Source organism: Phascolarctos cinereus, unplaced genomic scaffold, assembly GCF_003287225.1.
Source record: "Phascolarctos cinereus isolate Bilbo 61053 unplaced genomic scaffold, phaCin_HiC Scaffold_5;HRSCAF=322, whole genome shotgun sequence".
NCBI classification, from domain to species: domain Eukaryota; kingdom Metazoa; phylum Chordata; class Mammalia; order Diprotodontia; family Phascolarctidae; genus Phascolarctos; species Phascolarctos cinereus.
In genome coordinates, this window is record NW_027555958.1 from 132,138,354 (window position 1) to 132,667,222 (window position 528,869).

Sequence of the window (528,869 nt, forward strand, 5' to 3'; positions counted from 1 at the left end):
CTGAAACGGGTCGGAAGAGCTACCACGATAACAGAATAGTTCAATTTCTTCCTTAACTCTATTTCCACGTCTTTTAAAGCACCTAGTTATGTGTGATTCATTCGCTTTTTTGGGGTTGCATTTTCATTTTCCCGCCCTGGGAGCGAAGGTATTCGCAAACTGGAAGGTAACCCTAAGTGATATGACTGCACCTGGTGTCATGGAGAACTGGGGAAATTAGATGGATAATTCAGTATTTACTTGGAACCTGAAAAATCCAAATACTTGGAGCTAGAAAAGTTTTGGAAATTTGATTTTGCTTATACACCCACGTAGTTGTCTCGATTTTCAGTAAGAGCGGGCAGGCAAGTCACAGAGTAAAGGGTTAGGGAGAATCGAGCAATGGAAAATGGGAGAAAGCAGTGTCTGTGAACTTAGGTTTAAACTGATTTTTTTGGTTGAACAATTTTAAAAATCACTTTCTAAAGCTCTGGCCCAGTTTCTTCCACGTTTTTCAAAACTTTCTATTTTTGAAAGAAATTCCAAACCTCACTCTTCAAGTACTGAAAATACTATTTAAATCAGCTATACGGCTTTGCGTATAGAATGGCTAAGACCGAGCTGACCGAAAGTTAGTCTTCGGGTTCCCCCGCCTTCCCCTGTTTCGGATCCCAGGCATTACCGCCCTAAAGCTAATTTTTTATTTTTATGTGTAGGTTGTGCAGAGGCGCAAAACGAAGCTTACTAGACCCTTAAAACCAACCAGCCAACCAAACAAACAAAACCTAGACCGCCACTGAGAAAAATAAATTAAGATTCTCTCCTAGACCTCCTAGACCTTAGATTTTCCCCTTTAAGTCCCATTCTTCCCAGGATAATAGACAGCCCCAGGTGTCTCCCTGACCTACTTAGTACCTATCCACAACCCCAACCCAAACTAGAAGGTAGAAGGAAGAGGAACCAAGGAAACCCGGAGAGGGAAGAACACTCTGAGGCAGATCTGAAAAAGCATCAGCTGGGGAAGGAGTGAGAAGGAGATAAGAACCGGAGACAAGGAGGGCTTGCTCCAGCAAGGAAAAAGCCCGTGGCTGAGTCTAGTGGAGTAGAGAGAGGATCGACAGCCTTAGCGTGAAGCTGTCTTTAAAAATAAACAAATCAAAGCAACAACAACAACCACCACAACCAACCCCCAAAACCCGTCTTACCACACCGCCCTCCTCTTTGTATCAAGCCCACGGTGGAGCCTGCTCTAACCGTGTGAACAGAAATCTGACCCTTTTCATCCTGCCTTGAAATGTAACCTGCCCAGAGGACAGTCTGGGCGGGTGTGGGGGGGATTGGGGAGGCGCAGGAGGGAAGTAACGTGGTGGTGGTGGGGGGTGTCAGAGCTGGTAGTGAGGGAAGGCGTCGGAAGAGGAAGAGAGGAAGCACAAAGGACCCTAGGGCGGCAGGGACTGGGGCACTCGAGTTGTGTATATGTTCAGAAGTCAAGCACCCAGCCTTTTCTCTTGTATGGCCTGTAGTTTTGTTCAATAACTAAGCTTTGAGGCATCCATCTAATTGCGTGGGGACAGAGATGCCCAGAAACTTTGGGCGGCCTTGAGCCTTCACTCCTACTGCGTGCTCCTCTTCTCCACTTACTGAAGTGGGTGCGGCTGCTCTCAGGGTACCGTAGACTAACCTAGGCTACCTAAGTTGTGCTCCTCTCGCCTCCCTCCTGGATCCAGCCAGATTATCCACTCCCCCCGCCCCTCCTCTTCCCCACCCTTAGGAAAAGTGTCGGGGAAATACTGCCACGAAGCTCCAGGTGGCCAAGTGAAATGCGCCCGCTACCCAGGGAGTGTCAGTGCTCGGTGATTCGAGAACTAGACACGTCTGATCTTTGATGCCTTAGGCTGCGGCGGCGGTGGCTCTAGTAGGGACTAAGCTGATCCCGGCGGCGCCTGCCTCCGAAGATCGCGGAGGATCTGATGTGTTCCCATTGTAAATACCTGGTCTGCCGCGTTGCCCACGCGTCTGACCTGTTGAAAACCAGAAGACTGCTCCACCTTTTCTAAAAGACAAACACACACACACAAACCCCTAAAGTAATATCAACTGGGTTAGACGGGAAGATGTAATCTGGAGTTGGTGTTCACTTTAAATATCCAGGAGACTCATTTCTAAAATGATCAAGGATGGGGGGATCGCTTAAAATAAAAATTAACTGTTAAGTAAACGTCTCCACTACGATCTAGTCTAGATATAGTACATCAAACACCAGGACAGTTCGCTTGCAGGAAAACAGCGACTATTAAAAACCTCTACCAGGGTCACCCTTTAAGTCTTGAGCATTACAAAGAAAACCCCAAGTCCGAGACAAGGGAAGTCCGAAAACGTCAAAGGATTTCCACCTTTAAGTTTATTCTCAGGGAAAAACGTCAGCGTATTCGAAGAAAAAAGCCCCGGATATTTTGAGCAATGTCCTAAGAATGGGATATTTAACTGCAAAATGCTTAATCTCAGTCATGCGCCTCAATATTTCTCAATTAGATAACGCATTTCTCTGCACAAGGGTCAGTGAGGGAAGAGTCAGAGAGGGCAAACTTATACCTAATGTGTCCTAGTGTTTTTAGAGGCGGCTTGCACGCTGCCTTTTCATGGGAATGTTATGATTGTGTGAAGACGGAATGGGGGCGGGGAGGCGGGGGACAACTGCGGAATTTCAGACCCCATTGCCCCGCTGGGACATCCTTTTCAGCTAAAGTCTGGAGAAGGTTTGCTAGAGAGTAAGCCTGCAAAACAGAAGAGATTTCACTGCATGACAAAGGCAAGCTTCAGTTCTAAAGAGCTGTTTTTTTGTTTTTGTTTTTGTTTGGTTTGGTTTTTGTTCTTAAATTATTCTCTACTATGAGGCTCTCAAATACTTAGCTTAAAAAGGTGCGAGGACTTTCACGTAAAGAAAATTGTGGTAGAAGGAAAATGCAGGGAATTATCCTAAACTGAATAGAGGAGAAGATTAGATATAGATAGAGCTGATTAGACCTCTGAAATTCTGGACCTTTATCCTCCTAAATAATTGATTTTATATACAATAATTTGAAACAAATGTCTTAAAAAGCAAGTTCAGGCTGGTTATGTCCTCATAATTACATCCCTGAGGGTGTGTGTGTGTGTGTGTGTATGTGTGTATATATATATATATGTGTGTGTGTGTGTATATATATATTATATATATATATATATATATAATATGTATATATTTGAGGAAGGAAGGAAGTGTTCTTCCTCCTATTATATGTTGTTAATTTTCAGTTATTTATCACCTGTATTGATGGTGGTTTCCAGGTATTGAGTCTAGCCTAATTTCAATTATAGAATTTAGAGGAAACTTCTATGGTTTGTTTGCACACACATTTTCCCTAAAATGATTTATTTACTATATTAAAATCTTTTCAAGACGTTTGGGATAGTCTTGAGATTTAAACTCCCCTTTACTTCGACTATTTCTGTCATTTATGTACTTCTTTTTCCTAGGATACTTTGTCACAGTTCATTATTTGCTGCTATTCTCAATCTTCTGAAATCTTATTTACAGTTAGTTCCAAAGCCTGCTACTCTAGTGTTTGGATTGGCTTAGAAAGTCACCAAAGCAAAACACCACTTTAAAAGAATGTATTTACATAGCTTCTCAGTTAAACAGAGCAACCCCTTCATTTAAAAGAGGTTTGTGTCTTTCCAGGAAGCCTAGATGGATGTAGATCTGATTGACAGGTCCAAAATTCAAACCATCCTGAATATCATCACTATTTAAACAGTTTCATGGTCCAAAATAAGAACAAGCTGGTTGCCCCTAGAAGAGTTGGGTCTATTTGCATTTGCCTGGTGCAGGTGACAAGCACGTGCTTGTGTGTATCTGTGTGTTGCCTTGTTCTACTGCCTGCCTGACTAGCTGGGTTATTCTAAGCTGGCAGCTCCTTGAAATTTATAAGAATGCTTCACCCCAGGAGCACAGTGCTAAGGGCAAGATCCTTGTAAATTTCAATACCTTTACTCACAAGTATTTTGGAGTCAGGCTCAGCAGAGAGGGTCAGGGTGTGACACACTTTTGCTAGCCAGAAAAACCAGAATGGAGACCAGCTGCAGGGATCATTTTAGGCCCACCAACACTGATGTCATTCCTTGAAGGGGGCTACTTCAAGAATTAACAATCAGGCAGTCTTGTTAACCACAGAATGTATATTCTATTTTTTGCCTTATATGTACACTACTATGTGTGACTTATTTTCTGTATGCTAGGTTCCAATGTGAGAGAAATCTAAGATACTAAACACCTTTTCCTGGTAGTTAGAGATTTAAAATTAATCTTGGCATGTCAATGAGAATGTACTTACAAGCTTTTATTTGTTTGTGCCTAGTATGTGCCTATGGATGAATTCTGGTTTAGGGTGGGAACATCTGGTAAATAGGAAATGGAATAAGATAACTGATTAGTTTCCTATGATTACCAAACAATAAACAGAAAGTTATAACAATCCGTAAGAACTAAGATGGGATTGATTTGAAATATGAAGGTGGTGGTGGTGATGTGTGTGTGTGGGCATTTTAAGGAAACTCTTAAAAATTTACTTTTTCCTGTCTTTAATTTGAGGAGGCTGCTCCTTACCTCTGCTCCCCTGGAGAAGGAATACATTTTCATCCAAAATTATAATGTTCTGCTCTGCAGGAATTTGTAGTTTTGTTTAATTGTTTACTTTGATAACTTTCGAAAATATGCCCCTTGCTTAAAAATACCTTCAGGTGGATCCACAACAAGATTATTAAAATATTTAAATAGCAAGCAATAGTAATTATAATATGAGAAACGCTTCCCCCCCCCCCCATAAACAATCTTATTGCTTCTAAACAATCCAGCTAAAAAAAGGCTCTGTGCATGGCTTGTGCTCTCTGGCTGATTTAAATGGAATACCATAGGACCAGGACAGGTATGGCATTGCAAAGTCATGCGCTCTCCAAAGGAAGCAGTCTGTTTTCAGTTTCAGGGATGGGTTAGCGGTGACGTCCCTATTAGCTTGTCTTTTATGTGCTGATCTTAGCCTAAGATTAAAGAAAATGTCCATCTGTAGATTTTTGAAATACTAAGTACTGTAAAAAATACTACAGAATAACAATTTCCACTAGAAGAAATTCTATATTCTGTATTCTATGTTCTAAATTATTTTATTGAAACAGTTAGACATGGGCATATTTCTTTCCTTATTTCTTGTTTTTCAGTTAACTTTCTTGGAACACTAATTGAAATAAAGGGCTAAATTTAGATTTGCTATGAAAAAAATTTAGGCTACTCACTGACCCTCATGTTTCTCAAACTTTTGAAGATAATTACTTTAAATTATAGATATAAACATGTTTTTTAATCTACAGTGCTGGATTTGACCTAGGTGGTAAGGATATGGTTAGGCTTGACTAAGGCCCAGTACCTACTGTTGTTTGACAGGCCTTTAAAAGATGGGCTTATATTTACCATGGGAATAAACTTTGGATTTTTATGCGAATCTCCAATCCCTATGAAATTAAGTGAATGTATTTTACAAAGATTTGGAGACAGATTTTGGGCTAATATTTTAAATTTATACAGTCCATTCTATCTCTAATGAGCTGATACATTTTTAGAAGATGTTGACAAATGCCTCTATTTTTCTTGTTATGTAGGCTCTTTGGGATCATATGATTTTGTTACAATGCAGCTTATAAGAACTCATCATTACACTATATATTTGTCTAACACCCATAATCCCAAGGATTCTAAAGCGTACAGGAAGCTCATAACAGTATCTGTATTTACAAAGATTGCTATTAGGGCTTCAATGAAACAGTAATTTTACCTTTGCACCTTCAAACTATTAATAAGGTCTGAAAACAAAAGGTCAAAGATTGTAAATATGCATCTAGAAAGAAGAAATATCTATTGAATTATTAAATTTTCAGAAGCATGGGTGTTAGGTACTATGAAAAGTTGTACTACTAAGCAAAGGTTATTATATTAGCATGGTACAGTGGAAAGAACACTGGATTAGAAGTAAGAGTACGTGTGTTCAAGTCCCATTTCTGTTGCTTGCTACTGTGTGATCTTGGGCAACTCACTCAACCTCTCTGGGTACCACTTCTAACCTGGTTGCACTATTCTGGGACTTCTCTGACTGACTTCTTCATCATGCCTCCTGCTCCACTCAGATTTTCTGTTTCCTTTTGTGTTATCTACCCTCATTAGATTATAAACTCCTCCAGGGCAGGGACGGTCTTTCTTTTTTTCTATTTGTACCCCAGGGTTTAGCACAGTGCCTGATACATAATTAACTGAGGCTTAATAAATGTTGATTGATTCGTTTAAGCAGCTCTTCAAAAAATCTACTAGGCAATAATTTGTTACTTTACTTATAAATTACAGAATTTAGAGCAGGGAAGTGACTGTAAGTAAAGGTCACCTATTCCCTCACTTCTCCTCATTTTATAGATATCTATATGGGAAAACTTGCTGAAGGTCACAACTGTGACCTTCACCTAAGAACAAAGCAGGGACTTGCACTCAGATCCTTTGACTCCATGTGTAGACTTTCCTTTATATCAGCAGTTCTCAAAGTGGGTTGCCCCAGGGGTCCCTGAGACTTTTTTTTTTAAACTAGAAGGCCCAGTGGCTAGAGTGCTGGGCCTGCAGTCAAATCTGGCCTCAGACACCTACTAGCTGTGTTACCTTTGGCAAGTCACTTAACCTTGTTTCCTCATCTGTAAAATGAGCTGGAGAAGGAAATGGCAAACCACTCCAGTATCTTTGCCAAGAAAACACCAAATGGGATCATGAAGGGTCAGACATGACTGAAAAATAAAAAAGAGAGGTTGAAACTATTTTCATAATACAACTAAGATGTTTTAAGTTCTAATATGGCAAACATTGTTCAATATATTTTACATAACCCAACGCTCTTTTCAGAGTCCTCAGTTCTTAAGAGTATGTAAAGACATCTTGAGACCCAAACATTTGAGAAGCTCTGCTCTACACTCAACTAATTCCAGTGACTAACTGCAGCTAAAAGTGGCAAAATAATAATTTATCCAAACTCTTCATAATTTTAGATAGGTCTTCCCATAATTCTTCTGAAGTAAAGAGGTTTTACTGATGATTGTATCCCATCAAATCAGGTTTCTAGCCTGTATATTTAGAACTGGTAACAATCTCTTTTTCATATGGAATTAAAACATACTGGGAAGAGGAAAAAAAGTCAATGTGACTAAACTTTCAGGCAGACTCTTAGACCCTGGGTCTTAGGAATCTAGTCACTAATCCTAAATTTTTGTTCTTGCTTTTTTTTTTTAGCTACGGAAGGTTGTTCAAATGAACACATACAGTGTTTCGATGTGTACATAGAAATAGAACTTTTGGCTTACATTTGGAGTACAAGCCATACAGTGATTGAAAAAGTCTCATCTTAAAGAAATGTTGAATGGAGATTCAGTTTAGCCCTCAGGAAACTCTTTCCTTTCTTTCAGGTTTCTGAAGTTTAGTTTAGTGTGACCCATGTTTATACACAAGCACACATTTGGATTTCTTCTCTGGGGTACTCAAAGTTATGTCAGGACTTGCAGACTAATATTTACAGAATTGTTTAAAATATGCCATGTCAGAAATTCAAATTAGAACAAAGTTACCCTCTCTGCTTAAGAGAACTTTTTAGAGTGAGATTTTCAGCCTCATTGACTTCAAAGAAATACATAGTACAGTAACACTTGTCAGTTATCTTAGTACTTATCCAGATTATGTGCTCTCAATGGAAGATCAAGTTATGATTTTCTACCACTGTGTTTCCCTCTGAAAGACTGCAGTAGATTTGAGTTACTTTTCCCCAGGGACCCATTAAATGAAGGTTCAATACAAGTGTGACTTGGAACCTAATTATTTTAAAGGTATTAATCCATCAACATCTTTTTATTAAGTACCTACTATGTGGCCTCTATGCTGGTTCTAGGCATACAAATACAATGAATGAAATAATATCTGCCCACAAGGATCTAGATCAGAGGTGGGGAACCTGTGGCCTCTGGGCTACATGTGGCCCTCCAGGTCATCAAGTGCAGCCCTTTGATTAAATCCAAACTTCATAGAGCATATATGCAAAATGACACTATTTCCTGAAGTAGCATCAGGTCATGATTGCAATAAAAGAGCATAAATGAAAATAATAAGTTATATGAAAATCAATAAGCAGCAGTGGTAGTTAGAAACACTATCCTAAATATAGTGGCCTTCATCTTGTCACTTCATTATAGGTTAGTATAAAGTCAGGTCTTTGTTATGCACTGATCCATTAAATAAGGGGGGGCAGCTAGGTGATGCTATGGATAGAATACCAGGCCTGGAGTCAGGAAGACTCATCAGGAGGATGAGTCTTACTAAGTTTAAATCCAGCTTCAGATATTTACTAGCTGTAATTCAAAGCTTGGCAATTCATTTAATCCTGTTTGCCTCAGTTTCCTCATCTGTAAAATGACCTGAAGAAGGAAATGGCAAACCACCCCAGTATCTTTGCCAAGAAAATCCCAAATGGGGTCACAAAGAGTTGAACATGACTGAAATGAGAACATTTAGGAAGAGTGTATGGTGGTGATGGCAGTAGGATTGAAGAAGGATTCTACTGAAATATAACCAAAAGTGAATCCCAGAGGTGACATCTCTCCATAGGAAAGTTCTACCTCAAGCCACCTTAATCAAGAAATCAATCAATCTGTCAATAAGAATTTATTGAGGATCTATTCTGTGCTTGGTCCTGTGCTAGGCTCCTTGGAGGATGCAGAAGAAGTTTGCAATATGGTCCTTGCTTTCCAGAAGCTTACAATTGCCTAGTGAGGCAATTGAAACTAAAACTAATGAGACTAATGTAAAATGTTATAGGATAGTAATGATAGTTCACATCACAACACCTCTGTGAGGTGGTTAGTGAATTGCAATCCCCATTTTATAGATGAAGAAAGTGAAATTCTGAGAATTAAAAGGAGGCTGAGGTCACATAGGAAGTGCTGGAGCCAATATTCAAACCCGTCTCCTTACTCCAAAAAGAGTGCACTTTCCATTATACCACACTATCTTTTAGTAAGGAAGCCCCTAATTTATGAACAGTAGGCATTTGAGAAGTTAATTTGTAAGTTGCTCATTTGAAATTCAGTACCCATTTCCTTCTTCATCAATCCCACTCCCCTCCGCCCCAAATCCTACAATATTATATGTCAGATTTCTAGACTAGCTCACAGATGCCCATTTAAATCATAATCCAATCCAATAAACTTTATTAAGTACCTACTATGTGCCGGGTACTGTGCTATGCACTGTCATGTACCTGAGCTGGAGAGTTAGTCTTAGTCTGACTCCTGGGGATAGGACTCCATACAGTTGTATGTATGTATGTATAAACGTATGAGTGAAGGGAGAAAAGGAAGTAGAGAATTTCTTTTCTCTTTCTTGAGCTGACTCTAGACACCATTTTCTAAATAGGTGGCTTGTTTGGACATCCTCAAACTGTACCTCTTCTTGCTTTTCGAGCACCATTCACCAGACAATCAGCCTTTCAGGGGCTTTATATTGCCTGAAGTTCCTCCTTACAGCACTGGACTTAATCAGGTCTTTGTTGTTCAGACGTTTTCAGTATTGTCCAACTCTTCATGACCCCATTTGGGGTTTTCTTGGCGAAGATACTGGAGAGGTTTCCCGTTTCCTTCTCCAGCTCATTTTACAGATGAGGAAACCGAGGCAAACAGGGTTAAGTGACTTGCCAGGGTCACACAGCTAGTAAGTGTCTTAGGCTGGATTTGAACTCAGGTCTTCTTTACTCCAGGCCCAGCACTCTATCCACTCCGCTACTTATCTACCCTTAATCAGGTCTTCCGTACTCTCAAAATGCTTCAGACTCCAAAATTACTGCCCCTTCACCTTCTCCTAGCTTATCAAAACTCTATTTCTCTCAGTACCCAGGACCTTACTCACCTGTTAGAAGGAAAGCAATTGGATTGAAATAATTCAGAATTAATGTTTAGAGCAGCAACTCCATAAGCTTTCTGAGGGTATTTGTATTTTTAAAAGGCAATGTTTTTTAAGCTCGTATGACTCTCTCTTAGATCTGTAGACAGTATAACAAAACGAAATGAAAGCTTTCAGGTAGGTTGGGGAAGATATTTTTGAACCTATGGATAGAGGTGCAAAAGGATTAGAATCTTTGTCCTGAGTTCATCTCTTATAAGCTATTCCTGTTTTTCATAGCTTTGACTTTATTTTTACTTATGAACCTACAGTTTCTTCTTCTTCTTCTTCTTCTTTTTGGTTATAGCTACTGCTTTAGTAAAGGTATTTTTTAGATATTTAATATTTCTTCAACTAACAAAAAACTTATTTTCTCTTGCTCCCGTCTCTTCTTCCTTCCCCTTACCAGGAAAAAAAAGGAAAAAAACAAAATCTTTGTAACTAATATGTATAGTTAAGCAAAACAAATTCATCCACTGCTCATGTTCAAAATGTTTCATGTCTCATTCTGGGCCTCGAGTCCATTACAACTCTGTCAGGAAATAGCTTGCTTTATCATTGGAATTGTGGCTGATCACTGAACTGATTAGAATTCTTAAGTCTTTCAAAGTTTGTCTTTACAATTTTGTTACTGTTGTATAAATTGTCCTCCTAGTTCTTTTACTTCATTCTGTATTGCTCATACAAGTCTTCCCAGGTTTCTCTGAAACTTTCCTTTTCATTATCTCTTATGGTACCGTAGGATTCCAATACTTTCATATACCATAATTTGTTCAGCCATTTCCCAGTTGAGGAATACCCTCCAAGTCTCCAGTTGTTTTTCCCAACAAAAAGAGCTACCATAAATATTTTTTAATGTATTGATCTTTCTACTTTATTTGGTCTCTTTGGGGGTATAGACCTAGTCTGGGTATTTTTGGATCAATGAAGATATGTAATTTAGTAACTTTTGGGGCACAATTCCAAATTGCTTTCCAGAATGGCTGGGCCAATTCACAGCTTCATTCACAGTGCATTAATAAACCTGTTTTTCTGCAGTTGCCCTAACATTTGTCATTTTCATTTTGGGGGGGGGGTCAACTTTGCCAATCCAATGAGTATGAAATGGAACCTTAGAGTTGCTTTAATTTGCATTTCTCTAAATATTAGTCATTTGGAGCACTTAAAAAAAATCTGGCTATTGGTAGCTTACTTACAGATTCTTCTAATTTTATTTGTCCCCCACAGGGGTATCAGGTTCTTCAGGGTGATAGAGAGGGAAATAGAGCAATAGCATACAGTTGTGTGCTTGGGCCAGCTGTAACTAGGGTTTGAAAGTCAAGGACTGCCTATATATAGTGATCAATGAGACTCACTTAAGCTATAGGTTTAGAGGAGTGGGTTGATGCATAAAGATCAGCATGGTTAGGATAGGCTTCAAAACTAACCCAAGAGAAATCTTGAAGAAATAGATAAACTCTGAGAGACCTATTACGTTTAAAATAATGTACGGAATACAAGTTTCTGGCTTAGAATGTAAGCTCCTACTGGTCAGGAAATGTAACCAGGTGAATGTTATTTATTCCAACTTGGCTGGTGCTGATACGTGTTAGTATTCCATGACAGCAACTATGATTTATTTACTGTAGAGAGCCAGGAACCCTCTGTTTAGATACCACCATGGGCTTGGTAACTGACCTTGGGCAAGCTGTTCTCATTTCACCCTCAAAGTCTCAGTTTTCCCATCTGTTGTCTTTAGGCTAGAATGTATGGCATGTTAGGCTTTTCCAAATCAAGTTGGACTAAGCATTTTCTTTAATAAATGATATTAGGGATACTTACTATAGAGCAAGTCTCATGTTCACAGAAGGACAATGAATGTGTTGATGCAATTGATGTTAGCCAGGGACACATTCTTGCCTAAGCCCTGTAGCTGTGTTTTGCCACCTGTAGTTCTGCTGAATAAAAGTGGGCCCATCCATCAGCTCTGATGATTTTCCTTGTGGAAACAGTCTTGATAAGGAGAAGGGATCTAGATCTTAGTATCAACAGCCCTTTGCTCTTCAAAGGCATCTTTCAGACAAGGATCGAAGAGCTCCTCACAAACATTAATTAAATAAATCTTAGGCCCTATCGCTTTGTGGGAGGTGAAGGGTTTTGATAAAAATGATAATCTGAGCAAAAAGGGGTTTTGTGTGTGTGGCAGTGTGAAAAATGTAGAAAGTGGGAAGTGTTCATTCCTTATTATATTCAGGGGGCTTAGTAAATATTCATTTTGGATACAAAGTCAGCTGAGTTTACCCTCATTCTTGGCAAGAGATGTAAATGCTGTGCCTATTTTTACTGAAGTACAAATACAGATGCTCATGCTAGACACCAACTTATGAATATAAATTTGTGAATGCTTTGAGTTACATGAATTCAGATATGAATCCAAGACAGTCCTTTCCAAACCCAAATGCAATTGGGCTGGGCATTCATTTCTTTAGCCCTTTGAGATATTAGATATTTATTAAGCTTATTTATCAGATATTAAGCATCTATTATATACAGAGTGCACTTTGTTAGTCACTTCTGGGTAGGAAACTTACTCTGAGGGAATTGTATTAATGTGTTTGGGCTATTAGAGTGCCATTTAGTGCATGTCAGGAGTAAGAAAGACATAACTTAGAGCTCTAATCTTGGTCCTTCTTTGGATAACCATATGATTTTAGGCAAGTAAATGCAAAGAGATCTCTAGTGTTCCCAATGCCTAAATTATTCTACTTAGCTGACCTTGTCATATTTTTGACTGACTTCTCTTTTTGACCAGTCTCCATATCATTTTCCTGTACAGGAATTTTTGCCAATTTGGTTTCTTGTTTTTCTCTGAAGTATATTTATATGTTTTTGCAGCAGTTGAGGATGGAAGGATTTTCAGATATAAATCTTTTCTTACAGATTTGCATCACCATAAAACTGCAAGAATTCTTGTCAGAGTTAACAGAATAAGCCCCATCTCAAGACACTCATCATTTACCATGAGTGCTCACAGAATTCTCCATAATTCACTAAACAGCTAAAGGTCCATTTTTTTTTGTTTTTAAAGGGCCAAGCAGGTTCACTGTTCCTCTGTTCTTTTAGACAAAGTTAGAAATCTCCTGTTCTAGTTTTTTCATTTCTTGAAAACCACCCAAATTGTTCTTCAAGCAAACTAGATGACAATCCATGCCTTATGACATACTATTGCTGCTCAGAAAACAACAGTTGGAGGCTTACAAGTGGTTAAAGTTCATTCATTTTTTAATTTTAATGAGGGTCTCAGGGGTCTTTGATTTTTGCCTGGTACAATCCATCTATCTTTATATTTGACCAGTGCTTATCACTATAGTCCCTGGGCATTTTCTGTTCTGACGCAGGGTCAGATGCATAATCTTGTTGACCAAAATTTGGTCCACTTAACCAACAGTAGGATATGGGATGTTTTCTATGCTATTGAGTCTTCTTTTGGTTCACCTTTTGCCACAGTGTTTATAATTATTCATTTCAAAAAATTCCTCAGATCAGATTTTCCAGGGTCAGTCATCCCAAAGTGAGAGCAACATTTGGAATTCTCCATTTCCATCTCATGACTGAGCCATATCCCAAGAGGGATAAAAAGAAATTTCGTTCTGTTTTTATAGTCAGTCATTTCGTTACTAGGGCGCTTTTTTAATTGTTTGAATTATGCTTAGAACTAAATACAGGGAAGTAGCAAGTTGACATTTTAATATAAAAAAAAACCCTATAAAACAACAAAGAAACTCCTACAAAATTCAAATACCAAACACAGCTTGACTTGTAAGGTCAGATTAAAAGTGTGATATTTTCAATGTTGCAAATAACTTAAATCTCTGCTTGCTTTTTTGGGGGGGGGGATGTGTGTATCTTTTATACTATTTCATCAGTCAGAGAGGATTTCTCTCTTCATATTTATTTTATAAAGACCAACCTTTCATTACTTGGTCAGGATGCTTCTTTCTTTTATCTATAGCCTGTTCCTCTTCCTGAAAGATAGTCTATAACCTAATGTCATTAAGTCATAGATCAAAGGTGGCCTGCTATAGTGGATAGAGCACTGGGCATAGAATGTGGAAGACTTGAGTTTGAATCCTGCCTCAAACACTTACTAGCTCTGTGGTCCTGGACAAATAATTAAATTTTCTGAGCCTCAGTTTCTTCCTCCGTAAAATGAGGATAACAGTAGTACTAAGTTCACAGGGTTGTTGTAAAGGTCAAATGAGATAGTTGATAGATAGTTTATAAACCTCTATGTGTTTTATAAATGTCAATCATTATTATTAAGACATAAAAAGAATAGATGAGATTCTCCTTGTAATTCACCAATTCTAGTAAAGTTTTGATTAATTGAAACTGATTATAGAATATCGAAGTTGGAACAGAGTTTAGAAGCCATTTAGCACTTATACCTGAACAAGCATGTCTTCTGCAATAGTCCCAACTAATGGTTATCAGGACTTTATTTGAAAGCCTATAATGAATAAAGTATTTCTGCAGAAAAAAATGGAAGATCATCTCTAAGATATGTAGGTCTGGTAGGAGAATAGGGTGGTCTTTATATCCTAATGAAGGTCAAGTTTCCATATAGCACATTAAGCAGAATAGCATCATATCCCTGTTCTAGTGCCTATATTAATATCCATTTCTGGTTTCACAAGGACCATCAGGTCTTATTAAGACTGACAGGTTTAAACACAGTCCTAGCTAGCTATGTTCTCTGTGTTTGTAGTCTAGGGAACAGCCTAGCTAAAATCAGAGCAATCCATAAGCAGAGGGTGGCCACCAGGTGAGGTATGTTTATTATAATGGGTTAATAATGTGTGGATAGGAGACAGCCTGCATCAGAAGAATCGTAGAAACTCAAGAGTTGGAAGGGAGCTCATAGGTTATTCAGTCCAACCAATATCAGAAAAAGAATTTTCTTTACATTATGCACAACAAGTGACCATCCACCCTTTGCTTGAAGATCTCCAGTGAAAGGAAATTCACATCTCAAGGCATCTCCTTCTACTATAGGATAGTGCTAATTATTTGAAAGTTCTTTCTGATCTCAAGCTTCAGTCTGCCTATTTGAAACTTCAACCCACCCAATGTTCTTAGTGTTGTCTTTTCTAGACAAGGCAAATTGGAGTCCTCACCTAATTAGAATTTTTTCTGTACTCTGATTTTTCTGCATTTACATTTTCCATCTCCTACTAAAGTTCCACTCCACATTATGGAGTATGACCTTTGTCAGCAGAATATAAGATTTAGCTGGTCTTCCTAAGATAGAGAGGCTTCGAATTTTGTTCTGGTGAAGATCAACTGTATGTATGTCTCTTTTCTGAGGATAAACCTAACTACATTTGCACTGTCACCAAGTTGGCCTCATAGTGATGGCTTTTTAAATCCTAACACTCTGTCCATCTACTAAGTTATAGGTGAGTTGCAATCTGCACTGGTGGAGGGAGTGTCCCATCAGTGCACACACTGATGAAATCATAGATGTTTGATGTATTGGAGTACTTTCATACCATTATAGCATAATAACAATGATTTAGTACTTCAACAGGCTCATGATCTTCACCAAATGGAGATTCCTTCCAGCAATGCATATTGTGGCTTGCTCATGCTTTCTTATTGAGTATGATGTTTGTTTATATTCTCCCATAAATTTGCCATAGAAGATCTACCCAATGTGACTGTTGTTACTATCAAAAACCAGAATTTGACCAAAAGGACATTAGTAATTATTGACTCATTTGTGCCTACTTTCTCATTTCTATAAAGTCTTTATGAAAGTAACTTACAATTGTGTCAAAGATATCTTTTATGAAAATGTGAGAAGGGAAGAGGCATTCTTTTGCTGATAATTTTCTCTAGAACATCACGTTTTCAGAGTCATTCAATTGACTAAAGTATGTAGGGCATATAAGATCTAAGATCCTGTGTTATTTAGTTTTTGCTTATTTTTAAGAAATCATGTGAGTCAGTAGAGCAAAATTCAATCTTAACAGCAAGGTGTCTCCCATGAATATGTTAAGATCATATAGGATTCCTTGAAAGATGCAACCACAAAATAATTTTCTTTGATGACCCTTGATCAATATAAAATGAAATTTAAGGGAGATGTATGCTGACCACTGACATGGAAGATATCTGACATGGAGTCAAAGTAGAAGATGGATTCCTTATATATGGGGAAGTCTTCCTGATTATAATAATGGATCAGAGCATTTATACATCACCTTAAAATTTACTAAATGCTTTTTTCATCATAATTCTGTTAAGTAACACAATTATTAATATTCTCATTTTGTAGACATAGAAATGAAAGGTTAAGGAGGCTAAGTGATTTATTTAGTGATTTAATTAATTCATTTAGTCAATAATTTAAGTGATCAATTTGCCAATTGACAGCTAGGAGTAGAACCCAGGTCTTTTCATTTTAAAACCAAAATTCTTTCCATTACATTTCAGTAGATTAATCACCATTGTTGTACACAAAGTGAGAACATTAACCATATATTGAAATGGACAAAAAGAAGGAGATAATATGGTGAATGGAAACTGTGTTGTATGATCTTATATAAGTTCCTCAGTTTCCTTATCTGAAAAATGAGGATGTTGGACCAAGTGATCACTTAGGTCTAAAATCTTGTGTATCTGATTTCATTTCCTCAATAACAGAAAAAAAATCAAACCTTATATATAGTACTTTGTATTTTTTAAATGCTTTTATATAAATGTACATAAAGCTTGCAAAAAGTCAGCCTAGAGTTTCTATTGGCACTAGTAACCCAGTTAGTTCCTGGTGAACCAGACAGGAAGGTCTCCAACAATGATGTAAGTCATATTTTTTGTCAACTTGATGGTTATATAAAGGAGTAAGGAAAGCCACACTAAAAAAAAAAAGTGGAACAGGAATGTAATTTCAGAACTTCTCAGCCCCATCAATATGGAAACCATATAAAACTATGTAAATGATTTAATGTTTAATACAATAATAGTTCCATGAGTTTATAATTTGCCTCCTACTATTGAAGTTAAATGCCATAATTCAGAGAAATGGAACTAGTTTGCAAGGGGCAGTTTAACTTTTTCAACAACCAGAAACGTATACCCTCAAAACACCAATGAACAGATGAGATAAAGCTGCTTTAAGAGATAAAATTCATATGTTTGAATTGAACTTTGAAATCAACATAAGGAGGTAGCAACCACATTTTAAATAACTAACAACAACACAAAAACATAAGCTCTTTGAGAACAGTGATGGTTTTCTTCTTGTTTTTCTATTCTCAGCTTCACCCTTCGTAAATGTTTATAAATATTTGTTGAATTAATTGAATTGAATTAAGGGATGTTGTAGACAAGGTTTATGTATTCACAAAACCCTTCCAAATACTGATTCTGTGAATTGGTACTTTACAAGATATCCAATTTAATAAATATATTAAATACCCTCTACAGGTTTTTTTTCTCCCCAGAGGTTTTTTCATACGTCAAAGTGTGAGACCTACATTAGTATCTCCCTTTACTGAAGTGATTAGTTCTATGAGAATTCCAGGTCTCCGAATGATTACAGTTCACTTTCTTTAGACTCGGGGAAAAAGAAAGGGCCTGGAACTTTCCCAAATGTAACACATCATATTCCTTCAAATACCTTTAGAACGTGAGATAATGAAATCAACATATGTATCTGGAACAACCTCTATAGTTTATGAATATAGGATTGATAAATATTAAACTAAAATGGAAATACATCTGCTTTTTACATCTGAACATTAAAAGGATTATTGAGGTTACCCATTTCACCCAAAGATTCATCCTTCAGTTCAATAAGTTGTGTTGGTTATTGGCAGGAGTGTGCTGGTAAATGTTTAACAACAGTCTTTTGGGGAAAAAACCAACCCAACAACATGCATGTGATGCATTTTTTAATTGAGTCTGCATTATTAATATTTTCTCCATCACTTTCTTAGGTCTAGCTAATTTAAGAAAATCCAATAATAATTTGTAGTGTTTGCTGACTTCTGAGGTGTAAATGCTCACAATGAAAATTTAAGTTTCTTGCTAGAGCTGACTCCAGCCCACCCTTGGTATTAGGGATGGAAAGCTGGAAAGGAACACAGTCCTTGCTCTTTGGGAGCTTATGATCTACTAGAGGAATGAGCATGAACCTAAATAAGCATGATAGAAAGTAGAATTTCACAAGTGAAAAAAGATATCAGAAATTTGAGGAGGAACAGATAACTTTCAGTTGTGATGAGCAATATATATATATTTTTTGGGGGGTAGGAGAGGGATAAGAGAAGGCCTAATAGAGGACATGACACCTGAGAGGGACCTTGAAGGAGGAGAAAGGTTTTCAGTAGGCAAAAGGTAGAGAAAGTGTGTACTGGGTATTGGAGTAGTATTAATGCTTTTAGAAGGAATTGGGGGTGCAACTGACTTTTCTTTTCTTGCCAGCAGCCGTCAGCATCCTTTAAAAACTAAGCAAGTGGAAAAAAAAAAGCTAAGCAAGTGGATACTAGTCTGAGTGAACCCCATTGAAGAAATGAACAACTTTCTTTAAGATGGAGAGAGAATTTTTTTTTTGTGAGGCTATTGGGGTTAAGCGACTTGCCCCGGGTCATACAGCTAGTAAGTATCAAGTGTCTGGTCTGAGGCTGGATTTGAACTCAGGTCCTCCAGACTCCAGGGCCAGTGCTCTATCCACTGTGCCACCTATCTGCCCCCAAGAGAGAAATTTATTGAAGACTTTGAAGTGCATGGACTTTTGGGGAAATGTCCTGCTCTGTACAAATGCAGAAGTAACTTTTGTAAACTAAGGATATAATTCTTTTTTTTAATAGCTATTTTTTTCTTTTTATTTGAAGCACAGTTAAAAAAAGGTACAGTTTGGGAATTCAGTGGCACAAGGTACACTGTCATAACTTTTGAGAAGTTATACATTCAAGAAAACAAAACAAATCAGTTTTTCTTTCTTTTTGAAACACTGTATTACATACTTTTTCTCACCCATAGAGACCATTTAAAAATATTAGGTCAATAAATTTCTAACATCCATAAAAATGGAGCTTTCTTACTAAAATGCAAGAATTAAAAAGGTGTCTAAACAAGAAAAGACAAAAACCAGACTGGCATGAAAGCCTAAATAGCACATCTAAAATTGGGGCTTTTTGTTTGGGCCTTTATATTCTTCTCTCCCTCTACCCTACCCTGCTGGAGGTTCCAGGTCCTATTTCTCCAGGGCCCTGCCTATTCACAGGCCCAGCTCCTCCCTGCCCAAAGAGCTCAGTACACATGTTACTTCCAACATGGAACACTGTTGGTGGAACTCCAGGGCTGGCCTCATAACCTACAACACCACCACTTAAAGGTAGAAATTTCTGGCTTTCTGAGCCATGGGGCTCTCCCAAGTTCATTGCTCTTGTACTACCCATTCTTATCTCTCCATCTAGTGGATCCATGTAAACACATGATTATACCTTTCTTCTCTTTGGTGTCTCATTTGCTTTTCCATCTCACAATGGTGAATCATTTCTTCTTCTCTTTTATTCTGCTCTTCCTCTTCCCTTAACTATATTTCTTTGTGTTTCTGCATTTCTTGATTGTGAAGTTCCTCCATCTGTCTCAGCTCTTCTTGATGTCTCATTAGATCCTGGTGTAAAAGATTGCTTATAATATGCACCTTCCATTTCACTATCTAGTTTATCTTTTGCATATTTCATGTTTATCTCAACCTGCTTCCTTTGCTGCTTTTCATTTCATCTACAGACTTTATCTCTGGGAAATATTCAAACTCAAAGGTGTCATGTTGAACAAAACAGGGATAGTTCTCTTTCTCCTTTTGATACATTGGATTCTTCTGTGCAAGCTTTTCAGGAAGACCATCTTCATTATCTAGTTTTTCAAGTGGTTCCACTATAACTGGACTTAGAGCTGGTATCAACAAAAACATTCCTTCACCTTCATGGCACTGTTCAAATGCTTTTTTTTTTTTTGCATCTGGCTTAGAAACAAATTCAACAATGTGTTTTACTGTAGATTATTAAGGATATAATTCCTGATGGCAACACTGAAGATATGAGGTGGTAGGTATGGACCTGTTGGCATGCCACCAGAGCTGTGGTGCAGATATAATTACATTTGGCTTTTGGAAGCTGAAGAAGGTAGAACCAGGAAGGCAAACAGACAACACCAATGTCAGAATTCCAAAAGGTAGGTTGAAGAATACCCCAAACTAGAGTAGAAAACCACAAGTGATTCTAGGCCAGTGACTCCTTTGCTTGATGGGATCCAAGCTCTTCATGGCACTCAGGAGTAATGAATGTATCTTTACTATAGGTATGAGGAAGACATGGAAAGCTGCACTCAGTCACCATGTACGGTGGTTGTTTTACTCATATGTTTTAATAAAGCACATGGTATTTTGACTTTGAGGCCTCATTATGACTGATCTCTGGCCTTGGACTAGTTCCCACAGATGCACATGTCTATTTTCAAGTAGAATGAAATTTGATTTCTTTTTTTTTTATTTTTTGGCAGTTGGAGTTAAGTGACACACAGTGGTCACCCAGCTAGTAAGTGTCAAGTGTTTGGTCTGAGGTCAAATTTGAACTCAGGTCCTCCTGACTTCAGGGCTGGTGCTATATCTGCCGTGCCACCTAGCTGCCCCCAAATTTGATTTCTAATAATGGCTTTGCTAGACCCAGCTAGGCCTCTTATGTGGCTGGAACACTTGAAGAGGGGAATTGGAATAGAACTAGCAATGATTACTCCTCTGTCCATAAGAGCTGAAGAGAGAACAGAAGGGCACTCTGGCCAGAAGCTTCCCTGCCCACTAAGAAAGAGAGGAGAGGGACTAATTTTTGCTTTTCTTTGTATTCCCAGGGTTTAGCACAGTGGCTGGCACATGTGGTTCAGTCATGTCCAACTCTTTGTGACCCCATGGACTGTAGCATGCCAATGCTATCCATGTGATTTTCTTGGCAAGGGTACTGGAGTGGTTTGCCATTTCCTTCTCTGTTGGATTAAGGTAAACAGAGGTTAAGTGACTTGCCCAGAGTCAAGGGCTAGTAAATGTCTGAGGCCAGATTTAAACTCATGTCCTCCTGACTCCAGCCCAGCACTTTATCCACTGAGCCACTGTGACATTTGAAAAGTTCAAGAGACATAGTTTCTGGGTAATTAATCACTTTATTAATAAATCTAGAATATTATCATTAAAAGGATGGTCATTTGACTGTCTCTCTTAGACCAAAGACAAATCATGGAACCAACTCAGCTCTTATGTGCCCTTGGAAGACTGAGTGTTCCTGAGGGTGGCAATCAACTCTGATTGGTTAACAATTAATGAGAATGAATATTATAATGAGGTGGGTCTATTCAAATGAGGCTCTGGGGTATGTGACTTTGATCTCTCTGCTTTGGTCAAAGAGAATTATCTATTTCCATTTCACCAATCTGACAAAGGGGAGAATCCACATTTTCCCAGTTCTGTTAGAATAAAACACAATGGGCTGCAATCCATCAGTTTGCCTAACTTTATCTTTTGAACAGATCTAAGTAATCTATAGGGGTTGATTTCTGAATGAGAAATAGAGAAGAGAGAAACAATTATTTCTCTCACCACCTAGCTGCCTCATCTGGCACATAGCACATGCTTAATAAATGCTGGCTGACATTAATGACTATGGGCCCTTTGTCTCTTGTGACTATAGTAACAGTGTGAGGTCAGAGCTGTTGGGGGTGGTTTTTGTGACAGGCCATAGAGTCAGTGAAGGGAATTAAAAACAGTACTGGACATGGAGCTAGAAGGCCCGGGATTTGAGTTCCAGATTGGTAATTTCATGAGGAACCTTGGACCTTACTTCCCCCTTTGAGCCTCAGCTGTGAAAATGAAGACAGCTTACAGATTTGACTCATATTATCTCACCTGATTTTCACAGTCCCATTATAAGGTAGGTAAGACAAGTATTGTTATTCCTATTTCACAGATGAGGAAACTAAAGCCCATAGAAGTTGTCACTTACCCAGTCAGCAAGTTTTGTAGATGGTGGAACTGGGAACCCAACCCTTGGTCTATGAGACAAGTTCAACACTCTTGCCACTATAACATCCTGCTTCCAAATCATAATATGTAGAACTATCTGGCTCAGATGTTTGCATGAGATAATTTATGTCAAGCACTAAGTAAAAACAAGCATTAATTATTACAATAGCACTACTTGGCAACATTTAGTTGTGCTTCTGACAGGTAACTATGATAAATATGTGTTACCTTTAAGGAATATCCTCATCAATTTGATGGTAAACAGTGGGATTGGAGCCCTCTAAATTGCAGCATACTGGAATCCTATGGTTAGAAATTATTGTGAGTCATAAATAATCTGCTCCATGTAACATCTTAGATATTTCTATATATGTCAATCAATAAACATTGATTAAGTGCCTACTATGTACCAGGGACTGTACTAAATGCTGGGGATACAAAGAAAGGCAAAAGAAAGTCTCTACTCTTGAGAATCTTATATTTTAACTGGGGAAACAACATCAGGCAACTATGTACAAATATTTGGAAATCAGAAATAATAAACAGAAAGCACTAGAATTAAGAGGAATTGGGAAGGTGAGATTTTAGCTGGGACTTGAAGGAAGCCAAGGAATATAGGAGACAGAGATAAAGAGGGAGAGAATATCAGGCCTGGGAGACAGCCAGTGAACATACCCAGTGAGGAAATGGAGTGTCTTATGGGAGGAACAGTTATAAGTCTACTGTCACTGGATTGCTGGGTATGGGGACGTGAGGGTAGGGGGTAGGTTATGAAGGCCTTTGAATGTCCAACAGATGATTTTATATTTGATACTGGAGGTGATAGGGAACTAGTGAAGTTTATTGTGTATGTGAATATATATACGTGTGTGTGTGTGTATATATATATATGAGAATAATAAATATATACACATGCATATATAAAAATACACACACACATATATGTCAGCGGTAGAATAGTGTGGTGAAGAGGGTGGTTCAGCCACTCTTACTCAGCCACACCCCATTTACTGACTCATTGTTTAGATGGGTTTCTCAGCACAAATATTTTTCTTCTCTGGGAAATTGTAAGAAATCAACATAATTTTCTCTCTCTCTCTCTCTGTCTTTCTCTGTCTCTGCCTCTCTCTTCCTCTCTCTATCTCTCTGTCCTCCCGAACCCCTAGCCAGACATAGTTTTTTTGAAACAACTCAGTTTCAAGTTTATATTTTTCTTCTCTCCTGGGATGCTCCCCTCAGTTGCCTCCCAGCTACATTCCCATTACATATACCCAGTTTCGCCATGTCTGTGGTTACTATTTATTGCAATTGCCAGTTTCAAGGACAGAAAATAAATGTTCCAAGCACAGAAAGGTGAGCAAACTTTTAAGAAGCGGACCTTATCCTCTGCCCAGAGGAAAAAGGCTGTAGACCCTCATAAGGAGCCTAAGAGGAGAAAAGAAATAATCAAAGTCTTGGGGCCCACAGCCCAGAGACAGGGCATCTATCCTGACATGCCCATATCTAATCAGCCACCTCAGCTGGCCTCTTGTTTCTCGTGGTGGCCGTTTCCATCCAGGCTTTTACTCTGCTAGCTCGACTATTTTTTATGACCTCTCCTCTTCCTGAAACTATGTATCTTCCATGGATCCTAGAAAGGATTGGCTTCCTCTTTGACTGAGAGTAAGGGCCAATCGCCTTTGTCTTCTGCCCGTCGCTTTCTTTGGTTACATCAACTGAACAAGGAAGGGGAGGGGGAGTTGATAGATTACTAGTGGAACCCTTTCCCCTAACTGCGTGTAAGTCAGGAGAGAGGAGACAACATCATCTGCATTTGCAGATGTGACGATGTAGGTACATTACAATGTACTTGGACAACCCTAGAGAATCAGTCAGGAAATGAATGAAGACAACTGATAACTTCAATCAAGTAGCAATGTATAATACAAATCTGATGGTCTTTTCTTAGACCTTCTTCCACCTGAAATTTTTATAGCTTCAAACATTGTTGACCTCCCCTCTGCCGCTGGATCCTCTCTTTTTTAGCCTCCATAATGCCTGTTTTTCTCCTGGTTCTCCAAACTGTCTGACTGTATCTTCTCTGTCTTCTTTGCTGGCTCCTCATTCATCTTCCACTCCCTAACTATGGATATCTCTTACCTGGGCCCTGGTCAATTCCATCTCTATGCTGTTATCACCTTCCATGGATTCAGTTATCTCTATGTAGATGACAGAGTGCTAGACTTGGAGTCAGGAAGATCTGAGTTCAAATCTCACTTCAGACACTTACTAAGTAGGCAAGTCACTTAACTTTTCTCAATCTCGGTTTCCTCATCTGTAAAATGGGGATAAAAATAGCACCTACTTTACAGGATTGTTGTAAGGATAAAATGAAATGACATGTATGAAGCACTTCTCAAGCCTTTAAGCACTTCTAGCTATTATTTATCTATGTCTATAATATATACATCTATATCCACATATTCTTTCTCTGAACTTCAGTCTATCTTTACCTGAATGCCTCATAGTCATCTCAAAATCATTATGTCCAAAAATGGAACATATTATCTTCTCCTCTAAACCAAATCCTCCTTCAGACTTCCCAGTTTCTGTTGATGGTACCACCATACTTACAGTCATCCACATTTATAACTTCGGGACCAATCTTAACTCTTTCCTCTCACACCCTCTCCTTCTTCAATCAGTTGCTAAGTCTTCTAATTTTATTTCCTCAATATTTTTTAGGTCTGCTTTCTCTGCACTCACATGGCCACAACTTTGTTTTGGGTCATCAGCAACACTCCCCAGAATTACTGCAATAGTCTTTTAATTAATCTCCTCGCTTCTAATCTCTCCCTTTTCTAATCCATTCTTCATACAATAGCCTAAGGCACAGATCTGACCACATCATTCCTGCCTTTGCTCAAAAGTCTGAAGTGGTTCCCTTTTGCCTTGATGATAAAATGCAACCTCCTCTATTTGGTATACAAATCCATCTGTAATCTGGCTCCAACTTAACCTTTTCATTTTTATTTCATATTACTTCCCATCATACACTCTTATCCAGACAGACTGGTCTTTCAGTTATTTCCCAAACTCAGCATTTTATGTCTGGTCAATCAGTCAACAAACTTTTATTAATCACCCACCAAGTGCCTGGCACTGTGCTAAGCCGTGAGAAACAAGGAATAAGAAAAGAATAAGCCAGTCCCTGCTTTCAAGGAACTCCTAGGTTAAAGAGAGAGGTAAGATGCGAATATGTACAAACAAACTCTTGGACAGGAAAAGTTTGAGATGATTAGTGTAGGGGAGAGGAACTGGGAAAGGCTTCCTTTTAGGGCCGAATTTTAGCTAGGACTTGAAAGAAGCTAGGGAAGCCAGGAGGTGGAGATGAGGGAGAGTGTTCTAGGCATTGGGGGGCCATTTAGAATGTCTTTGCACAGGCTGCCCATGCCAGGAATGGACTACTACTTCTTTGCTCCTCTCTCTCTCAGAATCCCTGGCTTCCTTCTAGACTCAGTTAATATGCCTCTTCTTCTGGAAAACCCTTCTTCAAGCCAAAGTTATAAGCTCTTTCTCATTTACTTATTTGTGTACATGTGCACCCTCCAATAAGGTAAGCACTGCTTTTTTTGGGGGGGGGGTTGTTTTATTGCATTCCCAGAATTGAATTCAATGAATAACAGCTAGGAAAGAATTTCTTCCTGATTGCTTAATAGGATCATATAGGCAAAACTAGAAGGGACCTTAGAGCTCATCTTGTTGAACTCCCTCATTTTACAGATGAGGAAAATGAAGCCTAGCGAGGTTAGGTGACTTCCAGGGTAGTAACCCTTTGTCCACTAGAGACTAGTAGAAAAATATTGGTTTGATTTTTAAAAACTCTGGTATGGGTTACATGTGCTTCTGTCATTCAAGCCCATCTTTACATTTGTTTTAAAAATTGCTACAAAAACAAAACAAAACAAAAACAAAAATAATTGCTACAAGGTTCTAAAGCTGAGTCTTTGGGGAGAGGTATTCAGGGAGACGGAAGAAGCATTAAGGCCAGTGAAAGAATTGACTTAAAAAAAAAAGACTTCAGTCCAATGATGTGATTCAGTTTCAAAAGAGAAATAGAATCACAGAGTATCATATTTGGAAGGGACCGCAAAAAACCATCTAATCTAACCACTACAATATACCTATCAAATGGTCATCAAGCTTTTGCTTGAAGACCACCAGTGATGGGGTGCTCACTACCTCTGAAGGCAGTCCATTCCACTCAGATTTCCAGATGACCTCAGATAAGTTGTTTATAATTGAATGAATCATTGTACTGTGATTCTCCATCTTTATTAAATTACCCACAAATGATGATATAAAACAGGAAAATCAATCTAAATATTGAAGCAGTCACAGGCACTGCACTGTGGTGAATCAAAGTGGGCATGTGATATTCTCAAGTAATAGTAATAATAAAAATACATATAGAAAGGATCGCTGGAATGTTTAAACTCCCAGGTTCCTAGTACAACTCAATCTTTGTCTCACGGCAGGGGTGAGAAAAATCTCAAGGTGAAAATTGATGTGTAAGCAGCACCATGGCCGAAGAAATGAAGAAATCATGTTCACCTTTAGACGACCTCCCGCATTCCCTTGCCCTTTGGAGTGTTTGCCTAACCTCTTTCTGTTTTAGTTTGTCCAACTGCTGAATGGCTGAGGCAGCAGAGGATAGAGTAACCACCATCAACATGACCACCATAGGCCATCTATACCCTGTTTTCTCAATGCTTCTTATCTTGCTATCTCTTTTCTTTCCATGTAAATATACACCTTTTTTATTTTGGGGCAGCTAGGTGGCAGAGTGGATAGAGCACCAGCTCTGGAGTCAGGAAGACCTGAGTTCAAATCTGGCCTTAAACACATACTATTCACTAGCTGTGTGACCCTAGGCAAGTCACTTAATCCCAATTGCCTCACAAAAAAAAATTAATTTATTTTGATTTATCAACAACCACCTCCATAAGCTTTTGAGTTTTTAAATTTTTCTCTGTCTCCCTCCCCACCTCCCTGCCCAAGATGCAATCTGATATAGGCTATACATATACATTCCTATTAAACATATTTTCACATTAGTAATGTTGTAAGTAAGAATTAGAACCAATTGGAGGAACCACCAGAAAGAAGACACAAAACGCAACAGAAGAAAAAAAATAGCAAATAGTATGCTTCAATCTGCATTCAAGCTCCATAGTTCTTTCTTTGGATATGGATAGCATTTTCCATCATGAGGTCTTTGGAGATGTCTTAGATCCTTGTATTGCTGAGAAGGGTTAAGTCTATCAATATTAGTCATTGCACAACGTGGCTGTTATTGTATACAATGTTCTCCTGGTTCTGCTCACTTCACTGAGCATCAGACCATATAAGTCTTTCCAGGTTTTTCTGAAGTCAGCCTGTTCATCATTTCTTATAGCACAATAGTATTCCATTACATTCATATACCACAACTTGTTCGGCCATTCCCCAATTGATGGGCATCCTCTCAATTTCCAATTTTTTGCCACCACAAAAAGAGCTGCTATGAATATTTTCTTATATGTGGGTCCTTTTCCCGTTTGTATGATCTCTTTGGGATATAGCTCTAGAAGTGCTATTGCTGGGTCAAAGGGTATACATCATTCTTTAGCTCACTTCCCTTACCAAAAAGCCACCTCCACCAGAAATATGGATGAGATACCTAGAGATGTTATGGAATTGAGGAATAGAGTCTTAATTGAGGAAAGGTATCTCTGTGGAGATTCCAATCCTTGCTCTTTTCTCTAAAGCTCCTTCTAAATCTCCAAGGGACATCTTCAAGTTGTCTTGTAGAATGTGAGCTCCTGCTTCTGCTTTTCTGAATCATGAAATCGTAGCATGGAAGAGCAGATGGAAGGAAAGTTCTTTTGAAATTATCTTGTTCAAACCCACCCCAACTCCACCCCCGTATTATACATGTAGTCTAGAGAAGTTAAGTGGCTTTCTCAAGGTCGCATTCCTTGCAACCCAACACATGCCTCAGTTTCTGCATCTGTAAAATGGTAACATCATCCCTGTCTCTCCGCCTCCCAAGGTTGTTTTGAGTATTAAATGAGAAAATCTATATGAAAGTGCCTTGAAAATGAAAGCTTATCACATCATGCTGATTCTGTAGTCCTTTGTCATGGGACTGGAATGGATCATCCTTGACATTTTCGAAATAGGGCTAGATTCTGTCCTCTTCTCTCATTTTCCTTAGAACTCTGCTTGTTTTCAGTCTTGATGTAATGTAGTGGCCTCCATTTTTCTAAGAAAATAGACAAATGGCAGTGGTCTTACTTAACTGCCTCTGAAAATCCAGCTGAGTATCCTAGCATCCTGGACATTTATGCTTCCTGATTCGTAGAGGTTATTCTACTCTGGTTGGCTCTCTCAATGCAGGGGTCTCTAGCTTGGCTTGGGACTATGCGTGTTTACCCCATCTCATGTGGTTCATAGATTCTAAAAGAAGAATAGGAGAAGTAATGTCCCATTAAGTGGACTCTGCATAGTTATGATCCCTCTGTCTTGGTGGGAAACTTAAGCCCGTGGTGACAACTTTTCACTACAAGTTCCAAACTTTTGTTTTGCTCACATCAATTTACTCTTCCTCCTTCTCTGAAATTTATACTCTCTGATTATATCCATCTCCATCCTTCATTATTAACTAGGCCATCACCACTCTTGGATTCATTTCCCTCTTTTCATACTCTTGACTCAGTTTAAGTCTTTTCAACAAAGAACTATCCTCCATCCATTTTTCTTCCACTGTTTCTACTCTAACAATTCCCAGTACTGGGCCACTCTCACCATCTACCTTTACAGAATTACAAAATCTCAGAGTTGGGAGGATCCTCAGAGGCAATCTACTCCAGCCTGCATCTAACTACAAGCCCCTTGTATCTCATCCCCAACAAGTGGTTTGTTCAGCCTTTCTTGGAATTCATCCTCTTTTGCTTCTACTTCCACTCACAAATTGTTGCTGGAAGGCACTCCTTTTTTTTTTTTTGGCAATGAAGTTAAGTGATTTGCCCAGGGTCACACAGCTAGTAAAGTCAAGTGTCTGAGGCTGGATTTGAACCCAGGTCCTCCTACTCCAAGGCCAGAACTCTATCCACTGCACCACCTAGCTGCCCCTAAGTCATTCCCTTCTTGTCTCTACTTGTTGATATCCTTCAGGGCCCAGACCAAGTGCCACTTCCTCTATGAAGCCCTGTCTGATCTCCTAACTAAAAGGAATCTCTGCCTCCTCACAGTTCTCATAGTCCTTTGTTTAGGTCTTTGTTTTCCTCTTCTAAAAACCAACTTTGTAGCATGCTCATAGCTAATCTCCTCCCTCTATGACCTCTATCAGATTATCAGCAAGTTGAGGGTAGGAGTTGTATAGATTTTTTAAAAATTCATGATTAAAAGACATGCCAAATTTCAGTGAGAAGTTAGTGAAAATAAATATGTAATTTCCCCCCATCTAAGTTCATAGATCTGCTAAAATCCATATAGGGAGGGGTATTGTGAACTTAAGAATCTCTTATGTATGGCATTTTTAGGTTAGAAAGTGCTTGACAGATTTTCTCTAATTTAACTGTTATAGCAAGTCTTCAATGTAGATAGAACACTCATCATAATCATCCTTATTTTCCAGAGTAGGAAACGGAGGCTCTGAGAGGTTAAATGATCTGTCCAAAGGTTTACAGCTTGATTTCAATATGAAGCTCTAGGTTGATTTTAGGGTAGGGGTTCTTAAATTTTTGTATGTATCTTGGATCTATGGACCCTTTTGCAAAATAATGTTTGTTGCCTATATTCATAATTGAAAGCAATGCTAAATTTAAGCTAGAGGTTAGTGAAAATAAAGATATAATTTTTTTTTCTATTAAAGTTTCTAGAATCCCTTGAAATCTATCCACTGACCCTTTGGGAGTCCATGGGTCCCAGGTTAAGAAACTCTGCTATAGAGGAAAGGACTTTGGTGATAGAGCTAACGTCATCTGGCAATACCAGGATAAGAACTTGCTCAGCTTGATATGATAACTTTCAGATGGTGATAGGAAGAGAACTCAGCCTTTCTGCAAAGAGCTAAAGTTTAAAGAGGTCCAGGGTAATCAAATTATAGCAATGGGAACACCTTCTTCTTATCATTCCTCTCCCTGAGATGATCCACTAAACCTATCACTTCAAAAGGCTGGAGGGCAGGCTTGGAGAGAAGTTCTCCCCTCCTCTCCCCTCTTAGGTCATGGTGCTCTTCCCTGACAGTTTAATACCTATCAAGAGTAGTTCAGTTTAGTTTGGGCTTGCTCCAAACCACAGACCTCCTTTGCATTCTTGCTTTCTCTATTGGAGCCTCTGTGGGATTTTCAGAGGAGGAGAGGGTCTGGAGAAACTGAAAGATGCTGTATTGATTAATTACCACAAGGAGTGTGAAAGGCTCTTAGCCTTTTGGAAGGTTATCTCCAAGTTAGAAGCTGCAGCTCAAAGACACAGAAGTGAGGAACCACAGATAATTTTGGTTGTTTTCTAAACAATAATGCTCAAGATTATGTAAAGGTTTTTCCCCAGAGGAACTCAATGGATTTCATAAACTGCACATGAGGAAGAATGCTTATAGTATCATTGATGTTGGGGGAGAGGAGAGCTTTTATTTGCTTTAGTCTTTGGAGACTACTGATAGATCAAGCACTGGATTTTCTGCTTTTTAATGGAGACCAGATTCTTTCCTTATGTTTTCAAAGCCATAGGTTTTCATGGTTTCGTTGGTTTCCTTCACTAGTATCTCATCCCTAAATAAGGATTATGGTGTACCTAAATAATTTAGCCAAACGCTAAATATAATTACACGCCAAACATACATGAACTTGTCAGATACCAGGAGTTATTTTCTGATCAGATTACAATGTAATACAAGGTAGGAATGAGTTCAGGCACCCTTTATTTTGAGGTTCTATAGAAGGCTACCCTGAATAAACCCATTCTTATTCTCTAACTTACCTTCTTCAGTCATATCTTATATTTATCTAATAGCAAGGGTTCTTAACTTTTTTTTTTTTATGCCATGGATGACTTTGGCAGTCTGGTGAAGCTTATGCACTCCTCAGAATATTTAAAAAAAATTCATAATTGAAGGACATGCCAAATTTCAGTGATAAATTAGAAATAAACATAATTTTTTTTCCCATGCGAGTTCACAGATCCCCTGAAATCTCTCCATGGGAGGGGCCTGCAAACCCTAGGTTAAGAATCTCCTATCTGTGGTACTTTTAAGTTAGAAAGTACTTGACAGATTGTCTCTAATTTGATTATCACACAAGGGACACAATACACACAATGCACACAACACATTCACATGCACACATAATACAATGCACACACATACACATATACACCCATACACATGCTGCACACATATGCCTCCCCTCCCACACATACTATCTACTTTTGAGTTTGTGCACTATGTTTTAAATTAGCCGATGGCTGTTAGTTTTGAATTTTGGAGAAGAGAGGGCATTTCTACCAACAACAACAAAAAAAAGAAAACAAAAAGGATATTTGGCTATTGAGGCTTCCCATTTCAAAAGACACTGAATTAGTTAACCTTCAAGGAAGAGTCCAGCTATTTAATCTCAACAGGTTGAAGAATGGGCAGTGGTGAGCTGGAAGAGAATGCAAGCTCTTTTTGTTGTGTTTTCATTCTATTTTGATTTTGTATGAATGACTCGGAACTGCTGGCACATGCCCAAAGATTTTGGTGACATTTGCATCTAAAAATATATATTAGTAAAGAAGAATCATGACAATTCAAGCTGAATGTCAGGAAGCCTCTACTATCGATTGCATCGGTTGAACTTTGGGAGCACTGTGTGCAAAGAAGTTCTAGAAGCCCAATTGCTCGCTATCATTTCAAGCTGCAATGGCCAAAACATTAGTGAATACTAAACAAATTACCACCTAGCACTGGCAAGAGAAGAGTCCAGATGGCTTAGCAAGTCTTTTCTATGGATTGTAAGACTGTCGATTACCAATGTAATGAGACCAAACATTACGCTAGCTTCATATATTTGTATTGGACATAAATTCTCACCAGCCAGGATACATGTTAAAAGGAAAACAAGAGCAGGAAATTTCAAAATTGCTGCATGCATCTCAGTTGTAATGAGGCATATTATCCTTGTGGTTATGAATATTGTATGAAATCAGATCTAATACTCAATGCATTGCTGATCAAAGTGATCTAACCAGATAGGAATTAGAAAATGAAGTAACAGAGTGCAATCAATAGGGAACCCACAAAAGCAGTCCAAAGGGGGCTGCAAAGCTGGATATTGGTTAGACAACAGTGAGCCTGAGAGGAGTATCTAGGATATGGGGAGGAGATGAGAAAGAAGAGTTTCTGATCCTTGGCACCTGGGGGAGGAATTCTCTCTAGCACAAAAAGAATGACTGAACTTATTATCAGTATGTTTTAATTCCAGGAGGGCCTGACAGGTGCACAGAACTGTAATCCTTTTTCCATTTCCTTAGAAAAACTTCAAAGGTAAAATTCAAAATGTGGTTAAATGGTTAAAAAAATGGGTTTAAGTCTTGACTTTGTTAATTACTTTTGTGTGCCTTGGGTAAACTACTTAACCTTTCTGAGTCTCAGTTTCCTCATTTGTCAAAGAGGCATAATAATGCTTGCACTATCAACTTCACAGGATCACTGTGGATACCAAATGTGATAATTCGTATAACACATTTTGTAAAAGCACTGTCAACAAGAATTATTATTGTTGTTAATCATTATTTTTATTATTACTGTGCCAGATGTTAACCTGAAAGTGATTTCTGTACCTGTGTTCTCCTGATTATCTTTGTAAATTTTCAGTTCAGAGGTCAAAAGAAAGAGTCTTTTTAAAAAAGTTTCATTCCATTATCATCTGCAAAAAGCCCCAAGTGGTCAAAAACTCTGTTTTTAGATTGTGAGCGTGAAGCAAGGAAAGATTGTGTCACTTGTTTCCAAGCATTCCAGAGCTGCTAGCGCACTTTACTGGACCAGAGTTTGACCTGACAAATGTCTGGACAATTTGGATTTATGAAGTGGGACTGGAGAGTTCATTAAAATTGGGGGAAAAAATCAGTTTAAACCAAGTTAGGAAGGTACAATTCTTTAAGTTAAATTGTTCTGAAAAGTCTGGGTCTTAGTAGGTTAGCAGGCAGCAGGGCAGAGCTGGCTAGCAGGGGCCAGCACCTAGGCATGTCCTGGAGAGAATCCAGAGGGGGAAAACACATCTGGTGGGTTCAGGAGGGCACAATTGGTCCAGACAGGCTGTGAGTAGAGTTCAGGGAAGGTGGCTAAATGAAGAAGAATTCAACAGGTCCTAGAGATCAGAGCAGGCAAAGTATTGATAAGAGAGACTAGTTAGTTGGAGGTACCAGAATCAAGCTTTGAGCTCAGGACAGAGAGCTAACATACTTCTTAATGTGTGTGGGAGAATAGAGGGAAGGTCAGATAGTCTCACACAGGGAAGCTTGCTCTTGATTAAGGCCAGGAAAAAGGGATTGGCCTTTGGAGGGCTCCTGGATATAGCCTTGAAGATATCACCCCTGCTTCCCTTCCCCCTTGGAAAACAAAACAAAACTTTTAATTTCCTGCTAGCCTGTCTGTAAAATCTGTACCTCAGATTATACAGTCTGTATCATAAACTCTGGGGCCAGTGGAAATGAATAAAACTGCTAATTACATAGGCTTCCTAATGAAGCTTTGGATTTTATACTAGGATCAAAGCTCTAGAACTATAAAGGAACCTTAAAGTCCACCATGAATTTATTAAGCACCTGCTATGTGTCAGACACCATGCTAAGCACTGTATCTATATCTCTAGCCCCAGTCTCTTCCGTGAGGCTTCATCCCTCATCACCAGTTTCTAACTGGTTGTTTCACACTGGATATTGTGACATTTCAAAGTCGGTATCTTAGCATTTCAAACTTATCCAAAAGAGAACTCATTATCTTTCCCTCCTCCCAAACCTACCCTCTTCCAGACTTTCCTATTTCAGTCAAAGGTGCTGCCATCTTTCTAGTCTCTAGGTTCATAATCTTGACATTATATTCTACTACTCATCCCACACATCCAATCAAGTGCCATATTGTACATCTGCAACATGTCTCAAATCTGATCCTTTCAATCTACTCATACAACTACCACTTTCACTCAGGCCCTCATCATTTCTCTCCTAAATTATTGTATTAGTCTCCTAATTGGTCTCCCTGCCTCAAGTCTCTGCCTCAATGGACTCTGTGAGTTCATTTTCTATTTCAGAGGTTCCCAAACTTATTTGGCCTACTATTACTCAGCAGGGCCCCTCCCCATCCCCCCTGGATATCTATTTTCTTTTTTAAGTTTTTTTTTTTTTTGCTTTTTTTACTTTTAAAAATTTTTAATGATTTATTTATTTTTAGTTTTCAACATTCACTTCCATAAGATTTTGAATTTTAAATTTTCTCCCCCTCCTACTTCTCCCCCCCCACTCCCAAGACAGCGTATAATCCGATATAGGCTCTACATATGCATTCATGTTAAGCATATTTTCCCATTAGTCATGATATAAAGAACATTTAGAACCACAAGAATGAAACAACAAAATAAAGCAACAAAAGAAAAGGAGAACAAATAGTATGCTTCCATCTGCATTCAGACTCCATATTTCTTTCTTTGGGTGTGGATAGCAATTTCTATCATGAATCTTTTAGAATTGTCTTAGATTCTTGTGTTGCTATGAAGAGCCAAGTCTATCAAAGTCAGTCATCCAGTAATGTGGCTGTTACTGTGTACAATGTTCTCCTGGTTCTTTTCATTTCACTCTGCATCAGTTCATGTAAGTCTTTCCAAATTTTTTTGAAGTCTGCCTACTCATCATTTCTTATAGCACAATAATACTCCATTACATTCACATACCATAACTTGTTCAGCCATTCCCCAATTGATGGGCATTCCCTTGATTTCCAAATCTTGGCCACCAGAAAAAGAGTGCTATAAATATTTTTGTGCATGTGGGTCCTTTTCCCACTTTTAGGATCTCGTTGGAATACAGACATAGAAGTGGTATTGCTGGATCAAGATATCTACTTCATTTAACCCTTTAACATTTTTTTTTGAAATTTGTGTCATTTCTAAGAAATATAAAATATTTTTATAAAAAATGACATCTTAAATTTAATAAGTTACTGTAAATTTGTGGGTTTTTTTCCTGCATTGAAATTTTGATGACATATATAGTATTGTATTGTAAACAAGTCATTACGCATATTCCTGCTGATGCATGCTGGACTTCTCCACAATGCCCAATACCCTAGCCTGCCAACACTTGCTTCTTAAGACTTGTTGGCAGATTTGATCACTGATAGGTTACAACTTGCATTTTGTGTATTTATTTGGAAAATAATGTAATCACTACAACTTTTGCTCTGTTACACAACAGATAAAACATGTACAAATGGTTTTTCAAAATTTTCTTATCTTCTCTTTCCTTATGCTTTCATCACCCCCGTATTTTTATTCAATGCTCCCCAATTGCACCTGAGGCTACTAACACCCCCTGGATCATTCCAGCGCCCCCAGGGGGCAGTAGTACCCACTTTGGGAACCTATGCTTCAATGCCAAAATGTTTTTTCTTAAGAACAGACCTAACCATGTGATTATCCTAGTCGGTAAACTCCAGTGGTTCTTTGTCACCTCTATGTCAATCTCTATTCAGCTTTTAAAGACTTCCACAACCTTGCCCCAACCAGTCTTTCCATTATCATTGGGTATGACTCCCTTTTTTGCACTCTGAAATCCAGACAGACTATAATCCTCTCTCTTCCTCATTCCATTTCTAATGATTAGAATATGCTCCCCTTACCTATACTTCTCATAAAGCACACTGAATGAAGCCTTTTCCACTCTGCTTAACTTCTATGCCCTCCCTCTCAAACTACCTTGTATTTAGTGACTTTTCCACGACCCACCCATGAAGGCATCCTACTGCAGCCACCCATAGGGATGGTCACACTCTGGGTCTCACCATTAATTGTAAGTGTTCCTCTTGCCTAATTAGTAACTCTGATATTCCTCTATCTAATCACAACCTATCATCCTACCTTCCCTTATGTTTCACCCCTCTTATACCATTTTTTTAAATCTTCATTGAGACCTCTATTCCCTCCACTCCTCAGTTCTTTACCAGACTATTACCCCTATACTGACTTCACTTTCTTCCCTCTCCATTCTCAATCCAATTTTTAGCCACTTCAACTCTCTACTATCCTTTACTTTTAAATCTCTTGCCTCCTTGTCCTATTCTTCTCTGTCCAGACTTTAGCTCTGGATTATTCCCATTATCCTCTCTGATCTACTCCTACTCACAAGGGACTGAAAGCATCTGGGGGAAGTCTCATAACTATTTTGAGTGGACACATAGCTAACTAATGGTTAGTTAAATAACTACCTAAGCATAAGGAAAGAAAAGATAAGAAAACTGTGAAAAGCCATTATCTAACTACTAACCCTAACTGAGGATTTTGTCTCTTAATTTAATGATAGAATAAAATATTGACCATTAGACAAGAGCTCTCTTTTCTCCTACTCGCTTCATCTTAAAACCCCTTGACACAATCTTCTACTCTCTAGTCCTTTCATCTAGTTTGTGACAATGAGGTGACCTAATTTTTCTTGCCAAGGTCAATCCTTCTATACGTGCACTTGATTCCATCCCCTTTCATCTTCTCCAACAGATTGCATCCTCAAGCATCCTCTTTTTTTAATATTCATCCTCTCCCTGTTTACTGGTTCTATCCCTCAGGACTCTATTCTGTTTCCTCTTCCCTTCTCTCTCTACAGAGTTTTTAGGTTGGTGATCTCCTCAGCTCCTGTGTATTCAGTTTTTGACTCTGAACAGACACTTCTCAGAGCTATTTATGCATCCCCAACCTCTCTCCTGACTTTCAGTCTTGCATCTCCAATTGTCCATTTTACATCTTGAACTGCATGTTCAGTAGACATCTTAAACCTAACGTGTCCAAAACTTTCTCTCCAAATCCCAGACTTCTAGTGTTACACTTCTAAGACAAAGAGAGACCTAGACAAAGCACAGTGAAAAGTGTAAGAAAGAAAGGTCATTTTTACCCATCCTCCCAGTCACCCATATTTGCAACTTTGGTGCCATTCTGGTCTCCTTACCCCCTCATCCTTCCATATCCAATTTGTAGCCAAGGCCCTAGAGCATTTACCTTTGCAACATCTCTAGAATGCATCTCCTTCTTTCATCAAACACTGCCATTACCCTGGTGCAGGCCTTCATCATCTTACACCTGGACTATTGCAATAAACTTCTGGTTCCTCTCCCTGCTACAATTCTCTCTCAACTCTAAGCCATCCTCAACTCAGTTATTCAAGTTATCTTCTTAAAGCACAGTTCTGACCATACCATTATTCCTTCCTCCCCTATTCAATAAACTGTTGTGGCTCTCTATTAACTCCAAGGTCAGATATAATATTATCTGAGTTTAATGGTCCTTTATAGCCTGGTACCTTCCTACCTTTCTAGTATTGTTATACCTTATTATTTCCATGCACTCCAGTGACACTGGCCTCCTTACTCTTCCTACAAAACAAACAACACAAAACAAAAACTCCGTAATCCAGCTAAACTGGCTTTCAATGCTTAAAAGTAGGTAGAGCAGGAAACAACCTACATGGAATGATTTCAAATCCTATCTTTTTTTTTTTGTAGGCAATGGGGTTAAGTGACTCGCTCAAGGTCACACAGCTAGTAAGTGTCAAGTGTCTGAGGCCAGATTTGAACTCCCCACTCCAGGTGCTCTATCCACTGCACAAATCCTATCTTAAGTATCTTCCTCTGCCTGATAATTTCTGAAATTTCCCTTCGACCTTTATGCCTACAGCTTAAGAACTTAACCCACTTAAAATGCCCTGGGGTAGGGAGAGGAGTATAATTCTATAAACCTTATTAGACTTTTAATATGACTTCATTAGACAGATCTATAAGCCTTATTAGACAGTATGAATGAGTTTTATAAACTCCTTTATGGGAGGAGACTTTAATAGGGGATGGTTAGTGAGGTCACGAAAGCCTTAGGCAACTGAAAGTATGGAGGAGTCATCACCAAAGCAATCAAAGAAAAAGGGAGGCTAGAAGCACTAAAATCAAACTTCATCTACTTTATAATTTTGTACCTGAAACAAGTGATTTAAAGATGGCACATTGACCAGAGGCAACTATGGCCGTTTCCACATTGTCAATCAAAACAAGAGGGCCCAAAGCGAGTACCATTACTGGGAGTGATGGCATACAGACTACCAGAAGACTCAGCAGACCAAAGGATTTGATTCCTGATGTGCTGAGAAAGCCATAGATAGAAAGGGAATCTCAACTCCTTTTTCTAGACCTTCATAACTCATAATCCAAGTCTTCCCTGGTTGCTGAAAATACTCAGGAGGAGAGAGCAAGAAAAGGGGGTCTGTCATAGATTGTTATGATGATGTATCAGGATGGGACACGGATAAATTCTACAAATTAAATGTAGCCTATGAATTCAGTCCAAAAATACTCACAATGTGCAAGACTCTGGGGCACAAAAATGAAGCAAGATATAAATCCTGCCCTTCGGTATCTTACAATTGAAAAGAGAAATCAGACACAAATATTCATGCAGAATGTGATAAATGCTAAAGAGAGACCTAGACATAGTACAGTAAGAAGTGTAAGTCACCTTTAGCCAGATGCTAGTTTCCCAGATGCCACTTCTGCCTTCTGAACCAAAGTTGAATAGATTAACTCCACAAGACTGCTCTGCTTATTTGAGAATTGAAAGTCACATCAAATACAGATTCTTTCCACCTTTCTTCTTGTCCTTTCTTTTCCCTTTATGGCTTTTTCACATTCGATCCCTGTGGAAAAACCAATGGGCAGTTCTCTCACACAGCAAATCTCCATAAACTACGTGGTAAAGTAACTGTGGCAGCCTGGATTCTGAAATTCTGAGATCCTTTGAAAAATTTGTGTGTTACCTATATTGTGTGCTAATCTATGCATTATTTGTACCCTGGGAAGGCAGCATGGTATAATCGATCAATGAGCAAGTATTTATCAAGCACCTATTATGTGCCCAGCCACAGTGCTATGCACACTGCCTCTCTAAGGCTGTGAAATACGGTGTCAGAAGCCTGGGCTTCAAATTTTGGCTCCATCACTTTCTGGCCATATGACTCATGCAAATCACTTAGCCACTGAGCCTCAATCTCATCTTTTACATGGGGAGAGGAACACCTGCACTATCTACCTCATGAAGTATGATGAGGAAAGTGCTTTGTAAAAAATAGAGCACTTTATAAATGTGAACTATTATTTTGCTCTCTTCCCTGCAGACTCCACAGGCAGTGTAGTTTCCATACCAACCAATCAAATTAGATTTCATAGAAGTAGATTTCACATCATAGCACTCATGCTTTTATCCTTTTCTTTTAAGTGCTTTTACTCTCTCCCCAATGTACCCTTTTCCACATGGGTATTTAATCATGTAGCCTACAAAATCAGCATTACATGTGATTCTCCTAGAAATGCCATATGTTTTCCCTGAATGGGGATAGATGGAGGAATTTATTGCCTTTGATCATTGCACTATAACAAATACAATTATGGCATGGGAAATTTCCTACTAGAGTTCAAGAGAAAATGGGATTTTCTCCCCCCTTTGGATGATTTGTGTGTCTGAATGAATCAGTAGGTTTTCCTCAGATTCCGTCCTCTTTCATATGCAATCATACAGGGATGTTCCCATATGCATTACTAGAGAAGAATCTCCTTCCTTATCCCTCCCTCATCTTTTCTTCTCCCCCAACCAAATAATCACTCCTTTAAACCAGAGGGAATGGTTTAGCAGTTGAAGTGTCAGCTTTGAAACACTTAGACTCCGTGGAATCCTTCAAAATTTCATCATGGTTGACTGAGTCCTTCATTCTTCTGGAAATATCACAAACACATGGAGTCCTCAGCTCTTTACCAAGCAGATATCTTTGGATACAACCCCCAAAATTGGAGGCCCAATTTTCTGAGATCATTCGGCATTTCAGCATTGTTTTCTGAGTTGTGGGTGCTATTCCATATGTGAGAAGAAGCCAAGAACCTACAAGTGAGAGTTCAGTTACGCCACGTATGTATTTAGAGTACTATGATGGCTACTCATCCACTAAAAAAAAAATGCTGTTTTATTTTTTATAATCCTCTGTGTATTTTGACATAACTTTTCACTAGAGTGCTTTTTTTTTTGCCTCAAAGATATACCCTTCTAATATAGGTCACATTAATGGTGATCCTCAATGGCATTAAATCTGCAGAGATGTTTAGCATAATTTACTCTTTTTTAGTATATTCTGACAAAATAAGTTTCCTGGATTTGGGTTCTTAGAAATAGGGATTAAAAAAAGAAAGAATTAGGGATGTCTCAGAAGAAAGAAATGAATCTTCAAAGTCAGGACACTGATTGAAAATGCCACTTTACAAAGTGCTCTGACTGATGGGGTCATTGGCAGTGTTAGCTGGATACCCACTCAGATACAGGATTTCAGCCCTTGAGAAGAGAGCTGTTTCAGTCCTTGCTGTGACCTCTAGCCTGAGTGAAATAATGAAGAATGAGTGATGTCTTCTGTTCACACAAAGCCATGTTATATATTTAACACAGCATCTGAAGAAGAGCAGTAGTGGTGGAGGGGTGGGGTCAAGGCCAGGGTTGTGAGAGTACATGGAAATGCCTTTGTAGGGGAGACCCAACCTGCTGCTTCCTGCAAAGCTCCATCTTAAGGAGAAGCCACCAAAGCTGTTCTCGTCCTTGGTGAGATATTACGAGGTCACTGTGGGTAGACTGTGCAGAAATGAGTAGCAACAGAGATGCACGGGAGCCTGCTTAGTCTCCATCAGACCCGAAGGACATTAAACGATGAAGAATCCAGCTGTTTGGCCCCATCTTGCAGCCTCATTTAAATGCCAAGGCTCTGTATCTCTTGGCTGGCCTCTACTATCACCTCCTGTGTTCCTAAAAGTCTGGCATCTCACAGAATATAAGAAGGGTGGAATCCATGGCATTGACATTTTCATACAGTCCCATCCAGAGGTAAAAGTCTCCTTGAACATCTTGGCTGGACATTTTCTCTTGTGTTTTTCATTTATGTAAGTTCAACGTGCATTTTTGTTGCTTGTGAGGGTTGCAAACAGCAGATACTGCCCTTGGGACAGACAGGCCTTGGATAGGTGTTGCCTGAGCAGCTGATCTTTATTAAACAATACTGACTGTTGCTTTTTTGGAATGCTCTGCTGGTCGTCTTTATGGCACTCCATTTCCCTAGTCCAAACACCACTGAAGACAGGAGATCCATGTGAGCCTTTCCCATTTTCTTTATAAAGCAGCCAGTAGGTCTCATTAAGGGTAATTTCTTGACATCAATCACCATGCTGTTGAGAGTCCTGGGCAGACCATTTTAATTGAGCAGAACTGAAGCCATTGGTTCGATCATGGAAAATGCACGTGGTTAGATTGGTTTCTCTTTGCACACTTTAGGGGCTAAAGATTGTATACACACACATGAATGTGGTTACAGGGGTGTGGTAAGCCAAAGCATTTGAAGTACTTTCTGGATGTTAGCAATTGCATGGAATTTCAACCAATAATGGCAAAAAAGATATTCCCTTTGCTCATGGAGTTTCATAGAACTTGTAGTTTCATTAAGACTGAAGACAAGAAGAAGCCATGGGAAACAGAGATTGAGCAGTTTGCAAGTTGTTTTTACCCAAAGAAACAGATAGAGCACATCCTCTAAACAGAACGTCCAGAAATAACAGAAATTCACTTCAGGAACAGAGGTCTCCAGCCTTGCATTCTGCATTTATCAAGCTGAAGAAATCATTGCCAGTCTCGGCTTCACTTGAGGCTGTGTGGGCAGAGCCAAAGATACATTTTCCACCTGACCTTGAAGTATTTGCTAAACTGTCAAGAGAGAGGCAAGTGAGTGTGAGTGAGTGATTTTGTTTTTTCCTAACACTTGTCAGATGAAAAACACCTTTAAGGGTTTTCTTTCTTCCCAAATAAAGCTGTGATCCATGGAGTTATTAATAACTACTAAAGGAACACTGGCACATTCCACAAAACATATGAAAAAAGGTGCAGCTTAAAATTTTCTTAACATTGAGAAAATGTCATTACAATTGCAAATGCATGTGATTAATTCAAATTATAAGATATTTCTTAAAAGACATCTTAAAAATTAAGCAAGTATTTCTTTGTATAAAGAATGTTTCTTTCTTTCTTTTTTTTTAAATAGTGCTTTACTTACTACTACCCTAGTAGATTATGTGAAATAGGATCCAGGGAGAAATACCACGTAGCAGCCTTCTGCTCATAAGTCTGATGGGATATTTTAAACATAACATACACATATGTTGGCCCAAAATAAAAATGTGATCTGGGAACTTTGGATACCTTACATTTTTTTGGTCTTAAAACCACAAATGATTCAAGTTGACACTACATTCTACATAGACTACATCAGCCTTGAAAATAGTCACTTACCTCCCTGCTGTGGTCAAATAACAATATCGCCTGAATTTGAAAAAAGAATTTTGCCTAGAACAAATGAACATTCAAGCAAACAAACAAAACATTCTAATGTTCTACTAGAACACTAGAATGATTGTCAGTTTTAGAATAAGAAAGCTTAGGTTCAAATCCTGCCTCTCATGTTCATTGCCTGTGTGACCTTGGACAATATATTTAACACCTGTGGGCCTCAATTTCCTTATATGGATACGAGGGGTTTGAACCATAATGGGCTCTGGGGTTCCTTTCAGCTGTAGATCTATGAACCTGGATGCCTCCATTCATTGTCTGTCTCTTTCTACTCCCCTCAATAGATAAAGGCATGACTTATTTGATGGATTTGGCTGTATTATAGGTCAAATTATGCTTCTGAAGCATATCATCCTTTAACGAATCTGATAGAACTCTACCAATAAAGCAGGTTTTTAGTCTTGCTTTCTAATTCAAGGAGTTTTTTAAAAATTCTTACTATTGAATTCTGTTTGGCTGTGGATTTCCTCTTTTTATTTACCAGAGTTATCCAAGTTGTGGCTATGGAATCCTGGAGTATTTCATGTCTGGTGAACCAAGTCATTGAGAATCTTGAGCTAGTATTATTCACTCTAAACACAAGCTAAATTATCATTCAAAATCCAGAAATTTCCTCCTTATTGACTGAATAAAGTAAGCTTTCTTTTTCCAACTCAGCGGCATGGCATTTTGGGCTTGTCTAAGCTGTCTGTTTCTTCACATTCACTTTATAAGTAGTTGACTGATTTGGAAAACATATGCTACATTTCTAAAAGATATCAAGACTTGCTGAAAGTTTAATTTGTCATTCAGTTCTCTGTCTTGAAAGAAAATGGAGACCACTGCTCCACACTGTAAAATGAGTATATCTTCTGAACTTTTAAGCAGATTCCAATGAAATTGGTTTAGGAGCAAAAGGTTGGCATCATGCGATGTTCTCTATAAAGTCAATAATTCACAAGAACAATAATATTTTAATTCGGTTTTCATTCATAGCTGAGGATATTATGCTCCTTTTTCTTTTACAGGTTTATATGTACAATTTGATTAGTTTAATGACTTAATTCAATCTTACTTAATTTTGTCATTGGCTTTAAGGCAGAATCACAGAGATAGAGATGGAAGGAGGGATGGATGTGCTGGAGCCAGCTCATGCTGGCTGACAAGGTTTTCATTCATAGCTGAGGATATTATGCTCCTTTTTCTTTTACAGGTTTATATGTACAATTTGATTAGTTTAATGACTTAATTCAATCTTACTTAATTTTGTCATTGGCTTTAAGGCAGAATCACAGAGATAGAGATGGAAGGAGGGATGGATGTGCTGGAGCCAGCTCATGCTGGCTGACAAGGTGATTATTACATTTTCAGTGTGGGCATTTGCCTCATGGAAATCAGCAAATGCTACAAATCAGGTTTTAATTTATTGTTTTGTTGATTGTTGCTTTATTTATTTTTTGGTGAGGGCGATTAGGGTTAAGTGACTTGCCCAGAGTCACACAGCTAGGTGTTATGTGTCTGAGGCCAGATTTGAACTCAGGTTCTCCTGACTCCAGGGCCCATGCTCTATCCACTGCACCATGTAGTTGCGGCTGATTGTTACTTTAGACCTATGAAAGTGATGGAGAAAATAGTAATAAGGGAGACTAAATTTGAAAGTATCTTATGTGCATACCTCTGCCCCCTAGAGAACCAGCTATTAAACATTTGCCAGTGCATCAATGGTTGGAAAGAGCCTCAGGTCATCCATCAAAACGCTTCATTTTTCAAATGAGTTAACTGAGACCCAGAGAAGACAAGGGACTTGCCCAAGATTATATAGATATTAAATTGCAGAGACAGATTTTGGACTCAGCTCCTCTTCAGAGCCTATGCTTTCGCCCCAACTGTACTAGGCTGTCTTTGAGTGTTTAGGAAAGAACTCATAAAATATTCACATCATGATTGTTATTAATCAGATAAATGTGAATGAGAGCTATCTTTGTGTAATACATCATAAATATCTGAGACATCATAGTGTCTACCACACATAGTAGTGACTCAAGAAATGTTTGTTGATTGATTGGGTCATTAAAGGACATAAAGTTATTTTCATCGTATCCTCGAATTTTTGTTCTAACACAAGGTTGGAAAGGACTTTTATAAGGCACAATGTCCATTTTGCTTTAGGATCTGGAAAAGGACTGGACCTGTGATTCCCTTGATATGGGGAACTTTTGGATGAGGAAAGTAGAGTTAGCACCTTCTCTGCAATTTATAACCTTTGATGTTTCCCTGGAACAAGGGGAAATTAAACTGCTCACCCAGAGTCACAATGCCACGTGTCAGAGGTGAGACTTGAGCCTAGGTCTTCCTGGTCCCAAGACCAGCCCTCTGGCCATGATACCATATGGCTCATATAGAGAGAAGGTAGAGAGAATACAGGGGGATGATAAGAAGAGTTTAAAGATGAGAGAGAGAAGGGTAATGGAAGGGAGAGAAGGAGAGAGAGAGAGAGAAAGAGACAGAGAAAAGGAGAGGGGGAGAGACACAGACAGTAAAAGAGAGAGAGAGAGGGAGAAAGAGAGAGAGACAGAGAGAGAAAGAAAAAGACAGAGGGGGAGGGAGACAGAGAGAGAAAGGGAGAGGGAGAGAAAATAGAGATAATTAAGGATGTAATGTACTGGAGAAGATAGGAGGGGATGGGATCAAGTGTATATGTAAAGGGATTGACCTTGGAGGAGAAAGGAGAAAGAAGGATCATCCCAGAGACTGGGAGAAAAGGGGAGAGTGGGAGATGATGTGGAGGGATTTTGAAATAAAGGGAATGGGAGAACACGGAACTTACCTCAAAAGACCTCAATTTTTTTTTTTAAAGAAAAGTAAGAGGTAAGGTCCTCAGCTGAGAAGAGGATATGGTTTGGAATAATTTCTTTAGGAAGCTAATCCAGAGATATTCACTGAGAAAAGACTATGAGAACTGCCTTGCTAAAGTGAGGGCCTAGTTGATGTTGGAGAATATGAATTTATAGTAACTCCTGTCATCATGGTTATGTGATTTCCTCTGTCTCCTTTCCTTAGCTTGTGGGTAGGAGCAAAGGAGGTAGATGGTGGGAGTAATCCATGCCTTGGATTTGGTCAGAGAAAAATGAGAGTGGGAGTAGAAAGCAGAAGAGCAGAGGATGGTATAGAGTTGAAATGCCTAACTGTTGGATTGAGGTTAGAGAGGGAAGAAAGTGAAGTCAGGAGTCTGAAAAAGCACTGAGAAGTGGAGGGAGTAGAGGTCTCAGTAAAGGTAGAGAATAGGTGTGCCAAGAACTGAGTATGGCGAGAGGCGTACTCATAGTTTGCGGACAGAGTTTCTGATTGAGCAAGTACAACATTTGTGGGCAATGGTAAGACCTTGTGTGTGACCTTCCCCACATGGAGGCATGGGAGACCCCATAATCTCTGGAGGCAACCCCCTCCACTTTTGGACTGCTGTAATTGTCAGTTATTTTTTTCTTATCCCATCCCAGTGTAAATGATGGGGTCTAACAGAAAGGAAGGGAAGCATTAACTAACTAATGCTGTTCAATTCTATTATGCCACTGAATTACTTGATCTAATAAAAGTTTTTATTTCAAATCACTGCCTTCCCTCAGCCAAAGATCTGATTTTTTACTGGACTTGAAAAATAAAGTTGCTGGGATAGGAGCTAAGAAAAGCTAACAAAATAAAAAAAGATTAGGGATAAACTTTTGCTACTGAGTAAAGAGAGGAAAACTCTGGTTAAAAAAAAAACAGATATGGCAGCAAAATTGGAGGAGGAGGAATATTAACCTTGCCTTTGAGCTGCTTGTCTTCTTACTGGGCTGCAGCCATGTAAAAGAAGGTGTGTATTTTTCCCCCACCAAAATTGTGTTTATTGTTCCCCCCCAAACAAGGCTTCCATTTAAGTGTTTTGAACATTCAAGCTGACCCGGTCCTCAAATACAGAACCTCTGTGTCTATTCAAAATCACTGGAATGTAGGTATGTTCTGCGTATGACTGGGAGTAGGATTAGACCTTCCTTATTTCTATGAACTGTGTGGGCTTTTGCCTTTGAAAGCATGGATTTAAATCAAAGTCAGTCACGCACTGGAAGCCTGAGGGCTGCCAATGCAGCTGCTTTGGATGGGGGTTATTTGGGACCTGAGGAGATCACTGTTACTAGTCTCTGGGAAAACCCTAGGGCAGGGGCCTACCACCACTTTCACCAGTGTGGAGTGCTTGATATGGCCTAGTTTGAGCATGGGAATCCTAGAGCTGATCCACTCATCAGATGAAGAGGACTGCAGTGGAAGCCAGAGATACTGACCCAGTTTGAGTGCCAGTGATTCAAATCCCCACTATGTTTCTATTATACAGATAATATTAATTATTTCTGCAAACATTTATTAGGCACTTGCTATTTGCTGGGCACTGGGAGAGATATAAAAGTTAAATGAAACATGCTGTAGTTTGAACCTGAATCCAACCTATCTTTCTAGAATTATTTCCCATTTCTGTCCCTTGTGAATACAATGTTCTAGCCAAATTAATCTACTAGCCTTTACCCACATATGATATTTCATCTTCCATTTCCATGACTTTGGGAAGGTTCTCCATGGCTGGAATGCTTTCTCTTTTCACCCTCTGTCTCTTTCAGTTCCTGATACTATCCGAGGACCATCTTTAAATGCTGCCTCCTTCATAAAGCCTTTCCTTTGGATAGAACACCGGCCCTAGAGTCAGGAGGCCCTGAGTTCAAATCCAGCCTCACATACTTACTAGCTGTGTGACCTTGTACAAATCACTTAACCCAGATTGCCTCCCCAACCCCCCCAAATCCTCTAGCCTCTCTAACCCTCCCAAATGAAGCCTTTCCTTATTATCCTAGCTGTTGATGCTTAGTACCCTCCCTCCCCTTACTTAGTCTATACTTAATAGTTGCTTATTTGTGTACGTGTCAGTTCAGTCCAGTAGAATGTAAACTCCTCAAGGGCAGGGACTGTTTTTATTGTGGTCCTTGTACCTTTAGTTCCCAGGACATCAAAAGGACTTAATAAATATTTGTTGAATTGAAGCCCTGCCATCATGAAGTTCACAATTTATTATGCTATAAACAGAATACAAAATGGCACATGATAGGTATATCATATTTATGAAAATGAAGTACACAAAGATGCTGGGCTGAGACTGGAAAAGGGAAAAGGGTTCTGGGAATGTTTCATAGATGAGATGGCATTTGACTTAGGCTTTAAAAGGTGGGTGGAATTTCAACAGGCAGAGATGGGGATGAGATCATTCTAAGTGGAAGGAACAATGTGAGGTACAAGGTTGGTGCGTGAAGAGAGGTCTATGGAGGATGATGAATATTCAAGTTTGGCTGAACCGTAGTATAAATGGATGGAGCTGGCATGAGATGAGGTAGTAAAGGTTAGAATTGTCCTAGATTAGGGAGGACCTTGAGTGCTAAGCTAAGGAGTATGAATCTTATTCAACAGAAAATAGAAAGCCAGTAGAGGGTTTTGAGCAGAGGAATGGCATAATCACCTATGTACATATGCAAGCAACAGCAGTAAGAATAGAGGATTGAGGGGCAGCTAGGTGGCACAGTGGGTAGAGCACTGGCCCTGGATTCAGGAAGACCTGGGTTCAAATACGGCTTCAGACACATAACACTTACTAGCTGTGTGACCCTGGGCAAGTCACTTAACCCCATTGCCTAGCAAAAAAAAAAAAAAACAACCCAGTACAAGAATAGTGGATTGAATAGGGAAGAGAGTAAAGGTAGGGAGACTATTTCAATAGTGCAAGCTGGTAGAAATGAGAGCTTGTACTAGGCACCCATGATCAGAATAGAGAGGAAGAGATGGATTCAGGAGGTACAATTTGCAGAAATTGATTACCCAGATAAGTGAAAAGGAAAAGTCAAAGATGATATCAAGGCTTGAAGCAGTAATAACTTAATGAATAGTGATGCCACTAACAGAAATATGCAAATGAGCAGAGCAAGGCACATCCAACAACATTTATATTGTGCTTTAGAATGATGAAGGATTTTAGGTGCATTGACTTATTTGATACAACAATCTTGTGAGGAAAGAAGCACTATGGATTTTATTATCTTCATTTTACAGAGACTGAAACAGAAGATCAGAGAAGGTAAGTGACCCAAAATCAGGTTTTGTTTTTTTTTTTTTTTTGCTGTACTAAGATGCGTGGTTACTTATGATGTGTGCTTGGCATTGGCAAAGGCTGATATAGACATTCAGGAGGGCTGCCAGAATTCCTCTAGAGGTTAGGAAGGTAGTCTGCCTCATTAAGAGAGGGGAGCTTTGCCTCAATTTTCCTAGCTAATTCCTGGAGGAGTGGTAAGCAGGAGAGAGAAAATTCTTTATAGATTTCTCTTTTCCTTCTGTCTCTAAATCTAGGAAAGACCTCTAGCATGTCAGGAAAATGAAACTTGAAATGAGACTATAGAGCAAGGGGAGGGTTTATTAGCAACCAGTGAGCTCAAACATTAATGTGCTTTATACTGTGGTACTGAAAGAATATACAAATAGGAGAGCTGAGCTTTTTTAGTGATTCTTGAAATAGTCTGAAGTGGAAGAGGGATGAACCATGTTTTGTTTGGTTCTGAGATTAGAACTAGGAAAAATGGGCAGAAATCACAGAGAGGAAGATTTTAACTTGATTTGAGAAACCATTTCTACAAATTAGAGTTGTCCATAAATGGAATGGGCTGCCTTGGAAGGTCATGGGCTCTCAGTGGAGATCTTCCAGTGAGATGTCTATTTGCCAGGGGTATTTTAGAAGGAATTCCCACTTCAACTAATGCCTCTTTACAGCATTTAGCCCCTTAATCAACTTCATTTCCCATATATTCTCTCTCCCTTTGGTGACACTGCTACTTTCTCTTGATTCTTGTCTTGCCTATCTGAAAGCTTATTCTCAGTCTCAGTCTCTTATCTGGGACCACCCTCCCCCCCTCCATTATCATCATCATTTACATTCTGCCCCCTAATGTTGGGACTGGCAACTTGGTCCTTGTCTTTCCTTTTTATATATTCTTTCAAGGACTGTTTCATTTATATCTTTGTAACACAAGTGTCTAGTACAATGCCTGGCACATAGTGGGTACTTAAACACACTTAAAGATTGATTGATTCAGGTACTTTTTGGACTACAGGACCAATTGAGGTCTCTTCCAACTTGGAAATTCTGTGATTCAAAACCAGTAAAGTAAATTGAGTGAGAGAAGATATTTCTGGTAAGAGTCTGGGCAAGTAAGAAGTTACTAGTAGGAAATCTATTTAATCTTTGGAACATAGGACCATGCAGTTTCCTGTCATTGTTGCTTACTTCCTCCATTCTAGTTCCATCTCTTCTGGAGTAAAGGTGATGCTTTAGATTCTTCAGTCCTAGTGAAGAGACTATGAGTCAAACTTCATTATAGATTGCTAACTTGCCATTTGTTGTTAATACAAGATTACCTCCTAAGCAGCAGTGTTCTGGTAAATGTTTAACAACCAGCTCTTTGAAAAATGTATACATAATAAACTTTTAAGTTTAATCTATATTAGGGCTGGAAAGAACTTTGGAAGTCAACTAGTCCAATTTCTTCAATTTATAAATAAGAAACTGAGGCCCACAGAGATTAAATGACTTGTACAAGTTCATGCAGAGAATAAATAGAAGACCCAAAATTTGAATCTAAGTCTTTTGAGTCCAAATCTAGTATGCTTTCCACAGGACCATGCTTAAATGTTTTGCTAACCTCCAGGTACTATGTAAATGCAAATTATTGTATTGTTGTCACTATTACTACCTTTGTGTAATATCTCCTATATAAATGAGTTTTAGGGAAGTGTGGTCATGGGGATTGTTATATAGCCCTTTGATCTTAAATATGGAGTCATGAAATAAGGAGTAGATTGTTTAGTTCCTTGGAAAGTGTGTATGACCAGATCGAGGGGCTTTGTAACAGGGGATAGTTCCCAGCTATAGATGTCCAATGCCTCAGTCAACTGCCATAAAGACAGATGGCTATGACTAAGCCATGCTGGCTTATCTAGTTTCTATAATGGAGTGTTGGTATGTCTGTTGGTACCTGTTAACATGGATAGAATTAAGCATGCTCTAACATCCACTGCACTTTGTAGAAACCTATCTTCAGCAGCTTTTTCTACAAGGGCCAGCATTTGCTCAGACTCTGAAATGTCTGATGCTTAAGTGTTGTGTGAAGCCATGTACTCTATGGAAAACAGAGCTTCTAAAAAATGAATGGGATGATTCTTGATTCATACACGCTCTATCTATGGTAAACTCATGTCAGCTTAGAAATTGTCTTATATTCTCTTTCACTTGCTCAATATACCTCTTGGTTTGATAACAGCATTCTCAGTAGCCTTTGCAGTCCTTGTACCCAGTATAGACCTTATGGCAATTTAGGAGTTGGAATAAAGTACACACCAGTGGTTAGGAGGTATAGGTAGGAAGAGAACCAGGAGAAAGCAATGTCATGAGAACCTAGAGAAGAGAGAGAATCCAAGAAGAGATGGTGATCAACGATGTCAAAGGATGCAGAGAAGTTATGAAGGATGGAGACTGAGATGAAGCCATCAGATTTGGCAATTTGGAAATCATGGGTAACTTTGGAGGAGAGTTTCAGTTGAATTATGAGGCCTGGGGTCAGATTACAGAGGGTTGGATAGTGAATGAGAGGAGAGCAAATGGAGGCTTTCTTAGGGAGTTTATCTGAAATGTTCCTGTCCTGATCTTTGGTGTTTGTTTGCTTGTTTGTGTGTGTGTGTGTGTGTGTGTGTGTGTGTGTGGTTTTTTTTGTGAGGCAATTGGGCTTAAGTAACTTGCCCAGAGTCACACAGCTAGTGTTTGTGTCTGAGTCTGGATTTGAACTCAGGTCTTTCTGAATCCAGGGCCAGTGCTCTATTCACTGCGCCGCCAAGCTGCCCCCTTCTGATCTCTGTTGGCTAGCCTTATCCTGAGAGTTGACCATACAACAAATTACAGTGTCTCCAGAATTCCCAGAACAGACCATGTCCAGAATTTCCAAAACAATCCTCTGCTAGTCACCAGTATAGCTATTAGACCTAAAGTAGGAGAACCATTGGTGGCAAGAGTAGAGAGGAAAATGTTTGGAATAATCACCTTGAGAAATGACATAGTCTATAAAGAAATGAGGGTTGGATTGGATAAATTTGTAGTGAGTGAGATCATTTAATTTTTGTGGATTTTTCCTCAGTCTGTTTCATGACTGATCCTCAGTGGTCCTAAAATAGAAATAAATTAAACAGATCATAAGAATTATCCAAGTTTGAAGATTCAAAGATTAGGAAAGGCAGAAGGTTGGAGGGATGGGGAAAGTCTGGGCTTCTAGCCTAATGACCAGTGAGATGTTAAAGTGGAAACCGTGGGGCTGAGAGTGGGTACAGAGACTAGCAAAGGATGGAAGCAATGAGTAAGAATAATAATGATAGGTCAATAACAAGAGGCATTTTAAAAATTGGTCTTGTATACAAAGAAACAAAGACCCAAATCCCTAGAACATAAATCAAACAAACAAAAAACCCAAGCTCTGCTCTCTAGAATCTTTTGATCTAATGAAGTTAGGATGAAATTTTTATTTTTTATTTTTTAAAAATTTAGGCATATTTTGTCTTCTGTTTATTTACTGATTTATTTATTCATTCATTCGTTTGTTTGTTTGTTTATCTATCTATCTATTTATTCATTCATTTATTTAGCTATTTACTTATTCATTCATTCATTCATTCATTTATTTTTTTGTTTATTTGTTTATTTATTTATTTATTTATTTATGGCAACTGGGATTAAGTGACTTGCCCAGGGTCACACAGCTAGTGTCAAGTGTTTGGTCTGAGGCCAGATTTGAACTTAGGTCCTCCTGACTTCAGGGCTGGTGCGCTATCCACTGTGCCAGCTAACTGCCCCATCATTATTATTATTTTTAAAAATTTCATCCTAGGGGCAGCTAGGTGGCATAATGGATAGAGCACCGGCCCTGAAGTCAGGAGGACCTGAGTTCAAATTCAGCCTCAGACCAAACACTTAACACTTACTAGCTGTGTGACCCTGGGCAAGTCACTTAGCCCCAGTTGCCTAAAAACAAACAAAAAAAAGCCACCAAAAAAAATTAAAAAAAAAAGGAATAATAATGAGAATGTTTCCAAGATAACCACCAGAATAACTTCCAATTCTCAGAGATACAAAGGCACAGAAGATAGGTATTCTCGGGCTGGGCCTTTAATAATGATAGCTGGCATTTGTATAGTGTTTCAAAGTTTGCAAAACACATTGCACACATTTTCTCACCTGATCTCCGCAGCAACTCTGTGACGCTTGTTTGTTTGTTTATCTTGGACCTACTATTTCACTGATATAGAGAACTGGTAAGGAAACCTTTTTTACAAATGCAGTTCAGCATCTGCTCTCAGCAACTCACAGTCTTAGAGAATTTCCTGGTACACTGAGAGGTTAAGTGTCTTGCTTATGGTTACATAGCCATTATGTGTCAGAAGTAGGACTAGAATCCAGGCAAGGGTATGATAGCAAAAGTTTAACAACTGGCTCTAGGGGTTCGGGGGAGGATGACAATTTTAAATTTAATTCACATTATTAACATTTCCCCCGTCACTTTCTTAAGTCTAGAAAATCAACAGAATAATAAATCAAGCCCTGATTTGTAGCATTTGCTGATTTCTGAGGTGTAAAAGCTCACACTGAAAATTTAACAACCTGATCTTTCAAGCAGGTTCAGGCTGCCTCTAGCACACTCCTGAAGCCAGGTCTTTTAACTCCAAGGTCAGCTTTCTGTCTCCTATACTATAGACCATACTGTCTCTTACTCATCATTACTGAAGTTATTATTATCATCATTTTGCTGTGTCTCAGAGAAAACCGTCTCATTCGTGGTCACACTGCCAATATCAGAGGTTGGATTCAAACCCAGGTCCCTCCTGATTCCAGATCCAGCACTACACAATGGCTGTCTCTCTTTTATCAGGTCATAGTGGCTGCCTCATTCATCAGTAAAGGGCCTAATGGTTGTAGTAAGGGCAAGGAATAAATAGAGTTAGCAGTAGAGAAAAAGTGAGAGAAATAGCAATATGTGGTTGTAGTCAAAGAATGGAATATTAAAGTTTTGGGTTTCAGACCATTTCCAAGATGCAGTCTAAGGTATGGCTGTGATGATATGTGACTAAAGTGAAGTAAAGGATGTTGATGAAGTTGAAGAATTGTATGATGAGGTTGTCAGAAGGGTTTCAACATAAGTATCGAATTCCCTAGGATGATGGCATGACATGGGGAAGAGAGGATTACTAGGCACTAAAATTATTATTTAAAAATTTTTAAAATGTATTTTATTATGAACTTAAGAAATAAAACAAGCATTTCCATAACATAGTAGAATAGAAAAAAAAGATGATTGCGCATGAAACTGCAAATCTATTGTGTATAACTTGCTGTTCCTTTTAAAGATATAATAAAGTTATGTAACTTTCTTTTTTTCCCATTTTTTCTTCCTCTCCCTCTGCCCTAGAGATGGTTGCCATTAGACACAAACATATATGTGTGTGTGTGTGTGTGTGTGTGTGTGTGTGTGTGTATTATATAATATGTAAAATCATTCTATACATACTTCTATTTGTCAATTCTTTCTCTGGATGCAGATAATGTCTTCCTTCATAGTTCCTTTGTGTTAATGTGGGTATTTATAGCCAAAATGACTTAGTGGTTCAAAGTTGTTCTTAAAATAATATTGCTGTTACTGTGGCACTAAAATTATTGAAAAAGAAAGAATGACCTGCAAGTCAGGAGAATGGAGCAACAAATATGGGAAGAGGATAGTTCAATCAGATTACACAAACCTTAACTTTATTTGAGGGATGGTCATTGAAAAATGGTCTGGAAGCAGCAGTAAGAAACAAGAAGCATTCCTACCTCCTTCTTTCTGGTCTTATAAGTTGGGGTAAAGTGGAAAAAGGAGTAGACACTAGCCTGGAGGGTTGCAATGAATCTGGTGTCCTCAGAAGCAAAATTTCCCTTTAAATACGGAGGTAAAAGGAATGTTGGCTGAAAAGCTCAAGGATGTAAGGGGAAGTTGTTGACAACAAATCAGGAGTTCCCAAAGAAATAGTGAGCTCAGTTTCAATGAGAACAGGGTCTTTGTGATATGGAAGTAAAAAACACATTGCTCTTTTGGAGATAATGGCTACTGGTATGCCTCCTCTAGAGGCTCAAATGACCATATGAGAGCTTTTTGGAAGGAGTGTGTTTAGTATTATTATGTGTGTGAGAGTAGTGAGGCCATATAGAATGACTTTACTCAGGAGTGAACAATGGTAGTAGTATTTTGGTGCCTTTTCGTATGGAAAGATGGCAGCCAGAGGTTGAGTCCTTACTGGGAATTTTTGCTCTAGGAAAATGAAGACACAGGGAATCTTTCTTAGAATATTCCCTAATGGACAGACAGTTTTAAATGGGACGCTGCAAATAAGGATGTTTAAAAAAAGTGAATTAGTGGATAAGAGAGGTATTGGCAAGATGGAGAACTGTTCACAGAGCATATCACCTTTTCAAATTTATTGTGACTAGTTGTCATGTTCTATGATCTCAGGAGAAATTATACATCAACACCAACCCTATGCATTGCAATGAAGACAAAATGTTGAGGTCATTCTTTATATAAACCGCTGCAAAGGCAATATATATGTATATATTATATATATGTACATTATGTGTGTGTGTGTGTGTGTGTGTGTGTGTTAGAAACAGGAAAGCATTAGAGTTAAGCAGGTCACCCTGTGGGGAAGAGTTGGCCCTGATCCTGCAGACCCTCAAAGACATATTGTCATATCAAGTGGATTGAATATGATCAAATGAAGTTGTATTGCCACAGGGGAGACAAATAGGAATTTCCAAATAGTCAAATAACCACAGTAGTAATCAATCTATTATGGAATCTCATCTGAGTTTCAAACTTGCATGAATTATTTTTCATTTCCTTGCTGGTATTCCAACTAAATTCCAAATTCTATAGTGATAGGTTTATAAAACACTAATGCAGCAAGAATTTATTGTTGAATCTGTTCTTAAAGTTATTTTGTGACTCCAACTAAAAAGGTTATTAAAAAAATAAGTACAGAGGAAGCATTTCAAATCCTAACAAGAATGAAAATCGTTACTTTCTTAATATACCAATCATTTTCATTTTGAAGTTGTAACCTTTATAATAAGATTAAGTATATATAGGTAATAAGAATAATTATAGCATATTAAAGAGAGACATGATAATTTGTAAAAATCTGAACATGTGATTTTTGACAGTGAAAGGAGATTTCCACTGATTTAGATTGACAACTCACCAGTAATTTAGTCTTCAAGAATGACCTGGAGTAGTGAGAGGTTAAGTGATTTGTCCATGGTTGTTATATAGTTAATATAGATAGACGGAAGGTAGCATTTAAACTCTAGGTCTGTCTGATACCAAGACTGGCTCTTTATCCACTACACAGCTCTGCTTGTCTCAGCACTAATACTTGTTTACAAAGGTGTAATTTTCACACCTGAAAGAAGTAAAAGAAGTAGGCAGAGAATCACAAACAAAAGCACACCACCAAACTGTTCCTGTCTCTCTCCAGTTGCCTGTATTTTAAATTGTAGAAGGAAGCTCTTATAAATTTTATGTTTGACCAAAAAAGTTTACAATAACGTTGAACAGTTCCCAGACGTATTAGAGATATAAATACTGCTACATTTTAGTACTGCATGGGCGGTACTGATAAGGGAAAAGAAGTTCCATTGGTTAATCTCACAATTGTGTGGTTAACTCAGCCCCAGACAATAACACCAAATCTGGTTTAAAACCATTATCGGGATATTCCATTAAAAACTAAGATACCTTTGAGGCAAACCAGATTTTTGGAGGAGTAGTTAAATAATTTTCATAAAATAGTTTTATCTTTGAAGAGGAAATACGATCTAGTCACTGATGTAGAAAACTGTGTTTTTGCCCTATTCCACCCTGTTTCCTCCCCATTTTCTGGGTGATTTTGGATAAATTGTTTCACTTGCTTGGAGCTCAGCTTTTCCAGCTGTGAAGTGGGAACCGATGATAAAGCACTTAAAAATTCTTAAAAGAAGGTATCTTTGAGAGCACAAAAATGAATTAGAAACATTCTGCTGCAATTAAGATGGTGAACAAGGTAGACTTACTGTTTGCATCTCTCAGCCTTTCCCAATCCCAAAGAGGAAACTCCATCTGCAAAATTCATGGTGTTGTGATGAGTTATAAGAAGGGATAAAGAAGTTAGCTCTGAATTTCCTTTTCTTTTGGTGTGTGTAAACCCAGCTTTTAATGTTAGTGCCTTGTTATTTTTGTGGTTTCCTTTCTTCTGTGCCAACTGCCTGCATGTGAGGGGCTTTCTCCCAGATTAAACCCTTGCCTCATTGGCTGCATTTCCAAATTCTCATCTGCCAAGGTTTTCTGCATACAGACTACGCAAGTCCAGTTTCCCCCCCCCAATTGAAAACTTGGCTCTGTCCCGGCCTCTCATTCCTGCCAGAACCTTGACAGGGAAATCAGTGAAGGGAAGGCATTTGTGGCAATGCCCTATTAAGGGAAGTTGATGGTGATGGGGGAGGGAGAGGAGGGGTGGGATCATGGAGAGGGAAGTTCGTTTTACCCAATAGTGTCTGACTAGTTGGCACAAGGTTTCAGGGGATGACATGTCTGGAGCTGCCAGTTTGTCAAGTCAAGGAAAGGGGGGAGGTGAAGGAGAGATGAGCCCCTTTCCAGTCAAGAAAGCTGTTGGATTTGCGAACTGGAGCTGATTTGACTGCAAATGTGTGAGGTTAGCGATACAGCTGGGACCTGGAGGCTGTGGGATGGGTGGCATGCAGGGAATGTGTCTGATCAGTTTCCCTACTTTGTGCTGGAGAGAGATGGCATAAAAGGAATTTGGTAGAAACATATTGTGAGGATGAATAGAGATCTGGGGGGCAAATCTGCTCTGATTTAGGTTCTGTAGGAGAATTTTTCAGTTGAAGTCTTTGTGTCAAGACTTTAAACAGAAAGAGTTGAGTATAGGCCCTGTGATTTTCTAAGCTATGAAAAGTATGTAGAGTATTTCAGCACCTTCACATGTACACACAAATCACTTGTTTATTTCTGGGATGGAAGTTGCAAAGGGACAAATTTCAGTTGGATGTCAGGAAAAACTGAATGATTCCAGAATGTAATGGGCTGCCCTCTAAAAGATGTGGGTTTTCCTTCACTGGAAATCTTCAAAGACCAGATTACTGTTAGAAGGAGAAGCATTTGAAGAATTAATATGGAAATAAGTGTAGTGTTAGAGGTAGCGTGGTATAGTAGATAGGGAGCAAGTCTTCAAATTAGGACTTCCTGCATTCAAGTCCTATTTCTGCCACATTGACTGAATGGCTGAATAAATTACTTCTTCTCTCAAAGGCTATAGATTATAGACCAGTTGCCAATATGCACTGATGGAAGGAATTTCTATGCTGGTAGTTCCCTATATCAATGAAACCAGAGATTTGGATGGAAAAAAAAAACACCCTACAAACTTCATTTGATGACAGGATCAACTCATCCCTTGTAGCCATCACTGTCACTCCTAGAGGCTTTGCTCAAAAATTTCCCTGAGAAAGGTTGAGAAAATTTACTTCCTTACAATATGACTAATGTGAAAATATGTTTAATAGGAATGTATCAGATTGCGCTGTCTTGGGGAGGGAGGGAGGAGTGAGGGGGAGAAAAATTTAAAACTCAAAAGCTTATGGAAGTGATTGTTGATAAATCAAAATAAATTAATAAAAAAAACTGTGCATGTTGACTTGACTCTCAGAATCTGTTTCTCATGACTTCTAATATCTTCTCCAACTCTAAATCTATAATTCCATAATCTATGAAATAGACTAAATGGAAGAGGGGAAGGGAAGGGAAACAACATTTATTAAGCACTTACTGTTTGCCAAGTATATGTAAAGCCCTAAACCTTTTTTCAACCCATACCCAGCCTGTGATTCAGTGTGTGATAATAGAGCACTAGATAAAGAATCTCAACAAACACTTATTAACTACCTAATTGCATGGCCTCAGTCATTGTCCTTTAAGGGAAGATTGTTTTCTTTTGACTTTTTCAAGAGAACTGTGGACAACTAACCACATTAGACTCAGGAACAGGCAGGAGTTTACCCTCAGGATTTATCTCCAACTTGAAGAGTAACCTTGGATTAATACTTTACCCTCTATGTGCCTGCCTCTCCCTGTCTGTGAACTAAAGCTAATTAAAAGACCACCTATAGGTATACTATGAGAAATAATGTGGGCAGTCCCTAAGCTCCTTGAAAGAAAATGACTCTAGACCAAAAATCCTGTTAGAGTAGCTTTAGAAGAATTAGAACCAATAGGAAGAATCACAAGAAAGAGGAAACAAAATGAAACAGAAGAAAAAAATAGCAAATAGTATGCTTTGATCTGCATTCTAACTCCATAATTCTTTCTCTGGATGTGGATAGCATTTTCCATCATGAGACCTTTGGAGATGTCTTAGATCCTTTCATTGCTGAGAAAGGCTAAGTCTATCCATGTTAGTCATTGCACAGTGTGGCTGTTACTGTGTACAATGTTCTCCTGGTTGTGCTCATCTCACTCGACATCACTCCATACAAGTAGCAAGCAGTGTTTTAAGCATTTATCATGTGCCAAGCATAGTGCTTAGTAAGTGCTGGGGAGGTTAGATGGTTTACTCACATCACAAGGGTGGTAAATAGCAGAGCCAGGATTGGCATTACAAGTCTCTGACTCCAAATCCAGAATGCTTTCTGTTGTACCACTCTGCCTCTCGTTGATCCAGCCTTTGACTGAAGATTGCCAATGAGGGCGAATCAATCCCAAGGCAGCCCACTCCACTTTTGGATAGCTCGCATTTTTAGGATCTATTTCCTTATCTCAAATCTAAATCTACCTCTTTGCAATTTATTACTTCTAGCTCGGCCCTCTGGGGTTAGGGTACAAATCTAATTGTTCTTCAAGGTGACAGTTCCTCAAAAACTTGAAGACAGCTATCATGTTGCCTTCAAGTGATTCTGCTGCCAGCCAGCCAAATAGGTTACTTAGCTTCTCTTTGCCTTAGCTCACTTGCCTTTAAAATGAGGTTAATATCATTTGCCTTTTCCCTCTGCTTCATAGAAGTGTTATGAGAATTAAGGAAGATAGAGTGAAAAATCCCTTAAAAATAAAAGTATTATATAAACACTGGATGTTATTTTTTCTTCAATAATCAGTAGGAAACTGGGGAAACATACTATTTGATGCCCCAGGGGATCACAGTGACATAAATTTATAGCTGAAAAGGACTTCATAGGTCATTTAATCCACCTCTGCCTCTATTTTGCAGATGAGGAAGCTGAGGCCCCGGGAAGTTAAATGACTTGCCCAAAGTCACACAGGTAGTAAGTAGTAGAGCCTGCATGACTCAGGTGTTCTTACACTAAATGCATTGTTATTTCCACAGCACCATGCTGCCCATATTCTCTCCTTTGTCTGAATTCCCATCTATTTAAGCACCTCACTTATGACTCATCATATTCAATGGTACTTTGTATAATATTTATTTGTGCACACGTCTCACCTCCTCCATGAGACTGCAAACTCATTGAAGATAGGGACTCTGTTTTATTCATTTTTGTAATAGCATTTAATACAGGCCTGGAACACAATAGGTCCTTTGCATGTTTTTGTTGAATTGAATTATCTATTGAATATATGTTGTCTTACTAAATTGTAAACTCCAATATTCCTCACATGTGAAGAGTGTGTGTATGTGTGTTTTAGAAAAAAGTAGAGTTAACTTTACCTGAAGGCTGGATTTTGTTGGCTACCCATAGCTATGGGTGTGGTAACTCAAAACTCTAGTAACTGAAGGAGCTTTTAATCTGCTCTTGATAGGGAGATTTTTTTTTATTCACTATACCTTAGAAAATAAGAGCAAAAACTCTATCAGGTGGTCCTGAAAAATGGTTGGCAGTTAAGACGACAGTAGATGCTTGGAAAAAACAAGATGAAGCTCTATGAAGAGTAGAAATATTACATCTAGGACAGAGACAGAATGCCTAGCATAGATGATGTACTTGGCAGAGATGACATCTCCGGCAGAAAGTAGAGATGTGATGATTAGCAGATAGTATATGGGTAGGAAGAAAGGACGGAAGGAAGGAAAGAGGGAAGGAAACAGCCATTTATTAAGTACCCTCTATGTGCCAGGCACTGTGCTAAGTGCTTTACAACTATTATCTCATTTGATTTTATAATAACTCTTGGAAGTAGGTACTACTATTATCCCATTTTATAGTTGAGGAAAATAAAATAAATACAGTTAAATGACTTCCCCAGGGTCACACAGCTAGCATGTGTCTGGGAATGTATTCGAACTCAGGTAGCACAACAATATAACCAATGGACAATAGCAGCTTCTCAGTGTCATGGGTATGAATAGCCCTATCTGTGCATATGCTCTGGCTCACTGATTGTTGGTATATGCCCCTTTATGTAAATTTCCTTGGCATATATATTTCCCTTATGTTTGTCCTTCATATATGTTCCTTTGTCACGCTTGTTTTATGTGTGTATTATCTAAATAGTGGTATAGTAATCTATGAAAGTGTATATACCACTTGTACCTGGGAAGGATCTTTTCTTGTCACTTTATTTACTCTGCAATTTCGTTAAACTTCTTTTGTTTTAAAGGATACACATGCATGGGGGATTATGAGTTATGATTTTGAGTGGATATTGAGTGTATAATTCTGTGGGCCCTGTGAGAGCTCCATAGCTACTTGTTTCTGATTGGTCAATCAAAAAGAGGATACATTTCTATGTGAATAAGAATACTTAGTGTATTAACACCAAAAACCCCAAATTTACAGAAATACAAGTTAGGGAGTAACTAGACACAATTATTAAAGGAAATAATCATTTGATGAAGCATTTAAAAAAATTGTCAACTTTTAAGAGCATATTCAGTTGTATGAATTTTTAAAAAAGTCTATGTCCTTTTTTTGTTTCTTACTTGCAGCTACTTCCCAATTCTGCTTTCTATCCTCCCTCCCCCCAAAGTATAGTAGTACAGAATCAGAGGACCTGGGTTCAAGTCCCTGCTCTGCTACTTATTGCCTTGGGCAAGGCATTTAACTTCTCTGGGCCTCAGTTTCCTCATCTGTAAAGTAAAGGAGTTAGACTTCTAGGGTCCCTTTCAGCTCTAAATCTATTGCTATTGTGATCTTAAGATGGAACCCTTCTTTGTAACAAAGAGAAACAGTAAAGCCAAATCTTATTGGCAAAATAACTATCTGATTGTAGATGCAAGGCAACATCTAGACCCCCATTCCACTACTGAGTGTAGGGAAATAGGTATCAAGATTTGTTCTTTGGGACCAAGATTGGTCACTGCAATTGGAGTGTCCAGAAGAGTACAACCAGGATGGTGAAGGACATGGACTTCTTGCAATAAGAGGATTGATTGAAGGAACTGGGGGTGATTAGCCTGGAGAAGAGATGATGGAAGGGAGTTGTAGCAGGTGAAGGAGGGATTGGACTTGTTCTCCTTGGTCCCCAAGGGCAAAAGTGGGAGCAGTGAGTGGAAGTTGTAAAGAAGAAAATTTAAGCTTGAGGTAAGGGAAAACTTTTTTTTAAATATAAATTTATTTATTTTTAGTTTTCAATATTCACTTCCACGAGTTTTTGAGTTCCAAATTTCTCACCCCCTCCCCCCACCCCAAGATGGCATGCATTCTGAATACCCCTTCCCCTGGTCTGCCTTCTCTTCTATCTCTCCCCCCTCCCTTCTCTTATCCCCTTCCCCTTCTATTTTCCTGTAGAGCAGGATAGACTTCTGTAAGGGAAAACTTTTTAACAGTTAAAGCTGTCCCAAAGAGGAACAGGCAGCCTTGAGAGAAAATGGATTCCCTGTACTAGAGTTGTTTAAGCAAAGACTGGATAACCATTTGTGGGGTATGATGCAGAGAGGATTCAAGTATGGGATGATCAATCTAGTCTTTGAGATTACGTCCAGCTCTAACATTTTGAGATTCTGTTGATTACCCTTTGAATAGGAGTCAGCAATATAACAATATTACTTAAAAAGTTAATATGATACTGGTAAGCAACAGGCATATTAAATGAAAAAAGTAATTCTTCCACTCTGCTCAACCATAAATCAGGATCAAGTCAATCAAGTCAATCCTAGTTTTTTCTTTTTAAGAATAAAGGTATTATGCTATATTCCCCCCTACTTGAGGTCAAGAACTGTTTTGTTTTTGTATTTGTATTTTTTTTTGTTGAGGCAATCAGGGTTAAGTGACTTGCCCAGGGTCACACAGCTAGTAAGTGTCAAGTGTCTGAGGTCAGATTTGAACTCAGGTCCTCCTGACTCCAAGGCTGTTGTCTTTGTATTACTAGTATTACAGAATGAGGACTTGCTGAGCCCTTTTCAGGGCTGCTTATCCACCTTTGGTGTCTACCTGACACTCGACTTTCACCTGTAGCTCCAAGAAACTGTAGCATATGAAGCGGCCACAACTTGGTGAACTGTCTTGGCAGATAGGCTAAACCAGATTGAGGGTAACTGATGGCCTCAAGCTTCTTGGTAAGTTAGAGGAGGTGTCTAAGTATGTGAAGATTTTTCCAGTGGAATGGGTGGATGAGAACAATTTGTTTCAACGTTCATGAAGGTTGCTGAAGTAAATGCTGTGGAGTACTTGGAGCTTGGTCAGACATTGAAGATGTCGAGGTCATCCACTGCAACCCAGGCCATTGCCAGTTATCCTGACTTTTGTCTTGCCCCTGGACTTTGATGACTCTGGAAGAATGAGTGATGCTAATGGCTTTGTGCAACTCTGCCTCACTTAAATCCAATTTACTTGTAAGTCAAAATTTCATCCAGTAATGTCATTGGTCCTCTTTGAAAATGAAGGACAAATAACAAATAACAATGACCAGCATTTAACATAATGCCTGACATGTAATACTCTTAAATTTTTTTTTATATCTTGTTTTTACATCATTTAAGTTTCCCCTTTTATCCTTCCTCTCTCCCCTCCCACAAAGAATTTTTAAGAAAGAAAAAAAAGGAAGAAGAGAAAAATAATTTAGCAAAAATCAATCAATATATAATAAACTTAGTGAATGTTGAATGGATAAAACTGGAGAAATTTTTGTGAAGAGGAAAATAATCAAGTCCAAAATGCTATCCTAGCCCTACTATTATTTGGCCTGTCTAAACAAAATGTAGATGAAACATTCAAGAAACCCTATTTTTAATTGAGTTCACCCTCAAGTTAGGTCAATCACATGTTACTTAAACTGATGAAAACCAACTTACCCCATGTCATTTAGTCCCAAGCTCATTATGATATTTCAATCTTGATTCTGGATAATTATAACTCTTAAGACCCAGTAAATGGCTGCTTGGCCCTTTTCAAGGTAGTCAAGTGACCAACTTTTCCTAACTGGTTTGTTTACTAGCACTTAACCAGCAAATTAAGACAAGAAACTGCCTAAAGAGACAGAAGATATTCATTTTTATTGAAGGGGTTCCATGACCTATAAACAACATACAATCAATATTTTATTCACTAGAGGACACTCAAATTTCTCTTCTCACAGCCTGGAAATAATAAAATAATCTTGAACTCCTTAGAAATTCACATAAGGAGAACAGCACTAATTTGAATCAGGAAAAAAAAAACCCAGCCTAAAAGACATTGGAATTTCTTTGTTTAAAGTTACCAGGAAAAAGGCACAATAAGGCATTCATAGAACCATCAAAACCTCTTTCAATAAATGTCCCTTGGATGGACCTGACACAATTATGAAATGAGTTCACCATAATGATTACCTTTTGATATGGCAAGAGCAAAAGAAAAAAAGAGATGGTCTTTAAAAATTGATGCTTGAGAAGCCCTTTAAAAGTGAAGAGTGGCCCAGAGAATTGGTTATTTGACAAGTCTACCTTTTCCAAGCATTTTTAAAAGCACACAAAAAAATCTATGTTTTGGCAAAACCTGCATTTCTCAGGAGCCAAATGATATTTGCTAGGAGTTTCTCAAAATTTTCTTTCTGCTGTGGGATGCCAAGAAAGGAGAACAACAGCAATATCATCATCATCATCATCATCATCATCAATAACAACAACAACAGCAGTAACAGAAGCAACAACAACAACACATGAGTTAGCATTTACATAGCGCTTTAAGGTTTTTTTCCTATTTTTAATTTTGATTAATTTATTTTGATTTATGAACGATTGCTTCCATAAGCTTTTGAGTTTTAAATTTTTTCCCCCTCCCTCCTCACCTCCCTTCCCCAGACAGCACGCAATCTGATATAGGCTATACATATACATTCTTATTAAACATATTTTCACATTAGTGATGTTGTAAGTAAGAATTAGAACCAAGAGGAGGAACCATCAGAAAGAGGAAACAAAACACAATGGAAGAAAAAAATAGCAAATAGTATGCTTCGATCTGCATTCAAACTCCATAGTTCTTTCTCTGGATGTAGATAACATTTTCCATCATGAGGCCTTTGGAAATGTCTTAGATCCTTGTATTGCTGAGAAGGATTAAGTCTAGCAAAGTTAGTTACCACACAATGTGGCTGTTACTTTGTAAATGTTCTTCTGGTTCTGCTCACTTCACTCAGCATCAGACCATACAAGTCTTTCCAAGTTTTTCTGAAGTCTTCCTGCTCATCATTTCTCATAGCACAATAGTATTCCATTACATTCATATACCACAGTTTGTTCAGCCCTTCCCCAATTGATGGGCATCCTCTCAGTTTCCAACTTTTTGCCACCACAAAAAGAGCTGCTATAAATATTTTTGTACATGTGGGTCCTTTTCCTGTTTGTATGATCTCTCTGGGATACAGCCCTAGAAGTGCTATTGCTGGGTCAAAAGGTATGCACATTTTTATGGCCCTTTGGGCATGGTTCCAAATTGCTCTCCAAAATGGTTGGATCATTTCACAACTCCACCAACAATGCATTAGTGTTCCAATTTTCCCACATCTTCTTACTTTAAGGTTTGCAAATTACTTTATATATTTTGTCTAATTTGATCCTCACAACAACTCTATAAAGTAAGTGAGTTTTTATTATCCCTGTTTCACTGATGGGGAACCTGAGGCTAAGAGAGGGTAAATGACTTGTACAGGATACATAGCTAATAAAAACACAAACTCTAATATTTTCTTTCAAAAATTTCTCCTATGAATCTCCAGATGAATCATAACAGGATATTGGCTAATCTGATCCTGCCAAATACTCTCCTAGGTCCCATACTTAGTGACATTCTGTTTTCTTGTTAGAGGGGCTCAGAATCTATGTGGAATTGTCTGCTGGGTTGCTAATAGTCCAGGATTTGACTGATTTCGCTGATATTTTATTTTATTTTATTTTATTATTTATTTTTTGGCGAGGCAATTGGGATTAAGTGACTTGCCCAGGGTCACACAGCTAGTAAGTGTCAAGCGTCTGGTTTGAGATCGCATTTGAACTCAGGTCCTCCTGACTCCAGGGCAGGTGCTTTATCCACTGTGCCACCTAGCCACCTCTTGGCTGGTACTTTATCATAGACTCCTGTTACTAGTGGAAATGATAGAGTGGAAACAGTGCTGGGTTTGAAGTTACAGGACATGTGTTTGAATGCTGGCTCTGCTATGCTGTGTCATCTTGGGCACTCAGTTTACCTCATTTAGCCTTAGTTTCTTTGTCTGTAAAATAAAAGGGATTGAACTAGATGACCTTTGAGTCTCTTTCTAGCTCTAAATTTATGATTCTATAAGTAAATTAAAGTAAAATTGTATATATCATCCAAACAATGTGCTAAATGTGATGGGAATGAATAGAATTGGCATAGTGTGGCAATGGTGGCCCCCCCCAAAAAAAAAAAACTTTAATGAGCATAGTTCAGGTTTCTCTGGATTTAAACTTGTCTTCATGGCTATTTCCCAAAATCAATAGAGTTTAGAACACACCCAAGAGTTCAACAAAGACCAGATTTTAGAGTTGTGGGGTAACTTGTCCAAAGTCATATGGGTAGTAAGTACTGTGGGTGCTGAAAATTTCTACTGTATTAGGAGTATTAAGAGTACCAATTCAGAGAAAATGCTTCCAGGCTACCTTTGCAGTGATGCTGCCTTCCCTTGTGTTTTAGCAATTGTGTGGAGTAAGAATTAAAGAGATGAAGCAGGGAGGCCAATTAGAAGGCTATTGTAATAGTCCAGATTAGAGATTAAGGCCTGAACTGGGATGGTGGCTGTGTGACCAGAGACCATGGAGAAAGAATAGGTTCTTATGCTCCTCTCTACACAGGATCAGCTATAGGTCCATGATACAGAGCTGTTCTAAGAACCCTGAGTGCTTTAGGCAGCACCTTGGGACTAAATTTTTTTTATTTTTTAATTTCTAGGTTGACTCTGTTTTCTTCCTGCATTGCCCCTCCCCTATGGGCTGATCCTTGGAGAAAACAATTTGAAATGGGGCTACTATGGTATTTAAGAAAATATGGGTTTCTGGTGCCTAGTAGTTATAATCATTATGGTAATTTCATGTCCTTCTTAATGTTCTTAACATAGACGTTCTCCCCCACTCCCTTTCTAGATCAACTTGTAGGGACACTATGTTGTCAGTCAACAGTCAGTTGGATTTATTGACTGTCTTTTACGCGCTAAGCACTCTTCTAAGGGCTGGGGATACAAAGGAAGGCAAAAGAACATTCCTTTTTCTAAAGGAACTCACAGTCTAATAGGGGGAAACATGCAAACAGCTATATATGTACAAATGAGGTATATACAGGATAAACAAGTTAATTACAGAGGGAAGGCATGAGTATTATGGGGGATCTGGAAAGGCTTCCTGTAGAAGATAGGACTTCATTATTTTTTAAAAAATTTATTTATTTTTAGTTTTCAACATTCACTTCCATAAGATTTTGAGTTTTAAATTTTCTCCCCCTCCCATTTCTTCCCCCTTTCCCCTCCATGGCACACAAGCTGATATAGGTTCTATATATACATTCATGTTAAACATATTTTCCCATCAGTAATGATATAAAGAACAATTAGAACTCATGGGAGGAGCCAAGAGAATGAAGCAGTAAAACAAAACCACAAAGGAAAAGGAGAGCAAATATAGTATGCTTCCATCTTCATTCAGACTCCATATTTCTTTGTCTGGGTGTGGAGAAGGTAGAACTTTAGAGGAGACTTGAAGGAAGTCAGGGAAACTAGGAGGCAAGAGGAGGGAGAGTCTCCAGCGTAGGGGAGATAACACGCTCTATTTCCTTAAATAAAAACTTCTAAAGTTGGTTTTTTTTTTTTTGTGAGATGGAATGCCAAAACAGGAAGCCAGGCTCTGTTCATTCCATCTGGGATGCCAGCTCCTATGCTACAGCTTAGGTATTTAGTTTCTACTCATGTACAACTGATACGATAATCCTACAATTGAACTTGTTAAGTGAAGGTGTGAACAGCCCTGACAAATATAAGATCACCCTATCTTATGGGAGTCAGGTTATCTGAAACAACAGATTGTCCCAAAGGAAAATGTTTGCATTTCTCAAGAGAAAGTGTCATAAAAAGATAACCAGAAAAATCCAAGAGTTAAAAAAAAGCTATTCTTTCCAATTCAATAAGTGTTTACTAAGTGCCTACTATGTGTCAGGCTCAGTTTCAGGCACTGGGATTACAAAGGCAAAAATGAAACAGTCCCTGCCCTTGAGGAGCTTACATCTTATAGGGTGGGGGTGTGAAGGTGGAGAAGCAGTGAAGAACAACACATATATAGATAAATACAAATTCTAAGGGTAGGGGGAAGCCTCAGGTGAGAAGATACCTTTTATCAATCCAGGTTGGCACTATTCTGAGACTTTAACAGGTCTCAGTTTGACTGAGGGAGCTCCCATTCAGTGATTAAGGCTTAGAAAAATGAGGCAAAGAATGGCCTCTTCAAAAAAATAGATCTGGGAGGGGAAGACCCTCAGGGTTTCTGGCCAAAACAGAAACAATTGTTACTTACATTCATTTTCTGCCAATCAGGGCCCAAACAGTGACCAAGTAGGGCTTGGTCTGGGACCAGAGTGATTTGGGGTTAAGGCTGGTCTTTAAGAGAAAAAACCAAACCAAACCAAAACAAAAGTTTCAGAGACTAAAATTTACATTCCCTTTGGGCAGAGCCAGCAGGTAAGGGAGTGATACCCTATGTGGAGAGAGAAAGAAAGAAAGAAAGAAAAAGAAAGAAAGAAAGGAATGAAGGAAGGAAGAAAGAGAAAGAGAAAGAAAAAAGAAGAAAGGAAAGAAGGAAGAAAAAAGGAGAGAGAAAGCAAGCAAGCAAGCAAGCCATGTTTTCTAACTAGAAACTTGGTCCCTAATGGGCAGCTCCTTTTCTGCTCACAGAGTTGGTGTTTGTCCTTCATTCTTGAAAAGGACCATGACATCAGGAAAGTGATTCCATGACATACAAGTGAATTGGATTTAAGTGAGGGAGGGCTGTGGAAAGTCACTAGCCTCACTTTCTCCTCTGGAAAAGGCCAAGGTCCTCCACTTCATCCTGGGCCATCTCCAGTCGATCTACATCTTGCCACTGAGCCCACATGGCTTCAGAAGAGATATAGATATAGTGGCCAATATACTTGCACGTCGTGGCATCACCTCCTTGATGTCATGGTCCTCTTCAAGAACGAAGGAAAAACAGCAGCAAGCAATCTTTGAGACTTACAGGTTTGGTGAATTTTTGGAGTATTGAGAAGTTAAGTGAGGTGCCCAAGGTCACATACAATCAATATATGTCAAAGCCTAAACATGAGCTTAGATTTTCCTGGCTTTCAGGCCAGCTCTATCCATTATACAACACTGCCCCCCCTACATATTACATATTTACACACACACACACACACACACACACACACACACACACACACATATATGCATATGCACACACACAAAGTAGTTTTTGGGAAGGAGGAAAGCATTAACAATTGGAATAATCAAGAAAGGCAATGTGACCTTTTGGCTTTCCAAGAGTGACTGTGACAGTTGGCAATGATAAGTGCTTCGCAAAAGGTGGTTAAAAGAAAGAGCAAAGAAGAAAGGGGTTGACCCATTTTTGAAGAAAGATGATATCAAGGCACTAGCCTTTCTCTTTCTCTCTCCACATACACACATATATAAACCCACATATTTATATATGTGTATATGTGTATATATGTATGTATATATATATACACATACATACATATATGAAATTGACAAGACATTTGTCACAAAGATTAAAGAACTAAAATTGCCTCAGATGGTCTTAGGGGTCATGTTTAAGAAATAAGCCTTGCTGATATGCAGAAGGATGAGGTTGCTCATGTGGTCCATGGCCAAAAAATGGCAGACAATGATTGAAGCCCACGTTGATGTCCAGACTACTTTCTCTGCTTCTTGTATTGGTTTTAGCAAGAATCACAACAGTCAGATCTGTAAGATCTTTTTTTTGCCTAGCACAAACATGTTTGTCAAATTTTTAAGAAAATGATAGAAATCATCACTCAGGATATATAGACAAATGACTTGAAAGAAGTTGTTAACAAACTGATTCTAGGCAGTGTTGGAAACAACATAGAAAAGGCTTACCATTCCATTTACTTTCTCTGTGCTAGATTTGTCAAACTATTAGGATGTTTAAGAAACCCAGATTTGAAATAGGAAAACTAATGGAACCAAATGATGAAGGTGGTAACTCTGGAAAACATTCTGGAGATGAAATAGGTATATAAGTAGAAAGAGCTGATGGATATAAGCCAGCAGTTCAAGAATCTGAATAAAACGAGGACTTTCAAAGTTTGAAATACATATATATACACATACATACTATACGAAGCCTACATGAAGAGTCACGGCCCTTGTGAAGAGGTTTCCAAAAGAGTATCCACCATTTAAATGTATGGAAAAGTGGACTTTTCCCCCTCAAAATATTTTAGATCCCTACTTTGGCTGCCAGACAACAGTTATTCAGCATTATGAATTAAACCTTTGCAAGATTGTTCCCAAATATATATTCACCTATAGGTAATTAATGCAGTTTAACATAAACACTCCAAAGAATTTTATATCTTAGAATATGGCTTTGATTCAGTGTAAAAGTATATAACTTTCCATTATTATGCCTCATCTTTATTCTTTTAAAATTTCCCCAATATTTTCTTCACCTTAAGCTAATTGGAGGAGGCACATCTCTAAACATTTTTGAGGCATGTTATTATGTCACTGCAAAGCTGCTTGGCCAGCTGTACTGCATATCATATTTACATGTAATGTACAAGTGCACTTTTGTAACTATGATTTACTGCAAATTTTCTACACCTATTTTCAGAGTATATTTCCATTTGTAGAGTGTGGTATGGTGGATAGAGAGTTGGTCTTAGGTCAGGAAGATTTGGCTGTAAATCTAGTTACCTGACAACATATTGTCTATGTATGATCCTGTGTAAGTCACTGAATTGCTGGTCTGCACCAGTGGAGAGATTTTCCTATGTCAATGAAATCGTAAATACAGACCAAAAAGAAAAAAATATATTTCTGCCTTTTGGGTCAATGGAAGCCACCATATTTGGCTCTTCTCATTTTCTAAAATTCTACTGGAAGCTTTATTGTTTCATGTTAGGCTTCTTTGTGCTTTGCAAAGTTGAGGAAAAACAGCACATTTAGCAAATGGGAGTGTTGTTTGGCACCCAGAGAAGGGAAGCCATGATGGTGAAAGATCTTTGAGTTCATGTTAAATGAGGATTGGTGGACAGAAGTGAAGATGTTAACCTGGAGAAAAGAAGTTTTTTTTTGGGGGGGGGTGGCAAAGGATATGAGATATGATAGCTGGCTGCAGGTATTTGACATGTAGCCTGGGAAAGAAGGATTGGACTTGTATGGCTTGGTCCATAGAGTAGAGCTAGGAGCAATAAGTAAAAATTGTAAAGAATCAATGATGTAAAGAAGAAATTTCCTAACAGATCTTTGGATAAGTGAAGTGCATTGTTTAAGAAGGTGCTGCGTTCCTTGAAAATGGAGGTCTTCAAGAAAAATACAGATCACCATTTGTCAGTTATATTGTAGAGAGGATTTTTCTTCCCTAATGGGATGGATTAGATGGTTTCTGAGAGTCCTTCCAGGTTAAACAATCACTTCAGAAGCAATAGGCTCTGTCATGTGTCAGGTACTGGGCTAAGTGCTTTGGATCCAAAGAAAGTTAAAAATAATTTGTGTCTCCAAAGAGTTTATATTCGAGTGAGGGAGACAATATGCAGATAACTACATACACATAAGATGAATACAGAGTAGATAGGAAATAATTTCACCTCTGAAATTCTATAAGTCTGTGTGAATTAGTCCATGATAAAGGTATTCCTGCTATTTCTTTCCCCAAGTAGGGTAGTTTCTTTAGCCCCAGAAGGACTGTCCACAGCTGTAGGGTGGTGGCTAAATGTTGTTACTGATGCTTGAGTATCTAAGTGATCTTTGTTATGGCCTATCTACTTGAATAGGACTTGGGGGGGGTATCCCATTGTTAGTAGGGCAGATAATCTGGTCATCTTTCCATTAATGATTGTTTCACCCAGTTGGGGTCAGGTTATGTTTGGTAGATATTATTGTTGAACAAGTTAGAAATAAACTAGATTTTCAGGAGTTATTTCTTTCTTGACCTCGTATTTTCATATAATAAGACTATAGTACCTATACCCATTGTATAAATGGGGGAATGAATAGGTCATCTAAAATGTTTACTCCTTTGATTTTTAGAATAGAAAGAAAGAGTCAGGTTCTGCTAGAAGAGTATGCTATATTCTAAGAGTGTTAAATTTTCTTAGAAATTTGTTAACTTAGGATATTGGAGAGAAAAAAATATATTAAATGAAGAAATTTAAACCCTTTCTCCCACTACATCTATATGGACAAAATTTTTAAATTCATCAAATTGCCAAATAATTTGAAAGAATTTATGTATTTCTTAAAATTCCACCACACCAAGAAAATAATATATTGTTCCACAAGAATGAATCATTGAAGAGCAACACTTATGTGTACACAATTGTTTCTTGCTCTAGCAGGCTAATTTGATGGCTGATGCATGAGTGTTCATGACTGGAACAGTGAGCATAGTGGTGGGATGGAATTGGAATGCTGGTCTATATTAGTCCTTGGATGAACTCCCTGTTATCATTCATTGAGATCTATGTACAGGTACTGCCTTAGCACCTATTGCAAAAGGATATTGATTTGGCAAATTAAAAAATAGAAAACAAGCATGGTTTATCTTCTCTCCATGATTCCAGTTATTCAGAATTTTAATGGAATCATAGAATTTCAGATTTGCATCACTGAGGTACATTATCAAGTCAACCCAAACTAGGAATCCCTCTTTCACATTCCCACCAAATGGTTATCCAGCCTCCATTGAAAAACTTCCAGCAATGAAGAACTCACTACGAATTTGAAATGGCTTATTTAACTTTTGAACAGTTGTAATTATTAGAAAAATTTTCCTTTTATCAGCTTAAAAATATATCTTCCTTTCATTGTTCCTAATTCTTTCTGGAGCCAATAAAAAGAAGTTTAACCTCTCTTCCATATGACTAATTGTTCAATTAATTGGAGACAATTATATGTCCTATTAAATCATATTTTTTAACATACTAAAAAGCTTTATTTCTTTCAGTATATCTTTGTATAGTATGCTTTTGACTATTCTAACTGATATATTTTAGGAAGTGAATGTAATTCATCCACTCAACGTTTATTAAGCACTGATGTAAGGTAAATAGAAAAATAGACTCTGATTTCAAGGAGCTTACACTATCCACAAAGATATCGTAAGAAACTTGACTGATTTTTGAATATAGTTATCTGGCTATAGAATTCTTCTGAGCTATCAGCCCCTGCTGCTATATCCAAGAAAGACAGTGAAGACAGTCTGTCTTACGGTAATCATTGTCTCTATTTCTAAATTCTAATGGACCTTACATTTATTACAAATACCCTAGAATTTTGTAAGGAGTCAAAGTCAAGCTCCTTGGCCTGTACTTCAAAAATTCATCTTCTTCCCCTCTTTGAATACTAGCACCACATTTGACCATTTTCATTCCTTCACTGCCTCTCTCCTAAATACTTTCTCAGTGATCACTTATCCAGCTGGTCGTCCAGGAAACAACCTTAAGTTCTTTCAAGATTCGGGGATGTAGTTCATCCGGCACTTGAGCCTGGAAGTTTGAACTCACTGAGACTGTGATGTGCTCTCTTACCATCTCATTTATCTTGCATTTCAGTTCTCCATTAACCACTTAGTTCTATCTTTCTAAGGCTGAAGAGTGTTTTTGGTAGAGAAGAGATAGGAATATGGACTGGGCCTGTGATTTCTTTGATATGGGGAACTCCCAAGTTAGGAAACTCCTTCTATCAATGCAGATAGGCACCTTCTCTTCAACTTTTAATTTAATTTAATTTTGAAGCTTTTATTTAGTATTTTATTTTCCCCTGTTTACATGTAAAAACAATTTTTAACATTCATTTTTAAAACTTTGAGTTGCAAATTCTCTCCCTTCCTCCCTCCTCCCATTGAGAAGGCAAGCAATTTGATATAGGTTATACATGTGTAATCATGCAAAACATATTCATAATAATGATGTTGTGAAAGAAAATATAGACAAGAAATAAAAACTCAAGAAAAATGAAGAAAGTTAATAAAAAGCATGCTTCAGTCTGTATTCAGACACTATCAGTTCTTTCTCTGGGGATGGATAGCATTTTCCTTCAGAGTTGTCTCGGATCATTGTATTGCTGAGAAAGGCTAAGTCATTCACAGATTGCTGTTACTTTATTCACAATACATTTCACTTTGCATCAGCCCATGCATGACTTTCCAGGTTTTTCTGAGAGCATCCTGTTTGTCATTTCTTATAGTACGATAGTGTCCCATCGTAATCGTATGCCATAACTTGTTCAGCCGTTCCCCATCAACTTTGAATTTTGAAGAGTTGTATAGAACACTGAGAAGCTAAATGACTTGCTTGGATCCATGCAGCCAGTATGTATCAACAGCAGGGCCTAAACCTATGACTTCTTGACTTCAAGGCCTACTTTTCTGCTATACCATACTGCTTCTTTGTTGTTGTTATTGTTGTTCAGTTGTCTTAGTCATGTCCAACTCTTCATGACCCCAAGATGTTTTCCTTGCATTGCCATAGTTATGGGGAATCAATGGTTTTCTTGACAGAGATGCTAGAGTGGTTTACCATCTCCTTCTCCAGCTCATTTTACGGAAGAACTGAGGTAAACAGTGTTAAGTGACTTGCCCAGGGTCACACAGCGAGTAATTATCTGAGGCCGGATTTGAATTCAGAAAGATGAATCTTCCTGACTCCAGGCTTGGCACTCTATCCACTGTGCCACCTAGCTGCCCATATTGCCTCTTACTGGTAAAGAAAACAATGAAAATCAAGAGTTTTCTCTATAATCCATTATCATTATTTCATTCCCTACTCCCTCCAAGAAGCTATCGTATCCCTTCTTTGATCTCCCTCTTGCCCCAACATAGCAAAAAAGAAAAGGGGAGGGAGCCCCATTTATTGTCATTAGAAGGTACTGCAAGCCTCAGCTCATTTTAGATCAGGCCTGTACACCATACAGTCCATGGGCCAGGAAAAATGTAGGGTTGCCACTGCGCATTCTCTCCTGTTTGTCACATGACCCATGGCAACCAACCATCGTCAGTCTGTTTGAATCTAGTCTAACCTGGCCCAAAGAAGTTTAGTCTGTTTTAATTTTGGCCCCTACCTACTGCCAAGTTGTGCAGGTCTATTCTAGATCACAGTCCTGCTAATATTATTCTTAGAGGAAAAGGCTACTCTTTTCTATTCATCCTCAGATGCTGCCTGCCCTCACTTATGGATGTTTTGAAAATTTAACTTAATAGTTTCCTATGCATCCATTTCAGTCTCTTTAGGCAGTTTTTCCCTTTCATGTTTGGTTTTTATTTCTATCCATTTGAAATGGATCCATTTAAAACAGTGTTTCTCTGAATCCTTAGGTCAGCAATTATGTCTCTGGTCCCACAAATTGTAAAGGGGCTTTGTCAGTTTTTTTTCAAACCTGACTTTCTCTTTATCTGTTAACTTGAAAGATCTTTTCTGAGTTTTGGAAAATACTCTCACTAGGCTCAGTTTGGCAAGAAGATGTGTGTTTGTGGGTGTTTACGTGTGTGCATTTGCATCTGAGGATCTTAAACAGGCACACATGACTTGCCAAGTAGCCAAAGCAGACAGCTAGGAACCACTGCTTTAAGTTTATTCTTCCTGAGAGGTTGTCTCCTCTAGTATAAACCTTGGGTGTGAACATACTGCATGGGAGGCAGTACCAGGGTTGTGGCATGTATGCAGGAAATATTGAATAAATGTTTGTTGTTATCAATGATGACAGTAGGCCTTATCTAGAAAGTAGGGTGAACTAACGTAATTTAAGATTCCTGTGATTTTAAAGCCCATGGTGAATGATGGTGATGCCATACTTAAAACAAATTTGCAGAGAGGTTAAAAGTATCTACTCTTGTCCCAAAATGTTCTCTGGGCATTGCCATAGCTATGGGGCATCAATGGCAGGAAGTGGAAAGGAAATGTGATACCAGTGTATGGAATTTGAGTCTTTCCACTTGACAAATTCTGTAATGGTGAACAAAATTCTTAACCACCTAACAAATTGGTCATTCTTTGAGCCCTTGGGTCTGAGTGGGCCAAGGGATTACATGGTCGGCTTAAAGTTTCATTTGCAACTGATGCTTTAAAGTGAAATTATTGAATTCTGATCTGGCTGTAGTACTGAGGGGGCAGGGTGTTGCAGTGGAGAGAATACTGGCTTCAGCTTCAGAAGACTTCATTGCACAGTAAATATCTGATATGTGCTAGGCATTCTGTTAAGTGCTTTACAGATATCTCATTTGATTCTTACAACAACTCTGGGAAATAGGTACTATTTTTATCTCCCTTTTATAGCTGAAGAAACTGAGGGAGACAGAAGCTAAATGACTTGCCCAGGGTCACACATCTAGTTAGTATCTCAAGCTGTATTTGAACTCAGGTCTTCTTGACTTCAGACCCAGTGCTCTATCTGCTATACCACCTAGCTACCTCAAAGAAAGAGGAAAGAACCCTGGATTTGGTGCCAGAGGACCTGAGTTTGAATCTCAACCCTGCCACTTATTATCTGTGTGACCTTGGACAAGCTGCTCACACTGTCTGGGTCTCAGTTTCCTCATTTGTAATGTAAGGGGGTTGGACATGATGACCTCTAAGGTCTCTTCTCCCTCTAGATCAGTGATCCTGTGAATTAGATTGGAGTCCATACCCTGATATTTTCTCATTACCTTGGACTAGTCCCTTAACCTCTCCCAAGTTTCAGTTTCCTCATCTGTAAGATGGGGATATCAACCACTGCATTGCCTACCTCAAAAGGCTATTGTGTTTGTGAGCTGTTCAGCACTGAGAGCTCTTTTGTCCTTCCTGTCCTGCAGGATAGCAAACAGGAAGAATGCATATGTGATGTCCACTTTTATTAGATTTCAGCAGACATCACTCCTATGGTACTCTTTACAATTATATAAAAATATAATATATATTCATGTATTAAATGTTATATTTATATAAAATATGTTTATATATGACAAATATATAACAACTATATGATATATAACAAATATTTCCTGGGAGAAAACAAATTCTTCCAAGCTTATGTGTCTATATTCTCCTTCTATCCCAAACCCCAAATTTTAAAATTTCAATTTGGAATTTGAATGCTTCCGTTACATTTTTGAAAGGAAAACTGTCGTTCCTTCTTGTTCCAGGCTGGTATGGAAAATGCCACAGTCTTGCCCAAGATTTAAAAATTCTGCCCAAAATGTGATTGATGTGTTTGCCGTCCAAGTTTCCTTGTTCTCTTGGCAGTAGATTTCCACTAACTGACTTTCTGAGGACAGCATCTTTTCTTCTAGAAAGACAAGCTACTTGAGCCGGGGCGAGTCAGGAAGGAGAGAAGCCAGATTCACCTCACTTTCTGGTACCTAAGCATAAGCTAGTCAGCATGGCCACCAGGCTCTACACCAGATGCTGAGGGCTTTGGGGCAAGGCTCTGGAAACCATCTTGGCTCAAATCTCAAAGCTGAAGACTGCCAGATCACAGCCTCCCTGCTGCCTTTGTTATGGATACGCAGCGTGTTGTTGCTGCAAGCAAAGGCTGCTGTGGGTTCTCAGTGGAAGCTGACCAGTCAAAAGTCAAAGATGTTGGGTTCCCTCCTTGGAGAAATCTTCATTTCATCACGCTAAAGGCTGACAAGTTGGTGCAAAAGGAAACCCACACCTAGTAACTGATACACAGTAATGACGTCCTATTGGGAGATGCAAAGAGGAGGGTGAAATGGAATTCTGCATTTTCTTACTGAGAGAACAGGATGTTGGGGATTAAGAAGAGGTTAGAGCAGGCCAGAAGAATAACTAAATACTGTCTAAGGCAGGCTCTTATTTTTTTCTCCTTTAAATCAAAATAGCACCCCTTGAATCTTTCTACAATACTAAGTCACCCAAAATAGCATTTGGGTGTAACAAAATTATGGCTGGCTGAGAGCAAAATTGTGAAGCCAATAGTTTAACATTAGTTCTTCTCACTTGCTTAGAATGTGCTCCCTTTTGGATGTGCCTACTCCATGAGAGTACCAAGTGATAGCACCAAGTACTCATTGGCTAGAAGGGGCAACACACCCCCTGCCTACTCCCTTCTCCTGCTGCCCTTTCTAGCCAATGAGAACTTGGTATTGTTCGGCCTTAGCCTGAAATACCTATTCTGTAAGTTACTCATCAGAGAACAAATCGTTGATTATACAATTAGGGAGGGCAGGGCTGTGCCGGAGCCACCTCAGATTGGCTTGAGAGCTGATTGTTAAATTTTCAGTGTGAGTGTTTATACCTTGGAAATCAGCAAATGACACAAAACAAAGTTTGGTTTATCACTTTGTTGATTGTCTAGACTTAAGGTGATGGAGAAAATGTTAATAAGACATGAATTTAAAAATGTGTCCAGTGTACATAATATTATTATATATTACATTAATCATATAATCATCACAATTATAATACAATATGCCATTATATGCTATATTAATATTATAGTATATATGATATAATATACAATATCAATAGGTTATATGTTAGATTGTATAATATAAGTATATAACATGATTATGATATATAACATAAGATATAATGTATATGGTATGTGTGTATGCTGGGCACATTTTAAAATTTAATCTATATTATTCACATTTATGTAATTGGAGAACCATTTGCTAAACATCAGCACACCTGGTGGAATTGAATTGAAGTTTTGAAGTGATTTGAAAACATATCAATTAAAGAACAGTTGAATGAACAGAGGTATTTTAGCCTGCAGAAGAGAAGACGTAGGGGTCACGTGATAGCTATCTTCAAGTATTTGAAAGGGCTGAGGAGGAGGAATTGGATTTATTTGGTGTGGCTCTAGAAGGCACTAATGGGTAGAAGTTACAGGAAGGCTAATATTGGTACAATCTAAGAAAGAACTTCCTAATCATTAGAACTGTCTGAAATGGAATAAGTTGCTTTGTGAGGTAGTTTCCTGTCCCTGAAAATGTCTAGATAAAGGCTGGATGACTACATCTACTAGAACAATGTAGGCTTTTTGAGGGAAAGAACTGTCTTGCTTTTGTCTTTGTATAGTGCATAAAGCCTTTTTGATTGATCGACATTTTACAAGAGTTTCATGTATCAAGTAGGAGACCAGATCAAGTGACCTTTAAGGTTTCTTCTGAAAAATCTATAATTCTAAAAGAACCTGGGCTGATGGAGTATATAATGGTGGAGGGCTAGAGGACCATTCCCAGGTTATACATGTTCATTTTAACCATTGCCATCTGGAGACAGTGACTCTATCCCCGTTGCAAATGACTCTAATGATGGAAATTGCAGAACAGGTATGATGAGGAGAGGACAGTACTGGGGCAGGCTGGTAGAGGAATAAGACCACATTTAGGCATTCATACAGGCAACGAATCTTGACAGAGCACTTATTGTGTGGGAGGCGCTATATTAGTACACGCTTTGAAGCACAGAGGTTCGAGGCTTAGAAGATAGTGTATGCAGTGGAAAGAGTCAGAGGATTTGAGTTCAAATCTTACCTCTGGTACTTGCTACCTGTGTGTCCTTTAGCAGGTCACTAAACCTCTCTGGGCTTCAGATTCCTTATCTATACAATGAAGGGATTTGACTAGTTGGCTTTTGAGGTCCCTTACAGCCCTAGATCTATGGTCCTGTTCTTTGTACTTCGTCTCATGTTGTATTGGCTTTGGGTATGACCTTGGGGCAACTAGGTGGCACAGTGGAAAGAAGGTTGGGCCTGGAGTCAGGAAGACCTGAGTTCAAATATGACCTCAGACATTTACCAGCTGTGTGACTGTGGACAAGGCACTTAACTGTGTTTGCCTCAGTTTCCTCATCTGTAAAATGATCTGAAAAAGGAAATGGCAAAGGGTTCCAGTATCTCTGCCAAGAAACCCCCCCCCAGAAAAAGGGTCACAAAGAGTTGGACATGACTAAAAAATGACTCAACAGCAACAACGTAACCTTATATTTGGGCTAGCTAGGTGGTACAGTGGATAGAAGTCTGGGCCTGGAGTCAGGAAGACCTGAGTTCAAATCCAACCTCAGACATTTACTAGCTGTGTGACCCTGGGCTAGTCACTTAACCATGTTTGCCCGAGTTTCCTTATCTGTAAGATGAAGTAGAGAAGAAAATGGCAAATCACTCCAAAATCTCTTCCAAGAAAACTCCAAATGGGGTCACAAAAAGTCAGACATGACTGAAATTACTGAACAGCAACAAATAATCTTATATCCCTCAAGGGGTTCTTGCTTATGAAGTTTACAGTAGAACTCTTGAGAGATGAAATGTATTTCAGTTTAGTAAGACAAAAAAAAAGAAAAGAAAAAGGGAGAGATGGGGGAAGTTGGTATAATTGATCAACTCAAAATTAGCCTTATCATTCATCTCAGTTTTTCAAAATTAAGACCTCTTTATTGCCACAGCTGAAGTTTTCCCAAGAAGACTTAAAAATAAATTCATTCTCATTCTCAAATATTTGAGTATAAAGAAAAACATCAATTCCTTCAGAGCAGACATCTTTTCACTAGGGAAAAGTGCAAGAGGGTAACTCATATCATTGCCAATGGACTCAGATACAAAGATGTAAGCTTCTTTGGGCACATACTCCCTTCTCCATGTTGTTGTCATTCAGTAGTTTTCAGTTGTATCTGACTCTTTGTGTCCCCATTTGGGGGTTTTCTTGGAAGAGATATTGGAGTAGTTTGCCATTTCCTTCCCCAGCTCATTTTACAGATGAGGAAACCAAGGCAAACGGGGTTAAGTGACCTGCCCAAGGTCACACAGCTAGTAAATGACTGAGGCTAGATTTGAACTCAGGAAGATGAGTCCTCTCAACTTCAGGCTTGGCACTCTGGAAGATGAGTCCTCTTGACTTTAGGCTTGGCACTCTGTCCAGTGGGCCACCTAGCTGCCTTCCCTGCTCCATGGTAAAGCTCTATTTGTTCCACAAGAATTTGGACGTGTATCTACAAATATGGAAACTTACTTCTCTTGTTTTAGATTAGAAGCAGGCTAATACCTATAGGCCCAGAGAGTTCCTATGGGGAGCTACCCACACTGGAGCTCTTTGTTCAAGTGTGGCTCCCATTTAAGACTGGGAGGGCTAACAGCGATAACTCTGCTTCGATGTTGGAAGTACGAGGAATCAATGGACTGGTGCTGAGTTGAAACAGACGCTCCTGTAGATAGTGAGATACATTTATTCCTGAGGTCACCAGGAGGTTATCACTCCTGTACTATATTACAAGTTTACATCAGGCACTTTGTCAAGGAAGCTCTCTCTGGCTAGCTACTTTAGACACGGAGATTCAAGAGTCTTAAAACAGAATGCCTTTGAGAAGAAAGGGGGTACTGGTAAGGAACTCAACGGCTTATGGCTTATTTCTTACAGTCATTCTTGCATGTTTGCTTGAAATCATCGTACTTCATTCCTTCCCTTGGTTTCCTCTCCAGTGAACTATGAACTATCATGGCCTTTTAGGTGATCTGTTCATTTTATTTTGAGTCTTTTTGTTTTTTAAAGTTGCCTTTCCATAGGTTAAAAACAATGTCTGGGAGGCTCCATCTTGTCTGACCCATAGTAAATCTGGTCTTGTGACAGGTCACTGAGATTCACATAGAATTGATTGCTCATTTGCATTATAGTCCGGCAGGTACACCACCCCTTAATTGGAGGTAACTATATAGCAGTCTTTGTCTGGGGTTATGAAGCAGGGAAACAAAGGCAAACAACCTTTTCTGACTCCCTGAGAAATTCATCCCTCTCACTGGGTAGTTAAGCCTGCTTACTTCCAGTTTGGGGGGGGGAGGGGAGAAACAAGTTCTGACCTTTGTAGACATGCATCAGCTACAATACCTTCCAAACCTTGTGGGACTTCTTAGAGAAACCCTGTTTCCCATTAAATGCTATTGCAGTGCAAGAAATAGGGTCAACAGGAGATTAGTAATTGAATCTGTAATCCTTCACAGCCAATAGTTGCTGGGAATCTCGTGCGCAATTTGCAAGTTGAACTTGAGATGGAGTCAAAGTTGAATTTTCCACTCATCCATGGTCAGAGCCAGAAGCTTGGGGCTTGGCACATTTAGTTCACTATTCTTTATATCCCATTCTCTTAACTAAGGGATTTAACTGTTCTGAGACTCACACCCTGAATGTGTGACAAAATGTAGACAAAATGGTGGAAAGAGCCCTGGCTTTGGAGTTGAGTTGGCTTCAAATCCCTGTTTTTTATGTTTACTACCTGTGAGACTTCAGGCAAGCCATTCAACCTTACTGGGCCCAGTTTCTCCATCTGTGATGCAAGGTAGTTGGGTTAGATGGCCCCTGTGGTACCTTCCAGCTCTCAACATATGACTCTCTGTAACCATCGGCTTCTTGTGGATAATTTTCTGTATGGTTTGGGGATGAAGAGAAGGGCATAGTGTAAATAAAGAATTAGTCATGTCGCGTGGGCATAGAAATGTAATGGATTTCTTATCACATTACTTTAGCATATGAAGGAGATGGACAACCAAATAGGCAGGTTTACATATTGATTTTGTTTGGCAGAAGATGGATCTGGCAAGCAAAAACCCAGCCCACCACCAGATTTGTACACATTCCCCAGGAAAAATCAAAGGGCTGGATCTGGGATGAATTCAGCTGTCAGGATTATGTGGAGAGCTCTGCTAGCACTTTGAGGTTAAGTGCACAGATCCCTTAAAAAAAGGGAAAAGAAAAAAAAGAAAAAGGGCAGGAACAAGCAATATGGGAAATGAGCACTGGGGAGTTCAAGGAAGTGGATATATCTGGCACAGTGCCATGGGGGGTGAAGAGCTATATTCTGGGCCAATTACAACCAAATATCTCTCGCCCCAAACCAGTTCCAAAAAAGAGAGAAGGTTGATTTCCTGAGACGGGGAGATAGATGAAGGAGCTTGGAGGTGGGGTAGGAGATGAGGAAGGGGAAAATGAATTCACACTAAGGATTTAATAGATTATGAGAGCAGAGACCTCAGAGATCAAATATCTTCTAGTCCAATATCTTTGTTTTGGAGATGAAGAAAGAGTTGAGGCCCCAAAAGTGGCTTTGTTAGTTATTAGCTGAACAGAGAATTGAACTTAATGTTCCTGTATCCTAATTCAGTGCTCCTTCAACTTTATTTATGCCTGAATTCAAATGTGTCCAGGGTTGGGATCCAAATTTATGGATCCTCCTGAGAGGAAATAAGAAAACCAGGGCTTATCCACAGCCCACTTTAAAAGGAGGTTATGTTGCTTTTAATGGTTCCAATTCCTTTTTTTAAAGCTTTTCTTTCCTAACTTGGTTGTTTCAAATGGTACATTTAAGATCCTCCCACCCTCCAAAGAATAGCCTCTACCGCTGCTGTCGTATATAACCAAAGCTGATGTATTGAGTGAATTCTTTGTTGTTGGTAGTAGGAAAGCAAGTATTTCAAGGGACAGGCAGAACTCTTCCCCTATTTTCATACTAGGACTTGAAATACATTCTGTGGAGTGAGCCTGGTAGGGAAACTTATCCCTAGTTGTATCCATTGTATGGGTGAATAGAGGGCTTTTGTCTGATATGATGTCAGTCCAGCACCTTCTATCAGAATTAAGTTCACTAAAAAAATTTAAAGAAACCACCCCCCCACAATTTTTCCTCTAAGCCCCCAAAAGGATTATATGACTGGACTGAAAGCAAGTCTAGATAGCAAAGACCTTACAGGTTATCCGGTTCACCCCCTGTTAGTGCAGGATTTCTCCTTTCAATGGATCCTCTAGTATTTCCCTCTGTCTAGCTTTTGGTGTCCTGAGTGAGGGAAGCTTCCACCATATCCCTCGGGAGCTTATCCTCTAATTCAGTAGTTCTCATCGTCAGGAAGTCTTCCCCGATAGCCATCTTGAGTTTTCCCTCCTTCAGTTGTATCCCATTACTTCTAGTTAGAGCTTTTGTCCTGAGTTATAAGCTTCTTCTCCCCCTTGATACTTGGAGGCTTTTTCATTCTTTTCTTACATTTTTAACTCCTTTCACAGCCTTTCCTACCCCCACCCCTTACTGTCCTCCCATACACCTTCTGTCCTTGGCTCCTGAAATTCCACTTTGGTTTCCCTTTGGTCTTAGTATATAGTTTGCATCTGTCTGCTGTCATGGACCCCCAAACCACCTAAGTCTTAATGGATACCCCAGAAATAATGATCAAAACCAGGGACCTCAATAAAGCATAGTTTGTGCATCCTTAGAGTCAATTGGAAGGATGCCAACAACTTCTCTTGGCAATAGTCTTAGAACAAAGGGCTAAACACAATTGGACTAATTGTTCTTTATACTTAGAACATCTTAAATATTTTACAGTACTCTTTAGCTTGTGGTCTGCTTTGCATAAGGAGTCTCTGACCTGTCTGGAATTCACTCCCTCCTCATCTTTACCTAGTGCCCTCGTTTTCCCACAAAACATAGCTCAAACACCGCCTTCTACATGTGACCTTTCCTAATCAGCCTCCCCTGCCCTGCTCTTTCCTCTTCTTTTTTGAAATTATTTTGTATTTACTCACTCCTCGTTTAACAGACAAAGTAATCAAAATCCAGAGAAGTTGTGGTTTGCTCAAGGTCATACAGGTACTAAGGGACAGAAGGACTTAAATTTACAGGTGTACATGCTGAATCCCCTCAGTAGACTAGAAGTTCTTTGAAGGCAGGGGCCACTTTGTCTTTCGACTTTGTGTAGTTGACACCTAATACAAACACAATTCCTCGAACCAAGGAGGTGCCCGATAAATGTTTGTTGTGCTGAATGGATTTAAATATTTCATATAGCTTTATAATATTCTTATGTTGCTCAATTTGCAGGACTGTCATGTTCTTTGAAAAATTAGTATTAAGGCTTGTTAGGACTCCCTAGTGAGTTAATAACAAAACTAATAGGATGACTTAGTGAGAAACTGGGTGTTAAACTAAGTGATCAGACGGCCTGGAGAAAGACTGGTTGGGTAAAGGCAGCCCTTTGTATTTCCTGCTCTCACAGAATTGGACTTCTATAAGTCTCTATGAAAAATAATATCATGGAATGATGCCCTTGGAGTAGATTTCTATGACTGAGTCCTTTTAATGGGTTTAGGAACCTTTTAATAAATGCACTAAACTTTTTTCATTTTAGTCAATGCCAGGATGAAACTTACTGGGCTGTTTAATGTGCCTTATAATTTTATAAACTCCCTCCTCTAATGCAGATTGGTGACCCTTCTGTACCTCAGAGTCTTAGCGATTTGCCAGGGTTCCTGAGTAGTTTAGTGACTTGCCTATGGGAACACAAGCTAGTTATATATGTGCCAGAGACAACCAGCGAGGCTCCCCCTGGCTATAAGGTGCTATATGCACAGCTCCAGGTGCTAGGTTCACAACCTGGTTGGGTTGTTCCAGACAGACCTATTTGGTACAGAATCATCCTGAGAGGTCTGATATGGAAAGTACTAGGAAACTGGGTCCGTTTTGTGAGGTGATGGGGAGATTGGAATCTTAAGGGTGAGGGGAACCAGTGGGTAGGGGAGAAGGTCCTGACTTTGTTATAGTACGCTGCAGCAAATGCAATGAAACCTCATCAGCCTTGTGTTTTCCTAGAACGTTTTCCAGAATGTCCACTACTTTAAAGATGTTATCTTTAAAGAGAATCTTGCTAACAGCAAGTTGCTAAGGAGGAAGAATTATAAATTTCATTTGCAATGGAGAAACTGAGGAGGAGGGTGCGTCAGAGCCAGGAACAGAACTAGGAGTGGCCTGGGTTGTAGTCTTGCAAGCTCAGGACTCCTCCAACTTGCTTCTTTCTCTTTCTTTCTCTCTCCCTCTCTTTCTCTCCCTTCCTTCCTTCCTCCCTTTCCTTCCTTCTTCCTTCCTTCCTTCCTTCCTTCCTCCCTCCCTCCCTCCCTCCCTTCCTCCCTCCCTTCCTCCCTCCCTCCCTTCCTTCCTTCCTCCCTCCCTCCCTTCCTTCCTTCCTTCCTTCCTCCCTCCCTTCCTCCCTCCCTCCCTCCCTCCCTCCCCCCTCCCTCCCTTCCTCCCTTCCTTCCTTCCTTCCTTCCTTCCTTCCTTCCTTCCTTCCTTCCTTCCTTCCTTCCTTCCTTCCTTCCTTCCTTCCTTCCTTCCTTCCTTCCTTCCTTCCTTCCTTCCTTCCTCCCTCCCTCCCTCCCTCCCTCCCTCCCTCCCTCTCTCCCTCCCTCCCTCTCTCTCTCTCTCTCTCTCTCTCTCTCTCTCTCTCTCTCTCTCTCTCTCTCTCTTGCACACGCCCCCCCCCCGTCTTTCACTCTTCCTCCCTTCCCCCTGACAAAACTGAGCTATGGCATTTGTCCCTGCTGTATTACTGTCTTCTGGCAGCTTAGTGACATCACTGCAGCATATGAGACTTAATTTACTCATAAGATCAATACTCTGTGTCCTGGGAAATGGACTTTTTGGTCATTAAAAATATTATTAACAGTCTTGCTGCCCCATCTCATCTCAGTCCTGCATGTTACACCTTAGATGTTTACCTACCTTTCCACCTTTAGTCTACCAGCTCTGACTTGATTTTTTTTTTGGCTTAGATTGATGATTTTATCAGTGTAGAGGAAAGTTCTGGTGTTGAAACTCCTACCAATACAGATCTGTCCCTTACAATCTGACTGCCTTAACTTACTTCACCTGGAGCTGTGAGAGGTTAAATGACTTATGCAGTCACACAGCTGGTATCTTGCAAGGCAAGACTTGAATCCAGGTCTTCCTGACTTTAAGACTGACCCACTCTATCAAATTATGGCACACTCCCTTCCTCTTTCCTTAGACAGTCACTGTAATCTTTACATGAAAGCATAGATCGAGAAGTGAATTCGTTGCTGCTGTTTGGTTAAAAATAAAAAAGGGATACTGTGTGGCAAAGTGGAATGATCTTTGGGTCTGTATTCGAGGATCTGGGTTCAAATTCTACTTTTGACACTCAGTATTTTTGTGACCTCAGGCAAGTTCTTTTACTTCCCTGGGGCTCAATTTTCCCCATCTGAAAAATGAGTTCGAAATAGATCATTTATGAGACACCTTCAGGCTCTAGATCCATGCTTTCTGTTTGTACAGAAAAATATTTGCAGTTCATGGAATAAGGAATTTCTGCCCCTGATAAAGGGATTCCCTCCCTGCCCCCGCCTCCCTCCCTCTGCTTTGTGTTCAGTGTCATATCGTGAAAGATGCTTTGTAAGTGAAAGAATTGACAGATACTGATGGTTTTATAAGTGAAACCAGATGCCAAATTACCTCTCATAAGTAAAAGTTGTCAAACTGCTTCTAGTGTTTTTTCAGGCTTTGTCTTGTTTGGCTTTGCATTCTGCCAAATAGAAAAAAAGAGGGGAAAAAAAGACCCAAACCAATAGCACCTGGGTGTCCGAAGAATTTTAAATAATGATAAAGCAAATCATAAAAACTTCCAGGTAGATGATAGGTAGATCCTTCCAGAGATATATTGTATCTTGTTCAAATTCGGTATTTGCCCAACTATGTGCTCCACTTTACAACCAAACTGTGTTAATTATCTGAATTACTATTCTACTTACTATACTTTTTCATCTCTATACTTTTAAGCTCACCCTATTCCCTATTTTTGAAATACCCTCTCCCTCCATCTCTGCTTGCTGAAATCCTAGCCACCTCTTTCTCCATGAAGCCTTCCCTTATTCCCTTGGTTAGAAAAGCTTTTTTTCCTTCCTTCAACTTTGCACAGTAATTTTTGTGTGCCTCTCATACTTATCAAATTCTATTTGGTATTATAGCTATTTATGTATGGGACATATCTCTCATCCTACCTTCCATTTACATGTAAACTCTCTGACACATTTCTGCTTCTCTCAGAACTGAACATGGTGCTCTGAATGGGGTAAGTGCTTAGTATGTTTTTAATGAATTGAATTATGGTACTGATGGTCTATTTCTCTTTATCTGGGAATAAGACATAATAGCCATCTTCATTTTGCAAAAGGGCTCCCTTTTAAATACCTGGACTGCCTTAAATTGATATACTCTCAAATAGAAACATTTTAGGATGCCTTAACATAAACAATTTTCCTTTTCCTTAAAATTTTTATTATTATTATTAGCATTATACTCCCTTGCCAACACCAGATAGCTGAATGAATGCTGTAGGTTCCCACTGAGGCTAAGTGCTACAGTATGCCTTGGGTCCGCTATCTTAACAGTTTAAAACAGTCTTCTAAAGGCTTCACTGTTTGGCTCAAGCCTCATGCTGTGTCCCTGCTGTTGACCATATTTTGCATGTTTTTGTAACGATTTTTCAACTATTTTCTCAAAAAATGTTAATTTCTTGAGTCATCTGTTGGTGATTAGGGTGAAAGGGTGGCTTGTCTTGGATTATAAAACCCAGATTAGAATTTCATGGGACAGAAGGCTTCAAGGTCATCTTCTTATCAGTGGAGAAACGCAAGTTCATCTGGAGGGTTTTTGATGATCACACAAGGTTCTGGGATCTGGCAGCACTTGGTAAGCATTTGGTGACATAGTATATAATATTAACGGGGGTCATAGGATCATAGATTTAGAATTATAAGGGACCTTATATGGTCATCTAGACCAACCTTCTCATTTTACAGATGATAAAACAGGCTCAGAGATTTAGCTGACTGGCCCAAGGCAACATTGGTAGCTTAGTGGTACATCTGGGGATCTGAACACAAGTCCTCAGACTCTAGATCCCATGCATGCTCTTTTGGGCCACATAGCCTCCCCAAATGTTATAGGAGGAGTGTGGGAGGCAGAGACAATCATCTAAATTCCATGATTGCAAAGGGAAAGTTAGTTTCTTGCTTCTAAGTCTTTGTCGTTGCTGTGCAGTCATGTCCAACTCTTTGTGACCCCATTTGAGGTTTTCTTGGCAAAGATTAGAGAGGTTTGCCATTTCCTTCTCCAGCTCATTTTACAGATGAGGAAACTGAGGCAAAGTTAAGTGATTTGCTGTCATACAGCTGGTAAATATCTGAGGCTGGATTTGAACTCAGGAAGATGATTCTTCCTGACTCCAGGCTTGGCACTCTATCCAATAAGCCACCTAGCTGCCCCTCTTCTGAGTCTTAGCTTGCCTTTATTAGCTTGCATTTATTTACAGTAGCAGTGGGGATTACTCACATTTCTATAGGGTTTCAAAGTTTCCCAGAGAATTCTAACATGAAGCAATTGCAAGGGCCATAAACAAGTCCTATATGCCTACTTTTCCCCTTGTTTCCTAGCAGGATTGTCCCAGAAAGAGGTGAATGGGTATCATTTGGAGAGGCAGTATAGTACAGTGAGAAGAACACTAGGTTTGTAGTGAAAAAACCTGGGTTGGAGTCTCAGCTCTGGTTATCCTTGTATAACTCACTTTATCCCTGTGGGATTTTTATTTCCTTTATCTGTAATATGAAGGCATTGGACTAATTGATTTCTGAAGTTCTTTCCACCCCTAAATGCATAGAGGAGGTAGGTATCTTTTGTCTTTACTGATACAAGGCAGGATGGGTAGGCATCTGTAGTTTTATCATTGGTGAAAGGAGAGAGGAAGAAGTGAGGAAGTAACTCAAAGCTAGAGTTCAAAGCTAGAGAACTTCTCTTGGGTCTCTGGGGACAATTTTGGCTTGCATCTAGTCTTTTCCAAAAAACTGCTCAATGTGCATCAAATGAATCATGAGAAGAAATGGAGAAGTCTGCTGTAGACATAAACTGTTACAGATCAGTTTGCTGTCTCAGCTATGAGAGCTGATAGAGAATTGAGGAAATCCTTTCTAGCAAGCATGGAGGGCAAGATGAATTTTCTAATGATGTGACAAGAACCATTGCTTATTTGTTTCTATGTTTCTGTTAATGCCAAGTTACAGCTACCATGCATGAAATGTGGATTGATCTCCCTATGACAGAAGAAGATGAAAAGATTGAATAGTGGTGTACTTCTCCCCCCCCCCCCATGTTATTGTGGAAAATGGAGTGTTCCTTGAAAGAATGAAATATTCCAAAGGGAATGCAGAGTAGGGAAGGAGCCTAAAGTGGCAAATAGGGAATCCAAATCAGAGTCAGGAAGCTGCAAAGGGAAAGAGTGTCACTCAGAGAAGGAAGGCAAGAAGAAGAGACCACTGAATTTTGGGAGCTTTACAACAGACATGGAATGGACAGCTAGACCCCCTGAGGAGTCATTCTTGGACCAATCTCATCATCAAAGGAATAATAAGAAGGCTCTACAAATGTGACCTGGAGAGAGGCTATCCAGGGGTGGCTAACCTGTGGCCTCGAGGCCACATGTGGCCTTCTAGGTCCTCAAGGGTGGCATTTGACTAATTCCAAACTTCACAGAACAAATCCCTTAATAAGAGGGTTTGTTCTGTAAAACTTGGACTCAGTCCAAAGGCTGCACCCAAAGACCCAGAAGGCCACATGTGGCCTCAAGGCTGAAGGTTCCCCACCCCTGGGCTATCTGGTGCTGATCAGAGGAAGACGAAATAATTCTGAAGGTAATTCACTTCCTTCTCAGGAGTACCATTGTTGCCAATTTCTACTTGGCAGTGGCCACAGGGAGCTCTGTTATCCTCTTGGAGAACATATTGGGCCTAAAACAGAAGGCTTTGTGAGATTTGTCTAACTTGATGACTGTTTTTTGTTATAATAGGAAAAATAATTCCCTGAAAATGATCCTAGAAATCATTAATAGAGGTCATGAAATCTTAGGCACGGAAATAAAGATGTTGGTAGCACAGGTGGTGAACACACACATATATACGCACACACATATATATCTATGTATATATATACATATATGTGTGCATGTGTGTATATATATATGTATATATATATATATACATATATATATACACACATATATATATGTATGTATTTAAATCACTGCCACTGACATGAGGTAGGGGCAGTAGTAGGATTTGGGAAATGGACACCTGGGTAAGGAAATAACAAATAAGAATGACATTTGCATTTCTAGCGCATGGCTTGAAATATTGGAATGAGGGGCTCTTTATAGGAATGAAGTACATCTAAGGAGAGCCAGTAAAATATAATTGCCTAGAAATTTGTGAATCTAATTGAGGGAATTTTCAATTGACAGTGGAAAGAAAGAATAAGTTGCTCATGTATATCTGCTGCCACAGAGAGCAACAGATATAAAACATAGGGAGAAAAATATCTGTGGAGGAGACAATAATCCACTGGAGATAATATTCAAGAAAAGGGGCAATAATAAAACTTATGGCCTCACATGACTATGGACAAGTCCTTACAATATAAGCACCACAAAGTCAACTAGAAATCTTAACTCAGAAACTCCAAATCTGTGGCCTCTTTCTTTTGGGTATTTTCTCCATTAACGGACATCATAAGCCATCCATCCCTGTCCATGTCCTCCTATAAGTTTGCCACAGAGGGTCCAAGGAGACCAAACAGTTGGTTGGAGGCCTTCTTTGCATTCTCCTGGTATTCAGAGGGCACCAGGGGAGTACTCTGTTTACTTGTCATTTCTCACCTTTGTCATATGGCTAGCTCTTCTTCTCTTCCTATTGTTGCTTGTCCTTCATTTTCAAAGGGGACCAATGACATCATGGGTTGATGTCTTGACTTGTGTATGAATTGGATTTACATGAGGCAGAGTTTCACAAAGCTGTCAGCCTCGCTCTTTCTTCCAGAGTCATTGAAGTTCACTGGCAAGACAAAAATCAAGACAACCAGCGATGGCCTGGGATGCAGTGGATGACCTTGGTGTCTTCCATGTCTGAACAAGCTCTAAGCACTCTACAGAGCCTGCTTCAGCCACCTTCATGGCCATTGGAACAAATTGTTCTCATCTGCCCATTCTACTGGGGGAAGTCTTCACATGCTTAGGGTACACTTTCCCCTAACTCCCTGACAGGTTTGAGGCCAGTTGGGTGCCTTCCAGTTTAACCTATTGGCTGAGACAGTTTACTGAGATGTACCTGCTGCACATGCTATAGTTTTTTGGAGCCACAGGTTAGAGCTGGGTGAGTCAGGTGGACACCAAAGGTGGATGGGCAGCCCTGGAAAGGGCTCATCAAGCCCTCACACCAGAGATGCTAGTCCTCCATGAGCACCTTATATATGCCCTATACCACATCCCATCCACATGCTCAGAAGGTAGAAATAGATGATTTGTTTATTGCTATTAGTTCTGGGCATCTAATTTTTGGGGAGAACATGCATAAAATGGATGTTTAGAGGACTGAATACCATGCCATATGAGTGTCAGTTGAAAGAACTGGAGACATTTAACCTGGAAAATAGAAGAGGGTGGTGAGGGAACATAATAATTTTTAAATATTTAAAAAGTGGTTCCCTAGATGAGAGATTCAACTTAGTCTCTTTGGTCCTGGAGGGTAAAATGAGGAACAGTGTGTAGAAGTAGCAGAGAAGCAAATTTCAGCTAAATAGAATGAAAAACTCCCTAGCAATGATAGTACTCTAAAAGTGGAATGGGCCCCTTGGGGGTGTAGTGGTTTCCCTCCACTGGAGATCTTTTTATTTTTTATTTTTTTAAATTTTCACATTAGTTGTGTTGTAAAGAAGAATTAGAACCAATAGGAGGAACCACAGGAAAGAAGAAAAAACAAAAGAAAAAAAAGAGCAAATACTGTGGTTTGATCTACATTCAAACTCCATAGTTTTTTCTCTGGATATGGAAAGCATTTTCCATCATGAGGCTTTTGGAGATGTCTTAGATCCTTGCATTGCTAAGAAGAGCTAAGTCTATCAAAGTTAGTCAATGTATAACTTGGATGTTACTGCGTACAACGTTCTCCTGGTTCTGCTCACTTCACTAAGCATCAGTCTGTACAAGTCTTTCCAGGTTTTTCTGAAATCCACCTGCTCATCATTTCTTATGGAATAATAGTATTCCATTACATTCATATACCACAACTTGTTCAGCCATTCCTCAATTGATGGGCATCCCTTCAATTTCCAGTTCTTTGCCACCACAAAAAGAGCTGCTATAAATATTTTTGTACATGTGGGTCCTTTCTCCATTTTTATGATCTCTTTGTAATACAGCCCTAGAAGCGCTATTGCTGGGTCAAAGGTCCACTGGAGATCTTTAAGAGGGATCTGATGTCCAGTTGTTGGGAATATTGTTGAGGGGCTTCTTGTCCAGGTGGGAAGTGACCCTGAAATCCTTTTCAGTTTTGAAATTCTGTTAACATTTTGGGGACTCTGCTACTTTTCTCCATATTTTTCTTCCACTGTCAGAGAACTTTTTTTTGTCTAGTTGTTAAAATACTTTCTATTAAACCATTTCTTCTTGTTCTATAATCAGGGGATTTAGAGTATCAGCCTCTGCTTTAGAACAATCTATCACATATGCACTAGGAGTGTGTTATTTAATCACCACTCAGTTTTCTTTTCTCCAGGCAAAATAGTCATCATTTCATATCCCCTTTCCTTTTGAGTCCTAGTTTTAATATATGAAATTCTTCACCTAGGAACACACCTGAGATGCTTGAGTTGAGGTGGTTTTGTTTGCAGCTGGTGTAATTCAATTCCTCAGCCTAAACCGGCACTTCCTTGAATGAATACATGAATGAAAAAGGATGTCTTAGGCACTATGTCCTAACCACTGTGCCAACCCCTAGGTAAGCAAATAGAAAAATAAGATCATCCATATTCTTATGGAACTGATAGTCTAATTGGAGCAGTCTGAACACACAGAAGAGTTCTTTCCACTGATGATCCAGGGGCTGCAAAGTCTTGGCACTTGGGCATCCAGGAAACTCGATGGAAGAGATGTGAGCTTGAGAGTGAATAGAGGAACAATAATTACACACACACACACACACATACGTACATGTGTATATATGCATACATTTGTATACTGTGTGTATGTGTTTGTGTGTGTGTGTGTGTGTGTATACACTCTGAAGGCTCAGGTGCATGCTTGTATAACATGTTGAATATTTGCTACTCAGTGCTACAGAGTGTTAATTTTCCTGGTAACCTAATCAAGTTAGTTTGTGGTTTTTCTCTTTTCCTAGTGACTCTTCAGCCCCTCATTTTGCCTTTTTCATTGAAGATGTGTAGCTACTGGTACTCATATAGACATGAAAGAGATGGCTGAGGGTAGAGAAGACTGAGGCAAAGACACAGAGGTGGAGAGGTTTCCACATTTATTTTGATTATTCAGTTAGCCACAACTTCCACAGTGAGGGAGGTATCTGAAGTTAAATTAGCTTGCTTTCTTCTTATTATCCAAATCATTGAAAAAAAGTTTTGGTGTCAGGTGCAAGGCAGAAACCTGCAGAACATAAATGAATAAGATTTCAAATATAAAATGAACCTCTTTTTTTGGCATTTAAACTTTTATTTTTTGTTTTACATCATTAATTCCCAAAGACACTACTCACCAATAAAACCCTGCTATCATAATAAAGAAATAGAATTAAGCAAAACAAGCTAATCCTTTGGAAATGTTTGAGACCATATGCAACATTTGTAATCTTTCACCTCTCTGCTGAGATGGGTAATATATTGCACCAACAATTCTTCAAATTCAAAATTAATTACTACTTAATGAATGATTAATAATTACTTTTAGAGCAGGACTCTGTGATCCCCTAGTACCTAAAACTTGCATTTATATGAAAGAATGGAATTGTGTTTCCTATACATTTAAAGATATGAAAGGAATTAATACATATCTAGAGTCCAGTACTGTTTTTATACCTTATTCTATATACTTGTTGACTTGACTTGAATCATAGAATTGTGTTGAATTTTGTTGAATTCTAGAATTAGTGTAAATGAGGTCTTCCTTCATTGATAATCCTAAAGAATATCATATGATATGGAGACATGTTTTGCACAACTTCCTATGTATAATGGGTATTCTACTTGGTTTTTCAATGAGTGGGGGGAGGTGGGAAGGAGTGAGAAAATTTGGAACCGAAAGCGAAAAGTTTTGAAATTTTAATTTAATTTAATTTAATTTAAAAAAGCATATCATGTGGATATCTGCACCAGGAGATGCCTAATTAAGTGAGGAAAGAAAAAATCTATAATTTTCTATCAGTACCTACATTTCCAATCCCATTTTATATCTGCAACTGTGATCTATAAATTTTGGTAAGTAGTTAAGAAGGAATTAATTTGAATTTGTAAAAGGTTTTGAAGTAATTTATTTTTAAAATTTAAAATAGCTTTATTGTTATCTTTTTTTTTAAACTATAGTCATTTTCCCTTAAATCACTCCCCAATGAACAGTAGAGCCTGACCAAATCCAAACAACATGGAACCATATCTGACAGTGTATATTACATTCCACACTCACAGTTAACACTTCAGCGGAGAAAAGAGAACATAGGGTTCCTTATAATTTCTCCAAGACTGATACTGTTTATTACAATTCACAATTCTATTGCTTTTGAGTGTTGTTGTTGTTTACATTATTGGAATCATAGTGTCTATTGTTCTCTTGGTTCTACTTTGTTCACTTTGCATCAATTTATACAAATCCTCATGCATTTCTTTATGTCAAAGAAAATGGTCCCTCCCCTCATGAGCCTCCTTCCTCTAGGGCAGGAGTTGTAAACTTTTTCTGTGTCGTGGACCCTATTGGTAGTTTGGAGAAGTCTGTGGACCCCTTCTCAGAATAATGTTTTTAAATGTTTAAAATATAATACATGGGATTTATATTGAAATAAAGATATCAAAATATTTTTTAAAAATGACCCCAAGTTCAGAACCCTTGCTTAGGGGAAGAGGGGCATATTTTTATAGTATATGTCAGAGAGGAAATAGCATGAACACTGTGTTAAATGTAATAAGATTAAATTCAATAGTGATAAAAGTTAAGTCTTACAGTTGGCTTTTAAAAAATCAACTGCACAAATAAAGCATAGTTAGGCAGAAGTTTGTCTGAAAAAGCATCTGGGGGTTTTATTGGCTTGTGTGCCTTCGATGAGTCAGCAATGTCATGAGGAAGCCAAAAAAATGAATTCAATCTTGGGCTGCATTGAGAGTCATAACTTCCAGGCATAAGGAGGTGATACCCCTGTCCTGGTCAGGTTAGCGTCTAGAGTACTGTGCTCAGTATAGATCACCACAGTTTTAAAAAAATATTGGTGATCACGTGATAAAATGGAAAACTAGACATTTTCTCTGATCCCCTTGACCTCTTAAACCTCTCCAAAACAGAAATTATGTGCCAAAGATAAAGAAACTTCAGCTGTCTCCATGATTTAGACCACTCTGAATCCAAAAGAAAGTTGAAAACAACTCCACGAACTAACTTCTACACTGAGCTTAGTGTAATGAGCACATCTTACCCCCTCCAGGGTAAGCACATTAAGGTTGCACTATAACAGATCCTCACCGGCTCATGACAAAACCCAACTCCACACTCTTGTCTCCCCTCCTTTCTTCCAGTGCTGGGTAGATAGAACCTGGCTTCAGGTTGTGAAACTCTGCTTCAACCAGAACAGATAGCCAGGATGTCCTTGTAATATGCCAGCTCACTGGGTCCACGTAGGCAGGACAGGGGTGGACAGCATTTTGTACTGCTAGACACCTTTGAAGAAGAGGTAGGAACAGAGGGAAAGGGGCAGGACATGTGTCTGGGCTTCAATTAGAGCTCAACACCACATCCCACCCCCTACCCTCAGAGCCTCGGAGCTCTGCAAAAGTCAACCTGCTGGTACTGGGCCAGAGAAATGAGGAACAGAGGGAAGAGGACAGGGCACAGGGATGTGGCACAGTATATGAGGGGTGGGCATGGGAGTGTTTGTGGTACTCCACCTGAGAGAAAGTACTCAGCACCCAGCTAGGGCCAGTTCTGTCCACCCAGAAGTCACTTTGGGCAGAGACCTAGGCTAGTATAGCATGAACTTCCCAGGGTAGGAGGAGATTTGAATTTAATTTTAAAAAAGAATATCATGTAGATGGGCTGTATCAGGAGATGCCCGATTAAATACAGAAAGACAAAATCTGTAATTTTCTGTCAGCACCTTCATTTCCATTCCTGTTTCGTGTCTACAACTATAATCTGCAAATTTTGAAGAAAGAAATAATTCAATTTTATGAAAGGCAATATGAAATCACTCTGAGATTTAGTTCCCAAGGAAACCACCATCAGAAGGGAGTGAGTCAGAGCTTCAGAAAGTGGGTAATAGGGGAAAATATGGGAGGAAGAAAGACTAAAATTACCAAAGATCTCAGGAAGAAGAAAATTCACAGACCTTAAATATAAGCAGATAAATCATCAGCAAATCATTAACAGGAGAGAAATATGGCCTCCATATCTAGTAAAGAAGTTCAGATATCTGTAAATAAATACTGCAGAACTGAAGGAAATGATCCAACACTTGATGAGAAAGAAGACTATGTGGAATTTGAGGAAAACATGGAACCACAACATTCTATTCCTGAGTGGTTCAAAAGAGAAATGAGAATTATGAGAGCAGAGTTTATGGCCTGCACAGCAAAAATAATGGGCAGAGTAGAAAAACTAGAATCTGCAGTGGCAAATCTCATGAAAGAAACAAAAGAGAGAGAATAGACTGGGAATGAAAATATACAGAAGTGAAGGACAACCTAGAAGAAGAGAAGCAAAAATATTAAAAGAAGATGTCACTATGGAACATACTGATCCAAAGACAGGATGCCTAAATACAACCAAGAATTATAGATCTCCCCCCAAAACATGACAGGACAAAAAACCCCCACAAAAAACAAAAACAACTTTAACTTTATAATGTTGGCAATAATAGAAGAGAACTGCCCAGAACTTCTTCTAACACAAGAAGGAAAATACCGGTTGAAAGATTTCATAGATCACTTGAAAAAAAAATTGAAGACTGCAAACTCCAAGAAAAGTAGTGGTTAAAATTAACAATTCAATTCAGAAAAAAACAAATTCTGCAAATAATCAGGAGAAAAACCTTCAAATACAAAGGAAAGGAAATTCAATTAACACAAGACTTTTCTGCAATAGGAGGGAATGGAATAATGTGTTCCCAAGAGCAATGGAGCACAGGATGCAGCAAATATGAACTTAACTATAAGTGAAAGAAGATGAACATTCAATAATAAAGAGGTATTCAAAACATTTTAAGAAAGAAAACCATAACTGAAGAGTTTATTTGCTTCTGGTCCACCTCAGAAAACAGAAACGTGGGAGGAGTGAATAAAAGCAGTAGCCAAGGACAGCAACAGCAACAGAGTGATAGCAGAGACCAGTAAGAGACTTTTTTTTTTTCTAAATATGCAGGAGACAGAGGTGATGGTGGAAATCCAATGGCAGTAACAATGAAGAACCAGGTCTGGGACATTATGGATAGAACCTGGCAACACTCTGCACACAGGTGAATCAGTTTTTTGTGTGGGACTAAACATGGGAGTGTACACGAAAGGGAGGAGGGGAATAGACGGGAGAACTATGTAAAGCACTCTGGTCAAATCAAGGGCTAGCGATAAGGGGAAAGTGACCCTTGTGGTTTTAATAAAAGGAGAGCCTGCAAAAGAGTGCAAAAGAATATAAATATTTCTCAGCACCACATGGAACTTAAAAATAAATTGACCATATATTAGGGCATAGAGATATTGCAAACAAATATAAGAAGGCAGAAATAGTTATCCTTTACAGATCATATCTCAATATATCTTTTAGAGATCATATCTCAATAAAAATAATGATTGGTTCAGGCACCACAAACAAAAGTTACAGGCCGAAATGGAGACTTAGCAATGAAATACTGAATGGGTCATAGGACAAATCGTAAAATAATTATTATGTAAAAGAAATTGATAATGATGAAACAGGATACTAAAATTCTGGGATGCAGCTAAAGCAATCCTCAGGGGGGAAAATCATATTTCTACAAATATACACACTAACAAAATAGAAAATGAGAGGATCAGTGAGTAAACATTTTTAAAAAATTAGAAAGCCAACAAATAAGCTAACCTAAATTAAGCATAAAAGGAGATTATTAAAAATTAAAGAGGAAATAGATAAATTAGAAACAAAAAAGAAATGACAAATGAAAATAGAAGCTTATTCTTTGAAAAGGCTAATAAAACTGGTAAACCCTTAGCTAATGTGAATGAAGGGAGCTGAAAATCAGATCAGTAAAACAGCAATTGAGCAATGAGAAATCACAACAAAACTATAAGGAATAAAAAGAATAATCAGAACACAATATGTATAATTATATGTTAACAAAACTGAGAACACAGAAGAAATAAAGGAATAACTTCAAAAATATGAAATACCCAAACTATGAGAAGACCAGATGGAGATCTTAAATAACCCAATCTTAGAATACGAAATACATCTTACTGTAAAGGAGCCACCAAAGGTAGAAAAAATCCAATTTCTGATGGATTCGTAGAAGAATTCCATCAAACTTTTAAAGAACAGTTAGTATCTCTACTTCACAAATTATTATCAAATATGCTCAAGAATCTTTTTATGCAGGAGGACCCGAGTTCAAATCCAACCTCAGACACTTGACACTCACTAGCTGTATGACCCTGTGCAAATCACTTAACCCCAACTGCCTCACTAAAAAGAAAAAAAAAAGAATCTTTTTATGAAACAAGTCCTAATACCTATACCAAGGAAAGATAAAACACAGAAAGAAAATGATAGACCAATATCATTAACAAATATTGACTCAAAAATTTTAAACAAAATCTTATTAGACTGCAGTAATTTATCTAAGAAATCATTCATTATGATTAAGTGGAATATACCAGGGATGCAAAGATGGTTCAACATTAGGAAAATAATCAATATAGCTAGCCATATTAAAAATAAAATCATCCTAAACCACATGATCATCTTAATAGAAGCAGAAAAAAAAACCTTTGAGAAAATACAACTCTTTTATGCTAAAAACCCTACAGTATATAGGCATAGAGGAACCTTTTTAAAAAAATATTCACAAAAAGTATCTATCTAAAGCCAAAAGCAAGCATCATATGCAATGAGGATATCCCAGGACCTTTTCTGATAAATATAGGAGTGAATCAAAGATGCCTATTCTGCACTCTATTATTTGATATAGTTTTGGAAATGTTAACATAAAAATCAGAGAAAGAAATTAAATGTATAATGCAGCAGTCATCAAATCCATCTAGTATTGATTAAAGAATAGAGAGACAGATCAATGGAATAGACTAGACAAAGGAGATTCAGAAGCAATTGAACTAAATATCTCAGGGTTTGATTAAAATGGAAAACATAAATTACCTAGAGAAAAACTTCTTTTGATAAAAACTGCTGAGGAAACTGAAAAGCAGTCTCGCAGAAATTAGGCTTAGATCAGCACCTTACACCACATTCCACAATACATTATAAATGCATGACCTTAAAGATCGTACTATAAAAAATTTTTAAAGAGAAACAGATCATACTTCTCATGGCTATGAATAGGTTTATTTTAACCAAATAAGAGATAAAGGCATTTACAAAAAATAAAATAGATAACTTTGATTACATGAAACTGCTAAGGTTCTGCACAGACAAATTGGTCTAATGAGGTTAGGAAGGGAAGTGGTTGAAATGGAAAACTCTTTGTATCAAATTTCTTTGATGAAGGTTTGCTATCTAAGCTGTATACACAATTAATAATGACTTCCTATTTTTTTTTTAGTGTTTAAGATTTTTTAAAATGTCTTGAAATTTTGAGTTCTAAATTCTCTCCCTCCTCCTATCCCTCTCCCACCCATGGAAAAGACAAGTAATATGATATCAATTATACATATCACATACAAATCATGCAAAACTTATGCCATATTGCAAAGGATGCAAGAAAAATAAAGTGAGCAAATTATACTTCAATTTGCACTCAGAGTTGACCAGTTCTCTTTCTGGAGGTGGATAGCATTTTTCATCATGAGTCCTTTGGAATTGTCTTGGATCATTGTGTTTGATCAGAGTAGCTAAGTGTTTCACAGTTGATCATCATCAATCATAGCTGTTACTGTATACAATGTTCTTCTGATTCTTTTCACTTCACTTTGCATCAGTTCATTAAGTCTTTCCAGGTTTTTCTGAAAGCATCCTACTCATCATTTCTTATAGCACAAAAGTGTTCCATCACAATTATATGCCACAGCTGGTTCAGCTATTTCCCCAATTGATGGGCATCTCCTCAATTTCCAACTCTTTGCCACCACAAAGAGCTGCTGTAACTAATTGTATTTTTGTACATATGGGTCCTTTTCCTTTTTATTTGATCTCTTTGTGGTACAGACCTACTAGTAGTGTTTCTGGGTCAAAGGGTATACACAATTTTATAGTTCTTTGGGCATAGTTCCAAATTGTTCTCCAGAATGGTTGGATCAGCTCACAACTTCAGCAACAGTTCATTGGTGTACCTATATTCCCTCATCCCCTCCAGTGTTTGTCATTTTTTGATAGGTATGAGGTGGTACTTTAGAGTTGCTTTAATTTGTACTTCTGTAATCAATAGTGATGTAGAACACTATTGTGTTCTATTGATAGCTTTGGTTTCTTCTTCTGAAAATTGCTGGTGGTGCTGCCACTGCATATGCTCTGGGCTGTCCTCTACCCTGGTGTCACAGACCTCTTCTGCCAACCTCCTAAGTTATCTTAGATTGGAAAAGTGTTTCAACTTGACCTTTGCTGGCTCTGCTGCTCTAAAATCTAATTTAAGGAGTTATTTTAAAATTGTTTGGAGGGTAATGTTGGGAGAGTTCCCCTGGGTTGCTGTCTATATTCTGTCCATCTTGGCTCTGTCCCCATGGCTTTCTACTGTTCATCCAAGCTTGAAATATTTATTTCTTATCCTGGCATTTTAAGCTTGCCATAATCTGGCTCCAACCTACTGTTGCAGCCTTATTCTACTCACCTCATCTTCCCTCACTCTTTGTTCCAGCCAAAATGTACTAGTATTAGCTGTTTCCAACTCTGTCCTATACTTTCTCCCTTTCTGCATTCCCACAGGTTATCTCCCCTTTTTGGATTACGCTGTAAGTAATAATAAGTAATAATGTAAGTATACATTATTATGTGTACTCTTTGTCCACTGAAATTCTTGTGTTCTTCAAGTGTCTGCTCAGGTATCATATCATCCATGAAATATTCTCTGACCATTCCCATCCCCCATGAGCTCTTATGCCTCAACTTTTTTTTAGATGATGTTGTCTTGTTCTCTTTGGGACCCCTGTATCACATTGCTCTATACTTATTGGTGTACATGCCATATCTCTTTGTTAAATCATGAGCTGCTTGAGGCCAGGAACAGTGTCTGATTCATTCTTATGTCCCCAGTATCTAGCATAGTGCCTTACATATAGTGAGCACTTAATTAAATTTTTTCAAAATTAAATTAAATTGTTCACGTGACCCCAAATCAATATGGAATGATTGGAAAATATATGGGAAATTATATGGTCAAGAATCAAGCTGTAGATAAGCAAATGTGGAGTTAATCCAAGAGGTCTGTGTGAGAAGGAAACTCATCAATGCAGGATAACACTTTATCTGTAACTTATAGCCTTAGACAGTTGCCTTGAGCAGTAAGGTTAAGTGACTTGTCTAGGGTCACATTGCCAATATGTATCAGAGGCAACATTTGAACCCAGCACTTCCTGTCTCTGAAGATGGTTTCCTGTCTTATTCACTATACCATACTACCTTTTGTTGGGCTACAGAGGCTAAATAATTTGCCCACATTCTTTCAGTTAGCAAGCAGCAGACCCTGAACCTGAACCCAGGTTTTCTGACTCCAAATTTCCACTATCCCACACTGCTTCATTCAACCAGTTGTAAATGGAATTGTCTGATATCTAAAAGCCATCCCTGAGGTTTTCAGTATTGAAAACTGATTTCAGTGATTTAGACAACTGAGTCATAGAACTTGTTCAGTCCTTTCAGTTGTGTGCAACTCTTCATGACCCCATTTAGAGTTTTCTTGACAAAGACAATGGAGTGGTTTTCCATTTCCTTCTCCAGCTCATTTTATAAACGAAGCAAGCAGGGTTAAAATGACTTTCCCAGGATCTAGTAAGTGTCTGAGGCCAGATTTGAACTCAGGAAGATGAGTCTTCCTGACTTCGGACCTGGCACTCTATCTACCACTCTACCTAGCTGCCCTGGAGTCATAGAACTATCCATCCCCAAATATTAAGAGATTAAATATTTTAAAAAATAATGCCCCTCCATACAAAAGTGCTTTTGTTTGGCTTGCCAAATTGTTGTGCCAAATTCTTCAACATTTGCTTTTAGTCAGATGCTGATTAGATAGCAGCCATTCTACTCTTTGTAAGAATATATGTCATGTTAACAAAATCATCTCAGAAATGCCTTTTTTTGTCCCTTCTACCAAGACGAACAATCTTAAGCTTGGCACACTGGGCACTGATCTTAACCAGTGCATCCCATGGCAGTTCATTTGTTCCCTACCTAGCAAATAGAAATATTCATTTCTTATCCCTTCCATTCAGCCCTGCCTTTAGCTTTGCTACCCAGTGAATTGTAAAAATGCTCTATGAAGTTCACGTGTCATCTATTTAGAACTAGTGTCATCTATTTAGAACTAATGTTACGGGTGCTGCTATAGGTTGGCATGTGACTTTTATGTCTTCATTGTACACACTGTCCCAGTTTCTCCAGGGAATGTTCAAATCTGATAATACTCTTAATTTATGTTGTAGAGATCCATGCACAATGCTGAGTCTGCCAGATGGAGGCTGAAGATTTATGGCAACCAGCTTGCTGTTTGTGCAGGGAATTCAATTTATAGCAAAACAGAAGAGTGATGATTTTAATGCAATCAAATGTCTTTAAAAATGCTCCCTGGATTTCACATGGTATAGATCCAGCCAATGTTGTTGAAGAACTGACAATGGCTCCCCTCCTCCTACATTTCAGAGTAGTGTTAGGGAGGGGGCTGGGAGAAACTGACGAGAGAGATGAAGTTTCTTGTGTACAGGGTCAGACTGAGTAGAGTAGGGGGTTTGTGATGACTCAAGGAAAAGTCTACTTTGCTCTACATTTCTCTACAATTCAAAGTTTATCATAGAGAAGAGATTTAGGGTCTTTGAGTATTTGAAAGCTGTCATTTGAAAGAGGGAATAGCCATGTTCTGGTTGGCTCCAGAGGACAGAGATAGCAATAACTGGAAGAAATTGAAGAGGGGCAGATTTTGCCTCCAAATAAGGGGAAATTATCAAATAGCATTGTAAAAAATGGTATGGGCTACCTTGAGAGGTAGTGAATTCATCATGTTCAAATGATCTTCAAATTGAGGTGTGGTCTTCCCATTAAGTCAGACTGACTGTACTCTAGGGATCTGTCCTAGGCCCTCTTCTCTCTCTTCTCTGTCTTGGCAGTCTCCTCATCTCCTATTGGCTCAGTCACCATTTTGATATAGATGACTCCAAAAATCTACATTACATTCCTCAGTTTTCTTCTGAGCTCCAAACTGGAATCCCCAACTGCTTGCTGAACATTCCTCCATCTAGATGTCTCTTAGGCACTTCAAACTCAACATGTCCAAAATGGAACTTGGTATCTCTCTCTTGAAATCTGATACACCTCCTAACTTCCCTAATTCAATTAAAGGAACCACCATCCTTCAAATCACTGAAATGTGTAACCGTGGAGTTATTTTCAACTTTTCTTTCTCAGTCATTCCTCATATCCAATCAGTTGCCAGGTCTTATCAATTTTACCTTCTCAATACTTCCCTCATCCATGCCTTTATCTCTACTCATTTGGCTACCACCTTAGTTCAGACCTTTATTGTCTGCTACCTGAACTATTGAAATAACTTCCTAATTGTCCTTGTTGCATCTAGTTTTGCCCCTTATTGATTTCAACCTTCACAGCTGCTAAATTGCTATTTTTAAAGTGAAGATGTGATTTGGTCACTCATCTTTTCATTTTAGTGTCTCCCTGTTGTTTCCTGGATAAAATACTAACTTATTTGACTGTCACTTACAGCCCTTCACAATTGCACCAACGTGTCTTTCTTTCTAGGCTCAGTCTTCTTCTTCACACTCTACACTCTAGCCAGACTGGCATACTTGCTATCTTTGTGCGCCATATTTCATCTCCTATTGCACAGACTCTTCTCCTTGCTTGGAATGCTCTCCCTCTTAACTTCCATGTCTTGGAAATCCTAAGGGCCTTTAAGGCTCATCTCAAGTGCTGCCTCCTTCAAAAGGCCTTTCTTAATTTACCCAGTTGTTAGTGTATCTCTTGTTCATCACAGTGTTTTTATTTTGTATATATTATGTATTTACTTATCTATGTGTTGTATCCCTCAAGTAGAATATAAACTCTTTGAAGACAGGGACTTTTGTACATATAACCCTAGAACTTAGCATAGCACCTGGCAAGAAGTTGGTGATTATCAAATACTTGTTAATTACTAATTTATGTTTACTTATCTGTGTACATGTTATATCTCCCCAGTAGAATGTAAAGTTGCTGAGGAGATGGACTGTTTCGTTTTTGTCTTAATATCTCCAGTACATGAGACAGTTATCTTGCACGTGGAAGGTTTTGTTAAATTGGATTGAATTATAGCTGGAAGATCATTTGGTGGGGATCGTAGGATCATATTATCTAATATTAACCTCCCAAAATGGAAAAAGTAACCTAAAAAGATACTTGCCAAGAAACTGCAGATTGAAGATAATACTAATAATTCAAGCACAAGCAAGTGACATGAAGATGTCAGTGCTGATGAGCTCTTCATCACCCACATTACAAGGTAAAAAGCAAAGCTAATCTGAAGAGTCCTGAGAAGTTACCTAAAATAATTCAAAACTTTCAATAAGATTATTTGAAATATATGTTTGTATTTATTGTCATTAATGACAACCGTTACCCTTGGTGTATATTATGTAGTGAATACATAATAACATGTGAGGCTCTTATGTATAGTGAGAGCTAGCTCCCTGCATGTAGCATAGAGGGTGGTGTTATGTGGTTCGAAAGGAGCTAGAATAGACATCTTTAGCTTCTTCTCCTCCCATCCTTCTCCATAGGAGACTTTAATTCTTTCCAAGAGGAGAAGCAGGAAATTGGGGCCTGAGGCCAGTCTGCTCTCCTCAGAGAGAAAGGGTGCCAGGCTAGAATTATATCTATTCTTCCTTCAGTATTGTTAGTCTAGGGGATGCAATCAAGTTCAAGTTAACTTCTGTCTTCAGTTTTGGGGAGAAGGAAGACCCTAAGCCCTATTTCCAAGGTTTAACCCCTTTCCCTCCAAATACTAGTTCCATAATGAACACACGTAGAACTTAGCCAAGAAAGTCCATTTATCCACATCTATAGCAAACAGAAATCAGAGGAGGTATACATAAAAGATTAAATAGCAGACAATAAAAAGTAAAGGAACTCTGCCAATAGTAGTGAGGTAACTCAGCTCAGCTGAGAGAGAGTACTAGATCTCATCCAAGGGGAATTTCCCTGAAGTTTCTAGTGTAGTAAGTTGGGGATAGGGACATGATGGAGACTGCAGGCTCCTCTTCTGTCTTCCCAGAGTCTTTTCCTTCAACAACCTGAAGTAGGGTTTTCTTCTCTCTTCTTTCTTGAAGCTGGAAGCCAGAAGCACCCAAAGCAACTCGAAGTTTGAAGAGGAATCATGAGATTGAGGAGAGCTCCTCTCTGGCTTTTGACAACTTCTCCTTACTCCTTACATGGGGCAGGGCATTATAATCCATCCCCATCCCCCAAGTTTCCTTTTGTGTGTTGTCTTCCCCTATTCGATTGTACACTCCTTGAGGATAGTAACTAATTGACCTTTGTTTTAATTTATATTTGCATCCCTAGCTACTTAGCACAATGCCTGGCACATAGTAAGCATTTAATAAGTGTTTATTGACTTACTGAGTGATTACATAGCAAATCATTTAAAAACAAATCTTAAAAAAAAAACAACAACCAAGAAACAAAGCATGGGTCTTTTTTAGATTTTTAAAAAAATTTATTTATTTTTAGTTTTCAACTTTCACTTCCATAAGGTTTTTTCTCCCCATCTCTCTCCTCCCCCCACCCCACAATGGTTTGTAAATTGATATAGACTCAACATATACATTCATATTAAACCTATTTTCGCATTAGCCATGTTGTAAAAAAGAATTGAATTAGAATCAATGGGAGAAACCATGAGAAAGAAGAACCAAAAAGAGGGAAGGAGAGAGAGTGAGAGAGAGAGAGCGAGAGAGAGAGAGAGAGAGAGAGAGAGAGAGAGAGAGAGCGCACAAATATTCTTCAATCTGCATTCAGACTCTGTAGTTCTTTCTCTGGATGTGGATAGCATTTTCCATCATGAGTTTTTTGGAGTTGTCTTGGATCCTTGCATTGCTAAGAAGAGATAAGTCTGTCAAAGTTAGTCATCCCATAATGTGGTTGTTATTGTGTACAATGTTCTCCTGGTTCTGCTCACTTCACTCAGCATCAGTTCATATAAGTCCTTCCAGTTTTTTGCTGAAGTTCACTTGCTTATCATTTCTTATAGCACAATAGTATTCTATTACATTCATATACCACAACTTGTTCAGCCATTCCCCAATTGAGGTATCCCTTCAATTTCCAATTCTTTGCCACCACAAAAAGAGCTGCTATAATTATTTTTGTACATATAGGTCCTTTTCCTTTTTTATGATCTCTTTGGGATACAGACTTAGAAGTGGTATTGCTGGGTCAAAGAGTATGCACATTTTTATAGCCCTTTAGGCATAGTTCCAACTTGCTCTCCAGAATGGTAGATCAGTTCACAACTCCACCAACAATGCATTAGTGTTCCAATTTCTCCACATCTTCTCCAACATTTATCATTTTCTTGTTTTGTCATGTTAGCCAATCTGATAGGTGTGATGTGCTACCTCAGAGTTGTTTTGATTTGCATTTCTTTAATCAATCAAAGTATTTTTTAAACATGTCAGGATACTTAAAAATTTGAAACAGAATTTTCTAACTTATTTTTAAATCTTCTAAACAAGGATTTTGAGTATATTTATTAAAAAATGTAAAAATGCAACACCTTCCAGTTAGTTTTCAGGAACAATTGATTGACATGAAGGATGATGGAAATTTGTTAGTCAAATTTCAGCAAAAACATTTGCATAATTAGTTGAAAATTTGAAAAGTAAGTGTGGCCAATTATACAGTGACAGAGGTCTTCTGTTTGGGACCTATGTGAAGTATGTTTTTCAGTTTGGGAATAGTGAAAACAGCTAGAACTGTGATTTCATTAATATAGGAAAATATTGGATGAGGAGACTCTCTACTAATTCAAGTTAGCATACTCTCTGCAATTTATTTTCTTAGAAAATTGCCTATGACATAGAGACTAAATGACTTATGTAGAATCAAATAGCTAGTAAGCCAATTACAAAATAAACTTAAGGCCGGCCTTTCAAAGTGTTGTATCAGAAAGTTTTAAAGCAAGATTTTCTGAAATGGAAGCATATTCAGTCACACTGCTCATATTTTTAATACTATTTTTAGTCAGAGGAAAAATGCTTCTGTGCAGTTGAACAATAAAATGGAATATTTTAAAATAGTTTATTTTATATTTATCTTTTTAAATTTATAATTTTGTGTGCATTTTAGAGTGTATATGATGTATCAATATAGTAGTACAAGCATGTGATTTATATACAAGTATACATATATTAGGATTGCATGGGGGCAGCCAGGTGGCACAGTGGATAAAGCTCCTGCCTTGGAGTCAGGAGGACCTCAGTTCAAATCTGGCCTGGGACACTTCACACTTACTAGCTGTGTGACCTTGGGCAAGTCACTTAATCCCAATTGCCTCATCAAAAAAAGCAAAAAAAAAAAGATTTCATGTTTAAAGATTTTATATGGATAGAAATGTGAAATCAAAAAAGTTTGTGTACCAATAGGTTGGATGATCTCTGAGGTCCCTTCCAACTCTGAGAGACTATAATCTTATTAAAAAAAAAGAAAAAAAGAAAGGAAACAACTTGTCTGGGTGTCTTCCTGCACTCTGATAACTCACAACTATGATGAGTAAGAAGCTCATTCCCATAAAGATGAATCATGAAAATGTAAAGTTACAGCTAAAGCACATTATTAGAGGAGGCAAGCTATAGTATTCACCCTTAACATATTAAACATGCCATAGAACTTCAGAGACAGAGTCTGGTTATTATTCTAAAATGAACTGTGATTTTCATATTATGCAAAAAAGGTAATATATTGTCACTAGCTTCCATTTGCTCTATTCTAATATTTAAGGAAGTATTTTCTTCAGTGAGCTTTGGACTTCCTTTTCTATTTGGTCAATTTTGATTTTTAAAAAAAATTTTTTTTTAAGGCAATTGGGGTTAAGTGACTTGCCCAGGGTCACACAACAATTTTGCTTTTTAAGGCATTCTTCTTCTCATTGGCTTTTTGGGCTTCTTTTGCCATTTGGGTTAGGTTATTTTTTAAGGTGTATTTTTTTGGGTCTGCTTTAGCAAGCTGTTGACTTGTTTTTCATGATTTTCTTGCATCACTCTCATTTCTCTTCCTAGTTTTTCCTCTACTTCTCTTACTTGCTTCTCAAAATCCTGTATGAGCTCTTCCATGGCCTGGGACCAATTCATATTTTTCTTGGAGGCTTTGGATGTAGGAGCTTTGACTTTATTGTCTTCTTCTGGTTGTATGTTTTGACCTTCTTTGTCACCAAAGAAAGATTCTATGGTCTGACTTTTTTTTTTTTTTGCACAGTTTGTTCATGATCCCAGCCAATTACTCGAGTTATAAGCTCTTTGTTAAGGTAGGGGTCGGCTTCCAGTGTGGAGAATGTAGTGTTCCAAGCTTCAGGGTTTTGTTTAGCTGTTTTCAAAGATACTTCTGGGGACCTGTAAATTTTCAGTTCTTCTAAGGTGGTATGATAAGGGGCAAGGTGTTTACTCCTTTCCTGGCCTGTGCTCTGGTCTATGAGTGACCTGGAGCACTCTTTTCTGCCTTGGAACTGTGAGGAGGATTCCTTTTCACCACCACTACAAGCTTGCCATACCAGTGCTCCTCATCCCCCCAGGACCACCACTCAGAACTAAGACCCAGATCCAAGCACAGACAAAGCGAGAGAATCCTGCCTCAGCACCAGCAAAGGAATTCCTGCAATCCTGCTCTGATCAGCCACTTGATTCCCCCTCAGTCTGTGGGCTGAGCTCAGGAAGCAGCTGTCACCCCATGGGTTTTACCAGGACTGGGACTGGGACCAAGATTCTCTCTCATCAAGGTCACAGACTTTTCCTACTGACCTTCTAAGTTCTCTTTGGCATTTGTGAGTTGAGAAGTCTAGAAACCACCATAGCTGCCCGTGATTCAGTCCTCTGAGCCATGCTCCAGGTTTGCTGAGGCTTGGTCTTTGCCTGCATGCCCATGCTAAACTGTGTACCTCTCTCACCCTGGTGCAATAGAGCTTTCCAATCAATCATCTAGGTTGTCTTAGGCTGGAAATTTGTTTCACTCTGTCTTTTTGTGGGTTCTGCTGCTCTAGAATTTGTTTAGAGCAATTTTTTTTACAGGTATTTGGAGGGATTTGGGGGACAGCTCAAGCAAGTCACTGCTTTTACTCCGCCAGCTTGGCTCCACCACTCCCCCATCCAAGGTAATATATTGTCCAAGCTAAATACTAATGGCCATTAAATAGGGCCAAATCAGACCTGAGAGATTTCAGAGGCAAAGTGGTACACAAGTGAAATTGGGTAACCCGAGGTTTAAATTAGCTGTCGACGTCTGGGGCAGGCAAATTGAAAGCAGGTTAAAAAAAACCAACCTCTTGATTTGGGATACTGCTTTTATGAAATGTTTGATGAACAATGTGAAGAAATTCAGTTCTATCCTGGTTTTCCCACTCCCTAACTTGGTGATTTTGATTATTCTCTGTGATCTGTGTTTCTCTTTTATAAAATAGAATGGGATGAAGAGTAATTGATACGAAACTGTGACACATTCTTCAAATTAACTAGTTTAGCTCTGTTAGATAAGGATGTATGTCTTTTGGTTTTAAACCAGGAGCTAGAAATGTTATATTTATATGCTTAAAAGTGAAGTTTGTGCACTGAGGAGCTTAAATTGTTAGGTTTTGAATTTTTCATGTATAGTTTTAAAAAAAAATTCTTTTTCATTGTGAACTTAATCATTAACACATTTCAATATGCAAACCAGATCAAGAGATTGATATGAAACTGTGAATTTCTTGTGTGCAATTTTAAAAAATTATGTACATACGTGTTTGTATGTACATATATATAATAGAAAGCACACAAATTGTCTTTTCATACCATTTCCATTCTGTATAGGATTGGCAGTCTTCTGTCCTGTGATTGTATTCAATTTTAAACAATGCTTAACACACTGTGGCTACTGAATCCATTTTGAGGAGCAATGATATTTAGCTAAGCAAATTGCTCGCCTGCTTAACCTAGGCATCTGCATAAGGAGAGAGAAATGACTTCATTTTCCAAGACATAACTGTGGGACAATTCTTGACTTTGGACAGTTGCCAGAATGGGAGAATGAGAGCATTGCTAGACTTAGGTAAATAAATTTACCTTACAGTAGTTTCCTAACTTATTTTGCTACTTATCCCTTTTTTTGGTATCTTTGCTAAGTTTTCATGAGCTTTCTTTTTTCGTTTTACTTTATCTGTTTGGTTTTATTTTCAAAAAGAAAATCAAGAATATTAAATCAACAGACATTGGATAATTTTACAATTTTAGTTCAATTGAAGTATTCCTACATATTATGTAGTCTGTTAAATGATTCTTAACTAGAAGGGAAAGGTATATTCAATTAGTTAAAGTAGTGTCCAGCATTCTTGGAGTTTGCAGGAATGATCAGCCAACTCTGACAAGTTGGTCCACGTACACCAATTTCTCCAGGCTTTTTAAACTATAGCATGTAAGACATAATCTTTAAGAATGCAATTAACTCACATCATGGACTAATCAACTGCAAAATGTCATTGTAAAACAAACATCTTTTTTCAATTAGCAAGCTTTAAGAAAGCAAATGAAATCAGCAAATATTTTCCTTTTAAGAAGAAACTATAGGATTTGAAACTAACCTGCTTCTACTACTATCTTTTTTTTTTACAGGAACAGTATTTCAGACAGATTTTTTAAAATAGTCTCACTATTAAATATTTTATTCTTTTGTCCATTGCCAGGGGAAAAAAGTCTATGAATACTAATAGGTTTTGATATTTGGTATTTTATGAATATTGTAAATGTAAAATTCCATATCCACTACATGTATAAAAATGTAAAGGAGCATGGAAAAAAGCTCAAAATGAAATATCAGTCTCCTGACATTAAAAGACACAAAGTTGTTCAACAGTAATTTTACTACTAGGTACTGGTGGATATATTCTTTATTTTTAAAAGTCTAAACCTATAATTTCACTGGTTGGTAAAGAAGCTCGTAGTGAAGAAGATCCCTCTACCCAAGGTGCTGCACTTTACAATCTGAGAGAGTTGCCTGAGGCACTGAGGGGTTACTAGTCTGTGTCAGAGGCAGGAGTTGAACCCAAATCTTCATGTCTGTGATGTTAGTCAATAAACATTTATTAATTGCATACTGTGTGCCAGGCACTGTGCTAAGCACTGGGGATACAACAAGAAGTAAAATCCCTGCCCTCACTGAGCTCACAATCTAATCTAAATTGATGCTTTCTCCACTATCGTGTTCCTCTCCCCAAGGGGTATATGAGATGTTCAGGGAGGACTAGCCCTTCTGGTGTGAAGGTTTTCTGGGCCCTTTTCAGGGTTGTTGAACCACTTTGGTGTCCACCTGTCACCCAATTCTCACTTGTGGCTTCAAGAAGCTGTAGCATTCACAGTGGCCACAACTGGGCAAAGCTATCTTGGCTGAAAGGCTAAACCAGGTTGAGGGTAGCTAACAGGCCTCAAACGTGTTGGTAAGTTGGGATGTCTACCCCAAGCATATGAAAACTTACCCCAGCAGAATGGATAGATGACAAGATTTTGTTCCAATGTCCATGAAGGTGGCTGAAGGAGATATTGTGGAGGCTTAGAGCTTGGACAGACATTGAAGACACCAAGGTCATCCTGGGCTGTTGCCAGTTGTCTTGACTTTTGTCCTACCCTTGGACCTCAATGCTTCTGGAAGAGAGAGTGAAGCTGATGCCTTTGTGCAACTCTGCCTCACTTAAATCTAATTCACGTGCGTGATATCACCCATTATCTGCTATTTTACCCCCATATTGTGATGTCATTGGTCCTCTTCAAAAATGAAGGATAAACAACTTTCTCAGTCATTTCAATATTTGAGCCTTTAAACTGCAGCTTAGATATACACAAGGACCGTATGATCTCCCCCCTCCCTCCCCTCCAGAAGTTTGACATTCTGGTACCAATACAAACTGACTAAAATGACTAATGTTATTCAAAAAACAAAGCAAAACAAAACACTAATGCTACTTTCAGTTAAGTAAATAAGTTACATACTTTTGTATTGCTTCATAAATTAGGAATTCATCCAAATCTATCCTCTGTTTGTCATGCTTTAGGAGAGGCGACTTTCTTGATCAGAATAAAACTGATTACATATTGGCACCCATGGGTTTTTTATTACTTACATCAATTTTGCCTGTTGGTCTGGAAATGAACAAGGTGACATCTGCAGATTCCTTTCAAAAGTGTGATTCTATGATATTCATGCACATTGATTTGAGAAACTAAATGCAAAAGCTATGTGGCCACAAGTAGAAATATGAAACAAAAGACTTTGGCTTAAATCCTGGTTCTACCATTGGACAAATCACTTCACCTCTCTGGGGCTCGGTTTCCTCATTATAAATTGAAAGGGTTGTACTTGATGATCCCAAGGACCCCTCTAACTTTAAATCCCATGCTCATATGATCCAAGAAATATCTGTTGTTGGCTCCATCAGTCTTCAGTTGAGACCTCGATATATAAACATATTTATTAAAAGTGCTTAGTACTAAGCATACTAAGTACTGAGGAGCAAGAGAAGTATCAGGGCTGTGTCTTGCCTTCAGGAGATCGTATAGACAGTAGTCTGGTGGAGGATATCAGATATACAGACATGAAACAAGACAGGATGAGAGCATGATGTCTTGCAAAAGGCAAGGATCTTCATTCATCGCTGGCTCCGACTTAATAATACTAATAGCTGGCCTTTATATAATGCTTTAAGTTTTGCAAAATCCTTTGTTAACATTATCCCATTTTATTCTCACAATAATTCTGGGAGGTAAGTGTTGTTATTAGCCCCATTTTACAAATGAGGAAACTGAGGCAGAGAGAGGTTGTAACTTATTTAGTGTCACACAACTAGTAAATGTTTTAGGTTGGATTTGAACTCAGGTGTTTCTGATTCTAGGCCCAGTGTTCTTATCCATGTTACCGCCTAGACTACTATGTTACCTTGGATGAATCATTTGCTCTCACTAGGCCTCAGTTTACTTATCTGTAAATTCAAGGGGGTGGGTTACTTCATGTTTCCTCTAGCTTTAAAATTCTTTGATTTGAAATTCTATGATTCCTTTACTTAATTCTAAATTGCTATCTATTAAATATATATACTGAGGATCGAGTAAGATGGAGTTATGTGGAAGAAAAAGGAAAGATCTAAGCAATATAATGGACATTTTTCTTATTATTGTCATGTCCTTGGCAGAGTGGTAGATGGGTCGGGTCTCATCAGCATACTGGTCACTTACAATCTTGAAAAGTGGCATGAGACACCTCAGTACCTCAGGTAAAGTGACTTGTCCATGGTCACACGTTCAGTATATGTTAAAGACTAGACCTGAGCCTGAGATTTGCTGACTCTAAGACCTAATATTCCTCTACTCACTATATCATGGCTAGTTTTCATCATTATTATTACCAGCTGCAGATTCTATTGAAATCAAGTCACCTAACTCCTATTCAAATCTCTACTCTTAAAAATTAGAACTACACTGAGTTAGACTAGTATTTTTAGACTCTGATGGCATTTAAACCACAAGACATTTTATGTGAAAGCAGCTTTATTTTCTAAATTGCAGAGTTTTAGTGGTTTTAGAACACCTATCTCGTTATATAATGAATTATAGATGTATAGTGCAGAGAGGTGCTAACTCAAAGAAAATGAAGCGCATGTCATCACGACACTCAAGAATGGAAAGGCATGAAAAAATCCAGTTCAGAAAGGAAGAAAAGAGCCAGAAGCTCTCACTGGGGATTACAGTAATTAGGAAAATTACATCCTGAGAATTTGAGAACCTAGGAAAAAATCCAACAAAAAAAAATTGGTGAAACGTACATATTTTCTTTTTTGTTACTTCTTTGTGTTAGATGTCAGGGACAATAAACTTCTTTTGCCTGCTTTGTTACTGCTTTCCTCAATCCAGGTGTGTTCCATTCTAAGAAAATCTGATAACATGAAAATTCAGTCTTTATAGTCATCCAGTTAGTCAATAAATTTATTAAGTGCCTACTATGTGCTATGTACTGTGCTAGAAAGCAGATACACATCTAGGAGTGATTATTTGCTTTAAAATAATTAAAAAAAATGAGAATCTTTGCTTTACAAATAGATTTACATGAGGGTTACTCTAAGTAGCCAGCTCTTTTAGTATGTTTCACATATGAGTTGATTTATAGGCTTCACAAATATGCCCTTCAGTTTCTCATCATGGCATGGAGGTAAGCCTAGGCTCATGAAGGCCGTGACAGTGTAACTCAAGCTTTAGTAGGTTCTATCACAGTGGAAAAGTTCTGTCCCATCAATAACTATGTTTGCTTGCCAAGGCCCAGCCTGGCTAATTAGTCAGTCAGTCAGTCAATCGATCAACAAACATTTCTTAAGTTCTAGTTCCTGGCTGTTGTGCTAAGTGCAGAGGATACAAAGAAAGGCAAAACACAAAGAAACTCAAAATCAATAAGAACAAGAACAACAAAAACCCAGTCCCTACCCTCAGGGAGTTCCTATTCTAATAGGAGAAGTTTAGCAGAGGCCAGTCTTGGGGTATTATCATTTCTGACATGCTCAAGATATAGAAGACAAAAGGAAGTTTCAGCTAAATGAATGGATATTTTTTTTTTTAGGCAATTGGGGTTAAGTGACTTGCCCAGGGTCATACAGCTAGTAAGTGTCCAGTGTTTGGTCGGAGGCTGGATTTGAACTCAGGTCCTCCTGACTTCAGGGCCAGTGCTCTATCCATTGCAACACCTAGCTGACCCTATGAATGGATATTTCACAGGTTATCCTTGGAAATACAAATAAATGAGTTGGTGGAAATGACTATTGTTTACTCAAAGGCAACTTCAAATTTATTTTCAGGAATCATTTGGTTAGCTTGTGTTACAGTGCTCATGATAATCATTTGCAAAAATTAAGGAGTTTGAGGTCATATGGCAACATGTGCTGCAGATGATGAAGAGGTACAGAAGTGCTATAAATCATTGAATAATTTCTGAAATAAATCGGTAAACTCAGTTACTTCCCTATAAAAATGGGAGTAAAGGAGATGGTGAAAAATGTGCTGGAAAACAGTTTACATGTAAGAAACCAGAGAGACCAAACCTCCACTGTGTTTATTGTTCGTTAACTATAAAAAAGTATTTGATTCAGTAGAACAAAATGCCATCTCAAAGACTCCCCTCTAAAAAGGTTTTTCCCATGTAAATGTAAAAATCATATTAGATTCCTTGCAAGAGATATCCACAGAAATAATGTTAATAACCTTCTCGTTATCAATAACAAGTAAAGCATGCAACAGGAAGATGTGAGCTTGCTAAAAGTAGTTGCCCATGTCCTTGAGAATATAGAATTTAGAGTACAACTGGAAGCAGGATTTCCTTATAAATGGTGAGGTTCTGCTAGATTCTCCTGTTTGTTAATGACAGTGTGCCAGCATACATACCAGCAAACAACTGATGCATACTGGTAAATTTATCAACAGGCAAACATCTGCTAGTGCATCACGTATTTCAACCTTGAGGAGAAAACCAAGTGTGAAGTGAGGCAGAATGCATGTCTCCACAAATATAGATATGCACACACCTACTCTTGACCTTGTTACAAAGTCTCTCCCCCAACCTTTAACTTAACAGTGAGTAGATGCAAATCACCTGTCAGTTTAAATTTAATGATGTGCTCTACATCATGTTTTTGAAGGTTAATTTGGTTTCGAGTTTTACCCAAGATTATATAATTACTACTTTTATGCTTCCTTACTTTAAAGACCCTCGATTTCATTGAGTACTCTATCTCAGCAGATCAAAATTCCTTAAGAGAATTCTCTCTCTCTCTCTCTCTCTCTCTCTCTCTCTCTCTCTCTCTCTCTCTCTCTCTCTCTCTCTCTCTCTCTCTCTCTCTCTCTGTCTCTCTGTCTCTCTGTCTCTCTCTCTCTCTCTCTCCTCTCTCTCCTCTCTCTCTCTCTCTCTCTCTCTCTCTGTCTCCTCTCATACACACACACACACACACACACACACACACCCTACACCCCTTCCCAGTAGTTGCTGTTACTAGAGACATTCATCACGTGGTGGCCAACCCTCTGGTGATAAGCCTTTCTGAAGTTACCCAGAGTGGTTCTCAAATCTCAAATGACAGGCAGAACTGGGACCAAACTTGATTTTCTGGCCTGGTAGGACCTGGGAGCATCTGCATTCTTCTAACATAGCCTTCAAGAACTTAGGGTTACTTTTATACATTGACAAAACAAGATGTTGTAAAAGAAGTAACCACTATGCTTTTTTTTTTAAAGCTTGCTTTTCTTGCGTAACTGAACTCCTAAGGTAATTTGAAATGTTATTTCAAAATTATATTCCCTTTTTGGTTTTTAGCTAGCTAGAATTTACATTTCACTGTAAGGTTTGCAAAGCCCTTTATATATATATATATATATATATATATATATATATATATATATATATATATATATATATATATATATATATATATATTATCACATTTTATCCTCACAACATCCCTGGAAGGTAGGTGCTATTATTACTTTTATAAATGAGGCAACTAAGGCAGAGAGAGGCTAGGTGATTTACCCAGAGTCACACACACAGATGCATGCATGTATGTATGTATTTCTATCTTTCCCGATGCTTTATGTTATTCTAAGGCTCAAAGTAATTACTGCAGTGTTATCTCTGAATAGGAATATTTAGATCACTCTGCACGGAACATCCTCTATCAGTCAAAAAGCGTCAAGAGGAAGGAAGCCTGCAGAGAAGGTGTCTATCTGTGTTTGTAGAGAGAATTTTCTATTCTAGGAGTTCCCTATAATAGTGAAACATGTACATACACACCTACATGTATGTGTGTGTGAATTGGTGAAGAAGTCATTTTATATCTCTATTTTAAAATATTTTTGTGTTCTATTAACTTTAAAAAAAAGTCCTGCGGTATTCAGATTTTATGGAGAGTTTTAGTAATTTCAGGTATTTTTAACAGAAATATTAGAGGCCAGAGTATAAAGTGAAAGATTGCTAAAGGAAGTGTTTAATGAGTGAATTCATTTAATTTAAAATAAAACATTGAATTTAGTTTCAGAGGGTTTAGGAGCCAGAATAAGTGAAGTAAGGAGGATTTGAAGTCATAGGTTTTGAGTTCAAATCCCAGCTCTACAGCTTCATAGCTTTGGGACCTTGAACAAGCTTCATTTTTTTTCCATCTAGATTTTTCTCTAAGTTCCTTTCTAGCTGTAATTTCAATGTTCCTTTACTCTCACTGAGATTAATTAAATTATAAACATGAGTTGAACACCAGGTGTCCTTCAAGAATCTTCATGCTTCTGACTGATGGAAGATGTTCTGTACAGTTCTCCAAATGTTCCTATCTATAGATGTCATTACAATATTTAATTTTTCTTTTTGGTAGCAATTATTTTGAACTTTGGAATAGGGCAAAACCTTTTCAGGGAAAGGCATAGTCACTTGAAAGGAATCAGCTTGACAATACACACTTGAAAAATAAAGTGCATACAAAGAGTTTATTGCCCAGATTATAAATAACATGGAGTTGGCTGAGCTGTTCAATGAGTTCTTCAGGTGAACAATGGACCTGGGTCCAGAGTTAAACGGAAGATTAGACTATGACATTTGAGAAATTGTACAGTACTGTCAGTTATCTCAAGCTGCTCATTGCTTCAAAATTTTTATGGTGTCTACTTATAGACAGGAAATTTGATTGTTCATATGGATTGAGAAAAAGATGAAAGTTTTTCCTAGAATTAGCAGAAAGTCACAGATAAGATTCTTTTAACTTGGGCAATTAGAGCTGCTGGTGATTAAACACACACACACACACACACACACACACACACACACACACACACACACCCCTTGTAGGAGTTTTAACCTCAGACTAGAAATCTTAATGGACAGACCTGAACAAAGGCAGGTCAAGCCAAGCAAAATTTAGAATGAGTTAAATCTATTCAAGTCTGGGGGGAAAAAAGACTGGACTAAGCATCAGTTAAGAACAGTTAAAGATGAGTGACAAAAGATTCCTAATTGTGCCTAAGTATTTGTATTTCTTTAAATCTTTTTCTAAATAGTACCAACCTAAAAAACCCATTAAATATATTATTGCATATTAATATGTAATAAAATATATTATATATTACTTATTCTATGTTTAATAAACTAGGGAAATATTAATCTTGATATTAGAATACATTTCAGGATAAAACTCTTATACTTGGAATAAAAATGCCAATAAAAGTCTAACCAAATCTCTATGCAAAGCTGACAAATGTGCAATTCCAAAATAAGGTAGAAGGGATTTAATTCTCCACCCCACCCTATTGTTGATGTACTCACAAAATGTAGTAATTGTTGTTATTATTTGTCCTTGAATAGATACCAGAAGAAATTTGATGTTAATGTTAGCAAGGTGTTAAGACCCAGTGATCCTTATTTATACCATGGATATACTTTTCTCTGATAGAATTAAAGAAGAAACCTCACTTGGAAAAAACAAAGCTTTGTAGTGCTTTAAAGAGCTAGACCCTAGATGATTTTTAGGAGTTTAAGAGAGTATAATTTAGGAGCTGAAAGCAGAAAATGAATCCAGCTTCTAAGGAAATTCATCACTGCGTACTGGGGAAGTAGGAATTTCTCTCTCTTCTCATCAGACATATGGCTTTGAAAGTGAGTTAATTGAACAGTAGGAGACAGTGCATGTGGCAGGAAGCAGAGAATCATACTCCAGTCAAACAGCAGTAGAGAGTCAGTCTCTTAAGGGAGGAAGCAGCTTTCAGGAGTTAGACCCTCAGCATCAGAAAAGAAAACTGATTATGACTCAAGAGAGAATTAGCATTGCCATTTGATAATTGAGTTGCAAAGACAGCTTTCCAAAGAAAGAAGACTTTGAGACCCTACAGTATCAGAGTTATAAATTCCTTTGGCCATATATGTTCCCTGTGTATGTGTCTTATGCGTACATACTGTACTCTAAGTTTGTGCCAAGTCACTGATGCTGAAACTATGTGTATTAGTGAGAAAGTGTGCCCCAAGTTTGTAAGAGTTTGTTTTGTAGGTACTTTGCTAAGAGTTTATACTGTCTATTGGGTGATTATTAATAGGAAGCACACTAGTAGGGGCTCATGAGTTATAGTGTTAGAAATGCAGAGCTATAGGATTACCCCTAGAACCTGAGGTAACAGCTACCCTCTGGGGGACACAATCTGAGTGAAGGTTGGAATAATGGCCTAGAAGGAGTCCTATTGTAGACTTTTGTGAATGCTCAAGCACAAATATATTCTCTGTATCACCCCTGAATTTTAGCAATTCAAATGTTACATCAGGTATAGCTGATACGGTCAATGCATTTTATAATAATCTAAATCCATAATGCATTTGAAAATTTACTCTCTTATTTATCTTAGATAAGATGACTCATAACTTGTCATGTGAGAATCAGCTCAAGGAGCTAGTGATGTTTAACCAGGAGAAGAAAAGACTTGGGGAGACATGATGATTATTTTCAAGTATTTCAAGAGCTGATATATGGAGGAAGCATTAGATTTGTTCTGTTTGACCCCAGATAGCCGATCTAAGATCAACAGGTAAAAGTTACAAAGGGGCGAACTAAGCTTGATGTCAGGAAAAACCTTCCAGATAATTAGAGGTTTCTAAAAGTGGAATGGGGCAGATAAGTGGCACAGTGGATAGAGTACCAGCCCTGGAGTCAGGAAGAACTGAGTTCAAATCCAGCTTCAGATACTTACTAGCTGTATGACCCAGGGCAAGCTATTTAACCCTGTCTGTCTCAATTTTCTCATCTGTAAAATGAGCTGGAAAAGGAAATGGCAAACTGCTCCAATATCTTTGTCAAGAAAACCTCAAAAGAGGTCATGAAGAGTTGGACACAACTGGAAACAACTAAACGAAAACAAAAAGTAGAATGTACTGTCTCAAGAGGTGGTAGGACACCCCACAGTGGAGATCTTCAGGCAAAGGATGGATAACCACTTATTGGATATGTTATTGTAGGGATACCTTCTGGATACGAGTTAGTCTAAATTGCTGCTGAGGTCTCCTTCAATTTTGTGATTCTGTGAACTAGAATATAGTACCAATTTCTTGGTCATTTGCTTTGAGTGTCCTCTTATTTTAATCCATTCTGTACACCATTGAGAGAAAAATATTTTTCAAATGTCATTCTTTATCATTTGTACTGCTTTGCTCAAGAATCTGTGGTGACTCATTGCTTGTGGTATAAAATCTTTCTCTGTCATCCAAGATCCTCCATCAATTGGTCAACTCTTTAAACATCTCTTACTATTTTCCAAAATGATCTCCCTGCTTTATCTCCAAAAAGATAGTGCGTATAAAGTTCTTTGAAAACCTCAAAACATAATATAAATGGCAGATGTTTTTCATTTATTGCTATTATTACTTTTCCTATGCTACTTGACTAATCTACCACAAAACTCATTCTTTTTTTAGGTGCAATACCCTTTGACTATATCATCTTCTCTCTTAATTTTACCAATACATTTCTCTTACCTCCAATTCAATTTAGTCAATATTTATTTGATAACTATTATGTTCCTGGTATTATGCTATAGGGGATACAGAATGAAGTACAAGTTATGATCCCTACCTTCAAGCAATTTATATCCTTATTTGGAAGATGCCATGTAGTATAGTAGAGTGCAATTTTATGTGGGAATCAGAGGATTTTAGTCCAAATTTCACTAGTTGAGATTATAAAATCTTAAAATTCATCTGAAAACCTGAGACTATAATAAATTAGTCTGAGTTGCTAGAAGACTAGCTGTATAGGGATCTGATATATCAAGCAGTCAAAGGGTTCTCCAAAGTTTGTAGCAAGGAAGGGAGGGTGGCTAGCTAGCTACAGGACGAGAAGAAAAGTGCAAAGTAGGCCCATCTAGAAGTGGAACGGGAAGAAGAGCTAACTTTTTCCTGATGAAGAATCAATCCTCTCAATTTCTAATTTGAGATTGAGCTAGAGATGACAGTTCTTAGATAAGTTTCTAATTTATTATTTCCTTAAAAATAAAACAAAACTATTGTCCATAGCTGTGCAAGGTATGACAACAATAATAATAATAACAGTAACTGATTTCTATATTGTAATTACAGACTTTAAATGACTATACCACAAAAGCATTTTAATAATTACATAATCTAATTTGACCCTTTGATTTGATCACAACCGTTTGAGATAATCAAAAGTATTTATTAAGTACTCACTATGTTACAGTTACTGTTTTGGGTGTGATATAAAGACAGAAATGAAACACTCCCTCAAGGACTTTTAATTCTATATGTATAAGACAATAAGTACACACACACACACACACACACACACACACACATGCACACACACACACATATAAATAATATACTTTATAAATTACATGGTTATGAGTGCTGGTAGCTGAGGAGACCTAAAAAAGCCTCATGGAGAAGGCCTTTCTTCAGCTAAGTCTTGAAGGAAACATGGGAATTCCAAGAGGTGGAAATAAGGAGGGGGTGTACTCCAGGCACGGGGGACCGGCACCTCAAAAACTTGGACGTAGGAGATTAAGTGTTCCATTAAGAAGGACAGTTTGGCTGGAGCAGAGAATTCATGAAAGGTAATTATGTATAAGAAGGCTGGAAAGGTAGGGGGGGCCAGATTTTGAATGACTTCAAATGCCAGACAGAGGGATTTGTACTTGATCCTAGAGGGTCTAAAAAACCATTGGAGTTTATTGAGTAGGGGAGTGACATGATCAAATCACATTGTTTTCCAGTGGTTAAGTGGTCAAAGGATATGAACAAACAATTCTCAAAAGAAGAATTGCAACTTTTAACAGCCATATGAAAGTTATTCCAAATAGCTAATAAGAGAAAAGCAAATCAAAACATCCTTGAGGTTTCGCTTCAAACCCAGCAAATTAGCATGGATGACAAAAGATGGAAATAGTTAATGATGCAGAGGTTGTGCAAGTACACTAATATACTAATGATGAAAATGTGAATTAGTCCAACTGGTCCATTCTGGGAAGAACGTTGGCATTATGCTAAGAAAGTGATTAAAATAGCTATATTATAAGACAGTAATAGAAATATCCATGTTTGACCCAGAGAACCCAGTAAGGTAGATACCTCCATACTAACGAGGTCAAAGTTAGAAAGAAAGGTCTAATATACACCAACAGAGTTATACACCAACATATATAGCAGTCCATTTTTATAGTAGCACAAATTAGATGTTTATCATTTGGTGAATGATTAAATAAATTGTGTTATATGAATGTGTTGAAATATTACTTCATTGTAAGAGATGTTGAACATGAAGAATGCAAGGAGACATAGGGAGACATGAATTCATGCAAAATGAAATAATCAGAACCAGGAAAATGACATATACAATGACTTCAATGTAAATGGAAAGAACAACAGCAAATTGAAACTGAATTCTGTGTAATTTATAATGAATAAGTGTGGCTTCAAAAAGAGAGGTGAAAATTCAGCTTCTTCCTTTCCTTTTAGAGGTAGATATCATGGATTTTAAATTGAGCTTTGAAGAAGGAGTAAGATTTGGATATTCATGGAGGAAATGAAAACATACTTTCCATTGAACAGAAAAGGGATAGTGGATAAATAAAGAGCTTGGCCTAAGTAAGGATAGTATCTTTTAGTAAACAGTAGAAGATAATATTGGAAGAAGTAAGGGGGAACAAGATTATGAGGCCTGAAGAGCTTGGAAAGTATAGACAAGACTCTTTTCTTCTCTCCCTCAATCTTTTTAATCAGGTGAAATTATGTTAAAATGAATATCAAAAGCAGCCTTTAAGATGGAAGTTCTTAATTTGTGTGTGTGTTATGGATCCCTTCTCAGAATAAAGCTCTTAAATGCATAAAATAAAATATGCAAGATGATAGAGGAAACCAGTTATATGAAATACAATTATCAATTTTTTTATAAAGTTCACAGACCACAACAAGAATTCCCATTTTAGGGGGCAAATAGGGAAATAAAGAGATAAAATGGACAAGGCAACTGAAGGGCTATATGTAAAAAGTGGTTCATTCATTCATTCATTCATTCATTCATGCATTTATTACAAGTCTAATATTATGTGCCAGGCTCCATTCTTGGTATTCTAGATATAAACACAAAAACTAAGCAGTCTGCCCTCAAGGTCTTTAGATTTTATCAAGCAGAAACAAGCCAGTCAATAAGCATTTATTAAGTGTTTACTGTGTGCCAGGAACTAAAACAACAGAACACTGGTAGGTAAATGCATAAGATATACGAAGTAACTAAAAAATAATTGGGGGGAGGGTCGCTAGCAACTGAGGGGGTCAGAAAAGGCATCCTCGAGATGTCCACTGAGATCAATCCTGAAGGAAGAGTCTTTGGTGATTATGGACTGAGAGGTTATGAGCCCCAGGCGTTTCTTAGCTCACTTGGAGTGACCTCTTCCTCTTTTCCTAGCAGGTACTTCTCAAGTTAGTGTTCAAGGAAGAGGTTTCTTGAGATAAATAGGCCTTAAGGCAGTCATCTTGCCTTAGTACCCTAGAGCTGGCTCTACCAATAAGCAACAAGTTTCTTGAGTAGTTGATCGACATGATGGTTACTGCACTTTAGAATAATTGCTCTGGAAGCAGAATGCAGGATTGATGAGAATTAGAGAGAGACAGGAATCCTGAAAACCAGTTTACAGTCAATTGCAGAAGTCCTATAGTCAAGTCGTGAGGGCCCAGATCAAGGGTGCCTGTGGTGACAGTGGGAAAGCAATACAAGAGAGACATTTTGAAGGGAGAGGCAGCAGAACCTTATCATTGGATATAGGACTAGCACAATGCCTGGCACAGAGTGAGTACTAAATACATGCTTGTTGATTGATTGATGGAAGAGAGAGAGAGTAGTCAAAGATAACTTCCGAACCTGGTTCAAGACTCACCTTTTCTAGGAGGCCTTGCTTTTTTCTAGTTTTTTTTTTCTTTTTCTTATTCCTCATTAACATAACTTTAATTTTTTTTTTTTTGTGAATGCCTTTTTTTTAAAGTTTCAGGCATTTCTGGATGTGCTTCCCCTCACCTCTATCTCTTAGAATCTTGAAATTCCTCCCAAGCTCATTTCAAGTCTCACTTTCTTTAAAAAAGGCAATTAGAGGTAAGTGACTTGCCCAAGGTCACACAGCTAGTAAGAGTCAAGTGTCTGCTCTGAGGCCTTATTTGAAATCAGGTCCTCCTGACTTCTGGGCTGGTGCTCTATCCTAAGCCCCACTTCTTAAATGAGTCCTTTCTTGATCTGCTCCCCCCTTATCCCATTGCCTTATATTTTCTCTGTACACATTTTCTTACGTGTGTTCATGCTGTCTCCCTCAATAGACTGTAAGCTCCTTAAGGAGAGGGGTGGTTTCATTTCTGTTTTTGGATCTCCACCACCTAGCCCAGTACCTGGCAAATAGCTGATGCTTAATAAATGCTCACTGGTTGATTGGTTGATAGCACTCCCTCCCCTGCTATTGAACCCTCAATTACAACTAAGAAAAATAGTTAAGCAACAACAATTAGTAGTGATTATGTCTCATGATGTACTCAGTGACCTAGCATAGTTTTTCTTCTCTTGATCTCTTCTTCTGAAGAAGGCTTTTGGTTTTCCCTTGTTTCCAATGCTTCTAGATTCTGCCTCCCCAGAATCCCTGGACATAAGATTCTTAAGAGATATGCCTTTTTTAGCTCCTGACATACAGTATTCTGCTCTGACCACAACAGTCATATAAATTTTCTTGACTGAGGTGACCAGTTGAAGAAAGTGTGTGTGTGTGTGTGTGTGTGTGTGTGTGTGTGTGTTGTGTGTGTGTGTGTGTGTGTGGTGGGGGTGGGGTGGTAGAGGGATTCTTCACATGAGAGATCACCATAGCTACTGAGCCACTGAGCATGGCTCAGGGAAATAGACTGGGTTTTCATGTTTCTCCCTGATGACAACAGTAGAAATCTTCAAAGGAGGCCCCCTCTGTGAAGTGGATTCTTCCAGAACAGACCACCCCCACCATTTAATCAAGCCTGGTCAGTGTCCCAGGGAGCTCTTTCTGGAGGTTGCTATCCGAGGCACAGCAGAGAGGCGCTAGCGGCCCCACACAATCCTCATTAAAATGCATGCCCTTCTGCATGCGTGGACACACTCACCTACAGGCACTCACCTAAGAAAACAACAACAAAAATGAATTGACAATGAAAAAAACAACAACCAAAAAACAACTGTGCAGAGGCAGGGGACTGTTTACTTCTTGCAGTATCTCAGCAACCACAGCTGTCATCTGGTTTCATTTTGGTGATTTTTATTAAGGCAAAATGGCACATGCTGTCATAGGAATGGCTCCGGCTTGGTCTCCGGCTCACGCTCACCAGCAGGTCACTGGTGATCCCCTGGTGTGCTAAGACATGACATGTTTCCTGCAAGTGAAGTTGTGGTGGGAGGAGGGGGCAGGGGAAGTCTCTGCGCAGCATCAGCTTTCTAGCTCAACATGGAAACAAACAGATTGCAAAAGGGTGAGCAAGTGAAACGTGGAGGATGAAAGGCTTCTGTAGAACAATTAACCCTATCTAAGGAGTGGGTTGGACACATCAGTCATAGGGAGAGAGGTGAGGAGAGAAGAGAAACATTCTCACAAACTGAAGGGAAAGCAGTTAAGGAAGTGGAAGACTCAGACATAGTTTAAAATTTTCTCAGCCTGAAGTACTGTGTCTAAGAGGTAGCTTTTCTTTCTTTTTCCTCTGGCCATATGAAACCCAGAGAAATCAAGCTTCCCTTAATATCACGCAACAAATGATGTGCTTTCTTTCATTTGGACATGAAGATGGCTCTGACCACCAATGAGACCTCCTGTCTCTCTCTCTCTCTCAGTCTTTCTTTTCCCCCTGGTAATGCTTTGTCTCCACGCTCTCACTCTGTTTCCATTTGTGAGCCCATGGCAGGCATTTGTGAGACAGCTGGCAGGGCTCAGGACTTCAGCCTGTAGTCATAGAACAGAGCAAAGCCAACTGCCCCATATGGAGATCAAACCTATCTATGGCTTTGGGCCTCATTAGCGCCAAATAAGCTATCCAACCACAGCAATTCCAAGGAGGAGCCAGAATCTGTGGCTCCTGCATTATGGGTCTATGTGAAAACTCAAGGCTTAATGTTGCCTCTTCTTTGTGTGTTTAAAAGATGATCTAGTGGGAATTTAGTAAAGCTACAGTCTAGCCAAGCTGGCCTTCTCAAAGGCTGTTTCTCACATTTGATGCTCCTCCCATCTCTGGGCCTTCACTCTGGTTGTCTTCTGTGTCTCTAATACTCTCCCTCTTCACCTTGTTCTCATAGAATACCTTACTTACTTCAAGATTCAACTCAAGCATTACCTTTTACATGAAACTATTCCTGACTCCTTATAAATGCTAGTAGTCTTCTTCCTTAAACTATCTTGCTTTTATTTTATTTATATTTATTTAGGGACATGTTGTCTCCCTTGACAGAGTATAAACTCTTTGAGAGCAAGTATTGTCCTTTCTTCCTACCTCCTTCCTTCCTTCCTTCCTTCCTTCCTTCTTCCTTCCTTCCTTCCTTCCTTCCTTCATCTATCTGCAGCTTTGGGAGGTAGGTGCTTGTTATCCCCATTTTACAGATAAGGAAATTGAGGCAAACTGAGGCTCCATGACTTGTCCAGGGTCACACAGCTAGCAAGTGTCTGAGGTTGAATTTGACCTCAGGTCTTCCATCTGACTGCCTCTCTAGTGGACACGTAGGGAGAGAGAGGTAGTGTGGTACTATTGAAAGAGAAATGGATTTGGAGTTAGAGTATCTCATTTCAAAGTTCTAATCCTGTCTCTCCTATTTACTAACTGTGTGACCTTGGGCAAGTTATTTAACTTCATCTGTAAAAAAATGAGGGGTTGCACCAGATTATCTTCCAGCGATATTGTAGCTCCCAGTGCTGCTGTGGGCCAGTAGTGTCAGGCTCAAAGCCAAACATGGTCCACTAAACTGTATATATGGATTCCTGAAGGCCCATACTGAGTTAGAAAACCACGTGTTAACATTACCTATATTTTATCATACTTTTATTTGTCTTATTAAATATTTTTGAGCCATGCTTGAGATATTGCCATGTTTTTTGACAACTTTGATATAGACCATTACCAGAGGAAGCATTGTACAGAGTTGGAAAAGCCCTGGACTACGAGTCAGAATGCCTTGGCTCAATTACTGACTTTGATATCTGCCTGAGTCACCTTGAGTAAGTCACAACTTCCCTGGGCCTCACGATTCTCATCTGTAAAATGGAGATAATAATACTTGTACCATCTAACTCATAGAATTAGCATGAGGTAAGAACTTTGTATACTGTAGAGTACTCTACAAGTGTGATTTCTTCTTACAAGTGACCATGGAATTTAGCTCTCAATTTCTTGTCAGGGCACAAAAGGAAACGTGACATTACATTTCTGATAAGAGAAAGTATACAAGTTCATCTGAGACACAAACTTTTTCTGGCATTGAATTAAAGAAAGAATATATCATGTAGGTATTTGTATAAGGCACATTGAGTAATGTAATGGACAGAATATTCAATACTTTTTTGCAGAAGACACAGAAACATTTGTTCAAATGGTTATTTCATAAGTTGGGCTTCTAGGAATTGAGGGCATAATATTAACTCTTAAATCAGTGGCAGAGATGAGGAAGAGGAAAGAATGGAGACATTAAAATAACATCCTTCAGGTATGCTGCTTCCCCATAATCTAACTTAATACAGAGATAGAATTTAGAAAACGTAGAAGACTGAATAACCATTAGATTATTTCTCTCATATAACATGTTCCAAGTTAAGTCTTTGATAAATGGTGTTTTTGAAGATATATCAGAAAAAAAGTATTGATCCTTTAAATTCTGAAAGCCTATCTAGAGAAGGCAAAGCAGGTAAATAGATAAATAGTTATAGAGCATTATTAAGAACTTATGTGCTAAATGATGGGTATACAAATATAGCAAAACAAGTCAGTTCTTGCCCTCAAGGAACTTATATTTAGCAGAGTAAGACCACATACACAGGAGAGGATGAGGTAGGAGAAACTACACCAACCCCCAAGGCATGACGAGGAAATCAGGGCCCCAGTAAGATAAGGCAAAAGGCTTACCTCTTAGAGTTGATGAAACAAGGGTAGAGCCCATGTTTCTGGTGGGGTGGAGGTGGTTAGAGAAAGGGGCCATATTGTAAGAATTGTCTTGGGAATCTGGTTCCCTGCAAGGTAAGGCAAGAGAAAAACATGAATTTCTAGTGGGATAAAGGTAGTGGAGGAGTGGGACTGTGGCATGGAGACTGCAAGAAGTGACTGAAGAAGTAGGCCTGAGCTGCTACAACCTAAAAAAGCAACCGAATTCCTCTGGTCACTATTAGAGCAGCTACCTTATAGACCTCTTCCTGGTGACTCCAGAGAGTTCTGCTATAGTCTTTGACTTTTTTTTTGTATTTAATATCTTATTTTCCACCAATTACATGTAAAAACAATTTTCAACATTCCTTTTTTAAAAATTGAGTTCTAAATTCTTTTCCTCCTTCCCTCTCCCTTCATTAAGAAGGCAAGCAATTTGATATAGATTATGCATGTGTTGACTTAAGTCTTGAAAGCTGTCTTGCAGATTTCTCAGGCACTGTCTCAGGCCCTAAGAACAAGTGTGGACTATGTCTCTAATCTTTTGCTCCCCTGCCCCCCAACCCAGATTTTCGATGACTGACCCAGCCAGCGTGGCTACACTATTGTTCTTAGTTGCCTGTGACCTGGACCAGTGACACTGAGACTATGTAGCACACTCAGCACCATAAGACACTTTAGGGTCTCTCAACAAGCATAATTTTCCTATTAGTTGAGTTCCTTTGGAGGAAGATCATGCCTCTCCTGTGCTTAGCACATTGTGGGCATCTGATAAATATATTAAAGATTAGATGTTCCTAGAGTCACTTGACATTTTTACTGTCAACTGAGAATGTTGTAATGTTTACCGGATATCTGAGTCGTTTGTAGTATCAAAGCAGTAAGCAACATTTATTCCTGTAGCCCAGTTTAACTAAAATAAAAGTGGGAGATTGTACTGACACCAAATGCTGACTTGCAATCAAAGTTTGAAGTATACTTTGATGTCATATTTGTTAGAATGCATCTATTCTATGTGACAGGGGACTCCTGTATCAATAATAGGGTTATAGATTTAGAGTCAGGAGGGGCCTCAGAGGTCATCTGCTCCAGGCCCTTCATTTTACAAAGAAAGTAGCTGAAGCAGAAAGAAAGAAAATGACTTGTCCAAAGCAGTAAGTAGAAGAACAGGGATTTGCACTCAGGTCTTCTGATTTTAAATCTTTCCACAGTACCCAGCTGCCTCAGTCATTATTTTGAGCATTACATGACTTTATGTACTGTATGTATTACCAAATCAACTTTGTGAAGAAGCCATATCAGATGTATATTAGTTACTAACAATAATTTAAGTGTTATTTCTGAAAAGCCACCAATAATTGGATAATTAGAGGTAGCCAAGGATACTGTGAAACTGTTAAAAATGCTAATTGGGAACCATCAGAAAAGGTGTAATAAGAAAATATCAGACACCAAAAATAGGCTGGTGGAAGAAAGAAGAGCAACAGAATCATCACGAGGTGTACTGTAAGTGCATTTGTTGAAGTATTTGCTTGAGCCACTGTATCTTGTTTTCTTCAATGGCTTCCTGTTGGCTGTCGAAGTTCAAACCCCTTTGCATGGCATTGAATGCCCTCCACAATCTGATGTACTGTTCCTTCCCAAGCTTATTTCAGACTACTCCCCTCCATGTCATCTCTACTCCAGCCAAACTGCATTACTTATCCCCTATTCGTAACTCCTGTCCCTACCCCTACCGCCATTTCCTTGCTGTCAGGCCTGTATTTATGCTATTCCCTATGCCTGGGATGTCTCCCCCTGCCTTTGTGTTGAATTTCTACCCGTGCTGTAAGAATAAATTCAAATATCACTTTTTGGGGGGGAATATTTCCTTAATTCCTGACAGTTGGTAAAGGTTGTTGTGAGGTTGTTTACACACACATACACACACATAATGTGAAGTGCTTTAAAGTTGCAAACTTTAAAGTTATTATTATTATTTGTAATAGTGATGGCCTTTTCCCCCTTAGACCTGATATAGCATTTTTCATTTATCATGTACTATAGTTATCTGGGTTTCATGGGACATTTAGGATTTTAAAAGAACCAGAAAATGGCCTTTAGTACATTGGCCCTGTCTTCTAAGGAACCACTTATAGGAAGACAAGGACAATAATGACACAGGATGAGAGAAGGTGTAAAGGGCTCTAATTTATACCAGTGACAAGAGTATACTCATGAGATCACAGATCCATTGTCTTTTTTTTCCTAATTTTATTTTTTAATGTAGCCTGTACAAAGTCTGGGGATTTTTGTCCCAACTCCCACTTCTGACAAGTCATGTTCCAAAACAAGACTACATCTTTCCCTTGAGTTTCTAGAGATAACCCTAAGTGGTTTGAGGAGGTGTATTAATGGAGTCAGCTCTAGTTGTGTGTTCTCCCCAATATCTATTACCAGTGAGTGAGTAGTGCTCCTATCATTCACCCAATTAGCATCAACTAGTTTTTACAAAGGGATATTTAATAAGAAGATATAGAAAGAACAGAGGTATAAAGCATCTGCCTGAATCAATGCCAAGGTCTTCCCTAAACCATTGTGGTTCCTGGGGAGAGTGAGCTCAAACTTCAAGTGTTTGCTTCAAAGCATTCACATTACCAAATTCACTTCTAAATGCCATTCTTCTTTGCTGCCTTGGTCAATCAGGTTGCTTGGGGTTTAGCTCCTAACTGGGATCAGCCATTGCAAATTCTACTGTTAACTCCTATCACTGGAGTTCTGAGTTCTGATGACTCACTCTTCTGACTTTCTGAAGCTCATAAGATCACAGCCTAATGATCAACTCCAATACTCCTTCATGTTGGGCAGGAAAGAATAAAGACAAGTGGGACAGAAGCAATAGCAGGTCACGATTTCTAGTTTCATTTGGTGTTAGCTTTCTTCACCCACCTTGAGATTTATAAGAATTCTTATCTCCTCTCTTGGACATAACCAGGCAGGAGTGAGTGTGTGTGTGTGTGTGTGTGTGTGTGTGTGTGTGTGTGTGTGTGTGTGACACCTACACCCACAGAGACAGAGCAGAGACACACAGAGAGACAGAGACTCACACAGAGAGAAGCTTTGGTCAGTTAGTACCTTTTGAACATACCTCCATTTCTGTCTCAGCAACTAGTCAAAAGTCCATTTCTTCCAAATGCAGCATACTTGATAAGTAAAGCCACTCTCTCTTGGGTGCCTTCGATTCCCTGTTACATTGGGTCAAGCAGGTTGCTCAGGGCTTTGCTTCTAACTGGGCTTGGTCATCTGTAAATCAGACAGGAAACAGTCATAGAATACATGCACATACATTCTGAAGTGGAGAGCAGGGGCCTGTCCCTCCACTCCATGCCATCAAGTACTTCTTAGAAGCAGGCACACTAAATGCACAGGGTCCTGGGACTCAGCCCCCATTGGCCAGTCCCCTATTACGTGCATTATGAACTGGACAAACATCAACAAACATGGTCATTTCCATATACAAAGAAGATAAAAAGAGTTTTATGTGAAACTGTGAATATTATGTGTAGCTTATTTTACAGGAAGTATATAATCACTTTAGCATGGTAATTATAATACTGTCAGTTTGTGCCTCTTCCTAAACTTTCTTTGGCTCTTTTCTAGGTATTTTAAAATTGTTTCATTGTTTCCTTCCTTTCTTCCTTATGTCCTTCCTTCCTTTTTTCCTCCCTCTCATCTTTCTTTCTTTCTCTTTTTTCTTTCTTTCTCTTTCTCTTTTTTTCTTTGTTTCTTTCTCTTTCTCATTATTACTATTCTCCCAACCTGCACACCTCTACTCTCATGTTACGTAAGTGGTACATTATTTCTCTAGCTTAGGAATTCTCCTGTTATAGAAAATATATCATTACTGTTAGGAACTGACCTTTTATGGAATATATATGACAACTTAGAAACCTCCCTGATATGGAACATCATGCCCCCAAAATATCCCCCTCTTTGAAAATTAATGCATTCCCTAGTAACAAATAAGTCTAGTCAAGCAAAACCAGATCCACACTTTGGCCAATTGCAGATTAATTTTTTAGGTAAGTTACATATATATATGCAGATGGTAAGCTCTCCAGGGGTAGTGGGTAAATTTTATTTAAACTTTGTGTCTCATCCAGGGCCTATCGCAGTGTTCTCTGCATAGAAGATGATCACTAAATGGTTGTTGTTATAGACTTGAAACACGCTTCCTAATCTCCAATCACTTTCTCCATAGGATCTAAACCATAAAGAAATTAAATGTCCACAAAATCACTGTTCATAAATACTTGTTCACTAAGTATTCATATAGTACCTACTATATGGTAGGTAGGCATTGTTTTAAATGTCAGGGATCCAAAGATAAAAGTGAATCTGTCTCTGCTCTCAAGGTGCTTACATTCTATTGGAATCTAGCACAGTATATATATTAAAAAATCATTAGGCACAACCTAGTTCAAATCCTTAATTCTGCATGTGAAAAAACTGAAGTTGAGAGAGGATGTAACTTTTACAATGTCACACAGACCTTCCAGATTTCCAAGGACAAGAATGGTTATGTATATGATAATATTGTGGTTCCTCTGTTGATTCCCCTCAAGCCCTAGAGGCTGTGCATCAGAAGGTTGGCAGGTTGGTTTTAGAAATGAGAAGTCTGTGAAAAGCTGCAAATTAGAATTTCCTTTGAAGGGCAAGAAGAACCAGATGTCACATATTAGCTTCCTAGAATAACACAGGGTATTCCAAAAATCTCAGTGCATTTAGAAAACCTAAGATTTTTGGGGCAGCCTGAATAGGTAAAATCCTATTCTAGAAATGTTTGATGTAATGGCTTATGTTCTGTAACCATAGGATTTCTAAGTGAGGGAGATAACTGACTGCTCATTCAAGCAATATTTGACACAGCATAATTCCCATACAGAAAATGAATGTGGATTGTCCTTGGGACTATACTGGGATTTGGTGGGTAATAATAATGCCATTTATAGCATTTTTCTACATTCTACTCTTTAAATATAAATTAGGGAATTAGACAAGACAGTTTCTAAGGTCCCTTTGAGCTCTAAAATTCTATCCCCCATAACTTTCCAGTGAGGTAAAGTATGCTTATCTCCATTTTACAGAAGAAGAAACCAAACCATGCAAGTGATATGCCCAAGGTCCAAGAGCTGCCTGGTAACAGAGCTGAGATAGGAATTTAACCTCCTGGCTCCTAACCAACTTAGGCTTCCTTTTGCCTATGACATATGACATATGACCTCACATGAGAACAGTTGGTTCAAAATCTGGTTCTGTGGCAGAAGGATAATGGTTTTTCCCATTTGACTCTTTCCCCCTTCTTCTTAATGAATTTTTATAATGTCTAGATTTGTTTTTGCTATTTAAGGATTTGACAAATACTCTAGATACTCTGGAAAACTATGGACTAGAAACCAAGAGACCTGAGTTCCAGTGACTCCTTGTGACCTTGGATAGATCTCTTCCATTCTCTAGGATTCAGTTTTCTCATTGTAAAGTGAGGGGATAAAGATGTAAAGGAAGGAGATCCAGCATTATCAGACCTTAAACTATATTATAAGGTGAAAACATTGCTGAAGTGTAAAATGGATAATTTTCTATTATTTTAAATGAAAAATTCTTTTGACAAATAAAACCAATGTAGCCAAAAATAGAAGGAATGCAGAAAATTGGGGAAAACCTATCATAGACAATCTCTCAGATAGGATGTGATTGTGTTGGAATACTGCTGTGATGTAGGAAACAATGAGCTGGTTGATTTAGAAAAATATGGAAAGACTTGGACTTTTGAAGAAAGATACTATCCACCTCCAGAGAAAGAGATGACAAGTGGAAATATGCACAGTATGGTTTTACATATATGTGTATGAGTATATGTGTATATATATATGTTTATGTTTACAGATATCTATGTATATATCTGCATTTAATTATAACCTTCTTTAGAGCGGTGATTGGGGTGGGGAAATAAAGGAAAAAGTGTACAGCAGAGAACAGAAGAAAACCTATAAGGAAGCAAAGAAAAACTGGGTAGCTTTGAAAACAACGTATAGTATTTATTATATAGGTTTTCTTGAAATGGAAATTTATTGTTCTATATTGAATCCTCTATTATGTTCTGCTGTGTATGTAGAAATGTTCTTTTTTCTCGTTTTATGTTTAAGTTTAAAATGAATAAAACATTTACAAAAAATTTAAAACATAAAAAAATGGGGACAGCTAGTTGGTGAAATGGATAGAGCACCAGCCCTGGATTCAGGAGGACTTGAGTTCAAATCTGGCCTCAGACACATAACACTTACTTATCTGTGTGACCTTGGGCAAGTCATTTAACCCCATTGCCCAACCAAAAAAAAAAAAGAAAAGAAAAGAAAAGAAAAAAAAAACCACGACTCTAGCAAAATAAACTACTTGAAAACATAAAAAAATGAGGGGATTGGACTACATGACCTCCAAGGTCCCTTTCAACTCAAATACACTGTAATTTTTATCAATAAAAGTTTTTTTGCCCATATAAAAGATGTATTAAAAATTCTTAAAATCACTTAAGAGTGAGTGGAAGAAATTTCTTAAAGGTCGAAGTACATTTTAAAATTAATTGCATCAAATGGGGAAAAAAAGATGTCAAAAGATGAAAGACCCTACTCTTCCCTTTCTATTATTCCCTACTTAAAGTCACAGTCTGTTACCCCTTTAGTTATGTCTCCACTGAATATCTGGGATGATCTATGGGGTCATAGAAAATAATTAGAGGAAGAGAACTCAGACACAATTTAGTCCAACCCCCTCATTTTAAAGAATAAACTAAGGCCCGGGAGGGTTAAGGGACTAGCATGAGGTCTAGAATGACTTTGGATCATGGAAAAAGAACAATATCTGAAAAACTGTCAAGAAACACAAATTGCCTCACTGATATCAGTGTGCTCAGGAGTAGAGAGAACAGAAGGCAGCCACAGAAAGCTATCCATTTTTGCTGGAGAGAACATTGCTTTCCAAAGTCTTGTTATTCTTTCCCGTCCTGAGGCTCTTCCTACTCTGCCTTCCTTTCTCATGCTCACTTAGGCAATCAACAAAACAAAGTTTGGGTGGGTAGGGTGAAGGTGGGAGGGGAGAGATTCAATGTTATCATAGCCCACAGAGGCAGGCTGTTTTCTTGTAATGCTGTGTATACAGCATTTCACATGCAAGCCCAATTTCTTTTGGCAGTGGTTCATTGCCGGGAATTACCCTTCCAACAATGTGTACTACCTGTACTCCTCCACAGTGGCAGCACAGCAGTGGAAGGGAATGGGTTTATGGAAAAGAAAGGGGACTCTACCTCACTCTAAAGCCATAGCTACTTATACTTCCCATGGCTGAAATGTGATCAGTAGAGGCCATGGGCCCATTCTGAAATTTAGATCTAATAAAAATGATCACTGTACCATGTCATACGACTTCCTTTTGGTGTACAGAGTCTCTGAGCCAAATAGAAATGTTTGTAATTACTTATTGCTGCATTTGATACTAAGGGTCTATGGAAGGATTAGCATCTGAAATCTTAGTCTTGGACATGGTCTTCCCCACCACAGTGCTTCTTTCTTTTCTTTTCCATGATATCAAAGTTTAATGTAAGACATGAAGCTAAAGTGCTAAGATAGCACTTGGAGGATCTGGAAACATGTTTTGTTATGTGATATAGGGTATTCAAGAGAACTGTTAAAGGGAGGAGGAAACAAAAAGATGCGAAACCTAAGAGACAGAAAAGGGAGAGAAGATTAAGGCCAATAGTATGGTCACCATTCTCACCCCAAGCTTTGACTAGAAAGGATGTGTAGTTGCCTTGAAAGCTTTCTGGCAGATGGCTAGGCTTATAGACAAGTAGAAACAGTAGCAAGGAAGCAGTGGCCCTAAGACCAGAGGGAGGCAGATCAGGAATGGGAGGTTGGAGGTTTGGGAAGCACTGGGTAGGGATTCTTGGAGGCAGGTCATAGATTTGGCAGATGAAATGCAGGGGGCCTAAGCTGGAGAGAATAAGGCTCCAAAAGTCTCTTGTTCAAAGCCGGCACTAAGCTTAGTGGGTGAGTAGCTTTCTGGTACATTTGTTAAAATGAATAGAAACTAAAATGACTGCACAGCCTATAGCCCCTCCCTTCTTCTGGAATATATATATATATATATATATATATATATATATATATATATATATATATATATATATATATATATATATATATATGTGTGTGTGTGTGTGTGTGTGTGTGTGTGTGTGTATGCATACATACATATATATGTGTATTAAAGCCTTATTTTAAAAATGGAAGCAGTTTCTTTTAATGTTTGATATATTTTGGCATTCTTGGGAAAGAAAAAATTCTTCTAAGTTTAGGTAGTGATGGAATAAGTTGAAGGGGGGAGAAATGGGAGGGACATATATATATGTACATATATGTATATATGTGTCTGTATATGTATATGTATATATAAGAAAAAGAGAGAGAGAGAGAGAGAGAGAGGAGAGAGAGAGAGAGAGAGGAGAGAGAGAGAGAGAGAGAGAGAGAGAGAGAGAGAGAGAGGAGAGAGAGAGAGAGAGAGAGAGAGAGAGAACGAGAACTTTTTCAGCACTTATTATGTTCTGGAGAGTGTTAATAGGGCCTTCAGCCTTGCCAATTGGGATTAAGGCTTTTTAAACAACTAGTCTATTCTACTATATCCCCCAATAAAAATACACATTACATTGCATGTTGTATTTAGCAGAATGAGAGGCCAAGGAATGTGAGTCAAAACTTTCCCCCTGAAATTGACAGAATGGAATAGAATGAAACAGTCTGCATTACTTGTGTTCCTCCTATAGTTCAGCCTATGATGAAATAGGGGACTTTAGGAAGGAAGGATGTTGAGCCAGTGTTGCTTCCCAAGGACCCCAGAGACTGAAGAAAGTAATGTTTTCAAACACATGTAAGCAGGGAACTCAGAAGAGTCAGGAACATTTCAGATATTGAGAAGTAGCACAAGCATCCTCACAACATTTCCCAGGTGATGGAAGGAAAATGTATGATAGAAAGTCTATAGGCTCATTAGTGGGGAAGCAGGAGGAAAAATTTCAGACTTTGAAAGAAAACCTTAAATTATTTTATATACGCTTGCTACAGCTAGATTGAGTTAGGGTGCCAGGCACAGTCTGCTTGCTTTCACTGTGACTGCAGTTTTAGCTCCCCTTTGAGGTTCCTTTTTGAGAGCTCTCTGCAAGAAGGGGATACCCAAGAATGCACATATACTCTGGAATGGGAGAATTTCTTCATAATTTGTAATATTTCACCATCTGCAAAGAAGTGACTACTGTTAAAATGGAGACACAGAAATGACACAGAAATTTGTATCATCTTTCACCCAAATAGGAAGGGAATTAAATTAAGTGCACATTATATATATTGAGTCAACCCAAAGAAAGTCAAGTGCTATCTTAATCTATTGCATGAGTCTTAGAAGTTTTACTTCCAAGCTTTAAAGGAATCATCAGATTGATAATCACCTACCTTTTAAAAGTCTATAACTACATATTGTTAGGATTATAACACTAGTTTGTAACTTCTTGTGTCTCACGCAACTATTTGGCTAGGGCTTCCATCTAAATAGGCATTTATGCAATTTCTTGCTTTTAAGGCATGGTGAAGGAAATAAAATCATAGAATTAGGGCTGGGGGAATTGTAGAGGCAGTCAATCCAACTCTCTCATTTTACAGATGAGGAAACTGAGTCCCAGAGAGGTTCAATAACTTGCTTAAGGTCACGTTAGAGATAAGTGACAGAGGAAGGAATGGAAATCAGGTTCTGCAGTCAGTATTCTTTCCACCATACTGTGCTTCTTCTTCAAATAAAGCCGCAGCATGAGAAAGAAAGCCCCAGAGTTTCATTCAGGTTTTTAGATTGTTAAAATGATGCTGGAAAAGTTTTTGAACAATATGTCAGTTTGGAAACACTCAGAGTGCTCCCGAAGATAGAATCAATAGCCATTTCTGAAACACTGGTCTGAGGCACTCAGACAGCTCAGTGGCTCGAGAGGACAAGGCTGCTGGATTGACATTGATCATGAGATAATAATAATCATGACAATAATAATAACTAGCATTTGTTAAACTTTAATAAATTTAAAGTTTGGCAACTTTATAAAAATTATCTTATTTGATCTTAACAACAACCTTGGGAGGTAGGTATTATTATTATTGCCATTGTTTAAGGGTGGGAACATTCAGAGATACTTTTATCTCCAAGATATTATTACCACAGTTGCTGAGGGGTTTTTGTTGTTGGTCAGTTGTTTTTCAGTCATGTCTGACTCTTGATGACCCTTTTTGGGGTTTTCTTGGCAAAGATACTGGAGTGATTTGCCATTTCCTTCTCCAGCTCATTTTGCAGGTGAGAAAACTGAGACAAACAGGGTTAAGTGACTTGTCCAGGGTTATACAGCTAGTTAAGTGTTTGAGGCTAGATTTGAACTCATGAAGATGAGTATTCCTGATTCCAGGCAAAACATTCTGGCCACTGAGCAACCTACCTGCCCTTGTTGAGGGTATAGATGCCAAACCATCTGACTATGGAACTTGCCATGTACCTGCCTTTGCTGCCAAGCTTCTCTTCACCTGAATGAGCATCTCCTGCACCAGACCTGGATCTTCATATCCTGGACTTTCAGAATCTATTTCCCCAGACTCTGGGGAAGTTAATGAATTCATTTCTAAAGCCCCTACCTTAGGGCTCAGCTATTTTCATTGGTGACTGAATGAAAGCTAGCCCACTTAGCTGCCTATATCTGTAAGTTGGCTCCTGACTGTAGACCATGCTTCCCCATCCAGACATTCAGCCAGCTCACGTCCCCATCTGCTATTCACTGCCTTGCTCCCTCCCTCCTCTTGGACCATCTGAAGGCCTCTGAGAAAACCAGTAGAAATGGAACTAAATGAATATAGTTTCCTACTCTCTTATGCTCTTTACTAAAGGCAGAGGGAGGCACAATATATGTTGTACTCTGGACAAATATTTAGGAAGTAACTTAGCATATTAAGCCATTTTTGTTTTGTGTCTCTTGTAACTCTCCAAGGCCACTCTATATTGGCCAATGTCTTTAGCATGTAAACATTATTACAGAAAAGAATGAATGAATGAATGAGTGAATGAATGAAAAGCATTTATTAAACGCTGCTTAGTGGTAGACTTGGTACTAAGGGTTGGAAATATAAATACAATCAATTAAAATTCACTAAGAACTTACTATTGTTCTAGGAAGAGAAAAAGAACAAGGGATATAGGACAGAGCTCCGGCCTTGGAGTCAGGAAGACCTGAGTTCAAATCCAGTCTCTGACCAGACACTTGATGCTTACTAGCTGTGTGACCCTGGGCAAGTCACTTAATCTTGATTGCCTCACCAAAAAAAAAAAAAAAAGAACAAGGGCTACAGAGAAAAAATGAAAACAGCCCCTGCCCTCAACGAATTTACATTCTAATGAGGAACTCCACAAATATTGGACCATCGGGGACAGGAAAGGAAATGTCTGGGGAGTTCTGGGATTGTAGGTAGGGCAAACAACTGAAAAGCCCCCTCTAGAAATGATGATGTTATTGATTTGGTTTCTTTGCCCACAGCAAGGTGGGGTAGAAAGGGACATAACTAGATCTTCATAGATTTTCTCTGACTCTTCATCCTTTGCAACAGATGATGGCACATAAAGCTTCAGCTATTTCCAAAGTGGTCTTCTTGCAAGTATTTAACATGAGAACTGCAGTATGAGATAACAAAATGTCTCATAAAAGGATTCTTTTCTTATTGACTTTGCATGCATAATAAATCCAACTCCATCAACTCATTTATTTGCTTCTCCCAGGAAAACCCATCAGCCATCTTTCCATTTAGCTGTAATTTCCTTTTATTCTTCTGGCTTATTTTATAGTGAGAATACTAAGATTGATATGATTCAGTTCCTCTAGGAGTAGGCTCACTTTTTGATCAGTATGCAATGACATTGTTTTATGTATATTGCATATGAAGTAATGATAACTTAAAAATATACATATTAGTAGAACTTACGGAATTTTTGTCTCCCTGCATACCACCTATCTATTCATCTCTCTCTCTCTCTCTCTCTCTCTCTCTCTCTCTCTCTCTCTCTCTTTCTCTCTCTCTCTCTCCCTCTCCACCTCTGTCTTTATCTGTCTCCCTGTCTCACTCTCTTTACCTATCTATCCATATATCTGTTGTATTAAGAAGAGAAGTATGGTTTTTCTGGATAGCAACAACGAAGCCCAAGGGGGATGATCATTAAATACTTGTCAACTGATTAATTGATATGGCTTCAGGACATAGTGACTTTAGAAATGGTGCTATGATTGATGGATAGTAGAGGAAATAAAGCTACACTCCAGTCACCCTACTGTAGGAATTATTAACCTCAGGTCTATGAACTTGTTTTTTTAAAATATTTTGATGACTTTGTTTCAATATAATTGGTTTCTTTTGTAATTCTATGTGTTTTGTGAATTCAAAAACATTACTTTGAGAAGGGGTCCCTAGGCTTCACAAGACTGCAAAAGCTGTCACTGACAAAATAAAGGTTAAGAACTCCTGCTCTAGAGTTGGTCAGTGGTCAATAGATTCTGGATAAGTGTTGTAGCAGCAATACAAAGCGGCTTTGCTTTCAGTGCGTTCAAACTCTGGGTTTCCAGCCTCATATTTTATCCCAAGATTTTGTTCCTTTTTCCTCATTGACACAGAAGTCCACTGGGGGAATTGTTTTCTATGAATTTGCAAGATGTTCTTTAGTATGTGTGTATATATATATATATATCGATATATATATATCTATATATATATCGATATATATATATATCTTAGAATTATATGATATTATATCATTATATAATAATTATATAATTAGTGTTTTGTTAGTACAGTTTATTTTATTTCTGGCGATTTGTTTGGTTTGTAAGCAGAGTTTCTACTGATGGGGGCTCAAGCTACCTAGGTTTCCTTCTTCTACATTGAATATGATACTATGGGGACATTTGGGGTAGAATGGGAGACTCCCTCTCTCCTCCCTTTCATCATATACAGGCAAGGAAACTGAGCAGATTCATTTTGTATTTCTTCTACAAGGTACATTACTAAGTCAATGCTTTTGAACATAGCAAAATTGTGAAACCACCTAGGGAGGAAAAACCTCATATTCTAGAAGAGATTTTTAGGCTTGCTTTCTTTTTCTTTTTTTTTCTTTTCTTTTCTTTTCTTTTCTTTTCTTTTCTTTTCTTTTCTTTTCTTTCTCTTCTTTTCTTTCTCTTCTTTTCTTTCCTTTCCTTCTTTCCTTTCCTTTCCTTTCCTTTCCTTTCCTTTCCTTTCCTTTCCTTCTTTCCTTTCCTTTCCTTTCCTTTCCTTTCCTTTCCTTTCCTTTCCTTTCCTTTCCTTTCCTTTCCTTTCCTTTCCTTTCCTTTTCCTTTCTTTTCTTTTCTTTCTTTTTTTTTTAGTCCCTGATCTGGGAAAAAGTATTCCTCTATCACACAGTTGCTGCCAGAACTGTAATTCATTCACATGGTATCTAATGTAACCCAATCACCGTGCGACAGCCACCAAAGAAGAGGCTGAGAGAGATGACCCATCAGAAAACCTTTTTTTCCCTCTCTCAGAGCATACCCTCTCCACTTTGCTCTTTCTGTAGAGATGTTTGTTTTCAATCCAGTCCAGGGAATGTTAGAGATTTGTAGTTAATCACTTATCATCCCACAAATGGAGAAGTTCTCATTCCTCACCTTGTGCCAATGATGGCTCACAAAAACTGAAACTGGGAAAGGATGAAACTGAGCCCAGTTTTATTGACCACGTTTTTTTCTCTTGAGGAATATTGGGCTCCCCAACCTAAGTCTCCACTGAAAATTCTCTATTCTTTCACTTATTGGCTTTGTTATCGTGGATGCTTATGTGATGGTTAATGAACAGTATTTGTTGAAGAACCACTAAGTGCTAAACATTGTACTTGAAATTGTGAGGAAAGTTTACATAATTAATAGGATAAAGAGCTAGAAGGGATCTTAGAGCTCATCTAGCCTGATACTCCCATTTTACAGAAGAGGAAACTGAGACCCAGAGAGCTGAAGTGCCTTGCTGAAGTTCACACATCACCTCCTACTTCATGGTTTCTGCACACCAGGAACCTAGAACTTAACAGTTCTTCAAACCTTTATTTAAGGAAAGAGAACTCAGCTCAGATATCTCATTTCTTACCTGGCTGCACTACCTTGAGACTTCTCTGATTACTCCACTATGACCTTGATTTAGTATCTTCTCTCTTCACCCCACCACTTTTCAGCTTCCTTTTGTTTTGTATTCCCTTATTATATTGCAAGCTGCTTGAGGACAGAGACTGTTTTTCCATATTTGTAGCTCTAGCACTTAGCACAGGGTCTGGCACATCCCGGGCACTTGACAAATGTTTATTGACTATTATTTACTCACAGCTTAATGATCTATGACTTTTTCCTTACTAAAGATGTCAAGGATTGACAGCTATATCACTTGCTTTTTCCCTTCCAGAGAGTGGAATGATTGCTTTCCAGTTTTCATTAGAGATTCCCACATAGCTGCAAAGTCTTCTTAAATGTCTTGTTACCACACCTGAGGCCCAGGCTAATTACAGAGATAGGAAGGGGAGGCTTTGAATTGAGTGGGATCTTGTAGGGTCTCAGACCTTGGGATTTTTAACTGTAGTTATAGAGACTGGAAGCTGAGTAAAATGCAACTTTGAGTGGCATGGACAATCAGGGAATCTGGTAATTATATGTTTTTTTTTTAAATGAGTAAAACCCATGTCCTCACATAGATCCAGTTTCATTTTGAAGACTTTTTCAGTAACTAATATGTTCCTCTCATTTTGCCCCAGCCCAGGTTTTCAGTCAGGGAAATTTAGAATGTAGCTCACTTCTAGGGTATCTGAGTCAGCTCCTCTGCTAGTAACCAAAGCAACCAATAAGCATTTTGAACATAAATATTTATTTTTTGTTGTTCAGACCTATAATTTCATCAGTATAGGGAACTCCCAAGCATAAACATTTATTTCAAAATAGATAAAAACACCAATGGGAATTGGACCTGAGCTCAGCAGCATGGATCAAGCCCATAACCTCAAAAAAGCAGTCCCTGCAATATAAGGTGGAGTTGGAGCTTCTTTGGTGAAGACCATATTCATTTCTTCTCTGTGCCCCAGTCCCCTTGCCTCCTGTTTCCCCTGGAGTCTCACCCTATTTGCATCCATTGCCTTTATTCATCTGTGCTGCTCAGAGTAAGCAGCTTGTCATGACTATATACATTTCAATTTAGCTCAGAAAGCTTCAGGCACTGGCCTGCCAGCCAATTTCTCTACTGCTGGGCTGCTCTCCCTCATTCTCCAACTGTACCTTCAGCTGTACATAAATAGTTTTCTTCCTTCGTCTTAGCACTTCCTCTTTTGCCCACAGGCCACACATACTCGGTATCTTTGTGTTATGTGCCTTTGTTCACAGTATTCTGGGAAATTAAATCTTTCCCTACCATCACTATGTCCACTATAGAATTCTCATGCATGGATTCTTATCAGGAATTACTTAGATTCATATGTTATGAACTCTCAGGGAAAAACCATTTCCTCTACCTCTTTCACTAGCAAAGTTCTAAGTAAACTCAGTTTAGTTTTGCTGGCAGACTGCTTGCTTCAGTAAAGATAATAAAAGGATTTTATAGGTGAATATGGTGTGATATATAGTAATTCCTACATGTAGAAAACATAGGCCCAGGTGATATTTTTTTGAACTGCTGAGAATGAGGTAACTGGCTGAAGTTTGATAGAAGCCAGTATTTCTCTTTCTCTATTTTAAAATTTTCTTAAATGTCATTTAGAATCTGGTTATCTTTATTTTAATGAAGGAAAAGTGTGCATAATGCACATATAGGTTCTCAAAGTGGATAATACCACCTCCTGGGGGTTGCTGGAATGATCCAGGGTGGTGGTGGTAGTAGTAGCCTTGGTTACAACTTAGGGGTATTGAATAAAAATAAGGGGGCAGCGGAAGCATAAGGAAAGAAGAGAAGATAAAATTTTGAAAAACCATTCATATATGTTTCATCTGTTGTGTAACAGCATTAAAATCATAGTGATTATATTATTTTCCAGATAAACATACAAAATACAAGTTATAAATAACTGATCAGTGGTCAAGTCTGCCAACAGGTCTTAACAAGCAAGTATTGGCAGGCAAGCATGTAGTGCATTGTCTGGAAGTCCAGCGTGCGTTGGCAGGAATATGTGCATGTAATGATTTGTTTACAATACAATACTATACAGTTACATGACACAATATGTGTCATAAAAATTTCAATGCAGGAAAAAACTCATAAATTTACAATAAATTATTAAATTTAAGATGTGTCATTAAAATATATAGTTTTTGAAATGATTCAAATAAAAAAAACATTACAGGGTTAAAGGAAGTAGATTTCTAGGGGGATGCTGATTAAGGGGGTAGTAGGCCAAATAAGTTTGGGAACCTCTGTTCTAAATCATGGAGGCTCTGGGTTAAAAAAATTATAGGTGCTTTGAAATCTAATGGGAAAAGTGGAAAGTGGTAAACAATGCTATAAAAAGTTAAATATTAGAAGTCTGGTCTTCACAAGTCTTTAAATGTGCATTCAACAAGTATTGATTAAGGACTTACTATAAGTCAGGCACTGGTGCTAGGTACTGGGGATACAGACAAAAAAATGAGACAGTCTCTGCCTTTAATGAGTCTGCATTCTTGGAGGTAAGGGAGAGCAGAGAGAGGAACGTCATGTACATAGAATATTAAATACAAATTACTGGGCATACTGGAGAATGGTTCAACCAGAGAGTAGGAAGATGCTGAAGGCTCAAGCCCTCATCATACATAAAAGGGAAGGTACAGAAAGATGAATCTTAATTTGCTTGAGAAATTAGTGAATCAGTTGACAACGTTATGGACTTAGGTGGGCTATAAAAGTAGTTAAGTGGTGCAGTGGATAGATTGCTGGGCCTGGAGTCAGGAAAACCTGAGTTCAAATCCAATCTCAGATACTAATTGTGTGACCTTGGACAAATTATTTAACATCTGCTTGTCTCAGTTTCCTCAACTATAAAACAGAGATTAATAATACCACCTATCTCCCTGGGTTGTTGTGAAGATCACACAAGGTAATATTTGTAAAGTGCTTATCATAGTGCCTGGCACACAATAGATGCTATATAAATGTTGTTATTCTAATTAGTGAATAGAAGTGAGAGAGAGAGAGAGAGAGGGAGAGAGAGAGAGAGAGAGAGAGAGAGAGAGAGAGAGAGAGAGAGAGAGAGAGAGAGAGAGAGAGAGAGAATGAAAAAGAAGCTACTCCTTTCTTTTGTTTGATTGGTAGGGAACAGTGGGACAAGACAAATACTGATGGGGGAGAAGACCTTTGTCAGAAGAACCCTCAGGCCTGGAATTCGAAATGGCTCTGTATGTGTACCTTTGCAAATAATGGGTTGTACATACAAAGCTTTCTGATTTTTCTACCTTTTAAAAGTAAAACCTCTACTGTTGTGAACTATGTGTTTTCAAGTGAGTAGTCAACCTCAGTATATTGGGGAGGAACCATGCATACTTCATTTTCATGGATTCCTAGGTGGGAACTGTGAACCAAGAGACCGAGAAAATTCCCAGTGTACCTAGGCCTTTTATATCATTAGGGTATTTCGTATAAGGGTAGAATTTGTATCCCCCTAAGACCCAGTGTGCTGCCTTGTACTTATATCTACATTCCATTATGGTTGTTTTTAGGGCAAGGAAAAGTATTTTTCCTCTTCTTCAACCCTGTGAGCCGCGTTTTCATCTAGGAAGGTGCTTGCATCTTGGCCATAGGCAGGACAAAACTTTCTCTCTCTCTCTCTCTCTCTCTCTCTCTCTCTCTCTCTCTCTCTCTCTCTCTCTCTCTCTCTCTTTCTCTCCTCCTCCTCCTGCTCTTCCTTCTCCCCCTCCCCTGAATATTTCCTTTTAGCATCTTCTGTGGCTTATGAATAGTTCCTAGCAAATAGCCATTCTGATCCCATTTCAGGAGGAGAGACAAACAGAGCTTGCGCAGTTGCAAGTTGGAGAAGTACTATTTGCATGTGCCCACTGTAGTAGAAGCAATGTCCTCAAGCCCTATCCCACTTATGCTTAGATCATGTTTTCTTATTAGCTATTACTATAGTTGAGACTTAATGGGCTCGGGGAAATAAGTCTTGAACCACTAACATAGCTTCTTGTTGAGTTAAGTACAAAAGTCAACCTATGAGGAGATAGGAATTCTTTCTTCAGGCTTTTGACTGGCAGACCAGTATAGATGTCATGGAGGTAGGCAAGCTGCACCCAGCTGAATCAATGTGGAGTTCTTGCTGACTATTGTCTCCCTGCTATGGCTAAATAAAGCTTTCATTAACTTTAAGGTGGTCCAAGAGTATCTCCCTTTTTGTTCTGGTTCTGAATCTGAAGCGCTAGGCTGACCGGAATCAGGCCTAACCTAAAAAAACTGCTCTCAGGCTGTGCCCTGTCCCTGGCCTCCTGATGTTTTTAAATGACATCAATTGAAAAGGCAGCATGCTAGAGTGAAGTGAACCTGGATAGAGTCTGAGGATTTGGGTTTGGATCCAGTTCTGCCACTTAAAACCTGTGTGACCATGTCAACTCATTTCTCTCAGCCTCAGTTTCTTCATCTGTTTTGTTTTTGTCTCTCTCCCCAGCACCTTTCACAGTGTCTGACTTAACAGTAGAAGCTTAATAAATGCTTGTTGAATGAATCTGTAAAATGAAGGGATTAGACTAGATCAGGAGTTCTTACCCTTTTTTTTGTGTCATGGATCACTTTGAAAGTCTGGAGAAGCCTATGGAACATTTTTTTGGGGGTGGTAGGCAATCAGGGTTAAGTGACTTGCCCAGGATCACACACCTAGTTAAGTGTCAAGTGTCTGAGTCTGGATTTGAACTCAGGTCTTCCTGAATCCAGGGCTGGTGCTCTATCCATTGTGCCACCTAGCTGCCCTGGAACAATGTTTTCTTTTCTTTTTTAAAATATAAATTTTTTTTTTAGTTTTCAACATTTACTTCCACAAGATTTTGAGTTCCAAATTTTCTCTCCATCTCGTCCCTCCCCCCATCCCAAGATGGCATGCATTCTGAATACCCTTTCCCCTAGTCTGCCCTCTCTTCTATCTCTTCCCCCTTCTCTTATCCCCTTCTCCTTCTATTTTCCTGTAGGGCAGGATAGACTTCTGTACCCCATTTCCTGCATTTCTTATTTCCCAGTTACATGTGAAAACATTTTTTTAAACATGTGTTTTTAAAATTTTGGGTTCCAAATTTTCTCCTACCCACCCTCATTGAAAAGGCAAGCAACTCAATATAGGTTATACATGTGCAGTTATGCAAAACACTTCCAAAGTAGACGTGTTGTAAAAAACTAACTCCATTTCCCTTAATCCTACCCTGCCCCCCACCATTTATTCTATTCTTTCTTTTGACTCTGTCCCTCCTCAGAAAAATTTGCTTCTGATTACCCCCTTTCCCAATCGGCTCTCCTCTCTATGATCCCCCTGCTCTCTTGTCCCCTTCTCCCCTATTTTCCTGTAGGGTGAGACATATTTCCATACCCAATTGAATGTGTATGTTATTCCCTCCTTAAGCCAAATCTGATGAGAATAAGATTCACTCATTCCCTCTTACCTTCCCCCGTTTCCCCTCCACTTTAAGAGCCTTTTCTTTTGTTTTTTTTTGTGAGATAATTTACCCCATTCTACCTCTCCCTTTCTTCTTCTCCTAGTATAATCCTCTCTCATCCCTTAATTTTATTCTCCAATGACACCTTAAACTTCAACTCACCTTGTGCCCTCTATCTATCTATCTATCTATCTATCTATCTATCTATCTATCTATCTATCTATCCATATGTATAATTTTTCCCCTCCAACTACTCTAAAACTGACAAAAGTCTCGTGAGTTATAAATATCATCTTTCCATGCAGGAATGTAAACAATTCAACCTTAATAAGTCACTTACGATTTCTCTTTCCTGTTTACCTCTTCATGGAACAATGTTTTTAAATGCATACAGTAAAATAACATGATTACAAAAGAAATCAATTATGTTGAAATCTAGTTAACCAAAATTTTTTAAAAAGTTCATAGACCTCAGGTTAAGAACTCTTGGCTTGGGGGCAGCTAGGTGGCGAAGTGGATAGAACTCTGGGCTTGGAGTCACAAGGACCTGAGTTCAAATCCTGCCTTAGACCATTAACACTTACTAGATGTGTGACCCTGGGCAAGTCACAATCCCAACTGCCTCACCAAAAAGCCAAAAAAAAAAAGAACTCTTGGCTTGGATGATCACTAAGGTCCCTCTTAGTTCAAAATTCACGATCTGGGACTTAGATTTAAGTACAGTGTTGCAGGATATTGATATTGCATGATAGCTTAGTGAAAGAAGTTATTTTCTACTTGCTGTCTAAGGTGGGTACTGTGCCTTATTCAACCTTTTATCCTTCACTGTACCTAGCATATAGACTACCTTGCACATAGTAGGTGCATATTCAATATTTATTGAATGAATGGATGAATGGATGAATGAATGAATGAAGCTAAAACAGGATACTGAGCTCCCTAGCTTTGTGGAAGCCTGTGTTTACTCCACTGGGAAGAAAATGAGGTTCAGTGTATTTTAATCCTTTGCATACATTCTTCTCTTAGACTGACACTTGTTGGTTAGTTACTATGCTTTGAATTAGCCAAGAAGCTGGTGGAGGGTTGGCTCAGCCCAGCCACATTTAGGTTTGTTGAATATTTCAAACTGCTTTGAGTTCAGCAAAACTTGGAGCATGTTTGGCAAAGCACTTTCGCCTCAATGTTTTAAGACCATGTGTATTTAAATGGAAATTTAATCCGTATGTTCATTTACATGTAACTCATCAAAACATTTTAAACAGCCCTTTGATGTTTGGGGAGCTTTTTTAAACCATTTTTAAAAAATGAAACTTCTCAAGCTCACCCCCCCCTTCTTCTTTTCATAGGAAACTGTTTGGTCAGGAAAAAAATGTACTAAAAATCTCAAATGCTTCAAGCTGATTTGGAACTCAAAACCTCATATTCATATGGGCTCAGATAATGGCCAATCAATTCTTCATTTCCAAATTGATCTTATTCATTTGCCTTAATAGTGGTTATATGTAGACTTGAGCCTTTAAAGGAAATAAAATCTAATCAACTGTTGATTATCTTTTCTTATGAGAGAAGATCCCTGGTGGTGAATCCCAAATGGCAGCTAATCCAAAAATTATTTGTAATTTTGGAATTTTTTCCCCCTAGTCCTATAATCACATTGTTGTAAGGGACTTGTATTGACGAATTTCCCACTAATAAGGCAGATTAGCAACTGTTCTCTAGCTTGTTGTATTCAGTAGTTTCAGTTTGTCTAACTCTTTGTGACCCCATTTGAGGTTTTCTTAGCAAAGATACTGGAATGATCTGCCATTTCCTTCACCAGCTCATTTTACAGATGAGGAAACTGAGGCAAATAGGGTTAAGACTTGCCCAGGGTCACATAGCTAGTAAGTGTCTGAGGCTGGATTTAAACTCAGGTCTTCCTGACTCCTGGTCCAGGGCTCTATTCACTGTGCCATCTAACTGCCCTATTCTAGAGCTTAGGATTCTTAAAGTTGTCTAGACTACTGAGAAATTAAATCACTCGCTTTTTTCATACTAGAATGTTTTAGATAGATTTGATCTCAGGTATTCCCTGGGTATTGTATTACTTAGGAACACAATACACATAGATATATACATACACATGCATATATGCATAAATCAATATGCCAAGGATCTGATTTCTTTAGTGTTGAAACTGCCTTCACTGATAGAGTCGTCTATACCTTAATACAGAGATTCTCAAACTTTTTGGCCTCAGGACTCCTTTACACTCTTAAAAATGATTGATGATCACTCCCCAAGGAAATTTTATTTTTGTGGGTTACGTCTATTGATATTTACTGTGTTTGAAACTGAAATATCATAGAATTATTATGAAAGTAGTTTTGACTTTGTAGACTTCCTGAAAGTCTCAAAGACACTCAGGATCCCAGAACACTTTGAGAATCACTGCTTTAGTAGGAAAAAAAACAAGATTAGAAATGTTTGTGTGGATACTACCTCTGCTAGTATGACAAATTGTAATACCTTAGGACAGATTCTCAAAGTTTCTGGTCTTAGGATCCCTTTATCTTAAAAATTATTGAGAACTCCTCAAAGGTTTTGTTTATGTGGATTATATCTATCAATATTTACTGTATTAGAAGTAAAAATATCAGGGCAGCTAGGTGGCACAGTAGATAGAGCACTGGCCCTGGAGTCAGGAGGACCTAAGTTCAAATCTGGCCTCAGACACATAACACTTGCTAGCTGGGCAAGTCACTTAACCCCAATTGCCTCACAAAAAAAAAATGCATTAAGAAGTGAAAATATCTTAGTATTTTCATGGAAATAGTTTTGACCATAGGATACAGTTTATTCATGCCTGTAACTTGGAGGCAGCATGAATTAATAGACAGAGCATTGTACTTGAAGTGAAGAGCTGAATTAAAATCCTGCCTTATGATTTTACTAGCTGTGTGATCTTGGGGAAATTGCTTAATATCTCTGAGTCTCAGTATCATCCTCTGTAAAATAAGGGGTTAAACTTGGTGACCTCTAAGATCCTATTTGGCTCAAACCTACGGCCCTTTGTTTCTATGACTTGAACATATCGAGGGCAGCTAGATGCTGTCTCACCATGTCCTCAGTTATATTGGGTTTTGATTCTAAGCTAATTCTTCATTCTCTCCTTCTAGCCCAAAGATCATTTTTCTTAGAAGAGAAAACTGAAGAAAAATAAGAGTTTGGGATCAGCAAAGTTGGAATCAAAATATTCTTGCTGATAATCCACCCAACAGAGAATTCGGATGTAATACAATTGGCCATGATTTTGGGAGCCACTGTCATCACTCTACTTTCCCTTGCTGGTTGGTACCACTTCTCTTTTCTGCCTATGGTTCCTTCCACAAGTTTCTTTCTGCCACCACTTCCCTTTTTTTCTTAGTTCCTCAAAGTCCAGCTCCCCTACAAGGGAAAATCATGTGTTACTTTCTTCTGTCCTTTCACCTGCTTCCCCAGAACAGTATATAGCACTCCCATAATTGTTTTCAAAGGATTTTTCCTACAAATCAATCCTGGAGAAATACATAGAGGAAAGGTATAATAATGGAAGGAAAGAATAAAGTTTATACATTACTAAGATGCTATAGGGCAATCCTGGTTCTATGTATCAACTACTAAGAACTAGTTCTTGATCCCTCTTTCTTTATTCATTCCTTCTTTTAGATTGTATCCTTAATGTTATAGCATTTCTAGCTATATTGCTGGTGACTGTAGTTGACAAAGCTGGTTGGTGTCTTAATCTCCTAGAATTTGTTTCCATAGTCCTTATATTTGAAAATGAGAATTATCACTCTCCTAAAATGTCCCAAGGTTGTCCTTCATATGGGATTTCTCACACAAAATGACTATGGATCTGAAGAAATCTTCCCTTACTCCCCCTCCCCTTTGTCGTATCTTAATTTCTAGATAAGGAAGACTCTTCTTTGTCTGGCTGTGATCTATCTCCCTCCCAGACTTTATGCTGTAGTGTTTTTTATACCCTTCTAGAGATCATGGTCCTCTGACCTCTAGAAGTTCTCTTCTCTATCATTGGCCTATTCTTACCATTATTGGTTGATCTGTCTAAACCAAGTTCCCCAGATTCTTTGTCATGGCTGGCTCTGCCCTTGGTGCTGAAAGTCTATGCCACCTACTGTCCTAGACCGGGACCATAAGTCTAGAGATGCATAATTTCTCACTAACTTTGGGCCAATCTTTCTGTTTCTAGAATAATACTCCTCCTGAGTGACATTCTGCTCTAGCTGTGGCCTCATAAATAATGAGTTGAGCTAGTAAACACATTCTAGATCTAGTGGAAACCAGATACTTTTTCTTTGGTCCTTTACTTTCTTTTACTCTTCTCACAGTGAAGTAGTCATGAACTCACGGTTTCTTAACACTTGAGAAACAATCTTCGGAACATGTGGTACATGATATAAAAATCCTCTTTCAATAATGAAGTAAATATCACCCTGTTGGCTCTCTGAGAGTTGACTGCATTAAATATCTGCTCAACATTTCCACTCCTCACACCAACTGAGGATACATTTCTAGGTTTTATTTCTCTGTATTTGTTATAAACAAGTCCTAGATTTGAGATCTTGGGAAATTTAATCAATCAATCAGTTAATAAATATTTATTAAAAGTCTAGGGCATACCTGGCACTTGGTTTAAATTCACCTACAAAGATTTCATTTCTTTAACTTAGCAGCAAGAAAGGGAGAAATTACATATATATGTGTATATATATATATATATATATATATATTTTAATCTAATCTCTCATGATTAAAATATTTTGTTAATTATCTTGATGAGTCACAAATTTGTCCAGGCTGTGGAGGCTTGCTGTATCTGAAAGATGTTAATCATCAAAAGAAAAGGGATCTGTCTTAGCAAAAACATAACATACAATCACATATACATTCACAGAAATATGTGACAAAGCAAGTTTTGGGGTTCAATTAATCTATGAACTGAGAAACTCCTGAACCATAGAGAAGAAGTATGAGAGGTAGCATTATGTTACTATAGATCTATGGTATATTCAAAAACACATTGCATTTGAAGCCAGAACACCTGGAGCCAATTCTAAGACTTTGCCACTTAGTAACTTGGTGATTGAGTAAATTAGAGGATCATAGCTTTAGAATCATAAGGGACCTCAGAGGCCATCTTGTATAACTCCCTCATTTCATCAATGATGAAACTGATGTTCTATATTTCTATTATCTATGTATCAATCTGTCTATGAATATTACTTTCTTTCGGGGGTAAGGTGTCCTATTTCCATGAGCTTGGAAGAAAGGGACTAATAATTAGCTTCTAGAGGTCTGGGGCCAGGAACAGACAAATTCAGCACATGCTGTGTTCTAGCTGGGCATTCTGGGAAGCCCGTATTAAAAGATTAAAGTTTAGTGAGAAACCAGGAATAATTCCAGAACACAAGCATGGCTATAGCCAAATAAGTAAAGCAGCCAATGTAGATGAGATGACTCAGAAAAACCAGTTTGTTTCAAATAATTTCAGGAATCACTTATTTAGTGCCTATTACATGCCAGATACCATGAAACTCTAGGGATAAAAAGACAAAAACCAAACAGTACTCATCTTCAAGGAGCTTGCATTTTATTGGGGATGGGGTTGGACAGAGTATAATGTGTACACATACAAGCAAAACCCAAACTAGTACAAAGTAATTTCAAGGGGCACTAACAACAGGGAGATCCAGAAAGGCCTGTTGTAGGAGGTGACATTTGAGATGAACTTTGAAGCTAGTTGGTGAGGATGCAGAGCTGAATCTTTACTCTAGGAAGGTGAGGATGCAGAGCATTCTAGGCATGGTGAATAGGCTGTGCAAAAGCATAGGGATGGGAGATTGAATGGGAGATATTAAGGAAGTAGAATTGGCAAGAGATTAGAAACGGGGGATGATTGAGAGTAAAGATTCAAGGATGACTTCTTGACTGTGAACCTGGGTGATTAGAATGATGATATCTTCATTAGAAATAAGGAAGATGGGAGGAGGGCTGGGCTTAAGGGGAAAGATAATAAGTTCTGTTCTGGACATGGTAAAATTGTGCTGCCTATCAAACATTCAGGTAAAGATGTCAAGTAGGAAGTTAGAGATGGGGCCTGAAAGTCAGGAGACAATTTGGGATATAAAAATTTGGGAATCATTTGCATAGATATTATAGTTGAACCCATAGGAATTAACGAGATCATAGGGCAAGAACATTGAGAGAGAAGAAAAGAGCTAGAAGAGAACCTTAGGGCATATGTAGACATAGGGGACAAAATATGCTTAAGGATAGAACAAAGGAGAATGAGAAGGATTAGACAAACAGGTAGGAGTAAAACGAAAACAGATCAGTTTCATAAAAAACACAGAGGAGAACTTATCCAGAAGGAGGGAGGTTGTTAAAATTGTAAAACAATGCAAAGAGGGCAAGACATCTTTGGTGAACTTGAAAACATCAATTTCAGCCTGCTAATAGAGTTGGAAGTAAATGGGAGGTGAGAAAATGGAGGCATGCTAACAGCTTTTTCTAGAAGTTTAGCTGTGAAAGGGAAGGGGAATACAGGATGGTAACTTGAGGGAAGATTTTTTTGTAAAAAGATGGTGAAATCTGGACATATTTTTAGACATTAGGGAAAGAGCCAATAGACTGAAAGGAGATTTTGGAAACCAGGTGGAATTAGCAGTATGGGACACCAGAAGTCAAATACGCAGGAAGCTCAAATATGGACACAAAGAAGATGTCCTTTACTGCTGTGAATGCTAAGTGGCTTCTTTCTGTGTGAGAGTGGGACTATCCTGGCCATCCTCCCTGTTGTGTCTTAAAGGGAATGGCCTATTGGGATTCAAGGACTAGAAAGGGAGGACAACGTTTTCTTTCTCCTTCTACCCTTTTTTCCCCACTAAGGAAAGAAAAAGTGAAAGAAAAGTGAAAATAAAAGAAAAAATAACAGCTCAAAAGTAATCTTGCCTCACCCTCACGTTCCAGCCCCAGATCTATGATCTTACAATCCAGCCCCACTCTCTTTTTGCTATTTTATCTACATCTTGTTTCTTTCAGAATATCAGCTGTTTCAAAGCAGGTACCTGGTACAGAAGTAGTATGCTGTCTAAGTAGATATCTAAGTAAAATCTAAGATAATAGAGGCATGCAAATTCAGAATGGTAAGGGACCTGAGAGGTTGTATAAGCCAATGCATCCCTAAAGCAGAAATCCAAGTGGTCACGTACCCTCTGCTCTGGGGTTGACTTCTGGGGTTGATGATCTCCTGAGGTGGCCCATTCCATTTCTGAACAGCTCTTAAGTAGGTTTCTCATATCAAGCTGAAATTTGCCTCATGCAATTTCTACCCACTGCTTCCTGTTTTGCTATCTGGGGCCAAGCAAAACAAATCAAATCTCTCTTCCACATGAGAGCCTTTTAAATATTTAAGGACGGCTAGCATAATTCCCTCCCACCCCTACCCCTTACCCCATGTAAGTTAAGAGTCCTCAGTTCCATTAACCATTTTTTACATAGCATGGTTTCTAGCTTCCTCATCATACTGTACACATTTCTTTGGACAAATTGCACTTATTAACATTCTTCTTTAGATGTGGTGCCTAGAACAGAAAAGAATCCTCTAAAAGTGGTGTTCTCAGGTCAATATGTGATGGGACTAAAAACCTCCACTCCAAACAGGAGTCTTCTACAGGTTTATTTTGAGGAAAGCACTTTGAAAAATTTATATTTCTTTATACAAATAAATAGTTATTATTAATAGTAATGATTATTTGGAGGGGGAAGAGATCTATGCAAGTGATTTCACTAGTATTGGGAACTCCTCAAATAAATGCACATGTTCCAAATGTTCTAAAATCCAAATCTAAATCTAAATATTCTAAAGTCTGAAGTTCTAAATGTTCCAAAAAGTTTAAAGTTCTTAGTCTTAGACGTTTACCTAGGGGTATAGGGAGATCAAGTGATTGGTCCAGGATCATACAGCTGGTGCGTGTAAGAGACAGGATTTGAATCTAGGCTTTCTTGACCTTGAGATCCTCTATCAAGTACACTAAAGCATCTTCCCTGGTAATGACGACAATAAGAATTCCATCTAAGAACATGTGATTTGCTGGTTGCATTGTCACATACACTATTGACTCATACAGAATTCTACTAAAACCCCTTGGTCCTTTAAAAATTATTTTCCCCCATCCTATTCTCTCTTATTCTGGGCCTAGAAGCCTGTACAGAAGTGTGCCAGAGCCAGCTTGTACCCATAAAAACAGAATGATAAATTTTCCGTGCGAGCATTTCCACTTCAGAAATCAGCAAACTTTACAAAATCAAGGCTTTATTTATTTTTTTGTTGATTGTCTAGATTTAAGAAAGTGGTAGAGAAAATGTCAGTAGAGATTACACTTAAAAGTATGAGTATTTCTTTTCCTCTCTCTCACACAGATGGTTGTTATACATTTACCAACAGTCCCAGGTATATGTACTCAGTTTTACATCTCTCTGCTAAATTTCATCTTTATTTTTGCCTATTGTTTCAGCACAATGGAAGGAACACGTTGTAGTCAGAGGATCTGTGTGGTCCTGATTACAACTCTGCCATTTACTATTTGTATGACTTTGTAAGAAAGAATCACATCACTTCTTTGGGGCTCATTTTTCTCGATTATAAAACAAGGAAGTTGTGTTATATGACCTCTGAGGTCCCTTCCAGCTCTAAAGATTTGATCCTATGATCCACCTATTAGGTCTCGTGTTTTATCCAATGTTTTTAATCTTTCTACCAGCGCTAAATCATCTGCAAATTTGCTAAGCACAACATGTATAGCATTTAATCAATCAATGAGAAAAATATTGAGTGCAACAGGACTAAATACGAACCTTGTAGCAATACACTAGCATCCTTCTTTGGATTTACAGTGATCTATTAATCACTGCTCTTTAGTTATTCAAACAAATTCCAAAACCACCTAGGGAAGGGAATAAATTTATATTGCCTACTATGTGCCAGACAGTTTGCTAGGTACTTTTTATAAGTATTATCTTATTTGATCCTCCCAACAACCCCGTGAAGTCTGTTCTTATATTATCTCCATTTTACCCATGACTTGCCATGACTAAGTGACTTGCCTAGGGTCACACAGCTAGTAAATGTCTGAAGGCTGGTAAGTGTGAACTCATGTCTTTCTGATTTCAGGCCCAGTTCTTTATCTGCTCTGCTACTAGCTGCCTCTATCCTTGCTAATCCTACTGTCTTTACTCTGTGACAGGTGTATGTTTTATTTTCATTCATTCCATATGCTTCTACCTTATCTAGAAGGATATATTAAGCAGCTTTCTCAAATACTTGTTCATATCAATCTTATATTCATATCATATATTCATATGTTCATATCATACTTATAGCATTTCTCTGATGTACCAAGCCAGTAATCCTGTCAAAAAAGAAATAAGATTAATCTGGCATAACTTGTTCCAAATGAGCCCATGCTAAGATGTAATATCACTGATTTCCTTTTTACTCACAAGCCATCTCTTTACTAGTATATTTTAGAATTTTGCCAGGAATTAAAATCAAACTCATTGGTTTATAATTTGAAAAAGTTACCTTTTTAACCTTTTTGGATTTAATTGCAAGATTTGCCTTGGAGGGTCAGCAATCAGGATCTGATGATTTGAAGTAATTAAGGGAGCTGAACTTTAACCATCCCTTCACTTAATTTAGATTTCAATTCCTTGTTAACTATTTTCGTTCCATCTTTTCCAGTTTAGACATAACTTTCCTGGGTAGAGGAAATAGAATTGAAATGGTGGTGAATAGTTCTGCTTTCTCTCTGTCATCTATCGTTAATGTCCCCTTCATCCCAAGTATTTCAGTTCAGTTTAACACATTTTTCTTAAGTGCTTACTATGTACTTAGGGAATGAGCTTACAAAGTCAAAAATGAAATAAAACATTGACTCTTTCCCTTGAATCTCCTCTTACCAAAAATAGAATTTATATGTTCCTTTTCTTGTCCTAAACGTTTATTGCTAACTTCAACTTCCTTCATATTATTCTTATAGAACCATAAACTCTTTTAAAATTCATCTTCAGTAACATGCATTTCTTTCACATTCTGTACATATATTTCTTTTAAAAATCGGAGTTGATTAATGAGCTCTTTATGCTATCACATCAATTTCTTTAGATAGTTCCTTCTTTTCTTCCTCAGCGGAATCATTTATGCTCATGTCACTTGATCTGACTTCTCTTGTTGAATCTTAGACCATAGGATCTTTTATGACCCTTTCCTTGTACTCTACGAAATTTGTTCTTCCATAGTCTAGGTTAAGGATCAGATTATACCATTTGTTTTCCTGTTGGTTTATCATGAATTCTAGGATGGTATATGATTGTAAGATTGTAGATTTGGATTTGGAAGGGAATTTAGAGAACATCCAATAAAACTCTCTCGTTTTATAGATGAGCATAACCACTTCCTCTCTGCTACAGGGCTTTTTGTGGCCAGGATAGTGGGGTGAAAGGAGAATGTGCTATCATTTTTCGTGTGTGTGTGTGTGTGTGTGTGTGTGTGTGTGTGTGTGTGTGTGTGTGTAAAGCTACCCCAGCCAAACTTTCTTTAAGGCTAATCAACAAATTTTAGCTCTTTTAAAAATCTGTACTGAAATACAAAGGATTACTCAGGCTTCTGACAAGACCTTACTGACTTCCTGCATCTCTCCCAGTAGAATGTTGCCAGCCTTTGTCCCTGGGTTAGGCTGAGTGAATTATTTTTACCTCCCATTATTCCCCTGACAGCTAGTACCTAGCCATGCAAATTTCCATGAAGCATTCATAAGCCTTAAGAAGACAGCAAAATTGTGTGGGGAGAGATGGAGCTAGTGATCTTCTGTTGCCTCCCTCCTGGTAGGGCACTCATTTTTAAAGATGATTGAAGCCAAACAGAGAGAGAAGTTAAGTGACTGTCAAAGGCTATACAATTAATTAGTAGTACAGACTGGAGCTCTTATGACTTCTAATCTAATTCTCTTTTGAATATACCACAATACTACCCCAACAGTTCCCCCCACCCCCAGTTTCCTATATTTGTTGTCTCCCCCTATTAGAATATAAACTCCTTGAGTGTAGGTACTGTTTTGTTTGCTTGTATTTGGTTCCTCAGCATTTAACACAATGCCTGGAATTACTAAGTCTTAATAATCTCTGTTTCTATCTTTCTGTCACTTTATCTCTCTCTGGGCATATATATGTATGCACACATATATGTGTATATATGTATATGTATGTATGTGTTTGTTTGTGTGTGTATATGTGTACACACACACACACACACACACACACACACACACACGTATTCAGATCTTCCTGACTCCAAGTCTAGCATTCTCTCCACAACTCCACATTAGGATGTGAATTTAAGTATTCTGGGTCCAAATCTAGTGCCCTTTCTACTTCACAAAGATAAGGATAGGGACTGAACCTCTGATGTTTCTCTCTCACTTAAATATATATGTGTATATGTATGTGTGTATATATATATATATATGCACATATGTATGTGCATATACATCTCTCTCTATATGTATATCTATCTATCTATATCTATCTATCTATCTATCTATCTATCTATCTATCTATCTATCTATCTATCTATCTATCTACATTTCAGAGGGGCTGGGGCAGTGTAAGGGAAGTCCATGAAATAAAGGAGATCTTTGCTAGGGTTCTGTTCATTTTGCAATCAATGAATAAGCAGCTATTTTTGCCTATAAGTCAAGGGTTATAAGTTATCCCAACTCATGTAGTAGTCCCTTCTAAGCCTTTGAGCCTATGATCACTTGATTCCCTGCAAAGATCCTGTAAAATCCCAGGTGTTGTGTTACTGTAGAAGGTGAAACTCTATGCTATGCAGTCCTAGAGCATGAGCGATCACCAAACAGCTCAGTCCTTCTGGTTCAGTTCAGCCCTGTCTTTTTTAACAGACAACCCATGCCTGGGCCATAGCCAGGGGTTTAATGGCAAATTAGGCCCATTCTCACTTCTCCAGCTTTTTCTGAGTATCTTAACAGGGAATGGAGAGTCTTAGTCTGTGCGTCTGGCCCTCTACCCTGGACTTCATTTCATTTAGTCTTTGGCAAGTTCTGGGAGAAGTGATATTAGTCTCAAATATAGCCTTCAGTCTCCTGGAATAAGGCAGTTCTCATTTCCCAAAGAATACAGATAAGGTGCTTTTGCATATCCAGTGCTTGTCAAGTAATGTTATGTAAATTGACTGACACCAAAGGACCAATCCAAAGGAATTTTCTAAAACTGAAATCATTCCCTCACACTTGTGTAAAACCTTCAGGATTCCATGGGAAAATCAAGCTCTATTTTAAAAATGTACTTTGAAATTCGAAAAGGAAAGCTGACAACAGCTTCCCACTTAAAAGAGAGCTGACAATCAGTATTTCAAAGCCTGGGGAAACCAGCGATACTTTATACTGATAGCCACAGCTCAGGTGAATAAGTAGCATGAGACAAAAGCCCTTTAACGCAGATAGCTTACTGAATTCTCTTCCTTCTATTTCTCTCTCCCTTTGAATTGGTCCCTTATCCTATTCTTGCCCAAATTTTCCTTCTTCTTCTTCCTTTTTTTTTTTTTTGGCAGCCTGGGCTTCTTTGAGCACGCCCAGTTTGGAGCCAGTTTCGAAAGGAGTCCCGGCTACATTAAATTAATTTATTTGTTCCAGAGATCTGATTTCCTCAGTGTAGGAATCTTTGGGTATGAAAACCTCCTTTCCTTACCTGGCCATATGAAACAACAAGTTTATTATTTTTGTTGTTATTTTAGGTCACATTTGATTCTTTATGACCCCACTTGAGGATTTCTTAACAAAGATACTGGAGTGGTTTGCCATTTCCTTCTCCATCTCATTTTACAGATTAGAAAGTGAGGCAAACAGGGTTAAGTGACTTGCCCAGGGTCACACAGCTAGTAAGTTTCTGAGTCTGGATTTGAACTCAGGTCTTCCTGACTCCAAATCTATTGCTCTATCCACTGTGCCACTTAGCTGTCCCCAAGTTTATTATTAGTTGTTGTCATTATACTTATACATAGTTTCATTTCCCCTGCTCTTTTTAAAAGTGTATTTTTTTCTCAATTACATGTAAAAACAATTTTAAACATTCTTTTTTTAAAAAATATTTGAGTTCCAATTTCTATCCCTCCTTCCCTCCTCCTTGAGAAGGCAAGCAATTTGGTATAGATTATACATGTGCAGTCATGTAAAATATTTCCATGTTAGCTATGTTACAAAAGAAAACACAGACCAAAAAAAAACCGTAAGAAAAATAAAGTAAAAAAAGTATTCTTCAATCTGCATTCAGACATTATCCGTTCTTTCTTTTAAAGTATTTTTCGTCGTAAGTCCTTCAGAACTGTCTTGGATCATTGTTATTGCTGAGAATAGCTGTCTTTTACAATTGATCATTGTACAATATTGCTGTTACTGCATACAGTATTCTCCTGGTTATGTGTACTTCACTTTGCATCAATTCATATAACTCTTCCTAGGTTTTTCTGAAACTATCCTGCTCATCACTTCTTATATTTTATTGCTCTTAATTTTACAATCCAATGAATGGAAGGTTTTGTTTCCTCTCTTCCTTCTCTTTTCTTTTTTTTGGCTAGGCAATGGGGTTAAGTGACTTGCCAGGGTCACATAGCTAGTAAGTGTTATGTGTCTGAGGCTGGATTTGAACTCAGGTCCTGAATCCAGGGCCCGTCCTCTATCCACTGTGCCACCCGTCTGCCCCTCTTCCTTCTCTTTTCACAAGGCTATTGTGAAATCCAAGTGAGGTAATGAATGTGAAAGTGCTTTATAATTATAATTGATCACAGGTTTAAGAGTTAGATGGGACTTTAGATGTTATTTAGTCCTAAACAATTGTTTTACACATATGGATACTGAAACCTAGAGAAATTAAATGATTTGCCCAAGGTCGTACACTGAGTGTTTGAGGCAGGCTTTGGACTTAGGACTTCCTAACCCTAAGGCCAATGTTCCCCTATGATTGCCTCTTCATTTGAAGGCAAGCTATTATTATTGCCCTTTATTGCTTAAAGAAATTCAAGCAACATCCTCCCTCCCATGATGAACTCCCTGGTCAAATTACATTTCCTTTGGCTATCTCTGTTCTTTTATGCTACCACTCTTCACACCTAGGAATTCATAGTATCTAGAACTGGAAGGGACCTTAAAAATAACATGCTCCCATTTCTTTCTTTTACAGGTGGGGAATTTGAGGCCCAGAGAGGTTAAATGATTTGTCCTAACTCATTGAGGTTCATAGAATCATAGATTTGGAGCTGGAAGAGACCTTAGAAGCCTTTGAGTCTAACTCTCATTTTATTTTATTTTATTTTATTTTGCTTTTTTTTTTTTTGGTGAGGCAATTGGGGTTAAGTGACTTGCCCAGGGTCACACAGCTAGTTAAGTGTCAAGTGTCTGAGGTCATATTTGAACTCAGGTCCTCCTGACTCCAAGGCTGGAGCTCTATGCACTGCACTACCTAGCTGCCCCTAGCTCTCTCATTTTGCATATGAAGAAACTGAGATCCAGAAAAATTATGTGACTTTCCCAGAATTACACTGCTAGTAAGTGTCTGAGGAAGCGTTAAAATCCAGGTCTTCCTGACTCCAAATTGAGGATTCCATCCACTATTCCACATCAGGATTTGAATTCAGATTTTCTGTGTCCAAATTTAGTTCTCTTTCCATTTCACAAAGTCCCTGCTGGAATAACCTGTAGCCTACTTTTCAAAAATCCAACTCCTTCAAACAGCTTTCCCTGATTAAAATTGACCTTCCTACCCCTATGTATAGACTTTGGTGCCCTCTCTTTCTGTGCCTTGGGTTATTTAGAATTTTTATGTTTTAACCTATAGATTCTTCATGTAGGAACTTTCTCCACCAATGCAGATCTGTAACACACCTGTAATTTGTAGTCTTAGGGAGCTGCGTGGGTGGCACAGTGGATAGAGCATCAGGCCTGGAGTAAGGAATATCTGTCTTCCTGAGTTAAAATCTGGCCTCTCACATTTACTAGCTGTGTGACCCTGGGCAAGTCACTTAATCCTCTTTGCCTCAGTTTCCTCATCTGTCAAATGAGTTAGAGAATGAAATGGCACCATTCTGCTATCTTTGCCAAGAAAACCCCAAATGGGGTTGCAAAGAGTTGGATACGACTGAAACAACTGAATGGCAACAAAGATATCTCACCATATTATGTTTGATACATTCTATTCAATCTAGTTTTGAATTTTGATAATGACTCCTCAGTAGTTTGTGAATTCTTCGAAAGCAGAGATCACATGAAAACAAATCTAAGTAAATGAATCCATGAGATCATGTCCAGTACCTTTTTGGATGCTCATTAAATGTGAGGATGATTATGACAATTGAATTATAGTTAGGTCTGAAAGACTTGGAAGTCATCTAGTCCAAACTCTCCTAACCCCATTTTAGAGATGAAGAAACTGAGACTCAGAGAAAGTAAGTGGCTTGTCCATGGTGGAATTTATATTCCAGTCATCCTGAGTATTCCTGAGATTAAAGACAATGATATACATCCTTTTCCAAATTTGTAGATTTTGCGCATGGCTTTTTGGGACACATTATTATTATTTTTTAAATTTAAGGCCATGGATAAAATATAATCCCATTTAAAGTGTTCAGTATGGGAAACACATAATATATAATTTGTCACTAGAAGAATTTTAAAGCTCTTTTTAGAGAATGAAAACATGGTACTTCTCAGGGATTAATCAAGAATCATTGCTTTAAAATGGTGTTAGCAATCTAGTCAGAGATCTAGTTCAATACCACTATTGCTGGAATATTCTTTTCCTGAAAAAGATTTCATTTCAAAATGGGCCCACTGTTTGCTTACCAAATACAGTGTGTGGTGACCAGCCCCATTGCCAGAGAGAAAAGTCATGCTTTCTGAAAATAGATTAAAGAACTTTTTTCTAGTAGGTAACCAAACACAGCATGTTATGAGGCATCATTTAAAATAAAGAAATTAATATAATTTGAAAGCTGAATAAGGGTAATATTCAAATGTAGCTGTGCATTCTTTGTGGTTATCTTATCCGTTGATTAGCTCAAAACATTCCGGACTGCCCTTCATGCCAATTAGGCTGCAGTCACTCCCTACAAAGCTGGTGAAGCCGAATCTAACATTGTTAGAGTTAGAAGCATAGGTTCTTAATTTTTTGGTGTGTCATGGACCCCTTTGCCAGTCAGAGAAAGCTTATTGACTTCTTCTTAGAATAATGTTTTTAAAATGCATAATAAATCATACAGGCTTACAAAGGAAGCCAATCATGTTGAAATATAATGACCAAAATATATTTTAAAAATACATATTTAAAATATATTTTAAAAATGTCTTTATGGACCCCAAGTTAAGAATCCCTGATTCTAGTCCAACCCCATCATCTTACAGATGAGGAAATCAAGGCCAAGAGAGGCTAGATGAATTTCTGAAGGTCATATTGCTAGAACTAAAAACGTCCATGACAACTAGTTTAATGCATTTCCCAGTGCCTTATGCCTTGTTTCAATGGAAAGGGCATAGGCCCTGAAGTCTGAGGACCTGGTTTTGAAAACAGGATCTATGCCTTAAAACCTGTGTAACTGTTGGAAAATTAATTAACTTCTTAGGTCTCAGTTTTCCCATCTGAAAAATAAGGATGATTTTAAAGATCATTTTCAGGTTTCAGTTTTAGTCTAAGTGCTATTCTGTTAGACCAGATGTAGTTGCTAGGTGGTGCCATAGTGCACAGAGCACTGGTTCTGTACTCAACAAGTTATGAGTTCAAATTAGCCCTCAGACACTTACTAACTCTGTGATCCTGGGAAAGTCACTTAACCTCTGTTTGCTTCAGTTTTTTCAACTGCAAATGGGGATAATAACAGCACCTACCTGTCAGAGGTGTTGTGAGGATTAAATGAGATAATATTTGTAAAGTGCTGGCACGTAGTAGTCACTTAATAAAGGTTCGTTTCCTTTTTTCTGGAAGGTAAAGGAGCCTGTAAAAGTCCATTAAAAGCTAGTCCTTTAAATTTTTGTTTAAATGTTAACAGACAGTTGCTGAAGGATCATGGGGTCTTTAGGTGATCAAGTAATCTGTTCCCTTGCTTTCTGGTAAGCTTTTCCCTAAAACTTGGTAACACCATATAAATATTTGAAGTACTCAGAAAAATGAAAGGAAATGTAGTTCAAAGATTTTTTTATTTGCTATGGTCATCGTTAATGAATATTTGCTGGATATCCACAGAGTACAAACACTACATACTCAAGAAACCCAACATTATTCAGTGGATAGAGCTGGGCAGGTTCAAATCCCTCCTAGGCAGCTAAGTAGAGTAGTGGATAGAGCACCGGCCCTGGAGTCAGCAGGAGCTGAGTTCAAATCTGGCCTCAGCTACATGATACATGCTGGCTGTGTGATCCTAGGTAAGTCACTTAACCTCGATTGCCTCACCAAAAAAAAAAAGGAAATTTACTAGCTATGTGTCTCTATGCAAGTCATTTAACCTCTTTTAGCCTCAGTTTCCTCATTGGCCAAATGGGGATGATGACAATAATACCTTCCTCATATAGTTGTTACAAGAATGAAATGGGGTAATTTATGTAAAGCACTTTATAGATATTAATAAGCTTTATACATGTGAGCTAATTTTACTAAAATTATAGAGATTTAAATGCTTAAATATGAAAAGAGGGACTTTCAAGTGGTATATAAATATGAGTTGCTATTATTAAAAACTTAATCATAGATTTAGAACTGGAAGGGACTTCTGCATCATCTAGTCTAACTCCCTTATTTGACATATGAGGAAACTGAGACCCAGGGAAGCTAATTAACTTATACACAGTAAAGTAATATCATGAGTAGTATATGATACAGTAAACATTCATTAAGAGCTTACTATGTGTCAGACACTGTGTTAGGTGTCTAAAGACTCCAAGAATCATGAGAGGTTCCACATCTTAAATGACCAAATCAGAGGACTACTGGCAAAAAGTCAAAGACATTGATTAGACCTCGGGAAACCATGGTTCTTTTTCCTACTCTGTTACTGTGTGACCTTGGGCAAATCATTTAACTTCTCTGGGCCTTGGTTTTTCTCATCTGGAAAATGATGGGGTTAGACTAGATGAACTAGATGATGTCTCAAATTCCTTCCAGCTCTATCAGTCTGGGAGTCTTTTTTGCCATGTGTTTATGACAAAAGACGAAAGTTTACTTAAGTGCAAACACTCCCAATTCATTTATTAATGAATTATGTCAAGTTTTATTTTCTGACACAGACAAGAAAAAATAAAAGATTATGCTTTGTTGGTTTTCAAATGCCTTAAACAAATATTATTTTATCAGCAGGTATCTTCTAAACCAAGATTTGGAAAACCTAAGGTCATTGCCCTCTTACTCAGATCATAGATCAACTTCCTAGAGATAAGACTGCTCTCATGGGAGGAGAATATTTTAGACTATGTGGGTGTCTAGGCAGTGGTTAGAATGTAGATCTCACTGTTTGTGGGAGCTGCTAGAGGAGGTCAAATTTCATAGAGATTGATACTGTACAGAATTCCTAAGTTCCTCTTATGTGTGGAGAAAACAAAATGAATATTGTGTTGCAAACTTGTGATAGGCTGATATCAACAATGAGTATGATATCACTGCCTAATTCAGGCAGGCTGTTGCATAGGGCAATATTTCCCAATTGAAGTTAATTCAATAGACCACTTTGGCCAGGGTTTGTAAGGTGGCATTTGTCACCTGTGGCTAAACAACAGCATGCTTGCCCCTGCACTAGGCAGGAGGTGGGGGTGGTCATATATGGAGAAATGGACATGATGCCTGCCCTAATGACAGCTGTAATCTGATAGAGGAAGCAAGAAAGACAAAAGAACCATGCATATCCATATGCATGAATATCCCAGTGTTGACAAGAAGAGGTCAAGGGTTATGGCGGTGGGTTATGTGCCTCAAAGATATGGGAATGCTCCCTTGTCCTCTTCCTATGCCTAGGATAAAGCAGAGAGGGATGGAATAGCTCAACTATCCCAGATTTGCCCAAGGGGAAAAAAAAGGCAGCCTCTGGATTTGTGGGATAAAATGCAGAATAAATGATCTGACTCAGAGAACAGGATTCAACCTCAGGTAGAATTTCAAGGCATCATGTGCCTGTATTGAGATTGCTGTTGCCAGTGTTCTACGGTGTAGGGCTGGCCAGGGCCACCTCCCTATCTGCCACTGTGATTTTCCAGCTGAACCTAGGAACTGAGTAGAAAGCTCAGATGAGCGACAAGGACAGGTAATCCCACTTTCTCATTTTAAAATAGGAAATACACTCGCAGAGAAAACACAGTTCTTATTGAATCAATAGGGGAAAGAGGATTTCTGTATATGATTTCATTTTACAGCCAATTTGGCTGCAGCACATTCATCCACTTCTAATGTCTGTGATTTCAGTGATCTCTCTTGTATCTCGTGTGTTGGTCAACAGGAAGATACTAAAGGGTTGTGACAGTAGAATGACCTGTTTGAAGTCAGTAGTCTTGGAAAATAGCTTTGTATTTGTGTGAAGATTTTGGTATGGGCTGAGGTTCAAAGTTGTAACTAGGTTAAGGTGACTGGGAATTTCCCAAGATGCCAAAATTTAGAAGCATAATGGACAGACAGCCCAAGTATTATATCTCTACCCAGGATATACATTAAAAGGCCTAGAGAAAGGACTCTAGTGTGTTGTGTAGATCCTTTATTCAGGTGTTCTTAACCTGGGATCCATGAGCCTGTTCTTAAAAATATTTTTATAACTGCATTGCAACATAATTGATTTCTTTTGTAATTCTATGCATTTTACTTTATGCTTATGCATTTAAAAATGTTATTCTGGGAAGGGGTCCATAGACTTTGCCAAACTGACATGTAATAATAGCGAATATAACTATATGTCAGATAGCTATATTTTACTGTATTTATTATATATTAATATATTACATATTATAATACTCTTTAAGCTTTGCAAAGCACTTAACAAGTATTATCTAATTTTATTCTCATAGTAACCCTGGGTGGTAGGTACTATCTTATGCCCATTTTACAGACGAGGAAACCAGGGTAGATAAAGGTTAAGTGACTTGCCCTGTTAAAAAAAAAAACTCCTACAGATCTTATACAAGGCAGATTTAGAAGATATAAACAAGGATTATTGAAGATGAAGTCATGGATAGATTGCAATCTGCATTGATAGAGGGAGATCCACACTGATGGATCACCATTGATTTCTTATTTAGTAGATTTCTTATTTAGTAGATTAGGATTGCTTTAGTTTTCACTTCTCAAATGTTCCTTTTGACAAATTACAGAAATAAAATCAATGATAATCTCAATACATAAAGTATCAGCAGCAGATAAAGCAACATACATTTGTATTATGAAAGAATTGTTACTATTCCATAATACAAGACCAATTTAGAAAGGGAGGTCAACAAAATGGGCATCTACCAGACTGAAGGAAACAGGAAAGGCCCTCATTTGAGGTCATCTTGCCTCCACTTCCCTTAAGTGTGTGAATTGAAGAATGGCTAACAACAAGTTGAACAATAATAGTATGCTGCATATTTGTAGAGTGCTTTCCAGTTTACAAAAGAGATTGCCAATTGATTCCAAAGGCCCTTAGGAGGCACATAGAGTTGGGGGTGAGGGGATATAGCTTTCTTTTAAAGTTTATGGTTCTGAATGCAGGGTTCTAGGGTTCTAACAAAAGTCTCCTGATGCTTTTGTTATGTAGTCTCCCGATGCATCTTCTTATCCAGGTTGTCATCTTTACTCTAGTTAGGCTCAGCTTGATGGTTTCAATGATCTTTCCTTAATAATCCTCCAACTCTGTTTCTGATCAGTACACTGGATAAGGGTTTGATTTTGCACATATTCCTGTGATTGATTCCTGCTTCCAAGTCTTAGTATTTCAGATTTTTTTAAAAAGCAAATTGCATCTGCCATATGCTGCACCAATCCGTTAATTGATCCAAGTCCTTTTGAATCTGATTGCAGTGCTGTCTGCAATATTAGCATCATTTATCCTCCTGAAGTGCTTTTGCACACGAATTCACACATGTACCCCACCCAGTACCACTGCTAACTGAATGTGCTGTGCTCACAAATGAGATAAACATCTGCATCAACAGGTACTCATTTATGTATTCAGTTACTCTTATTTACATATGTCATTATCAGATTTACATAATTACAATGTCCATATTCAAGTGTTTTGTAGGTGTGAGTATAGAATACACATATACACTGCCTCCTTCCCTATCCTGGCCCCTCTCCCGACCCAGGTGCTTCTTTAAGCTGTGGTTTTAAAAATACCATGGATTTAAGGAGTCCTAAAGTAAGCAATAAAAAAATTCTTTAATAAGTACCTGCATGTGTATGGTGTAGTACAAATGAACCAGTAGATACAATCAGACCACACTAATTGGAAGCAGATCTAGAAGCTGTGAATCTAGTGGCTAGCACAGTGCCTCTTCACGTAATAGGTGTTTAATACTTGTTTATTGAATAAAGGGATTTTAGAGCTGGAAGGGATTTAGATCATCTAGCCCAATCCAATTATTTTATAGATTAAGAAACTGAGGCCCAGAAAGATTCAGGGGCTTGCCCCAAGTCAGACAGCTAGTTAACAGGCAGAACTGAGACTAGAAAGCCAGGTTTTCTGAATGCCAGTCCAGGACATACCAACAGTGTATGCAACATGCACACAAATTGAAAAAGTCAATAATGAATTGCCATTCTGTGAAAATAGAAGGGTAAAGGTATTGTGGGGTGGCAGTGAGGGGAAGTTGTGAGTGTTGATTGTTTAGACATGGAGAGTAAGGGAAGTGGAATTTACCACCTCTGTTTCATTTAGCCAGGAGGGGAAGTGGATTTTAGGACCTGAATTGGTTGATCCTTGTCTAGGTGATGAGGTAGTTTGATATCTAAATAAAAGCTATGTGAAAACACCTTGTTAGGGGTTTAGTCACTGAATTCAACCTAATTCAAGTTCTCTGGAAAGTTGACTCAAGTTCATGAACCTTTCAGGTGAATCCTTGTTGCATCCATAAGTACTGATTTAAGGGGAAGTAGGAGAGTAGTTACACTGAACACGAGCCAAGTATAAGCTGGTTTTCTAAATGAACTACTCCCCTCATAAGAAGGAATGGTAGTGGAGTGTGAGAGGAGAGGAAGGCAAATATTTGTGGAAGGGAGGCCTCAGTCTTGAGACATCTCATTTTTTTTTCTGTTTTAAGATGGGTATGGAAATTGCCAAATATTAGGGGCTCAAATTAAAACTGAATGAACATATCTTCCAGGAGGACACATACATACAGTATTATATGTACATGTTTACATATACATATATGTTATTCATATATACATATCTATATCTATCCACCCTTATGAGTTTCTTTCCCTTCTCTACTCCTTTCTTTGACACTGGAGTTACGTATACACTTCAATGCTTGTGAAGGGTAGGATACTCACCATTCCCACTAACCCTTTCAAGGATCTCAGATGTAAAAAAACACCAGACCCAAAATCAGAACAAACTCAAACAAATGCAAAGCCATGTGATCCAGAACGGGCTCCCACCAGACACCCAAGTAGTTTGAATCCTAGGGCTTGGACTTTATGTATGTAAGCACAAGCTCTATCCTCTATAATACCAATTAGGTGGAATTGTTGAATATATGTAACAATACCATAATCTCAAATACTCTGCTGGTAAGAGAAATATCCAGGGAAAGTTTCCAAATCAGAAATAACTTTGCATTGCACAGACCTCATAGGCACATGTGGTCATTGTTAATCTTGTGCTGATGAAAATAATGGCTAGTGGGATCTATTGCTAATTTGATTTGAGATTCAAACCCAACTATTTCCTGGAGATTGAGTTTTAAATAAAACTTGGGATATCATTGACTTTTGTGGCAAAGGATATGTATAGATCCCTGTTGACAACAATGCTCATGTGTTATTGGGTGGAGGGCTGGGAGACAAAGGGGAGAGTATGGATGATATAACATCGTGCATGTTTAGTGAGTAAGATGTACTTTAAATCACTATGTATGGGAACATAACTGAGTCTACAACATACAAATCTTTCATAACCGGGTTTTCCCAGATTTAGAAAGTGAAGAATGTGACTCTCAATTTTGTATTTCATTTTCTCATTTTTTTTTTGCCATCAGTCCTTCAAAATTACTTAGCCAGTTATCTATTCACAGCACAACTTAGCCATTTGTGCTATTTAAAAGAAAGGGACCTATTTCAACCACAAACACTTGAGAGATTTAGGATCTGTTGTGTCAACACCCAAATGCTTTTGTGACAGAATTTTTTTTCCCACTGGGCCTCTTTCTAGTTTTATTTTCTAAAACAATACCAAACAAACCCCTTCCGAGTTATATGCCTTTGCTTTGAGGGAGGATGCCACATTTTCACTGTTCCCCTTATCCTTACAGACAAAAAGCTTTGAAAAATTAGGACCATGTTTCAGTCCAAGATATATACAGGCTACTTTACAGCAAAATGTAATGCATTGTTTCAAGAGGGATATCCCCCCCCCTTGGGAGAAAAATACAGAATCTTAAACTAAAGCACACTTCACTCGGTTGGTCTCCCCAGCCTGCTTGGTGCCAGCAGCCACAACGCAAGCTTTCATCTTGGCTTCAAAGTGTGGTGGATGGAGGTTGGGGGGGGGTGAGGGGCGGAGAAGAAAGGGAGGGCAAGTTGAATGCAAAAAAGGGAAACAAACAAACAGAAAAGAGAAAGGGAGAAGGGGCTGAAGGCGGGGTGAGAGAAGAGAAATAATCTATCTTTCAAATATCAAGTCCCTATGGCTGAGCTGCAAGATGCAAAGCCTTCGCACAGCCTTGCACTCCTGTATATTTTGTTGTTACTGTCACTTCCCATGCTGGGAAGATTCTTGTCATCCCTCACATATTTTATCCACAGAAAAGGCTGCCCTGCCCTGTGCTGGGTGATTGAGGCTGTGCCCCTGGTGTGCCACACTATCAGTGGTTCCCAAGGCTGTCTAGCCTGGGAAAAGCTGCATGGACACATTCCAAAATCAGCATTACATGCGGTATTGTTCTTGCTCTCTCTGATTAGAGTGCACACAATGAAAACAACAGCAACAGCCTCATTTTCGAACCCTCCTCCCCACACAAGGCTGGTCAGAAGCTGTTTTTCTTTCTCGTGGGCTTTATAAAAATTAACTGCTTCAGTGCTGGCCTGCCGCTGTGACTTGGTGACTTCTAGAAGCCCACTCAAGCTGCGTGAGGGTCAGTCGTGAACCAGAACTGCCCCACCCACTCCTGGGAAGAGATGGTGCTGATAGACAGCCCACATTTGCATTGATGACACATTAACTTCTAACAGACAGGGCTTCATGCCTAACTTTATAAAACCGTTCTTCCTTGAATATGAGTTAAGAAGCCCTTCCCAGATTCTTAGATAGAATGTCTTTTCTAAATGGGTATGGAGAAGACAGACAGCAGTTAGGTAAGAGGGGCAGCGAATAGTTATTTAAATCTTAGTAATTCACTTGTATCAAGAGTACCTGCAGTCTGTCACTGCCCCCTGGGAAATCTCCCTCTATATCCCTCACTCCCCAACTGGAACTTTTGGATAAAATCCACTCCGTTCTTTTTCATACATTTATATGTGTGTGTGTATGATTTTGGCTGGGAAGGAAAGGTGGGAAACAGATTTCTACTTGAAAAGCTACATGAAAAAAAAACTCTCTTTAGAACAAATAGAAAAAAATGACATTTTCTATTTAAAAGAAAATACTTTCATCACCCAGCCTGTGACCTACTTATTTCAAACAATAGCCAATACACAAAATTACAGTATAACCAAAATTCCTTTGGAATTCATTTTAATAGGATTTAAACCTTCTTTGAGTGTGTGTATGTGTGTGTGTGTGTGTGTGTGTGTGTGTGTGTGTGTGTTAATTAATTGTGGGAAGGGTTATATGAGTATGTGCTTAGAGGCCATTCAAAACTAAATGAACTTAAATATTGAGTTTCTGTGAGTCAGGCTTTTCCTAAGTAAAGTCCTTTCTTGGCAATGTGAGGGGGGGAGGGGGAAATCCAAAATTAAACAATTTTTAAATTATTTTTTAGACTTGGAGACAATATGAGAATTTACCACATCAAGAACTCACAGATTCTTGAAGTGGGAGGTATTGTAGGAGGACAAAGGAGATGAAGATTTATTTCCAGGATGGATAATTCCTTATTCTTTGGGACAACTGACTATTTGTAGTTGATTTTTATGAGTTGATATAAGCAAGTTTCCCCTCCCTTTCCTTCCCCCTTCTATTTCTTTTTGTTTTCCATTGCCCCCTCTGTTTTGCAAATATGCCTAGAAAATTAAATACAAAACTAAAATTGTATGTCATGAATGCATTTTGATGTATTAAAGTTGAGGTTAGAATTTCATGGGACCTTGGGTGAGTTATTTCCCTTTTCTGGAGTTTTCTTATCTATAAAAAGAAAGAATTGGATTAGATGATCACTGAGATATCTTCTTTCAGCTCTGAAGTTCTATATAATTCCATATTAGTAGAAATATGAATTCCTTTTGAATTTGAGCCTTTGAAATGTGATGTTCTTAAAATATTAGATAATTAACAATTACCTTAAATCAGTGTATTCAAGGTACATACAATATGGGGAAATTAACTTTGCTATGGACACTTGCATTCAGTGACTTCTACATGTTGGAATTTAGAAAAAAAGAGATTGAGATATTAGTAACTCCATATCTGCACATTTTAGGCCTTTTAATTGTAAAGCAAATTCTTTTATATAGCACCAGATTATTATTATAAGCCTATTTTACCACTCAACTTCAGTAAAAGATTCCCTTGGAGAAGTAAAGATATACTACTTGCTCTGTCTTTGGTGTCTATCCTAAGCCCAGGCTTTGCATTGTTACAAGTGCTACTTTATTTTACAGCCAGGATTTAGTCATGGCCTTGCCTTCAGATGCAGTCAGAGAGATAAAAGGCAAATGTTTACCTTTCAGTCATTCTCCTTAATTTATAAATGGACATGGAAGGCTTCTAAGTATAGTAAGTGCTTAGATATGAGCTACTTCAATCCTTGTGATCAAAGGGGTCATCTTGGTTAGAGGTCTTGCTTTTTCCCTTTGTCTTCCTTTGACTATGTTTGTAAGAGGAGATGATACTGGAAGAGTTCTGAATCAGGGCACTTGGCATTGAATGTCCATGGAATTGCTTTGGAATTTCACTCTCGAGCTGCCTATGCAAAATTGGAATTTAGGTCGTTATGCAAAACGTCCCTTTATAGATTGAGCTAATCAAATGAATAGATGACCTTACCGTTTGTAGGTTTAAAAATGATTTGTAAATTATAATAGGATTTTGGACAGCCTATTAGCATGGCTAAAGGTCAAATACATGACACTGTTACCGGTTATTGACTTAATATTGTAAATTATTATTCAAGTCACCAGTCTTGGCTTCTTTTTCCTCATCATGAAATGAAGCAGTTGAACTAGAACCCAGCACCATAGATTTAGAGCTGGAAATGTCAAAAGAAATCTTTGAGTCCAAATCACTTAATTTTACAGATGAAGAAAATAAGCCTCAGAGAGGTTAAATTGCTTGCTTTGGGTCACACAAGTAGTAGAGCTAGCATTTGAACCTGGGTCCTCTTAGTCAAGGGCCAGTGTTCTTACTGAAGTTTGATGAGGTTAAATGCTTGCCAAAGGTCACACATACATTTAGAGCTGGGATCTGAACCCAAGTTCTTTGATTCCTGATATGGTGCTCTGTTCTGCTATACTAGGTAGTCTCTAAGGTCCCACTGAATTCTTAAATCCTACAATTAAACAGCAATTTCACTATCCATATTTAATTTCCTAGATGTAATCCCTTTGTCAAAATTGTTCAGCTCTCCAGTTCACAAATGATGGGTCTTCCTGAAACTCCATACACTGTATCTAAAAATATGAGTGTGTCACTAGCTAGGGGCATGATTCTTTGTACATAAAATTTGGAATCCAAGTCAAGATGGCAACTTACAGGATGATACATGAGGCAGAATTGGACATGGCTTGTTTGACAGCAGCTGTATTGGCTCCGTGTTCCTGGTGATATAAATGTTCCTTTTATTAGTAAAACTCATTACTTCTGACTCAGAAGACAGATAGGGAGGAGATGTAACAACATGCCGTTTTATAGACACTCTCCCTCTTGGTCTTAAACTCCCTGAAAGTAAATGTTTGCCTGAATGAATTAAAACTATTTAAACTCTATCACAAGCAGATCTCTGGAAATCATGGTGCCATTTGTACTGACACTAGTATCTCAGACCACCTCTTGATAATTTGCTTCAGGAGCTACAGTGTAGGACATGTCCTTGGAGCCCATTTCACGAAGCTCCTCTTTCCCCTTAAGATCTTATCATCAGCTGGTTATTGAACTGCCTAGGAGTAAGTGGCCCAGTTAGTAAAGACTTTGCAAAAATGAATTTAATTTAAAAACAAAGAAACAAAAAATGAGACAAGTAGTCCTAAAGATAATTTTATCACCTCTGAATTAGGGGCTATCCTTGAATTTGCTGAAAAGGTGACCCCTTAGGTAGAGTAAAAAGAGTATTAGATTTGGAATTGGAAGTCTGGGTGCTGTGGCAAGAAAGCTTGCTATGGATGCAGAGGACCTAGGTTCAAATCCTTCCTCTGACATTATTTATGTGACCTTGGACAAATCATTTAACCTCCCTGGACTTCAGTTTCCTCATCTATGAAATGAAAAGAGTGGACTGGATGGTCTCTAAGCTCTTTCAGCCCTAGATTTTTGAAAGTGTGAATTGGGTTTGAGTCTTGGCTCTGCAACTTCCTGGCTCTGTGACCTTAGATAATTTCACTGAACCTCCGTTAATTACCTGCAATATGGGATGATAATAGTTCGCAGTACTAACTTCACAGGGTTGCCATGAGGAAGCCACTTTGGAACTCAAAAATGCAGAACCATTATCATACTGCAATTTGTCCACTTTGAGTTATCTGAACCTCAAAATAACATCATTTTCCTTCTTCTGTCTCCTCCTCAAACTCCACAGATCCAGTTTGGTAATCATAGATAACATTAAGAAACAACCAAGATTCAGCCACTCACAGGATGGGTGAACTGGCTTTTGTATCAATAGAGTAGAAGGTGAAGTTACAGCAACCCTTGTATCAAAACCAGCAATCGGGTTTATATGGATTTTGGTGCCCGATACCTCTTGAACTAATGGAACAATGAGACGTGCTTTGGCACAGCTGTCTGGCATACCTGGGCTAAATTTTAATGCAAACGGCTGCGTTGCAACTTGCTGAAAAACATCCACTTCACATAGGGCAGTGTGCTGTGGGGCCCCATGGAATGCAGCCAGGCCTAGAGCTGTCGGTTACCTGAACTTACTTGGATTAAGTTTCCATTACCATGGCAGCCAGGCAACCCCCTGTAATTATTCTCGCCAACTAACAGCCTTGCCTCGTGGGACAGATTCTGACAGATTTCGTCTCCCAGATGGGCAGTTCTTGTTTGCCACCTGAAATGTTTCACTGATGAGTGCTGCCCCTGAGGTCACATTGGAAGTGCCCCCACGAAATAGCTTAAGCCTGTGTTACAAGACTGAAAAGTTGTAAATTATCAACCGCATGAATAAACATGCTAACCAAATGGAGAAAGAGAATGGAGGGACTGTTGTTACTTGGTGAGCTTTCTTCTTTCATCAAACTTTCAAATTAGTCCTTTTTCTCATCCCATTGACATTAGGGATGAGCTTCATGGAGACAAGCTAAGAAGGCTGAACCAGCAGCCTGTGGTATGCCAGGCCAGGCAACTACAGTAAACTACAGAAGGAAAAGAAAGGAAAAGGGCAAGACCTTGAAAACTGTTAAGAATGACAAGGAGGATACAGGATGAAAGATTGAACCTTGTCCCAAGAAGAATGACAGAAAGAGTTGGAAAGACACGTCACATGTAGTCTAAAAAGATTGAGAAGCTGAATGTATTCATTCAGGTTCCCATTGAAGATGGCTTTGGGGAAGGGATCTGGGAGCCAAGTCATAGGAATCCAAATGATCTTTAATACCCAGGGAAGCATGGTGCTCTGCCAAGAGTCCACAGACATTCTGCAATGGCAGTCAGTCTTTCCTCTCCAAGAATTTCCATTCCACAAAGAGCAGAGCTAGAGTAAAGCGGTCATGAAAATTAGAGGCAAATTAATTTCCAAGAATCTGGAGAGAATGGATCTTGAAAAAAAATCAGACATTCTTCTTAAAAGAGATTCATGCACTCATCCTCTCTTTTCAATTCTGCTTTGCTGTGTTTTCTTTTCCCAGAAAAAAAAAGATTGGTCATATGAAATAGTGGAAAGAGCAATGTATTTGGAGTCAGGAAACAGGTTTGAATTCCAGCTTAACCACTGACTAGTAACAATAATAGCTGTATTTATGTAGCAGTTTAAGTTCTGCAAAGTGGTTACACATATTATTTCATCAATCCTCACAACAACCAGGGTAGGTGCTAGCATCATCTCCATTTTACATATAAGGAAACTGAGGCTGAGAATGGTTAAGCAACTTGACTAGGACCACACAGCTATTGCTTATCTGAGTCAGGATTTGAACTAAGTAAGGTCTTGTTTTCTCCAGATCTTGGGATCTATGCCACCTGGTGTGAGTCACTTCTTTCTGAGCCTCAGTTTCCTAATGTGGAAGAAGGGAGCATTGGATTAGAAAACTTCTAAAGTCCCTTCTGAGTCTAAATCTCATGGTCATGGTCATGAGCTCATTTAAGACTTACTGTCTATATTAATGTCATTAATTCAAAATATTCACAATCTTGAATTGTAATTTAAATTTTCACATATTAAAATTTTCATGTCTTTTCTCACCAACTATGTGCTTAAAAGGCAAGGACCGTGTCTTATACTACATTTATTCCAGAGTGCCCAATGCATTGTCTTATGTGAAGTAGACATTAAATAAATATTTAGTGATTGAGGGAAGGAACAAGGATGAAGAGGAAGTCTAGGAGGCAATTTACCGGCATTCAAAAAGGTTGAGGAAAGAAAAATACGGATTTTTGGCCGAGGGAGGGCAAAGAAGATATTTTGCTTCCTTAATGATGTCTGAAAACAAATGGTAAAATTTTGGCTATCTCAGGGAACAAAGCCAAAGATTCCCTTAGTGCACTTACAAAATAATAAGAACTACACAAAAGTTAGGCCTTGGGAATGAGAAAGGAGGTGACCAAGGTGAATCAGAGTCTGCAACTACAGATTCTAAACCTGAATCTTTTATTTACTCTCAGTAAAATCTTCCTTGGGCCTCAGTTCATTTATCTGTAAAATGGTAGTTATAATTTTGACCTATTTTTAAGGGTGGTGGTGGTGGTTATGGCAAGGACAGAACAAAAAACAACAACAGCAAAAAAAAAATCATCATAGAAAAATCACAAAAAAACCAACAACCCTGAAACCACAGTGGTACAACTGAGTCATATGCTAACCTCATATGTGTACATATACAAACATATACATACACCTAAATATAATATAGGTACTTTTTAAATTTTGGACACACATAGATCAGTATCCAAGGGGCTACATATATGTGAGTGGAAAGTTGAAATAATCCAGTTATGTTATCTTATTACTGCCCTGAGTAGAGAAAGCCCAGTAATTGTGGAATCCTTGGGGACATTGTTAATAAATGACCAGATGTAGAAGAGAAGTCACATTAGATAAATGGGTTGTTAGAGAGATATGTTGCTACAAGGCTTATGGACACACATTTTCTCATGTATATCATCTTGGGTAGGTACTTTGAAAAAAAAAAGTGTGTGTGTGTGTGTGTGTGTGTGTGTGTGTGTGTGTGTGTGTGTGTGTATGTGTGTGTTTTACAAGTGGTTAAGATGAGAGGCTGAGAATCAGCGTAGCTGACAGACAGCCTGTTTCTATAAATTCTCTATAAGGAAATGTAAGTCTCTGTGAAAGAACACTGCCTAAACATAGGCCTCAAATCACTTGCCAAAGAACACTTGTCACGAGGGCAGCATAGCCTGTCTGTGTTCTTATGGATCCGATGACGTTTTTCTACCAACAAAGTTGACAAGACACAACAGGCCTATGGCAGCTACAAATCATTTCCTTCCTGTTGCAAAATGCCAGTGCCATCCGAATGCCTTTCACACACGGCACATTTCTCTGGCACTCTCCGGAAAGCACTCTGAGGAGGAAGCCAGCCTATCGCTAAGGCCTAGGAGTCCATCCCACTGAAATGTCAGAAATATTGTAAATATTAGTGATGGGCCAACCTCAGAAGTGTTGGAGGTTCAGTCTGGGACAGCATCCAAGATCTTGTGTGCTTATCCAAACACTTTTGATCTTGAAAAATTGGTTCATAAATCTTGCAAGAACAGGTTCTCTGCCCAAGATTTACAGTATTCTTCTGGTTTGGTGTGGCTGGAAATAGCTTTTCTTGGGAAATGTTAGTATTTTCTTTTTCTTTTTAAATTCCCATCAAAGCCAAGATGGACCAAGGTGAATATTTAAAACAAACAAAAAACAAATTAATTTTCAATTCTTAGGACAGTCAGTCTTAATTTTCAAGTTTGAGTAAAAATGTTCATGTCAATTCTTTTATTGAAATCAATTTGACCACCTTGAGTGAATTACAGTATACTTAACTTTTATTTGTTGAACTCAATATTTATGCCTGCAGTCTGACTGAAGCTTTCAAGAACAGTTATAAACAGGTATATTATGGACTGCAAAGAGAAAACATGTTTTTGGAAGGTAATTTATAAACTAATACAATGTTAACATAATTTGGACTATATACAGAAGCAGATATGCCTGTAACATATAACATAATCTGCATAAATGTGTACATATAATTTATGTGTACATATTAGGGCTTCTCTATCCTCATTTTCAGTGACAGCAGACTTTCCAACCCTCTCCTGATAAGATTCTAAGACTGAGACCTATTTGGACTTCTGGATTTAAGAACTGTATTTCGGTATGCCAAAATTTGAATTTTTCTGGGGATAACTTATTTTGTAATAAATTTATTCTATAATAAGAAAATAAGGCTTCTGATTTAACCAAATATAGAAGACCCTGCACTTTATTTGGAAAAGGCTTACTATTTTGTGAGGCACTTATAATCTAAAGCAATTTCAACAACAGTGATTGAGGAGACTGACAGATTTGGCAGACAGTGATAAGACTTCTCCATTAGTTAGCTGGGCAGTGAGGTGGTACAGTTCACAGAGCCAGGGGCCTCGAGTCACAAAGACTGGGTTCAAATCCAACCTCAGATATTTTCCTACTTGCGTGACCTTAGGCGTAACAATACACCTATCTCCTAAGGTTATTTTGAGGATCAAGTGAGAACTATTTGTAAAGTGCTTAAGTGAGTGCTTAGCACATAATAGACATTATAAAATGTTTATTCCCCTTGTCCCCTAAGACAGAATCTTTTTGGTTTTTTTGTTTGGCAAATAAATTGAGTAGAAAACATGAATTCTACAAACATCTCTTTACAGACAAGCATGAGATGAGTATTTATGATAGCGTTTCATCTTTTTAATTTTGATAATTAAAAATAGAGCTTAGCCTATCAATTCATCAATAATTAAGAACTACAAGGCTCACACATTAGCATAATATTTCAACTAAACTCATGGTGTTTCAAAGCAAATGATATAATTAAGAGAATAAACTGAAACAGAGAAATTGGTAGGCACAATTGGAGTATTTCCATAAGACGCATTAGGATTTCCCTAGTGACATTTAATTTTTGATAGACCAAAAAAGAGTTATTGGCCTCTATTACCTTCAGAATTACCTTGTTGAAGAATTACTAGTGTTTTTTTTTTCAAGGATTGTCATACATGATAACTGTGTAAAACCTGCTCCTAGGGTTGTTAGATTTATTATTGGAAGGGACTTTAGAAATCATTTAAGTCAATCCCTTCATTTTACAGGTAAGGAAATTGGACCTCAGAGTAGTAAAAGAAGACTTACCTGTGATCACATAGGTGGAGAGCAGCAGAACTGAGCAGGACTCAGACTCAGGTTTCCTGACTTAAAATCTATGCTTCTTATAAACATGCCTTTGTTGTTCAGTCATTTCAGTCATTGCCTGACTCTTTGTGACTGCATTTGGAGTTTTCTTGGCAAAGATACTGGAATAGCTTAGCTTTTCCTTCTCCAGCTCATTTTGCAGATAAGGAAACTGAGGCAAACAGGATTAAGTGACTTGCCTAGGGTCACACAGCTAGTAAGTATCAGAGGTCACATTTGAACTTGAGAAGATGAGTGAGTCTTCCTAACTCCAGACACTGTGCCTCTGCCCTAGCGATCCCTTGATGTTATTTTTTTCTCTATGGGCTTGATCTCTGTCTCTTCTCTCCCCACTTCTCTAATCTCGGTTTTTCCATTTGTACTTGAATAATATAAAACACTTTTTGCTTCAGCCGCGAGGGATCAAACACAAGAACATATGATCATAGATTTAGAAGTGGAAAGGAGCTTGGAAGCCATCACATTCCACCTGCCAATGCTTCCCCATTCCATACCATGTTTTAAACAAACAAACAAACGAACAAAAAAATGAACTAAGTCTTCTCATCTCGCCCAGGCTAGAACATAGGGGCCACTCATGGGTCCAATCCCAGTTTGATCAGCATGGGAGCCCAAAGATCCAATCTGGGCTGGTTTGCCCCTCCTTAGACACTTGGTAGACCTCTTGCTCCTGGGGTCTCACAGAACTAATGCCAAAATTAGTGCAGCTATCCTATCTACAGAGCCCAAGTTAGTTCAGAACTGCCAAGCTCAAGAGATCTACCAGCCTCAGCCCCCCTGGTGGTGGGATTATAGGTTTGTACACTGTACCCAAGTCCTGTATCTATCCATGACTTTCAATAAATCCCATGTACTAGATGTACTAGATACCTTCCCCTTCTTCTTTAAGCTTCCTAGGAATGATGATGATGATGATGATGATGATGGTGATAAACATTTGTAATGTAAAATTTTGTTCAGACTTTTTCAATCATGTCTGACTCTTCATGACCCCATTTGGGGTTTTCTTGGCAAAGATACTGGAGTAGTTTCTCATTTCCTTCTCCAGCTCATTTTACAAATGAGGAAACTGAGGCAGAGTAAAGTGACTTGCCCAGGGTCACAGAGCCAGTAAGTGTCTGAGGCCAGATTTGAACTCAGGAGGATGAGTCTTCCTGACTCTAGGCCCATCCACTGTACCACCTAAATTAATTAAAGAAATTATATTTATTAATGTAAAATAATAATTCATATTTCTATAGTGCTTTAAGCTTTACCAAATGCTTTCCCCCAAATAATCATGCAGGAGAAATATAGTAAGTAATATTATTACTACTTTGCAGATGAAAAAACTAGGTAGGAATGCTTGCCCCAGAGTACATAGTTAAACTTGTGAGCTGAGATTCAAATCCAGTTTCCTGACTTGAAGACACTTGTATGTTTTCCTACTGCCACTCTAACTCACTAAAACCTTTTTTACCAGGGCATTATGAGAAATAACTGATTTGGAACAATTAAGCAATGTTAAAGCTTTTGGTGAAAATCCATGCCAAATAAAAATATCACAAAATGAAATGTGAAAGTAGCATTTAGGTTAAGAACTCAATAGTTTGATCAACTTAAAGGCAAATTGTGTTCCCCAGGTTAATGAGCCCAGGCCCAGGGCGGCATGTCATTTTTGTCAAAGACTTGGATAGTGAGGGAAGTAGAGAATATTTCTTAAGTGTGTGGATTTATTGGAAGTTATTGGAATAAGATGCAGGGTTGACTCAAAAGCATATTGGATTAATTGGAGAAGTGATCAGAAATCAAAGAGAAGAAAGTTTGAGAGGGGGAAAGTACAAGGTAGTCCACTTTAGGAGGAAATATATAAGATATGAATGACTGCCTAATTGCATATTAACAACAACCTGGTATTCACTAACGGTAACCTGGTGAACAGTCAACAAAATAGTGTTTTGTTAAAACAAATACAAACCACACACAATGAGCATGATAGGAAAATAATGAAAATTTAAGTTTGCACAGAATGTACGAACCAGTAATCAAATCTTCACTTTGCTTCCCGTGCCTGAAACATTCTCCCTTCCCCTTCATTGCCTATTATGCTCCTATCCTTCTTTAAAGCTCTGTTCCTCCATAAAGCCTTCTCTGCCCCTCTTTGTTAGTAATGACTTTCCCTCTTGGAACTCAAAATGCACTTTACCATGTTTGAGGATGTATTACAGGTTTTTTCTTGCATGTGTCTTATTCCTCTACTACACTGTTAGCTCCATGAGGGCAGGAATTACATTTTATATAAGCTTTGTATCTCCTGGAGAACCTGTCATCATGGTTTGCTCACATTAGGGTCCGAACAAATACTTGATGAATTTAGCTGTGCTCAGTTTTTATCGGATACTCACTAGTACACTCTGCCAAATTATGGGTTCCTCAACATGAGAGAGACGTGGAGAACCTTGGAGGGTGTTCAAAGATTGAAGGACCCAAAAGTAAGACCTTGGAGAAAAGGACAAAGTAATTGGGCACCAACTTAAAGGAAAGTAAAGGGGAAAAAATCTTTGCGTATGCACACATTTAAATCATTTAACAGGCTTCCTTGTAGTTGTTTGCTCTACATCATTTTACTGGGAATTGCCCTTCAATGGTAGGTCAATAATATTTAATAGATTTTTCCCAACTAAAATACAAATGGCCAAATACAATAAATGAATCAAAGTGAGTTACTAAGGTATTAACAGTTAGTCTTGTAAACACTCAGAAACTGGCATTAATTAGTAATGGAAAATTGTAATTTGGAACATTCTAGTTGATAGAAAAATGCTTATTCCATGTAAGCTGAATAAACATATGCCATAGAATCATAGAGTTGCAGAATTGGATGGGACCTAAAGGACATCTGGGCCATCTCCTTACCTGAAGCATATTATCCCTACAACATCCTTGAAAAGCGATCATCTAAGCCTTCATTGAAAAACTTCTAGTGAGAGGATACCATTCATCTAGAATGGAATTGTGTTTTACTCAAATGATTTCAGACTGCTTTTTCTACATATTACTATCAATCAGTGCCTTTATACTAGACCAGCAGAAGGTTTTCTTTTTTCAGAAACAGGATTTTTACAAGCTTAATTTGTATGAGAGGGGCAGCAAGAAGGAATGGAGAGAGAGCCAGAATATTGGGAAGGTGGGGAAATTGGGAGAGTGATGGCGAAAGGTAGTCCTCTATGGAGGCAATGTGTATTGATGATGGGTAATGCAGACATCCATGAGAGTAGTAATAATAATTTTCACTGATAAGATGATTTGTGAGCTTCTGGGTACTGGATAGGGAACTAGTCTGAAAGACAGGAATTCCTGGGTTCAAGTCCTCCATCTGACACATACTGACTGTATGACCCTGACAAGTTACTTAACTTCTCAGTGCTCTAGGAAGCTCTACAAAGCTAGAAGTTGCTAAGGAAGTGGTAACCTTCTTTGGCAGAAGAATTTGCCTCATTTGAGAGTTCACTATACCAGGACAATCACAGGTCCAGTTCCAATCCCAATGTGTTTGATAAATTCTAAATATTAGTCAGTGATAATTAATTATAGGTGGTGAGCATCTGGCCCATTTAAACCTGATTTCCTCCTGTTTTTTTGCCACATGACTAAAAAGAATAGAGACACTTCGGGATAAGAACAAGGGCAGCTGGGGAGTACAGTAGATAAAGCCCTGGGCTTGGACTCAGGAACATGAGTCTTCCTGAGTCCAAATCTGGCCCGAGACACTTCATAGCTGTGTGACTCTGGGCAAGTCACTTAACCCCATTTGCCTCAGTTTTCTCATCTGTAAAATGAGCTGGAGAAGGAAATGGCAAACCATTCCATTATCTCTGCCCAGAAAACCCCAAATGAGGTCATGAAGAGTTAGACATGACTGAAAAATGACTGAACAATAAAATGAGAACAGAATTTTTAAAAAGAGCTCTTCAACTGGAAACCCATAAGATTATAGGAGAAAGATGATTCAGATTTATAAGATCATAAGATGAGTTTGTTCATCAAATTCTCTAATACTAGGGCTAAAATATCAACAAAATTCAAATTTAAAGGTAATATCTTGATAAATTATAAGAACAAATGAAAGAGTGCCAATGTACTTTTCTGTTTTTTGTTTGCTTTTGGTCTGGACCCATGATTTCATCACTATAGGGAAGTCCCTGTGTGGAAACTCTCTCAATAAGTGTAGTTTTGAAAGATCAAGATCAGCAACATTCTGTAACCTAAAGTCTTAGAGAATTGCCTAGGGTACTGAGAATTTAAATGACTTTCCCATATTTGCAGTTAGTAGGTGTCAGACACATGCCTTGAAACCCAGCCTTCCCAACTCCAAAGCCAGCCCTTCCATTTATTATATATCATGCTACATTTCAAAGCTGTGCATATCAGGTAGTGAAGTTGTAAATCTTCTAATTTTAAGAGACACTTCAAAAATGTAAATGGACTCAAGAAGGGCATATCACCATCCTTTAGAGGATGAGATTATAGAAATGTCAACCAAGTCCTTTGGTGCCTCTGAAAGGTTCCTTGGCATAGTTGGTGTGAGCCAATGAAGTATTTCTTAAATTTTAAAGATTGATTAACTCTTTAATTGAATTATAAAAAAGATTTTCTGGAATTTCCAATTCCTTTTGGATCATGTCACTGATTATAACCTTTGATACATGCTCATAAAAACCGCTGCCTATTGTAGTTAATTTAGGTATTTATAATAGTCAAAATGACTTATTTGCTCAAAGTCATTCTTAAAACAATATTGCCCTTAGTGTAATGTTCTCTTGGTTCTGCTCAATTCACTCTTCATTATTTCATGCAAGTTCTTCCATGTTTTTTTTCTAAAATCATTGAGCTCATCATTTCTTATAGCACAGCAGTATTCTATCACAATCATATACCATACTTTGTTCAGCCATTGCCAAGGCAAGTTGATATTTCCAGTGTTTACCTCTTTCAAGTTCTGGTTTTGGAGGTTTGATTTAATCACAAAAGGGAACCAGCTAAAGGCCCTTTTCCACTTTGCCCAGTTGGATAGAATTTGGCCTCCTGAATCAAAAATTACTAAGGAGATGGGCAGAGATACTAAAACAAATAAGCAAGCACAATAAAACAAGCAAAAATCCTTCTATTTCTCTAGAAAGCAATTTGAGTTCAAAATTACATTAAAACATGAAAAAACTTGAACTAGATGACAACTGAACACATTCCCTATCCCAAGAAGATTTTTAAATTTAGATGACATTTCAATCACAGAGTCAACTTTTTAATCCAGTCCCTCTCTAGGTTAGCAGAAATAGGAAGGGAACAAAGGGAAAAAGTGTGAGGACCAACCTATATCATGATATCCAGGTGTTTGGGGGCTGATCACAGTGATACAAGCCCACAAGAAATAGCACTGAGAGATGATCAAACTTCTTCAAAACCTTATAGTGTACTGTAAATTACACAAACTCTAGTTCTGTTTTATTTATTAAAATGATGGTCTCCCAATCTAAAGAAAGATCACAATTGGGAATTGATACTAAATTACCATTTACCTTCTTGAATGCCTGGACAAGAGATCAAAGATGTAGCTTCTGCCAATAGGTTTCCAGTCATTAGCATATTTATAGTTTATTTTGCAGCTTTCTGGGATTAACCTTCACTGCAGGCAACAACATTGCCTGTGATATATTTTTAAGCTTCCTCCCCACACAATCAAAATAAAAGGAACAACACAAAAGTTTCTAGACAAATAGGAGATAACTAAATGTACCCAGTCAACCTCCCAGTCACTCACTTACATTCTGATTGGCTTTCGAAGGCTTGTCTAGGTCATATTATGACTCCTTTATTAGTGTTTAAGGTCAACAGGAGACATGCAAGTGCATCCTCTATCAGGAAGCATAGCGTGTCTCAGGAGTGAAATATTTGGCTTTCAGTAGGAGCTGTGGCTGTGACTCGGAAATCCAGGGAAGTGAGTTAAATGCAGCCAGGCTCCCGGCGCCGAGCTGCCTCCCAGCAGATAGAATGAAGTCGAATAATAGAGGCTTTCCTGCCATTCTCAATATTATGGTGTATTTGTCAGACTTTCCAGTGGAGTTTTTGGAGGCTATTTTCCATTCAGCCTTGCTGACTACAGGCTATAATTCAAAGGAAAGGGCTCCAAGAAGGCAGGTACCCAGCACAAGGTTGGGCCCAAGTTATGGTTTTAGATTGGTGCCAAGGGAGCCCTCCTGCAGGAAGACAGATTAGGGCATGTCTACTCATTTGGAGGCTGAAGGAAAGTGCAGGGCTAAATGCCCCCAAATCATTGGAACTTAGCTGTGATTAGACTTGGCAACCACACACACACACACACACACACACACACACACACACATACACACACATGCATGCTTACATACACGAACATGCACACACACACACACACACACACACACACATACACAATGACTAACTGTCGCCTATTTAAAGTCAGTGGAGAGGAAAGAGGAAGGTAGTAACTGTAGACTCCCCCAAACCCGCTGTATGCCCTTGGGTAGATAAGCTTTCAGTTTGTCTAGTTCAAGTTATGTGTATTTTTTTCACAGTATGATTCATTTTGGTGGTAGTAATAATTCAGTTTATTTCACACCCGTATCAACTGATGTCCCAGATAGCTTTTGCATCATGGTTAACAGTAAAAATGAAAAAAACAAAGCTAATCAAGAGAAAAATGTAGATAAATTTATATGGAAAAAGGGAGTTTTTTTAAAAAAATGAAATGGGCAGTGAGAAATGAATAACACTGGAGTGCCATATGTAATGAATTATTTGTTCCTTGTTCTTAGGGTCACATCCTTGATCCATAGGCACAAGCAAGAGCTTGAATGTGTAGACTGCTGAAATGTCTTCACTTCTAATGGTGATGGAGGATACTCAGTGACTTAAAAAAATTTTTAAATTACAACTTAAAATATTAACATTCTTTTTATACGGTGTAAAAAAAAAAGAAGAAATAGAAACAAATTTCCCTCAGAAGCAAAACTGTAAAAGCAGACTAGAGAAGGCTTTTCTTTGAATTTTATTCCCATTTTTCATGAAAGTAGGTAGGGAACAATGAATCTTCACCTCCGGTTTCTGCTTTCAGCACAAGCTAGATGGATGGACCTGAATTGGGGTTTCTGCTTGTTTTTAGCTATCATGAATTCTGAATCTAACTGTCACAACAAAGGACTCTGAAGGGTGGATCAACTGTCCTACTATAGGTTCAAAGAAGACTCAAGGAAGCTGTTATCACTGGAAATCTCAGTAGAGGAAGCAGTTGTTGTCTACATATGTTTCAAAATCCAGAAAGGGTTACAAACATCAAGGCATTGTCCCATTTGGAGATTCCTAGTGATTTATGTTTTGATGTTTCCCATTACTATTTCTGTGGTCCTATCAATGCAAAATTCCTCTATATAATTAATACATTATTAATTTTTTATTAATATATTAATTGCAAATATTTAGTAAAATTCTGCCACATCCAAATTAAAAAAAGAACAATTGAATCCAATATCTAGATCGTTCTGAATACATAGATCTTGTAGAAAAAAGATGCCCATGGGGCTATCAGTCAGGAGATCTGGTTCTAGTGTTGGCTTTGTCACTAATCACTTGTGTGATCTTAAGCATGGCATTTCACTCTTTACCTGTAAAATGAACTTGAATTAAACAGTCATTAAATTTTAGAGCCAGAAAGAACCTTATGTCTGATCTAATTCAATCCCACCTTTTTCTATGTAAAGAAATTGAGGCCTAGAAAAAGGAAGTGACTGGTTTCAGTAAGGTCCCCTAACAAGTCAGTAGAAGAATCAGATACCAGGTAAAACGTAAGGAGGAACTATTTCCTTTTAGTTGTTTTCCCCTAGCATCTAGCATAGTAACTGACATTTTGGGCAGTGAGGATTTATTACTTATGAACATTTATTAAATTCATTTAAATGTATTTATATTTATTTACAGTATTTAATAAATTACATTAGGGCAGCTAGGTGGCACAGTTGATAGAGTGCTGGGGCTGGAGTCAGGACGACTCATCTAAAATCATCTTCCTGAGTTCAAATCTGGCCTCAGGCACTTACCAGCTTTGTGGCCCAGGGCAAGTCACTTAACCTTGTTTGCCTCAGTTTCCTCATCTGTAAAATGAACTGGAGAAGGAAATGGCAAACCACTGTAGTATCTTTGCCCCAAATGGGGTCACAAAGAGTCAGACATAATTGAAAAATAACTGAACAACAACAATAAATTACATTAATTAAACTTCATGTTTCTGTCTCTTCTCATGGGTGATTTGCTTACCGGGACCATTATTTTATGAGAGTCCTCAGCCATGTTTGCTTCACTCTCCAGATTTTTTCTCCTGCTCACCAGTCCTGTCCAGGTGCCCTTTTTCCAACTTCTGTTTATGTGCTGCTTTCCTCTATTCAAATTTAAACTCCTCAAGGGTAGGGATTGTCTTCTTTGACTGTATTTGTGGTGCTTACCATAGTACTTGACACACAGCAAGTGCCTAATAATAATAAATGCTCAGTAATAATAGTAGCTAGCATGCAAAGCACTTAGCAAATATCTCATTTGATTTTCACAACAACCCTGGAAAGTAGGTGCTAGTATTATCCCCATTTTACACGTGAGGAGACTGGAGCGGACAGAAATAAAGCAACTTACTCAGATCACATGGATAGAAATACCTGTGGCTGGATTTGAACTCAGTTCTTCCTGATTCTAGGTCCTTCACTCCATCCAATATGCCACCCAAATCCCTCAATGTTTTCTCCCTCCCCCTCTGCCTCCTTCTCCCCCCTCTCTATTCTTTCCCTCCACCCCCACTGTTTTCTCTCTATTTAACTGAACCTAAGCCAATGAAGTGAACAGCAAGGGTTTAGGATACCAGGTAAAATCTTCCAGAAGGACTCTTGACAATGAGCTCACCCTTTCCTCCAACACAGAAGCTTTTCTTTTTCTTTTTCTTATTTTCTTTTTAAATTTTTTTTAGAACCTTTTCTAAGGTTACAAAACATAGGTGTGACCATGTCATTGCATTTCTCCAAAATAGTCAGGTATCCTTATTGCTGCTAAGATACAAAACTCACAAGCAGGAACTTTAAAGTCCTCTATAATCCGGCTCCCATCTAGCCTTCTAGTCAAATTTCATATTATTTCCTTTTATGTTCTCAACATTCCAGCTAAACTGACCTATCAGCTGTTTCTTGTACGCAACATTCTATCTCCTGACTGTACCTTTGCATAGGCTGTTTCCTACACCTAGAATGCCTTCTCTCTTTTCACGCGTCTCCAAATTCCTAACTTCTTTCCAGGATCAGTTCATGTGCCACCTCCTACATTAAAGTCTTCTGAAATTGCTTTGTATTTTGTTTTTACCTATTTATGCTGATGTCTTTCTGTCACCCCTGTCAGTAGAATGTAAGCTCCTTGACAGCAGAGATATTTCCGGCTCTATCTTTGTATCCCCTAGCACTCAGCATAGTGCCTTGCTCATACTGGGCATTTGATAAATGTTAGTTGAATTGAAGTGAATTGAAACCTGAACTAGAAGGATCTCTAAATTCCCCTTCTATGACTGAACTCATCCACCATTAAGGCACTAGAAAACAGTAGGAGGAAGGTGGGGAAGGGCCAGTGGAGACAGTTGGAAGAATGGGCAGTAGCCTGGGGACCCAAGGGAAATAGCTGTGACCCAACAATGTTATATTTAGATAATACTAGATCCTTTGGAGATAAAGCCTAAAAGAGAATCCATCTGTGATGGGAAAATCTGTCTCAGTGCTTATTTGTGCTGTTTGCACCCTGGGGCAAGGAGAGGGCTAGATAAAAGAGAGTTTGGAATCTAGTTCACAGTGCTAAGGGGCATCCATGCTGGACTTAGAGCCAGGCCAGAAATATTCACAAAGTGGGTGGCCTCTCTGTCTCCTGAGAGGCTAAGGCTACTGCTGAGCATTGGTAGCAGCCACAGCGGGATAATGTAATATGAAGTCATCTAGACCATGAAGATTTGAAATTCGGTCCAAATACAAATTTCTGGCCATTCAAATCCATTAAAGAAAATACAATTTTATCATCATGCAAGTTGGGGAGGGGACAAGTAGCAAGTGTTTTTTTTTTTGAATTCAAGAATTTTGTATATTAAATGTCATTTATTAAGCACAACTTTGATGAGTTCAATGTAAATGAATCAGAACCAGATAACTTCCAAAATACATATTGGATTAAAAAGTAAGGGAGCTTCTATAGAACACAATGCATTTACACTTTACTCAGAGCTGCAACCAGGGCAGGATGATCAGAGCTTTGACTCAGGGTAGAAAATTCTTCTGACTACATTTTTACTCCTCTAAGAGGGAAGAGAGAGGCACAGCTTGGTGATTGGCAGAGGTGGTGGTGTGGGTGCGTGTGTGTGTGTGTGTGTGTGTGTGTGTGTGTGTGTGAGACAGGATGGTGAGAGTGAAGATGGGTTTTGTCCATTTCTTTTTCCCTATAGTCCCTACAGGGGAAGCTGGAGAGGAGAGGACAGAAGCCACAGTTGGCAGAACCCAAGGTCTGTCTCCTCCTCCATCCCCAAGTGGAAAGGAAGTCTGACTCTGGCCCTGGATAGTCCTCTAATAATAGCTATGACATTTTAGGGCCTACCTTGCATCATATTCCACCTGGAGACAGAGCAGGTGCCAAGAATCCCTGGGAAAAGTAGTGAGCTGGGAAACATTCTATCCCCTCACTACCCTCCCCCCACCATAAATTCCTGGCTGGGGGGTTGGTGCAGAAGAGAGATAGTGCCTCAGCTCCTACTAGAAAGCCACGCCTTTCTGGGATAACCTCTGCCTCCCATATTCCAAAGATATCCCCCTTCCCCAACCTCAAAATGTTGTCATCCCTGGCTTCTTAAATTTTCCATGGCTAGGAGCCATTAGGGAAGAAGAATGGATTAAAAATATGTTAAAACTGCACTGTGAAATAAGACCAGGGTCTTCTCTTTATATAGCCTTTATGGTTTACAAAGTGCTTTACAAAAATCATTTCATTTGATCTTTATAATTATCTAGTGAAATAGATGCTATTATTTCCCTCATTTTACAGATGAAGAAAGTGAGACAGAAAGGTTAAGTGATTTGCCCAGGATCGCATAGCTAGGAAGTATCTGAGACTGAATTTGAACTCAGGTTTTCCTGATTCCAAGTCCAGCATTCTATCCACTACAAGGTCATATTGCCTATATCAAAAGTAACTTGTCATAATAGGAAGCTACCCTTTATTAGGGTAAGATGCATTTTCAAGTCCTCTGCAGTAGTCTCATGGTATCTTGGTGTCTCTTTCCACAGACACTGGTATCCTAAGGCTTTTGCTCCTGGGCTCTGTCACTCTCTCCACCTCCTGCCCACTAGAGGGTTTCTTCTGTGTTACGTGCTCTGGTGATAGCTGGTAGCTCTTGCTCTGGGTATGACAATTCCTAGTTACTGCTGTGGGTCTGTTGAAACAAACATTAGAAAAATCACTGGTAGTATTTGACATTTCTGTGATGCTTACCCGTCCTTAATTGCCAAATAATTTGGCTGCATGAACAGCAGAAGAGTATTAAAAAATACTCACTGGTTAAGTGCCATAAAAATTGTTTATAAGAGTAATAAAAAGAAACAATGTTTTGGCATTTCGTTTGCTTATCTTTTCAGGTAAGAAGATTAAAAATGCGATGTTTAGAGAAATGCTATAAAGTTACAAGTGGGAAGAAATGAAGTGTATTGAACATGTATTTGAGAGTAGATATGCATGGGCACTGTTTTTGGGGGGGTATTGTATATATGATTTTATTATGAAGACAGCTCCAGGTAAGCAATTTCTTCTGCCAATGCAGATTTATAGTTTTAGAGAGTTGCCTGAGACACTGGGGTTAAGCGACTTGCTAAGGGTTCAAAAGCCAGTATAAGTCAAAAGGTAAACTTAAACCTAAGGCTTCTTGATGCTTTGACCAGCTTTCAGTCCACCATACCACACTATACAGGTACTGAATTACAGTGAATTGTTATCACAGTTGGCAGAACTTAAATAAGCACTTAAAATCCAGATACATGTACAAAGACCTCCACATATGCATGTCTGTCCATCCTGACCCCAATGTGTTGATCTCCTCTTAGTAGTGTTGGTTTTCTTTGTGATAACACATTGACACATGACCCTCTGCTCTGCTGGCTTGTCTCCATTTTGATAGCAAGCAGAGTCCTGAGCTGCAGACACACCAGAGTACAGTCTCTGTACATTTCTGTGCCCTCTGGCTCACATGTGCAGGCTGCCAAATAAAACAAACATGAAGTCTAATTTTATGCCTAGTAGCCACATTGCCGTTCTTGCAGTATATTGGGACTGGAATTATTTACTAACTGTTCCAGAGGGCTTGTGAGAGAGTAGGGGCTCAGGATCTCTGCACACTGTGCAAAGAAAAAATCAGATAAACTAAAAAACCATGCCAGCCCCCATTAGCGATCTTGTCAAATGATTAAATTGCTTGAAGTTAAGATTAAAGATTTCTGGGCATGGGGGGACCAAAATCCACACTGTAAACACGGATAAGTTGAAGGAACTTTGTATGTTTCCTCTGGAGAAGGGAAGACTTAGGGGGAGACTTAATAGCTGTCTTCAAGTATTTGAAAGGATTTCAAGGAGAAGAGAGATTAGGCTTTTTCTGTTTGGTTTCAAGGGACAGAACTAGGGGTAATGCATGGAAGTTGCAGAGAGAAATATTTCAGTTCAAAGTAAGGAAAAAACTTCTACCTCTGAATGCTATAAAGAAGTGGAAGGCGATACTACTAGAAACAGTGATTTCTCCCTAACTGGAGGTCTTCAAACAAAAGCTGTGCGACCACTTATCAAGTAGGTCATAGAGGGGTTTTTGCTCAGGTACTGGTCAGATTAGATGGCTTCTGATCTTCTTTCCAATCCTGAGATTCTTTGGTTCCATTATTGAACGAATCAGTTGCTATGGATATTTGCAAGCCTCATCAGAAGTTTTCTTCAGTTAATTTCCTTAGACTATTGTGTCCAAGACAATAAAAGCATGTCAGAAATAATCCCCTTTCATCATATGGCTTATTAACAGGATAGGTCTAACTAATTTGCCTAACAACCTCACAGATTTTCTCAGGCTGGGTCATGTCCAAGATGCCAGGTCAGTGGGCAGAGTTTTCAGGGGGTAGTAGGTCTTTCCCAGAGAAGCATAAAAAGGGCAGACTATCTCACTAGTGATCAGTCTGCCCTTAGGTTTAATGTAATCCTGTTCTATAGCCAGTAGGGTGAGCCTGGCTGGATCTTATGGGCGGGGTGAGCTTAACCCCTCCAACCGTATATTCGTGGCAGTCACCATAGGTCACACCAACCCACTATGAATTTCTTAGGGACATGTTTACCATACTGTCACTGTTAATCCTACTGAAATCAAGTTGGAGAGCTTGAAGCCAGAAGAAATTAATTAGGCCATTAAAAACAGGAATAGGAATGGGCGTTACAATTTCCTAGACCCAAGTTTTTGTGATGCATTGCCATTAGCCCAGCACACAGCATAAAATATTAGTTTATGTAAGGGAGGGATTTCAACAATGCTGTACAAATCCTTGTCTGAGCGGCAGCCATCTAGAATGAAGAAATGTCTCCTATACCATCCCATGGTGTCTTTAGTAAAAAAGAGATGTTCATCTAAAAATAAAAAAAAGTCTGGGCCATAAGGTTCTTAATAAATGATGTTGGAAGTGGTTTTTTTTTTTAAGGAGTCTTTAGCATGCATAACTGTCAAAAATTCAAAGAATGAATTAACTTTAAATTCTGGATATTAAGGATACACAAAGGCTATTGGGTGGAGTGGTGTACTTGGAAACAGGAAGACTTGGGATTAGAATCTCACCTCGTATATTGACTAGCTCTGTGACCTTATATAAGACATTGAACTTCACTAAGACTCAGTTTTGTCATTCATCTTGTGAAAAATGGGAAAAAAAGAGCCAGATTTTGAGCGTGGAAGATGGCATGGATCAACACAAACTATCATTACTGTAGAAGCAACTAGGTGGTACAATGACTAGAGCTCTGGGCCTGAAATAAGGCAGACCCTGGGCAAGTCACAATCTTTGTTTGCCTCAGTTTTCTTACCTATAAAATAGGAATAATACTAGCACCAACCTGTGAGGATCAAATGAGATAATATTTGTAAAGTGCTTAGCACGGAGCCTGACACAATGTTAATTATTATCAATAATTAGAGGGATCACTGGATTTCATCAGGTTCAGTGTAGTAGATGAATGAATTTATATTAAAATAAGAAACAACTGAGAACTTCAAGGAATATTACGTACTTTTGATCAATACTTAAGCATGATTTTGGGAGATGGAGAAGCGACTGTGACAACTGTGGAAATTGATGAAGAAATATGAAAATTAACCCAAATAGAAAATTCAAGTACTATTTTTCCAAGGTGATGGGATTGGACCTCCATTGAGAGTTGGCTGAAAACAAATATTTATCCTGTATGGAAAACTGGAGGTTCTGAATAATAATCTCTGCAAAAAAAAAAAAGGTACCGTTCAATAGAGGAGCCTGTGATACTTTTTGATATTAAAAAATAATCAAAGATACTTTAACCATTAAAATGAATTTATTTCCAGACTAGTTCTCAATTTAACAAGTAAGCATACTATTAATTTTTATATGCCCTAAGTCAAATTTACCAATTAATATAGTCAGGCAATTGTTATTATTTTTTGGAGGCAATGGCGGTTAAGTAAATTGCCCACGGTTACATAGCTAGTAAGTGTCTGAGGCCAGGTTTGAACTCATGTCCTCCTGACTCCAGGGCTGGTGCTCTATCCACTTCACCACCTAGCTGCCCCCTCAGACAATCACATTTTAAAAATAAATATTATCCCCTCCCTCTTTTTTGACTAAATAAAATAAAATGAAGATAATAATATTATGACCTCACAGTATTGCTGTGAGGGTATCAAATGAGATAATTTATGTAAAGCATTTTTTTCTTTTGGACAAGACCTCAGTCTTTCATTGGTATAGGGTACTCCTTCTCTACCGAGTCGAGTCCATCTCTTCTCTATAACACAGTTTGAGAGAGTTGCTTGGGGACGCTGAGCCATTAAATGACTGGTCCAAGGACAAACAGGTAGCATGTGTCAGAGAACAGATTTATTCAGGTCTTCCTAATGTTGGCTATCTTGCATCCGCTGTGCCATGATGCCTCTCAAGCTGGCTGGTTCCTTTGCAAACTTTGAAGGATTTCACAAATGTAAGTTTATAAATGGCAAAGGGCTTTACATGGTGAAATCCAGAGATCAGTAGTATAATTGCAATAACAATAGTTTATATTCATACAGCCCTATAAGGATTGTAAAGTATTTTCACAATAACCTTGTAATGTGAATGGTGTAAATATATTACAATCAATTTACAAATAAAAACACTGAGGTTCAGAGATTTTAAATGACTTTCCCAAGATCATATACTTAAAAAGTGTTAGAGCCAGCATTTGAAATGAGTTTTTCTTGCTCTTGAGTGTGGTGTTCTTGCTGCTACCATGCTGCTTTAATTGTGTACCAAATCTTTTTAATAGGTTGAGACGTAGCTGTATATTGTGGCTGTGGATACAAACTCTAGAGACAATTTCTTGGTAATTATGTAGACTTGTTAACATGTACTGGGTTAATGTTCTGAGGAAGCTATTTCTGAGTACTGTGATTCTCAGATGTCTCTGTGGCCGTCTCTGTCAAGCTCTGCCCTATTGCTTTCCATTACTGTAGATGGAGGATTATATGCCAATGTGAAATATAACTGGCACCCTTTCCGTGGAACATTTTATTGAGTGGGAATCTCAGAGATTATAGAGTATGCCAATGAAGTAAATTAGAGATGTATTTGTGTTGTTAAGCAGTATAGAAACATAATGTATCTCTCTCTCCCATATGTATGTGTGTATCTATATACTTCTACATATATTATTTACTTCAATGATTTATTATTTCATCACTATTGTTATTTTTATTGCCTTTATGAACACAGACCACAATCCCTCTACAACTTCAAGCGTTGTTGTAGTCAAATAATTTATCACTCTATGGCCAGCTTAGTGATGAATGGAATTACAGAAATGAGTTGGAAGGGACCACAAAGGCCATTTAGACTAATCTATACCTGAACAAAAATCCTCTCAACAACATAGGCCATTCAACTACTGCTTTAAGACCTCCAGGAAGGAGGAACACACTACCTTCCAAGATGGTTCATTTATTTTGGGCCAGTTCTAATTATTAGGACACATTTCCTTACTTTGACTTGAAATTTATCTTTGTGCAACTTCCACCTGTCATTCCTAATTCTGTCTTCTGGAGGCAAACAGAACAAGCTTAATGCTTCTTCCACGTGGTGAGTACTTCCAGCACTTGAGACAGTTGTCATCATTCCTATGTCTTCTCTTCTCAGGCTGCATATCCACAGTTCCACCAACTGATTCTCATGCGCTCTTCACCATTTTGATGGCTTATATTTAGCTTCCAAACCACTAACACTTCCAGAGTCTAGTGATAGCTCCCCTATCTTGCCCTTATGAAATTAATTTTTGAAACTGTGTTAGACATATTTATCTTCAATAACTTTTATCTTAATTGATTCAGTCCAATGTTCTACCCTGTCAAAAACGTTTTAGAGTCCAACTCTGTCATCTATCACACCATCACTCTGGCCTTTGTGTCACCTGAAAACTTGATAAGCGTGTGCTCTATGCTTTTATTAAAGTCACTGATAAAAATGTTAAACAGTATAGACACACACACACACACAGATCTCTTGGATGCTACATTAGAGGAAACATTTCAATTAATATTGATACATATGGTATGATAATTCATTAGGTCTAAGCATTCAACCAGTACCAAATTTATCTAATTGTATTATGTTTAGACCACCTACACATCTTTTCTAGAAGAATAACACAGAATAGTTTATGAAATACTTTGTTAAAATGTAGGTAAAGCCTATATCATTTTTCTGGTCTAATGTTAGTTACTCTATTAAAAAAAAGAAAATGAGCTTAATGTGGCATTAACCTATTCTTGATGAAAGCATATGGGCCATTTGGGATGACTTTTCTTTTCTAGATGTTCACTAACCATCTTTTTAATAATATTTTATAATTTGGTCAAGAATAGAATCAAATTCATTAGTTATAGATTTGCAGATTCCATTTTCTTCCAATTTTTGAAAATCAGGACAAATAACCCTTTCCAATCCTGTGTGAAACATTCTATGCCATCTTTCAAAAATCATTGTGGCTTATCAGTCACATAAAGCAGGTCATTCAGTATACCACAACATGGTTCATCGTGGCCTGGGAACTTACCAAAAGTGAGCTCCTATTGATTCTGCCCTAGCCTGTCTGAATTTAGCCAAGTTAGTCAGTGGACAGCAGAATATAGTTCATTTCTGGGCTTGTACTAAAAGCCTTTTCATTCTGGTAACATCCGGCAAAGGTTGCATTCGATTGACATCACATTAAAAAAAAAAACCCAACTGTGATTACTTCAATAGCAGAAGATATTGGAGTGGTACTTTAATCAACAAAAATATAGTATTGTAACAAGATCTGGCAATGTTCTTCTTCTCCCCCTCCCCTTCCTCATTTCCTATCACCCAGGTGCCTCTGCCACTTTTTCCTCCTTCTCCCTTGTTTCACACGATAAAGTGATCTTTTTTTTTTTACCAAGGTTCACCCCTCTACTTATTGAAATGATTGCATTTCATCTTGTCCCCAGATTGTTGCATCTGTCATCCCCACTCTTTTATGTATTTTTGATTTCTCCCTCTCTGTGGGCTCATTTCCTACTGCCTATAATTATGCCCATGTCTCCCCTATCCTGAAAAAACCCTCACTTGATCTCTGCTGACTATTGCCCTATTTCCCTTCTGTCTTTTGTGGTTAACCTTCTCAAAAAGGCAGTGTACATTAGGTGCTTCCACCTTCTATTCTTTCATTCTCTTAACCCTTTATAATCTGGCTTCCAACCTTATCATTCCACTGAAGTTGCTCTCTCCAGAGTTACTAATGATCTCTTAGTTGTCAAATCCAATGGATTTTTCTCAATTCTCATTCTCCCTGGCTTCTCTTCAGTCGTTGAAATTGTCTTGCACTCTCTCCTCCTTGACACTCTCTAGGTTTTTGGGATGCTACTCTCTTAGTTTTCCTCTTATTGATCTTACCACTCCTTCTCTGTGTCCTGTGCTGGAACCTCTTCCAGATTATGCCTTTTAACCATAGGTATCCCTCAGGGTTCCATCTTGGGCCCTTTTCTCTTCTTCCTCTACACTACATCACTTGGTGATTTCATGAGCTCCCATGCATTTATTTGCCATCTTTATGATAATGATTCTCAGATCTGCCTTTCCTGCCCCAATCTCTCTACTGATCTCCAATCTTGCATTTCTAACTGCCTTTCAGACATCTGGAACTGGATGTCCAGTAGACATCTTAAACTCAATATGTCCAAAACATAACTCATTATTTTTCTTCCTGAATTCTTCCTCCCTCCTTCCTTCCCTATTACTGTAAAGGACAATACCATCCTCCTAGTCCCTCAGGCTTAACCTAGGAGTTATCCTGGATTCCTCACTAACTTAACTCCCAATATCTAAGTAGTTGCTGCAGCCTGTAGATTTCATCTTTGCAACATCTCTTGTAACAACCTTCTCTCCTCTGACATTGCCATCACTCTAATGTAGACCCTCATCACTTCGTACCTGGACTATTGCAAAAGCCTGCTGGTGAGTCTGCCTACCTCAAGTCTCTCCCCACTCCAATCCATACTTCATTCAGACACTACAGCCATTTTCCTAAAGTACGGGTCTGATTATATCACCCTCACCTCCTCAACTCAATAAATTCTAGTGGCTTCTTGTCTCTAGGAGCAAATACAACATGCTCTGTTTCGTATTCAAAGCTCTTCATAACCTAGGCCCCTTCTGTCTTTCCAGTCTTGTTATACCTTACTCCTTAACATGTACATGTTTGCTTTGATCCAGTGACATTGGCCTCCTGTCTATTCAATGAACAAGACCCTCCATCTCCTGGCTTTGGCTATTTTTTCTGGATGTCCCTCATTTCTGGAATGTTCTCCCTCCCTCACTCCAACTGTTGACCTCCCTGGCTTCCTTTAAATCCCAGCTAAAATTTCACCTTCTATGGGAAGCTTCTATGGAAGCTCCCCAATTCTTCTTAGTGCCAGTGCCTTCCCTCTTTTAATTTTTTCCTGTTTATCTTGTATATAGCTTTCTTTGTATATATTTGTTTGCATGTTGTTTTCTCCATTAGACTGTAAGCTTCTTGAGGGGAGGGACTATCTTTTACCTCTTTTTCTATCCCTAGTGATTAATATTGTGCCTGGCACATAGTAAGCATTTAATAAAATTTTATTGAATGTGAACTGAATAAATGCTCACACTGAAAATTTAACTGTCATCTCTCAAATAGACTTCTGAATATAATCTCCAAGATAGGGACCTGGACTAATGTAGTATATTTGGGCAATCTCCAAATCACACATTTGTGGTATTTGAGGCCAAGTCATATTCCCAAGGATCCAGAACAAAAGATATATATTCATCAATATATATTATATATATTCATCAGTATTTTCGAAACAGATATGTGTATGCTGCATATGTGTGTATCTATATCTATAATAGATTAAGCCAAAACAGGAATTTATTTTGCTTGACCATGCACATTTATTAGAAAGTTTTTGTTTTTCTTTTCTTTTCCCTCCCAGTATGTTAGGGGAAGGCAGCAGGGAGAGGAAAAAATAATATTTTGTTCAACTAAAAAACATTAAAATAAAAACAAGTAAATAAAAAATAGATCACACACACACACTGTGTGTGTGTGTGTGTGTGTGTGTGTGTGTGTGTGTGTGTGTGTTTAAGGTCTGGCAGATTGTAGATGAATGAGCCAGGACCAGTCTGAGGCCCCTTGGTCTCCTAAAGACAGAACTATCTCTGGTCTAAATCTAATTTGTCAGCATGGCTAGAATGACATTAAATTGCAGAGTGGCAAGAGAATTAAGTACAAGTCAAAAAAAACCCCACCACAGTGTCGTAGAAAGAGTACTGCATCTGAAGTCAGTGGATCTGGGTTTGAATCATGGCTCCGATTTCAAGCAAATTATTTAACCTTTCTGGGGTTCAGTTTCCTCATCTATAAAATGCAAGTATTGGACTAGATGATCTCTAAGGTCCCTTCTAGCTCTAAACCCATGATTTACTGTTTTTCCTTGAGGCAGTGAATAGTGCTAAGCTTGGAGAAAGGACCTAGGTTCAAATTCTGCCTCTGACGTTTACAAACTGTGTAGTTATGGCCAAGTCAATTAACCTGTCTGAGACTCATTTTTTTCATTTGTAAAATGGGGATAATAAAACCTGTACAGTCTATCTCACAGGGTTGTTGTCAGGCTCAAATGAGATAATGGTTGTAACAAAAAGTTTTTTAAAAATTCTTTATACTTTACCCCCAGCCCCAGCCCCAGCCCCTGCAAAATGGTATATCCCACAGAATTACTTCCCTGATGACCCAGATACTCCCTGCACATATTGCAGCACAAGATTCCATATTTCACAAGCTCCTGATCTCTTTGCCCTCTTGCCCCTTTCTTATTAGTCTGGACATGTTGGGGCTGGCAGACAAACCTGGGCCACCTCCAGAAGACTCCTACTTTCCTAATCTTTGACCAGGATCACCTAGTCTCCTCTGTGGGCTTTTCTTACATATACAGTTAAACTTGAGGGTTGTGACATAATGTTGCTATCTAACATAAACTTTGTATACAGGAAATCCTATGTGAGATTGGCAGGGCAGGGGATAGAGTGGAGCAAAGAGATCATATCTGACAGAGCTCATTAAACAAGTTGGTCAATTTCCTGAAGTAGGGAGTTTGCCCAGGATATAGCAGTTTCCTCTAAAAATGACATTGCATTTTCTTGTCTTAATGGAATGATTAATATTTGGAATTTCTGGCTTCTACCCCTAGACAATTTTTTTTTTCAGGAAGGCAGCTGTAGCCCATGTATACTTGGCCTTAGGATTTCGTCAAGTATTTGTGCATCACTTAATGTGTAGTAGGAGACCCATTATGTTTTGATAAACATGGATGGGGGTACAAAGCCCCCATTTACAAACAATAATATAATCTGTAGCATAAGTGACAGATGGCTTGTATACAGGTACTCAACTTGATATAAAGTTAGCCTTTAAGTGTTAATCCTACATAGATCTTCCCAAGAAATAAGATATTTCTTTTATACTGAGACCATGCTAAAAATAGAGAATTACAGAATTTGAGTTTAAAGAGATTTGTGAACATCTTGACCCTGTGGTCGAGAATTCAAGTGCTTTCTCTATTTAAGCTGCCTTAGCATGTATACAATCTTGGCCCTTTTAGGATAGCTAATTTTAAAGTGCTGACTTTAAAGTACAATTTGGGAGGCAGTGTGGTATAACGGAAAGTGCACCGATTCTGGAATTCAAGGACCTGGGTTCAAATCCTGCCTCTGATACTGTATGTGTGATCTGCAAGTCACTTAACCTCCTTGGGCCTCAGTTTCCTCATTTGTAAAATGAAGGAATTGGACTATATCACCTCAGAGGTAATTTTCAGCTCTAGATCACATGAAACTATATTGAGCTCACAGAGGCCTCCCATGATTTCAATCCAATGTATGGTATCTTTGGGTCATGAATTCAAATGATGTATATACCATCTTCAGGGCAGCTAGATGGCTCACTGGATAGAATACTGGGCCTGGAGTCAGAAAGACCCGAATTCCGATATGGCCTCAGACACTTACTAGCTGTGTGACACTGGGCAAGTAACTTTGTATATGTAATCCACTGGAGAAGAAAATGGCAAACCACTCCAGTATCTTTGCCAAGAAAATTCCATGGACAGTATGGCCCATTGGACCACAAAGAATTGAATAGGACTGAACAACAATAACAAAATGTCATCTTTAGAAGATTGGGATCCTAGCGCCTAGAGCTGGGAAAGGCTATTCCCTGTCACTTATTATTTCAACTGTCTCTTTACAATAAGAAACTTAAGGGCCAAAGGTTACGTGGTTGTTCTAAGGTCATAAGGGTAGGAAGCGACAGAGCCAGATTTAAACCTCAGGTTTTCAACATCTAAATCAAGCAGAGTCTCTTCTGCTGCATCTCTTCAATTCTAGGCTGATTCATCGATTCCTAGAATTGCTTTGGCTCTAATCAAAAGGGCTAAAAAGAGATTAAGGAGCAAGAAGAGAGGAAGAGTGCCAGAGAGAGAGAAGGTGAATGATCACACGAAGGAAGTCGGAGGGGAAAAGAAGGTTATAGAATTATAGACCCTTTAGAATTGGAAAGTGTCCCAGAGGTCATCTTTCAGTCAATCAAGAAACAAGGATGTATTATGTACTATTTTATTATATTGAAATTATATTTATAAAGTGTTTAGTAAATCTTAAAGTACTACATAAATTCTGGTTATTGTGGCTGTGATTATTTTTTATGTGCCAAGCACCATAAATACAAAGATAATCCCTGCCTTTCAGGAGATTTCTTCAGGATACACACACACACACACACACACACACACACACACACACACACACAAACACACACACACACACATGCACATGTATGTATGTACGCACACACATATACACATACATATATATACATACACACAAACACATACACACACACATATATAATAAATATACAGTGATTGTGGATGAGGTGGGAAGAGAACTAAAAAAGCAGGATATTAGCAAAGACCTCTTCAAGGAGGTAGCAGTTGAGCTGAGCCTTAGCTAGGGATCCAAGAGGTGGTGATAAAGAGGGAGAACATTACAAACATGGTGGACAGCATGGGTCCAATACATGGATTGGAGAGAACAGAAAAAGTGGAAACAAGTGAAAAGAACAGATGGCTTGAAGTCAAAAGTAGGAGAACACAGAGGTGAAAGATAACTGGAATTTAAAACCCACTGAATTCTCTGCCCCCATCCCCAACCCTATAGACATTTTGATGCATCGGTTCTCTTGGTGATATGTGGGTTTTGCTGGGGTTTTTTTCTTCAATGACAGAATAATCTACTCCATCATTCACATTTAAAATAGCTGCCTTCGGTGGAGGTAGGTGATGCTTTGACAAATATTTGCAAATACTGTTTGAACTTTCCTTTTTAAAGGTAAAGGCAATCAAACTCACAAATGACACCCTTCTGGCAATGCCCCTTCCCCATCCCCACACATAGGACCTTGCTTTAGCTGGCTCAGCATTAACATATTTAAAAGTCATTCTACATCAGACTTTTAGTCAAGGAGACATAGTCTCTGTCTAAGTCAATGATCTAGGCATTTAATGTCACCTTTCTAAAGCTGGTCTAAGCTGCTGGGAAATTTATGAACAGTAAGCTGTCTGCTCAGACACCACATGAATATAAGTATATGCTATAGGAATAGAAGTCACGTTGATAACACCTTACTGATGGGTTTTACTTTTTCCAAGAAAATCTAGAATATATGAAGGAGACTTCTGAAGTCACAGCAGTGTCCCTCCAAGGGTGCTCAGCAGCCTCAGAAAGGGCCTGTCTTGTCTAAACAGCCTCCTGTAGGGTAATTGCCATCACAGCTCATATAAAAGAAGCAGCAGAAAGGTGCAAAAGTCATTAGGGAGGGAGAAATAGGAAGCAATCAGCAACACTTTAAACAAATTGTTACCATGAAATTACTCTCTCAGCTTGAGATAAGTGCTGCGGATCTGTTAAAGCTATATACATCTCACTGGCTTAAATCTGATTGTGGTAAGCTTCCTTTTTGGGTTTATTTATAAAGTGCAAGCTCACGGTGGATTGTGATATTGACGTAAGGGAGGCTGCCCACTTCTTCCCAAGCCCTTATGGCTATCAAGGCCTCATGTCTTGTCATGAGTGAGTGAGTGTAGAGGCTTTTCAAATACCAGCGATGACGAGCTGTCACCTTTTGCAGATGAAATGGAAAACTGTCCTGCTTGGACTTAGTCCAGGAGAAGTCATTTGGGGGAAAACCAGACTTATTTTTCTGTAGGATTGTGTGTGTGTGTGTGTGTGGTGTGTGTGTGTGTGTGTGTGTATGTGAGTTTAGACAGGGTGGTCTGCAGAGGGGAGCCTGGGCAATTGTGACTTTGAATCAAATTCCCTCCTGGAGAATCCCAATTCCCTTTCAGAAAGACCTTGGAAACTGGGGCTTACACTAGTCTGTCTTGGAATCACTTGGCTCACACTTTCCAAAAGTAGTGGACCGCAACTTGCTTGGCAGCCTTGTGTTGACCAGAATTGGCAATCTGGGCTCTTGGTGGGTCACCATGAGAGGATGTGCTTGGCTGGCACACTGTCCTAAAGGAGGTAACTGAACACTGCTATTATTCCCTGCAGCTTCCCTGGCGTGTGCCCAGTACTTTTCCTTAACATTTGTCTCCTGGAAGCTCCATTTCTATTCCACATTGCCAACTCAGAAATAGTACTGAATGTCTAGATGACTCCTTGGAGGATTACTTCACAAATCATTTAAAAATAATTCTCCATCACATTTTTTTGTTGTTCCTTCTTGCATCCATTACCAGAGAAATGTGTGTGGAAAATAGGGCATTGACTTCTTAAGATTATGGTTCTTGAATACTCAGTCCTTACCTGAAAGTGTACTTAGAGAAATAGTAAGTGGGCCTTTCCTAAGGAAGTTCTCAAGGAGGAAGGGGGGGGGAGGGAGGGAAAAAGAGAGAGAAGAGGGAGGGCACATTTTATTCATAAGAAGATTGAGTCCCAAGAGGTGAGTTGACTTGCACAAGATCACACAGGTCGTAAGTGATAAAGGCAGATCCAGGTCCTCTAACTCTAAATCTAGTGCACTTTCCATGGAAGCAAGCTGCTTCCAAAGCCAATACATAGGTTTTAGAGCAGAAAGAGAAACTTGTGATGACCAAATCGAACTACTTCACTTTAGAGATGAGGAAATGAAGGTAAGCTTAAATGATAAAGTTATACAACTAGTAAGTAGAAGGGCTAGCATTGAAATCCAGATCTCTTAATTATTAAGTCCAGAGATATTTCCACTTTACCAATGATCCCAAACTCATGGTGTTGTCATTTCTGTTGATGAGGAATACAGTTTATGAGTCATGTGATTATGATGTTATAATTCATGTCTATATTAAAAATCAATACAACATAATTTTGTGTAATGAATCTAAGACTTGGAAGAGAGCTTATAGGTTGTCTAATCTAATCTCTCACCCAATGTAGCAACCCTTTCTTCAATGTCCCTAACAGTGTTACTTATCAGTAACTCATTATGCCACAAAGATACCCATTTCATTTTTGAATAGCTGTTATTAGGATGTTCTTTCTTACTATACTCAATTAAAATGTTGCTCCTTATAACTTTCATTCATGGGTCCTAATTCAAATCTCTACAGCTCAGTTCCATGTAACAATCCTTTAAATATTTGAATCCATGCTGTATTCTCTCTTTCATGATTAAAAATTACAATTTTACCATTTTTCTCATCTTTCTCAGAATGTATTCTAGTTTGTCAATGCCTACAATCAAATGTGGTGCTCAAACCTGAACTCGGTCCTCCAGGTGTGGTCTGCCTAGGGTAAAGTACGATCAGACTATCACCTCCTTTGCCTGGATACTATAACCCTCTAATCATTTAGAAATCACTTAGCACGATGAATTCAAGCCTAATGGATTGTGCAGATTGGAACTTAATAGACCTTGCAAAGAGTTGGATGAGTAGAAACCAATTCTAGACATTTACATAATGGCAGATCTAGGATTAGAGCAATACTTCTTTCACGATGGCAGGTTGGTTACTAATTGTGTTTAATTTATTATCCATATACTTTAGAAAAGAGCAAGCTTGACTGGTTAAGAAAAATAATGTGGATTAATACTTAAGTGCAAAATTGACAAATGCCCATGAATATGTTCTGTCACTGCTCTCTATCCAAAATGTGTCCAGAACGCAGAGTAGATAACAGTGCTAGGGAACAGATGCAGATTGGATTACACATGCAAGATGGTTAGAATAAAAAAGAAAATAAAACACAGTAGGACTTCTGGTAACTAACTGGCTACAAGTCAGTGTAAATGCCTACTTGTTAAAATTCAGTGTAAAATTTGTGCTTTCACCATTAAACATGATCCAATATTTGTCATTGTTATTTCTGAATAAATTTATATATTTATATAAGCATTTCTTACTTTCAAAGTACATTATGCTTTTAATTACATTAGCCAAGGAATAGCAACAGCATTTACTATACCACTGTGTACTATGTGCTATGTATAGAGATAAGCAAACAAGACAGTTTTCTCTTAAAAAGTTTCTAGTAGGTGAAGTCAATACATAAAGGAAAAAGGGAAGGGAGGCCTTATACTGGACAAGATAAGTTGAAACTCACCTACCACAGACCATCCTCTGAGAGGTAGGGTCCCAGGTTCTGTTTGGAGAGAGATGGGGATGATGGCTAAGTGGAGGTGGTATAATGTGGAGATGGCTGGCAAGTGGTAGAGGAAATATTCTCTCCAGGAGTTCTCTGTTCTAATGAAATTAAAGTCTATATAGGAAAACGCTTGGCGATATCATAATAACAATCACAATACAAGAATTTTGGGAAGGCCGAAAATTTGTTTTGAATTATTTATGTCTCTTGAATTATTATACTGAAATTATTAGATGGGAAAGAAGTAAGTCAAGTCAAGTCGAGAAGCATTTACTAAGTTTTTAGTATGTGCCAGGCACTGTAGTAAGTGCTAGGAATACAAAGCAGAATGAAAGAATATCCTTGTCTTCAAGGAGCTTATATTCTAATGAGGGAGGACAACACATAAAAGGTGAAAAGAGTGAGGGAGATGAAGAAATGGTAGAAAAAGTTAGGAGAGTCAGGAATGGAGCCTAGAGAGGAATGAAGACATGACTGGCATGGATGTTTTCCTTAAAATGGAGAAGCAGAATGTGTTGCTGTTCAGTTTGGGTTTTTTTTGGCAAAGATACTGGAGTGATTAGCTATTTTCTTTTCCAGCCCATTTACAGATGAGAAAACTGAGGGAAACAAAGCTAAGTGACTTGCCCAGGGTCACACAACTCATAAGTGCCTGAGGCTGGATTTTAACTCATAAAGATGGGTCTTCCTGATTCCAGGCTCAGGATTCTATTCACTATGCCACCTAGCTGCCCTGGAGAAGCAGAAAGAGGTCATTGAATATCTCTCTCAGTTCCTCTCCTTTGGGTTACCTTTCTTACTTGAACCAGGCACATAAAAATCCATCCATAATTAAAAAGACTTTTCAGTGAAATAGATGTCATTTTAATACCTTCACTTCTCTTGTTTTACCTAACTTTTTGAAACAGCAAGCCTCTTTTCTCTTGCTTTCATGTTAGTAAAAATGGGAGAACTGTTGATTTACAGCCAGTGTAATAATAATAATCTTTTCATTATCATCTCTCAGTTTTCTCCATGCTAAAAAATCTCTCAGATTACAATACTTATGTGACCAATGATTATTTGTCAGTTATTCTTGACAATATCTTTTTGGAGTAGGTAGACGGTAGGACTTACATGCACATAACAGAGGACAAACCCAAGACAAGGTCAATTAAATGTCCTGTTTAAGGTCACCCACGCTCTCTATAGGTATGACCAAAGGAAATAATTTATAGCTTCGTTCTCTCTGGTTTAAATCACCAAATCATTGCATCCCCTGAACATAACATGGATTATGGAGCATTTCATTATGAAGAAGAAAGACTGTGCCTTATTTTGAAACCATGATTGGGTGGGCATGGGGCTGTAAAAAGTGAGTTATAGTCAGAGTCATTCTTCTCCACCCCCACCCTCTCTCTCTCTCTCTCTCTCTCTCTCTCTCTCTCTCTCTTTCTCTCTCTCTCTCTCTGCATGGTTTTCCCTATATCACTTAGTGCGGAAGTTCAAGACCTACTTATGGGTTTGATTCTACTCTGATCTGCATGAGAGCTTCAGAGGGAAAAATCTCAGTTTTTCTGACCCGGGCTCCTTTGCCCTTCCTTAGGCAACTTGGTGGCCTTCTAATCCTGGTGGCTTAACCATTAATCTCAAAGTTAGTGTGGATACTTGATCGGCTTAGTCTATTGCAGCTCAGAACTCTCTGGCTCAAGCTCATGATCCATGAGTCTTAGACTCCCTAGCAATAAGGATTCCAACCTTGCACCATCATTCCTGGCCAGTTAAAAATCATCCTAGAGGGAATTCTCATTTATAACTAGCGTGAATGGTAAAGGCAGATAGCACAGCAATCTGCATTTGGCGCTACATTTTAAAGACACTGCATGAACAAAATGTAGGCTTTGTTGGTACATGTGGAACAGCTTCCCTTTGTGAGTTGCTATTGAAGGGTTCTCAATGTGTATGTATTGATATGAATTATTTTTAGTGGGTTACCTCCATCACTAGATGTATTCAAGTGAAGACTAGACCATCTCTTGTTAAGGGATGTTGTAGAAGGATTCCTATTCAAGAAAATGTTGAACTAGAAAGTCTCCGATTTAGCCAAGAAAATTCAGGGTGTCTCAAAAGTCTTAGTGCAGTTTTAAGCTTAAAAGTACATTAAACTAGTATATATCCCTTCAACTTTGGCTAATGGATAGATTTTCTTTTTTAAATGATGTTGTTTTCTAGAACCTGTGTTGTTGTTTTAGTTGTTTTTAGTCTTGTCTGACTCTTTGTGACCCTTTATGAGGTTATCTTGGCAAAAATACTGGAGTGGTTTGCCATTTCTTTCTCCAGCTCATTTTACAGATGAGGAAACTGAGGCAAACAGGGTCAAGTGACTTGCCCAGGGTCACAAAGCGAATAACTGTCTAGATCCAGTAGTCAACCAGGAATATAAATGATAACCAACTATGGTAACAGCATTAGAGACAATTCACTTATAGTGGCCCTGAAAATGAGTTTGTATTTACTTTGTATATATTTATATATGTGTCTGTTCTGTCCTCTTCCTACCTCTTGATGGAATAGTTTGATACTCTTTGTGTGACTTCAGGTATTTCCCTTTTTTTCATCACATCCTTAGTGCCTGGTTCATGGTAAATGTTTAATAAATGTTTGTTGATTAATCAATTAATTGCATTTTGCACGAAAGCTATCTGGGTATGCTTTATCTCACCAATTAGATTGTATTGCTCATGAGGGTGGGAATCAGGTATTGCTGATATTTGTATTTCCCCTGGCACTTAGTAAAGTACTGTACATATAGTAGGTAAATAATTCATTTAGACTCAGGTGAGGCATTAGGCATTATCTGGACCAATCCATACCCAAAACACAAATTTGTCTACAACATCCCCAATCATATGTAACAGCTACTTGAATTCAAGTGAAGGGAACTCACTGCTTTCTGAGGCAGCACTTTTGGCCAACTCTAATTATGTATATAAATATATATTCATATACATTTACACATGCATATTTATATACATATTTACATATGCATAGACAAACATTTACATAAAGAAATATGCATATATATCTAATAACTGATATCTACCTCCTTGTAATTTCCATTCATTGGCATTCTAAAGAGTTCTATCCTTTGAGAACAAAAGAATAAATCCAATCCCCCTCCCACATAAAATACTATATGCATTTCAAGGCAGCTATTATAGATAGGGCAGCATGATATAAAGAATTTTGGATTTGGAGTCAGAAGTCCTATGTTCGAATTCTGACTCTGCTACTGGGCAAGTCACTTATCTTTTCTTAGACAGTTTCTTCATCTGTAAACTGAGATGGCTATATTAGGTGATCTCCATGGTCCTTCCAGCTATAATTCCTTTGCTCTTGTACCTCTTCTAAAGCTTTTCTTCTCCAGGCTAAACACTCCAGGTTCTTTTGACTGAATCTCTTATGATGTGGTTTCTGGGCCCTGACCATTCTATCTACCCTTCTCTGGACTTGCTCTTCAATGTTTCTTCTAAAGCACATTGTCTAGAACCATACACAATACTCCAGGTATGTCCTGATCAGGGTAGGATTGCATAGCAGGACTACTACCTTTATAAAACTGGACACTACAATTTGATTGACATGGCTTAAGATCACATTAACTTTTTTAATGGCCATAGTATACTGCTAACTCATATTGAGTTTCTAATTCACTAGTACTCTTAATTGCTACCCTCTCCCTGCCCCCACCCCATATACTTCTTTCTAGTTATGTCTTCCTTGTCCTATACTTGTGAATTTGATCTTTTGAATGCAAAGGCATAACTTTATATTTGTGTTCATTACATTTCTTTTTATTAGCTTTAGACTGTTGTTTCAGCTTTTTAGGATCTTTTGGACATTTATGTTATTAATATATTACTTGTCCCTCCCAGATTTATTTCATTTGCACATTTGATAATTGTGCCATCTATGCCTTCATCTAAATCACTGATTAAAAATGTTGAACAGAACAGAGATAGCAAATGAACCCTGTAGTACTCCATTAGAGACCTCCTCCCACTATGACAATGACAATCACTCTTTTATACCAGTCATTCGACCAGTTCCCAGATCCATCTAACTTAATCTCCATCATGCCCACACATCTCTGGTTAATTCAAAACAAGATTATGAAGGATCTTGTCAAATCCTTTGCTAGAAGCTGTTATCACTTTGTACAAAGAGTGATTTGGAGTCAGGGAACCTGGGTTCTGGTTCTGTCTCTGCCACTTCCAATCTCTGTGCCTTTGGGCAATTTATACAGTTTCCTCTCTGGCTCCCGTTTTCCTCATATGTAAAATGAAGGGGAGAGGATGTAATAATAGCTAACATGTATAGTATTTTAAGGTTTGCAAGGTATATATATATATATATATATATATATATATATACATATATATGTATATATATATATACATATATATGTATATATATACATACATATATATATAAAATCTCATTATATATATATAAAACATCTCATTATGTTTATATAAAATCTCATATATATATATATATAAAATCTCATTAGCTCCTCAAAATTAGATCCTGTGAGGAAAGTATTATTATTATAATACCCAATTTATAGATAAAGAAATTGAGGGTGAAAAAGGTTGTGATTTGCTCAGAGTCACACAGCTAGCAAATGCAGAGGCAGAATTTGAATTTAGGCTGACTCTAAGTCTGCACTCTTACCCACTCAGTCACCCAAATGACTTGCAAGGTCCCTTTTAGCTCAAAATCTAGGATCCTACAAAATGTAAGTATACTTCATTTCCCACCCAGCTGCACTTCTTTGGACTTATCATGATCTCAGGAACCATCATCCTTCAAGATCAAACCAGGTTTGGTATTCACTCCTCATCTGTAGTCTCTGGTCCCAAGACTCAGATTGCAGGGCAGAGAGAACTCCTCCCAAAACCTCCTTTTAAGGAGAGCACTCAGGCCAACTATCTCTTTATTTCCCACTAAGTTTTCCTATCACACTCTCTTAACGAGTGCCTTCTCTTACCTTCTTCCTTTTTCATCCTTCTATAGTGTATAGCTTCCCTCCATTAGAATGTAAGCTCAGTGAGGGCAAGGACTGTTTTTTTAAAAATATTTGCATCCTCAATGCTTAGCACAGTGCCTAGCACATAGTAGATGCTTAATAAACATGTGTTGATGACTGACTATGTCTGGGGTATTCCCAGATCCACCAGTCTAATAAACTGATCAAAAAAGAAAATAGCTTATCAGGACTTATTTTGAATGGACCACTATGGACACAGTAATCTCTCTAAGTACTCAAAACAATCTGTCAGTAAGTCAATAAGCATTTATTAAACACCTACTTACTATGTGCCAGACACAGAGGATATAAAGAAAGGCAAAAGACAGTCTTTTTCTTTGAGTTCACAATCTAACTGAAAAGACAACAAGAAAACAAATATGTGCAGGCAAACTATATACAGTATAAATAAGAGATAACAGTGGGAAAGCACTAGAATTAAGAGGGATTGGGGAAAGGCTTCCTGTAGAAGGTGAGATTTTAGTTAGGACTTGAAGGAAGCAAGGGAACCTAGGAGGCAGAAATGAGGGGGGAGATATGCATTCCAGGCATGGGGGGCAGATGAAAAAAAAATACCAGGAGCCCCGAGATGGAGTGTCTTGTTTGTGGAACCACGAGGAGGTCAATGTCACTTGATCAAAGAAACCTGGACAGGTATAAGATGTAACAAGGCTGGAAAGGTGGGGGGTAAGGAAAGTAGATTTTGAATGGCTTTGGATGTCAGTCAAATGATTTTGTATTTGATCCTGGAGGTGATGAGAAGCCAGTGAAATTTATTGAGTGGGGCAGTTAAGGGGTGATATGGTCTAACCTGTGCTTTAGGAAAGCTCCTTTGGTGGCTGATTGGAGGATGGACTGGAGTGGGGAAAGATTTGTGGCAAGTAGATCAACCAGCAGGCAATTGCAGTAGCTCAAGTGTGAGGTGATGAGGGCCTTCACAAGGGTCCTGGCAATAACAAAGATGAGAAGGGAGCAGATTTTGAGAGATGTTACAAAAGTGAAATAGGCCTCCACAACCGACTGGATATGGAGGGTGAGAATGAGGACTCAAGAATGACGTTATTCCAAGGATGATTTCGAACTTTACCTGAAGTCTATGCAAAGCCCATTGGCCTGCTGACTGAAGAATCCAACCTCCTATTTTTAAAAATAAGGCCATTTGCCTGTCTACTTGTCCAGTGGTTCCTCTCCCATTCTTCATGACTCCAAAGATCACTAACAGTGGTTCAACAGTCGCAACTGTAAAATTTTCGGTACCTGGACATATTGTTCATCCAGGCAAAGTGACTTGACATCATTGAGGCAGGCCATGTGTTTTCTTAATATTGCTTTACTTATTTGTGGTTTAAGCTCCCTATTAATCATATTCTATCTTTCACAATCTGAAGATCATTCTTTTTGATATAAAAGAAAAATAAATAAAACAAAGGGAAAAGAGAAACACAGAAGCTCTTTCTTTCCATTGTTTATTATTATCTTCCTGTAATTATCAAGCAAGCTTTCTAAACCCTCCTTGATCTTCTTGCTAAACCTAGTTTAAAAGAGAAAAGCCTTGTCTTTAACATTTGTACTAAGCCTCAGCTCCTTTGGGGCTTTTCCAGCCTTACTCTGTTCTGTAAGGTCCCGTAAAGTCCATTCTTTGGTACTTGTCTGCAATTATGTTCTCTCTATATGTGCCTTTTGAAACACTAAGTTGGCAGAAAGTTGGTAGATTATTTTCCTTTGCAACTGCATTGGTCACTTTGGAAACCTCTACCTTGAGGTAACATAATAAAGTAGGAAGCCCAGTAGCTGGGGGGGTCAGAGGACTTGGGTGTAAATTCTACCACTGATACATCTTACTTATGTGACTTTAGATATATCACATATCCTTTCTGGACCCCACTCCTTCATCTATTAAGTAAAAGGACTGGGCTACTTGGCTTTTGAAGTTCCTTCCAAGCTATAGAGCAATGATCTTCCTCTTCAGAATTAATTATGAAACTATAACCAATATCCTGAAAAGTACCCATAAGGAAACTTGAGGTCACCTAAGAGTTTGAAGCAATGGTCTTATGCTACTCCTCCTTGCTTACCTGGACCAGCTTGATCTTAGGAAAGACGGGAAAACAATTGACCAGCAGCCTCTGTCTGCTATTTATTATCATCCATCAGGTTGTTTTTTTTCCCCCAAGGACCTACTGGGGAATGAAACAGGATCATGAAGCAATACTTTCTTTTGAAGGGAGATAAATAGGCCAGAGGGTGGGACTGTAAACAGGACTTCTGTCTGGGGAATTTGGGTACACAGGCAGAAAAATTGAGGGTGTGGCTTGGGTACCAATGGGTGAGTCCACTTTGGAGAATGTACTGTGAATTAGAGACTGGAGACCATTCAGGGCTGGTCTTCTCAGAATTGTTCTTTATTTGCCCTTTACCCAACATATTAAACTAACATCATGCTTAAAGAAATCAATGGGGAAAAGCTGAAGAATACACTCATATTACTATAACCTTCTCAAAAAAATAGTTTCTAGCAAAACAAAGGACTAGGAATTTTGAAAGCTTTACAGTTGTATTCTGGCTCTCCTATTCAGTAGTCATACCTTTGGTGTCTCAATTCTGCAAAATAGAGGGAATTTCCTGCCACAGTGTTAGTAGGGAGTAGAGGGGGAGTATAGTTGTTGGGGTCACATAGAATAGGATATAGTAGCCTCAAATATATCCTACATCAATCCTAAAGAGGCTATATATGAAGGAACATATGCTAGTCTTAATGCTTCTATTTCTTTGATTGGAGCTGATCCAGCATTTCTTTCCTCTTTATAGGGGGGCAGGGTCGGGGTGGGATGAGGGAAAAGAACAGAAGAAGGAGCCATAGGGAGGAGGAGGACAAGGAGAAAGGACTGGGAAATCAGTCCAAGACTGGTATCTGGGGAAAGGGGATACCTCTTTTGTTTTCAGGAGAGCCCTGGGCTCCAAGACTAAGTTTGAGTTTCACTTCAGGTCAGTTCAGGGCATTGAGAAACGGCAATTTTCAGACAGCTAACTAACTGATTTGAATCTGGGGCAATTAAATCCCTACATTAGGTCCTTGACCACGAAAGAAGGGGAAAAAAATTCAAACACAGAAAAGAAGAAAGGAGAAATAAATAAATAAATAGACCCTTACATTTGTGTCTCATTATGGAATTAAAATGTTTACTGTTCCATGTAATAATTATAGGTCTAACATTTGATCATGATGGAGTTTCTTTAATTGGTTAAAAGTGTTTTTTTTTAACCAGTTCTCCTCATGGGATAAAATTTGGTTTTATTAGGTTATTTTTTTTTCTTTTCATTCAGTCATGCCTGGCTTCTATACCATCTGATTTTGCTTAATTCTGATGGGGTCTTGGCAACTTTTGTGGCAATTTTCAGTTTTGTTTCTACTCTTTACTGATATTTCTTCAGTCCAGGGATAACCAGGTAGTTAAGAAGAGGTTATCTGGTGGTTTTTCATTTGGTTTCCGAACATAAACACCTGGATTTCAAATTCCACAAGATATAGGAAAGAAAGTAGCATGCAGGAGACAGAGTCAGGAGTTCTCTTTAGAAGGATTAAACTACCATAAAGTGCAACCACTCTTTTTTATTAAGCTGTGTACTTCCCTAACTTTATCACAGGTTTCACCATTCTGGTGGAAGCATTGCCCTTTTATCTACTCTTTTTGTTATTCAGGATTGATTTTTATAGTTTACAAACTGTTAGGGCTCTACTTCTCTTGTTCCTTTCTGTATTGCCATCCAGTTTATTGCTCACTCAAGCCTTGTAAGAATCAATCAATCAATCAATAAACATTTATTGAACACCTACTATATGCCAGGCACTGCTCTAAGCACTTTGGATACAAAAAGAGGCAAAAGACAATCCTTACCCCCAAGGAGCTTACAATCTAATGGGGGAGACAACACATAAATATATACAAAGCAAGTTAAATACAAGATAAATGCAAAATAATTAACAGAGGTAAGGCACTATAATTAAGAAGAGTTGGGAAAAGATTCCTGTAGAAGATGGGATTTTAGTTGGGACTTAAAGGAAGCCAGGGAGGTCAGTAGTTGGAGAGGAGGGAGAGAGCACACTCTGCTGAACTCCTCCCCTTAAGGAGTTAAGTGTCTGCTATGTGCCAGGTACTGAGTTAAGCACCAAACAATAAATGTGAACAAAGTAGTGGAGGATAAAAGTGAACAAAGATCCAACATGCACTTTGTAGTTAAAAATACCTGAGAATAGAGTATACACACCCTTCTAACTGGCAGATCAGAAAGAGGCACCATTCAATAACAGCTGATGAAGCCAGTAGTGGAATCCAGATTTGAACTCACTAAGACTTCTTGCTCTGTATCATATGTGCTCTCTACTGTTCCATATTGTCTCCCATTTCATCACACTACATTTCCATCTGTGCATTATAAAAATGTTAAAATTATTTTTAAATGATTGTAATTTATGCCCTGCTACAGAAGAATAAAATAAATTTCAGACTAGGGAGACATAAGTGCTAAGAAGGACCAAGAGAGCCCTGAGAAAAACCATGAAATAGACTATTATTCTTTGGCTGGCCTTTCCCAGTTACTTGGTCTGTGACTCATGTTACCTCCTCACGTTCTATGATCTCTGTGCCTTCTAAGGTAATAACTGGTTAATTTAATAAACTGAATTTCCTTCCTCTAAAATACTAATGAGAGAAGGCCGGTAGAGATGCCCTGATTGTCTTTCTTTCTCTCCCAGGTGACTAAATTTTAATAACGGTCTTCTAGAGACAATGTTCCCACCCTTGTCTGATGCTTGGAATACACCTTATAGCAATTGAGGCCATTAGGTGAGGAGGGTTATACTCTGGTGTTTCATTAATAAGACTGTCTTGAAGCACCCTTCAAGTGTATATTCTTAGGATCAGCTTCTGTAGGAATTAGTAGTATGTAGCATCTCCTGTGAGTGTGTTCAGTTAATACCTTCTTGGGTCTGAAGAAGAAAATAAGGTCCAATGCATAGGAAAATCTGCAATAGTGATAATACCATTTCCTGACTATTGATGCATTGTTTAGGAGCTGTTTCCCAGATGATGGCAGGAAGGATCACTGTTGGGATGTATAGGATAGGTGAGAGGGAGGGGTAATATTGCTTCCTGGAACAAAGTTTTTTTTCAACCAGATTACTCATTGCCTTACTTGAATAGGATAGTGTGATTGAGCTGATTTGGTAGATTATCCTTCAAGTTAAGCATTTATTAAGTGCCTACTATATGTCAGATGCTGTGCTAAGTGCTGAGATACAGGGAAAGGCAAAAACAATTCCTACTTTCAAGGACCTCGTGGTCCAATGGGGAAGACAATATGCAAACAATTATGTACAAATAAAATATATGCAATATAAATAGGAAATAATTTCAAAGGTACTAGCACTGAAGGGAGGCCACAAAAATCCTAGAGGATGGGATTTTAGCTGAGACTAGAGGCCAGAACAGTTAGGAGGTGGGGAGAAAGATAGAGAGAGGGGGGAGAGAGAGACAGACAGATGGACAGAGACAGAGATATATAGAGAGAAAGAAAGAGAGAGAGAGACAGAGAGAGAGAGACACAGAGAGAGACAGAGGCAGGTGCAAAGGGGAGAGGCAGTGAAAATGCACAGAGCTGGGAAATGGAGAGTTTTATTTGAAGAACAGCAAGGAGGCCAGTGTTACTGAATTGCAGACTACATGGAAGTGTAAGAAGATAGAAGGGTGTGACCCTGGGCAAGTCATTTAACCCCATTGCCTAGAAGATAGAAGGGGCCAGGCTATAAAGGGCTTTGAAAGGCAAACACAGAATTTTATTTTTGATTCTAGACATGATAGTGATAGGGAACCACTGGAGTTTGATTATCAGACCTGTGCTTTAGGAAGATCATTTTTGCCAGGTGTGGTGACACATACCCACAATCCCCAATACTGAGGAGGCTGAGGCTAGTGGAACAATTAAGTCCAGAGTTCTGAGTTACCATCAAGTTCAAGGTGATTTGAGTCTACATGAAGTCCAGCACTAAGATGATAAGCCCCTAGGAGGACAAAGCTACCAGGCTGCCTAAAGATGGGCAAACCAAATCAGATTGGAAAAATTGAGCAGGTTAAAACTGTGCCAACCAATATTGGGGTTCAGCCTGTGAGTGACCACTGAACTTCTAGGCTGAGTAAGATAGGGAAACCCAGTCTCAGAATAAAAAGGAAGATAACTTTGGTAGCTGAGTGAAAGACATATTAGAGTGGGGAGACACTTGAGGCAGGGAGACTATCAGATGGCTGTTTCAATAATCCAGCAGGAAGTGATGAGGGTCTACACTGGGTGGTGGCAATGCCAAAGGAGAGAAGGGGATTATACAAGAGATGTTACAAAGGTAAACTAGATAGGATTTGGCAACTGATTATATATGGAGGTGATGAGAGAGAGAGAACAGTTAGGGGTGTACACATATGTTGTGAGACTGAATAATCGGGAAGATGATGGTGCCCTTGACAGTAATGGGGAAGTTAGAAAATAAGGAAGGGTTTGAGGGGAAAGATAATGAATGAGCTAAGTTTTGGTCATGTTGAGCTTAAGACGTCTAGGGGACACCCAGTTTGAGCTGTCCAATAGGCAGTTGGAGGTTATTTAAGGTTTTAGGTGTCTGTGACAATGTACCTCTTCATCACTACAAGAGTTGAGTATATCTGAAAGTGAGTGTGTGTGTGTGTGTGTGTGTTTGTATGTGGGTATACAAAATAGTCATTTCAACTAAGAGGATAGAATGTCCCCTAGGCATTGTGATGTTTTCTAGATATGGATTTCTTCCTTGCTGCACCTCTGAAGGGCATTCCATTGGCACCATCCTTTGCTCGCTAATGTGGAACACAAATGGAGAGAGTGGGTCATGTAAGCCTTAGAAGTGCTACCCCACTCTAAGGTAGATCACGCCCAAGATTGCCCACAAGAAGCCTATACCTGAGGTAGCAAAATTATCTCCCTCTTAATCACTGTTGCTTCTAACTTAGAGCTAACAAAATTGACATTTCCCATAACTGCCTGTACCCAGGCTGACTTTATTAAAAGGAACTTTGTTTCCATAAGAATTGTTCACTGAGGTATCATTATGTGTGTGTGTGTGTGTGTGTGTGTGTGTGTGTGTGTGTGTGTGTGTGACTTCAAACATTGGCCTAGATTAGGGGTTATTAACCTGGGGTTTTTGAATTTTTTCTTGATATTTCGATAACTGTTCAACATAATTGATTTCCTTTGTAATCTTACATAGTTTATTTTATGCATTTAAAACCATTTCTCTCTCTCTCTCTCTCTCTCTCTCTCTCTCTCTCTCTCTCTCTCTCTCTCTCTCTCTCTCTCTCTCTCTTTTTTTTTTGGTGAGGCAGTTGGGGTGAAGTGACTTGCCCAGAGTCACACAGCTAGTGAGTGTTATGTGTCTGAGGCCGGATTTGAACTCAGGGCCTCCTGACTCCAGGGCAGGTGCTCTATCCACTGCACCACCTAGCTGCCCCTAAAAGCCCCTCAGACACATAACACTCACTAGCTGTGTGACTGTGAGCAACTCACTTCACCCAATTGCCTAGCCCCCCCACAAATAAATAAGTAAAAATAAAAAATAAAAGCATTTTTCTGATAACAGGTCTACAGGTTTCACCAGCACTTAGCACAGTGCCTGGCACAGTGATTAATAAATGCATATTGACTTGATTGATTCAACCAGACTGCCAAAGGGGTCTATGACACAACCAGGTTAAGAAGACCTGGTTTAGACGATCTTGACAGGTCCTTCCCAGTTCTAATATTCCATGAACCAGCTACAGTTGTGGTCATACAATATACATGTACGTCATGTTAATAGAGGCATATATGAAGGAATACTGATTTTCCTAGAACTAAATCAGAAGTTCAAATAAAACAATGAGAAATCATTTGTTGGTGATAATGAACAAGTGGATGAATTGTGTAGTTAGCTACTTGTCGTGGATTTAAGCAGTCATCATGAGCATTGACTGACACTCATTTAAGGGAAGGGAACAAGCATTTATTAAGCACCTACTGTGTTTCAGGCACTGTGCTAAGCATTTTAAAAATATCTTATTCGGAAGAATGTTAGAACTTACTTAGAGTTCTTTTGGTGTAGGATGCTATACTAAGTGCTGTCACACTGAAAATCTAGGTTAGTCTTTTCTTCATAGCTGCTGATGGATTCCACCCCTGCCCCACCCATTTGTCAGAGTATTTGGAAAGCATCCATAGGATGCTTTCATTCTGCTGTTAATGGAATAACATGCTAAGAGTAGCATCTGTTTTATTGTAGCTTTTAATTGCTAATCTACATTCTTGTGATTTGCTTTCTCATTTCTAAAACCTTTACATAAGTTTCTAAGTGATGAAGTATAATGCCCTTTCCTATGCAGAATCATCAAACCCTTGATCACTTAGAAAACATCCTGAGGAAGTTTTATTTTACTCAAATGGAGGTAAAACTATGAGAGCACTTCATCCAGAAACAAGACTAGCTCAGCCTTGAGATCTATGTATATTTATCAGTATGAGGCATCCTGTTCCAGTGAGAGATTGAAAAGTTACCCAACGTGTAGAAATAATGTTTTATTTGGGTTTTTAGATTTGGTTATTTAAGCCAGAATTATTGGGCAGCTGGATTAGGCCTTCAAGAATAGATACTAAGAATTTTTAGCAAGTATCATCATGGCAGATTCTACCCTTCAGGCAAAATCAGAACAAATAAAATTACCAGTCTTGAGAGACAGCATGGTATAGCTGATGTAGAGCTGGCCTTAGGGTTCAGAAATGCTGGATTTAAATTTTGACTTTGATAAATGCTGGCTAGGTGGTCTTGGCTAACCAACCTAACATCTCAGTGACTCACTCAGGTGATAAATTAACGTTTAAGGGTTCAGTATAGCCCAGATACTGAGTTTGAACTCAGGTAAATGCTGGGGATTAAAAAAAAAATCCTGTGATCTCAAGGAGCTTACATGCTATCAAGGGAGACAACATGTATGCATGCACATATCTGCATAGATATATTTATATATCTCCATATAGGTATAGATATATATATAAATACATGTATGTGCAGATTAATAAGCTTAAAACCAAGTAAGACTTTTTGGGACATCATCACACACACACATATATATACATATGCACATGCACACATACATACATACACACAAACATATATAAAGTGGGCATCTAGGTGGCACAATGGATAGAGTGCCAGGCCTGGAGTCAGGAAGACTCGTCTTCCTGAATTCAAATCTGGCCTCAGATACTTACTAACTGTGTGATCCTGGGCAAGGCCCTTAGCCCTATTTGCCTCAGTTTCCTCATCAGTCAAATGAGCTAGAGAAGGAAATGGAAAATCACTCCAGTATCTTTGCCATGAAAACCCCAAATGGGGTCAGGAAGTGTCAGACACAATTGAAACAACTAAACAACAGAATTGAACATGAGATAGTTTAGGAAGGACAGACACTATCACTGGGGCAAGTGGAGCTCAGGAACGATGACGCTTGGGATGAGTCTTGAAGGAAGTAAGGTGTTTTTTTATTTGTTTTTGCTTTTTGGTGAGGCAATTGGGGTTAGGTGACTTGCCCAGGGTCACACAGCTAGTAAGTGTCAGGTGTCTGGTCTGAGGCTGGATTTGAACTCAGGTCCTGCTGACTCCAAGGCCAGAGCTCTATCCACTACACCAACTAGCTGCCTCTGAAGTATTTTATAAATATACTATAAAATGATAATTTTATAATGCAGAGTCAGGGAGAATAAATCCCAGTTATGGAGGATGAACAGTGCAAAGACATGGAGATATCACTATGCCAATGAAATGACATGTCCAGTTTAACCTTAATCCTCCTCCCATCCCCACTCCATTAGATGACTTTTGAAGTCCTTTCCAAGAGGATCTTTGGATGGTTTCAGGTACAATGCAGTCATTGTGAAAGGAAATCCCAAGCACCCTGCCTATCCTTTCTGTCACATTTACACACACAGGAAGTAGCATGGTCTACAGTGTTATCTTGTGAAATCCAGAACAGCCCCATGTGCCATCTGAATGACTAATATCTCCATTCTGAAGGACTGGAAATAGGTAGTCCCATAGACTATAGGGAGAAATATTAATATAAGAGATACACACACATGTGTATATATGTTTATGTGTATGTATATATGGCTCTTTATTGTGAGTGTATGTATACATATAGGCATATACATAAAACTATGTATGTATATATGCATACATATATAAATATAAAATATAAATGTGTGTGTGTGTGTGTGTGTGTGTGTGTATGCCAGAAAAAGGGGATCTTTTTTGGCCTTTGATTGCCCTTTTTTCCATTTGACCTCTGCTTTGACCTGGTAGTGATGGGTGAGTCAGACTATCCTGGTAGAAGAATGAGAAGATTTTAAAGATAGATTCTGTCAGAGACTCTCCAGAGACTAATTCCTGCTCATCTCAATTACCTAGGCTCAACACAGCATTCTTCTCAGCTGTTTGAATTGCTGAAAGCAACTGGTGGGAGGGAAGAAAAACGGGTAGCTGGTAAACTTTAACCACCTGACTGATGACATTTCAACAAGGCATTTTCGTGTATACCTAGAGGAATGATTTACGTCGTGCTAAATGCCTTTCCCCTCTTTTGCTGCCTCTCTCTCATTAAGATCTCCTTCAGCCCCACAGCCAAGTTAAGTCTTTAGTAAATCTGGGACTTTGATCTTCTCCAGGGCCTGTCTCTCTTCCACCAACTGTGGTCACTTGGATTCCAGAGGTCACAGGGTGAGCAATAGCAGATTTGGCCTAAGACCTGATCCACATGGCTACTGCGGCCTCCTTTGATGAATCTCCATAGCCAAGTACAATGAGGAAGGGGACCAGAGCTAGGCCTGGGATGTCTGGGAGCAGAACTGCCCTCATTGCTGTCACCTTATTCTGATGACTTCTGCCTTCAGAAGTGAGCAAGATAATCCAGCCTTCAGACCAACTTTATGGGTTTCTGCCCACCCCTCCCCCTTCCCACTTTGAGCTTGTCTCTTTAACTTCATTATAGTCTCCATAGGGAAAGGAGACTAGACTGCTAGGTTTAATCCAGCTGTTACAATATCACATTAGCGGGTGAAAATGATAATAATTTTTAAAAAGCAATGTGGACTTGGAAGGAAAACCCTTTTTAAAAAATAGATTTAAGTATGTCTGAAGGTAACATGGCCAACGGAATGGTTATAGTAGATGAAAGCCCGTGTTTTGGCCTCTGCCATATTTGGCCCTTTAAACTCATTCATTGGCAAAAACCTTTGACTATGCCCAGTTTTTCCTTTTTGCTTAATTAGTGTTTTACCTGTTTGGTCATCTTAATAATAAGAATTTAAAATACATAATGATTTATAAGCACAAGGAGCTTCCACATGTAAATTATTTAATTTAGTTCTTATAATAGTCCTGTGAGGTAGGCACTACTATTGGCTTATTCTGAGTACCATTCTATAGACAAGGAAGCTGAGGCCCTGAGAGGTTAAGAGACTTTCTCAAGGTGGTATGGCTAGTATAGGGAAGAGCCAGGACTTCATTCTGACTCTTTTGACTATAAGTCCGACACTTTTGACCCATCAATATGCAGGAAAAAAATCAATAAACAAATAAGTCATTTGGATATCACTGGTATTTTATAATCATGGCTTTCTTCTACAAGAATTTTATCTGATTTAAAGTGTGAATTTTTCCCTCATAGACTCCAAGGTCTGCAAGTGACCTCAGAGATCATTCAGTCCAATTCCTTCATTTAACAAATGAGGAAACTAAGTCCTCGTGAGGTTAGTGGCTTGTTCCAGGTCATGCAGTTGATAAGTATCTCAGAGGCTGAATCTGAACTCAAGTCCTCCTATTCTCAAGAATATTCTCTCTCCACCATACCAAACTACCTTCAATCCTTTCCCCTGATTAAAAACAAAATCTTCTTTTGAGGGATCAGTTCGCATTTTCACTGGCTTCTCCACATCTCACTCATTTTCACTGTCTTTAGTATATGACCAACCACCCAGGAGACATAAAGTAGAAATTAGAAATGAATATAAAAGTTCTTTCTCTCTTCACTGAGAGAGACTGTGGAATCTATGTTGAGATCATAAAAATAGAATAGACTCAGCTACTGGGAACTATTTAAGTGCGCTTTCTTTAGAACTAAGAAGATAATGATGATCCATTTCTTCAAATGTCTTTTGGCACTGGGAATTGATGAACTCATGAGCTCAGCTATATGTATGTCTGACAGTGTCAAATACCATGTGGTAGCAAAGGACTTATGTTTCTTGTCCTTATTGTTCTTGTCTTCTCCTCCTCCTCTTCCTCTTCCTCCTCCTCCTTCTTCTCTTCCTTCTCCTCTTCTTTAGTGGAAAAGCATCATAGTGATGAGGCCTTTTGAGAATTAGGAATCCCTGGATCTTGACGTATAACTACTTTACTCTTGAAAACATGATACATACATTTAGATTCTGGGAAATCAGATTACAAAAAAAAATTAAGATGAAGGATAAATAGGATATAATGACCTAATTTCATTCAGGGGAAGTCAGCACAAGGACAAGACATGCTCAAGAATAAAAAAAGATGGGGAATTGTCTAGAGAGAGGAGGTTACATAGGCTGGATAAATTTAAACTTAGATATTTTTAAAAAGACATTCAGAAGATGGAAGCAAAGGAAGAGATTGGAGGATAAATAGAAGCAGCATGGCATAGTGGATGGAGTGCTAGACTTGGACCTAGAAGATCCAGCTTCAAATTCTGCCTTAGATACTTGGTAGCTTTGTGACCAAAGAAACTTGGGGCAAGTCATTTAACCTCTCTGGGGCTCAGTTTCAACATCTGTAAAATAAAAGCTTGGGCTACATGATATCTATGGCCTCTTCCAATTCTAAGTCTATGATTCTATAGAATACAAAGAAATAGCTCCCAGAGTCTCAGAATCACAGGATATAAAGAATTGGAACCTCAATGACTATTTAGTGACATTGAACCCATATCAGAATAAGATCCCCCCTGTAGCATAGCCAACAAGTAGTCACCTAGATTTTTCTTGAAGACCATAGTTGAGTGGGAGCCTACCAAATGCAGGGGTGGTCCAGTTAATTTTTAGATTGCAATAATTGCTAGGAAATATTCCATCTTTTCAAACCCATATCTCTCCAATCTTGCACTTGAGAAGGTGATATTTTTAAACCCAAGTGTACAGCTTTACACTCACAACTATTAAATTCCACCTTACTGGATATTGACCATTGTAGCCTCTCAAAATTTTTGGGATCCTGGCTGTCATGCACCATATGTGCTATCCCTCCTCACTTTATTTCTTCTACAAATCTGACAAAAAAACCAAAGCTTCAGCCAAGGCATTAATTAAAAATGCAGAACAGCACAAGGCAAAGGACAGATGCCTGAGGTCTACTGCATTAATAACTCCTCATTTCTTCTTTATAGGAATTTCCCATCTGTTTCTTCAGAATCTCATTCTTAAAAGTTTCTTATCTTTGGGCTAAGTTCCTCTGGATGGAATTAGGTCATGAAATCTGGCCTATCCTTCAAGAAGATATCATCTCATTAATGATCATCTTTGTATCCAGTCATTCAACCAGTTCCTGAGCCCATGTAACTGTACTGTTATCCACCCAACATCTTTCCAGGTTGTCCACATAAGAGGTATTGTCAAATGCTTTGCTGATATAAAACATATAGCACTTCCCTGATTTAGCAGTCTAGTTACTTTGTCTAAAAAGTCAGTGAGATTAGTCCATAAAGACTATTCTTGATTAAGTCATGCTGCCTTATAGTGGTTGATGCTTCCCTCACTAAATTCAATTCAACAAATATTTTTAAGTGCTTGTTAGGTGTAAGGCACCCTGTCAGGTGCTCTAGTCATTAATAGATTGATACTAACAACCTAGCAGTATTTTCTAGACTTTTTCAGGAATAGAAGTCAATCTGACTGGCCTGTATTTTGCAGAAAGGGTCATTTTCCCAATTCTGAAAATCAAGACAAGATTTTTTCACTTCTTATCCTCTACTGTTCTTTCAAAAATGATTAAGAGATTTTCAGCAATCATGTCACTCAATTCTTTTAAAGCCCTAGTATTTTATCTATCCAGGCCTTGGTGACTTGAATTCATTAAGAAAAGCTATACCTATTCTCTTACCATATCTTCACTTATCCATAGCTTTTAATTTCCTGTTTACCTTTTTTGGTTCTATTCTTCCAAAATCAAAATTCGTTCTTCTTGAAAGAAGAAAAAGAAACGAATAAGAATTTGAAGTGTTAGCCTTTATATAATGGTCTATTATTGACATGCCTTTCAGATCATTTTACATGAGAATTGATTGAAAGAATTGGGAATGTTTAGCTTGGAAAAGGAAAGACAGGGGGAACATGCCATCTGCCTTCAAGTCACATAGAATAGGGATTCAACTTGTTCCACTTGACTACAGCAGACAGAATGAGGAACAATGGGTGAAGATTGCAAAATAGCAAATTTGGGTTTGAAAAGATGGAATATTTCCTAGCAATTATTGCAATCTAAAAATTAACTGGACCACCCCTGCATTTGGTAGGCTCCCACTCAACTATGGTCTTCAAGAAAAATCTAGGTGACTACTTGTTGGCTATGCTACAGGGGGGATCTTATTCTGATATGGGTTCAATGTCACTAAATAGTCATTGAAGTTCCAATTCTTTATATCCTGTGATTCTGAGACTCTGGGAGCTACTTCTTTGTATTCTATAGAATCATAGACTTAGAATTGGAAGAGGCCATAGATATCATGTAGCCCAAGCTTTTATTTTACAGATGTTGAAACTGAGCCCCAGAGAGGTTAAGTGACTTGCCCCTACATATTAATTGCACCTTCAATTCACTGGACGTCTTTAAGCAGGAACTGAATGGAGACTTGCAAGTGATAGATAAAGGGAATTCTTGATCAGGTATGGGGTTGGACTAGATAACAGTCAATGGCCCTTCCAATACTTAGTTTCTGTCCTGTTGTCATTCATTCTGTAAGGAAGAACTATCCAATACATAACTAAAATAGTATGAAGATCTCTGCTCACTAAGAATACTTCTGGTATTGGAGTCAGAGAATTTCAGTTTGATTCCTGGCTTTGTTACCTACTAACTGTATGACCTTAGATAAGTCTCTGGGCCTCACTTTCCTCATCTATAAAATAAGAGGTTGGATTATATGATCTTTAATACCATCCAACTCTAATTCCTAAGATCTCATTATCTTCCAGAGAGCTAGCCTTCAGAAATTGTGTTTGCCTTCCAACTTTCACTGAGACAGGTAAGCCTCAACAGTGACATAAATTCTTGACCCCCAGCCAATATTTGAATGATGCTGTACCTGGAAACCCAACACATCCTAGAGATCTGACTATCTGCCCTAGAGAATCCCTTCCTTTAGTGGGCACCCAAGCAGTAAAGTGAGACATCTGATCTCTATAGCTATGCATATGTATATCACCCTCAGTATTTCTTAGTTTGAAGGTATAAGATCCCTGTTGCTGGGAAAGCTGTAACTAGTGCTGCCTTCAAGATGGAATAATATACAATTTTATGTGAGTAATTTAGTTGTTTAGCCTTCAGTGAAACAATAACCAGAGGCCTCTCAGAAGTTACGTAGTAATAAATTGTTTTGCATTGAACTCCTCAAAAAGTATTCTTAGGAGCCTGGGAGATCCTTATTAGCTACATCATTGCAGAGGAATTATGTTTAAAAGGCCTTTGAACAGTGGGGAAAATACTAAGGATTTCCCAAGAGATGCTGGGTGGACTTCATCTGTCCAGTTGGGCTAGCCTCCAAATGTTTGACTTGAAAAAGAAATTCCACCTTAAAAGCTTATTTGCTGATGGTGCCATGCCATTCTCAAGGGGCTGAAATAAATGAATGTTGGAATGAGACACATTTGTGATTGTAACGATAATAACAGCATCCCCACCCCCCCCAAAAGTGATGGTGGTAGGAAGAGGATATTGGTTCCCTATTTTCCCAAGCTAGCCAAGTTTCCTACCTCCTTCTTTCTTTTCCAGTGAGAAAGTATGTATATCTTTCTTTAAAACATAAACACATAGAGGCAACATTTTTTTTTTAGATTTTTTGAGTTCTTCCTTTATATACACTAAATCACACCAACATTTGGCCAATTTGATTAATGTAGATAGCCAATTTGGATCATACAAGTTCCAAAGTAAAGTTTATGTTTGGCCTTGGTCACTGAATCACAGAATTTCAGAACTGAAAAAATCCTCTTAATGCAAGGGTTCTTAATCTGAAGTCTAGGAACTTTAAAAAATAGTATTTTGATAACTGTAATTCAATGTAACTGGTTTCCTTTTTAGTCCTGTGCATTTTGTTTTATGTATTTAAATTTTTCTGAGAAGGACCCTATAGACTTAACCAGATAGCTAAAGGGGTCCCATGATCTAAAGCAGGCTAAGAATCCTTACCCTAATAACTCACGTTTATATAGTGCTTTATGGTTTGCCAAGCACTTTACTTATCTCGAAATGATCCTGTAAAATCAGTGCTTTTATTATCTCCATTTTGTAGAAAGAAAAACTGAGGCTGAGGAAAGGCAAGTGGTTTGCCCAACTTCAGTGCAAGTAAGAGTCAAAGTCAGAATTTGATCCTAGGTCTTCCTTACTCCAAGTCCAGAATTCTTTCCATTGGCTCATACATCAGAAAGAGCCTCAGTTCTTGTTCCACAAATACCTGAAAGTACCTCTACAACATGACTGAGAATGGATCATCCAGTCTTTGCTCAAAATGGCACATCTCAATTTCAAAAAAGGTCTTATAGATGTCTTTTATTTTTACACCACATTCCTGTACTGATATATGTTACTTCCTACCCACACTGTCAGAAGGGATGATTAAAAGAACAGTAGTTAACCAAACCAACCAACATAAAAATCTCATTAAATAGCATGTGCAACATTTGGTACACTTAAAGGAGAGAATTGTTTCATCATCTGCTCCTAGGGACCAAAGAGGAAGGGGAAAGGGAACAAGCATTTATTTAGCACCTACTAAATGCCAAATACTTTAGAAATGTTATCTCATTTGATCCTCACAACAATCCTCTGAGGTTAGTGCTATTATGATCCCCATTTTGCAGCTGAGGAAAGTGAGGAGGCCAGAAATCAAGTGATTTGTCCAGGGTTATCTGGCTAGTAAGTGTTTGAGGCTGGATTTGAGCTCAGGTCTTCTTGACTCCAGGCCCTGTGCTCTGTCTACTGTGCCATTTGCCCACCAAGATTGGTCATTGTGACTAATCTAATTCAACTGCTATTTTTTTTTTGCTTTTAGGCAATTGGGGTTAAGTGACTTGCCCAAGGTCACACAGCTAGTAAGTGTCAAGTGTTGGGTCTGAGGCCGGATTTGAACTGAGGTCCTCCTGACTTCAGGGCCGGTGCTCTATCCACTGCACCACCTAGCTGCCCCCATCAACTGCTATTTTTATACATATTATTATAGTCATGAGATATATTTTTCTGTTTCTGCTTACTTCTCTCTTATTTATACAAGTTTTCCCATGTTTCTCTGAATTCCTCACATTTTTCAACCAATCAATTAATCATCAACCATTTATAAAAGTATTTATTAGCCCTTTGGGGATCAAGAAAGGCTTTGTGTAGCAGTTGGAACTTGAGCTATATCTTAAAGGAAAATAATTATTCCATGAGATGAAGATGAGGAGAAAGTACATTATAGATCTGGTGCAAAGACATGGAAATGGGAGTTGTACTGGCATTGTGAGAACAGAGAGAAGGCTGGATCATGGAGAGGGGGAGAGGGAGTGATATATGATAAAGCTTCAAAGATAGGATGGGGCTAGGTTATGAAAGGTTTTGAAGGCCCAAAGAAAGAGTTTAAATTTGATTCTAGAGCAGGGGTTCTTAACCTTTGTGTGTATCATGTAGATGTCTTTGACAATCTGGTGAAACCAACAGGTGGAACTCTTCTTAGAATAACACTTTTAAATGTATAAAATAAAATTAATAGGATTAGAAGGAAACCAATTATTTTGAAATATAGTTATAAAATATTTTTTAAAAACAAGTTCACAGGCTTTAAGTTAAGTAGACCTGTTCTAGAGGCAATAGGAAGCTCTCAGAGTTTATTAGAGGATTCTCATAGTCCAATAAATTGATATATCAAAATTTGTTGAAGTATTCCCCAATCAATGAGCACACACCCTCCCCCCACCTTAATTCCATGTTGGAATGACTCTAATTAAATTGGATGATCCAATTAGCTTATCTGGGCTATTCAGATCAATCAATACTCAGGCATTTATTAAATACTTGCTCAGATACTATACTAGGCCCCTACACGCAAGGAACTTTTATTCTAACTGATGACAACCAATTAAGCAACCAAATCAACAAACAAATGTTTATTGAGTCCCTACTATGTGTAGAGCACTGTTTTAGGGAGTTCTGCCCTTACTTTCTATAGTTGGGAAAAACATAAAATATATATATATATATATATATATATATATATATATATATATATATATATAAATATACCTAACCCCGACAATATTGGAAAAGTGGTAAGTGTTTGATATAGATCATGTGTTCATTACAATCATTCCTGGGGCAGGAATGTCATAGAATCATAGATTTCAGTTAGAAGTGACCTTAAAGGTCAACTTATCCATAGGTCAACTTATTTCATAGATGAGGAAACTGAGGCCCAGAGAAAGATTAAGTAACTTGCCCATGGTCATACCAGTGGCACGTGGTAGAGCTAGGATTTGGGCACAGATTCTGTGATGCCAACTCTAGTGTTTTTCCCACTGTACCAAGTGCAGCTTCCATAGCAGAGGAAAGGAGAGAAAGAGGAGAATTCCAGTTAACATATTGCTCAAACAAGATTTATTGAAACTCAACATAGGGCTTGGTAAATATCAAGGAATACTATTACCAACACATACTTTTCCGTGCTTAGAGAGTGCGGAAGAAGACCAAAAAACAAAATGAGGGAGGATTTAAGAGCACAATTAAGAATTTATTCTCGTTCCATTATTTACCATAGAAAGGATTTTTTTTGGCCATGTGCCTCCACTTGACCTCCTGTTTCTCCCCTTCACCCTGATTCTCTGTAATAACCCTATGACAAGGGCATCTAATCATTTCTAGCATGTGACAACATTTGGTATAGATTCCCTTATCAGCATTACCTTTTCTTCAGCCCCATTCACAACCCACCCCTGCCTTAAAGGAGACCAGGGAATGAATCTCAGACATCAGTGACACGTCCACTGCTTCTCCAAACACTTCTCATGGAAAATCTTTCAGAGATGTGATTGTCGAGCTCTAGAACTGGAAAATAACTGTCATCAAGACCTTTACCTCTAGTGAAGGAATGTCAACTGGGTGACATTGCTTGGCCCCCCGGGGTGGGTTTTGTTTTGTTTTGATCTAAATGCAACTCATATCTTTTTCACAAAATGTGTGAATGCAATTTGTTTTCCATCAGTAATTTAAACTAATTTACTTAAGTATTTTAACTTGGCCAAGTTGAGTTTTTGTGACATAATTTAAGAAGAGATATGCCCTTTTATTTCGGATTTTTTGTTGCTAAAGACAAATTCATACATATCACTGCAACACATTTTAATATAGTTGTTATTTTGAAGAATTCTGATATATTTTCAAGCTACTTTTGGGATTTTGAACTATGCTGGACCTTCCCATTTATTTGTGTTGTGTCCTTGTAATACAAAATGGAATGATTTCTCTAGTTTATTTTCTGAAATCCAATTACCACCACTTTAATGTAGTTGACAGTCCTAGCTCTTGTTGAAATGAATTTTTTTTTAAGTTTTCAATTAGCTCTTGAAAATAAGGTTCAAAGTTATGAAGCTAACTCAATTTGAAATCAGAATTACATTCACTCTTCTGTATTTACCCAGATAATAAAAATTGTTTCAAATATCCCAGAATATCATTTGGGTTAAAAAAAATAAAACCAAACCAGCAAAAATCTTTGTTTTGGGGTGATATTCACCGGCATTCTTCATAAATCAATTTTTAAATTGTTTCCTCCTCGACAGTCAAAAGGCTTTGAGTATTTTATATAAATATGTTGATTGATTCACCACTCTTCATAATCTTTAATCAGCTGTGATAGGAAAATATAGCTCATGCACAACTGTGAAGCTCCTTCCAAGATCCCCCTTTCTATTTTCTAAACAAGACATTTAAAATATGTGAGATCAGCACATAAGCAACTGAACCCTTGACTGTAAATAAAAATAAATTCTTCTAAATTTTAACTCTGCATCTTGTGAATTTTGCTTTCTAGAACATGAATTGACATTCTATTTACTTAAAAATAATTAGGTATTTCCTTTCATATGCTTCCTAGAATACAGCAAGGTAAAAACCAGAGTTGGGGATTAATGGAACCTGATAAGGAATCTCAAGCTGTTTAAACCACCAGTCATTCCTGACCCCTTAAACCAGTACTTTATTAAAGTTGAAAATAAAAATCCAAAGGGTTTTTTTTGTGTATTTGGTGTTTTTTCCCTATTGTTGTTTCCGTTTTATTTGTACCTTCTTTACCTTTTAACACTTTTACATGGGGACTCAATTTTTACTAAATCTTCCTTATTTGGTAAAAAGTTTTTTTTTAGATAAAAATAGAAGTGCAATCCAGAACTACACTCTAAATCTCAAATAACCACCCAGAAATGCTAGTAAATATAATTTTAAGTTAGGAAGAAAAGTCAGTGTTCAAACCAAATGATTAACTCAAAAAAGAGATGTTTACCTCAATTAAGTAAATAGCATTTCTGCCCTATAACCGCTAAACATCTGCAGATTGGAATTTATAAAAGTTTTTAAGTTAACATGAATGACTGATCTTGGTACTGGAATTGGGTGGCAAAGTTTCTTTTATGTTACTATCAATTTCCAACTTAAAAGTTATTTTCTAAAGACCAGCAATTATAGTGAAAAAGGAAATACTTTTATTTGTACCTTATAACCTTGCATAATTTTATTTATTCCTTTCTTGTATCTTGATGCACAATAAATTAATTCTTTTTTGAAGTATGTAATTTTATATTATGTTTAAGAAAGGGAAAAGTTAATTTTAAGCTTAAAAAATATTGGTGTCATAAATCTTTAGCATTGTATGTCAATAAAATGGATGTTTTTGATTTAGAAAATAATGAATAGAAATGGAGAAATATTGCAAAATGACCTTATGATTCATACAAAAAATTTAAATTCCTAAATCTATATTGCATTATAAAATAGAGTATTAACTGAAAGCTGAAGTAGTGCTTTAAAATTTAAGTTAAAATATAAAGTGTGCCCAGTACTTACATTATCTCATTTTCCTTACAACAACCTATGAAGTCACTAAAGGTATTATTCATACCATTTCACATATAACAGCCCTAAGACTCAGACAAGTTAAATGGCATGTCCATGGCCATATAGCTACATATCTAAGACAGAATTCAAACCCAAGTCTTCTGCCTCCAAGTTCAACAAACTATATACTGTGCTGCACTGCCTCTTGGTAACAGCCAGTTACAATTCTTAATAAGTAGAACATAAATAAAAATTGTTTCATACTCAAAATATTGAATTTCCTAATGTTAAAATTTTCAAGGGTTATCGGTTTTCATATAATGAATCCATTTAAATTTTCATCATTTGCAAATTTTAAAAGTGATTTTCTATGATTCTATAAGCTTTAACATTTTAAAGTTCTAATAATATGGAGTTGGAATTTAACCCACTTTAAAGTTTGTTTTACTATCTTTTTGTAGCAACTTTATTGCATGTGATCATGGGTATAAAGGAAAATTAAGGACTTGACTAAGCACACTCAATGATTATAAATCCTGTGTACAAATTTTTCATTTCTGTTTTAAATTTCATAGACTCCTAGGTTTAGCATTAGAAGGAACTTTAGAGGCCATTGAATCTAATTTTACCCATTTAGCAGATGAGGAAATTGAGGCACAGAGAAGTTAAATGAGAGTCCCACAACCAGAAAATCTCTGAAGTGGGATTAGAACTCAGGTCCTTTCTGACCATAGATCACAGTTCCTTACTATACTATAGTTAGATTTTAATTGCTACCTTTTAATCTATAGTATTATTTTAAAATAAAGTTTAATTATTTTTAAAAATTTCTGTCAGTATAGTGAACTTGTAAATTATTAAAGCAGCCAAACTGTATTCTTTCTGAGACCAAATTAAATTTATTTTATGGGCTTCTGTCCTAACTTCTTCCAGTCTTTCTTCCTAAATCACACTAATCTAATCTTAGTTTAAACCAGTAATCATTTAAATAGCCATGCATTTATTTCCCCAGGACTGCAGACTCACTTCAGAAAACTGTTTATTTTATATTTTAAAAAGGGTATCTATTTTCTCAGTCTCTGATATGGGGATTGCAACCCCCCCCCTTTTTTTTGAAGCTTTATTATTATTTTTTTCCTGCAAGGGGCTACAAATTTGAAGGATACGAAATCTGGTGGTTCTTGAACTCTGAGTTGCCTAGCCTTTGATGGCATTTGTGTAAGAGGCCTGGAATGTTAGATCTAGGGTGTTAGTGATTAGCGCATCATGGGATGGTCAGATGTCACTACTTCTCCACCCCTATGTGGAGCTTCCTATTTCTAATCCAATCCAGTTCAGTCCTGTCCAACCCAATCCAAAAATTATCTGTTAATTGGCTTCTATGTGCAAAGTTCAGGAGGGTACAAAGACACAGGCTTGTTGCTGCCATCAAAGAGCTTATTTTCTATTTGGAGAGTGAAAACGATGAATATAAAATGAAAGCAGAATAAGCATATACATGATTATTTGAAGAGGGAGAGAACACTAATAACTCAGGGGACCAGGAAGGGTTTTCGTCAATGAATGAGCATGAGTATTTATTAAGTACAGACTTTGTGACCAGCCTGGGCCAAGTACTCTAAAGGCATACATAAAACAAAGTTCCCTGCTCTCAAGCTAGCTTAAAGTTTAGTTGGTGAGCCATGCATTTTTTTTAAGTTAAATCATAAAATGAACTTTAAATAGTAATACATAACAACAATATAGACAATATCCTCAGGCAAAAATCTGGTTCCAAATACATGGTCTAGAATAGATTATAAGTGTCAATAACTAACAAATGCTTATTGATTGAATGAAGGGCTATGAGTTTTCTGGTGGAGATCAGTGTTGGCTGGAGTAATAAATAGTCTGGGAGCCTCTATAGCAAGGGTGAGAACCATTGGCCTCAAGTCCACATGTGGCCTCAGGTTCCCCACCCCCGTTCTATACCATCCTCTGCCTTTTTCAATTCAGACCACTGATTTCATCAGTGTGGGGCAACTCCCAGTGTTGAAACTCCCTCCACCAATAATGATTGACAACTTGTTTGTAATTCTTAGTCTTAGAGTTACTTAGAGAACTAAGAGGTTATGTTGCCTTGTTCATTGTCAAACAGTCGATATGTGTCAAATTACAAAAAAGCCATATAAAAAGCCATTATGTATAGCCAGTATGTATCAGATACAAAGAAAGACCTTTGGATTTTTATTTTCAACTTTAATACCTCTATCCAATTTTGCCTGTCATACCATCCCATGCTGAAGTTTAATTCATTTGAACCTGCTCAAATACATTAAATGGAGAGGTTTAATATAAATTTATTTTTAGAGCTAGAGAATCATTGACCTTGAAGTATTCTTAGAGAATTATTGTCCTTTCCTTCTCCTTCCAGGTATATTTAGGCTGCTAGGTGAGCCCAAGCATGATGGACTTTGGCAATCTGCATGTCTTTGGAATCAGACTTCTCTTACCTGTAAGCACTATTCTGAATCATGGAATTATAGCCTCACAGAACTTAAAGGACTATTTGCTCCAACTCTTTAGTTTTGCAGATGAGGAAACTGCTGCTCATGGACCCCTTGATATTTAGATAAGGGAGTAACTTTAACAATGCAGAAGGTCAGTAAATAAGGCCGTCACGAATGGCAACTTATGTGTCACCAGCTTTGGTTAAGATGTGATCAGTCAGTGCCTCTGTGTCTAAGGTGAGTAGATACTGGCTTGTTTCCCAGAGAGCTCCAATTGGCTTTAGTCAAATAGTACAGAACACTGATAAGTTATCGACCTACCCTAACCAGATGTGAACAAACCCTTCTGTACACTTCCAAATAGTTGAAAGTTGTCTGTAGACCCAGAGAGTTGAATCCAGCAAGAGCTTTGCTGATACACAATTGAACAGGGGTTAAAAGGCTCACATGGTTACACACTGTTCTCTATGTACTAAGACCACAAAACAGGGAAGCAAGGACTTGTAAAGGGCACTGGCCATTCTAATGAGTGGCATATGACAAGGAGGTTTTTCAGTTTTGTAGATGAAGCTATACAGTCCTTATTCCTGATGGCAGAGCTTGCCCCCTATCAACCCAGAAACATTTTGTTTTATTGCAATGTAAATGTACTCAGATGAGAACCTAAAGGAAATGCTACCAGGATAGACTAAGCCCTTCATTACCTAATAACACACTAGTGAAATTGAACAGTAGAACTTGGGCTGTATAAATAGTGCTAACTTGTATAAGCAAAAGGCACACAACTGATTCCTCTGCTAGTCTCCTTTGGATCAAAATTACAGCCTCTTTTCAAATATGCTCTGCAAACACTGCTTTTTTATTTATAGCATTGGTCCGGTTTCTTAGTTTCTTCCTGCTTTATAAATACAAGACACAAGGCAAGGAAGGATAGATAGGGAATGGAGAATTTTGGAGGCTAATACCAAATTGGACACCAAGCAATAAAAAATGTGGTATCTGATGCTTTTTAGTAATTTTGTTTTGAAATGTTTCTCATGTTTTTTTCTTTTTTTAAACAGTGAAGTGTCTTATTTTATATTTTTTGAAATGCAGTTATCAAAATGTTTCTAAAAATTATTTTTATTTCATTAAATATTTTTCAATTACATGTAAACATTTTTATAATAATCATTTCTTTAAAATTTTGAGTTCCAAGTTTTCTCTTTCCCTTCTGCCCCTACCCATTCCTTGAGAAGGCAAGTGCTTTAATTTAGATTACACATGCGAGGTCATGCCAAACAATATTTTCATATTGATCATGTTGGAAGAGAAACACAAACAAAATAAAACTAAAAATAAAGAAAGTCTTAAAAAAGTATGCTTCAAGCTGCATTCAGAGTTCATCAGTTCTCTCTCTGGAGGTGGATAGCATTTTTCATCATGAGTGCTTTGGAATTATCTTGGATCATAGTCTTGCTCAGGGTAGCTAAGACTTTCACAGCTGATCATCCTTACAATATTGTTTTTACTGTGTACAACGTTGTCCTGGTTCTGCTCACTTCACCTTGCATGAGTTCATACAAGTCTTCTCAGGTTTCTCTGAAACCATCTTGTTGGTCATTTTTTTTTAGCACAATAGTGTTCCATCACAATCATATATCACAATTTGTTCAGCCATTCCCCATTTGATGAGCATCACATCAATTTCCAATTCTTTGCCACCATGAAAAGAGCATACGTACACATATACATGCACACATATATCTATATATCTATATATTTGTACATATAGGTCTTTTCCCATTTTCTTTAATCTTTTTGGGATAATCCCATTAGTGGTATTTCTGGGTCAAAAGATATGCACAGTTTATAACCTTTTGGATATAGTTGCAAATTGATCTGCAGAATGCCACCAATAGTGTTTCAGTATCCCAGTTTTTCCACATCCCAGTCATCATTTGTCATTTTCCTTTTCATCATGCTAGCTAATTTGATAAGTGTGAGGTGGTATCTCAGAGTTGTTTTTATTTGCATATCTCTAATCAGTAGTGATTTAGAGTGTTTTTTCATGTGAGAATTGGTAATTTTGATTTCTTCTTCTGAAAGCTGCCTATTCATATCTTTTGACCATTTATCAACTGGAGAATGGCTCTTATTTTGATAAATTTGATTTAGTTCTCTATATATTTGAGAGAAACTTGTTGCAAAATTTCATACACACATACCTCAGTTTCCTGTTTTCCTTTTAATTTTGGCTGCATTAGTTTTGTTTGTGCAACAGCTTTTTAATTTCATATGAAAAGAATTATCTATTTTATATTCTGAAATCTCTTCTATCTCTTGTTTGGTCAAAAACTTTTCCCTTTAACTATAGATCTGACAGGTACATTTCCTCATGCTCCGCAAGTTTACTTATATCTAATATCCTTTTTTTGTCTAAATCATCAGTGAATTTTTGTACCCTTTTTCCATTTGGCCAATTCTGTTTTTAAGGTATTATTTTCTTCTGCATTATGTGTGCCTCTTTTACCAAGGTGTTAATCGTCTTTTCAAAATTTTATTCCTTTGCTTTCATTTCTTTACCTAATTTTTCCTCTCCCATTTTATTTGATTTTGAAAATAATTTTTTTTATTCCAGGAGTTCTTGTTGGGCTTATCCACATTTCACATCTTTTCCTTCAAGGCTTTCCTCATAGTTGTTTTGATTTCATTGTCTTCTTGTGAGTTTGTATCTTGATCTCTGCCAATATAGTAGATTTTTATGGTCAGGCTTTTCTTTTCTTGTTTGTTCACTTTTCTACCCTATTACTTGATTTGAAACTTTATGTTAATGTTGGGCTCTGTTCCCAAAATTAGGAAGGGAGGGAGAGAAGGGGCTCTGTATCCAACTTAAGGCTTTTCTGCACTGCTATTTTCAGAGCTAGTTCTTGGGATATTTTGATGCTTTTAAGGTGGTATTATTACCTCTGGCTTAAGAGCTCCTGAAGCTGCTGCTGCTTCTATCATTACCACCTAGTTTCATCACTGGTGTTTCATGCATGTGCATTGTGGGCCAGCCTCCTCCCCCATCTCATAGATATCTTTTTTCCAACCTCCTATGTTGTTGTGAGCTGGAAAAATGTTTCACTCTGACCTTTTGTTGACTCTGCCACTCCAGAATTCAATTTGAGGCATTATTTTAAAGTTGTTTGGAGGAGAATGTTGCAAGAGCACAGATAAGTGCTTTTCTACTTTGCAATCTTTCCCCTTAATTTTACAGATGAGGAAACTGAGACCCAATGAGATCAAGTGACTTGTTTAAGGTTACAGAAGTAATCATCAGAAAAGCCATGACTTGAACCTATGTTTTCAAATTCCCAAACCAGTACTCTTTCTTTTGTACCTTGCTGGTTTCCAGACTAACAAGAAGTTACTTTCTGACTCCTAATTATCTTTTTTGTCCCCAGACTTCAACTGATTATAAAGGAGTAAATTGGCATAAACTGAGTGAGCTAGCTAGATATAGGGAAATCCAAGTGGGAACCCTAAAGAGCCTAATCAATGAGTTAAATTAGATCAGAGTGGTTTTATCAAAGAGCCTGTTCTTTACCTATTTGAGTACATTTTTTAAAATGTCAAACCTTGCTCCCAGTATGGGAAAAGCAGTTGACTATTTGAGCTTTGGATAATGACACATATTGTGATGACTGTATCAAGGAGAATTACTGGAGATTAATGAAGGGAAAGACTATTGTTCTTTTGGGTTGTGGTGGAAGAAAGTCTATCGTTGCAGACATCCAAGGAGATTTCTGTTTGGGAACTGCCTGGAGACTTTTTCATTACAAACCATCCTGGTTTTCCTTATTTACATGACCCTGACTGTTTCAGAGACCTAAGTGGTACCGTAGAGAAGAGCTTCTTAAACTGTTTCCACTTATGACCCCTTTATACCTTCCGGGCAGCATTTGTTGGCATTGCATGGCCTGAGGGTATGCACAGTGCAAAATGTGTGTGCTTTGTATTCAGAACCAAGGCTGCAGTGGAGTTGCAATGCAGCACGGGCAAGTGGTGCCAGAAACACCTTGGAATCATTACACATTGGATTTTTAAAAATTAATTAATTTATTTTTAGTTTTCAACAATCACTTCCATAAGCTTTTGAGTTTTAAATTTTTCTCCATCTTCCTCTCCACTTCCCTCCCCAACATGGCATGCAATCTGATATAGGCTGTACACATACATTCCTATTAAGCATATTTTCACATTAGTCATGTTGTAAGGAAGAATTAGAACCAATAGGAGGAACCACCAGAAAGAGAAAACAAGACAAAACAGAAGAAAAAAAGAAGAGCGAATAGTATGCTTCCATCTGTATTCAAACTCTACAATTCTTTCTCTGGATGTGGATAGCATTTTCCATCATGAGGCTTCTGGAAATGTCTTAGATCCTTGCATTGCTGAGGAAAGCTAAGTCTATCTATCTGAAAGCTAAATCAGTCATCGCACAATGTGGCTGTTACTGTATACAATGTTCTCTCACTCAGCATCAGTTCATACAAGTCTTTCCAGTCTGCTTGCTAATTATTTCTTATAGCACAATAGCATTCCATTACATTCATATAACACAACTTGTTCAGCCATTTCCTAATTGATGAGCATCCCCTCAATTTCCAATTCTTTGCCACCACAGAGAGAGCTGTTATAAATACTTTTGTACATGTGGGTCATTTTCCTATTTTTATGATCTCTTTGGTCTACAGCCCTAGAATTGCTGTTGCTGGATTAAAGGGTATACACATTTTATAGCCCTTTGGGCATGTACACTTTTGATTTTGAATTAATTTTTGGTTGTTTCGAATTCAGAAACCTTTTACTGTTGCTGTTGTTTGGTCACAAACACACCCCACAGTTTAAGAAGTGCTGCCCTACAGGACAGAAAAAGGAGGAAGAATATTGCATATGTTTGGAATCCCACAATTATTTATTACCCCAAATTCTTACTTCAAGGACCTGTAATTTCGTAAGTGGAGATAACGCCTTCCATCAATAGAAATTGGAGCCCTTCCAAGCTTATGTGCCTGGCACATAGTAGGTGCTTAACAAATACTTGTTAATTGATTGTCCTCAGATGACAGTCATACAAGTCCATTGAGGGACCCATCTTAGAAGCTCCATATTGGTGTGACCTGCCAAAGCTTGTGTTTCCCTGCAAAGTCTTTGAGAATCCAGGGTCATTTCCCATTTCTGATGATGCCAGAGACATGCACATGAAGGGAACTCATGTAAGTAGAGTGACAATTGATCTGTAATCCTGTGACTAGAATTTTCATAGCTCCTAGGATCAGAAATTTAGAGCTACAGGGGCATTAGAAGCCATCTAGTCCAATTTCCTCATTTCACAGATGAGGGACCGAGATACAGATCAAGTGTGTTTTTCTAGGTCCCATAAGTTAGTAAGTAAATTAGTAAATTAGAAATTGGCAGACCTGGGATTCAAATCCAGGTCCTCTGATTCCAAATTGCACTTGATTTCCACTGCTTCTCACTTGAGGCAGTTTTCTGCACTTCATTGTTATGGAAAAAAGTTAGTTCACAAATAAACAAGCTAAAGTTATTGTTCAAAAAAGTGATTCTTATGGTACAACATAGGGTTAATACAGGTTTAATACAATTTCTTAAACCTTCAACATACATAGGCCTGTCCAATGATCACTGTTGTTCTTAATTATAATACTGAAGTCCTGAAAGGTATCAAAGTCTTCTGAATCATCAGAGAAGAAAATATTCTGTTTTCTTCTCTCTCTCTCTCTCTCTCTCTCTCTCTGTATTTTTAAGTTAAGAGATAGTTTATCATATTCTAATTCTAGACTTCTTCCTAGCCACCATCCTTCCTTCTTTAGATACTAAGGCCTACTGTACTTAAACTTTTCATATCCAAAACTCCTGCCATGATGCTCAGCTATGCTAATTGGCGGTTACCTTAGTCACTCACTACATCTGTCCTAGGCTTCACCATGCTTCACTTTATTCCTCTCAACCTTCTTGCCAGATGTCTTACCAAATTGCCCTTAATCTCTTTTCCATTCTTTAACCATACTCAAACCTTTGGTATTGCTCTTGAAAAGGGTATATTAATCTAATAATTAAATCTACTAAATCTAATAATTAAATCTAATCTAATCATTAAAAAAGGTGATATTAAGGGTATATTAGTTAAGCCGTGATCTCATGTGGCTCCATTCACTATCCCTCTAACTTTTCAAACCAAAAATATCCTTCCCAGTTCAACTGTCCCCGGTATATGTTATCTATCCCAATTAGAGAATAAGCTCCTTGATACTAGGGACTGGCTTTAGTTTTGTATTTGCATTTCCAACACTTAGCACAAGGTAAGAACTTAATAAATACTTTTATTTAACTAGCTAATTAATTCATATTCAGTTAACTATATTGTAGCTATGTTACATTTGTTTAAAGAACTGTTTTATTCATTAAAATTTCTTCTTATATATTTAGTAATTTGTTTGGTAATTATATTGCCCCAACATACCAACCTAAAATGTACTTGCTCTATGCCTCCTCCTAAATTGTAAGCTCTTTGTGGGAAAGAGTGCATTTCTTTGCGTTTTACACAGTGCCTAGCATGGAGTCTTGTACATAGCAAGTACTTGGTAAATATGTGTTACATTGGATTAGAACAGATTGAATTGAGAATTGATTATGAGAGATTATACCTTTAAATGACAAAAAAAATGAGCTCAGCTTTCAGTTTTCCTTAGGCAGCCTATATATAATGTCAGTTATTGTCACCTTGCCAATGCTTGGTAAATACTTTTGCATTGGTTCAGATGAAATTGAATGGAATTGCACTGAACTCAATTGCTTTGAATTTAATTGACCATGAAAATATCTACTTTTAAACAATGAAAATGCTGCTTAGTTTTCAGGATTCTTTCAGTAGCCTCTATACAATGTCAAGTAATGACAACTGAAAAAACCATTTTTGCAATTAATACTTCTGGCAAAAGAAAGGACCACCAACGTGTTTCATGTAGGCCACTGCATCTTTCCCATTAGCCTTTCCTATAGGACTTCCCAGGGCTACCAAAAGAGACTGGCATTTCTCCAGGAAGTGAAAGGCTCTTTTCCATATGTTAAACTGCCCTACTCTCCTCATAGGACCATATGTTTTGAGTTGACTGTGATGCTTTAAAAGTCTTGAGAAGTGGCCACAGGGACTTTCTTGTAGGATGTGCCTTTGGATCTGTTCCTGAAGAGTACACCCCAGTGGCCATTCTGGGTCTTTTGACAGCTTTGTTTGCAATTAGGAATACATATTTCAACGTGGCCTGGGATCAACTATATGTTTTGAATTAAAAACAAACATTTAAATTGGCCACCATCAATCTTCTCCTTCAGAATGCATCCAAAACAGCAGCTTCAGTTTTGTGTGGCAAGCTTTAGAGATCCCATAAGTAGGCTTCCACAAGACTTCTAGATTCATCAAGACTTCTTAAAGTGGTGGCAGCACTGAAGAGCCTGTGGAGGGTTCTGTGCCTCTGGTAGGCAGCTGGCTTGACTTGCAATGAATCTCCTAGCTTCCTTGTGTCTTATCCATTTGCTTCATTTTAAAATTGTGATAAAGTTAAAGAGAACTTTTGGGGTCCATAGTATAGAGTTGAAAAAAGGAACTATTAGAAAAAAAGATAGTTGCTTTCTTTTTAGTTAGTAATTTAATAGACATCTTATTGAACATTTACTTTTTGCTGAGCAATTTGCTAGGGTATAGGAGAATGAGTGATGTGAAAATCAGCATATCCAATCCAATCAATCAATTAATTGATCAAAAAGAGATTATTAAGTGCTGGCTGGCTGATAATCAGTTGGGAGTACAACAGATGGGGGCATGCAACCAACAGTACTAGAAACTCTGAATCCCTCAGGGTTGCTCCTAGAATGCTGAGAGAAGTAGTCAACTGCCCTTTGTCAGTACAAATGGATTTGGGAGAGTGAGCCCAGAGTGGGTTGTCCACCGGGGAACAGAACCATGAGAATACAGGAAGGAGAGATTGTCCTAGGCACAATACAAGACACAATCCCAAAGCACGATGCTTTCTCAGAGCATGAGTCTTTCAATGACTTGTTCCTTTCTATGCTGTTGAGTGTCTATGGGACATTTACTTATTTGTATAAATATAAGGGGCTGAGAATAAATATACTGCATGATTTTCCCTCTTATTTATTTTGTTATTCTGGTCCAAGTAAATATTTTTCTATTTGAAATATGATCCTTGCCTGTTCTGTTGGTAGAGTAGCACTCTAGGTGATGGATTAAAATCATATTTCTCCCCCACATTGAACCAAAGCACTATATGATTCAATAGTTGGGTTATATGCCTATTACACATCACATACAGTTTTTGAAGTTTATTAACTGGGAGAAGAATGACAGAAAGGGGAAGTCCAGAGTGGGAGTAAATTGGTGGGAGGAGGGAAGAAATGCTTTATTTTAAACACAGTGAACTTCTCAACTAAAACTCAGAGCTCTGAAAGGGCAGAAACACAAAAGCTTGGAAAAGTTAAGAGGGAAAAAATACCCCATCCTAAGTATAGTGACCTGTCACCAGTGGTATACACACCTTGTGCCTTTCTAGGAGGGCTGAGTGATAGATGTATATTGATTTACTTCTTCCTTCCCTAGTCTTCCTTATAACAGATGACATATATTTGCAAGATTCTTGGCCAGAGTTTTAGATGTTGTTTGTGGCCAGGAAACAGAGCAAACTTTACTGGGTCAAAAAAGGATCAAATTTTTACCTCATTTTGAGCACTGAAGTAATCAGCCACAGAATAATATGAAGTAATCAGCCACAGTCACAATATGAAGCTGAAATATGGTAGTTTCTATGTCAAATCTGAAACTTTTTCACTATATGGCTTTGGGCAAGTCACTACAGGTATTTGGACCTCAATTTCTTTATCTGGAAAATGAGAGATTAGACTAGATTACTTCAAATTCCAATATTTTATGAATCAATAAACAGGAAGCTTTTTTTTTCTTTTTAGGCTTTAAAAGAACAAAAAAGGGAGACGAAAGTATATTATGATTAGTCAAGCTGAACGTGATTGACTTCAAGTCCTTTGAAAAATAAATCACCACTCTTATAGTACCTGGAAACTTATAATTCTCAACTTCATTTAACTTGACCACACATTTTTTCCCTCCTTCCCAGGTTCTTAAACAATTGGTAATGATTCTTCTTCTCTAATTGTGGTACCTTCCCTAAAAGGAGCACCTAGGTGACACAGTGGATGGAGTGCCAGATCAGGAAGCAAGAAGACCTGGGTTCAAATCCAGCCTCTGGCACTTACTAGCTATGAAACTCTGGGCATATTGCTCAAAAGCTCTCTGCCTATTTTCTCATTATAAAATGGGGATAATAATGGCACCTACTTCCTAGGGTTGTTGTGAAGATCAAATGAGATAATTATTTTAAAGCACCTGACACATAGTAAGTGCTATATAAACGTTAGTTGTTATGATGATGATGATTAGATGATTTAAAAAATATTTATGAAGTTTCTTTGGGCTAGGCTAGAACTATCAAGGATAGTGATTTGGAAAAGGTCCTTGACCATGAAATATATTATGTTATAGAAGAACATTCCCAAGGGAAGTGGTAAAGCTTCAATGTCTGTGCTATTTAAAACTAGACTGGCTTGCATATTCCTGTCTATTCTGTGGAGAGAAATCATGCCACAAATAGGAAGATTGCCCAAATGACATCATAAGAATCTCCACTTCCAAAACCCTTTCCAATAATTTTCATGCTTCCAGTAAAAGGGACACTAATCATCTAGAAAAAAAAAGTCAAAATGGGAAAAAACAAAAATGTCAGATAAAATTGGATTTTATGTATAACATTTACCTGCTATTCACAGATGTGAAGATGAGTACTCATTATCCCACTCTCTCACAGTGATAAATGAAATGGTTGTTTGGAACACCTGAGAAACATTGCAATAAGCAAGTTATTAATTATTAGCCAAGAGTATTAATGAGAAGCCTGCATTGTGGCAGCTGCCACTGACGACATTGGCTAACTGCATTTATAGCTATGAGGGTACAAGAGTGATAGTAATAGTGAGTGGCACTAGGGTGAGCACGAACTCCAACGCCAGGGTTGATTGAGCATGACGTGTGGATCAATGTTGGCTTGAAGTTAAGCAGGGTCAGTTTTATATATAGATGATGCCTACCTGGTATGATTTAAGGAGTGAACAGACAAGCTCCCTCCTTCCTTCTCCCGAAATATCATGCAACCCCCCTACTCCAGTGACTTGCTATAAGAAGGGGTTCTTAAACGTTTTGGGGTCATTGGGCCCTTTTACAGTCAGTTAAAGCCTAATGCCATGGTGGTTTTTCCTCTATATTCATTATTGAAGGAAATGCTAAATTTCAGTTAAAGATTGGTAAAAATAAAGCTATAATTATTTTCTTCATCTAAATTCACTGACCCCTTGAAATCTATCCATGGACCTTCCCCATATTAAGAATCCCTGTGACATAGTATCTGAAAAAACCACCATTAGCAAAAAAAAAAAAACATTTGAGTGGGATGGGATTAAGATCTGCTCTTCAATTAAAATCTTTCTGGGAGAATTTAAGCCATTACAATTCCACTAGCTCCGAGCAGTGCCCTGAGACAATGAGGTGCAGCACTAATAAGTTTGGATTTGTTGGAAAGGCAGAAGGAAAGATTCGGAAACTAGGGTGTACGTACAGAAAAGGTTGCTGACAAGAGGAGATGAGAAGACCATCAAAATTAAGCTTGGTCTGTTTCACAATATTACCTAGGATTGGCCCTGAAGCTCAGGGTTAGTCGCACATAGAAGAAAACAATTCTGGCAGAGGACGAAGTCTAGATCTCTGTTACTGTGCATTTCTGATTGGAGGTGAATTGAAAGGGCAGGCACATTTGTAATCCTAAAAGGAGGAAAGAGCACAGATAGGCACTGAGGTGATAATAGTGAAAGAGGACAGGCCAGTAGGTCAAGAAACCACTTTGCAGCTCAGTACACACACCTTACTTGGTGAAAGGGAAGTCAGTGGGACAGGAAGATGAGACCACACTGGAAAACTGATGGGAACCAAAAAAGGAAATGATGCCCCAGAAACCGACAGTATGATGTCAGCATTAAAAGAGAAATTGACTCCCACCACAGACTATAGTAGAGGATGGTTCTTTTAGCAGGGGAAGCAATTAACCTCCATTAATGCCAGGAAGAGTCACAGAGTCTGAGGAAGGACTCACCTAGTTTGTTCTCCTTGACCTCCCACTTGACCCCATTACACCTCTCCTGTGATGGAGACCATGAACAGCTTTCAGGCTTCTACTTGGGAGTGTTGAAGTGTTAGTCCCATAATCCAGCATAGAAGTGGCCAGTAAGATGGGTGCATGAGGCACAGGACAAATTCCAGCCACAACAGATAAGTCTCTAGTAGTCTTGGGCTTTGCTGATCAAAAGGTGCAGACTGGAATCAAGATTCAAGATAAGTAGAATGAGTGTTTGGGGAGAGGCCCATTATGTCCTCTGAGACAGAGTGTTGTAACTTCTGATCTTTATTTAACACACACATAGGCCAGGATTCATTTCTATTTTGGCTCAGTTTGGTGGACAGGCTGTCTCTCTAATGACCCCAAGTATAAATACCATACAAGCCAAAGTAAGGTATTTCCCCATTCTGTGCCAATGAACGATTACTGAGACTTTTCAGAGAAGGCAGACTTTTAAAGCTGGGAATGTTTAGTGAGGGTTTTTTTTTTAAAGATCATGTGATCTGGTCTTGGTCTGAACAATGCAATGAAACTGATTATCTACTTTGAGACCAAGAAGAACCAAAGGAGATTTTCTTAACTGACAAGAGATATTTCTAACATCCCACAAATAAACAAATCATATTTTTGTCTTTTTAAAATAATAAAGTACAGAAAAACCATGAGAGTGATATGGAATTTTGAAAAAAATGAGTATTTTTTTAAACAAAAATGTGATTTGGGTAAAACATAAGCCCTAGATCTAGAGTCCTAGTACCTGGATTAAAATTTTGACTCTGCTTCCTACTATCTATACAACTTTTGGGCAAGTCACTTAAACCATTAGGGCTTGAGTTTTCTCTTCTATAGAATGGGGGATGGAGTGAAAGGTTTGGACTGTATCTCTTTAATTAGTCAAATCAATCAGTAATTTAATAAACATCTGTTAAGTGCCAGACATTGTATATGCACTAAAGTTACAATGCGAAGCAAAAAACAAAAAACAAGCAAAAAACCCAATCCTTGCCCTCAAGAACCCTGGTTTCTGTGGTTGTTCTAATACATAGGTGCTACCTCTGCCTACACATAACTGTATCAGTACTAAAAGTGGGGACTAGATATAATTCTGCAAAAGAAATGATTTAGTGGCTAACTAGAAGTCTTGGGCTGTGAACAATTTGATTTACAAAAGTGGATCTAAGCAACTCAAAATAAGGGTCATGACAGAATGTCTTGATGTTTACTTAAAAATAATTTTTGTAAATGGATCTGTGATTTCATCTATGTAACAAACTCTGAGTGAGGAAACTCCTTCCACTGTTGCAAAATATATGTCTTCTGTACTTACAGTCTTATTGGCACTGAGTGCCCAGGCTCATATAGTAAATATGTGTCAGAAATGGGAGTTGAACCCAGGTCTCTTGATTTCTGAAACCAGTTGTCTACTCACTAAGTCATGGCTACCTTTCTTATTTCATTCTTTAATTCATTGATTCATTCGTTCCTAACACTTTAAGTTCTGAACTGTCTCTCTACCTCCTGCACTCCATACTAGAGAAAGTCACCATTTGACAGATATATATATATATATATATTATATATATATATATATATAATACACATATATATACACATACACTTATAAGATATATGTCATATATGTATGTATCATGTATACATATGAAAAACCATATTATGCATACTTCTATTCCTCAATTCTTTCATTGAAGGTGGATAGCCTCTTCCTTCGTCAGACCTTTGTAGGTGATTTGAGTATTTATTATACTCAGAATAACTTATGTGTTCACAGTCGTTCTCCAAATGATATTGCTGTTACTGTATAACATTCTCTTGGTTCCGCTCATATCACTCTTCATTATTTCATGCAAGTCTTTCCATGTTTTTCTAAAATAAACCTGCTCATCATTTCTTATACCACAGTGGTATTCCATCACAATCATGTACCACAACTTGTTTAGCCATTCCCCAGTTGATGAGCATCCCCTCAATTTCCAGTTCCTTGCCACTGCAAAGACAACTGCTATAAGTATTTTAGAATGGCTGCCTTTCTTGATAAACTGATTTCTGTAGATCTATACAGAGGCAAGAGCAGCTAGGTAGTACAGTGGATAGAGTGCCTGGCCTGAAGTCAGAAAGACTTATTTTCCTGAGTTAAAATCTGGCCTCAGACATTTAATAGCTGTGTGACCCTAAGCAAGTCATTTAACTCTGCCTTAGTTTCTTCATGTGTAAAATGGGCTGGAGAAGGAAGTGGCAAACCACTCCAATATCTTTGCCAAGAAAACCCCAGATGGGGTCATGAAGAATTGGACATGGCTGAAAGGACTGAAGAACAACAACAAATTTAAATGCAGCCTAGCCATGCTGAATGTAGTAGTTGGGTGCAGCTATGATCAAGTTTCAACTGGAATGTCTATTTCTGCTTGTCAATTTGCACTTTGTCTTTGAACTGGAGTCCTTGGGACACTGTCCACTTCCCCTGTGCCTCATAGCCATGGCAGTTTCTTTTTAAGTTTAAGGCTACATTTTCACAGGTTGGAAGAATTGTTGTGATTTGCCAAGAGTAAAGTGGTTTTTTATTTTTCCTCTGAAGATACTGAATGCATTTTCTGCAAACTGTACAAATGCTCTCTCTAGGTAAGCAAGTTCTTGATCACCCTGGCTCTGTTGGTTCTAGTCAAAGTGACCTGTAGTCTCCAATTTTTCCCCCTCAAATAAGAGATTTCTCAGATGGTCCTTACCCATCTTTTCCCACAAAATATTATTCTTCAAAGTTCTGAAAATCACTCTCTTCCTTATGCAAAAGTCAAATTGTATCATTCTGTTGATCAAAAAACCATTAAAGGTTCTCCACTACTTGTAATGTCCTAATGCCTAACTAAGCCTGGTATTCCAAAAAAGCCCCAATCCAGCTTCAGTTTTGCTTCTCTCCTTTCTCCCTCCCCCTCATTTCCTCCCTCCTCTTCCTCTATCCACACAGGGAATCATATCCTTACCTGTGGGTGCTTTGCCCAAAGGAATATAAATTTTGTTCACTGAAACCTCTCAGATCTCTTGGAGTTTATGGGATAGATTTCTTTTCTAAGGACCATGCCTCAAGCCCACATCACTCTGGCTCACATTGATTGGCCACCAATAGGTCCCCACCCAAGCCTCACTTGGGCATTATTTAGGCTATGATAGCTCAGAGTGATTGTAAATAGCAACTGTTTCTGTTTTGGCCAGAAACTCTGAGGGTCTTCCCCTCCCAGATTGATTTTGTTTTTATTTTTTGACTAGGTAAAAGAGGCCATTCTTTGCCTCATTTCTTACCTAGCCTTAATCACTGAATGGGCATTGCCTCAGTCAAATTGAGACCTGGGAAAGAGCTTAAAAAAGGCCAACATCTCCCACTGCATCCTGGGCCATCTCCAATAGTGCTAATCTATATCTTGCCACTGGACCTAGGTGGCTCTAGAGGAGAGAATGAGGCTGGTGACTTTAAGTGACTCCCTCACTTAAATCCAATTCACTTACGAGTCATGATATCACCTTCCTGATGTCATGGTCTTCTTTGAGAATGAAGGATAAACAACAACAACCAGCTTCAACTTGAATTTTCCAGCTTTATCAAATACCATTGCTTTTCATTTACTCCATATGCCAGCCAAGTTGAGCTATTCATGAATACATCCTCTGCTTTACTGCTGTATGTCTTTATTGCCTATAGATAAAATGCATTATTTTGCATCAAGACCCAATTCAAAGAATCATAGAATATGAGAGTTGGATGGGACCTCAGAGGCTACCTATACCAAATCAGGTTGGAACAGGAATGCCTTATATAATATCCCTCTGTGGGCAACTAGACTTTACTCAAGCAAGCAAGCCTTTTTTATATCATAGACCACTTTTACAATCTGCTGAAATTTAATATGACTATGGTCTGTTGCCTGTGTTGACAAAATTTTTTAAAAATACATTTTTTTCAATCAGCAAAAATCCACTTTTTCTTCCTCCCACATCCTTCCTCCTCCTCCCCCCACACTGAAAATGAAGGAAAAACAAGAACCCTGTTACACACATGAATAGCCAAACAAAACAGATTTCTGCATTGGCCATGTCCAAAAGAAAAAAAAAAGGAAAAATATATATTTGTCTCATTATGCACTTTTTATCATTCACTTTTCTATTGGGAAGTGAGTGGCATGCTTCATCATTAGTCCTCTGGAATCATGGTTGATCATTATACTGACCAGAGTCCCTAATTCTTTCAAAGTTGTTTGTCTTTACTACATTGTTGTCATTGCATAAATTGTTCTTCTGGTTCTGTTCATTTTACTCTGCATCAATTCATCAAAGCCTTCCTAGGTTTCTCTGAAACCATCTCCTTTATAATTTTGTATAGCATAGTAATATTCCATCATATTTATATACCATCACTTGTTCAGCCATTCCCCAAATTATGAGCAATTTTTCAGATTCCCCCCTTTTTTGCCAACTCAAAAAGAGCTTTAAGTATTTTTTATATCCTTAGTTGGAATTTGTTTTACTTAGAACTCCTCCTCCTTGAACCTACCCTCCCTCTAATTCTCTCTTCTCCCTTCTGCATTTTCCTTCCTCTTTCATTGTTTACTGAAATATATCTCTGTCCTCAACTATGTGTGTGTGTGTAGTCTTCCCTGATTTTCCCAGTTCAGATGAGAGTGAAGTTCAAGTGTCAGCTGATTCCCTCACCTCTTCCTTATTCATTTTGATATCTGTTTGCTCACCCTGAATACATGAGATAATTTCCCCCCCCATCTTCCCTTCTCTCCTTAGTATATTCATTTTCTCCTTTCTTTCCATTCTTCTTTTAAGATCATGAAGGTATAACAGAACCATTTCCAGTCTCTCTCTGATTCCTGATTGATGACAGGGTTCAGAGGGGATACACATACATGTGAGATAAAATCTCCCCATATTTGAATGTCTTTTCTATTGTATAATGTATAATCTATTCTCATCATTTAGTCCCTTATTATTTTATTCACGTTTATTGATGTTTACCTTTGTATGTTCCTTTTTTACTCCTGTATATAAACTTCACAGTTTATATGCACCTCTGGTTTTTTCATCAGTAATGCTTGGAAGTCTTCTATTTCATTAAAGGTCTATTTTTTCCCCCTGTAGCATTATATTCAATTTGGCTGGGTAAATTATTCTTGGCTGTAAGCCTATATATCTTTCACCTTCTGGAATATCATATTCTAAGCTCTTCACTTCTTTGTAGTGGAGGTACATAAATTGTGTGTGATCCTGACTGTGTGTGGTTTCTTGCAATTTGAATTCCTTCTTTCTGCTGCTTGCAATACATATATAATGTGTGTGTATGTATGTATGTATTCATTCATTCATCCATTCATTCATTCATTTGTTTGTTTGTTTGTTTGTTTATTTTAACCTGGAAACTGAATTTTGGATAGAATGTTCCTGGAAGTTTTAATGGGGGCAGGGTTCTTTAAAAAGATGACTGGTGGATTTTTAAAATTTTCACTTTGTTCTCTGGTTCTAAGAGATCTGGACAGTTTTCTTTTAAGATTTCTAGTGTCTTTTTTGGGGGTGGGAGGTTCATGGCATTCATATTGTCCAGGGAATCATTTAAAATTTTATTTCATTCCAAATGCAGTAAAGCATTTATTTCATGTGTATCCCCTCTGAACCCTATCATCAATCAGGAATCAGAGAGAGACTGGAAATGGTTCTGTTATATCTTCATGATCTTAAAAGAAGAATGGAAAGAAAGGAGAAAATGAAATTTCATTTATGGAATAAAACAAGCATTTTTATAACATAGTATAACAAAAAAAGATAATTGCACAGGAAACTGCAAATTTATTATGTACAACTTGCTATTCCTTTTAAACACATAATGAAGTTATCATGTTAATTCCTTTTTCCCCCCCTGCCCCACCCTAGAGATGGCTACCATTATATGCAAATAGGTATGTATATGTAAAATTCTTCTATACATACTTCTGTTTATCAGTTCTTCCTCTGGAAGCAGATAGCATCTTTCTTCATATGTCCTTTATAGTTAATTTGGGTATTTATAATAGTCAAAATGATATAGTCGCTAAAGTCATTTTAAAAACAATACTGCTGTCACTATATACAATGTTCTCTTGGTTCTGCTCACTTTGTTCTTCACCATTTGATGCAAGTCTTTCCATGCCTTTCAAAAATAATTGATCTCATCATTTCTTATAGCACAGTAGTATTGCATCACAATCATATACCACAACTAGTATAGCCAGCCCCCAATTTATGGGGATCTCTGCAATTTCCAGTCTTCGCTACACCACAAAGAGAGCTACTATAAACATCCCATCACATTCAAAGATATAACTACTGGTGTTATTTCCCTCCATCTTATTTTTACTATTTTCTTTCTCATCCTCTCTTTTTACCCTATTCCTGTTACCTTATCTTTCTCTCCCTATCCTCCCAAATCCCAATCTACAGACCCCTCTAAAAGCACCCTCATCATGTCCCCCACTTTTCTTACCTTTCTACATATTTAGAAGACTTCTACACTCTTCCAGATGTATATGTTGTTTCCTTTTCAACCTAGATGAGAGTAAGTTTCCAACATTACCAGCCCTCTATCCCCACCTACTTCTTCTGTGTTAGTTTTTCCTTTTACACTCCATTTTTATCATATAATTGCTCCCTTTTACCTTTTCCGACCCAATTTTGTTTTTTTTTAAGAATCACTCCATCATACACAATTCAACCCCACCCTATCTTTCAAACTATCTTATTAATGATGACAATTTTAAGAGTACTGATAACATTTTCATATAGATAGGTAACTAGCTAGCTGGCTAGCTATAGATATAGTAAATAGTTTGACTTTAATAAGTGCCTTATAATTAGTCTTTAATGTTTTCCTTATATTTCTTCTGGATCTTTTATACCAAATTTTGCATTGAGTTCTGTTTTTTTTTGTTAAAAATACCTGGAAGTCTTTCAGTTTGTCAAATATCCGGGTTTTTTTTTTTGTTTCTTTGTTTTTAATTCAAGATTATACTCAATTTTGCTGGGTGAGTTGTTCTTGGATACAACCCCAGCACTTTTGGGGAAGATGATAGAGTAGGTCAGAAACTTCCAGATTTCCTCTACAAATAGAAAATCAACATGAAATGAATGTAGAGCAGCAAAAATGAAGGTAAAGCAGTTGTCTTCCTAAGATAAGTTAAGAGGACCTCAGGAAAGACAGGACTTTCTGGGACTGAGGTTTGGCCTGAATGAAGTGTAGACACTTCCAGGTATTGACTCCACTGAATCAACAGTAGGCCCTGAGGGCAGCTCTATTAAGAAGAGTACTAGGCTTCAAGACATTTCACTTCAGAACTTTCAGTTCATAGCCTCAGGAATTTTCACCTCACCAACTTTTTTACCTCACAAAGAACAGCAGAGGGCTGAGTGGGGAAAGACTGTAAGACTCCCTTTCCCCCCAACCCACCACATGCCCTGTATTTCTGGAAGCCAGGCTTAGAAGTGTTGACTGGACATGATTTCAGCACACACCAGGTGAATGAGGTACCCTTGGGAGTAGTCCAGGGAATTTTAATTTTTTTCTCCTTAGTCTTATTTTCCAGGTCAGTTTTTTTTTTCCTTTGAGATATTTCAATTTAAAAAAATCAGCCTTTTGACTTTGTTATAATATTTCTTGTTGTCTCATGGAGTCATTTGCTTCTATTTGTTCATTCTAATTTTCAGGGAGTTTGTTGCTTGGCAAAGTTTTGTGCTTGTTACGCCAAGCTGTTAATTTTCTTTCCAATTCTGTCTTCCATAACTCTCATTTCATTTCCTAATTTTTACCTCTAGCACTCTCATTTCATTGATAAAAATATTTTTATATTTCTTTTTTGTTAATTATTTTTAGTTTTCAACATTCACTTCCACAAGATTTTGAGTTCCAAATTTTCTCCCCATCTTGTCCCTCCCAACATCCCAAGATGTTGTGCATTATGAATACCCCTCCCTCTAATCTGCCTTCCCTTCTATCTCCCCCCAATCTGTTCTCTTACCCTCTTCCCCTTCTATTTTCCTGTAGGGCAGGATAGATTTCTATACCCCATTGCCCATATATCTTATTTCCCAGTTGCACATGAAAACAATTTTTAACATTTGTTTTTAAAATTTTGGTTTCCAAATATTCTCCCTTCCTCCCTCCCCACCCACCCTTATTGAGAAAGCAAGCAACTTGATACAGGTTATACATCTGTAGTCATGCAAAACACTTCCATAGTAGTCATGTTGTGAAAAACTAAATATATTTCTCTTCTTCCTATCCCACCCCCCATTTATTCTATTCTCTCTTTTGACCCTGTCCCTCCTCAGAAATGTTTGCTTCTGATTACTCCCTCCCCTAATCTGCTCTCCCCTCTATTATCCCCCCCACTCTCTTATTCCCTTCCTCCCTATTTTCCTGTAGGGTAAGATAGATTTCCATACCCAACTGAGTGTGTATGTTATTTCCTCCTTAATCCAAATCCTGTGAGAATAAGATTCACTCATTACTTCTCACCTTTCCCCACTTCCCCTCCTCTTACCTCTTTTATGTGAGATAATTTACCTCATTCTACCTCTCCTTTCCTCCTTCCCCCAGTATAATCCTTTATCACCCCTTAATTTTGTTTTGCAGATATCACCCCTTCATCTTCAATTTACCCCGTGCCCTCTATCTATCTATCTATCTATCTATCTATCTATCTATCTATCTATATACATACATATATATACATACACACACACACACATATAATATATATTTTTTGGGGGGAGGCTAGGCAATGGGAGTAAGTGACTTGCCCAGGGTCATACAGCTAGTAAGTGTCAAGTGTCTGAGGCCAGATTTGAACTCAGGTCCTCCTGACTCCTGGGCCAGTACTCTATCCACTGCACCACCTAGCTGCCTCATATATACATATAATTTTTTTTCCCCTCCAACTACCTTAATACTGACAAAATTCTCATGAGCTATAAATATCATCCTTCCATGAAGGAATGTAAACAGTTCAACCTTAATAAGTCCCTTATTATTTCTCTTTCCTGTTTACCTCTTCATGCTTCTTTTGAGTCTTGTATGTGAAAGTCAAATTTTTTATTCAGCTCTGGTCTTTTCATCAAGAATGCTTGAAAGTCCTCTGATGCACTGAATGTCAATTTTTTCTCCTGAAGGATTATACTCAGTTTTGCTGGGTAGGTGATTCTTGTCTGTAATCCTATCTCCTTTGACCTCCAGAATATTATATTCCAAGCCTTCTGGTCCCTTAATGTAGAAGCTGCTAAATCTTATGCTATCCTGATGGTGTTTACACAATATATGAATTGTTTCTTTCTGGTTGCTTGCAATATTTTCTCCTTGACCTGGGAACTCTGGAATTTGGCTACGATATTCCTAGGAGTTTTCCTTTGGGGATCTCTTTCAAGAGATGATCAGTGGATTCTTTCAATTTCCATTTTACTCTCTTGTTCTAGAATATCAGGGTAGTTTTCTTTGATAATTTCTTGAAAGATGATGTCTAGGCTCTTTTTTTGATCATGGCTTTCAGATAGTCCAATAATTTTTAAATTCTCTCTCCCGGATCTATTTTCCAGGTCAGTTGTTTTTCCAGTGAGATATTTCACATTGTCTTCTATTTCTTCATTCTTTTGGTTTTGTCTTACGATGTCTTGATTTTTCATAGTGTCATTAGCTTCCATTTGCTCCATTCTAATTTTTAAGGAAGTATTTTCTTCAGTGAGATTTTGGGCTTCCTTTTCCGTTTGACCAATTCTACTTTTTAAGGCATTCTTCTCCTCATCGGCTTTTTGGACCTCTTTTGCCATTTAGTCTATATTTTAAGGTGTTATTTTCTTCAGTATTTTTTGGGGTCTCCTTTAGCAAGCCGTTGACTAGTTTTTCATGATTTTCTTGCATCAGTCTCATTTCTCTTCCCAGCTTTTCCTCTACTTCTCTTACTTGCTTCTCAAAATCCCTTTTGAGCTCTTCCATGGCCTGGGACAAATTTTTACCTCTAGCACTCTCATTTCATTGATAAAAAATATTTTTTAACCCTTTAAAACATCTTGCTTCATCTTTCCAGGAAATCTAGTTGAATTTGTGCCCAAGCTATGTTTTTCTTGAGTTTTTGCTTGCAGATATTTTGGACTCATTATCTTCTTCTGGGTTTGTGTCTTTAGCATCTCTATTGCCACAATCACTTTTTATGGTAGTATTATGGTAGGATTCTTTTGTTACTGTTGTTGGCTCATTTTTCTGTCTTACTTCTTGACTTTACACTTGATATTAGGGTCAGACTCTGTGCATTTCTTTCTTTCTTTCTTTCTTCTTTAAGGCAATTGGGGTTGAGTGACTTGCCCAGGGTCACATAGCTAATAAGTGCAAGTGTTTGGTCTGAGGCCAGATTTGAACTCAGGTCCTCCTGACTTCAGGGCCCGTGTTCTATCCACTGTGCAACCTAGCTGCCCCCCTGTGCATTTCTGAAGTGGAGGCCTGGGGCTGTTTCTGTTGCTACTTTCTTGGGAGTATTGAGTATTGTGTTATTTCAGCGTCTCAAAGATAGATCAGGCTGGAGATCTGTAAGCTTTCTGTGTTCCCAAAGTGGTCTGATGCAAGACAAAGCTTTTTTGTTGCCCCCTTGGTCTGACCTCTGCAAGTTCCTGACCTGGGTTTGGGTTCAAGTAACAGTAGTTGCTGCTAGACTTAACCACTATCAGCCAGCTGGGAAGCTCTGCTGGTTCAGAGTAACAGAACTATAGGCTTCCCTTTGGCTTGGGATTCCTGCCTTGCTTAGTCTCTGCAGGCTTCAGAATGGGCTAAAAGCTAGAAATGAGACCCTGCTGTACTCCTAGAATCTAAGCCACACTGCTGTGGTTTGCTTTTGAATTTGTGGTTTGTTTTTTTTTCCCTCAGAATACAGTTTAGGGCCTGCTACTATTCCTTACCCTTAAATACCAGCTCTAAATGTGCAAGTCCCTTCCTCAGCCTGCTCTGGAACTGTGACCAGGTAGTGAGTGACAAAGCTGACAGATGGTACCTATTCCTGTCTCATTTCAGTGACCTGGGATGAGTGTGGGAGCTCCTCTTACCCTGGTACACAGCCTCTCCTTAGGTGGGTTAATCTATGGTGCACTGTGGGAGACCAATTAGGAAGTTGTTGAAATAATTTAGTCAAGAGGTAATAATTTAGTCTGAGCTAAGGTGGCAGCTGTGTGAGTAAAGAGAAGGTGTTGGAAGTATGAAATGTTGTGGGGACAGAAATAGTAAAATTTGGCAATTGATTGGATATATGTTGTGAGGGAGAATAAGAAGCTGAGAATAATACTGAAGTTATGGCAAACTACAAGAAAGATGGTGCCTTTGATAGAAATGCAAAAGTCTGGTAGAAGAATGAGTTTTAGGGAAAAGATAATGAGTTCTGCTTTGAATATGTTTAGTTTGTGATTTTTCTGGGAAATCTAGTTTGTAATGTTAATAGGCAATTTGTAGTGCAAGATTGAAACTTAAGGGAGAAACTAGGACTATCTATCTATCCCACAGTTAGGGTGTGTGATACTGATGATGAGCCAGCAAAGCAGATTTGAAAGGATCAGTTAGACTGATAGAAGAAGAAGAGATCAGTATAATAATAAAAGCCAGAGATTAGAGAGTATCCAGGAGGGAGGGTAGTCAACAGTGGGGAATGCTGCAGAATTCAAGAGGGATAGAACTCAGGAAAGATCATTAGATATGGCAACTAAAAGATCATTAGGCACTTTGGAGAAAGCTGTTTCAGGAACTTTCTAGCATAATTCCTAGTGGGTTTTTTTTTTTTACAGACTAATTAAATCCATTCACAGCAATCCTTTCTGGCAAGATTCTTGCCAGCATCCTCCTTAATAGACTGATCCTTCACCTGGAAGATCCTTCACCTGAGAGCCAGTGTGGCTTCAGAAAGGGCAGAGGAATGGTGGATATGGTGTTTGCTGCCCAATAACGCCAGGAGAAATGCCAGGAGCAGAACAAAGGTCTGTACACACTATTTGTAGATCTGACCAATGCCTTTGATGCTGTCAGTCATGACAGGTTATGGAAAATTATGTGAAAATTTGGCTGCTCAGAAAAGTTCATCAGCATTGTACATCAATTTCATGACGGCATGCTTGCCTGGGTTCTGGATAATGGACAAAGCTCTCGTGCTTTCCTAGTCACCAATGGAGTGAAACAAGGTTGTATGCTTGCTCCCATGCTTTTAGCATGATGTTTTCTGCCATGTTGTCAAATGCTTTCAATGAAGATGGTCAGCTACTGCACCGATGATGAATTCTTCAACTTGAAAAGGCGACAAGCCAAGAGTGTTGGTGTATGATTTTCTATTTGCAGATGATTGTGCATTCAGTGCAGCCTCTGAAGCTGAGATGCAACAAAGTATGGATTGATTATCTGCTGCTTGTGCTAATTTTGGCCTAATAATTAACGCTAAGAAAATACAGGTGCTCCATCAGCCACTACTACACCATCCATTTGTGGAACTGTCGGTTACAGGAAATGAAGAAGTTTCGAATGCTGCAGATGAGTTCATTTACCTTGGTAGTATACTTTCCATGGATGTACACATTGATAATGAGGTTGATGCATGCATTGCCACAGGTAGCTCAATGTTTGGGAGGCTCCAAAGGCAAGTATGGGAGAGAAGACTGACTACCAAACTGAAGATCTACAGAGCTGTTGTGCTGACTTCATTGTTGTATGCCTGTAAAACCAGGACAATATACCAGTACCATGCCAAGAAACTGAGCTGCTTCCATTTGAATTGTATTAGGAAGATTCTGAAGATCACCTGGCAGGATAAGATACCAGACACTGAGGTCCTTTCTCGAACTAAACTGCCAAGCATTCAAACTCTGCCTCAGAGCGTGCAACTCTGAAGGGCTGGCCACATTGTTTGAATGCAAAATGTATGTTTGCCAAAAAGACTGTCTTATGGAGAACTCACACAGGCCAAGCGTTCACATGGTGGTCAGAAGAAGCAATACAAGGACACTCTCAAGGTCTGTCTGATGAACTGGAATTGATTGTGTGACACGGGAGACACTGGCGCAGGACTGCTCAGCATGGTGTGCCCACATCAGAAAAGGTGCTGTGCTCTACGAGCAAAGCAGAATTGAGATAGCTCAAGAGAAATGCAAGAGGTACAAACTTAGAGAATCCACCCCAAAGGTTCACAAGACTATTTGTGCCTGACCTGTGGTAGAACATTCTGAACTTGTATTGGTCTGATCGGCCACAGTTGGACACACTAAAACTTGACTGTAGCATAGTGATGTTATCTTGGTCTTCTTTGAAAATGACGGAAAACAACCAACCAATCAATAATATAGGTCTTTCCACAACCTCATTGAATACCGGCTGTTCCCCTCTTGTGTGAACTTTGCCAGTTTATTGAGTTTTTTTATTTCCATTTCTGTTTTTTATTAGTGATTTGGAGCAATCTTTCATATGATGGTTTCTAATTCTTCTCTTGAGAACTATTTATTCATAATCTCTCAACAATGCTCCTCAGGCATGACGCATTCTTCATAAAGCCAGAATGATTCTAAGATTGCTACTTTTTTTCCCCCTAGATGTTAATTAACCATCTCTTAAATAAGGAGTTACCAGGCCTTTGCTTACCCATCAAACTCATTGATCTATAATTTCCAAATTCCATTCTCTTCAATTTTTAAAAATTGAGACATAGTCCCTCTTTCAATATGGAAGCATCTCTCTCATTTTCCTTGATCTTTCAGAGATCAGTGACATTAGGTCAGCAATAATTTGGACAGCTTATTCAGTATTCTGGAATGTAGTTTGTTGGGTCTCACGGCTTCAACTTATTAATGGCAATTAGCTTCTAGTTTGTATCATTTGATTCAGTTTGACAGATATTTATAAATGGCCTCTGAAGTACAAGGCACTGTGTAAAGTGTTGGGGATAAAGACTAAAAACAATTATACAATCCTTATATTCAAATAATTTATAATTGTAAGGAGAAACTCTGTATACAACTAAATACAGTTCAGAACAGAATATGATAAATGCAAAGGGGAAGTTCCAAAGTATGAAATTTGAGGAAGGAGAGACCACCTGGGACCTGGGTTGGACCTAGAAAGAAAGGAAGACTTTTAAGAGGTAGAGATTATGCTCCATGGATGGGGAATGGCACAAGCCAGAGCACAGGAATGGGAGAGAGTAGGACAAGAATGGGGTGGTGAGTAGATCAATTTGTTTGACACCTTGTGTGTATAAAAGCAGGTAGTTATGAAATAAGACTGGATATAGGTAGGTTGGAGTCACATCATAGAGGGACTGAAATTAAGGATAAGGAATTTACATTTTTTTCCATTGGCAATAGGGAGGCACTGAAGATTTTTCTGAGTGGAGTAATAGTGTGATTAGAGTGATTTATTGAGAAGATTGCTCAGGCGATGAAATGAAGCATGAAGAAAATATTTGAGGGCAGGGACTGTAACTCTGCATTTGCACTGTGCCTGGCACATAGTAGGGTCTTTCTACTTTTTCATCCGCTCATTTGGCTTCTGTTTATTCTATGAATCTTGGCCCTCTTTAATTCCTTATTCCTGTCTCCTATTTTCCTATATGCTTCTCACTATCCTCACCTCTTCCCCCTTTTGCATTGAAATCCCTATGTATCAAAGCATATGTTGATTTTATCTGGAGGGTAGCACTGACAGAAACCTTTCATATTCACTCAGTGTTAGTGAAGTATTGGCTACAACAACCCATTTTTAAAATTGCAGTAGTCAAATAGGAGGCAGCATGACGGGACAGAGAACCAGGTACGGGCTTAGGAAATCTCGGTTTCGAGTCCCACTCCTGACACATATGGGCTTTTTGACTTTGAGTGTGTATCCTAACCTTCCAGGGCACTGGACAACTTTCTAAGACTAAGCTGCAGAGAAAGTACCGTTCTAAGCTGGGACAGGGAGTTTTCTAGACCAAGGAAATAACAGATTCAGTCCCATTCCAGTAGGCAAATACTCAAGAAGTGCTGTGATTAAAATGAAGTGGGCTATTGCAGACTAATTTAAATGGGACCAGTGCAAAGCAAAAATAATTACCAAGAAGGTACCAACAGAACATTCCTCTAAAAATTGCTTTTAACAATTGCCCTTTTTTTGTCAACAAAAAATAACTCAGTTTGAAAAAGCCGTTGCAAAACAAATGTGCTTTTCTCCCTTACTTGTTTTCCCAACATTTCTTGACTTGTTAAAATGGGCTGGTCAGTTTTAAAATTTTTGTTCATCGAATTCTCAAGTGGAGCAAAAGCCCAGCATGGCACTGCAGGGACCACAGACAACCTAGGGGAATGCTTAAATGGAAAACACAATTTTGTTGGAAATAAATGCATCCGAGCTGCTTCTACCACATTTGTGCTTTATAGCCGCCCCCTCTGCTAACAAACCTGGAAGTTTACATGTTCCTGGCATCTATACTGCCCTTTAAAACTTGAAATAAACAAAGCCTCTTTGATGAGTGACCCTCAATGTCATAACTATCGGGGAAAGTGCAATGAAAATTGCTGGCGAAAACCATGAAATTTTTATGGAGCGAATACAAAAGCAGAACCAGAAACTTCTGCTAGGTGACAGTCTGCAAAATGTGTTTTTCAATATGTCTCTTATGAAAGCCAAGCTGAAATGGTATGCCTGATTGTGTTCACTCAGTTTTGTTGGGAGTTGCACTTAAAAAAAAAAAAAGAAAAATTCCAGGGTCAGCAAACTATATCCACCTGTTAGCCATTTAAGCTCTCAATGAGACATGAACCACAACTTTCACCCCAAACTCCCATTTGGAAATTGTGCATGGACTTCACATTAGAACTGCAAAAATAGTCAACAAAAAGGCGTGATAGTCCTCTCTCCCAAGACAGCTAATGGTATATATTTCTTGGGCCCTTCTTTTCTAGGCTCGGGAAAACAACATATTGATTTGAGCTTCTGTGAAAATCTGCTTGATTTAAGCCCTGCCAAAAATAATATATGGTGAAGGCTGTTTGGATGTCAGTATCAAAAGGGATCAGACTTCAGTTAGGAGTGCTAGCAACTTCAGTGATTAAATCAAATGCAAACTCAGTTTCACTCAGTATCTATGCATCCCATGCCTTGTTTCTGGCTGTTTACCTTGTCTTAGTTTATCTACTTTTACAATACTTTAAAATATTTGCAATTTTATTAAATACTCATGCTCTTTCTTCACCAGGGTACAACTCCCTCTCCATACATGAATACTATTCTCATTATATCTACCCTCATCACCACTCATGTGAATTATTGCAGTAACCTGATGACAGATCTACTTGCTTCTACCTTCTCCCCCTTTTAAACCATCCTTCGTACCAATGCCAGAATAACATTCCTTATGCTCAGTGACATAGTAGATAGCATGAAGACCTGTGTCCAGATCTTACTTTAGATGCTTACTAGCCATGTGACCCTGGGCTAGTAATTCAACCTCTCTTAGCCTCAGTTTCCTCATCCACAAAATGGAGATAATACCAATATTTATATGGTTGTGAGGATCAAATGAGATAACATATGTAAAGCACTTTACAATCCTTAAAGCGCTATAAACGCTAGCTGTTATCATCATCATCATCTTCATCATCATCATCAATATACTGGCAATGCCAGTCCTCCACTAAAAAATCTTCAGACTATTGTTTACTGAGTCAAGTCTAAACTTATTTTTCCAGCATTTCCATAAATACCTTCAATAATCTAGTGCTACCTTACTTTTCCAGTCTTATATTATATCTCTCTATGTGCTCCACTCTCTAATCAAACTGACTTCCATCCCTACCTTGCCATTTTAAAATGTTTTATTGATGCCTCTTGTTTTTCTACCAAATTAATTTTATCTCCTTCCCTCAGTAGCATTGAATTTTGCCCCTCTCTTTTTAACAAAGCCAAAACAGTCAGGTAAAAACAACTGAAAGCATAGGCCTGTTTGACAGTATAGACATTATTCTACCCTCATAGTTCCCTCCATTTCTGGGAGAAGAGGCATCTTTTATTATTTGTGTTTCAATACCATTACCCAGCTCCATGCCTCTGTTTAGGCGTGTGTGTGTGTGTGTGTGTGTGTGTGTGTGTGTGTGTGTGTGTGTGTGCTTGATGTCTTCTGTCTCACACTTGCATTTGAGTGGGGCTTTAAAAGATGGGTCTGAATTCAGCAGGCAACTTCCTATGAAAGCCTATCCTGATGCCTGCCTAGAACAGCCTTTCCTCTTGCATTTATTGTACAATTCTATTATTATAACACCCTTCCCTTGTGACTTATCCCCCAATATATTGTAAATTCAGTGAGGTGGGGACCATGTCTTGGCTAAACTTTGAGTCTCCCTTAGTATCTATCACAATGTATAGATTTACTATTTTTTTGTTAAATTGAACTTCTATGATCACCAAAGTTCTTCACTTAATGGTGGGCCTACTGGCAATGAGCTTATACAAAATTTGTCAGATTGCTACTCAGGGAGCAGACACCTCACCATCTTGGTGGGAACTACTGGAGCTTTAGCTCTACTAGCAAAACCTTCAAGAACACAGGGTCACCTTTCCACCATAAAGTGGCTTCATAGGAAAGAATTTTAATATGGTTTATTTTATCTATACCTTTGGTATCTTCCTGTCATTTAGATACCATACACACACACACACACACACACACACACACACATATATATATATACGTATATATATATATATATATATATATGTTCCTTAATATCCTCACAATTGTATCACTTGAGGGGAAGCTAGGTGGTGCAGTGGATAGAGCACCAGCCCTGAAGTCAGGAGGACCTGAGCTCAAATCTGACTTCAGACATTTGACACTTGCTAGCTGTGTGACCCTGGGCAAGTCAATTAACCCCAACTGCCTAAAAATAAAAAAAAAGTATCACTTGCAGCATGAATCTTTTCTACATATGCAAATCTAATACATAATATATATGCTAATCTAATCCAGCTGCTTTTCTTGACTTAATTCTCTTTAATGACAATTCTGTCTCCTTTATAAACATCTCAGGGACTCTGGCACTACGTAAAAGTATGATATTTAAAAATATTTTCAAAATGATTTTGTTAAAATGGCTTTTGCGAATCTTTTCCATTTTTCCTTTGTTTGTAGTTTCCTTATTATCTTCATCTCTGGGATGACTTTGCTTGATTAGTTATCTTGCCATATTTTATTTAAAATGGTTTTACCATCTGTGACTTTTCTCTACTTTAGGAGATGATAATCCCTCAAGTTCTTTCTAAGCTGTTTCAGACAAGTTCATATTCTAACTTTGTGCTGCCTTTAGCAGCAGTTTCTCTTCATTTGACAGGCCTATCAGATATTTATTTGGCTTACAAATTGAGGGCATTTTCTCTGAGGGTTCCCTACTAATAGGGAACAAGCAGGCTTTTGCAAATAATATTTTTAACTGGACCATATCTTTACCATCTCTAAATTAACTGAAAGATGCAGAGAGTATAAGATCCCATTGTGTTTCTTGATTGTTACTTACCAAAAGGCATTTTTTATTCAATAGAAGAAAACATTCCCTTACAAGCTATTTTACAACAAGGTACATGCCCCCCCCCCCCTTCTTTAACTCAAGGTCATTCAAGTTTCCTTAGAATTTGAAACAACAAAAGACCTACTGATAATAAACATCAGGTGAGGCATAAAAAAATGAAATGTATGCTCATCAGAGGCATTTGTCTTGGTAATGGAGGACATCCAACACAGAGTCAAGGTTAAGGAAGGGTTTCCTGTGGATGTTTCTGTTGTGGGATGACGTTGGGCTGATTACATCAAGATAAAGAACATTACAGAGCCTGCTGGAGGAGATATCTTTCAAAGGAATTTAGTCTGTTCATCCACACAAGAAAGGCCAAGTGGATGAAGAATGTCTATTGCCAAGATTTCAAGATACATTTGAATGGAGACACTCTCTATATATGAGATAAATGTGAAATAAACAGTACATATGGACAATGAGCTGAGTTCGGTTGTGAAACAGATTGCTCTTGGGAAACTGCAAAGCTCTTTTATTGAGCCTAAGATTATCATGAAAGCAAAAGCCATCTTTCAACACTTAATTTTGGCCCATGCTGTTGTATGGCAGTAAAAAATAGACCATTAATGCCTCCAAAGAACTAAAGATAGATATCTTTTGGAGGACAATGGAAAAGTGCATGGTAGGTATGAGCAGCCAAGTACAACCAAGGAGAAACATTGAAAAGAGCAAGAGTAAAGAATGTATGACCGAAATTCAAGTACTAGCTAAACTCCTACCTCCTATAGGAAGCCTTTCCTGATTCCTCTTAATTCTGGTGCCTTCCTTTTGTTGATTATTTCCAATTTATCTTATATGTCTCGTATATTGCTGGCTTGTATATAATATTTGTATGTTGTCTCCCCCAATAGAATGTGAGCTCCTAGAGAGCAGGGAATGTGTTTTATCTTTCTTTGTGTCCCTAGTGAATAGCACAGTGCTGGGTGCTCAATATTAAATATCAAACATTAATAAATATTTATTGATTAATTGACTGTTCGTGTGGAAAGAGCAAGAGATGAAAGGCGAATAGCCAAGGTACTTCATTGATTCCCTCACAATATTGGGAGAAATCAAAGAAAGCCTCTAGCATATTGGGTGGACTCCTTGTTTTGAACTTTAGCAAGGATGTAGACCAGAATAATAGGCAGGCATGCATAGGTTGTGATCTCCTGTTGGAGGGAATTCACAAATCAGTGTGATCATGGAGTCATTTGCTTATCTGAGTTTATTTTATCCACAACCATATACCTTTAAATGTGCCTCTTTATTTTTCAATTAGTTTTAGCATGGTAAAACTATTTCAAAAATCAGTGAGCACGTATGAGGGATCTATTTTCCTTCCTTTTCTACAGTTGTTTCTAGAGTTGTTAATCTCTATCTGCCTACAGGTAGATTCAAGAGATGAACAGCTTGTTAATCTGTGTTTGCTCTTGGAAATGAGCCTTAACTCGGATAGCCTGTGTAGCAGTTGTGGGTATGTGTCTAAGGTGTGCCTTGATATGGACCCCCACAATGCCACTCTTCTCAGAAGGTGTATAAACACTTAGTCACTTTCTGGGATTTGACACTATCATATCTAGGTTACCAAAGAAACCCCACCACCACCTAGATGCACTGAAGGTCAATCAAAGTCCTAAATGTAACTGTCTTGAGGTGAAATATACTCATTGTACTCAACTCTAGATCCTACCAATGCATTTCTATTTATATAGCCAGGCATTCACAAAACAGCAATTTTAGATCTTAAAAAATCTGCTTACCAGTGACAAAAGACATATTAATAATATTATATACCCATGATAAAATGAATGAATAATAAAATATACCACAAGCCTCACATAAACCTGGATCACAAATTCCCTCCAATACACTCAGAATCTGTGGGGATAACTTGGCACGCATTTATAGGAAACTATCAAGGAGAAAAACTTAAGAGCTCAGGGGTAACTACATGTCATAGGTCCATTTAGGAGCATACACACAACACACAGACACACACAGACACAGACACACAATGCTTCTCTGCTTTTTGCTTATCTATTTTGCCTCAGCACTTTCTATACTACTATATGTCTTTACAAAGCCTTTTCAACTTCAAATCACCTTTGAAAGGATGTTAGAAAGTGTAATCTTTTAATATAAATAACATTGAAGCAGAAGAACTGCAATGCTCATTAGACTGGCTATCTCTGAGTTAATGCAAGTCAGCCCAACCAGTTATTCACTTGCCTGTATGCTGCACTGTTCAATCAGAGCAGAGCCCAGGCTTATTCTTTATGCCAGGCAAATAAGTCTAGACAGCTCACCAGGATACAAAGCAGATGTAAAGCCTATCTTCCCTTCTGGTTTTTCTTTTCAAACTTGAGGCAATGGCAGAGCTTCAGGCACTTATGAGAAGCTTCATCTCTCTCCAACTCTAGGTGGCACCAAAGAAAAATTGCTGTCTCTCAAACTCTTGATTAGTAAAATCAATTCTTTTCCCACAAATCAAGAGTGACTTAGCTTTAGCCTTTAATTAGCTTTAGTTTTAATTGCTTCTAGTTACCATAGTTCCAATAGGACAGCATTTCTATCTCCTTCTGTGTCTTTAGTCTTTACCACAGATTCTTCTTATCATCATCCTCCTGAGGCTCCTACCTCCTAAAGCTCATTGGCTCACCTTTCACTTTATAAATAATGCCACAATTTCTAAATGTTTATATGTTTCTCTCTCTCTTTTTTAAAGTTTACCCTTTTTTTAGTCATAAAACAATTACATTCAAACAAGCTGAGGTACCCTTAAGTTCTAAAATCTTCAAAGTGAGCCCCCCAACTTATTTTCCATCCTTGGACTATGATTTTTTCATATATTTCTAGTTTTTAATCAGTAGAAGTTCTTTCTCTACTCAAAATGGATATATACCAGCAAGGCATTATTCTTCATTGTTCATAAAGTTGAGTTTTGATATTTACATCACAGTTCATTTTCTGTCCCAAACTGTTCAAATACCATATAAAAGCTTTTTCTTTATATAGATGTATATGTGTATATATATGTATGTACGTATGTATGTATGTGTGTACACACACATATATATCTCCATATCCCTATATATTTTCATATATACACACATATGCATTTAAAATTCAATTAAAGTTTTGTCTCCACTCTTTTTAGACATCAAAGTGTTCCTCTATAATGGCAGCAATAGCTTACAACCGTTGATGATTGTTATAACTTTTTATTTATGTAAATATACTTTTTTCTATCCCTTTCAGCATTAAAATGTTCTATATAAATGGATCGGTATCTTGAAGGGACAGTGCATTACACTTAAACACCAGTGCTTTAAGATAAATTGATAAGGTATTATTTCCTGAGATTTCTGCTTCCTTCCATAGCCAGAAAAGCAAACTCCAGTGATGCAAGTGCTTTTCCAGGATAGTGCTTGAAAGTCATTGTAGAACAATATCAATCAGACCTGCCTTCCTTTTCATTGTACCTTACCTAGATACCACCTGTGGAATCTGAAATTGTAGAAAGGAAGAAAAACAATATCCCTTGTGGCCAAAGCATAAAAAGGCAATAGGAGGGAGACACAGGAAAAAGGGAGAGAGGTTTACTTACATAAACACAGATAGCAATGTGACTAGGAAAACAAAAACTGTTAGGCAAAAGTCGCTGGGGTAGGAGAGAATGAAGGGCAGAAAGCAGCCCCAACAGGCAGATGAGCCAATCCAGGGTGACCTTTATGAAATCAATGTCAGCTCAGTGATGAAGCGGTCTTAGGATGGTAGAAATTAAGGTGGCAGGAAAACCCAGAACTAAGCTTGGAACATACAAATGTTAGAAGTGCAAAAGTGAATGCCCCTATTTTCATCAGGCATAAGCTGTATATGTGGTTCTCAATCCTCCTCCTCCTTCTGTTTTGTTTTTATAGTAAAAGTATATATACACACACATATATATAATGTGTATATAACACATTACATTATATACATTAAATTATATATACATATATATACAAATATGTATACAATCACATATATATTCAATTCATGAATTGAATGTGACAAAGTAAAACAATTAAGTAAAACTAATAATATAGCAACCCCAACTGAAAGTACAGATAACCTTTCATGTATATAGCATGTGTCCTAGTTTTTTTTTAATTAAAAGAAAATCTCTTTTCTCTTCGCCCACATGGTGTCCCATTGAAAAAAAGGAAAGAAAAACAAATTTGTCATAACAAGCATGATAGTCAAGTAAAACAAATTCTCTCAATGGTTGTATACATACACATGTGTATATATATATATATATATATATACATACATTATATATATAGGCTCATGTGTATATGCATGTACTTTTGGCATGTGTATATACACATATCAATATATATATATATATATATATATATACTGCACCCTAACTCTATCACCTCTCTGTCAGAATATGAATAACATGTTTCATTGCTGGTCTTCTAGACTCACAAATGGTCATTGCATTAATTATAATTCTTGCAGCTTTTAAAGTTATTTTTTACAATGATGCTATAAATGTATAAATAGTCCCCTTGATCCTACTCATTTCATTCTTTAATAGTTTTTTAAAATATTAAAATTATTCATTTTCATAACATTGTGGTATAATATAAAAATTTCCTCTGGTTCTACTTACTTCACTCTGCATCAGTTTATGTCTTTGAAATTATCTATTTCCTCCTTTATTAGAGTATAGTTGTAGTCCAACATTCACATAATATAACAATCAGTGATTCCTCAGTAGATGAGCATTCCTTTAGTTTTCAAGTTTTTTATTACCACAAAAATAGCTGTTACAGATATTTGTGTACGTATAGGACTTTCTTTTATTTCTTTTGTGTCTTTTGGGTATAGGTCAAGTAATTGTATAGCTGGGTCAAAGGATACATACATTTAGACTAACACCTCACACCTTATACAAAGATGAGTCCGTATGGGTATGTGACCTAGATACCAAAGGTCACATCATAAATAAATTAGCTATTGTTCAGTTATTTCAGTCATATCCCCATCTGGGGTCTTCTTGGCAAAGATACTGGAGTAGTTTGCCATTTCCTTCTCCAGCTCATTTTTACAGGTAATGAACTGAGCCCAATAACTTGCCCAGGGTCACCCAACTAGTAAGCATCTGAGGCCAGATTTGCACTGGGGAAGATAAGTCTTCTAGCCATAGGCCTGACACTCTATGCACCGCATCACCTACCTCTGCCCAAACAAGATAGAGAAACATGGAAAAAATTACGTATTTGAGCTATCGGTAGCCTAAAAGTTAATGACCATGCAAGGAATAACAAGAATCATTCAAGATAAGTAAACAATTTTAATTATGTAAAATTAAGACATTTTTGCACACATGCACACACAAAACTTAATAAAACTAAAACTAAAAGGCAAATAACTGGGAAATATCTTTGCAGCAAATTCTCTGATAAAGGTTTATCATTTCCAAGATGATTCATATTTTTAAGAAAAAGAGTCATTCCTAAATTGATAAATGGTCTAAGGATATGAGCAGGCATTTTTCTAGGAAAGGAATCCAAGCTATCTATATCTATATCTACATGAAAAAAAATGTTCCAGATCACTATTAGAAAAATGAAATCAAAGTAATTCTGAGATTTTATCTCACAGCCATCAGTGTGGCAAAGATAAGAAAAATGGAAAATGACAGATATTGGAAAGGCTACGGGCATGGTGATTTCTTGCTGGTGAATGAGTACAACCATTCTGGAAACCAATTTAGAATTATACTCAAAAAGTTACCTTACAGTCCATCCTTTCTTTTTTTTTCCTTTCTAATGACAAACACATAGGCTAGAGTCCTTGCTTATCCACACCCATCAAGGACAACAAAAGATGACAGAAAAAAAACAAGCAAACAAACGAAAAACAATTTCCATTCTAGGATCACAGTATATGTGTGCTAAACTTGACAAGCCTCTGGCCTCTTGGACTTCAACCCCCCTTTGCTAGAACCTTCAGTATTTGCTTGATCCTTTCTGCCTTAGATGACTTCCATGAACTTGATCTTTTCCCTTCCTAAAGTATGTGCCAGGGCCTGTCCTACATAAATCATACTCCCATACCTGGTTCTTCCCTTCTTAGCTTTGGCCTATGGCCCAGTGTGACACTTGGCCAGACCCACAACCTATATAGCCCCGTATCCAGTTTCTGATAGGTTAGAATTGTATAAAAAGAAAATCAGAGATTATATTCACCAGAACAGCAGGAAGCTTTCCTGTTCCTTCTAGTTGTAAATATTGTGATTGTATGAAATTAGTCTAATTGATAACAACGTGGTTCAGCGGCAAAAGCAAGGAGTTAAGTCAGTCTTTGGCTATACTCCCTTCTCTGTGACTAATTCATGGTTGAATTATGCCACTATTCACCTTCTCTGCTCTTACTTTAACATTCTGCTGAACGGAGAATACTTATTGACTAGATTCACTACACATTTCTGTTATCTAATCTCAATTTGTTCAATTAGTTTTTGTTCTAAACCTTACTTTGTCCTCAAAGAGCACCTACCACCCCTCCTTGCCACCCTGTCAGCTGAGAACTTTTCCTCATATTTTATGTATTGTACAGAAAAAAATTGATGATACTTTTTTGTGAGCTTTCTCGTTATAATTTATTTTTTTGGCCAGGCAATGGGGTTAAGTGACTTGCCCAAGGTCAGACAAGTAGTAAATGTCAAGTGCCTGAGGCCGCATTTGAGCTTAGGTCCTCCTGACTCCAGGGCCAGGTGCTCTATCCACTGCATCACCTAGCTGCCCCCCTCATTATAATTCTGCATCTCAAATCACTAACCTTTTTCTTTTGCTATAGTTTCAGAGGAAGAGACAGTTCTCCTTGCTAAGGCCAACCCATCTAGCTTTCTCTAAGATCTCATCCCCTTTCATGCCCTTGAGGAATTTGCTTATACATTCACTCCCCACTCTATTCTTTTATCATTTCTGCATGGGTCCTTCTCTACTGCCTTCAAAGATGTGCCGATTGTTGTGGTTGCTGATGTACAGATATCCTCATCTTAAAAACAAAAACAATAAACAAAACCTACAACGACAACAACAAAAGCAGCACCCCCTGTTTTGACCCCCAAAGATATTGTCCTCTATTTCTTCTCTCTTTCACTACCCTCTTTCTAATGTTGTGATAACTCTTGACTCATTCTGGCAGAGTGATATAGGCTACATCCCCCTTCAGGATTTTAGGGGTACCCTTGAGGGGTTGAAAGGTGTCTTTTTTGCAAATTCTATAGGCTTAAGCCCCCATTTTGATGTGGTTCCCCCATTGTTAACTTGCAATGACCTCTCAGTTCTATTTAACCAGCAATTAGCATTTACAAAGAGATATTTACTTTGGTAATATATCAAAAAGTACAACATTTCCCCTAAAGCCTTGGGGTCACAGTCCCCTGTGACACCTCTGAGGAAAGTGGGTTCAGACTTAATGAAGTTTCTAGAGACTGTAGCATTGGGCTCTCAAAGTTCATGTCTAAGTGTGGCAATACTGCTTGATGGGCCTTCGTCTCAGCTACTACTTGGCTTGGTGGGTGCAAATTGTTCTCCAGGGCTCCAAGCAAGACTGGTTGGCTTCAGGCTCTGGCATGGGCTACACTCCTGGAACTTTTGGTAGCTCTCTTTTATTACCTTCCAAAGCTCACCAGGTCAAAGCTTCCAATCTCTTTTACCTAAAATGAATAACCAATGCCAAGGAAACAAGGTCATGGGAGGAGGCTACTTGTAAGCCTCAGATGGGGTGGGCTCCAGGCCTCTCTCCTTGTAGCATTGTTTTTCTTCACTTAATCAAACACTATCTGACAGGAAGAGGTGAGACCAAAGAGAAGGAAGAGATTCTGGTCAATTCATGCCTTTCGAATGCACCTCAGTTCCAGCTATGCAGTCAGAGACTCCTTTTTATCATACGGTCAGCAGACCGGAACCAGTTACAGAACGTCTACATGTGCTTCACAGTCTGGATGCATGTTTCATCAGTTAAGGATTCTGTGTGCGATCATAAGGGCTGGGCTCATTGATCAATCCCCCATTATGTTAGAAAAAAATTTCCTTGTATCCCTCTTGTCTCTCAGTCCCTTGCATTCTGACTCCTGATGCTGCCACTCACCTGAAACTGCTCCCTTGAAGGTTACCAGTGATGCTATAGTTGCTAAACCCAAGGGCTTCTCTCATCCTTCCTCACCTCTCTGCAGTATTTCACACTGTTAGCCATCTAGATTCCTCTAGTGGGTATGAAAAGTCCTTCACAATCTAGCTCCAACCAGTATTTCTAATTTTACATTACTCCTACTCATGGTTTATATTCCAGCCAAAATGGTTTGCTTCTTGTTCCATCTTCTACCTGCATACCTTCCCACAGGCTGTTCCCCAAATCTGGTATGCTCTCCTTCCTCAGTTTTGCCTATTGGATTCCTGAGCGTCCTCCAACAAGGCTCAACCCAAGTGCCACTTCCTACATGGTCTTTCTCAGTCATCAGTGTTGCTAGTGCCCTCCCACCTGAACTTCCTTTGGATTTTCTTCATGTCATATATTTTTACTTACTGATGAGTCATCACCCTCCTCCCCACCCACGACTCCCAAGAATGTAAGATTCTTAAGGCTTTGGGCTGTATCCCTATTGCCTAGCAAAGTGCCTTGTACCTAGTAGGTGCTTAACAATTGCTGGCTTGGTTGAATTTTTCTGCTGCTCTTTTCAAGTGTGGTTATGATCTCATTAGATTAAGCTCAAAATTGTTCTGCTTTGGACAACCCAGTCTCCTACTATTTGGGGGCATATTTGATACAAAGATTCATAAATAAAAAAGTTGAGGGGGGTCCACTAGAAGCTAGGTGGAGTAAGAAAAAGCTTCATGTAGCAGGTGGTGCTTTAGCTGAGCTTTGAAAGAAACTAGGGATTCTAAGAAGTGGAGATGAAGAGAAAGTTGATTCCATTGGTGGCTAAAAGCATGGACATTTGAGATGGAGTGTCTTTTGTGCGTGAATTAGTCATGGCTGGAAAGCAGAGTACATCAAGTGGAGTAATGTTCAAAACAGCTGGAAAGGTAGGATGAACCCAGGTTGGGACAACCAAACAGAGGAATCCATATTTGTTTCTAGAGGCATTAGGGAGATACTAGAATTTATTGAGTAGGGAAGTGATGTAGTCTGTCCTATACTTCATGAAAATCACTGTGGATGGAGTGGGGGGGACTTGGAGCATGGAGAATAAATAAGACATTATTGCAATGGTGCAGGCCAAAGGTAATGAAGACAGGAGACAGGTAGGACAGTAGCTGTGAAAATGTAAAGAAGCAGTCAGATCTGACAGATGTTGTGGAGGACAGATTAAATCAAAACACAGAGGAGTGAAGGTCACAGCTATTTAGTAGAAGATCTGGGACTTGGCCCTTTTTTCATTTCATAAACTTTTATTTATTTTATTTTTAATTTATGGAATAAAACAAACATTTCCATAACATAGCATAAAAAGATGATTGCACATGAAATTGCAAATCTCATGTACAACTTGCTATTCCTTTTTAAATACATAATAAAGTTATCATGTAAATTTATTTTTTCCTTTTTTTCTTCCCTTTTCCCCTTGCTCCCCCCTGCCCTAGAGATAGCTACCAATAGACATAAATAAGTGTGTGTCCATGCACGTGTGAGCGTGTGTGCATGGGTGTGTGTGTGTGTGTGTGTGTGTGTGTGTGTGTGTGTGTGTGTGTGTGTAAAATCATGCCACATCTATTCTGTTTATCAGTTCTTTCTCTGGATACAGGTAGCACCTTCCTTATAGTTAATTTGGGTATTTATAATAGTCAAAATGATTTATTTGCTCGAAGTTGTTCTTAAAACAATATTGCTGTTACTGTGTACGCTGTTCTTTTGGTTCTGCTCATTTCACTCTTCGCTATTTTGTTCAAGTCTATCCGTGTTTTTCTCAGATCATCAAACTCATCATTTCTTATATACCACAACTTAGCCATTCCCCAATTGATGGACATCCCTGAAATTTCCATTTCTTTGCCACTACAAAGAGAGTTGCTATAAATATTTTAGAACATAATACATTCTTTTCCTTTTTCCCTAATCATCTTGGGAAACAGACCTAGAAGTGGTATTGCTGGGTCAAGGATACAGGCAGTTTAATAACCCTTTGTGCATAATTTCAGATTGCTCTCCAAAATGATTGGGACCCCTGTTTTACTGGTTCTTGAGCCAGTATTTTTTTTCTTATTAGTCAAGTTATTAAGCATTTATTAAACACCAACTATGTGCCAGGCATTATGCTAAATGCTGAGTATGCAGAGAAAGGCAGAAACAGTCTCTGTCTTTAAGGACCTCGCAGTCTAACAGGGGGGACAAAATGGAAACAGCCAAGTAAAAAACAAGATATAAGCAGGATAAATTGGAGATAATTACAGAATGAAGGCATTGCCCTTAAGGGGGATCAAGAAAGGCTTCTTGCATAAGGGAGGATTTTAACTGAAACTTGAAGGAAACCAGGGAAGCCAGGAGGCAGAGATGAGAAGAGAGAATTTTAGGCCTCGGGAACAGCCAGGGAAAATGTCTGGAGTTTGGAGATGGAATGTCAGGTGGTATGAACATGATTATACATCGAGTCTGAGACAGATGTGCTGGCACACCCTGGGGGAAGGGCCAGTGTTAATGGTCATCCCAGAGGGTGCCAGCACACCCGAACATATGTGGCCCACATCGAATGCTCATCTATTGGGAAATGTACACACACAGCCATTGTATTCTTCGTGCAAAAGTTAGCTAGACCAGATGATCTCTTGAGGCTTCTTCCATTTTCTAAGGTAATATGACTATGCATCACAAATGAAGATAAACTCTTAAGAAAGAAACCCAACTTCTGAGAATGATGAGTGATTGTTAAGAGTCTCTAATCCTCCTTGACCTTGAAATAGGCCATAAAGTAGAGAAAGAACCCTTCTGTTTTCCTGGGATCTTAGTGGCTTCCTGCTCCCAGAATAGCAGTGTGTAGCTGTTTAGAAACAGATGCCATTGAAGATTGAGTATAAAACATCTCTACTCTGCAACGCCCCCAGACACCCACCCTCTTCTCTGACTGTATCCTTACTTACCAAAGGTCACAGAACACCATGTGCCTCAGCTGTAGCAATAGAGCAGCTGCTGCACTTCAATCTTGCCCACACCTTTCCTGTGTGCAACAGCCCACCCCAGGGGCTACTCTGTCTTCAAAAGGCCAAAACAGACCCCTCCTTTCTGGGCCTCTGCTAAACCATTCTCTGGGTCTGAAGAATAAACAGCCAGCTTGTCTTGTTGCCTGTTTTCAGTCTTTCATTGTTCCTGAGAAGCAAGGTGTAGATAGGGGCTAGACGCTCCTTTCCTGGGAGGCTGATAAGGCAATGGAAAGAGTTCTCTTTTTCATTGTCCAAAAGTGGAGCTGGAAGAATGGCGTAGGAGCACAAGTGATAACCAGCCAGTTTTTTTTTTAAGAAGAAAAAAAACCAAGCAAACAAGAAAAACAAAACCTGGGGAATTTGTGTGGCACAGTGGAAAGAGTGACAGATTAGGAGTTGGAAAGACATGAGAAATTGCATGGAATAGTATGTAGGTCCCTAGACTGGGAGTCACTAAGACTTGGGTTCAAATCCTGCTTTAGATACTTAATAGTTATGTGATCCTGGGCAAGTCTTTTAACCTCTATGTATCTCATTTCCCACATTGGTAAAATAAAAGGTTGGACTCAATGGCTTTTAAGATACCTTTCAAACTCTAAAATCTATAATCCACTGACCTGGGTTCAAATCCAGCCTCTGCTGCTTGTTGTGTTTGTGACTTCAGGTAAATCACTTACTTTCTTTATGCCCAAGTTTTCTTGTTGGTGAAATGACGGGGTTGGACTAGAGAATCTGTTCGATCCATTCAGCTTTAAATCTCAGCCAAAACTTTTATCTGGGTCATAAAAGTCAGTGACAGTTTTTGTGAAAGGATCCTTTTCTTCTTCAAATATCATTTCAAGCCTGGTGTATGTGTGTGCATGCACGCTCACGTGTGTGTAAAAACAAGCCCCCGCACTACACACCAACCATCCCCATGTAAAAGAAAAGGTCACAACTGCCTCTGCCTAAAACTGGTTCACCTATTCAGGACATGTCTGGTGTGACCCACTTAAACAGAGTATAACCAACTAATTTTAAGTGGTAAAGAGGGTGGAAGAAATAACTTACCATTCCTTTGAAAGTGTTTTTTCCCCCTTTCTTTTTGATGAAACCCAATTCATCAATCTGCTTCCAAGACTGTTGAGGCATTATAAAGTGGGGGGCATCCCAGCAGAATTTTGTACAAATTCCTTTTTTACCAATTAGGAGTATCTTTTCATAGAACCCTTCAAAAACTAACACAGTTGGTACTGCAGAAACACTAGCCTCTCTCCTTCAAATGTCATTGGTGCTAGCTAGCTAGACAGGCACACAGGTGTGGTACAGGATGAATGGTGTACCCTGGCATCATTGTTTTCCTTAAGTACCAGAATAATGAGACAGAAGAAGAAAAATACTTAACAAACCTGTAATTGAGTGGGAGCATGGTAGGATAGAGAGTACATACAGCCTGGAATCATCCGTTTTATCTTCATTGCTGATATTTATATAACACTTTAAGTTTTTTTTTTCATAATATTTTTACAGATATTGCCTCAATAGATGCTTGCAACAATCTTGTGAGGTAGGTACCATTGTTTATCAATTTTGCAGATGAGGAAGCTGAGGCATAGTGACTTGCCTTCCTGTCACACAGCTAGCAAATGTCTAAAGTATGATTTGAACTCTTGTCTTTCTGAGTTCAAGCCTTAATGCTCTATTTATCCCCTCCTATATATCACTTGGGGCTCAGATTCAGACAAAGTCAGTTTCAAATCCCAGGACAGAGTGCCAGGCCTAGAATTAAATCTCACAATTTACATTAGTTTGGTGACCCTTTGCAAATCACAAAGCCTTTCTAGCACTTGGTGTATCTATTAAATCATAAATAGTTACTATGCAGCTAGGTGATACAGTGGATAGAACATTGAATCTGGAGTCACAAGACCTGATTTCAAATTCAGCCTCAGATACTTACAAATTTGGTGACCCTGGGCAAATCACTTACTCTGCCTGCCTCCCTGATGGAGATAATAGCATATAATTCACAGCCCTGTTACAAAGATCAAATGAGATAATATGTGTAAAGTACTTTGAAGACCTCAAAATGCCGCACAAATGCTAACTATTATCATTATGCTTTTTGGGCATATATCTCCAAGCCTGTCAATTCTACCTTTGTAACAGCTCTGGTTCATGCTCCCTCCTTCTCTTTTACATTGTCACTACCTTGATGCAGGCCGGCCCTCATTACCTCATGCTTAGACTATTGCAATAGTCTGGTTTCAGCTGTGTAGGAACTGCCAAAGCGGAAACTCCTCTTCTAACGGAGACCAGCCTCTCCTCTATAGTCTTAGAAAGTTAACGGGGACAAGGAGATGTAAGATGGCAATACTTGAACCCAGATCTCCTTGGTTCCAGCACTGATCCTCCAACCACTAATGTATGCTACTTTTCAGAAAAGTTTGCTATTTTTTTTTATCATTCTTCTGAATTAGGACAAGGTGTACTTTTCATGTATTGTCTTAGCAAAGACTGAATTTGATAAACAAGTAAGAACTCATTTTATTTTATGGCCCCCTGCCTAAGCTAACAAGGGGGTTTGTGGCAAGGATCTTTATGAGTCAAGAAGAACTAAGACTTCGCAGGGCATAGAATTCAGGTCCACTCAAAATAACTTGGGGAACTGAGGTTCAGAGAGACTTGTTCAGTGCCTTGCCACTAACTGGCTTAGGAACCAGGTGTTGTTTGGTGCAGTTCTATTTCAATTACATTATGTTATGGAGTTTCCTTGAAAGGTTTTTTTAGTCATTTGCACAGGCGTTATTTAGAGGGGAGAAAAGATCCTATTCAGCATATGTTCCACTATTTTATTTGGGAATAAGTCTCTAATTCTTCTGAGTCACTTTAAAAAATTGGGCATTTGAACCAGGAGAACATCGTACACAGCAACAGCAACATTGTACGATGACTAACTTTGACCAACTTAGCTCTTCTCAGCAATGCAAGGATCTAAGACTACTCCAAAAGACTCATGATGGAAAATTCTATCCTCATCTAGAAAAAGAACTTTGGAGTCTGAATGCAGATTGGAAGCATAGTATTTGCTCTCTTTCTTTTTTTGTTTTATATCTTCTTTCTCATGGTTGCTCCTGTTGGTTCTAATTTTTCTTTACAACTGAAGTGAAAATATGTTTAATACGAATATATATGTACAGCCTATAACAGAATGCATGCCATCTTGGAGAAGCAGGAGGAGCTGGAGGGGAGAAAATTTAGAACTCAAAATTTTATGGAAGCAAATATTGAAAACTAAAAATAAATAAATTAAAAAAAAAGATCTACCCTGTAAACCCCAAGATGCCTTTATTTATTTTGCCTTTTTTTTGTGCGGCAATTGGGGTTAAGTGACTTGCCCAGGGTCACATAGCTAGTGTCATATATCTGAGGATGGATTTGAATTCAGGTCCTCCTGACTCCAAGGCTGGAGCTCTATCTACTGTGCCACCTAACCACAACATATCTTGTATGGTTTCAGTGATCAAAATTTTTTTTTAAATTGGAGATTTGCCAAATAATTTGGAGGGAACCTATGCTTCATTCCGGAAGGGGACTGCATTGGCCCAACCTGACAGACAGCTCAGCCTGGTTGCTTGGTTAGCTTTAGGAGCTGTTAGTGATTCATTTGGTAGGGGCAATCTAGCCTTGCTTCCCCTAAAGACCCTGTGAATATTTTCATGTGTAAAACTACATAAACTAGTAGGAGTAAACTGTTATCATCATTTTCTCTTTTTATTCTGATATATATATATGTACACACACACACACACACACACACACGCACACATATATATATGTTTTTTTTGATTTGGGGAGCAAGTCGCTCATTACTGCACCCCCCCAACATCTTGAAGTTACTATTTAATGACATCCATACCTCATGTTGATTCTCAAGTTTAAAATCTTTTTGTACCTCTAATAACTGTTTTTGTTATTTTAATCAATTTCCACAGAGGTTAGCAATAATGGATGTTGTAATTCCTTTAATGGCTTAGAAAATTAGAGTTCCCTGGCTGAGACATGCTATAATAGAACTATGGGTGATGAAATACTTGGGTAAAGTGTTAAGTTTGGAATATTGTAAATTGATACTTGGTCTGAAAGTTATGTTTGTTCTCAGCACTGGGATGATTTTATTGTCTTATTTTGAAGCCATGACACCATCCATGTAAAACTGTATCATTTGACAATAATAAAACAGAACATTCCAAAAGAAATATGCACCCAAAAATAGCTCCAGCCATTAGATTTGGAGTAGCAAAAGACTGTTGAGATCATTTAGTCCAACCCCTTCATTTTACCAAAGAGGAAACTGAGACCTGAGAAAATGAGAGGAGAAATATCTTTTCCAAGGTCACAGTAGCCAAGTGAGGGTTCAAATTCAGATTGTCTGACTCCAAATCACATGTTCTTTTCAACACACCACACTTTGTACTGGAAATAATTAATATACCACCCCTAAGGAACTGTTATTGGTTCTTTCTTTAGGTGGCTGGCATTTTTTATTAGTTGACTTTTTTTATTCATTACTTTTGATGCTACATTGGAGGCAGCTAGGTGGCAGAATAGAGAGGGTGCTGATTCTGAAGTCAGGAAGAGCCGAGTTCAAATCTGGCCTCAGACATTTCCTAGCTGTGTGACTTTGGCAAACCATTTGACTTCTGTCTGCCTCTATTTCTTCAGTTGTAAAATGAGAATAATAATAGCACCTGCCTCCCAGAGTTGTGAGGATCCAAAAAGATATTCGTAAATTGTTTAACATGGTGTCTGCAGATATTAAATATTTAACAAATGTTTGTTTCCTTCCTCCTCATGTAGTAAAACCTTCAAAACAGAAGGTTACTATTTTAAACCTTGTAGTAAAATCTTCAAATGACAGAAGAGCAAGGATCTTGTATTTTCCTCCACTGGGAAATCTGGTTATAAAAATAAAAAGGGTAGTTGTATTAATTAATACATATATGTATAATTTATATGGACAGACATACCTCAGAAATATTGCAGGTTTGGTTCCAGACAACTGCAATAAAATGAATATTGCAATAAAGTGATTTTTTTTTTGTTTCCCAGTGCATATTAAAGCTACGCTTGCACTATGCTATATTTTATTAAGTGTGCAATAGTATTATGTCTAAAAATAATGTATATACCTTAATTAAAAATACTTTATTGCTAAAATATGCTAACCATCAACAAATCTTCATTGAGTTGTAATCTTTTTGCTGATGGAGGCTCTTGCCTTGAAGTTGATGGCTGCCAACTGATCAGAGTGGTGGTTGCTGAAGGCTGAAGTGGCTGTGGAAATTTCTTAAAATAAGATGACAATGAATTTTGCCACATTGATTGATTCTTCCTTTCACAAAAGATTTCTCTGTAGCATGTGATGCTGTTTGATAGCATTTTATACACAGTAGAACTTTCAAAACTCTAGTCAATCCTCTTAAACCCTGCCACTGCTTTAGCAAGTAAGTTTATGTGATATTCTTCAATACTGTTGTGTCTCAAGGAAGCAGGAGTCCCCAGGAGAGGGAGAGAGATGGGAGAACAGCCTGATTGGTGAAGCAGTCAGAACACACACAACATTTATCAATTAAGTTTTCTGTCTTATATAGGGATGGCTCATGGCACCCCAAAATAATTACAATAGTAACATCAAAGATAACTGGTCACAGATCACCATAAAAGATATAACAATAATGGGAAAGTTTGAAATATTTTAAGAATTACCAAAATGTGACATAGAAACACAATGTGAGCACATGCTGTTGGAAAAAAGGCGCTGATAGACTTTCTCGACGCAGGGTTGCCACAGACTTTTAATTTGTAAGAAGTCCACAATATCTGTGAAGTACAATAAAATGAGGCATGCCTGTATGTGTATAAATATGCACACATATATATTGTGTAGATGTATCCAGGTATATATGAATATATGGTAAATATATATATGTGTGCATGTATATAATATATGTGTTATATAATACACATATATGTGAGCATGCATGTCTGTTTTGGACAGGACCTGTGATTTCACTGAAAAATAGGGAACTTCCAGTGAGGAAGGTTGGCATTTGCTCTGCAATTTATAATCTTAAAGAATTATCTGGAAAACTGAGACTTACTCAGGGGTCACAGGTAGTATGTTTCAGAACCCAAGTCTTCCTGATGGTGAGGCTGGCTTGCTAGCCAGTATGTCATGATGACTTTCGCTCATTTATTTATGTTATCAAAATCATTCACATTTTCATAACCCCTTAAGGTTTACATGTCACTTTCTTCATAGCCACATCATGAGGTAAATGGTACAAGTGTTATTACCTCCATTTTATAGATAATGAAACTGAGGCTTAGGAAAGTTAAATGACTATTAAGCCATGTATCCACAATGTTACCACATAGCCTTTGAAAATTGGTCCATAGGATTAACTTCCTGGGTTATAGAAGGGCCAGGTGGTTCATTCCTCTCCAGGCTGCACTCTGGACTTTTTCAACCATGACAAGAAAACTTCTCATCCTCAAAGTTCTCTCTAATCCTGAACTTCACACAGCAGAAATATCTTTCATGCTGTCACCTCTCCCTCTGATTGGCTTTGTCCTCCTGGAACCTCCATTTGAGGTCCATCAGAGGACCTTCAGGCCACCCATGTCTTCATTGCTCTTAAGGCTGTACTCCTGACCCTCTGGACTTTCTCTACCATCTAAGTTTCCTGATGTCAAGAACTCATATTTGTATTCCTAGCACTTAGCATGGTGCTAAGTGTAAAACACTTGTTGACTTGAATGAAGATATAACAAAGAATTTGATAATCCCTACTTTACAAGGCCTTGCATTTTAATAGGGAAGAAATGTACACAAAAAGATACAAAGTGAATATAAAATGAATAAATGCAAATGTATACAAAGAAGTTAAAAACAAGGTAGTCTGAAAGTAAGACTATTAGAAGGAAATAGTACCAGAAAAGTCTTCAGCAGAAAATTGTGCTTGGCCTGTGTCTTAAAAGGAAAAGAGGGACTCTGTGAGGTAAAGAGAAATTCCATTTCAGATACGTGGGACTGCCACTGCAAAAGTACAAGGATTAGACATGAATTGTAATGTGTGAGGAACAAATAAAAAGTCGGTTTGGCCGCAACATGGAGTGTGGGAGGAGAAGTGATGTCCAGTGAGGCTGGAAAGATGGTTTGGGGCCAGATTGTGAAGTTCTTTAAACCTAAACAAGAGTTTATATTTTTTTCCTGGAGGCAACAGGAAACCATGAGGGTTGACTGTGTAGAGGACTCCTATGGTCAAATCTGCACTTAAGGAAAATTACTTTGGTAGCAGTTTGTAGGATGGCTTGGTGTTGGTGAGAGACCTGATGCTGGGAGATCAATTAGGAGGCTGCTATCATAATACAGGTGAAAGGTGATAGAGGCCTGACCTGTATGAATAGATAAAGGAGGGTCAGACTGAGTTGTTGTAGTAGTAGAAATTGTAAGATTTAGAAAATGATTGGATATGAGCATTGAGAGAAATTGAGAGTCAAGGATAATGTGAAGTTATGAACCTGAGAGACTGAAAGGATAGTGGTAGCTCAGAAATAGGGATGTTTGGAAGAAAAGTGGGTTTTAGACCCATTTAGTTTGAGATCTCTCTGGTATATGCGGTAGGAATGTCTACTAGGCAGTTGGTGATGTGGGTCTTAGGCTCCAAGGAGAGTGGAGCTGGATATTTAGATCATCTGCATAGAGATGCTAGTTAAACCCTTGAGAACTGATCAGGTTACTGAGAGAGTGTAGAGGCAGAAGAAAAGAGGGCCTTTGACAGTACCTTTGGGAACATTCATAGTTGAGGGCATGATATAAATAATGAGCCAGCAAAGGAGATATTGGTCTTTTGCATTATTACTCATATTATTTTTATAGCCAAGTTTTATTGCTTCCTTTTTTTTATGACAATAATTTCCAGATATATCAGTGAGCTTTACCTTGTACAAAGGGAAAAAATAAGCAAAAGCAGCCAACATATTGACTTAGGATAGAGCATGCAACATTCTACTACCTCTTCAACAAGAGAAAGGAGGCTCATTTCTTCATTTATGCTCCAGGACCAAGATTAAAATCATACCAAGTTCCACTTCATTTCTTTGTTCTTTTCATTTAAATTATTGCACTCATTGTGGATATTGCTTTTTGACTCTATTTTACGCTTAATCAGTTCATATAAGTCTTCCTGTGTTTCTTCATATTCATTGTTTCTTATGGTAATCTTCCCTTATAGTCATATACCATAATTTGTTTAGCCAGTCCCCACTGTGAGTGAATATTTGGTGTATAGAGGGGTCCTTTGACCTCCTTTCTGCTTTTGTCCCTGGTGTGGCATCTATGGGTATGAATAATTTTTGCTCTTCATATTTGCATTTGTTTCAGGCAACTCTCTGAGAATACAAGTTGCACAGAAGGTGTGAACCTGTATTGGCACCAGGAATTTCCTTTTCTAGAGTTTTTCTATACTGAAGAATCGCAGGTCTAATTCAGTCATTATTCCTATTTACATTTACAGAATTACCACAGTGATTATGTGCTTGCTCTGTAGGGCAGAGAATGAGAGACAATTCCTGCCAAGTTCATTCCCAATAAAATCTTCCCTGCAGCGCAAGGTGGGATGGCAATTGTAGCCGTGTTGGTGTTCTCTGTTTCAATTTGTCACAGTGTCTGATGGAAAGTGAGGGAGGCTGGAGGGCAGTATTTGCCTATAAAGTACAACCAACTGCTTTGTCCCTCTCTTCCCTGGGTGACTTTAAAAAATGTTTGAAGTAGCCTATATGAGATGCCAGCACTTAAATGGTTCAGTTGGGTGCTGTTTCTCACATGATCTCAGCCAATTTAAGAGGTTTCAGTGAATTATATAGAATTAATCCCATGCTGTGGTTGTTGGGGGAAGCATCAGTTCCTAGAGTTTCACTCACTGGGTTTGTGGTGTCACTGAATCCTTTGATAGAATTAGGGGTGGGTATCTTAGGGCAGCCTGTCTATTATTCTTCCTGAACACACACACACACACACACACACACACACACACACACACACACACGCACACACACACACACATACACACTCACTCTCTCTCTCTCTCTCTCTCTGAATGACTTATGCTACATTAGTAGTTGTTGGGGTTTAACATTAAGCCCTCACATTCATTTTATTCGATCCACTGATTGAGGCAGTCCTTTGAAAATGGCCACTTCTTTTACATTTATAGACTGTACTATTGAGTTGATTTCTCTTGACTTTTTTTAAGTGTTTGTTTTGAAATCCATTTTATACAGGAAATAGACATAATCACCAATAAATGTAACTTTAATAACAGACACTGGGAGCCATTCCTCACTTGGGGAAAAAAAATTCCCTTTGTGCTACAAAGCCTCCTTATGGGATATCCTATTTCTTATCTGGAGTTAAAAGTCAGGATTAACCCAACTGATTAAGGAAATCTTTCCAAAAGATACCATGCATCCTCTTTAAAATTAAACTCTAGCTGGGCTTCCCTCTTCTTTCTGACTCTAATAGAAATGTCGACAGTAAAAGAAGTTGATTTTCTTTAGCTCCCAAATATATTTGACAATTTAAACTCTCAAACACTTGACGAAATTTCACACGCCTAATTGAAAGGGTTTAAAAAACTTATTATTCAGCAAGCATGTATTAAGTGCTACTATCTGCCAAGCCCTAGGTACTAAGACAAAAGTATTTTTAAGAAATTTACGTTCTGTTGAGTTTTAAAACTCAGGTTCTTAAGCAATGATTAGTATTGCCAGGCTATTAAAGTACCAAAGAGTATGGCAAGCCAGTAGTTTGGGACTTTTCACCAAAGTGATAGTTAGCCCATAATAAAAGCCTCTTCCATCCATAAAAGTCATATATATGTTTGTCTGGGTGCATGTGCACATATGAACAGATTTAAATTACTCTGTATATAGATGGTGAATAGAATGAGACTCTTTGAACAGCATCACTGAAAGTTTCTCACCCATCAATATGGTTTTCTAAAGTATGAGTCTAATGTGGCCCCTTCCCAGACAGTCAGACATGCTGTTAAAAGTAACATCAGGCATGGGAATTATAAAGCTGGGAAGGGACACTCCATAAACAGGGATAAACATTTTGCTTTATGCAGAGCTGTCAGATCCATTTAAGCAGAGACCTGCTCACTCTTTCCCGCTGGGGCTGCTTTTTCCTGTCTGGGAACCACTGGGGCACTGCCCGTCTGTTCCTGAGTGACCATCCCTGAGAGGCTTAGATAAGGCACAAAGTCGCCTTCAATAGACTTAAAATCCCTGACTCTGGGACAAAGTGGGAAAGCTATACTTTTGTTACCACTGTATCGAGGAGAAAAATCCCAAGGAAAACATCCACTGTACAAAGCCGATATTGTCTGCCGAGAAACACTGAGCCTGGACTATTGTCTCCATCTGTATTTATGCAACAGTGATGCTTTTTTGAGCAGTCTCGCAAAATCAGCAGCCCTGCTATTGTAATATTCTGTGTTTACTTGGCTAATAAACAGCCAATTTCCTAGGGGGCATATATAGATAAAACTCTCAAGCAACTTTCTTTAAATAAAAAAACTATAGATAGAAGATTGTAAGGTTCATTTCTAAATAGGAACAGCTGCTTAGGGTAGAAGTCTCTGTCCAGATAGTAAATGTACCTTTGTCCCCAATCCCCCAAAGAACTCACTCTATACTATATTGAGGATTAAAAATAAATGAGTAAAAACTACTAATCATGTTGGCTTTTCTAACCAACTCCTACCCTTCTGTGGAAAAGGTACTAATTACGGGCCACACATGTCTGTCTTGACGGATCAAGATGAAATATTTTGTAGCTTGCCAGAGTTAGGAGGGCCTATCTGTAGAAGACAGGAGAGACAATGGCACATTTGCTTGGTGGATAACTTGATTTTTTGTGCTTTGGTTGAGGTGAAGAAGGATCTGATTTCTAATGGTCTAGGAACCATTGGTGGCCTGCCATCTTGGGAATTTGTATATTACGTTTTGTGGAGGTTGTCAGGTTCTTACTTTTTGTTCAAAAAGTTAGAAGGTAGATGTGATGTGTTTAGTCTTGAAAAAGGCCCATTCTTCCTTTCCAACTCTTACACACAACTTGCCTACAATTACTTATGGACCTGAAGGTGAGGGGAAGTGAATCAAATGTTTCACACACATGATGGAAGAGAAATGCAAACCAGAAGAAGAAATCTTAATTCAGAGCTGGAAAGGGAGTTCAAAAAAGTTCAAAATAAGGTATTTTGCACAAATAACAACTCTTTAGATAAATTTTGACATGATAATAGTTAACATAGGTATAGTGCTTTAAGTTTTACAAAGCATTTCATAAATATTGTCTTATTTTATCCTCACAACAACCTTGATTCTATTATTACCCCCATTTTACAAATGAGAAAACCACAGCAAACAGAGGTTAAATGACTTACCCAGGGTCACACAGCTACTGTCTGAGGAACAATTTGAATTCAGATTTTCCTGACTCCATATCCAGCACTCTATACACTGTACCACCTAACTGCCTGTCTTGGAAAAAAGGTCCGTTCTTCCTTCCCTAATGTCACCCACAATTTGTCAACTATTACTTCTCAATATGAAAGTGGGGGGAAGTTAATATTTCACATATATGATAGCAGAGAGATGGAAGGTGAAAGAAGATAGAAATAGTTCAGAGGTAGAAAGATAGTGCAAAATTTAGTTCAAAATAAAGTTTTTCTTACAAATAAGACAATTTAGGTAAATTGCTAACATAAGTAAGAGACACAGCTAGTAAGTAGGCAAGACAGGACTCAAAACTAGGTCTTCTGTCTCAAAATTCACTGTTGCTTTCACTATACATGCCCCTTTCACAGCTTATAACAGCCAGTCTTCTTGATGTTGGCAACTCTTTTTAAAAAAAATATTAATTTATTTTGAATTATCAACAATCACTTCCATAAGCTTTTGAGTTTTAGATTTTTCTTCCCTTCCCTCCCCACCTCCCTCCCCAAGATGGCGCACGATCTGATATAGGCTATACATATACATTCCTATTAAGCATATTTTCACATTAGTAATGTTGTAAGTAAGAATTAGAAACAAGAGGAGGAACCACCAGAAAGAGGAAACAAAACACAACACAAGAAAAAAAAAGCAAATAGTATGCTTTGTTCTGCTAGCTTGCTGGGACACCACCAGTTCAGTACTGCTCCCTTTCCTCCAGGGCAAGAAGGGCTTATCCCGTTAATCCCTCAAGCTACCTGGGCTACTGGACTGCTGCACTCCATCTTTCTTCTGGTTCAGCTGTTCCAGGGTTTTTCCTGGGGTGATATTTTCTGGGCTTTCAGAGGTTGATAAGGGAGGGTAAGAGTGACTTACCAATGTTGTCAACTCTTAATGAATTATAGATAAAATGTCACGCTATGTAGAATATTGAACACAATGCTTGACTCAGCTTTGTTGGGAGGTTTTGCTTGTTTTTCTAATTTAAAATGAAGGGATATAAGAAAATCAGGGCAGATATTGGAAAATGACCAACATAAAAAAACAAATTAATGAAAGTGACCCCAAATATTATTTTAGCTTTGGGGTTCAGTTTTTTCTTCAACTTCATCTTTTCCTAGATCTGCTTACAATGGATACAACTGACTGACTGGGTCAGGAACTCCAACCCAGAGAAAGGTGTCCATTAAATACTCCACATTTGCAGGGAACACCAGAGTAATTTAAGATGTCTATAACTTAATTTTTTTCCCCTTCTGTTGTTATATCAGCCAAGGGTCTGTTTCTTTAGAGTAGCAAAGAACACCTGAAAATTTAAAGATGGACTGAACACTGATTTCAGAGAATAGGGTAGAAGAGAAGATAAAGAAAGCAAGGCTGGGTGTCAAGGAACCAGTAAAGCAGAGGGCTAACGGTGAGTGAGAAATCAGTAGAAGGAGCCCTGGGACTGGTTGATGGAGAAATGGGAGTCTTGGGGTGGGGAAAATGGGAGAGTATGAAGTAGGCCATGAATTTTATCCAGGCATACTCTCTCTCTCTCTCTCTCTCTCTCTCTCTCTCTCTCTCTCTCTCTCTCTCTCTCTCTTTCTCTCTCTCTCAGTTTCCATCACAGCAAATGTCTAGTTCCTGGTATTAAATCAAAAGAGTTTAAAATTTTCACATGTTTGATTCAAAACTGCAATCAATGAATTTTCTGAGGTAAATTAATTCATTCAGCATGTAATTATTGAGGCCTTGCAATGTTCTAGACATTCTTTTAGAAACTGCGGGGTATGTAGAGATGAATAATATGTAGTCCTAGCCTTCAAAGAGTTTATAGGCTAGGCAGAGAACTAAGGTTTGTGTGTGTGTGTATACATACATACATTATATATATATATATATATATATATATATATATATATATATATATGTATGAAATTACAATGCAAAGTAGTATATATAAAGTGCTCTGAGAGAGGTGCAAAGTATATAAGAGTTAGAGGAAGGGCAAATTATTCTGGCCTTTGGGGAAGCCATCCTGGAAGAGATGGAATTTGAGCCATGCCCTTCAATAAAGTAAAAATGGCATTGGGTTTTGGAAGGATGGTAGAAAAAATACATTTGTTAAGTTCCTGCTATGTGCCAGGCAGTATGCTAAGTATTTTAGAATTATCATCTCAGTTGATCCTTACAACAACCCTAGGAAGCAGGTGCCGTTATTATCCTCATTTTATAGTTGAGGAAACCCAGGCTGACAAAGTGACTTTCCCAGGGCCACAAAACTAGGAAGTATTTGAGGCTGGATTTGAACTCAGGTCTTCCTGACTCCAAACTCAGCACTCTTTCCCTATACCAACTAGTTGTCTCTTGTTTTGGAGCAAGAAGATGTGAGTTTAAGTACTGACTCTGCTCCTTTCTATCATGTGAGCTTGGGTAACTCTTGTCCTTTCTGGTTTTATTTTTTCTCATCTGTAAAATGAAGGGGTATGACAACTTCTCAGGTCCTTCCACGTTTAAATCTGAAGATCTTGTAAGAACTGGTAGTGCATTGGCAGATATGAACGGGAATAGAAGTTGTTTGAGGGTGAGTACATGGCAAAAGTAAAAATGGGAAGATGAGGAATTCCAAGCCATGTTCAAGGGATGGCAAGCAGTCTAAGTTGGCTGGAGTAAAAGAAAAAGGTGAGAGATAAGCTTGGAAAAGTATAATGAAGGTATATCATAGAGGACTTTACATGTCAAGTGAGTATTTATTTATTAGGCAATGGGGAACTATGAAAGGTTTCTGAGCAAGAGAGAAATGCAATTTTTTGCAATGAATATACTAGAATCATAAATTCCAGTAGATAATAAACTTCCTTCCTTCTGAGTCCAACTCTATGATTAGTAAACTGAACTTTGGGCATTTTAAACTAGGACTTCTCATTCCTTTTGCCATAAGCTTTCTTTGACTTTTTTAGACTATTTCTTTTAGGATTTGATTCTTATTAATATGTGCTCATGTAAAAAATTATGAACACACTTGTCATAGTTTCCTTCATATAAATATAGATTAAATATCTGTGAGCTAACCCAGGTCAACCAAATCCATTAATGGGGTCCTCAAAACACAATCCCTTCTCAGAAGACTTTTGTAATTTGAACTTCATATTTGTGAAGCAAAAAGGGTACTTTCTCTACTCAAGATTAATAGCCTTTTTTCACACCTAAAGGAACTTAAGAGGTGACCAGAGGACTCGTGCTACTCCACAAAACAAAATGTCTTTTAATAGTATTATCTATAGCAACTCATAAAAAATTGTTTCCTGTTTAATTTGTAATTTGATAATGAAATTATTCTATGTTTGGATGTGTTTCCTACTAATTCTACTTTGATTAAAATGGTGCTTGTGTGTGATTACCAAATTGGCCATGTCTGTGAGGAAATATCAGAAGTAAGAGTCTTGATCCCAGTCATCAGTAGTGAGACCTTTCCAGTCTTATTTCATATTATTCTCCTCCCCATAGTCTCTTTTCCAGTTAAACTGGCCTACTAGGTTTTCTTCATATGTGTCAATCCTGTTCTTGCCTCTTCACCTTTGCATAGATTTTCTTCCATATCTGGAATGTACACCATCCTCATCTCTAACTCACAGAATCCCTGGCTACCTTCAGAGCACAGGTCAGGTGATCTCTACTATATGAGGTCTTTCTGAATCTCTCATTCTCTCTCTCTCTCTCTCCCCCCTCTCTCCCTCTCTTTCATTAACTTTTTGCATGCTTTCTATATACTTAATTGTGCACATGTTGTATCCCTCTATCCTCCAGAATGGAAGTTTTTTGAGGGCAGGAACCATTTTGTTTTTTTTTTCCTTCATATTCTTAACATAGTTCTAATAGAATGCCTTGCGTGTAGTAGGTGCTTAATAAATGCTTGTTGGATTGAAATGCACTAAATAATGCTTTTAAAGTCAATTACCACAAGCCCTTGTCTACATTTATCCATTGTCAAAAAATAGATGTAAAGGAGCAGCTAGATGGTGCAGTGGATAGAGCACCAGTCCTGGAGTCAGGAGGACCTGAGTTCAAATTTGGCCTCAGACATATAACATGCACTAGTTGTGTGACCCTGGACAAGTAACTTAACTCCATTGCCTAGCCAAAAAGAAAATAGATGTAAAGACTTTATTTAAAAAAAAAAGACGCTAAAGAAGGAAACATGCATATTGTAAAAAGCACTGGTGTAAAAATCTGAGGATCTAGGTGCAGATTTTGCCTCTGCTTCTTACTATCTACATGATCCTGGATCTCCATTTTCTTTTCTTTCTTTTTTTTTTGGTAAAATGAGAGAGTTGAGTTAGATGGCCTCTGAGTTTCCTTACAGCTCTATACATCTGAGTCTATCAAAAAAAAAAATCAGAGGACTAGGATTTAGGAAGCTTGAATTGAAATGCTGAATCTATCATTGACTTGGCTGGGTGATCTTGGACAAATCACTTACCTCCTCTAAGACTCATTTTCCTTGATTTTGAAGGTCCTTTCCAGCTCTAAAATTTTTGATTTTATGACTTAAGGGAACTTCTCCCTATCATATTACCTCACCATCATAATATATACTTCTTAGTGGCTATATTTGCTAAAAAAGAAGTCCAGTTTCAATTGTCCTTTGTACCAATTAGAGTAACACATGGCCCGTCAGCCTAAAACTCCCCTCTCTCCTTATTTTGCCATGATGCTAACTTAATCTCTTCCTTCACTTGAAATTCTCAAGAAAAAGAGTTATTTTTAGGTCAAAACACAAAGACAGAACATTTTTCTTCAAGAGATCATTAAAAATGGCCTCCATCTCTAGGATGCAAAGGAAGGCTTTAGCATCTCAGGTCCAGCATTCACCCATTAGCCCATTAGCGTGGATTCATTAAGTAGATTAAAGGGGTTGGCATAAAGAGAGATAAATGAATGCATAAATAAAACATTTATTAAGCACTTGCTATGAGCAAGTCCTATACTAAGTGTTAGAGATACAAATAGAAAAGTAAGATTGTCTCTGCTCTCAAGGAGCTCATATTCTAATGAGGGAGTCAATACATTGGAAAGATTTCAGCCTCAAGTCAGATGGAAAAGTCTCATGGTCCTTGGGGTGTGGTGGCAAAATAGATGGTAATGCCTCTTCCTTAATGTCATTTCCACTGATAAAATCCTATCTGTTTCTGATGTTGAGCCATCTGACACGCTAAGGACTTTGGAGATAAGACCTTTCTTTTCTGGGAAATGAAATAAAGACCTGTGAGTTTAAGGGAAAGAGAGAGTGGGACATAGCAGGGATAAGCCCTGAGTAGATGGGAGGGCAGTAAGAGGGATCAAGTTAGCATAGGGAAATCTGAGAGAGGAGAGTTGAATCCATGTAAGACTTTAAGGGACAAACTTTTTTTTTCATTTGACGCCTCTTTCTAAGGTTGATTCTGTCTCAGTCAGAAGCCATTCAACATCTTTCCAATCAATATATGCATGTATGTACAAATACATACATACATATGTGTGTGTATTCAATGACTAATTATCAGGTTAACCACTTATGACTAGCCATAGATGAATAAACATTGCTCCTCAGATGCAATCTACATTCCAGTCATGATGTCCTCTTCGCTGTTCCTTCTACATGACATTCCATCAATGTTCAGGATGTTTGTCCCCCAAGTCAGCAGTTCTTTATCAACTTCACCTCTTAGAATAATTATGTTTGTCAAAGGTCAACTCAAGTTCCACCACCTTCAAGAGGCCTTTCCTGACTCTCTTAGTTCTTATTACTCCCTTTCCCCCCCCAAATATTACTTTTTTTGTATATTTTATTTCATATTTGCTGATCTCCATACATGTTGTTCTCTAAGATTTTGAACTCCTCTAAAAGGAATTTTTTTCCTTGGGTTTACTAGGACCCCCTTTCCCTTTGGACCTACATAGTTTGTGTAATTTCTAGTAGTAGCTTAGGTTAATGTCCAGGTTTCTTCAGCTCCAGGGCCAAATCTTGTTCTTCTCCCCAAGAGGCTCGTGCAGAAGTTCTTGCTGCTGTCCAATTGACTCCAGATGCTTCCACCTCTGTGGACCACCAGGGGCATGACTGAGCATTTGGTCAGCAAATAGCTAACTTCTCTCTAATTCCTACCTCGTCTGATTGGAGAACTTTTTCAGACCTTGGAAAATCATAACAAAGTGAAAACACTTCTTTACATTTTGTTTAAGACTTTACCATCTCATTGTCTCTTACCAATCCTTTTATCTTCTTCTGTAATTTTGTCAGTTGGGCTGGAAGGAAATTAATTGATCAAGGGTCTTCTCAACAACTCTAAACTCCTCTCCCTCAACATATACATATACATATCTTAGATAGGTGTGGCAGGTGGACAAAGAGTTGAACCCAAAATTAAGTAAGAAAAAGGATCAGGCCAGGGGGTTGTTGATAAATGTTTAACAACCAGCTCTCCGGGGAAGAAATGTATGCATGACACTTTTCAATTTAATCTGAATGATTAAATTTTTCTCTATCACTTTCTTATATTTAGAAAATCAACAGAACAATAACTCAGGTCCTGATTTGTATCATTTGCTGATTCCCAAAATGCAAATGCTCACCCTGAAAAGTGAAGTTTGTTCTGGCTCTAGCACACTTTTAGGTCAGGTCAGCTTGCATATGGGAATTTATTCAATTCTTTTAATGTTTGCAAACTACCTATTGGTACAAAATACTCCAATTTTTAATTGCAGTATTCTACCAGGGATCCTACTGTATGTGGTTTCCAATCACCAAACATCGTGTTCTCAGAAAATTAAAATTCAAGTAACTGAGAGACCAATGGTAAGACATATTGTGCATATAAGTGGGCTTCACCATGTTATCAACTTGCATGAGATAAGTAGTATAAAACACTATTGAAGGTGTGTATTTCTGGGAAAGGAGTTAGATCAGTTATGTAGTGAGAATAAAACACAACAAACGGATGGCCCAAATACTGCCCTGGTATCTCAGAAATATTTAAAGAAGAAGAGAAAGGCCTTTGGTGAATTGAGCAGATTCTCCATTGAAGATTCATGGAGAGATTTGTCAAGAATTATACTGAAAGAAAAGGCATGGAAGTAGAGGATTAGAAGCATAATCTTTAATATAACACTAAAACTGATAAAATCACAGGTTAGTCATAGTAGCCCTATTTTCATTACCATTGACTATTCCTGTAGGTTCCTTATCATGGTTTCAAGCTCAATATTAATCTAGAAAACATCTTGTTTGGTGGAAGTCATCTAATTTGTACTCCTGTAAAGTTAATACCCTCTTCAATTGAATGCATGAATTGGCTTCCTGGCAACACAACATTCCCTATATGCATATTCCTTCATATGTGTTAGCCACATATGTTTCCTACATGTGTACTCCCTACATGTCATGTATCCTAAACACTACTACATGTTCCCCAAACACTCTTCCCATGGATGCTGTGTATGTGTGTGTGTGTGTGTATACACATATATACATACATATATACATATGTGTGGGTGTTTGTGTGCATAGACACACACACATATATATATTTATGGAAGAGTGTTCTTGAAAGTTTATGAGAAAAATATGCTATTGCTATTTTCCTTGTTGTGCTAGTTCACTAAATGCCTCTGTTTTGAACTGATTGTACCCTTTATCTGATTTGTAAAAGTATATCCATTGGTAGGGGATTGGGAGTTCTGGTTTTAAGTGGTTATGGACTCTTCTTGGGGGGCTATGTATGAGAGGGGGACTCCTGAAGTTACATTTTTTGTGAAATGCGAAAGTGACTCTGGGCTCTCAAAGGTTATACCAGTGCAATATAGGCTCTGGTAGATCCTCCCAACCTAGACAATCTTTGAGTATGGATCCAGTGATGGATTGTGCCTGGTTGTTTGAAGATTTAGAGAGGCTTTTTTACCAGCAAGTTGACTACCAGGTGATAAATCATTGCCACTCTTTTGTTTGTTTTTGCCTATAGAAAATCATATCAAATGACTTTTGAGGAATAGAACACCTATACAGGAAAACATTTATAGTAGCTCTTTTTATGGTGGCAAAGGGCTGAAAACTAAGGGGACACAGATCAATTAAAGAATGGCTCAACAAATTATTGTTTATGAATGTGGTGAAAGGCTTTTGTGCCATAAGAGATGACAAAAGCAATGGTACTGGGAAACCAGGGAAATTTATGTGAATTGACGCTGAATGAAGTGAGTGGAGACATGAAAGCACTTTATGCAATAATAACAATATTGTTAAGACAAACAACTTTGAAAGAATTAAGAACTCTGACAAATGCAGTCACTAACCATGACTTCAGAAGACCAGCAATAATCTGTGTTACCAGTCTTCTGACAAAGAGGTGATGGACTCAGAGCGAAGAATGAGAAATCAATTTTTGAATATGGCCAATGTGAGAATTTGTCTGCTTTGCTGCTACAAGGGTTTTGTTTTTCTTATTTTTCCCTAATGCAGTGGGATGTGGGAGGAAGAGAAAATAGATTTTTGTTCAATGAAAAACATTTAATTTAATGTGAAAGAAAAATGACTACTAAGACAGGTAGGAGCTATAATTTGCACTGGTAAAGGGAGCACTAGCACCAATTAAATCAGGGTATCCCTTACCTTCGTCTGATCCTCCTGTGGCATGGTTTTGTGTCTCATTATTTTGTGCTCTCTCTCCTGTGGATGAGCTACAGTATGGTGAAGGACTTCTTAAAATGTGATGTCCAGAAGTAAACACAAGAGCCTAGATATGGACTGATCAGGGCAAAATGTAGAGGCTGTCACTTCCATGGTTTATACATATTTAAACCCCAGAATACACATCAACACCCTTCCCCCCCCCCCACTCCTGGCTTAATCTTCCCCCCTCTGGAAGGAACTTCTTGCTCAATTTCCAAGTCCAATCTATGCTGTGCTAAAGTCAAAGGGTATCTACTATATCCTCTTACTCAGAGTGCAAACTGTCAAATCTCCATTCAGAAGCCACTTTGTGTTTTGGGAGTTTCTTCCTGCAGAACCAAAATGAAAAGTAGTAACCCTGGCATCTTTCCCATAAGATCTTGCATGGCATTGAATTGTCTCATATGGGTTACCAGAAGACTATGCTAAAATAGAATGGAGGAAGACAGCATGGTACTATGGAATGAATACTGTCTCTAAAGGCTGACCTGTGACCTTGGGCAAATTGCTTCCTGAATCTCAATGTCCTCATCTCTAAAGTGACAGGATTCCAGCTCTAGATCTGTGATACTATGACTTCAACTAGTCACCACATAGTGGATAGCCTCTTTATCCTGTTACCATTCGAATGCTCTCATACACTATATGAGGCAGGTTATACAACAGGCACTCCAAGCTAATCATCTGAAAATCCTACTGGTGTAAAAACAACCCAGACTTCAGAACGCATGTTGAAGCAGGTAGAAAGCGTTTTCTCCTTATGCTTAGCTGGCACTTAACCTATACATTTGAAAATAACATTTCCCCCACAAAAATCAAAACCATGTGGTCTAGTGGTTGGAGATTGGATCTAGACTTAGAAGCTCTGTTGGACTGTTTGTTTGTTTGTCCTGTGCTCTTGCAAGTCTCTTAAAATGCCTTACTTCCATCTCCCCAACTGTGAAATGGAAATAATGTCTACATCCCAAGGGTCTCGAGGCTTACTGTTAGTGAAGTGCTTTAGAATCCTCTGATGAAAGGCACTCAGAGAGTTCAAAGCTGCTGTATTAAGATAGGTTTATCATATATATAAAGAAGTAAGTCCTTTTCATCATGTAAAATGATTCCCTCTAACTTCATTCCCTCCACAGACAAAAGAAGCCTCAGACTTTAGATCCCATTGACTTAACACTGTGCTCCAGCTGTTTACATGCATGAAACTCTTACCATCCCCTTTTGATTTGCAACATCCACAGAGCCTAGGACAAAAGAACGTCCTCCTGTTCACAAGTCGTGACTCATGTGAAAATTGAAACTTCATGCTTCTTTTTATTAAGGGCCTCACTTTCTTTCTGTGGGTTGGAATAATTGGGGGAGGGAGAAGATAAACACAGTAAAATAAACATGAGCAATATATTAGTCAGTAAAATAAATCTGGATCAACTGTTAACAGGCAAACCTAGTGAGGCATAATGGTATAATGGAAAGACCACTGGACCGAAGATCAGATGACCTGAGTTCTACTTTAGCTCCATCAGTAACTAGCAATGTGATCTTGGAAAAAATTACTGAACCTTTCTAAGCCTCAGTTTCCACAACTCATCATAGATGATAGATTATTGAGCCATAAAGGACCCAACATATGGTCCCATCTAATCCTCTCATTTTACTTGTAAGGAAACTGAGTCCCAGAGTAGTTAAGTGGCTTCTCAAAGATTTTTTAGAAAGTGAACAGTGGAGCTAGGATTCAAACCCAAGGTTTATGCTCTTTCCACTACATTAGGAGGAACCTGTCTCCTTTTACAATTCCTTAGGGTTGTTGTGAGGATCAAAGGAGAAAATGTTTGTGAAGGCACTCTGAGGACAAGAAAATATTACAGAAATTCTTGATGACTAAACTCTAAGAACCAGTAAGAGAAGGACTTCATCATCTAGAGTAATTTGTCTTCTGCTCACAAACTCCATGGAAAGAAGCCCGGTTAAATTTCAGAGCTTGTCAATCAAATCTTAGGTTCTTGCACAGGGCGTAGGGTATATTTGGTGGTGGGGCCACTGTTATTTATATAAGGAAGCTTAACACATCAGTATGAGTCAAAGTCATTTTTCCTGCTTTTCAAAAGGCAATGCTTTTCTAGAACCTATTTGTTTTTCCAAGAGGCACATGCCATTTTTACAACATTGACATTGACATTGAGTTCCTTAGATGCCTTCCTGGTCCTTCTGAGACTATTAGACTAGTCTGAAGCTACATACCACCCAAACAACCAGTTAGTTAATCAATTCAGTAGGAAGATGTACTATTAATAAAATCTCATCATGGCATAGAGGATAATCCCTGAAAATTCTAGTTATGTGTGATCATGGGCAAGTGACTTAACTTCTCTTGAGTCTATTTTTTCCTCATCTGTAAAATTCACTCCACTTTGCATCTGCTGCCCTCCTGATTTCAACTCCATTGAACAAAACGCTCACCCAGGATAGGCTCATCACTTCTAAACTCACCACCAGCCTTCTAACCCAAGCCTTAATTGACACCGCCTCCCTCAGCCTCTTCTCCCCTGTGATTGGATGGCTAAAAAGTGGATCACCAAAGTCCCCCCAAATGCCTTTCTTCACAGAGCAGAAACCGGACTCTCAGCTCACACCGCTTTGTATCTCTTGCTCGATGCTATGCTGGGTATCCCCAAGTGTTCCTCTCCCTTGTTTTCCTGCCTCCCTGTATGTGTTGTCTCCCCCTCCCCTTTAGATTGTAATCTTCTTGAGGGCAGAGGCTATCTTTTTATTAACTGTATTCTCAGTACTTAGTACAGTACCTGGCACGTAGTAGGTACTTAATTGATGTTTATGGGATTAGGATCATAATATTAGTTGTGCCTCAAGAAGTTCTTGTGAAACTCAAATTAGATAATGTACATAAAGTGCTTTGCAAATTGTAAAGTACATAACTGAAATCCCGTCTCATATACTTTCTAGTGGTGTGATCCAGGTCAAGTTCTGTAACTTCTCTCTGCCTCAGTGTCTTTAATTGTAAAAATGGGGATAGTAATAATACCTACCTCCTTGGGTTGCTCTGAGGATAAAATGAAACCTATTTGTAAAGTGTTTTGCAAATCTTAAAGTACTACATAAGTGCTAGTTATTATATATAAAAGGTCTCTGTTAATACTTTAGTGGATTGTGAAGGGGACCCTTGGTTCTTTTATTTTTCTTTATATTTCTTTTTTAATGCTGTATTTTTCAAAAGAGCATCAATAGAACATTAATGACTCTCAATGACCCTCACTCCCTCATAGAACCTTTTTTTGTAACAAGTAAATACAGTTAAGCAAAACAAGGTGAAAAATACAATAGTTTGGAGTTCAGAGAACCTGGGTTCGAATCTTGCTTCACATGATTACAATTTGTATGACCTTGGACAAATGATGATCTCTTTGGATCTCAGCTTATTCATCTGCAAAGTTAGAAAGTTGAATTAAATGGCCTCTGAGGTCTCTTCCAGCTCTAGATCTATCATCCAATGACCCCTTGTCCATGTTTAAAAATATATTCCTTATTCTACAACCATAGTCCATCACCTTTCTGCCAGGAGGCAGAAGGCATTCTTCATTGATGGTCCTCTAAAGTCACTATCGATGATTGGAGTAATTAAAGCTCTGACATTTTCAGTGCTAAGATGGTAAGGCATGGATAGGTTGTATTTTCTGTAACACAGATGGAAGCATCCAAATCAATAAGACCATTGATTTCTTTGAGGATGGTGATAATCATGAATTTTGTTCTGCTTTTCTTTCATTCTGCATCAGTTCAAATTTCTCTAAATTCTTCATATTGATTACTTCCTAAAATTCAATACTATTCCATTACATTTAGGTACTACAGTTTTCTCAGCGATTCCGTGATCAAAGGGCATCAGTGATTTCTGGCTAACGTCATTTGCCATCAGCTCCTCTACTCGGTTTTGACTCCACGAACATCATGCCACCAAACCAGGTACCCCCTTGTGTCACTCCTTCTCTCTAGCTATTATCTTACCCTATCAGATTGTAAGCTTCTTGAGGTCATGACCTGTCTTTCTTTTTCTTTATCTCTAGGGCTTAGCACAGTGTGTGACAAATAGCAGATGGTTAGTAAATATTTATTGACTATTGCATATACATGGGAACTTTCCCTTTGTTTTTATCCTTTTAAGATTTACACACACACACACACACACACACACACACACACACACACACACACATAAGTTTATTGACTCTTTTTTTAGTATATTTTCCATTGTTTTCCAGAACAGATAAGTCGGGTCTTACCTCCACCAACAACGTATCCCTTCTATGGGGAATGAAATGAAATCTTAGAGTTGTTTTAATCTGTGTTTCTCTTAGTAGTGACTTGGCACATTATTTCATGTTTCATGATTTTTTGATAGCTTATTTTTTGTCTTTTGAAACTGCCTGTTCATTTACTTTGGCCACTTATTGGTAGGGACATGGCTTTTATTTTTATATATTTGTATTAGGTTCCTAACATGTCTTGAATACTATACCTTCATCAGAGACATTTGCTACAAAGTTTATTCACCAATTAACTACAGCTATTCTAATTCTAATCACATTAATGTTATTGGCACAAAAGTTTTTCAATTTTATAATAATCAAAATTGCCAGGTTTATAGTTCTGAATACCTCTATGCTTTTGATATTATTTCTCCCACTAGCTAGTTATGAAAGATTTCTCTAATTTTTAAAAATTGATATGATCTTTTATATTTAGACTATGTATTTGTTTGCCACTTATTGTGGCACATACTGTTAGATGTTGGCCTAAACTAATTTCTACCAAATAGCTTTCCAATTTTTCTATTCGGTTTTTGTTAAAAGTAGAATCAGCTTTACAACGACCAACATAGTTAATCATGGAGAGCCTCAACACCAGTAGGCAGCCACAAAATCATGAATTATTTGGCCTTGAGAGCCCCTGAAAAAAGAAAAATACAAAACAGATCTTAGTTCTCTATAGACCTTTTCTACAGTGAGATTGTCAGAACTGTGGAAAGAAGTGCACAGGGTGTTAAGAATTATAATGACACCTATAAACATTAACTTCAATGCTGGTACTCTAAAAGAACATTATCCAATAACTCACACTTAACATACTGCTAGAGGAACTAAAATGTTAAGAATATTGACATTCTTGTTAAAATCAGAAGATTAGAAAGTTGTGTCTAACTTGATTACTCTCAAGTTCTCCTTGGAAAAGCAAATAAAGAAGTTGTTTTTGTTATCTGTCCAAAGGTACCAAGGATTATCCTTTGATGGAACACTTGGCCATCCTGCATTGCATTGATGAGAAAAGCAAAATGGCTTATGTACATATGCTCATTGCAGAGGATCTGGAAGTTTATAAACAATATACTTTGGTAAAATATGACATTAGTGCAAATGTGAGCATAGGTAAAGATGACCAAAAAAAAAAAACCAAACCACATTGGAAAGTATGTCTGAGGGTCCAGAAATGAAAGAGGTCTAAAAGTTTGTGGACTATACAGAAGACTTAATATCATAAATATTTTCTTCAACAAAAGAGTGGGATGTAGTAAATATGGCAAACAAAGATTAACATCATAAAATGAAATTTACTGTATCTTAACAGTCAGGAAAATAATTAGTTATCAAATGTGGGAGTTTTTATACAGACCATCAACTTGTTAGAGCAAAGAACAAAATCAATACCAAATAATAGCAATAAAAATAAGATATGGCACGCAACCAAATAAACAATTAGTAAATATGCTGTCTCTCTGTCTCTCTTTTTCTCTGTCTCTCTTTCTCTGTCTCTGTGTGTGTATGTGTGGTGTGTGTCTCTCTCCAATATCTTGTTCTAAATTACTTTCTTTGCTCTGGGGAATTAAAAACAAGATAAAAGCAAGCAAACTCTTAATAACCTAAGATTTGGGGAACAGGCACATCTCTCTTGGGAAGGGAAGAGAAAAAGAGAGAGCCACAAAACAAGATTTTCTTAGACATGCCTCAGAATTCACAATAGTGATCTCATTTCAATGGTTCTGCTTCCCCTTCCATGGTGTTGATCTCCACAGCCTCTGTTCTTCTAGTCTCCCATACCACTGCTTGTTGGGGCTACTTTCCTGAGTTACCTGTGACTTTGCTGCTTCTCTACTGCCCATCTTTCCTCTGCTTCCATTTCATACATGCTCTTCTTTATGGCTTTCATTCTCTGTCTCCTGTAGGATTGAAAAGCTAGCTTGTCAGTCAAGTCTGGCCCTATATAGTCACAGGGTCAAAGCAGATCTCCAAGGGGTTGAGAAAGGAAAAAATGATAGTCAGGATGTCTGCCTTAAACAAGCATTCCTTTCTAATGTCCAAATCTCATTGGCAATTGTAAGACAGTGCTACAAATATAAACTCATCTGCAGGAGATTGTAGAAGATTGTAAACAGTATTGCCTCATAAAACTCAGGAGATGCTATAACAAAAAATGAGCTTATTGAAAGTTTAGTATGAGATCTAATAAAGCCAAATTATTCCCATGACATTAAAGGCTAAAATTGGAAACAGAGTAAAAAACAGACAAAAAATGGAAAAGATCTGTCATGATTTCTATATCAAACAATTTTTTCTATCAATGATAATTGAACCACCATATTTGGTCTCCCCATGAGGAAGTAGAAATGGCACAAAAGAAAACAAAGATGGAGAGCACAGCTGGACCAGATCAAGTGTATATGGAGGAGGTTCATGCTGAAGGTTATATAATTTTGAAAACATTGAGGGATTTGTTTTTGAAATATAGGAAGTAGAGCTCAAAGGCAACTTTATAGGCCGTTGAAATATAGCCTTTTTTAAAAACACAAATAAGGACTCCTAAACTGCTAAAGGTTAAATGATTTGCTCAGTGTCACACACAGATAGAAAGTATCTGAGTTGATTTTCTAACTCAAGTCTTCTTGACTTCAAGGCCGGCGCTCTACTGCTGTCTCAACTCTCTACCCATCTGCAAGAACATAAAATTTTAAATATTAGGAAAAATAATGGGTGATATTGATATCAAAAGAGGATAATTGGGAAGAAGTCAATAACTATAGAACCATATTCTTATTTTCTCATTGTTTTATGGGAATCATCTATATACATATAGAGAATACCCTTGCTAAAAATATGAGAAAGGAATAAAACAGTTTTTTTGTTTGTTTTTGGCAAATGCTATTCTCTAGTATACTACATCTTTTTGGTTAGACAAATGACTAAAAGATTCTGAGAATACAGACTTCCACTGTATTTATTGTTTGCTGAATATGATAAAGTAGCCAACTCAGCCCAAAATGCTTTCTTAAAGACTCTCTCCTCCAACAATGTATCTTCATGTAATCACCTAAGATTCCTTAATAGGCACAAAAATGTGTTTAACAAACCGTGCTTATTTTACATAATGAATAGAAAGCTGGTTTTCAGGATCAGGAAGAATTGGGTTTAAATTCTACTTCAGATCACATTTGATCTGTGGTCTTGGTCAAATCACTTAACTTCTCTATGTTGGATGAGTCTTTAGGACTTTAAATTGCAGTTGCTTCCCTGAATCCTGGAGAAGAAGTAGTCCTCATTGGGAGAATCTAAAAACTGATCAGATCATAGATCACGATCAGAAAAATTCTTCTGGTGATGCTCTATGACTTAAAATCACGGAATATTACACTTCCCAGGGAATCACAATTGTAGGTCACCCACAACCTCCTCTTCTACACATTTTTTATCTATTTATTTATTTTTGGCTAGGCAATAGGGTTAAGTGACTTGCCCAGGGTCACACAGCTAGTAAGTGTTATGCATCTGAGGCCGGATTTGAACTCAGGTACTCCTGACTTCAGGGCCAGTGCTCTATCCACTGCGCCACCTAGCTGCCCCACAACCTCCTCATCTAAAGATGAGGAAATGTCAATTATGATCTCTAGAATTAATAGCACAGGGTTTCAGATGAGGCTATAGAAATGTTAGGAATACATCACAATATAGCTTAAATCATCTTTTCATTTTAACTACACAGCAACGATGAATTGTGCACACAAAGTGGTATAGCTAGTATTAAAGAAATATGTGACTGGAAAAGGAGTGGGCTAGTCATAGATATGAGAGGCATGAGGGATAGTAGGTAGTCACAAATTTCTCTTTTCATTCCTTCTAGCTGTTCTAGTCAGATCTTGTATGTACCCAGTTATTTACTTATTATCTCCCTGTCATTAGAAGTAGAATGTTCCATGAGAACAGAGGCTATTAACACTTCCCATCTGTATTAACTATCACCCAAAGTCATGAAGAAGAAGGTGATCCAATGAGCTCTTTCCATTTTTGGTTTTCACATTTCCTGATGTGATACATGTCGTGTATCTGGTAAAGAAAGAATTTGAGATTATTGATTACACGTTGCATGCAGGGCACTTTAACATTTCCTTGGGATTCGAGGAATAAGAACAAAAGAAAATTGAGATTCATTTGGCAGCACTTAGTATGAAGATTTTTTTTATGGTATTCCCAGTGTTTATCAAAATGCTAAGCACTTAATAAATGCTTATTGATTGAATTGCTATTGCATTGGAATGTCAAATTCCAAATCAGGAAGAAGGCCCTTGGCACACTGGAGGACTTCTTGTGGAAGACTTATGGGAAGACATGGAAAACAGTCACATACAATTAAAAGGGCAAAGATTAGCCAATGGAGAAAGCACCCAGATCCGTTAAAGAAAAGAATTGTTAAATAGATGAAAAACCTGACATTTAGAGACATTAAACAGCTTGACCAAGGTTGTATCCCTTGTAAGTATAGAGATGGACTTTGAACCCAAGTCTTGTCACACTAATTCTAGTACGCTATTATCCCAAATCCTAAATGTGATGAAGACTTGCCACTGATTGAGGCTAGAACAATAAAAATATATAAATAAGCTTTAGATATGCTGTTCTTGTAAATATTAGCAGTGAGAAGACAATGGGGCATGAAAATATGAACATAAGTTTGATATTCTCCACTTGGACTAGCAGTGTGCTGGTGAAAATGAGGAGGAAGTTGAGCTTTTTGAGAAACTTAAGGCATGAAGCCCCAAGAGTGAGTGAGCAAATAATGAATGAATAAATGAATGAAAAATATTTACTAAGTACTTACTATATATCAGACACTTTGCCAATGCTGGGAATACAAATACACAAAGTACGATTGTCCCTGCCTTCAAGGGGTTTATATTCCAGCAGGGGAAGTCAATATATATGATGAAATCTTTTGGCTGGGGAAGTCAAAGGGACGGTGAGAAGAGTCATACTATACAGTAAGGGTTCTTAACTTGGGGTCTACAGACCTCTAAGGGGCCCATGGATGGATTTCAGGGAGTCTGTGAACTTGGATGGGAAAAATTTATGTTTTTATTTTCACTAAACTGTGACTGATATTTAGCATTTTCTTCAATTATTCTGAGAAGGGGCCCGTCGACTGCACTATCCTGCCAAATGGGTCTGTGATATACAAAAAGGTTACAGACACCTGCTATGGATCAATTGATAGGCACGTTCTTTCTAAGAATGACAGTGTTGGTTTGATTATTGTTATTAAGGCAGGAGATGGAAGTGAAAGAGATGGCCAGAAGTCACCTCCCTGGTGGTACGGTGGGGTGGGTTAGCCTAGAAACAGCAAAGGCTGTCCAATCAGAAACCAAGGGCCCCAAGAAAGCAGTTCAACTGTCTGATTGGAGGTAGATGATGGTGTATAGGTAAGAACATGACATAAAGATGGCCAGGGAGCTGTGGATCCCAGCTTAGACATTTGTCCTGGGCTTTGCCAAATATTTTTCTGAGCTGTGTATGAGGTATGGGAGATTCTAATTTAAGGATATTTTGTGAGCAGAATCTAAAAAAGCTTTCAAGTTGACATTCTATTGACTGTAAGGACAGTACTTTTGACCAGAAACCAAGAAATGGATTTGAGACTTATATAGAAAAGATTGGACTTTTTCACAGGATCATAGAACTAGAACTCAAAGTTACTTTAGAAGCTCCAAACCCCTTATTTTACAGATGAGAAAAGTGAGGCTTAGAAAAATTAAGTGACTTGCCCAGGGTTAAATAGCTCATAAGTGTCTGTGATGAGATTTGAAAGCCAGCTCTCTACGACTATTCAGTTCTCTATTGTTGTTGTTGGTGGTGTTTGTCCTTTGTTCTTGAAGAAGGGCCAAGGACATCAAGTGAATTGGATGTAAGTGAGGCAGAGCTGTTCAAAGTGATCAGCCCCCTACTCTTTTCCAGAGTCATTGGAATCTATTGGCAAGACAGGTCAAGATGACTGGTAATGGCCCTGGCTGCAATGACCTTTTCAAGCTAAGGTCTTTCCCAGGTCTCAGTTTGTCTAAGGCAATGCCCATTCAATGATTAAGGGCTATGTTAGAATTGAGACAAAAGATGGCCTAGTTTGCCACTGAAAAAGAATCAGTCTGGGAGGGGGAAATCCTCAGAGTTTGTGGTCAGAACAGAAACAATTGCTATTTACACTCATTGTGCTATATTGCTTCTTTGGTAAAAGTTCTATACTACTACTGGGATGGAGCATGATATCACCATAAAAAACTTTGTAAAATGATTTAATCTGGGTCAAGATAAGTAAGTAACGAGACAGAGCTTATACCAACATTCTTTGAATATATTTGATTTTTTTGTTTGTTAGTTTTTGGCATTCTGACATTTGCCTGAAATAGTTTTTGCATTGTAAATGAATAATTAAAAAGGTCACTTAGGGGATGGGTAAGAAGCATAGCAAAAGTGAAGAAAAAAAGACTAAGATACCAGGGACACAGATTTTTGGTGATGAAACCCTGAATCCCTGTGTGGCTGCGGTGGAAAGTTACCTAAGCAGCGGAAACAATCAGGGAGCCTTCTGTTTAAGAGCTTGCCCTGGGCCACATTTTGTTACACAGTGATCCCTTTCTGGTATTGTCTGGGCTATCCGATTTCTCTGTACTATCTCTTCTTGGTTCATCTTTTTCTGTATCTTCTGACTCTACCTGCCCTCCTTCTTCCTCCTCCTCCCCATCTGCTTTTCTACCTTTGTCTCTTTCCACATTGTTTAGTCTTTTGAGAGGAAGCAGTCATGATTTACATGTTGGAAGATAAGGGGGGGAAAATCTTCATCTATACTAAGTGCTGCCAAATAGCTCTCAATTTTCTTTTGTTCTTATTCCTAAAATCCTAAGGAACAGTGAAAGAAAATGCACTGTATGCAACATGTAATCAATTATCCCAAATTCTTTCCCTATCAGATACATGACATGTATTGCATCAGGAAATCTGAAAACCCAAAATGGAAAGGGTTTATTTGATCACCTTCTTTTTCATGACTTTGGATGATAATTAATACAGATGGGGAACATGTTAATTTCTCAGTTGGACAGTGAGAGTTTTAAAATGACCCAAGGCCTTGTTTTCTAGGCTCCCTAAAGAGAAAGGAGTTTGTAGCTTTAATTTAGAGCTTTAAGTACTCCTCCCTAGTAACAAAACACGAGATACTTCCCACCTCCAAATCCCTAAGAAGGAACCAGGGAGCTTTCGACTTTTTTTTTGTCAGGATAAGTGATTTTACATCTGCCAGCACAGGTTAAAAGATCAAGTCTTCTCTCAGAACCAAATCCTCTACACCCTACAAAAGTTAAACTCTTGTTAAAGAACATGATTTGGGTCTTCTCTTACTAGCTTTTTTCTTTTTTTAGCTTTTATGAAGTTTCTTAGGGAAAAAATAAAAAGGTCTAATGCAGAGGGAGAATCTTCCTCCATCTGCTTGCTTCTGCCCTGCTTTTGTCCCTTTCTCTCTTCTGGGTGGGGAGGAAAGGGGAGGAGGATTTTCTTACCACATCAATGGAAAGGCCTGAGCAAGGTCATTCCATCCCCAGCATTCTTGGGGACATAATACCACCAAAGATACACGGAACTCTCTATGATCAATTTAACAGTTCCTCCACCCTGTTGTCAAGTATTGAAAAAGGCCACCAAAAAAACACTGATTCTAGGGAGGCCTTATGCCTATTGGGAAGAAGAATTCAGGAAGGGAAGTTGATTCATTGCTTTCTTTCTTGTTTCCCAAGAAGGTTTGTTGCAATACCTTTGGAAACAAAGACGATAGAATGACATTCAACCAGATGGTCCTTCACACATGTCAAAGACCAGTTTCCTTTCCAAGCTGGTAGAAGAGATTCTACATGTGCTTAACACAATGAACTAATGAAAAAAACTCCAGAAAAATGTAACAAATATATGTTGAAGTTTTATGTGTTTTAAAAGTTCTCTTTTCATGGAAGGCTCTGAACACAATAATCTTAGAAAGTATCTAGGAGGTGACAGCTTATAAGCATTGAGAATGTGGAGTGGTAGATAAAGCACTTATTTTGGAATCCTGAGACAAGGATTGGAATTCCAGGTTTGCTCACTTACTACTCACTACTTTGGGTGAATCACTTCTCTGCTCCTATAAGGATGTGTGCACATTACGTATATATGTATTGAATACTTTCATATTTTAAGGCATGCATGGGGAAGTAGGGCTTATGGGTAAACAAATACCAGCATACCAGAGGTACAAATATTTGTACTTTTTGTTGTCCCATCGATACAAATTTTTATATACCTATTGATAAAAATACATGATTGGGATAGTTTCTTAAAAGTGTTCTATGAAAAAAAATGTAATTTAGATTCTCAGCAAACTGATAAATGCTGAGGAGCTCCATGATCTCACAGAATCACAGAATCTGAAAGTTGGAAGCAGGAGTGTGCTGGTAAATGTTTAACAACTGTCTCTCTAGGAAAAAAATTGTATATACAACACACTTTAAATTTTCATTTGCATTATTAACATTTCCCCACAACTCTCTTAAATCTAGATAATCCACGAGACAATAAATCAAGCCCTGATTTGTAGTATTTGTCAATTTTTGAGATGTAAATGCTCATGCTGAAAATTTAAAAGTTGATGCTCTTGAACCCATATGCCTGTTTAGAGGCGATCTCAGCAGCTATCTAGTCCAATTCAGACGCCAAACCTCTCTTTTCAGCCTTTAACACCATTGCTGAGGTTAAATTACAAGGAATCAGTATTACTTCAGGAGCTAACTTGAGGCCCAATCAAACCTAGCTTATAGGGATCTACACATTCTTTCTCTAAGGAGCAAGATTCAGGAGGGAATATTAGAATCACAGAACTTTTGAATAAGAGGAGACCACTAATTTAATAATGATCACTGGCCTAAGGTCACACAGGTAGTATGGGCTGGAGGCTGGCTTTGAACCCAGGTCCGCTGACTAACAAACCAGTACCATCATCTCCCACATTTCACAGATTACTAATTAAGGCTCAGGAAAATTAAGTCACTTGTTCAGGATTACACAGATAGTAAATGTCTGTGGTGGTATTTGAACCCAGGTCTTCCAGTCTACAAGTCATAGTCATAAAGTCACTTCTCCAGCTGGTTAGTGTTGTAGATCTTAAACTAGAACTCAGGTCTCCAAGCTTCCAGCCCAGAACTCTTTCTACCTTCTAGTCATTACTAGATTGGGGAAGAAAAGTTGTCAGTAAAACACCTAATAGTGAATCAATTTGTAGGCTAGGGGAGAGTAGAAACGAGAGAAAGTAGAGTAATTTTTTTGTAAATCAGTGTTTCTGATTAAACTCAAGATTTCCTTTTTGTTATTTAGTAAATCCATTATTAATGTTAACACTCATTTTTAAAGTGTATTTCTCAATGACAAAATAGTTTTTCTTCTACCCTGAATCAATGATGTTAATGAGCAGCATAGGCACTGATTTCACATCAGCAGCCAGGAGGTGATAATTAGTGGTTTTTTTTTTCTAATGTCCCTGCTAAACAGTGTTTTTTTGTGTGTGTGTTCAGATAATCGATTTCTTGGTGGTGAGAATAAGAATAGTAATTACAGAACTACTTAGATACATTTTATGAGTGGATTTCATAAATTTTGTTGGTAAAATTTACAGTATGGGCTTTCATTTGTCTTTAGCAAAGCTCAGAAACTATGATCATGATTATATAATTATTCTTGTCATACTCATAATTTATTATTGAGAGGCAGCATGGAGAAATAGATAGTGTCTATCTGATAGACTCAGACTGGAATCAAAAAGACCTAATTTAGCTATCTGTTTCTGACGCAGGATGGGCAAGTCATGAAACAGCTCAGTGTCCCCAGGCAACCCTTTAAGAGGATAAATGACAAACAAGTTGTTGATCTGTATCAGTGCAGGGAATTTCAATACTGGGAGTTCCCTCCACAAATAAAATTGCCTATCCAAACCCCAAAACAAACATTGAACACCCAATTATTATTGGTGTGATTTTTTTCTATTCTACGAATTGCTTGTAGTTGAAAACCCTTCTCATTCTATACTAGGAGAAATGTAAATTAGAGGTACTTTCAGGAAATGTTATCTTCAGAAACTTAACATATTTTTTTCATAATTCTGCCCCATTCCCTGGTACAGTGCAAAGCAATCAGATTTTAGTTTTCTTTAAAGCTTACAGCCCTTCTGGAGAAAAATTATTATTTTTATTTTTTTTTAGTATAAGGAAAACTGCATGAAGGGTGTCTAGAACTTTATAGAAGAGGAGTCAGGCTTACTTCTTCACCTGATTCCCTATTCCCAAGGCTGTAAACTGTCCCATTCTGGGCCAGGTAGTCTTTTCCTGTCTCCAGGCCAGGTTCTGGGCAGCTGGCAAACTTAATCAAGCCAAACAATCTTGGTAACAGCTGCCTGTCCAACATTCTAACACTGAGAAGGTGCCATAATTAGCATTTGCCTTGATTCACTCAGAGCATCTATAACCAAGATGAGTTGACCTCCCAGCTAGGGACACTTGATGAGATTTTTTTTTAATGAGTGATTACCCATTGGAACTAAACACTGAAATGGATCCTATATATTGTAGCATTATCATCCCAAGGAACTATGGTTTGAAAAGAATAATACCCTCTTATCTCCAGAATCTAGCTGCTGAGTAAAGCATTCAGGTAACTTAAAGACTCCCCCAGCAAATAGCCTTTACACAGAGGTATCTGATTTGAACGTAACTATTCTCTGAGTTACTTTTCCAGTCTCCAGTGCCCTTTTCAGATTTCCTGAGGCTCCTTTCCTTTCTCTTCTCACCTTCAAGTCTTTAAACACACAGTGCTTGCTTTGTGACACTTCTTATCTCTTCCAAGGTATGTTCTACTTGAGTAGCCCAAGCTCCAGGCTGGCCACTGCTGGATCATGTGTTGTTCAGACTTGGGAAAACAGGAAAATAAAATGAAATGGTGGTTTTCTTTTCTTCAATTCTCCAGATTTGGGTTTCATCAAAGTGCTGAATGAGAACTGATGAGCCAGCCCAAAGTTACTTTTAAAAGCATTTTCTAGTGTTGGAGGATTCCCTGAGTTGTGTTTTTTGTTGTTGTTGTTGTTGTTTCTGATTGTAAATCTGAGAGTTAATCCACAGCTGCTTTGCTATATATATATATATAGTTTAAAGTAAAAAGATAATTTATTCCACTGTATTCTTAACAAGAATTTCTCTTGCCTCATTTGGAATTCTGTGCTGTCACCGCTAGGAATTATAAATGATATTTCATCATTTGTAAAATGAGGATTTTGGGTATATGGTCCTTCTAGCTTTCAAACTTTGCTATTATTCTACGTCCCTGTTTCTTACAGCCATAGAACATATAAGAGCCTATAACCTTTCCAGTTCAGTTTTGCCTTTCTCAAAAATATATAGGATGACAACTGCTTTTCATCTCATAAGGATGTATATTATTCTGTGCTTGTTTTTTCCCCAAATAAAGGATTTTTTTTTGTTTTAAATATATATGTTAAGCAACAACTCCAACTCCACCTCTCTCTTTCCAAACTTAAACCCAAATACATTTCCATTAAAATATTTTCCGATGAAAAAGGTACTGCCATTAATACGGCAGAAAAGGAAGGAAGGAAGGAAGCAGAGAAGTAAGGAAAAGGAGGAAAGTCAACAAGCATTTGTTAAGAACTTAATATGTGTCAGACATTGTGAAAGAAGGAAGGAAGGAAGGAAAGAAGGAAGAATAGGAGGAAGGAAAGAAGAAAAGCTTACCAGTCTTGAAATAGAAGCCCTAAAATTTTTCGTCTTAAGATTTATGAGTTGATTTTCTACCAGAATCAAGTAATGCATCATTGACTTTTCCAAAACTCGGATAACTAGTTTATTCTTTTAAAATGTTTCTCTGCTCTCAGAATCAAGTTTGAGGGACTTAGTTAACTATTAAGAGAGGGGAAAAGATCATTATGCTACCTTTTAAACTATTTTGGAATACTTCCATTGGTGGTCTAGAAAAGATTTGTAGAGAGAGATAGGGCAAAGCTTGATTTCCAGTTGCCCAGTGTATAATCAGGAACAACTGCTTGGTGAAGCAATAGGGACACTCATAATTAGCACTAATTTTTTCCTCCTGTCAAGGTGGGTGTTCATCGGGCATACCTGCTCTTTTTAATTGATGTTTTGAAAACTCCCCATGCCAAACAATAGCGACTTTTGTCCTGCCATGTTTACATACCTGAGAAACAAGCACCAGGCACTTTTTGAAGTTAATTAAAGATTCACTTATGTTAAAAATTTCCGGATGATAGCAAAAGACAAACTAGCCTGACAATGGAAATAATCTCTAGTACTTCGCTCTGTGATTTTTTTCTCAGACAGGTCTTTAAGGTTCTTGACCCTAGTGGGAATTGATAATAGCTGACAGCTACTGTACCACATTGTTCACTATGATGTGCAAGAATCTAGTTCTTATGAGGAAAGATCTGTATGAACTGATAGGAAAAAGGATAAGAGCTGTGATTTCATTGGTAAAGGGAAGTCCTTGGGAGGACGCTGCCTTCACCAACGCTTTTCCACACTTTCTCTTTGGCTTACAATCTAGAGCACTGTGAAGTTAGTGACTTACCTAGGGTCAAACTGTCGGTATATGTCAGAAGCAGGACTTGAATCCAGCTCTTCTTGGCATCAGGGGTGGTATTTTACTCACAATTAATTGCTGTCTGTCTGATGAACTGATATAGAATAAAATAAATACAAACAAGAATAATCACTACACCACAAATAAAAAACGACTACAACATAAGTAAAAAACCACTCAAAAGAAGCTCAACTTTAATTAAAAAACAAAACAAAACAGACAATCATGATCCTAAAGGAGAGATAGCACAATACATCTACTTCCTGTCACCCTAGAGACAAATGACTACTAGTTCAGAATCTTGTATATGTAAATGAGGTCACTGTTTGGGGGTACTACTAGGGAGAATGTTGTATACACTGTCAGATGAGGATATTGTGTCCAGTTTTATTGTCTGGTTGTGTGTGGGTGTATGGGTGTGGGTGTTTTGCTTAAAGGTTTTTGTTCCTAGGGTAGGTTCAATCAGGGGAAGAGTATTTTTAGAAATTTCTATGATGTAAAAACAAAAGGCATCAAGAAAACATTTTCTGAAAAATTTGGATCTTTACAGAGCTTTCTACTCTAGCTGCAGAAGCTTCCTTTCTTCACCTCTCCTTTACATAGAGTAGATTTTTATTTAGGGGATTAAATGAGACAGATTTTTAATTCTCAAATGGGCAGGTTATTGGTATCCAACAGACTTCCGGGATGCCTTCCTTGCAGGAGGCTGGTCTGTGGCCAACTGGTCGGACTATAAAGTAATTTTAATATCAGCTTAAATATATCCGATTTAAGAAAATACAACTGCTGTAGCAGCAAACAAACCAACCAGCCACAAATACCAAAGAAACAACTAAAAGTCCCTATGTATTACAAAATCAATCATTTGGTATTAATTGGCAATATCTATGTCACTGCTTCTCTATTAGTCACTCATAGGCTGTCTATGGGCTCGAGACATTCATATCTGAACCAAATTTTAAGAAAGGTAGTATACTCTTAAGTGCCATACAAATTACTCAAGAGAAAAGAGCTCGGAACCATGGGCTTGGCCATTATGATGCTAATGGAAAGCTGGGAAAGTGAGAAGCAAGGTGTGCTCCCAGCCTCTCAAGTACCCCCATCTCTAGTGCACTTTTGAATAATAGGGGCCGAGAATGCCAAGCCCAACAGGAAACTGAAGAGTGAGCTTCATCTAAAGATGTGGCCGGATTAAATTCCCTGCATTCGTAAAATGTGTGTGGGTACCATTTATTTCTCAGCTGACCCTCATGAGGCCAAACAATCCTGCCTTTGGAAACTGCTTTCCCCTCCTTCCCACACAGGTTTGGTGTCCTTGCCTTTCTAAGCCTGCAGTTTGCTAACATTACAAGTGGTCTGAGAGCCACAGCTAGGATTACAAAACTGCTAAATAATGGATTGAGAGTTTCCTGTTCTGCATAGTTATGCATCCTTCCTGAGAATTCCCAGACCCCAGACTCCCCTGCCACAGGGGATCCATCCCTGGAGAAATGACTTACGTGTGCCAGAGATCTGAATCAATCTTTATAGATAGTGGAACAATAATAATCACTCAATCACACTTATTTTCCACTTGAAGGCTTTTACAAAACACTTCCCTTGCAATATCCTTATAAGGAAAGTACACAGAGCAAGTGCTATGATTCCCATTTTATGGATGAGATTTGAAACTGAAGTAAAGCAACTTGACCAGGGTTACACAATTGTCAGGTGTCAGAGCTAGGATGGGATCCTAATGCTCCTAACATGAAGTCTAAAACTTGTAGTTTTAAATATACCAGAAGCCTCATTAAGTAGATATCTTATCGCTGAAAAACAAAACAACAACAACAACAAACCTACCTTCAAAGGAAGGAATGCATTGAAAGAATAGAAAGAAGAGCAATAAAACAATTGGAACAATGCTATATAATTATAGTGATTAAGCTTGTTCCAAAAGAGATATGATAAGTTACTTCCCTCCTTTCTTTGGAGAAGTGGAGTTGGGATTGGGCTATAGTTATGGAACGATGCATATAATGCCAGATTTTCCTTTTTGATGTTTTGGTTAGTTTTGATGAAATGTTCCCCCTCCCTTTTCTTTTTCATTCTTGTGATAAAGGATAGCTCTGTGGGAGGGGGGAAAGAAAAGGATACATTAGGAAATACGGGTAATATAGAAATAAAAGATAATGATAAAAATTAATTAAAAAACATGAACTCTGCAGGTTTTCTGAAATGACGAAATACTGTTTTATACCTGTAAAGCCATCATTATACGGAACATCTCATTGAGAAAAGTAACTTGTACTTCAGTGCCATTGTTCAAAGGCAACAATTATAAAAGAATTGAGCAGGTCTGTTTTGTTAGATGAATTTTCATGTAATATTTGGTACTATTAACTTAAGAAAATGTATTCAGTGATTTCGTTTACATATTGGCTACATAAAAGCGTAGAGCTAAAAGTCCAGTGACCATCTGGTGTAAACTCCTAATTCCATTGGGCATGTTCTAGAATGAAAGGGGTTGCTTTTGTTCTCAGTTACAAGGGGATAGATGCTCTAGGTCAGAAAAAAAAATCATAGAAGGATTGGAAAATCATAGATTCAGAGCTGGAAGGGACCTTACAAGTCACCTAGTTCCTTCAATCTCCTCCCTTCCATTATTTTGCAGATGGGGAAACAGAGGCCCATTATGGGTCAAGTTAAGCCCAGGAAAACTACTCAAAACAGCATAGGAAATTCAAGTGCTATTTGGTCTTGGACTGGGAAATATTCAGTTATTCACATATAGACTATTCCCAGTCTGTTATTTCTGAATTTGTGTATTTTCTCTTTCCTTGTAAATAAACTGAGGGAAACTTGGAATGTGTGATTGATGAAATGAAGAAGGAGAATAAGGAATTGGTGTTAGAATCAGGCTGGAGTACTGGAACCAGCTCAAAACTTAAATTTTCAATGTCAGTATTTATACCTCATAAATGGGTAAACACTACAAATTAGAGCTCCATTTACTGTTTTGTTGGTTATATCAACTTAAGGAAAAATATATAAAGAAAATATTAATAATGCAGATTAAGTTTAAAAGTGTGCTTCTTTTTTTTTTTCTTCAGAAAGCTAATTGTTAAACCTTAATGTAGTTAGCTCAGATTTGGTTATTTGAACTCATTGGGAGACTAGGGACCCTCTTTAACCATCTTTCATTCATTGAGGATTTCAACTCCCATTTTTACTCAAGACCATTTGTTTTCTGTACTGTTTAGTATTAAAATCATCATTGGTAGAGAAAGTAATAGCAAAATAAGAGTCGAGTAATTCTACTTTCACTTTATTTCCAGTTATCATCATCTTATCCTTCCCATCTTCTTTCCCCCATAAAACTTTTTAAAAGCCTCTTTGATTTTCTGAAATAAAATACAGACACTGCTTTGAAGACCTTATAGCACTATGTAAATGCTAGCTATAGTTATTATCTAAATTTTAATGTTTCTGGCTTTTTTTTTACAGGATTGTGCCACTCTTTTGTATTCATCCTCAGTTATCTGCCCTTACTTCTATCTTCTGTTCATATATTTAAAATGTCAGTTGGTCAAAGAGTTTCCTGAATGCATCACTTTCTTTAGACAGTTTGCCTTCTTCTTCCTGACTGTACTCCTTTGGGTTTGTGTGGGCATAACTTTTTCTGAAGGATATCTCATTCCTCTTCTAAAAACTTCCTGTGTAGACTTTGCAGGCTATGTGATACTAGCTGTCTTTTTTTCTGAACTCTTTGAAAACTGTTTTTCTAAAATCTAATGCACATGCGATGTATCTCCTTATCTCTCATGGCCTCTAAAATAGAGCGATTATTTCCTCTGAAGATTCTTGTCATTCAGTAACCAGTTCCTCTTTAAAGGTTGGATCAGGTTCAGGATAGCAGTTTCCCTTGTAACTGTTGGGAGAACTATTTTCATAAGCACAGGGACCACAGATTGGCTTTACCAGGTTTGGCTTTACCAGGTTTAAGATCATCCATAGGTCTGGATCCACGTTACCATATGAGCCCACACCACTGTGCTTACTTTTTTTCTCTAATCAGTCAGTAGACACAATTAGCTCAAAGAAAAGCTATTTAATGAAATATCAAAGTAAGAAAAATCATAATTAAGCATTCTCCATAATCTCAGGCCATACCTTCCCACAAATACACAAACCTCATATAGATATAACTCATGAAGGGCACAGATGCAGAAAAGCCATACCTGGCCAGACCACATGTGTGGAGAGGCAACTCGTGTCTCCAGTGTAGCAGGACCATCAGTGTCTTCAGGTGATATCATTACGCTGCTCTCATTTGGTCTGTTCTTCCCTGGTATAGGTTGGTGTTTCCACTGGGCACAATGTTCCATTGGTCTCTCTGATAGTGGTAGCATGGCCAGCTAGGAGCACAGCTGACAGAGTGCTGGACTAGGAGTCAGAATACCCGAGTTCAAATCCAGCCTCAAACACTTACTAGCTGTGTGACCCTAGTGAGCTGGAGAAGGAAACGGCAAACCACTCAAGTATCTTTGCTAAGAAAACCCCAAATGGATTCACAAAGAGTCAGTCCCAAGTGAAAAATGACTGAATAGCAACAATGGCAGCACGGTGGCCGTGATGATAGTGGAGCTGAATCCCAGATTTACACTTTCTCTCCTCATGTTCTCTACATCCTGGCTTCTAATCTTATTCAGTTGAAACTGCTGCCTCCAAAGTTACAAGTGATCTCTTAATTGCCAAATCTAATGACCTTTTTTCAGTCCTCATCCTTCTTGACCTCTCTACAGCATTCACCAGTGAAGTGATTAACTTCCCCTCCTGGATATTCTCTGCTCTCTAGGTTTTCATGACTCTGCTCTCTCCTCATACCCATCTGATCATTCCTTCTTAGTCTTCTTTGTTGGATCATTAGTGATATCATGGCCCCTAACTGCGGATGTCCCTCAATGCTGTGCCCTTCTTTCCTTCTCTTCTTTCTCCCTTGTTAGCCTCATCAGCTCCAAAGGATTCAACTATATTCATCCCTAGTCTTACTCCTGAGTTCTCACCTGTATGATCTCAAAATGTCCAAAATGGAACTGACTGTATTTTCCCCCAAACCTGCCTCCTTGAGAACTTGAAAAAAATGAGTGAATGAAAAAAGCATTTATAGGCAGGCACAATCCTTCAGGCCTATAAACTCTCTGTCATCCACAATGCCCACTTTCACTCACTCCATATATCCAAATCTCAACAGTATCTCTCATATCCACCCTCTTCTCTCTATTCACACAACCACCCCTTCAGTTCAAACCTTCCTCACCTCTCACCCAACCTTCTAATTGGTTTCCCTGCCTGAAATTTCTCTTCTCTCCAATTCATCCTCCACATAGCTACCAAAATAATTCTTTTGTACTGAAGGACTGACCATGGCATTCCCCTATTCATTGAATTTAATACCTATTACCTCTAGGATAAAATAAAAAATTCCTCTGTTTGGCATTTTAAAGTCTTTGCAATCTGGCCCCATCCTGCCTTTCCAGTTTAATGCATCTTACTCTTCTCCGTAAGCTCTGTGGTCCAGCCAAACTGCCTTTTTGCCATTCTTCACAAGTTGTTGTTCCATTGTATTTTATACCAAGTGTCCCCCATACCTGGAATGTTCTCACTCTTTACCTCCTCCTCTTAGAATCCTTGGTTTCTTTCAAGAGTCAGCTCAAAGCCTGTACTTTCCTGATCACCTCAGCTGCCATTGGGATCATTCCCTCTAATGTTAATTGTTGTCACTTTCTGCCTGATTGTAGCTATTGTATCCTCTTTAGAATGTAAGCTCCTAGAGGGCAGGGACTATTTCACTTTTGTCTTTGTGTCCACGGTGGCTAATAGTAATGCCAACAATAATAAATAACATTTATATAGTACTTACTATGTACTAGGAGCTGTGCCAAGGGCTTTACAGCTATTATTTCATTTGATCCTCACAATAACCCTGGGAGGTAGGTGCTATTATTATCCCCATTTTTTAGATGAGGAAACTGAGGCAAAAGGTAATTTGTCCAGGGTCACACAGTTCGTAATTGTTTGAGGTCAGATTTGAACTCAGGTCTTCCTGACTCCAGGTCCAGTTCTCTATCCACTGCTGCCATCTAGCTGCCCAAGCTAGATGCCTAGCACAGTGCCTGGCACACTGAAGCTTAATAAATGCTTCTTCGTTGATTGAAGTTGTGGCTAGAAATTTAAGAGGGAGAGATTGCTTTCGTTGGATCAGAGTAGAATGGAGGTGGTGGTAACTAGGCTTGGAAGGATTCCCAAAGATGGTCATGAGGTATGGGATGGCTTTGTTATAGATATAGTGGATACTTCATCCCCACCCCACCCCCAAATGCACAGAGGTACAAGGGAGGAGGACAAGATTAGAGAATGGCTAATAGTCCAATTTGGCTAAAATATAGAGTGCATTAATGGAGTGTAATCTTAACACTGAAAAATCTTAAAAGTACTTGGATCTAGAAGTTGAATAGCAGAGTCAGAGACTGTAGAGCATAAACACTTATAAGTTTGAATTAAACTGAATGGATGTATATTTTTGCATCTTCAAATAATATGTTTTTGGGGAAAGATTGGTCATGTTAGGGATAGACTGAGGAGGTCTTTTTATCCATAATAATGGAATTTGTTTACCTTAGAGCTAAGTATTAGAAACAACTACTTCAATGCTTGTTTCCAAACTTTGAAAAGATCTTTGGGGAGAGGGAGTAGTGCTGTTGGATTCACCTGCAAAATTTATAATTTGCATTTTAGAAAATCATGTCTTGAGTTCAAACCTGAAAAGTAAAGGCAATAGGAAAATGCCAGTGTGTGTATGCTTGCAAAGGACATAGTGATGATCTTAGGAATCTGATGATACCAAAATCAGAATCAAATTTGTTCACCCAAAGATGGCAACCTAATATTTTTAAGAGCGACATAATGTAAACATGTGAGATCTCAAATGCACTCTCTTTTAATTCTAAGTAATCTCATACAGAAAATGAATTTATATATCCTAGCTAAGTGTTAAGTGGATGGGCTGCAGACCTTCTGGCCCCTCTTGTCTCTTGTTACAGTGGTAACTATATCATATTTTGCAATTGCTCTAGTGCTAATAGTATGAAGACTTGCTTTTTCTTGGTTATAAAAGAATTTTTCTGATACTTCTAGACTCTTAAAAGATGGGATTGTTCTTTGCCAAGTTTTGTGCACTACTTCTTTTACCATCCCAATTGAAATCTTATGTTTTTGCCTTTCTTTTATTGTCTCCCTCTTCTTAAAAAAAAATAAAAGCTTATTTTAGAACTCTAATCCACTATTATTGGTTCTTGGGTCAGTTTAAGAGGGTTAAATTATGAGAGACAGTAAATCTGAGTGATGGGTTTCCCCATCATCACAACCTTATCCTTGATTTGTTTTCATCAACCTTGGTCTCTGATACTCCAAAAACTGATCATAAGAAAAATAGCTTTAAGGTTACCAAGCATTTTTTGTGCATTATCTTATTTGAGCTTTAAAACAACCTTTTGAGATAGGCACCACAGGCATTATGCCTCTCTTTTACAGATGAGAAAATTGAGTTTTCAGAGAGGTTAAAATGATCGCACAGCTAGTGGGTCAATGTCAGAGGTAGGATTTGAATCCAGGTATCCCTTCCTGACTCTAAATCCAGCACTCTATCCATTATGTTGTACTGCACTTCGGTATATTATTGGAATAATGAAGGTAACACAATTTTCTAACTCTAAGCTCCTTAAGGGCAGAGACTGTTCTGTTTTTGTCTTTGCAAACTCAGCACCTTGAGCAAGTCACTTAACTTTTCTGGGTTTCAGGTTCCTCATCTGTACAATAAGAGTGTTGTTTTAGGTTTTTTTTTTTTAATATCCCTTATGACTCTAAGTCTTCAGTCCTGTACTGGTGATCCAGTACTAGTGGATCAATCTCCCTGGACCTCAGTTTCTCTCACAATTAGTGAGAATCAGGGGTGGTGTTTGAACTCAGGTTCTCTGGCTCCAGAGCCTTATCTGCACACTTCTCTACACACTTTAATACTGCTAGAAAGCAGGGCATGTTAGTAAATCCGTCAGGACTATTTAGGCTGATGAAGAAAAATCTGACATAAAATTTTCAAAAATTATACCCCAAAGAATTGGAGTCAGCGTGATATAGGGCAAAGAACCCTGGATCCCTCTGTCAGAAGACTTGTGTTTAAAACCTCACTCTGCTCTTTATTATGTCCATGGCCTTGGGAGAGATTTTCCTCTTTGGGCTTTAGTTTCCTCATGTGTAAAATGAGGGGATTGGACTAAATGATCTCACATGTCCCTTCTGTCTTTAAGTCCTAGGCTTCTATGTCAATCACACATGGAAATAGACTTGATTTGAATCAAGAGAAATTTAATTATTGGGCAGGAGGAAAACATTCTCAATGCAACTTTGCTGCTGAGAAAGTGCAGAAGCAGATTTTCTCTATTTTAAAGCAGAAAATGCTCAAGAGCAGCCTCTTATGCATCTCTGGTTGAGAAAGAATCCCTGGGCTTTGTTAAAAGTGAAATATGAGCATCTTTTTGTCCTGGGTGATGCAGGCAATAATTTGCTTTCATCCACATTGTAAGCAGTACCAGCCACATAGATCATCCAGGACAGTGAACAATGAAACAAGACAGAATCCTGGCTTTGCCATTTACTACCTGCATGATGTTGGGCCAGTTAACAATGTCTCTGGGCCTCAGTTTCCTCACTTTTGAAAAGAGAAGGCTGGACGAGGTGGTCTCTGAGGTTCTTAACTTCTAAATCTCGTGATGTGATGTACTGGAAGGCTCCCAATTGTAGCCTTTAGGCATGCAAGGTCGTGGCATGATTTTCACCTCCAGTTTGTCAGGACTAGCAATGAATTAGCATCGATTTAGCAGCACACGGTGGAACAGCTGGGTGATGCAATGAATAGAACACTAGACCTGGAGTCAAGAAGACCTGAGTTCAAATCCTGTTTTACTAGCTGTTTGACCCTAGGCAAATGTCTTGTTTTCCCTAAGCCTTTAATTTTTCTTATCTGTAAAATGGAGATAATAATAGCACCTACCTCTCAGGATTGTTGTGAAGATCAAATAATTTATGTAAAGTGCTATATAAATTGTAGTTGTTATTAGTATCATGGGATCCAGGGATCTAGTCCATTCCTTTTGCTCAGATGTAAAAAGATGTTTGCACACCTCATGCTCTATAGGAGGCCACATGTTTTAAAAAGACCGAGACAGTCCAGACTGTGCATTTTTATTCAGTGAACTCTGCATGATCTACTCAGCAAATCTGAAGAATCACCTTCTGCTAAGAAATAGCCAGCTCCCTGCTAGAACCTTCATTTTCCCCAGAGAAGGAAGCTATTTTTCCAACCTAGGCACTGCTAAAAGGCTAAAAAAAATCATGATCGTTGGGAAGATGTAGCTTTTAGAGACCTGCTTAATAATTACCATAAATAAAATAAAAACCAATTATAGAGGCACCAAAAGCTCTTTTCATCCTCCTGTGATTTACCCTATATGCACTAAGCACTTGCCGCTGGGTGGATATAAAATCATAACAGCCACCATATTCAAGTTCTTGGTCTCAGCCTTTGCTGTTGAAAAATGATGCCTGTCATTATATGGCCCTGTGTAATGATTAATCGGAGCTTTTATATAACATAGCAGATTCTGATGTGGATATGCCCTGTGAGCTAAATGTATGTTGAATGGGGATTCCAGAAAATCCCTTTGTCTTCCTTTGGGCAAATGCACAGTGTGGTTACCCCTATGTGAGGCAAGGTCTATATTTGGGAGTTTTACAAGTGGCAGAGCTTTGAAATCCAGCAATCCTATGGGGGCTGGGGTCGGGGCAAGTGTGGAGAGACTTAGAAGAAACAATGAATGGGAATAGGGGAAGAAAGAATAGGAATAGGCTCATTGATCTACAGCTAGAATGGAACCTTAAAGTTCATCCAGTCTAGAGATGCCAAACAGGGGGCCAGAAGGCCTCATGAGTCTCCTAACATTCTGAAGCAGATTAAAATGTAATTGGGAAATACTTAACAAAATCAATAAAACACAATAAAATATAGATAATGTTGATATGTAGTTTTCTAAGTCAATACTGCAGGAATCCTTACATATGGTTTAGTGGCCCTGTTTCAATTTAAGTTTGATATTTACTGATCTAAACTCACTCACCCTTGCTTTATAAATGAGGAAACAGAGACCCAGAAAGATTAAATGATATGCCCAAGGTCCCACAAGAAGTGGCAAAGTCAGGATTTGAACTCAGTTCACATTACTCCAAGTTTAGCATTCTTTCTACTGCATCATGCTATACTCCAAAATGTTCAAACACCATAGAATTTTACTATAGCTGTGGTGGCCTATCAGCAAATGGGAAGGGGAAGGAAACAAGAATTTGTTAAGTACCTATTATGAGCTAGAGGGCAGCTAGGTGGTGCAATGGATAGACTGTCCAGCCTGGAGTCAAGAAGACTCATCTTCATGAGTCTAAATCTGGCCTCAGATACTTACTAGCTGTGTGATGCTGGCTAAGTCACTCAATTGTATTTGCCTCAGTTTCCTCATCCACAAAATGAGCTGGAGAAGAAAGGGAATGGCAAACCACTCCAGTATATTTGCCAAGAAAACCCCAAATGGGGTCACAAAGAACTTGACACAACTGAAAATGACTTAATAACAATGAGCTAGGTACTGTGCAAAGTGCTTCACAAGTATTATCTCATCTGATCCACTGAGATGGATTTTAAATGTGTTCCCCCTCCATTTTCCTCTTTCCCCTCCTCCTGTGCACAGGGAGTCTCTTGTCAATGCATGAGTTACTGAAGACTCACTCATTAACACTGTAATACTAAAACAACTGAGTAGCCCAAAAGTTCAATATCTTCAACATGTGTTGTCTAGTTGAAGCTTTGAGCTTCTCCCCATTTTCCAGGAGCATGGATGCATTTTTAGAATTTGGGTAGAGGTCTTCATTTTGCCATAGAGAAGCTTCTGCCATCTTTTCCATCTTGGTTGTAGGACCCTTGCACTACCATTTCAGACTGTTAGGCCTACTGTGCCTTATGCTTGCCAGGTCACCTGGAATGAGCTATTTCACCAGCCTTTGTAGCCGGCTTCCCTGCCTTGTTGAGAACCCAAGCCAGCTGTTGGTAATAAAGCTTTGCACCTGGGCAGCAGGTAATTATTACCAATTCCATTTTACAGCTGAAACAAGTGAAACACAGGCCAATTAACTGACATGCCGAGGTCACCCAGGGAGTCAGACACCGAGCAGAAATCAAGACACTGATTTTGAACCCTGACAATGTTTCCCATCCTCCCCTACACCATTCATTTAACCAAACAGACTTAATGTTATAGATCAAGATAAAACTAATTCATGTACATCTGCAAGTCACATTATGAGATTCAGTTTCCTTAACTGCAAAATGAAGGGGGGTAGATTAAAAGGTCTTTGATACCCCTTCCAAATCTAAATCCCTGAACCGCTGATCCTACTTAGAACCACAGACAAGAGCTGGATCTGAGATGAAATCCAGTCAAGCTCCATCATTGTACAGAGAAGGAAACTGAGGCCTCAGGATGTGAAGTGATTTCTCTAGTAAGTAGCCAGGACTCAAATCTAGGTCTCCTAACTGGGCCCAGGGGTCATCTATAGAACTATGCCATGTTGTATCTGGTATTTGAAACTGAGGAAAAGGGAGCTATTCATTTTCACTGCCTAATTTTAACCCTATACTTGCAGGTAACTAATACATAAAATATGTAATACATGATATACATGTATACATACATGTATGTTTCCATATATGAACATATATTAGCAAAATCAACAGGTAGGTGGTACTGTAGATATGGTATTGGGCCTGTAGTCAGGAAAGATTCATCTTCTTGAGTTCAGATCCAGCCTCAGACACCTACTAGATATGTGACCCTGGGTAAGTCACTTAACCCTGTGTGTTTTAGTTTCCTCATCTGTAAAATGAGCTGGAGAAGGAAATGGAAAGCCACTCCAGTATCTTTGCCAAGAAGACCCCAAATGGGGTCATGAAAAGTTGGACACAACTGAAAAAATTGAACAGCAAACACAATATTAGTGTAACTTTCAGCACAGTGATTAATGTCAAAGCTGACTCCATTGACTTCAGTGAGAAATTGTACTTGAGCCTGACACCTCTGATATCTGATGGTCAGGCCATTCTGCTTTGAGGATGCAGTTACGGAAATAGAAAGCAAGAGTTTGTCTATAATAACACTTGAATAAGACCCAACACTAAATGAGAACAATTATTCTTTTCTCTTTAAGTTCCTTCAATCATATCAAGAAGGATCCTAAAGAGAGCAAGAGCTTTGCTACTGTTGTCTGGCCCCTTTCTACATACAGGCCATGTGAACAAAAACACCTTCTCTGGTCTCTTGGCTAAGAGAAACCCAAAATACTGAGCCAGGAATATTTGAAAGTCTCAGGTTGTTGTAGCTGTTTTATAATCCACTATATGGTGCTAGTTGAAGATGGTAGAGATAGCCAATTTGGCATGTTTTGTAGGGCTGTGGGAAGAATTCAAGTTCAGATCCCCTATAAGTCATCTGACCCCCTTTCCTTTCTCATTTCACGTACAGTTTCTCTATTAACTTCAGGCCAATCTGCTGGGAAAGTCTGTCAAACAAAAGTCTAGAACGTGACTTGCACAGCTTGTGGACGGCCTTTCACAGGCTGAGTTTTATGAACTCCTTCATGTATGACAGTGTTTTGTTTGGTTTCTAATGTATTCTCTGGTGGAGGAATGCTGAACCAAGCCATTGTGACAGTGTTCACAAAGATTTAATAGAGTTGTAAGAAGGCCACAGAGAAGGATTCATTATGAGCCAACAGTGAATTTCAGTCTATGGAGATGGAAACAAGGCTAAAATCATTAAAAGACTTGAATTTATTGAAACAAAAATACTTGAATTTATTAGTAGGTCATGTGCTCAATTGAAAGACACAAAGCAACCTAAAATGAACTGTTCTAGCTGAAATGACAATTTTTAAGCAGAACTTAACTACAATAACATATAAAATGGAGGAAAATGTTAGGGGATTAATTAGGGTCAAATTCCACCACATGTCACCCGAACCAGTGGCACTGATTCCAATAATACAAGAATCCTTGCCAATTACATTCAAGGAGATCTTGACTACAGGGATTGTTACATTTGTGTATTTTTGCTTTTGTAGCTCTAATGTCCAGTAATGCCCAATGCTTGGAAAATGATAGGCATTTAAAAGTGATGATTGAATTGAATAATGGATTTTATGACCTTTTGTTCAGAACACCAAAACTACTGGCCAATTTAGAAAATATGAGTATATATGAAACAGAGAATCTTGTGGAATTTGACAGCATGAAACTACAACATACTATTCTTAAGTTGATTAAAAGAGAAATGAGAATTATGAGAGCAGAATTTATGATCTAAACAGCAAAAATAATGGACAGAATAAAAAAAACTTGAAACTGTAATGATGTTTCACCAAAGAAACATGAGAGAATAATAGATTGGCAATACAAATACAAAGAAGGGAAGGACAATCTAGACAAAGAGAAGCAAACAACAATCATATCAAAAGAAAATATGCCCACTAGGCAAATATAACATATAGATCTTAAAGACAGGATATCTAGAGACAACCTAAGGTCTCTCAGAAGAGCATAAAAAATAACCAAAAAAAACACAAACAAGCAAAAACAAAACAAAACAAAGCAATACCAAACCCTGAGCACTATAATACAAGAAATAATACAGGGAAATTGTCTAGAACTTCTAGACACAGAAAATAAAATACCAATTGAAAGAGTTCATAGCTCACTTTCAGAAAAAAACTCCAAGACACATAGTGGTTAAATTTAACAATTCAATTCTGAAATAAGTTCAGCAAGTGATCAAGTGAAAATCTTTCAAATACAAAGGAAAGGAAATTCAAATAACACAAGGTTATTCTGCACCCACCAGAAAATGAGGAATGGAATAATGTGTTCCAAAGATTAATGAAGCTCAAAATATAGCTGAAGGTGAACTACACTGCAAATCTGAGCTTAACCATACATTAAAAAACAGATGTTCATTCAATAATAAAGATGGACATTCAATACAATTGAATAAAGTCAATAATAATAATAAAGTCAATAATAATGAAACATTCTTAGAAAGAAAAACAGATCTGAAGAGATGATTTACTTCTCTAATACCTCAGGCAACAGAAATACAGGAAAGGTAATCAGATGTAGTAGCCAGGGATAGCAATAGTAATGGAGTGACAACAGAGACACCAATAAGAGACTTCTTTATTTCTTTCTTTCCTAGGCAATTGGGGTAAGTAACTTGCCCAGGGTCACACAGCTAGTGAGTGTGAAGTGTTTGGCCTGAAGCTGGATTTGAACTCAGGACCTCCTGACTTCAGGGCCAGTGTTCTATTCGCTGTACCACAAGACTTCTTTCTAAATGAATATAAGACAGAGATGAAGGTGGTAGAGGTCAGATGGTAGTAACAGTGAATAGGCAGGCCTGGTCATATGCCAGAACCATATGACATTCTGTCTACAGGTGAATCAATGTTCTTTGTAAAACTACATTACAAACTAGGAAAGTGTATGAAAGGTGGAGGGAGGAATATAGAGGGGATACATGAATTGAATGTTACTAATGCAGCAAAGTGATCCTTGTGGTCTCAGGAAAAGAGCATACAAGAGAGTGGGTACAGAGAGGAGAGAAGGATTGAAGAGGAGGGAGGTAAAAATTGTTGGGAAAACTGGAAACAGTGGGGTAGAAACTGGGCATAGACCAATATCTTACACCATTTATCAAGATAAGGTCAAAATGGACATATGACCTAGATATAAAAAGAGATTTTACAAGAAAATTAGAACATAGAACATATCACTTGACTTATGGATAGGTGAACAATTTATGAGAATAAATGAGAGATAGAGAGCAAAGTCAGGTGTAAAATGGATAATTATGATTACATTAAATTTTAAAAGTTTTCGTACAAATAAAACAAATGTAGCCAAGAGCAGAAGGAAAGCAGAAAATTGGGAAAAACATTTTCTAGACAGGTTATCAGATAAAGGTGTCACATCTAAAATATAAAAGAATTGTGTCAAATCTATGAGAGTGTAAGTCACACTCCAGTTGATAAATGGTCAAAGGATATGATTTCTTCCAATGAAGAAATCAAAACAATTTATGCTCATATGAAAAAATGCTCTAAATCATTATTGATTAGAGAAATGCAAATTAAAGCAACTTTGAGATATCATTTTACACCTACCAAATTGGCTAAAGTCATAGAAGGTGGGGGGAATGTGGAAAAATTGGGACACTAATTCATTGTTGGTAGAATTGTGAACTGATCCAATCATTTTGGAGAGCAATCTGGAATTATGCTCAAAGAGTTATTAAACTACCTATATACCCTTTGGCCCAGCAATGCCATTGCTTGATCTATTTCCAAAGACAATTAGGGAAAAAGGAAAAGAACCTGTATGTTCTAAAATGTTTATAGCAGCTCTCTTTGAGGTGGCAAAGAACTGGAAACTGCAGGAATGCCCATAAATTGGAGAATGGCTGAACATGATGGTATATGATTGTGATGGAATACTAGTGTGCTATAAGAAATGATGAACTCAATGATTTTAGAAAGCATGGAAAGACTTGCATGAAATAAAAGAGCAGAACCAAGAGAACATTGTATACAGTAATAACAGTATTGTTTTAAGAACAACTTCGAGCAAATAAGTTATTTTGACTATTAAAAGTACCCAAATTAACTATAAAAGACATAGGAAGAAAAACACTATTTGCATCCAGAGAAAGAGCTGGTAAACCGAAGTACGTGTAGAACAATTTTACACACATATATACATATTTGTGTCTAATGGTAGCTATCTCTAGGGCAGGGTGGGGGGAGTGTAGAAAAAAGGAAGAAAAAAAGAAATTCATATGATAATTTTATTTTATATTTTAAAGGAATAGCAAGTTGTGCATGCAGTTTCATGTACAATCCTCTTTTTAATTGTACTGTTATGGAAATGCTTGTTTTATTCCACAAATAGGTATTAATGTAATAAAAAATAAAATAAAATATCCCATCTTTGTTCTTTTGTGAGTCTTACTTTCTAAATTGATGGTATAACATAGTTTGTGTGTATGTTTTCTACTTTGTACCATGTGTGGATTGTTGATTGTGGGTTTTTGACTTCAAAGGGACTAAGATCATGCCTGCCCTGCTTCTTTGTAAAGGAAAATGTCCTGAACCACACTATATACAATGACACAGGGGTGTACTGTAGCCATTGCAAACCAACTCTCAAGAGCTGATTGAGTTTGATTTATTGTTTAGCCAATTTTCAAGACGTTAGAAAATGATGAAAGAATGTTAATAATGCGGGTTAAACTTAAAGTCTTGAGTATGGTTAGATAGATAGATAGATTTTTTTTTCTTAGAACGGGTTGTTAAACATTTACCAGAACACATTAATTCTATTTGAAAAGAAATCTAGTGGTGCATATAGTTGGAAGGAAGCTGGTAATGTGATGGAAGGAGCGCCATATTTGGAACCAGAAGACCAGGGTTCAAATCCCAGCTCTATTGCTTATTACAGATATGACCTTAGGCAAATCACTTAACCTTAGAAGGCTTCAGTTGCCTTATACTTGAGGAACTGAGGAAGTTGGATCAAATGGTCTCTAAGGTTCTGTTCAGTTCTAAATCTACCATGAAACTGAACAAGTTCAGTGGAGAGCAATCCATGATGGTGAGATAACTGGAGACCATGCTCAATAAGAATTAATTGAAGGAAATAGACATTTTTAGTTTAAGGAAGAGAAGACATAGGGACTATATGAGAGGTATCTTTAATTGTTTGAAGTACTACCTTTAGAAGAGCAATCAGACTTTTTCTGTTTTCCCCTAAGAGGACAGATAGGGGAAATGAGTGAAAGTGAAAGAGAGGCAGATTTCAGCTCAGTGTAAGGGAGAAGCTTCAGAGTGGAGGCAATTCCAAAATATTGGAGACAATGATACAGGAAACATGACACAGAGCCTTTTACTCTAGAAAGGAGAGTTAGAGATACTACTTTTTTGGAATCTACTAAGAATTACTCTTATTATTAAGAATTAAGGAATTACAATAATAATTATTTAGAATTATATGCACATTAAGAATTATAATTATTAATAAGAATATATTTAGAATTGGAATCTATTAAGAAGACGAATGAAGATTTGGCAATATTAGACATGTGCAATGAAGACCCACCATGATCAGATGAGAGTCATGGACTGCAGCAATACTTACAGGAAGAAGCACGACTGTTTATACAAGTCTTTGGGAAAGGGCCACTCATTGGTGGTCTTGATTTTTCCATGAACTCTGCTAAGAGCATTATTTATTTTTTTGGTTTTTATTTTGTTTTGTTTTTCACCTGAAAATAAACTTTTCCTCCTTTGAGCTTTGTGAATTGTGTTTGCAAGGGGAATACACTGAGTGGTTCCATATGATGAAGTTTCCAGATTCTCTGGGTGAAGACAATAAACCTGAACCAGAGATACGCAAAATCCTTCAAAGTGTATCTGGGCCCTTCATGTACTCATGGGCTCTGATTTAAGGGTTACTACACATATGTCAGTGACAAATAAAAGGCTGCTTTTAACATGTGTAGATCAGCTTGAAAATAGTTTGTTATTCTCCTTACAATCTTTTAATTTACTTAGCAAACCTTTTTCTTGAGATAGAGTTAAAATAAATAGGTCAGATCCTATCTGAACTATCATAAATTTTGCATTAATGAAATTTAAATCAAATTAATGAAATTCAAATCAAACTTTGCTTCTTTTGCTTAGGCAGGTAAATGGCATGGTTGATTGATGACTGGATCCAAAGTCAGAAAGACCCGAGTTCAAATCAAACACGAGCTGAGTGATACCCACTAGTGTACATCCTTTCCCCAACTCAATTTTCCAGCTTCCTTTTATGTGTTGTCTTCCCCTATTATATTGTAAGTTCCTCGAGGGCAGGGGCTGTCTTTCTTTTTTCTTTTTTGTATCCCCAGTGCTTAGCACATAGTTGGCACTTAATAAATGTTTATTGAATTGAATTAACCCTGAACAATTAAATCAGAATTACTTAACTGTTGCCTTTTAAGTTTCCTCCACTGTAAAACGGGAATTAGAATAACACTTACTACAGGCTGAAGGGATCACTAATTACCAAGACTGGGTATCCAGGATTTAATCATATTTGATTTAGAATTCATAGCAGAGGTGTGCTAGATCCAGCACTTAGGGATCCCCTAGGACAATTGTTACATTTTCAGTGTATTTGCACCTCACAAATCAGCAAATATAACAAACCAACGCTTGATTTATTTTGTTGATTGTCTAGACCAGCGGTGAGGAACTGGCAGGCTTGAGTCACATATGGCCCTCTAGGCCCTCAAGTGCAGTCTCACTCAAGGCTGCAGGTTCCCCACCCCTGGTCTAGACTTGAGAAAATGAAGGAGAAAATGTCAATTATGCACATTAAACTTGAAAGTGTGCTGTCCCTCCTTTTTTTTTTTTTCTGAGAGCTGGTTTTTAAATATTTACCAGCACACCTCTGCTTCGGAGATAGTTGGATTTCTAATAGTTTGCCTGTTAGAGCCCGATTCATAAGCATTTAGGAAATATTGTCACTGAGTCATAAGCCCATTTCAAATTCTTCCAAAAGTAACCTCGAGACTCTGCATTGGCTTAACTCAACGATAATGAAGTCATTTCCCCCACTATCTCCCCAAAGGGTGACCAATTAAACAGTGATTCAGGGACATAGTGATTCCCCAAGTGATATGGCAGAAGCTCATAACTTGAATCATTTAAAGTGAAGCTGCCCACAACTGCAGAGAGAATATTTGAAAGAGCACCAACTAAACTTCCACCAGCTGCAGGAAGCTTTCCCTAACCCTTCATAATTCCAGGGCCTTCCTTCCATTCATTATTTCCTGTCTACCCTGTATATAGCTTACTTTCTATATACGTGCTTGCAAGTTGTCTCCCTGTTAGAGTGTAAGTTCCCTGAGTGCTTTGTGCCTCTTTTTACATCTTCAGCACTTCACACTGTGCCTGGCATCTGATAAGTGTTTATTGATTGATCCTGCACATAAGGCAAAGGATAGGAAATGAATTTGTAGGCCTGATACATTCTCTTCTTAATTTCTGAGGTAAGAGGAGTCTGTTATTCTCTTTAGGGAAAGAACAGGAATAGATTATATGGTGTAAAACTTTAGCACAGCATGTCCCAAAAGTCTTAGTGCAGTTTTAAGCTATTATAGCTTAAAATATATCCTGTATTATGGCAGAGCCTGAAGAGAAAACCAGCTTAGTGGGAAAAAAAAATGTAGGTAAAGTTGGTTATCCTCAGCAACAGAGAAAATAAAAACTCCAGGAAGAAGCCTTCTCAGGATAGAAAATTCACCTTTCATAGAATATTAATCTCCTGGAAAAACTCCCTGTTATTTCAAAAAGTAACCTGAGGGAGAGTCAACATGAGTCAGAGAGTTAGCTGAGGCTGAGCAGCCACGGGACAGTGGAATGTGGACTGACTTCAGAGGCAGAGAAGCTGGGCCCAAATTCTCCCCCTGAGGCTTATTGCTTCGGTGACCTCGGGCCAAATCACTTACTTTCCCTTCATCCCTTAGTTTCCTCGTGTTTTAAAACGAGAGGATTGAACTAGATAGTCCCTGAGGCTCTTTCTAGGTGTGGATCGATTGTCCTAGGAGCTCGGCTCTCCCCAATTCCACTTTTGTTCTCTGGTGCAGCTGTTCTCCAAGTAAATCACTTCCGCACTGTCTGCGAGCTGGTTTTTGGTTCAAGTCACCCAAGGAGTTCAGATGTGGGGTTTCTTAATTTGCTTAGCAAGGGAAATTTTCCACTGTAGGTTTGAACATACATTAAAAGTCAGGAAAGTGAACATTTGAAACAAATGTAGCCACAAAAGCAGTTATTTTTCCTGGCTCCACAATTATTTTTTCTTTTCTTTTTCTTTCTTTGTAGTGACATGCAAGAGGGAGTGATAGGAGTGGTTTGTGGACTGTCAGCTCTTAAGAGATCTATGGATAAAAAAAAAAAATTGAGATTCTGTGTTCTAGGTCCTAGCTGTAGTCACTCATACAATCGTGCTGTCATTGGTATGCTGAAAACAGGACAATCTTAGCACTGGCCCTGAAGGGGTTAGGGGAGGATTGTTCATAGACATCTCTGTGCTTGAAAGTGTCTATGTCTGGGTGGATACTTAACGACATCATGATGCAAACATGTTGGTCTCATGAGGTCACTATGTCTCATTTCAACACTTAAAAGCTTCCCAGAAACCACAGTTAGTCGTAGTACTCAGGAGAGGGGTGGGCCAATGGAGCAATGAGGGATTTCTACCTGTACCCCCACTTCCATTCTGATAGTTCACTTTAGGGTTGTGTCCCCCCATCCCAGGAAATTATACCTCTGTGGCCTACTCATAAGTTTAAAAGCAATAAATTGGACCTTGGATTTTAGACAACACATTTCCCGAAATACTCTCAGCAAATGTTCAGTACTTAAAGGGTAGTGGAATTCCCTGACTCTGCTCCTGGGCAATCTATCACAATGACTCCTTAGCTGAGAGATGCTGCTTTCTCTTCTTCATAATTTATGTTTGAATGCCACTTACAATCAGCTGCAGCAGAAATTATTAGAGCTGCCATTTAGTAGTATTAGGCCTCCAATAGCTAAGATGGTATCTGTTGGTCGGGCCTTGTAAAGGCCTCCAGTTCCATTTCCCAGGACTACAGTTGTTCTCAACCCGTGAAATGAAAATCCCGCAAATCGCAATGCTATTGTTGTATTTGGCTCAGTGTTCTAGGGGACAAGTTAATTGAAGTGCTTAAATTTATTTTCATTAAAGCCTAGGTCTCTTGGGCTGAGTGAGTAGTGTCTTAATAGATGTGTGGAAAAACTCCTTTTCCAGTATCCCACCTCCATACTCTATTATTTGTTTGAGCAAACACCCACAGGTTCCTGCTTTGGATGACCTACAACAAAATCACATCCCTTCCCACTCCCCCAGGAAATACCAAAAGGGTCATATAGAATGTTAAAGAAATGCTGAAATAGAGCATTTATTTGCAGTAGATACAGGAAATGCATAATTATTGTGTTCATATGTCCTTCCTTTTACTCTCCTCATCAATTCAGCATCCACACAATTGTATTAAATATTGTATCTTAATCATATAGCTACCCACATGTACAAAAATATACGTAGCAGCTCTTTTTGTGGTGGCAAAGAATTGGAAATTGAGAGGATGCCCATCAATTGGGGAATGGCTGAACAAGTTGTGGTATATGAATGTAATGGAATACTATTGGCTATAAGAAATGATGAACAGGTTGACTTCAGAAAAAGCTGGAAAGACTTATATGGTCTGATGCTGAGTGAAGTGAGCAGAACCAAGAGGACTTTGTACACAATAGCAGCCACGTTATGCAATGACTAAGAATGTTAAACTGAACCCTTCTCAGCATTACAAGGATCTAAGACATCTCCAGAGGCCTCGGGATGGAAAAGGCTGTCCACAACCAAAGAAAGAACTATGGAAGTCGAATCGCTCTCACTTATTTTTACCTCCTGTTGAGTTTTGTTTCATCTTTCTGATGGTTCCTCCTATTGGTTTTAATTTTTACTTACAACTTCACTAATGTGAAAATATATTTAATGGGTATGTAAATGTAAAGCCTATGTCAGATTGTGCACCGTCTTGGGGGGGGGGAGAAAAAGGGAGAAACATTTTCAACTCAAAAGCATATGGAAAAAAAATTTTTTTTAATTAAAAAAATAAAAAAAAATTATATAGCTATTGTTACAGAGAGAGGGCATTTTAGGTACAGCACAGATCCCTGAGCCTGAGTCACTTGTTAATTAAACAAACATTTATATAACATCGACCATGTGGAAGTTAACTATGACAGAGAGCCCACAAGCTCCATTGGTACCTTCACCATACCTAGGGGAATTACTATGGCAAACTTACAAGAATACAGGGATAAGCATGGAAAAGAATGATCAGGCATAATAGATGTGGTAGAGGGATCTAGGTAGTGCAGTGGATAGAGTGTCAGATGTGGAGTCAGGAAGACCTAAGTTCAAATTTGGCTTCAGATAGCTTTGTGACTCTGGGCAAGTCATTGAACTTCTGGCTGCCTTGGTTTCCTTGTTTGAAAGATGGTGATAATAATAGTTACCTACCTCCCACAGTAGAGGCAAATGAGATGATATTTGTAAAGTACTCTATAGCCCTTAAAGTGCTATAAAAATGCCAGCTATTATTGTTAGTAGTAGTAATAGTAGTGATAGCAGTAGTAGTATGCACATTAATGAAATCACAGAACTGCTGTAATATTGAAGTATGTCCAAGACACTGTGTTAGGTTCTGGGCTTACAAAACCAAAACAGATCATGTCCTCAAGGAGCTTATAGTCTACTGGGTAAATACAACATGTACTTAGAGAAGTATGTGAAATGTTCATAAAGTTATGCAAATTGATTTCAAATATGAAAAATAATGCTGTTCATTGTAATTTCCCCATTCTTTGTATATATACCCATGTAAATTAATATAGGCAAGCAAGTCTGGGGTCTCAAAGAACTCCGACTAGGGTTGCAGGATTGTAGATTTACAGCTGGTAAGACCATCTACTCTAACCTCTTTTTGCAGATTAGGAAACTGAGGCCTACAAAGGTAATGTGGCCTGTTCCAGTCCACATAAGTAGTCCCAGCTAGTAATTATGCTTTGAACTCAGATTCTCTGACTCTAAACACAGTGCTCTTCACACTTTTCTACATTAACAAAATGGCAGGGGGGGGGTTTGGGGAGACCCCTAGCAACTATTAAGATATTACTTCTCATTTTTATTTTTGCTGAAATAATAGTTAATATTTTTAAATGGGTAATTGTATATGTTGAAGTAACAAGAGGAAATTGCCTTCCTGATATCATATATGATGGTTCCTTTAGATGAAAGATTTAAATTTCAAAATCACAGAATATGAGAGTTGAAGGGCATCTCAAAGAACTAGTCCAATTCAGATGTGAAAGAAATCCCCACTATAACAAGATCGACAAGTAGTCATCTAGTCTATGAAGACATTCAAGGAGGGGCAAATCATTATCTCATAAAATTAATTATTAGGATTTTTTTCCCTTGATAATAGGCCTGAATTTGCCTCTTTGCCACTTCTACTCACTGGGATTTTAAGCACTACAACCAAAATGAAATAGTTTAAGTGAGTTGTTTCAACAGACCCATTGAGTATTACTTAGGCTATACAACTGTCTCATAGGGATGTTAGTGAAAAAAAGTTGTTTTTCTTAAAAATTCACTTTTATGAAACATATATGCCAATTCGATGAATAACATTCTAGGTAATGTTTCGGCCATCTCAATTTCAGATGAAAATTAATATATGATTGCCATGCCACCTTTTAAGAATATGATATGTCAAAATAAGTAAATACTGACAAAATAAGGGTCATTCAGTAGGTGGAAATTTTTAGCTGCTGAACCTGAAACCACTTGGGTGAGCACAGAAGCTTTCAGTAAAGAAGGAGGCCGTAAAGTAACCACAAGGCCGTGACACTATGGCCTAAGGATGACTAGGTCTTACCATATCCTTTGCCACAACATTTTCTAGTCCACCAGGACTTACTATTTGCTTTACTGATTTGCCCTAAGAATCACCAAACCCCTCCTACCTATATGTGTTGTCTCCTCCATTTAGAGTTGGAGCTCTTTGAAAGCAGGGATTGTCTTGCTTGTCTATTTGTATCCTCAGAGCTTACACATAGAAGCTTAGCACTTAATACATTCCTTTTCATTTATTCATTCTTTCACCTAGTTTGTTAGAACAATAAAAGAGGTGGACTTTTAAAGAGATAATTATAGTTTCTATTGAGAACCGAAACTAAGTAAAATTGAATGATTTCTATTTTTGTAAGCATTTAAAATTCTAAATTATACTTCACATTCAAAGGAATACATCATAGTCTCACTGCTATACTCTTTTAATTTATTAAAATAAAGACTTCACACAGTAACAGCAACATTGTGCAATGATCGACTATGATTGACTTAGCTCTTTTCAGCAATACAATAGTACAAGACAATTCCAAAAGGCTCATGAGGGAAAATGTTAGCCACATCCAGAGAAAGAACTGATGGAGTCTTAATGCAGATTGTAGCATGCTATTTTCACTTTCTTTTTGTGTGTGTGTGTGTGGTTTTTTCTTTTTTTTGTTTCTTCTTTCTCAACATGACTAATGTGGAAATATGTTTTACATGATTGCACATGTATAACCTATATCATATTGCTTGCTGTCTTGGGGAAAGGGGAAGGGAGTAAGGGAGGGAGAAATATTTGGAACTCAAAATCTTACAAAAAACAGATGTTGAAAATTGTCTTTACATGTAATTGGAAAAAATTAAATGCTATTTACCTAAAAAAGAAAATAAAAACTTCATATGTTTTGGAAATACCAGTCAAGGGTCAAGAGCCCATGATTTCATTGGTGACTAAAACTCTTCTTTATCTTCTTCGTGAACTACCATGTTCTGGATGGGTAGGTGGGAAAGAAACAACTGCCTCCTGGTGGCCAGCCTGCTGGTGATAAGCTAGCTGTTCTTTAGGCAATAGATATAGTCTATCACCAGATCCATCTTGAAAGTCCTTCCATCTTGGCAAGACCTCCTAGAGTTTAAACAATATTGGCAGACATCTTTGAGAATCTAGAGCAGGGGTGGGGAACCTGTGGCTTCGAGGCCATATGTGTCCCTCTAGGTCCTCAGGTGAGGCCCTTTGACTGAATCCAAACTTCACAGAATAAATCCTGTTATTAAGAGGATTTGTTCTGTAAGGTCAAAGGGCTGCACTTGAGGACCTAGGGGGCCACATGTGACCTTGATGCTGAAGGTTCCCCACCCCTGATTAGGTCACCTCCACAGCATTGAGACATTAAAGTAGGATATTGTGAAGGACCTTTATGTGACTTCCTGAGAAATTAGCATCATCAGTAGATATTATTATTTGTCCTTTAAAAATCTCTGGAACATCCTTCTTGAATACCTTGAAACCCTCCAAGCTTTCCTCCTTCTGTCGATGGTGAATGAGGCAGGAAGAGAAGAAAAAAGAAGTCAGGTGGAGAAAGAAGAAAGGGTCAAGGAAAAAAAGAGAGGCACTCCTTCTGTATAGCTACATAGAATGTATATAGGAAGAAAGAGAGAAGAATTCATCAATGAGCCCCTGTATTGAGTACTTTGGATCCAAAGACAAAAATTAAATAGTTCCTGCCCTCAATAGCTTATATACTATCATGAAAAACAGCAGGTACACATATAAATATATACAAAATGAATTTAGGATATTTTTGAAGAGGGAGGCACTAGCAGCTAGAGAGGAATGAGGAAAGACTTCTTATTGAGGTGGTAGTTGAGTCCAGCTTTGAAAGAAACTAGATATTCTAAGACGTACTTCTTCTAAGTGAGGAAGGCATTCCATGCATAGGAGGTAGCCCATTTAAAGGAATGGAGATGAGAAGTGGATTGTCATACTGAGCAAGAAGGCCAGTTTGACTAGACCTAGTGGTACATGAATAAAATGAAGCATTAATAAGCCTGGAAAGGTAGGCTGTAACCAGGTTCTGAAAGGTTTTAAATACCAAACAGAAGGCTGTATTTTATCCTAGAGGCAATAAGGAGCTATGGTAGTTTATTGAAGGGGTGTTTAATACAGTCACATGTTTCTAGATGACATGAACAGAAAGCTAACCATCAAGGGGTGATTTTTTTTTTTTTTTAGATCACAGGCTTTAGGAAAATCTCATCAACAGCTGTATATAATATATACCATGGGATATAATAGCTGGAAACATTGGTTGGACCAGATTGTGGTGAGCTTTCAGTGTCAGAGAAGACCAGATTTTATCTCCTAGGCATTGTGTGACCACAGAAGGTTTTTGAGCCAAAGAATGAGATTTTCAGGGGGGGGTAGGGAAGCTATAGTTAAAACTGTTTAATCTGAAAACATAGACAAATCTCACCCAAGGAAAGAAAATTTGGAGAATTTGGTTTCTATCTACATTAATATAAAGAGGACTCACACTAATGAAATCAAGGATCCACTCATAAAAGTGTATAGACCTTGAGCATGAGTCCTCCCCCCATACACACCCAAGGAGAGCATTCTCATCAGGCCTTCTTCTTTCTCTCAGAGCCAGTGGGGATGGTCTCCCTAGGATGTGCCAGCCAAGTGTCCATGCACCACTTTGGGTTAACCACATTGCCCAACTACCTGTGCAGTATGCAGAATTCAGCCTTGAACACTAATATTAGTATGATGTTAGAAGGGAATGAATAAATAATAGTAGTGGCTTCAGGAATGGACAGAGATAGATATGAGAAACATTGCAGATCAACTGTTACAAAGAGCGTTCCACCCCACTTTTGGGGGGGGTGGATAGGATTTAGTGAGTTAAGGGAGGGGAGAAGTGAGATAGTGACAATGTTGAAAAAAAACCTGAATAAACAAAAGAAAGTCATTGAATAATTTTTTAATATACGAACAAAATGGAGGCAAATTCAGAAGGAAACACAAATATGACAACATTGAAAGTAACATTAATTTTTTCTAAAGCTTGCTTGCATAAAAGAGATTCACAGCTTTACATATATCCTCCTCTATTCTTTGTATAGGGAAATTTTCTTTTCCTGGTGTTTGTTAAATTCAGAACAATTTTTTTAAATTAAAAAAAATGCTGCAGAAGAATAAAGGACATGACCTGATTACTGATTCAATATGGGTGGCAATGGAAAGAGGAAGTGAAGCATGATTCTTACATTTTGAGGCTGAGTGCCGGAGAAAATGGTGGTAGGGTTAATAGAAAAACAGGGACATTTGAAAATTTTCTGGTTTGGTGGGAAAAAGATGAAAAGTTGGGTTTCAGAAGTGCATAATTTGAAGCAACAAGGGAACATTGGAGGAGTGTGATAAGATTTAATTGAGGATTTCAAATACTTGTAGTCCAGTGTGCAGTGTTCCTTTTAGTGACTATTTCATATCATTAAATATGTATTTATGGCTTATTTTTTTGTTATTCAATTATTTTATGCCATTGGAATTATAATTACTTAGCAAAGGAAATGCCCTGTCATTTTAACAACAAGGCACAAATTTCATGACATAACCCAATTTGTGAGCTGTTCTGAACATGCAAATAACTCTTTGATTCCTGGAAGATAACTATAGGAACATTCTCATTGTAAAGGCAAATCATAGCACCCTAGGTAGATGAAGGCATCCATGGGAATGGGTGTGACTCACTGGAAAGCAATAAGCCTGAATACATGGCCCCCCTGTCATTGGAAAGAGAGTTAGAAGCAGAGGTTTCCTCAATTATAGAGAATGAAGAATAAGTCATGAATAAATGAATAAAGCATCATTTATTAAGTACTGACTATGCCCCAGGCACTATCCACTGTGCTGGTAATGAAAATACAAAAAGTAAGACAGTCCCTGTCCTCAAGAAACTGACATTCAAATAGGGAAAGATAAAAGCTTTAGAGGCGTGGCAGCCAGAGAGGGTAGTTTTGATCCAGAAAGTCACTGGGCTAGGAAGAAAGTAAAGGAGACTTAGTATGCATGGTCTTTTATTTCTAGTTTAAGCTTATGAAGAGTACAGAGTCCCTGCTCTTGAGCTATTAGCTGATATTTGGCCCTTAGGATTTTATTAGGCTCTCTGGTGACAAATATAAAGCTAGACAATCTTTATGAGCTTCTGGAACAGAAAAAAAAATATTCACTGCCTGGTGTCCATCTACCCTTCTGGTAATGAGGCTCTTATGTTTTAGTGAGGCCAGTCCTTTCATGCCAAATGTATTATAGCCCTATCATGGGGACAGAATGTTCTTAATTCGGCCCCTTGGCTGCATTCAAGTCTTAGAAAGTAGAACAGTTTGGGTTTTTCTGGGGCCCTAGAAGAGGGTCAAGACAATGGAAGACAAAATGAACTGGATACAAACTGGCTTCCCACAGTTGCTTCCAATGAAAATCTCCATTTGTTTCACCTCCAAGTTTCAGCAGGCTTTTGTATACTAAGATTTAATATCCTATTTCAGATAATTACAGGCCAGAAGGCAGTGTTCTTTGGTCAATTTCATAGCATTAAATATGAATTTATGACTTCATTTTCTCTTTTGTCATTTAAGCTTTTCATACAAGTGGAATGTCTTCTCTGCCTGAGTTTTCTCTTCCCCAGGCTAAACACCCCTGTATCACTCAACAGCTGTTCATAGAATATGATTTCTAGACTCTTTACTGTACTGGTCACTGACTGCTTTCTAGTTTATAAATATCCTGTGTTAAGACATGGTCTACTGCTTCTGGTGTGGTCTGAACTTTTTTGATACTGTGGGATAATTACCTCTCTTTGATCTGGACATTTTATTTTATTTAAAAGGTGCCATATGGCATGCTGGATTCAGAGTCAGGAAACCCTGAGTTCAGTTCTCAATTTGGACATTTATCTATTGTGTGATCCTGGGCAAGTCATTTAAGCTCTGTGACCCTCAGTTTCTTCATTTGTATAACTAGCATTAATAATAAGATCTTCCTCAGAGGATTCTTGAGAGGATCAAATGAGATAATATACTTAAACTGCTTTATGAAACTTAAAAGTGTGATAGAAATGTGGGCTTCTATTATCCCTAATCCTTCCTGAGGTCACATTGTTAGCCCATACTGAGTTTGCAATTAACTAAGCTCCAAATCTTTTATAAATTGTTACTAAGCTAGGTCTCCCCTGTCTTATAAACTGCAGGGAGAACATTTAATGGGACATTAACTGGATCTGAGGTCAGGATGGACTTGGGTTTGGAAACTGTTGCATATTATCATGGGCAAGTCAATGTCCCCAAAGCTCCATTCGAAGTTCTCTTCTCTCCTATCTTTATACCTTTTGTCTTGGTACTCCAATTAAGTCCCATGGATTCAGTTATCATCTCTATGAAGATGATTTACAGATATCCAGCCTTAGTCTCTCTCCTGAGGTTGTCTCATATCACTAACTGCCTATTGGTTACTTCTAATTGGATCTCCCTTAGACATCTCCAACATAATACGTGCAAAACAGAACTCATTCTCCCCAGACGCCATGTCCCAGCTCACTCCATTTGACAACTTTCCAATTTTGGCTGAGGGTACCACCATCCTTCAATTCATCTAAGTTCACAACCTTGAAATCATCCTTAACTCTCTATTCTCCCTCATCCCCCAGAGCTAATCAGTTGCTAAGTCCTCTCAATTCTACCTCCACAACATCTTTCACATCTGTCTCCTTTACTCCAATCTCAGATCACTACCACCCCTCATTCAGGCCCCATTTCTTCTTCTCTGCGTAGATTATTGTAATAAACTCCTAACTGGTCTCTCTGATTCTGGTCTTTCCTTTTCCAATCTATTCTCTATCCAGGGGTGGGGAACTTGCATCCTTGAGGCCACATGTGGCCCTCTACATCCTTGGGTGCGGCCTTTTGACGTAGTCCAAGTTGCAGAACAAATCCTTTTATTAACTGAGTTGTCCACATGATATTAATAAAGCACAAATCTGACTTTGTCACTACCCTACTCAGAGTTCTAGAGTCTCCTTAGCGCCTCTAGAATTAGATACATATGCCTTTTTGGCATTTAAAGCCCTTTGCAATATGGCTCCAACCTATTTTTCCAGGCTTGTTACACATTGCTCCCTTTCATTCACTCTCCAGTCTAGCCAAACTACCCACTTGCTATTTTTCCCACACAACAATATATCTTTCATCTCTTAGCCTTTGCAAATTCAATGTCTCCTATGCCTGAAATGCACTCCCTCCTCACTTCTACATCTCAGAACCTCTAGCTTTTTTCAATGCTCAGATAAAGTACCAATATCTACACGAAAGCTTTTCTGATCCTGCCAGCTAACAGTGCTTCTTTCTACTCCTCAACACCTTATATTAACTTCGAATATATTTTGGTTTTGCTACAAGGAGTTCATATTTTCCTTTTAATAAAACGTAAACTTGTTGAAGGCAATGACTTTTGTTTTTGTGTCTCCAGGGTTTGGCCCAGTCCCTGGCATATACCAAATACTCAATAAATAGCAAATACTGTGCAAATACTTAATAAATATTTATTGCTTTTTAACCTTTTTGAACCTCAGTTTCCTCATCTGTAAGATGGAGATAATAATAGCTGAACTGCTTACATTTTGGAATTGCTGAGAGAGTCAAATGAAATAATGTACATAAAATAGTTTGTAAATCTTAAAACACTCGATAAATATCAGCTTTTAATGTGCAGTTGACTTTTAAAAAAACATAAGCAGAGGATAGTAAAGTATCCATGTTCAATTTAATCTTGTTTGTTTTAATGTACTTTTGAGTCCTTATCCTGTCATTCACTGTATTAGCTATCCTCAGCTTCCTCACATTAACAAACTAGATAAACAGGCCATCCATTCAGTGGGTTACTTTCCTTACTAGTAAAGGGAAGGATACAATAATGGGAGTACAGTGGAAATTCTTGCCAAGAAAATTGATTAAAGAAATATTTGCATGCTTTGATTTGCTTTCCTTTGGATTCTGCTTTAGCCTCATCCTTAGCTGATAAAGTCTCACAGAGTTGCCCTTCATCTCCCTCTCCCACAGAGACATAGTGAAAAGCTGAAAGCTTTATCTCTCACAGAGCAACCCCTACTTTAGTTCTCAAGGGAAATAAAAAGACAATGTTTGCTCCGCTTTTCATAAGGATCTCAGTTATAGTCTGCCCTGTACTGCGCTATAATATTTAATACAGGGAATGCATTTTACATTTATATAATTCTTATTTCTTTCTAACTAATAAAAGTTGATTTCCTGCATTTCCCCCCTTCCCTTTAGCTCCAGGCAAAAGACATTGCCGCCATTACTACTTAGAAGTTGTGAGATAAGGTAATATTGAGGGGAGGGGAGCAAGTGCTCTGTACTGATTGCTGTAATTGCTGACACATTCCTGTGGGACACTTGGTCATTAGAACAACTTGCTTAAAACAATATTTCTTTTATAAAGAGGAAGTCAGTAATCGAGTTGTTATGCTTCCATGCTTTACATTCACCATCTCCATATTCAGTTGGCACAAACTGCTTCCCAGAGCGTGCTGACTCAAATTTCTATAAGACAAATACAAGTTGACTGGGTTGGTCGCTCTTTAACCACTTAATTGCTGCTTTCTGTAGGTGAGGCCCCCCATTTGAGGTTGCCTACCCAGGGCTCTTCGGGGATATTGGGTCTTCTTTAAAGCTCTTCACTATAATGGCACTGACAATGACTTGAGTTCATTCAAATGAATACCAAACCACAGCAACCATAGTGAATTTAATTCACACATTGCAAAACCAAAACAAGACATTTCCCTATGCATGGTCCAAGACCAATTGTGCAGAAGAATCATTTAAGCAGGGTTCTGGCAAAAAGGGATCCCCCCAGCAGAACTAGAGTTATAATATGGTTAGAATCAAATATCAGTGGTCGTGAAGCTGATTTTGATAATAGCTACAAAGTGGCACTGTATGTTTCTTTCGGGATCTTCTCTGGAGAAAATGGCGCTGGTTTCCACGAAGGAAAAACATGAGACTTCCATGTTTCTTTCAGCTATGCAAATATCACACAGCAACAGATCTGACCTACCATATCAATGGGTTGACTAAAATCTTTAATCTCAGCAATATTTTATTCATGTTCAGATTGTTTGCATATGCTTGGCCTTTCTTTCCTTTTGGCTTCATTTCTACCAAGAGCAATCTGCAACATGAATTGCAAATTGGAGTACATCGGTCTCCAGGGAAATCAGGATGATGAGAGGACCATGGCACACAAAGATTAATTAAAGGACCTGTAAATTCTTAGATGTGTAAAGAGAAAACCTGAGGAGATATAATAGTGGTCCTCACTTATTTGAAAGGTTATCACGTTGGAGAAGGATTAGATTAGTTCTGCTTGGCCCCAAGCAGAATAATATGCAATGAGTGAAAGTTGTAGAAGGACAAGTTCAGCTTGATGTAATGAAAAACCAGTTAACAATTAGAGAAGTCCAATAGTAGAATGGGCTGCCTCAAGAGACAGTGGGTTCCCTCTCATTGGAGGTTGTTCAGAAGAGGACCGATGATTGCTTGCTAGAGATGTTGTAAAGGATATCCCTGATCAAGTCCAGGTTGGCCTAGATCACCTGTGAGATCCTTTTAACTTTGACATTCTGTGATTCTCTTGATGTTGGATGAAAAGCCAGTAGATGGCTAAAAAGAGGGAGAACTCAGAAGCCCTAATAATATAGTGAAAAGTCCCCCTTCCAGAATGCACTCACTTGCATTTACCAAGTCCTTCAACCCAGAAAAGTACCAACCTTGTACTTCTACCTGGTTGAAGTCCTGCCCTTTCCACATGGTTTTATCCCTTCTCCTAGAGTATCTCAATATCTAACAGGAGATACCATCTATGAAGTACCTGTGACTATATCAAATGAATATTCATCATATGTTAGACAACTTGAATACAGACAGATAGACAGGTAGATGTGGTGCATTTAGGAAGTGCTCACCATGTGCTAAGCAATGTGCTAAGTACTGGGTATACACATCAAGCAAACAAGAAGAGTTCATGCTGTTGTTGAGAAGTAAAGGCTTAAGTAATTCAATACTTCATCAGTGAGGTCACTCCCTCTGCAAATGTAGGTAACCAATCTGCTATAATTTACTAGATAATCTTGGAGAACTAGTGGTTCTAATAAAATCATATCTCTGCAACCAGTCTGGTCAATGACCCTCTTCAACCTTCACTAGGTTGGTCATCGGACAATAGACAAATAGTCTATTTCCTAGCCTAATTTGGCATGGCACTTGAGGACTCAGAGTAACTTCCACACTCCAAAGAGGCATCAGGAAAGGATATTAGTAGAACAGAGTATACACACACATGCACACACACACACACACACATTCACACACATACATGGAAAACAACTTGAGAACATGAACAAAATAACATTCAAAGAGTGTAAATTAATGTAACATAGTACAAATTTAGTAGGTTAATGTAAAAGCAGAGCAGAATTAGTCATTGTACAGCAAAGTAGGGAAGATTTTCCCTGTAACAATTCTGTCCTCCATCCCATCACTCAGTTCCTTCTCCACCAAATTTTATTAGCTTGAGCAAGGAATTGGCTCCATTTTCAATCAGAGGACCCTGATTCAAATCCTAGTTCTGCCACTTAGTACAAGATTATATAAAGTCACATACAGTAAATCTTAAAACTTTAATGTAGCTTAAAATTGCGGTAAGACTTTTGATACACCATTTGTGTGTGCGCGTGTATGTGTGTATACATATATTGTTATTGTTTGATCATTTAGTTATGTCCAACTTTTCATGACCCCATGGACCACAGCATGCCAATGCTGTCCATGGGGTTTTCTTGATAAAGATACTGGAGTGGTTTGCCATTTCTTCTCCAGTGGACTAAGGAAGAACAGAGCTTAAGTGACTTGCTCAGGTTCACAAAGTTAGCAAGTGTCTGAGGGCAGATTTGAACTCAGGTTTTCCTGACTCCAGGCCCAGAGCTCTATTCACTGAGCAACCTAGCTGCCTCCAAGGCAAACAGAGGTTAAGTGACTTGCCCAGGGTCACACAGCTAGTTAAGTGTCTGTGGCTAAATTTGAACTTGGGTCTTCCTAACTCCAGGCTCCAGAGCTGTACCCACTGAGCCATCTAGCTAACTCTGTACATATAAATATGCAATAGAAAATATATATAAGGTCCCCCATATTCATCTGTGAGTCCCCAAATTCTCTTTAAGCTCAAGTTTCTTTTATGGAGAGCAGCACAGAAGTAACAGTAGCTTTTGGATTATTGTTGAAATTGAGCTAAATAAAGCTTTTTGAAAGTTGTAGGTTGAATCACTAATGTGAAAATATGTTTAATAGGAATGTATATATATAGCCTATATCAGATTATGCACTATCTTGGGAAGGGTGATGGGGAGTAAGGGGGAGAAAAATTTTAAACGCAAAAGCATATGGAAGTGATTGTTGATAAATCAAAATAAATTAATAAAAAATTTTAAAAAAGAAAGTTGTAGGTTGAGTGAAATATGTATCAAACATGTATTCCCATATATGCTTGGAGTGCTTTCTATGCAATTAATTTGAGTTGGAATGACAAGCTACTCATTCTTCTTTTCTTTTTTGTTTATTTTTTTCTAATTAACAACTACCCATTCTGCAACTCAGTTACGAGTCTTTGAAACTATTAAGGAAGTATAATTAATTGAGAAATGGAAGCTCTATTGGGTGAAAATATTGTAGTGGTGAGTGAACAAAAAGTAAGTGAATTTTAAATTTGCACTCTTAACAGGTGTAGGAGTCCTTTCTTATCTTAAGAGACTTAACAACGTTCTTGGAGCACTGGAGTTGTTCGTTCTTGGAGCACTGGAGTTGTTCGGCAGAAATGGCAGAGATGAGCTCACATTACTGCAGGAGAGATTTAGGCTAGATAGAAGAAAGCACTTCCTGATTGCAGTTAAGACACTGGATTGGCTTTTATGGGGAAGCTGTGGAATCTCCTTCCCAGGGGATCCTGAAGAATCAGAGAGATTCTCATCTTCTTGGGATAACACAGGTGTCTGCCTGAACTGATACAATGAACCTTTTTTTTTTTTTGCTGAGAGGTTTGGAAGTAGGATGTTTAAAGAAAATAGAAGCAAATCCTTATGAGGGAGCAAAAAATTGCACCTCTTTCCAAGGGTCTGAAATATGAGGAAAACAGAGTAGAACAAATAGTGGGTTTTCTTTTTTTGGTGGGAGTCGGGGGGAGTTAAGAGAAACTGGAGACTCAGATGACCTAATTAGATAAAGAATAATTAGATAAGCTTTCATTGTTCTCCTCTATAGGAAGTTCACAACTAATGAATGGACAATAAACAGTAGAAATAAGTGAGAGATTTAGCAAAAAGGCATTTTAGTTGCATAAAAATGTTTGTAGGTTTAATTAATGGAGGAGATTAAATACTGAATGTCACACTGTGACTATACCATTCATATCAAAAGTAATCAAGTTATCACTTTTGGTCTCACTGTAATTTTTGCTTGTGACTGCAGTAGATGGAATACCAGCCTGGAGTCAAGAAGATGCATCTTCCTGAGTTCAAATCTGGCTTCAGATGCTTACTAGCTGGTGACCCTGGGGTGGTCACTTAACCCTGCTTGTCTCCGTTTCCCTGTTTGTAAGAAGGAAATGGCAAACTACTCCAGTATCTCTGCCAAGAAAATCCTAAATGGGGTCATGAAGAGTTGGACACAATTGAAAAATGGCTGCACAAAAAGCATCCTTTCTACCATACCATAATTTGTCCTCCGGGATTTGTCTCCTAGAGCTATATACTACAAGATCTTTAAGGTTAGGGATTATATGTTATACAGCTTTTCCATTTGCCACCAGCCTGTAAGTGAAATATATGTAGGCAAATACTTAAATGGATATGCAAGTCCATCAGTGTGACTATTCTCTTCAAAGATGCAGATTGCAATTATATGCCCATTCCGTGGGTATCTTGTCCAAGTTATCCCATGAGTTTGAAAAAAAAAAAAAGAGAGTAGGAGTTTCTTCCAATTAGGGGAGAAAACATCTATAAATGAGAACACATGAGGTCAATGAAAAGTTGATGGAAGGTAAATTTAATAAAAATTTGATGAATTGAATTAAATGGAAATAATGAGGCCTATAAATCTAATTGGAGTTTCCTTCATGATGTTATTTCCACTTCAATATTAATATTAATAAGGTGTCAAATCTGTGAAATCCCATTTTTTAAAATTTGGAATGAAGAAATACTACTTTTTAATGATTATCAGAGTTCTTGCAGCTTTCTTGTCTTCATCTTTTGGTAAACTGAAATTAAAGTAGAATTTTTTTTTTTGTTTCACCCCATATCAAATGTGTTTCTAAAGTACACATGAAAATAGTCAAATCTATTATGCCTTTGTATTATAAAAAAACAGCCTTGGTAAAAATGATCATCATGGTAATTCCATGGAAAAAATGTATTATAACTACTTTTCCTTGAGCTTAAAATATTCTAAAAATTAATACATGTTGAGGTTATAACAGCATAATTGGGATTCAGTGAAATTACCCAAATAAAACACATTCAGATGTCAAAAAAAATTAAGTACACATGAATCTTTCCTTTCATGATAGGAAGTATATTTGCAGCCTAATTTAATAATAATAGCTAACATTTATATAATACTTTAAATTAGCAAAGTGCTTTACACGTACTATCTCTGCAAGGTAGGTACTATTATTATCCCTATTTCACAGATGAAGAAGGGATAAGAAAGAGAGGGCAAGTAACTCACACAGCTAGTTAGCAGCTAAGGCAGCATATAAACTAGGTTTTCCTGATCCCAAGCCCAGCAGCCTTTATGCTATACTGCCTTAATATTTCTCTGATGTGGCAGAGTGACCTTATAATGCCTCAGAATGATTTTGTTGTTCATTTGTTTTTCAGTCTTGTCCAACTCTTTGTGGCTGCATTTTGGAGTTTTCTTGGGAAAGATACAGGAGTAGTTTACAATTTCCTTCTCCAGCTCATTTTACCGATGAGGAAATGGAAGCAAAGAGAGTTAAATGACTTGCCTAGGGTCACACAGCTAGTAAGTGCCTGAGGACAATAATCAGAAGAATTAGTCTGAGCATTACTTTTCAGTACAGATGCAGAGGGTAAAAATGATTGAACTCAAGGCGCATTAGTTCCAGAAGATCTCCTGGAGGTTATGAATATATTTTCTTCTTAGTTGCCTAAAAGTCCAGGTGTGGTAGAAGAGCCACCCTGAGCTATCTGACAGGAGATCTAATGGATCTGCCATTAGCTTGCTGTGTGACTTCAGGTACTTTCTGGGCCTCTAATTCTTAACCTATAAAATGAAAAAGTTATACTAAATAAGCTCTCAGATAGCTTCTAGCTCTAAAAATCTGAGTGCATGTGAAGTCTAGTAAAAGATAATGCCTGCAGAGGAATTGTCTGAGTCATTTGTATTTCCATTAGGCAAGATTTTTCATCTCCCTGGATTTTCATATTGAAAATGAATGAGTTGGATTGTAGAGGTGTCAAACTCATAGCTGCCAGAAAAGCAGCAAACAGACCTGCAAAACTCCTGTGTGAAGCCCAAACCTAATTAAATTGTAATTAGAAATAGGTAACAAAAATAAATAAAAATGTGATACAACATAGATAATGTTGATTTGTGGTTTTCTAAGTCGATATGCAGGCAGCAGTGATCCATTTCCATTTGAGTTTGACACTACTAGACTAAAGGATAGCTAAGGATACACTTTAAGTCTGAGGTTTACACAATCACCTCCCATGGTGTAGGGGAAAAGGCATTGGATTTAATGACAGAAGCCTTGAGTTCAAAATCTCACCTGTCTGACCTGGAGTAAGTCTCTGGGCCTCAGTTCACTCATTTGTAAAATCAATTAGATGATCTCTAAGTTCCCCTCCAGTTCTAAATCTATGATCCTACGATGACTACCATAAGTGTGTATGTATGTACATACTATGTATTTCCAGAATTCTTCCTTTTCACTCTGTAATATTTCTTTTTCATGTTAAAGAATTAAATGATCATCTCACTAACAATAAAAATAAAAGAGCACTGAATTTATAAGGCTCCCAGGGAAAGGGACTATTCTGAATAAGTGGGAGCTAGGAGTGGGATTTCCTTCTCGTTCAAAAACAACAACTCCCTTTGCTCAGAAAAGAGTAGAATATACAACCTTCTCATGGAAGGATTTAGTATTCTTTTCAAAGCTGCATATCAAAAATCCACACACAATGGAAACATTCCCCTTTACCAGGGCATCAAAGAAGAGGGAACTTACATATTAGACTTTCTTAAATGAAGCCTTTTCATTGTAGCTTCAGATTTTCTCTCTGGGGATCACTGACTTAAAACCAAGAAGAAAAGGGGAAGCGGACATCATACCATTTCCATTAAAAGCAGTTGTCCATGGCCATTTTTCCCCTTTTTTTGCCCCCCCCCTCTATTGCATAGCAATACTTGCATTCCATCAAAATGAGGCTTGCTGTAATAGGGTGAGGCCAGAGGATGCTATTTGTCTCCTAATGTCTGCTGCTTTTCAAGTGGGTGGCAGAGTAACTAGGAACATTTGTCACTGGCGCTGAGTCTCTGCAGAATCCATTGAAAGCAAAGTATTCCACCCCTACTTCATTTGGGAATTTCCCCCCTCCCATATAGTTTAATTTAATTTGGTTCCTGAGTGGAGGCTGCTGGTCAGTTAGAAACCAAAGGCTTCTATATACACTACCACATTAGAGTAGGCATAAATGCTTTCAGGTTTATTCCTGGCATTCTGTCTAACTTGCCCAATCAACTGTATGCTTCAGGAAATAAAAAGCAATACCAGGGAACAAAGTGTTGCAAGAGGGAGCAAGACCCAGGCTAAGGATAGGAGATGATGGCAGAGGCATCCTAGTCCTTTTCCTGATCATTACTAGCTACAGTTCAACTCAACAAGCATTTGTTAAATGCCTTCTACATACTAGGCATTGGGGGTACAGAGGCAGTCATGAGACAATCCCAGACCTCAAGGAACTTGCAAACTACTGGAAAGAGATAAAATACACACAGTTATGGAAAAACTACACAGAAAGGTGGCACAGAAGATAGAGCACTGGGCTTGGAATCAGGAAGACTCATCTTCCTGAGTTCAAATCTGATCTCAGACACTAGCTGTGTGACCCTGGGCAAGACATTTAACCTTATTTACCTCAGTTTCTCATCTATAAAATGAGCTGGAGAAGGAAATGACAAACCACTCCTATATTTTTGCCAAGGATCATGAAGAGTCAGATGCTAGAGAAAAGACCAAACGACAACAACAATTTCAAGATAAGGTGACTACAGGGTGTACAGTTATTCAAAAAGTCCTGTGGAGATGAGTCAGGAGTGCAGCCTGTAGAGGAATGAAAACGTGGTTGGTCTGGGCCAACCACCTGAAAATGGAAGTTCTGGGGGAAAACCAGACAATTAAAGGGAGAGGCTGCAGGGATGGAGGGTACTTCCTGTCTGAGAAGAAGCCCACACGTGGAATAAAGCTCCAAGGTGAAGAACTTTCAATGTGGTGATAACCAAAGTCCTATGGAGAGCAAGCAGGCAGAAGGGCAGTGCTACATCTGTGCACAATTAAATCCATCCAAAGTTAGCCAGCACTATCTTGTTTGGTCTAGACAACCTCTGAGGTCCTTTCCAGATCTAGACACATGATACTATAATCCTATGACCTTTCTGAGCCTCAGTTTCCTTATTTATAAAAATTAAAATATGATCACAGATGTAGAGCTCAAAGGGACAGCTACTTTGAACCCTTAGTTTTACATATGAGAAAACCAAGGCCCCCAAAGGTAAAATCACTTGTATGAGGACACATAGCTATTAAGTGGAAGAGGCAGGATTCAATCCCTGCTCCCTCTGACTCCAGATTCATCATTCTACCACTGTCCCACATTGTCTCTATGCTTTTAATCCCTTCCTCAAAGGGTGGTTTTGAGGATCAAATGTAATAATATATGTAAAGTGCTTCATAAACCTTAAAACACTCACCATCATCGTTATATGTAAGGCACTTGGCTAGCAACGAAGGGAGATACAATGTGATCTCCGCTCACATGTAGCTAAAGAACAGGGTAGCATCAGGAAAGAAAGGCATAACCTAAGTCACTCAATAATAGTTGGCAGTGTTGGGTCCAGGGAGTTCTGTGGAATGTGGTACTGAAGCGAGCATACACTGAAGACATCCTTCATTTCAATGGGGCAATCTGTGCCAGCAGTGCTGCAGGAGAAACCACAGGGCATTTCAAGCAAAGGTCAGAAAACCTTCAGGGACAGGAGGACCTACTCACTGGGGTGAGTACGATGGGCTTAGCTGAAAATCGCCATCTTTGAAAGATAACTATCAAGAAGAAAGATGTTAATTTCGATGAGGGGACCCTATTGGAAACCTAATGAGAATTTGAAAACTGTAAGGACTATCTACAAACATTCTCTCAGCCTTACATCTTAGCTCTGTGATGACAACTTTCAACAGTCTCTCAAAACACAGATGTGAAGGTGTGTGTATGGTGAGCAGAGTGGGGTGCAAAAGTTTTCGTTTATAATAAATGAAATTAGATAAAATTTGTACAGTCAGCAGATCTGATAGCTACTTTAGAGTTTTCTTGTTTGCATGTAGAGCTCCTTTTCCTTTGTTGCTGCATGTAAATCAATCTCTCCTTTTATGCAACCCAGTTAGCATTTCCTGTAAATGCCAGGGATAAATAGTTTGGGGTTTTGTGTGTGTGTGTGTGTGTGTGTGTGTGTGTGTGTGTGTGTACATGTGTGTGTGCATACTCTTGAGACAAACCACATGAAGAACACAGGCACCAGAGTGGCATCAGGGAACCCCACCCTACTCTGGAAACTCCTAACAGAAAACTGAGTTTGTGGTCAAGAATAAATAAAGGAATTCACCCCTTGCCAATTAGCCATCCCTGAAGGGTAATTATCTACCTTTTTCAAAACAGAACCTGCAGAAGAGTGCACTAAATAGTAAACTAGCCTCCAGCACTGGATAGCACTTAGAGCTGGAAAGGTTCCCTCCCACCCCTGTTTTCGGTGCTAAAAGTTTTCTTTATCTTTATTTCTTTAGCCCTCTTCCCTTTAGTTCAATCAGTTCAATCCAACAGACATTTATTAAGAATCTACCACATGCGAAAAACAGTGCTAAGTGCTACAGCTTCAAAGATGAAGAATGACTTCAACTATGTACTCCAAGAGCTCATGATGTAGAACTGGGAGTTGGCAGGGGTATACTGGTAAATATTTAACAACCGTCTTTCCAAAGGAAAAAAATGTACCCGTAACCTATTCATAAGTTTAATCTTCATTGTTAACACTTTTTCTATCCTTTTCTTAAATATAAACAATCACCAAAACAGTAAATCCAGCCCTGATTTGTAGTGTTTGCTGATTATCAAGATGTCAGTGCTCATATTGAAAATTTACCAATATACACCTGTACCAATAAGCATGATATAAAGTATGTAAGTACACAGGAGAGATCAGGGCTAAGTGCTCTAGGACACTTTAAAGGAGATGCTACTTTCATAAGAGGATTTAGGAAAGGCGTCATGGACCGTGTGGCTCCAGAGCTACCTTGAAGGAAGAAAAGTATTTCAACAAGGAGGAAACAGTCCAAACACGGGGATGGTGAGCTTAGTGCCCTACTGGTAAGGTGGGGTTCCTTGGAACCACCCTAAGGCTTTTGGTTTTTTGTTTTATCTCAAGGGCACAAGGTTCTGGAATAGCTAGGTCCATTTTGGATTGAACATAGTAATAATAGTTAACATTTATGTGGTATTTTAAGGTTTGTAAATGTGCTTTACATATACTGTTTGATCTTTACTAAAACCCTGTGAAGTAAATGCTATTGTTATTCACATTTTTTTAGATGAAGAAACTGAGGCTGAGAGAGGGTAATTTGCAAAGGGTCAACCAGTATCTGAGGTAACCTTCATTCCTAGTCCAGGGCTTTATGCACTATGCCAGGGTAGGTGAAGAAGAGTTATGTGAAATCTTCAAATGGAGTTGTTTTCTCATTGATTCAGAAGTTACCTACAAGGATGTAGATCCTGGTCAATCCATCCTTGCTATCCTTGTCCATGTCTTTCCCTAAGTTTGTAATATGAAGTCTACTCAGCATTCTAGAGGCCTTCCTGCTCCTTTGGTATCCATCGAGGTATCAGGAGAAAGTGAAGAAAGCCATGAGAAACAATACCTTTGGTTGAAGCCACATTATGCTTTGAGAAAGAAAAGGAGTGTGTTTTATCTGTAGAGTACGTAGGGAATCCCTGAAGATTTCCTCATTGGAAAAACAGAGGGCAAGGATTATAATTTCTTAGTTTTTTGTATCATTACCAGTGTCTTTGTATGTCAGGCACTTAATAAGTAATTATCATGTGCCAGGGACTATGCTGAGTGCTGGGGAGGGGGAGAAGCAAAAGAGGGCTCTACCCTTGAGAAGCTCACAATCTAATGGTAGAGACAACCAGCAAACATATATGTACAAACAAACTATATACAAGATAGAAGTAAATAATTAACAGAGAGAAAGCACTATAATTAAGAGGGATTGGCAAAGACTTCCTGAAGAAGTGGGATTTTAGTTGGGACTTGAAGGAAGCTGGGAAAGCCAGGAGGTAGAGATGAGAAGGGAGAGTTTTCCAGGAATGGGAGACAGCCAGAGAAAATGCCTAGAGTCAAGAAATGGAGTGTCTTGTTTGTGGAACAACAAGGAGGTCAGTGTGACTGGATTGAAGGGTCCATAGGGGGAGGGGTATAAGAAAAATGTAAGTAGGTATAAGTTTTTGGATGGCAGTGTTTGACAACTGGCCATTGAACATTGAATGAAATGAGCATGTTGGCAAGGAGTCAAATAAGATCTATTAAGTCAGAACCTATTATTCATGAAATGTGGCAAAAGAAACTACTGGAAATGTTATTGCTATATAGTCTTCCCACCTTGAGTTACTTATCCTAAGCTTTCACAATCAGTTTTCAGCCCTTATTTTCTACCAGGTTCAATTCTTCTTGACTTCATCATGCCATCAGAAACCTATTCATACTGGAAGGTCATGAACTCAGGAACTCACACTTCTAGAGTCTCCTCTATCCTTAAGGCACCTCCTTCTGATTGAATGGCTCCTCCCTGAACCTCCATTTAAAGAAGGCATTCAGGCACTACTAACCTGGTTTCTTGCCATTTTAGCTGAGACAACCTAACCCCCCCACCTGCAGGATTACTTACTAGAGGCTTTGCTGCTTCACAAGTACTTTCAAGAGTAGGCTTATTTTTGCTCTAGGGATTTCCACTATACAGTTCAAACCTCCTTATTTAAAGTTCGGTGACCATCCACTATTCCTTTATGTTGTAGGCATTAGAATTCCAATCTCTTGCCATGTCAAAAGGAGATATAATTAGTGCTTTAGCATAAGAAGTACACAAAAGAATTGAATTGGCATGAAAATCATATAGTGTTGTCATTTGGAGTGGTCACTCTGGTGACCAGGTAGAAAAGTCCTCTAATCAACTAGAAAGATGATGTAAAGAGGAAGAGGAAAAACAAGTATTTGGGACAGTGGAATGGATCAGCAGGGAATTCTTTGTAATCTGAAGAAATATAATACAAATAGTACTCAACTTACAGATGATTTGTATTCCAAAATTTTGTTTATAAATCAATTTGGAACTAAGAACTAAAGTTTGTTTTTTCATAGAGACAGTATTATAAATACTGATTAGGTAGGGTCTAATGTTAGTCCACAAATGTCTACTTGCATATATAATATGGCTAAACTGTAATGCTAAGTGTTGAATACATAGTATTTAATCTTCCATGCTTCTCTGAAGCCTCTTCTTGGTGTAGAGATGAGCCTGGGTTCCCAAAGGCTATGGAAACACAGCTCATGTGCTGGTAGATCTACTAAGCTGGAAAGGCTCTAAGTATCAGCCTAGAGATGGGCCACGTGTCTGCTATCTAAGGACCAGTCTGCTGACTTCAGAAAGGCTTATCATGAGAGGGTTGACCACATGTTATAACAAACCGTGAAACTGTCTACTAAGTTTTGAAGAAGTTTCAATTGGAATAGTAGAGTGAGGATCCACACTTACAAAAATCACAGGTTCCTCCTTTTCAGTCTGTCTTTAAAAGTCCTGAGCAGAAGTTCTTTCATGGTCTAAGGAGGCAAAACCCCAATGTATCACGTACTGTATATATCAATCATTCTGGCTAACCAAGTTTCTATACTCTTTGGTTCTCCAAAGTCTCTATGACCCTTGGGAGTGAGGGAATAGGAAGATTTACATAAGTATACAGTTAAGGATCTTTTATAAAATTAAATCTTGGAAAATTATGTACATTTTAGCCTCCTTCATCTCTTCATAAGTGGATGAATCCAAAGGAAATAACTGTTTTGGTTTAAGACTCTGAGGAGTAAACTACCACAAGAGAAAGAAAATACTTGAATTTCATGGTTTAGTCCTGCATTATCAAGAGATGTGAAAGTGTCATATCTCCCCAAAGGGTCTCATTGATTTTTTTAAGGAAAGGAAGTGGGAAGGTACATTGGCCAATGCTCATTTTTGCAATATCCCATAGATTGACACTGGCTTTCTGGCTCAGATGACAAAGGACTCTCCATATGAAGGAACATCTTTAACAAATTAGGAACCTCCTAGTGGCTTAGCATTCCCTTTCTATTTGAATGAATTAAACAATGTACTTTCTTATGAGGCAGAGGAGAAATTTTTTCCAATCCTCAGATGTTCAGTTTCAGAATTTTCCAACCACATATTATTATTTGATTTGTTTAGGATTGCTGAAGTGTTGAAACCAAGAATCACTTTTAACACCATATATGGTCTCCTGAGTTTGAAGGTGGGAAGTTGGAGGATTTTTTTTATATTAATTAAACAAAAATGGTGTCTACTTAACTCAGTCTACTCATTTTATATAACTGTGAAGTCATCTCATTTTCATTAGGATTCTTCAGTATCAGTGTGCCTAAATGCCCTGGATGTTCAGATAACCAAAATTGGAAGAGAAAGCAAAACAGAGAAATGGGATTGATCAGAACATTAGCCTATATAAGCTATAAAGATGAAAACACATCCATCACGATATTCTCATGGAGCAGAGATGTGAACGGCAAATGTAAAGGCTTCAGAGAGCCCCTATATCTGAACAAAGTCAGTTGCGGGCATAGAATATGAGTTGGGAGACAATCTGATGATGGTAGTTTCAAGAAAGAGAGCATAGTAGTTGGAGAGAAAACAGACTGGGTGAAAATGGACAGAAAAAGAAAAAAAAGCAAGTAGAAGTCTGGATTGAGAGAAAATATGAAGTTAAGAAGAAAGGAAACAAGCATTTATTAAGCATTCCCTTTTGGCCAGGCACTTTATAGATATTATCTCATTTGGTACTCACAACAACCCTGAAAGTAGGTACTATTATTACCTTCATCTTACAGATGGGGAAACTGAGGTAGGAAAAGTCAAATGACTTGCCTAGCTAGTAAGTATCTGAACTCTAGTCTCCGGGACTTTAGGCGCCATGCTCTTTCTGCTGTGCCATTGAGCTGCCTCTAAAGGCAGGAAGAAAAAAATTACAAATTCATAAACTGACAACAATTTTGAATGTCAAAATTAATACAATTTTTATTTTAAAATTACAAAATGAATTGGGGAAAAAGGAATAAATGTGATTAAAGATCATTAACATGAGCTCTTGATTTTAAAGGGCGAGGTGAACAAACAGAACATTAAAAAAAAGGGTCAACGTTTGGAAATAAGAAAGTAGTGAGACTGGCTGAAGTTCAGTGAAGGATATGTTGAAGACAAAGGGAGTAAAAGACACTGATAAGATATAATTATGGCATGATTTAAAAATTGCAGCAAAAGCAGGGTCAACTTCAGGATAATTTCCCACAATGTCCCAAAAGCAGCAATGAGTAGCCTTATGGTGAAGATGAAAACAGTCATAAAAAGTTTATGGTCAAGGGTGATTCTACTTTGCTCTCAGAGGCCAGAAAACAGGAGAGTCTGAATAAAAGATTTCCTGGCATTGGATACAGAGAATGTGGGGTGACTCTGGTAACCTTTGCACTGAGGAAGAAATCCAGAACATGGTACTTCTTAGGACAACACATTCTACTTTTGTGTAGCTCTTATTTTTAGGTAGGGTTTCCTGACACCAAGTGAAAGTCTGCCTCTCTGATGCTTCCATTCATTACTTCTACTTCTGGGGCCAAGCAGGACAAGTCTAACCCTCTTCCATATGATGGTCTTTCAAGTACTTGAAGACAGCTATTTTCAACCCCCTAAAAATCTCCTGTTTTCTGTACTAAACATCACCAGTTTCTTCGAAGCATCTCACTATCCTGGTCACTGTTCTCTGGATATTTTATAGTGTATTAGAATATTTTCTAATATGGACTGTTGTCCTTCCTAAAATATGGCATGCAGAAATGAACACAATACTCTAGTCTGGAAGTAGTCTGACCAGGGCAGAGGACAGCAGAGCTCTCATTTTCCTAGTCCTGAACACTTTCCTACCCCCACACAGCTGAAGATAGCTTTAGTATTTTGGGCTGCTATGTCATATCCTTGACTCATATTAAGCCTGTAATATATTTAACACCCCCCCTCAATGATTGTCTGTACAACTCTGCTCTCTCTTGTATTTGTAAAATTTGGTTTTTTAAACCACATATAGAATTTTACTTTTATCCCTTATTAAACTTCATCTTAGTGAATTTATATATTTACCCTATTTCTAGCTTGTTGAAATTTTGGAGCCAAACTCTGTCATCCGACGTGCTAGCTATCCCTCATAGCTTTCTGTTATCTGTAAATCTGAAATGTGTGACATCTATTCTTTATACAAGTCATTAATAAAATGTTAAATTGTCAAGGACAAGCCCAGAAGAGATGCCTAGGGCCCTCTACCAGAAACTTCTTTCTAAATTGATATCAAAGCTACTCTTTGGGTTCAGCTGTTCAATCAATGCTGAATATATAAAATCGCTATATTGGCTACCCCACATTTCTCCATCTTGTTTTTGTCCACAAGGATATCATAGGAGACTTTGTCCTTCCCTCTAAATGATTCCCTAAAGGTTCAATCATTGGTGTTATGCCTTTCTCTCTCTCTCTCTCTCTCTCTCTCTCTCTCTCTCTCTCTCTCTCTCCTCCCTCTGTCTCCATTTTTTTTTCTTAAAAAACATCCAAATTCATGGTTTCAGCTATTCCTTTAATGTTGGTGGTTTCCAAATCTATACCTCCATCCCAACCTATTTTCTAAACTCTAATTCTATTCTTAATAACTACTTGACCTTGTTGGGAGGGGGGGAATCAAAACTCAACTTTGCTTCATCTCAGGTCTTCATGTGTAAAATGATAGGGAGTAGTTAAAATAGCATCTAAAGTAAACACTGAATCTAAGATCCTATAATCTCCAACTGGGAGATACATACATACATATACATATATATGTGTGTGTGTGTACACATGCATGTATATATGTATACATGTGTGCATATGTATGTGTATATATGTATGCATATGCATGTATATATACATATACATGTACTTTCAGATATAATCATAGTATGATCAATATAGATTACAGATTTATGTGAGGATTTGTGATTTTGTTGGTCAGAACCCAGAAGACTTGTGGTCTTGGATTCAGAGAGGTTAAATACCCATGGTCACATAACTGGTGTCAGAGGTGGCATTTGAATCCAGGCCTTCTAAACAAGATCAACATTCTATCCACTATGTCACACTGCTTCACTAGAATAAAAATTGACATTTATATAGCGAATTAAAATTTGCAAAGTACTTTACATACACTCCCATTTAATCACCTAATATTGAATGTTTACAACCCTAAGTCACTATTTGTACCTTCTCCTTGCCTCTACTCCCTCCCCAGAAAAACTGTTTTTGTTGCTACCACCATACTTAGAAAACTTATCATTTCCTGCTTATGTTATTCCAGAAGCAGCCAGGCAATAAGTGATTATTAAGCTCCTACTATGCCAGGCTAAGTATGCTCAATCACTTCAGCTTTTTCCTGCTCCAATCCATCCTGCATACCTTTGCCACATTAATCTTTCTGAAATATTACATACTGTGGATTCCCTTAATCTAAAACCTTCAATGGCTACTGCTACCTAATAAGATCCAAAATTCTTATTCAAGCATTTAAGGCCTTTCAAAATCAGATATTATTGACTTACTACATTTATCTTCCACTTTTTTCCCTAAATGAACCCTCCATTCTAGAACCACTATATTACTCACTAACTGCTCTATGTGCCAAGCACATTGCCCTTTGTGATTTGCTCCTGGTGTTTCCTCTTCCTCAAATATCCTCCTCCTTTTCCTCCTCATTACCTGTTAAAATCCTACCCTTGCTTCAGGGATAAATTAGGTGGAGAAGAGTTTAAAGCACTGGACCTGGAGTTAGGGAGATCAGTTCAAATCCTGCTAACTAGCTTTGTGATTTGGGCAAGTCATTTAACTTCTGTCTCAGGGGCAGCTAGGTGGCAAAGTGGATATAGCAACAGCCCTGGAGTCAGGAGGACCTGAGTTCAAATTCAGCCTCAGACACTTGACACTTACTAGCTGTGTGACCCTGGGCAAGTCACTTAGCCTTATTGCCTAGCAAAAAACAAAAACTTCCATCTTTCTCGGTTTCCTCATCAGTAAAAGGAGATTAATAATAGCGTCTTTCCCAGGACTGTTGTGAGGATCAAATGAGATAATATTTAGGTAGATGATAGTTTAATAATTACCCCATGAAGCATTCCATTACTATCAAAGCTGAACACAAAAAAAATGAAGAAACCAAGTCCAAGAATCACAGAATCTCAGAGTTGGAAACTATTGTTATTGTTGTTCAGTTATATCTGACTCTTCATGACCCCATTTGGGGTTTTCTTGGCAAAGATACTGGAATGGTTTGCCATTTCTTTCTCTAGCTCATTTTACAGATGAGAAAACTGAGGCAAATAGGTTAAGTGACTTGCTCAGGGTCACACAGATAGTAAGTGTCTGAGGCTGGATTTGAACTCAGGAAGATGAGTCTTCCTTACTCCAGTCCCAGCTCTCCTATCCACTGCAACACCTGAGGCCACCTAGTTCAGAATTCCCTTTCTGTGAACTTACATAGCACTCAAATAGCAGTTACAACTTATTAATTCAACAGACATTTATTATTAAGTGCCTACAATAATAATCACATATTCCCTTGTATTATGCTAGTTTGTGAAAAGCGTGCTGGATTTGGAGTCTAAGCACTGGGATTTAACCCCGATAACTGTGTGGTCTAAGGCAAGAAACTTCACCTCCCTAGTTCTGTGTTTTTTCATCTGTAAAATGAGGGAGTTGGAATAGATGACCTCTAAGGCCACTTATAACTGGAACATTATGTTCCTATGATCTTGTGTCATCTCCCTTACCAGATAATAAATTCCTGGGTGGGAACCATCTTCCTTCTTCTTTGTATAACCTATGGCACCCAGAATAGTGTCTTATACATAATAATCACTCAATTAATATTTGTGAAAGGGATATACATCTGGCGGAAAAAGACCCCTAGATAGAGTGCTTTTGGGGACAGGCCTCAGGGTGGAAGATGGACAGGGGTCACAGCCACTTTATTCCTGTCCTTAAAATGGCTCCTTCCCATTTAACGCATCTGTGGATTTTATTTGGTTTCCTTTCATTTAGTGTTTATTATGTCCCAGAGTCATCTTGAGCCCTTTGGGGACTGCTTTTGGGTAGGCTAGACCACCCCAGAGTTTTATAACATAGGGTTTTGTTCCTAAGTTTCCATCACAAATGATTCACGAATTTGTCTACAGGCTGTTGAGCACTGTCTGCTTGTTAGAGCTTCTGGGGACAGCTGGTAGGAGGTTTGGGGCCTGATCTGTACCTGCTATTTCATACTTTCGTTTTTGTTCTTCTCAAAACTGTGACTTGAACATTTCCAGAAAATGAGTTCACATTGAGATATGACAGTAGCCTCTCTTTTGTTTCTGAAAAGCTTCCCAGAGCTACTCATTCAGCAGAGCAGTATTTCCCAGAGTTGAAAGACCTCTGGGAAATCTTGGTGGCTAGGGGAGGAGTGTAAAACAGGGGGGAGTATCCTTCAGAATCTTCTTAGGATTTCTGATCTTACTTCATTTTGTTTTTTTAGAGAGTGGATGGGTAGCTGAGTGAAGAACTTATAAAAACTGAGCATTCTCCTAATTCATCCTTATGCCTAAAATGTCCTTAATATGACACACCCACATCCACAAACATTTCATGCATATGTAGGTAGATGAGCCTTTTGGCATAGTGGCTACAGAGCTAGCCTCAGAGCCAGAAAGACTTGAATTCAAGTCTTACCTCTGACATAAACTGGCTTTATGATCCAGGACGAGTGATTTAACTCTCAGTGATCTAGGCAACTCTCTAAAATTATGCAATATAGAGAATCTGCCTACCTGCACTGCTCGAGAGAGTTTCCTCATTTAGACTTCCCTATTTCCATGCAATCATAGTACGAGTCTCTATCTCTATAGAAAATTAAATGATAAAATAATCACAAGGCACATATTCCTTATTGTGAATGTGTATATATAACCCATATGTCAATTGGGACTCTGATGTAGTAGACCTCTCAAAGATAGTCTCTATAGTTCATGTGCCTACCCAAGGTTTTACTTGGGCACATTCGTATTTGGCTCATGTCTCTCTAAGGGCCCTTAATTGCTTTGCAAGCATTTAGATGAATACGATAGGATAGATTTTATTTAAACCAACATAAAGCTGCAGAACAGGCTTCTTTCCAATTCCCTTAATAGTTAGAGCAGGTCTCCTCCCTGTTCCTGAAGGGCTTTTAACAACTTTCCTCTCAGGTATGTTCTACCTTACCAGGAGATCTACACAGCCTACATGACTCACATTTCCATTAAAGGAACATGGGTCTGGTTGCTTCTCAGTCCATACAGTTTCCTGATAGTCCTTCTTCCCTTTGGGACCATACAGTTGATGCACTCTCTAGTGTCTTTCTCCAGATCCAAGTGAAGCTAAATGCTTCTATCTCCTCTTACCTTCTCTGGTCAAGGATCCAAATCCTTTTCCTCTCTCCAATATCAAAGATCTGTCTTTCCATTTTTCTGCATGAACCCCACACCATAGGTGCAAATAGTATCCCTGTAAAAATCAGTCACCTCCTGACATGACAGAAGGATGATGGATTGAGATGCAGATGAGACATGCATTTTTGGACATGGTTGAGATGAGATTTTGTTTTGCTTAACAATGCATATTTATTTATTTATTTTTAGTTTTCAACATTCACTTCTACAAGATTTTGAGTTCCAAATTTTCTCCCCATCTTGTCCCTCCCCCCATTCCAAGATGGCGTGCATTCTGAATATCCTTCCCCTAATCTGCCCTCCCTTCTATCTCTCCCCTCCCTCTTTTATCCCCTTCCCCTTCAATTTTCCTGTAGGGCAGGATAGATTTCTATACCCCATTTCCTGTATATCTTATTTCCCAGTTGAACAATGCATATTTATTATAAAAGAAAATAAAACAAAAACAAAAATTACATGGATATTCACATATCTCTCCACATCTAAAAGTATCCCAGGATCATTTTGTGTGTCTGTGTCCATGCTCCTATTTACATCTGTGACTGTGTCCCTTTCTCTGTCTCTTTCTGTCTTCATCCTTAGGAAGACCTCTCTGAAGTTTCTGGTGACCTTTCTTTTAGGAAGACTTCTCTTTCTGGCTCTCTTCTTAGGTCTCTGTCTTCTCTGTCTGCCTCTGTGTCTGTTTCAGGTGGATACTCAACTCTGTTGAAGGACCAGCTTTAGTATATGAATGTTATCCTCAATTTAGTGTCAACTCACAGCTGCTGTAAAGGCCATGTCAATGGGGGCAATGAGGCCCCAGAAAAAAAAATGTATACTATGATCAAGAAAGAGTTGAGGGGGAAGAGGTTTGCCTGACTTCTCTAAGTACATACCTGCTGTATACAGAAATACATATACAGTATGTCTCCAAATCTTGGTGCAGTTTTAAGTTTTAACGAGCTTTTATAGCCTAATAATACTCTGAGGCTTATGGAACACCATTCCTTTGCAGTGTACTGTAGATACATGTTTTCCTCCTTCTCTCATCCACCAAAGAACAAAGACACACACACACACACACACACACACACACACACACACACACACACACACACACACACACACCTTGCCATGTGGTTCCATATATTCTCTCTGTATTGCTGAAGGTAGGGAAGAAATAGAGGGAGTGCTTTCAGCCAATCCCCTGGAAAACTCCCAGAAGCACTGAAAAGATCTACATTCAGTCTTCTTGTACCAGAAAAAGGCATACTGCAAAATGGAAACTTCTTTTTAGGCAATTGGGGTTAAGTGACTTGCCCAGGGTCACACAGATAGTAAGTGTCAAGTGTTTGCTCTGAGGTCAGATTTGAACTCAGATCCTCCTGACTTCAGGGCCTGTGCACTATCGACTGCACCACCTAGCTGGCCCTTGCAAAGTAGAAATTTAAAGAGTGAAAAAGGCCCAGAAGCCTTTAGAAGGCCTTCTAAAAAGAATTAGCTACTCAGTAAAAATGAAATAGAAGATAAACTCGTGCTCAGAGAAGTCATTAATAGTTTAAAGCTTTGGCTCCAGCAGAGGTGAAATGCAGACACGCTTGTCTTTGAGGAATATAGTGAAGATGTTTCATACCATAATTTCTAGATGTATTCCTCCCCTATTCAGTGAACCATTTTTTATAACCAAGAATAAAAAAGAAAGAAAACAAAGGGCAGTTTGGCAAAACTAACCAATACACTGACAAAATCTGGTAATAGAGATAATTGGGCAAGTTATTTTTAAAATTATAATTTTCCAATCGGTAAGAATTTGTTTTTTCTCCACCCTACTTTTCCTTTTGAAAGAAAGAGAAGAAAAAACTCTTGGACAAGTGAAATAAATGTAGTGGATAGAACACTGAGTCTAGAGTCAGGGTGTGCTATACAGACTTACAAGCCATATGACTCTGGGCAAGTCACTTAACCTCTGTCTTCCTCACTCTCCTCAATTGTAAAATGGATTTAGCTAGAATAATAACACCTACCTTCCAGGACTGTCATGTGGATCAAATGAGTTATTATTTATAAAGCACTTAGCACAGTGCTAAGCACATAGTAGGTGCTTAATAAATGCTTGTTCCCTTCTCCTTCCCTTTTCTTTTATATTATCATTGTCCAAAAATGGGTGTCTGATTCAGCATATTAATCTACCACCTCTCTTTTGGGAGCTGGGTAGCAGTCTTCATCATTGGTCCTCTTGGAATCATGGTTGATCATTGGGTTAATCAGAGCTTTTAATTATTTCCAAATCGTTCATTTTTACAATGTTACTAGAGTATAAATGGTTTTTCTGGTTCTACAAAGCAGTTTTTTTAAGGGAATAAAATTAGAGGTCTTTCAATTCTTAGTAACTGATAAAAGAGAAGCAAATGTGATGATACCTCCAAAAATAGAGAAAGAGAATGATGACAGCCCGCCATTTCTGGCATATTTTCCTTAGTCCCTTATCTTGATGTTCTGGGATTTCTGTCTTCAGCTATTCAACAATTGCTGTCCTCTATCCCTACTTTCAGAAGAGTCAGCTGTCTACTTACTTTTTGCCTTCCTTCTTTCTCACTACTGTACACCTTTCACCTCCCAAATCTGCCGCCTTGCATTATTTAACTAAGAAAAAAACTTCCCAGCATCACTGCTTTAAGATGTGGTTCTTACAAAGAGCATCAACCCAGCAACCAAACCCAAATTGGCAGCTATCAGAACTGATGAGCAAATGCCCCAAGTGACTTATGAGAGAAAGAGCTGCCTTAGGATGGAATCAACAATAATGAAAAAATGTGCAGAGCTTAAAAGAACAAGGAGTGAGAGGATTTAACAAAGAATTATCATTATAATGACTGTGTCAATGCATGCTAAGAAGGTAATTAGATTTGGGAATTCTTTATTTTCTCATTTATTTCCTTCCAAATTCATTATCCTACCAAATGCTTCTGGACTAACCCTAAGCTTACTGCAATGTCTTGCTCTGTTAACTTTTAGTTAAATAGACTCATTTTTACAACTGTAGGTCACCCAGTTACAATCTGGGTCTGGGGTCAATTTGCCAGTTAAAGTCTAGTCCTCTTTAAAGGAGGTCCAAACAACAGGGTTGATCTCTATAAAGACTGGTTAGGTTACTTCTGTTCTCTGGCCATAGATTACATCTGTAACATTGGTTAACCTTCTCACGGATTCCTGGGAAGTTTTGCAAGAAAGACAGGGCAAGGGTTCAATTTCATATACCCAACAAAAAGTAAATCAGTATCAGATGAATGAATAAGACCAACACAGCTAGAGAAAAAACCCTCAAAACACTCATGCTTTACTGACAGTGGATCAGAAACATCACCTGTGTATGTTATGAAAAGCACACATCATATTTATAGTTATAATTCCAGTAACTCATTCTTTGACACATTATTACTTACTTATCAGTACTACGAATTCAAAATGGTCCTGTTTGCCCTGTGCAAATTCACCTGGCAGGCAACCTCTAAGACAAAGTGGCCAGGCCGACATAAATAGCAACTGTGCATAGCAACTGTGTCATAGCAGCAGGCATGATCATTGATTAGGAGACAATTGCTGTTCAATTGTTTCAGTGTGTCTGACTTTTCATGATCCTATTTGGGGTTTTCTTGGCAAAGATACTGGAGTGGTTTGCCATTGCCTTCTCCAGCTCTTCAGACAAGGAAACTGAGGCAAACAGGGTTGAGTGCTTGCCCAGAGTCACAAAGCTAGTAAGTGTCTGAGGCCAGATTTGAACTCATGAAGAGGAGTCCTCTTGACTCCAGGCCCAGTGTTCTATCCACTGTACCACCTAGTTGCCCATTTAGGGGACAGGGTCTATGTGAATTTGGTTGTTCTGAACATAGTTATTCTCCCTGCTTTCAGCCTCTCCCCTCTCCAATTTGTACTTTATATGAACGGCTCTATACCATCAGAGGTATGAATTGTCCTTTCAAGGATGTTCTTCTTTGGCCACATGGAAGTGCCTCCATGCAGTACCCTCCGTGCACATGCCATGACCACATGTATTCCTTGTTTGTGTGCCCTTCCACATGAATTTCCTTTGTCCACTCTTCCCCCTGAAGCTGTATGTATTAGTGGGAGAATATGCCTCAGGTTTATGGGAAGGCAATGATTTCTTTCCACTTTTCTTATTATATTATTTATTTGCCTTGCTTTGCATTAATTGTGTTCTCTGATTGACTATTCAAGGTTAACATATTGGTAGAGGCTTGAGAGCTATGGTTTTGAAGGATATAGACCATAGACTAGCTTAAATCTAGGGTAGCCATTCTCTATAGGACTTGCCCTTGCAGTTAAATGAGTGGTGTTGGAGATGGGAGAGATTCTAGGTATTTAAGTCATAGATATGATGGAAATAGAAGCTAATTGTGACTTGAAAGACAAACAGGCTTAAAGTAATTCGATTAAATTCAATAAACATTTATTAAGTACCTTCTTATACTAAGACCTGTGCTAAGCATTGGGGAATATATAAAGTTTAGATAGCAACACTACAGAAAGAGAAGAATATTTAAATTCAATCAGGAAATTATAAAGATGTGATTTAAAGGATTCCTGCTCTTGTTTTCATTTCAACCAATATAGCTTCTTAAAAACTTGCTATATGTAAGAAAATACAATCTAAAACAGTATTTTAAGGAACAGTATTTCAAGGAACTTACAATATTTTTGATGTTGCGGGGAAGAGGTACAAGCCAAGTAAATAAATACAAAATTATACACAGTGATATTAAGAATTCCAAGAGGCAGAGAATGCTAATAATGGAGGCAATCAAATAATAAACATTTATTAAGCACCTACATCAGAAAAGACCTCCGGTAAGATGTAGCATTCAATCTTGTTTTGAAGGAAGTTGGGGATTCTCCTAGGGCCTAGTAGCTAGGCAGAGGTGAGGAGGGAGTCCTATTTGCACTGGTGTAAAGTCATGGAGAAGGCTGGAGATGAAATATTATGTGTGGGTAATAGATAGCAGCCCTGGTTGAAATGGAGAATGAAGGTGAGGAATATGATATAAATTTTGGAAGTTAGGTGGCTTCCAGATTGTGAGGGCTTTAAGTGTCAAACTGAAAGTGCTGTATTTTATCATTAAAAAAATATGAAGCCATTAAAGGTGTTCGGGAGAAAAGACAGTACCATGGTCAGATCTGTGTTTTAGGAATACTAGTTTGGCAGCTATAGGGAAGATGGAGTAGAAAGAAGACTAGCATGTAAACAGTTGGGAAACATTGAAATAGTCTAGGCAAGAGCTAAGGAAGACCTGAATTAGGGTAGAGATTATTTGAGTAGAGAGAAAGCAATGGATGTAAGAGATATTTTGGAGATAAAATCAATAAGATTTGGGAAGTGATTGGATGTGAAGTCCAAAGAGAAGGAAGAGTCAGGTATGACTCCAAGGTTGAGAACCTAGGGGATTAAAAAGATGGTGATGCCACTAACAAAAATGGGCAATTTTGGAGGAAACACAGAAAGAATTTTATAAGATAAAGAAATTTTTCAAGACAGGAGGGATCTATACAAGTTGTATAACCTGACCTCTATCTGAATGTTTCCTTATAATGTTTTATTGTGTATACCAATGTATGTACATATGCACATTATTTTATATATAAATATCTCAAGGCCTTATAAATATACGGATATATATATATATACATATATATATATATATATATGACCTTAATTTCCAAAGTAGCAGAAATAACTAATGTGCCTAAATTGTCATTGCATTTAAGATTATTTCTCTCTGAGCCTGAGCCAAGAAACCATAAACTAAAGTATTATTTGCATTTATTTACCATCTCGTATGTGCCAGACCCTGTGCTAGGTTCTAAGAGCACTCCCTGCCTTCAAAGGGCTTGTAGTCCATTAGGCGAGACAAGATAGGCAAAAGATATACAAGGGAATTGGTGGAGAGAGAGTGTACTAGTAGTTGGGAATGCTTTTTGTAGAAAATGCCACTTGATACAACTCTTGAAGGAAGTTAGAATAGAGGTGAGTAGCTAGTTTTTTTTTTTTTTTTTCTGGTGAAGCAAAGGGATGAAGTGACTTGCCTAGGGTCACACAGCTAGTTAGTGTCCAGTGTCTGAGGTCAGATTTGAACTCAGGTCTTCCTGAATCCAGATCTGGTGCTCTACCCACTGCGCCACCTAGCTGCTCCTGAGGAGGTGGTTTTCCTTCCTGCATGGAGGTCAGCTAGTTCAAAGGCTGGGAAATGCTCCTGCTTTGTAGAAGGAACAGTAATATTCAAATGTCACATCATAAACAAATTAAAGGAGCAAAGAAGAAATAAAATTTTAAAGTTATGGATAGGGGAAGAATTAATAACCAAACAGAGGAAGAGAGAGGATCACAGACAATAAAATGGACACTTTTTGCTACATAAAATTTGAAGGTTTTTGCACAAACAAAACCAATGCAACTTGAATGAGAAGAGAAATAAATGGGAAAACCTTTGTAGCAAGCTTCTCTGGTAAAGGTCTTATTTCTAAGACGTAGAAGGAATGCATTAAAATTTAGAAGGAGTTATTCTACAACTGATAAATAGCTCACATTCATATACTATGTACCAATCACTGTGCTAAGTGCTTTCCAATTATCATCTCATTTGATCCTCACAACAACCCTGGGAGGTAGGTTCTCTTATCTCCATTTTACAGATGAGGAAAATGAGGCAAACAAGAGGTTAAATGACTTGCCCAGGGCCACACAGCTAATAAATATCTGAGGCCACCTCTGAACTCAGGTCTTCCTGACTCCAGGCCTATGCTCTATTCATTGTACCACTAACTGATGGCAACTCTAACCTCTCAATCACCATATAAAAAAAAATGATTCAAATCATTAATAATTAGAGAAATGCAAATTAAAGTAATTCTGAGTTTCCATTTCACGCCCAAAAGACTGGAGAAGCTGATCAAAAGGTAAAAATGACAAATGGTAGATGGGCTGTGGCAGAACTATAAATTGGTCCAGTCATTCCAGAAAAGTTGTTTAAAAATGTGCCCCCAAAGTTACTAGACTTTGCATCCCCTTTGACTCAGCAATTCCCCCAAAAGGAAGAAAATGATCTCAATATAAATCAATTCACATTTAGGTGTGAATGAATGATAAACTTATTGCTCTCCCTTGGGTATGTGTGAAAGAGGAGACATTGTAACTCAAATAAATTTCTCATTAATAGGAATTAAGCCAATCCCAAAGACAAGGGAAAATTTTCAGATAGTTTCTTTTTTTCTGAGGGTACAGGGTAGAAGAGAAGGTCGCAAATTAGAGTTAGGCTTTTCTTGGGAATTAGCCCCGAGTCAGCTCTGATCAGATGTTTCCACTTTGTGTAGCTTCCAACCTTCCTCTCCTTCTGAACCCTCCTGATTCTCTGAAAGCACTGACATTTTCTTCAGTGGAAGTGAAGACTCTAGGCTCCAGTTTGTCAGAGAAGCAGACATTTCATGATGTGAAGAACACACTGAATGAATGACCCACCTGGGCTATGGGATAGGATGCCTCTGGGCTATGGGATAGGATGCCTCTTGGAAATTGTACAGTGTTTTTACTGGCCTACCTCCCCACCCCCACCCCCGCCGGACCCCCAACCCCTTTCCAAAGAAACAAAAGCCCATTATTTAACATTTTTAACATGTTTCTGATTGTATTGTTTGCCTGCCAGGCATAGAACATCACATTATCTAAAGAATTAAAGTCAGAGTCACCCAAAGGACAATAAAGAAGCACATAGTAGGTGTTAAGTAGGCAGTAGCATATTACCAATAAGGAATTGCACAAGAAGATGTCACCAGAAAGATGTATGATCAGAAAGGTGAGGAATAAATGATGGACAGCCAACTTTTTGAATTAGTATCCATGTGGTATTGCTAGATCTTAAGGGATGCCCCCAAGTTGTTTGAGCAGACCCCCTGTGGAGGATTTATGGGAAGACTTGCATGAGAGTCCGATAGAATGGACAGGTGAGGGCAGTTTGTACACTGCCCCTTTGAAAGCAGGGTTGTGATGTAGAAAGAGGGCTGGATTTATAGTCTGAAGACCAGGGTCCAAATCCTGGCACTGCCGCTTACTACCTGTAAGACTAGCAAATTAGACATTTAATTTCTCTGAGGGTCAGCTCCCTTAACTGTAAAATGGGGAGACTGGACTAGATGACATCAAAGGCCCTTTCCTGCCTTCAAATCTATGATCCTATGACTCAAATTAATGAGATCACAGATTCTGAGAAGCAGCAGAGTAAGTGGAGAGTGGCCTGAGGGAATGGAGAAGATAGGGACAATAGGGACAAATTGGGTGTGAGGTGTAAATTAGAGGCTGCTTATAAAGTAATGGTGTCTTCATTCACAAAGAGAGAGGCTGAAGAGCAGATAAGTAGTGTACATTTACCCAGCGAAGGAATATTCAAGTTATAACATAGCTTAGACCCTGAAAAGTTGTCGCTAAAGGCTGTTCACAGTCCGAGATTTGTCATTAATTTTCACACGAATACACATTTTAGCATTCTGTGCTGGGGTTTTGTTTCGTTTTTGGTCTATTTTTTGGATGTTCATGACATCTGTGTTGGGAACAGAGGGGAAGAGAAGTTGAGGGAAAATTTTAACATGGAATTAAATAGGATAATATCAGGCTATTTTGGTCAGAAGTTCATTTGTTTTTGTTCAAAAGATAAAGAGAAATGGTGTGGTCCAGGAGAAAGAAGGCTGGATTTGGCATCAGTAGGCTTGGATTTGACTCCTAGCTTCTGTTACCTGGGTGCCCTTGGGAAAGTCAGTTTCCCTGGGTCTCAGTTTTTTTATCTGAAGGTGTTGGACTAGATAGCCTGCAGTGAGTGAGAGGGTTTTTGGGGGAGGGAAGGGGGGAGGTTAGGTTATTTTTTTCTCATTTCCAAAGCAGGGTAAGGGAGAAGAGGCAATGACCCTAGCGACTGTCAGAAAACATCAGTTTCTCATCTTGCCTGCCTATGTGGATCTGGTTTCCTGTCCTTGATCCTAAATTATTTTATCCTGTCAGGAGACAGCTGGTTTGGCAGAGCCCTCCTCTACTCAGCAGAGCGCTCTGGGGGGAGTGGGGCAGGGGGCAAAGAGGAGGAAGCCCTTGAAGACCAGGCAGCCCCATCTTCAATGAGCCTGCCTCTAGGTTAGTAGTGGCAGTAAGAGGTCCTGTGGGGGGTTAGAAAAGGGGAGGGGGATTGGGCAGCCTGGGTTGGCAACCTTCCAACAAGAGCTGTTCACAGGCTTGTTCTCAGACTGCCTTGTTCCAGAGGGTCTAACTGGGAATGAAATGAATTGTATTTTTTAAAAAATCAACCTCAAAGAGGCCCTTTTATGGGCAGACCCACGCCTGTCCTTTTTATTTGATCCTACTTGAGAAACTGACCTCTTTGCCCCTAGCCAGGCAGCAGGTGGCATCCTTAGAAAGGGTGAGGCTTTCTGAGCTGCCCCACCCCTGGGGCTTCAAACAGAACCTCAGTCTAGTGGGGATACAAGCAGAGCTTTTGGAACCCCCCCACCAATGCTGCAGGAGCTGCCTTGGGACACACAATAGTTTTTGGTGGGGAGATAATTTGGGGTAATTCTTGGCCTTCTCCCTCTGAGGCTAAAGTCTTATCCTGAAGTGTTCAGGACTAGCCGGGTCTTGCCTGCTCCCAGTGGCAAGCCAGAGAGCAGTGAATATAAATGCCCTTTGAAAGAAACTCTTCAAGCTGTCATCCCAAAATATCCTATTTCCTTCTGCCTGTTAGCTTAGTCTGCCTCTTCTTCCTCAGGCTCCAAGAGTTCGATGCATAGCTTTGGGGCAGATCCTGACTTTCAGCACTGACTGACAGGGTTGAATTTGGACTTCACAGGGGCAGTTATTCCAGTAGCTCAGTAGGTAAAGGGACTTAATGTAATAGTTCAGTGCCTGAAATTGACAATTAGGTGTTTTTAAGATGATATATTTTGCACACCTCAAAGAAGGAGCAGGAATTAATATAAGAAAAAATAAATGGATTGGAACTCTGAATACTTTGTTTATTCATGTTCTGCCTTTCATGAATACATCAGTAGGCACTTTACATAAAATGTAATTACAGCAATCACTCAATTGAGTGTTCAGGAAATAGAAATGTCTTCGGATACAACTCAAATGCCAGCGACTCCAAAAACATGATCTGTCTTGGAAAGGAGTTAACAGACATAGGGCTGTCTGTGTGCCCGTAGACTTGGAAATATTTAGTAAAAAATGGCCCTATGGGAAAGATCACAGGGGGCTAGAAGGGACCTCAGAGGCTTATTGATCCAACCCTTCATTTTATAGACGAAGGAATTAAAGCTAAGAATGATTGCGACTGGGCCAGGGTTATCCATTAAGTAGCAAAGCTGGGATTTGAACTCAAATTCTCTGGATCCAAATGCCATGCTCTTCCCCCTGCATCACTCTGGCACTGTTGATTTCAGACAACCTAAATACATTAATTCTGCTCACCATATCTGGAAATTATGATCAGTTGGAATAGCACTTGTTCACCCTCTGTCAAAATTAAATTACAGTTTATTTGGACTTTTATTACTGTAAAAAAAAAGTCTGATTTTTTTCCCCACCTTCTCTTTGCTCTCAGTGCTACATTTACAGAGGTTTCATCCTTTACCTTGGGATAAGATGAATAAACATAGGAAGTTATAAGCTTTCATTCCTAACACTTCATAAATTCATGATTCCACACCAGTTTTTATACAGACACTAAATACCATAGTAATCTTTAGGGCAAAACAGCAAATAACTTTATTCATCTCCAGTGTCAGGACAATCCAACTGACCAATTTTCAGAAAAATGATATAATGGAAAGGTATGAAGATGCTCCATAAGTGTGAAGTGTTTGGTTTGAGGCTGGATTTGAACTTAGGACCTCCTGACTTCAGGGCCAGTGCTCTATCCACTGTGCCACTTAGCTGCCCCCTATTTTATACATTTAAAAACATTCTCCTGAGAATGGGTCCATAGGCTTCCCCCAGATTGCCAAAGGGGTCCATGACACAAAAAAGACTAAGAATTTCTGGAATAAATGATCTCTAAGGATCCTCCAGACCCTGAAGTTCAATGATTCTAAACATAGCAGTTTTACAGGTGAAATGAGGACCTAGTTTAAATGTGATTCACAAGTGTTTAATAGACCAGATTCTCATTCTGTGCAGTTCTCACTAGTGATTTCTGGATGAATATCTGGCCCTCATGAAGTCTAATGTGTTCTCTCTGAACTCCAACCAGATAAAAAAGTCCCTTTCTTGTGAAAGAGTTAAGGGAAATAAATATATAAAAGCCTATGGGGCCAGGCTGGGTAGTTGGTGCTCAGTCAATACTTGTTCAATAGAATAGAATAGAATAGAATTTGCAATCACATGTATCATAGATGTTATTTCAATTGAGTTAAAGCATATTGAAAAGAGATTTATTCAGTAATAACTTACTTTTATTTAAAGCCTTTTATCCTCGGGCTTCTCACAATCCTTTAAAGACCCTAAAATACAGCTATGCCAGGTAGAACCAGAGCTATAACTAGGGTAAGGAGGCTGGGACTTTTCCTGGAACATTAGCATTTAAAGATGGTTAAAAATACTCAAAGTCCTTCTGAATGTAGAGACAGCAAGCCTTGTAACAGCCAGTTAGCAAGAATGTTTAGTTAGAATGTGAAGCTATGCTTCCTTGTCCCTACACAGCCCTGCTTTCTTTTCCTCAATTGAATTTGCTTTAAAAAGTTTATTTCAGGGCACGTTTCCTGCCCCTTGCCCCAGGTGCAAAAATTGCTAGTTAAGAGTCTGGGTGGAACACATCAGCCTTAGGTTTGATTCTTAAGGTCTTTGTGGCTATTGTCACCCCAATTCTGGTTTCAGCCTAGCTTTTAGTGGAGAGACACCCACCACAGCAAAACCACTGCTAAAGTTGACAATAATAGAACTACTAGTCAGCACTCTTGGCCTAAGCAGTTAGGCTTGAATAAGTGAAACATTCAGTTGCACTGTCCACAGTTGTTTAGAATTGATCCTAGATCTTCTCCCTGATTCTCCAAGACCAGCTCAAATGCCTCTTCCTCCAGAAAGCTTCTCCTGATGTATCACACACACCCCCACCAGCCCTAAACAGCTCCAAACTAACACCATATTTCATACCTCTGAAAGGATCAACAACTTAGAGTTGAGTGACCTTGGAGGTCACCCAATACAACTTCCTTATCTGAAGAAGCTGAGGCCAGAAAAGTCATTCATCAGGTGAGGCCTCATAGTAGTAAGTGGCAGAGCTGCGAGTTGAACCCACGACCTCTGATTTCACTTCTAGTACTTTTTCCACTGACCCATGCTGCTACTCTTATTATATTTTTACATTATACTTTATATTACAGTAATTTGCAAACATACGTTTATCCCTTGAGCTAGACTATAAACTCCCTGGAGGCAGAGATTGGGTCTTATTCTTCTTTGTATTCCCCATGGAGCCTTGCATATCCTTGGCATTTAAGAGATAATTGTTGAATTGTACTGAATTTAATTAAGCACCCACTATATGCATGTTAGTATGCTGTATATAACAAAAGTTTTACAGAGCAATAAAGAATAGCTAACATTTATATAACACTTGCTACTTACAAAGTGCTTCACAATGATTATGTCATTTGATCATCACAACTTCCCTGGGAAGTAGGTGCTATTATTATACCTGTTTTACAGATGAGGAAACTGAGGCAAATAGAGGTTAAATGACTTGCCCAGAGTCATATAATTATTAAGTACTCTGAGGCTGGATTTGAAATCAGGTCTTCCTGACTCCAGGCCTGGCACTTTTTTCACTGTATCACCTTTCCATAACTCTGGATATTTTAATTAATAAGAATTTCCCTGCAAATACTTCAGTCCTTTCACTTGTATATCTATACTGTTCCCAACATCCCTCAAATACCACTCTCTTTCCCGTGGCTTTTATAGCAGTCTTCTGGACACTATTTCTATTAGACATTCCAGACAAGCAGCTTCTCACAGAATCTCAATTCTCAGTTTTTTTCCCTAAGATCAAATACTCCTAGAGGCCTAAAGTGTGGTGTGACACAGTAGCTATGATTTTCCCACATTCTTTTTTCTTTTTCGCAGTAATACTATGGGGAATGTTTAACCCTTTTAACATTTATGGACCTTAAAAAAAATCTTGGACGTAGTTTAGCTGAAAAGTACATGCTCTTACTGCCCTGTAGAAGTTGTTCTGGTTAAGTTAGAGACTTTAAAACCGGGATTTTAAGGTTTAAAGCTAGAAGGGACATTAGGGCCCTTCTAGTCCAGAGATTCTCAAAACATGATCAGGGCACCACTAGAAGTCCCTGAGATGTTTTCAGGTGCAGTGGATAGATTACCAGGTCTGGAGCCAGGAAGACTCATTTTCCTGAGTTTAAATCTGGCCTCAGACACTTACCACCTGTGTGACCCTGGGCAAGTCACTTAATCCTATTTACCTCAGTTTCCTCATCTGTAAAATGAGCTGGAGAAGGAAGTGGCAAACCATTCCAGTATCTCTGCCAAGAAAACCCCAAATGTGGTCACAGAGAGTTGGAGACCATTGAAACAACTGAACAACATTAACAAAAACTTTTTCAGAAGGAAGGAAAAGGATTCACAGTGATTTTTAAAAGCGTAAAGGAATCCTGAGACCAAAAAATTTGAGAACTGCTGATCTAGTCCAATCCTTTCATTTTTTTTAGAGCAGATACTGAAATCCAGAGAAGTTTAAATGATTTGCCCTTAATGACCTGACTCAGAAGCAGACTAAGCCAGGTCCTCAGACCCCAGAGATGTGCACTTTTTTGCTTACCTTTTAGAATTTGGGACAAAGTTGTACAGACTCCTTGATCATCCCTGGCACCACGTGGTCTTATAATAGGGAGCCACTTCACAGACCATCCTTAGGAGGCCAGAGGATGCTTTTATTCACATTTCTGAATCAGGAAACTTGAACACAAAAAAGAGTGAACTTTTGATAGGTGGCCAGCTAAGAAAAGGAGCTAACAAGTAAACAGGAGATTGGTGGCAATTGGCTTAGTGTCCAATTTTGCATAGTCTTCTCTATGTGGTGGAGGCATGGGACAATGTAAAAACCACAAGAATATATGCAAGTTTTTTGAACATGTTTTCATTCATTGATACAACAGCCTTTTACCGAGTACAGGCTATGTTGGAATCACTGTCCTAAGAGCTTTTCTCTGTATTTCCCTACTCGGTGGGCATAAATCACATAATAACAGGCAATTGGAGCTGGGATATGTTGTTGAAATCATTTCCTTCAATTTGTAGATGCGAAAAGAAAAACCTGAGACACAATGAAGCGATTTGCCCATACAAATAGCCAGGCCAAGGACTAGGATTCAGGACCCAAACACTCAACCCCTAGTCAATCTCCTTTCCTCTTGGAATTTTAAAATTGAGTAATTGATTAATTATTTAACGAGAGGAATCCCTAGAGTGTCTTCTAAACTAAGGGGACCAAATAACACAAGTTGGAAAATAGTATTATTATTGATTAAAAACTGGCGCCAGAAGTTTAAAAGTCTTTGTTGCTGCTGCTGTGTGTGTCTATGCACACCTATCTATACACACCAAGCACATACACTGTATATATATATATATATATATATATGTGTGTGTGTGTGTGTGTGTGTGTGTGTGTGTGTGTGTGTGTGTGTGTGTACATAGGTGTGCACACATACACATGTATACAATGTATGCATTGTATAGATGTATATACTGTGTGTATGTGCATATGTGTATGTTATGTATGACCAAGAACGTGATTCAGTAGAGATGGATAATTACATAGCTCTTAGACTTGGCTTTTGTGGTAACATTTATGTTTGTAGCAGTTGCAAAGAAAGGTGGGTCCTCAAAGAGATGCCAAAAATTAGGCCCATGCAACTCTATGGGGTTTCTTTGGCAGAGCTCCCTGCAGGGCACCAGATCTTCAATTGGAAATTAGGGAGCTAAGTAGTTTCCTATGAAGAACAGAGCTAAGTGACAAGAAGGTGGAGTTTAAAAAATAGAAGTAAACCTGAAAGCATTAGCTAGCTAGAAGCAACCCTACTCAGTATTCCAGTAATTGTGGTGCTTTTAGTCAAGGACTTTCCTGAAGAGAAAAAGCTCCTTCCAGCCAAGCCTCTGAGAAACAGACAGATTATTGCTCAAGTAAAAAAAATCAGGAAAAGTTGTATTTTTTTCCATTTAGGAAACTTTATTTCCCTTGTTTGGTGACTGATCATGTTTGAGTTTTTTGCTTTTCTAAAAGAGCTAAAAAGAAATCCTATGGAATTCTAACTAAAAGAATAAAGTTGGAGCCCACTCATTCATCTTCTTCCCAGAAGAAAAGATATCACTCTAGTTAAAGCAGGAAGATGAAAACAGAGAGAAGATCCATCACTATTATTCCAGTGAAGACACACTTTTGCAGCAACCACTGTTGAGTGAAGCAATGCTGAACAGCAGCTGTGTGAAACCAGATGGGGGTGATGTCTAGAAGAGGCCATGCACCTTAGGAGACTAATAGGGAGGAGACCTGGTGGAAATAGTGCAATGACATCACCAGACGACATCTATGCTGACTAGTAAAGATAAACACATTGGTAGGGGCTTGTGAGCTATTATCTGAAGTGGGTGTAGATCCAAAGAGTACCTTGAACTTGGGATAGCCTTTTTTTTTGAGGGACGCATGTTTGAATTTTGGTGTTATCCCAGGTATTAACGTTGGTAACAATTCAGATTTCAATGGTACTTTAGGGTTTGCAAAGTGCTCTCCTTGCAAAACTCTCTGAGACAGGCAGACTAATAAAGTCTGACAGATATTCCTCTCTTCTGAGTAATGACAAGAGCAATCGAATCAGCCCCCTGGAATCTAATCTTTTTCATACAGTTAAAATATAAACCATGAAAACAACTTCTTCTTGCCTGGTGAAGAAAGAGCAGAGATTCTCACAGTCCTGCATCTAACATTGATTTCTTTGAACCTCCTTGTGTCTGAGGTTGCTTTCCCATTAGGACTACCTGCAACAGAAGGATTGTGCATACCTGGCTCCAACAGATGTGTGTCTCTGCCATAAGATGCATAGAGCCTTGGTTGGGTATATAGCATACTGGCCTCCATTCTGAACACACTCAAGATGTATAACTTTGCCTCCCACCACCAACTCTTTGTTTTCACTCTTGTCCATCTCTCCCCATCCCATTCTGGGTTCCAAAGTACAAGTTGAGCACTCCACACAGTTTCTCTGTATAGCTAAGGAATCAGTAATACTCATTTGGGCAGCTAGGTAGTACAGTGGACAGAGTGCCAGGCCTGAAGTCAGGAAGACTCACCTTCCTGAGTTTAAATCTGATCTCAGACACTAGCTGTGTGACCCTGGGTAAGTCACTTAACCCTGTTTGCCTCAGTTCCTCAACTATAAAATGAGCTGGACAAGGAAATGACAAACTCCTCCAGTATCTTTGCCAACAAAACCCCAACTGTGGTCACAAAGAGTTGGGCATGATTGAAAAAAATGACTGAACAAGGAACAGTTCCTACCAGCTCAGAATATTCCTCCAGTGGGAACTAATTTGTGTATATTGGGGGTGGTGGGGTGCATGCAGAGAACAAAGGGATATGCTGCCAAACTATAGATCTCTTTTCTTTATAAAATCTTAGATTTTGAATCTAGAAGGGGTTTTAGAAAGTATCTAGGCTATGAATGAAGGAATAAATGAATGAAAAGCATTTAAGTGCTTTCAATGTGCCAAGCACTATGTTAAGTTCTAGAGATACAAATGCAAAAGTAAAACAATTCCTATAAAGAGACTTGTCCAGGGTCACACAGACTATGTGTGTGAAGTGAGACTTGAATTCTGGTCTTCCTGACTCCCAGGTCAGCTCTCTTATCCCCTTTATATTGCCTCTTTAGTCATTTTCATAGGATGGAGGTCTCTTGCCTCTTCTCCCAGGCAATGCAGGAATCTCTTTTATTCAGCCATGTTTGTTGTGGTGGTGGTAGTTCTTGTTGTTGTTGAGTCATGTTTGACTCTTCATTACCCTGTTTGGGGTTTTCTTGGCAGAGACACCAGAGTGATTTGCCATTTCCTTTTCCAGCTCATTTTATAGATGAGGAAACTGAGACAGAGTTAAGTGACTCATCCAGGGTCACACAGCTAGTAAGTGTCTGAGGCCAGATTTGAAGTCAGGCTTTCCAACTCAGGGCTCAGCACTCTGTCTACTGTGCTACCTACCTGCCCTACTTGTAAGATGATCTTAAAGCCTCTGCTAGAACAGGCAGGTGGGTGCTTCATGAGACAGCCTGAGCCAATGGTGGACAGCTCTGAGTCTGGCAAGATCTGCTGCTGCCCAATCTGAGGTGACACATTTCAAAGGGGTGCACTCTAGACTTCCTCTGCCATGCTCCAGAAACCTCTTTATCCTAGAAAGCTCATTCCAGCCCTGGATTGTACACATTCAATTTCTCCCTCTGATTTGATGGTTCTGCCATCCATTAAGGGAGGGAATCCAATCCAGCCATGACTTCATTCCTCTCCGGGCTGCACTATGGACTTTCTGTACCATGCTCCATCCCTAGGCAGGATACCTCTGGGTGCCACATGCTTTTCAGCTTCCTTTTATAGGTTATTTTCTCCTATTAGAATGCAAGCTCCTTGAGGGAAGAGACTGTTCCTTTTTGGTTGTAATTTATATTTTCAACATCAGCACAGTGTCCAGCATAGAGTAAGCATTTGATAAATGCTTGTTGACTGAATATTGACTTTGAAAAGGTTAAAGGTGCCTGATATTACAAAGTTGTTTTCTCTTCATATGTATATCTTAGATGAATCTTGTATCAACTCATTATAACAGTATTGACCCTATTGTCAAGGACATTAAAATAATAGCTCTTGGGATCAATTATCCTAATAATAAAAACCTCCTAGCATATGGCTAATGTATAGAATAAATAACCAATCATAACAGGTCCCTGGTTTTGTCAGTTGTTCAAATTTGGGGGGAAGTGGTTTACCTCACTGTTAATCTTCACATTTGTATGTCCTTGACCCTGTCTTCTTCCTTTTTGACATCTTTCTAGATACTCTCTTCTAGCTTAGCTTTAGCCACACCAGATTTCCTTAGTTATTCTACCTGCCTTAATTGTTATTTCCCTATTTCTTTCATTGGTCCCTTATGTGAGTGATCCTCAGTGGTCATTTCTGGGCTTTCTTCTTTTCTTTCCATATCCTTTCTTTGGTAAACTCCTTTATTCTTCCCTTTCTCTAATCCATCTATCTATTTTGCCATCACTGGCAAAATAACTTTTATTATCCGTAGATCTGGTCATGTGTCTCCTCTTTTAAAAAAATTTTAATGGCTGCCTATTGTCTACTGAAAACTCAAACTACTTTTACTGGCAAAGGTTCTCCATAGTTTGGTATTGGCCTAATTTTTCACCCTTATCTCATATTACTTCTTTCTATGTACCCTACGATCAAGCTGAACTTGATTACTCAATGCACCCACAATATACTTAACTCTGCCACCTCCATGCTTTTCCTTGCACTCTTCCCTATGTCTAGAATGACATTTATTTCCACCCTCTTCCTTTCAGCTGTTGAATTCTGGGCTATCCTTCAAAACCCAACTTAAATGCTACCTACTTCAGGAAGCCTTTTCGACTCCTTCCTGTCAATAATGGCCTTCCCCCTGAGAGATCACCTAACTCTTTATCTTTTAACTTTCTAATGCACTTGTCTTAATAGTAACTCATGTTTCTATAGCAACTTAAGAAATGTAAAACACTTTGTTCACAACAAGATTCTGAGGTAGGTATAATAGGTATTATTATCACTACCATATCATAGATGGAAGAAATTGGCATCAGAGAGGGGAAACGGTCTACCTCACAGTCTACAGTCTACCTATCATTGTGCTAGGTGGCTCAATGGATAGAGTAGTGGACTTGGAATCAGAAAGACTTGAGTTCAAATCATATGCTAGATGCATACTTGCTGTGTGGTTCTGGGCAAGCCATTTACCTTCTCTGTACCTCAGTTTCCTCATCTCTAAAACGAATATATTAAAGCACCTAACTTTCAGGGTTGCTGTGAGAATAAAATGAGATAATATTTATAAAGTGCTTTGCAAACTTTAAACTACTACATAAATGTTCAACCAGCAAATATTAGTACCAAGATTTAAATCCATTCTTCTTGAATCCAATGCTAGTTTTCTTTTCATCATATCATGCTGTCTCACTACACACACACACACACACACACACACACACACACACACACACACACACACACATGCAGTGTACATTATGAGTGTATTCACGTCTTACTCCCTACTAAAATACCATTCCATAAGGACGTGACTGTGGTTTATTTAAAATTTGCATCTTCCCCAAGGTCCTAGCATAGCTTCACCAGAAGTGTTACACGTGCATTGGGGCCCACAATGCTCAAAATACTGTGGGAACCAGATTAAAATGTAATTGGAAATATTTAACAAAATATATAAAGATAAAATAGGACATAAGTAATGTTAATATGTTATTTTTAAGATAATATGTGTCCTACAGGAATCCTTACGTGCAGAGGTCCTGTTTCTATTTGAGTTTGAATCCTGCCTCAAACTCTTGCTAGGCATGTAACCTTGGACATGTCACTTAAACTCTCTCAGCTTCAGTTTTTTCCATCTGTAAAATGGGAATAAAGCACTTATAGTTTTGTAGTGAGATTACGTGTAAAGCACTATATAATAATGATGTCTAGCATATATATAACTTTAAAGTTTGCAAAGTGCTTTATAAATATTATCTCATATAGGTGCTATTATTACTCTCATTTTACAGTTGAGGAAATTGAGGCAGAGATTAAATGTCTAGCTTATGTTTACACAACTAGGAAGTGTCTGAAGCTGAATTTGACCTTGGATTTTCCTGACTCTAAGACCAATGCGCTATCTACTTTGCCACCTACCTACCTATATAAATGCTAATTATTTTTATTATGACTAAATATATGGCCTCAGGTGGGTTATTTCTCAGTTTCCTCAACTATAAAATGGGAGGGGGTAGCTTTCATGACTTCTGAGATCACCTTCCAGTTCTGGACTTGGGATCCTACTTATCTGTATAACAGTGTTCAGCTAAGGCTGATTGAGTTTGTATTCCAATTAAAGAAGGAATCACATAGCCAAGTCTGTGTCATTCACACAGATCCCAAAACAGTAGAAGAAATCAGAATACCAGGGGAAAAAAGTTGTTTTATTATTTTCAGTGATGCCTTTGTAAAAGTTGCATGAAAGAATGGCTATTTGGCATCAACATTACACCACTAAATATGTGTGTGTGTTGGGGGGGTGGGGTTGTGTATTCATTCTCCTGTAGGGGAAACCAGGTAGCAATTTAAAGCTGTAGTGCTAAGAAAAGTATTTGCCCTTTCATCACTGGTGACACTGGCTAGGATTTGGGTTTAGGCAGGAGATAGAAGGTCAGCACATGTTTTATTTGAAACTATACTTGCTACTCACTTATTAATAGAAATTTTCAGCTTAACGGCACTGTTTACAAATTATTGGCAGATTAAAGGGCATATATATATATATGTGTGTGTGTATATGTGTGTATATATACATATATATATATACATATATACACATAAATGTATACAGTTCAAGACTAGTGAATAGTTTCTCAAAAATAATCAAAACATTATAAGGAATCAAGACATTTCAGATATGTCTTTTAAAAAAAACATCCCCCAATAGGTTAGCATTATGAAAATCTTACCAACTTCCTCCAAAAAAACTATGTCAACCGGTCCTAAAAGAGTTCAGATATATCCTCAACAAATTATAGCTTGCTCACTTAGCAGAATAATGCATTGGTAGAATGTTAGAATGCCTGTCTCTTCATTTTACAGATGAACAAACTGAAGGCCAAAGGCACTATGGTCATACAATATCAAAACTGGGGTTTGAACTTTGACATTCAGCACTACATTCAACACATTGTAAACTATTACTCTTGGTTGTATTAGAAAACTCATAATTGTATGGGCCCTCCCAATGATGGAAGTGAAGAAAAGCAAGCCCTAGGATGCTTCTTTCTCTTCCCCATTTCTTTCATCCCTTGTCATTTGGGGTTTTGAAGGGAAGAAGGAATGAAGAAAGAATAAGGTAGGGAAAATGAGGAGCAGGGCCAGGAGCATGGTAGAAGAACTATTCCCAGAGGGCCTTACCCACACCCAGATACTGAAGGGCCCCATCTCAGAATCATAGAACTGAAGCAGACATTGTCCAGTCCAAATTCCTTCAGTTTACAGAAAAAGAAACTGAAGCCTAAAGCAGGGACGAGGGAGTGGGGTTAAGTGATTTGCCAATGAAGATGGTAAAAAGCAGGCTCAGATTCTGAATTCAAGGCCCTTTGATTTTTAAATCCTTCATATTTTCCACTGTACTCTGCAGTCTTAGAGTATTAAAACTTCCATATGAAGAGTCTCGGTTCTTCTCCTGCTCTCTGGGTCTCTATAAGTAGATTAGGAACCAGGAACAGACTATATGATGTCACACACACCTACACATTCCCACACTCATAAACATGCCTCTCCCCCAGGTATATATCCATAGCAGACTCATCCAAGGACATACATGAAAATCAGAGGTTGAAGTTAATTGATGTTCTGAAGCATTAAGTCCCTAATTATACCTTTAAAAACAGACCAGCATCATTCAGGAGATAAATGTAAATGTCAAATGAGGATATAGCCCAAGGATTTCTCTCTCAGATCCTCTGATTTGAAACATGACCCCTATTCACCCTATCAGAAGAACATTTCAATGACTTCCTATACACTCCAGTGGTATTGATCTAAACTATATAGAGATTTCATCATCACACCCCAAAGGAAGCAGAAAAGTGCCTGGTCAGAGCTCCATTCCAAACCCTAACTCAATATGGGTGTGTTCATGATTTATAAACCACCACAGAGGAAAGCTCTGGGCCAAGTTTCAGGTGAAACTTCTTTTTTCTCCCTGAGGTAATTTCAGTCTCAAGTCAGGCAAAACTCGGTGGTTTTGGATTGGTTTCATGTCCATTAAAAGGGAAAGCTAGGGTGTCAACTGACATGACCTCAAATATGGGAAGTCTCCACCCCTCAAGCACACAGAGAGACCTCAGCTATTCATGGGATTCTCTGTGGTGGCCATCACTTCATGAGCTCTTCATTTGCTTGGTCTCTCAGCTCAGCAGCCCAGACGTTCAGAAATCAAAACACAGAGAACATACGAGAAATCTAAAGCATAAGAGAGTCTAAATGTGCAAATATCAAAGAAAGCAAATCAGAACTGTGGGCCTAGGGCAAGTGTAAACTGAGTTCTTCTAGTTGTTTAAGATAAAATTATTTTTGATAGGTTTATTGGTTCCTGGCTTCATTTATGAATGATTTAATCATTTGTATCACGTAAGATAGTAAGTAACTGACACATAATATCCCATAGCCCCATAGCAATCTTGTGAGGCAAATACTATGGGTATCATAAGTCCCATTTTATAGATGAGGAAACTCATATTCCCATTGTAACAAAGGCAATAAGTGTAAGTTTTGAATTCTTTGTTTGTTTGTTTGTTTTTGGCTAGGCAGTGGGGTTAAGTGACTTGCCCAGGGTCACACAGCTGGTATTTGTCAAGTGTCTGAGGCCGGATTTGGACTCAGGTCCTCCTGAATCCAGGGCCGGTGGTCTATCCACTGCGCCACCTAGCTGCCCCTAAGTTTCGAATTCTAAATCCAGGTCCACAGGAGTAGCCATAACACAAGCTTCCTTGTAGAAGCAACGAATATAAATGGTCATATTCACATATTCAGATATGTTTTCTATTTGCTCCCAGAATATGAAAGGCTAAAGGATGATAACATAAGAGAAAATGGAAATATTAGCTGTGGGGTAGAATAATAATAATCACTAACATTTACATAGCATTTTAAAGATTGCAAAATACTTTATATATGTCATCTAAGTTGATCTAGCCAACAACCCTGTGATAGAGGTACAACATTATATCCTGGCTATTGTGGGAAATAATATAGTCTGTGATAATGGTCTAGTTAAAACTCTAGTTTGCAGTAAATTATAATAACAACAATAATAATTATAATAATGCAATGTTATTATTATTTTCCTTGTTTTACTGATAAGGAAACCAAAACTTGAATCCTTTAAATAATCTGAACGAAGTCAAACACAAAAATGAAAAAAAGTAGTATTTGAACCCAACTTTTCTGAAATTAAGCCCAGGTTTCTTTCTTTCTTTCTTTCTTTCTTTCTTTCTTTCTTTCTTTCTTTCTTTCTTTCTTTCTTTCTTTCTTTCTTCTTTCTTTCTTTCTTTTTCTTTCCTTTCTTCCTTTCTTTTTTCTTTTCTTTTCTTTCTTTTTTTAACCATATTGCTTCTCTAATCTTTGCTAATCTGCTGATGAAAGGACAAACAGCTAGAATCACAGAATTTTAGAATTAGAGTGATCCTTAGCAGCCATCTAGTTTAACTCATCTCTGAAAGAAATATTACAATGTCCTGAATAGATGGTCTTGTGTAGTCTCCAGTGAGAGGGAAGATCTGTGAGAAGGGGCAACTCACTACCAGGATAGCTCTGTTAGGAAGTTTTTCCTAACATCAAACTCTTTGCAACTTCTCCCCAATGTTCCTGTTTCTATCCTTTGGGGCAAAATAGAACAAATCTAATCTTTATTCAAAATACTTGAAGATAGCTGTCATGTCTACCTTGAGCCTTCTCTTCTTTGGGCTGGACGTTCCCAATTTCATAAATTCATGGTCCTATGGCATGAACTCAAGGCCCATCAAAATTCTGGTTTCTCTGCAGCTTATCAATATTCTTCTTAAAGTACAGAATCCAGAACTGAACACGCTACTCCAAGTGTGATCTAATAAGGGCAGAATAGGGAAGGACAATCACCTTGCTGTTCCTGAAATCTGGCTTCCTGATTGTGGTACAAAATAACATTAGATTTTTAGGCTGCTATATCATGCTTTTGATACATATGTAGTCCACTAAAAATCTCAGGCATTTTTCATATAATCTGCTATCTAACCATGCCTCTCTGCTCTTGTCTCTATGAAGTTATTTCTTGAACCCATGTGTAGACCTTAAATTGCATCATATATTTTACTTTGTAACCCATATTTTTCCTTCATAGATACAATCTTATAACATTTTATTCAATAGATGCATTTGAAAATTGGCGTGAAAAGTAAATATTTGGATTAGGAAGTCTATTTTATATCACATATAATTTATGAATTATGTTCCCATAAAAATGTTTATTCTAAAATTAAATACAATAATGTTCAAACTCTTCAGAACCTAGTTCCATTCTATCTTTTAGGCCTTACCCATTACTCCCTTTCACACACTTTATGGTTTAGCCAAATTAGCCTTCTTAACAGTTTCTTATACATGGTATTCTATTTTCCATCTTCATGTCTTTACATTGGCTATCCCTCATGACTAGAATGTTTTCCCTCCTTAATTCTACTTCCATAGTTTCTTTCAAGACCTAGATCAAGCATCATGCAGCTTTTCACGATCTCCTAGAAGAATGGTGCCAACCTCAAATAGAAATGGAGTCCACTAATTAGTAAATAAAGAACTCTGTGAGCTGCAGATTGAATTAGTTTTTATGTAATGTAATCTATATTTGACTATATTTTTATTTAGTTTGTTAAATATTTGCCAATTACATTTTCTTTTGGTGGGGTAATTGAGGTTAAGTGACTTGCCCAGGGTCACACAGCTAGTAACTGTCAATGTCAAGTGTCTGGGCTGAGACTGGATTTGAACTCAGGTCCTCCTGACTCCAGGGCCAGCACTCTATTTGCCAATTACATTTTAATGTTTCACTTGTACTAGAGAGTGTTGCAGAAGGCATGGATCATGTGTTTGACATTTCTACCCTAGGATGCTAGTGCCCTCTCATTTCAAATCACTTTGTATCTCTTTTGTATGTAGTGGTAACTGTACATATTGTCTCTCTATCCCTAACCTCCCTCATAGAATGCAAGCAACTTGAGGGCAGGGATGTTTTCATTTTTGTTTTGTATTGTCAGTGCTTAGCCCATGCACGTAGTAGGTGTCTCATAAATACGTATTGATTAAGAAACTCTGAAGGGAATGTGATGACAATTTTGGTGTTTTCAATGGGCTTTTTATATACGCCTTACTCATCTACAAAGCATTTAAAACAAACTAGTTACTATTTTAAAAAATCTTATTAGATTCAGCCTAGTTTTCTATTCCATCAAGATAGAAAGACGGATGAGAGAGACAGTCAGAGGGACAGAAACAGAGAGACAGAGAATTTTTTTGGGGGGAGGGCAAGGCAATTGGGGTTAAGTGACTTGCCAAGGGTCACACAGCTAGTATGTGTCAAGTATCTGATCTGAGACCAGATTTGAACTCAGGCCCTCCTGACTCCAGGGCTGGAGTTCTATCCACTGCACCAACAAGTTGCCCTCGAGATGGAGAATTTTTTAAAAATTTGATGTCTACCAGGTACTGCTAAGCACTACAGACATAAATATAAATGAACAAGACAATCTTTACCCTTCCACAGTTTGTTCTAATGGGAAAAGATTGCACAGAAAGGGGAGCTGTTGGGGGTAAAGGTAGGAGATGAGGATAATGGTCTGAGCATAGACAATCTGATGTGGAGACCATCAGGAAGTAGCACGGAGAGCTGGCCCCCAGTAAGATAAGGTGAAAGGTCACCAGGGGTGGAGAACACTCTGGTAGTGAGGGAGAGATGAGAAAGAGAGCCTGATATATTACCGAGGATAGGTCACATTGTAAGGAGATGGTCCAAAAGTGGTATTTGAGAGGTAATACTTGAAGTCTTTGCTTCCTAAACCAGAGGTAGTACTCATGATAAGAATTTAAGGATAGGAGATATTTTAGGTAGAAGGGTTTTTTTGTTTTGTTTTTGTTGTTTTTAATGCAACTTTCTACTCCTCTTAGTGTTGCTAGACTATGTCTTCTATGACTCTTGGCTGGACACAAAGTTAAATCTCACTTCAGTCTCTGAGAAATGAAGAATTTATTATCCAATAACATTATAAGAATTTGATAAAACTAACCAAAGGATATTAGCCTGTGATTAGACCTTGAGGTCACATGACCCACTCCCTTGACAGAATAGCATCCTAATAACCCTTTGCAGATAGATTTTTTTTAAATTGAAACCCAGGATTTCACTGATATGGGGAACTCCTGGTGTGGAAATGCCCTCCACTGATGCAGCTCAGCAGCTCCTTGTTAGTCTAAGAGTCATAGTACCCCAGGTGACCTGCTCATGATCACATAGCTCATATGTGTCAGAGGCGGAATTTGAACCTAGGTCCTCCTGATTCCAAAGCTGGCTTTCTATCCGCCTGAGAGCACCCTCTCTCTCTTGCAGATGGACATCCATTCAGATTTTATAGCCACGAAAAACATTTTATTAAGTCCCCTAGTCAACGATAATAAGAGGGTTTTCTACACAGGTAATTATGCAATATAATCAACAGAAAGATTGGGGTAGACCAATATTTTGTTCCTCACTGCCCTTTACTCCCTTTATTTTCCCACCTAGAAAGCCTCTTTGGGGTATCTGATTACATTTTTTTTTGTTTTTTAGGCAATTAGGGTTAAGTGACTTGACCAGAGTCACACAGCTAGTAAGTGTCAAGTGTTTGGTCTGAGGCCGGATTTGAACTCAGGTCCTCCTGGCTTCAGGGCTGGTGCTCTATCCACTGCACCACCTAGCTGCCCCCTGATTACATTTCAAAACTCCTGTTAATTTCCATTTTTAAAGCATATTCCATCTTTGTCCCCAAAGCCCTAAGCCTTTATCTTTATAATAGCTTCATAACACAACTAACATTTCAATCCAGGATACCCCACTCCCTATCCAAAAGCATCTTCTGGCTCCGAGATCTCAGATAAACCCTAGGAGCCTTTTCAATGGTCTGGAATTTACAAGGCCGGAAGTCAAAGGTCAGTAGCAATGCTTGACACGCTCGCTTTCACACACACATACACACACACATAAATACACACATATATATCTATCATGTTAACTTCAGAATCCCACCCCCACCCCCAGCTCCCTAGTCTTCCTCCCATCTCTCATTACTGGTTATCTAGAGGGTAGATAAGGACAAAGGCCTTTCTTTTCCTCTCTTGGGCATTTGACGTTTCCTGACCTCCTTCCCACCCTCCCCTTCCCCACAGCAGTCTGGCCCACCCCACCACAGACAAACACTCTTCTCAGGGGGAGTTCCGGGGCTTGCATTGTGTGGGCTCGGGGGAAGGTGCTCATTAGCTGCAGCTGCAGGGACCTGGTGCCTGCCTGAGTCAGAGGCACTGCGGCCACCAGCGTCCTGGGGACCAGTCCGCAAGGAAACAGCAGGGAGACAGCTTTGGTGGCTCAATCTGGCTGTTAATGAGCTTGCTGGTGGCACTGCCTCCTCATCAGCCCCATTTGTTTTTACAGGCTGGCCTTTGTTGACTCTAGACTTGTTTTCCTTGCCTTGCAGCACAGATATTCTCAGGCGTTCAAGTTTTGCCTTGCTCTGACGGGCTGTCTCCTTTTCATCGGAGACCGTGTGGGAGCTAAATTTAAACTTGATTAACAACATTTAGCCCAGAAAGGGTCAGGATGCTATTTTCATGTTAAATGGTCTGTTCCTTGCTCTGCTTTTGGCTTTCTTTTCTTTCTTTCTTTTTTTTTTTGCATGTGTGTTTTCTTTCTTTTTTCTTTAAAAAACACAACACAACACAGTGAGAAACCTCCTGCTTTTGTTGCCATGGGTGTGTGTGTGTGTGTGTGTGTGTGTTATGGAAAGAACAGAGTTTTGAATTAATTGCTTGTTGTGTTTATTCCAGAATACCATATATTGGACATTTGTATTTTCAAAACCACACAATCCTTTTCATTAATTATTCTATTTTAATGCTCCACAGCTGCCATCTTTGAGTCCATAGGATTTAGAGTTGGAAGGTAATTTAAAGATTAGCTCAATCCTTTAATTTTATTGAGGAGGAAACTGATGCCCAGGGTGGTTAAATGACTATTCGAAAGTCACAAAGGTAGTAAGCGGAATAATCAGCATTTTTAGACTCCTCTTGGTACATAGAATTAAGGGATTCAGTTGGGAGAACAAAGTTTGAATCATGGTTCTGCCATTAATTCACTGATTAATTTACTCTGGCAAATTACATCAATGCTCTGAGCCTCAGTTTCCTCATCTATTAAAGGAGAGCTGGATTATAGTCATTAGACTATCTCTAAGGTCTTTTACAACTCTAATAGTCTATGATCCTGTATTGCCTAGAAGGCTGCTCATCCTCAGACAACCTTTTTGGGTTTCCTGATCTTTTCTGCCCATTTCTTCTTAATAAAGAAAATCGAAGAGTGATTATCAATGGTGAGGTTCACTAGCTAGTTACGTTCCAGGATAACATTGTACTGAATGCTTTGAGTTCCAGAAAATTTGAGCATCTCCCCAATGAAATGCAAAGCACTGGGTTAGGCTCTGGCAACACACAGACAAAATGAAGCAGTTCTTATCCTCACAGAACTTACATTCTACTGGAAGGAAATGAAATGTGTACAGAAAAGCTAATAACATAACACAGTATATATGTATATACATACATGTATGTACACACATACATGCATATATACACAAAGACATACATCTGCATATGTGGGGCAGTTACATGGCACAGTGAAAAGAGTGCTGATCTACAGTCAGGAAGACTGAGTTCAAATCCAGCCTCAAACACTAGCTGTGTGACCCTGAGAAGGTCACTTAACCTTTGTATGCCTCAGTTTCCTCATCTTCAAATGGAGTTAATAATACACCTACTTCCTAGGGTTGTTGTGAGGATCAAATAAGATAATAATTATAAAGCTCTTAGCATAGTGTCCAGCACATAGTAAGCCCTACATAAATATGTGTGTGTGCGTGTGTGTGTGTGTGTGTGCGCGCGCGTGCACCAAGTGGTACAGTAGACAGAGTGCCAGGCCTGGAGTCAGGAAGACTCATCTTTCTGAGTTCAAATCTGGCCTCAGACACTTACTAGCTGTGTGACCCTGTGTGCCTCAGTTTCCTCATCTGTAAAATGAGCTGGAGAAGGAAATGGCAAATCTCTCCAGTATCTTTGCCAAGAAAACCCCAAAAGGGAACAAGTCTGAGTCGGACAAGACTGAAAAACAACTAAACAAGAAAGTGTGTGTGTGTGTGTGTGTGTGTGTGTGTGTGTGCGTATATGTGTAAAATACACAGTAATTCCTGCTGATGGGAATAGCACCAAAAAGTGGAGAAGGAAATAAGCATTTATTAAGCATCTACTACATGCCAGGGAATTTTACAAATATTATCTCATTTGATCCTCATAACAATTCTGGGTAGCAGGAACTATTATTATCACTGTTTTCCAGTTGAAGAAACTGAGGTAGACAGCAATTAAGTAACTTGTCCACACACACATATACACACACACACACTTTATTGTTTTTTAGTTGTTTTTCAGCCTTGTCCAATTCAGACTTGTCCCCTTTTGGGGTTTTCTTGGCAAAGATATTGGAGTAGTTTGCCATTTCCTTCTCCAGCTCATGTTGCAACTGAGGAAACTGGGCATATGTGTTTGATGGTAGGTTTGAATTCAGATCTTCCTAACTCTAAGCCTATTTCTCTGTTCACTGACTTTAGGAGAGATCAAGAAAGATCTGAAACTCTGAAGTTTATGGGGCCTCCTCATTCCTAGTATGCTCACTTGTATCAGACTGTCTCTGCTCTGGATCCTGGGTTTACCCACTTTTTCCCAGCACTCACATTCTGCCATTTTCTGGGAACTTCTGTACCTCATAATATCTTTTCTAATTTGATTCAACCCAGCCAATACCTAGTGTCTCTCTCTGTAAATGATATCAAATCTGGAAAGCCAATCAGCTATGCCTGATAATAAAACCCTCCCCCAGTGCCTTGACCTTTGGCTACCTCAGTAAGCAGTCCTGACATGATGTGAGTCATAACCGAGGCACCCCAAGCTCTCACTACAGCGACAGAGATCATGACAAAGTGAGTGTGCCAGTGGCTTCTCCAAAAGGACGTTGCTGACTCTCTGTCTTCCTTTCCTCTTCCTTCTATGGCTTAAAGACCCTCGCAATCAAAGCTGAGAGATCCCTGCCCCCAACAACAGAAATCTAGCCATAGCCTCTGTCCTAAGGCAGGGATTCTTAGCCCTTGTTGTGTCATGGACCCCTGTGGATTCCTTCCCAGGATAATATTTTAAATATATAAAATTAAAGGCATAGGATTGCAATGGGAACTAATTTTTATTAAAATAGTTATCAAACTAATTTTTTGGGGGGCGAGAGGAAAGTTCACAGTGTCCAGGTTTAAAACCTCTGTTCTTAGGCACTCCAGACACCACAACCTGAAGAGAATCAAATGACAGGATGATCCAATGGTTATAGGATCTAGAACTGGGAGGAATCCTAGAGGCCATCTGGTCCAGCTCTTTTATTTTACGGATGAAGAAATTGAGGTCCAGAGAAGTGAAATGATTGGTCCAAGGTCAGGATCAGAGGTGGGATTTGAACTCTGATCCTGTGACTCCAGAACCGGTGATCTTTCTACTATGCTATACTGTAGTGGAAAGATGGATAATCCTTAGAAGCAGACAGAAGAAGTAATGTAAGAGACCTCACTGTGTACCCGCATTATCCAAAAAAGAAAATTGATTAGGCATCTACTGAGAGTGAGGAAGAATGAATGGTTATCTGGAGTATTGTACTGACTTCTACAAAAATGTGAACAAGAACCAGAGGAAGGCATCTATCATGCTTGGAAGACATAAAAAAGACGTGGACAAGAATCCCATTTTGTGAAACTCCAATAAATACAATTCAGAATTGAGACAGAATAGATTTGAATAGGAGGGGAAAAAATCAGGATCCATCAAAGATCCATATTTTGGGGGTGATAAGTACCAGCTTCCTTCCTCCTTTATGTCTGTCTGATCTCCAAGCCCTGTCCATGCCAGTTTTGTCCTTACCATTTAAAAAAAAAACCACAAAAGTCTATGGCAGTCAAGCCAGATAGGAAAGTCACATAATTCTACTACCAGTGATGAATCCACTGGATGAGGTTGCCCCTCCTTTCCTTTCTCTCCTTTCAGTTCTACAACTGGACTGTCTACGTATATCAGAAAAATGTCTTAAGAATTAGAGCAGATGAAGGGTTAAAGAGGATTAGCAAAGTAGCTACTGTTTAAAATGACATTTATGACCTTTAAATGGTCATGCTTGAGTACGGCATTTACTTTACAATGATTAGACCCATTAAGTAAGAAGGATAGTTCTAGGTTCTGAAGTATCCAAAGATTATGAAGGACTGAAGCTTTAAAAAGTCACTAAATGCTTGTATGGAAGACATTTCCACAGCTTGGGGCTATGCAAAGCCTTGGTCACTGGTGTAAATTCTGTGGGCTACATTTCCCATAAGGCTATGTGTAAGCCTTCAGTGTCCAGATATCTTACCTTGGTTACACTGGTACAGACTGTGCCAATTAAAAGGAAGGCTCTGCGGCATAGCTCATTTGAAAAGACCATGGGAATCTCACAAGGGATGGTAAGGCATAAGGAATAGATTTGGAAGATGGGAAGAAATGAGAGTTGTGTCTAGAGCCAGGGTGGGGAACCCGTGGCCTCAAGGCCACATGCGGCTGCCTGAAAAACATGGGAGCTGAGGCAAGAAGTTTCAGTAGTTGTCTGGTTTGAGATAAATCAGTCAGTCAACAAACATTTATTAAGCACTTACTATGTGCTTTATAGAGAGCAACTCATTCCATTATGATGTGTGCATAGGTAGCACTGAGGACAATTCGTGTCAGTGTGGTCCATACTGCAGTAGTGGCTGAAGCTTCAAGAGCAGCTCTGATCCAACCCCTTGTGGTGTCCCCGGCCCTTCTCCCCTGTGTGGCCTGGGCCCATGCCAGAGTTCCTGTTATCCCCGGTGGCGGCTACAAACCATGTTGTCATTCCTGGAGGAGCTATGGAAAGTCCTAGATGAAGTGAAGGAAAAGGCTACAAGGAAAAGAGTCTATGATGCTCTGCTAAAATAAAAGTCCAAGTAAGAGGCAAACAGTAAGCACAGGACACAGTAGAAGGGAAAGGTAAAAGGAGAAAATGGGAATATAGCAGCTGTGGCTACACCCATTACAGTTGCATACACAGTGAAAAATCAACAATTATAGATCAGATCAACAAGATAAACTGGTGAAACTCTATGTCACTTTCAGTGGTGTTCAGCTAGTTTCTACTGAGAATGTGCAGGGACAAATCTCAAAGAGATCATTTGAGCTTTTTGTAAATATTCTAAACTGAAAAATTGACTACTCCATAGCTGTCAATACCTCTTGAAGCTCACATCTATAGAAGGTAGTTCAAGAAAAATCAAGACTGACACAGTTCTTATACAAAAAGGTAGTTAGAATCGAAGTGGGATCATGTGACCCAGATGGAAAATGAATACAAAGAGAAGGGAAAATCATTTCATTTGACAATGAAAGAGATGAATTTCTTGAAGATTTATGAAACTAGAGATGATGAAGTAAAGACAACCATTAATAAAGCCTGGATAGATTCTTGGGAGAAAAAGCTAAGGAAGAGACCAAATTAAAAAAGGTCCTTTCAGTCACAAACGTGGAAATATTGTTTCTAATAAGGGACTGTTATTGACCTGCACAGATGCATTTGACAAGAATATTATTCACTCAGATTTCTTCCAAGCAAAGAGTTCATGTTGGAGGGTTTATATAAATAAGATTACATTTTTAAAATAAAATAAAAAAGGTACCAGGGCATAGCAACTTGCCAGTTATTTTAAGTGGGTTGAGATAATTTGATTGACTTACTCAATTGACCTTTACCCTTAAAGAAGTAAGAAAGGATGGAGGGAAGGAAGGAAAGAAAAGAAAGTAAACAGAAGGTAAAGAGAAAAGGAAGGGAAAGAAGGGAGGAAGGAAGAAAGCAAACTTAGAGGAGTCAAGTACCAATCAGGAGAAAATTTAGAGAGATGGATGAAGAAAACATTTCTCCTCAAACACATTCTAGTCTGATGAAGCAATTTGGACATTTAATTATATAATAGATGAACCTACACAAAATCTGCAGGAATATTTTTCTAATTCAGACACTCTAGATCTCAGTATTGCATGTTTGAATTGCCTGGACTTTATGCCTTCATTTTAAATATGCAGAAACTAAGATTAGAGGCGAGGTGGAAGCTCAAGATATAAGAAGAGGAGTTATGTCATATGCTAAATCTTCCAGTGTCAGCCATTCACGAGTGCTCAGTTCTGAGCTCTGACATAGATCACTCTTGGTCCTCCCATCTGACATAATTTAGGCAACAGAATCCACTTAGAGCTCTGAAGAGGTCTCAGTCTTTTTATCCTGGAACTGCTATGAGCCAACAGCTGAGCCTTCTTCTCATAAATTTGCCTCAGAAAGCCCCACCTTTCAAAAACGAACTTCCCTTCAGCTTCCACCATGCCATTCAACGTGAAGTTTTAAGATTTAGAATTCCTGAAGCAGAGGAATATTTCTGTGCTCTTTTTTGTTGCTTGTAACATAACCAAAACATGGTACTTGCTTCTACTTTACAAATTGCTTCATTGGTATAGAACTTCCACCCTCATGGTAAAGTGTTGTGGTCCATAAAGGGATGTAAGAGCAAGTAGCTGACCATGCAGCCCAGAATTATAAGCTCTGCTTTGCATTTCCAGGGCCAGAATGGTACCAGAATAATCAAGCAAGAGACTGATCAAAAATCATACAGCAGATAAGAAAGAAATTTATTATATATCACTCTCCCTTTCTGTTGAGTATTTATTCATGGGGAATTTTTGACTGTGAGAGAATTCTGAGTGTGACTGCTACAGAGAAATGTGTGTCTTGCTCTAGCCAAGTAATCTGGGGTGTGGAAAGAGTGGGTGGAGATGACTGCTTTTGGGAGGGGGTGGCATCTGTAAATGTGGGCAAGACATGTAGTTTGGACAGACCTCACCCTCAGCAGGAAATGTGGTCACTCCAGTCATGCTGGTCACCCCCCTCACACACACGCACAGTCCTGTTGATCTCTCCCTGTGCAGCTGTAATTGGTTATACTTTTATACTTGGATATTTGTTTTAAAGTGCTACAGTGGAAAGAGCTCTGGATTTGAAGTCAGAAGATTCAAATCTTAGCTCTGCAACTTAATGCCAGGCAGTCAGTCCACCAGTCAGTAAACATTTATTAAGCATCTACCATGTGTCAGGCACTGTGCTAAGAACTGGGAATACAAAAAGAGAGGCAAAAGACAATCCCTGTTCACAATCTAATGAGGAAGACAACAAGCTATTAAGTTTGTATAAATAAGCTCTATGCAAGATAAATACGAAATAATTAAAAGATGGAAGGCACTAGAATTAAGGGGGGATTGGGAAAGGCTTCCCATAGAAAATGGGATTTCAGTTGGGATTTAAAGGAAGTCAGGGAAACCAGTAGGTGGAGGCGAGGAAAGAGAGCATTGCAGCCATGGAGGATAGCCAGAAAAAATGCCCAGAGCTGAGAGATAGTCTTGTTCATGAAACAACAAAGAGGCCAGTGTTACTGGACTGAAGAGTTGGGGTGAGAAATAAGATGTAAGAGGACTGGAAAGTTGGTGGGATGGGGGGAGTGTGGGAGAGGATTAACAATTTAACCTCTCTGGGACCATATTTCCTCATCTGTTCAATGAGTGTAACTAGGCTAAAAGATCTTTTAAGTCCCTTGTAACTCAAAAAAAATCTATGATTTTATTTATGGTTCATAAAAAACTAGACTAGAGATAGGCAAGATAGAGCATAACATGGATGAAGTCACAAGAGATATGTTTTAACATCACTTTTGATAAATGCAGATTTTTTAATGTCAGAAAATTCTAGTTGCCATAGCACATAAGAATTGATTTGGTGAGAAATCAATTCAATTCAATTCAGTTCAATTCAACAGGCCCTTATTATGCAATCTACTGTGTGTAAGGTAATGTATTGTAGTGCTAGAAACAAACACAGACAAAAACAAAGCAATCCCTATAAGAAGCCTACATTGTACTGGAGGAAAATAATATGTGTACAGATACATACACACACATACATAAAAGATAAAATAATTTGCGGGAAGTTTGAATGATAACTGAAGAGATCAGGAAAGAGCTCGTATAGGAGATAGAATGTGATCTCAACCTTGAAGGAAACTTGATATTCCAAGGAAAAGAGGTAAGGAAGGAGAGCATTCCAGGCAAGGAGGACTTCCTTTGCAAAGACATAAAGGTGGGAATACCACATACAGAGAATAGCGAGCAGGCCTGTTTGGCAGGGATGTGGTACATGTGAAGAAGAGTAGTGTGAAGTCAGTCTGGAAAGGCTTTGTGGTCCTTTGCAAGGCCACAGAGAATTTTGCCTAAGATTAATGTTTTTTTAAAGCCAGTTCCATTGCTGGCTTATCCATCTGTCTCTATAGGAAGAGTCTTAAGACAGCTATTACTGAGGGGAATTTAACTGTGGCTCAAATGGCAGAAATCTGAGCTTTTCAGAGCCAAAAGTTCTGATTTCTGTCCTTCACCAACCCTAATAAAATCTGGAAGAGCAAGTAGAGAATACAAAAGCTTGGATTACTATGTGCTTATAATAAACATTGTATAGAAATCATTACATCAGATGTTAAGTGGGTTAACTGGGCCAAGTCTGACCAACTGGGCCACAAGTTACTAGAGGATGTTTTGTCAGTACAGAAATAGGCTGAAGTGATAGTCATGGAACAATGGCATCAGCTCTTTGTAAGGAGTTATTAGCAAGTAGAGGATTTCTTCCCTTTCCCCTGAAAAGGGTATAACGTGTTCCTGTGGTTACTGACTTTGCTTATTACACGTAGATCTGATTTGGCCTTCTCACTATGAATGTGAGGCTGATTTATGCTTTTTCCTGTGACATCCTGCTTAGTATACTGAAGGGTACATGTACCCTTTCCAATATGCGAGCCAATGTCCAAGACAGACAGTTTGTATATATGGAAATAATTTCTTTAAGCTAAAAGGGTTGTCTTTTATCATTCAACATTTAAAAAGTTGGTTAATATACAGCAATAGAAGAAGAGGGATGCATCAACATGAAACAGAAGGTTAATTCATACCCCAAATGCAGGATTTCCCCATTTAATCAGGAGCAGCTGATAAATATGTCTCCCTGATGCTTTGCTATTTGATTCACTTAAGCCAAGTAAATGAACATTTGCAATTTTATTATTCTAGTGGTACCTGCCAGCCCTTCCCTAGTCACACTGTCATTCATTACTCTATGCCCTGAGGTTCTGGATTTTATAATTTGGTTGTAAAGATGTGTTCCAGGCATGCTTATGGAATACAAAAACTCATCCCCCAGTCCCGGATTATTTTTCATATTTTAAAATAATATCAAGTTGGCTCCTGATCAAAACTTGGGAAGAAAACAGAAGTTCCACAGTAATGAAATTATGTATTGGGCTCAATCCTCCCCTTTTAATTTCTGCTGCTCTAGAGTATGATCTCGCCATCACAGCAACTGTGCTGCCAGATGTTGGGAAGCCAGAATCATCCCCCTCTCCATATGTATCAAAAGGCCTATGTACTGTGTGTTTAGGCAGGCGGTAGTACTAGGCAGTATTACCCTAGTAACATGGCTTTTCATTGTACTCTTTTCTACCCTTAATCTCTCCTAAGTCTTTCCACTTTAAGGGTTGGGTGGTCTTGGCTACCACAGAGGTGAAAACTGAGTCCATTCACAAGCTTACCCTTCTCTTACCACCTCCAATGCATTTTCCATTATTCTTGCCTCCTGCTTCCTCCCAAGAGAAAAGAATTCAAGTCCAAAACAACGTATCTATCAAGTGCCATTCACTCCAAGGGGCTTAGTCTTTTTTCTTCATTTTTGTTTTCACTTAATTTTTGGGAAGATAGGTGATAAATATTATCTGAGTTTTGCAGTTAGGAAAACTAAAGTTCAGAGAAAGCTTGCTCAAGATTTTAATAGAGAAATCATAGGTCTGACCTAGAAGGACTAAATGTTACCCATTATCTTATCCTATCCCTAATGATTCACTATGGATCATAAAGATGGATCATAGGACCACAGACCTGAGTTCCCACAAATGAGTCGAGAGAGCAACATACCCAGAGCTAATCTGTACTGATCCAACACACTGTTTTGGCATTGGGTTTCAGTTGGAAACCTGCTAAAACGACTACGTCATATACATTTGAGTCATTTCTTCCCCTTTGTTGGTCAATGTGCTTACTAGCTCATTGATGCATAGTAAAGTAAAAGTATGCATTGGACAGGATTGGAGCCAGAAGACTCCTCATCATTTAGGCAGTCTGAGCTTTTTATACCTGTACTTATAAACCTATACAGCTTGTTTGTACATAGTTATCTGCATGTTGTCTCCCCGGTAATATTGTGAACTCCTTGAGAGCAGGTATTGTCTTTAGTCTGTCTTTGCCCCAGTGCTTAGCACAATGCCTAAGTACAGCATAGTAGGCATTTAATAAATGTTTGATGATTATACCACTTTTTATGGCACTTTTCAGGCGTAAAGTATGAAAGGAATACTAAGAGTGGAAAAAATGCTAATGCTTGAGTCACGTACAGACCGAGGTGTGTATTATGTATGTGTGTACATATGTGTATGTATTTATACATATATATATACACATGTGTATACATATGTATGACATCACCAAAAATAACCGTTAACAAGATGGGATTGATCAAAGTACTGGGAATTTTTGCAGATGTGAACTACCTTGATCTCTTCTTCCTCCTAACTAATTCTAAGTCATCTATCTGCATTAACTTTCCAGCTGAGTAGAAACTAACATACTGGACTAGCATTCAACTATATGACCTAATTCAGCAATAAGCACTATTCATTTACACTTAGTTTTTTTTTTTCCCATGTAGATTTGCTGAGTCAACAACCTCTTTAGTAATCATGTATATAAATAAGAAAACTCTAGAGTTGTAGGGCTCGATACATCAATACAATGTCATCTTTAGGGAGGCACAAATGTAGAAATTCGTCGTCTGTAGAGAATTCCTCTTCTGTTTAGAGCTTGTACAGGACATTATCAATAAATCTCAGGAGCATCTTTAGTGAGCATATATCTGTTTCGTACTTCTTTTGATGCTGATCCTCAAAAGATTGTTGAAAAAGTCATCCCTGGGGTTCATTCAAAATGGAATCTTGTGTGCTTTCTGGGAGACATTTTATTGAGATACACTCTTTAATATTGCTTTTTACTTTGTTAAGTGAAGTATATTTTTCCTAAATGGACAAACAATAAATATTATGCTCTTTACACACTACTTACTCTCCATACTACTTACTGTATACATTACTCACTGAGCTCTAGTCACTCAGCATGACTCAGTCAATTTTGTGATTGAAGGTGGGATCTGTAATAGAAAACTGCCTTTTGGTACTCAGTTATTTCCTGTTTGTTGAGATTCAATCAATTTCTATTTCTTTTGTCAATTGTACTTACTAGATCTATTACTTTCTGAGTCTTTCTTGAAGAAAGAATTTATGATATACAGATATGAGTCTTTTGAGTAATATATAATCCTATGGTCTCTTTAATTTCATAATCCTGAGCTATATTCTCCAACATAAGGTCTCCCATGATCATTTGTGTCCATCTTTGTATTGAAAGCACAGAGCATCAAAGTATATGTTTGGAGGACTTTATAAAGTTCTTCACAGTTCTTTTCTACTTCCTCAGAAGTAGAAGAACTTACTTTTATGCTATCCTATTTGCTTACTCCTATCACAAGTACTGATAGGTGAAAAGAACATGTGTCCCATGAACTATTTCTTGGTGTCTCAGGCTCATGAAAAAACTACTTCTGCAACTCTTTATTTCAATTTTCAGGGGAAAATCTGGGAGCCATCCTTCCATTGAGCCGCAACTTATTAATACCTTTTGGTTTAATTTGTGGCGAGAATATGCTGTACTTGAATGTGGTTTATACCCTCCAATTGTTTATCAGCTTCTTAGCTTTTTGATAGAGGCATCACATTAAGAATATTCATATTTAAATGAACATTTGTAGATAGTCTAAAAACTGTCATATGTAGTAGCTCTCTTCTACCATCACAGTAAAAGCAGAAGAGAGTTGCATAGGATATATGTGTGTATGTATATTTACATACACAAACATACATATATAATATATACATAAACACATGTGTATATCCTTCTTCTGCTTCCACTGTAGCTGCATAGGTAGAAGAATACACACATGTGTATGCATAAATTTGTGTGTGTGTGTTTATCTCCCTCTTCTGCTTCCACCGTAGCCCTCCTCTATTTCTACTGTGATGGTTAACATATGTGTGTGTGTGTGTGTGTAAATGTATATGTATATATATGCATGTGGATGTATATATAGCTAGTAACTTGCCCAAGGCCATACATACAGTAAGTATCTGAGGCAAGATGTATGTACATCTATCTATCTATCTATCTATCTATCTATCTATCTATCTATCTATCTACACACATATAGACACACATATATGCACATAGGATGGAGGTATATATATATGTATGTATGTATGTGTATGTATATATATATATATATATAGTGTGTGTGTATGTATGTGTGTATGTATATATGTATGTATATGAGAGAGAATACATCCTGTATGTGTGTGCACACACACATATGTCTTGGAACATACATACATACATACATACACACACATACATATCCTCCCTCCATCATATATATGTATAATGTATATGTATAATGTATAATGTATGTACATACATCTTGCCTCGGATGCTTTCTAGATATGTGGCTCTGGGCAAGTTACTTAACCTATTCAGACCTGTTTCCTCATACCTACCTCACAGAGTTGTTGTGAAGATGAGATGAGATAATGTATAAACTGCTTTTGCAAACTTTAAAGTGTATATAAATTCTAAAGATAAGTGTGTAAATAATTGTATATGTATATATGCACATGTAAATGTGTGTTTATTTATAGATATAGCTATATAAAACTTAGCTTCAGAGGTTATCACAGTCAGAGAATTCAGCACCTATTAGCCAATCTGCTACTGTCCAGAACAATAATCATCCCATTCTACTTTGTACTGCTGGGAATGAACTTAGAATTTTGTGTTTTGCCCTGGATACTGTACTTTTAGAGAAACATTGACAGCATAGTATCACCATATCTCCTGTATTATGTTAGGGGGTCATCTTAAATTCAAATGGCCCTCAGTGCTTAGCACAGTGCACTATTAATAGGCAGTTAATTCATCTTCCTAAAGAGCAGATCTGACCATATCATGCTCCTATCCAACAAACTCCAGTGGCCCTTTATTACCTTCAGGACCATATGTGAAATCCTCTTTGGCTTTTAAAGCCCGTCATAACCAAGACCTTTCTTACCTCTCCAGTCTTCTTATACCTTACTCCCTTCCATGTACTCGGTAATTCAGTGACCCTGGCCTTCTTGCTGTTTCTCATACAAGATGCTCCAACTACCGACTCAGTGCATTTTCAGTGATTGTCCTCTTCCCTGGAATTCTCTCCTTCTTCATCTCCATTTTCTGGCTTCCCTAGATTTCTTCAAGTCCCAGTTAAAATTCCGTCTCTTACAGAAAGCCTTTCCTGATTTCCTTTAATGCTAGGTTGTAAAGTGAATAAAACACTGGACCTGAAATCAGGGAAGCCTGAGTTCAAATTTGGCCTCAGACACTTACTACTTGTATGACCTTGGGCAAGTCACTTCACTTCTGTCTGCCTCAGTTGCTTCAACTATAAAATGGGAATAATAACTGCACCTAGCTCACAGGATTATTGTGAGCTTCAAATGAGATGATATATGTAAAGTGCTTAGCACAGCACCTAGCGTTATAGGAGGCACTATATAAATACTTATTCCCTTCCCTTCCCCTAACGTTAGGGCCTTCTTTCTGAGATTATCTCCAGTTCATCTCATCTATATCTTGTTTGTATGAAGTTGTTTGTATATCATCTTCTCCCCTCCCCTGCCATTAGACTGGGCGTCGCTTGAGAGCAGGGCACAGAGTAGACACTTAATAGAAAAAAATAATAGATGAAATTTATGTAATTCTTTATAAGCCCCAAAAGAATAAGAGTATGATAGGGAGGGCAACTGTCAGAATGAGAGTTATGTCATATTATGTCATATAAGGAATGGATGAAGAGGGGATTCAAATACAATCTTTTTTTTTGTTTTCTTTTTTGTTTTACATTGTATGTTTGTGTTTGATGATGTTTGTTAAGCTTATGATGCCAAATGAAAATTAAATAGTAGAAGAAACTAGTTTAGAGATTTATTGGTATTGTTTAGTCATTTAAGTCATGCCCAATTCTTTGTGAACCAGTTTGGGGTTTTCTTGGTAAAGATACTGGAGTGGTTTGCCATTTTCTTCTCTAGCTCATTTTACAGATAAAAAACTGAGGCAGAGTTAAGTGACTTGCTCAGGGTCACATAGCTAGTAAGTTTCTGAGGCCAAATTTGAACCCAGGAAGATGAGTCTTCCTGACTTCAGGCCTAGCACTCTATCCACTGTACCACTTAGCTGCCCCAATTTAGAGAAGAGAAGCATTAATAATCATTAACTTCAGATATGTGAACGGTTGTCTTGTGGAAGAAGGATTAGCTTTATTCTGTGTAGCTAAAGATGGTAGAATTAGGATGAATAGATGGGAATTACAGGTAGATAGATTTCAATTCAAAATTAGAAAGTACAGAGCTTTCTGAAAATGGACTGAGCTGTGAGGCAGTGAGCTTTCCATAATTGTATATGTTGCATTGGAAGTCAGGCTTGTTGCAGAAGGGTCTCCTGTATTAGACAGAAGGCTGAAAATGAAAAACAATGGCTTCTAAGATCTCTTCCGTCTTCTAAGATTCTATAAAAAGATCATCCATCACAGAACTGGGATCCTTCCCAGTTGAAAATCACCTTTGACCGTCTCTGGAATGCATTGTCTCCTCTCTTCTGCCCTCAGAACCAATCCCTTGATTCCTTCAAAACTCAGCTAAAGTACCACCTTCTACATGAAGATTTTCCTGATTCCTCTAGAACCTATTGCCCCACCCTCATTTTTGTGTGTGTGTGTGTTTGTGTGTGTTTACATAGATACCCACATTGTCTTTATAGAATACTGACTTTATAGACTCTTGAGGGCAAAAACTGTTCTGTTTTTGTTTTTGTATTCCTGGTGCTTAGCATGGTAAATAGAACATAGAATGTACTTAATAAATATTTATTAATTGATGTATAATAATTCCCTTATTTTACACATGAGGAAGCCGAGGCCCCAAAAAGCTACAAGGACCTGTCTTGTCTTAGGTGACAGAGTCAATGAATAACAGAACTGACATAAGAATGCAGGTCTTGACCCCAAGTCCAGTGCTCTGACGGCCCCTAAAACACACTGCCACCCTTCATATATTCCTCCAGAAACACATGGGTAAGAACAAATTCTTCTATGTTACAAGTATCAGAGGGTACTTGGACTGCATTGTAACTGTGATGGTAATAAAGGTATCCCTTCATCATACAAAAAATGGAGAAAGTTATCTCTCAAATGTTCAATGCTTTCTAGTCGTCAGTCTTCAGCATCAGAAGTATGAGACAGATGAACACAAGCTGTATTATTTAGTGACACGAGTTTTTAAGATTTACTGAATCAGATGAACTCTGAATTTTAGTTCAATGTTATATTCTTCTGGGGATGCTGCAGGACTATGAGTCATGGAATCCTAAAATCTCCAAAGTATTGAAATTAAGGATCATGCAAAGGGCAATGGAGAAGTACATAGTGGGTGTGAATAGGTTATAATACATTTCACATGAGGAATTACTCAGAAAAAGTGGTATAAAAGATGTCATCAGAGAAATATATGCTGAAAAAAAAAGTATGGGATGGTCATTTAGCAAAAATGAAGGATAACCTACTTGCTCCATTAGTATTCATTCATTGCCAAGACAATTCAAGAATGCTTCTCCAAGCACTTTATGTGAGCCCCATGTAGTGGATTTATGGGAGAATGTGATAGAGAGTCATGCAGGGATGGGTTGCAACCTGCATCACTGCAAGGAATGCCTATATTGATGTGGTCACAGATACAAAGGAATATTAAAGTGATCGATGGGGGTGTCCTTAGAAAAAACATGAACTCCCCCCAGATTTATTGAATCTGTTTAAGTCAACGTAGTCAAAAAGTGCCTGCTCTCTGAACATTGGGTTTTACACCACGTGGTGAATGTGAAAAACATATGCAGGTCAAAAGGCCAAATGTCTCAAAAAGTACCAAGAAGATCTCATCCTAAAAAAAGAAACAGCAATAATAATAATAATGATAGCCTAATAACAAAAGAATAATGTTAATATCAGGGAAAAATAGAAGATGCTTATATATCAGCCTGCTGTTTCTCTGAAGTTGACAGAACCAGAGAACATCTGAAAAAAAAAAGTCACGTTCCTCTGAAGGGGAAGACAGAGAACAAACGAAAAGTCTGGCCACCAGCTTCATTAAGAAAGATTTGCCAGAACCCAGAATATCCAAGCAGTACTACCCATTAGGGTGTGTTCACTTCCCATTTGAAATTGAAAATACTGTTTCATATGAAGATGCAGCATCATGGGGAAAGTGTTCTGTCTTTCTTTTGAACAACTGATCCAGGAAAGAAAAATGAACGAGGAGATCCTGGCCCCTCTGTGCTAGGTAACCCTTAAACTACTCAAATTTATTAGGGTTAAAGTAAGGATACTTGAGACCTTTCCATATTTGATCCCCTCTCATCACTGACCCATGTTGCAGATGAGAAGGTGAGGCAGGCAGGTTCAACTAATTAAGGCTATGATTAAAATACTGACGGATTAAAAAACATTAAAAAAAACCCAGTTCCTAAGGCTTGGTAGGTAGGTGAGAGACTAGGCATGAGATCATAATGAACCCTTTATGTATTGTTCTGTTTCCCAAATGTGACATTTTCATAAAATCATACATTTGTAGGATGTTAGAATTAGAATGACCCTGGAGAACTAACAAGAATTCAAAGGGTAGATCTGATGTTAGTTGAGCCTTTGTTAACTTCTATGGTTCTTCACTAGAGAAGAAAGGCTTCATATCTATTGGATGAGACGATTGAGGAACCTCCAACACAGTAGTAGGTACCTCTAAAGATACCACCTCAATGGAAAACTATAGCTGAAAAACAATATCAATCTGAAAGCCTCCCTTTGGCAAAGAAGAGGCTTTAACCATAGCAATAATCTATAGTGGTAGTTATGGCTAAAATATCTGGATTAAAGAGCTTTTTAGTGGTCTCTGCTTAGGAGAGGCAGCTTCCATGGAGGTGCCCTGACCCCATATGTTTGTCTACGAGTGTATTCCTGAGGTATAATTCCTATGCAAGTTTTACTCAGTGTGTGTATTTGTGTAAGGATGAGCTCAATACTTAGCTAAATGTTTTTGTTGTGAAATAAATTTGTTTTCTAGCTGACTAGTAAAAGTAAACATATAACTGGGGGCTCACAAGCTTTGATTTGGACAGGATTCTGACCCACAAATTATATAGTACCTAGGGTAGCTAATTGGTGTCCCAGAGTGAGTGAGATCTGTTGAATCATGGGATTCATACAGGATAAAATTTAAACTAATCACCAACTCTCAGTATTATGCTCTGCACACAATGGGAAGATGCTGAAAACTATATGGGCAAGAAGAGGAAAAGGAAGAGAAGTAGGAAAAGGAAAAGAAAGAGGATGATGACATCTCAGCCAAAAATAAAATTCCCCAAATAATAAGGAAATGAAAAATGAAAGTGAGGTATTGTTGTTGTTGTTGTTGTTGAAGGAAACGAATTTATCTGAGCTCCCATTCTGAGAAATCGCCAAGTTAAAGTTGAAAAAACAAAGCTCATATGGTATTGCAGGAGCCTGTGTTATGTTTAAAGTAAGCAGGATATCTCTGGTTGAAGTGGGAGGTGATGGCCAAACCTGGTAAGGGGCCAGAGCAAATTATACTGTGCTTTCCTCTCTATCTCTACTTTACATACAATATTTACAAAAATAAAAATAGCTTCAAGCAAACATCAGAGAGTATCTTAGAATGGAAAAGAAGTCCCAAAAAGGCATCTTTAGGGGGTATGCATGGAAGTAACAGGGGAAGCCATAGCATATTAACTTTGGCAATTGTGGTGGATGGTGGGGAGTGAAGAGAGGAAGATTGCAGCATTATTGCATATAAGAACTTTAGTTCACTTATTTTTAAAATAAATGTTATTAATTGAGCAATAGCTGTCAGAATCAACTGCCTCCATAGTCATTGCCCAGGGCTTAGGCAGGAATAATCATTCAGATTTTCCTAGGCCAGGGATAGCTTTATTCCTCCTTCTCTTACTCCTCCTCCTTTTCCTTTCCTCTTCCTCCTCCTCCTCCTCTTTCCCTTTCTCCTCCTTCTCCTCCTGCACTACTACTGCTTTTGTATAGTATCTACTATGTGCCAGGCGCTGTGCTATGTGCTTTCCAAATATTATCTCATTTCATCTTGATATCAACCCTGGGAGGTAGGTGTTATTATTATCCCCATTTTGCAGATGAGGAAACTGAGTGAGACAGGATTTAAGTGACTTGCCCAGGTTAACATAGATAGTAAAGTGTCTGAGGTCAGATTTGAACTTGTCTTCCTAACTCTAAGTGCAGTACTCTATCCAATGCATCACCTAGCTAGCCCTTAGAAAGAATGCTTCTCTGCTATTATCTTCCTGGCACTACATAAAATTTTATTTGCTCTTTTGGTGATTTTTAAAAACTGCAGAACTTATAGTTCATGATAAATTGGCATTATTCCAGTTGCAATTATAAATAAATAGGAAGGTGACCACTTCTAAATATAGACCATCAGTTTCTAAATATAGGTCACAATCTGAGAAAAATTCCCATAGCCTTTAGAATTAATTTAGTTCTATGTGAATGTTCCTATAAAATAGATAGGAAAGAGTTTTTAAAGAGCCACTAGGGCATGAGCATTAGATTCTTTATGGGGACATGGGCTTCATTACTTCAAATATTCACAATGTTTAACTACTTTCAAGCAGTCCCTACTATTCTTGGGGGTCCACAAAAGGGGAATTTCTTCAGGAAAGTGAGAAGGCTATTTCTGAGAATTGTGGCTAGAATGAAAATTCCTTCCCAATGCTTGTGTGGAGACCTATGGTATCTTAGGCAAAACCCTTCAACTCCATGAATTCTCATTTTCCTTAAGTGTAATATGAAGGGGTTGTAATAGAGTATCTTTAAGGCTGCACTAGGATTAATTGTTTCTATGATTCTATGATCTATAATCTACCCAGAATTCAAATATGTGACCTTGACTTTAATCAAAAATGCTTAATTCAATTAAATTTAAAGAGTATTTATAAAGAACTATAGCTATGTGCTAGCACTAATAGTAGCTGTGATGGTGGCAGGATGATAGAAACAAAAACTAGTCAGTTTCCTCTATGAGTTTAGAGTCTCACTGAAGAAAGAAACTCATCAAAGAACATACAGCCTGGGTTGTGTGAAGATAAGACGGAAAGAAAGTAGGTGAGATAGGAGATTAACATGGGTAGATATCAGGGTGGACAGAGAAATCAGGAATAATTTCACGGAGAAGATGGAATCCTGAAGGGTAGATAGATTTGGGATATCTGGAGAAATGGTAGGATTTTTTAAAAAATCCTCATTTGTGTTTGTTTATTAAGGGGAGTTAAACAAAATCCTTACAGATATCCTACCCAAGGAATATATGTTCCCTGCTCAGTATTCCCCACTCTAGTGGCTTACTGAGGTTTGTCCTCTTAGGCCTGCTTAGGCCATATTTTGAATATTTCCAGGTGTTCTTTTACTAATTAAATTATATAATTCCTTTGAAAGTCAGTGCTCAATAAAATACCCTATGCATGAAGTCAATTCAGAAAATGTTTTTGACGACGATGGTTCTGATGATGGTGGTGATGAGGATGATTCTCTCTGTATAAGGTGACAGGCTGATAAACTAAGCTGAACTAATGGGTTAATAGGAAAGATTATTCAAGACCCAAAGAAGGATTCAAATGATGGGAATTTAAGGTACTAGCATAGTCTAAACTGCCTATCAGATCTCATGGCAGGAATGTCACTTAGATACTTCTAAATTAGGAGATTTGTCTACGTATAATTAAGAATTCCTTTCCAACTATAGGATTGGGGGAAAGGATAAATACCCACTTGACAGAATAACTGCAATAATAGACTTTTGCTTTATATATACATATATTTGTATATATATACATATATACATATATATATACATACATATATACATATATATGTACATATATACATATTTTAAATTTCAGGAACATCATTTGGCCTGCAGCATATTTGAATCTATGCAGTAACTAGCTGTATTATTAAGGGATAGACAATGTGGTAAGGTAGTTAAAGACCTGATCTTGGAGGCAGAAAGATTTGGCTTCAAATCTCACCTCTGATATATGCTGGTTGTGTGATGCTGGCCAAGGCAGTTAAATTTTCAGTACTGCTACAAGTCTCCAAGACCATAATTTTCTTTTTCCTTTTTTTTTTAAACTCTAAATACATTTTCTTATTTAGTGTTTTATTTTTCCCTAATTATGTATGAAAGTAATTTTCAACATTTGTTTATTGAGTCCCCAAAACTCTCCCTCCCCTCCCACTCCCATCATTGAGAAGACAAGCAGTTTGATATAGGTTATGCATATGTAGTCATATAAAACATTTCCATGTTAGTCCTGTTGTAAAAGAAAACATAAACCAAAATAAAAATATGACAAAAGTAAAGAAAGTAAAAAAGTATACTTCCATCTGCATTCATACTCCATCAGTTCTTTCTCTGGGGATGGATAGTATTTTTCATCATAAGTCTTTCAGAATTGTCTTTGATCATTGTATTGCTGAGAATAGCTAAGTCATTCACAGCTGATCATCTTATAATATTGCTGTTACTGTGTTCGATGTTCTCCTGGTTCTACTCATTTCACTTTGTATCAGTTCATGTAAGACTTTCCAGGTTTTTCTGAAAGCATCTACCTCAGCATTTCTTATAGCACAATAGTACTCCATCACAATCATATACCACAACTTGTTCAGCCATTCCCAAATGATGGGCATCCCCTTAATTTTCAATTCTTTGCCACCAGAAAAGAGCTCCTATAACTGTAACTATGCATACATGCATATATATATATATATATATATATATATGTGTGTGTGTGTGTTGTATATATATGTGTATGTATATGTGTGTATGTATATATATGTATGTGTGTATATATATATATATCTATATCTATATCTATATATATATATAGATATAGATATAGATATATATATATATCAGTTTTTTTCTTTTTATCCCTTTTGGAATACAGACCTAGTACTAGCATTGTTAGGTCAAAGGATATGCATGGTTTTATAGGCCTTTGGGCATAGGTCCAAATTGTTCTATATAATGGTTGAATCAGTTCACAACTCCACCAACAATGCATTAGTGTGACACTATAATTTTCTTTTTTTTAAAAATCTTTTTATTTATTTATTTATTCTTTTGGTTGGGCAATGGGGGTTAAGTGACTTGCCCAGGTCACACAGCTAGTAAGCGTTATGTGTCTGAGGCCAGATTTGAACTCATGTCCTCATGAATCAAGGGCCAGTGCTCTATCCACTGTACCACCTAGCTGTCCCTGACACTATAATTTTCAAAGAAAGTGCTGAGTTGTATTGGTAGAGAGAGTTACATCACCTTGGAGTATCCTGTATTAGTGAAATCAGCACCAGTGCCCATCCTTGTTACACAGAATTCTGTTGTATTTTAAAATTTGCTATGTATTTGGATTTCTGAACAATGTATCTAAAACCACAGAACCATAAATTGTGAGACCCAGAAAGGCCCTTAGAGATTATCTCACCCAGAGGTGTCAAATTTAGGAGCAAACCTCCCAAATGCTGTTGAACCAGATTAAAATGGAATTAGGAAAATGTTCAGCACAATAAATAAAAATACAATACAACATAGATAGTGTTAATTTATGATTTTTTGAGTCAATTTGAAGCTGCAGGGATCCCTTTGAGTTTGACTTCATTCATCTAGGCCAAACAATATAATATGCTCAGTTAATACTGTTTATTTTTTTTTCTTTCACTGGAGATTTATTTATTGGTGTAAACTATTTTATGGTCTCTGTTAACAGACAATTTCTTTCATCTGTTTGATTGGTTGGTTTTTGTTTGTTTGTTTGTTTTTAGGCAGTTGGGGTTAAGTGACTTGCCCAGGGTCACACAGCTAGTGAGTGTCAAGTGTTTGGTCTGATTTGAACTCAGGTCCTCCTGACTTCAGGGCCAGTGCTCTATCCACTGCGCCACCTAGCTGCCCCCAACAGACAATTTCTTAATGAGAATAGCCATTAAAGAATTATTTATTGCCCTGCAGTTCAAATATAATTTTTACAAGATAGTAGAGATTACCAAGTCCAACCATTTCCTCAAAAAAAAAAAACAGCCATTGCAACTATTACTTATGCTAAGTGCTGAGGATAAATAGGTAAAAAAATAAAAAGTCCCTACATTCAAGCAACTTAGAATTATAGTAGAAGGGATGAGTCATAGAATAATAGAAACTTGTTGTAAGGGACCTCAGAGGCCCTAAGGTACAATGCTTTCTTGAATATGAATACCATCTCATACACATGGTCATTCACTCATTTGAAAATCTCAAGTCCTAGGAAATTCATTATCCCTAAGACAGTCAATTTCAGTTTTTATAGCTTAATTTTTAGGAAACTTTTCCAGGAGGTAAGTAGAACTTAGTTTCCTTGTAATTTTTCCTAATTCTGTTTTTTCTTCTGAACCAAGCAGGGTAAGCCTAATCTGTCTTCCACATGACAGCTGTCATATGAGTTTTTTCCAGAACCTTTGACTGATCTTTTGGTGCGGATTCAAATCCCCCTACCATTCTGGTCATTCTACTTTAGAAAATTTCCAACTTGTCAATGTCCCTTCTGGAATGAAGTGTCGAGAAAAAAACACAATACTTGAGATGTAGTCTCACCAGGGCAATGTACAGTGGAGCTCTCCTCTCCTTTGCTTGGAATATTTCAGTCCTTCAAGAATCTGTGATTTCATTAGCATAGACACACACTCCACTGAATGATACAGTTCAAAATTACCCTATACCTGTCTTCATAAATTGATGATATGGGAGGGAGAAAGAGAAATCTGGGGAGAGAATGGGAAAGGGAAAGAGAGAAACAGAGAGAGAGAGACAGAGAGACAGAGAAAGACAAAGAGACAGAGAGACAAAGACAGAGAGAGACAGAGAAAGAGACACAGAGAGAGACAGAGAAAGAGACAGAGACAGACAGAGATAGAGAAAGAGACAGAGAGAAACAGAGAGAGACACACACACACACAGATAGAGACAGAGACAGAGACAGAGAGAAGAAGGCAGGAAAGGGAAAAGAAATCATTGCCTGGTAGTCCACTTTTAAATTTAACTTTCAATGAGTTTGTCTTTGTTTAGCTAAGCAAGACTGGTAGCCACACAGTGGACATATAGTTCTTCATGACATCTAAAACTGCTCAAAAACTTCCGAGCTTGGTAGAACCTGTAAGAGTGTTCTACTGGTATAGACTTCAAGAGCACAGTATCGTGTCTTCATTATGATGAGAAGAATAAAACCTTATTGGAGATACCATAGTTCTATTAACGTGGCTTAGGATAACATAGCATTGATGCTTTTGGCTACCATATCAACTTCAAACATGTTGAACCCATTGAAACTCCCAAAATTTCTTTCAAGTGAGCTACTTTCTAGCTATAGCCACAATGTAAGTTGAGATATTTTAAATATATGAGAGGTCATCCATCAAAATGGCTTGAGAAAGATTTTAAATTGGACAGGGGAGAGATTAGAATTAAGGGAGGCAGCCAATGTGACAAAACAGGAAAATGGTAAATGTTGGAGAAGATGTGGGAAAGTTGGAACACCAATGCATTGTTGTGGAGTTGTGAAATGATCCAACCATTTTGGAGAGCAATTTGGAACTATGCCCAAAGGGCTATAAAAATGTGCATACCCTTTGACCCAGCAATAGCACTTCTAGGGCTATATCCCAAAGAGATCATACAAATGGGAAAAGGACCCACACGTACAAAAATATTCATAGCAGCTCTTTTTGTGGTGGTGAAGATTGGAAATTGAGAGGATGCCCATCAATTTGGGAATGGCTGAGCAAGTTGTGGTATATGAATGTAATGGAATACTGTTGTGCTGTAAGAAATGATGAATAGCCTGACTTCAGAAGAACCTGGAAAGACTTGTATGGTCTGATGCTGAGTGAAGTGAGCAGAACCAAGAGAACATTGTACACAATAACAGCCACATTATGGGATGACTAATATTGACAAACTTAACCCTTCCCAGCAATACAAGGATCTAAGACATCCCCAGAGGCCTCATGATGGAAAATGCTATCCACATCCAAAGAAAGAACTATAGAATTTGAATGCAGATCGAAGCATACCATTTGCTATTTTTTTTCTCTTCTGTTGAGTTTTATTTCCCCTTTCTGGTGGTCCCTCCTATTGGTTCTAATTTTTACTTACAACATCACTAATCTGAAAATATGTTTAATAAGAATGTATACACATATATATATATATATATATATATATATATATATATATATATATATATATATATATATATAATATATATATATATATATATATATATATATATATATTTATATCCTATATCAGATTGTGTGCTGTCTTGGGGAGGGTGGTGAGGAGGAAGGGGGAGAAAAATTTTAAACTCAAAAACATATGGAAGTGATTGTCAATAAACCAAAATAAATTAATTTAAAAATATAAAAAAAAGAATTAAGGGAGGCCAGTCAGACAGTTGTTGCAGTAGTCCAGGCAAGAAATAATAAGGGCCTTAACAAGTTGCCGGTAATAAGAATGGAAAAGAAGTACCAGCATGAGGGAGACTGCAGAAGTAGAATGGACAATAATAATTGGCAATCCGAGGGGATAAAAGAGGTGAAGGGAGATCAAAACTACCTTTGAGGTTTTGGACCTGGGGGACTGGTAGGCTGGTGGCATCATGAACAGAAATAAAGAAGATTGTGAAGAGAAGCAGTCATGTAATTGATTTACTAGCAGTGTGACTATGGGGAAACCTCTGAACCCACCCTGAGCCTCAGGTTTTTCCTCTTTAAAATGGACTTAGAATAATATTTGTACTACCTAATCAAAATAATCATTGTGAGAAAATTTATGTTGTAACATGTTATATAAATTTCATTTATTATAATTATATAAATGATATGACGTAAATATAAAGCCATGCCCAAGTTGAGATAGGGTACCCCAAAGGTCTTAGTGAAGTTTTAGACACTAAGACTTTTGGACACTGCGTAATAGTCCATTGGAAATGGGAAAATGGAAATGAGAGGGAGGTCAGGGCTAAAGGTTTAGGTGTTAACAGCAAAGAGGTGATAATTGAAACCGTAGAAATAGAATCACCAAGGGATGAACAAAATAAGGCCCTGAGAAGTGAGTAGACTACTCTGAAGTCACACAGCTGTAATCTTATTCTCCTGATTGCATGCTGCCTTTCATTATCTTTGTAGTCTGCTAAGTAAAATGCTTCAGTACTGCACGTACATAGGAATATTATGTGTATGTAAATTTTTGTTCACTTATGTTTAGCATATGTACATGTTGTAAGTGCAGCACAGTGTTCTGGTTAAGCATTTTCATTCTTCCGAGATGGGCAAGGGTTGTGGGAGGGAATGACAGAATGGTGAGTGTCAAACCTACGCACCCATCATCTCTCTTATCCAGGATTTGGGGTTGATTTCTGCAGAATTGCGTTCATTTGGGGATTGATTTTTCATCTGAGCCTGGTCTTTGTTAGACAAGCATGGAAAGAGATGAAGCTGGTATACAACCCAGGCTACACTGAGAGCAGGCAGTGCCTGCCTTTCCCCTATAGACAGGATGACAGCTGGAGTCCGTGTGTGCCAAGCTGGCGTTTGACACAAGAATGTTTCTGGTCTGTAGCCATGCCACAGACTACAGCACAAGACTTTGAAAAATGAAAAGAAGAGAACTTGCTAATGTGTATGAGCTACTTGAAACGTTCATAGGCTGGAAGCTTCACTTTCATTGCTTAAAAATATATTACTGAGATATTTAAAGGGAAGACCTTCCTCCCTTACGAGAGGTAGTATAGGGAAGACAATAAAGACTAGACTGGGATTATCAGCAGACCATGATTTGAACTCCATTTCAGATACTTTGCAGCTGTATGATTGTGAGCAAGTCACATTACGGCACAGTTTTCTCATCTATAAAATGGACATAATTGATACTATTATTACCTAACTCACAAAGTCATTATGAGGAAAACTCTGCAAATCTGAAAGTAACAGGTAAATGTGTTTTGTTATTATAATTCTTCTCATGTTATTTGATGGCGTTCAGATGGAAATGGTTCTAGAATAAGTCACTATCCTGCTGTTATTCTATTATATTTAATATTCTGAGAACTAAAGCTTCAATTACCAAAAAAAAATGCATTTTTTAATTGAATACAAGGATTGGGGAATAAGCTCATCCTTGGTAGGCTTGTTGAAAGCATCTTTGGTACAATTCCAGTAGCAGAGAGGAGAATAAGAATGATGTAATCCTTGTCCTGTTCCCACATGACTTTTGATTCTTTCTGCTAGACATCTTTATTTGGAAATTTTTATTTCCTTGTATTTTGGAGATTAAAAGCATTTTGGAAGGCAAAATGTATTTAAAATGTTGTTCTTACATTTCTATGGATTGACACTACCTACAGAAAGAAGAGAGTGGGCAGCAGTTCTGTCGGTAATACTTATCTGGCTCCATTACAGTGTATTTGTTGCATTCTCAAACATCTTTTGAGTTTTATGTTTGCAGGACTGTGATTGGTCATCTTTTTGTTCATGAAATACAGCAAGCTTCGGATGTATAATTCTAACGATGTATAATTCTAGCATCTCAGTAGGTACTTAACAGGTGCTAACTTTTTGCATCCTCTGGTGATGTGTTGCACATGCTATTTAGTCATTTCAGTTGTGTCCAACTCTTCATGATCTCATCTGGGATATTCCTGGCAAATATACTGGAGTGGTTTGCCATCTCCTCCAGCTCATTTTATAGATGAGGAAATTGAGGCAAACAGGGTTAAAAGATTTGCCCAAGGTCAAACAACTAGTAAGTGTCTGAGGCCAGATTTGAACTCAGGAAAATAAAGCTTCCTGACTGGGCCACCTAGCTGCCAGTTCTACCCTACTACTTTAGTGAAAAAAGAAGTGAGACCCTCTATTGTGAATTACCTAATCTCCGCTATTTCTCACCTGAAGAATCTCTCTATGTCTTTATCCATTTTCATTTTTTGTTTAGTTACTCTTTTATCCCATCCTCTCTGATTCCTCTGGAAACTTGCCCTATCATCCTCTCTCTGTCTGTCTGTCTGTCTGTCTGTCTCTCTCTCTCCTCCCCCATCATCTTTACATCATCAATCTTTCAATCTCTATCTACAAGCTCCTCCCCACTGCCTACAAATATTATTAGATGCCCCTATCCTTAAAATAAAATTCACTTAATACTACCTCAAGCTATCATCTTATATATCTTCTCCTTTTCACTGTTAACTTGTTAACTCCTAAAAATAATTATCTTCATTGAAGGTCTCTATTACTTCAATACTTATTTACTTCTCTACATCTTGTGCTCTGACTTCTGATCTCAAACTCTATTTAAACTGCTGGCTCCAAAGGTGCTAATAATTTCTTAACGGATGAATCAGCTGACCTTTTCTCAGACCCCTTTATAGTTTGTGATATTTTGGTCAACCTTCTCTTCTAGGAGAAGCCTCTTTCTACGACCTTCTTGTTGACCTTATTGTTCCATCGAAACCGCTGTCTCCAAAGTTACTAATGATGGCTTAGTTGCCAAATCCAACGGCCTTTTCTCCATCCTCACTCTTCTTCACCTCTTTGCAGCCTTGGACCTTGTTGATCACCTTCTCCTCTCTGATACTCTCTTCGTAGATTTTTGGGACAGCACTCTCTCCTCGTTCTTGTCCTACATGACTCTTTTTCTGCCTCCTCAGCTGGATCCTCATCCACATCACACCGTCTAACTATTCTCTAACCATAGGTGTTCCCAAGGGCTCTGCCCTGGACCCTTTTCTCTTCTCCCTCTATTCTATTTCACTTGGTGATCTCATTAGTTCCTATGGATTTAATTAGTGCCTCTATGCTAATGATTCTCAAATTACTATTCTACTCCAACCTCTCTGCTGACCTCCATTCTCACATCTCCAACTGCCTTTTAGACATCTTGAACTGGATGCCCAGTAGACATTTTAACCTCAATATTTACAAAACTGAACTCGTTACCTTTCCCCCAAAGCCTCCCTGACTCCTCTTATTTTAGAGGGCAACATCATCTTCCCACTCCCTCAGGCTCACAATCTTGGAGTCATCCTGGATTTCTCACCATCGCTCACCTCTCCACCATATCCAAGCTGTTGCCAAGGCCACCTTTATAACAATTTTTGAATATGGCTCCTTCCCTCCTCTGACACAGCCACCACTCTAGTGCAGGCCCTAACCACCGCACACCTAGCTGATTGTGATAGCCTGCTGGTGGGTCTGCCTGCCTCAGGATTCCCCCCAGTCCAATCTATTCTTCATTCAACCACTAAAGGGATTTTCCTAAAGCTCAGGTCTGATTATGTCATCCCTCTACTCAATAAACTCCTGTGGCTCCCTATTGCCTCCAGGATCAACTACAAAATTTTGGCATTTAAAACCTTTACTAACCTAGTCCCTCCTAACTTTCTACATTACTCCCTGACACAGATCTCCTTACTGTTCCACGAATAAGACTCTTCATCTCTTGATTCTGAGTATCCCCTATGCCTGGAAATGCTCTCTGTCCTCAACTCTGCTTACTGATTTCCCTGGCTTCCTTTAAGTCTCCAACTAAAATCTGATATTTTACTGTAAGCCTCTCCTAACCCCTCTTACTTCTCATTAGAAGAAATCTTCCCTTAGTTATTTTTTATTATCTTAAATATAGCTTATTTGTATATATTTGATCCCATGTTGTCTCCTCCATTAGATTGTAAGCTTCTTGAGAGCAAGGACTGTCTTTTGCCTCTTCTTGTATCCTAAGGGCATAGCACGATATGTGGTACATGTTAGGCACTTAATGAAGGTTTGTTGATTGACTGATAGTCTTTTCCTAGGGAGCTCTCTGGGTTTCCTTTCAACCTGTGTGAGCACTCCTTCTCAGTCTCCTTTGATTAATTATCATCTATTCCTCTACTTCCAAAGTCTGAATAGCCTCAAGGTGCTGTTCTGGGCTCTTTTCTCTTTTCCCTCTATACCGTCTTCCTTGGTCATCTCAATAGCTCCCATTGGTTTAGTTATTATCCATATTGATTCCTAAATCTAAATATTCAAAACTAATCTTTCTCCTGAGTTTCAGTACCATGCCACTAACTGTTGGGCATCTTCATCTAGATATCCTATCAAACTTCAATATGTCCGAAATAGAATTCACTATCTTCTCCCATAAAACTGCCGCTCCTTCAAAATTCCTTACTCTGTTAATGTTACCAACATCCCCTCAGTCAGCCAGATTCAAAATCTGGGCTTCATCCTTGACTTCTTTCCTCCTTACTCCTTATGTCTCATTTCTAATTGTTTCTACCTCCCTAACATCTCTTCCATATATTACCTTTTCTCCAAGTCTCAGAGGTACCACCCTAAGTCAAATTCTCATCACCTATCAACCACCTATCATAATAGCCTTCGAATTAGTCCCTCTGCTATAGCCTCTCCCCTCTCCACGAGGCTTCCTCCCAAAAATGCCAAAGGAATTTTGCTAAGGCACAGATTGGGGTGTATCACTTCCCTCCTCCAAAACATTAGTGGTTCCCTAGTGCTTCTAGAATAACATAACAATTCCCCCACTTGCCATTTAAGGAATGCTTTAACTTGGCTCCAACTTACCCTTCCAGACTTATTTCACATTACTCCCCTCCTAGTCCACATGTACACTCTACAGTCTAGCCAGATTGGACTGGCTGTTCCCTGAGCTCACCATTTTGTGTCCTGACTCTCTGCATCCACAAAATCATCTTCCATTCAGGAAATGTCCTTCTTCCTCAGCTCACCACTCAGAATCTTAATTAAATCTTAAAGATTTAGTTCAAGCTCCACTTCTTTTTTGAAGCATTCCATGATCTCCCTCCTTCCTTAAGTTATTTTGTATTTACTTAGCCATAACTATCTATCTACCTATCTGTCCATCTATCTTTCTATCTTTTTTTTTAGTAGAATATAAACTCCTTGAAAGCATGGACTGTTTCAGTTTTACTCCCAGCACAATGCCAATCACTGGTGCTTGGTTGAATTCCTGATGCCAGAGCAGGAAAAGGACAATAGAATCTTTGGTCATCATACCTAAACATGGATTTTGTGAAGGACTTCTCAAACTCTAGCACAATTATAGATAGCTGCTTTGAGGAAAATATATGGAATAAAGTTAGTCCCTGGTCTGGCACTATGTCATTAGAACTGTGAAGTATTGACCTTTAGAGAGTTGGGACTCAAAACCAAAAACAAACAAAAACAGTCAGAGGCAACTAGGTGGCACAGTGGATAGAGTACCAAGCCCTGGAATCAGGAGGACCTGAGCTCAAATCCAGCCTCAGACATTTGACATTTACTAGCTGTGTGACCCTGGGCAAGTCACTTAACCCCATTGCCTAGCCCAAAACAAAACAAACAAAAATAAGAGTTTTGACTCCCATCAGACAAGGAGAACTATTAAGGTTTTCTTCCCTCAGGGATAGAGAATGTGCCCAAAGACAGAGGGTTGCCAAGTTCCTACAGAGATGAAGAGCTTAGGGTACAATGTCAAATGATTGTCAGATGGGGGAAGTAGAGAGTGGCACTTGAGACCACCAGCTGCAAGCAGGTAGGAACTACCAAGAAAGCCATACCAAAGAGACTCCAGCAGAGAACAATCGGTAGAGACAAGATTCCGTCAAAAAGGCATTCATATTTGGGACTACAAGCAACACCAAGCATTCAAGTTAAGGGACCTGTGCCCCTCATCATTACTCACTCCAGAATTTCTGTTTCATTTTTCTGCTTTCCTTTAATAAAACTTCCTTCTATAAAATTGTGGATTGCATCCTAAGGGGAGCTCATGTCTCTTGTGCTAAGTAGTGTGATGTGGACATTTTCCCAGGTTCTCTGGCTAGGAGTATATGAGAAAGAGAAGTGAGAAAGTCCCCCCAAAATGTTCCTGAGTCTTTTGTGCCATGAAAGTGTCTGATGTAAAAGGTGTGCCAGGTTCTTTTGGGTGGTAAAAAGGTTTTGTGAGACTGTATGAATAAGCAGGAAAATGTGACCATGTGTAAAGTATTGCACACGGACTAGATTTATAAGATGACCTCAGGACCCTCAGATAAATTCCAATGAGCAACTAATAATTACGATCATCATAGAGTACTTCAGGGTTTTGTTCATTTGTTATGCTCTTTTGTTACTCAAAGAAGACCAAAATGACATCATGATGTTGGGTCAATGTACAGTCCAACTATGGCTGACTATGGCTGATCAGAACAATATAAGCTCTACCACAGGTCAGAAACAAGTAGTCCATATGCAGATGTACTTTATACACATCCTTTCGTCTAATCCTCACAATAACCCCATGAGACACATACATGGTTGACATTATTCTTTTTTTAGAGATAAGGAAATTGAGGTTAATAAAGGTTAAATGACTTGCCCTTGGCCATACAGATAGCAACTCCATCATGGCAGAAGTTGTTCTTTCCTGAGTCTAAGTTAAGAATACTTCCTACAACACTGCTTTGTCTCACAGTGAAAGACGCTGTTATACATTGCTTCCAGAAAACATTGTCCCAATAAATAGCCAACATCAAACAGATTAAGAGAATTTGGAGGATTATCAGGAAGGGTATTGAAGGCAGAACTGAAAATACCGCCCTTTCATTGCAGAAAATTGTTGTGAAACAAGACTAGCTCAGTCTATGTTGTTTTGGTTACTACCTCTGAGGAAATAGACCTACAGAACCTATGGGAGGTTAAAGAGAGGGCCAAAAATAATCAAGCTAATTTTATGAGGATAAACTCAACTAAAAATAAATTGGGGTTCTTCTTGATCTTAGAAGGCTGACAACTGAGGGGCCTAGATTAAGAGATGGAAAAGACCTAGTCCCAAGACCATTATTTTACTGATGAGGAAACTAAAACCCTGAGAGACTAAAAAATTTACCCAAGGTTATAGATTAGAGATCTAAGGCTGGAAGGGACCTAAGAGGTCATCCAGCCTGATCCTGTCATTTTATAGGTGAAGAAATGCCTGCCCAAGGTCACACAAATGTCAGAATCCGTATTTGAACCTTCCACAGGTCATCTAACTATAAGTCTGGTACTCCTTCTGCTGTACTGAGTTGCCTCTATCTTAGTGCTATAAAACCAAGAACGTCAAAGATAGGGTAAATGTTGACTTGTTCACCAAGTCCTCTAACTAGAAGGTACCCTTGAAGCTTGTAAAAGAAAAGACAAGACAATGTAACTTAATGAAGTGGATAATGTGACTGCCCTTGGAAATGGGCTGTATCATCTCAAGGATCATCACATTGGATAATCGCTCTCTTGGAAATTAATATAGTCACAAATGGTTCACAATCACATTTGAATTACAAATGTTTCCCAAAGCTTTTAGTAGAAATTGGACAGGAACAGTCTTTTCTCCTTGCCTCCTCAATCTTAGAGAACACTCTGGTGTTTGCAGATAAGATGAAGCACTTGGTCTCCCGGGCCCCATATTTTCCCCCAACAACTATATTTTTATTTTTTAGAAAAGTAAATAAATGAAGATGGAGATAAGCTATCACTACCCCCGCCTCCCAGTAGTAGCCAGTGTGTAAAAACAATTGGTTTTTTTTTGGGGGGGGCTATTCTTTCATGACTAATCTTTGTGTCACCTGTTCTAAATAAAAACAAATGCCACTGGTGTCTAACCTTTTCAGAAATGAAAGTCTGAATGTAAGGACAAGCCCTGAAATGGAAACAAGCCCTTAGCCCCTGTGGACTCATTTGGTCTTGTTTCTGTCCAGTTTAAATCTGAAAATATTCCTGTCCTCTCAAAAACACTTACTTAGTTCCTCAGTTTTGCTTTCACATTGCAAAATCCAGCCATGTGTGACTCTTTTCCACATTTGTCTAACGGGAAGAAGAATACCAGAAGAAAATGGTTTATCCAAAGTCACTGTGATAGGAATGTGGCCGAAAACAGGATTAAAAAAGCACAACTCCATCTCTACCTCCACCCCTCCTGATTCCTGCTCCCTATCCCCCCCAGCCTGGTTGACAGAACAGCAATTTGACGAATACTTCTATCTGCTAATGAGCAGGCAGCTAAAAATAAAAACAAGGCTACCCACTTCAGCCAACAAAGCATCTGTTCTAAGAAAAGAGATTCTCTCCCCCTCCTCCCTAACTTTGGTGGGTTTTTATCCTTTGTAGCCTGTCTCCACTGAAAGACAGATTCCAATTTCCCCCAGGACCGCAAAATGCCCCCCAAACTCTCCCCCATCATTGTGGTTGCCAGTTTATTTTTCAGTTGTGGCCAATGGTAACCTCTTGCACCATTCTTAGTTAAATAGTGTTTGTTTTAGGAACAAAGCACAGAGGACAAATATTTCGATGTGGTTTTCTATCTGGGGTGAGGGAGGGGCTAATACTCAAAGTCAAGCTGATTCTCATCTTTTCCAGCCCTTGTTATCTCTCTTCTAAGAGAGCTACAAGCACATGGAGACACATGGTCGCTAGCCTGCAAAAGAGGAAGAAAGATTGGGGTTGGATAGAATTAAAAAGAAAAGCCCAATAGACAGGAAGTATAACTTCTGAATTACTAAGCAAAATATTTGGAAGTATCCACTGCACCCTTGAATTAGTAACAAATATAATCAATCACTAGCATTTCAGAACATGAGCTCTAAAAGGGAAATCAGGGATCATTTTGCCCTGACTTTACCTGAAGAAACCCTTCTGTACTATCTTGACAAAGGGACATCTAACCTCTCTGTCTGAAGACTTTCAGCGACCACATCACCTATCAAGACAGCCCAACTCATTTTTTAATAGCCCAAATTGTTAGGAAATTTGATCTCATAGGAAGCCTAAATCTGCCTCTCAGCAGCTTCCCCCCACCCATTGCTCTCAGTCCTGACCCCTGAGGCCAAGTAGAGCAAGTAGTGGCATAGTGAAAAGGGGATTAGAGTCATAGTACGAAGACGTTGGTTCTACTCCTGACTCTCTTATTTACAACTTGTGTGACCTTGGGCAAATGATTTAACTTCTCTGGGCCTCAGTTCCTTTTTCTGTAGAGGAAGTAAATGGGAAAAAGAATCCAAGCCCCAAAAGGATCCAGAATCCAAACCCTAAAAAAATCACATAAGAGAGAGAAGTTACTAAATGACCTCGAAGTTCTTTCTGGCTTTAAATCTAATATCCTGAGTCCAATTCCTCACCAACATGACAATCCTTTAGATATTAAAGAAGGTGATCATGTCCCTACTAAACCTTCTCTTGTCTAAATATTTCTCATACCCTTCAATGTATAGCATATTCTCTAGTCTTCCCATCCTGGTAAACTTTTCTAGACCTGCCTCAGCTTGCCAATATCCCTCTAAAATGTAATGCTCAGAGCTGAACCCAGTACTCCAGATGTAGTCTGACTAGAGAGGAATGCAGCAGAAGTCTGAACTCCCATGTTGTAGACACTAAGCATCTCCCTGCAAAGATTCTATTAGCCTTTTTTAGCTTCTTTGTCCCACTGTAAACTCATTGAGCTTGTGGTTTTTCACACAGCTGTTATCTATTGATGAGTTTTGCATCCTGTACTTAGGAAATTGATTTTTTGAACCCAAGTGTAGAAATAATGGAGCTTCCCCTTTTGTGGACCTCACACCAGACAGAGGCTGCTTATAATGTTTATTCTCTGGTCAATAACCTAAACATGGCCTAAAGACTAGCTCATTCAAATAGTGCTCAAAACTAAAAGAGCTACTTCCACTCAAATGCACCCGTCATGACTTCAAGAAAAGTCTCCTTAACTCTGCAAATTAAGAGTGGAGGCTGAGGGTTAAGAGTGGAGCATGAGGGAAGAGACTGGACATCTCTTTTATAAATGAAAGGATTGGAAGCTTACTCACAAAGCCTTTCCTGATGCCTCCAATTGAGACTGTCTTCCCTGTATAATTAACTTTTACTCAACTATAGCACTGGCTGCCCACTATGACTGGTATTCACCTCTGCCTTTTAGTTCCTTGTCTTCCTTCAAGACTCAACTGAAAGGCCACCTTCTGTAGGAGGTCTTTCCTTGTCCCCACCCCCATCCCCCCACCCCCAGCTAAGGAAATTAGACTAAACTACATTGGAGATTCTTTGGACTTTAACTCTATGAAGACTAGTGCCTTTCCCTCTAAGATTCTTCGTTCTATTCTGTATGTATCTAGTATATCCATATTTACACACATGTTCCCCCATTAGAATATAAGCTTCTTGAAGGCATGGTCTATTTTTAATTTTTCTCTGTATTTCCTGCTCTTTACACAGTTGCTGGCACAAAGTAACTGCTTAATAAATGCTCATCAACTGATTGATTCTCTATATATCTTATTCTAAATATATCTATCTCTAGTTAGGCAGATATAAATTTATAAATAGATATATTCATTCTGCCTTCCCTGATGAAATTCCCTTCCTTAAGAGCAGGGATCATTTCATTTTTTGTCTTTGTATCCCCAGTGCCCAACATAGTTCCTGGCACATAACAAGTGCTTAATAGATACTTATTGATTAATTGACTATCTGTGGTGAGCCTTATCTTCTCTAGCTCTGTAGATCTCCAAGGATCCTTGATCTGGTACAGAGGAACACAGATGAGTCATCCAATGATGAATCAGGAATCTTTATAGGTCATTAAAATGTAAGCAACTTCATCAGAATGTAAGTTGGGAGTTGGGATTATTTCATTTTTTATACTAGTATCCCCAGGGTCTGGTACATAGTAGGCACTTAATAAATAATTGTTGATTGATTAAAGTCCATCCTCTTTATTTTACAGAGAATGGAAAATGAGATAAAGACGAGTTAATGGATTTAACCAAGACCATAAGCTAGTAAGTCTTGAGTTGAGATTTGAACAACTCTAAGCCCAGTGCTCTGTTTGTGCTGTCAGGCAGCTTAATCCAAGGGGAAAACCAACTTTCACATCAAGAGGATTGATTTTCCTCCATTTCTGAAGATCACTTTATGAAATTGTAGACTGTTATAATTTTCCATTCAAATTCAATCTCCTACTTATTGGTAGGATACTTAGGCTTGAGTCCTGGGTCTAGAACTTACCTGTGGCTATGGGCGAGCCACTTAACCTGTCTGATCCTTCAGGTTACTTATCGTCAATATGGAGATAAAAATGTTTATATTTGCCTATCTCACAGAGATATTGTGAGACAAGACCTCTGTAAACTAAAAAGAGATATTTAAATGAGCTGTTGTTTTTGTAAAACTATTTCTTCATGACATGTTTTATGGCTTTAGGTTCTAAGTATCATGGAACAGTGGGAAAAGGATTAGAGTCAGGAAACTTGGGTTCTAGCCCCAGTTCTGCCACTAATTTAACTATCTGGTATTGGAGAAGTCATTCTCTAAGCTTCACATTTTTCATCTATAAATTAGAGATTTCAGTGATGTGATCTGTAATATTGTCTACAGTCCCAAATTCTATGAAAAAGGTCCAGGTAAATATGGAAAGGTCAGTTTGCAACTTTAGATGGATACCAAGTGGAAATAGTGTGGTACATTCCCAGCAATATTTTCAATTTGATTTACACATAATGTTGAATACTGAGATTGTTTTTGCTACACAAATAAGTAAATACAAAATCAATCAACTAACATTGATTAGGCACCTATTGTGTGCCAGACATTGTACTAAAATCTGAAGATACAAAGAAAGGCAAAAAACAGTCAATACTCTCAGAGTGCCCACAGTTTAATGAGGGAGATGATATGCAAACAACTATAGGCAAACAAGATATACACGTGATGAATTGCAGTTAATCTCAGAGGGAAGGCATTAAGATTAAGGAGGAATGGGAGAAGTTCTGCTTCTTGCTGAAGATACGATTTAGTTAAAACTTGAAGGAAACCAAGGAAATTTGGAAGCAGAGAAGAGGAGGGAGTTTGAGGAATGAAGAACAGCCAATGAAAATGCTTGGAGTCTGGAAATGGTATGTCCCTTTTTGAAAAAAAGCAAGGATGTCAGTGACACTTGATTAGAATATACAAAATATCCATAAGCCCACGGACCAGATTCCTCTCTCCTGTCTCAAGCTCTTCTAAACCAGATCCAATTTAAGGCAGCTGACCAAAAAAATTAGTCCTACTTTAGCTCATTAGGCCTCCACCCAAAGTTTACTCTGGGAGATCTACAAACATATTTATATCTAGGCTTCCACAAATGTGGCTTCCAGCTCAAAGTCAAGCACTCAAGGTAATAAATGCGTACCAGATAGCATGTAGCCTTTATTCTACACAACAAAATGTGTATAGTACCAAGAACTCTTGGTTCTATGGGGTGGCTAGGAGGCACAGTAGATAGAGTACTGGGCCTGAAGTCAGGAAGACTCAACTTTTTGTGTTCAAATTTGGCCCTAGCCATGTCACTTAACCCTGTTTTCCTCAGTTTTCTCATCTGTAAAATAAGCTAGAAAAGGAAATGGCAAACCATTCCAGTATCTTTGCCAAGAAAACCCCAGGTGGGGTCACAAAGATTTGGACATGACTGAAATGACTGAACAATAGCAAACCCTTAGCAAAGCACAAAGAGATACTTATAGTAGAATGTAAGAAATCAATAAAACCACTCCCACCCCCTTTTGGTATAGATTTTCTCTTGAGTCCTTTCAACTCAACTTTCGACCAACTATTTGTTGGTATAGATTTTCTCCTATTTCTCTGTTCCATACTGCCTGCCCTATATGTGTATGGAACTTAACCTATGGTTGCCAGCAGGGTAACACCCTAAAATTCCAGTGAAACCCCTTTCTCCCACAAGATCACCCTATCTTCCTAAGACTTGGCATACAACCCCCTGAAGGCAAAGACACTTTGAAGCTATGATAGGCAACTCCTTTCTGAATGCACTGTTCAAAGCACTCACAGTAATACTGGGGACAAAGTACAAGTCTTCTGCTTCCCCACGATGTGGAGAAAGAGGTGTTTTGGCATCTGGATATCCCAGGTTAAGAAGTATTGATGTAAGTGGAATGAAACCAAGCTTATCTGAGAGATCTCACTTATTTTAAAACCATCTTTCAAGGTATGTCCTGGGATCAGTAATCCATTCAGTCTTCTTGTGGTGCCCAGAAGGGACAGTAGATCCAGAGTCAGTGGGTCTGTCTTCTAATATGTCCTCTCCCACTTACTATCTGTGTGATTCTGGCAAATTACTTAATTTCTCCTGATCTCAGTTGCCTCATTTGTAAAATTAGTGGGTTGGACTAAATGGCTTCAAAAGTCCCTTCAGTATCAACATGTATGATCCTGTCTATAACCATTTTCTATGTCTGTATCAACTGCATGATAAATCATGTACAAGCCAGAAGCATCAAATTATGTTCAGTATACCGCACTGAACTCTATTCAGTATGCTACAAAAAATATGCCTATTAGTAGTAGATGGTTACATTTTAGAAAGATTTTTCAAAAGCAGCAATTGAAAAAACAAATACTCTCTTCAGTTAACTAGTAAATCCCATTAACCAGAAGCCCCTATGCCCTGAGCATCCCAGTTAATCAAGAATTCACACAGTATCATTTCAGTCATTTCAGTCATGTTCAGTGGGATATTTAAATGAGCTGTTGTTTTTGCAAAACTATTACTTCATGACTTAAGTTTTATAGCTTTAGGCTTTCTTGGCAAAGATACTGGAGTAGTTTGCCGTTTCCTTCCCCAGCTCATTTTACAGATGAGGAAACTGAGGCACACAGGGTTGAGTAACTTGCCCAGGAAGTGTCTGAGGTGAGATTTGAACTCAGGAAGATGACTCCAGGTCCAGCGCTTCATCCATCACACCACCTTGCTGCCCTATACAATATTATAGTGATTTCCAAGAATCGTGAAGCATCAGCGGTGGCTAAGCAGGCCCAGGCAGGAAGACTAAAAGCACCCAAACTAGGCAACCACTTCACGTCCTTGTGCACGTTGAAGTTTGATACTAGTTGACTTCACAACTTTTTGGGAAAAATTTCAGCTAGCTTTCATAGTCACCATGTTATTGTAAAACTGATCAAGAATTGGTCCAGCCACTGACCTTTCTCATTTTTCATGAATTCCTATGAAAAGTAGCCTAAATTCTAGAACCGGGATAACACAAGGAAAGTTAGTTTTGTTCACATCACAAAAGCTCTTGATTCATGTTTTACTCCAGGAGAACACACTATGAATCACATGTGATTTCCATTAAATTTTGCATGCATTTAGATGTGGGTATGAACTAGGAAACACATTTTGTTTGAACTTTCTAGCCCTTCTATTCATTTCTTTAGTTTGCTTTTTTCTCTCTGACACCATATGTTTTTGTATTTCAGTAATGAAAAAACATGGTCTTTCTCCCTCCTCAGGTAGAATTAGGCATGGAGGGAGCTTAGTGCTTGCTCAGGAAGACAAGGATTGTGAGGAGGAGAAAGCCTTTGTTTCAGCTTTCCTTGTAAAACTGCATTTCTCAGTGTCCATTCTGGGAGGGGTAAGAATTGGTCATAAATTATTTCTATTGCATTAAGAACGCCCCTTCTTTAGTGTCAATGGAACTTCTAGTTATATAAATGTGACATGAAGCTCAAGAGCCTGAGGCCATTTGAAGTGAAAGATGAGTTAAGATGCACTGGGGAAACAGCTTGCTCAATGTACAGAAATAGTCTCCCAAAGTTTCTGGACAGGATATATGTAACTAGATTTTCCCCAATGCGTCTTAACCTGGGGCGGGGGTGGAGGGAGGGTATCGAATGAGGTCAAATGACATTCCAGGTCTTGGAGAGTGATAATTTATGGGGCTTTTTTTCATTTTACTTATTGCAATCTTTCCAAAAGCTCATTCTGCCACCATCCACTCAGCCCTTGCCACAGACCATACTGAGCAATTTTTATTCCCTAGGCAAGCTATAGCGGAGATCCTTTTGGATTAGGGTAGGACACCACAAGGTTTTTAACTGGTCCTTCCTGAGAAAAGGAGAAGGAGAGGGTTTTTGCCCCTGGGGAGAAAGCATAACCCAAGAGAACGACACTTTTCCTGGTGTGGGAAGCAGGCCATAAAGGAGCAGCTGGGATGGTGTGGTAGCTTGGGATGGTGCTGTTTTCATCCTCTCAATTTCCAAAATGACGGAGGGCAGAGATTGCTTCTGAGGGTAGGGAGGGCAAGGGAAAAACCAGAGGAGAGAAGTGTACTTTTTTGGTGCTGTCAGCACCCTCTAAATTTTCTAACATGGGCAAAGTTCCAGTGACTCTTCCCTCATTATGACTTTGCTCTGCAGCTCCTCCATCTCTCTGGTTCAGCCTGTTTCTGTCCTTCCTTTTCTCTAACCCTGGGAACAGAGAGCTCAGAGTTGATTAAGAACAAAGATTTTTTTTTCTTTTTCTTTTAGGCAATTGCGGTTAAATGACTTGCCTAGGGTCACACAGCTAGTATGTGTCAAGTGTTTGGTCTGAGGCCGCATGTCCTCCTGACTTTAGGGCCGGTGCTCTATCCACTGCGCCACCTAGCTGCCCCAAGAACAAAGAGTTTTAAGCTGGGGGTCACAGATCCCTTAGATTTAAGGTGATCAATGACCTTGAATGGGGAAAATAGTTGCATCTCTATTTTCATTCATCTTCCACTGAACTTATTATTTCATATAAAAACAGTATTCTGAGAAGGGTACCCTAGGTTTCATCATGCCAAATGGGAAAATAATACTAAAAAGTTAAGAATCTCTGAGTTAGAAGAAGAGGAGCAGAGGAAAAAAGCATTTCCACTCCGTGTTATTTTTTTTTAACCACTTCAAGTTTCATCTTACTTTGCGTTCTCCCACGGAAAACGAAATCTCTATATTCGCCATATTTATTAAGGGATCTTTATTTATCAAATAAAATTTAAAAGGCACATTTACTTTAACTCCTTCAGATTCATAAAATCTTCTGTTAAACTTAACAGTAGGCTTTGGCCTCTATATTACCAGGTCTTATCAGCACTGAAATTTCTAAATAAGCAAATTTCCCTATGGAACCTCTCAGGGCCCTCTCTCATTGGGAGATTGTGCTGAATATCAAGTCTCTTCCAAAGCTGGCAGAAGTTGTCCTGTGCTCTGACCTCTCCATCAGGGGAAGGACCTAGACAAAGAAAGAAGTAGATTGCCAAGCGGTGTGAAAGGACTGGTTGAAGTTGTCCTATAAATAATAATGTCTCAGCACTTTTCTCCTTAAGGATGGTGGTCCTGAAAAAGTTAGCTTGAGTCACCATTTTTAAAAATATATTTCAGGAGCAGCTAGAGGGTACAGTGGATCAAGCACCAGCCTTGGAATGAGGAGGACTGAGTTCAAATCTTGCCTCAGATAAATACTAGCTGTGTGACCCTGGACAAAACACATAACGTTGATTGCCTCCCAAATAAATAAATAAAATATATCTCAGAAAGAAATAATGTTTCTCTCAACAGCAAAGATATATGGTGCAGTGGAAAGAGCTTTGGATGTTATCAAAAGACGGATTCTCTACCACTTAATATCTGTGTTACCTTGTATTCATTGACCTCTCTGGAACTAAGTTTCCTCATTTGTAAAATAAGAGGATTGGACTAAATGACCTCTAAGTCCCCTTCCATCTCAAAATCTAAGATTCTATTACCCAGAGAGATTTTTGCAAGGGGTAAAATGTAAAACAGATATGAAAGCTATATTCCAAGATTTATCTCATAACATTTATATGGTGCAGTGGGAAGAGCACTGACTTTGGGGTCATGGTTCCTGAGTTCAAATCTCGGGTTTTCCACTTAATTCCTGTATGACCTTGAGCAAGTCATTGACATTTTGGGGGCTCAGTTTCTTTGTTTGTAAAATGAAGAAGTTGGACTAGATGTTACCTAAAGTCCTTTTCAGCTCTCTATTTGTAATGCAAAGAACTATGATCCCCTGACATGGCAGTTAGGTGTTGTACTGGATAGAACACTGGACCTGGAATCAGAAAGACCTAAGCTCAGATCTGGCCATAGACACCGAACTAGCTATGCAACATTGGAAAAGTCTGCCTGGCTCAGTTTCCTCAACTGTAAAATTAGATTAATAGTGCCCATCTCCTGAGGTTGCTGTGAGGATTAGATGAGATGCTGTTTGTAAAGTGCTTAGCACATAGTAAACACTTAATGAATTCTTATTTTAAAAAATGTCTCCCCACTGTCATAGGCCAGTGTCAGGAATATAATAGGTGTCCAATAAATGATTGATTACCATTAGGCTCCAGTATGTCGACACTTATTCCTCTCTTCCTGGGAAGACTCTGCATTAAGGTTTTCTGATCTCTGGCTTTCATTATTGTTAAGGTAATTTGCTCTAAACTTACCCCAGAAATCCACTGGTTGCTTTCAGTCTATGAGTAGCCTCTCACAGAGGACCATTCATCTTGAATCTCAACAGTTGGTCACCATCGCATCCACTTCCTTCAATTTTGCTCCTTGAATAATGGTTATGGGTTTTATATTGTCTTTCTGTTCCATCATCCCTAGCTTATGTCCACATGTCCATTATCACTTGTTTCCTTTGTTTTCTGTAGCTATTTTTTTTACTTCCCACTCTGTCATTTGCAATGGTTCCCGTCACCATATTAATACAATCACCTTCCCTCTTCCCCAGCCTGGCTTAGTCCTGATTGCAAATCATTGTCTTTCAGCCCTTGCTAGGGTCCAGTCGTGCCTGTGGTCTCATGCTTTGGCTCCTCAGGCACATATGGTGCTAGGGGCCCAGTCTGACCAGAGCTCTCGTGCTGTCATATAACCAAAGATTTCTGTAAGAAGATCTGAGTAATAAAATACTGGCTAACCAGTGTGCCATCATGCAGTGTTATCCCTTTATTTAAAACAAATTGGCCTTTCTAACTATTATGTTGTCTTATTACTTCCAGATTAGTTGTCTCCCTGAAGGGGGTCTTTCCTGGCAGGTCATGAAAGGAAGCAGTATGTGCTGGGAGCATGAGGGTAGAAACCCACATTCTGGCTTCTTCCCCCAATGAGTCATTCACTGCCATGTTTAGAGGTATAATGCATGGATCTCAGTCTTAAACTTCATGTTTATATATACCTCTAGGTATAGAAACCATTTATCCCATACCAATACAAACAAAACCAGGATGGGACCTCCTGCTCCACACACAGCAGAGTATAAGACATTCTTTTTCTTTTCTGTATGTGAATTTACATGTTTACCTCTAGGGCAAGACATGAAAAAAAGTTCAGCAAACTTTTCATCATACAACTCAAAAGTGCCTGATTTGAGATTCTAATGCAGCATGGGATGAATTCCATGAAGCAGGCCAGACAATTTTCCATGATGCCAGGATACTGGGCAGTGTTTCTGAGGACAGAAGGCTATTTCTGCTCCTTCTCTCCAACCAATCGCCCAAAGTGCAAATAGCACAGGTGGCTCCTAGGCTCCCAGGAAAATGCCCAGTTGCCTTCTGGGCCATTCCAGCACTATTCACTGGATTTTAAACCAAGAATGTTCAGAGAAAAAATAGGGGTGAGTAATGTTGGGAAAAGGCCTTTCAGGAAAATTGTGACACACTAATTCTGTACTATCTGGAAGAATGTCAGTTGCTAAAAGGATAAATATTCTGGCTTACTTCTGGTTTAAATTTAAATTTATAGTGAAAGATCACATGATGCAAAATGCCTTGTGCTCCATCTTCAAGGCACTCAAGAAACTGAGCTTATTCTGTATGAAGTTATGACCAGGCATGGTACCCTTTGGAAGGCATGAGGCTGAATTGGGTAAATTTCCCTAATTTCACTAAAAAGTTCATGTACATCAACCACTTATTCAAATCCTAAAGGGCATTAGTCAAGAAAGTTAAAAAGATAAGGAATGAGAGAGAGATGGAGTTGGAATCTGGGTATCTAGGTTCAATCAGTAAGGCTAAAAAGTTATATTATTTCTTCCTTGAATTTCTGATGACTTTCACTGGACTTTTTTAAAAAAAAATTAATAATTACTTGTTAAGTACTTACTCTATTCCTGACACTGTGTCATGTGCTGGAAATACAAAAATGGAACATTCCCTGCCTTCAAGTTGTTTACATTTTATCAAAGTAAGAAAACTTCATATATGGGACCAGCATTGGACTTTGCTGTGTCTGTGGTCGCAGCATCAACTAAGTATGAGAAAAATTCTGCATCAAAAGGCTGGCAAAGGAGGATGATATTTTTTTCCCACTGCAAAGCATAAAACTTTTGAAAGCGTGGAGAGATTGAGCTGTGACATTGGTGGAAGGAGAGAGAAATAAGAACAGGATTCTCTTCAGGAAGGCCCCCTGTCTTCTTGACTAGTCTATGTACTCTAAGAACCAGGGCTGTAGAAGCTTCATCTCCCAGATTGCTTGTTCTATTATTTTCTTGAGGAGATAAATTTCTGTTTATGTAGTCAAATTTTAATTATTCTTTTAAATAGAGGGAACCAGTCAAGTAAATAATCCAAAATAACAGATGATTCCTCCCAAAAAAAATTATATCTGGTTTTTGAGTCTATGTTGGAACTTACATTTGAATATAGGTTTGTGTACAAATCAACTGTAGCAAACCATGAAAATCTTCTTAGGAGGAGCCAAGACAGTTGTCTGGCTTTCTCAAGTAATCTCCTCTCCTCCTCTCTTTGCTTCTCACAGTAGGTTAGAGATGGACATTATCACTTCTTGGACCAAAGCAATAGCACTACTCTTGTTATCTTGATTTGGCTGCCATATTCCTCTGGGGTTTACAAAATTGTTTAAAAGAGGTAACTTAAATTTACTTCCCATACAGTTTTTGTTGTATGGTAAGCACTTATGTCTCCAAACAAAGGCGGCAATAATGTTACATGGAATCTGAAAATCAAAATGTATGGTTGGTAAATAAATGAAAGAGGTAATCATGTAACAAAGCGAAAGCAAAATTTTCCCCAAATAAGCCACACTGTCTAGAATTAGGGATGGGGAACCTGTAGCCCTGAGGCCACATATGACCTTCTAGGTCCTCAAGTGTGGCCTTTTGACTGAATCCAAACTTCACAGAACAAATCCCCTTAATAAAAGGATCTGTTTTGTAAAACTTGGAGTCAGTCAAAAGGCTACACTTGAGGACCTAGAGGGCCACATGTGGCCTTGAGGCCACAGATTTACTACCTCTGACTTAACCTTTTCAAATCTCTCCCATCGAGTCATAAATCTCTGAACTATTTCATTTATCTCTTATTCACTGAGGGTGTCTAATATTTTCTGCTCTGATACCATCATAACCAATGTCAAATTTTCCCCTACTTGTTTTTTCCAGATGTCCATACATGGCTTAGAAGTAGAATTATTTCCTTTAAGTCTAACTAGAACTATTTGTGTATCTCGTACTATGTTAGTTCAACAGAATTGTGATTCCTTCAGTGTAAGTTCATCCTCAGTAGTGCCAAACACAATCTATTCATGCCTGTCCATCCTGAGTCACTCTTGTAAATCAAACAGAGTAAATCCATACAATATGCTAAGGTCCTTTCTCTAGATAAGAGATTCTTGACCTGGAGTTGATGAGCTTTCCTCTTAAGTATTTTGAAAACTGTGTTTCCTTTCTAATTGGTTTCCTTTGTAATCATATGTATTTTATTTTATTCATTTAAAAACATTATTCTGACAATGTGTCTATAGTCTTCAGGAAATTCCCAGAAAGGATCATAATAGAAAAAAGGGCTAAGAATCCCTACTCTAAGTCTCTTGACATGGCATGATATTGCACCAATGGTGCATGTAACCATCCAACAGTTATCTCTCTTTCTCACTACCTGACTGGACCATCTTTTTTGGCAATATTTTACAGTAATTCTTATCATGGCAGACAAGTGCTTGCCATCCATGCTATTTTAACATGGACAAGTGAGGAAGGCAAGAGAATTAGTTTTTGTTTTGAATGTGAAAACGTGGCATAAGTGTGTTAGCTAGCACTGCAACACTTTGTGGGATGCTTAAGACAGACCATGCAGTATGAAAGTACCATAACAAAAAAGTAAGAGAATTTTGGGGGGAAAGTTTTCAGCGAGCATCTTTAGTCAATCCTCTAACTGAGAAAGTATTAGGAATGTCTTTCTTATCACCTTAGACTCATAATAATAAGGAAAGTCATCTCAAAATCCCTCTTTCAAACTTGTTCCTGGATATAGCTATAGATGGTCCTGAGCAATTTTAATCTGAATGAGTCTAAGCATTACAACTCCCCCTACCTTTGTTGAATAAGGGCTGGAAGTGACTAGTAATACAAAAACCAGTGCTGAGAGGATGACCTCAGGTCAGTGTAAAACGTAGTTAGAGATTTTTGTTTTATTTTCGTTGTTTCACAAAGTGATTTTCTTTAGCCTGCTTGGTAATCATTGTTTTCAGTTCTGCTGATTGTCCCATTACTAACAGGGTTGATTTTAAATATAGGCTGGTTGGAATTCTCCATTTCAAAGGGAAGGCCTGTATTTCTATGAGAATCTTACCACAGAAAGGTAATATCTACATAGAGGTCTTTGTGTTCTTAGATCTCAGCCACATAACATTCTGGGGAAGGGAGGTCAGTTGATCAGAAAATACTGGTTCTCTGGGAGGAGAGAGAGAAAAACGCTATAGTAGAAGTAATATCTTAAGCCATGCCTCCATGCAAGTTAACCTAGTTTTCCCTTAAAAGGTATTAAGACCATCCTTGAGACTTTATTGGCTTAGAGGACTAAAGGCTCAGACTGTTGACGTGACCTCCTCATTGCTTGGCTACAAGACAGCCACAAAGAGCATCAAATGACCTTTTTGGTTGGTTAATCACAATGGGCAATTCAGGCAAGAAAGCTTCACTAAATTCAGAGTATCCTTAATACCTATTCTTGTTAAACATTCTTCTCCTACCAGGGCTAAGTAAATCTTTTTGTTAATCATTGAATGACCAACGACTGTCTCATTTTGATGAAATATCAAACCTAAATGACCAAGGACCTGGCCTTAGTCAGGCCTAGCCCAGAACATCAGAAAATACCTAAACTTCTGCCAAGTGGTGTCCAAACTGGTATAGAGGGGCAGCTAGGTGTTGCAGGGGATAGAGCACCAGCCATGAAGTCACGAGGACCTTAGCTCAAATATGGCCTCAGATCAAACAGTTGACACTTACTAGCTGTGTGACCCTGGGCAAGTCACTTAACCCCAATTGCCTAAAAAAAAAACCCAACAACCAAACTGGTATAGAGCATAAACTTGTTTTTTTTTTTAGTACCATGAATGAAGATGACAGAAAGTTGAGAAAAAACTGCCTTATAAAAAGTGAACAAAGAGTTTACCTGTCAAATCTACGGATAAGTGAAGAATTATGACCAAAAGAGATATAGAGAGCATTGCAAGATGTGAAATGAATAATGTTGATTACATTAAATTAAAAACAAACAAAACCAAATGCAGCCTGGATTAGAAGGAAAGTAGAAAACTGGGGGAGGGGGAGATTTTACAGCAAGTTTCTCTGATAAAAGCCTTATTTCTCAAATATATGGAGAACTGAGTCAAATTTATAAAAATACAAGTCATTTCTCAATGAATAAATGGTCAAAGGATATGAACAGGTAGTTTTCAGATGAAGAAATCAAAGATATCTGTAGTCATATGGAAAAATGCTCCGAATCACTACTGATCAGAGAAATGCAAATTGAAACAGCTCTGAGATACCACTTTACACTTATCAGATTGGCTAAAATGACAAAAAAGGAAAATGATACATCTTGTAAGGGATGTAGGAAAATTGAGACACTAATGCACTGCTGGTGTTGTCAGCTGATCCAACCACTCTGGAGAGCAATTTGGAACTATGCCCAAAGGGGTATAAAACTATCCAAATCCTTTGACCCAGCAATAGCACCACTGGTCTGTAGCCCAAAGACATAAAAGGAAAAGAAAAAGAATCTACATGTACAAAAGATATTTATAGCAGCTCTTTTAGTGGTGGCAAAAAAATTGTAAATTAAGGAGATGCCCATCAATCGGGGAATGGCTGAACAAGTTGTGGTATATGACTGTGTGGCAATCCTATTGTACTATAAGAAATGACAAGCAGGATGCTTTCAGAAAAACCTGGAAAGACTTACATGAACTATTGCTAAGTGAAGTGAGCAGAACCAGGAGAACATTGTACACAGCAACAGCAATATTACATGATCATCTGTGAATGACAGCTATTCTTAGCAACACAGAGATCCAAGACAATTGTAAAGGACCACCTCCAGAGAAAGTACTGATGGAATCTGAATGCAAATCAAAGCACACTCTTTTTTACCTTATTTTTTACTTTATTTTTTTTCACATCTCTTTTGGTCAGTGTTTTCTTTTACAATTTCCCATGTATAATGTATTTCAAATTATTTGCCATTTCAGGGAGGGGAGAGGTGAAAGTTTAAAATTGTTTCTACATGTAATTTAAATAAAATATTATTTAGAAAAAAAGAATAGTAGTGAAGACAAATAAAAGCCTTCAGAAAGATTGGTGTCAGACTCAAGTATGACTTAAATGGTCAATGATTTTTTTGAGCAAACATATCAGTCCTCTACATGCAAATGAGTGCTTCTCCTTAAAAGTTACACCTTAAGATAAACCTATTTCAACCATGTTCCTGTTGTCATTTTAGAATTTCCTCTACTGGAGCTGCCTTCAGGGCCCATGGTACATTCTTTGATATATACTTAGTGGTGCTAAATCTTCATACTCTGAAGGTGGGTTTGTGTTTGAAGTATCCAAAAGACCTTTGGAACCTAGTCAGGTAAAGTGGATGAATAGAAAAACATTTCTAGTGAATAATGAGAGAGGGGCACCTATAAAATAGAGAGACTATTTTTTCTTATATATGCATTGCTTTATAAATTGGTTCATTGAAACCTAGGAAAACTTGTATGAACTGATGCAGAGTGACATCAAGTAGATCTAGGAGTATAACATACTATAACAATAACATTGTAAAAATGAACAATTTTGATGATTTAAGAACTTTGATCAATGCAATGATCAACCATGACTCCAGAGAACTTACAATAAAGAATGTTACCCACATCCTGACAGAGAAGTGATAGAATAAATATATAGAATGAGACAGATGTTTTTGTACGTGGCCAGTTTAAGAACTTGTTCATTCCTCTTCCTGCGGTACTTTTGATTCTCCCAAACTTGCTACCATATCTCAGCTAAATTCTCACTATGGAACTTCCCTCAGTGTCTAGGATCTTCTCTTTCTGGAACATCCCTTTCCCAGTCTAGCTCCTTTTTTCCTCTGGGGCCTCCCTTTTGGGGAATGCCCAGTCTGACCATCATTCCTTTCCTAGTTGTGCTTGTGACTCTCTGGACTTTGTCAGCACGATCTTAGAGAAAAAACTGATACCCCCCCCCCGCCCCTGGCTTTTTAGCTCACTTTTATGTGTTGTCTTCCCTATTAGGATGCATGTCTCTTTGGGGTCAGGGATTGCCTTTCTTTTTGCTTCTTTTTTGTATCCTCAACACTTGGTATAGTTCCTGGCACACAGCACTTAATAAATATGTGTGACCTGCCTCTCTCTCTCTCTCTCTCTATATATATATATATATATATATATATATATATATATAAAAAACAAGAGTTTGTTTGTTATTGTTTTCCTGGGTGTTGAGGGTAGGGTGAAGGGTGGTGGGGGATGGGAGGTGGGAAAAAGAGAAAATAAATGCTTGATAATAGAAAAAAGAATTAAAAGAAGAAAAATAAACTGACTCATTTTTAAATTGGCAAAATCTCAACTACAAAGCGCTGCATGGTTTTAAAATTCAGTTTATCTGCAGCTTAGGTTCTCTGATTTATTTGAATCAAATACAAAATTAAGCCTTCTTCCTCCCCTTTGAGCTCAGGCTTTCCTGATTTTGGAAGTAGCTTTCTTCTGCCATAACATCTGTGTTTGTGGTCAATTCTTTGCTTGAGTCTATATTTCTTTTTCACTTCTTTGCTAAATATATAGGAAATAGACTTAAGGATGCAAAGATCTACTTCTTCAGTGAATAATGGCATCTCTGGGGAAGTCTCATTGACTGATTTTCCTACTGGTCAGATACACAGTAACAACCGCCTGCTTCTCTAAATTGACTTTGAACACACCTAGATGTGTTGGCTTTGCCTACCCACTTTCAGATGTCACTGGCCCCAGCTGTTTCTGACAGAAAGCTGTCCACTCATATACATGTGTGTCTACCATGTAAAAACCTTTTATCATTTGCAGATTATGGCACAGAGTGGTTACGAACTGTGTCATGATCTCAGCTGTCACAAATATAGTGGCTCTGCTTTTCCAAGTCAGGGGTGGCCAGGTGCACTTGCAAATTTGTGCTTGCTAATCCTGTAAAATCTCCATGCTGGGTCATGGAATTACCAATCTGTTAATTCTGTTACCCAATGAATAAACATCCATTCTCTCTTTGAAGTGTGTTTATAGACACTGGGAAAATCAGGTACAAGAAATCTTAAACTGCTATTAACTTCCTCTGACATTGATTTAAAATGTCCTTGAACCAATTTCTGGGGACATTCTGGGAACTTTGGCTCAAATCCTATTTCTCAATATACTAGGATAAGATTTTTAAGGGGTAGGTACCCCCTGTGGAGCATGACCATGTACGGTAATGGAACAATGACTCAACCTGTAAGAGATGAAAAGAGTAGCTCAGTTATATAAGGCACAAATACCCTATAAGTATTTGATTCTACCCAGACTCAGCTGGCATGTGCCTCAAGGGATTTATCTTAGATCTAGGGATGTCATGAAATAAATAAAATTACCCTTTAAAACATCTAAAATAACCTTCAAAAATATAAAATAACCAAGCTAATGGAACACCAAGTAGAGATCTTAAATAATCCAACCTCAGAAAAGGAAATAAAACTGGCTGTAAGGAACTACGAAATAAAAAAGTCTCCTAATCCTGATGGATTCAGAAGATGATTCTTCTAAACTTTAAAAGAACACTTAATCTGCGGTACCACCTCACGCCTATCAGAGTGGCTAATATGACAAAAAAAAAAAAAGAAAATCTTGGATGTGGGGGATGTGGGAAAACTGGGACACTAATGCACTGTTGGTGGAGTTGTGAACTGATCCAACGATTCTGGAGAGCAATCTGGAACTATGCCCAAAGGGCTATAAAACTGTGCATGCCATTTGATCCAGCAATATCACTGCTAGGTCTATATCCTAAAGACATCCAAAAAAGGGAAAAGTCCTGTTTGTACAAAAATATTTACAGCAGCTCTTTTTGTGGTGGCTAAGAATTGGAAATCAAAGGGATGTCCATCAATTGGGGAGTGGATAAACAAATCACGGCATATGGTTGTAATGGAATATTATTGTGCTATAACAAATGACAAGCAGGATGATTTCAGAAAAATCTGGAAAGACTTACATGAACTGATGCATAGTGAAGTGAACAGAACCAGGAGAACATTGTACACAGTAACAGCAATATTTTTCGATGAAGAGCTGTGAATGACTTAGCTATTCTCAGCAATGCAATGATCCAAGACAATCACAAAGGACTAATGATGAAGCATGCTATCTGCCTCCAGAGAAAGAACTGATAGTGATTGAATGCAGATTAAAGTATGCTATTTCTCTCTTTCTTTCATTCATTTTTTCTTTTATTTGAGTCTTCTTGTATAAAATGAGTAATATGGAAATGTTTTACATAATTTCACATGTATAATTTATATCTGATTGCTTGCCATTTCAGGGAGGGGGGAGGGAAGGGAGGGAGAGAGGGAAAGAATATGGAACTCAAAACTTTAAATAAAAATGTTTAAAAATTGGGGAGGGAAGGAAAAAATAAAATAACAGAAAAAAATTAAGACCCAGTGTCTGAAAAACCCTAAAACCTAAATTACTTAGGAAAGAACTCCCTATTTGATAAGAAAACTGGAAAGCAGACTGGTAGAAATTAGAGTTACTCAAACTTTTTATGTCATATTCCCCAATAAATTTTAAATAGACTCAAGACCTGGATATTAAAGATCATACCACAAAAAAACTAAAAGAGAAACAGGTCATATACTTTTTACAACTATGGAGAGGAAAGGAATTCTTAACCTAACAAAAGACAGAAGCAATTACAAAAGATAAAATAGATAATTTCAGTTGAAAATCTTTTGCAAAACAAAATTAATGCATTTAGAATAAGGGAAGCAGTTGACTGGGGGAAATCTTTTTATCAAATATCTCCAATAAGGGTTTGGTATCTAAGACATATTAACAACTGACTGAAATATATATACTATATATATGTGTGTGTGTGTGTGTGTGTGTGTGTGTGTGTGTGTGTGTGTATGTGTGTGTGTATACATGTGTATCTCATAGACATATTTATATATGCATTTATATGCTTCTTTACATTTGTATATACATATTTATGAACAAAAACCATAAGCATAAGTAGTCAAAAGATATGAGTAAACTTCTCAAAAGAAAAATGGCAAACTATTAACAACCAGTGCTTCAAATCACTAATAATAAAGGAAATATAAATCAAAACAACTGCCACTTCACATCCAGAAAATTGACAAAGATGACAAAAGCAATGTTGGAGAAGGTGTGGAAAGACAGGCACAATAAAGCATTATTGGTTGATCTGTGAATTACCACAATCATAATGTAAAGCAATTTGGAATTACTCAAATAAAGTATCTTAAATGTCCCTACCCTTAGCCCAGAGATTTCACTGGTAGGTATATAACCCAAGGAGGTCCTAACGAAAAGAAAGACTTCATAGACACAAAAATATTTTTTAAATTTATCTTTTTATTATCCCATTAGTCATAATGTAAAGAACAATTAGAACTAATGGGAGGAACCACGAGAATGAAGCAATAAAACAGAACAACAAAGGAAAAGGAGAGCAAATAGTGTGCTTCCATCTGCATTCAGACTCCATAGTTTTTTCTCTGGATGTGGATAGCAATTTCCATCATTGAATCTTTTGGAGTTGTCTTAGATTCTTGCATTGCTGTGAAGAGCCAAGTCTATCAAAGTTCTCTTCCCAAGGACTGCTACACATAACTAACAGTGCAGCCTTGGGCAGGTCATTTTATTTCTCTAAGTCCCAGGTTCAATGCTTATAAAATGTGGGGTTTGAACTGCATTAAATACTAACATTCTGTGGTTCTTTCTTTTAGGCTCTAGATAGCTTTTCCTAGCCAAAATTCTCCCGTAGCCTCTGGTGTTTATTTTTCTTAATTCCCCTTTGATAAAGGTTCCTTTCTCATTTTCCTTAAAACTATAGTTATTAATTTATGACTCATCCTGTCTAAAAAAGTACTTATAGTACCCATCTTGTTTCTAAACCAGTCATTCTGGCATATGTGCCACAAATTTTATAGCAGCACTGAAACACCTTATTTCCTCAAATATATAGAATAACAAGTTTATCAATTGAGAGCTGGAAAAAATCTGTTCTCATTTAACCTCTTTATTTTGCTGGTGAGGAAACTGGTCCAGAGATGTTAAGTAAATGATCCATGTTCACCCAGGCAGTAAGTGGCAGAGCTGGAGTTTAAAAGTAGGTCCTATGATTTCACGTCCAGGGCTCTTCCCAGTCCACCATGCTTCTTCTACTTCTGCTTCCTTGCACTTAAACCCATTTAATTTTGGAATTCCTGATTCCCCTAAGGCTTCTTTCCCAAATACCTTTACATTATCATACTACTATCAAATGTTCTTTGATTTATTCTTCCTTCCTGCCTATTTCTAGTTCCTGGACTGTATCTTCCCCTATATCTTCCCCACTTAAAGGACCCTTATCTCTCCCTCCCCAAGAGAATAGAATTAATTCACCTTTTATGACCTGGTCAGCAAGTAGTTTATCATGTCCTGAGAAAATAACATTAAATTTGTATTTTCTTCTGAAAATTTTGTGTTTTGAATGTTTCTTAACAGGAATTTTGCTTTCTTTTCCACTTTATTCCTTTATTTGCCCCTAAGTATGACTATATACAGTCTTTCTGGCTTTGAACATTCAGTATCCATGAATCTTATCACCCTACTCAATAATTTTTTATAGAAAATTTCAGCCACTTTTCTCCAAATTTTTCAAATATTCCTTTCTTTTTTTAATGTCACTGCCCCTTCCTGCTATGATTCAAAGAGTGAAAATTGAAACACAAAGCTTCTTTCTCACTTTCTTTCCCCATCATTTTTTTAATTAAAATTGTATATCCTCCTAATCATTATTCTTTAATAGCACCTCATCAGTGGTAGTCCTCCTCCCCTGGGAGGCAAATACACAACCTTATTTTAACTTCTGTTAACCTTATTGTTTCACAAAACTATAAAAGTCAAAATACATGCAAAACTCAATTATTTCTATGCTTAAAAAGTAATAGAAGTGCTAATAATGTCATCAAATGTCAGTATTCTGGCAGTGGTGTGCAGGAGTCAGTTGGAAAGAGCTGATTGTTAAATTTTCAGTGTGAGCAATTACACTTCAGAAATCATTACAGTTATCCTTCCATAACTGTGGCAGTTAGGGGCATGGCACCCCATGATCTGAAAAATCCACATAAATTTTTTTTGACCTTTCCATTGTACCAGAGAAATCTGAATTATTATGGTATTAAAAGATTAAATATGTTGCTATTATACAATACCATGCACATATTTTATGCGTTTCTGAGTTTCTAAACTTTTTCTGTGTCTTCTGCTTGCATCCATGCGTGGTCTGCAGGTTCTGCAAAACTCCCCCTAAATTCCCATTTATGCAGCTCAAGCACTATCTGAACAGGAACTCCCTCTACAGCCTCCCCAGAAAGTCATTATGTAGCGTTTACTAGAAGACTTGAGGAAGGGCCATACACTAGCTCCTAAAGCAGGCTGTTCTGATTTTGGAAAGTTGTTATCATTAGGAGGTTTTTCCTCATGTGAAGCAGCAATCTGACCCTAAAACTCCCATCTATTACTCCTACTTTTGTCCTCTGGGGCTACATAGAACACACCAAATCTCCACAATCTTTTCCTCACTAGATTGTGAGTTCCTTGAAGGCAAAGACTGTCTTCTTTTGTATGTCCAGCACTTAACACAGGACCTGGCACATAGCAGGTACTTAATAAATGTTTTTTGATTGATTGATTCAGTCTTAAAGCCCTGTGCCCCTTCTCCTTAAGTCTCCTATCATTGTGGCAAAAATGATTCAAGTTCCTTCCACCAATTCTAAAATGTGTAGTCTCTTCACCATCCTCCTCATCTTCCTCTAGATGCTCTTCAGCTTGTCAACATTCTCCCTAAAATGTGCTGCCTGAAACTAAATACAGTACTCTGAGTGCTGGGTGACCAGAGTGCCACAGCACAGCAAGGAGATCATCTCCCTTGTTCTGAACTCCTCTCTGATGCTTTAAAGGATCTATAATCTCATGCAACGGTGAATATCATGATCTAACCATGTTTTCTCATCCTGTGAAAATTGCGCATGTCCTCCCATAAATCTGCCATAGGATCTTCACCCAGCAAAGGTGTGTGTGTGTGGCAGGGGGAAGGATAAGGGAGGGTTCTTCTAGATAGCTTTTCATTGCATGAATGTCATCAGAAAATGCAGGATGTCCATCAGTTATCTCTCAGTCTGTCTACATGACCAGCCTACCTCCTCACCTTACTTTATTTTATTTTCCTGTCATTTTGGTTTGCTTAATTTTTGTTTGCTTTTTTTAATTTCATCACTTTAGCCAATGTCTTGTTGTCGCTCATCTCTGCCTTCCTCTAATCCTGTTTCTGGTACAAGTCTTCATCCTCATTCTTTTATACTAATCTCAATTTACCTTGGCCCACTTAATCTCAGTCTTCAGCAAAATTTTTAAAGCATTATTGCTTATTTTGCAGTGCAAAATCAGAATTGCTGCTTTTCATTATCTCCTTCCCTTCCCACATCTTCTTCCTTCTTCCCACTATAGGAGCCCCTCCACATTCAATTTATGATTAGTGGTTTTGAAAGTTCTTGGTTTTCAGCGCCAACCTACACTCTCTATTCAAGCAATGACTCTTTGTTTGACTGAAATATGTAGGGGTGCAGAGCTGTTTTAACAGTAGGGGAGGGGGAAGTCACTGGTGTGTGGCTACAGTTTATTCGTCCCCAAAGACTGGGTAGTAGACCTCCCTCTCTCACTTCAACGTGGAACAGAAATTCTTCTAGGTCAAATCTATTTCTTCCTCACCTTCTACTACTTAGAGATTCCTTTTTGAGTCTCATTCACAGCTTAGTATAAACTAATTTAATCAGAGACTTAACTCTATACCTGGATTATTGAACTTCCAAGGAATGTGAATTTTGATTCTAAGAGGAAAAAGGAAAAGATATTTCCTTAGAGTGGGAGAGCAGACCTGGGTAGAGTCTCAGAACTTGACCAGAGAAAAGTTTGAGGGTACTCAGTGTTTCAGTACCTAATAATCTCTCAAAAATGATTTTTCATTCATTTCATTCATTCATTCATTCATTCACTTATTCACTAGGAGAAAAGAAAATAAGAGGGAAGGTTGGAAGGAGATTCAGAATGAAAGGGGAGTGTTTAGGTGAACAAAGACAATTTTGATCTCATAATTTTTGCCTGTGACTACAGTGGATAGAACGGCAGCCTGGAGTATTTCTGATCATCTTCCTGAGTTCAAATCTGGCCTCAGATACTCGCTGTGTGACCTGGGCAAGTAACTTAACCTTATTTGCCTCAGTTTCCTTATCTGTAAGATGAGCCAGAGAACGAAATGGCAAACTATTCCAGTATCTTTGCTAAGAAAACCCCAAATGGAGTCATGAAGAATTGGACATGGCTGAAATGACTGAACAGTAACAAAATCCCTGAATCATCAAAAAATGATGCTGTGGGTTACTGATGTCTGAGTTAAGATATCACAACTGGTTTAAAAGACTGTAAACCTCAGTTTTCCCATGTTCAACTCTATTCTTCAAATTCAGTTATATCCAATTACGTTTCTCTAGGTAGCTCCATCCAATCCCTGCCCTGAAAAGAAAAAAGGAAAAGGAAAAAAAGGAGAAAAAAATATACATATATACATATATGTATATATGTGTGTATATACATATATATATATACATATGTGTATATATGTATGCATAGACATATATGTATATACACATATATGTGTATATGTATGTGTTTGAGTGTATGTGTGTTTATACACATATATACATGTGTCCTCTACCTCCTTCCTCACCCTTTTTATAGTATAGTACAATACTCTAGGGATTTCCTGATCCAAAGGAACCTACCAAAATAACCCTGGAACGCTAAGGGTCTGCTATATTTCTTTATTCAATTTCTGCTCCCCTGGGAGATAATGTGATGTAAAGAAATGTGGCCAGCAAGTTGAGATAATTCCAGCCCTATTTTGTCATCAAGTAGTCATTTCATTTCTCTGGGTCTCAGTTTTCTTGTCTAAAATGTGAAGGGGATTAAATAGATGATCACCAAGACACTTTCTACTTCTAAAATTCTAGGATTCTTTCTCCCCTTTAACCACTTTTCATTCCCTTTCATTCACCTCTCCATCCAAATGAATAAATTTTTCCATTTACTTCTGTGAACCTCTCTTCATTTTTCCTTTCCTGAGTAGACTGATGTCAGGGAAGTTGAACATCTTGCTCGTCTTTAGTTACAAAGCAAGAAAATGTCAAGCTATTTTCAAACTTGTCTTTTCTGATTCCAAATTCGATGCTATTTCCACACTATATATTTCATATTGCCTTATTAAATATCTAATGCCTAACATGGTGTCTTGCATGTACCAAGAAGCATATGACAGGGTTCCTATGTTCAAGTTGCTCAAAAATTTAACTAATGTGATAAGACACCTATTGAGTTGCATGGCCTGAAGAGATGGAGCACTGAGCTAGAAGCCTAGCTACCTTTGTAGGTGCATTCTTTCTCTGATTTGGGGGATCTCTGGCAAGTGACTTGAATTTCTGCATGTCTACAGCCCTTCCTATGGTAATACAGTAAATAAAGTAAAGCTATTATTAACATAGTAAAGCCATACCATTTTAGACTCTATTGTATCCTTACAATTATGAAAGACATTCTGTGTAGCTTGAGTAAGAAGCAGTAGACCCAAGATCTGAGATTCTGGAGACTAGGAGAATACAATGGTGCCAATTAATACTGATAAAGTGTATAAAGCACTTCGTTATATAGAATATGTGACATAATCCTTGATTGAGAGGCATCCTGGAGTAGAAGGTAGACTGGCTTTAGACACAGGAGGATCTGGGTTCAAGTCCTATCTCTGACATATGTTGATTTTGTGACCCATAGAAAGTCATTTAACCTCTAGTGCCCGAGATCATTTCTCTAAAACTTTAGATTCCAGGAGGATGCTAATCTGTATTGGTTGAGGAACTTGCCAGTAGCTACTTAACTCTATAAAATCATAAGTTGATAAAATAAATAAATAAATGAACGACCAATGGATGAATAAACAAATAAAATTAAAATGGACTAGGCTAGATTAAATCTTATTTTAGAGACTGCTAAACAAATTAGTAGCATGAATAAGTGTGAACACATTGGCACTTTGGTGAAAGGATGAGTTATTTGTAAGGACTGTATTGTTTAGTTATGTGTATGCAAGTGTGAACACATTTGGCACTTTGGTGAAAGGATGAGTTATTTGTAATGACTGTATTGTTTAGTTATGTGTATGCAAATTGTGCTGTTTATTATGTTGAGTCTTGTTTATTCATGGAGGGTGGGGTAACCTCTACTCACTAGCCCTTTGTTAACTGAGTTACTATATGGACTTGAAAATAATATATTGTATTTCTAGAAAAATTATTTTTCTGTTAAAATACAGTCTATAGAAAGAAGAGTGGTATATTGGAATCCACCCTGAGCTTAGAGTAAGAAAATTTGGTTTCAAATATCCCTCTTTCCAGACTACTAGCTGTGTATGACCTTGGGCAAGTCACTTCTCTCAGAATTCCACTTTCCTCATCTGTAAAACATGGAGGTTGGACAAATTGACATCTAAAGTCTGTTCCAACTTTAACGTTATATGATTCTCCCCAGTTCTTAAGAGGCAGTGATGAGATTTTGCTACAATATCCCTGGTTTCTTTTACAAGAGATCATTTGTGTATTGATGAGAAGATTAAGCCACAGAATAATGTAAGTAGTTTCCCTGAGGTTATAAAAAAAAATCTAGAGAAAAATCCAGGATTGGAGCAGAATGGAATTCCTCATTGTCAATCAGAGAATCTGGACCAGGGAGCCAGGCTATCAGCCTTGACTGTTTATCAACCTTTACTGTATCCTTACAGTCACAAAAGATGTTTGTGTACCTTCAGTAAGAAGCAGTGGACCCAACATCTGAGGTGCTGGAAACAAGGGGAATACAATTCTGCTAACTAGTTCCTATCCCTTGAGACAGCTCTTGTAAGGAATATAATTCAGTGTTATCCCTTCCTATCCTTTTGTTGTTTCGCCTTGGCTGGATGAGCTTTGTAAAGAACCTTCCATGGCCTTCACTGCTGGCCCTTTGCCAGCCAGATGTGGGAGGCAAAGAGCAATGAGCCTGGTGGGAAGAAAGGACAGACATGTGCCTCCCTTTTCCACTCTTTCTGCCCTATCACTCACCGGGTGACAGTTCAATTGTTCTTCCTGAGAGGCAGACAAGCAGCTGAGCTGGCCACCTAAGCACTCTGTCCTTTCCCCCTTTCCCTGATAGGCCTCAAGTCTGTGCTCAGCCCAGCCCGGCTTGGCCCAGCTTGGCCTGATGCTCACTCCCTCAGCTGTCCCAGCCCAGATGCAAACAGCCTCAGCTTCCCAATAAAGAAAGAACTCCAGCTTGGGCCTTGAGCTTCAATTGAACTTCTCTGAGCACCTGCTGGAAGAATGTTGGTGGCATGAATGACAGTCACTCTCTGTACATAGAAACTTTTATATTTATGATGATGACTGGGAAGTAGTAAATGTCTCAGGCTCAGTCAGCAGGAGCCAGAAGGCAAATGGAGCATCAGACAAAATGAAAGCTGTTCTGTAAAGCCACAGCATAGAAAGGACAAAACCCAACTTTGCAGGACTTTCTCTCTTCCTTCATCCTGCTAAAGAAAATTGAAATTATCTCTGAAAGCTTCAAATTGCCTCATTTATCATATATCAAAAATAATTGGCCCTCTGACAAATAGAATGTGCAGGGAAGAATCACTTCCTATCCCTGAACCTTAACTTCTCAAAAAATGATTTAACAATCATAATAGCTAGCATATATATGTATTATATATATATATATATATATATATATATATATATATATATGCAATCCTTTCAATTTACAAAACACTTTACAGATACTATTTTATTTTGTTCTTATAGTAATGCTGGGAGCTCAATACTATTAGTATCCTTATTTTACAGATGAGAAAATTGAGGGAGACAGAGGTTAAGTGACTTGTGTAGGGTCACATAGCTAAAAGTATCTGAGGTTAGTTTTTGAATTTGGGTATTTGGACTCCAGGTCTAATACTCTACCAACTATCCCACCTAGCTGGTAGAAAGCTGATAATATACCTGATGCAATTTTTTTTTAAAAAACCCAATTAAATCAGTTATGTTATGAACTTTATTTATACTTTCATAATTGATGGTCCCTAATAAAATTTGAAATTATTATTATGTAGTCTAATAATAACAACTAACACTTTTATAGTATTTTAAATGCAAAGCACTTTACACAAACTATCTCATTTGATTCTCATGACAACTTTACGAGGCAAACACAATTATTATCTCAACTTTACAGATGAGGAACAACATAAGTGATTTTCCTAAAATCATACAGATATTTTCAGAGGTAGTATTTGAACCCAAGTTTTCTTGATTCCTACCTGCAGAATATTTTCTTTTAAGTGTTCTTCCCTCATTTCAAGTTTTAACATATCTGGAACTAAAATCGATCTTCTTTTCTTCTCTCCTTCCCAACTCCATCATCCTCACAAATGCCTTATAAGTGTTCGTGACAGTATAATTCTCTTAGTCAAACAAACTCAAAACTTCAGACCCATTTTTAGAGCTATTTTTTAAAGCCTTTTCCCTTATCCTCTAAATCCAATTCCTGTTTTTGTTTGTTTGTTTTGTCTTACAGTTTTGTGCCTTCACATTTCATACTACAATGCTCAACACCAATCATAAATTTAAAATAGCCAGCTTTGCAAAATTTTATATATAGACATATAGATATAGATATACACACACATACATACATACATACACACACACACATATACATATATTGTGCTTAGGTACAAATATGAGATGTGATTTTTAAAACTATTTAACATAAATTTGTGGTGCTACAAAATAGCCTTTAAACTAGATGATCTGAGTTGGTGTGCCTCCTTTGACCCACAGAAATTCACAATCATTAATATTCCCAAACCAATAGAATCAGCATAGTGAATTATCATTTCCATCACCTGAATAACGCATACCCAAATTCTTTGATTCTTCCTTTATGATGCCTCTCACATTTGTCCCTTACTTTCCATTCCCACTGCCACCACAGTGGCTCTGGACCTTATTACCTCATGACTGGATAGTTGTACAACACTAATAATTAGTCTCTCTGCCTCTTGTCACAGCTAGTATAAACACTTTTAGCCTAGGTATATGCTCTAAGGACAGGTAGCCTTGACTTAATGTGTTATACCATATTCTATTTAGGGTTTAAAACTGCATGGAATAATCAGATAAAATGACAAAAGCAGGGTCCCATTGTATGGTCTAACATAAGACTTTACCTCAAGTGAATGACCCATAAGGTATGGTCTCTATTAGCACAAGTTCAGGGACAGCCAATGTATGTGTAATCCAGGAATAAGGAAAAGTGAGAGTTTCATTAATATTGTAAAACTTGAAGAAAAACATGAATAACTAGATCAGCAGTTCTTAATCAGGAGTTGGGGACAGATTTAAGGGGATCTGTGAACTTGGATGGGAAAAATTACATCTTTATTTTCAATAACCTCTAACCAAAATTCAGCATTTCCTTCAATTATTTAAAAACATGATTCTGAGAAAGGGTCCGCTGGCTTTACCATACTGCCAAAGGGGTCCATGACACATAAAAGATTAAAACAACCCCTTTTCCAGAATATTCAAGGTGAGATAAGCTGTGTACAGAAGCATGTGGTCAGGCGGGTGAATAAGTTACTATCCAAATAGATAGGAGTATGACCCAACATGGAGATGGGTATAGTCAGAGCAGGGTGGTGCTCACCCATTTCCTACCCAGCGATACTCCTTTGAATTTCTCCATCATGCCCTCTTGAACCTCATCATCCTGTAAGATCACATTAACCTTGGTTCTTAAGCATCCTAAGTACCCTCTGCCCATAGGACTCCTCTTATTGGAGGGTAGAGTGGAAAGCTCCTCCCAAACTTTCATTTAAGGAGGGTGCCTAGGTCAGTCAATCTTCATTTCCTGCATTGCTGCATTCCTTTGAACTTCTCCAGTAAACTCCCAACTGAGGTATCTTTCCTCCTCCCCTGCTTTTCAGTTTCCTTTTGTTTATTGTCTTCCCCCATTAGATTGTAGGCTCCTTGAGAGCAGGGACTTTACTTTTCTGTATTGGTATCCCTAGTGCTTAGCACAGTGCCTGGCCCATAGTAGGCAATTAATATGTGCTTATTTTTGAGAGGCCTGGCCATGAAGAGAGGGAGGGGAAAATGGGGGTTCAAGTCCTACTTCTGACACATACTGTCTATAAGACTCTGGGCTTAACCACTCACTGCCCAAGGTAACTCTTTAATATTCTAAGTTGTAGTAGATCTTCCTTGGTAGAGGGTGTTTTTTAACTGGGTTTTCCCGCTACCTATGAAATCACAGGTGCAGAACTCCTCCACCCACCCCACCCCGCAAAATGGCAAATTCTACTTATAGCAATATTTGAACTATATCAAAAGACCACCTGAACAGAAAAATATCTTTGTCTACCAAAGTGTAAAAAATTATATGTGAAACTTTTAGAAAGGATTTCTGTAAATCTCCTTAGCATCCTACCTTACATAGTCAATGACTTGAATGAAGGAATAGATGGCATGTTTATCACATTTGCAGATGACATGAATCTATGGGATATATGTGGGTGACACTATTGGAACCCCAAAATATCTTCTCATGTTGGAAAATGGGACAAATCTAATAAGATCAAATTTTTGTTGTCCTCCAATCATTTTTCTTCAATTATATTTGACTCTTCATGACCCCATTTTGGGGCTTTTCTTGGCAAAGATACTGGAATGATTTGCCCTTTCCTTCTCCAGATCATTTTATAGATGAGAAAACTGAGGCAAACAGGGTTAAGTTACTTGCCCAGGGTCACACACCTATTGTCTGAAGCCAGATTTAAACTCAAGTCTTCTGACTCCAGACCTGGTGTTCTATTCACTGTGCCACCTAACTGCCCAAGATCAAATTTAATAGAGATAAAACTCTCAAAAAATGACTACACTAATAAATTATCAGGATTAGACGTCAGTTCATAAAAAAAAAAAGGGTACGATTGTGAGGGAAAAACAAAAGAAATTGACAAGATATTTTTAAAATATTTGGTACTTGTACTAGGCAGCAAACTTAATGAGTATGATCTCCTAGCCTACCAAAATCTAGCGAGATGTTAGATCTATTAATGCACCCATATTCAGCTGTGTCCCATGTCTAGAATGAGACATAATAGTCCTGATCTACTCTGACCTAGTCAGTCAACATCTGGGTTGTTCCTTTCTGTTTGGTGCACCACATTTTTAAGAAAGCTATTAACAAACTGAAGTACACCCAAAGAAGGGCAAGCAATATAGTGAGGGAAATGGATACTACGCCATTTGAGGACTGGTTGGAGAAACTACATATGTTTATCCTCAAGAAAACATGGGGAAGCCTAGATATCTACCTTCAAGTATAAGAAGAGCTGTCATGTGGAAGAGGGTTTTCACGTGTTAAACCTGGCCAAAGAAGACAGACTGAGGAATAATGGGTGGAAATTTCAGAGAGGCAGATTTTAGTTCAATCAAGGAAAAACTTCGTAACCATTTGGAGTAATTTCACAGTAGAATGGGTTTCCTGAAAAGGTAGCAAGTTTCCATTCATTGGATGTCTTCAATAAGCTGCTGTATTCTGAATTTCTGTTTTGTTAAGTGGTCCCATCCAACTCTAAGACTTTATCAATTTAATCCAATCCCCTCATTTTTTTAGACAATAAAATTAAGGTCCAAGAGGTTAAGTGATTTACCTAAGATCACATAGCTGATTAATGCCATAGATAGGTTTCAAACCCAGATCTCCTGACTTCTAGTTCAATACAATTTCTATTCCTTTGGCTCAAAGAATGGAAGGATTTTGTTAATGTCAATATGTTACCTGCGAGAAATAGTACCATATAGTTATAATCATCTATTAGCACCTTAGTACAAAGTTATCTTATCATCTTATCTGGCCAATCATCCAGAAAGATCCTGAGGGAATAGGGTACAGCACAGGTAAGTTTTGGTGGCAGCTGCAGGGGACAGAAGAGAGATTGAGGTACTACTCCAAAGGGGTATAAAGTAGGAAGTCTGGGTCTAAAAGAGGATACTTTCTTTTTTTTTCTTAAAAAAAATAATATTTTACCAAATGCATGTAAAAACAATTTTTAACATTTTATAAAAAATTTTGTATTCCAAATTCTCCCCCTTTCTCCCTCCCCCCTTCTCCTCTCCCTGAGACAATAGGCAATTTGTACTGGCTATACATGTGCAATCATGCACAACATATTTCCATATTAGTCATGTTGTAAAAGAAAACATGGACCAAAAAAACCACCACAAAAAATGAAGTGAAAAGTAGTATGTTTCAATCTGCATTCAGATTCCATCAGTTCTTTCTCTGGAGATGGATATCATTTTACATCATGAGTCCTTTGGAACTGTTTTGGATCATTGTATTGCTGAGAATAGCTAATTAGTTGATCATCTCACAATGTTGCTGTTACTGTGTAAAATGTTCTCCTGGTTCTGCTCACTTCACTCTGCATCAGTTCATGTGAGTTTTTCCAGATTCTTCTAAAATCATCCTACTCATCATCTCCTTTTGTTGTTATTTTTTCTTTTTTAAACTTTATTAATTTATTTTGATTTATCAATAAACACTTCCATATGCTTTTGAGTTTAAAATTTTTCTCTCCCTTCCTCCCCCCCACCCTCCCCAAAATGGCGCACAACCTGATACCGGCTATACATTTACATTCCTATTAAACGTATTTTCACATTAGTGATGTTGTAAGTAGAAATTAAAACCAATAAGAGGAACCATCAGAAAGAGGAAACAAAACTCAATAGAAGAGAAAAAAAATGATAGCAATTCAACTTCCATAGTTCTTTCTTTGGATGTGAATAGCATTTTTGCTCATCATTTCTTATAGCACAATAATATTCCATCACAATCATATACCACAATTTGTTCAGCCATTCCTCAATTGATGGACATCCCTTCAATTCCAGTTCTTTGCCACTCCCCCCAAAAAACTGCCTTAAGTGTTTTTGTACAAATAGGTCTTTTCCCTATTTTAAAAATCATTTGGGATACAGACCTAGTAGTGGTATAGTGGTATTGCTGGGTCAAAGGGTATACATACTTTTATAGCCTTTTGGGCATAGTTTCAAATTGCTCTCTAGAATGATTGGATCAACCAACAAGACCAGCAGTGCATTAGTGTCCCAATTTTCCCATATCCCCTCCAACATTTATTATTTTCCTTTTCTGTCACTTTAGCCAATCTGATAGATGTGAGGTGGTACCTCAGCATTGTTTTAGTTTGCATTTCTCTAATTAATAATAATGCAGAAAATTTTTTCATGTGACTATAGATAGCTTTAATTTCTTCATCTAAAAACTGCCTGTTAGTATTCTTTGATGATTCTTCAATTGGGAAACAACTTGTATTCTTATAAATTTAACTCAGTTCAAGGAGAATACTTTCAATGAGGTGGAAAAATATTAAAAGGACAATGGAGAGATATGAACCAGCTTTATCTGACACAACTTTTCATTTTCAAAAAAGTGTTTTATCAGTGCTCTTTTTCTGTTTCATATTTCTTTTACCTCCAAATGATTCCCTCCCACCTCTCCCTACAAAACTCTATTGAGTTCTCCCTTATAACAAATTCATGCAGTCAAATAAAACAAATAATATACTTGACCACCACCTCTTTGCTGAAAGATGGAAGGCATGTTTCATTGTCAAGTTCTCTGAAGTCATAAGTGGTCTCTGTATTGCTCAGAATTCTGAAGTCTTTTTTCAAAGTTGGTTTTCTTTATATTATTGTAGTCATTTTGTTCATTGTCTTTCTGGTTCTGCCTTTCTAGTTTATCTGTTTATCTCAGTCTTCTCAAGTTCTCTGTATTCTTCATATTTATCATTTTTATAGTGCAATAAGATTACATTTGTATGCTACGACTTGTTCAGTCATTCCCCAATTGGTAGTGATTTTACATCCAGTTCCGTGAATCCACTTGGAGTCAGTCAAAGGGCTGCACATGAGGAACCAGAGGTCCACGAGTGGCCTCGAGGTCGTAAGTTTACCACCCTCGACAATTCATAGTTTCTCCAATATCTATAGTCACTTCTAGATACATTGCTGACCCTGGGGACTCTAGTCTCTGATAGATGAGCTTTCATTTTATCTTGCCAAGCACGAGGCTACCATGTCACTTGCCAGCCATCTCCACACCATGCTGCCAACTCTAACCCCCAATATTGGTCTTCCTCTATTAGAATATAATCTCTCTAAGGGCAGAGACTATCTTGCTTGATTGTCTTCGTATCCTCAGAGTTTAGGGCAGTATGGGGCACATAGTTAAGTGTTTAATAAATGTTTTTCTATCTTCCTTTCTTACTTTCTCCTCCTCCTCCTCTTTCCTTCCTTCCTTCCTTCCTTCCTTCCTTCCTTCCTTCCTTCCTTCCTTCCTTCCTTCCTGGCACATACCACCATTCTGAACCAAGTGAGCCTTGCTTTGTAACAAAGAAAAACAGTTAAACAAAACCAAAATACACAGGAACTCCATTTAACAATACATGAAACATTCTGCTACCATATTCCCCAACCTCTCTAAACAAAGGAATTCATGACATATGAGGATCAGTTGAGGTAATTATGTGGGAAACAATAGTTTAGGCATTTGAAGGGCAACCTTATGCAAGAAGGATTGGACTTGTTCTTTTGGCCCTAGAGGAAAGAAGCAGGAGCACTAGCTGAAAGTAGCAAAGAGGCGAATTTAGGCATGATATCAAAAAAAAAAAACCTTTCCAACAATTAGAGCTGTCCAAGAATGGAATGGCTTGCCTGGAGAGGTGGGGGATTCCCCCTTCTTGGAGTTCTTCAAGCTTGCCGGTATGTTACTATGTGTATTCTTTCATATATAAGTTATCTTAGAAAGCCTTTCCAAATTTTGTATTCTGTGACTATGTGAAGCAGAATAGGTTACATTTTCTCTCTCTCTCTTTTTTTTTTTTGCTCAGGACATGACTTGTCACTACAACTACATTGTGTTTACCGTATTTTAGTGCTCTTTTTGGTTGTAATTTTAGCCAGTGTCTATATTGTTTTCCTCATTCTGCTTACTTCATCCCATACCCATTCATGTATCTTTTCATAATTCTCTGAATTTCTCATGTTTAGTGTTTCTTATGATGCCATAATAGGTCATTACCTTCCCGTGCCACAATTCCCCATTTGATGGGATGGGCTCTCTATTCCTAAGCATGAGTTTCTCTCCTTCCACCTCCATCACGCAGTGAGCACACCACAACAAAATGCCTCTCTAGACTGCCCTATTTCTGGAAGAATGAGTAAGTTACGCAGAGGGCCAAGGAAGTTCATGGACCACAGAGGGTAGAAAAAACAACCTTCCTTTCATCTATTTTGGTAAAAGTTGCAGAAGCTATAAACATCTTCTCTTTCCTGAGTTGATAAATTTATCCCTCATCCTCTGTGACCTGTCTTTAGCCCCAGAGAAGGAAATTATTTAGTCCAGAGACATGGGGATGGAAAGGTGCTGACATATCTTGGAGGTGGAGTCTTCTTTTTTAGCCACTCCCTCTCCTCTTTCCTCACCTGCCCCAGCGCTAACCTTCCCTCATTCTCTCACCAATTAGAACAGGAGACTTAGCTGCTGGCGCAGTAGCACCACACAAAGAGCTGACCTCAGGGCAGAGGACCAGTTTATTTGTTTGACACCATTTCCTCAGTCTCAGCACTGACAGGTCTACCCTCCTCTCTGAAGTCATCCCAGAGCAACCGCATGCTCTGACACTGAGCGCAAGCAGCTGGAAGGCTGCCAGGGCTCTAGCTAGATTACCTGTTGCCATAGAAACCACCAGTCCAGGATTGTGTTGCTTTATTTCTCGGTAGGGTGATGCATGCAGAGCTGCCAGGTCTTTTTTGCTACTGAGAGTAAAAGAAAAAAACAACACCAGGAATATCCCAGATCGGGAAATGGATCTATTCTAGGAGTAAACAAAAAGAACAAAAGGACGAGTTTCCTGGTAAAAGCCCCGATTTTCCATCTATTTTGAAAAAACCTTTCTTTGGTTTGTCAGCATTTTATGGATTAGCAATCACATCCCATCCATTTTGAAAATCACTAGTATTTCCCAAACCTGGTGTTTTGCTGATGTTTTTTGTCTTTAAACTAAGATCAAAGATAAGAAAAAAATATCCAAAGCTATTTCTTTCTTTTGGACAATTCAAATAGCAGGCTAATTTGTGAAGTGTTAAGAGGCCTTGTAGAGTAGTAAATAAAAGACCAGCCTTGCAGTTGAGAAGATGGGGTTCAATTACTGCTTCAGATAATATACTAGCTGTGCAACCATGGACAAATTGTTTAGATTTGGGGGTACCCAGGCAGCTCTCTAATTCAGGGGCTCTTAACCTTTTCTTGTGTCATGGACCCATTTGGAAATCTGGTGAAGCCAGACTCATTCTCAAATTAAAGTGGCTTTTAAAAATTCATAACTGAAAGAAATGTGAAATTTAACTTAAATATTCACTAAAATAAATATATAAATTTTCCCCATCCAAATTCACAACCCCTCTGAAATTATTCTTGTGTAGATACCAGTTTAAGAATTCCTATTCTAATAATATAAATTAGCAGAGTTACTGACCTCCATTAGGGAAGGGAGTTTCCATACAAGGAATTCCTTGCACCAATGAAATTACAGGTCTATCCACCCCTCCCAACACACAATAAATGAAAAGTAAGTCTGTAGTAACATCTTTTACATCAAATATGAAGTACTCTCTCATAGCCGCAAAGCTCTATGAGCCTGCACTCAGTCACTGGCGCCCTTTTTCTGGATTATCTTTAGAGTAGGCAAACCATAACATGTAAGAACTCTGATTTTTGGAGATGGATGCTGGTATCCTGGGAAGGTAAGATTACACAGCACCATTTGGTCACAGTCCTGCTTCACAAGGAGTATAAATTTCTGGGGGGAAAAATGGAACTACCCTCTCTCTGACATATAATATTAAATAGATTTTAAAAGTTGCACATTATTGAAACTTAGGATCATAGATCTAGAACAAGAAAGAATTTAGGTGGCAATCTTGTCTACTTCCTCATTTTACAGATAAGGAAACTGAGGCCCGGGGGGGCTTAAGTGATTTGCCCAAGGCTACATAGGTAATAAGTGTCAGAAGTTAGATTTGAACCCAAGTCTTCTGATTGCTGAACCAGTGTCCTTTCTACTGAATCATACTGTTTTCTTTTCTGGTTGTCTACCAGAAGAATATCCTGCTAGAGAGCACATTATCAAATGTATTAGGGGGTTCTTGGTCCGCAATATTCTTTCAAAATAACTACTTACATATATGTAGCATTTTATAGCTATATACTACTTTATATACATTAATCTGAAATTACTGTGAGGTAAGTAAGGATAGTATTGTACTCCTATTTTATGGATGGTGAAACTAAGACTTGGAGAAAAGTTATGCTGGCAAATGTGTCACTGTCAAGACGTTAAGAAATAGCCACATGTCAAATTGACATGTCTACAATGGAACCAAGATAAAGAAATAGGAATCTACCTAACGACAGAGTTAAGTGGTTTCGAAAGTAATTGATTGACTGGAACCAAAGTTCAATGATTACTAAGTAGAAGTCAACATAGAAAAAGTCTAGTGGAGTGTCTCAGCCTTTGATTCAATTAGTTTGCATAGTTTTATTAGTATCTAGGCAATATTTTTATTTTTAAAATGTGAAATCATATTCTAGTACTTCAATAGTTAGATAATTACATCAATGTGAATACTTCTTGTAATGACTCAGATTGGAACCCGTGCATGTCTGCCTATCCTATGCCTTCTAATACATGTCTTCTCAGAAATCTGCCAGAGAGAATCTACCAAATGTACTTTGGACCTTTTTGTTCTGTAGACATTGCATGGTTGCCAACAGAACATGTTGGCTATTCCTTGCTCTCACTGCACAATAGGTCCATCTTTTTTCTGGTTGTTCATTTTCCTAATAATTTCTTATATATCATTTCAGTCAACGAGCTTTTATTAAGCAACTACAATGTACCAAGCACTGTGCTAAATGCTGGGAATACAAAGAAACATTTAAAAAGTCTCCTATGTGATCTTTATTTGTAATCCATTGCAGCAGGGTCATACCTGCCATGCAGTTCTCCATTGTCCTTTGGGGGATCCTCAATATAATTTCTTCTGAGACTGAGGTATTGTTCTATGACTTCAAGTTATAGGACATCACTAGAAGAATATTGGTTTTGAAGGATGGACTTTTAGAGAGAGAGAGAATCCCAGGTCATTAAAAGATGTGCATCATGATGCATGAACTCTATGGATTGTCCATTCAACTTCTTGTCATACTCAGAACATTCTTCACATACACTTGGTTTTTCCTATACATAGTGGAATGGTGCCCAGGGAGGGGTACTTTTATCCAAAATGTGAAAGGGTATGGTGAATGTGGACAGAGGGAAATAAATTAATATACTCTTCTAAAAAGAATGACAGAACTGATTTGTTCATGATATCAAAATTGGAGAACAGGGGTGTGGTAGGAGAAATATCTTAAGATTCAATCCCATAGAGGGTAGGCTACTTTTTCCTTAAAAGGTATGGAAACCATCTTTGAGACTTGATTGCCCCAGAGTATTAAAAGCTTCGACATGTCTATAGCTTCCTGGTGACCTGGGTACCAAAAAGCTAGAGCATTCTTCTCCCTCTAACTTCTGACAGACAGATCAGCATGAGAAAACTGCCTTCAGATGAATTAATGCTATATCCTTTGTAATTATTCTTTCACTTCTCTGAATATCTTTTCCTTGCTATGACTAAATGATTCTTCTTTTGTTAACTGTCAGATGTTCTACCAGTGTCTGCCCTCATTCCAATCAATAACTTGAGATACCAGACTGGCCTGAATCAAACTTAGCTTACTACGAGGGATGGGGAAGATATGAGCCCAGCAGCAAGGCTACTGGTGAGGTTTTTCAGAAAATAGATGAGAAGTGGAGCGAAGATTGGCTAGTGTCTGCCTCAAGTAGGGGCTAGGTGAGTCTATTACCAGTCAGGAGAGCAAAGGTCCCGGGGCATTACTTCTATACTCTAAAATCTAGAGAATGAAGAGTTAAAACCTCCAGAGTACAGTTTGTACTCTTGGTGGCAAGGTGGTTGATGAGGTTGACTAGGAGATGACCCAGGACAGTCACAATCAGACTTTCTGAAATGTGTATTGTTTAGGGTACCATATTTTAGAGATATATTGACAAATCAATAGCACCTCTAGTGGGATGTGTCCAAGAAGGTGCAGTTGGTCATAGGATTGGTAAAGAACTGGGATTTGTTTTAAGACTACAGAAAAGATGTAGGGCTAGTGGGCATGATAGTCTTAAAATATTTCAGGGGCCTTATGTAAAAGAGAGATTACACTTGTGGGTAGAGATGATAAGACAGCAGATTTCTATTTAATGAAGAGAAAACTTTCCAACAATAATAATTGTCCACAAATGTAATGGTCTGCCTGTGTAAGATGATGAGTTACTAACTGTCATCAAGTGGAAACTGGGTGACTGATTGATAGGGATGTTATAAGTAGAAAGCATACTTTGGGTAGAGTTTGGTATAGTTGACTTCTAAAGGTTCATCATTCCATATCTAAGATTTTATGATTCTCATTGTATGACTAAATCAACTATTTCATTCAGCTCAAACTATTGATTTGATAATACCACATTCCACTCTGACTAATTCTGGTACTGGAGTTTATACCAATGGATAACTTCATGTCCCAGTGAAAACTTCAACAGCTAATTTTTTTAAAGCTATATGAGTATATGAGAGGAGCGTTGTTTACAGGGTAGAAAGTGATCCTCAAAGACAAAAAGAACTGAGCTCAAGTCCAACTTTTGATCCATACTGGCTGTGTGATCTTGAGCAAGTCCCTTAATTTTTCACTTCCCTTAGCAATTCTTTAAGATCATTAGTTGCAAAGCAAGTGCCAATTTGCTTGGGTACATGATATTTCCTCACTAGGAATTCCCCATACCAGTGAAATTACAGGCTTGCGTCAGTAGTGTGTATTACAATGAAAGAGCCACAGTATTACTTACTGTAGCTGAAATAACGCTTGCATGCAGCTGCTAAAGTTCAAAGGACATAAATGGCAACAAAGAAAGATCTAGTAGAGTTTTATGCATCAAATAGTGCACATAAATGAAGTAGTCATTGCTTGATCTTAAATAGTTGGCTATTCTGTCACAAAATCTTTCTCCCTCTTGTTATAATCTATTTGGTCTGTTTTAGCAAAGCATCCTAACACTGGGAGGCCACTGGATCCATTTATACATTTTTGCCTTTCTTTGTAGCAGAATACCTTAAGCATAGGAAACATTTAATAAATGTTTGTTGACTGACTGACAATTAAGATTTTTCAGCTGTCATGGCTCTTACAATAAATTTAAAGTGATTTTAACAGATGAAAATAAGAGAAAGTGGTGTGGAATGCAGGCCACCCATTTATGTGCACATTGGAAAATTTGATAAGCCAACATTTTTCCCATATAGGCATGTAATTGATTTAGCTATAGACTTGACCTTTGAAAGGCCCTTTTAAACCACCAGCCATGAGAAAGCTCCTTCTCTTGGTGGACCTCCTGAAAATAGTGCATTAAGGCTCCTTGCCCTTTCTCACAGCACTTTTGGCTGCAATGCAGCAAGAACACTCTTTGTCAGTCAGTGTGTATCCAGGAACAGCTTTTGGGGCTGGGTTTTCTCATGGTGCATTCAAGGAAGGGAAGTGATGATTATTCATTCTGAAATATGTCCAAGTACATCCAGGGTATCCCTGTCCTTTGATACTTCCTTCAATAGTATGGACCAAGAGATTAAGGAATTAACATTTTGGGGGGAAGCTAGCTGTTTACTATCAGACAAATGACTGTGTTTTCTTCAGTGAACTGTTTGCTAATCTGACTTCCCAGCAAATGAACAGATTATAGTGATTTCTGGATGAGTCTTGGGCCACATTCCTAGTGTCAGCAATATGGGCAATATGTCCACCCCAACCTATCTTGACTCTGAAATGTCTATAGTTGATGTTGACATATTACAAGGAATCTCTCAGCAGAAAGAAAGGGACATATAGAGCCATCATCACTAGTGGATACTATGAACACATGAGTGCAAGAAACCCTCTCTGTGATCTACTAAAGCACACATGCACACACGCAAACACAAAACTGTCCTGTGAGCTCAGCACACTGAAAGAATTCACTCCAAAAAAATTAAGTGAGAACTCTATATGTTAAGCCAGAATGAGGATTAGAGTCGAGCATTATTTTCACCCTCAGTCCAATTAGTTAATGCAATGGAGAATGACTATAAAGGTATCTAGCATGCAAAGTAAATCATGGTTTGTATGACATAGATAACAGCTTTCTAATTATCACCATTCTATCACTAGATTGACTGACATAAAATATTTTTATTTTTTAATTTAATCCAGTTCAATTCAACTCGTTCTGCAAACCATGGAGCAGCTAGGTGAAGCAGTGGATAAAGTGCTGAGCCTGGAGTCAGGAAGATTCATCTTCATGAGTTCAAATCCAGCCTCAGATATTTACTGGATCCTGGGCAAGTCACTTCACCATGTCTGACTCAGCTTCCTCATCTGTAAAATGAGCTGGAAAAGGAAATGGCAAACCATTACATTATTTTTGCTAAGAAAATCTCAAATGCGGTCACAAAGAGTCAGACATGACTGAAACAACTAAGCAGCAAAACTCCAAACCATCCTTCACAAACTGGTATTTCTAAACAACAGCTTTGAGCAGGTCATTTTCTTGCTCAGAAGGTCTCCAATGGCTCCTTATTACTTCTAGGAAAATAAAGTTTTCCACAATCTGGCCCAAGCCTGTCTTTCTAGGATTATTGCACATTACTCCCCTTCAAGCATTCTGCATTCTACTCAAATTAACTTATTCACCATTCACTTTACATGCTTTCCATCCCTAGGTGCCTTTTTTTGCAGTCTATTCTCCATGACTATAATACAGCCCTTCTTTACCATTACTTTTTGGAATCTCTAGCTTTCTTTAACCATCTCTTCAAATGGCACATGCTACCATATTCATACCCTGATCACTCTATCGCTAGTGCCCTCCCCTGTGAAAATTACTTTGTACATGATTTGTATTTATATACATACATACATGTTGTTTTGCCCCAGTGGAATATAAACTCCTTGAAAGCAACAATTATTTCATTTTTGTCTTGGTAGCCCTATCACCAAGCACAGGGGGTCTGGTACATAGTAACCCTCCAGGATTTTACATTCTACTTAAGTCGAGACATGTAAACAAATAAGTAAATATAAGATAATTTGAGGATAAAGAGAACACTGAAGGACAGTTTGATAAACAGTAGATAGAGTGATGGTCGTGGAGTCAGAAGTCCTGAGCTCAAATTCTGCCATAAACCTTTATTAGATGCTAGGTGACCCTGGGTAAGTCATTTAACCTCTCTCAGACTCAGTTTCCTCTTTCATAAAATTATATAACAATAGCACTCATACTTGCTGTGAAGATAAAAGAAGATATTTGCAAAGTGCTTAACGAACTTTAAAGTGCTATATAAATGCTAGCTATTATTATTACTAATGACTCAGGGCAGTTGGAGAAGCTTTGAATTAAAGGTGGCTTCAAGATTCAAGCCTTCATAGGGCAGCTAGGTGGCACAGTGGATAGAGCACCAGCCCTGGGGTCTTGAGGTCCTGAGTTTAAATCTGGCCTCAGATTTGTCACTCACTAGCTGAGTGACTCTGGGCAAATCACCTAATACCAAAAAGGAAAAAAAAATTCAAGCCTTCATGAGGGAAAATGCTATCCAGAGAAAGAACCATGGTATCTGAATGCATATTGAAGCATACTATTTTCTCTTTTTTTGTTTTTTCTTTCTCATGGTTTTCCCTTTTGTTCTGATTCTTCTTTCACAACATGATTAATGTGGAAATATGTTTAATATGATTGTACAGGTATAGCCTATATCAGATTGCTTTCTATCTTGGGGAGGGGAGAGGAGAAGGAGGAAGGGAGAAAAAAATTGGAACTCATAATCTTATAAAAGTGAATGTTGAAAACTGTCTTTACATGTAATTGGAAAAAAATTAAATACTATTAAGTGGAAGAAAAAAATTGAAGCCTTGAAGCTAAGTATTCTAAGAGGCAAAGGTGATTTCCCATCTATTCACCAGGTGGCTTCTTTTCCATACTTTTCTTTTGTTGGAAAAATAGTACTTGAAAAATACATTGGAAAAATTGTGGAAGGAGCAAGAATATTCTTTTAAAATCAGTAATACATGAATTTTTGTAAGTTAGCTCTTTTCTATGCACTGAAAACAAAATTAGGGATCTCGAAATGTAAGATAGGAATGTGTTACATATCTTGAAGAGAACTCTAACAGTTAAAGAAGCATTGATTTTTAAAGGCGGCTTAACTCTCGGAATCAGTTTGATTCATTCTTTCAAAGGAGATGATTATGGCTGCCATGCTTTCCTATGGTCACATCAAAGCTTGATGAACTTGACAGTTCAAGAAGTTTGTAGCAAGGGACAAATGAAGTATGACTTTAAGGTAATGAAACTTGCTTTTTAAATAAATGTTTACCCAAATTAGCATTGTCCTTCTAAGTCTTCATCTAGGGAGTCATTACACATAATGCTGCTGGGGCTTAAAATATTTCTCGAGTTGTGCTAGTAGAATTGCTTTTAGGGTCAGTTTACAAGCCTTGCCAAAAAAAAGTTAAATTATTTAATATTCGGTATTCTTATGTAGGAGGCAGGTAGGTGGCTCAGTGGAAAGAGCACTGGGACTGGAGTCAGGGAGACCTGAATTCAAATCTAGCCTCAGACACTTGCTAGTTTTTTTTTTACCCAGGGCACATCACTTAATCCACCATTTGCCTTAATCCACTGAAGAAGGAAATGGCAAACCATTCCAGTGTCTTTGCCCAGAAGACCCCATGGATGGTATTGGTGTGCTATGGTTCACAGGGTCACAAAGAATCAGAGACGACTGAACAACTGAGCCAAAAAATGGTATTACCTTTTTTGTTCACTCACTGTGCTCATTCAGTTTGGCTCTGAATAACTTTTGACCATTACCAAAAGTTCAACCTAGATCAAAGGACAAAGATTTGCCAGCAATGGGGATATCTGAAGTAAGGTACTCCAGGCTATGAAGGCAACTTATTAGCTCAATTATTTATTCAAGAATTTGCTAGTGAAATCCCACCTTCTAAACTTGTAACCTGGGTGAATTTGGGTGAGTCATTTACCTTCTCTGGGCTTCAGTTTTCTCATCTATAAAATGAGTGTAAACTAGATGGTTTTTGAGGTCCTTTCTGCTCTGGGTCTGTGATCCTATGAAGAGAATACAATTATGATCCACCAGCTATGATTCTAATTTCTTCTGTATAACTCAGGTGACTCTCCAAGACTATAAGTTGCAGTGCAGGTGCCAGTCTACATTGGGAGATGACATTCCACACTGAGAGATTCCTATACCAATGAAATCACAACGTAATTTTCTCTTCTGTAAAGGAACAGTGACTACATAGTATAAAATAGTCTGAACTTAATATAATTTTCTCTAATACTTAAAGAAAGGCACCCATCAATTTTTTTAAATCAATGACAGCATCACTGGCATAAATGAAAAATCTCTCAAAGTAGCTACTTCAAAGAAGAAAGCATTCATTTGGGGGGTTGTTTAAAATAAATAATAATAATTAGCATTTATATAGCTCCTTGTGGTTTGTAAAGTGCTTTACAAATATCTCATTTTATCTTCTTAGCAACTATGGGTACTGTTATTATTATAATTGTATGAATGAGGAAACTGAGGCACAGAGTGATTAAGGGACTTACCAAAACTCATAGAACTAGTAGGTGTTTGAACTGAGGCCAGATCTTCCTTGTTCCAGCTCTCTATCCACTGTGCCACCTGTCTAGCCATTTCCATTACTTTTTAGTCATGGCTCTTACTTTACTAAGTTCACAAATATCCTATTCCTGAATGTCTCACTACAATTTTGCTGGAGTGACCCCCTTTTTTCCAGTCTGAAGATGGGTTCAAGAGTCTGCCAACATCAGTAAGATTTGATCTCTAATTTTCACTAAAAGTCTTTTAAGACATAAAAGTAGTGGAATACCCCCTGACAATCAACTATAATCTACAGAAATTGTAGTGCTAAACTTAGTTAAGCGTAAGTGCATGTAAATGTAATTCTGTGGATGTTATATTTCCAAAGATCTTACTCTGATGCTTCCTTAGTGTTGCATGGAAGTGATATTGAGTTCTCAAAGTCTATGCCAATGAAGCACAGACTCTGGCACCTTCTCCTGAGCTAGATAGGCTCCAAGTAAACAATAGATTGTCATCAAAGGACCAGCCTAGTTAAATTTATAGAGGTTGGTCACCAAAAGGTTGAATGCTTTTGACAATGGCCACTCCTTAAACCATCCACCAAGGCATAGGGGCTTGTGATAGTCATCACAAGATCATCAATTTAGAGTGGGAAGACACTTCAGAGACTTAGCCCAATCCCTCATTTTATATATGAGGAAATCAAGATACAGAGAAATTAATTGGTCACGCTCCCTCTTGGAGGGAGTAACAGATTGAGGTGAGATTCAAACCCAAGTCTTATGCGTCTGAATCTAGCAGTCTTGCCAATATACTATGTTGCACCAGTGCAGAAGGTAGACATACAGGTGAAATCACAGACCTTCTAAAGCACTGAAATTGTAGACTCTCTAGGCAAGATGGTGATGGCTTTTAATTCATTCTTAAATGAACTTTAATTGCTTTTCTAAAGAAGTCATGCTAAAACCACTAATTCCTAGATAAAAGGAATGGTTTTCCTCAGTCTAGCTGGAGATATTTAGAAGCCTGTCTTCAGTGGGAAAGAAAGAGCCCTGCATGAGCAGGAGGAGGAATGCAGAGTCAGCAGAGACCCTGATTTTTGCAGGAAGATGACAAGGGCAAATATTTATAAAATGTCTTTTCTCCAGCTGAAGCATTAACAAGGGCAGCAATGCCAGCAACAATAGTAATTAGCACTTCTACAGGATCTTTCAAGAAGAGCACTTTACAAACATTAATTAATTTCACCTCTCCTAGGCCCCCGTGATTGTATTAAGAAGCTTATTCTTCAGCCAACAGTGGGCCAGGATGGATGGACATGCTAAAAGTTTTCACAGGCCCACAGTGGACATCCTGGAGGGGCACCTTGACGACGACAGCCTTCCTTAGACATTCCCCCATGCACACACAAGGTCTACTGCTTCCCAAGTCTCTGAGATGTGAAATGAAACCCCAAGGGCTACATTAACAGATGCCAGAAAAAATACACAGAGCCAAAGCCGGGGCCAGCAATGGTAAAGCACCCTGCATTCCCATGAGAAACTCTCTGGACTTAGCTTGTCTACGTCACTTGAGTGTGCAAAGCCGAGTCCGGGAGAGTTTAAAAATACCATGACTGCTACAGATTTCCCAGGCCATATTTAGTTCACACATCTTACCATAGCAGGAAAGAGCTGGAAAGACAGAAAGAAAGACAGAAAGGGGAAGAAAGACAGCAAGGGATATGACTGTCAGTATAACAGTAGAGGCTAAAAATATAATTCTTCCTACTGTTACCAACTTTGTGTTTGTCTGACTGTGTGTCTCTTTGTCCCTTGGTGTCTCTGTGTGCCTGTCTGGCTCTGGCTCTGTTTATGTCTTTATTTCTTTGTGTGTTTCTGTCTCTTTCTCTCTGTTTCTGGCTCTCTGTCTCTGTCTCTCTCTATCTCTGTCTTTGTCTCTGCCTGCCTCTATTTCTGTCTGTCTCTCTGTCCATCTCTGTTGCTCTCTCCCTTTCTGCCTCTCCAAGGAAGTTGAAGCCCAAGATACTCCTCCACTGTTCCTGGGCATCTGCTAGGATTGTCTATTTTCTGCCACAGGCAGAGGACAGGAAGGAAGAGTTTGTTTCCTGTAAATAGAAGGAGAGAAAATTACAGCTATTATTGTTTTGACAACGGAAGCTCTGCCTGAAGTTTGCAGTGCGATTCATTCCTGACAGACATCAGGTCTGAGTTGTTGGCTCTCGGCAGAAATCCCTTCCGAGGGGTCCCCCAGGGAAAGCTGAAAGCCTTGATGGCTTGGCATTCAATAGATGCCTAACAGCATAAAGATGTAATTCTGGGCAATCTGATGCCCCACTGCAGAATGGAATGCAGTCTGCGTTTTGATGAATGCTTTGATACAAACCTTGTTGGTCTAAAATGAACATGTTGGATCCTGACACACACACACACACACACACACACTCACACATAGGTACCAAAATTAAATTGAGAAAAATTGCTTATGCTCCCTTTCCTCTCCTTTGCCCTCCATGCTACCTCAATTGTTTTATTAGTGGTTTTGTTTTTGCATTACATTCCTTTCCAAATATATACTAGCTCATTTTAAAATGAGGCCCCCTGGATAATTAAGTATACATACATTCAGCACGATGCGCTAAAGTACATAAGCTATTTATACATGGGTATAGTCAAGATGCTACTTTAAGCTACTTGACCTAGGGAAAGGGAGAGTGCCTACTTGCCACAATTAGCATAGTTGGCATTATTTGATCAAATCTCTGGAGGGGAGATTTTTTTTAAAGGTTTTTTAGGAGTTCCACATCCATTAGATGAGAGGCCATCATTCAGAAATAAGGAAAGGGTCATTGCTCCCTGTGAAAGGAATAAACCAGGCTCTTGGCCTCATAAACACATAAAGGGATTTCCAGTAGAAGGCCAACTTCTGGGCCCACTTTCTAATTAGAATATAATGTTGTACCCACAGGGAAAGAAGTTCTTAAGTTGAGAATTTGAGGGTAGAAGACAAAATGGATATGGTTCAGGAAAATTTTTTGCTAGTACTGATGTTAAATAAACACTTGCTGGTTGATTGATCCTTCATTCACAAGTTTCAGCTTTGGAAGGAACCCTTAAAGATCATCTAATCCAATCCTCTCACTTTAAAGATAGAAAAACAGAGCCCTGGGAGGGGCTCACAAGGTTAAGTGACTTGCACAGCTAGTCTGAGGCCAGATTTGAACTTAGGAAGATGTCTTCCTGACTCCAGACATGGCATTCTATGTACTATACCACCTAGCTACCACCTCCATTTTACAGATGAGCAAAGTGAGGCAGTCAGAGATTAAATAACTCCCTGAGGACCAGGCTAGATTTGAACTAAGGTCTTCTTGATTCCGTGTCCAATGCTCTCTCCATTGCACCACCTAGCGGCCAATAATGGTTAGACATTCTAAGTATCCACAGAAAGAACCCAGCACTTCCAGTGTGTTGGTCAGATCCTCTAAAAAGGCTTTATGGAGAGACATGAACAAGAATTGTAACATTGTGATCTCTAGTAATTGAAGGAGTCATCACATTGATGAGAACGCAGATCCATCACATAGCCAATGGATCATAGTTTTAGAGCTGGAAGGGCTATTGTTGGGGGTCATCTGGTCTGACTCTCTCATTTTATTCCTGAGAAAACTGATTCCAAGAACAGTTAAATAACTTGCCCAAGGTCTCATAAGTAACAAATTGAAGAGTGAATCCTGGCTTTCTGGCTCCATATCCATTTTACTACACTACCTCCAAAGTCTTAGGTGTATGTACACTTAAATGTTTTATGTATCAAAATGTGCATAATATGTTATTCTTATTATGGTTGTTATTTATATAGAAATTGAATTTCACAAAGTGCTTTCATCATATAAGTAAGGCACCCTAAGGGAGAGACAAGAGGCACCATAAGACAAGTAGGTCAAATTAGCGCCACCACCTCACCCCGCACCTCTGCATAGACCCTGAAATAGTCACCCAGTATCTAGCACTGTCCTTTGCATCACCAACCTACCTTCCAGCTCAACTCCTGCAGCTCTTCAAGTAGAGTAATACCTGTTGAGAAGGGGCCTATCATTCTTGCCACTACTACCTCCATCTGCTGACCACAGGCCTACCATTCTCGCCACTACCAGTACACCCGCTGACAACTTGCCAACCGTAGCCAAGTAAGGCCAAGAGTCCTAGAATTAGCAATGGCCCCCAGACTACTGGCCATTATTCCATTAATCCCCCACCACCACTACATCCATCGTTGAAGGAAGAGATACCACCTAGCAACTGAAGAGGCAGTCACTATGGCCTTTGCCCCTCCAACAGCCACAATTATTAAAGACCTGGGAAAAAGTTCTCTCCACCTTCAGAAATGGATATGGTTTTATTAAAAAGATGTGTTGTCTTCTACTTTACTGCTGTGCCCTAAGAACCATGTATCCTTTCCATGGGACGGCAGCTGAAATCTCCAATATTTGTATTCCCTGCCATTATCATATTAGTTGCTTGAGAGAAAGATCTTTTTTTTTGTATTTCCAGGATTTAGCACAATGCTTAGCTCATAATCGATGCTTAATGATTTTTCATTCATGTATTCATAACAAGTCAGAGAGTAAGAATTACAGCCAGGTCCTGATTAATGCAAATAATAAATCCTGTGAAGTGGTTGTGTGCATTTGAACTTGTACTATTTGAAGTTATAATTATGGAAAATATGGTAATTGGTTCTGTTTCAATGTGTGTATACAGCACCAATTTGAATAATGGGCTTACTTCACTGGATTCATTATCCATACCAGTGGGGAACTGGACGTATTTCTCCTGTTTTATAGATGGGAAAACTGAGCCTCAGAGAATGTCAGTGAGTTATTCAAGGCAAACTAACCAAGGACAATGCAAGGGCCTGAACCTATGTCTTCAGAATCTATGTCCAATTCTGGGGGAAACAAGGAAAATAAACTGAGAAGGAGCAATTGTGAAAGATGAGATCTAAAATAATATAATATCCAGGGAACCGATAAGATGAGAAAACTTTGTTAATAAAGGAATCAAATCATTTTACTAATTAAGTTTCCCTAGCACCTAGCAATCTGAACTATGGCTAAGTGGCACTTAATGGAATTTTCAAACTCTTTTCTTATTGGAATCACTTCAGCCAATCTGAAATGTACCTATCTGCAGTAAAGTATAATAAGTGTAGGTGGCGTCATCCAGTTTGGAAGCTTTTAGCAAGCAAGAAGCTTCCGTTGTCTCCCTGCTTTAGGAGTTGGAGCTAATGACACTCACAGACTGTTCAAGATCTATTGCTTACTGTTAGGGGGACACTGATTGGAAAAAATAAGACTAATAGGCCAAGCAGGATGCCAACATTTAATCACGAGATGCTTAAAATCATTGGAGGAAGGAGCAGCCTCAAACATCACTATGATGCCAAACTATTGAGCTTCAATGAATCCTACTTAGAGAAAGATTTAGCAAACTCTCTGATATGTTATTTGGGAAAAGACTCTAAATCCATGAATGGAAAGAAAACTATGAAAACTCCTGGATGCAGTATCCTTATTAGAATATAGTCAATAGTAATTCCTTTCAGACAGAAGAAAGCATAGATGTCTGTTAAAAGATCTTTGTGGTAGATCTGTGGGCTCTTCAGTCCCCAGGTCACTGTCCTGTATGAAGTTAGGCATTGTTTAATAAAGCTAAAATGGTGTGAAGACATTAATGTATGCCCATTCTCATCTCACACTGCCACCTTAGAGTAGGAAGAAAAACACTAAATCTGGGATTAGAGGACCTAGAGAATCCTAGGTTTATTATTCACAGCTCTATGATGTTGTGGAAGTCCCTTACCCTCTCTACTCCTCATATCTTCATCTGTAAAAGCACAGGATTGTACAAAATGATCTCCAGGGGGCCCATTACAACCCTAAATCTTATTTTCCTATTGTCCCAATTAAGTAAAAATTATATATTAAAAATTATAAATTTGCTAAAAGTATAAAATTAATTTAAAATTCCATATTAAAAAATAAATTGGTACCTAGGTGGTACATCAGATAAAATGCTGGACTTGGAGTTAGGAAGATAACAGTTCAAATTCAGCCTCAGATAGTTACTAGCTATCACCCTTAAATCTCTGCCTTAGTTTCTTCATCTGTAGAATGAGGATGATAATAGCATCTACCTCACAGATGTGAAGATAAAATGAGATGACATTTGTAATAGGTTTTGCAAACTTTAAAACACTGTGTAAATGTGAGTTATTATCATCATCATTATATGAGAGAAAGAGGCTACTTAAAACTCTCAGAGCAACATTAAATAATCTAAAATAAGGAGAGAAATTGTGACCAGGCTTTTAAAAAATACCCTGGGGAAAAAAAGATATGAGAGAAAAATTATTCTGAAATAGACAAAGTAGGTTACAGTTGGACATTCAAAATGTGATTGTTAAAATTTTCATTCTAAAAAACTACTTATTTTGAAATTTTTCAAAATAGCTGTGTCCGAAGACAATGAATTAAAAATCTAGATATGAGTATTGACAAGAAAAGTCACAAAACCACTGGAGCCACAACGCAATCAAGGAGGCTATCTAATCTTGACCCTCCATGCTATTGGTTATTATTCTTTGATATTTCCAAGTGTTTATTCCAAACCTTCTCCATTTTCTTGAAGTCCAGCTAAAATCCTCCTTTACACATCTTATTTTGGGAGCTAAGTCATCTCCTTTGCGTACAATGTAGAAGTAGATGCTTTAACAAATATTTATTGAAATCAAAACTGAACACTGTGAGTTCACAATAGCTAATCATGCCCATTGGTCTGAAGAAAATATTTGAAAAGACACTTCTCATGTTTTGCATGGATGGGCAACCATAGGAGAAGAATACTGCAGATATTGTAAGACTTTTTATATGTGAGTTTTGCTAAATTGTTTCCCCCCTCTCTTTTTGCTCTTTGTTATTAGAAATGATTCTTTGTGAAAGGGAAGGCAAGGCTCACATTGGTAAATGTAGGTGATGTAAAAACAAAAATCAACAAAAAAAATTGTTTTTAAAAAATGTTTGTTGACATGATGTCTTTCCTGGTCTCCCCAAACCCAATGTGACCTCACCTTTCAACTTCATCTAAATCTTTGTCATCATCAGTCATCATTGTCATTGTTGCGATCATCATCATCATCTCCTATTCTCCAGAAGTCTTTATAAGCAGGGTCAGAAAGACATTCTTTTTTTCTCTTGAGCAAGCAGTTTTTCTGAGTGGGTTACCTAGGTAGGGCTTCCTGCTCCCTGCCTCTTTTGACAGTCTCTTTAAGCTCCTCACTTGAGCTCTCTTTGGCATCCTTGACGACTACACCTTCCATTTCATCTACCATCTTCTGTCCCTCTTCCTTCTCCTCCTCATCCTTGTAATGATGACCTTGGATCTTGGCTTCTTTTTCAGTGCCCTCAGTGCTTTTGCTACATATACTCTTCTCAAGCACAAAGTCAGTCAAAGGCACATTGCCCATGGAAGACTCCTCACTTCTAGAAGATGGCTCCACAGAGGTAATACTTGGCATCTTTCTCTTAGGCAAGGGATAGAGGTTGGTATTAAACTTCTCAGACCAAGCCAGCTGGGTGGGAGAAGGAATAAACAACCCAATTTCATTGCTGCAAAAACTGTCTCTTTAACTTACCCAATGTGTCTATTTGGAATTGGGGCTCTTGACTCGGCCATTAATGGCCTCCATGCTAGAACAAACTGATTCTGCATATTGATTCATTTCTTGAGTAGGTGTGTTTGGTGTCATCAATTCTGAGAGACTTGGGCCTACCATTGAGTGGCATATGATAGATGCTCAGTAAATGTTTGTTGAATGAATGAACATGCATCTTACTTGAAGATATGAGTAGTTTTAAAAATCAGCTCCACAAATAGAGGATAGGGGAGACATGACAAAATAGTAATTAATGGGAGAATGACCTGGGAGTTTTAGTGTATTATAATCTCAACATAAGAGGGTATGTCACATAGCTGCTACAAAGATAATATGTTCTTAGATTGCATTAATAAAAACTATTGTGTCAAGACCAAGGGAAGCAATTTTCCCATTGTACTATGCTGCTAATCAGTCTAGGGGCCACATCTAAATTATTGTGTCTAATTCTGGGAAATGCTTTTAGAAAAGACATTGATCACATGCAGCTCATCCAGAGATGGGTGACTGGAATGCTAAAGGGACTGGCCACTATATCCTATGAAATTCCACCAAAGGAACTAGAGATGTTTAGTCTGGAGAACAGAAGACTGAGAGGGGACATGAGCACTTGAAGCTTGAGTCTTTAAGCACTTAGAAGTCTGTAATGTAGAACAAAGATTAGACTTGTTTTACTTGGCCTTACAATATAGTACTATGAGGAATGGATGGAAACCACAAGGAAGCAGATTTTGAATTAAAGAAGGAAAAATTTCCTAACAATGAGTGCTGTTCACAAGTAGAATTTGATGCCTCTAGAGGTAGTGATTTCCCCATGACTAGAGGTCTTCAGCCAGAGCGTGGAAGGCCACTAGCTGGAGAAGTAAGAGTAAATCTTCCTTCATTTAAGGTGGGATTGGACTAAATGACCCTTGAGGTTATTTCCAACTCTGAGATCCTATGACTCAGTTCCTACAAGGCAAATGTATAGTGAAATGTTAAACTGATATCCTGTTAATCTGGCAATAATTAGAACAGCATCTGAATAAACAACTGGCAAATCACTTATTTTTTAAGAAACAAAACCATTCTGGATAAACTAGAGAGCTTTTATCTTTAAACAATATTAATCAACCAACAGAAGGAAACATTACATTTTCTAAATACTTTATTAAAGTATGTATTTAATATATTTTATAAGCCTTTTATCTGCCAAGATTTAAAGTTGGTTAAATGTAAAATTGGTTAAAAATAGCCAAATGAAAACTGACCAAAGGACTACTTCAACTAGTTGAGAGAAAAGTTTTGAGGTTTCCAAAAGCATACAATTGTATAGACAAAGAAAGTAATTATCACTCTTGCAATTAACAAACTACTTTAAATCAAAGGATTTAAGAGAATGTCATTAGCCAGGAGTTGTGGGGATGGGCATTTAACCCATTTCTGAGACTTTATTACATTTCAATTACAGATGTGTGTTAGGTTGGTGACTCAGAAAAATTAAGAAATTGGTTTTCCTCTCTCTTAATTCGGTGCAAAAGGAGCTAGCTATATAGTGTAAGATAATGAGGTCCAACTCTTTTGTCTCAGATATGGAGGCCTTTTCAACCAAAAACTAAACCAACAGCCTGTTGGGCTGAGTTTGTCAGAGTAGAAGTGTAGGAAGTTTCCATACTTTGGGTTCATTTTGGTAGGATGCTTTCTTTCTCAATTTTTGAAAAAAATTTTAGGTATGGGTTACTCACTCTTCTTTAAAAGTTTGATAGAATTCCTGTGTGAATCCATCAGGACCAAGAACAATTTTTCCCTTTGGTAGTTCCTTTACAGCTAGATCTATTTCCTTTTCTGAGTTAGTGTTATTTAAGATTCCTTTCTGCTCTCCAGATACTTGAGTATTTTACATTTTTGAAGTTATTTCTCCTTTTCTTTCATGTCCTCAGTGTTGTTAGCATATAATCATACATATTGGGTTTACCTTGTATATATTGTTATTTGCTTATTTGTACACATGCTTTTTCTCCTAGTGGAATGCAAGATCCTTGAGGGCAAGGATTGTTTTGATTTCTCTCTTTGTATCCCCAGTACCCAGCACAAAGTAGTGCCACCAGAGGTAACTAGGGAGTGCAGTGGGTAGAGCACTGAATCTGGAGTCAGGAAGACCTGAATTCAAATCAAGCCTCAAACTCTTACTACCTGGACAAGTCACTTAACCTCTGTCTGCCTCAATTTCCTCAGCTATAAAATGTGGATAGCACCTACCCCCCCAGGGCTGTTATGAGGATCAAATGAGATAATCTTTGGAAAGGGCTTAGCACAGTGACTGGTAGGTACATAAGTAGATATTTAATAAAAATGGCTCCCTTTCCTTCATTCCTTCTTTCCTGCCTGCCTTCCATTCTTTCTTATAATTACTTGACAACTAGTGTTGAATTTGTATGAACAATTATATGTTTGCTTATGGACTACTCAGTCAAGAAGACTTGAGTTCAAATCCTGACTCTGAATCATATGTTAGGGAGATCCTGAACAAGTCACTTAACATTTCTCTGCCACTGACAACTCTCTTTACCTATTAGAGGCAAAGCAAATGTCGATTTGCACTGAGGGAGAAAGCTCCTTATTAAGTGGCTTCCTACACTGTTGAAATTACAGAATTAGTAAAAAAATTAAAATCACCACTTAAGAATATATGAATGAGTGCAGAAGGGAACATGGGAGAATGGTCATGTGTGTATGAATCATCATATATGAAAATAAACAATACAAATGGGAAAGCCTGAACTGAGGGTGGGTGTGCAGACTGGGTCTAAGGGTAAGCATGCATGTGTGCATGTGTTTGTGTGTGAATGTACAAATTCAAAGGTAAATGGGTAACCAGGCCTTGATCTATATTCCACTTCTTGGCTGTCTGCTTCCAGTGGCTGCTCGGATGGCTTTTATGCCATCCCATGACACCATTCACAAGGAGTAACGGATAACTTCCTGGCTCACACTCCCCCTTTTAATGAATACCAATGCTAATTAACTGACAGTAACATGTAGCTGTTCTTGGCTGTATGCATCTCTCGCTGAGGTCATAATGGCTATTGGTAATGTAATTTATTACTCTGTAAGGTACTTTGGGATGCACTGTATGAAGACCACTTCTGCCAGCACCAGGGTAACACAAGTCAGGTTTTCTTCAGCAAGGTAATATGTTCCATTGCTGCTGGGCCTCCAATTAACAAGGCATCAAAGTCATGCGGGTTCCACTGGAATGCCGTAAAGGTTTCCAAATGCTCTCCATGGGCTGAGACACGGCTTCTGTTTCAAGAATGGACTTTTATCCCTAAACTAATGTAATAGCCATAACCCCATTCTGCATCCTCTCCCTTCCTACGTCATCCCGTTTCATCAAACCTTCTGACTCTTAAGGGAACTTCTGATAGGAACAAAGCTACATCTAGAGAAGGAAAAACAAACAAACAGAAAAGCCCGTGACTGCACGAGAGCAATATCAAGAACTCCTGCTTAGGCAAGTAGGCAGGTATGCAGGCACTTGGGCAGAGACCCTCGGCACATAGCAGTGGGGTCATACAGGCAGCCTGGTTCAGACTTGATGCTGTACTCTCAATGAACTCTACTAAATTAGCTCTACATGATGCTGCATTCCCTTTTCTCTAGAGGATCAAAGTGGTTGGATCCAGTCCCAGCCTTCTATAGATAACCAGGTCACAGGATACATTTGCACCCATGTACTGCTTGTAATACACAGGGCAGCAGATTCGACTATTTCCCAGCGTATAGCCATACAGGGAACTTGTGCTCACATTTTTCCTTTTCAGTCATTGGAACTAATCTAGTGACCTGAGAGCATTTCTGTAAACTCCACCCTTTTTACAAGGCTTCTTGAACTGTGGAACATTTTTTTTTTCTCATGTGTGAGGCTACGGTTCCCCAACAGGCCCTTTTAGCTCTTTTATAATAACCTTTGTCATAATAACAGCTCCTCCTTGTAACACTTAAAATGCTTATCTCACAAGGACAGTGTGACAAAGGGGATGCGGTATATCAATATGACTTCAATTAAATGACATCTGAATGGTGGAAGAACATAAAACAATCTGGCTTGGAAGAAAAAGCAATAAGAATAAAATGACAGAAGAATATATTTAGCATGGGTGAAAATAACTTTATGATAACTGAATCACAGTTGTTTAAAGGAAAGTCAGGAATTAATGTGTTACAATCAAGTATGTTTTCCATAATCCTTTTAAATTTAATTGCTCTTCATAACAAATATATCATACTATACAATCCACCCACATACTTCAACATATCCTGAATATGATTTAAAAGTAGTAGAACTGATTTTTTGTTTTCAAACAAACATAATAGAATTTAAACATTAAAAAAAATGCAACCGTTCAAAGGAGTCCCCTTAGGGTTTATTCCAATGATTGCATTTCTCAAAACATCTTAGGAATTCCTCTTAGAGATTAATTTTCGTGGTCAGTTTATGGAAACTCCATCATAGTATGCCACGTGCAGGAACTGAGGGGAATTTCAAATGAGGACATCTAAAAATTTCTTGGGCAATGACACCATTATTGTGGATAATTTTTCTACCTTGCTACCAAGCAGGTATTTCCACCTATCCTTTTCCAGCTCTTTGTTATGTTTTATCTTCCTCCATTAAAATGTAAATTCCTTAAGGTCAGGGACTATCTTTTTGCTCATATTTGTATTCCCAGCACTTAGCACAATGCCTAGCACATAGTAAGCACTTAATAAATGCTTTATCTAATCTAACCTAATCTATTGGAATAACAGTGCAGTGCAAACACTGGAAGGCTAAAATTGGAGTCACCAGAGCTGAGTTTTATTTCTGGCTCTGGCACTCGACACCTATGTTATCCTGGACAGGTCATTTAAACTCAACTTCCTCATCTGTAAAATGAGAAGGTTGGATTAGATGGTCTAGAAGGTTCCTTTCAGATCTAAATCTATTATCTTATGACTCCTAATCTGCAATGCACATTCATTTTCTTTATAGAATTTATTTGGGCTTTGCATATTTGTTAAATATCCACTTAATATCTACATTGAATGTAGTAATTAATTCTTCACCGGTGTCAGGAAAATTGATTAATATGTAACAAGATCATGTGTAATACCTCAGCAGAGAAATGATAATTTCTTACAGTTTTAAAATAAAAGGAAAAATTTTAAGAAGAACCATGCAATAGCAATATAATAGCAATTCTCAAAGTATTGAAATGGGGAACCATATGTAATGATCACATCTGCTGAGAGTAAGGAAACAAACTAGGTTATGCAGAGGATATAGAGTTGGGCCAGGAGTCAAAAAGATACAAGTTCAAATTATGTCCCTCAGACTTACTAGCTGTGTGACCCTGGGCCAGTCACTTAACTTCTATCTACTTCAGTTGGGGGGTGGTGACAGCACCTCTTCCAATGTTCAGTGGGGATGGTGATAGCACCTCTTGCCCAGGGTCATTATGAGATTAAAACAAGCTTATATTTGTAGAGTATATTATAAACATTTGCAAACATTGAGGTTTTGAGACCATCCTTGTCTCACACTATCACAACACTTTGAGTTATGAACATATCAAACTGGTCTACTCTCAAACATGCCATCTGCCCTCTTCACTTCCGTACCCCTACTACACATCTTGCCATATAAATGCAAGCTCTCATTTTTCAGAGATCATGAAAATAATTTATGGATTAATTTTTCTAATTCCATGAATGATGTAATACAAATCAATATAATTTTAAATTATTCTTATTACTAGCAGGTATGCTATCAATACTAACAAGTAAAACACTATATTAAAAATAAGTATGCTGTTAACAAATTAAGGGATAAAGAACATTGAGCTACTCATTTGGGGGGAAATGAAAGAATCACTGCTTCTCCCTCCATTTTGATCCAAGGAATAGCCCACTCACATAAGACAACAATGATAATAAAATTCCAGAGTAACCCTCCTATCACATAGTCCTGAGGATGTCACTTCCCCATTCAACAGCTGTCAATGCCTCCATTGCCTACAGAATAGTCTGCAAACTCCTTAGAGTAATATTCAATGTCTTCCACAACTTGCATCTTTTCAGTCCTGTCTCACTCTACCACAATACTTTGAGTTATGATCCTGCCATACTGGTATACTGTCAAACTTATAGTATGTTCTCTCCATTTTACCTCATGCCACACCACATCATACTTTGCTTATGCTATTGACAGAACTTGTTCTGTGTTTATCTGCCACTGTTCATTTATTTGGAACACACTGTCTCCCTTTTGTTCCTATAGTCTCCATCTCAGCCTGTTTAAATCCTTTAGGACCTGACTCAAACACTACCCCCTCCATGACATTTCCCTATTCCCCATAGCCAGATGTAATCTCTCCTTCTTTGGATCTCTCACCACAGGACTGGTACCTCTCCCATGCACTTCTCATATAATTTCCCGTTATAGTTATTTGTATATGTCTTATTTCTTCTACTATCTTGTAAGCTCCTAGAGGGAAAGGATTGTGCCTTCTTCATGCTTATATTCTCAACCACATTTTTTAATATAACAGACATTTAATAAATATTTAATAATTAATAAATGCTTAATATTGAATGAGCATAGAAAGCTTCTCATAGCTATATGCCAAATGAAATTGAATCAGAAAATCTCCACATGATATTTATTGCTTTTCTTCTCCATTATCTTCTGAACATAGAAACTATTTTTGCCTTTTCTTTGTAGCCCTAACACTTAGCACAGTGCCTGGCGTATAGTAAGTATTTAATCAATGCTGGTTGATTGAGTGATTCCTTATCAGTGGCTATTTCTTACATGGTAATATAGTACCCTAAAAACTGTCAAACATATTTTGTCAGATTAATAACAAGCTCAGTAGTTTCCGATTTGGTCTTTGCATCAGACATCCCATTTTACCTGTGTCTCAAAGTCTTTCTTCTCCTTTAAGATCAGTTAAAAGCATGTTAAGATAGTGCTTTGTGCTGTGTCTTAGAGGAAGAAAGGAATTCCATGAGACATAGATAAGGAAAAAGTACATTCCAGGCATGTGAGATAATTGGTGCAAAGGCATGAAGTTAGGAAATTGATTATAATATGTGACTATCAGAGTAGGCCAGTTTGGCTGCCAGAGTGTGGGAGGTAGAATAATGTCCAATGAGCGAGCCTGGAAAGACAGATTGGGCCAGATGGTGAAGGGATTTTCAGCTGTCTATACCCTTTGACCCAACATGTCACTACTAGATCTATTTTCAAAGATGATTAGGGAAAAAGGAAAAGAATCTCTGTGTTCTAAAATATTTATAGCAGTTTTCTTTGTGGTTGCAAAAAACCCTGAAAATTGTGGGGATGCCCATCAATTGGGGAATGGCTGAACAAGTTGTGGTATATGATTGTGATGGAATACTATTGTGTTATAAAAAATGATGAGCTTGTTGATTTTAGAAAAACATACATAGACTTGCACAAAACAATGAAGAGCAAAATAAACATAATCAAGAGAATGTTGTATACAGTAATAGCAATATTGTTTTAACAACAACTCTGAATGACTAAGTCATTTTTGACTATTATAAATACTCAAATTAACTACAAAGGACCTATGAAGACATCTGTATCCAGAAAAACTTAGATAAATAGAGGTATGTATAGAATGATTTTACATACACAGATATACATACATATATACATATATACATATATATGTACATACATACATACATACATACACATATATTTGTGTCTAATGTTAGCCATCTTTGGGGGAGAGAGAGAAAAGAAATGTACATGATAACTATTATATATTTTAAAATAATATTAAAACTATTATATATTGAAAAGCAAGTTGTACATAATAGATTTGCAGTTTCATGTGCAATCATCTTTTTATTCTCTTATGGAAATGCTTGTTTTATTCATAAATTAAAAATGAAATAAATAAAATTTTAAATGCTAAGCAGAGAAATTTATATCTTAACCTAGAGGCCAGTAGGCAGCCACTGGAGTTGATTGAATAGGGAAATCCCTCGATCAACTCAGTGCTTAAGAAAAATTACTTTAACAACAGTGTGTAGACAGGAATAGTAAAGGAGCTGAGAAAGGGAAAACAATGAGGAGGCTGTTTCAAGAATCTAGAGAAGCTGTGATGAGGACCTGAATTAAGGTAATCTATGTAAACAAAGAAAAGGGATCACATGTGAGACATATTATAGAGATAGAAATGGCAAGATATGGCAATTGACTGACTCTGTTGGGTGAAGGAAAGTAAGGATTTGAGAATAATTCCAAGGCTATGTATGTAGGAGACTAGGAGGGTAGTGCTGATTTCAACAAAAATAAGGAAGTTCAGAAGAAGATATGAATTAAGGGAAAAGATAATGAGCTCCATTTTGGACATGTTGAATTTCAGATATCACTAGAACTTCCAGTTTGAAACAGCCAATAAACAGTCAGTGATGCAGGACTGAAGTTAAAGCCATGGGAGTTGATGGGTTACCAAGAAAGAGAGACTGTAGACAGGAAGAGAAAAGAGAGAACTCTTTGGGAACCCCCATAGTTAGGGACATGATATGGATACTGAGACAGCAAACTGAGTAGTAGTCACACTTATAGGAGGTAAACTAGGGAACAACAGTGTCACAAAAGCCCTGAGAGGAGAAAGTACAGAAAAGAAGGGTGGCCAATGATGTCAACTGCAGCAGATAGATTGAGAAAGATGAGCACTAAGAATTATGCAGAGTTTTGTTGCAAACACACAATAAAACCATGTAAAAACTTAATCTTAAGAATTCATTTTACAGATAGTCATTTCCATTAATTAAATTCAGGCACACTGAGATATTCAAGAACATCGATCAAATCAAAAGTAAATAACATAGTTTTCTAATCAGTCATTTGAGCTGAACATCGAATCACACTCATCTCCTTGCTGTTGCTCAGAGAAAAAAATATGTATTATCTGCAGAAAAATTTACTGAAATCCAGTCAAAAAAAAAAGTCTGCTCTGTGAATCCTCTGTACCTCTAGCCAAAGTATGAATCAAGGAAATGTACAATGGTATTAGCCTAAAAGAGAGGCTCTCCCGTTACATAATAGACTCTTAACCACTGGCCATCAATGGTTCAGAAAGTTGTCCTGTTTCACTGTTTTCACTTCACATGAATTGACAAACCAACTTTTTTTTGTAAGGTGCAGAATAAAAATAACAGAGGTACAACCTATAAAAATACCTCTCCTATGGGAAACACACTATCTCACCAATACAATGTCATACAGGAATTTGGATCCGGATTTTATTTCACCTTTTAATTGCTCAGTTGGCAATTAAATAAGAACTGTCAATTCTATTATCCTAATAAGTAATCATGATTGCTGCCTCTAAACCCTTTCGCATTTGACCCTTGTGTGACATTTGTAGCCATGTTGCAAATACACTCAGAAACAAGAGTTTTGAATAATTCTGCCAGCCCTAACATCCGGGGACTTATCAGCACATGAAGTGTATTTGAATGAAAAAAAAGCTTACATGCCAGTTTATCAAAGACAGCGTTATGCTGAAAATATCAGAATAATATATTGAATAGCAAAATATATGCACACACATATCTGTACCCATATGTGTGTGTTATATTGTGTATATGTATGTGTGTATATGTTATATATAATTACAGTACATTTTGGCATTCTAGAGCATTCAGGTAAAAGAGAGAGTATTTCTTCTTTTTCACTATTTAACTATTTCACTAGTATTTCTTCAAATGATCATGATAGCATGGCACAAAGAATAGAACGATGTCAGGAAATCTGTGTTCAGATTCTGATTCTGCAACCAACCTGCTATGGGACCTTAGTAAATTTAATAAGCTCTCTAGGCCTCCACTTCTTCATTGGTTGTGTAAAGGAGTTGGATTACATGATTTTCTAAAATCCCATTGTAATCGAAAAATCTAAGAATCTAGAATTAGTTCTAAACAAAGAAAATTGCACTGTGGGGTATATACTGGCACAGCCCTACAATAAAGGACAGTAATATGTAATAATACACATAGCACATATGAGTACATTACATGTTTTATTTGTCTTTATACCTTGCCTAGTTCCTAACATGTTTACAAATATTTAGCTCTGAATAAATATTTGATGTATGAATACATTTGAACCTACACCTCTCATATACTCCACTAGATAGAATTAAATGTTCCTTGATTCAGTAAAAATGCAGACCAACCAACAGAAAGATATTAGCAGACTGATAATATTAATACTAAGTTGAACACCAAGATTAGTAATTTGTCCTGAGAAACTCAAAGCTGGAAACTCAAATGCTCAGCCACATATACGATATAGTGGCCAAGTTCTTTCAGACATTCACATATGGTGCATATAATAGAGTTCTCTAACACGAAAGATAGAGAGCAAAGATTAGCCCCAATTTATGAACTAACAACGTTCAGTGAGTTGTTTTAGATGCATGTTCAATGAGACAGACTGCAGAACTATGTTTCACAGAAGACGATTTGGCTGTGGTGTATCCAGATCCACAAAGTAACAAGCTATATTACAGAAGAGTTCAACCATAGCTCTACAATCTTAATAAACAGAGATCAGTGAACAATATTCATCTTAACTTTTGATTAAAAGCTCTTTGTTGATATGAGTAGATTTTCATGTAATGCCGCAATTACAGTTCATTTCAAAGACAATCTATAAACTAAAAGAATCTTAGGGATATTTAAAAATTAGAAGATGTGTTAGCTTTGAAAACATCTGCATAGGCCACTTAAAAGGAAACAGTAAAAAAAATGTGGGTGTAAATAAGCACTTCATAAACCATTTGCAACAAGGTTTACATTTAATCCTAGAATACAGTAGTCTTTAAAGGCAAGAAACTCAACCCTAAAACTTTCTTTAAGAGCTGCTTTTAGTTTTTCCTAATAATAGAAGTATATTGCTGTTTTCATTTTTGTAAGCAGAACCTGCAGAGTTAAGAAATATTCTGATCAAGCTCAGTACTGTGTACCTTCACTAATAGTTTCACTTGCAGTAGAAACAAGGGCTTAGGACTTAATTGATATTGTTCCAGGGCATTTTGCATGAACTCCACTCATCCCACTGAGTACACAAGCACTTAGCATATGTCTGCTCAACGGGAAACAGTTTGGAGGAATTAAACAATGCATGGAGTTCCCAGAACCATGTATTAACAACCACACAGTATTCGTCTCAACAAGATTTTTAGAAATCTGTCTTGTACTCTAGAGCAAGCATTTTCAGTTATAGCCCAATAGTTGAGTTTTAGGGATCCAGCACTTTAAAATACTGTCGTCACTTAAATGAATAATAGACTAGGTCAATGTAGTCATATTAGGTTTAATGACGATACCAAAGTGTGCTGCTGGTGCTGGCCAATAAATTAAAGGGTAGGGTCAAAATTCCCAGTGACCACAGGAAGTTGGAGAAGTGGTTAAAAAAAGCTGAATAAAATTTAGGAAGAACAACTTCAGGAAGATAATAATAATAATACTTAAATAGGATTTCAAAATATAAAAATTCTATCCTTATAATATGGAGACGGAAAAAGGAAATACACAATAAGAGATAAAGAATAATGAACTACGTGAAAGAGTGAAGGAAAGTGTTTTAGAGACAAAAGTTTTTGCATTAGCAATTTGACACAATACTTTAAAAATAAAATATATTAACATTTGTTTTTATAGCCCCTAGTTTTCCAATTTTATCTCTCCCATTGCCCCCTCCCAGAGAGATTTCCCTTATTCAATCAGCTATCATTCATTAAGCACCTACTATGTGTCAGACACTGTGTTAAGTGCTAGCCTTACAATAAAGAAGAAAAAAGAGGAAAAAAAGCTTCAGCAAAACTAACCAACATATCAAAAAAAGGCGGATATTATATATAGCCTTACATATCCATGGTTCCCATCCTTTGCAAAGAAGCAGAGGGAGGTGTTTTCTCATTTCTCTTCTTTGATGCCAACCTTGGTCATTATAATTTTAGCAGCATTCAGGTTCCATGATTTGTTGTTGTGGTTCTTTTCATTTACATTCAGGTATTCATTATATATAGCATTTTCTTGATTTTGTGTACTTCACTTTGGATACTTTCATATAGCCTTTCTATTTTTCTATGTTTTCATATTCTTCATTTCTTATGGTACAGTAATATTCACCCATTCCCAATCAATGGGAAATTACATTTACTTTTTTCCAATTTTTGTTACCATAAAAAATATTGCATATTTTGTAATTAAATATTTTTGTAAATAAATATTTTGGCATTAGATATTTCAGCTTTTTATGTGACTAACCTTTGTGTCATTGACCTCTTTGTGGTATATGCTTAATAGTGCAATCTCTGGGTCAAACTTTCTGAACATTTCAGGGACTTTCTTCTCATAATTCCACATTGCTTTCCAGTATATTTGGACCAATTCAGAGCTCTACCAACAAAGCATTTGGGTGCATATCTTTCCATAACTACACTTCACATCTTTTTATCATCTTTGCCAATTTACTGGATTTGGGGTGAAACTTTCAGGGCATTTTTATTTGTACTTCTCTCATATTAGTAATTTGGAATATTCTTTTATATGGATGTTAATGATTTATAATTTTTAAAAAGTATTTGTTTATAACCGTTGACACTTAACCATTAGGGAATGCTTTGGGTCTCACACATTTTTGTTAGTTGTCTAAGTATCTTAGATATCAGACTCTTATCAAAGATATGTGATACAAAGGTTTTTCCCAGTTAGCCTCTTTTCTTGTTATCTTAGCATTAATTTTAGAACCATCATTTTGAAAAAAAAAGCATAGTGGGTGTCAGACTTCTGGAAAGTTGGCTTAGTGAGAGATTTTGTCTTAACCCAGCTCCCTTTCATTACCTCAAACCATGAATAAATATGCCAAATAAAATTTTAAGGGGGAGGTGTGGTCTAGGAATAAAAGATTTAACAAGATAGCCCACATAGAGAACCCAGAAGTGAAGAAATAAGTAAGGAAAGAGAGAAACAGAGACAGAAAAGAAACAATAATTGAAAAAAAACTATTATGAGGTAGAAAAAAGTGAGGGGAAATTACTAAATGAAGAAAGGAATAATACTATAATAGCTACAATTAGAAATCCAGAAAACAATGTGGAACAATTACTGGACTCCTTAGATAAGTTTAAAAACTAAGAAGAGTTGAAGGAAAAAAGAAAGAGCAAAAAATAGAGCTTTTAAAGAAAAACTTTAAAAAAGCAATTGATTATTTTAATATATGCTATAAAATCTTAATAAAGTAATGACTAACCAGAAAAAGGACGGAAAAGAGTAAACTTTAAAATGCAGAAATGCAATAAGAAATGTTAGAGAAAGATAGAAAATGAGAAAATCACATGCTGTCTTTACAAACTAGGACAATTGACCTTAAAGAGAGCTCAGAAATCAATGGCTTCACAGAAAAAATAATGAAATAAAAATCTTGAATGCTATATTTCAAGAAATTATATTTTAAAATTATGTGAAAATGTTGAAACTAGATGGCAAAGTACAATTTAAAGGAATCCATAGGGTGTGGATAGAAAGGAACCTTATGTTTTCCTCTCTCACTAATGTAGTTGTGGAAAAATATCAGTTGCTCATGGGTAGGCTGAGCTAATATAATAACAATGATAATTCTACCTAAATTAAGTTTCTTATTCAGTGTTATACCAATCAAACTACCTAAAAGTTATTTTGTAGAGCTAGAAAAAAAACAATAACAAAATTCTTCTGGAAGAACAAAACATCCAGAATATCAAGGGAACAGATGAGAAGAAATGCAAGGGAAGGTGGCCTAGCTGTACCAGATCTTAAATTGTATTATAAAGCAACAAACATCAAAACTACTTGGTACTGGCTAAGAAATAAAGTGGTGGATCAGTGGAATAAGTTAGGTATGCAATGATTATAGTAATCTACTATTTGATAAATCCAAAGACTCCAGCTTCTGGGATAAGCACTCATTATTTAACAAAAACTGCAGGGAAAACTGGAAAACAGTATGGCAGAAACTAGGCATAGACCAATATCTTACACACTATACCAAGATAAAGTCAAAATGGGTACATGATTTAGATATAAAGACCAATACTACAAGCAAACTAGGAAAGCAAGGAATGGTTTCCCTATCACATCTATGGGGAAGAGAAGAATTTATGACCAAACAAGAGATAGAGAACATTATGAAATGCAAAATGGATGACTTTGATTACATTAAATTGAAAAGTTTTGCACAAACAAAGCCAATGCAACCAAGGTTAGAAGGGAAACAGAAAGCTGGGAAACAATTTTTACAGCCAGTGTCTCTGACAAAGGCTTCATTTCTAAAATAGAGGATTGAGTCAAATGTATAAGAATACAGCTCATTCCCCAATTGATAAATGGTCAAAGGATATGAATAGGCAGTTTTCAGTGGAAGAAAGTAAAGCTATCTATAGTGAGATAAAAAAAAACGCTCTAAATCACTATTGATTAGAGAAATGCAAATCAAAACAACTCTGAGGTACCACATCACACCTCTCAGATTGGCTAACATGACAAAACAGGACAATGATAAATGTTGGAGAGCATGTGGGAAAATTGGAACACTAATGCATTGTTGGTGGAGTTGTAAACTGATCCAGCCATTCTAGAGAGCAATTTGGAACTATGCTCAAAGGGCTATAAAATTGTTACATACCTTTTGACCCAGCAATACCACTTCTAGGTCTGTATCCCAAAGAGATCATGAAAACGGAAAAAGAACCCACATGTACAAAAATATTTATAGGACCTCTTTCCATGGTGGCAAAGAACTGGAAAATGAGGGGATGCTCATAAATTGGGGAATGGCTAAACAAGTTGTGGTATATTAATGTAATGGAATGCTATTGTGCTATAAGAAATAATAAGCAGGCAGACTTCAGAAAAACCTGGACAGACTTATATGAACTGATGCTGAGTGAAATGAGCAGAACTAGGAGAACATTGTACACAGTAACAGCCACATTGTATGATGACTGATTCTGATAGACTTAGGCTTCTCAGCAATGCAAGGATCTGTGACAACTCTAAAAGACTCATGATGGAAAATGCTATCCACATCCAGAAAAAGGACCATGGAGTTTGAATGCAAATGGAAGCATACTATTTGCTCTCGTTTTCTTCTGTTGTTTTGTTTTGTTTCTCCTTTCTCGTGGTTCCTCCTATCAGTTCTAATTCTTTTATATATCATGACTAATGTGCAAACATGCTTAATATGAATGTATAAGTAAAGCCTATATCAGATTGTATGCCATCTTGGGGAGGGGAGAGGAGAGGGAGGGGGAGAAAATTTAAAACTCGAAATCTTATGGAAGTGAATGTTGAAAACTAAAAATAAATAAATTATTTTTAAAAAACAATGAGACAAAAGGACAATACAAGGAAATAAAAACTGGAAAAAAAAATAAAATAAAATAAAATAAAATAAAATAAAATAAAATAAAATAAAATAAATGTAGTTGTGAAACTTCAAAACTTGCCAGTAAAAGAACAAACCTTGTAAGTGGCTAGAAGGAGATAGCTCACTAAGGGATACCAGTGTGAATTGGATTGCTTCAACAACAAGATAAATGAAAGAGGAAAAAAAACTGGAATATCATATGTATAAAAGCAAAGAAAAATTACATGCCCCAAAGTAATTTATCCTACAAAGTTGAATATAATCCTATAGGATTGTATTCACACATCAGAATTAACTAATTCTAAGGATTCATTCTGAGAAAACTAAATTTAAGGGAAATTTTTGAAATGCAAAAGCATGCCTCAATGTACCCCTCTGGTCCATCACCTCTTTACCAAAATGTAGGATACATATTTTGTCATCAATGAATGACAATTTTTGATTCTTTGATTCAAGTTTTAAAATCTTTCAGTTGTTTTCATTTATTATCACACACAGTCAATGTGTTGATTTGTTTTGCTTATGTATGTGTATATACATATATATACCACATTTGTATGTATACATGCATATGTACATGAATGTGTATTTATGTATACATGTATACATATACATGTATATATATTCAAGGAATAGTTTCTACTTGGAGTGGAATGAGCAGGTATATCTGTTTATATATACATATATATATAAAACTATAAAACATTTTAAAATACACAAAAAAGCAAAAATAAGTACAAAGGGGTACACAAATAGAGCAATGCTATTACTACCTTTTAAACTGTATTATATACTTTTAAAAGAACAATCTGTATATAACAGTTCATAGTTTCTTATACAATTCTTTTTTATTCTTTATATATTGAAATATTTGTGTTTGTTGGTGACTATTAAGTTCCTCATTAAAATATTAAAATAAATGTAAAATCGGTGGGCAAAAAAACCTTAAAATAGAAAACGTCCAAATGGTTTCAAAGTTCTAGATGTTGACTAACTGCAAAGAGAAGATAAGACTATTGTCTTTCGTAAGTAATATACTGCTTATGACTCATTGAGAGAATAAAGAATCACAAGCTATGAAATTAAGTGTTGATAAAGAAGGACCGTGGAGGAGATAGGGAGAAGAGGAAAGGATCTGATATATTTTATAATCAGGGTACCACAAAAGGTCATTCAAACAAAGATGTGGGGCCAAAAGAATGGGGTTTCTTATCTTGTCTGGGGAAGGGGAGTATTGGGAGAATTATCTATTGACAGACAGACAGACAGATAGATAGACATGGAAAAGCAAACTAAAGTGAGTAGGGGGTGGATTGTAGAGAAGGAGTTATAGATAAATCACAAGTTAGAGTCAATAAGGTGATTGCTTCAAGTAAAATGGGATACAAGTTCTTAGGGCTAATTGAAATAAAAAGGTTGGCAAGATCCTGTGATTTAGGTCCTGGCTAGGTATAGGGGAAGGAGAAGGATCTAAAAGAAAGGGATAAGACTGTAATCAGATTACTACAAGCAAAACAAATGGCAACTATCTAGTGCTGATTTTTTTAAGTAGAAAAAGAGATAATATAATAGTATTTAATAGTGGGGAGAAATTGTAACAATTACAGCCTTGAATGTTAATGAGCCAAAATTACCCATAAATGGAGGAGGATCTTGGAACAGATTAGAAAACACAACCCAACAATTTTCTGTACAAAAAAAATTGACTTAAAACATAAAGATTCATGCAAAGTAAAATGAGGGAAGTAGAATTTACTACGCATCAGTGGAATTTTAAAAAGTAGTAGTGGTAATCATGAATTCAGACAAGGCAACAGTAAAAATTGATACACACAAGAGAGACAAACAGGGGAACTATGTTATACTTAAAGGTACCATAAAATGAAGCAATATTAATACCAAATATATCTGAATAGAATGTCATACCATCTAAGACATATGCACATAGGATTTAAATAAATACAATTATGAAACAATTCTTAGTGAATTTCAAAAGACCTTAATAATTGATTAGATATTCAATGATCATAGCTGGGTTATGGCAATATAGAAAAAATGACAATAATCCAAATTGTTGTGTGGATTAAGCATTATACCAATCAAATTACCAAAAGTGCACTGTATAAGATTAGATAAAATAATAATCAACTATATTTTCAAAACTATCTAATAATGGAATAAAAAATATAAAAATTAACCAGTGGAATAAAAAATATAAATAATTACTAGAAACAAACACAGAATTCCAAAGTCACACAACCTTCTGGAAAAATTTTTTTTAAATCTGGCAAGAACTAGAAAAGCTAGACAGCATTATGTGTTGTTTTTTTAAAATTGATTTAGACCAGAGGTTCTTATCCATTTTGTATCATGAACCCCTGTGGAAGTCTGATAAAGACAGGCACCTTCTCCAAATAGTATCTTTAACTGCAAAAAATAAAATACAGAGGATTACAAAAAAAGTTAATTATACTGAAATATAATTATCAAAATATCTTTTTTTTGAAGTAAGATCCCAGATCCCAGATTAACAACCCATGATGAGACAGATGTTTTACATAATACATCACAATTAATTACAATTATTTTGTCTAAATGTAAAAGTTATATCATAAAAATGTTTAGAGGTAAATTGATATTTATATCTCTCACAACTATGAATTAGGAAAAAAAGTTACATGCAAAAAAGACAAGAGAATATCATTATTTAAGAGATAAAATATAAAATTTATACTATGCAAAACTAAAAACATTTGGTTTTATCAAAATTAATGCAGCTAGACATAGAAAACATACAGATTAGAAAAAAATTAAATGTCTCGACAAAAGTCTGACATCTAAAATCTAGGTGGAATTTATACATATATATATATATATAAAAGATTAAGGTCCTCCTCCAATAGTTAAGTTCTTAAAGACTTGTAAACTGTTTTCAAAAGAAGAAATATAAACTATAAAGTAACACCTGAAAAAAGTCTGAAGAAGAGAGAGACAGAGAGAGAGAGAGAGAGAGAGAGAGAGAGAGAGAGAGAATCTATTTCAATTTTAAAAACTATAATTTTGGAGGGACAATAGTTTCTCAGAACATTGACTGAATGGGGACCTGCAAAGCAGCCTTTGCATCCATGAGACCTCTGCAAAAGCTGGTGTCAGAGTCACAGACAGATAAAGCTTTAATTTGGGAGACAGGAACAGGATTTAGAGCCTTGGACCTGAAGAGAAGCCCTTTGTTCACACTATCTGCTCTGGTCCCAAAGGGCACGTTTGCATTTATTCCATTTTGCATATGCTGCCCTCCTTGGTTTCAACTCCACAGAACAAAATGTCCCTGCATCAGGTACCCTATAGGTGTCCTATTTCCCACCCCCTCTTTCCTGCCTCCTTTTCTGTGTTTTCTCCACCTTTAAATTGTAAGCTCCTTGAAGGCAGGGATAACCATTTTATTCTTTGTATCCTCAGTATTTAGCACAGTGTCTGGCATATAGTAAGTGTTTAATAAATGTTTATTGGATTGGGAAGTCTTTGGTATAACCAGGAGGAACAGCACAGACTTTTCCTTTCACTGGTACTTTGAATCATGCCAGAAGACCTGAGATCAAATTTCCACTCTTCTACTTACTGTCTATATGACTTTAGTCAAGTAGCTTAACCTCTCTGGGACTCAATTCCCTCACCAGTAAAATAAGGGGCTGGACTAGATAACCACTGAGGTCCTTTCCAGTTTCAAAATCTGTGGAATTGTATAAATCCAGAAAAAAAAATGAGACCCAGCAGAAGAGCGGTGCATGGTGCTTTGGTTTCCTTTGGAAAAGAAGAATTTTTGTAACTGGCAAGGGCCTTGGCTAAGAGCTCATTACATATTACATATGTCAGGTGAAATAAAACCTCTTTTATTCCGTGTATTAATAGCATTAATACTTGTAGAGAAACTCACGGCACTTTGTGGGAGAGCCACAAGCCAAACCCTTATGTTCCTAGGGGAAACCCTAGATCAAAACAAGCCGCAGACATTGCTATTCAGAGAGAACTCCCACCACTCCATCCCAGGTGAACTTACTAGGTGTATTTCATTCCTCCCTAAGAGCTCATCACTCATACTTGAAGCCATGGCCCAGAAGTTCAAGTTCTGTTTTAGATATCATCTTTTTAACCAGCTGTTTACTTCCCAAATCTCACATTCTCTTCTAAAGCCCTTACCTTTATCTGGCAGCAGTAGAGAAGAAACCTTACTAGTCTATTAATTCCATGAGGCCAGGGACTCGGTGTTATATAAATTTTCTTTTTCTTTCAGGAATAAGTGTTTCCTCTGCAGGAAACATTTAATTAATGTTTGTTGAATTAAATGGAATGGAATTTGCTGAGTTACAGGTATTGTTGAACCTAGATTGAGAGAAGAGAGGTGGAGAGATGAGGGATATGGGAGATAGATAAAAAGACAAAGATAAAGAAAAATTCAAGACATAGTTGGAGAATGGGGGAGAGAAGGGAAGAAGAGAAGGTAATGAAAGACACAAAGGGAGCAGTCATAGAGGTAGAAGAACCAGGATAGGGACATGGAAGCTAAGTGAGGAGAATTTCAAGTCAAATGATCGATCAATTGTTGTAATCTGAGGAGTAGAAAAAGAAAAACGGGTGAGAAAAAAGCCTTTTGATTTGGTGATTACTCTTTGTAAATATAACACAGAGTCAACTTACTCAACAGGGACTAATTTTAATGTGAATTAAGGAAAATAAAATATACTCTGATAATAGTGTTCACTGCTACCCCTTTAGGCCATCAGGAAACCTGTATAAAAAATGATCTCTTCTGAGGTACTAAATAGGGCAGGTGTTCAGTAATTACAATGCTGGTATTAACTCTTCTAATCCAGGATTTAACATGCTGAAAAACTTGTTGTCCCTCCAAAATTATAATGCTTTTATTAAATTAAGCTATAAGTAGGAATAAAGATCAGCAATAATAACATGTTTTACTCTATTGGCCCCTATATAGATAGCAAGGTAACATTCTAAACCAGGAGTCAGCAAACTATGACCCTTGGGTCAAATCTCTGCTTTTGTACTGCCCGTGAGCTAAGAATAATTTTTACATTTTTATTCTGCTTACTCCTGCCCCAACCTATGTTACTTTTTTTTGTTCTAGAATATAAACTTCTCGAAGGCAGGAACTCTTAGTTTTTGTCTCTATTCCCTGTGTCTAGAATGTTTCAAAAAGTAGGTATTTAATAAATGCTTATTGAATGAAGAAATAGATTAATGACTCTTTTGTGCGTGGAAGGCTAGCTAATTCACAGCCAAGTCTGTTATGATCTTGATATGTGTCTAGATTCAGTTTCTTATCATTTAAGGGTTTGTTGCTGCTGTTGTTTTATTATACAATTCCAAATAGGATATAAATTTACTAAGAATATTGTTCTGAAGGATACTGACACACACAATATATGACTATTCTTTGCCACATATAAGTGATTTCTTATTTAACTCCTATTCCCTTAACCAGCTTCTAAGATTAGTTTGCCAGAATTCTAATCTGTGCATGAACATAGAGTGTTCCCATTTGTTCAGGACCTCTCAGGGAAGGAAATGGATGAACAAGTAAGATTCATAAGCTGAGGTCAACTAAGTGGGAGCATGATGTTTCCCTTCTTCTCTAGGATGCCTACATATCCATGAAATTTTTAGCCCTATAGTTTCCTTTGCTTACCTTTTTGCATCTCTTCCTTTACCTCTGATCTTGCTGGAAAGTCTTCTAACTTATCCCCATTACAGATAATGCTTGCTGTTGGTTTTAGATAGATACTACTTATCAATTTAAGGAAAGATTCATTTTTTCTTGTGCTTTCTAGTGTTTTTAAATAGGAATGAATGTTGTATTTTGTCAAAAGCCTTTTTTTTGCAGCTATGGAAATAACTAATGATTTTTGTTGCTTTTGTTGATATGGTCAATTATGTTTATGGTTTTCCTAATATTGAACCAGCCTTGCATTCCTTCTATAAACAGAGTTTAGTCATAGTGTATGATCTTTGTAATCTTCTTGCTAGTATTTTGTTTAAAATTTTTGCATCAATATTAATTAGGGAAATTGATCTATATGTTTTGATTCTCTCTGGCTTAGGTATCAAGATCATATTTGTGTCATAGAAGGAATTTGATAGGGCTCCCTCTTTGCCTATTTTTTAAAAAACATCATGTAGTATTGGAATTAATTGTTTTTCAAACACTTAGTAGAATTCAACTTTAAATCCATCTGGTCAGGGGGTTTTTTTCCCCCTTGCAAAGCTCATTTATAGCTTGTTCAATTTTTTTTTCTAAGACAGGGCTACTGAAGTATTCTATTTCCTGTTCTGTTAACACTGACAATTCATATTTTTATAAATATTCATCCTTTTCTTTAGATTGTCAGATTTATCTGCCCAGAGTTGGACAAAATAGCTCCTAATAATTGTTTTTATTTCTTCTTCATTGATTGTAAATCCACATTTTTCATCTTTAATACTGGCAAATTGGTTTTTTTAAAAAAAACACCTCAAATTAGCCAATTGTTTACTTATTTTATTGTTTCCCCCTCCAAAAAAAGTTCATTTTTAAATTTCAGTTTTGTTGATCTCTCTTTTGATTTTCAGAATTTGTTTTCATGTGTAATTAGGTGGGTTAAATTTGTTATTTTTCTAGGGTTTTTTTAGTTGCATGACCAATTTGTTGATCTACTTTTCCTTTTTTATTGATGTAAGCATTTAGAGGTATAAAATTTCCCTTAAGTACTTCTTTGGCTTTGTCCCACAAAATCTGGTATATTGTATTATTGTTGTCATTATTTTTAATGATATTATTGCTTATTTCTATGATTTGTTCTTTAATCCTTCTATTCTTTAGGGTTATTATTTAGTTTCCAATTAATTTTAAATTTATGCTTAAAAGACATTTGATTGAATGTAATTTTATTGCACTGTGCCCAGAGAAAGATATATTAAATTTTTCTGCATCTGTTTGTGAGATTTTTAATCACCAAATACATGGTCAATTTTTGTGAAGTCACCATGCACAGCTGAGAAATAGGCATACTTACTTCCATTCCCATTCAGTGTCCTCCAGGGGTCTATCATATCTAAGTTTTAAAACAAAAATACTATTTAGCACTTCAACTTCTTTCTTGTTAATTTTGTGGGTTGTTTTTTTTTAGGTCTGAGAGGTGATAAATTGAAGTCTTCAACTATTATAGCTTTACTGTCTGTTTACTGTATTTACTATTTACTGTAACTCATTTAACTTTTAAAAAGTTTTTCTTTAAGATTTTTTCTTTAAGAATTTAGATGTTATCCATGTGGTGCATATATTTTCAGTATTAACATTAATTCATTGTCTATGGTACCTTTTGGCAAAATGTAGTTTCCTTGTTTATCTCTTCTAATTAGGTCTATTTTTGTTTTTGTTTTGTCTGGGATCATGATTATCACCATCCATGCTTTTTTTTTTACTTCACTTGAAGCATAATAGCTTCTTCTCCAGCTTTATATTATTACACACTCTATGTGTATCTGTCTGTTTCAAGTGTATTTCTTATAAACAACATATTGTTGGATTCTGGTTGCCCAACCATCCTGTTATCCTCTTCTGTTTTATGGGTGAGTTCATTCTATTCACAAACACAGTTATGATTGTTAATTGTGTTTTTCCTCTATCCTATTCTCTAATATTTATCCTTCTCTTTTTTGCCCTTTCCTTGATCCTCAAGAATCTATTTTGTTTCTGACCACTGACTGTCTTAATTTATCCTCCCTTTCTCCACATTTCTTCCTATTAACCTGTATCCCTACTACTTGCTTGTTGGGTAAGATGAATTTTTATACCCAACTGTATGTGTGTGTTTATTTTTTTCTCTTTGAACCAATTCAAATGACAATGAGGTCCAAGTGTTGCCTACTTCCTCCAACTGTCCCCTTCGACTGTATAAACTTTTCTTCCTGAGTGTCCCATTTGTGTGATACAATTTCCCCCATTCTTCCTCTCCTTTCTACCCTCTCCCAGTGCATTTCTCTTCCTTACCCTTCCATTCTTCTTTTGAGATCATCCCCAAATAATAGAATCAAACTCAGGCCCTCTGTCTAATTAAACTTTAAGACTTCTGGTGATGACAAAGTTCTGAGGGGTTATATGTTTCCTCTCCCCATATAAGAATGTAAACAGTGTAACCTTGCTTAGTCCCTTATGATTGCTCCCTCATGTTTACTTTTTTATGCCTCTCTTAAATCTTATGTTTAAATGTCAAATTTTCTATTTGTCTCTGGTCTTTTCATCAGGAATGCTTGAAAGTCCTTTATTTCATTCATTAGATATCATTTTTTTCTCCTTTGGATTATACTTAATTTTGCTAGACAGATTTTTCTTTATTTTAATCCTAGATCCTTTGTCTTCAGAAACATTATATTCCAAATCCTCTGTTTCTTTGTAGTGGTGATTGCTAAATGTTGTGTGATCCTGAATGTAGTTCTTTCTGGGTATGTATAATATTTTCTCCTTGACCTGGGAATTTTGGATTTTGGGATTTCTTTTAGGAGGAAACCAATGGGTTCTTTTGATTTCTACTTGGCCATCAGGTTCTAAGATATCTGGGCAGTTTTCCTTTGTAATTTCTTGAAATGTGATGTCTAGGCTTTTTTTTTCATTCATGGCTTTCAGGTAGCATAATGATTCTTCAATTCTCTCTCTTTGATCTACTTTCCAAGTCAGTTGTTTTTCCTATGAGATAGTTCATCTTTTCTTCTACTTTTTTCAGTCTTTTGATTTTATTTTATTACTTCTTGATATCACATGGAATCATCGGCTTCCATCTAGCCAATTCTAATTTTTAAGGAGTTGCTTTCCTAAGTAATATTTTGTACCCTTTTACAAAGCTAATCCTCTTTTAATACCTCTTTCATTTAACTGTTATTTCTTTTCTCATTTTTTTCCTCTATTGCTCCTATTTAGTTTAAAACTTTGCTTTTACCTTTTAAAAATCACTTTCACACTTCTAAGGATTCTTATTGGATTTGCTTTAATTTTTCTTTGAGACTTTGCTTGTAGATATTTTCAAATCATTATCTTCTATGTTTGTGTCTTGAGCTTCCCTGACACCAGAGTAGCTGTTTATAGTCAGATTCTTTTCGTTTGTTTCTTTGCTCATTCTTCCAGCCTACTTATTGACTTTGGACTTTATGTTACTGTTCAACTCTGTTCATTTCTGAGAGGTGTGGGGGTATGTATGGCTTGAGCTTCTATCTTTTTTTATGTCTTTCTGTTTATACAGCTTAGTTTGGGGACCTGCAAGTTTTTGGTGCTTCCAAGGTGGTATGATGCGGAAAGAGGTTTGTTCACTGCCTTCCTAGTATGGGTTCTGCAGTTTCCTCACCCAGGTTTGTTTCTTTGGGATTATGCGTGGTTGAATTTCAGTAGACTGCTGATGAACTCAGCTACTGTCGCCCCACTGGGAAGTTCTTTAGGTCTAGAGCAAACAGAACTGTTTGGTTTTCCTTTGTTCTTGGTTTCTTTCCCTTGTTATTTCCTTATTTATGTGTAGGGAAATAACTCAGTCTAGAACTGAGTCACAGCACTGCTCCTGGACTCAGAGTCACACAGCTAAGTTTTTGGAACTCATTCCTTGCTCCATACACAGCTAGGGCCTTTCTCATTGGCAACCACTCCTTTCTTCCCTGGAACTAAATAATGAGCAACAGAGCTGCCAGATGGCACCTATTCCTGTCCCCTGGACTGATTAGCGGATCCTTTGGGATCCCTTTCTGCCCTGGTGCTTCCTGTTGTGTTCATTCTTTAATGTCCCTTGATGCTAGAATGCTCCCCACTGCAATAGTGCTGCATTCTTGGTCAGCCTTCCCCACCTTCACCCTAGGGTCCACAGACCTTTCTGTCTCTCTTCCTAAGTTACCCCGGGCCAGAAAATGAGTCACTGTAACTTTTTCTTGGCTTTCCTGATTAGAATTCAGTCCAGTATGTTTTCTAGGTTGCTGTGTAGGAAGTATGTTGAGTGAGCTGGGAAAAAATATTGACTGTCTCTCTTCACCATCTTGACCCTGCCCGTTTTTTTGCATTTTCTGTGGGGTTAAATGAAGGTTGTCCTATACCAGATATGCAGTGTTATCTTGAGTTCAGGAACTGAGGATACTTTAACCCACAACTTCGCAGACTTAGACACAAGTTATACTTTAGCCATATTCTGAGATTTCCCAGTAGGACCTACAGGTGAGGGAAAAAAAACACTTAGATTACTTTTGAGGGACTGCCCCCAAGATTGAACCTAATCTGTGTAACTCTAAAAACAAGGATTAATGTCACAATATGGGAAACAATAGGTAACAACACAGGTAACAATAAAAAATTCGTGAAGATGCATGCTCTAGCAGCTGTGATCCATGAGATAATCTTAGAATCATCAGACTTCTAGGAATAAAGTAAAGCATCTGCTTCTGGGGTCCTTGACTTAAACCTACATCACCAGCTCAGACTGCCTCTGCATAATTCAATTTAATAAGCATCTACTTACTAAATGAGTCAATGACTAAGGTTATCCAAGCTTCCCCTTCTCCCCCAAAACTCTTTTCCCTCAAGTATCTGGTACTTCAGGCAAACATTTTTCCCCTTCAATTATCCAGATAATTGCATCAATTCTACCTTTTTGTGAGGAGATACCACCAAAGTGACATAAAGAATTGAAGTGATTATCTGAATCATTCAGGCAAAATACCTACTTTCACATGAATGATCCTGTCTCTTTTAGGTCCCAGCAATTGTTTGGGCGTGAATGACCCAGATAATTGCCTCAATTCTCTGCTTTGCTTTGACAGTGGAGACCTTGAGTCAGAGAGCAACTCATTTGTTAAAAGCTTGCAAAGTATGACAAAACTATGACAAAAAAGGAAAGGACTTAGATTCTTTTAGCCTAAAATAGAGAAGGAAGGAGTGAAGCATTAATTCTTCACATATGTGGGGAGGAGCATAGATTTAGAGCTGAAACGAACAAGAGAACATCTAACCCCCTCGTTTTACAGATGAAGAAACTGAGGCCCAGAAAGTTCAGGTGACTGAGTTATTAAGTATTTGCTCCTCATCTACACTAATGATATAACACAAGGAAATGTGCTTATATGACAGCAAGAGGAATTTAGGTGAGACAGAAGAAAAAACTTCCTAAAGGACTTTTAAGGCTGAAAAGGGGAACTGAGTGGGCTGAGAACTGTTTTCCCTGGAGGTGTTTAAAAGCCATCTGTTTAGGATAGTTCAGGCTTAAAGACAATCTTACTTGGAGGTAGGGGAAAGGACCTGATGACTTTTCAAGATCCTTTCCTAATCCATGATGGAGGATTGGAATGCTGCATGAGCTCGGCAAGAATGAGTGTTTTTCTCCCCCAGTGGAGTTCTCATCAGCAGCAGAATTTCTCAGCATGCTCTGAGTAGTGGGGGTTTGGACTCCACCACCTAAGTGCTTTCATCTGCTCCCTAGTGACCCAAGCTGCTGTCCTCTTGTGAGGACAAACTGTTGCTTACATTCACTCACTAATTCCAGACAATTCTGCCATCTGTCTTCTGAAAAGATAAATCTCAATAGCTAAAATCTGGATTTTAAATGGGGTTCAAATTAAAACCCCAATAAGTAAGTCAACAAGTATTTATTAGGTACTTTCTATGTTTCAGGCACTGAAAAAAAAGGCAAGAGTCTCTGTTCTCAAGGAGCTCACAATCTAATGAGAGAGAGAACATGCAAACAACTTTGTACTAACAAGCAATATACAAGATAAATTGAAGGTTAAAGACAGAGGGAAGGCACTAGCATTTCTGCCATTTTACTCATCCTTTAAGGTTCAGTTTTAATGCCACCTCCTTCAAGTCTTCTCTGATCTCCCTCACTTTCCTGTCCTCTGGAATATGCTATAGCTTATCAATGTTCTACTCCATTGAAATCAATGATCCAGATGTGGTCTGATCAAAGAAGGGGAGCTGTGGGATTATTACTTCTCTCATTCTATACTCTGTTCCTCTCTAAATACAGATTAAATCACATTAGATCATGAGCTCTTTGTGGGTGGGGGACTGTCTTTTGTCTCTTTCTGTATCCCTAATGTTTAGCACAGTGCCTGGAACATAGTAGTTGCCTAATAAATGCTAATTAACTGACTGACATGGTTTTTGACTGCCATGTCATACTGTTGATTAATTTTCAACTTTAAGTTTACTAAAACCCTCAGATATATACACACACACACACACACACACACACACACACACAAACTTAACTAGTCACGTATCACCTAACTTGTGCTTTTTAAGTTGTTTTTAGAACCAAGAGAAGGACTTTACCTTTATCTCTATTAAATTTCATTTGATTTGATTAGATGATCTTTTAACCTCTGGGTTCTGTCATCCAGTGCATTAGCAATTCCTTTCAGCTTCCATCATCTGCAAAGTTGATAAAAGTATGCTACCTCTGTCTTGATCAAGTCACTGATAAGAGTGCTAAGTAGCACAGTGCTGACTGAGGACAGGTCACTGAGGCAAGTCACTAGAGAGTACCTTCAAGTTGAGGGCTAGATTTCTGTTTTAGTCATCTTTGTATCCTTCCCTCTCTAATAGATGCCTAAGGTAGTGCCCAATAGGTAGTCAATAAATATGGGTTGAATGAACCTGTAAACAAATGAATGAAAACAAATGGCTCTATTTTCAATTTTTTTTCTTCAGCTACATTTTCTGTTTTACTTTATAATCACAAACTGTGGTCACTGAGCTATTGTTTTTTAGGATGAACAGATTCTTTTTTTAAAAATCTCATGACTTCTCAGGCCTTGTATTCATGAGGAAAGTAACAAACTCCTTGCTTTGGGCTGAGCAGTGAGTTAGTAGCGTGGTGAAGGCAATAAGTTAGATCTCCTCATTCTTAAACTTAATCCTGTTATTAGAATACATTGCTTCCTAATAGCAAATCCCTTAGAATAAGTGACATAAGGAAGATGGCTGAAAGCACATATGATTATACTACTCCATTTAATAGAGTATCCTATTTCTCCATTGCTTCAGCTAGCTTAAACTCACATTCTGCTTTTCGTGGATATAGATCTCAATGCAGTCCTCACAGTATTCCCATAGAGAAACATCCAGCCTCCCTGGAAATGCAACAACCATTTTTGTGGTAGAACACAGAAGCCATTCTATTCCACAAGTACAACATGATGGTTTTTATGGGGGAAGTGAAGAATAACTTAGGCAGTGGGGGAGGAATGTGATTAGCTTACACAAAGTGTACTGGGATTTGGCCAGGACAACAACCCAGCCATTGAAAAAGTCCTGATTTCACATCTTGTATAAAATATGGTACCTTCTAGCAGGACACACTATTCTTAACAATAGGGAAGTGTTCTTTTTTTCTTTTCTGCCCCAAAGGAGAACATGCTATTCAATAAAATCAAAGAATGATGAAAATTGAGAGCTAGCTGATACCACAGAGATCATTTAAGCCAACCCAGTCATTTCACAGATGAGGAAACAAAGGTCTGGAGAAGTTAAAACCAAACAAAGAAAAACCAGCAAGGAAGTGGTAAAGCCAAGACTAGAACCCAGGTCTCTTGGCTCCCAATCCAGGGTTCTTTCCACTGCATGGGATTGAGGGTATGCTGGAGCCAGCTCAAACTGGCTCCTGAGAGCCAATTGTTAAATTTTCAGGGGGAGCATTTACTTTGACATTGGCAAGTTCTACAAATCAGTTATTTTGTTAATTGTCTAGACTTATGAAAGTAATGGGTAAAATGTTAATAATGTAGATTGAATTTTAAAACGTGCCCAGTGTACAATTTCCCCCTGGAAAGCTGATTGCTAAACACCAGCAGACCTCTGTCAGCCTTCAATAGTCTTTTTAGTTTTCATTTCCAAATAACACTTTAGGTTTAAGTAGCGACATGATCCAAGAAGTTAAAAACATTCTACAAACCAAATTGTATTAACCCAAGGCAGTGTAAATCAATGGATCACAGGATCATCCTTGAAAAGCATTTCACAGTACTATACTATGTACCCACCCAATTTTCAGGCAATACTTACCTACGCACCATACGCATGCCCTAAGGGGGGGGGGCCTCAAATTTCTATAACATTAGGAATGTATAACATTTATATAACATAGGTGAAACAGTAGGTGCTAGATTTGGAATTGGGAAACCTGAGTTCAAATCTGACACTTACTAGTTGTGTGATCCTGGACAAGTCACCTAACCTCTCTCAGATAGTTTCCTTATTTGTAAAATGGAGATAATAGAACCTGTCAGGGTGTTATGAGAATGAAATGAGGAAATATTTGTAAAGTATTTGGCAAACCTTAAAGTGCTATACAAACTCTTGCTATTGCTATATCAGTTCAAATCCTGTCTCAGATACTGAGGGACCCTGTGTAAGTAATTTAACCTTTCAGTCTCAATTTCCCCATCTGTAAAATGGAGATAATAGTAGCCCTCCTTATTGAACTGTTGTGAAGTTCAAATGAGATAGCATGGATAAAGTACTTTGTAAACCTTAAAGTTTTATATAAATGATATATATGCTTATGTATACATATGTACATGTTTGTATATCATATACAACTATGTATATGTTTGTATATGCAATATACATGTAGAGTGAAATACAAATGTCAACTGCCTAGTCAGCAGTGTTACGAACTGCTTTAAGTCCTGATGTTTTAAGTATCAACTCCCTGTGAGAATATGACAAGAGTTATAAGTTACTGCTTCTTATGCTTGTAGATCTTGTGTATGGTAAACATTCCTTTTGTGTAGAGGAAATAAATAACTGTCCTCTACTTAAATCTACATTGTACATTGAGTACCTTCCTATTCCATGCTTTGGGTATACCTTAGATATGAACCAGAATCTAAACTTTAGGCCATTTTCCCCGGCGCACTGGCGGGGAGGCATAAAGAGCAAAAGAGTGTGAGAAGGACCTTAATCTTATTCTTGGAGGTCAGACTCCCCAGGAATGAACTTGATCTGTACATATGGGTCCAGAGCTCAAGGGGCCCCTTACTGATGAGGGAGAGAAAGCATACAGTGCTGCAGGCTCAATAGCTGTTAACATATATACATATATAGCGCGCTTACTGCATACATTTATGCACTTTTAGTATTTACCAACTGGTTTTTTTTCTCCTTTAGTTAACAATTGTCTAATACTCCTATTAGTATAAACCCAAGTGAACAATAGCAACTCAGTAATGGGTATTAGATAGAGTACTAGTCCTCTAGTCAGGAAGACCTGGGTCTTCCTGACCTGGGTCCAAATCTTGTCTCTGAAATTTATTTTGCTATGTGACTATGGGCTCTGATTCTGGTTCTTTCTTCACACTGTGAAAAGGGGAGAGTAATACTAGTAGTTAAGGGGCAGCTAGGTGCAAAGGCAGCTACGTGCCAGGCTTGGAATCAGGAAGACTCATCTTCCTGAGTTCAAATCCTGCCTTAGACACTAACTAGCTGTGTAACCCTGGGCAAACCCCTTAACCCTGTTTGCCTCAGTTTTCTCATCTGTAAAATGAGCTGGAGAAGAAAGGAAATGGCAAACCACTCCAGTATCTTTGCCAAGAAAATGGAGTCACAAAGAGTCAGACACAGCAGAACAATAACAAAGAGTTAAAAAATGGCTAGCCTGTTTTGCATTGGTATACACAAAACATTTTTAAAAACAACAGAGGAAGGCCAGAGCATGTCAGGTAGCTCATCTGTGAGAGGATTTAGAGGATGAAAGGGGCAAGAATCTCACAGTATGTGAGGACATGGATGGGTTGGGCCAGAGGAGGGGAACCTGTGGCCTCAAGGCCACATGTGGCCTTCTAGGTCCTTGGGTGCAGCCTTTTGACTGAGTCCAAGTTTTACAGAACAAATCCTTTTATTAAGGGGATTTGTTCTGTGAAGTTTGTATTCAGTCAGAGGGCCATGCTTGAGGACCTAGAGGGCCTTGTGTGGCCTTGAGGCTGTAGGTCCCCAATCCCTGTGTCCGGCTCTGCACTGGGGGAGGGTGCATCCAATACTGATGAGAAGAACGCAGATCTCTTAAAATACTGAAGTGTAAATAAAGTGGCAAGATCTAGGTATCTAGATTTTGTGAGTATCTTGGCATTTGTAAGATAGGCAATAATAATAAAATGATAATAGCTGACCTTTACATAGTGCTTTAAGGTTTGCAAAATGCTTTCTATTCATTAGCATATTTGATCCTCACAACTTTGTGAGGTAGTTGCTATTATTATCCCCACTTTACAAATGAAGAAACTGAGACTATGAAAAGGTCACACAGCTAATACGTATCTGAGACAGGATACAGTCCCAGGTTTTCCTAACTCGAAATCCAATGTTCTATTCAGATAATAGGTTAGATATATACTCATTTTGGATTCAATTTCTTAAATGTCCCTGGTTTACAAAGGCAAAAGAAAAGATAAAGAAATTTTCTTCTTGATGTCTTGTACCTTTCCCCTCCATTCCTAAATTTTATAGAGGCTAAAATGTTATAGACAAGACAATGTGGATGGGAAGAAGTCTGCATGCCTTCCATCAAATACAATGTATGTACCAAATTGGTTCAGAACTGATTTTGGCTTCCTGACAAGTCAATCCTTCAATATAGCCTGAATAAATGAATAAAGGAATCAAACATTCCCCTATGACATCAGTCCTTGATCTCTAATTAATTTCTTCTATAAAATGTGGGGCTAGCATTAGATTGTAGAACCCAAGAGAAAGATGGAAAAGCAAATGAGGAGCAATAATAATTTTTATTAAGCACCCATTACATTCTAGGCACTGTGCAAGCCACTGAAGATAGATATAAGGACAAACATTTAAGAAGTCCTTTCCCTCATGGAGCTTACATTCTATCAGAAGAAACAACATATACTCATATAAGTAGATCCAGAATCCACATAAAGTAAATGCAAGATAATTTGGGGGAAGGCCTGCAGTTGGGATGGGCAGGCATTGGGAAAGTCCTTATGTAAAAAACAGAACTTAAGCTGAGCTCTGAAGGAAGCTGGAGATAGTAATCTCCTTTCCTAAAATCCACAGGATAACATACCATATATTTACAAAATTATCATAATGTGACATTTGGTTTGACCTATTGTAAAAAACTCCTCCAAGCTTAGTTGTCAACAAAGGTACTTACTCCAAACACAGACAGGTCCTGGCACGCCCAATGCTCCTTGACAATTCAAGAGGGCACATTCTATCTGTTCTAAATTCATCTGAAACAAGTTCACAGACTACACTTAGAAGAGATATAGAAACATAAAACATGCTGAGGTTAGGTAATAATATATTTTTTACAACCTTTTGCATTCCTCTAGCAACTAAACAGGAAAGAAAGAAAGAGAGAAACCAAAAGTTAATGTAAATGAGAAATCACAGTGTTAGTGGGTTAAAGGTTGCTGGAAGATTATCTGTAGGCCCTCTTGTTAACAAGCTGGGCTGTTGATTCTGTCTGGTATTTTTTAACTAAAATAACCTGTGTAAGGAGAAAGAAATGAAAGAAGGGGCAGAGTTTGGAGAGGGAGGAAGAGAATCATTTCATCTATTATATTTGTACTTTAAAACAAAAAAGAAAACACTATAAACAAAGATAATCATGCTGTAATTTCTATTAGAATATTTATTTTTTGTCCTGAAAGAACATTTACATGAGTGTCAAGAACATTCATCTCTACATAAAATTTCGTGACATGTGACCATGTTCTATCCCACAGGAAAAGCTCCTCAAGAGCACACTTTTTTTTGGTGGGGGGGAGGGGCAGAAAATTTATCCCCACTACCAATCAAAGTGGCTGGCATGGAGGCATAGGGACTAGACCAGTGATTTTATTGGAATTGGGAACTCTTGGTGAGAGAACTTCCTCTACCAGTGCAGGTCAACACCTTTTCTGCAACTTCTTGTCTTAGAGAATCACCTACAACATGGAGAGGTTACAGTCAGGCCTTGGGTTACATGAGGTAGTAATTGAACTCAGATCTTCCATGGTTCAAGGCTAGTTCTATCCACTACACAAGGCTGCCTTTTCAGCCACAGAGAAACACAGAAAGGTACTTAATAAGTGGTAATTGACTCACATGGAATTTTATTCTTAATCATTTTTTTTATGTTTACATATCAATTTTTTTTTTTATAATTACAACAAATCAGAAGTAGAGGGAGTCCCTAGCTTCTTCTACATCTGATGCAAGGAGAATAAATGTTCTGTGGTTGTCTATCAGAATTTTGACATGTAATTAAAAATGATTCTATTCCTCAATTAAAGAAAATTAATTTATAACTTATTCAAGTTAAGTACCCCACTAACCTCTAATAGCTGACATTGATAAATATTTCCTACAGCAGTCAGTCTCAACTTTTTGGTAATATCACCATCCTATCTGTACTTGATTTTTGTGACACTTCCTGCCTCCCAGAAAAGTCATATGACGTATTCATTTTTAAAATTAAAGCAAATTAAAAATAATTTTGTTCTGATAGTTTTTGTTGCTGAAAATTGGGTGTTACATACACTTCAACACAACTGGAGACAAACTGAGGGTGCTTCCAAGCTACATTTGGCAGCCCCTGGTGTTAGGGGATATCTGTTACTGAAAAAACCAAACCTGGACACCAGTTCTAGCAGGATATGGAATATTCGCATTCTCATTCTCTCTCTCTCTCTCTCTCTCTCTCTCTCTCTCTCTCTCTCTCTCTCTCTCTCTCTCTCTCTCTCTCTCTCTCTCTCTCTCTCTCTCTCTCTCTCTCTCTCTCTCTCTCTCTCTCCTCACTTGAAAAATATCAGTGCATAGTGAAGGCTGGTGGTCTGAGTCCAAGCATTGCTGGGAAGCTGTCAGGATCACAATGCTCTTTTGTTGGCAGTCTTGGCAGTGATGCCAAGGTCTCAATAGGCCACAGGGACTGAACTAGCTCCGACTGCTGCTCAGGACTCTTGAACTGCTAGGAGAACTCCCCACGTTGTAGCTTCAGGCACACTGACAAGACAATGTGGATGGGAAGAAGTCTGCATGCCTTCCACCAAATACAGCGTATGTACCAAATTGGTTCAGAACTGATTTTGGCTTCCTGACAAGTCAGTCCTTCAATAGAGCCTGAGCATTAGAGTCACTTGAAACATGCAAAAATGGGAAAGAGAAACCAGTAGAAGTGAAGTTACAGAAATGATACAGGATAGTGATCTACTCCCTTCTGTGATTACATCACGTCTATTGACCAGATAGCTTTATTTTATTCAGAGGCTAAATCTCAGAAGGGAGGGACAGAGAGCGAAAGATTAGAAATAAGACAGGATGAAAAAATCCATTTAAAATAATAATAACTAACATTTATGTAATGTTTTAAGTTTTAGAAGGCACTTTACATATAATATTTCATTTTCTCCTCACTACAACCCTGTGACATAGGGGCTATTGTCCTCATTTTATAGAGGAGGAAACAAAGGCATTTTGACTTGCTCAAGGTCATGCAGTCTGTGAATGGTACCTGACACAGAATTCCAACTCAGATCTTTCCAACTTTAGTGGTTTATCCAATGTGCCACTTACCTGACCCTCTAAAAGTAGGTAGTAGGGAGTAAAGCTTAAGAATAGAGGGTATTCCTCAATTTCCCAGCTCACTAATCCCTCGAACCCATTCCTTATTCTAAGAGGCATATAAGCCAAGGAATAAAAGGAAATCACAACACATTTCATACTATCTCCCAAAATCTGAGGCTACCAATTCAATTTGCATTGTGTTTCTTTTTTCTTATTGTTTGTTTGTTTTTGTCATATCAAACTACCCAGGGCACCAATTTTCAGATTTGGGTACATCCTCTAATAACAGAGGGAAGGAAACTGAAGATTATTGAAGCAGGTAAGACAAAGGGCTAGCTAAGCAAAAATGAGCTGTTTTCTCTCCTTAACAGCTTTCTGTTAGTCCAGACTCCTGGTTTTATTTAAGAAGCCCATTGGCTTTGAAAAACACAGGGCCTTTTCAATAGCAAAAGATCAAATGCTGTTAATCAGGCAGTGCGACCTAATCCTTTAATGCAGCTGTCTCTTTACATTATAAACATTCCCTTTTCTATAGGAATGATTTTATCTGGAGCTGACTTTTTTCTTTGGTTGTTAAGTCTACTTTCTGTCAAGTTTTGCTGGCTATCCCTCAAATCCTTTACCTCCTGCTTACTTTCTTCTTCCTCCAGAGAAAATTCTATTATTATTTTGCTATTGCTAAAAAAACAACAGCAACAACAACCTGAGATAGGTGTGTCTGTCTGTCTCTCTGTCTCTCCCTACTTTTGGAATGATGATGAGAAACCCCTCAGATTTTCAAAACCATTCCTATAGAGAGTGCCATTGGGATGGCCATCATATGCCTAGCCTGTCACTGCTAAGCAGAGGTATTCCTTGTAGATTCTGGCACCTTCTGTACCTTCTGTTATTCTGTTTCTATATTGAAATACCTAGTTACAGTTATTTTCATGTTTGTCTTCTGCATTAGAAAGTGAGCTCTTTGAGGGTAGGTACTATTTTTTGGCCTTTCTTTCAATCTCTAGGGCTTAGCATATAAGTGCCTGGAACATAGTAACACTTAATAAAAGTTTATTGACTATTGACTGGCTCCATTCCAAGTTTGAAGTCTTTTCATAATCATTTTCGTGTTGCTGGTTGTACTTTATACATTTAGTCATAAGTCTGGATGTATATGCAGTTGCTACCAGTAGTTTATGTTTGATTTAAGGATGCAGCACATAATAACCAAAAAATCTTAATACCAATAACCATCAGAATGCTCTGATGAAGCTCAAGAGTAGAACATTTCACTTTGCATCCCTTAAACACACAGAGGTTAATTTCCAAGAGTGTGAATAATTATTAATCACAAGACTAAATCCCTGGGTGTTCCTCTCTGGAACCTTGAAACCTGCTGCTTTTTTTCCCTCTTTAATCTCCCTTTGCCTCCTCTCTCCCTTCCCCCTCATCACCCTTTCCCCTACAACATAATTTTAATGTAACCTGGTACTGGAACTATGACCTATCAGTTCACAAAACTATTCTGAAATTTATCCCTGACTTGCAGGGAAAAGTCTCAATTTTGGGCTACTCTGCTTGTAATATCTGCTATTCTGATTAGACTCTGACTTCACTTCTTTAAAGTATTATAAATATCTTGATACAGTGAAGCATGGAAAGAATGGTGAGCCTCATTCCATCTTAGCAACACAGTAGATTTGACTTCCCCATATATGTGGTATCCTACGATGTTGAATCCTTATGTTCGTTGAAGAGCAAATCCTTCCCCGAACCTCCACTTTCCTTCCTATCCCCAGTAGCACTATCACTTTTCTTGAAGGCATTGAAAAAAATTTTGTGAGAGTATTTTTGTAACATTCGAGTTTAGCCTGCCAAATCTAAAGAATCATAGCAACACCATGAGCCCTTCTTGACGTTCCTGCATTTCCTAGAAGACTGCATTAACCTATGAAGAAGAAATTGTAAGCTGAAGTCTCTGAGCTCGGACACTTGGAAAGTTTGCTGAAGGGATCTGCTGGATGAGAGCGCCACCTTTCATCAATGGAACAAAATGACACCTATATTAAGCAGAAGTCATTGACACCAGTAAATGGAATGGTGGTGTTAAATATTTATGAAGTATTTTCACTTTTCAAGTCATTGCATTAACCTCCCAACTCAAAGGCTAGAGTATCATTTATATAAAATTTTGGACAGAACAACACAAGAACATGAGAGGCAGCATGGCATAGTGGACAGACAACTATCCTTGGAGCTAAGACCTGAGTTCAATTCCCACTTCTAACAGATACTGGCTGTATAATTGTGGGCAAGTTATATAACTTTTAAGATCTACTGACAACTCTTCAAGACTTTAAGTTGAGAGGAAGGCACTGGCTTGCATTGGTAGAGGAAGTTTCTTAAATAATGAAATTACGGATCTAATCCGTATCCCTCACACAGAGACAAAGAGAATCAGCTGAACCATGAGTTGTAAAGAGAAAAACTAAGTTTATCACAATATGTATACACACATATATGTGTGTGTGTGTGTGTGTGTGTGTGTGTGTGTGTATATATATATATATATATATATATACATATATATGTATGTATATATACATATATATGTATGTATTTGGAAAGATATTTTAGTGTTATAAAAGTGACAATAGATCGATACTGAGTCCAAATGAATGAAAAAGCATTTACTAAGCACTGAGTATAGGAAATAAATACAAAATCCAAAAATAGTCCCTACCCTTGAGGAGCTTACATTCAAATAGGGAGTGGTGGTCAAACATGGGTATTTTGACTGAGAATGTAATCTGGATGGTGAGCAGAGCCAACAGGGAGTAGGTTGATATGCATTTCCCAGTAGCAAAAGGGAGTAGTGATTATGATTCCAAAATTGGAAAGGAGAGTGGCAGGCTAGGAGGGTACACCTGTAGTAATGCAGTGATTTGCAAGAAGATGGCCAGAAAGCAAAAGATGGACAAAGCCTAGATATAGTGACAAGAACCCCTTTGTGTCTTGAAATCTTGACCACCTTTATCAATTTAGTGCCTAATATTTAATGTAAATTGAAAATCCTTTTCATAAGAGTCGGGAGCTGGAAAAAAACCTTCAAGATTACTTAGTCCAGTCCTTTCAATTTTACAAGTAAGGAAGCCTAAAAATATAAAAGTGGTCTAACCAGGATCATCCCACGTAACTAAGACAGGCAAACTGCAGAGCTGAAGCTCAGCTACATTATCCCAATAAAATCACAGAGCCAGTTGGACCCCCGTCCCCAAAGATAAATAAAAACAAGATAGTTAGTTAGTTAGTAACGAGTTAGTTAGTGGTAGGGCATGGCCAACTAGTCCATATCCTTTGATTCTGACTGCTCCAAACAGTACATCACACTATCACTTTAGAATGACGGAATTTAACTGGAAGGCAATTTAGATATTAGAGACTAACTGCTATACCTTCAAGTGTGCCTAAATAAGATTCCTGGGGCGGCTAGGTGGTGCAGTGGCTAGAGTGCCAGGTCTGAAGTCAGCAAGACTTCATCCTAAATTAAAATCTGCCCTCAGATACTTATTAGCTGGGTGACCCTGGGCAAGTCACTTTACCCTGTTTGCCTTAGATCCTCATCTATAAAATCAGCTGGAGAAGGAAATGGGAAACCACTATAGTATTTTTGCCAAGAAAACCCCAAATGGTGTCATGAAGAGTCTGACATGACTGAAATGACTCAACAACAACAATAAGATTCTTACTAATGAAACTTTAAGAAGCCCTTATATTATACTAATGAAAGCAGATGCTCAAGAAAAATATAGATTAGAGTTTTCTTATAACATGATACTTTATTATAATATGATACTTACATAGCATTTTAAGGATTACAAACTACTTACATAATCTCTCTCATTTGGTTGTCACAACCTTATAAAGCACAGTGCAAATACTATTACCTCCTTTTTACAGATTAGGGTCCTCAGAGGTTGTCTGGTCCATTCTTCTCATTTTACTGATGAGGAAACAGATCAAGAGACTTGCCTAGGGTCATATCACCAGGAACTAACAAAAACAATATTGTAAACCAAGTCTTCTGATTAAAAACCTAGTGTTCTTTCCTTCTAAAATGTATTTTAATAGCAAAGCTTTCACATTTCCCATGTAAAATTTTGGAAAATATTTTCATTCTTTTTGGAATAAAATTTAGGAAAATATTTTTCAGTAAGTTTATTAAGGGTCATTTAAAAATAGCTTTTGATATCCATTCCATATGCTGCAGATAATATGTTTGTCTTTTAACAGAGCTTTTTTTCCCTGGAGATAATATCTTAATCAGAATATTAATGATGAAAATTGCATGGGTTCAAGAACTATAATAATAATGATGATAAAGACAGTATTTATATTATGTTTTAAGATTTGCAAAGTGCTCTTGATCCCTGTGAAGTAGGTTCTGTGATTATCCCCATTTTACAGATAAGGAAACTGAGGCTGAGGGAGGTCGAGTGACACATCCAGGGTTACATGGCTAATAAATATGTGAGACACAGAATCTGACTTCAGATCTCCCTGACTACAGGTTAAACACTTTATCCATATTCTCCATGCTTCTTCCATGTCACTTAACCCTTTAGGGCCATTCTTAACTATCTAACTGCCTATTCTTGTTCCTTAGGCATTGGGAGAGAAAGGCATAAGACAAGGTATTTCTCTCTAGGACTCGCTCATTGGTGGAAGCTGATGGGGAAAATAATTTGGGGGAATTAGCCCTTTTATTCCCACAAACCTTAGCTCACTGCCTTCTCTACTTATAGGGTCAAGGATCATTAGACTAGCATTTGTGTAAAACTTCAAGAAAAAATCAATCAAAACAATCAATAGTAAATGAAGTTTCATCAGATTGGACATTAGCCTCAAAGAATCACTGCTTTTCACTTTGCTCCTGTAAGAGTGCTTTTCTTATTTTCTTTATCAATCTATGTTCTCTCACTCCTACACAAAACTGCACAAGTTGTGGAGGTTACAAGATCTCATTTCCTACAGGTACTTCTGTTATTTCTCAAGATATCCTGAAAACAAAACTCAATAACTAATACTAATGATGGAAAAATTATGATTTCTATCCCAAAGGTCCCGGATGATTATTTTGTTGTTGTTATATACTCTGAAGCAAATCCTTAGCGTTGCTCCCTCTCCCTCCTCTCAATTAAATGAACTGGGAGGAGGGGTTAGACACAAGCAGAGAGCTGTAGTAGGCTCCATAGAATGAGGGGACAAGGTGGGAGCCTGTTTAAAAAAAAAATGTCTCCTCAGGGCCCCAGGGCTGAGAACATAGCTGGGAGCTTTAGCCATGAAAATGAAAGCTTGGCCCCTTTCCCCTCACATAAAGGGGGAAATATTGATGAGACAGTGCCACATAGTGGTCATTTCCTAATATTACCACTATCTTTAAAGAAGTAGCCAACTAACATGACATTTTAACTGCTCTGATGGAAAACCTTTAGAAAACCGTTATCTGTTTCTCTGCTTTCTAAAATATACTATATTAAGTGTAACCTTTTCTGAATGACTCCAAGTCAGACTTTTGAGTATCTATTATTGTGGTGCAATGGAAAGAGAACTGGGAATGTTTGGGTTTTTTTTTTTTGCTTTTGTTTTTGTTTTTTTAAGCACAGGTAATATAGAAAGGCAGTCAGAAAGACTTGGGTTTAAATCCTAAACTTGGGAAACTAAATGAATAGCACTTTCATAGGATATATATACACATACACACACATACATATGTCAAGGGCGGGGCAAAGGGTTAGGGGGAAAGATACTAAGCTCAGTTTTAGATATGTTGAGTTGGAGGTACCAGTGAAACATCTAGATAGCAATTCCATGTAGGCTGATGGATATTTGGGTCAGGAACTTAGAAGAGAGTACAACACTAGAGATCTAGATTTAAGAATCATTTGCACGGATGTAGTAATTGAAGCTATGAGTGTATATGAGATCGTATGCAGGAGAAGTACTGAAAAGTGGCTATCAGAAATTATATTTATGTTTACAAAATGGATTGCTTTGTTATTCTGAACAAATAATTTTTTTATGTAAAACAAGCTCACACAACTGGTGAGTATGTGAAGTAGTATGTCTTTGTTTTTCTTTTTTAACTGATGTGACTCCCCTGTCATAAGGAGGTCTGACTAATCCCCAAGTGGCAGCTACCAAAGGGAAAGGCAGAATACCTAGAAGGAATAAAGCTGCCTCTTTAAGAATGGCCTAGAAACCTTAATTTTTCCATTCATTCTTTTCTTTGTTTCCTGAAGGTGTAAGGTGGGATGGGTAGACATATGTTTACCATGATTCTCAGAGTGTGGTGATGGGGGCTCTCTTGAAGCAGCAGAGAGAAAAACGTGGTACTGCCAAGTTCAAGGAGGTATATGAGGCAACGCAAATCAGACTACCATCTTCAAAGAATTACTGAATTGATAAGGCAGAAGGGACCTCAGAGGCCATCTAACCCCGGACATTTTACAGATAAAGATATCAAAGTCTAGAGATTTGAAATGACTGCCCAAGGTCTCACAATAAGTGTCAGAGGCAGGATGGAGATGATGCTTTTTTTACTCCAAACCCAGTACTCTTTCAAAGCATGTGATAAAGGTTACCAACATTAAACCACGATGCCTCTGAGTCAAGTTATTTCTCTAATTACACAGAACTTAGATCCTTGAGGAAGAACATGGGTAATGTATTTCACCTGGGCACATCTGTCAATTCTGGCAGGGCACACCTGATCCTACCAGTATGGACCTGCCCCAGATGCCTCGACCTATGCTACTTTGATGCAACCTCGCACATAAAAGGCCTCCAAATTAGTATATCTTTAGAAACCAGTACTGTTTTTCTGAACATGACTTTTCAGAGTCTTGGCTGAAGTACAAACTTGGGCAGGAGAGCAGAGAAGGGGAGGGCTTTGTACTAATGGAATGGAATCTTGGTTGTCTTATCTGATGGTGCAGGGTGGGAACTAGACAGAGCCTCATGCAATTATGAAAATCTTTGATTATCTACTTAAAACAGCTACCTATGGGGAAGGGTTTGGACTGACTTGTTGGGGGCTTTAAGAGACACGTGATTTAAGGGATTACCTTCTTCTCAGACACAAAGCAGAAATGTTTTCCTGAAATACAGAGTGCCTTGGCTCAGTGGCATGGTCTTTCTTAATCTCCCCAGCAGTTAACCTAGCTGTGCCTCAACTTGAATCTACCACAAACATGACTAGTAATTTGCAAGAAGCTCAGGGACCAAATTGACTTTACTTTGCTTAAACACACAATCCACATTTAGTCTGTGGAATTATCACTAACAAATGCTCTGTATGTATAGACTTCATCATGGCAGGGGCAATAATAAATAAGCCATGGGCAAGAAGGGGGTAAGGGAATAAGCCAAAACCTCTTGCCATTGAACAAACATTTATTAAAAAAAAAAGTTGCTTAACTTCCAGACTTAATATCCTACATTTATCTCCTTTAAGCTGAATTGCTTTCCCTAACCTAGTTACATAAATGATCAAAGCCTTTCTCTATTTCCCCTCATTTCCAAAGTCTCTGTCAAATCCAAACTTGAGAGGCTTGCTTCAGAAGCAAATTTATTCCGGCATGAGGGAGAGATGATCATATATAATTTGCTTTTTTTTTTTTGCCTGCAATACTAAATCATTTTTATTTTATTTAGGACAATAAAAACTTATTACATTTTGTAGACAAGAAAAGAAGTTTCTTTTAATGCATTTCCTTGATCAAAATTTGGATCAACTGTGAGTATACTATAGATATTACCTATGAAGAGTTGGCAGAAAGAAGCAGTATTTGCTTTTAGAGCTCCTTGAATATTTTGTTGACTACCATTTTATCAGGTGCAGCCTAATGTTTTCAGAAAAAGCTGGAATTGGAGTCAGGACACCTATCTTACTATCTTAGGTGTGACAAGTCTTAGAATTATCAAGGATTATCTTTAGAGGCCATCAGATTTTCAAGGCAAAGACAGGTTAATTGATCTGTCCAGGATCACACTAGTTGTGTTGGTTATAGGATTTGAATCAAGGTCTTCCAAACTCCAAATTCAGTTCTCTATCCACTATACCTGTTGCAACCATTTTACTTAATCTTTTTACAAAGGTTCTTAACCATTTTTGTGTCTTGGACCCCTTCTCAGAAAAGGGTTTTTAATTGCAGAAATAAAACACATAGGATTACAAAGAAAACAAATTGTATCGACAGAGTTATTAAAATTGGCAAGTAGTTCCATTAAGCCAGAGAGCTTCCAAAATTTCTTAGGTATGCTTTCAGGCTCTTCTTTCTAAGACTATAGATTATAATTTTTGTTGTTCAGTTATATCTGATTCTTCATGACCCCATTTGGGGTTTTCTTGGCAAACATACTAGAGTGGTTTGCCATTTCCTTCTGCAGCTCATATTACAGATGAGGAAATTGAGGGAAACAGGGTTAAGTGGCTTGCCCAGGGTCATACAGCTAGCAAATGTCTGAGACCAGCTTTGAACTCAGGTCCTCCTAACTCAGCATTCTATTTACTGTGCCACCCAGCTGCCCCTATACCTAATGATAGGGCCATGCAGTTTTCCTCTACTCATCTCTTCAAACAGCAGAGAATTCTGTTTTATCCAAAAATCGAGTCTCAGAAAAACCATACATCTTTTCAGAGCAGGTGAAAAGTCTATATTTCCTTTTCCTGCAGAAAGCAGAAAAGGTAGTAAAAGGCAATACAGGCCAACCTCTGAGAGGTTCCCCCTATCTTAGGCTGAATTTGGCACTGGAGGGCAATCTTGTCTTTCTCCAGCCAATCAGCTCTCAGCAAAGCAACACTCTTCCAACCAATATAACTCCCAGAAAAACAGCTGAAGATCCTGTCAGTTTTAATCTCCTCCTAGCACCTCCTCTCCCACTTCCTTTACATTCTCTCCCTGACTCCTGCATTCAGCTTCTTTTTCTCCTCCTTCTCCTTCCTCCCCCTGCCATGTTCCACTCCTCTCATCTAGCTCCCAATGCCTAAAACCAAGGGCTTTTTGTAAGCAGTGAATCATCTCTAACTTAAAATGCAAAACTAAAAAATTCCTCCTTTCTAGCAGGCACGACTTCAACATTTCCTGTATAATCTCCCCAATGTCTCCAAACAGTTATTTGTTTCATAATTTGTCAGCTATATCCTTTAAAACTATGAAAACAATCATAAGCAAATGAGCCTATGAATTACATCTTGCAGCCATTCTTAGTAAGTGCTCTGATTTAGTAAAGGTCCTCTCAATATGTTTAGCTGAGGGGCAGCTCTCTTTTAGATCCTTAGAAGAGTCTTAATCTCTCAACATTTTATCAGAAGGGCTTCTTAAATTGATTTTTTAAAATCAATTTTCCTCATACAAATGATCTTTTCCTGCCCCTTTCAGCAAACAAATGTCCACATTTGACAATAACAGCAGTACTTGAATCTCACTCTACCCCTAGGAAACATTTACAATCTTCTGCGAATAAAAAATTTGGAATAGGAGTGGATATGCAAATAGCACATAGGAAATGATGGTCTGGCATACGTGCAGAGCACTTCTGATGACATTTCCTCACAAGGAAGACTAAAGAGCCTGCTTCAAGTAGATTCACGATGAACATATAATGGAAGTGCCTTGGAGAGATATTGGATCATATATAGACATTCTGTAACTTGTTCTGGTGAACAGAACACTCTTTGGTGGTAGAGGCATTTAAAAAAAAAAACCTGAGTCAGCCCCAGCCAAGTTTCTTCTTTGGTTGTTCTGGTCTGATTTTGACTCTGCTGATACTGCCCAAAGACAGAAAATTCTGTTAAGGGAAGAGGCCTTGAGTCCTCTCTCCACTTGGGCCATGAGGTCTCAAACCTCTCAGAGTATTCCTAGAATTCTGGGTTTGGGGTGGAGGAGAGAAGTAACAGGGCTTACTCTGAGAGTGGCCCGGGACATACTCATTACATTTACTTTAGGTCAATACAAAATAAAGTTTTCTCATTCAAAACAACCAGTATATATTGAAACAGAAGTAAACATTTTCATTCACAGTAATCACCATATATAATCATCCCTTTTCACATTTGTGGTTGTCATTATTCATGGTTTAGTTACCAATAATTAAATGGGAATATCTGGAGATTTACAATGTATGGTAAAAGATTGCAGATGATGGCATATGTAAACAAAACTTTTTTTAAAAATTTAGTAAGTCGTAAATGCATAAATATTGTATATGATTCATCTATTTTTACCATTTACTACCATAAGTATGTTGTTGTTCAGTTGTGTCCAACTCTTCATGACCCCATTTAGAGTTTTCCTGACAAAGACGCTGGAGTGTTTTGCCATTTTCTTTTCCAGCTCATTTTACTGATAAGGAACTCAGGCACACAGGAATAAGTGACTTGTCCAGGTTCACACAACTAGTAAGTGTCTAAGACTAGATTTCAACTCACAAAGATGAATCCTCCTGACTCTTGGCCTGGCACTGTCTACTGTGCCACTTAGCTGCCCTACCGTAAGTATATGTCCATAAATTTATTATAAACACTATAAATTTATTACACATACACAATTATTCCTTATTGTAAACATTATAAATTGTACCTGTATAAATTTATCATAAACAGTTAAATTTGTTAAAAGTTCCAGTGCATTAAAAGAACTACGGTCTACTGTACTCTCTCTTCCTCTTTGTCACTTTACCATCCAGACACAATCACACGATTTTCTCCCACAGTGACTATTGCAGCTTTTCCTAAAGGAAATTTGTGAAGCAGTTGCTACAGCTACAAAGGCATTGCAGACTCTGCATAGTGTGCAAGATACTAATCTCTCTCCTGTAGAAAATGCAACATTTTATGGGTACAGTGTGTGGTTTTACTTATTTTGTGTGTGTGTGTGTGAAATCAGAATAATTAAGGATAAAGGTTTGTGTTGGGGCCTAGAGTTATTCATGATTTTTCACATGTGTGTGAAATCAGAATAATTAAGGATAAAGGTTTGTGTTGGGGCCTAGAGTTATTCATGATTTTTCACATTCACGGGGTCCTGTGCCTCTAACCCTGCAAATGTCAAAGGATAACTGTATAACTGTATCCACAAATATTTCAGTAAAAGTAAACATTATCATACATGAAAATTAATACCTAAATAATTATATTTCACATAAGCAAAAATGCATCTCACACATACTGTAAATACAAATATAGTAATACATGATGAAATGTACAAGCAATATGAGCATTACATAATAACGCATATCAACATTTTATAAACAATGAAAAACATGTCAACAACAGTGAATGGCATATAACACAGGAGCAAAATGTAATTGAATACACACACACACACATATATTTATCATTAAACAACTGTGGTTATGTTAGCAATCACTTTCTGTATTACCTAGTACATCATACAAAAGTCTGATCAGTGGCTTAATAGTTTTGACACTGTTACCCTGAATTTCTAAATGTGATAGTTTCTTGATGATGAAGGGAGAAATAAACATTTATATATGGCCTACTATGTGCTAAGTGCTTTTTACAAATATTATCTTATTTGTTCCTTACAACAACCGTGTAAGGTTAAGTGCTATTATTATCCCATTTCAGAGTTGAGGAAATGGAGGCAAATAGAAGGGTCTGAGGCCTGATATGAATTCAGCTCTTCCTGATTCTAGGCCCACCGCACTACCATGTGCCTCAGGAGCTACTAGCTCTCTGAGGGCCAGCAGCTTGAGTCCCAAAAGTTCATGCCTCTTTTGAGTCCGCAGACAGAACTTCTCTGTGCCACAAGAGGATCTCATTCCTTGAAACTATCATCAACCTCAAGTAATAGTCTTTCCACATCAGTCTGTAATTGCTCAGAAGTGTTGGCCCCTACTACTCTGGTAGCTGTTGCTGTTGATGCCATTCAGCTCTGACCACAGATGGGAGCTTGGATTTCTGGATCTCCAAACTCACAAAGGCACTGCCTGGAAATGTCTACCATGGAGACAAGACTCTTTTGCCTGTTTTGGCTGAGCTATGCATGAGTCAGCTTCCAGAGCCAATTCCCTGAGCTGTCTGGCTGGAAACCAGCTCTCAAAGTTCCTTGTGTTGGATTGGAACCAGGCAGGGGATATCTGTGTATGCACTGTAAAACTTATTAAAAAGGGCAAATTTAATCACATTCTTTACTTAAACCTGCCTGCCAGTTCTGACTTAAATCTGTTACTGATTTTATTTCTGTTGGTTCCCCCTTAGCAATGGACTTCCAACACCCCACTTCAGATAAAGAGCTTAAAGCCTGTTATCACTTGATAAAACTAAATGTTGCAACAAAAAATAAACTTCTTCCAGAAACTTGCTTCATAAGGCTGGTTCTAGACTACAATATCATGAAAATAGGTGTATACATTATATTTCACTAGTGTGGAAAGTAGGCAATTAGCCTCTCTCAGACTCAGTTTCCTTATTTCTAAAATGTGGGGACCCACCCCTTTCTTTGCATCCAATTCAAAAGCATTACAACAGGATCTTAGAGATGTAGTAGCAAAAAAGTTTCTTTGCTTGCATAAACTGAATTGGCATTTTCCATCTTAATTAGCATTTTGAACCAGGTTAGCTTTTTATTTTACACTTTCAATTCTGATACACTTCACAGGTTAAATATAAAATGAAGTTTTTGTAGTGTGTGTACAATTAAAGTGAATTGTAAAACAGTATATCAGTGAAACAATTCTAAACTTGTATAAATGGATGATATATTTTTGTCATACAGAGCAAAT

The 528,869-nt window shown here is 38.1% G+C and overlaps 1 protein-coding gene, 2 long non-coding RNA genes and 2 pseudogenes across 7 annotated transcripts in view; 3 read left to right on the forward strand and 2 right to left on the reverse strand.

The window, feature by feature from the left end:
• HEY2 (hes related family bHLH transcription factor with YRPW motif 2) overlaps nt 1-1,293 on the reverse strand; it is a 16,794-nt gene extending 15,501 nt beyond the window's left edge. For both annotated transcript variants that reach the window (XM_020986983.2, XM_020986982.2), the window contains exon 1: nt 1,185-1,293. The gene's annotated coding sequence lies outside the window, so the exon portion shown is untranslated. The remainder of the gene's footprint in view (nt 1-1,184) is intronic.
• Nucleotides 1,294-57,490: 56,197 nt separating this feature from the next.
• On the forward strand, nt 57,491-470,275 carry LOC110208841 (uncharacterized). 3 transcript variants are annotated; one of them, XR_013487510.1, is made up of 4 exons: nt 57,491-57,607; nt 60,176-60,227; nt 303,975-304,094; nt 469,880-470,275. It is a non-coding gene; the product is annotated as an uncharacterized LOC110208841 (long non-coding RNA). The 3 variants fall into 3 exon arrangements; XR_013487512.1 differs by lacking the exon at nt 469,880-470,275 and adding an exon at nt 310,403-310,474; XR_013487511.1 differs by lacking the exon at nt 469,880-470,275 and adding an exon at nt 305,396-305,959.
• On the forward strand, nt 69,497-70,649 carry LOC110208943 (small ribosomal subunit protein eS1 pseudogene; annotated as a pseudogene).
• On the reverse strand, nt 125,221-157,346 carry LOC110208840 (uncharacterized). Of its 2 annotated transcripts, none has more exons than XR_002324668.2 (4): nt 157,204-157,346; nt 133,322-133,476; nt 130,180-130,283; nt 125,221-125,768 (listed from the first exon to the last, which is right to left on the reverse strand). It is a non-coding gene; the product is annotated as an uncharacterized LOC110208840 (long non-coding RNA). The 2 variants fall into 2 exon arrangements; XR_002324667.2 differs by having other exon boundaries at nt 125,221-127,202.
• LOC144457943 (calcyclin-binding protein pseudogene) lies at nt 400,237-400,886 on the forward strand (annotated as a pseudogene).
• Nucleotides 470,276-528,869: the final 58,594 nt, after the last annotated feature.